Below are 534204 nucleotides of genomic sequence, written 5' to 3' on the forward strand. Positions count from 1 at the left end.
AAATTCTGGAACGCCCTCCCTCACAACACTGTGGGTGTCAAGGCTCACCTTCAAAAGGCTAATAATTGATGGGGGTGTTACAACCAGGTGAAAAGGGGTAAATTAATTCCCCTCCATTAAATTTCCTCAGCTGGTCACAACATAGGTTTATGTTTTTGTTTTGACAATGATATGCCTTTTCCAAATCAGAATGTTGTACAATGGTGCGCTGATTATGAAATGGTTCTATCCCAGGAAGAAAGATGAAGGAAAAGAAGAGTTAGAATCATTTCATAATCACATGCTCTCTACTTCCAGGCAACAAGGCACAATCTGTGAACTCAATTCCATGCAACAGTGGCAGAACAGCATCTGTGTGACCAGGTAAAACTTTGTCAGCAAAAAGATAAATGTGTCTGGTGCCAAAACACATAAACATTTAAAAAGTATTTCTATAAAAGTAACTGTGGGGGCTGGGGGGGTGAGGAGTTGGGGGGGTTGGGGGTTGTTGGCGAGTGACCGAGTTCGCAGTTCTTTGGAGTGTCATGCTGGTTAGCTCTGTTGGCAAGATGGCTAGCATGTGGCTCAGATTAACAACATCAGACAGAGTTCAATTGCTATTCCAGCTGAAGTAGACACAGAAACTGCCTCTTCATCCTGTCCAGCAGCAAGATCATGGCATCAGCCATTGTTCAGCAGCACTCAAATAATTAAGGGTGCCACCTTGAGAAGGTATCCAGTGGCCTAAGATAAATGAGAGCCAAGGCAAAATACCAAGGGTGAAATTTTCCTGTCCCGCCCGCCTTGGGAATCATAGCAGGCAGGGAGCGGACCATGCAAAGGTCCGTTCATCGCACGCGGGATTTTCCTGGCTTGGGGGCAGTTGTGGCCGGAAAATCCTGTCCCATGTGTGCCTTGAACCTAGCCACTCCACCGCACATACCAATATGTCAGCACGCTCCAATTGTGCCCCCAAGAATATAAAGCAACATTAACAAAGCTTTTCAGATTTTCTTTTGAAGTAACAGAAATACTTACTCAGTGCCACCTCTTTCTGATCTTAAGTAAGACAATCAGTAGCATTCTGTTACATCAGCTGCAATAATGACTGTAAAAAACGTTCATTTAATGTGCAGTACTTTGAGTGTTAAGTATTATTGAACATAATTTATAACAGTAACATTTTCATTTGCTATCATTGGGAAATAAATTAAAGATTGCTGTAATGCAATACCCCTCACTATTACAAACCAAAAGAGAATTACATTGTGGCAAACTTAGCCGTGGGAAATGAAGCAAGTCCTAAATAATTAATTCAAACATACAAAACTAGACAAAACATACAATAAAATACCCTTTTCATTAAAGGCACTCATATTTCAGGTTTCTTAAGAAGTTAAGAAACAACATATTCATAAAATGGTCCTGGAGATAGTTGGATAGTTTTTGATGAAAGAAGGGATCAAGAGGGAATAAGAGACAAAGGCTCATAAAAATGCAATAATGTTCAAAATCAGATGCTCATTTGGTGGGTTGCATGCGGCATGTACTTGTCGGTGGTGTCCCATCAGTAAATAATACCCACCCGCATGTTTATTATCGCGTGACAGGTAACTTTGTGGCACATGCCAATTTCACAAAATGGTCCTAATAAAACCAGCATAGAACCTAGATTTAAATATTTCAATGTTCTGGTGAGCTTCCCAATTTGGTCTTGTCTGTAGCCTGCACATCAAGGATGGAGCTTGGTTCAATGAGCTGAGTGGCACACTTTCAGTCCCAGACAGGCACCATAGTGTCATCGATCATATTTGTAATTTAGGTGCCTATTTTTCACCTGAAAAATAATGCAGACCCAATTGAATGTCTAGGCCATTAACTTCAATGAACTTACATTAAAAGAAGGAAGTGAATAATTATATAAGTAAAATGAATTTTATAAAATAGAAATATTTTGTTTAGGAAGGAGAGCACAATTGGATTATTTTATCTACCATTTCCAAACCTTATATCAATTTCTTAATATGATTCTTGAACAGCATTGTATTCCCTTTTCTAATTGGAATTCATCCAGCACTTTTAAAAATCTGTTGTAATTCTCTACTCTATCATCCTCACTGACATTCAGTCCCACAGTTATATTACCCTTCTACTAAGCAAAATGTTCAAATTTCCTACTTTCTTCTGACATCCTTAACTTTTATCTCATCTCTCCCCTGGCAGATTTGATAACTTTTGAAGAAAGAAATTTGAATTTCCAGGCCTCTGACGGAAAGAATTGTAGGATAAGCTTTCACAATTTAAAACTTTGACTGTAACAAACAAACTAATATAAATGTAGACTAAACGTAACAGGAAAATAAGACACCAAACTAAAGGAAAGATATTTCCCCATTGATAGACACAACCAAGATACTTTATGAATCATTTACACTTTATGCCACACTCCCAACAGATTTGCAGCCTTGATGATTAAGTTCCAAGCTCTTCCTGGATTTTCAGCAGGCTTCCTTTTCCCAGTTACACCACGGCAAGTCTTCCAGTGTGCTATGAAAGTCAGAACCTTCAGTCTTTTGTGTATCCATGAACTGATTCCAGCAGCATGGCTCACTCCAGTGAATCCTTTGTCCTTCAATCTCCATATATCCCACCTCTTTGAACAGACAACCAGTTCTCACCAGCTATATGCTCGTTGCCTGACACATAAAAACAGTCTTTTTGTCTTTCATAGCAGCAATTGTGTCAGTCTCCTTCTCAGTGTCTCAGTATATGTGTATGTTTCTGTAGCAAAAAAAAAGCTGCCCCCTTTTGTGTCAATGTTGTTTCAGTTGATTTTCAATAGTTTTCAGCTTTGGTCTCTTTCCCAATGACAACCAGATCACATAGGCCTGTATGATCTTACTATCATCTTATTAGGGACATTCTATTTACTTTAAATTAAAGGAAACATTTTAAAAGATAATGGTCTCATTAAGTCTCATCTTCATAACACTTTATATCTCCAACTTATTTAATCCTGTGCCTGTCAGAAGAACATTCCTGGATTCAATAATAGTGCTGTTGGGAGCAATGCATATGAAATTAATATGTGTGCTATTCAATTAGCACAATTTGCTGGATGAATATTTCAGTCAATGGGGCTCCATAACATTGTCTATATATAAAATATCTATACTTAGAATCATAAAATCATTGAATCATAAAATCATACAGTATAGAAGAAGCCATTTGGCCCTTCGAGTCTGCACCAACATGTTAGAAACACCTAAACTCCCACCTAATCCCATCTGCCAGCACTTGGCCCATAGCCCTGAATGTTATGCTGTGCCAAGAGCTCATCAAATACTTTTTAAAGGATGTGAGGCAACCTGCCTCATCCACCCTCCCAGGCAGTGCATTCCAGATTGTCACCATCCTCTGGATAAAATAGCTTTTCCTCACATCCCCTCTAAACCTCCTGCCCCTCACCATGAACCAATGTCCCTCATGACTGGCCCTTCAACTAAGGGAAACAGCTACTCCTTGTCCACTTTGTCTATGTCCCTTATAATCTTGTACACCTCGATCTTGTTGCCCCTCAGTTTTCGTTGCTCCAGTGAAAACAACCCAAGCCTATCCAACTTCTCTTCATAACTTAAATGTTCCATCCCAGGCAACATTCTGATCAATTTCCTCTGCACCCCCTCCCATGCAATCACATCCTTCCTATAATATGGCAACTAAAACTGCACACAGTACTATAGCTGTGGCTTCACCAAAATTCTATACAACTCCAATATGACTTCCCTGCTTTTGTAATCCAAGCCTCAATTGATAAAAGCAAGTGCCCCTTATGCTTCTTTCACTACCTTACTAACATGTCCTTCCGCCTTCAGAAATCCATGGACAAACACGCCAAAATTTCTTTTTCCTACAGCACGCCCTTGTGTCCTACCATTTATTGAGTACTTCCTTGTCAAATTACTCCTTCCAAAGGATATTACCTCACATTTTTCAGGATTAAAATTCATCTGTCACTTTTCTGCCCATGTGATCATTCTGTCTATATCTTCTTGCAGCCCAAGACACTCTGCCTCACTGTTAACCACTCAGCCAATCTTTGCGTAATTCTTCAAACTTACTAATCCTATCCCTCACATTGTCATCTATGTCATTTATATAAATAACGAATAATAGGGGGCCCAACACAGATCCCTGCGGTACGCTACTGCACACTGGCTTCCATACACTAAAGCAGCCTTCTGTCATCACTTCTGTCTCCTACAACTGAGCCAGTTTTGAATCCAGTTTATCAAATTACCCTGTACCTATGTGCATTTACCTTCATTACAAGTCTCCCATGTGGGACCTTGGCAAAGGCTTTGCTGGAATTCATATTAACTACATTGATTGCACCACCCTCATCGACACATCTGGTCACATCCTCCAAAAATTCGATCAAATTTGTTAGGCATGACCTCTCTCTGATGAAACTATGCTGACTATCCCTAATCAAGATGCTCTCCTTCAGAGGTCTCTCCAACAGCTTCCCTACCACTGATGTGAGACTCACTGGTCTGTAGTTCCCTTGTCCATCTCTACAACTCTTTTTAAATAGCAGAACCACATTAGCTGTTCTCCGGTTATCTAGCACTTCCCTGTGGCCAGAGAGGAATTGAAAATTTGGGTCAGAGGCCCTGCAAGCTCCTCCCCTGCCTCCCACAGCAGCTTAGGACACAATTCATCTGGACTTGGGAGATTTATCCACTTTTAAGGCTGCCAGCACCTCCAATACCTTGTCCTTCCTTATGTTAATTTTCTCAAGAGCCTCAGTCTCTCTCCCTGAATTCCATACTATCATCCAGAAGGTCAAGTTAGTAGGGTGGTGAAAAAAGCATATAGGACACTTGCTTTTATCAATTGCGGCTTGGATTACAAAAGCAGGGAAGTCATGTTGGAGTTGTATAGAACTTTGGTGAGACCACAGCGAGAGTACTGTGTGCAGTTCTGGTTGCCACATTATATGAAGGATGTGATTGCACAGGAGAGGGTGCAGGGGGTGAAGTATAATAATATTGAGCCCACAAAGTTAAATTAATTTGTAGGAGTATGTTGAAATATGGTAAAATACTCATTTTAAATTAGTTTTTACGAAACCATATTGTGGAACACCTCACTTTCAGAAGTTATAATCAAGTGAACACCATAGATATTATTTAAATTGTAATAACAAAGGGTTCAGTGACAGCACATTGAAGAGAACCTAGTTAGCATGAATAAAACTGTCCCTTTTCTATTTCCTTTAGTTCATATGAAGTGAGTCTAACCTTCAATAACAAAGTGACATTAATGCTGTTCTTCTAATGTACAAAATGTCCCAAGGCAATTCAACAGCAAGAAGAATGAAAACACCCAACCAGGAAAAAGACAAGCCTTGGTCAAAAGGCTAAGGGTAAAAAGATGGGTTTTTATAATCTCTTAAAGGAGGTGAAGCAAACATGTAAATGGCTCTTTGGAAGCAAAATCCAGAAAAAAAGCCCCAGTGCTTAGAATGGCTATTATAATGGTGAGGTTGGATTGCACAGGAATCCAGAGTCAAAGAACAAAGAGTGGAGGAAGAAAAGTAGGCTGAAGTTTGGAGTAGTGGACCAGATCCAGATCTTAGATGAGTTTATGAAGAAGGATGAAACTTTAAAATTTAATGCACTGGGGCATAGGGGTCGAATATCAAGTGGTAATGAAGAAACAGCATTTAGCATGTATCCAAACGGGAACAGTTGGCATTAAGGAGAAGTTGAAGCTAACTTGGTGTGGCTAGACGTTCACTGGCAGAGTCAGGGATAAAATACTGACTCTTTGATAGTAAGTGCTGAAATAGTCAGCATCTATGGAGAGACAAGCAGATTTAATGGATTGGATTTTGTTAGGAACTGTGGCCATTACCTACATGTAAGATAAAAAGTTTAGGCAACCCACCCATGATCCTGATGCAGCATCACAGCAACTTAATGCTGGGAGCAGCATTCATTGCTTCAAGAAGGAACTTCCACCTCTTCATTGAAGCAAGATTCTCCTTTGGGAGCTGCAGACCAATTGAATTGCCCAGACTTTTGGTTATCTGCCCTAATATCTTCTTATGTGACTCAGTGTCAAGTTTTGTTTGATAACAGTCCTGCAAACATCATTTTACTATGTTCAGATGCAATATAAATACAACTTCATTATTGTTGAAGAAAGTTTTGGCTAGAATGATACCAGGATGTCTAAAATGAAAGAAAGAGGATAAGGGGAAGAAGCAGCTGCGTTGACCTGATTCAAAGAAGAAAAACGTCCATAGGTTCCTTATGGAGCATCCTTGGAATGAGAGGTAAGGGTTGAGGCAGTAAGAGTAAGCCATTCATTGTAGATAAAAGGGACTTAGATTTGTCCTTTCCCTCCAGGGTAATTTTAATATTGTGACAAAGGAGGGTAACATCAGTTAAAGTCTAATATTGCCCCGCAGGAATTGCAGAGACTGGCAATGATTCAGATACACTTAAGTCTGTGCCTTTCTGATTTACATGAGTAAAGATGGCGGAAAGAAATGCTAAGAATAGGAGACAGTATTTTTTTGGTTGGGTAGAAGGCAAACTTATAGATTGAAAATGTCAGATGTGCCACAATGTGCAGACAACTGATGGAAAGAGATCTGAGAATATATTCATTAAAATATTCATGAGGAAGCTAGTTGGAAGGTTTATTCCAAAGAAGAAACTGAAAAGAAATAAACAGAAAATGCAAAAACAACATAAAGGAGGAGACATACCAATAAGACAATGTTAAATAATGTTCTAGAACAAGAGATTACAAGTACAGGTTCAGGGCAGTCATTTTATAACTGAAATTAGGAGGAACTATTTCTTGCAAGTGTGGTGAATTTTTGGAACTCACAACTCCATAGTGTGATGGAATTGGAATCATTACATGGTTTCAATCAGGAGATTTATATTTCTAATAAAAAGGGAGTAAAGGGGGAAAGGATATGGGGGAAAGGTGGGCAGGTGGATTTGAGACCAGGGAGAGATCAGTCATGATCTGATTGAATGATGGAGCATACTCAAAGGGCTGAATTTGCCAACTTCTGCACCTAATTCCTGTGTTCCTATGTTCCTAAACAGGGATGCTCACCAAAGGATCACAATAATGTAACATTTCCCCAAAATTGAATTCCTCGTGAAAAACAAAACACATACAAAAAATGGTAATTACTTTTTCACTTTGTTGAATATCAGTTTAATAATGAGCAATGATGACATCATTTGGGGGAGCTAAATGAGTGGACTAAACCCCACAGGGTGCCTCAGTAATCATTTCAACTGTGTCTAATAATTATCTTTCTTCACACTGTCAAACTTCGCAAATTATTTCCATGAGTTCCCTTAATAATGTCAAAGCTCATCATTTCAATGAAATATCCAACAGCAAAATATGAGAATATACAGGAAGAAAAAAAAGATGTTTACACAAGTTATTATTAATAGTTGTTTGATATTTAAATAGTTTGATAGCTTGACTATTTTTGTTAAATGATCTGAATTACTTTGGAGATTAAGGGGGACTGGAAATTCTCTTAGCTTCAAGCAGTACTTGTGTTTTAAATTTTTTGATTCTTTTAAAGCAGTCATAGGAAATTTTGATTTTACTCTGAATTTCCAAGAATTCCAGGCATGTTAGAATGTGTGAAAAGGGAACACCTACGTGATTGGTCATAAAGCACCTGTGAAAAAAAGTTATGATCAAGTCAAATAGCAAACAAGCTTCTAGAGTTACACATTTGTGAGTTACTCCAGCCACACAATGTATGTAAGAAACCAAAAAAGCCCAGGGGAGTTAGTCTAAAAATTATGGCACAGTTGTTAGCATTGCTGCTTCATGGTGCCAGGAACCCGGGTTCAATTCCAGCTTCGAGTCACTGTCTGTCCAGAGTTGGCACATTCTCCCCATGTCTGCCTGGGTTTCCTCCAGGTGCTCTGGTTTCCCCCACAGTCCAAAGATGTGTGGGTTAGGTTGATTGGCCATGCTGAATTGACCCTAGCATCAGGGGGTTTAGCAGGGTAAATACATGGGGTTATGGGAATAGGACCTGGGTGGGAGTGTGGTCGGTGCAGACTCAATGGGCCAAATGACCTCCCTCTGCATTGTAGGGATTCTTTGATTCTATGAAAATGTGCTGGTCAAAAGCTGTGGGTTATAGTAAATGACATGTGGGCCTGACATAGTGCTGTCTACTGAGCAAAAATGTGAGCCCCTAATACCCAGGAGGTGAAGCAGTCATGGGAAGACATCACACAGGAGGTCAACATAAGGTTTTGTCTAAGGAAGTTTAGAAGAAAGGTGGCAAAGTTAGAAATGAGACTGAATATGAATAAGTATATCTTGCTATAATAGAGCTGGACTATATGCTTATTATTAGCAAACTTAATTACAGGTGTCAAATGAATTTATTTGATTATTTTTGTGCACTTAACCTAAATGGATCCAAAATTTTCTGCTGAAAATACAATGTAATGCCTGCAGCAGGACAACATGGTTAATTATGCATACTGATTTATCATATGCCCTTTTCTTCTATGCTACAGATATGCCACAACCCCCAGAGCAATAAGCTGGCCCGCCTCAGCAAGATATTTCATCACAGCACTCAATATCATTACCATTTGAAGCACACATTAGCTCACAGACACACCGTTTGGGGGATTTTAATAAGCTAGAGAAATACTTGTGAACTGTTTATATATATGATAAAGGTATGAAAGGAAATGGAGCAAGAGCAGGTAAGTGGAGCTATGGTGCAGTTAAATGATGATCCAATTGAAAGGATTGAATATAAAAGTAGGGAGGTCTTGCTGCAGCTGTATAGGGCATTGGTGAGGCCGCAGCTGGAGTACTGTGTGCAGTTTTGGGCACCGCACCTGCGCAAAGATATTTTGGCCTTGGAGGGAGTGCAGAGGAGGTTTACTAGGCTGATACCAGAGTTGAGGGGGTTGAGCTATGAGGAGAGGCTGAATAAACTAGGCTTGTACTCATTAGAGTTTAGAAGAATGAGGGGAGATCTCATTGAGATGTATAAGATGATGAATGGGATGGATAGGATAGAGGTGAAGAGACTCTTCCCGCTCAAAAAAGACAGTAGGACGAGGGGGCATAGCCTCAAGATAAAGGGGGAGTGGTTTATAACAGAGTTGAGGAAGAACTTCTTCACTCAAAGGGTGGTGAATCTCTGGAATTCTCTGCCCGTTGAAGTGGTGGAGGCTGCCTCGCTAAATATTTTTAAGACGCGGGTTGATGGGTTTTTGATAAGAGAGGGGATTAAGGGTTATGGGGAGAGGGTGGGAAAGTGGAACTGAGCCACGACAGATCAGCCATGATCTTATTGAATGGCGGGGCAGGCTCGAAGGGCTAGATGGCCTACTCCTGCTCCTATTTCTTATGTTCTTATGTTCTTATGTTGAATGACCAATAGAATCTTACCATAGAATCCCTACTGTGCAGAAGGAGGCCTTTTGGCCCATTGAGTCTGCACTGACTCTGACAGATCGTCTTACCGAGACCCTACCCTCAGCACCTATCCCTGTAAACTTGATAGTTGCCATGGCTGATCAACCTAACCTACATATCTTTGGACACTAAGGGACAATTTAGCAAGGCAAATCCATCTAATTTACACATCTTTGGATTGTGGGAGGAAACCAGAGCACCCAGAGGAAACCCACACAGACAGGGCGAAGACATACATACTCCATGTAGACAGTGACCCAAGGCTGGATTCGAGCCCAGGCCCATGGTGCTGTGAGACAGCAGTGTTAACCCAACCTGCTAAATATTTCTAGATTTTTTGCTTTTATTTTACATTCCCAGTAGTTTTCTATTGTTTTAGATCAGGAATGTCCTTGTTTGTATCCTGTGCCCATGCTAAATTTCAGTGATCACAGCCAGTGCAGAGTTCCAGTGGAATACATTAGCAGTGGAAACTCCCTAAGAAATAAATTCCCTCGATTAAGACTCAGTTGGAGTCTTAATTATGGTTATGGTAGATAAATTTTACTGACCTGCGCAAGAATTCAGGTTGCCTGAATTGGAATCAACCCTGAACTCTGAAGAGGAAGACTTAAAAAAAAATGACTAGACCAACTCTCTGGTTTGGTGGCAACAAAGGAGGATAGTTGTGCGGGCAGAGAGTTCTGTGTAGTTTTTCAATAGGTGACCGTTTTCATTTCCACCAAAGAGCCATCCCAAGTGACACTGGGCTCAGCAGCCCTATTGCAGATAAGGCCACTAAACCTCACAAAGTTAAATGGAAGTTAGTATTAAAGGGTATTAGCGTTTGCCATCCTCGGATCAACATCTTCGCGGTTTCAAGACCTCATTGTTTAGATTTCTGTATAAATAATGGCATTTTAAACTAGGAACTGGTAGAATTAGATCAGAGACGGAAAGATACAAACGAGCCATCGATTTCAGATAAAATAAAAATAAACATCACTGGGAACGAGACCATTTAAGAACCAAAGACATCAGTTTGGTGCAACACTGCAAATGTGAAAACTAGTGCACATGACATTTATTTGTAGGTCTGATAATGATCCATTCATGTTAATTATCAGAGTAGTCTTTCAGGAGATGGATGAAGTCCATAGCTCTGCCAATAGCAGCTCCTTTTAATTAAAGTGACATATTCCACTGACAGACAATGAGGTAATTAAGGAGAATAAATAAACCCAGAGGTCAACAGATAAATAATTACACATGGCTGGCCAATCTAAACTTCTCACAGAGAGCGTCCTCTCCTGTCTTGTGGAAAGAAAAATATCAGCCTTGAAATCAGCTTCTTCGTGCCTCTCTATGACACCACAAGTGCTATTTTACCTACAAAATGGCATGTGTGGTATGTGTGCACTCACATCTGCTAATTATCATGCCAGATATCAGTATAGAGAGGGAATTAATACATGCACAAGAAATACCCACTGGAAGTGTGCAAAGTAACAGATCATGAGGTGTATTAGTAATGTCCCTGGACTAGCAATCCAGAGATCAAGGCTAATACCCTGGGGACATGGGTTCAAATCCAGCCATGGCCACCTGTGGAGTTTCAATTCAATTAATAAAATCACAGATTGAAAGCTAATCTCAGTAATGGTGATATTTAACATTGTCATAAAAGGCAATCTGAGTCAATAATGCTTTTTAAGGAAGGAAATCTGTTCACCTACATGTGATTCCAGAGACAGGTGGTTGATTCTTAATTGCCCTCTGAAATGACCTAGCAAGCCACTCAGTCCAAGAGAATTTAGGTTCAGGCATCAAATGCTGAGCTTTTTAGGCTGTGTAAAGAAACAAGACTATCAAATGTTTATTTTTTTAAAAAAAAATGTAATACGAATTGAATATCAGCACTGCCATTTTGGAGATCAATGGTCTGGCTCATACCCTCTATTAACCTTGCACACCCAAACATGTTTAGCAGGAGGAAAGACACCACAGTTGTACTACTTAAAGAATCATCAACTATTTCCAGATTAGTTGCTGATTGGTTTCTCTTGGCTATTGCTGTGCTTGTAAAGATGGTCTCCAGAGTTGTTTGAAGTTGCTGCAGCTACAGGGAGTGGTTTGTCTCATGCTGTAGGACTTTGTCCTGACTTAACGTACTAATTGCAAGTCACTTTCTCTTGGTGGCATCCATTCTCCTGGGATGACAGAATGATAGGGAGAATGAACGGAAGTGTCACAGAGTAGGACGAGTTGCTTGAAGGTGAAGGAGAAGGGAGGCGATGGGCTCTGGCAAGAATGTTCAGGGAGCAATTATCCTGCCTGAACCTCAACTAGGAGAAGTATGTCAAATTTCACTGCTTCATTGAAATCGGTCATATGTTGCAGCCACAAATATACCTTAAGGCAGGCCGAAGACAGCATTTCCAAATGTTGTGGAGGCAGCCGTGACCATAAACTTTAATGTGAATAGATTTTCCAGACTGTAGCAGGTGATATTTTAACATCTCCCAGGTTATCATCCACCACTGCAGAAGAGAGATGACTGAGGCTTTGTATTCCAAGGCAGCAGAATAAATTTCATTCTGTGTTACCAGATGGCGTGTGCATATGGCATTGTGAGGATTTCAGTCTTTGTCATGGAGCAGTATGTCATTGATTGCATATACTTTGTTTTGTGAGCTGCATATGTCAATTCTGAGATGTACTGCAACCCAAAGTGTTTCCATTCCCTCAACATCCAGCTTGGCACGTGACTAAATGCAATGCATCATGCATTAAAGCCAGTATATTGGCAGCAGTAATGATGCCTTCATTTTGTGGCAATCTACTGTGCCATTTACATTTGAGCCACAACAAAATAAAGGATGGCTATTGGTTAGAAAGGGCTATCTTTTGATGCACATAGGCAGCATATATATATGCTGATCCACAAAACATGACAGAGCAAACAATTGGGGTGCCTGGACAATTCTCTGGCTGCTTAGATCATTCTGGAGCAGTTATGCAGCACTCAACAGAGCATGTATCATGATTCATAGTGATCTGTTGCATGCTGCAGTTTGGCACTGCCAACAGCTAAATGGTAACCACATCAGGAGGAAGAAGAGCAGAATGAACAGAAATGGAAGAGGCAACCAACATAGGCCCTTTTGGCTGGATTTTTCCTGATTGACTCGTCCAACTGAGATACCAATGACACAAACTCAATTACCCTTTCACCAACAGTCTCACACCTTCTGTCCTTTATTGGTTGCCAAATCCTCCTCTTGTCCACAGTACTAAAATAAAAGCCACTACAAAATAAAGATTCAAACCAAATTTATAAATCACATTGTGCCAGATAGCATACAAACGTCAACTAATGCACCTTGTCTATTCCCTTACTGCCTGTCTTCAGTATGCCTTTGTCTGTCCTTGTTTCATAACCAGTACTATCCTTGTGGCCAATGGAAGGCTGTTGACTTTTAGTAGTGGTGGCTACAGATGGTGTCACAAGATGTCCTTGAGCAGCTCTAGACCTAGTTTTGGACTGTTTCAACTTGCAGGCAGCAACCTGGATTGGCTGGCTGATAGACCAGAACAAAAGCACTGGCAGAGTGGCAGTGATGGGAGGACAAGTGCTATGATTGTGAGAGAGGATAGCAGGTTCATGCTTCACAGAGCCACTGTCATGCCCCTGGGGTGGCTATTCATTAATCCTAGCCTTGTTTTGGAGAACAGATTGCTGTAGACAATTTACAAGACCCTCTGAATACTGCTGTCCACTGCTACAGTACAACAGTCTGAGCTTGTGTGGCAGCAAGCTGGCCTGGCATTACTTCAATCTAATCCTCCAGTGTAGCACTCAGTTGCTGAGTGGCATCTCCTTGTTATGCAGTGAAAGCTAAGACATTGGTCAGCTACATCATGTTTAGGTCCACAAATGAGCAAATAGGGTTGGCTACCACTTCTGCACTGTAAAAATTCTGCACGGATCTTGGGTTAAAATTGGTGCCTCACTCCTCCGTGCTCCTTGACAGTGAGGGCAGGCATTCTGGTAGTCCAGCCAGGCATCAAACATTTCATTTTGCACACCCATCAGTCTTTTTTTGTCAGTAACCCCACTGAACTCCGCACCTGGGTCCTCGACAGTAGAACTCACATGCGGCCTTAACCTCCGCCTTGCTAGTATCTATGCTGTCCCTGCCACCTCACTCCCATTTCCTACCACTTGCTGATTCTGCCTTTAAACTATCCTCAAAATTCCATGCAGAATCAGGATCTGAGCTGCTGGCTGCCAGCGTGATGGTGTTTCTTCTTTATCAGCATCTTCCTGTTGTTCCATCTCTTACTCTCCAATCACTGCCTGGCTAGGTTGTAATTCTTGGATATCTGAAAGTGAAATGCACAAGATTAGGGCTATGGTAAAAAGATGGCCAGAGTGGGTGTGGCCTAATGGCCATAGTACAAATCAAGGTTTAAACTGATAATATTTGAATCAGAAGCGATTAAGGGATGAGGGAGGTGTGCAAGGTTAGAAGGAGGATTAGATATGAGGATACCACCACCATCAATGGTTTTAGCTCCACTGCTGGCCACAGTCTCAGTCACAGTCACTTAAACATGGGCTTCCCCATCAAGGTAAAGGCATGCAGCCATGCCTGTTCTTTGCCAGGTCAATACTACTGGCACCAGATGTGCGCCACCTAGTCCTAAAAAAGAGAAAGAAGTGTCAGTGAGTGTGCTGCAATATTTTTGGGTAAACAAAGAACAAAGAAGAATACAGCACAGGAACAGGCCCTTCAGCCCTCCAAACCTGCGCCGCTCATGCACCCAACTAGACCATTGGTTTGTATCCCTCTATTACCAGTCTGTTCATGTGGCTAGCTAGATAAGTCTTAAACGATCCCAGCGTGTCCGCCTCAACCACCTTGCTTGGCAATGCACTCCAGGCCCCCACCACCCTCTGTGTAAAATACGCCCCCCTGACATCTGTGTTGAACCTTGTCCCCCTCACCTTGAACTTGTGACCCCTTGTGTTCGCCACCTCCGACCTGGGAAAAAGCTTCCCACTGTTCACCCTATCTATGCCCTTCGTAATTTTATACACCTCTATTAGGTCCCCCTCACTCTCCGTCTTTCCAGGTAGTTTGCCTGCCATGATTAAACAGCTAGCAATGTCTACCATCTATGAGATGTGAGTGTAAGGTTTGCAACAGTGCTAAGTGTGGTGAGGTGAAGTTATGACTGTCAGATATGAGTGATGATTGACAGAGATTGATGAAAGGTGGATGACAAGTGTATGGTGATTTAAGCAGTGTGTGAAACTAATGGTGTTGTTGGTGGGATACTCTATTTGATGATACATCCATTGATACCGTGTGACATCATTGCACTTCTTGTGGCATTGCATCCAGGTCCTCAGAGCTAGATTTTTCCCTCCATGATTGTCTGGATACACTGCCATCACAAAGGTTGTTTGGAGCACTTTCTGTCCTCTTGCAGATAGGTCCTATTTCCCCTCTTCCCCAGCTCCTCCACTAAGATCTGGAGTGCAATGCTGGAGGAACTTGGAGCCTGCCCTCTACTATTTGCTGCCATTTTTCTCTCTTTGCTGGATGCTCAGACATTGAGTTTATGCAAGACTGAGATTGATTGAATTTTGGGTCTCAGGAAATCAGGAGTGGGAGTTGATGGAAGAGATCAGCCATGATTTTACTGATCAGGCTCAAGGACCCTGTCGCCAAGTTGCTTATGTTTTTATTCTTATTGAAATTCAGAGCCACCATAACTTGGTTCAGCTTTGAGAAATATCTCACAGTATTGTGTTAAATATTGACTAAATATCTGAGTTGGAACTAATTAGATCTCAAGAATTTTAAATTCTGGAAAAAAATCTTTAACTGTGAAACAGTTCAGTAAACAGCCACTGATACACTGTGCAACAGTCTTTGTTTATAATCTTTCATTTTCCTACCAAACCGGTTAGACTGCACAGCTTAGAAGCAAAACGTTATTTGGGCTATAAACCATCACAAAACATTCAATCCATAAGGCTGCCTCAGTATGAAATTCTCAGATAACAATCAGAATTTATTTTTCCTTTCTTTTATTGTTTTCCGTGTAGCTGTTGGGATCATTTTCTGATATGCATTCACAAATTAAAATTCATCCAAAAGAAGACACAAGCTGCCGCATGGAGTTAGGTTATTGGGACTATAATGGAACCCTGACAGAAATATGGGCAGGAATAGAAACTAGGCAGTATACTCTCCCTACATTGTGTCCTCGTTGAGCGCTACTATGTGTGGCTCATGCTATGATATCACTATGGAACAAGACGAGGAGACAGGCCCCAAGAACTACCTGAGCTAGCTGGATATTGAAACTGCATTCTTGGCATTATTGTACAACATACTCTAGTCATCTTGCCAACTAATAGACGTCTGGCAATATGCTCGGGGCTTCAAAAGCTGAATTTATTTTCTCAGAGTTAGGAAAAGAAAAGGGGGAGGTGATGGCCTGGTGGTATTATCACTAGACTATTCATTCAAAAATTCAGCTAACATTCTGGGGACCCAGGTTCGAATCCCAGCATGGCAGATAACGGAACTTGAATTTGAATTTGGTTTTTAAACAAAAATCTGAAATTAAGAATCTACTAAAGACCATAAAACCTTTGTCGATTGTCAGAAAAACCCATCTGGTTCACTAATGTCCCTTCAGGAATGGAAATCTGCTGTCCTTACCTGCTCTGGCCAACATGTAACTCCAAAGCCACATCAATGTGGTTGACTCTCAACTGTGAACAAGGGCAATTAGGGATGGGAAATAAATGGTGGCTAGCCAGCAAAGCTATGTCCCACATGTGAATTCTTTTAAAACGCTGTATTAGTCAAATGAGAGGAGATTGAAAAGTACAAAAGTCAGCAAATTTCAGAAAAATAGAAAAATAATAGAGCAATACTAATAGGAGACTTCATTTTTTTTAAAGTTTGAACATGGGATGTTAGCATTGGTGCCATGGCAAAATTTGATGCCAATGCCTAATTGCTGTTGAGAAGGTGGTTGTGAGCGAAATCCTTGAACTGCTGCAGTACAAATGGTGTAAGTCTAACTGTGAATGGAGGGTGTTCCAGGACTTTGATTCAATGACAAAGAAGGAATGGTGACATATTTCAAAGTTGGGATGGTTTGTAACTTGGAGATGAAATTCCCACACATCTGCTGCCTTTGCTCTTATATGTGGTAGAGGTCATGAGTTTTAAGGTGCTGTCAAAGAACCTGTAGTAAGCCTGGAGGGAACCCACACAGACACGGGAAAAAGGTGCAGACTTCACACAACAGTGACCCAAGCCAGGAATCGAACCAGGCCTCTGGTGCTGTGCCACCATATTGCTGAGGGAGTTGAGAACTCCTTAGTGTGAAGTTGCAGTTTGGGCAGGTTGTGTTCTCTACTGAGAAAACTTTCTTTTCTCTCCTTAATTCCTTGGTGCCCCTTTCATACTGCTCATTCAGAGTGCAGATACTAATGGCAGGTTCTAACATGAACGTTTCTTTGCAGAGAAACTGCTTACGCACAGCATCACTGTGTATTCCACACTGTATGGTCTCACGGTGGCACAGTGGTTAACACTACTGTCTCACAGCACCAGGGCCCAGGTTCAATTCCCAGCTTGGATCACTGTCTGTGTGGAGTCTGCATGTTCCCCCCATGCCTGCATGGGTTTCATCTTGTAGACGGTACACACTGTTACCACTGTGCAGTGACGTGGAGGGAGTGAATGCTTAAAGCGGAGTACCAAAGGTGGGTTACGAAAGTGGGGTACCGAAGATGGGGTACCAATCAAACAGACTGCTTTGTATTGGTTGACATTAAGTTTCTTGAGTCTTGTTGGAGTTGCATCCAGACTAGTGGAGTGTATGCCATCACATTTCTGGTTTGTGTCCCGTAGATGGTAGGACAGGCTTTATGAAGTATGTGGGTGAGTTGCTCACTGCAGAATTCCCAGCTCCTAACCTGCATTTTGTGGCCACAATATTTATACGGCTGGTCCAATGAAGTTTCTGGTCAGTAGTAGTTGATAACGGGGACGGGGGTTCAGAAATGTTAATGCCATTGAATGTCAAGGGGAGATGGTTAGATTCTATTAACATTTCCCTCTCAGTCCTCGCACTGGTAATTTCACAGTCCTTCAATTAAATTGTTGAAAGAGGTATACAGTTGCTTGCCCTGTTCTCTCAAGTCCTGTTTCGCTTGTTGTGACATTTTATTTTGCGCTTTCAGCAACTTGCTTCACAAACAATTTTAGAATCCACATATGCAAGGGCAAGTCATGACAGGTGCCATTAGATGACAAATTATGGCCGATTATGTTCATTCAAAGGAATAAAGTGTAATTATTGACATTCCAAAGCTGAATAAATGAATACCTTCTTCCACTAATGTTAACTTGCTTCTGCCACGCTGACGGATTCATTAATTCTTCCAAGCCAGTTCCTCCACTGCCAGACAGAAACAGACAAGGAAATAAAATCAGCCTTGATTGCTTCTAACCACTTCTTTTAAAAAGGATGAACTCATGGAGAACTTCCTGTTTAAAGCCCAATTCTTATTTTCTGGATAAAAGATTCAGTCTTAAAGAGAAAAATAAGGATGTCCATCTGAAATTTTATTTACAAAGCAAATTGTGATCACTGAATTATTTTAGCTCTTTTCTATTCATTTCAATTTTCTAAAGAAATATTTTTGAAGTTTATTTATTATTGTCATAAGTAGGCTTACATTAACACTGCAATTAAGTCACTGTGAAAATCTCCTAGACATCACAATCTGGTGCCTGTTCGGGTACTACAAGGGAGAATTTAGCATGGCCAATTCACACAACCAGCACGTCTTTCGGACTGTGGGAGAAATCGATGCGCCTGGAGGGTGCACGACACAGACACAGGAAGAAGGTGCAGACTCCACACAACAGTGATCCAAGCCAGGAATCGAACCAGGCCTCTGGTGCTGTGCCACCGTGCTGCTGAGGGAGTTGAGAACTCCTTAGTGTGAAGTTGCAGTTTGGGCAGGTTGTGTTCTCTACTGAGAAAACTTTCTTTTCTCTCCTTAATTCCTTGGTGCCCCTTTCATACTGCTCATTCAGCATGCAGATACTAATGGCAGGTTCTACATGAACGTTTCATTGCAGAGAAACTGCTTGCGCACAGCATCACTGTGTATTCCACACTGTATGGTCTCACGGTGGCACAGTGGTTAACACTACTGTCTCACAGCACCAGGACCCAGGTTCAATTCCCAGCTTGGATCACTGTCTGTGTGGAGTCTGCACGTTCCCCCCGTGCCTGCATGGGTTTCCTCTGGGTGCTCCGTTTTCCCCTCACAGTCCGAAAGATGTGCTGGCTAGGTGCATTAGCCATGCTAAATTCTCCCTCAGTGTACCCAAACAGGCACTGGAGTGTGGCAACTAGGGGATTTTTACAGCAACTTCATTGCAGTGTTAATGCAAGCCTACTTGTGAGACTAATAAAAAAAAATTAACACCTACAAATTATTTGGTCAGAGAACTGAATACACATTTCTTTGCCAGAATTTTCAGCATTGAGGTGTATGATTGTACCAATTCAGTGGGTTTCTGTATTATGGTGCTGAAAATGTGTCTATTCATGATGACATTTTTTTACAGGTGGGCATATCTGTTCAAATACTTTAACAGTTCCTCAGATCCCTCTTGTTTTTGGCCCTTTGGAAGACAGAGGATTCAAATTTTTCAACTGTCTCCGGGCTTGCTAGGCTCAACAGCATGTATGCTTGTACTTTCTTTAATATATTGAAGAGACCGACATGGCATTATACATGCCATTCCTTCTCGAGCATTTTTCAGTTGTCTGCGATGTTCTCATTGATGATGAGTAGGTCAGTTTGCCAAAGTCTTTGTGCCAAGTCAGCAAGCTCCTGCCACTATGTGAAGTAGCTGGATTGTGTACGAATGAGGACAAAGGACTACAACTTAAACAGCTTACTGGAAGATCTTCAGCAGCTCTCACTACCCATGCCTATAGCCACATTAGTGAGAACTCTCTTGACATGTCACTTCCGGTGTACAGGTCATGGCAATACATAGAAGCATAAAAAAGTTACAGCACAGAGGCATGCCATTTGGTCCATCTTGTCCATGTCAGTCCAAGGACACCAGGTGGCTTTTCTAATCCCACCATCCTGCACCTGACCCATACAGCGCTGAAGGTATGGATCCAGGTATTTTTTTCAAGGAGTTGAGGGTCACATACATGAACACAGATCTTACCAACTGGGATGCTGAGCTGCAATGCCAGTTCTATAAGTGGTGGTAAGTTGAACAGCTATTTGCTGCCTCTTTAAAAGAAAAATCATTTTGCTCTGGCATAGACCAGTTTGATATCACCACCTTTTCTTTAATGGCCTGTAATAAACTGAGTTTGAGCTGTCTGAATCGAATTCCCAAGGCATACGCACGTGATAATACTTCAACTAAATTAAATACAAAGGGCACTAATTTTCTAATCTCATTCAGAAATCTATAAGTGCAAGCAATTGGAAAATAGAAAAGGCCTCATTGGTACAATCGGTTTTTTTGGAATCTATGCTGTTACAATGTCAATGTAATGTCACTGCCAAATTGCACCTTATCTGTAGAGTTTAATGCCATAACTGATTGTAAGAAAGAAAACTGTGTTGTAAGTTTCATGAACACAAACTAAGCTTGCAGGAACAAATAAATTTTCAAATGTCAGCTTGGTCCTGTGACAGCATGATTCCACGTACTGATCTATTGTTGCTACTTCTGATTCTCATTTCAATCCCCACTGGACAGAGATCCATTTATTTATTTTTGCTACAAAGGAAGTTATTCCAGGCTTTTAAAGTCCTTTTCTCATGTTGATTCATGCAGGCAAGCAGTCTCAGCTGATAGACCTGTTTTCTATTTGGCTGCCACACAGAATCACAGGATCGTTACATCACAGAGGCCATTTGGCCCTTCATGTCTGTTCTGGCTCTTCTAATGAGGAATTCGCCGAATGCCAGACCCCCAACCTTCTTCCCATAAACCTGCACGTTCTTATATATTGCAGATAATAATCCAATTCCATCTAGAATGTCTCGATTGAACCTCCCTGTACCACACTCTCTGTCACAGCATTCAAGGTCTTAACCACAACATGTGATTTTTTTGTTCCTCATAACTCCATTGCTTCTCTTGCCAATTACTTTCAACCTGTGATCTCATATTGTCTTCCACTAATTGGAACAGTTTTCCCCTATCTACTCTGTCCATACCCATCATGATTTTGAATACCTTTATCAAATCTCCTCTCAATCTTCACTTTCCAAGGAAAACAGTCCCAACTTCTCTAAGCAATCTAATAACTGAAGATCTTCACTTGTGGAAGCAGTCTTGTGCATTGTCTCTCTCCAATGGCTTCACGTCTTTCCTCAAGTGTGGAACCCAGGAAGGACACCATACTCCATGGGGAGGCACGGTGGCACAATCGTTAGCACTGCTGCCTCACATGATAATACTTCAACTAAATTGAATACACAGGGCACTAATTTTTTAATCCCATTCAGAAATCTATATGTGCAAGCAATTGGAAAATAGAAAACACTTCACTGGTACAATTGGTATTTCTTTTGAATCTGTGCTGTTACAATGTCAATGCAAGATTGGTAGATTGGGACCTGGGTTCAATTCCCAGGTTGGGGCACTGTCCATGCGAAGTCTGCATGTCTTCCCCGTGTCTGCATGGGTTTCCTTCGGGTGCTCCGATTTCCTCACACAGCCCAAAATATATGCCAGTAGGTGCATTGGCCATGCTAAATTCACCATCAGTATACTCAAACAGGCACAGGAGCATGGTGACTAGTTACTCGTGATTTTCACAGCAACTTTGTTAACACAAGCCTACTTGTGACACTAATAAATAAAGTTTAAAACTATGTACTCCAGCTAAGATGAAACAGTGTTTGCTACAGCTCAAGCACCTTGATTATTAATGAAATGTAGCATCAATATACTAACAGTAGATGATGCTATTTTCAGGTAATTCTCTCAAGTATTTAATGCTAAAGGACATGTCAGTCAAAAAGCATTTAAAAAAAATTCTCCACCCTTAAGCCCAACACACAGAGTGGACTGGGAAATCCTGAATCCATTTCCTTACTTGCTCCAAAAGCCAGTTCAAATTGAATCCAATTCATGATCCTCACAAGAAAAACATAGTTTATTTATTAGTCACAAGTGAGGCTCGCATTAACACTGCACTGAAGTTACTGTGAAATTCCCTTAGTCACCACACTTTGGCGTCTGTTTGGTTCAATGCACCTTTCAGACTGTGGGAGAAAACCGGAGTATTGGAGGAAATCCGCACAGAAATGGGAAGAACGTACAAACTCCGCACAGACAGTAACCCAAGTCAGGAATTGAACCCAGGTCCCTCATGCTGTGAGGCAGCAGTGCTAACCATTGTGCCGCCCCAAAACATGCTGAGATTCCACCGAGATTTGAACTCAGATCATTGGATTCAAAGTCCAGAGTGCTAACCAATACACCATTGGATAGTCCTAAGTAGATCCAATGTGATAAGAAAAGGCATTGCATCTTGGGCTTGATCTCCCTGTGCTCAGTGGCTTTACACACCAGTGAGCACTACATGGGGCAGATGAATACACGGCTGGAGAAATAGTGCAGGAGGAAGGGCTTCAGAATTCCTGGGGAATTGGGGCTAGTGCTGGTAGAAGTGGAACCTGCACTGGTCAAGTCCATTGTACCCTAACAGGACAGAGACTAACATGTCACAGGGAAGTTTGCTGTTGCTGTTGGGGGGAGGGTTTAAAATAGCTTGGCAAGAATATCGAGACCCAAACATAATTTCTGAAGGGAAAGAAGCAAAGCAGAAAAATATTTGTAAGAATACTGAAGAAACAAGAGCTAAAAATAAACAACAAAGAAATCATTTCGACAAAGGAATCATCCAGTGATGATTTGTATATAATGCAATGCAAGGCATCTAATGAATAAAGTAGAGCTCAGGGCACAGATAGAAATTTGATAATATGACATGGTAAATGGCTTAAAGAAAGACAGAAATTGCAGCTTAAAATTCTTGGTTACAAAGTTTTCAGACAGACTAGAAAGGGGATTAAAAGGAGGGGTGTTGCAACATTTTTTAGCGGTGAGGAGGGATGTTATGCTTGAATGACCATCAACATTTTCCATTCCTATCAATATACTGGGGGTTACCATTGACTAAAAACAAAACTGGACTAACCATATAAATACTGTGGCTATTAGGGCAGGCCAGTTGCTGAGAATTCTGCAGCGAGTAACTTACCCCCTGACTCCCTAAAATAAGTCCATCATCTGCAGGCCACAAGTCAAGATTGTAATGAAATGCTCTCCACTTGCCTGGATGAGTGCAGCTCCAACAACAATCAAGAAACTCAATATCATCCAGGATAAAGCAACTGTTTGAATGGCACCACATTCACAATGATAAATCTCACTCCCTTAACTGATGCACTGTAGCAGCGGTGTGCACCATCTTCAAGATGCATTGCAGCAACTCACCAAGACTCCCTCCACAGCAAATTCCCAACACTCTGCCACCTAGAAGGACAAGGACAACAGATACTCAGGAACACCACCGCCTGGAAGTTCCCCTCCATGCCACATAACATCCTGACTTGAAACTGTGGTGCCATTCCTTCACTGTTGCTGGATCAAAATCCTGGAACTCGCTCCCAAACAGCACTGTGAGTGTACCTACACCAGATAGAGTGCAGAAGGTCAAGAAGAGGGATCATCACCAAGTTCCCATGGACAGTTCAGGATCAGTAATGAACGCTGGCCTGGCCAGTGATGCCCACATACCATGGAATAATAAATAGTCAAACAAAATTTAGATATTCAGCATTCAGATATTTTATTGTTTCTTTCTCTGTGGTGGGTTTGGTGACTACTGAAGCTTAATACTCTTATGAAAGCTTAGGTTCCTATCCACTCACATGATTGATGTGTGTGTTTGTGTGTATATGCGTGTATTAGTGTGTGAGCAAGTGCGTGTTTGCGTCTACTTTATCAGCTTGAAATATTCTCACAAAAACATGGGAAATTAATTTGTCAATTTGTCAATGAACTCATGTAGAGAGTGAGATTTTCTGGCATCCCCCACAGTGTCTCTGGTCCCACAGCCATCAGTGGGATTTTCCCATTGAATCCATCCCAAGCTGCCAGGAAACTCGCAGCAGGGGTGTCTCATCGGCAAGACCAGAAAATCATGCCGGCGTGAATTACCAGAAGACCTTATGAGCTTAGTGCATTCCCTTTCCTCTGCATATTCCCCCACCCAGGAAAAAAGTGGGTCATACAATGGCCTTTTGAGAAGTTGTCCAATAACAAGAAGGGTTTCTTATAAAACATTTCTGGTTGCTACAATTAAAGTAGCTGTTGGGGAGAGGGTTTAAAATAGCTTAGCAGGAATATTGAGACCCGAACATAATTTCTGAAGGAAAAGAAACAAAGCCTGCTGCTCCTGCATGCTTACCTTCAGTGACTGGGGCACAAGGACATCCAGGTCCCACTACACACTTCTCTCTCCCAGTTCACAGCCACTCAGGTAGAAATCTGCCTTCTTGTTTTTGCTTCCAAACTGAATAACCTCACATGTTATTGTGGTTTTAACCCTGATCAGGCTTCAGGTGAGTAGAGGGATGCAGTGAGTGCAAGTTTAAGTCTCTGAAATAAGTTTCAATTTAAATGCAGCCAGTCTGTTTTCTGCCTGGAACAAGTGGGTGCAAAGCAGTTAGGGGAGAAGAGGGTACGAAGGAGGGTTGGATGTCCAGCTAGGATACAGAGCATTGATGTTTCCTTTGGGCACAAAGACCAAGTGCCCCTGCTCCTTCTATCAAACAAAGTAATCTTAATAATATTCTAGAGACCTGGGTTCAAATCCCATCAATGCAGAATTTAATAAAGATCTATTGCTATCATTAAGTCATTGCTGATTGTCATGAATATCCATCTGGTTTGCTAATGTCCTTTAGGAAACCTACTATCCTTAACTGGTCTGATTTACAAGAGATCTACATCTCTCTGAGAGGTGCTGTCAGATCTGGCATAGAAACAATTTATGGAATCATTCATAGAACTTGTGCAGAGTAGATTTTCCAGATAGGTCATTGTGCCTAAATACCGCTCCAAGTCTTTCTTACAATCTGTGGGTGGCATGTTCATGACTGGTTCGATTTTTCTCTGGTCCAGCTTCAGTTCTTCACTTGTTAGCACACGTCCCAAGTATTTGGTTTCATGAAGACCCACTTTGCACTTTCCCTTTTTCAACCTGAAATTCCTTTCTTTAGCTCTTGCGAGCACCTTCCTCAGCCTGTAGTCATGTTCTTCTGATGTGGCTCCCCAAACCAGCACATTGTCAAGGTATTACCCTCTAACCATTCAAACAGCTGCTTCACTGATCAGCGGAACACCTCGGGTGCTGAATTAATACTTAAAGATAAACGTAACACAAACCAGCCTCCCATCCATTGACTCTGGCTAGACTTCCCGCTGACTCGACAAAGCAGCCAGCATAATTAAGGACTCCATGCACCCTGGACATTCTCTCTTCCACCTTCTTCCTTCAGGAACCAAGAACAGCTTCTTCCCTGCTGCTGTCAGACTCTTGAATGGACTTACCTTGCATTAAGTCGATCTTTCTCTACACCCTAGCTATGACTGTAACATTACAGTTTGCACTCTCTCGTTTCCTTTGATCATTTTTGTCTGTGTAGTGCGCAAGAAACAATACTTAATACATGTGACAATACATGTATTAATACATGTGACAATAATAAAGCAAATCAAATCAAATCAAGTAAGAACCTACAGCACACATATCGTATGTTGAAGGTACAGATAAGAACCACATTCATCCAGCTTGATCTGCCGGAAGCCTAAACTCGCATCCGAGACTGAACAGTATTTATCATCAGCTAGCTTACATGTGATCTCTTCTACTGTGAATAGCTGATAATGCTTTCTTCTTTTTGCCTGGTTTAGGTCTCCTGGATCCACATAAACTCGCAAATCCCCATTTGATTTTTCCACAATTACAATTGGATTAACTCACTTTGTTGGTTCTTCAATTTTCTTTGAGAGTGGCACAGTGATTAGCACTGCTGCCTTACAACGCCAGGGAATCAAGTACAATTCTAGCCTCGGATCACTGTCTGTGTGGAGTTTGCACATTCTCCCCGTGTCTGCATGGGTTGCATCTGGGTCCTCTGGTTTCCTCCCACAGTCCAAAGATGTGCGGGTTAGGTGGATTGGTGATGATAAATTGCCCCTAAATGTCATGGGGATTAACAGGGTGAATATGTGGGGTTATGGGGATTGGGCCTGGGAGGGATTGCTGTCGGTGCAGGCTCAATGAGCCAAATGCCCTCCTTCTGCACTGTATAGTTTCTAAGAGTCTTGATGATGTGAAGCTTCTCCAGCCTGTCCAACTCTGCTTTCAGTTAGTCTCTCAGCATTACTGGTACTTTCCTGGGTGGGTGTAGTTTGGGTGTCACAGTTTCATCAATCTTGATGGTCTGTTCTTCCTTTAGTCAACCAATTCCCTTGAACACATCACAAACACAAATAGAAAACACTGGGAAAATCTCAGCAGGTCTGATAGTGTCTGTGGAGAGAGATAGAACCAGTGTTTCGAGTCAGGATGACCCATTGTCAGAGCCTTGAAGACATTGCTGTACTCACGATAGGTTTAGTGGTCACAGTCATTAATATCTTGATTAGCTTCAGATTTTCACAAGCTTTGATTTTAACAATGGGTTTTGCATCAGTTTTCACCACTAAGAATGATGTGCTTTGTCTGTATAGCATGCAAGAAACAATGATTTTCACTAGTAAGCCAATATAGAACATAGAACACTACAGCACAAACAGGCCCTACGGCCCACAAGTTGTGCCGATCATATCCATACCTACTAGGCCTATTTATAACACTCAATCCCATTAAATCCCATGTACAATTACAATCCCATGTATGTAATCATATATGTAACAATGATAAATCAAATCAAAATGGAAGTGCTTGAGATTATTATTTTGTGGTGAGCGATAGGATTATTTTATAGTGAGGATAGGACAGTGAGCGAGTCAGTGTGTCAGTTGGGTCTGGTAGGTGAGTGGATAGGTAAGATAGGGTGTAGAGAGGTCAGGGTCAGTACTGGAGTCACCCCTTGTGGTACACTAGTTTTTAATTTGTTGAAAATTTCCTGGGTAACTATTCAGTTAAGTACCATGGAACTATCCAAAGTCTCTGTCTCTAGATTCCCTGAGGGAAGCAGAGGTCCTGTCCATCTGAAGTTGGAACTACCTGGGCAATTCCCTCATTTGGATCTACACGTCAAGAATACCGCAGGGCTCCAAAACATATCTTCAATGGTCTCTGGTGATCCGGAAGATTAACCCAGTGAAAACCCAAAGACACGTGATCACATGAAACAGCCACAGGAATGATAGTGTGTTCATTGTGATCTAATTATAAACTGATAGCTGGAAGCTAGCAGCAACGTTGGATATTTTAATTTTTACAGGCATGTAAAATGAACAATTATATTGTCTTAATCTGACAGCAAGATGAAATCTATAAACATTATTCAATGCATTAACAAATGTGGAGTAACTGTGGAATATAATATTAAAATCAAAAATACTTGTCAGTAAATGGAGGAGCATGAATCAAATTGCCTTTTTTGATTGCTGAGCATACAGAGTGCTATACTAGATTAGGGTGCCTGTTATTGGATAGAGATCAATTAGTTGTAATGTTGTAAGTCGGCAAGTGACCGAAATTCAATGGACACAGCGTTCACAGTTACGCCACACCCATTGATTGCAATGCAGACAACACCCCAATTTAGTACTGCTAATTTCTAAGATTTAGTGTTCACCCAGCCATAACCACATCGCTGACTGGATAAACTCATCAACAGCGGGCTAACATTATGAGTGGTTCAAATGAGTTAAAGCAAACCTGTATTGCTTAAAGCTGGTCTGCACTTCTTAAAGCGGAGGTACTGTGAGGCTGGAGGAACTGCAGGCAAACGTTCAAGAAGTCACTATAATCTGGTAAGCACTGAATGGCACGAAACAGGAGCATAGGCTCCAAGGTTCATGGGAACTGTAGTGAACATCTTCGTAGAAGAGATGGAGAAGAAACCTCCAGCATTCAGAGGGGGTGAGAAGTCCCTGCAGACACATGCTCAGAAGGAAGTGGTTGTCAGTGCCAGGAATCAAATATTGAGGACGTGAACGCAGTGCTGCAAGAAGCTCAGTGGCCTCCCAAGAGTGGTCAAAATCAGTGAATATACAAATTTAAATGCCATAGTCTACTGACTGCAACACTAGCACCAAACACTTCACCCAGGTTTGATTGCCTTCATTCTCCTATTAACAATCTCTTTCAATCGCAACTCATACCTAATATTCATATGTTCCACCTTACTCTCACATTCAGATTTCACAGATAATCAGCAATGGCAGCGATATCACCCAAGAATTGCATGGCATTCACTGACACACTTCCCCTTTTCTTGCAGGACAAGTTGGTGCATAAACAGAGACAGCAGCTGCATACTGTAGGAGTGACAGGCATGCCTGCATATCCTAACCTCCAAGAAGCAAATATGCAGGCCATTGCTGAGAGTGTGGAGAGCTTCGAAGATGGTGGTATCCTCATACCAAACTCTCCTTCTCACAACCACTTCAACCCTCATTCCACACTCTTTCTGATTTACAAGCTTCAGATCATGTAAACATGCACCTCTTAGTTACCATCCTGGCTCCTCCACTTCCCCACGTCACATCCTTACACTTGGACCCTTCTCTTTACTGATATACAAGAAGTACAAGCTAGCCAGGCAGTGGAGGAACAGCAAAAAGCCAATGCTATGAAGACGCATTATCACTCGGCTTCACACTTGCAACCATTGTTTCAGACACCGGAATTGAGTATTATTTAGAGTATGGCCAATGCATCTAACCAGCACGCCTTTCAGATTGTGGGAGGAAACCAAAGCACCCAGAGGAAACCCACACAGACACGGGGAGCAAGGCAGTGAGTGACCCAAGCCAGGAATAGAATATGGGTCCCTGCGTGCTGTGAGGAGCAGTGCTAACCACTGTCCCACCATAACCAGGCTGAAGTTAACTGAGCTTCAGAGTTGCTTTAATTATTCTTTGCATGGTGGTTCTGAAATCAGGTAGTTTGAATAAGGGATTTTCTGAACTCAATGCAAATACCAACTCCTTTTTATTCTATAGTTTTGAGTGTTGTAATATGAAAGGTGTTGTAGGACTACCAGTATTGAACACCTAAGATCAATCTCTTCATGTGGTTCTGTATACTTTTGATCTTGGTGGTTGGTGTGTGTGTGAGGCCAGACTGCTCCACAAGTAAGCATATTCAACCAAGGGACAGATGTAGCCTCTGTAGATCAATAGGTTGCGGACAGGGAATCTGACATGCATGAGAGATCTAAGGAAGAACATCCATTAATTTATTTAAGCAAACTGTCCATGTGGCTATCCTATTTCAAGAAGGTATACTCAGGAGTTTCAAGGCTTTCGCCTCTGTCAGCATGCAATTACTTAACTTTCTGCCAAGGGGCAAGTGCTCATGTCTACCCATGCCTTTTCTCATGGTGCTATGTGAAGTTGTACTGAGCTGCATACTGCTTTCCCCACAACATTTATTGAAGTGTCAAGAGCTTCCTGAACCTCAACTGTCCTATCATCCAAGTAATTCCAGTGTCTAAGTATTTAAGAGAGCATCATTAATTAAGAGTAGGAAATCTGTTTGTATGTTAACACTTTCAGATAGACAGCCATGGTGTCTGGCATACTGGGCAGAATTTTACCAGCACATCCGCCCAAGGTTCGTACAATCCTGCCCAAGGCCAATGGAGAATGCCATTCGCCAAGCCTTGCTTGCCCCTGGATTCGGGGTGGATGTACCGGTAAAATTCTAGCTATTGAGTGCACTCATTGAAGAAGTCAGTAATCCACTGGATATGCATTTCGTGTACATGTATGCACTTTATCAACTCCTTAACCACAAGCATAGAATCCCTACAGTGCAATAAAAAGCCATTCGGCCCATCAGGTCTGCACCAACTCTCCAAAAGAGCATCCTGCTCAGGTCCTTCCCTCCGCTCCCATCCCCATAACCCTGTGCATTTACATGGCTAATCCGCCTAACCTGCACATCTTTGGACTTCAGAAGGAAACCGGAGCACGCGAAGGAAACCCACACAGACATGAGAAGAATGTGTAGACTCCACAAGGCCAGAACTAGACCCATGTCCCTGGTAGTCTGAGGCAGCAGTGCAAACCACAGTGCCACCGTGCCGCCTGTGTAATCATCAGGTGCTTTTGAAAAATCTGTCGAATGATGGTTGAGGTTGTTTGACAATTTCACAAAAGTAGTTCACAACATCAGTCAGACAATAAGTTGTAAATCTGCCAATTCAACTACCAAAATGATGGCAGGCAAGTAGGGGAAAAAGGACTTTTATGACTAATGTTCCCTCTAAGTCATACATCCAACAGGTAATGATTGGTAGAATTTCATAGCATACTGCTGCCTAACAAAATACAGATTGAATTTACTCCATTGTTAGTCCTCAGTATTTGTTTGGTTATTTTTGAATAGAAAATCTCAATATTCAATATTTGGCACTAATGTAAATTAACAAGCTCGACAATCTGGTGACTTTCATTAATTTAATCCAAAATACATCCATAAACAACGTTATTTGTTGAATACAAAATAAAATCTTCTGACCTGAGTCATTCTGGCTTGTCTGAGAATGATGTGGAGATGCTGGCGTTGGACTGGGGGAAACATAGCAAAAAGTCTTACAATGTCAGGTTAAAGTCCAATAGGTTTATTTGGTAGCAAAGACCACTAGCTTTCGGAGTTCTGATCACAAAGAAGACATATAAAGGCACACACTCAGTTTACAGAATACTGATTAGAATGCGAGGCTTTACAGCTGATCAAGTCTTAAAGGTGCAGACAACATGAGTGGAGATAGCATTAAGCATAGGATAAAGAGATGTATATTGTCTCCAGACAGGACAGTAAAGGAGATGTTGCAAGCCCAGGCAAGTCATGGGAGTTACAAATAGTGTGACATGAACCCAAGATCCCGGTTGAGGCTGTCCACATGTGTGCAGAACTTGGCTATCAGTCTCTGCTCAGTGACTCTGCGCTGTCGTGTGTTGTGAAGGCCACCTTGGAGAACGCTGACCCGAAGATCAGAAGCCGAACGCCTGTGACGGCTGAAGTGTTCCCCAACAGGAAGAGAACAGTCTTGCCTGGTGATTGTCGAGTGGTGTTCATTCACCCATTGTCGTTAGCATCTGCATGGTCTCCCCAATGTACCATGCTTCAGAACACCCTTTCCTGCAGCGTATCAGGTAGACAACGTTGGCCGAGTTGCAAGAGTATGTGCTGTGTGCCTGGTGGATGGTGTTCTCACGTGAGATGATGCCATCTGTGTTGATGATCTGGCATGTCTTGCAGAGGTTGCTGTGGCAGGGTTGTGTGGTGTCATGGTCACTGTTCTCCTGAAGGCTGGGTAGTTTGCTGCGGACAATTGTCTGTTTGAGGCTGTACGATTGTTTGAAGGCAAGAAGTGGGGGTGTGGGGATGTCCTAGGCGAGATGTTCATCTTCATCACTGACATGTTGAAGACTCCGGAGAAGATGTCTTAGCTTCCCTGCTCTGGGGAAGTACTGGACGATGAAGGGTACTCTGTCCACCGCGTCTCATGTTTGTCTTCTGAGGAGGTCGGTGTGGTTTCTCGCTGTGGTGCATCAAAACTGTTGATCAATGAGTCAAGCGCAATATTCTGTTCTTATGAAGGCATCTTTCAGCATCTGGAGGTTTCTGTTGCAATCCTCCTCATCTCTGGAATCGGTTGCATTCTTGGACACACACATCTCCATTGAGGACAGTCACCTCAGCACTTCACTGTACTGCAAGCCCACAGATAACCTCATGATGCTCCACTTCTCCAGCTTCCACCCTAAACATGTTAAAGAAGCCATCCCCTATGGACAAGCCCTCCATATACAGAGGATCTGCTCAGATAAGGAGGGTCATAACAGACACCTCCAGAAACTGAAAGACACCCTCATAAGAACAGGATATGGTGCTCAACTCATCGATTGACAGTTCCAATGCGCCACAGTGAAAAGCAGCAACGACCTCCTCAGAAGACAAACACGGGACATGATGGACAGAGTACCCTCATTGTCCATACTTCCCTGGAGCGGAGAAGCTACAACATCTTCTCCGGAGTCCTCAACATGTCATTGATGAAGACAAACATCTCGCCAAGGCCATCCACACTCCCCCTCTTCTTGTCTTCAAACAACTGCACAACCTCAGTTGTCCACAGCAAACTACCCAGCTTTCAGGAGAACAGTAACCACAGCATCACACAACCCTGCCACAGCAACCTCTGCAAGATGTGCCAGATCATCAACACAAATCCCATTATCTCACGTGAGAACACCATCCATCAGGTACACCGTACATACTCTTGCAACTCAGCCAACATTGTCTACCCGATACATTGCAGGAAAGAATGTCACGAGGCATGGTACACTGGGGAGACCATGCAGATGCTACAACAATGGATGAATGAAAACTGCTCGACAATTACCAGGCAAGATTGTTCTCTTCCTGTTGGAGAACACTTCAGCGGTCACGGGCATTCGGTCTCTGATCTTCGGGTAAGCGTTCTCCAAGGTGGCCTTTACAACACATGATAGCACAGAGTCACTGAGCAGAGACTGATAGCCAAGTTTCGCACACATGAGGATGGCCTCAACCGAGATCTTGGGTTCATGTCACACTATTTTAACCTCCATGACTTGCCTGGGCTTGCAACATCTCACTTACTGTCCTGTCTGGAAACAATATACATCTCTTTAGCCTATGCTTAATGCTATCTCCACTCAAGTTGTCTGCACCTTTAAGACTTGCTTAGCTGTAAAGCCCCGCATTCTAATCAGTATTCTGTAAACTGAGTGTGTGCCTTTATATGTCTTCTTTGTGATCAGAGCTCCCCACTCACCTGATGAAGGAGCAGAGCCCCGAAAGCTACTGGTGTTTACTACCAAATAAACCTATTGGACATTAACCTCTTATTGTCTGAGAATGAGCAGGCTATTGTTGGTGTCAGTTTGAAGGTATTGACAACCAGTCAATCTAATACAGAAGTGACAAACACTCAAGTTTAGTTTCTTCATTGGTTCAACATTATGCTCAGTGGAGCTTCCAATTCTTTTTCTATTTAATACTCAGTTCCTTCCTTACAGGAATCAGATAAAGAATCTGGTGAACTAGTTATTGCAGCAACAATAATCTCTCCCTCAATGTCGACATAATGAAGGAGATTGTCATCAACTTCAGGAAGGATAAAGGAGAACATGTCTCTCTCTACACCAATGGGGATGAAGTAGAAAGGGTTGAGAGCTTCAAGTTTTTAGGTATCCAGATCACCAACAACCTGTCTTCGTTCCCCCTCCCCCCTCATGTCTACACTATAGTTATGAAAGCCCACCAATGCCTTTACTTTCTCAGAAGACTAAGGAAATTTGGCATGTCAGCTACAGTTCTCACCAACTTTTACAGATGCACTATAGAAAGCATTATTTCTGGTTGTATAACAACTTGGTATGGCTCCTGCTCTTCTCAAGACCGCAAGAAACTACAAAACATCATGAATGTAGCCCAATCCATCATGCAAACCAGCCTCCCATCCATTTACTCTGTCCAGCTTCCCACTGCTTCGTCAAAGCAGCCAGCATAATTAAGGACCGCACGTACTCCAGGCATTCTCTCTTCCACCGCCTTCTGTCAGGAAAGAGATACAGAAGTCTGAGGTCACATACCAACTGAGTCAAGAACAGCTACTTCCCTGCTGCCATCAGACTTTTGAATGGACCTACCTCGCATTAAGTTGTTCTTTCTCTACATCCTAGCTTTAACTGTAACACTACATTCTGCATTTTCTTGTTTCCTTTTCCATGACCAGTCCGGTTTGTCTGTATAGTGCACAAGAAATAATAATTTGCACTGTTTGCCAGTACATGTGACAATAATAAATCAAATCAAATACTTAAAATTCTCCTTCATGTGTTGCAATCTCTCCCTCCATAGCTCTCATTTCTTTCTCTATATACGATGTGCTTTGTCTGTACCGTGAACAAATAACAACACTTTTCACTCTATACTAATACATGTGACAATAATAAATCAAATTAAATCAAATCAAAGCTCTGCAACCTCAACCCTGTAAAAAGTTTCACAGCATCAGGTTAAAGTCCAATACATTTATCTGGAATCACGAGCTTTTGAAGCACTGCTCCGAAAGCTTGTGATTCCAAATAAACCTGTTGGACTTTAACCTGGTGTTATGAGACTTCTTACTGCGCCCACCCCAGACCAATTCCAGCAATCTTACATCATGTCCTCCAACCCTGCAATACTTTGAAAACTCTGTATCCCTGCATCTCTGGTTTGTATGTATACTACCCTCCTTTACCCACCATTTTCAATTATGCCATATGCCATCTGGTATTCCCTCCTTATACCTTTCTCACTCTCTCTATTTCTTTAAGACACTCATTAAAACCTATCGCTTCGAGCAAGTGCTAAATCTCCCATTTTAATCAATGCTCCTTTCACTCCATTGTCATTATTTTTCCAGATTATATTCTTGCGAAGAGCCCTGGGACATTTTATTATGTTAGAAGCACAATACAAAGCAAGTTGTCCTTTGAAAGAAATCATCTTTGAATGTCATATTTGCTCGTCGGAAGCAAATAAATAGGTGATTAAGAATCTCCCCAAAAGAGTTTCTAACATGACCTTGGTAAAGAGGTCAGATGTGGCTTGTTGGATAGCTATAGGGTTATTTTGGTTTTCATTGAAGATGGATTGTCAGTAATGTAACATAATCATTGTTATCTTGAGTGCTGCTATAGAAGTGTTAAAGTGAATCATTATGTGGCTCATGAGAAATGCTGACAGCTTGTTAAATATTCTTTCAACGGCAGAGAAGTCACTTCCAACAAGCAGAAGGAAATAAAGTTAGGTTGTAAATTTCATTCAACAGCTTCCTTCGGACAGGTTTCTTCCTGGACATGGTGAGTGACAACAAAACAACTGGTGATAATCCAAATTTGCCCTAATGTCCTATTCCGAAGGGCAGTAGGAGATGGTTTTTCTATTCGTGATGGACCGAAATATGTGATTCATTCTGTCATCTTTTACATATATCTCAACAAGCTATTCCAAAAGTTCTCACCAGAGATGTCGATGTTTGGTGTTTCATGCTGAGAGCACTTTGGTAAAATATTCAGCATTTAAAAAGGGGAAAATTGATGGTAATGAAGGAGAGAAAAGTCAGCTGCAATAAATGAAAGGAGGAATGGATGATAATAATGGGGAGAAGGAATAGGGTAAAACAGGGAGTGATACCTGAGTAGAAAGAAAGGAGAAGCAGACTGCTGTGCTTTGTGTGGAGAAGGAAGGAAAGTGCTGTTGTTAATTGGCAGAGGGTGGGCTGGGACAGTTACAGCTTGACCTTGGAAGAAGGATTGAACTGATAGTAACAGCTTCGCTAGGTCGGAGAAAGTGAAGATTACCAGTTCGAATTGAGGTTGCAGGGGAGGAAGTGGCTCCGGTACGAATTGGCAGAGTTGGAGAAGAAAGAAAAAGTAAATGGTTTGTATGTGTTGTTGTACTGATATAAACACCAATCATTCATAAGGGATTATGTAAGCACATTGTGGGTTCATTCATTTAGAATAGGCACTTGAGAAAATTTATGCATTGGTAGACAGCGTGAAGACATAAGCAGCAGAGCTGCATATGTGTGCTCTACTCAAACACAAAAGTGAAGCCAAGACAGCATCATATGGCACAATTCTCTTACAGTGATATCACGCTACTATTCCTTAAAGGCCATGATGTTGAGATGCTGGCATTGGACTGGGATAAACAGAGTAAGAAGTCTCAGAACACCGGGTTAAAGTCCAACAGGATTATTTGGTAGCACAAGTGGCTAGTGGCTTGTGTTACCAAATAAACCTGCTGGACTTTAACCTGGTGCTGTGAGACTTCTTACATTTTTTAAAAACACATTTCAACATCACCCTTTCTTTTTAAAGATACTCCAAAGAAGTATAGCTATATGCAACAAATATTCATGTCTAGTTACCCATATGTAAGCGTATATAACTGATGAATCCACGAGTCTCTAAAGCATAGAGGTCATTTGATTGTACACCAAGCTCTTGTATTGATAATCTTATGTGAATGTTGCTTTAATTGCTCACAGTGAGCTGTGAGGTCACAATTTTTGAATGTTATTCCTGGTTGCTTCTAGGATCTTGCCTTGATACAATAGAAATTTACAATGCATGAAAAGCTAGAAAGGATCTGATTTGTCCTTTGCATCACCATTGTGGTTTTGTGTAAACTTCATAGGATTTTTGTTCCAAAGAAATCCTTGTCACCACGACTGCTTGCCCTGCACTTTAAGTTTTTTAAGATTTTCACAGTAACTTCATTGCAATGTTAATGTAAGCCTACTTGTGACACAAATAAAGTTAAATTTAAAACTTAAGTAACTTCATAAGACTTTGGTTCCAAACAAATTCTTGCCACCTCAGCTGGTTGCCATCTATCTCTGTGGGATTCTGGATGTAACCTTGTTGTCCCAAATCTAAGCTTGACAATTCTGTACCATATTTTTATCATACACGTTGGTCATCCTCACTTGCTATTTTAAAGTTTGCTGTCTAGTTTCTTACAGAGTAGAATGATTAACAGTTTGTTAATCATTATAACATTGATATGCACTGATCTACCAAACATAAGCTTTGCCAGTGATGGAATAATTTTACTTCAAGCTGTCACTCTCAGATGTAACAATGCAATGTGTAGATCTTGCTTGCACTGTCTACATTTGAGAATTAGAGATTTTGGTGGGTGAATCATTTATTCAGCTCGGCCATTGGAATTCATATAATGAGGAGAAGAAATAATATGAATGATAATCCACTCTTCACAAATATCCTGAAACAACTTACTGATCAATTGTGAACTATTATCTGTAATGATTTCTCTCGGCATACAAATAAACTGAAAATAGCACTTAGTTGTAACCGCAACAATTGTACCAAACGTATTGTGCAATTTTTGAATAAATAGGTAGAGTAGTCGACAATGATAATCAAGTAAGTGCTATGGACACCAAAAATATTGGATGCACTTTTAGACAATGGGTGGATAAGAACTTCATAACAGTGCTGCTTTGTGCTAATTTGACATATGTTCTTGACATGATTCTCACTTGTTGATGATGACTTCAATGTCATGGTTCATACACAACCAATAGATTGTCTAACCAATCTGTTGGTTGAGTAAGAACCATGACATTGAAGTCATCATCAATGGCCATGTGTGAGTGATGAAGTCATTGAAGAATATCAAGTCACGGAGCTTCCAGTATGTTGACCTGCCTGTCTTTAAAAATGGCACACCAGGTGATTCCTTGCTCACCTCAATGGGTCAAAATGGTCTCATGTGTTTGTAGTGTGATTCAATTCAGCACATCCATGAAATATTCTACACTACAGAAACTGTAGAAAATCGTCATCAGTTTCTGTAATGTTGAATATTTTGCTGTTTCTTTTTGTGACTGTTGGTGTTTGTGTTGTGCAAAATGCACCATATCAGTTTGGAGAACATCTTCAAGTTAGATGTCAATTGAGTCAACTTGTAGAACCAAGGATATACTTTCTGTTTTTGCTGGGTTAGGCAATCTGCTAAATGTGCCCCATGAGACCAGCAAGTTACTTGGATTGTATCTGACGTTATAGTCATAACTTTGAATCTTTATTGAGAAAATCTTGGTGATCTTGGTATTGGTGCACTGGTCAATTGTTTTGCCAAATCATCTCTAGTGACTTATGGTTGGTCTCGACGATAAATATTTTGCCAAATAGATAGACATGAAAACTCGTGATTCCAAACACCACTGCTAATGTCTCCCACTTGATGTTGGCGTAGTTGGATTGCATTATAGGCAGAGATTTTGAAGCAAATTCAATCAATTTGCCTTTTTGCCATATGATCTTGCAGTTAGTGATCCTCTTGGAAGAGGGATCACAGTATGGTTGAATTTAAAATACAGATGGAGTGTGAGGAGTTAAAATCCAATACCAGTGTCTTGTGCTTAAACAAAGGAGACTATAAAGGGATGAGGGAGGAGTTGGCTAAGGTAGACTGGGAGCAAAAACTTTATGGTGGGACAATTGAGGAACAGTGGAGGACTTTCAAAGCGATCTTTCATAGTGCTCAACAAAAGCATATGCCAGTGATAAGGAAGGCCTGTAGAAAAAGAGATAACCTGCCATGGATATCTAAGGAAATAAAAGAGGGTATCAACTTGAAAGAAAGTGCATACAAAGTGGCAAAGATTAGTAGGAACCTAGAGGATTGGGAAATCTTTAAAGGTCAGCAGAAAGCCATGAAGAAAGCTACAAAGAATGATAAGATGGATTATGAGAGTAAACTAGCTCAGAATATAAAAACAGATAGCAAAAGTTTCGACAAATATATAAAAGGAAAAAGAGTGGTGAAAGTAAACATTGGTCTTTTAGAGGATAACTGGAAATAAGAAAATGTCTGAGGCATTGAACAGGTATTTTGTGTCAGTGGAGGACACAAATAACATGCCAAAAATTGATGACAGGAAGACTATGTCAGGTGAGAACCTAGAAATTATCATTATCACGAAAGAGGTAGTATTGGGCAAGTTAATGTGGCTAAAGATAGACAAGTCTCCTGGTCCGGATGGAATGCATCCCAGGCTACTAAAAGAGATGGCGGGAGATATAGCAAATGCACAAGTGGTAATTTACCAAAATTTGCAGGACTCTGGCATGGTTTCTGCAGATTGCAAAAACAGCAAATGTGATGCCACTGTTTAAAAAAGTAGGTAGACAAAAGGCAGGTAACTATAAGCCAGTTAGCTTAACTTCTGTGGTAGGGAAAATGCTTGGATCTATCATCAAGGAAGAAATAGCGAGACATCTAGAGTTAAATTGTCCTACTGGTAAGACATAGCATGGGTTCATGCAGGGCAGATCATGTTTGACAAATTTGGTGGAATTCTTTGAGAACATTATATGTGTGGTGGGCAAAGGGGAACCTGTGGATGTAGTGTACCTGGATTTCCAGAAGGCATTTGACAAGATGCTGCACCAAAGACTGCTACATAAGATAAAAGTGCACAGTGTTACGATAATGTATTAACATGGATAGAGGATTGGTTAACTAATAGAAAACAAAGAGTGGGGGTAAATGGGTATTTTTCTGGTTGGTGATCAGTGACTAGGGGTGTGCCTCAGGGATCAGTGTTGGGACACAATTGTTTACGATTTACATTGATGATTTGGAGTTGGGGACCAAGTGTAGTGTGTCAAAATTCACAGATAACGCTAAGATGGGTGGAAGAGCAAAGTGTGCAGAGGATGCTGAAAGTCTGCAAAGGGATATAGATCGTCTAAGTGAGAAGGTAAGGGTCTGGCAGATGGAGGATAATTTTGATAAATGTGATGTCATCTGGTTTGGTAGGAATAACAGCAAAATGGACTATTATTTAAATGGTAAAAAATTGCAGCATGCTACTGGGCAGAGGAACCTAAGTGTCCTTATGCAAGGATCTCAAGGACTTGTTTGCAGATGCAGCAGGTAATTAAGAAGACAAATGGAATTTTGTCCTTCATTGCTAGAGGGATGGAGTTTAAAAACAGTGAGGTTATGTTGCAGCTGTATAAGATGCTGGTGAAGCCATACGTGAAGTATTGTGTACAGTTTTGGTCTCCTTACTTGAGAAAGGATATACTGGCACTGGAGGGGGTGCAGAGAAGATTCACTAGGTTGATTCCGGAGCTGAGAGGGTTGGCTTTTGAGGGGAGACTGAGTAGACTGGGGCTATACTCATTGGAATTCAGAAGAATGAGGGGAGATCTTGTAGAAACATATAAGATTATGAAGGGAATAGATAAGATAGAAGCAGAGATTGGCGGCTGAAACTAGAACTAGAGGGCATAGCAACAAAATAAGAGGGAGATTTAGGACTGAATTGAGGAGGAACTTCTTCACGCAAAGGGTTGTGAATCTGTGGAATTCCCTGCCCAGTGAAGCATTGAGGCTACGTCATTGAATGTTTTTAAGGCAAGGATAGATAAATTTTTGAACATTAAAAGAATTAAGGGCTATGGTGAGCGGACGGGTAAGTGGAGCTGAGACCGCAAAAAGATCAGTCAAGATCTTATTGAATGGTGGAGCAGGCTCGAGGGGCCAGATGGTCTACTCCTTCTCCTATTTCTTATCTTCTTATGCTTTTATGCATGTTGCCTGATTTTTTTGTGAAGCATCGATCTCCAAAGTAGTTGTCTCCTTAGAATCATAAAATTGCAATGCTGATATTTCTGATACCTACTGCTCCAGTGGTCATCGTACCACAAGAGAGGCATATTCTTTCTCAAGAATTCCCTTAGTGATGAAGATTTTTGAGTAAAATTGGGAATGTATAGAGACAAGAAATTAAAGAGACTTAGACAGCTTCAAAGATCATGCTTATCTTGAGACATTGGCATGGCTCTAACATTCTCTATTTTTCTTGGATTGGGAAATATGCCAGCACTGGAATAAATGGAACTGAAGAAATTGATTGCTGCATGTTGACGGCATATTTCAGTCTGTTGAACACCAATCCTTCATTACATGCCACTTGCATAAGAGGAGCAGGTTATGGCCATGTTCTTGCCCCGTTCTTCCCACAAAGGTATCAGTAATAAGGATGAATCTTGATACAGTGCATGCATTGCAGTCTATTTGGGCTTGAAAGCGATCCTGGACAACAGGTAGCCTGAAAGGAAACATTGAAAACAGTTGAAAACCTGAATAGGATACAAAATGCAGTAAGCTCTTGAGATTTCTCCACAAGACGTATTTACCAGTAATTGCTTGCAACAAAGCTTCAAGAAGAATTTTTCACCAGAAAATCTTAGGCTTAACTCTTGTTGTGCGGACATTTTGTAAAGACATAATTCGAAGCTGCATTTAAACATCATGGACCAATGCAGACACTCACTGATCTGTATTTCTTTATAACACATGATTAATTTGCACCAATTGGCATAGGCTTGCTCACTTTTAATTATAGTGGAGGCGATCTTGAGTCCACACTTGCCGTCTGTGCAAATGCCAGTGGGGGCTCAAGCTCCAGAAGTTGCAGTTCTCGCCAATGAGTTTGTAAGTTCAGATCTTCCCTGGCCCTCACTGGCTATGTCAGTCCATGTCCATAATGTGAGTGCCAGAGGACCTGGAGAGAAAATTCAACTGTGCTGCTGGCGAGCTACACATTGGTTTCCAGTCAGAAACTGACACTCCATGACAAACCTTGGGATGGTTCCACTCTGAAACATGCTGAATCTCGGGAGTTTACATTCACTGAATGTACAGGTTGCTTGTAATCCAGGTGCAAATAATTTGGCATATCATGGTCAAAATGTGCTGGAAATTACCATGATGTTTTTGTCTTCAGGAATTCTGCCTTCTCTGACATACTTGTAGAAGAATCATAGCACTTGTGAGTAACAAAACACATCCCCTGCTACTATGAATCATCAAGCCTTCATGGGTTGTAAAAAAAACAGCAGCCGAGCAGCAACAAGATAAGGCACATGTTTCTGCTATGTGCCTTATTTATGATCAAGCTATGATCAGGGAGTTTCATGATGGAGCATGTAAGACATTGTGGGGTGCTGCAAAGGCTTACAGGACAGGGGAATGTGCTGGTCAGCTGAATCATTGTGCAATGAACCCATCACATGCATTTCTTACTGCAATGAGGTGGTGGTCCTTCTGTTGCTTCCTTGCCTTTACTGTGGTCTTCCTTGTTTGATGCAGAGTTCTGCTGCTTGCTGGGTCATTTCTGACCAGATGCAGAATGAAGAATATAACTATTATTTGGAAGATTCTTTCTGGGCATATTGTAAAACACTCTGGGACCAGTTGAGCTATCGGAAACTTAATTTGAAGAAGCCAATAGCCTGCTTAGTTCTGCTTCCAATAATCCTGTTCAATTACATACATGTTGCTCAGATTAATGGATTCCAGAGGTGTTGCCAGGGGTGTTATGGGCAATGCGGGGGTCAGTTTAGCTCAGTTGTCTGGTGAGCTGTTTAGTGGTACAGATCCTCCCCTTCATATTCCCCCCTCATGAACCCCACCTTCTTCACCCCCCTTCATGCCCCAAAGATAATTGAGAATCAACAGGTGAACTGGAGGTTGGAACTTAAAACAATTACCATCATGGGGGAAACGGTGCAAGGAAAACTATTAAACCTAAAGGTTGCCAAATGCCCAGGACTAGCCAGCCTTAATCCTATTGTCTGAAAAGAAATGGTGGCACAGAGAGTAGATGCACTAGTTAAATTTTCCAAAACTCCTTAGATTTAGGAAAGATTCCAAAAATTGGAAAATAGCAAATGTAATATCTTTTTCAAGAAAGGAGAGAGACAAAAAACAAGAAGCAGTAGGCCAGTTAACCTAAAATCTGACATAAGAACGATGCTAGAATCCATCATTAAGGATATTATGGCAGGATACATGGAAAATTACAATGTGATCAGGCAGATTGCTTCCCCTGATTCATGTTCACTCATCCTGGTTAGGTGCAATCTGCAAATTCTACCAATTTCCATTGAACACAATCGCAAGCTGTTGATACAAACAAAAACTCTAGGTGTCACAGCAGTGAACTAGAATACTTCACTGCTCTGATTGTCACATGACTACATTTTAAGAATAACCTTCAAAAGGTTTCTCAAAAAATGACAAGCTAAATATTCCCACCTTAAATTCTATAATCTGGTCATAAATATGGGAAATATTCTCAAGAAATATCATTGGAAATTTCTTCTCTGTTATGATTGTGTTTTTTTGATGTTTCTGGAAAAGTCCTTACAGACTTTGATGTGATTGGCAGATTTAGCATGTATTTTCCAAGATAATTGCTATTCCAAGGACTTCTTATAACTTTTTTTCTGAATGTCAATTATTTTTTCTGTTAAATTTCTCTTATTCTATTGTGGATGAGTCTCCTATGGAAGTGAGTTCACACACAACATACACAATGCACAACACACACAACACATAACACACAGACCCACACACACACACACAAACACACAACGCACACCCACACGCGCAAACACACATGCACACACACAACATACACACACACAAAACACATACACACACACAAATACATTAACACATATGCACATACACGCAGACACACACACACACAAACACAACACACACATACAACATACGCATACACAAACACACGCATACACACATGCACATACACACAACACACGCACACATACAAACACAACACACGCACATTCACACAACATATGCGCATACACACACACACACACACACACACACACACACACACACACACACGGTGGCTCTTTCTAGTCCTTAACTACTTGTGTTATTATTCCTATGATTGGATTTCAAGCAATTGTTTTGTCCATGCTTATGTTAGTAATATTTATGCACTTAAACAATGAATTATACACTTCAGTGGTACAAATAATTCTAATTGGATCCTATTCTCCAATCCTCTGGCTCCTTTATGGTCTGTGAATCACCAGTGCCACTCGATCACTGCACTATTTTGCTCCCTGAGATGAAAACATCTGAGCTGGTGCGTGAGAGTGAAAAATGAGTGATTGTGATGCTGACAGTGTGTTTGAATGGACTGAGGAAGAAGAATATCAGCAAGAGATCTTGGCAGCAAGTTATACTTGGGCTGGAATTTAAATGTATCTGCTTCATTTCCATTGTTACCATCCTCTTTATCATCATCGTAATATGAAAGACAGAATTTGCTTTGCTGCTTAGCATCCTTATGGTTGTCTGCATTATCCTTCTTCCATTACTGTTTCAGTTGTTATGAAAGATCTGTATGAAAATGGCCAAATTAAGAGCATTAACCCCTTAGCTTTAATGGAACGAAAAAAGGGATCAGAGCTCTGAACTTTGTGGTGCAAGAGCAGGCCACCTTCACAACTCACTGGCCTGTTTTTTTAGGTCGTGAGGTGTTCCAGATTGAGGAGTCCCCCCCAGCTGGTGATCAGCATCTCTTTGGCATTGTGGGCCATTTTGTCTGTAAGTTTACAGAGTAACTCCTAGCTGAACCTAGCAGTAGAGGAGTGTGTGCCATGTGGTTTGGGAGAGTTGGAATAAAATAGTTTCAGAACTGTGCACACATGTAATATTTGTGAACATAGAGCTAGGAGCAGGAGTAGGCCATTCAAATCTGACACTCAGTAAGACAATGGCTGATGAGATTTTGACCTTAACTCCACTTTCCTGCCTGCCTCAGAGCCCTTGACTCCCTTGACAGTCAACAATCTGTCCAACTCAGCCATGAATATATTCAATGACACAGCCTCTGCTGCTTGCTGTGGAAGAGAAGTCCCTCTGAAAGAAGGAATTCCTTCTCTTTTCCGTGTTAAAACAGGAGACCCCCCTATTTTGAAACTGTGTCCCCTCATACTAGGCTCCCCCACGGGAGGAAATATGGTCTCAGCATCTACACTGTCAAGTCACCTCAGAATCTATTACACAATAAGATCATTTCTCATTTTTCTAAGTTCCAATAAATATAGGCATAACCGACTGAACCTTTTCTCATAAGCCAAAATCCTTATCCCAGGAATCAGCCTATTGAACCATCTCTGAACTGCTTCCAATGCAAGTACATCACCCTTAAATAAGGTGACCAAAACTGTACATATTTGTGGTCTCCCACCTATGCCTTGTACAGTTGTAGCAAGACTTCCCCCACTTTCATACTCCATCTCCCTTGCAATAAACATCAATATTCAATTTGACGTGCTAATTACTTGCTATGTCTATATGCTAACATGCTGTGATTCAAGGACAAGAACGCCCAGATCCCCATGTACTGCAGCATTCTGCTGTCTCGCTCCATTTAAGAATATTCTGTTTCTCTATTCTTCTTGTCAAATGGATTACCTCACATTTTCCCACAATAAAGTTAGGGTTTAACATCAGGGACTGCCCTTTTAGGACAGAGCTAAGGAGAATATTTTTTCTCTCAGGAGGTTGTGCCACTTTGGAACTCTCTGCCTCAGAAGGTGGTGGAGGTGGGATGATTACATATTTTAAGGTAGAGGTAAATAGATTCTTGTTTGGCAAGGAAATCAAAGGTTATTAATGATAGATGGTGTTGCGTGCTGTGATGTCAGCCTTTTAACTGATCACAACTTTACCCTTAAAATAACCAGACCAAGTCACAGAGTTCTCTTAAACAGCTGTTTTATTCAAGCTGTATTTGTCAGACCCTAGAAAGTGACAGGTATCAGCCTGCAACTAGCCAGACTGCAGGATTCAGAAATTCACAAGCAATTACAAATTCAATTACAAATAATGAGCATACACCAATCATGTTTTGGGAGTTACTTCTATCTACTCAGAGTTAATGATTAAGGCTACGTCATTCAGATATTAAAATCAATCACAATCACTTTACATTTGTTTAATTATAACATTGAATCAGCATGAATCCATCATTGTTTTTACAAGTCATTATGGTCCCAGCTTGTGCCTGTGTCTGTATATCACTTCTTTTTTGTTCCAAATGTCTGATTTAATGAATTTTCTCAGACTAATGGCCTTGGTGCTTATTTGTGAAGACTCTTATAAAGAAGGTTTTTTTTCATAGCACCTTATGTGACTTTTAAACTTACGTGATTATTAACCCTTTCAGATTTAACAATAGATGGTGGATGCAGGGTCGAGGGATCAAATGCCCTATTTCTGCTCCTATTCGGTATGCTTGTATGATGAGTGTCATTGTTCATTTGTTTGAAAGATGACATTCCAGCTTCGGAAATTGAATTTTGCATGTATTCTAAGTAGAAAAATTTCTGGTAAACATCTAACGCCTGGCAAACCACACCAACTTGAAATAATCCTAATTCAAAAGGTAAATTGTACTGAGTTGGTACAGTCAAAATGGTGAGAGTCATAACTCAACAAGTGGTCTTACTTAGCCAATGAACTGGAGACATGACGCCTTTAATATTCATGGCTGTGTGACACAGCAGGGAACATATGTCCTGGAAATTGGGGTATTCCCAAGAAAATGCTAACTTGATTGTTCCATGTGAAATGATTTCATGAAGATTGAGCAACTGAAACGTTTCCAGAAGCTCGTAGCTGGTGGAAGAAATCTACAGTGGTCCTCACAGAGCCTTGTAGAAAAGAATGCAATCAGCAGAATTAGCTAGACTGCATTGAGAAGGCAACCAGGAGTGAAGAATCTACAGTCAAGAGTATTACATCAGAGAGTAGCTGGAACTGAGGAGAATGGAGAACTGTGGCATATTCCTGGTAGCCCTGACACAAATAAATAGCTCTCAGATATAATAAAGCAGAAGGGAATTTTTAGGGGGATTAAGAAGTAAAACTGAGTATATAACATATCTAATTACCCACCATATTGTCATGGCAGGGCATGAACAACCAGAGAATTCCATCCAATATCTCTTTAAACATCTGCAGTGCCATCTACCATCTTCCCTCCAAACTAAAACAGAAAATGCTGGAAAATCTCAGTCAGCCTGACAGCATCTGTGGAGAGAGAATAGAGCCAATGTTTTGAGTCTGGATGATCCTTTGTTTACTTTTATCTTCCCTTTAAACTTATTTACCTGGTCCGCTTGAGCCAACCCTATCTTCATACTCACGAAATTGCCTTTCTTTTAAGTTTTAGACACTAGTTATGGACATACGTTTCTCACACTCAAACTAAACGTGAAATTCTATCATGTTATGATCACTCTCGCCCAGGGCATCTTTTTCCATGAGATCTTTAATTAATCCTGTCTGATCATACATTATCAGGTGTACAGCCTTTTCCCTGCTTGGTTCCCAAAAGTATTGCTTAAGAAACTGTCTGGAATATACTGTATGAACACATCCTCTAGGCTACCTTTGCCAACTTGATTTGTCCAATTAATGTGATGATTGAAGTCACCCATGATTATTGTAGGTGCCCCATTATTTTTTCATGTATACTCTGTTCTATTGTGTAGCTACTACTAGGGAGACTATAAACTACTGCCACTAGTGATTTCTTTCATTTGCTATTTCTTATCTCCACCCTAACTGTTTCTGCATCTGCTAGATTTCTTGCCACAAGTACTAAGCATTCTGTCACCCCTTTGTTCTACTTCATCTTTTAGTGTCTATTGGTCAGCTTCAGTGAAATTGTGGCATCTTCCTCTTTGCCTCTATCAACCTCGCTGTCTCCTTCAGCTGCCTCTGTCACCTTTTGCTCTGTAAATTATAAACAGAAAATGTTGAAGTACACAGCAGCTCTGGTTCTCCCCCTATGCTGTCAGACCTGCTGTGCACTTCCAGCAATTATTCTTCCTATTTCAGTGTTTCAGCATCCAGAATATGTCATTTTCCTATATTAAAACCGTTTGTAATGTGGTTCAAAGCAGTCATGAGACATTCAACCAAAATAGCTGTCAGTCAGCTCTTTGAGTTAACCACTGTTCCATACAGACTTGTAGCTGCTTCAGCCTGTGGTTACGATCGCCAGCCAGTGTCAGCTTTTTAAAGGCTCATTCTAATTTCCATACTCTTGTATTTTCATTTTACATGGATTTTTATACCAATTCCAATTCTGATGGATATGCAAATAATGGGACCGTGAAATTTGGGCATTAAAGCTCCCCCAGCTACCAGAAAATGCAACTTGCTTGCCATTAATGCAGAAGCTGAGCAACTTCTCACATGAAATTGCTATCCAGATCTGTTTTATTTTAACAAATGAATGACCTAGTGGCTCTTTGTTAATATGAATACAAGACGTTAATTTCACCATTTTTGTTATTTTACAAAGGACTGCAGGATCCAGTCTTCAATTTGCTTAAGTGGTGTGAATTGCTGTACTCATTTTAGGTTGTACTGAAAATGGAAGACAGTGGCATCAAAAGGACATAAAATGCAAATAGACAGGTAAAAAATAACGAACTCCTGATGATTAGATGAATTCTTTGTTCATAATATGTTCATTACTTCTTGTAAACTGAATTCTAAAAGCAATTTTTCAGCAAAAGCAGTGTTGTCACGGTGGCTGCTGTTACCATTTTTATTCGCCTTATCTCTGGAGGGCATTAATGCCTTGTTATGTAACCATCAAATTTTACAGATGCTTTAACATAAATGAAGTAATTTATTGGTCCCTGTCATAAAAGATTTACATTGTATTTATGATTCACATATTAAAGTCAGATTTATGCCCAATATGGCACTTGCGACACATTTTAAATTAACACAATATTGCACTTTGTGTAAGTAATAAGCACTGTACTTGTCTTCCCAGCAAGACGTGACACTTTGGTGACACCAAACTATAACACATACAGTTAACAACACCCTTGAGAGAAACAAGGGTACCAATGTGTCTTTCTCTTTATTGGTGAAGAATATGTAATTTTTTGTATTGCTTTGTATTTATATTGTCCTTTATATGTTAGTTCCCGTGTTGGTTGAAAAGGTATTTTAATGTTATATTTCTATGTGATGACATAATATTTAATGACAATAGATTTTTGTGATAACCAATGGCAAATCGTGTGCCTGAATGCAATCTATATTGTTGCATTGTGTACCTGTAAACAGACATTAACAAAGGTTTGTTCAACATTTTATTGTGTTGCTGGTAGACCTTTAATTTGGCAGGTGGTTAGCAGCAGGGTTACATTACGACTGATTTTGCTGCCAACAAGTAATGCCCAAGGCGCATTGTTCCTTCAAAATAAATTAAAATGAAATAATGTGCAGAGCAGAGTTATTGTCCTGTAATCGCCTGCAGATTAAGTTCCAGTAATCTTGCAGTGATTATGTCACAAATACAATTTTTCAGTGAAAGTGTCATTATACATCAATCAAATGCAATATTTTAGTCATTCTTATCGGCTGTGACACCCATTTTAAAAAAAAATTAGCAACAGCAAGTGTGATATTTATATGGTTAAAAATAATTTTTTCAAAGTATGTGTAATTCTGTACATATTAGAGACAATGATTGTGTGCACTGATTACAGTGAATTGCAATTTCATTTTGAGGGCCTTCTGACAATAAATCATTTAAGCTTCATTGTCCTGCCTAAACTGTTACCTGAATCTCTCAATGAGATTACGTCTATTTTCAATGCAAGTCTTAGAGGAGGGAAAAGTAAATGAACAGTGCAATGCTTCATAAACTGCCTTTTTTTCACTACTATAATTTTCATAAATGACCTGGATGAGGAAGTGGAGGGCTGGGGCGGTAAGTTTGCCGACGACACAAAGGTTGGTGGTGTTGCAAATAGTCTGGAGGGATGTCAGAAGTTGCAGCATGACATAGATAGGATGCAAGACTGGGCGGAGAAGTGGCAGATGGACTTCAACCCGGATAAATGTGTAGTGGTCCATTTTGGCAGGTCCAATGGGATGAAGGAGTATAATATCAAGGGTAAGACTCTTAGAAGTGTAGAGGATCAGAAGGACCTTGGGATCCGGGACCGTAGGACTCTTAAATCGGCCTCGCAGGTGGAGGATGTGGTCAAGAAGGCGTATAGTGTGCTAGGTTTCAACAATCGGGAGATAATGCTGCAGCTTTGTAAGATCCTAGTCAGACCCCACTTGGAGTACTGTGCGCGGTTCTGGTTGCCACATTACAAGAAAAATGTGGAAGCTATTGAAAGGGTGCAGAGGAGATTTACAAGGATGTTGCCTGGATTGGGTGGCATGCCTTATGAGGATAGGTTGAGGGAGCTCGGTCTTTTCTCCCTGGAGAGATGAAGGATGAGAGGTGACCTGATAGAGGTTTATAAGATCTTGAGAGGTATAGATAGGGTGGATTCTCAGAAACTATTTCCCAGGGCTGAAATGGTCGCTACGAGAGGACACAGGTTTAAGGTGCTGGGGAGTAGGTACAGAGGAGATGTCAGGGGTAAGTTTTTCACTCAGAGGGTGGTGGGTGAGTGGAATCGGCTACCTTCGGTGGTGGTGGAGGAGAACTCGTTGGGGTCTTTTAAGAGACTTCTGGATGAGTACATGGGATTTAATGGTATTGAGGGTTATAGGTAGGCCTAGTAGGTAGGGATATAATCAATGCAACTTGTGGGCTGAAGGGCCTGTTTGTGCTGTAGTTTTCTATGTTCTATGAACCTCAAAACTAGAATGCACTGATTGATTAAATTATTGTAATAGAAACACAACCAAATTGTATATTGTATAGTGTTGTCATTAATACATTTACAAGCAGCAATAAGTAGCCTGAATGTGTTTCTCTTTTGTACATTTTTTTAAAAAATGTTTAAACTCTGTCAACAACCAAAATTAGAAAAGCTGGCTTGGATGACATCCTGAGTTTAATGGTGCACAGGCGCCGACCTGGCATATTCACAGTAGAAATGACATGATCACTGAAATACCCCAGGATAATAGTTGCCTGTTACTTCAGCTCCCTTGCACTATGAAGGCCCAGTAAAGCCTGAATGTCAATTCCCTTCAAGTCATTAATATTCTCCATTTAAATGAAAGTATCTGGACAAAAAAAATCAAACAGAAAGAATATTCATTAAAATTCTGCAGGGGTTAAATTAAATCATGTAGCCATGAGGCAGTCTTATACTATACTTTCCCCTGCTGCAACTACATTCCTATTTACTTCACGTTTTGAGTGGCTTCCTGTACCGTGGCACCATGGTCAGTTCGTTTATCCACCCTGCTGCCACTGCTTCTATCCATGCAGCTTGAAAGAACCTCAAACCGATTGCACAGCTGCAAAGCCTGAGGCTCCTCCAATTCTGTTTCCTCAATCCCTTACCTGCCTCATTTGTAGTTATCCCCTCCTGTCCTTGACCACTGAGCTAAATCAGAAGATCCGATCCAATTAGTGTGATTGCACCCTGTTAGAAACTATCAAAGTCACTTTCCCTCTTCCTGATATGTCACAGTATCAGCAACTCAGCCTCGAGTTCAAAGACTCTGAGCTGAAGCTCCTCAAGACTCAGGCAGTTACTACAGACAAGTTTACCTTGGGTCACACTGATATTCAAGAGCACCCACATTCTGTAGTCACAACACACCACCTGCCTGTCATATGAATTATGTTAATCATTTTTTCTTAATTAATTTATATTTAATAAACCTACTGCTTCCAATAAACTGTACTACTAATAATAAAACTTCCTAATACTAATAAAACTTTGCAATTACTAATAAGTTACTTGAGTTTTGAAAGATAAATGAGGAACACGACCAACTAACTTACTGTTTCACTGTGATGTCACTCTTTTTAGCTTTCTCTGAATGCAGTTGGTTCACAACTGAATTGGATTGAATAACTTTTCAAGCCTTTCACTGGGCCTCCCCCATCGCTGCCTCACCCTTGTAAACAAATACATTACCTATTTTGTTTTCCTGTAACGTGGAACATTGAAGAGAGTATGTATCCTGACTGAAGAGACCCGAAAAATTGCATCATGAACATAAAGCAGGATTGATAATTTAGTCAAGACACAGCCTTGGCAGAATTAGCAATATGTGCAAAATGAATTAAACTGTGCAGGGGAACTAATCTCGAACTGTGAGAAAGATAAATTCCTTTTGTTAGAGGTAATAAAGATGTCTTTCTGTACCAGCCTGAGGATTCTTAAGAGCATGCAAACATATAAACGTATAAATTAAGAGCAGGGGTAGGCCATTTGGCCCCTCGAACCTGTCCTGCCATTCAACAAGATCGTAGCTGATCTGGTTAGGATGTCCTGCCTCCCCATGATAATCTTTCCTGCCCTTGCTTATTCAGACTCTCGGCGTGATCATACCGGGTCACCATGCAGGTTGATCGACATGGTAAGATAGGGTGAGCCACGAAAAATTGGGTTTGCACCTAGTTTCTCACAATCTTGCTGGCCCCATTTAGTTGGCAAAATCAGCCTTGTGCCCAGGAATGACATGAGGCTGATTTCAATTTTAATGACATGATTAACATGCCAGCAGTGAGCCCTGGATGTTATCATCTGGGTTCATTTACTTCAGCTCCTCACCAGTCCTCACCACCAAGAATCACAGATTGTCCCAATGAATGGGGATTAGATGCGATGCCACACTGATGGGACGGGAGGCCATAGAAGCACCCGGGTGGTTAGGCACAGGGTCGGCAGTACCCATGGGGCACCCTAGTACTGCCAGCCTGGCACCATGGCATTGCCAACCTGGCACCCTAGCACTGCCAGTCTGGCCCCCTGGCAAATCCAAGGGGCCAGGACCTGAAGGGGGCAATGTCTGAGGAGGGTGAACCTAACAGGGGTGGACACTAATGGAGGAAGGCAGGGGGAGCTCTGAGTGACAAGATTCAGATTACAGCATCTGTTTTGCACAAAGTGCCGTAAGTTCCCATTATTTATTTCACTGAAAATAACTGCAAGGAAACCTACAATTTTTTCACCCATTTGACACTTAGGGCCCTATCTTACCATTTTGATTCCATGTGCTGGGTGGACTTGAAACTAGGAGTGTTTCAGATCTGACTTTTAGGCCTGTTCTCAGGTGCCCCCGTGCACACTCTGCCTGCAAAAGTATCAGTGAGTCCAAATCATGCTGCACAAGCCTGTGGGCAGGGCTTAACACACACGAAACCCTGCAGCTCCGATTGGCACCTCCAACTGTGCCTGTGCATAAGAAAAAGATAGAGCACTGCTCCCCTGCTACATCCCTCCTCGGCCAAATAACCCCTCCCCCTGGCCCCGACAGACAATGCCCCATCCCTCACAACATTACTGACTCTCTTATGCCCCCACTCTCTGCCACCCAGACTGATCGTGGACCCCTCTCCCCTTTCCCCTCAAGTAGAGTGATCCACCTTCTCCCTTCCCCTCCACTGACCTCAGGCAGAGTGGCAGCGGACCCCTTCCCCTCTATTGATCTCAGGCAGGATGGCAGCAGGCCCCCCCTCCCCCCTCACTGATCACAGGCAGAGTGGCAGTGAGCTCTCTTTCACTCCCACTGATCTCAGGCAAGATGGCAGAGGACCTGCACTTCCCCCCATTGATCTCAGACAGAGTGGCAGTCGAACTGCCTTCCCCCTCACTGATCTCAGGCAGAGTGGCAGCAGACCTCACTTCTCCCCAAGAGAGGAAGTTTCTCCTCATCTCTGTTTTAAATGAGCAACTTCTTATTTTTAAACAGTGACCCCTAGTTCTAGATTCTCCCTTAAGAGGAAACATCTTGTCCACATCAGCTCTAACCCTAATATCAAGACTCCTCAACATCTTAAAAGTTTCAACCAAGTCACCTCTTACTTTTCTAAACTCCAGTGGATACAAGCCTAGCTTTTCTCATAAAACACTCCACTCATTCCTGGGATTATTCTAGTAAACATTCTCTAAACTGCTTCTATCATATCTACATCCTTCTTTAAATCAAGTGACCAAGGTTCTACTCAGTGGTCTCATGTCATCTCACCAATGATTTGTCTAATTTAAGCATAACCTCCCTACTTTTGCATTCAACTTCCCTTGCCATAAATAATAATGTGCCATTAGCTTTCTTATTTACTTGCTGTATCTGCATAATAGCCTTTTGCGATTTGTGTAGTAGGACACTCAGATTACCTTGAATCTCAGAGCTCTGAAATCTCTCAATCTTTCATCATTTAGATAACAAGCTTATCTTTTATTCTTCCTATCAAAATTTACCAAAGACATTTACCAAGTCTTTGCGCACTCACTTAATCTATCTATGTCCCTTTGTGTCTTCTTTATGTCCTCTTCACAACTTATTTTCCTATTTGTTTTCATGTCACAGCAAAATTAACAACCGTACCTTTGGTCCTGTTATCAATGCTTTTAATCTAAGTTGAGGACCCAGAGTTGATCCTTTGGAAAATGACTTGTTACCTCCACCATCCAGAAAAGGACCCATTTGTGCCTATTCTTTGTTTCCTGTTAGTCAATATGCTATCCATGCCAATATGTTACCCTTGACTCCATGACTCTTTATTTTCTTCAATAACCTTTGATGTGGCATCTTATGAAATGCCTTCTGGAAATCTGCACAGTACATCCACCAGTTCTCCTATATTCGCAGCGCATGTGACTCCTTTAAAGAGCTCCAATAAATTGGTTAAAAGTGATTTCCCTTCACAAATGAAGTGGCAGTCCAGCTACGACACCTCCATCCCAGCAGAGAATGGCAAGATCAAACCCTTGTTGCCATTCCCAGCCACCCAACTCCCAGGAGCCTTGCAGGACCCTTCCTCTGCAGCCTGGCAGTAACAGAGGGACAAATGGCCACTGGACCTACCACCTCAAACCTTCATGGGACCCAAGGTGCCAGACCAGTGTGTCAGTGTCAGGGAGCCTAAGTGGAAGGTCTGAGAGATAGTGGGGGCTGACTGGGGGTCTGAGTAGGGGGGACACACTTATGTTTTTGTGGGAGAGGAGTCAGTCTCTGAGTGTGGAGATCTGGCTGCCATTTAAGAATGGCATCCCGGTCTCGGAACAGTGGGGCTGGCCAGCAGGTTATCCGCTATGAATAAATTAGCATCTATCAGTTGGGAGAATCCTACCTGATAGATGCTGATAACACCATTTGGAAACCCTCCAGGTATCCCGCTGGCATGGGTAATAAGACCCAATTGCAAGAATTGCAGCAGTTGTGTGTCATTGATATTCAGATTAGAGAAAATAACCTTTAGATCAGACAGAAGGACTTAGAGAAATGTTGGGACACTTTGTTAATTCCTGTTGGCCTTTCCATCACGCTTTTTCACTTACCATGTGGACTTTGCGCTTGATGAGATCAAAGTATTAGAAACCTGAATTAAAGAAGCTTTTAGATTGTCCTTGTCAGTTATGCATTTAGTTGTTGGCAGGAGTTGATTAGTGGAACATAGAGTTCCATGGGTCGTGAAGTTGAAACGTGTGCTGGAATTGTACTGCCTCGCCTGCCTGACCCTTGTAAGATCCCACCGGAGGCCAACTGAGAATGCCATTCTGCAAGCCTTGCCCGCCCCAATTATGGGGCAAGTGTGCCATTAAAATTCCGGCCATGTTGTCCTTTGAAGACCAGAAAGGAAAATGTTCAGGTAGTAAGATGTAGAAGGGACAAGAAAGAATGATACCCATAGGAACGTGCTAACAGGTGGTACTGAGACATCTGATGTTCCAATATATTATAAACTTTCAGTCAATAACTTATACTTTTAAAGAACACAAAATGCAAAGAAAAATGGCTCCCTGGGGATCACCTGACTTCTCTTGTGGACTGAAACTTTCCCCTGCGTCAAGAGGGAACAAAAATAATTTTCCAGACTGAAGCTAACCCAATGCCTTTTCCTGAAACCAATTCAAAGGGGTAATTTCAAATGGAATGAGTCATTTATACACGAAGCATTAGTTGTTGCAAACTCTCAAGATGTGAAAAAAGGACTTTGGACTTGTCACATGATAATTCAGCCATGTTTGCTTCCTTTTTATAAATCATCTAGAAGCTGTTCTGGAGGAAATCCATGAGACAACCATCAAAACCAGCTGCATCTCGATTCAGCAGCCCATGCAATAAACAAACAACCCTTGAATGTGGGAGAAAGATTCTCCCCAACCTCTTCCAATTTAGTTTCACCTGTGAGCCAACCAGCTGGAAAGTCGACCACAAGAGGCTTTGCAATTTCTGAAAATTCTTTGCTTTACAGGACCTTCACTTCGACCAAAGCATCAACTTATCTCAGAAATTACAGGCCTGTAATAAAATAGTAGTGTTTGCTTCCCCTCACCTGTAACTACCTTTTTGTGAGTGACAGCTTGGACAAGTCGATTGAGTGGAACTTAATTTTTTTTTAAGCCTTTAGGATAAGTGCAACTGATTGTTGTTATTTTTAAATTCACAAAACACTTCCTGCTGGAATTAGTAAAATTGGGACAATCACTCTGAAGGTATGAAAGCACACACCCCTTATATACAAATCACACTGATCACTCGCAATAAGAAAATGCATAAATTCTGACTGTGACACTGATATTTCTGGAACTTCTGGCAGTTGCAGTGTACAGTCATTTTCACATTCTCACGCTATAAGTTCAAAAGCTATGCAAATAGTAAAACTGAAGACGTCTTTTCTTTTCAATAATATATTCCACGCTACAGCTCACATAGCCAATTAGTTCGGAAGCAGCTTACCATCTTGTTCCCAGGGCACTAGACGTTTTCAAAAAAAGAGAAGCTCTACCACTCTGGTATTCAATCATATTAGTGGTACAACATTTCTTCACTATTCGCTGTTTGCAGGCTTGGATCTTATCAGTGTTTTATGTTTAAATTATCTTTTTTTATTGACTTGCCAATGTTTAAAGCCACAAGCAGTTAAATTTGATAGCCGACGAAAATAGGTGCAGTATCACGATGCACAATTAACTCACACCCAGTGATTGCAATGCAGACGGCATGGCAACTATGTCAGCGCCATTAAGGAAAGAATTCCAAGCGTTTTGCTTAGAGACAATGAAGGATAGTGTGAGAACTTTGAGGTGGTGATGTGTCCATGCACCTATGGCTCTTATTTTTCTAGGTGGTAGAGGTGTTAGATTTGGAGGGTGCTAGAAGGAGCCCTGGCAAGTGGCTGCAGTGCATCTTGTAGGTGGCAAACACTGATGCCATGGTGTGCTGGTGATGGAGGAAATGAATGGTGGTGCATAGAGTGCCAATCAAGTGGCCTGTTTTTCCTGAATGAATCATTTTTCTGGTTCCTCTGGGTTGAGATAATTGCAAGTGCTCTAACCTTTAGATTTACCCATCACTGAGGATGGGGATATTTGTGGAGCCTTCTCCTCTGGTTTGTTGTTTAATTGTCCGCCAATATTCATGACTGAAAGGGCAGGACTGCAGAATTAGATTCAGGTCTATTGATTGTAGGGATTGTTTATCTCTGTCTATCGTTTGCCGATTCTATTATTTAGCATGGTTGTAATGTTGAGCTGTAGCTTCAAAGGATTGGAACTTCATTGCTATGTGTGCCTGATTCTGCTTTTGGCATGCCCTCTTGCACTTCTCACTGAATAAAGTTTGATCTCTCTGCTTGGTTGTAAAGTAGAGTGAAGGTAAAGCAGGCCATGAAGTCATAGATTGTAACAAAAACAGAGAATGTTGGAAATACACAACAGGTCAGCAGGATATGTAAAGAGAAACAGACTCAAGTCGATGATGATGACGATCAGAATGGTTAGCAAAATCTCAATCACCACTTGTCACAATACTTGCTATTGACTTTCGCAGTTAAAAGAAATAAACCATGTAGGTGATACGGTGACATGGTGGTTAGCTTTGCCTCCTCACAGCAGAGGCAACCAGGGTCCGATCCTGGCCTTAGATGATTGTCAGTGTGGAATCTACATGTTATTCCCGTGTCTGCCTATTTTCTCTCTGGATGTTCCAGTTTCCTTCCACAGTCTAAAGATGTGCAGGTTAGATACACTGGCCATGGCAAATACATGGTTTTATGGGGATAGTTCAGGGCTGGTGGTGAGTCTGGGTAAGATGCTCCTTTGGAAAGTCAGTGCAGATGTGATGAGCTAAATGGCCTCCTTTTGCACTGTAGGAATTCTGTTTCTTCAATGGTCTTCTATGGTTTTATACAATGCAGCAAGCACTTGCACACTTGATGCAGCAGCCAACAGAACTCATACAGTCACTAACTTGTAAGCACTTGATAATCTCTTTGAATGCTAAGGAGTTTCTTCCTACACATTCAGCTATACAAGGCTAAGATAGAGTATAGATTAGAAAGTTGAGCTCAAAAATGGCAAGATTGGCATCAAAACAGAGTTGTATGGTTATTGATGCATAATCTGTCAGCTCTGCATACTTTTGGTCAACAGTTATCGGACCTGTGCTAGTTCCTTTGCCAGGTTTCTGATGTGATTTACCCCACAATTACGTTTGATGGTATTTTGTTATTCGAAGGGCACTTTGGAGCATTAAAAAATATGTACAATCAACTGCAATTCTTGCGTGTGTTGAAATGATGTATCATTAAGTTGCTAATGCTGAATTAATGATACAGCTATTTCTTTTGCAAAAAAAATCTTCTAAAGGTCTGTCTTGCATATGTAATGTTCTGTTGCATTTCTTGTATATTTTATAGTACTCAAAGTGTAAAATGTAATACAAGTAAAAACAGACAGATGCAAACACCTTTTGTTCAAGAACCGTATTCATCCAAATTGTTAACTGGGCAAGAACTGGCTATTCATCCATAAGCTAACTCTACATATTGAATTATGGAACATTCCTAATATTATTCTATTATAGCCTGATTCGCATTGAATTGATATTCTAAAACAATTTATTTTGCCTGAAGGCTGACAGAAGTTTGTCATTAAATTGAAAGGCTTTGTAAGATATAAGTGTAATGCCTTCCTCCATATCACTTCACTTCACCAGTGATAGCCATCGTGAATCGTATCACCTAAATGACGTCTAATATCCCATCTCGTAATGCCATTTTCTTCAGCCGCTTGAGTAGACAACATCCAACTAAAATGGGTGATCAACCTTTAAGAAAAATCTCAGAAATTAGCAGCATTTTCTGTGGAACAAGCAATGACCCAGATATACATGAAATCATAAATGCATATTATTTTTGTACAATCCAATCACATTTCAATAATACGCCTTTATAACATACATATCATGCATTATGAACTTGCACAATAAACCTGGTCAACCATTCAAAGTACAATTTTGTGATGTTATCTTCTTTTTCATTGATGTGGATAAAGTGGAGGGTGGAGGGGGTTCATAGGGACAGAAACTGAGATGCAGTATTCTGAGCAAAAATGTATACCGTTAATGGAAATTTAGAGCTAAATAAATTCAACTAACAGATATATAGATCGAGTGGCTGTAAGTGGAAAATGATTTTGACTTTTCAATTTATATTTAACGTAGGTGAAAGACACAGTTATTGGGTAATAATGTAAGTGAAGCTGGCTGAATCTAACATCCAGGGTTTTGAATTTTCTTCTTATGTAGTCAGTTCACATCCTTCATCTTCATGCACCACAACTGATGTACAGTCTCAGTGTATCCATAGAAACAGCGAAGAGATGTCAAAGAGGTAGTAGTGCAATTACTACACCTTAGTTCTGATCTACATAATAAGTTAAAGTGGAGATCTTAAGCTGTGGCACTTATTAAAAGTTGTAGTAAATTAACTCTAATGTGTTACTGATGTGTATTCATTTGTAAAATTTCTATAAATGCAGAATTTCTGGCTATGCAGACTGTAATAAATTATCCCATGTATCTGTGCTAACAAACCCCAAAAAAGCTATCACTTATTCAATCCAAAGCTGGAATATTCCACTCACAGTTCGCCAAAGACATTGTCCAATTACAGCTTTAGATACCTTAATAAATAAAGCAATTTATTCATTAATCATTATTTTTCTCCTTTAACTTCAATCTTTAAATTATCCATTTGTGTATCTTCGTGAAGTGTTGCAACTATTTCACACACTGTTGACCCGCTCATCATCGAATCAAAATGTTTCCTAGATTAATTTCTTTTGGATACTGAACAAGAAACAATATTTGGTGAGTCAACAACTCATGACTCATCCTTTCTTCCCCATGACTTGCCCCAGACTGACAGTAAGCTGACTGCAGCATGCAGGCACTGTTGGGTCAGATGAAAAATGGATCTTCTTTTGGCTTTCATTAGCTTGTCCTTTGGCTAATGTATAATAGGCAGCAATGTCCAATGAATGCACCTAAACCACCTTCCCTTGACCTCTTTTTCAAGAACAGGGATGTTGGTTACCCAGTTAGAATGGAAAATTAATTGGATAATCCACATTTTTTCCTTGAATTGTTGAGGGGCTAATCCATGACCTTGGTGACACTGAATTACGTGAAGACCTAATTAGAACAAATAGATAATGACAATTTTAAGAATGCTTTACCCTAACAATCAATGGACGAATACTATAATTTAGGCAAGTAGAGGAACAAATTACTATTGCTGCTGTTACTTTTTTTCCACAAGATTTAGTTGGTTGCATAGCTGAGTAAAATTTTTAATATTGTACTGCATAATGCGTATTACTTTAACAGAATACCGAACAAGGAATAATAGAAGGCAAAACTAATTCCATTCACTAGAAGATTTCTGAATTAGAAATTATTCATATAGGTGATGAAGTATTGACAACGCACTATGAAATATGTTATGTTCTAGTATCACTAATGGAACATATGGTGAGGTCATTTATATTTTGAATTTTCCTCTGTTTTTGGGATGGGCCCTGCCTTGGGGAAGAGGCTAAGCTGTGGTTAAAGAACATCAAGGGACCTGATGTGCAGTGTGTAAGTTAGTCCACGTGAGGGGATTCGGGTGAGCAGTGGCAGTTGTTAGCCCAGCGCAACTTGGGAGCTGTGACATGGGATTAAGGCAATGAGCAGCCGTGGTTTTCTGCTCTGTGTAGCTGGGGAGCAGGGGCACAGGAAAAGCCATGAGCAGTGGTTGCCTGCTCCATGCGGCTGAAGAGCATTTGTTGACTTGGCTCAGCTGGGTAACCAGGACACAGGAGAAAGCCCAATAAGAGCAATTGTGGGAGGCAATCTGAGCTGGGCTCTTGTTGCCTGTCAACGCATTGCAGACAGAAGAAGAAAGAGAGCCTTCAGGCTGAGTTGGAGCTGCTGTGGAAGAGAGGTTAGCCGTTAATTCCTCAAAGGAGAGAAGCTGAAGTCCCTTGTGAGGAAGACAGAGTTTAAAGGACTTTGTAAATCAGGGTGATCAGTAAAATCTTAGTGGATTGCTGAGTAAATTCCTAAAATTAGTCTTAATTATATATGTCATTTAATGTACAATTTATAGTTTATATTCAACCACAGTTTGCCGGTTAATTCATGTTTACTTCACATTAATTCTGGATTTAGAGCATTGGATATTTAGTGTTTTCTTTTTAGACATGTAATAAAAAATCTTTTTCGTTTAAAACCATGGAATCTCGTGGCTTAATGCTCAGAAAATATCTGGGATTTCAAATTTCATCTACTTTAAACAAAGAAGTTACTGATTTATAACTAGGTCGTAACAATATATGATTGATACAGAACATTGGCTATAGTTAATGTTAAACTGATCACAAACAATGGATTTTGTTTTCACACCTGTATAATGAATTACACATACTTAAATCAATATATATGTAGAAGTTACAACAGGGGAACAGATCATTTGGCGCAACTATTGCATGTTTCTTCTCTGCCTAAAAGCAGCTATTTGGCTCATTGTCTGCCGATGCTTCATCCTGAGTGTTTTAGCGGTTTTAGCCTTTGGTGATATGTCATTGCCTTTCACTCTCGGGAACAGGGCAGGGAGGTGAATCCCGGGTCTACCTCAGCCGGAATGGAAATTCAACCAATGCTGTTAGTGCCATTCTGAATCATGTGTTCGCCATTTAGCCAGAAGAGCTATTCCACCACCTCCCCCGCTCCCATTTAAAGTGGTGCCACAGCTGACTCAGCCAGTCTGAGTTGCTGTGGCAACATGCATTTTTCCAATGCATGTTGTAATCTGGAGCTATTGATAGTAGTAGAGGTTCCGAACTTCTTTCCATCACATGGCTGATGGGGAATCTCTCCCATTCTTACTGCTAGCCTTTGACATGTTTGAGGGATTTGTCGGTCAATAGGCAAACTCTCAGGCTGCATTAGAAATACATTGTCCATGGCTGTCAAGTCTTGGGGTGGGACTAAGAAACCAGTGCATCTGGCTCAGAGGCAGGGACACTCTCCTTTGTACCATAAGAGCCCCCGTGTCAGTGCAAATAATCCTTATCACATTCTCCATGCGGGGGGGGGGGGTGGGTGCGGGGGAGGAGGAGGAGGAGGATGTGGATGGGTGGTGGGGGTTTGGAATGCCTGCAGCAGGGCTTCTTTACTCTGTCATCAGTGTGGGCAAGACGTAGCACTGTTATTCTCACAATCCACAGGAATCAAGCACGATGTGTGCATGAACTTAACAAGCTTGATGGCATAAAATGACAGGGTGGAGTCTCTGTGAGTGAGCAGAGTAATTATTTGTAACTACATACAGTAGTGATCTTTCTACACTTGTGCCTACTTTTACCCATGCCAGCTAGGTGCCTATCACTTCTTAATCTTCCTCACTCTACCACTATATCTAGGTGCTTCCCCTGGATCGCAGCTGAGGTTGAGGAGGCCTGCTGGCTTCCATGCCCTGTTGCCTGAGATGACTTTGGCGGGCAACACCTGGGGGGCCTGGACCTTGGGTGGCCTGGCCTGCTTTTGGGCAGCATGTGTATTGCATATCTTCCCTCGTTGGTGTGCAGGACTGGAGGAGTGTTGCTCTCAGGACCAGGAACTCAGATAGATCCAGTTGTCCTCCATGGAATAGAAGAGCAGCTGAAGTGAGGTCCCAAATCCCCACCATCCTCTGGCACAGACACTCATGGATTCCCATCAGCGTCTGCACATGCCGCTGAATCCCTGCACCATACAGTTCATCTGCTCAGAGGTGGACGTTACGAAGTGAACTATGGTGCAGACATCTCCTGCCACAGAGTGTAAGTCCTGCATCAAGGTCTCCAATGCAGCCTCCACCCCCATGGTGTTGGCCTCATTGCACTGGGGTGATGGTACCATCTCCTCAGACAGAAGGCAATGTGATTCCTCCAGGCAGCCTTGAAATCTGAGGAGGGGGGCTGGGGGGGGGGGGGGGGGGGGGGCGGGCGGGGAGCGGAGGATGTGGGGAAGAGATGCTGTCATTTCTTCCTCATGTCTGCAACTCCGCCTTTACAGTTCTATCAACTCTGGGACAGCCGGGCCCAGGAGCACATCATTAGCCAGGCGCCCAGCAGAGTCCAGAGCTCTGAGTGCTGGTTCTCTGGGGATATCCCTGTCTCCACGCTGTGAAAATTCAGCTGTGGGGTGCTCACCAGTGAGTGACCCACAAGCCTGTCTACTTCGTGAACCCACCGAGGTGTGAGTATCTGCGCTGGTGCTGGTGCAGGTGACATCTATGCCCTGTCCAATGGTGTGGCCCAAGAAGTCTCCCTCAGGGTTGCTCATGTCCGTTGGATGCAGGGGATGTGGTGATGGGCTGCCCTGCTTGGCTGCTTTGACTGCACAAGAAGAGAGATGGCATTAGTGCATCACGGGGGATAAATAATGAGACATTGATTACTCACTTGAGACTTATACTATATACTCAGGATCTGCTCAGATGAGGAGGATTGCAACACACACCTCCAGATGCAGAAAGCATAAGAACAGAATATAGCGCTCGACTCATCAATCGACAGTTCCGACACATCACAGCGAAAAATCACACCGGCCTCCTCAGAAGACAAACACAGGACACAGTGGACAGACTACCCTTCGTCGTCCAGTACTTCCCTGGAGCGGGGAAGTTACGACATCTTCTCCGGAGCCTTCAACTTGTCATTGATGAAGACGAACATCTTGCCAAGGCCATCCCCACACCACCACTTTTTGCCTTCAAACAACTGCACAACCTCAAACAGATCATTGTCCGCAGCAAACTACCCAGCCTTCAGGAGAACAGTGGCTACAACACCACACAACCCTGATGTGTGCAAGATGTGCCAGATCATCGACACGGATGCCATCATCTCACGTGAGAACACATCCATCAAGTACATAGTACATACACTTGCAACTTGGCGAACATTGTCTACCTGATGCGCTGCAGGAAAGGATGTCCTGAGGCATGGTACACTGGGGAGACCAGGCAGACACTACAACAATGGATGAACGAACACCACTCTACAATCACTAGGTAAGAGTGTTCTCTTCCTGTTGGGAAACACTTCAGCAGTCACGGGCATTCAGCCTCTGATCTTCAGGTAAGATCAGAGTCACTGATAGCAGAAACCGATAGCCAAGTTCTGCACAAATGAGGACGGCTTCAACTGGGATCTTGGGTTCATGTCACATTATCTGTAACCCCCACGGCTTGCCTGGCTTGCAAAATTCCACTAACTGTCCTGGCTGGAGACAATACACTTCTCTTTAACTTGTGGCTTAACCCTCTCTCCACTCACATTGTCTGTACCTTTAAGACTTGATTACCTATGAAGACTCGCACTCCAACCATTATTTTGTAAATTAAGTTTGTGTCTTTATATGCCCTGTTTGTGAACAGAACTCCCACTTACCTGATGAAGGAGCAGCACTCTGAAAACTAGTAACTTGTGTTACCAAATAAACCTGTTGGACTTCAATCTGGTGTTGTGAGACGTCTTACTGTGTTTACCTCAGTCCAACGCAGGCACGTCCACGTAATGGCCTAAAGTGTCATGGCAATGTTTACATATCGATTTTGTTTGTCCATTTGAGGATTACATGTTCTTGATCATAATTGTTGTGTACTTTAAGTAGCCAGCAGTTGTCATGATGAAATCCACCACCACTGAACAAACCATTGAGAAACTTGCTAAGATCTTCGCAGCTGGAGTGACAATGGTTCACAGCTTACTTCACAAGAATTTGAAGATAACTTCAGAGTGAGTTGTATTCAACGTATCAGAATCAGTGCCCTATCATCCATCTGATGATGGGCTAGCTGTAAGTTTTGCACAATCCTTGAAACAATCAATGATAGCATCTTGAGACCTAAAATTGTTAACTCAACATCGGCATGGTGGCATAATAGTTAGCACTGCTGCCTCACAGGTTCGATTTGTGGCTTAGGTCACTGTCTGGGTGGAATTTGCACGTTTTCCCAGGATCTGTGTGGGTTTCCTCTGGGTATTCTGGTTTTCTCCCACTGTCTGAAAGACACGCTGGTCAGCTGCATTGACCCGAAGAAGCACAGTAGTGTGGCAACTAGGGGAATTTCACAGTGACTTCGTTGCAGTGTTAATGTAAGCCTTGCTTGTAACAAATAAATAAATTTTAATTGCTTTCTGGCATCCTACAGAAATACAACACATGCAACCACAGAGAGTTCACCCACATCGTTATTCACGAAGTGGAAACTAAGAATAACATTTGATATTTTAATATCCCAAGAAACATCAGCAATAGTAGAGTGAAACCAACAGTCCCAAATTACTATGAGGCAAGTGAGCGCTAAATAATGCTTGTTCACCAATAGCTATATATAGTTATATATATATATATATACTACTAGTGAAAAGTGGGTACCTACAATTGTCTTGGCAAGAACTGGTTCCATCTTGTACATGGTTCAAACTGAGGATGAAGTGGTCTGGAGATGTCACGCTGATCAGTTGCTAGGTTCATGCAATGGGTTGTCAGAATCACCTCAAGATGAACCGCTATCTCCAACTCCTGATGTTGGGCCTGTTACTACCAACGAATCACATGAACACAAAATAGCTGATAATCCTATTATTGCTGCTAGATCTTCCACCGGTGATGAAACCGAGACCCCTCTAAGGGAAGGAATATCTACAGATGTTCCTGAGAATATGTCCAGGGTAAGACACAGCCGCATTCCTGAAAGATAAATTCAACTAGCGAGGAATCAACATCCGCCAGATTGCTTTTGCTATCATTTGTATTGCGTGGTCATGTGGCATTGCCTAATGTACACGGCATATTTATGATGCTATGTATCTTAGTAATTTGTTGTTGTGGCTTTGAAATAAAGAGGAGGGGATGTTATAAATTTGTGATAGTTAAACTTTTGTGGCATGGCCCTTTGAGGAGAACGATCACATGATCATCCCATGACATCATCAGCTCTCCAAGAGGCAGGCAGTCTAGATTCAATACAAAAACTACCTCTGCAATAAATTTGTTTTCTGAATTCTGTTTCAACCATTACGTGGTACCTCAATGTTACTTGTTATTGCAGCCCACAGCATTCATACTCACCCACCCCACACTTCCTACGATCACTGTAATCAATCCTTCTCCCCCACAACACCTAGACATTCTGTAATCAGCCTCTCTCGCCCACTAGACACTGCTATCAGCCCCTATCCACAACCAATACACATACTGTAATCAAATCCTTTCTCCCAACAAAAAAACTGTAATCAATCCCTCTCCCCCTGCCACACATATTCACTGCCCTTCCCTGCGTTCCCCTCTCCCCGCCCCCTACCCCTCCACTACCCCCCCCGCCACACACACACACACACACACACACACACACACACACACACACACACACACACACACACACACACACACACACACACACAGTACTCAACCCTTCTCCTTCCTATCACACACCACAATAATCAGCTGCTCTTCAGTACTCCCAGACACACATTTTAATCAACACCCCCTAATTCCCACACATTGTAACTTCCCCCCCAAGCCACAGTCACTATAAGCAGCCGTTCCCCACCCACCCATCCAAACAAATGCACACACACACACACACACACACACACACACACACACACACACACACACACACACACACACACACACACAATTTTACTAACAAACATGGGAAGAAAATGATCAAAAGTGTGTAAAGTGGACAAAACAAATGCTTGAACATAAAGTCATCTTCAATCAGACAAATGGAATTATAGATTTTATTTTAAATCAAAGGAACATACCAAACATACAAAGACACAATATTTTCAACAACTTGAAATTTACCACCACAGCATTTTCCTGCAATTTTTAAAAACTAAATATCTTGAAGGCAAACAGAATCAAATTACAGGAAATTCCAATTCAGAAGTTATTGCACATTTCCACAATGGATGAAAATAAATTGCAGAACTTTATATTAATAGCACACTGGAAAATGAGCATCCAAATACTTTGAACAATTTTCCATTACTGACTAATTGTGCAGTTATACAAATAGACAACTTTTTTTTGTCTTCTAACTATTTATTGATTTAGGATATTTTACAAAGAAGTCCCACTATTAAGTTCTTCCTTCCATAGAAAAATCACAGCGACAAAGAATTATAATGAGGGGTGTATGATTTTCACAGAATGCAATTTTCACTGAAGTCCCTGAAGCTCACAATATTAGGGAGACTTGATGGTTTGCACTGATGTATTTTACATAAATTCTCGGAGATTTCTGCATAAATAAATGTGGCTTCCTAACATTACAGAGCTTCAGGGATTGTGTGGAAAGAAATTAGCTCCACAAAAAATCTGCTATCCAATTTGGTAATAATTGGAATATGGCTTTGGTTTCTTTTGTTTATTTTAAATTTTGTGTGATTCATAAGTTCTAATGATACCACTAATATATTGAGGGATTTACTATTTCTAACAGAGGAACAAGCAGAATTAACATCAGCAGATAGCATCCTTCACACAGAGTACTTCAGATATATGCATGGTGATTCAGTTTCCACATATCAGCAGAATTGATAGTTCCTCCATATTGTTCCCTAGGTGATGACATTAGCTGTTTTTGTTTAAATAAAACAGAAATGACAAAAAAGTCACTTCTAATTATTTTAACAGATTGACATTTCATGTCACTTCAGATGATGTGAGACCATTTTAGACAAGCAGAATTCTTTAACATGTAGTCGAGATGGCATAACTAAGATTTACTCAAAATTTACCACGTTTTCTGTTCCAGTCACACCCCTCTAGATGTACTATCAGCAAATGGCCCACGGGCAATTCATTCTTGCATGCCAACAACCAGCCACCTGTTTCTTTACATTCATTTTGGACAGACAGAGGGTTTATTAAGTACCAAGAGCCTAGGGACTTGGACTTAGGGACAGAAATGGGCCTTTTGTCCCTTTGAGTCTGCTTTGCCATTCAATAAGATCACGGCTGATCTGATTGTGGTCTCAACTCCACTTTCCTGTCTAACCCATAACTCTCAACTCCCTTGTCTATCAAAGATCTATCTAACAAATTTATTTAACAAAAGCCTGGGCCTATGTTTCAAACTACTGACATGATTTACTGGGAGTGGGAGAGTGGTGGGTTGTCTCCCACTCCATTCTCAGTTCAAATGCTCCAAACACAATGGTCAAAAAATTCCTGTGAAGAGTCAACATAGGTTACCCATCGCTAGTTAGGCTTGTCATTTCCTATTAAATCTCCAGGGTATTTCGCACTTTATATTGCTGGAAGAGTCAGATAGAAATGGTATAACACTCTCTACAAAGCATCTGGGATCTGAACGAGAACTGCTTATCTTTGTTGATCAATGAAATTGAAGGATTGTGGAGTGAATAGTGAATTGTAAGTTAGAATTATGTTCAGCATCAGAAAAAGAAATGACAGTTACTACTAAATCCAACATGTAAATCAGGAGAAATTATTTACTGAAAGAGTGGTTAGGGAAAATGGTTGAGGCAAATAGTTTAAATGCTTTCTAAAGAAAATCAGAAAGGAACATCAGAATAAAAGGAACAGAATAGGCTCAGATGAGGTAGATTGGATAGGATTGAATAGGATGAGACTTATGTGAAGCACAAACACCAGCACAAATGCTTTGAACTAAATTATCTTTTTACTAAGAGAAGATTCATGTTTTCATGTTTTAAATTAAAATCTCCAACAACAATCGAAAGCTGGAAGTTTGAGACTTCACACTTATCATCGTTCATTTTCCATCTCTGAGCATTTGACTGCAAATAATTGAAACTTAGCACATCATTAGAACGTACTTGAAATGATATGACTTAATTATGTGTGGTGAGTTGACCTATAATTCACACTTAAATCGCTCTATGGGGAGATGGACAGCAAGATGTCATTTACACAAAGCTAACTATTGAGCGACATGATGGCACAATGCTGAGCACTGCTGCCTCATAGCACCAGCAAGCCAGGATCGATTCTGGCCTCCGGTCACTGCCTATGTGGAGGTTGCATGTTCTCCCCATGTCTGCGTGGGTTTCCTTTGGGTGCTCTGGTTTCCTCCCACTGTCCAAAGATGTGCGGGTTAGGTTGATTGGCCATTCTAAATTGACTCTAATGTCAAGGGGATTAGCAGGGTAAATCTGTGGGGTTACAGGAATAGGGCCTGTGTGGTATTGTGGTTGGTACAGACTCAATGTGCCAAATGGCCTCCTTTTCTACTGTAGGGATTCTATGAAATATCCAACAGCCACCACCCAATCTTTTCATTTTATCACACATCTGCCCTCACCTGTATTTGCTGCAGCATTTGCACTTAAATAATGGCAAGCACCATTACCATTATTTTGACATCAATTTTTGAGCCATTATAATATTCATTCATAATAGAAATTCAAACCTGGAATAAATAGTTTTGTTTTGTAAAGTAGCTACAGTACTTGCTGCTGCATTCACTGTGTGTGGGAGAAGGACATGATATATATGGCTACTGTACTCATCTAAGATAGTAAATAAAATATTCCCTCCATCACCTATCTACCTTCTCTTGCTCTTAAGTATTGAATTGCCTGCTGGCTGTATAACTGCTCTAGTTTGCATATCCCATCCACAGAAATTCATATTAAAATCTATATTAGCTTTCATCTCATGTGGTATACATCAATGGAAGTTAAGGCACATAGTAACAAAACATGAATGAGTTATCAGCTTTTGCCTACCTTTAATGTACACTGCAGGAGATGAACATTGAAAATTAAATACTACTGCAACTGAATTAATCATTAGCTTTCATCTAATGTGTACCATGTGTTAAAGTGTTAAGATTCTTTGCTTATTTATATTGTTTACGAATACATTTTCAGGTTCGGAAGATACAAAAGTAAACACTTCTATGAAAAGACTACTCCAGGTGTCACTATACACATGCCAAAGAGAAAAAGTAGTATATATAATAAGTTGAATCCAGAAAATATTTTAAGGAAAAGTATCGCATTTTACTTCTGCAAAGAAAAAACCTTCTGAGCATAAAAGTAAAGTAGTCTGGAAGAAATGGGCAATGCATGCAAAATATACAGCAGTGCTGGATGCAATTTTGAGTACATGCATAGAAAGATTGGGCACATTCAAATATTATAATATACAATGTATAAAGATTATGTTATTTGGTAGTGCTACAGAGAAATTGTTGACATCAACTTGCCAATTCTTTCACTCAGTTAATTATATTAAAAGTCCCATTATCAAATTGTCTGGGATAAATTTTCCAATATTGCAACACAAAGGTAACTCTTTAATTGGTAAGTGACATCAGTATGTTTTCTGTCTCAATTTCTAATATCTCATATACTACTTTATGACCTGGCCTAGTTCTTTTTACTAAACTCTTCTATCTTTGTTTTTCTTAAGGATATATTTCTCTTCAGAATTAAAATTTGTTTCAAAGCTCAGGTCTTTGGGTAATTGAGATAATAATAGTCAAAATTTAAAATAAACCTTTTTCTAAAAAAGTCATATTATCGAAGTAGTATGTTTGAAACATTTTCCAGTGCTAATTTGTATTATATACAGCCTTAAACATGTATTTTATATCACTTGTAAGCAGTTAGCTAATTGAATAGAACAAATTAATTATTAGAAATATGCACCATGACAGGAAATCAATAAAACAATTTTACATATTGGAGAGAATAGCAGTGCATTATTTACACATGTATAAAGTTGATCCATGCTAGAACTCAATTTAAAAGCAGAATAATATTCCATATAGAGTCTGCCATTTCTGTCAGAAACAGGTATTACATATTCATATTGTTTTTTTTCTGCTTCAGGGTACTTACCTGATTTTCTTTTACTTTGTATTCATCTGTGAAATTCAATGATTCTATTAGTGCAACTGCCAAATTTTGCCGTGACAACATACTGGAGAGAAAATCTCATTTATCCTGCAGTCATCATTTTGATGTATTAAAAAGAACTTGAAAGTAGTGAGTTGCATTTTGATTTTATTGAATAAAAAATGCCCTTATTTAGGTGCAGAGAAAATTAGTCTGTATGCAGTTTCATAAGCACTAAGCGGTGTAGACACAAATGATCATCCCCTACAGAAAGTGATGAACAGGAACTTTAGCCAGAAGATGCTGCTGAGACCAATATTCTGAAACAAGCAGAATTTCAGCATAATCTTCCACCTAAGATTCTTCAAGAATCTTGTAACTTTAATTGTTAGTCTGCAATAAAAATTCATTAACTCCATCAGAAGATTTTGTCTACACTTCCTGTTCATAGCAAAATCATTTCAATTTTTTTACAGAAATAAATAAACTTTATTGTGCATACGAGCATTAAGAGCACATATGTGATGCTAAATTTGCACAAGGTATTTGTTAGCCCACATCAGGAACAGGGTGCTAGAAACACTTTTATAAGATGCATACTGGACTTGTAGAAATTAAACGGCACAGTGGAGGTTAACTAAAATTGTACAAAAATGCAAGGATACAGTTATAAAAGAGGCTAAATGAGACTTTTTTTACTGAAACAGAAAAACGGTTAAGGGAAAACCTATTAGAGTGTTTCAATATAATGAAAAGCGTCCAGGGAGTGAATAGTAAAAGATAGCATCCAATAGTTGGTGAATTGTGACAAATTCCTGGGGTGTCACTGCATTATTTTTATCACTTAACCCATGAACGCAATTCAGCTCCATTTCACTGGGTTGGGTTTTTCATTGCACTGAGACACCTCTGTATATTTTCCAATACTGACAGTTACTGCCATATTCTAATATTTCAATGGTTCTGTAGCAGACACTTACTTTTCTAACATCCAGAGCAGACAGAACATGGTTTAATTAGTAATATATGTTTATTGGGGCTCATCCCTCCTATTAAATATCAAAGCTGGGGTTCAGCTTCATAGAGGATGACACTTAAAACTGTTTTGTTGAATATCAACGAGAGTGAGACTGTTCTTCGGCAGAAGTATGAAATGACCAATAGTGAATTGGCAACCTGCTTTACTCTGCCTTATTTTCCATTGAAGTCATTTGAAAACAGAATCAGGTGGAGCATAAAATAAACTGCTGATTCAATGTTGCTCATTTTGTGCTAAAAACCAAGACTCCCCTCACTATCTTTAAAGCGGTAAATAACTGGAAAGAAAGCTAATTCCAGGTGACCTCAACTCTAGACTAGTAAGTAACAATCTGTATATTGTGTTCCCCTATCTTGTTTAATCTCTTGAAGGATTTGAGTAATCACACGTGAACTCAGAATAAAATAAAATCCCCAAGATATTCAAACAAAATTTCAAGGCACTGGCCTACTGTAACAGTGTACATTACTCAACTCTTACTGGTCGAATTCAATTTTGTTGTGGTGACTGATTATCTCAGTCAACACAAAGCACCGCAGCAGTGAGGCAAAAAAAATGAAGCCATTCAGTGGAAGTTCTATGACAGGGTAGAGCAAACTGAAGTAAAAGAAAACCTGGTAATAAATTCAGTAGGTTGCTGGTAATAAAATCTGAACCAATGTCAAGTTCATTGCGTCCTTCAAGTCACCATTAATGATGGTGTCACCATTCATTATTTAAGCAATTATGCAGTTAAAACATCAAATATATATGTAAAGGTTGATCAGGTTTTAGCTGTGACTGTTTGATTTTCATAAATAAGTTACGATGGTGAAGATTTCTCACTAATTAAATTGTTATTCCCTCTTCAGGATTAGGTGATTGAAGTGCCACTGCTGCAATGTAAAATTTGGATTTTCTTTTTCTAAAAAAATATATTATTTTACACAACTTTTCCACCAAATTAAAACTGTGAACAAATAATGCCTTTGATAAAAATAAAATGTTATAATATATTGCAGTATTTTGCTTAAACCCACACTAAGCACACAAAATAAGTCTCCAAAATCTTTCAGTATTGAAGCTAAAAAAAGCTAATAATATGTTACAAGGTCCCAATACATACAACCCACAGTATTTCCCGGTATGCAAGAGTCAAACCAAAACTTGTTATGATTATAGATTCAATCATATGGTATACTCAAAACACATTCCACCAGGGCAAGAATATAGACTGCATAAAGCAGACTTAGTCCATTGAGTTCATTCCTTCAACTGAGAAATTGTGCAGTTTACACTGTCAAATTGTACTGTTGTCACTCTGGTTCATTCTTTCTTCAGTGGGTATTTTCAATGTTTACTTATTATAAAGAATAAAAGATATGTAGAAGAGTATTTCAATGTAGTAGCATATTTTGCCTATGATAAATTTTGTTATTTGAACCCATCACTTGTGTGGCTATCTTGTAACAAATTCTGCTACATCCATTATTTTTGTGTACATACTAATACAATACTGTTTGGCTTCACATACACGTAACATTTGGCATAGGAAGTTATATGTTACTTCCCATTTCCATTGTGTCTTTTGAAAGGTATACTATCCAGTACACCAGGTTAAATGCTCCAAATGATAATGGGAAAAGGATCCTGGCATACTGGTCTATCTTGCTTGTGCCAGTATCAGGTTGTGGTTGAGCAGATGGAGCGACGCCAGGAGGGGAACACAAAATTGGTGGCACATTGCTGTTAGCATCTGTTTCTACGTTGGCTGCTGACTCTTTCTGAGGTGCCAAGGAGTTAAATCTTTTCTTTAAGTTGGAATTGGAATCAGAATGCTACAAAATAAAAAAGAAAAATTTCTTATAGAAAATATAGTGAATTTATCATCTTTTCTGGTAGTAACTGTGGTCCGGTTTCAAGATTTGTAATATTTCCTGGAAGTGAAATTAAACATGATCAAACAACTTTAAGTCATATTACACAAATCATCTACTTACTGGATGCATTAAATAAATTTCTAAACAATTTGTAAGAGGCTCAGATGGGAATATAAAATTAATCCCACAAAGCTGGGTTAGCATAGCGTAATAGGACCAGACCACCGCGCTCATGTATTTGAAATCTGCTTGTTGCGCAGCTCAGGTGGGCTCTGAACAAAACAACATTATATGGAGTATCTAATACATTCATTCAAACCAAACTTCTTTAATTACTATGTGCCCTTAATAATACAAAATAAATGTGCTCCATTGACATCCACAAATGAAACACTACAAATCAAAGAACTATACAGCGATACACAAATGCAGAAGCAGAGGCATGCACACACGAATGACACATAAGGTGTACTGCATACACAAGGAACAAATGTGCAAAACATATATTCCTGTAATTGTTACAAGTCATCCATGAACAGCTACAAATAAACACATGCCACAGATTTTGTGGAGGCACATACAACGCATGACTTAATTGTTTCACCAGTTCCATTTAATTCGGTAAACTAAATTTAAACCTTTAGAAATGCTATTGTGATTTGTTTCATACTTCTATTCAATATGGACAAAAATGGAAATTAGTCCTATAAAATGCAATGGTCTGTAACTTCCCAGTTCTGCGGTATCATAACTAGGGGGCTCCCAGGTAAGGATTGAATGGTAATTGTCCTGAAAGCTCAAACTTCCATTAGGCGATTGCTTAATTGCCCTGCAATGGAAACCATCCAAAAGTACAATATAAATTGTAAACTTCAGATGGTTCTGATTGTCTTACCAGAATAGTTACCTAAGAAAAGTCAGAAGAAGTGAAACCACTTCTAATTCCTGGGTAACTAAGTGCTGATTCCACCTCATTCCCTTTGATGTAGCTCTGCTCGCCATCTTACGAAGGATAACTGCATAGGTGTACATTGGAAACATGCAGAATGGCACATCATGATGTCAGTCAGTATAGAATGTTGATTTAGCACCATTTTAGACCCTGCAGATTCTGATAACATCCAATCTTAAACATGCATAGCTGCTACCACCCAGCACCACACCCATCCAACACCCACACCCACAAATATTTTACATTTTTGGCTTTTTATGCTGTAAGTTCAGTGGAAGTAGAATCATTTAGAGCATATTCAGCCCATTGATTCCATGCTGGCTCTCCGTGGGACAATCCATCAGTCCCATTACCTCATTAAATCCTCATATTCCTCTGGGTTTGTTTCCTTCAAGTACTTTTCCAATATCCTCTCAAAGTCATTGTTGAATGCCTGTTTGGATTGCCTTCATAGCTATCCGTTAGTAAGCTTACTGAACACATTTCTGCATTGCTGGAAGTATTTTTTTTAAAAAAGGAAATACTTTCAACTACTGCATTCTGTGCAGCAAGAGATTATAGGCAGAATCTTCCAGTAGCAGCATGTTTGTAGACGGTGGGTCTGAAAATGAATGACATTTCTGCTTGGGGCCGCAATAGATTGCCACACAAGACCACAGATTTGCCAGCCAATTAATTATGCATGGTTGAAGGCTGCGGTGAATCACGAGATGGGAGTGGGCAGGAAGTTGGTGCCATTACCATTACCTCATAGGGTGGCAAGTCTGGGCACCATATTTAAAGGGGATCAAGACAGACATCATTCCCTGCAATCCACCAGCATCAGTTTGTCTGTCTATGTGGGTGCAAAGACTACAGCCAAACCGTTGAGAGATTCCCCCCGAATTCACGCCCAATGGATCTCCCCCCCGCAACCCCCGCTCCCCACCAAATATGTCTCAGAGGAGAAAAAGATTGGCCCAATGGTTCAGTGATGACTTGCTACAGGTTTTCCTTCAGGCCACTGGGAAAGAAAAGAGGTCTTGATTCCCAGAGATGGCAGCAGGAGGGCCTCCTTTCTGATGATGGAGGTCACAGCGTGGGTTAGTGCCACTGGGGCTCAGAACCTGGGCACAGTACCAGAAGAGAATAGACAATCTGCTACATTCCACCAGAGTGAGTGGCACAATATAGTCACTGAAAAGTAATATTCATAGGGTCTCTAAACAGTCTCAGTGTGTTAGTGCAGAGGAAGTTTCGGTTTCAGACCTTAACAACTAGAAAAATGGGTTGAAAAATGGCAAAAATAGCAAATGGAATTTAACGCAGACAAATGTGAGGTATTGCACTTTGGAAGGATAAACCAAAGTAGAATGTACAGGGTAAATGGTAAGACTCTGAAGAGTGCAGTTGAACAGAGGGATCTGGCAATACAGGTACAGAATTCTCTAAAAGTGACATCACAGGTGGGTAGGGTCATAAAGAGTGCTTTTGCTACATTGGCCTTTATAAATCGGAGTATTGAGTATAAAAGTTGGAGTGTTATGGTAAGGTTATATAAGGCGTTGGAGAGGCCGAATTTAGAGTATTGTGTACAGTTTTGGTCACCTAATTACAGGAAGGATGTAAATAAGGTAGAAAGAGTGCAGAGAAGGTCCACGAGGATGTTGCCAGGACTTGAGAAGCTGAGTTACAGAGAGAGATTGAATAGGTTAGGACTTTATACCCTGGTGCGTAGAAGAATGAGGGGAGATTTGATAGAGGTGTATAAGATCATGATGGGTATAGATAGAGTGAATGCAAGCAGGCTTTTTCCACTGAGGCTAGGGGAGAAAAAAACCAGAGGGCATGGGTTAAGGGTGAAAGGAGAAAAGTTTAAAGGGAATATTAGTCGGGGGGGGGAGCTTCTTCACGCAGAGTGTGGTGGGAGTGTGGAATGAGCTGCCGGATAAAGTGGTTAAATGCAGGGTCACTTTTAACATTTAAGAAAAACTTGGGCAGGTACATGGATGAGAGGGGTCTGGAGGGATATGGTCCAAGTGCAGGTCAATGGGACTAGGCAAAAAATGGTTTGGCACAGACAAGAAGGGCCAAAAGGCCTGTTTCTGAGCTGTAAATTTTCTATGGTTTCTATGGTAACAGATGATACATGTGGACTGAATGTGTGGGAGCCACTTCATGCTGTGAAGATTGTACCAGTTGCAGGACAGTCCAGGTGTCAAACACTTACTGGAGAGGGCTCAGAAGCTGTCATGGGCATGCATGCTCAGAAAGGAGAGATACATCCATTGGGTTAACACTCAGGGCAGAATTTTACCGGCACGTCTGCCCAAGTTTCGCATGATCGCGTTCGAGCTCAATGGAGAATGCTATTCTCCGAGACATGCCTGCCTCCAGAATCAGGGCAGGCATGTCGGTACAATTCCAGTCTCAGTGTCTGATTGTCTCCCTGCCAGAGAAAAATATTCATAATCACCAGAAATACAATCTGACTGAAGGAGTTGTTCCAGATGTAAGAATTCTCACCCCACTTGTGGAAGGGACCGTGGAACTTCTCAGGTGGAACTGAGACTGAGCATTGCATTTGCACCAAATGTCACAGCCATCGAGTAAAGATACACCCAGTCTGGTATTCACAAATGGACATATAAGTGTAAATCCTGAAGTATTGCTCAAAAACGGGCTTATGCATGACCATCAGTTAATTCTTTTCATTCTCCACTGCAGGTACTTATAGCTTGTCAAAGAACAAACAAGGAGATAGCCTTTTCCCAGTTCCAGTAACATCTCCATCTTAGAGGTTGCTTCCAAATCCTCTGGAGGATACAGTATCACAGCATCCACCTGCAGCCTCCACCAATGCAGAAACATTTACCTTGGTGGGTATTCATTCTAGAGTAGGGTCAAGTCAGCAATCTGGTGAGCACATCATTGTCTGTTTGCAGCAAATGCATTTGCTGAAGTCTCTAACTTTCGGAAGGCTGCTAGAGACCAAGCCAAAGCTGAGCCCCATGCAAATGAGGACCCTCTGGATTCAGACATAAGAGACATGATGGAGATGCAGGGACAGGAAGTGAAACGTCAGACAGAGATGCCTAAGGCAGCCCATGGACTTGAGCAAAGGCTAGAGGACTTGGTCTAAGAGCATGGTTTCATCAATGGGGAAGGTAGCAAGTGCCATGCTGGGCCTTGTCCAGCAGAGTACTTGATGGCTGCCAGAAATGAACTTGGCTCTGCGCTCCATCACTCTAGTTCAGTGCAGCAAAGATTAGACAAGATGGAAATCAGGCACTTTAATCTGTTTCTAGGCATCCCTTTTCCTCAAGGAGTCAAGGAGGTACCATTGTGCATCAATAGGGTAGATGAGTGCTTATAAAGGTACCTTGGGGCTTCATCCTGGACACTCCAAAGATGCCTGGCCTCTTCACCTTCCCTTTTCCAGTGACCACATTGCCTCCAACAAGTGAGATTGAGGAGGGTGCACTGCACATGTCAGAAGGCCCTCAGAAGGCCAGAGTCCTCTTGGACTCAGATCACTAGAGGAAGGCTGTCAGTCATCTTAGGCAATGGAGCACAGCAGTCAGCAGGCTGCCTCCACCTCAGCTAAGAATGTTGGGGTTGCACCTAAGCATAGTAAAAGAAAAGAAAAGATTAAGAAATCAGAAGACATAAAGGTGGCATAGATGTCTAATCACTTTATCTATGAAACTCACTTGTAAATATTTGTTTGGTTTCACCTTATTCTTGCGTATTGCCTTTCCATTATGCTCGTAATTGCGGCAACGGCCGCAAGCATTTAAGATCATTTCAGTTCACTCCTGATCAGTCACGGATGATGTAGGCTTAGAATGCACCATTTATCGTGCCATATCATCAGTAACGGCATCTCCAAATACTCTGACGTGCCAGATTGAAACTTGAGTATTGTTTGTAAGTTTGCAGCCTTGAAACACATCTGGCAACCCATTGGATAGTGTTCACCTGATTATCATCCCTTAGAATCTGCTGTCTGAGCCGAGGCATTGCATGGTATTGCTGCAATGGTGTCCACCTGACGGAGCTCTTTTACAAAGTATTTCCACCATTTGGAGAATATTTCAGTGAGACATGAGTGTATCCCTGCCAAATTAACACAGCATGTGGTTTATAACGTAATATGTTTATGGGATTGTTCGCTCCAAAGACTTGCAGCATTTTTCCTTCTAGGTGCCAGAGGGCACAGGAATATGTAGTGTTATACAGGTAGTGTTGTGCTCCTGCTGGGTGTTATCTGAACAGCACATTTTACACAAGTGGAATGTATTTCATATCAGATTGACTAATATGATCACATCACCAGTAGTTTCAATGTGAAAATGTGCAGTTTAATGCGGCCAATAAATTTAATGCATCCACTGGGAACTTCAGCCTCTCATCCAACAGAGAATTAGAATCCACATTGTAGTCCAGATGTGTCAGTGTCTCATTTGGCCTGGAATGTGGTGGCGATAACTTTGTCATGTGTCCGTCTGCTGCGTTGCACCATTCCCCTGGCTTCTGACATTGTATTTGCAACATCCACTGCTCTATCAGCAGCATCATCTTTCTCTTCCTCCACATCAGAGGAAACAAATGACTCCTCCATCTCCCCCTCTGCAAAATCATCCTGTGTTTGCTTAATGGAGTTGTGTAGGATGCAGTAGGCCACAATAATGCTGGTCACTCTTTCTGGTGAGTGTAGAGAAGCGGTTCGCCTGAGCGATCCAAGAAGTGGCACCTCATTTTAAGCGGGCATATTGTCTGCATTATTGTTACCTTCGTTGGGTATGGGTAGCTGTCCTCAGCGGTACTTTTCAATTTCTGCACTGGTGCCAGTCCTGCAGTTGAAGTGGAGCAAATACTTGTGGCATCTGCACATTGTTCAGTGTGTAGGCAGTGTGAGATCTCCCTGGAAAATGCACGCACGATTTGTTTTCTGTGAACGTATACCAACCTTATATTCATAGAATGAAACCACTTATTGTTAATAAATGCATCGCTCTGATCCCAGAGAGCTCTCTGCACCACATTTATGCAGTTAATTGCCTCTTCCATTTGTAAGAAAACAGTGCTCTGGTTGCCTTTCTCTCAGGGTCTGTGCCAAATTTGGCAAAAACTCATCTGAAGAGGGCATCTTTTATCTCTTGGATGCATTTGTGTGTGGCAGAGTCTTTTCCAAACATGTCCATTGGAGTCCTGGAATGAGGCACTGGCGAAATTGTTCAATGTCAGTCACTTCTAATGCTCGAGGCATAGCGTTGCCTCCCAGTTCTCATGGATGCAGGTCTTCACAGAGTAGCTAGCATACAAGTCATAACAAACCATGGCTTTGTAAGCCACGTCTGTCATTGCCTCTCAGATATCTGCGGGTAGCCTATGATGTGCCTTTCTAACAGGCTCCACTAACTTCCACCCTATCCCTGTCGCCCATTAGTTTCCCCCATGTCCCTTGACCTACCCAATATTATTATGCCTCTCCACTCTATTATCTAGAATACTCCTTTGTTGTGCTTGACCCTAGAATCATTACCCTGCACATGCCTTCTCTTCCCTCTCAGCCTACACCTGTTACTGGCCCCATGCCCTCCCTGATCCCGACTCCAGTTTTGTCCATTTCTGCACTGTACCCCCAACCACTCCCACATCACTCTAGATCTGCCACTCCACTACACCTGATTACCCACCTCTCACTGTCATTGTTCCCTTTGTACCCAATTCAACATCCAGAATCTCACTGTAGACAGCATTTTTAGAACCATCTTCCTCCCATCATTCTTACTAGAAACCCCCTCCCCCACCCATTCACAAGACACAAGGCCCTTCCGTCCTTCTCACTTTCCTGCACTCTTGCTTTCACACCCTGTCTCCCTCCCTGTCCCAAGTCCCCAGCCTCCCACCATTTGGTGGACTTCCACCTTCCTTCAGTCCTCCTCCCTGCTTCTTCAAATGCCTCCACCTGATCTCAATCATTGTGTTATTCCACAATGCTCCACGAGAGGAATAAACAGGATCTACTCACTCCAAGTGCTTGCTGCATGCCACTTGTATGCAGTCTTAAATCCAAAGACATGTATTGTTCGCTCACAGATAACTTAATTGGGAAGGGAGACTTAATTATGGCGAGATTGCCTTTTAATAAGCATGCATGACCTGCAAATGCATGCAAAAGAGCTTCAAACATCCCTGAACTTAATAGCTTGGATTCATCCAGTTTTCAGAACGAATCCAAGCTACTCTTGGCCTCCTGTTCAATTAGGTTCTTCTGCCCTCTTTGCCTTTTATTCTCAGGAATAGCCCCATGATGATATAATGGACAGTGATGTGGGTAGATAAACCATTGAGTACATAGCAGTTGCAATTCTATGCCCTGAGATGTAGACCATTCAACATTTTCTTTCTGCAGACACTATATCATTTAACCTTTCATAAATTCTTCTTCAGTTTTTTGCAGTCAGCTAAGTGAGGTAACAAATCATGGCTAGAACTTAAAAAAGGCAAACTTGCAGAAAATGCTCCTTGAACATCAATAGTAAGCCAGCTAAATTTAGGAAGTATTTGAACATACCAGAGATGAAATTCCATAGCCAGCATCATCACAAAATTGTAACAGTACAGAAGGAAGCAATTTGGCCCATTATGTCCAAACTAGCTATCCAAAGGAACAATTTATTTAGTGTGACTACCCTAATTTCTTCTTGTAGCCCTGCACATTTCTCCTTGACGGATAATAATCCAATTCCATCTTGAATGCCTTGATTGAACCTACCTATGCTATCAATCAATGCATACCAGATCCCAACCACTCACTGCGTGAAAACATTTCTCCTTGTGATTTCATTGCTTCTTTTGCTGATTAATTTAAATCTGTGCCCTTTCATTCTCAATCCTTCCACCAATGGGAACAGTTCCCCCCCGATCTGTTTATTCATTCCCCTCATGATATTGCATATTTCTATCAATTTTTCTCTCAATCTTCTCTTCCCCAAGGAAAATAGCTCCAACTTCTCCAATCTATGCACAGACTAAAGTTCCTCATTCCTGCAACCATTTTTGTGCATCTTTACTGCACACTCTCTAATGCCTTCAGGTCTTTCCTATGGTGTAAAATTCAAAACTGGATACAATACACCAGTTGAGAATGAACCAATGTTCTATACAGGTTTAGCCTAACTTCCTGGAAGGGTCATTAAAGGAGGGTGTTTCTCCTCCCCAGAAAGCATTGAATTTCCTCAAAGCAGAGTTAGACAGACTTTTGATAGACAAGGGAGTCATGGGTTATGAGGGGCACTTAGCAAAGTGGAGTTAAGACCACAACCACATTAGTGTTGTGACAATGGATCATAGATCTGAATTACGTACAGACGTATGTTTATTTTTTTTAAAAAGGACTTGCAAGCAAAAACTGTCTGAGGCTACGAAACAAGCACTTGCTGGAATTCCTTTATGGATTCGGTCCCAAGAGAGACAACAGAATGTCACACTCCTTTATTTCAGAAATAGCCACTTCAAAGGAGGAGATGCAATGCAAAAACTGAACTTTAAATGCTTCCCGAGATAATGGAGGCTATCATCTCAGTAGAACCAGTCTCCTGTAAGTTATGTTCCAGACATATTTGTGTTCTTCCCTTTCCAGAAATATACAAGGGGTAAAAATTCAATTGCAACCATGGTCTCTGTATGCTGTCTGGTGTTCTAGTTCCACTGTGCTAGTGTGTACTGTCATAGCTGAAGAACATCCAGTGGGCATCTTTGCTTGCAGCTAAAACGCCTCTCTTTTTCTCTGATTGCTGGAATAAAGTCAGCAAAGCCACAGTAAAAAAGAAGACGACAATTCCTTCCAAGTGATCTTCAAAAGCAAGAATCTCCAAAGTAACTGTTCAACTGTCGAAGTCAGCAGTATTGGAATCTCCCAACGTAATAGCCACAATATTTCACTACCACACGGAAAAGCCAAAGACTGATACCTTTATATTTTTTTAAAACATAGAAAACATTTGGCCCTTCGAGCCTGCTCCGTCTTTCATTTTGATCTGGCTGATCAATGAATTCAATATCTTGATTCCTCTTCCCCCCATATCCCTTGATTCTTTTAGCTCATGAGTTGTATCTAATTTCTTCTTAAAATCAGACAATGTTTTGCCCTCAACTACTTTCTGTGGTAATGAGTTCCACACATTCACCACCCTTTGGATGAAGAAATTTCTCCTCAGCTCAGTTATAAAAGTTTTACACCTTATCATCAAACTATGTCACCTAGTTCTGGATTACCCCACCATGGGAACATTCTTTCTGATTCTACCCTGTCTAACACTGTTAGAATTTTATAAGTTTCTATGAGATCCCCTCTCACTCTTCTAAACTCCAGTGAATATAAACTTAGTGTCTCCTCACATGACAGACCTACCATCCCAAGAAACAGCCTAGCAAACCTTCGCTGTACTCCCTCTATAGCAAGGACTATATTTTTATTTTTAACTTTTGTTTTTGGACATACTTCTCATTTCTAATCAGTATGTACATATGTTGTGTTTTATTTTTTTCTCACATGTTAGGGACTAATAAACTCACTCTTTCTTTAACTCAATGAAGCCTGCTTAAATTCACCCTTTTAAAACAAAAAATATATTTGCACTGGACAAAGGTATCCATGAGGGAAAGGATCCTTTAAAATTAACTTTGTGACAACTGAGAGGGTTGAATAAAGAAGGGGAGCCAGTTCAACCTCATCTGGGAGCAATACCATTTGAGGGTATGTCATTCAGAATTCTAACAAATTTGGGAACCTTGCTGGGGACTGATTATAACATCAGCCATGATTTTATTGAATGGTGGAGCAGGTGAGAAGGATTAAATGACCGACTCCTATTCCTGAGTCCTATGTTAACATGACTTCCTTGCTTTTATACTCTATGTCCATATTAATAAAGCCTAAGATGTCATGTACAATTAAATGTGCTATCCACCTTTCCCACCACTTTTGATGATTTATGCACACCCAGGTCCCTTTGCTCCTGCACCCACCTTTTGGATTGTAGCCCTTTATTTATATTGTCTCGCTGTATTCTTCCTATTAAATGAATCACTTCACACTTATTGGCATTAAAGTTCACCTGCCAATTCCACCGACCTCTCTGCAGAAGCACTTGTTCAGTTTAGGAGAGTGGGCAAAGAAGTGGCGGATGGGATACAATGTGGAAAAGTGTGAGGTTATGCATGTTGGAAGGAGGAATGGACGCATAGACTATTTTCTACATAGGAAAATGCTTAGGAAATCAGAAACACAAAGGGACTTGGAAGTAATTGTTCAAGATTCTCTTAAGGTTAATGTATAGGCTCAGTCGGCAGTTAGGAAGGCAAATGCAATGTTAGCATTCATGTTGAGAGGGCTAGAATACAAGAGCAGAGATGTACTTCTGAGGCTGCATAAGGTTCTGGTCAGACCCCATTTGGAGTATTGTGAGCAGTTTTGGACCCCATATCTAAGGAAGGATGTGCTGGCCATGGAAAGGTTCCAGAGAAGGTTCACAAGAATGATCCCTGGAACGAAGAACTTGTCATATGAGGAACAGTTGAGGACTCTGGGTCTGTACTTGTTGGAGTTTAGAAGGATGAGGGGGTATCTTATTGAAACTTACAGGATACTGCGAGGCCTAGATAGAGTGGAAGTGGAGAAGATGTTTCCACTAGTACGAAAAACTAGAACCAGAGGGCACAACCTCAGGCTGAAGGGATGATCCTTTGAACAGAGATGAGGAGATTTCTTCAGTCACCGAGTAGTGAATCTGTGGAACTCTTTGTTGAAAAGATGCTTGTGGGGGCCAGGTCATTGAGTGTCTTTAAGACAGAGATAGATAGGTTCTTGATTAATAAGGAGATCAGGGGTTATGGGGAAAAGGCAGGAGAATGGGGATGAGAAAAAAAAAGTCATGAATGGCAGAGCAGACTCGAAGGACCGGATGGCCTAATTTTGCTCCGATACCTTATGGTCTTATGGTATCTATGTTCTTTTGAAGCTCCACACTATCTGCTTCATATTTCACAATACTTCCAAGTTTTGTATCATCCACAAATTTTGAACCTCTACATTCTATACCAAGCTCATTAATATATATCAGGAAGAGCAAAGTTCCTGAGGAACTCTACCATAAACCTTCTGCCAGTCTGAGAAACATCCATTTATCACCACTTGCTGTTTCCTGTCACTCAGTCAATTTTGCAATCATATTGCTGCAGTCCCTTCTATTCCATGAGCTACAACCTTTTTCACAATATCTGTTGTGCAGCACTTCATCAAATGCCTTCTGGAACACCACCTCAACAGCATTATCCTCATCAGACTTTTATTTAAAACCATGAAAAAGCTCTAGCAAGTGATTTGCCCTTATCAAATCCATGCTGAGTTTCCTTAATTAGCCCACATTTGCTCAAGTAGCTGTTACATTTGTCTCAAATTATTATTTCTGTAAGTTTCAACACTGAAGTTAAACTGACTGACCTGTAGTTGCTGAGCTTATCTTTACTCCCTTTTTGAGCAAGGGTATAGCATTTGCAATTCTCCAGTCCTCTAGCTCAATCCATAAGCCTAAGGAAGACTGGAAAGTTATGGTCAGTGCCTGCACATCCTCTCCTTTCACTTCTAGACTCCCTGTCGTCATGCCTTATAAACTTTAAGTACATTTATCCAATATCCCTAAAGCTTTACAGCTTTAGTATAGCTTATCCAATACCCTGTCCTTATCAATTTAAGTGTCTGAATTACCTCCTCTTCCACCATGACTTGAGCATCTTGTTTCTTGGTAAAGACAGATGCAAAGTATTCATTTAATCGGCAGGATTTTACAGCCTCGCTCATCCTGAAACCGTAAAATCCTGCCCAAGGTCAATGGGCCTTCCCATAGTCCACACCTTGTCTGCTCTGATTCCCATGGTGGGCAGCACAGTAAGTTTCCAGCCAATATCTCAGCCATGCCATGTCCCTATATGTAAATCCCCCTTCTAGTCCCTAATCAGCCTTACTCTTTTTACTGGCCTTCTACTTTTTGTATGCCTATTAAAGATGTTTGGATTTTCTTTCTTTTCATACTATCTCTCTCTGCTTCTCTTATTTGCTTTTTCACATCCCTTGAACCTTCTATATTAAGCCTGGTTCTCAGTTGTATTGTCCTCCTGATATCTGTCATGAGTACACCTTTTGTTTCAGTATTTTAATTTCTGTTGTCATCCAGGGAGCTCTGGATTTGTTGCCCTGTGTTTCCATATCACGGGAGTTTACTCCATCTGTGTCGGAAGTATCTCTTCTCTAAAGGCAGCCCACTGTTCAGATGCTATTTGCCTGCCAACCTTTGATTCCAATTGATCTGGGCCAGATCCATTCTCACCTTATTGAAGCTGGCTTTTCTCCAGTTAGTCATTTTCATTCTGAATTGTTCATTGTCCCTTTCTATAACCAACCTAAATCTTATGATATAACAATCACAATCCTCTCAAATGTTGTCCTACTGACACCAGATCCTCTTGGCTCACCTCATTCTGAAGAACTAATTCTAACAATGCCTCTTTTCTTGTCAGACTAAAAATTTTCCCAAACACACTCTGGGAACTAATGCCCCTTTCCACCCTTTACACTATCAATACCCCAGACTATATTTAGTTAATTACAGTTTCTCTTTCTAATTACTCTATAATTCTTGAATCTCACATAATTTCCTTTCAAATTTGTACCTCTACATCTTTACTACTGGTTAGTGGTCTATGGACTACACTGAACCATGTTATTGCTTTTATGTTCCTTAGCTCTAGCCAAATATATCCTATCCTTAACCTCTCTGGGACATCTGTGTTCTCCAGCAATATAATATCATTCTTAATCAATACTGCTATCCCTCCCTCTTTCCCCCTTTCCAGCCTTTCCTGAACACCTTGCATTCAAAAATATTTAATATACAGGCCAGTGCTTCTTGCAGGCAGATCTCTGTTAAAGATACAGCATCACAGTCTGAAATTTGCACATGATCAGTAGGCCCAAAAGCAGACACAATATACGCTTATGGCCGTGATTGAATTCAGGGCTCAATTTCACATTGGCTGACCAATTAACTGGTGGCTAGCATGGAATGCAACTGAGAAAGGCTTAGCACTGCTGGGGGCACAAGGTGGGTTGGAGAGCAGGCACCAAGTGAAGCGAGGGCAGATGTTTCCTGTGAGCTCCCTAAAGGCTGACAACTGTTGTGGAGCTGCTTCAGGGAGCTGCAGTATTGTTTAAATGAATTGAGCTTAATGAAATGTTGCAATCTGCAGCTACCCTGCAAATTCAAGTACCTGACAGCAGACCTCATAGGACCTTAGCCATCAAATGCCTCCTTTTGTCTGGTCATTTTATCCCATCCTGAAATGTGTTTGTTGGGAAAATGTTAAGGGCACCTGACTGATTGGCCCATCTGCCAACCATAGAAGGGATGGGCCACATAAAATTGCCAATAATTTCCTCCTTAATGGGCTTCATTGCCTCCTTAATTGTCAGCAGGTATGCTTCAGGCTTCCATGTGCACCTACCAACTGTAATGTTGTGTGCAAGTGCCATGATATCAGGACAATTACCTGACATCTACTCATATGATTTTCCCTGATCCTGGGTCAGGCTCGATCAATGTAAAATTCTGGCCCGTATTTCCACATGACAGTCTGTGCCTGTAACTCATTAACCTTGTTTACACATTCTGTGCATTCACATATGCGTACAGTGACCCTAATTGATCACTTTCTCTCTTACTCTGAATCATCTGATGATACCACTTCATCAGATGTTTGCTTTTCTTCTTGTCCTTCACGGGGAGGTTGCATTGACTGATCAAGTAGCAGTTCTTCTGCATTAGAAGTTATAAATACACAGGTGAAGGATTGATATAAAGAAGCTGCAGAAGGGTGAAATGCAAGAGATGCATGCTCACACCATCTGCATTTGTAATTCATGTCAAATTGAGGGATATGGGTGAAGTGAGATTTCAGAAGGTGCTTAGGGATGGAACATGACATCTTCCTGGCTGGTTTCAGTAACACCACTCACAACCACAGTGACTGTCTTCCCAATATTTCAGAGCACCATTTCTGTCAAAGGGCTTAGGAGATGTTTCAGTTCTCCATTCTTTTTTTTTGTTACTTGCTACCATAATTTGTGAGAAAATAAAAGAATGTCAAGGTGTAGCAATGTGCAAGAGTGGTATCCCTGTCATAGTTGAATAGCTGCAAGTGTGTGGAACCTGAAAGATATAGATGTGAGACTTGCAGTAGTAGTACGTCTGCAAGGGAAGGATGGAGCAGATGAACGTATGGAATGGGTCCTGATTGCTGGAGGTCAGTAATTAGTGGGCGAAGGTGGTATAGAGCTTCGAATGGTGTGTGAGGTTAGTAGTGTGGAGGGTAGGGCCACTCATGTGAACTCACTGAACTGTTTCTGAAATTGCAGCCAGAACCTCGGGGCCAGGCAAATTAAATTGACCTCTGTGGCTACCTGAACCCAAGCTGTCTGCAAACTATGCCTGGAGAATGCTTTGACCCACCACTGAAATATGATGGCTTTCCTCTTTTTCACCTCTTAGGCTCCAGTGCTGCATCAGTGAAGCTGGAAGCCCTTGCTTTGGCCTGCTGCTCCATGTTCCTCTTTCTTCTTTCAAAAAATCAGATTCCAAACCTTGCTGCAGCCAGACTATACCTTCCTGGTCCTGTCCTCCAGGGCAGTAATGGCTTCCGTGGAATGTTCACATTGGTGGTTCAGTTCTGGCATTGGTCCAAGGCCCAATGACATGATCATGTGTATTTATTTCTTCCTAAAGTTTGATTGAAATGGTCTAAAGAACTGAGCTCTGAGGCCCAATTGCTGCATCTAATAGAACCTGCAAAAGGGAAAGTAAAACCCATCTGTCTGCTCCTCAACTTTACCCCTGTAATGATGCACACTCACAGGTTTCGTCAGGAACAAAAAAGGTATTGATTAACAAGGAAAAATTGTACAGGGGCCAGCAGCCCGTCTAGAGCAGCCAACTACCTGCCCCAGTCCCTACATGTATTCTACCTATCTTCCGTCTAAGGTAGGTCTCCACTCCCCAGATTGATTACCCGCTTTCAGTCCTAATTGATCCCTCACGCCATCCCAGTACCCTGCTCTTAAGAGCTCCACTCTTACAACCTCCAGGCACCCCCCACTCTGCTTATAGTAAACCACTGGATCCCTACAGGGTGATTCAGCCCATTGAGTCTGCACCCATTCTCCGAAAGAGCATTTTACCCAGACCCTCCAGAGCTCTATGGCCCAAGACACCCTTCAGTTCACCCAGCACCTACCTCTCACAACTTTACCCTCCCCGCATCTCTACTACCCTGCCACCCCACATAGTTCACCTGACCCTGTTCTTACAGATTTCCCTCTCTCCCCTGCACTCGCCCAACTCTTACAAATCCCCACTTCCCCAACCCTGCTCTGTCAGCCTTCACGCCATTGCTGCACCCTCCCTGTTGCCACATCCATTGCTCTCATTCTGTGGTCATGCCAATTTCCCAGTGTCAAAATGGGAACAAAAAGCTATGTTTCTCAACAACCATTTGCCCAGACCTGTCTTCTGAACCACTTTCTTGTTTGAATCAAACAAGAAATTTTGATTTCTTCAAAATCAAATTTTGCTTCAAGAGATATTGAAGCTTGCTTCAATAGATATTGGCTGCTTCAAGAGATATTGGCTGGATTTAAACAGTGTAATTTTGTTTTAACTTGAGCCAGCCTTGTATGGAGTTAGATCCACTGCTGAGCATGAAGCCAATCCACAGTACATTTACCAAAGTTGTAAGCTGCAATCATGGACATGAGTTATAGAACAAACTCCTACATGCTGCCGCATGGTCTTAATCAGGTGCTGGCTCACTGACCATTATGACTCCCAATGCCCACAAACTAGTCATATCAGCTTTGCTTTGAGGTCCTTTAGAATCTGATGAAATGAGTATAAAGTCAGAAAGATAATTACAGTTATCAGAAATATAAGTCGTGAATAAGGTTAAAGAGGTTGAGTTCTTTTTTGCTAAAATGGACTTCGATGTAATCTAATTTAAGGTTTTATGGATGAGAATTCCCTAAACAGTTCCAAGCAAAACCTGTGTGGATTATCCACTAGATTAAATAAGTAGATTTGGCATCAACTAGTAAAATTTAGCTTCCTAAAAATGGACCCTTGCATGTGCATTAATACATTTCTGCATTGGAGATTACTGTTTATATCAAAATAGGTCAACAAAATTGCAATTTGTCCTGGCTTGTATTTTGGCTCACGAAACTGGATCAGCCTTTGATTCTGCCTGAGGATGAACAGCCACAGATTCTTAGGTCAAGCTTAATTTTATTGAGTCTCAGAATCAAACGAAATGCCAATACTTACTTTTAGCACTGACACATCAATCATAACGACTTGAGTAACTGGAGAACAATAGCTGCCTGTAGAATTTTATTCAAACAAGGAAGTGGTTCAGAAGGCAGGACTGGGCAAATGGTTGTAAAGAAACATAAAGCACCTAATCAGAGGTTCCTGGAGAGATAACTGGAGACCAGCATAAAAGTAAGTTTTTTTTAAATATATATTTATGTGCAATGAAAACAGATCCGAAGACTGAAGGTATTACAAACAGCGAGAGTTAATCTTTGTGTGGGTCAGAAGGAGCTAGAAGACTGCCCTCATGGAAAATCTCGGTTTCTGCTGCCTCTACATTTTCTGACTCCCCAGACCCAGTCAAAAAAACCTCCCTGCCAAACACTCTAGAAATTATAAACCTTTTCGATTTAGATCTTTCAGAGAGTGTTGAAGGCTTCTGGAAGCAAAACAGAACTTTTTGAGTAGAAGAAAATAGGACCCGCTGCAACTTTCCGCCAGGTGAAAAGTTGATTGATAGCATTTTATCATGAATAGTGTGATACTGTCACTGTATTTATGCAAATGAGCAATTGCAAATTTTGGGGGCGATTCTCTCATCCCGACCCGCAACTTTTCTGGCAGGTCGCGGTGAGAGATGTGCGTCATCAGGCTTGTTTCAGGATTGGCGCATGCGCCAGGAACTCATGCACATCTCCCAGAGCCAGAGAACAGTCGGAGACCAAACCATGCTGGAAATTGATGGGAAGACAGGTAAATCATTTGAATCTTTTTAAAGTTTGTCTTAAATGTATTTTAAATGTAAATATTGGGAACTTACTGATCCCGATTGAATCTCCACCCCACCAGGAGTACTTCATTCTGGCAGAGTTTACAGTAGCTCCCTACGTTCGGGGAGCTAGCAGGAGATCCTGCCGGAATGAAGCCGGGGTGGGGGGGGGGTGTCAATCAGGGCCCCCCCCCCCAGGGGGTTGCACGGCAGGGTGGGGGGGGGGTGTGGTGCCCCCAGGTATGGGCACCTTGGCAGTGTCAGCCTGGGCCCCCTGGCACTGTCAAAGGGGTAAAATGCTCATGCCCAGGATGCACCATGGCACTGCCCAGGGGGCATTAGCAGTGCCAAGGGGCAGGGCCTATCATGGGTGGAGCCTAGAGGCAATTGGTAGGGGTAGGTGGGGCCTGCTGCCATTGTGCATGGGAATTGGTCTGGTTGGAGCGAGGTTAGCAATTGGGTGAGCTGAAGCAGGGGTGTGCAGGAAGAGGGGGGTTGTCTGCCTCCCAGAGATGGGGAGGGTCTGACCCCAGGATGGAGGGGAATCAGTGACGGGGGGTCTGCTAAAGTGAGGACGTTGGGGCAATTGCCACTGCTGGGGGAGGTGTTGACTGGACATTGGGGCGTTCCGGGTCAGGCAGATGGTCAGGGCTGGCCCGGGAATTGTTGTGGGAGCCACAATTGAGCCATGGGGGTAGTTGGAGGGACAGCACTGCGAGGGTCTCAGGCTGGCCAGCATCAAGCTGGCCAGCAAACAGGGAGTCTGACAGATCGGGATCGCTGTGCATACGTAGATTTCCAGAACTGTCAAACTCTGCTGCAAATAAGCTCCGTCCCCCTGGGTTTTTAATGAGGTTCAGGATTGTGACCTCTACAGTGCACAGAGTGGGGAGATTCAAGTGAGAAGTTGAACTGAGAAAATAGTCGTGATCCAGAACAGTCTTCCCATCAATTCAGCACTTTTGGGAGAATCACCCCCTTTATTTCAGCTGCAAAATCTCATACAAATTAACATGACAGACAAATAAATAGGTTTTGCAAGACTGGTTGGATTTACACAAGAATGGGAACAAAACAGTACTCTAGACCCTTCGGGTAATTAAATGCTTGGTAATTAAGTACGAGGTCCTTTGTAATTTGAGCAGTATACTTAAAATATTACAGTCATTGCAGAGATTCATAAAATATTCTAAAGTAACAATGTTTGGTTACTAACTCAGGAGTTAAAAAGTGATAGGTTGGTAGTTACTTCAAGTTTTATGTCAACTTCCAAAATATTTGAAATTTGATTAGTTGTTGACTGAGACTGATTGAGGATCCAACAGTGTGAGTCAGAACAACTTCACACAGCAATTCCACAGAACACTACCATGAGCAGAAGAATGACATCTGTGCATGCAACATTCAATCATTTAAGTGAGCAGGCAGCATGAAGTTTGCATGCTACCTCCACTGGAAGCAATTGGGGCAGATTAATTTTGCATCATAATCCATGCCCTGCCCATTTTCAGGTCTTAATGAAATTCACAATGAAATCAAGAATTTTTTTGGTTGCTGAAATATCAAATCAATCCCAGCAAACTCCTGGCATTTATATTATCCTTTGTCCAAACAACATTTTGATCTCTCTCATGCCAGAGTTATTTCAAAGTGTAAAATGCAGTCACTGCAGCTGTGTAATACTAAAAACAAAAGTTCTAAATCTCTATAGGTGGTGTGAAAAGCTTTATCATTGGCCAGTTTTATTTGCTTTAAATCTATTTTCATGGTGAAATGACAGCTATTAGCGCTGAAGCTGGCTAGTGATCAACATTCTGTCATTCATGAGTGATGGTCACATTGCAGAGATAATTGCCGTGATGCAACAACTATAAGTGCACAAAGAAACAATCTACAGCTGATAGCTCAGAGGTTCTATTGCAGCTATATGTGATTTGGTTTTAATTTTGTTTATGAACACAGTGGAGTAAAATTTATGCTATGACTAATTTTATATTGCACTTGAAATGATATTAAGTATAAAGTTGTATGATATAAAGATATCTTCTAGAAACAAAATCAATGACATTTTTATTATGGCGGATAAGATGAAGATTAAGTGGGCAATTTACAAATGATCTGTTATCGGGCCTTTGGCTTTTCATATCAACGGATGAGAACTCACTTACCAACACAATCTCTTCTGATTCAGGCACTCCTGTCGCTGCTGACAGTGCTGCTGTTCGTGCTGCTTTCCTTCGGGCTTTTTGAGCCTGAAGATTTGTGAAGTAGTTTACAGCTGCAAATTCGATGAGTGCAGAAAAGACAAAAGCGAAACATACAGCTATGAACCAATCCATAGCAGTAGCATACGACACTTTTGGCAGTGAGTGGCGTGCGCTGATACTTAGTGTAGTCATGGTTAAAACTGTAGTGATACCTTCAGCGATTTAAAAAGAAAAATAGTTAATTTACTTTGCATTGTTGGTATTTGACATTGATAACAAAGGAACAGATTAGACGGCCAATACTATGTTTTACTTGATTTACTTTTACAACATATGACATAGTCAGGCACTATAAGCATTATCAAGAAAGCAATGGAGGAAACTATTTCTTAATGTTCATCAAATTGCTTACTTCTAGTTGCTGATAAAAGGTCACAGATTTAGAACATTTTATCAGATTGTCAAATTATTCTCCATCTTGTGGCATGGGCCCTTGTTCACTAGAAATTAAGAGTGTGACTGTCCAGATTTAATGCATTCAGGACTGCCACTGTATTGCATAGGGGGAGTGTTAGGATACCATTCTGGACTGGTTTCAAGCCAAACTCCCAGAATTGGGCAAATTCCTTATTCGGTTGTCACCTCTTCCCACCCATTAACATTTTTAGAGTCTACAGCATCCCTAGAAAAGTTTAAAGGAGGCAAATAGTACATAGGAAGCACATATTGAATCAGGAAAAAAGGTAAAACACGTATTCTTTTAAGTTTTTTTTAAACTACACACAGTACAGTGACACAAAAATGGCAAAATCACAACATGAGGGAACAGGGCCAATGCTTCAGCTAAGTCACCACACACAAAATGATGTACAAATGAACAGTAAAAGTTTTCATACTCGCCACAGTACGGGCAGGAACAAATTCTTTGTTTATCCAGAACACAACCTGAGACAAAACTACAGTCATGATGTATGGGATGTAAGTCTGAGTGAGATAACATCCTAGTATTTTTTGTACACAAAAATAGGCTATTTATATGGAGTGTTCACCTAAAATGGATACATGGTGATGGTAAATAAACAAAGATTGTACAGTGTATAATGATTACAGTAAGAAGGTGTTGTAATTGAAGGCATACCGAATACTGTTCTAGCTGGAACAGACTCCTTATTAATCCAGAAAGATACTTGAGACAGAATTACTGTCATAATGCAAGGAATGTAAGTCTGAATCATAAAGTATCCCATCTTCCTTTTTAAGTGAAAATATACTGTCATCACTATGTATTCACCTGTTCAAAGACAAATGTGAACATTTCTGTAACATTACATTACACACTTTGTTCTTTTCATCTGGTTGACATGCTGTGAACTGAATAATGCATAAAGGATGCAGCATGAAAATATACAATACAGCATGAAAAATAGAAAATACAACAATAATTTGCAAATGGTGATGATCTAAATTACTATTACATCTTATCATTAGAGGAAAATTGCTTATAGTCTATTACATACGTACAGACTGAATTCTGTTGTTAGAATATACATATCATTAATTTAGAATCCCTACAGTGCAGGGGGCCATTTGGCCTGTTGAGTCTGCACCAAGTCTCCGTCAGAGCACCTTACCCAGACCCTATGCCCGTCCTATCTCCGTAACCCCATGTATTTACCCTGCTAATTCCCCCTAACCTACACATCCTGAGACAATAATTACCCTGCTAATCCATCTAACTTGCATATCTTTGGACTGTGGGAGGAAACTAGGGCACCTGGAGTAAACTCATGCAGGCATAGAGAGAATGTGGAAACTTCACATAGACAGTCACTCAAGGCTGGAATTGAACCTAGAATTAAAGGCTGGGATTAACCCTGGAATGATAATCACAGTGCCGCTGCCAGTGCCAGAATTTGTAGCAGTGTTTTTAGTATTACCATTAATGATAACCATCCTAGCGTGGTGGCTACCTGTACCTGTCTGTACTTGTCATACCTCTACTGAGTTGAGTTGTTGTTGTATTGAATTACATAGGTATTAAAGAAATAAAATGCATGAAATTGCAGGACATTCTTCTGGGGGAGTGTGATCAGATAGAGTTTGTGGTCCAGGTTGATGTGATTGCCTAAGTGAGAAATTGGGTGAGGTCCTGAAAGCAGATTTCAGGGAACTAAGAAGGAGATTGAAAAGCACGACATCTAAAGAAGTAAAGTGAGCAAAGAAACAGGAGAAGTGAGTGATTGAATGTGTGGCTGGAAAGCTGGTGGAGGAAGGAGGGCATCGGATTTCTGAGGCACGGTGACTGGCTCTGGGGAAGGTGGGGTTTGTATAAGCCAGGCAGCCTATGCCTGAATAGAACTGGGATGAATACCTTTGCACTGTAGACTAGATTGGCAGGGGGTGGAAACCCTGGGGAGAATTCAGAGCAGTGAACAGGAGACGGAAATTAAATGGGTGACTCTGAAAGATGTAACAAGCATAGGTTAAAATATGTACAGCACAGGAATTTAACGTTCTTTAAAGGTGCAAGGTGCACAAGAAATAGAGCCAATGAGCTAAGGACATAGATAGACACATGGCAGCAAGATATTATTGCCATAATGGATATTTGGCTTATAGAGAGGCAAACATTGCAACTCAACTTTCTTGGATGTAGGATTTTCAGGGAGAATAGATGGGGGGGATAAAAAAAAGGTGGGATGTAGCATTATTGGTTAAAGAATTAATTACAGTTGTGAGAAGAGATGATATACTAATTAAAACAAAAAATAAGGCCAAATAGATTGAACTCAGAAATGAAAAAAAGGGACAGCCACACACTGCTAGGAGTGTACTATAGACCTGAACTTGTGGAAGGGTGTTAGAAGAGCAAATATGTAGCAAATATCTGAGTGCAAAAAGCAATAGAGCAGCTAACTATCCTAATATCAATTTGATACGAATAGTGTGAAGGGGTCATAGGGCACAAAATTTTCAACTGCATTTCACAAATATTTTTAGCTAGCATGTAACAAGCCAAATGAGAGAGGGTGCAATTCTAGATTTATTCTTTGGAAATTAAGCTGGGTGGGGGTGGGGGTTGCGACGGCTGCAGCAATCTTACCAAAAAAATTCTAAGTGCCAAACGAGCATGAAATGGGAGAGGTTTTCTGGCGAGGCCACAATGAAATTTTATGGCGCTTAGTGCAAAAAAGGTGCACAATTTTGAATCCTGCAGATAGGGGGAGGATGCAGGGCCTAAGCTTACTGGAAAGCTGGCTGGTAATATCACAGAACAGAGAGATCTGTATGTCACCTCCCCTCTGGATTTCATCAGTACCTCTCCATCTCTGATTGCGGGCCCCCCGGCCAATCAGCACCCCCCCACCCCTTCTGGATATTGATCCCTCCCCATACCCAGTCCATCAACATTCCTCCCTGGCCCATCAGTCGCCATCCCAGCCAATCCCTTGTTGCAGGGTATGCAGCTTCCTCCACCCCTCTCCTTAGCCAATCCCTGAATGCAGAGGGCACGGCTCCCACTCCCACCCAGCTCACTTAGGTACTGCCCCCTTAGGCCCCTACCTCTGGCACTGACAGGCTGGTATTGCATTGTTCCCTGACCCTGACCGCCCAGGAGTTCCAGTCCTACCAGCGAGGCCACTGTGTAAGGCCCATTGATGGGGACCATACAAGGTGAGTACCTTGTCTCTATCTTCACTAAGAAGAGGATGATGCAGTCATTCTAGTTAGGGAGAAGGAGCATGAAATTTTAGATACAATAAACTTAATGAGAGAGGAAATAATGAAGAGACTGACATCCTTGAAGGTGGATAAATCATCAGGACTGGGTGGAATGTATCCCAGGCTGCTGACAGAAGTCAGGCAGTAAATGATGAATGGATCAATTCTCAATCCTCACTAGATACATGTGAGGTACCAGAGGATTGGAGGTCCGTGAATGTTGTGAATGTTGTTTTAAAAAGATTCTAGGGATAGGTTCATGATAGTCAGTCTGACTACAGTTTGGAAAAATTATTGGAATTGTTTCTGAGAGCCAGGATAAATTGTCACTGAGAAAGGCATGGATTAATCAGGAATAGTCAGCATGGCTTTGTTAAGTGAAAGTCGTACCTTACTAACAATTGAATTTTTTGAGAAACTAACAAGGAAGATTGATGGGGGATAATGTGTGGATGTTGGCTCTATGGATTTTAGTAAGGCATTTGACAAGGTCTTATCTAGCAGATTGGTCAAAAAAATAAAATCCCATGGGATCAAGGGGAAGATGAAGAATTAGATCCAAAATTGGCTCAGTGACAGGAAACAAAGGGTAATGGTCAATGGATGTTTTTGCAAATGGAAAGTGGTTTCCAGTGTTGGGATCCTTACTATTTGTTGTACATATTAATGATTTGGACTCAAATATGGGAGGCATGATTGGGAAATTTCAAGTTGATAAAAATTGGCCTTGTAGTTGACAGTGAAGGTTATAATTGTTGTCCCCAAAATTATATCAATGGCTTGGCTGAATGGCTAGCAAAGTGGCAAATAGGATTTAATTCGGAGAAGGTGAGATAATACAATTAGGGAGGGCAAACAAAGTATCAAAGAATCATAGAATCACTACAATGTAGAAAGAGCCATTCAGCCTACTGAGCCTGAAATGACAGCAATTCCACCCAGGCCCTATTTCCCACTCCCCACCAATCCTATATGCCTACATATTTACCTTGCTTATTACTAACACTAAGGGGCAATTTTGCATGGCCAATCAACCTAACTTGCACACCTTTGAAGTGTGAGAGGAAACAGGAGCACCCGAAGGAAGTCCATGAAGATATGGGGAGAACATGCAGATTCCTCACAGCCAGTGACCCAAGGCTTGAATTGAACCTGGAACCCTACTGCTCTGAGGCAGCTGTGCTAACCACTGCGCCACCGTGCAAATAAGAGAATGTTCAATAAATGGGACAATATTAAGAGGGGTAGAGGAACTGCATGTCCACAGATTCTTGAAAGTGGCAAAGGATAAGATGTTAAAGAATGCACTCGGAATGCTTCCTTTATTGGATGAGGTTTCAAATACAAAGTCAGGGATGCAAGGCTGGGATTGTCTAACATACTGGTTAGGCCACAGCTGGAATTTTATATACAGTCTGTTCACCACATTACAAGAAAGACATAATTGCTTGGGAGAGAGGAGGGTGATTTGTAAGAATGTTGCAGGGCTTGAAAATAATAGCTATGAGGAAAGATTAGGCTATGGCTGTTTTTCTTAGAAAAGAGGAGGTTGAGGGATGACCTAATTGAGATGCACAAAATTATAAGGAGCCTAGATAGAGTAAGATCCATTTCCCCTTGCTGAGAGGTCAATTACCAGGGCCCTAGATTATGGAAATCTGCTGTTTATTAAGTCTGTCAAGATATCAGTGAAACATCACTTCAAAAAATGAAATAAAATGCCACCTAAATCATACCATCTACAATATATGAATTATAATAAAGCTTTGAGTCTATCCTAAACCTGTAATGAACATTTAGATTGAGATACCACAGACAGCCGTTTCACCTTTTGTACTTTGTAAAATCAATTCAATGCTTTGTGTCACTTACCTAAGGCACATGTCTATATGCATTAAGCATAGGCAAGAGCATGTTCCAAGACAGTAACATATTAAATAATGTGAGAGAGAAGCTCAAGTAATTTATCAATTTCTTCTCCACACTAAAATCTTTTACTATCTAGAAATTATCATCTGCTTTTAGTAGCCTTCAAAATGTATGCAGATTTAATAAATCTTAAAATAATTTTAATTTAAACAAAGTAAACCACCAGTCAAGGCAAATTGTAATTATTCGTCAGCAAATAATTCCATTTTACTTCTTAAATATTTTTACTTTTGCATATTTTTACATTTACAAGTTCATACATAATGAAATTCTAAGTCAAATATAAAAGATGTGTAAAACTGTGAGAAAAAAATTAATAAACGTCTGTCATGCAAGTTGCATTCCAAACACTTTATATGCAGCAATGTGAATATTTTGGTGGGTTAAGCTTAATGGTTGTTCTCAGAATAGCTGTAAAATGGGAGCCTGTAGAATGTTAACTCAGTAACAGTGCAAGTACTGTATTCCAAACAGATGGCAGGATTCCATGATTGTATCATGCAGTTTGAGTCAGGTTGGAGAGTTGCAGGTGCCTGCCATCTGGAAGCTTACCATTCAAATCTAATTTTCATCAAATGGCAAGTACTTGTTAATATGCAGAGTTACATAGGTAGGAATGTACTGCCAGGAAATAACATTTAAAAACTGTTTGTGCTGCATGCATATAAGTTAATCTCTCAGTACATCTTGCTGTACAAACCAGTTACGCATTGTTGTGGATTAATTACAACACATTTTATAAAGTATTTCTGTTTCCAATCCTAAAATCAGGAAAAATTCAAATTCAGCTAGTCAATTCCATAAATGCATTTATTGGTCCAGGGTACAATGACCTTATGTTTCCAGCATTTTGTCTCTTCCTTCAGTTGACTGATAACTGAGAACTTTATATTAAGTAAAAATTTAAATAAAACTTGATGTATTACATTTATAAAATGATAAACAAGCAGTACTTGAATGTTAAAACATGTAACTCCAAAAATAATTTCACTTACCTGTGTTGGATTTCATAGTTTCACTGGATACTGTTTGGCCTACAAGATCATACTGAAGCAGACTTGAAGATTCATCTGGTACTTCTACTGAGTACAAAGGGCCCTTCTTCCATGTGTAAATGATTTCACTTCTTGGGTAGGCATCTGCAAATTGAATGTCATATTTCAATTGATGCTCCCACCATATGCTGTCTGTTTCTTTTTAAGTTACCCATTAAACTATTTTCACCAGCTAACAGTATCATCATACTTGTTTACATCAATAATGATTCACAGGAACAACAACAGAAAGCACACTGGAGCAATAAATATCTACAAATATTTGAACTAATTCAAGAATTGTATGCCCAGTTAACAATTCACAGAATTATTATGGTGTGGAAAAAGGCCATTTGGCCCATCATTTTAGCACCGGATCTCCAAATGAGCATCTGCTGCTTTTCCTCTGCATCCCTGCACAGTATTTTTACTCATATAATCACCTAATGCCTTGTTGAATGCCTCGAATCCACCTGCATCCACCACACTTCCTGGCAGCGCATTCCAAACCCAAACCACCTGCTGCGTGAAAAAGCTTTTTCTCACATCGCATTTGCTTCTTTTGCAAATCACTTTAAATCTTAAAGTTCCCTTCTGCGTAGCTGATGACTGGATGTCTGTGAACATTTTTGTAGACTTGATTTTTCTGAAACCCACAACTTAATTGTACTTTATTTAAAATGGACCATCTTTCAGTCTGGTGAACAGAAAGGAAATGTGGCTCTAGAACACTGAAAAATGAACTAACTGTGATTTATTTCATTAAATGTGCCAGGTAATTCATTTTAAAAATAAACCGGCTCGCTTGCCTGTTTTCTGCTTTTCTTCATTTATTGAATTTAAAATTGATGAAGAAATCTGTAGATATTTGTCTTTTTCCACAAATGTAGATTTTTTTAATTCTAGTACCCTTCAGGGCCCTAATTATTTGGCTCCATGTTGAAGCACTCATTAACATAACTTGATGCATGACATTCCTTCAAGTGCTGCTGTTATTTCAGGGATTTATCTTTTACAACAGAAACAAACTTTGCAGTGAAGATGTTGTTGGTAAATATCTTGGATTCTTCTCTATCGTCCACCTATGCCAATTCATGAACATGTTCCAAATTGCTCAGACTGGATGATTGGAATGGCTGAGGTGGATGCATTGCGCCTACAAGGGTACTTCAGCACTGATTGTCCAAACACTATCCTGAATGTTGTCATTTCAATAGCAGAGACAAGGCTAGACTAGGGAATAACTTTTTTCTGCTTCCAGTAGGGCATACCAGGATTGATTACATTTCTTAGCGAAAATGTGGACTAGTGTCAGCTTCATAGTGGGACTTACGCTAGCTTTCATGCCTTTTTATTAATCTGTTTCAAAAATATCGCCAAGGCACACTTACTCGACAATAGTGAACACAGAGTATCTCAGCTTTTGGTAAAATTATCAAAACAACATCAGATCGATTTGTAAGGGTCAACTTGACTTAGTACGCTGAGAATGGGGCAGTACAACCTTAAAATTGGAATGGTCCACTAAACACATTGCCATTCAATCTGCCCACTGCTCTTTTGCCTGGAGGTAACACTACTCCTCCCAGGTCAACGGATGCTATTTTTATTATAATTCTGACAAAAACTATAAGCTATATTAAATGCTCTGGAGCAAACATACTTTGATGACATTTTTGGAGGCAAGCTGCGTTAAAAAATGTGATCCAGGTGCACACCTAAAGCAAGTAGGAGCGTCATTACAGGACCTAAATTGAGGTCCCCAAATATTGTAATTTTGAGATACAAATATGCACATCATACGAGTGTTATAATAAGACCACTCAAGATCACTTACAAAATGGCCTCAGCAATATTTGGGGTGGGCGGGGTGTTAAATCCTTTTGGGGTCAACTAGCTACTCCTCAGTTATCAAAATTGACAGTTGCAAAAAATCTGGGTCATTTCCTGCTTGCTTGAGGCCTCCCATGGAATAACATCCCTTTCCCATCTCTGGATCTGAATGTTGGCTAGTTCTGTATGAAAGCCAGCCGACTGTCCATCCTCTTAAATTCAGTGGGATACCCGTTTGGCACCAAGCCTATTTGCTCTCCATATGTAGTTACATCAACTTTGCAATATTTTGACTAAAAAGAAAATATTTGTGATGCATTTTCCAAACTAATAGTGCCACTTAATGCATCACTAATTAAAAAGCTTTGCTTTTTCCAGAGAGATCTTTAGATAATTTACACATTGAATTGGTTACTTTTTACAATGTGTTAAGAATAAGCTCTTAAGTATCTTGCTTCTATTGTATCAAGAGTATCTGTCAGGAACTTCTTGTAATATTGATAATAATGTGCCTAAGACAATGTATGGGAATAAATTGCTTTTAAATCATGTGTTAAGTGGAGAAATTGGTAAGATCTGTCACAATAACTTTCAAATAGGATGAATGTAACTTATCCCTGAATTTCTGTAACTGTAGGTAAATTAAAACTGATTAAAATTTTTAAGGAATAACTTAGGCAAAAATTCAACATTGTTTTAATTTTGACATAAAATTGATTCAACGTTAACCAATTTAGCAGGGCAGAGGCCTGCATCCAATTTATATGTACAGTAGGGTTCCTGCTAAATTAGGCCAGGTCTTTTGTTTTAGGTGAGATAGGATGTGTAAGTCGTGACTTACAATTCAAGGTCTTAAACAACCAGACCGGGGGTCCTTAAGCGGGGTGCTCAGAAAAAGGATACAGGGCTTCCATAACTGCCCAGTTCCGTGGAGTCAAAATAAACAGGAGTGCTCCTTTTGACATTTGGGCTATTGTCTAGCTGGCCTTGCTCCCTTTCTGATCACCTGTCCCTGTCAGACTAAGCTATGGGCAATTGCGCTCGACAAAATTGGTTATGTCTGACATGTAAATTGCATCAAGGTACATGTTTGTTGCTCAAGACTCACCTTTTTGGGAAGTGTGATGTTAAAACCTATGGACAAAATCAGCACAATGTTCAAGCCTCCCTATTGTGACACAGTGCTGCTGAACACCTGTTGAATTGCGCCTAGTTTCAAAGACTAATAAATTTTGTCCCTGTTGTCTCTTAGTAAGAATGCATGCTGCATGTTTCTCTGCTGCTAATCTTCATTCAAAACCATTTTTATACTCTTTATTTTTATGAGAATTATCCATTAGAGAAAAATATTGCTTTTCATGCTACTGAAATACAAGCAGGGAGATCTATAAGTGAAACAAATTGGCTTTGAACAGAAACTGCTCTTAAATTTTTCTAAACAGTATACTTGAGTACTAAAATGCATTGACCTTTAAATTCATGGAGCTCATTTATACATGCTTACTGATATGAGTTAATATTGGCATTTTACTGAACTGTTACTGCTCTATTCATCATGTTTATCAGAATTAGAGTAGGTACAAGTATATTGAAGATGTACGAGAAAGTCATGAATTTTGGAAAATAAACTAAAAGCAACCATTACAGCTGACAATGTTATGGTTGGCTATTATGTAACATTTAGAACAAATCAGTTTATATTTCACTCTCAACATGTTGATAAATTATCTGCTTCCAAGCAAAGTCTTGAGGTTTTCACATTTTAAACTTCTGAATATATTATGTAATTTTTGAGAAGAAGGGATATTTCTTATCTTCAGAACTCGATGGAAAATTGGGCCCTTGGTTTGTATTTGCATGAGCTACCAATTACTTTAAATAACAAAAAAAAGGCAAGTACCATAAACTCCCCTTAGAGTGGAAATCTGGGAGAGCAGCATGGAAGAGAATATCAAGCTAAGTGACAACAACAGAAAGGAAAGAAGCAAGCCAAAGACAGCAAATACAATAAGAGAAATATCAAAGAGAGACATCAGTCTGATACAAAACAGCAGAAAGATTTGGAGAGAAATGGGAAATAACAAGATGTAGAAAAGAGACCAGGGAAATTCAAGAAATAGATCAGAAATGTATTGCAAGCAAAGGTAGATAGTAAGTGTGCTTTGATTTGACAGTTTGAAGGAAGAGCAGAGTAATGAAAAAGAATGGGACATCTATGAACATTTGTCCAGACTTCTGGACATCTATAACTCATTGGTAGTAAACAATGTTGAGATTTCCATAAAGGTTGCATGAAGTTCTGTAATATATACTGAGCAGTAGTTTTATTAATAAGCCATTCTTTATCCTCACACAAAAAGGAATCATGTCATTTTCCACTAAATTCAATACATATTTAGGTAAAATTCACCTGCAATATGCTGTCTCTGCTGCACAAGGATATTAAGAATACCCATCACATGGAGGGGAAAAAAACCATGGTCGAATGTATGTTGCCATTAAGTCCAGTGTAGGAAATTCCCATAATAGTCTAAGTTACATAAACTAGGAATGTCTCAAGCTTAATTCAAAGGCTTTGCTGAATTAGTTGATCTCAGCTAAAACAGCAATTTCTACATCTTAATTGACCTTAGTAGAAAAAATAATCAGTATTCTAGCTTTTGATAGTTATTCAACAACCAGTGGCTGAAAATGTGCACGTTTATACGTTTAGGGTTGGAGTTTCCTGAAATCATGTAATCAGGGCATAAAGTAAATATCCAGCGTAAAATATTGAAAGGGGACACTTGAGAAATAATTTACGTTTATGTAGTGTCCATCGTGATCTAAGGGTATCCAAATATTTCACAGTTAATGAAATACTTTCCTACATGTAGTCACTGTTGTAATAAAGGGAACACCACAGTCAATTTACAGACAGAAAGGTTCCACAAACAGCGAAAGACAAGCAACCAATTAAATTGAAATAAAAGCAAAATACTGTAGATGCTGGAAGTTTGAAATAAAACAGGAAGTGCTGGAAATACTCTGCAGTCATGTATGACTCCCCTTCAGAACTGTTAAACACAGCTAGTGATACTAGTTGAAAAATAAATGTTGATCAGAATTCAACCACTTTTCTGTGAAAAGGATCCCATGGCACTATCCCAGTTACCTCAGAGAGGAGATGAAACATCAGTTTAGCATCTGATTTGAAAGGTGCACTTCTGACAATGCACACAAACAACCATTCTATGCAACAGTCATACAGTATTGAAGTGGTGGCTTAGATCATGTAAGCAAATCTCAATAGTAGTGCTTGAAACAACAACCTTCTGAGTTGAGAGAGCTACCACTGAGCCACGGCTGACACCTGACACCAAGTCCATTATGTATGTAATTAAGCTGTGTCTAAATGCCCTTGTTCTTTTACATTCAATGATTTATGCAACAGAATACATCTTGTCTTATAATGACTCCACCCTGAATTCCAAGATCGTGACACACAAATTTCCTGCTGGTTATGCTGGTTAGAAACAGGTGTAAAAATATGCTCAGTACTGTAGGAGCAATAATCCTATTATTTGGATAGCTTATTGTGATTATTTTGAGACCTTCATTGTGTTTGCTGATTCTGTGAATGAATTTTTATGGCACAGCATAGCTTACATTAGAAATGGAAAGACTTCCATAATTGCTTATTCTTAGACATACTGGCCCATATCCTCCAGGTTCCCCATCCTTGCATTTGAAGGGTACCCAATGGCGCTCTGGGGCATCTCTCCAGGAAGTTCCCAAGGAAAGGTTTATCTGGCAATTGCCCAGATATGTTAACTTCCTCTGCACAATTGCATTGAACTGGAAACTATCCGACAGAAACGGTAGAAATCATTAACTTCAGATGGTTCTGCCAGTTTCACCCTGACAGCTACTCTGAAAGAGTTAGAAGGTAAAGGAACACTTCTACCTCCATAGTAACTATCTACACCCCCAAACTTAGCTTTGCACCGGACACTCTTAACACAAGTACATGACCCTCCAGGGGACCCACCACACCAGCTGCCCCCCTGGCAGATGGAATACAATGTTGGCAAGTGTGAGGTTATCCACTTTGGCAGGAATAATGGTAGGAAGGACTACTACTTACAGGGCGAAAAGCTGCAGCATGCTACGGTGCAGAGGGACCTGGGGGTCCTTGTGCATGAGTCGCAAAAACCCAGCCTACAGGTGCAGCAGGTGGTCAGGAAGGCAAATGGGATGCTGGCCTTCATAGCAAGGGGGATTGAATATAAAAGTAGGGAGGTCTTGCTGCAACTGTACAGGGCACTGGTGAGGCCGCAGCTGGAGTACAGTTTTGGTTGCCGCACCTGCGCAAGGATATTTTGGCCTTGGAGGGAGTGCAGTGGAGGTTCACTAGGCTGATACCGGAGTTGAGGGGGTTGAGCTATGAGGAGAGGCTGAATGGACTGGGCTTGTACTCGTTGGAGTTTAGAAGGATGAGGGGAGGTCTCATTGAGACATATAAGATGATGAAAGGGATGGATAGGGTAGAGGTGGAGAGGTTCTTCCCACTCAGAAAGGACAGCAGGACTAGAGGGCACAGCCTCAAGATAAGTGGGGGGCAGTTTAGAACAGAGTTGAGGAGGAACTTCTTCACTCAAAGGGTGGTGAACCTCTGGAATTCTCTGCCTGTTGAAGTGGTGGAGGCTACCTTGCTAAATATATTTAAGACGCGGATAGATAGGTTTTTGGTAGGCAAGGGGATTAAGGGTTATGGGGAGAAAGCGGGAAAGTGGAACTGAGCCACTTCAGATCAGCCATGATCTTGTTGAATGGCAGGGCAGGCTCGAAGGGCTAGATGGCCTACTCCTGCTCCTATTTCTTATGTTCTTATGTTCAACCCCCAGACTAAACCACTTCTGGTCACCTCCCCTCCCTCCCAAGCGCCCAACCCCACTCTGGGATGACCCTTTCCCGATCTCTGATCCAGAACACCAGTTCCCCTTTCCGTATGATACACACTACCATCTCTGATCTGGGACAACGACCCCCCTCCCTACACACACCTCCCCCCACCCATCCCCCAGTGAAGCACTTACAATTGAAACTTAACTGTCCTCTTGTCTCTTCAACCATACCCTGTACGGAAGTACTGCCCATAAAAGTGGGTCTGACTGACCTCGGCTTTCCAGTTACTCTGCACTGATGCTGCCAGTGGCGTACTGCACTGCGCCTATCTCACCCAGCCTGAGTGAGAAAAGGTGGGCGAAACAGGAGCTATGAAATGCAAGCGTGGTAATCTAACAGAGATTGCCAATCTATGGAAGTTATGGGCCACTGTGCCCTAAATAATATTTACAATGACTGAAATTTCTAACTTCAGATTTAAAGAAGGAATATATGCTGTGTTTATGAAAGAAGATTTGTTAAGTTAGTCTATATTTATTATTAAACTAACATGACTAAAAGGGGTGGTGCAGTGGGTAATGTCCCAACCTCTGAGCCAGAAGCTCTGGGTTTGAGTCCCACTCCAAGGAAAGTGATGGCCAAGGAAAGTGTATTTAAAACAGGTTGAATATCAGCCTGCAAAGTCCTCCCAACATGTCAATGGCAAGCAATAAGATTCCTGGCCAGCCATGCTGGAGTTATGCCCCTCAAGCTAAAAGCCCCTTGCAATAAGCTAGCAACCTGTTCAAGGTAAAATCTTGTGATGGAAACAGTTGAAAGTCTGCCTTGTGCACCACTAGGTGTAGGAAGAGAACAACAAGCGATAAAGTTTAACAGTTTTGAAAAGCAATCATACATGATTCAAAAGGTTAACCCAGTTTCTCTTTACACAGATGTTGCCAGGCCTGCAGAGTATTTCCAACACATTGTTTTTATTTCATATTTCCAGCATCTGCAGTATTTTATTTTTATTTCAGTTTAATTTGTCATTTGTCTTTTGCTGTTTGTGGGAACTTTCTGTTATGTGAGTTTCTTTGGCAGTTATTGTTTACACTGATTTCTGTTCATTTATGATCATATTTACATTCTGGTCTATGTTAATCTATTTGACAGGAAACTTTAGTCAAAATAGACATCAGCAAAATGGGTGCATGAATGGGCCTACTTTTGATCGTAGCTTCCCAATTACATTTCAAAGAAAATTCCAACTCCTTGGTAATCAGAACTGACATTCACTATCAATACCAACATAAAATGAAAGACGATGTGAGCAAGGTACAGCAGTGTAACAGAATCTATAGAACTGTACCACAGCCATGGGTTATAGACTGTTGAAGAAAAGGGAGAGAATTTTACAAACACACATTGAAAGGTCAATGGGGACAAAATTAGTCTTGTGCAGTAGCATAAAATGGCAATAAGAAGTCATATCCGATTTCATTCTCTATCCAATTTTCTTTTACATGAATGAAAAAACAAAGCAAGCAGGATGCAAAACAGGTTGCCAATGTAAGATCACCCATTTTGCAATATTATCCAGATCTAATTCATCCCCAACATGTGAGTATTATTCCTTTTTATACCTGAAATTTAGATTGAAAATATCAATTCAAGTTGCAGCCACATTGTCATAGAGTCAGAGTTTTACAGCATAAAGAGAGACCCTTTGGCCCATTGTGTCCATGCCAGCTGTCAAACACCTTTCTATTCTGATTGCATTTTATAGCACTTGGTCTGTAACCCTGTATACTGTGGCATTTCAAGTGCTCATCTAAATGCTTCTTAAATGTTGCGAGGGCTCCTACTTCTGCTACCCTTTCAGGCAGTGAGTTCCCATCATCCTCTGGGTGAAAAAGTGTTTGCACAAATCCGTTCTAAATCTCTTCCCTCTTGCCTTAGATCTATGTCTCCTGGTTTTTGACTTCTCTACTAAGGGAAAAGGTTTCTCCCTATCTAGCCCATCTATTCCTTCATAATGCTGTACACCTCTATCTATGTTCCTCTAATCTGTGTGTTACAGCGGAATAAGAAATCCCACAACACCAAGTTGAAGTCCAACCAGTTTATTTGACAGTAAAATATCTACTATCAAATTATAGTAAAATATTTACTATCAAATAAACTGGTTGGACTTTAACTTCGTGTTGTGAGACTTCTTATTGTGTTTACCCCAGTCTAACGATGGCATCTCCACATCATGTTACAACAGGGTCAAAGGTGTATTTATTCTTCAGCCGCTAATCTGTTTCCAACCAGATGAAACTGTGTTTGCATCTCCTGTCTCTTGTCTAGCTGAAGTGGTGCAATTTAGTCCAGAAGACGGCTGTGGGTAATTGAATACAATTGTGGGCAGAATTATCCCTTAGAAATTAGGAAGGAGCAAAACCCTAATCTCCAAACATTTAAATTGAAGTTAGGTGTAAAATGCCAAAGGAATACTATTAACAATTTATTAAACAAGCTGTCACTATATTCAACTTGGAGCCAAACCAAAGGAGTCTGAGATTATCTCCTCCGGGGAGTTCTACTCTATTTCACTTAAGAGTCAGGTCTGGCCTTGACTCTAGATTTATGCTGGTACGTTTCCGTTTCTATGAATTGCTTCGCAGACTTTATAGCATAAATGCACCCTTAGACCAGTGGCTCTAAAACTGGAGTCCATAGAATCCTGGGCACCCTTGGTGATTTTCCAGGAGTGCACAAAATAATGTGAAACTGCTTTGAACAAGACTATACAAATGAGTGGCAGCCAGGGTTGTGCTCTGCTCCTACCAAGCTCCTCCTCTCTCTATGCTGCGGTCTTAGCATGACCCAATTATTTCTGCATTCACCTAATGCCCTTCTTGCTCTGTTCTCCACATGCATCTGCTCTCCCTGCACTCTCCTCATACTTTCTCCATGCTTTGCTCTCCCCAAATCTTTGTTTTCTCCGCGTTCTGCTTCATGTGCTTCTGCTCTGTCCATGGTCCTGCCAAGGATAGACAGACTGTGCAATGAAAAGGGGGCACACTCATCTCATTGATTACCTGTAAGTAAATATTTATTTTCTGAAAAAGATTTATTAAAATACCCTTTACTTAGAATATATTCATATTATGAGTATTACATAACATAATCTAGATAATAGGGGAGGGTCAGTGATCACTAATTTGAAAAGAGATAATTCAGTCACTGCCCTAGGTAACATAAGATACATGGAGGAAAATAGATTACATAAAAATGCTTCAATATAAAATAATTAATGGTGAATTTAAGGACATAATGCAATTGTATGAGACATAGTTAATCTTTATGTTCTGCTGGAACTTCATTCTTATAGTTAAGATTATAAGAAGGCCCATTGCGTAGAATAATATACTTAGTGCATGGTATATGTCATTGCCAATTATTTATTAGACCATTACAGATATATGAAAGGAAAAAACTTACATTTATAATATATTTCATGACCTAAGTGCTTTATAGCTAATTATGTACTTCTACAAAGTGCTGTCATTACTGTAATGCAGGAAAGTGGCAGCCAATTTACTCACAGCAAACTCACATAAACAGTAATGTGATAATGACTAGGTAGTTTGTTTTAAGAATAGATATTGGCCCAGATAACAGGGATAATATCCCTGCTCTACTTTAAACAGTGCTAAAAACTATTTTATACCCCTTTGAGAGAACGGAGAGGGCCTACTTAACAAGCAATGCTGTACTGGAGTGTCAGCCAAGATTTGTACTCAAGTGTCTGAAGTGGAATTTGAACTCACAACCTTCAAGCTTTACACTATGTATTGTAAACTGATTTAAACTATAACAGCATAAATCATAGAATCAGAAATAGGCTACTTAGCTCATGGAATCTGCTCTGCTATTCAATGAGATCATGACTGATCTGATACGATAATCCTCAACTCCACTTTCCTGCCTTATCCCCATAACCTGTGATTCCCCTACTTATTAAAAATCTGTCTATCTCTGCTTTGAACATACTTAACGATACAGCCTCCACAACCCTCCACTGTAAAGAATTCCACAGATTCACTACCCTCAGAAGAAATTCCTCCTTATCTCTGCCTTACTCTGAGATTATGTCCTCTGGTCCTAGACTCTCCTCGAAGGACAGGCATCCACTCAGCATCTACCCTGTCATGTTGCCTGAGAATTCTATATGTTTCAATAAGATCACCTCTCATTCATCTAAATTCCAATTGATACATGCCCAATCTTCTCAACTTCTCCAAAATCCCTCCATACCTGGGATCAATCTAGTGAGCCTTCTCTAGACTGCCTGATTATCGTGAATTTGCAGCGAGTATTATGCAAGTGGCCTTTTGCTCTTCTGAAACGAAAGCTGCAATTTGTCTTGTAATATTTCAGAACATTAGCCCTGTAAATTCGTCTGGCCCTCCAATCAACCTAATATGTTAATAGTTTTTTTAGTTTTGATTAAGAAATACCCAACACACATTGAATGCTGAAACTTACAGCTGCCAAACTTCAAGGGACACGCATGCCCATCCATTGGGAAGTTTACTAGTCTCATAGGACACGCAGCATTTATTGTGAGCCTGGAATTGGAGGAGAAAAATATATGTTACAGGTTCAATATTATTACGTAGCCATCAAATAGAATGTAGTGTTTCGCCAACGATTATGCCTGACCTCATGGTGTAAAGTATAGTGCCATTTTGCATGATCCTGAAAAGTTTGTTGGGAGTCGTCATGTTGTGAGCGATGGACATTTTTCCATTTCTGAAAAAAGTGTCTGGAGTCCAAATTTTGCTGACCATTAAATTATTCAGTCTAAGGATTTCAATAGGCCCATCAAATTTCAGCCTCTTGTCAATCCAAGTTTGACGGAAAAAGACATCCATCGTATATTCCTGTAAAAGTATAAGATCACTTTAAAATGTTACACTGCAATACTAAGAAATGGTCACTGACCACTGATCCAGGACCATTAATATTCTGCCAGGTACAGGGCGGCAAGAGCTCAATGGATTTACTCAGTGTCAATAAATACCCCTACTGTAAAAAATCAAACTGACTTTCAGGTGATTTGACATACTTAGAGATTTGCTTGGCCTGCTTAAAAAGACAAATGTTTCTTTCTCCAAGAGATTGTGGGAATGTGGAGCATTGACTATTGCCAAAAATGAAATGATCACCGAGACCATTGGCGACAGGAGGTGTCAAACAGATTAAGGCAAATAATCTTCTTTAATGACATTTTGCCCAGATGCCAAAATAATAAAACCAGGCGGTAAAATTGGAAGTTAATGTTGATGGCCAAGTCTAGCAGTACGTTTATTAAAAAAAGGTTAATAGCATTAGTCAATCTTTTAATTATCAGTATCATACCATTTCGACGTCAGACACAGGACCGAAACTTGTCACATATATGTCAGTTTTCACTTCAGTGACAGGACCTAGAGAAAAACCAAATCAGGTTTTTAAAAAAATCACCTTGGTTTCGCTTTTCTGAGTGCACGTTACCTTCACGTGTCACATGTGAAGGACATAGAATGCAATTTAGAATAAAACTCGAAGTTTGAGCGGCAATGGAAGGGCGGCATTGAGTTACACCATCATCGCGGTCTCTGCGAAAGTGTTACTATGGACCCATCTGCAGCAGAGTGTAAATATTTACGATTTGTTCAGACTTGAAATCGTAGCCATCAAGAAGTGTGCCATGTAAGGGTTGAATATGGGTCTGAATCTGTTACAAGCTGAAGGGAGTGTGTGAAAAGAAAACAAAACACGATAGCTTGCCTCCAAACCCGGGTCGGAGCCTGTTGTCATATCCATCGAGGAGTCTATCGAGAATACGTGTGATGTTTTCCGAATGGACTCTTACTTCATTGTCTTGATTGGAAGAGCTATTTCTGAGTGTCTCCCCAATACTGCAAATGCAAATTAACATTGGAGGTCAAGGGCACCTTTGGTAATCAAAGAAGAAAGTGCCTGCCTTTGTTATTTTGGGGGGATTTGGCTATCAACCTATTTAAGCACAGCATTTAAAAAAAACGACATCGTATTAAAATGCGTGGGCAGAACATAAAAAGGATTCAACTAAGTAGAAATGTAAATAAGATAGACTCACCACCACAGTGCTGTGTAACAGACAAAAATCAGTAAACCCACGCGGCTGGTAGGCATTGCAAGCACAGATCTCATGTCAGCAGTAACCATTTGCATGTCCCATATTGTAAGCCTCCTCACTTTTGCCGTCATTGTGCCATTTCACGGGGAATAAAAGCAACGATAAAGGAACACTTTAGTACCTCAGTGCTGAGCCCTCTGCGCTCGGAGGAGGCAATTTCCACTCTCCTTTTATTTCTCTGCTGCTGTCGAGGCTCAACTGAGTGGCTCAGTTTAAAACTAAAGAGTTTAACAGCCGGTCCGGGATGGCGAACATTGACAATAATCGAATACGGCATCATGGGAGATTAAAAGCAAGAAATCCACTGATACTTTTGGCAGGAATTAGCGAGGAGCCGTCAGGGATCCTGGCAGAGGCAATGGACACCCAGACGCGCGGGAGATTAGATTGCAAATTACGACATCTCTTCTGATGCTATATTTATTTTAAATATCCAGCAAATAGCTCAATGTCCTCCTCCTAATTTATCCGTGTTTCTTTTTACATTGCCAGTCTTCGCGAATCCATCCGAGACTATCACAGGGTTTCTCTCTGTCTCTATTCTCCCCCACTACCCTCCTCCCCTCTTCACACACACACACACACACGCACATTTGCGATGGTTTGAGGGATTTAAGTGGTAGACTTTAGCTCTTTATCAGATATAATCTAGATAATCAGAATTGGTGGTGGTGGCAGGGGGTGGGGGGGCGGGGAGGGTACGGTGTGGGAGTGGGGGTTGCAGGAACGATTCTGTTCGCTGCTACATGGCTCAATCCTCGCGTTAATCAGTTATCCCCCCACCATCACCACCAACCCAACCCCCCAGCTCCCTATGTCAAACCTGTTGGTGAGCAGCTAAAACGTTGTCGGCGTTTAACTTCCTGATTTAACTCTTAAGCAGCTATTGTTTTTAAATCAATGAACGTGCTATCAAAAAAAAAACATTTTCTATGATCCATAGGTGAACCCATTTAACAGTCCCGGTTGCTATAATAGGTTACTAACCAACCTGATTAGGGTGGAGAAGAAGCAACATCACACGCTGCTTGGATAGAACGGACTGTTTCTGTGCTGTAAATTCGAGAGAATTCTGTAAATCTTCGTTTAATGCAATGTCTGACTTGGGAATATTTCGTGTTTGAATAAAATATAAACAAACTGTAAAATCTGAATTAATACATATAATTTTGTAACTATAGTGATGTATTTCACGGTTAGCTTTGGAAATTCAAGTTCGCAAATTTATAGGGACAATTTTCAGGGAAGTGACATAGGACATGTTCATCTTCATCTCCCTGACCCCAACACCACCACACATAGTCTACCCTTACATGTTAGGCTAAAGTAACACTTATGGGTCACTCAACCAAATCTGTTTCCACAGCTGTGTAGTTCGCTGGTGTTAGCTGAGCCAATACCAGATCAATTTACAATAAAGCTCCTGACGTTATATACACACTTGGCATGCTTCCCCAAGTCCCACATGCATTCATACACACTGAATATTGGAGAGAATAATGGAGTCTGGGAGAAGAAAAATACTTCCTTTTGGAAGGGAGGCAACCTTCTTAATTCACGGAACGTCCATGTTTGTAGACTAACGTAAAATGATAGATATCCTATCGCTGTAACCTTGCAAAGCAGGACAGCGAACAACCAATGTATTCTGCTTTGGTCTCACGTGATGACATTCAGCGTTGAACTCATGGTTGCTATAGTTTTTTCGTCGAAGCAATGGGAACGAGTAGACGTTTTTTGTCTTTATACATGTGTATAGTTATATCTCAGATCCTTCTACCTATAAATCAAAAGCCAATGATTTTATAATGCCAACTTTCACACTGATCTAAGTCATGGCTTTAACCATAATCTACCAGAATGACATTCTAGTTACATAATGATATATAATAATGTTTCTCCTTGCATAGTTCGCTCATGCTACTTGTCGATGCCATTAAACCAGTAACAATGCAATGCAAGGGAAGCGCGCTTTGAATCGATAGGGCTAGAAGTTGTGCGCTGGAAATAATTAACATTTAATTTCCATTCCGTCCGTCAAGAATTCCTGCACAACAGTTAGGCTGGGACAAAGAAGCAATGCCATTCAGAATTACCGCCGTCTTTGGAAGCTATTATTCCACGAGAAAACCGGGTAAAATGTTTTCAGTGTTTGTGTTGACTGTTACAATGTTTGGAAGAAATAAAAACACGGAGTAGGGTTACAACACAAATCCTGTGTGGCGCTTTGCCTGGAATTGCGTGTACATCGCATCTCGCTGAGGAAAAGCTCGGACAGCGAATTGCGCCAATAATTTGTTACACTTCAAAGAATAATATTCCCATTAGTAAACGCGGGGGGGGGGGGGGGTTGCATGTAATTTATAATTACCTCGTCTATTAAACGGCAAAGCCTCATGCAATAGGTAACGTGTCATACGAAAATATGTTGACAATGGTCCACTTGCTAAAGTGGACAATGGCCAACATTGCAAGTGGACCACTGCCAACATATTTTCTTCTTTTAGGTACTTTAAAACTCGTTCCTCTCTCTGCACCTGCTGCCGAACCTGATGAATATTTTCTAACATTGTCCGTCTTCTTTCAGAATTCCGGCATCCACGATATTGTGTTGTATGTTACAAAGACTTTGGTGTGAACCTTGCCATTGGGTTAACTGAGGTAGAATCACCGACATTGGGACCGAGGATGACTAGCCGCCGCTCAGGTTGGATGCGGTTCTGACATGGCTGATAAGTAAAATGCGTGAACAACAGAATCAGAATCACGGAATTGTTAGGGCGCAGAAGGCGACTATTTGGCCCATCGGGTCTGCGCTAGCTCTCCAAAGGAACATTATAGCTCAGCGTCATTCCCATGTCTTTTCAGCACCCCTACATATTGTTTTTATTCAAGTAGTCATCTAATAGCCTCTTGAATGCCTCAAATGAATCTGTCTCCACCAGGCAATGCATTTCAGATGTGAACCATTTTTGCGTCTTTTTCCTCTCACATCACATCATGTCTACTGTAACTCTCACCAGTTTTTTACAGATGCACCATAGAAAGCATTCTTTCCTGTTGTATCACAGCTTGTATGGCTCCTGCTCTATCCAAGACCACAAGAAACTACAAAGGGTCTTGTACCCAGTCGGTCATTCAAACTAGCCTCCCTCCATTGACACTGTCTACACTTCGCACTGCCCCGAAAAAACAGCCAACATAATCAAGGACCTCGTGCACCCTGGACATACATCCTTTCCCCTTCTTCCATCAGGAAAAAGGTACAAAGTCTGAGGATATGTGCTAATTGACTCAAGAACAGCTTATCCTCTGCTGCCATCAGACTTTTGAATGGACCTACCTCACATTAAGTTGATCTTTCACTACACCCTAGCTATGGCAGTAGCACTACATTGTGCACCTCTCCTTTCCTTCTCTGTGAACAGTATGCTTTGCCTGTACAGAGAGCAAGAAGCAATACTTTTCACTGTATATCAATACATGTGACAATAATAAACCAAATCAAAGTTGCTACTTTTGCAAATCACCTTAAATCTGTGCCATCTCATTCTTGATCCTTTCTTGAGGTGCGACAGTTTGTCCTTATTTAATCGGTCCAGCCCCTTCATGATTTTGACCACCTTGACTAAATTTTCTCAGCCTTCATCTCTCCAAGGAGAACAATCTCAAATTCTCCAATCTAGCCTCATAACTGAGGTTTTTAATCCTTGAATCCATTCCTGTAAACCTCTTCTTGCACTTTGTCCAATAAGTTCATATCCTTCCTATAGTGCGACACCCAGAACTATACACAATGCTCAAGCTAATGTCTAACCAGAGTCTTGTATAAGTTCAGCATAACCTCCTTGCTCTTGTACTATGCCCCTATTAATAAAATCCAGAATACTATGTACTGTAACTGCTCTCTCCACATGTGGGTCAGGTAATCTTGAGGAGTTGGTTAGAAAGATTATACAATCCCACTGACACCTTGTCTTTACCTCTGAGCATTCCCAGTGAAGTCTCTTGGTGTATTTAGTGCCTTCCCCAGTGAGCCTTCTATATTTGGTCAATCACAAGCCAGGGATTTCTGTGAGTCAGTGGGAATGTTTGACCTTTTCTTGGGTGCTTTGAGATCGTCCCCAAAGAGTTTCTGCTTTTCTCCTGAGGGTCTGCTGCTGTGACTGAGTTCTGAGTAGAGAAGCTGCTTTATGAGTCAGAAGCAAGGATATAAAACTAAATGCCCCACCCAGAAAGCTGTTTTTGAGTGAATTGTGCTAGTATTCAGAGCAAGTTGGATTGGACGAGGATGCTGTTTGTTCAGCCACTTTTCTTGTTGCTGGATTTGAAAGATTTTGTGAAGGCACCACTAGTGGTGCTTCTGCTGTGCTTTCATGTGTCTGTTTTAGGATATGCAAGTCTCTAAAGTACATAGGAACTCTGAGATCACTGCTGCCTGACAAGCAGTGTCCTTAGTCTTGGGTTTGAGACCCTAGGCCACAAAGCCACAAATACTTGTCTTATACTGAGCTGGCACATTGGAGGCAATGATGAATTTTGTCATCAGAACTTCTGAAGATCTTGACTTGAAATGACAACTTTTTCTCTCCCCACAGATGCTGTCTGACCTGGTGAGTATTTCTGGCATTTCCTGATTTTATTTTAGCTTCCCAGCATTCACAGTGTTTTCTTTTTGTGGTAGGAGTTTGGAACTCTCTTCCAAAAACACCAGTTGGTGCGATTTCAGTTGTTAATTTTAAATCTGGCTTTATTAACCAAAGGTATCAAGGAATTCCAGGTGAAAGCAGATACTTAATGTTAGTTTGCAGATCTGCCATGATCTCATTGAATGGCAGAACAGACTCTGGAGGGGCTATACAGTGAACCTGTTATTCAATGTGTCCTTGTACTTTAAGCCTTTGAAACTCAGAATCATTTTGGTTACTTTACATTGTACCATCTTAAAAGCCAAGCACTTTCCATAGGTCTAGTGTCCAAATGACATCTGACCAATCCTTATCATAGAATAGAATCATGGAATCTCTACATGCAGAAAGAGGCCATTCAGCCCATCAAGTCTGCACTGACTCTCTGAAAGAGCATCTTACCCAGGCCCTCACCTCTACCCTCCGTAACTCCAAACATTTGCCATGGCTAAATCCAACTAACTTATACACCTTTGGATACTAAGGAGGCATTTAGCTTGGCCAATCCACCTAACCTGCACATCTTTGGACTGCGGGAAGAAACTGGGGCACCCGGAGGAAACCTACACAGACATGGGGAGAACATACAAACTTCACATACAGTCACTCAAGACTCGAGTTGAACCTGGGTCCTTGGTGCTGTAAGGCAGCAGTTCTAGCCTCTTGCCATCCCAGGGTTGCAGAACTGTAGTATCACTTCTTTACTTCTGTATTTTTTTCTTTATTATTTTATAAGATGTGAGTGTCACTGGAAAGGACAGAATTTATTGTCCATCCTGTATTTCCCATTTTAGAGGGCAGTAAGAATCAACCTCTCTAGATCTGAAGTCACACGTAGGCCAGACCGTTGACATTCCATTATCCTTTTACTTTTTTTTGTATGTTTGCATTAGCTTTTATTGGTCTTTACAGATGCATAACAAACTTTATTGGACCTAGTCTCTCATTAGAGAAAAATGTTACAATTTGTCTTTCTCAGATCCAAGTAAGTTTATTTATTAGTCACAAGTAGGCTTACATTAACACTGCAGTAAAGTTATTGTGAAAATCCCCTCTTGCCGTACTTCAGCGCCTGTTCGGGAACACTGTGAGAGAAGTTTGCATGGCCAGTGGACCTAACCAGCATGTCTTGCGGACTATGGGAGGAAATTGGAGCTCCTGGAGGAAACCCATGCAGGCACAGGGAGAACGAGGAGGCTTCGCACAAACAGTGATCCAAGCTGGGAATTGAACCTGGGTCTCTGGCTCTGTGAGGCAGCAGTGCTAACCTCTGTGCCACCATGCCACCCCCAATAGAGGATGACCTCACATTTTCTGGCATTGACTGAACCTGTTGTAGTTTTGCTCACTCTTTGTGGTGGTATGAGGGCATGGTGGTTAGCACTGCTGACTCGCAGCAATAGGGACATGGGTTCGATTCCTGGTTTGGGTCACTATCTGTGTGGACTTTGCATGTTCTCATGAGTCTGTGTGGATTTCCTCAAGGTTCTCCAGTTTCCTCCCACAGGCTGAAAGACATGCTGGTTAGGTGCATTGACCCGAACAGACGTCAGTGTGGCGACTAGGAGAATTTCACTGTAACTTCATTGCGCTGTTAATGTCAGCCTTACTTGTAATAAATAACTAAATATATGTTTTTGTAACTTTGTATTTACATCTACACAAATAATTCTGTCTCTCAACAGTGTGATCTGCAAACTGGGATACAACTCTATTCTAGTCATTGATACATACAAAGAAAATCTGAGGGCCCAGAACAATTTCAGATGGAATGCCAGTTATTATATCCTCTCAATCAGAGAACATTCCCTTTATCCTTGTTTTCTGTTTGCTTTCTCCAATTATCAAAACACGTATTTTCTTGCACTTCAATTTTTGCTAATAATCTGTTGTACGTTGACACGGGCACATCCCATGGCATTTTGTAATAATCTTGAATGGATGTTGTATAATTTTGCGAAAGTTCTTAGCATATTTTTGCATGTGGTAATCAAATAAATTGACAATAAAGTTGAGTTAATTATGTCATTTCAGCCTTTACAATTTAAATACTGGATATTAGGAAATATGCTGGTAATTTATCATCTGTGCTTAAAATCGTCTGTAAATGCACCCATTTCTTAGATTACAAGCTGTTTACAATTCACAAACCCTGCTTGTCTGCAACTGAGATGTGAGAATTATGCAATGCTTGGTTAATCTGTTCATCAATGATCCATCTTGTGCATGATCTTATTAATCCAGTGTTTTCCTGAAAAAACAAACTGACCTTCTGAAGAAGAGTGCGAGAACCAATACACTATATATAACAAAATCTGGTCTACTTTCGAGTAATGAGGAGTTTTAAAGTATGAATCATTGAAAATGGTAACATTTGCTACCCATTTGCACAGAAAAGAAAAAAATGGTCAGGCTGGGTCCTGAAACATGTAGTGACACATTGAATGGTCATGAATTTTTGAGGTTGTATGCCATTCATTGGTGAATATATCCAGGTGGGACAATTATTGGTTCTTCAACATCTTTAGCCAAGTTCCCCCTTCCTGACCCAATATAAATTGCTAGGTATTTAACTTTCTACTACTGGAGTTTTCTTCGCTGCGCTGGTTTGCTGTAGACTAAATGATAGAGATTGATTGCCACGATTAGCCAACAAGTCGTTATATATGGCTACCAGGAAGATAGGAGGCAAACTAAATGCACCATTTTTCTTCTACTCTGGCAATTATTTGACTCAAATGTTAAGCAGTTAGGACTTTAGCACAAAACTTGCGCTAATAATTGTGAAATATTTTGTAACCATGGTGCCGAACACTGCAAAATGCTATGGTTCAGCTTACATAACAAGTTGTGGGATTTGGATGAGGAGAGCTCGCCTTAGAAAACACAAAATAACTGGTATGAATTTTTAAAAAAAATCCCTATTCGATTCCTCGAACACCTCTTGAATAAATTCAGAATCAGCCACAACCACCTGTTGACGAAAGCAGGCGCAATATTGCAAAAACTGCCGTAAGAACTGTTCAATTTGTGGCATCCTCATTTTGCTCATCAAGTGCACCTTGTAATTTTTTTTACAGACCTCAAGGGTTACAAATTTTGCTTGGATGGGGGCAGCTCGAAGTTTTCCCACTTTCAAAGTTACATCAAGGCACTGCATTCCCTGAATCCAGTTCCTCCAAAAAGGCAATCGTCATCGAAGACTGGAATTTGTTCCAAATTCAAAAAAAAACTTCAATCGGGCTTCAGATCCTTGTGGATAATTTTCAATTCATCGCTCCCAGCTCATAACGCAAAACACCACGCACATACACAAAACGAAACGTTTTGCTCCCGAGTGAAGAAAACGTACTGTACTTGGGCGGGAAAGAGGGGGTCATTGCAAATCTTTTGGGTGAAGTGTTAAAAGACGCCTCATATATAGTGGCATCCCTGTGAAAATCTCCACGCACGTGCATGGTGCATTTTCTTTCAAAAAAAAGATGCTGCATTTCGCCGTGAAATTGTGCCTATGATGACAGCCAGTGCAGAGGGCAGCTTTCATGTGAAGCCAGTGCGTGCCCCTGCAACTCGGCTCCATGCCCCTTCTCCCGGTGAGGGAGACAGAGTGAGTGAGTGAGTGAGAGCTGAGGAAATCCCCCCCCCCCCCTTCCCGCCTCAAGCCCGCTCCCCACGTGACCCGGCGTCCGTTAAGAGTTTGAAAAAAAGCCATTGGGCTCGAGCTTGCATGCAGGGTCCACGCGCTCGATGCGGTCTAACGGTTCAGTCCCGCGTGCAGGAGGCAACCCATTCACAGCCTCAAGCCGACACACACACACACACACACACACAATCACAGTAACACAACCACCTCAGCTCGGTGTCCTTTTCCCACATGCAAATTATAATAAAAAATAAATGTTTATTTTTAAAATAACCCCCACCCCTCCCAACCCTATCCGAAAGGGAGAGGCGATGAACGTGTCCCTGCGTGGTCACGAATATTAATGTACCAGGCGGAAGCTGGCAGGCTCCCATCTCAGTGGGGCTATTTCCCCCCCCCCCCTTCCTTATTTTTACAAAGAAGGCCGTGCGTGCGTTTATTGACTGCACATCTCTGAGAATTAACCTTTCTTTTTGGTTTGTATATCTTGTGTCACCCCCCCCCCAACCCCCCCGTCCTTCCCCCTTTCTGTGGGAATGACGACTCGGCTGAGAGAGGAGGATAGCGATTGCTAAAACGAGAAGCACCATGCGCCAAGATTTTTGGAAGAGGCGAGCGCACGGTCGTCCTTCCTCCCCGGCATTTTCGGATGCTTTAGCGGTCAGCATTTAAAAAAAAAGAGGGAAGAAGAAGAAACAAAATTACAGAGAGAGAGAGAGAGGAGAGAAAACAGACGGTTGCTTCGAAAGAACAGCCACAGACATCTTGTTTCCCCCCCCCCCGCTTCCTCCCTTTTCCAGCCCGTACCTCATCCCTTTCCCCTCCACCGTCACCCTCCCCCTTTTACCCCAGCCCTGCATCTATTATATATATATTTATATCATTTTTTTTTGCAAAGTGAAGCTGCTTCCTCTGCCTTTTGATGTTGTGAGTGAAGAGTGTGCGCAGGCGCCCCCCACCTTGGAATTACTGCACTGGTCAGAATAAGTTGGATCCTGTGTGTGTGTCTCTCTCTCTCTCTCTCTCTGTGTGTGTGTGTGTGTGTGTGTGTCTCTCTCCCTCTTCTGCTGCCTTGGCTTGGGGGAGGGAAAATAAAAACACACACACCCCGCAATCATCTCGAAAACTTAGGGATGCTGAGAGTTCGGAAAAGGGGCTACTTTAGGGCTTTCTCGTTCCCCTTGCTAGTGGCGATGGTCTGTGCACAAAGGTAAGCCATAGCGCCGGGCAGCTGGAGGTGTCTTTCTCTTTCTCTCTGCACTTCTTCACATTTTTTTTCAAATGCCACATTTACCTTTAGAGAAACAACATTCTCAACTCTTCTCTTTTTCCTCCCTTCTCTCTCTCTCCCTCTCTAGTGTCAATGACCCCAGTAATATGTCATTGGTGAAGGAGACCGTTGACAGACTGCTGAAGGGCTATGACATCCGTCTGAGGCCAGATTTTGGAGGTAATTTGATTTAAATGTTAACGTGATTTCCCCCCCCCCCCCTTTATTCATTGCCTTGTTTCTCCTCTTCTCGGCCACTGTGTGTGTGTGTGTGTGTGTGTGTGTGTGACGGCTCTGTCAATGATTTAAAAGTTAAAATCATCTCAAGTTGACTGAATTCCATCCACACTTTCGCCAGTATCATCTTTAATGGGTCTTTTTGGTTGTTGTTGTTGTGGTGGTGTTTTGTGTGTGTGTGTGTGTGTGTGTTTGTTTTTGATGCCAGTTTCATAAGTTGTGCTCTTAAGTTGTTCCAGCCCCGTGCCGGTATTTTATTTTTTTGTTTTAAAAAAAAGGGGCTCCAAAATAATTTGTTTAACAGGCGAACGGACGGTCCTGCCACACATTCCACCCCAAAGCACATTCAGCTAATTATTTTAGTGTTAATATAGATGGAATGAAACGTGCTAACCAGCAGCATTTTCATTTAACTGTCTCTTCTGTGGTTACCTAATTATTTTCCCCTCTCTCGAAAAAAAATATCGGCACAGTAAATTAGGACATCAGATGCCGGTCACATAGTATACAGTAAATGTTTGCATGGAAAAGGGTTGTTGGTGGGTTTTGTCATATGTGTTGCAATAAATATGATTTTTAAGCTCCCTGAAATGAGAGGGAAGGGGGCATGTTAACTACTTATCCTGTTATAAAACGATCTTGGTCTCTGCTAAGCTACATCAAAGAGTTAAATTTAAGAGATCACATTGCGGGCGATCTTGTTTGTCTGCAGGTGACCCTGTGCGTGTTGGCATGAACATAGACATTGCCAGTATAGACATGGTTTCTGAAGTCAATATGGTGAGTACACCCGTGTCCTCCAGCAAAACTATCTCCACGGTGCCTCTGATTTGCGGAAATAGTGTGATAAGTTTGCACTCAGTAAGTGATGGTTTTCGGTAGCCCCTACACCGAAAGCCTGCGTGTGCACACATTCATTGACATCGAACTCATTTCCTTCGCACCGCCTGCATTGGATCGGAATATTTGCCGCGTAAGTTTGGCGAGTGATGTGAATTTTATGAGCAAAACACACGAAGCCTTAGTCAGTTTGTGGTTTTGGCTGAGGGGGGGGGGGGGGGATGCTGTGATATTGGAATGCCTGTGCACTAGACATTGGTTTGAAGAGCTGAGCAGAGAGGAATTGTAAGCAACCTTTAGTCAAGGTAGTGTACTGGAGGGAGTTTGTTACTTCGTGCAATAGCGTCCCCTGCTGATTTTTACACTTAGCACAATGAATCTAGCCTCCAATTTACACTCGAGCTGCTGCTTGAAGACTATTGAAATCCAGCATTTGATCTGGCTTAGACGTCTTTATCCAAAGGGATAAATAAACACACATACACATGTGTGTGTTGAACTTGCCTGTTTCTCTTTGCTGAGGGGTGGAGTTAATATTATCGTTTGACAGGGCCACGCGTCCGTGCTTTTCAAGCTTTTCAATTTTAATTCCGATGCACATTGGATATATCGGCCTTTACTGGAGTGCATGAGAAAGGAGGTTGTCATTCCAACTCATTTAAAATGCACAACACCCAGCGCTTGCAAACTTGCTATTCGACAGAGGAGTTCCCCCACACTCACCGCTACCTCAAGGTCACCAGATGTTGTAGATGAAACTCGGGTAGCTACGCGTGTTATCTCGCATGAACTACTGGTACTGATGCTTCTGTGTGTCAGATCTACCAATCACGCCCCGATTGTGTCAGTTCTGTCATAGATACTCTCGGTATCTTTTATCATTTTAGATTTACAGCAGATCAAGGAATCTGATAGAAAGTAAAATAAAAGTAACCGAACTGGATATAATGGAAGTCGGGTATTTTCTGAATCGGTTTGAAATCTTTTACTGTGCGAACGCGGTGGCAGAATTTTGTTGCATACCATTTATAATAAATCATGACCTACCTTATACCAAACTCCATTTTTAACTGTGGCCAGGACAAGGATTCCAATACTGTTTAGACATAATTTAAAATGTAGTAACAATAAATAACAGCTAAGTAAAGATTGTGCCCAACACTTTTAATATAACATATTGTTGTCTCTTTAGGAAAACATAATTTCTGAAGTTTTATAGGGCAGTTATATAGGCCACATTATAATGACCTCTGGCACTGCCATCTAGTGTTACAATATCATCAGGTATTCCACGAAGGTTAGTAGCAGCTGTTGAAAATCAGGGCAGTCAACAGGAAGAATAATTAAGCTAGCAGTTTGTTTTTTGCAGATTTACTTATTAAATAGGTTGCAATATTGTCCATTTTTCAGTAAGCATTAAGTAAGCCTTAAGTAAGTTGGTTACAAATGAAAAAGCGATCACTGTTGGATGCAACTACCATTACACCTCTTCATTCTATTATTCAAAACTGGTTTTTAGTTTGTTTTCTAATGTTTTCTCCCTAGCCAATTAAACTAACATGTAATACTTGATTAGGTAGAATTTGATTAATTTTTTTCATGCAGTCTTTGTTATCCAATGTAGAATCACTGAGCAATACATTTTTCAAAAAGTTAACAGATGCTGCTGGTGGGCTGTCTGATTTGTAACACATTGTGAATGCAAAATTGTGAACCCATATAACATCTTGTGCATCTCAACTGTTATCTTAATGCTGAAGTTTTGCTTCAGACTATGCAGAGTTTTTTAAAAAATGGCTGTTCTTGTAGCCAGGCAGAACATACAAGTGGGTTTCTTGTGATTTATAACAAATTATGAAACTGGCAATTTGGGTAACAACTTGTTTACATATCAGGAACCCCTAAGGTGGAATTTATATAAAACAGTTTGCTTCTTTAAAAATGGAAAAGTTTGGTTTATTGACCAAGTAGATCAAAAACGTAAGTACTGATTATGTTGCTAATTGGAAACATGCTTTCTTCGAGCATTTGCTGAGAGAAAAAATATCAACTTTGTTTAGTAAACATATATGTAAACTCGCTCATTTCCAGCATTTACTATGAGAGAAAATATCCATTTGTTTAGTAAACAGGTGTGCAAATTTACTCCCAAGCCTCACTTAAAAATATTAACTGATATTGATTAAAAAGGGAGAAAAAAAGACAGCTTCTAAGTGCCTGAAGGGTGTATCAAACACTTGTACATACTTGTTGCTGAGATACTTTGCCTTAGTTGGTTTTGGCAAGTTTGTAATTGAATAGTCACACTTCTTGAATCACCATTGGATCATAATTCTGATACTGTCATATTCTTCCTATAATTATGCTTTATTATGAAGTGGAACTTATTTAATAATTTGTGCTTGCATATATGATTGAAATTATGGAAGTAATAGTTGGTCACCTCAAGTTACCACCAGCTAACATGTTTTCTAAATTGTTTTCTTTGTTGGCCAGTATTTATCATATTATTCCTAGAGTATTCAGACAACTTTATTTTTCTTTTTGGATCAGAATATATTACAACATTTCAGTTCTGACCTTAAGTTTATTTCACCATCATCTTCATGTTATTTTACATCCAGAGTACATCAATCTTCTGCATGACACAGTAAAGACAGATCTAGATTCTTGACCGCTGGAAATTTGTTTAACTTTCAAATGTATTTATTTTGACTGGTGAGACAGCATATTTCTCAGTAAATAAGAATATTTCCCCTTCATTTTTTAATGCATTGCACAGTTTATTTCCATGCTTGTTGCGTGAGATTAAAAGTAAATTATAGGTTGCCAAAACATGAATACATTGAAATTGTATAAGTAAATATTTTGATAAGCCAGAAAGAAAAATCTGCAATGCTGAAAATCTGATGCACAACCAAAAATTCCGGAAATAAGCAACAAGGTGGTGAAGGCATTCCAAATCAATAGCCCAATTTTGACTGACAGCAAATGAACAACCCATCTTTATGCCATGCAACATTTCTTTTAAAATAAAATCAAGTGGACTGTATTCACTAATTCACTACTGTCCATTTTGCACTACAGGCAAGTTAAATTTCTTTCCTCCCTTTTTCAAAAGCAAACAAAAATTATGTACCTGTATTTGGAATGTTTTGAGATGGCAATGGACTTATATTTCTGTTTTATATCAGATATGTTTCAGAATATGTATTTCATGATTGCAGATCTTTGTACCAATTTTCCGAGCATTTAAAATATTGCTGAGGCATTAAATTAAAGTATAATGCAATGGTGGATATAACATAGAGCATACTGTTGGTGACATTAGTAGAAAAATTCTTAATGTACTGAGTTCTCTTGTCTTTTAATGCAAGTGTTAATTCATGCCCATTAAAATATTGGGCACAGAAATGTCACAGTGGTGCAGTGTGTTTGTCAACTAATATCAGCAATGGTAATTTTGACTTTTATACTTAGTTGAAAATGAATATTACAGCTTGATTGAAAAGTTCAGATAATTTCAACTGCAGTTGTGAAGCTTGTTGTTAGTTCAATGCGTCATTTGAATCCAAACAAAGCTTAGTCTTCTACGTTTTCATTGTTTTTGTTTTAATAAATAAATCAAAAATTGCATTAAAGACTGAGGGAAGTTATGATATTGTTATCACAGAGTAAATTTATTTAATGACCCATAAAAGTGACTTGATTATTGGGGTTTAAGAGCTTTGACTACATTACAGATAAGTTTATATCCCCTGAGGAAAGGCTGGTAATAATATCACTCATTACTGATCAGTGTCACCATTCTGAATTAAGCACCTGCTGTAATGTTACAGACTGAGTTGTAGGAATCTTTAAAATGTAACTAAATGTCTTGATTTATACAATTTTTTTTCAGGACTGTTCTAGAATGAGGGACCGTTGATCTGTGACAAGAATGTCATCAATAGATTTTAGTCATGTCACAAGTTTAGCAGTAATGTGCTTTGAATTTTTTAAAACAATAAGTGAGTTTAATATTTTCAATTGTTAAATTCTGCTGAAGCAATTCTTCTGTGGAATGTTTTTGGTGTGCTGACACTATCATATGACTCAAATTGTCATACTGATAAGATTTGAGCTGTGTACTGTACTAAAGTATCAGAAACCTGGAACTGTATACTCTGGTGCAGTTTTTTTAAATTTATCCAATTCAATCAAATCAAGTCCAATTCAGAGTTGCAACATGTGGGACATTCCTGATCCAAACTGACAAGACATGGCTTGATCTACATGGTCCAAGCTGGTTGGAGTAAGCATTGCACCTCCCCCAAGGCTTGATCTCATTTGCATCTTAGCCAAAAGGCCGAGATGCCTCTTTTAAAAATTGCTTCATAAGAACATAAGAACATAAGAACATAAGAAATAGGAGCAGGAGTAGGCCATCTAGCCCTTCGAGCCTGCCCCGCCATTCAATAAGATCATGGCTGATCTGTTGTGGCTCAGTTCCACTTTCCCGCCCTCTCCCCATAACCCTTAATCCCCTCTCTTATCAAGAACCCATCAACCCGCTTCTTAAAAATATTTAGCGAGGCAGCCTCCACCACTTCAACGGGCAGAGAATTCCAGAGATTCAAAATGTAACCTAATGATTTCAACCAAGTATAGCATGTTAATACTACACTTGATCTTAGCCAAAAGGCTAATTCTTGGGAGTACTATTTTTAGAATAATGTGAGGTGTGCACTTTATAAATTTCATTAGTTGTTGATTTTATCCTCTGGATTTAAATGCAGTGCAAATGGAGATCTTGATCTTCTGTGTAAACAGAATGACATGTAGAGGCATTCTTGTAGGAAGGAATTGTATTGCATTGTGAGTTGAAAGGTTTTGTAGGACCATAGAAACTTAATGTGGAATCATACAGTGCAAAAGAAGGCCATTTGGCCCATCATGCCTGCACTGACCACAATCCCATCTAGGCCCTACCCCTATGTATTTACCTTAGCTAGTCCCCTCAACACTAAGGATCAATTTAGCATAGCCAATCCACCTAACCAGCACATCTTGGGACTGTGGGAGAAAACTGGAGCATCCAGAGCAAATCCACGCAGACATGGGGAGAATGTGCAAACTTCACAAAGACAGTGACTCAAGCCAGGAATTGAACCTGGGCCTCTGGTGCTATGAGGCAGCAGTGCTAACCACTGTGCTACCATGCTGCCCAGGTAGGGAAGACGGCCATTTAGCTATTGTGTCTATGCCAGCCATAAAAGAGCAATACAGTCTTATCCCATTTTTGAGCCCTTGGTCCATAGCCTTGTAGGACACAATACTTCATGTACATAACAAAATAATTTTTAAATGTTTTCCTGCCTCTACCACTCTTTCATGCAGTGAGTTCCAGATCTTGAGCACCTATGTAAAACAAAAAGTTCCCAATTGTCCTCGACTTCTGCCATAAATATTTTAAATCTGCCCTGGCCATTGACTTCTACTGAGAGAAATAAAATGGGTAGGATGGTCCTCCCTTGAATCTTATAATTTTGTATGGTTCAATTAATTCTTCCCTCAGTCTCCTCTGTTGCAGAGAAAAAACCCTAGCAAAAAAAGTCCAATCTAGGCAACATCCATATAAATACACTCTGAGACCTCTCTAGTGCGATCACATCCTTCCTGTAATATGGGGACTAGAGCTGTGCTCTGTACTGTAGCTTTGGCTTAACTAGTGTTTTGTATGTTTCCTGCATGACACCTCCCCCCCCCGCCCCCTCACACACTACCCCCGGCCAATGTCTCAGCTAATAATGGAAACTATGCCATTTGTCTTCTTTTACTGACCATACCCATTTTGCCACGTTTGGATCTGTAAACATTTACTCCAAGGTTACTGTATGTAAATCAGTATCCAGTTATTTATTTTGTGTTCCTTTGCCTTATTTGCTCTTTCCCAATATTATTAATTCTCAGTTTTCTGGCTTGAGTGCCATTTGCCACTTTTCTACCCATCTTAGCATTTCATTGATACCCTCCTTCAGTGTAAATCTTTCTTTGTGATGATCAACTACATTATCAATATTTTGTAACATCTGCATTCATTTCAATTATGCCCGGTCCAATTTAAATCTAAATTGTGCAGATGTACAAAAAAACCAAGCGACCTAATACTGAGCCTGTGGAACCCCATTGAAAATAGCTGTCAGTCACAAATGTCCATCAATTAGTACCCCTTGTTTCTTGCCACAGGTAATTTTGAATCCAACTTGCCATTTTCCCTTGGATTGCATCTGCTTTTATCATGTGGAAGCTTGTCAGAACTGTTGCCAAAACCCATGTAGACTGTATGAAACATGCAGTCTACATGTATTTCCTCTAAGATTTCAATCAAGTTAGTCAGACATGAACTTCCCTTACCAAATCCGTGCTGACTGTCCTTGATTAGTTTATGCCTTTCTTAATAGTAATTGATACCATCAGTGAGACTTTTCCTCTTATTCTCCAGACACAGAGGTTGACTGCTCCGTTATTACTTGGTCTGCCCTTTCCTCTGTTTCTGTACAATGTTAACTCTACATATCCTTCATTGCTTTGGCACCACGTCTGTAGCCAAAGTAGATTAAGGAATGATCATCAGAGCCTCTGCTATTTCCCCTCTTGATTCTCTTGAGCAGGAGTCATTCAGTCCATTGGTCATAAGTGGCTTCCCCCTCATTTTGAAATTGTGTCCCCTGGTTCTGCACTCCCCACCTAGGGGAAAAATCTTGCCTGCATTTAGCCTGTATTTCATTTTCAGTATGTTCTAGGTTTCAATGAGATTGTCTCTCATTCTTTGAAACTCTAGAGAATACAAGTCCTGTTTCCCCAATTTCTCTTCAAGACAGTCCCACCATCCTAGGAACAAGTTTGGAGACCTTCATTGCACTCTCTCTATGGCAACCTATCCTTCCTAAGGCAAGGGAACAAAACTCTGCACAGTATTTCAGATACAGTCTAACCAAGGTTCTATACAATTGAAGCGAGACTTCACTACTCCTGTACTCCTCTTGTGATAAAGGCCAATTGACAATTAGCCTTCTTAATTGCCTGCTGCACTTTCATGTTAGTCTTCATAAGGACATCTGGATCTTTTAGCACATCTACACTTTCTAATCTGTCACTATTTAAGAAATACTCTGCACATCTGTTCCTCCCACCAAAGTAGAGGAACAGATGCTAAAGATAACCTCACATTTTTCCACATTATATTCCATCTACCATGTTCTTGACCATTTGCCAAGTTTGTCCAAATTTGCCTGAAGCCAGTTTGCATCTTCGTAAAATTTCATAGAATAAAATCCCTACAGTGCAGAACAAGGCCATTTGGCCCATTGAGCTTGCACCAACAACAATCTCTCCCAAGTCCTATCCCTATAAGCCCATGTATTTACCCTGCTAGTCCCCCTGACATTCAGGGGCAATTTAGCATGGCCAGTCAACATGACCTGCACATTTTGGACTATGGGAGGAAACTGGGGCACCCGGAAGAAACCCACACAGGCATAGGGAGAATGTGCAAACTCCACCCAGGCAGTGATCTGAGGCTAGAATTGAACCCAGGTCTCTGGCGCTGTGAGGCAGCGGTGCTAACCATTATGCCACAACAGTCATTCCCATTTTGCTTTGTCATTGGCAAACTTGGAAATATTAGTTTTTGTTTTCACATCCAGACCATTGTTATATAGTGAACAGCTGGGGCCTGAGTACCGATCCCTGTGGTACTCCACTTGCCACAGCCTGCCAATGCATGAATGACCAATTTATTTCTATGCTCTGTTTACCTACTTGTAAGGTTTAAACCCTTTAATATCTCCTCTTGCGCTGTTTATCCCATCCAACATTGCGTACCCTTCCCTTTAATTACAATGTTCGTATCATCTCTCCATGTTGTGAAAAGAAAATTATTTATTAAAAATCATACCCATGTGCTTTTTCATTGATTTTTATCCCAGTTAATATTTGAAATTAGTTGAAATTTCGTTTGCATTATTGCCCTATTAGTTTGCACCTCTCAGAACATTTCTATTCATCTCAGACTATTTGGAGATCAATTTCACACATGTGTGACTGCGCCTTTAGTTTTCTCCAACCAAGCCATATGTTTTTTAAAGTTTATTTATTAGTGTCAGGTAGACTTACGTTAACACTACAACGAAGTAACTGTAAAAATCCCTTTGACACCACACGCTGGCATGTGTTTGGGCACACTGAAGGAGAATTTACCATGATTAATGCACCTAATCAGCACATCTTTTGGACTGTAGGAAGAAACCGGAGCACCCAGAGGAAACCCATGCAGATACTGGAAGAACATGCAGACTCCGCTCAAACAGTGACCCAGCTGCGTCCCTGGCGCTGCGAGGCAGCAGTGCTAACCACTGTGCCGCCACTATGTGTTAAACTGAGATCCTCTTGGCTGATCATTTTACTCACTGATTTAATTGTCTCTTTAACCAATATTGCTCGTCGCCTTCCTTGTTTTTATCTATTGTTTTTTCCAAAAATCCTGTAACCAGGAATGATAAACGTCCATTCCTGCCCCTTTTAAGCCTTGTTTCAGTAATGGCTGTGCTTCTACAGGCCTACTCTGCCTTCAGTTCATCTGTATTATTTATTGGACTCTTTACATTAAAGCATACACTGTTAGCACTACAAAACTCCTTGCCGTATACTTTTCTAATCTTTGTTTTGTCTGACTATCATACTTATTAATTTTCTATTTTTCATTTGCAGCTTTGCACCTTTCCCTTTTGAATCTACTCTTAGTTTTGTATTCCCTTGTCAAGCTACTTTAAATTCTCCCCAACAGCATTAACAAATCTCCCCACATCAATATTCTTCTCAGCCCTGTTAAGGTGCAGATTATCCACTTGTATAGGTTTCACCTTCCCCAGAGCTGATCCCCATGTCCCAGAATCTAAAAATACAAAGGGAGAGCTGGCAAAGTTCGATAGGATGAGTAAACTAAAAGGTATGATGATAAAATGAAAAACATTCCTCTTCAGCAAAAATTTATTTCATTAAAAAACAAAAACACATCTACAAAGGTCCACTCTGACTGACTAGGAAAATTGAAGATAGTTTTAGAACAAAAGAAGAGACTTGTAATGTAGCAAAGAGTGACAGTAAGACTGGAAGTGCTATAGAAACCACCATAGAAAGGGCCAACAAAAAGATGATATAGAAAAATAGATTGAGATAAACTAACTAACAATAGAAAAATAAAACAGATTTCAAGAGGTTTTTCAAGGAGGAATTAAGTAAAGTAAACATTGGTCAGTTGGAGGCAGAAATGGAGGGAATTATGGGACTTTGAGCAAATATTTTTGTCTTTCAGAATCGAAGCTACAAATTACATGTGGATATAGAGAGCAACTAAGGGGCTAATAAGAGTGAGGAACCTCAGGTAATTAATATCAACAGAGAAAAGTATTGGGTAAACCTAATGACTAAAAACTAACAACTCCATGAGACCTGTGGCCTACGTCTTAGAGATCTGAAGGAGATAGCTGCAGAGATAATGGATGTGTTGATTATGATTTTTTTTTAAATTTCCTAGGTTCTAGAATGAATCTACAGACTACAGGTTAGCAAATTTAACACTACTATTAAAGAAAGGAGGGAGAGAGAAAATAATGAACTACGGCCCAGTCAGCCTAACATCAGTTGTTGGGAAAATGTTGGAATCTATTATTCATGAAGTCCTCACAACACATCTGGAAAAACATAGTATGATTAGAACAAGTCAACATGGTTTTACTAAAAGGAAATGCTATTTGAAAATTTATTATCTGTTTGATGATGTTACTAGTAGGATAGATGAAGGAAAACAGATAGATGCAGTATACTTCAATTTCCAGAATAACATAGAAGGTTAATACACAAGATAAGGACTGATGGAATTAGGGGAAATATACAGGCATGGATAGACTGGTTAATGGACAGGAAGTAAAGATAGTGATACATGGGACATTTTCATATTGGGCTGTGACGAGTGGAATGCTGCAAGGATTGATGCTGGGACCTCTTACTTATATTCTATATTAACGACTTGGGTGAAAAGACTGGGAAATATATATTCAAATTTGCTGACAAATGGAAGCTGTGTGGAAGGCACAGAGGTTGTCAAGAAATCTATACAGGCTAAGTGAGTGGCCAATAGGTAGCAGATGGAATATTTTGTGGGAAATGTGATGTTATTTACTTTGGTCGTTGGAACAGAAAATCAGAATATATTTACTTATAAACTTGTAAATGTTGATATTCAGCAGGATTTGGGCATATATGTGCCAGGAACACAAAGTTAGCATGCGGGTACAGCAAGCAGTAAGGAAGACATGAAGGATGGTGGCCCTTATTGTAGGAGTATGTAGTGCATGAATATAAAGCCCTGCTACATTTGTACACAACTTTGGTGAGACCATACCTGGAGTATTCTGCATAGTTTTGATTCCCTACCTAAGGAAGATATACTTGTCTTGGAGGTGTTGCAGTGATGTTTCGCTAGGTAGTTTCTTGAAATAAGCAGATTTTCATGTGATGAGAGGCTGAGTAAATTGGTCCTATACCCGAACTTCAGAACGATGAGGGAAAATGATCTAATTGGAGTTTACAGAATTCTGAAAGGCTTTGAACACAGCAGGTTGTTTCCTGTGGCTGTGAAATCTAGAATGGGGAGAGGTCGAGTGCACACAATCTCAGGATAACGTAGGATTGAGAAGAAACTTCTCAAAGGATTATGAAATCTTTGGAATCATCTGCCACTAAGGATTGCAATTGCTCTTTTGTTAAATATATTTAAGTTGAGATACTAGTTTTTATGGTCTGTTGGAGAATTGAGGGACACATGGAACAGCAGGAAAGTAGAATAGAGGTAAAAGATCAGCTTTATTGTATTGAATGCCGGAGCAGGCTTTGGGGGGATTGGGGGGTCTGGATTTTGTTTACCCATGTTTTGGTTTCTTATGTCATTGTTTTTGCATTCTCCTGCATCATCTCTCCAGCCACACATTCATCAGTACTGTCCTCTTATTTCTGTAACTACAAGCATGTGGTAATGGGAATGGTTCAGAGGTTAACACTGTGCCTTTGATGTCCTTAATTTGTTTACTAACTCCTTAAAACATGCACCTCATTCTTCTTTCTATATGTGGATCATGACCACTGGCTGTTCATTCATCCCCTTTCAGAATGTTCTACAGATGCTCAGTGACATCCTTAACAGCAGCAGCAGGGTGTCAACATACCATTTTGAAATCACACTGTCATGATTGCTCCTGTCTGATCCCATTACGATTGAATTCCCTGTTAGTATTGTTTTTCTGAACTTTGACCTTTTCCAACTGCTCCTGTACAGCTGAGCTACCCTGATGTCATTGGTTTAGCTTTGGCTGTACTTTCCAGAGGAACCATTGCCCTCCTCAGTATTCAAAACTGAATAGAGCAAGATGACCTGGGGGACTACTTGTGATGATACTGTGCCTTTAAGAAATATAGTTTTATTATGTTTCATGCAGGCGATATGTTTGAAAGTCAGTTCTATTTTGTATGGTGCTGATTGGTCTGGGCAGCTCAAATGCTAAGAAAGCGGGATAATGACTAAATTTAGTGAATGGTGTGTTTGCCTAAACAAAAGGTTTTTTTTGTTTACTTATGTTTCCCTTGGGGTTTCAGAGCAGGGTTTTGATTACGTTTATTGACAAGAGACAGAGCAATATGCTGATGAGTGGAGCTAAACTTGCAGTAAAAATTGTTTTAGTTATATTTTTTAAAATACAGACCAATTGCAGACTGGAGCTGATTAAAAGGAGTGATCCCCCTCTCATCTCTCCAGAGGTGTTCCAAAAGCTCTAGGACTGTTGTACTCAAGAACAAGCATGTAAGCCTGTGATTTTTGTTAACAGGGATGACACAGTAGTTAGCATTGCTGCCTCACAGTGTCAGGGACACGGGTTCGATTCCTGTTTGGGTCACTGTCTGTGTGGAGTTTGTACATTCTGCTGTATCTGTGTGGGTTTCCTCCGGGTGCCCCAGTTTCCTCCCACAGTCCAAAGATGTTCAGGTTAGGTGGATTGGCCATGCTAAATTTTGCCTTTGTGTCTGGGGGACTAGCTAGAGTAATTGCATGGTGTTATAGGAATGGGGTTTGTGTGAGCTTGTGGTTGGTGCAGACTCGATGGCCTGAATGGCCTCCTTCTGCACAGTAGGATTTTATGATTTGGTCTATAAGATGAATATTGTTTGGATTGGAACTAATAGAGTTAGGTTTTCCTTGTTAAGTGTTGTTCAAATGTTAAACAGATTCATTTGTTATAGTTGAACTATATTGTAATATAAAGTGTATTTTGGTGAAAACTCCCTGGTGTATCAATCACACCTGGAATGAAACATCTTATCCTCATGTTAGTGCTAAAAAAGCAGATTTTTGGGCTCTAGTCTAACGTCATAATATACCTTGGGGTTTCCGATCTCGTACATTAATATACTGTACTTTCTGCTTGATCCTCTTTGTCTGTCTGATGATCCCCATTTCCTGTCTGCCTATCCACTCTGAAGCTATGAGGTGACAACCTCCTGAAATATAGATCCATGTAACTGATAGTCTTCCAGATTCATTGCAGTGATGTCAGCAACTGCTCTAATCCTGAAACCAGGAGCACAAACTCCTTCAGTTGGCAATACTTCCTGCACATGCCATTGTCCAAGACATGAGAAGTGTCCTGAATTCCCCATCTGGCACAGGATGTGAATTTAACAGGGTTGAGGTGATCTGCCATAACTTCTATTTATTGTTGTTTACTAACAACCTAAGAGCAATAAAATTAAGGCTTTTTTCCTGATCAAACATCTGTCAGCTCCTTCCCTCTTTTACCTTCTTCCTTGATGCTCACGCTCCTTTACTGCTTGGCCTATATTTATTTGTAGATTCCTTTTAGCTTTAAGGTGCATGGTTTATATAGCTATCCCTGAGACAGAAACATTAACAACTGTGTGATGATACCGTGCCTTTAAAAAATGTACTATGCCATCTTTCTTGTGAAAGAAATATTTAAAATTCAACTCTGGTTTATGGCGCTGATCTGTCTACTAGGCAGCCCACATGCTGAGAGTGCAGAAGCATAATTGATCTTAGATATTGTAGTGTTTGTTTTAATCTGAGCTGATGCAGTTTTGCTTCTTTTTTTGGGTTGTCCCCTGGGGTTTCTGAGTAGAGTTTAATTTGGTTGATTGATAAGATGCAGAGTGATGTGACTGGGTGGAGCTAAGCTTACAGAGACAAACAGGCAGTTTCTGCTTGAATCTGCAAGGAGCAGGAGCTCTTTTTTTCTTCCCCCTTTCATTCTGGCAATTGCTGTTTGGGATTTGTTAGAAAATATGTATCTTTCTCCAGAAGTGTTAAAAGACTCTAGGACTGCCAACACCTACTAGCATGTATGCCTGGGTGTTTTTGCTAACTATGTGTTTTGAAGAGGAGTTTGAGTCTGAGGAAGATTGCTTAAATTGCAACTAATAAAGAAAGGCTAGTAGCTAAGATTAGTATCTTGCCATGTTTAAGTAGTTCAATTGGTAAAAGTTATGCTAACTTTTTGTTATAATTAACTGTATTGCAAATAAAGTTTGTTTTAATAAAAACTTCCTAATGGATCAATGGAATCACACCTGGTGTGAAACACTTTATCCTCACATTAATGCCAAAATCAAAACTAGTTGGGACCTAGACTAACTTCACAGTATACCTTGGAGTTGCGATCAGGTCCCTAACAAAATTGGGGACTCTTGTGGGATTAAAAACGATAATTCTTTGATTTGCTTAGGTTTACTGAATTCAAAATCAGTGAGTGTTGAGTACCATTGTTTCTTTTCAGGTGGTTTTTCAATGGCTAAATATTTCCTGGGTGTGGAAGGAGTCACTTGGGATGGTTTACCAAAAGTGATTAAAGCAAAGCTTTTTGGAATTAGCAAACAAGCTGCAGTTGATGTTACTTGAAGGGATGAGGACGGAAGAGAATTTCCATGATAGCTTAGCATTTAAAATTGCCAGAAACACAGTTTATCTTGGAATTGTCCAGAATTCAATAACAAATGAAACAATTTGAACATGAAAAAGAAATGAGACAACTTGAATTAGAATTTGAAGTAAAAAAAGAGAGGGAGTGGTAAAAGAAGTGGGAGGCAACAAAGAGCAAAAGAATTGAAACTGTTTGAATTACAATTAAAATATAAAAAAGAACAATGAGAGTTTGAATTGCAAAATAAAGGGAAAAAGAGAGAATTGTAATTTCAGGAACTGGAAAGACTTGAGTGCAAATGTGTAAAACTGCAAAAATAGCATCAAAAAGGGTAGATGATTTTGCATTGGTTCATGCATGAATCAAGGTTTGGTGATAGACAGTGGGGAAGAAAAATCCTCAGGTGGGAAAGGCAAAAGAAACCTTGTTGGAGATTGTAAAGATAGCTTACTTCAGGTTTAAAAGAAAATATGTGAGGGTGGAAGAGAAATAAAAAGCCTCATATGTTTTCATTGTAATGAAGTTGGATACACAAAGTCACAGTATTAAGAAAAGCATTAGGAAGACAGACGTGGTAAAACAGGATAAGCCAGTGGGATTGCTTGAAATGGTAAATTAAGCCAGAGTTGAAGCTAAAGAGGTGCAAAATAATGTACAGCCTGGTCAGGGATTGGCTAATAAGTGAGTGTCAGATCTCTTTAAAGAATTTACTTGTGTGGGTAAGGTTTGCTTGTGTACCAGGAGGAGTAGATAAAGAAGTTAAGATTTTAAGCAGTATGGGATCGAGTCAACTAGGAGATATGTAATTTAGAAGGAATATTTCCAGAAAAGGTGGAAATATGTGAAATTAATGGTGAAAAGATTAGTGTTACGTTAGGTAAAGTTGGAGATTCTGGTGAAAGTTGTAAGGTGATGGTAGGAGTTACAGAAGAATTATCTTTCTCAGGGATATGGTTTATCCTAGGTAACGATTGTTATTCCGCTACTGGCCTCATAGTTTAATGTTACAAACAAAAGGACAGAAGTCGACTCAGATTCACTTAAACACACTTATGTTTATTTAATATATTAGGTACCAAACTCAAACTTACAATCGTTATATCACTTAAACTCTTTTCATAGAACAAACTCTTCATCGAATATTAACCTTTTAACTAAACATTAACTCTAATTCTTTAACTGAAAATAGATTCTATCCGGTGTAAAATGAAGTGGTCAGGTCCATTCCCAATGTAGATTCCATCTTTGTGGTCCTTATAAGAACATAAGAAATAGGAGCAGGATTAGGCCATCTAGCTCTTTGAGCCTGCCCTGCCATTCGACAAGATCATGGCTGATCTAAAGTGGATCAGTTCCATTTTCCCGCTTTCTCCCCATAACCCTTAATTCCCTTGTCTATCAGAAACATTATCTACCCGTGACTTAAATTTATTCAGCGAGGTAGCTTCCACCACTTCAATGGGCAGAGAATTCCAGAGACTCACCACCCTTTGAGTGAAGAAGTTCCTTCTCTACTCCGATCTAAACTGGCCACCCATTATTTTGAGGCTGTGCCCTCTAGTTCTGCTATCCTTTCTAAGTGGGAAGAATCTCTCTACCTCTACCCTATCTATCCCCTTCATTATCTTATATGTCTCTATAAGATCTCCCCTCAGCCTTCTAAACTCCAACGAGTACAGACCCAGTCTATTCAATCTCTCCTCATAGGCTAACCCCTTCATCTCCGGTATCAGCCTAGTGACCCTTCTCTGCACTCCTTCCAAGGCCAATATATCCTTTTGCAAATGCGGCGACCAAAACTGCACACAGTACTCCAGTTGCGGCCTTACCAGTACCCTGTACAGTTGCAGCAAGACCTTCTTGCTTTTATATTCTATCCCCCTCGCTATAAAGGCCAACGTTCCACTCACCTTCTTGATCACCTGCTGCACCTGCAGACTGGGTTTTTGCGATTCGTGCACAAGGACCCCCAAGTCTCTCTGCACCGTAGTATGCTGCAGCTTTTTGATCTTTAAATAATAATCCCTCCTACTATTATTTCTACCAAAGTGGATAACCTCACATTTACTAACATTATACTCCATCTGCCAGGTCCTTGCCCACTCACTCAGCTTATCTAGATCTCTGCTGCAGACTTTCCACGCCTTCCACGCAATTTGCTTTTCCACTCATCTTCGTGTCATCAGCAAATTTTGTTACCCTACACTCAGCACCCTCCTCCAGATCATCTATGTAAATGGTAAACAGTTGAGGCCCCAGCACCGATACCTGTGGTGTGCCACTCGTCACCAACTGCCAACCAGAATAGCATCCATTGATTCCAACTCTCTGCTTCCTATTAGACAGCCAATCCTCTGCCCACGCTAACACCTGACCCCCAACTCCGTGCACCCTAACCTTTTGCAGCAACCTTTTGTGAGGCACCTTATCAAATGCCTTCTGGAAGTCTAAAAACACCACATCCACCGGTTCCCCTCTGTCTACTGCACTAGTCACATCCTCATAGAAATCCGATAAATTTGTTAAACATGACTTCTCCTTCACGAATCCATGCTGTGTCTGCTTGATCAAACTGTTCTTTTCTAGGTGTCTGGCTATTTCTTCTTTGATGATGGATTCTAGCATTTTTCCAACTATGGACGTTAAACTAACTGCCTATAATTCCCTGCCTTTTGTCTGCTACCTTTTTTAAACAACGGCATAACATTAGCCATTTTCCAATCTTCCGGCACTTCCCCAGAGTCTGGCGAATTTTGACAAATAATTACTAAGGCATCCGCTATCACCTCAGCCATTTCTTTCAGAACCCTGGGATGCATTCCATCCGGTCCCGGAGACTTTACTTTCAGTCCCATTAGTCTATCAAGCACCATTTCTCTAGTGACAGCAATCGCGTTATGGACCTCACCTCCTACCATCCTTCCATCTTTAATATTCGGCAAGCTATTTGTGTCCACCTCCGCGAAGACCGCCACAAAAAACTCATTTAAAGCCTCAGTCATTTCCTTGTCACCCACTGCTAAGTCCCCCCTCTCGTCCTCCAAGGGTCCAACATTCACTCCAGCCAATCTCCTCTTCTTTATATATTTGTAAAAACTTTTACTATCATTTTTTATATTTAGAACTAGTTTAGCTTCATACTCTACCTTTCCTTTCTTTATCACTTTCTTAATGATTCTTTGTTGTTTTTTAAATCTTTCCCAATCTTCTGATTGCCCACTATTTTTAGCCGCTCTGAACGCATCAGCTTTTAATTTAATACTCTCCTTTATTTCCTTTGATAACCACGGCTGGTTATCTCTTCTCCTACAGTCCTTCTTTACCATCGGAATATATTTCTGCTGAGTGCTGAAAAAGATCTCCTTAAAAATCCTCCGCTGTTCCTCAGCCGTCTTACCAACCAATCTGCGCCTCCAATCTACATTCGCCAATTCCGCCCTCATCTTATCATACTCCCCTCTGTTCAAACAGAAACACAAGTTCGGGACCCTACTTTCTCATCCTCCATCTGCATCAGTCCTTATCTGAAAAATATTCCCTCAGGGCACTCTTGTGATCTGAATTATCACTGAAGACAAAGAGTTGAAACACATGCCTTTATTCAGAATCTTCCAAAAGTTCTCTGGCATTCAGTCAGCGGTGTAAGCAGAAACCAATCACATTGTCCAATCAGTAAATGGAGTTACTTGTAAACAACTCCACAACACTCATCCAAGACTGCTGGTAGGACACAGCTCCAACCTATATCGGTGCTGCAAAGGCTAACTCAATTTCCCATATTTGGTCATCACAGTGTCAAGTCACAGCTTGCAGACACTTTGTAGCTTGCACCTGTGTTTAACTAAAATTCAAGCATGCTTAACTCTTAGTCACAATTGCTCTTTAAAGCCAAATGCTGGGATTCTCCTGGCCTGCTGTGCTGCTTGAGCAGCAGGAGACTCCCAAATGCATTTTTTGGTACCGTAATCAGCTCCGTGCTGATTTCCATATGATTAGGGGCCTGAGACGGTATTATCCGGGCCCACTAGCATTCTCATTGCCCCCCCCACCACCCTGCACATGTGGCTCACAACTTCTCCCCACTAATGGGGAACAGGCATCCTCGTTCTGCTGGCCTCCCCAAAAGTCTGAGGAAAGGATGTTGCCCCTTGGGCAGTGCCAAACTGACAACAGTGGCACTGCCCATCAGGGCTGGCCGTGGGGCTGGAGGGGTAAGAGACTGGGGATGGCCTGGGGAGTGGGGGGACTGTGGAGGGGGTCTTGTAGGCCAGTGGTTTGTGGTGGGGGGGTGTTCAGGAAGGTCAGCAATTGGGAGCCAGGCAATTGGGGAGGAGGGGTGGGCAGTGTGCATATGCTTTTAGAATGTAACATGTAAAAACATTGTATTTGTTGTAATGTGACCAATGGTAACAAGCTATAAGGGTCAGCTGATCCAGTAAACCAGGAAACCAATGACAGAATGATGTGGTGATTAGCTGACCAGCTTAAATAAGAACTTGTTGGGAAGTGTTGTGTTTTTCTTGAAATGACCCAGGGTGAGGCCTCAGTCTTGGAGCAATGAGATTTCTTTATTAAACCTTTTCTTTGATTTAAAACTTGGAGTAGGTTTTGTTATATTTTCACTGTGTACATTTGAAGAGTTCTTTCTGGATGAACATGTGCCAATCTCCACACTAACAAGATAAAGAGGTTGAAGTTCAGTTATTAGAAACCATTTTTGGTCAGATGTTTGAGGAAGAACAGGCGGAGGATGAAGTAGATATCTTTAGTTTGGGAAAGTTGGCAGAATTACAACAGAAAGATGTACAGATAAAGCAGTTATATCAGAAAGCATCAGAAAAAGAGTCTTGATATATAAATGATGTCTTAATGCGAAAGTAGAAACCATTACATATTCAGGCAGATGCAAAATGGATAGAAATTGATCAAGTTGTATTACTAGTAGGTTATAGAAAGGAGTTGTTGTGGGTAGCACATGAGGTACCAGAATGAGGTCATTTACTCAAGCAAAAATACAAAAACATTTTTATTGGCATGTACTGCATAAAGATGTAGTTGAATTTTGCCGTACATGTCCCTGGAGGGAGTGCAGAGGAGGTTTACTAGGCTGATACCGGAGTTGAGGGCGTTGAGCTATGAGGAGAGGCTGAATAAACTAGGCTTGTACTCGCTAGAGTTTAGAAGAATGAGGGGAGATCTCATTGAGACGTATAAGATGATGAATGGGATGGATAGGATAGAGGTGGAGAGACTCTTCCCGCTCAAAAAAGACAGTAGGACTAGGGGGCACAGCCTCAAGATAAAGGGGAGGCGGTTTAGAACGGAGTTGAGGAGGAACTTCTTCACTCAAAGGGTGGTGAATCTCTGGAATTCTCTGCCCGTTGAAGTGGTGGAGGCTGCCTCGCTAAATATTTTTAAGAAGCGGGTTGATGGGTTTTTGATAAGAGAGGGGATTAAGGGTTATGGGGAGAGGGTGGGAAAGTGGAACTGAGCCACAACAGATCAGCCATGATCTTATTGAATGGCGGGGCAGGCTCGAAGGGCAAGATGGCCGACTCCTGCTCCTATTTCTTATGTTCTTATGAGACTTCAAGAGTTAATAAAACTAGCACATTGATATCCATTCTTGCATTTGAATAACCTTTTATGAGGTCCTAATTGATTGTATAGGACCCCTCCCTAAAATGAAAAGCGGGAATTGGTATTTATTAACCATAATGGATGTGGCTACAGATTTCTGGAGGCAATTCCATTATGTAATATTACAACTAAAAAGGTTGCAGAGGAATTACTTAATTTTCTTATCAGATACAGACTACCTGCAGAAATATGACCAAGGATAAAATTTTATGTCAAAATTATTCAGGGAAGCTATGGATAGCTTGGGAATTAAATAATTTAAGTCAACTGCATACCATCCAGAGTTGCAGGAAGCATTAGAATGGTAACATCATGCCTTAAAGATCATGCTGAGGGCCTATCGTCAGAATTATCCAGAGGGTTGGGATAATGGAATTCCATTTGTACTTATTGTAATCAGGGATTCACCTAATGAATCAACTAAATTCAGCTCATTATAATTAATTTTGGTCATGAGGCAAGAGGCCCACTTAAATTGATCAAAGAGAAAGTTGGCGTTCTGAGACAACATTTTGGACTATGTGTTACATTTTAGGGAAAGATTAACTAGGGCTGGTCAGTTGGCTAGACAGTATTTAAAAGTGGTACAGCGCATAATAAAACAGATAAGAGAGCAAAAATTCGTAGTTTTGTTCGTGGGGATAAAGTGTGAAAGTTGTTGCCAGTGGTAGATCAACCTTTAAATGTTTAGTGGGCCACATCAAATTGAAAGAAAATTGAGTGAGGTGAATTAGTTGATAAGAATGCCAGATAGATGGAAAACTCAAGAGTGTGTTATGTTAATATGCTCAAACCGTGTTTTGATAGCGAAGGAAAGCAGAAGAAACAATTCAGAGTGAAGAAACAAATTCAGATGATTCTGAATTTGACATTCCATGGATAATGAGAAAGTAATCATAAATTGAGATAAATTATTGAGTTACCTTCCAGAGGACTATCAAAAGGACCTGAATGTGTTACAATCACATGGAGATACATGTGAGATTAAACTGAAAAACACAGAAGTAATTGTGCCTGATGTAGGTGCAGAAAATACTGTTCCAACTGCGCAATATCCATATAGACTTAATCCACTCACATTGGCACAGGTTCTGAAGGAGAAGCTAACATTTGCTCGGTCTGAGATACAGCAAGTAAAAGTCTCGATCAAACACTTCAGAGAGCTGTGGATAGTGACAATTTCAGGTAATGATGACATGAATAGAGTGCAATGTAAAACTGGTGAAGGCAGAAAAGGAGAACTTGATACTGGACAACGATGTGAGTAAGGAAGGTGAGCAGGTGTGGAGATGACAGTTGCAAGAAAAGTTGACTAATTTGGAGCTCTTTCCTGAGTTGTTGAAATCACCTGAGCATAGACTGCAGGATTGTCAACAACAGTTCACCATCTATGAGAAGAAAATTGTCGATCAATCAGCAATCAAACGTGATCTGAAGATGGAGATTGAGAAACAGAAGTATTATACTACTGCAGACAAAAAAAAATGATGGTGGGAAGTGAGACTGTGTGATGAAACTGTAGCATCATTTAAAATGAACTGCTGGGACAATGAATCTATACAGCTGATAAAAGCATGGGTACCCAGCAAAAACCATATCCTCCAATCCTGCCTAGCTCTCTGAAGATATTACCAGAACTAATTTTCAACCCTGACAACAAAATTGAGCTTGAACTTGGAATTAAGTAAAACAGGATTGAAAACAGACTTTGAAAAGAAAGAAAAGATGGCTAAACAACAGTGACATGTCAAAAAAAGAAGAGAGAGTGGGATTGTCAATGCTTTATCACAACTTTGAAAAAAGAAAAAATGGTCAGTGGTGGAACAAAAAAGACCGAACTGAATTACACTATTGTTATACTTGCTTCAATTTAATAAAATGTGCATGTTTATATAGTGCATTATAGAGTACTAATAGTGTGAAATTGGAAACTTTGAAAATGAAGCCATCTTTTTATAATGATGCTTCATTTTTTTAATGGGAGAGGTGTGACAATATTGTGCCTTTGAGAAACGTAGTTTTTATGTTTCTTGTGAAAGATATGTTTAAGATTCAACGCTGGTTTACAGTGTCGATCTGTCTACTAGGCAGCCCACATGCTGAGAGTACAGAAGCATTGTTGATCCTAAATATTAGATGTTTATTTTAATCTGAGCAGATGCAGTTTTGTTTAAATCTGAGTTGAACCAGTTTTGTTTACTTTTTTGGGAGTGTCCCTTGGGGTTTCAGAGCAGGGTTTAATTAGGCGCATTGATAAGAGGCCGAGTCATGTGAATGGGCAGAGCTAAGCTTGTAGAGGCTGTTTCTCCATGGATTTGCAAAAAGCGGGAGCTCTTTTCTCTCTCCCTCTGGAGATTGCAGTTTGGGACCTGCTAGAAAATAGTTATCTCTCCAGAAGTGTTAAAAGACTCTAGCACTGCTAACATTTACCAGCACTTAAGCCTGTGTTTTTGCTAACGATTTTGAAGAGGAGTGTGAGTCTGAGGAATGCTGCTTAAATTGCAAGTATGAGAGAAAAGTTGGCAGTTAAAAATTGTACCTTGTCATGTTTAAGTATTCAATTGGTAAAAGTTACACAAATTATTTTTGTGATAGTTAAGCTGTATTGTTAAATAAACTTTGTTTTAATAAAAGCTTCCTGGTGGGTCAATAGTATCACCCTGGAATGAAAGACCTTGGGGACAATCTTACCATTGCACCCTGCCGGCTGATGGGTGGGATGAGTCAGTAAGATCACAAGAGAGCTGAGAAATAAGGTTTGTGCCCGATTTTTCTCCTCTCACGATCTTACTGGCACCAGATATCTAACACCCAAAATGGGTGTGAATCTGAATGTGTTATTTAAGTTTATTTTAATCTTCATTTACATAGAATTAGCAAGCCTGGGACAGAATTGTCTGGGCTCTCTTGCCTGCATGGCCTTGCCAGAGAAGGCTCTCTCTGGCGAGGATCACATATGGTCCTCCATCAATGGCGACCAGTCGTGATGGTATCGCCCTAAAACTGCAGATCATTGAGGCTCCCTTGGGAGGGTAGGGACCAGGGAAGGTGCCTTTGGGCAGTGCCAGCTGGGCACCCAAGTACCTTGGCCTTGCGCATTGGACACCACGCAGTGTCAAGAGGGCAAAGTTAGAGGGGGTGGGGCTTACTGAGGAGCAGGGCCAGACCAGGGACGGGCCATTAGATGTGTGCTCTGCACAACAATGGAAGGGGGGGAGGGGAAGACCGCTGCTGCTCTTCAACAGCAATCGGTGGGGTGAGCGGGGTGTTGTGATGATTCTGCATTTGGTGGGGGGAATGGGGGTGCTGTTTTGTTTACTTTTTACCCCTACCTACATCCAATACCTTCCATCCTCCTTTAACAGTTTCTGCTTTCTAACCCCGACCAGATTAAGTCTTTGAAAGTGAAGACTGGAATTCCTCATGAGAAAGACAGAGGAATTTTCCCATCCTATCTGTCATGGGAATCATGGTGGACAGTATACAGACGATGCAAAGGTCTAATGACCACTGGAGGGATTTTCTGGTATTGGGGCAAGCGCAACTGGAAAATCCTGCCCAGAGTTTCAGTGAGATTGGTTGACTCCCAACACCCACCCCGACAACAATAATGCTGAAAAATTCATGGATTCTGTCTTGGTTGCATTTGCCATTTATTGTGCTGAGCGGTGCTTTCAACCACTTTTAATTCACACATACTTCCCATTAACCCTGAATGTTAGGTAGATTTTGTAACTGGTTTATCCTTTTGATCTTGTATAATGAAGTTGAGTTTTGTTTGTTCAAAATCCATGGAATAGTTTGGCTTTATTCACAGAGCAAGTGTTTTGCATCTCAAACTTTATCTACTTTAAATAGTATGTTATTTGTTCATAACTGGTTATTATGACAACTTGGTGATCTGGCTAAGGATCACCTCAAGCTTAACTACAAACTTTTATCTGGGCTTCCTGTTGCATCATTGCCTGTGGAGTATATAGCCTAAATAGTACAATTTTTACTTTGGAATTTTAATTTATTTGGTAAAATAATAGTTAATAACATTAACACTTTTTAAATCCTAATTGTGTCCAGTTCTGATTCTTAGTTTTACTGTACCCCTCTTTCCTCTGCTTCTCATGCTTTTTATAATCCTCATATTCCTAAAATACCATGTTGTTGGCGCGGTGCGGGCTTGTTGGGCCGAAGGGCCTGTTTCCCGTGCTGTGTTGTTCTTTGTTTATTTTTGTTCAATTATTTTTCTCCACTGCCATTGAATGTGACCTCTTAACTACCAAAATCAGAGATGGATTGAGGAAATACAATTGGGATAGCATCTCCCTCATTAAATCATGGTTCATAAAGCTATCTCTTACAACACAGAAAGTTTAAAAGTTACTGATGCACATTAGAGTGGGAAACTTGGAAGTACTATTGAATGTGAACTCAGACTGCTCAATTTCTTATTTCCCATTCCAACATCAGAACTGACCAGAACTTTCAGGCAAGAAAAGTTAAATAAAAGAAGACTAAAATTATGATTAAAAACAAAATAAATCTACAGTTCCTACAGGGCACTGCAGGGAAAATTGAACTACACAGGAAGATATGTTATATTGTAGTTGCTTCATATTATATTCATTTGCAGCTGAATATTACTAGATAATGATTTGAAAATTAATTTTAGCAGCAATGTTCCAAGAAATCTTTTTCTGCACTCTTATCCATACGTGTTCTGGACAAGAATAAGGTTTTGTGAAGCTAAAACAATGGATCAATTCAAATGTTGTGTTTGGTGAGTTATTTATATGCTGCAAAACGAATTCAATTGCACTTTAAGCATATGGTTCAAATCCCACCCAAGCAGTTAGAAAACTTAAATTCAATTAATTAAATCAATCTGGAATAATAAGCTGATATCAGAATTGACTTTCATGACACCAGTGAAACCAATGGGTTTGTATGAAAATCCAGTCATATCCTGCAAGGAAAAAAACTTACCATCCTTACCCAATCTGGATTCGATTTGACTCCAGACCCAGAACCATGTGATTGACTCTCAACTGCCTCTGGAACTGCTGAGTAAGCTGCTTGTTTGCATCAACTTGTTGCAGAAAAAAAATAAGAAGGATGGATCACTGACTGTAACTGACTGTAAAAATTTTTATTGCTATGTAAAGAGAAAAAGGCTGACAAAAAGGAATGTAGGCCCCTTACAGTCAGAAACAGGAGAATTCATAATGGGGAATAAAGAAATGGCTGAGGAATTAAATTCGTACCTTGCTTGAGTCTTCACAAAGAAAGACATGAATAATGTGCCCGAAGTGCTGAGAGATAAATGTTTTAGCGAGGAGCTGAAGGAAATCAGCATTAGTAGAAAAATGGTTTTGGGGAAATTGGTGGGATTGAAGGTGGATAAATATCCAGCTCCTGATAATCTTCATCCCAGAGTACTTAAGGAAATGGCCCTGGAAATAGTTGATCCATTAGTGTTTTTTTTCTAAAATTCTTTGGACTCTGGAGTAGTTCCGACAGATTGGAGGGTAGCTAATGTAAGCCCACTATTCAAAAAGGAGGGTTCAGAAAAAACGGAATTATAGACCAGTGAGCCTAACATCGGTACTGGGGATGTTCCTAGAGTCTATTATCAAAGGTTTCATAACTCGGCATTTGGAAGGCATTGGTCTAATCAGACAAATTCAGCATGGATTTACAAAAGAGAAATCATGTTCGACGAATCTACTGGAATTTTTTGATGATATAATTAGTAGAGTTGACCAAGGAGAACCAGTGGATGTGGTTTATTTAAACTTTCAGAAGGCTTTTGTCAATGCCTCACATAACAGATTACTTTGTAAAGTTAAAGCACATGGGATTGCAGGTAATGTTTTGAGATGGATAGAACGCTGGTTAGCAAATAGGGAACAAAGAATTGACATAAACGGGTCTTTTTCTGATTGGCAATCAGTGACTAATGGAGTTCCGCAGTGATCTATGCTAGGACCCCAACTGTTCACACTATATGTGATTTGGAAGAGGGGACTGAATGTAATATTTCCAAATTTGCAGATGATACAAAGTTGGATGGGAGAATGAGCTGTGAGGAGGATGCAGAAATGCTTCAGAGTGATTTGGACAGGCTGAGTGTGTGGGCATCTGCATGGCAGATGTAGTATCATATGGATAAATGTGAAGTTATCTACTTTGGTAGCAATAGTAGGAAGACAGCTTATTACTTGAATGGATGTAAATTGGGAGAGCAGGATACTCAACGAGAAGTTGACATCCTCGTGCATCAGTTGCTGAAAGTAAGTGTGCAGGTACAGCAGGCAGTAAAGGAGGCAAATAGTATGTTGGCTTTCTTAGCGAGAGGATTTGAGTTTCGGGATAGGGATGTTTTGTTGCAATTGTATGAGGCATTGGTGAGGCCACACCTGGAGTACTGTGTGCAGTTTTGGTATCCTTATCTGAGGAAGGATGTGCTTGCTAGAGAGGAAGAACTGCAAAGGTTTACCAGGCTGATCCCTGGGATGGCAGATCTGCCATATGAGGAGAGACTAAGTCAGCTGGGGTTATGTTCACTGGAGTTTAGAAGAGTGAGAGATGATCTCATAGAAACTTACAAAATTCTAGCAGGGTTAGACAGGGTGGATTCAGAAAGAATGTCTGCTGTAGTAGGGGAGTCCAGAACTAGGAGGTCATAGTTTGAGGATAAGGGATAAACCTTTTAGAACTGAGGTGAGAAGAAATTTCTTCAGCCAGAGGGTGGTGAATGTGTAGAATTCACTAGCACTGAATGTAATTAAGGACAAAATGTTGTTTGATTACAAGAAGAAATTCTTGGGGCTAAAGGGTTCAAGGAATATGGGTGGAAGGATTGGGGGGGTGGGGGTTAGGATATTGAATTCGAAGATCAGCATGATTAAGATGAATGGTGGAGTAGGCACAAAGGGCCAAATAGCCTACTTCTACTTCCAGTTTCTATGAAAGAGCTTGTTGATTACTATCTTCTTCCCCCTCCCCCCCAACAACTGAAGTAAATGTACTTAGTACTGAGGGCTTGTGCTTCAGAGGTAGCCACGCCACTCGCCGAGTTGTTCCAATACATCGACAAAACTGGCAACTACCTGTCAATATGGGAAAGTGCCCAGGTATGTCCTATCCACAGAAAATGGGAAAAATCTAATTCAACCAACTATCACCACATCAGTGTCCTTTTGATCATCAATAAAGTGATGGGAGGTGTTGTTGACAGCTCTTTCACAGCAGTTAACTGCTCACTGTTAAATTTGAGCTCCTCCGGGGTCACTTGGTTCCTGACCTTATTACAGCTTTGGTCCAAACTTGGACTAAAGAGCTGAACTTGAGATAAGGTGAGAATCAAATGCTGCTTTGATGTCAAAGGCGTGCACTGAGTGTGGCAGAAAGGAGCCCTGGCAAAATTGAATGGAATCAGGTGATGATTGGTGAATCAGGCTGGAATCATACCGAGCACAAAGGAAGTAGTTGTAATTGTTGAAGATCAATCATCTCAGCCCCAGTACAGTGCTGCAGGAATTCCTCAGGGTAGTGTCCAAGGCTCAAATGATTTCAGTTGCTTCATCAATGATCTTCCTTCCATCATAAGATCAGAAATAGGGATGTTCACTGATGATGATCAGCATAATCTGCGACAACTCAGATATTGAAGCAGTTCTTGCCCATATGCAATGACACAGAGACAACATTCAGGCTTGGGCTGGTAAGTGACAAGTAACATTTGCAGCACAGAAGTTCCAGGCAATGATCATCTCCAAGATGAGACCATCTGATCATGTCCCCATGACATTCAATTGCATTATCGTTGCTAAATCCCTCAATTCCACACCTGGGTAGGGGTTGATTACAATTGGCAGAAACGGAACTGAAGCAGCCATATAAATACTATGGCTACAAGAGCAGGTCAGAGCTGGGAATCCTGAAGCAAGTAATTTGAGCACCTTACAAACCTATGGCTTCTACAATCCTAGCAGAATGAGGCAGCAGAAGGCATAGGAACCCACCACCTGCAAGCCACTCACTATCTTGACTTGGAAATACATTGAAGTTCCTTTATGTCACTAAATCGAAACTCTGGAGCTCCCTAACAGCACTGAGGTAGTACCCACATCCAGTGGACTGCAGTGGTTCAACAATGTGGCTGATTGTCAAGTTATTGAGCAATTAGGGATGGGCAACAAATAATTGCCTTGCCCAATGATGTCCACATCCCATGAAAGAATAAAAAAACCCATGTTGAACCCCATTTGGAAAAAGCATTGAGGATATCAAGGCTCTCAATGTACTCTGGGTAGGGGGCTTCATTGCCCATCGCAAGGTGTAACTCAATAGAACCACAATAAGCTGGCTGATTCCTGAAGTAATCCAGACTGGGCCTGTAGCTGGTTCTCTCTCAACTTGCTACAGGCCCAATCTAGCAATTATAACTGCTCGTGCAGTGGGGTGAGAGAGAACAAACACAATGAAAATCAGCTTAGAATCAAAGAACATTTACGGTACAGAAAAGGACCACATGACTTATCGTGTTTGCATTGCCAAAAAAGTAGCTACTTTGTCAAATCCCAAATTTATTCCCAAGGTTGTTCGAGTGGAGCAAAGCAGAGAGGGAGCAATTTGTGTCAGGAGTGCTGAGGGTAACAGATTGATTTTTTTCCTCTACCTTACTTTTTATTGGAGTTTTTATTCAGTTAAATCAGTAAACTGGAAGCAGGCCACGGGGTGGCCTGGGAAGGTTTTCTTTTAATTTAGAAGTTACTTACCTGGGAGGATCGACCTCATTGTTCGACTGGAGCAAAGCAGAGAGGGAGCGATTCGTGTCAGGAGTGCTGAGGGTAAGAGATTGATTTCTTTTTTCTACCTTACTTTTTATCGAAGGTTTTTTATTCAGTAAGCTGGAAGTAGGCTGTGGGGTGGCCTGGGAAGGTTATAGCACAATAAATTTGAACAGGGAGGATTCTCGCGACACTACATGTGTAGAGTCTCCCACTCTCCCCCCTCCTCTAACCTAAAAAAGGACTTGGGTGAGAGCAGATAAATAAAAAACGTAGGAGCAAGGGAGGCAGCAAGTGGAACGCGAGACTGTGCAGGCGCCTGACATCAGCCAGTAGCGTGTGGAAGGTTTATAAAGCAGGCCGCTCTATCCAGCGGGCAGCAGAGTGAGAGGGAGCAGAGTGGGACAGCTTTGGCTCAAACAGGCTTTGGCGTGAACAGGCAGAGGCAAGGGTAGGTTACGGTAAGTTTTTTGTTTCTTCAGAATAGAAAGAATGACAGGCAGGATGTTGGAATGCTCCTCTTGCAGGATGTGGGAAGTCAGGGAGACCTCCGGTTTCCCTGATGACACCTGCAGGAGGTGCATCCAGCTGCAGCTCCTAACAAACTGCATTTGGGAACTGACAAGGAGCTGGATGACCTCCGGATCATTTGGGAGAATGAGAAGTTTATAGATAGTAGCTTCAGGGAGGTAGTTACGCTAAAGGCACAGAGCACAGGTAATTGGGTTACAGTCAGGCAAGGGAAGGGGAAAGAGCCGGCAGAGTAGTGTTCCCCTGTGGCCATTCCCCTCCACAACATGTATACTGATTTGTATACTGTTGTGGAGGATGCCTTACCTGGGACAAGCTGCAGCAGCCGGATCTCTGGCACTGAGTCTGGTTCTGCAGCACAGAAAGGAGGGGGGAAGAAGAGGAGAACGGTAGTGATAGGGAACTCCGTAGTCAGAGGTACAGACAGGAGGTTCTGTGGTTGTGACAGAGACTCTTGGATGGTTTGTTGCCTCCCGGGTGCCAGGGTCAGGGATGTCTCTGATCGTGTGCACAGCATTCTGAAGTGGGAGGGTGATCAGCCAAATGTCATGGTACACATCGGTACCAATGACGTAGGAAGAAAGAGTAAGAAGGTCCTGAAGAGTGAGTATAGAGAGCTTGGTAGGAAGTTAAAAAGCAGGACCCCGAGGGTAGTAATCTCAGGATTGCTACCTGTGCCAAGTGCCAGTGTGGGTAAGAGTAGGATGCTGAGGTGCATGAACATGTGGCTGGGAAACTGGTGTAGGGGGCAGGGTTTCAAATTTCTAGATTATTGGGACCTCTTCTGGTGCAGATGGGACCTATGCAAGAGAGACGGGTTACACCTGAACTACAAGGGGACCAATATACTTGCAGGGAGATTTGCTAGTGTCATTGGGGAGGGTTTAAACCAGAGTGCCAGAGCAGATAGTAGAGCGGGGGGGTGTAAGTAAATGATGTTGATTGTTCATGCAAAATCACAAATAGAAGGGTATGTGTGTGGTGGTAATAATCTTCTGAGGTGTGTCTATTTCAATGCCAGGAGTATTGTGGGAAGGCAGATGAGTTGAGGGCGTGGATTGACACGTGGAATTATGACATTATAGCCATTAGTGAAACTGGGCTACAGGAGGGGCAGGACTGGCAGCTCAATGTTCCAGGGTTCTAATGTTTCAGATGTGATAGAGGCAGAGGGATGAAGGGTGGGGGTGGGGGGGGAAGTGGGCGGTAGGATGGCATGACATTGCTAGTCAGGAAAATGTTGCAGCAGTGCTCAGGCAGGACAGATTAGAGGGCTTGTCTACTGAGGCTATATGGGTGGAGCTGAGAAACAGGAAAGGTATGACCACATTAATGGGGTTGTATTATAGACCACTGAATAGTAGTGAGAATTGGAGGAGCAAATCTGCAGAGAGATAGCAGACAACTGCCAGAAACATAAAGTTGTGATAGTAGGGGATTTTAGTTTTCCACGTATAGATTGGGACTCCCATACTATTAAAGGTCTAGGCAGGTTGGAGTTTGTAAAATGTGTTCAGGAAAATTTTCTAAATCAATAGATAGAGGTACCAACTCGAGAGGATACAATATTAGATCTCCTGTTAAGAAATGAATTAGGGCAAGTGACACAAGTATATGTAGGAGAACACTTTGGTTCCAGTGATCATAATGCCATTAGTTTCAACTTGATCATGGATAAAGATTGATCTGGTCCTTGCGGTTGAGATTCTAAACTGGAAAAAGGCCAAATTTGAAGAAATGAGAAAGGATCTAAAAAGCGTGGATTGGGACAGGCTGTTCTCTAGCAACTCTGATAAAGAAGAAGAGAGAGATGTATGACATGTATAGGCAACAGGGAACAAATAAGATGCTTGAGAAGTACAAAAAGTGCAAGAAACTACTTAAGTAAATCTGGAGGGCTAAAAAAAGACATGAGGTTGCTTTGGCAGTCAAGGTGAAGGATAATTCTAAGATCTTCTACAGGTATGTTAAGAGCAAAAGGATAGTAAGGGATAAAATTGGCCCTCTTGAAGATCAGAGTGGTCGGCTTTGTATCGAATCAAAAGAAACAGATATTAAATTGCATCCGTATTTACTAAGGAAACTGACATGGAGTCGAGGGAAATAAAGCAAACAAGTAGGGAGGTCATGGAACCTATACGGATTAAAGGGGAGGAGGTGCTTCCTGTCTTGAGGCAAATCAGAGTAGAAAAATCCCCAGGAGGGACAGGGTATTCCCTCGGACCTAAAAGAAGACTAGTGTTGAAATTGCAGGGGCCCTGGCAGATATATTTAAAATGTTGGTATCCACGGGTGAGATGCCGGATGATTGGAAGAGAGCTCATGTTGTTCCATTGTTTAAAAAAGACTCTGGGAAATTTGACGTGAAACTTACTGGCCTATAAGGTAAATTATTGGAAAGAGTACTCAGAGATAGGATCTACAAATACTTGGATGGACAGGAACTTATTAGGGAGAGTCAACATGGCGTTGTGCGTGGTGGGTCATGTTTAACCAATCTATTAGAGTTTTTCGAGGAGGTTACCAGGAAAGTGGATGAAGGGAAGGCAGTGGATGTTGTCTACATGGACTTCAGTAAGGCCTTTGACAAGGTCCCGCATGGGAGGTTAGTTAGGAAGGTTCAGTCGCTAGGTATACATGGAGAGGTAGTAAATTGGATTAGACATTGGCTCAATGGAAGAACTGATGTGGAGATGCTGGCGCTGGACTGGGATAAACACAGTAAGAAGTCTCACAACACCAGGTTAAAGTCCAACCAGTTTATTTGATAGTAAACCCATAAGCCAGAGAGTGGTAGTGGAGGATTGCTTCTTTGAGTGGTGGCCTGTGAACAATGCTGGGTCCATTGTTGTTTGTCATCTATAGCAATGATCTGGATGATAATCTGGTAAATTGGATCAACAAATTTGCTGATGATACAAAGATTGGAGGTGTAGTGGACAGTGAGGAAGGTTTTCAAAGCTTGCAGAGGGGCTTGGACCAGCTAGAAAAATGGGCTGAAAAATGGCAGATAGAATTTAATGCAGACATGTGAGATATTGCACTTTGGAAGGACAAACCAAGGTAGAACATACAAGGTAAATGGTAGGACACTGAAGAGTGTAGTAGAACAGAGGGAACTGGGTATACAGATACATAATTCCCTAAAAGTGGCGTCACAGGTAGATCGGATCGTAAAGAGTGCTTTTGGAACATTGGCCTCTATAAATCAAAGTATTGAGTATAAGAGTTGGAATGTTATGGTGAGGTTATCTAAGACATTGGTGAGGCTGAATTTAGAGTATTGTGTGCAGATTTGGGTCACCTAATTACAAGAAGAATATTAATAAGTTTGAAAGGGTGCAGAGAAGGTTTGCAAAGATGTTGTTGGGACTTGAGAAACTGAGTTACAGAGAAAGGTTAAATAGGTTAGGACTTTATTCCCTGGAGCATAGAAGAATAAGGGGAGATTTGATAGAGGTGTGTAAAATTATGATGGGTATAGATTGAATGAATGCAAGCAAGCTTTTTTCACTGAGGCTAGAGGAGAAAAAAACTAGAGGACATGCATTAAGGGTGAAGGGGTAAAAGTTTAATGGGAATATGGGGGGGGGGTTCTTCACACAGAGAGTGGTGGGAGGGTTCTTCGCACAGAGAGTGGTGGGAGTGTGGAATGAGCTGCCAGATGAAGTGGTAAATATGGGCTCACTTTTAACATTTAAGAAAAACTTGGACAAGTACATGGATGAGAGGGGTATGGAGGGATATGGTCCAGGTGCAAGTCAGTGGGACTGGGCCGAAAAATGGTTCGGCAAGCCAAGAAGGGCCAAAAGGCCTGTTTCTGTGCTGTAATGTTCTATGGTTCTATTTCAGCATTTGGTTCATAGCCCTGGAGGTTATGGCACTTCAGGTGCATATTCAAATACATTGAGTTAAGGTTTTCTGCCTCTACTATCCTTTCAGGCATTGTGTTCCAGCGCCCAACAACTCTCTGGTTGCAGTGCCTCCGGAATCTGAATCTCTCCAGCCTATACTAGCTTTCTCACTATGTCCTAACCTCATCGACTCTAACCTCCTATTTCTCTGTTCAGTTTACATCGCTCCATAAAATCTGCCTTCAGGATCTCATCCCTCTTTCTACCTATTTTGTTGGTAGCAGTGTGAACCATGATCTGTGTCTGTTCAATTTTCCCGCTAAGAATGTACTTCTGTTGCTCTGTGTTTATAGTTTATTTATTAGTGTCATAAGTAGGCTTACATTAACACTGCAATGAAGTTACTGTGAAAATCCCCTTGTCGCCACACTCTGGTTTGGGTACACTGAGAGAGAATTTAGCATGGCTGATGCACCTTACAAGTACGTCTTTCGGACTGTGGAAGGAAACCCATGCAGACACAGGGAGAATATAGAAGCTCCATACAGACAGTGACCCAAGCTGGGAATTGAACCTCCTGGTGCTGTGAGGCAGCAGTGCTGACCACTGCGCCACCAGCTTGCCCTTATACTTGATAGCCTTGACCTTAGCACCATGGAAGCAAAGCATCATCCTAATCATGTGTACAGCTGTAGAAAAGCTAATCTGTTCTCCTTCAAATCCCCGAACACTATTCCTCTTCCTCTCCTTTTCCTTTCCCTTCATGCAGTGAGCTCTGAACATGGCTCTTGCTGCATGCTCTCTGAGGAATGACTAGTTACCAAAAATAGAAAACTTGTTCTTGTGTGATATAGACTCAGACTACTTACCTGGTCCTCCTCGACTTTCTATTGGTTATCCATTCCCTCATTACTCCATGATCCCAACCTGTGGCGTGGCCACCTCTCTAAGTATGCTATCCATGTATTCTTTGGTGTTGCGGGTGTGCCACAGTAACTTCAGCCATTGCTTGAGCTCTGAAACTTGGAACTCCAGTTTCTGCAGCTGCAGACACTTCCTGCACATGTGCTCATTTAGGCCATGGCTGCCTACATGCAACAGGATCGGCATTCTGTGCGGATAAGCTGTCCTACCGTATTTTAACATTACTTTTGAATAATATACTAATAGCAGGGAGACTAGGAAGTAAAGTAGACTCACTCATCAATCAGCTCCTTCTCCTATGCCTACATGTTAATTACTTAAGGGTTATCTAAAGCTTTTGAATTTTTCTATAATCCAGGCATTTACATAATTATTATAGAATCATTGAATCCCTGCAGTGCAGAAGGAGGCCATTTGGCCCATTGAGTCTGCACTGACCACAGTCTTACCCAGGCCCTATTCCCATAACCCCACATAGTTCCCTGCTAATCCCCTGACATTAGGGCCTATTTAGCATGGCCAAACAACCTAGCCCACTCATCTTTGGATTGTGGGAGAAAACCAGAGCACCCAGAGGAAACCCTGCTGTTTGTCATTTTTATAAATGACATAGATGAGGGTGCAGAAGGATGGGTTAGTAAATTTGCGGATGACACTAAAGTCAGAGGAGTTGGAGACAGTGAGGATGGATGTTCCAGTTTGCAGAGGGACATTAGATAAGCTGCAGAGCTGGGCTGAGAGGTGGCAAATGGAGTTTAATGCGGAAAAGTGTGAGGTGATTCACTTTGGAAAGAGTAACAGGATTACAGAATATAGGGCTAATGGAAGGACTCTTGGTAGTGTCGACGAGCAGAGAGATCTCGGTGTACGTGTGCATAGATCCCTGAAAGTTGGTACCCAAGTTGATAAGGTTGTTAAGAAGGCGTACAGTGTGTTAGCTTTTATTGGTAGAGGGATTGAATTTCGGAGCCGTGAGATCATGTTGCATCTGTACAAAACTCTGGTGCAGCTGCACTTGAAGTATTGCATACAGTTCTGGTCGCCGCATTATAAGAAAGATGTGGAAGCATTGGAAAGGGTGCAGAGGAGATTTACCAGGATGTTGCCTGGTATGCTGGGAAGGTCTTATGAGGAAAGGCTGAGGGACTTGAGGTTGTTTTCGTTGGAGAGAAGAAGGTTAAGAGGTGACCTAATTGAGGCATACAAGATGATCAGAGGATTAGATAGGGTGGACAGTGAGAGCCTTTTTCCTCGGATGGTGTTGGCTAACACAAGGGTACATAGCTTTAAATTGAGGGGTGATAATTAAAGGACAGATGTCAGAGGTAGATTCTTTACTCAGAGGGTAGTAAGGGCATGGTATGCCTTGCCTGCGGCAATTGTGGATTCTCCAACTTTAAGGGCGTTCAAATGGTCATTGGATAGGCATATGGATAACATTGGATTAGTTTAGGTTAGAGGGTCATTAGATTAGTTCCACTGATCGGCGCAACATCGAGGGCCAAAGGGCCTGTACTGCACTGTAATGTTCTATGTTCTCTGAAACCCACTGCAGAGAATGTGCAGATTCTACACAGATAATGACCCGAGGATGGAATTGAACCCGGGTCCCTGGTGCTGTGAGGCAGCAGTGCGAACCACCGTGCTGCCCTTACCTCAATTAATCTTTATTAATAAGCCCTGCTACTGCCAATAAGCTTTACCATTGCTACTTGAAAATCTTTACAATTACAAATAAATTGTACCGGTTTTTGAAACATAATTGAGCGAAATACTCACCAACCAATCACTTTCCGATATTCCTGTGATATCGCACATGATTTTCTCCAAATCTGATTGGTTCACAGCTTTCCTGTGTCTCTGGCTGTGTCCAAGTTTCACTGCTTCACATTCTTTTAACTCTTCAACTCTGCTCTGAGTCTTGCTCCTTTACATGTTCTTTTTAACTCTCTGGTTCCACTCTCCTTAACCTGGTCTTCTTTACTTTGCCTGTTGCAGATGCCTCTATCCATGATGCTTTTGGTACAAGTGACCACCATGTGTTGCAGTCAGATCATCTGCCTGTAGAGCTTTTCGTGAGATGGATATTTAACTTGTATCAAGCAATATGGGATCTCAACACTGTACCTTCACAAAATGGGCTTTAAAGAGTCACATGATTTATTTTGTGGTTTCTATATAGATAAACATGTCTGAAAATATTTCTGGGAAGTTACTTAAAATGTATATGGACCCCTCCCCACAGGTGACTATCCCATGCCATTTCAGTGGAAGAGATTTAACCTGACAGTTGCTACCAGACTGGCGGGCTCCATGAAGATGGAGTTTCAGTTAAATACATTTTAGGAAGATAACCATAGCTAGAACTAGAATGTTGTTGGGATATCATTTATTGTGTTTTAATTCCACCTGCCGTTCATCTATTGTGTGAGTGATTGAATACATCAGTATGTTGTCACATGACTAAAACTTGCTTGAGATCACTAAATCATATCGATCCACAAAGATAATCCAGTAAGTTAGTCTGGGATACAAAGACTAGAGGGAAACCATCTAGTTGCCTTGCCTAGCCTAACAAAACGGAGGACCTTGCTTCAAAAATTACTCTTTGTGTTTATTCATTTTACCTGCAATATTATATTTCTTCACTACAGAGATTCAAACACAATTTCACCTGAAAAGCCAGAAATGTCTAACCTTTGTTTTCAATGAACTGAGAGAATCCTTTAGGCCTGCAATGTTTTAATCAGCAACTTGAGGACTGTGTATATTTGAAAAAAAGTGACCTGCTTTCCCCTTATTTTACCCTTCAAATAATCTAAGTGCATGTTGCATCTTTAGAAATCATCTTGTGTATATGCATAAGTGAGAAATGGGTGTTTGTGCATTAATTTTTCGGTTGTTGAGAAATATTTATTCTTTCTTTTAACTTAATTTACAAGAAAGCCTATTTTGTTTCTGTTTTTTAACGTCATAGGACTCAATATTAAAGTAGTCTTCAAAAATGCATCTTATTGCAGTAAACAATAGATGAGCAAAGAGGATAGTTATCTCCCCGTGCATAACACATGTGGAGGCAAAGTTCACTTATCATTTGGGGATGTTCTCCATCGAATGGTGCTATCATTATGCTAAACAGGATTGAATCAGAATAGAATCAGCAGCGTAAAAATGAGTATTCATTAGGTGCATCAGCAGGAACATCACAGTGTGTAAACTCGTATTTTGGCATATCCCTCCTTCTGCCCTTACCATCAAGCCTTTTTCAATGCGGACTGTATGAGGATGAGAAGTGCTTATCAGAAGTATACTTAACTTACCTAAAAATGAGATACCAACCTGTTGAAGCTACAGGCCTGTATGCTATCAATCCAAGCAGCATGCTAGGAACAGAGCTAAGCAGCAGACTTTTAATCCATTATTACTGATACTTTGTCTTGTTTAAGTCTGAAATAGAGATAATTAAGTTGTGAGGAAAAACAAAATAATTGTTGTCTGTAGATTTAATTAAAGGTCTACCCTGAGAATATTATACTTTATTGTATGGTGCGGAGGGACATGTTTTTGAACTCTTGCTCAGAATTGAGATTTGTCATGCAGGAAGGAGAATTTTTCAGCCCTTTATGCATGCAGTGGTCTTTGTCAAATATTTCATTGTTGAGTGGGAGTTGTGCAGAAGGAGTGCCAGAATCATAGAATCCCTACAGTGCAGAAGAAGGCCATTTAGCCCATTGAGTCTGAACTAACTCTCTAACAGAATATCTTACCCAGGCTCCATCCCTGTAACCCCACATATTTACCCCCCTAATTCCCTTAACCTACACATCTTTAATTTTTCTTGGGAGAATCCTGGCCTACATGTTTCAGTAGGAACATCTATGATATGTTTTTAACATTGGTATCTTTGTAAAATATCTATATAGCCACTCTTGTGGTCAGTTCCATAATTATGGTGCAAAATGTTATTTTCCCTCCTTGCTCAAGTTCTACACATCAGTACCTTTTATCTGGTGAATATGACTGATACTTTTGAAAGAGCTATATCACATGATATATGACAAGAAAAACTAAATGCTCAACAGTTGGGAAAATAGGAAAATTTCCCATCTGCTTTTTGGGTGTACTTACCTGAATGAATTTCTGCCAAGCTGAGCAATAAATGATACATGTGATATATAGCTCTTTCAAAAGGAACAAAATATCCTTGAAGGTATATACTATACAGTATAAGTGCTGCTGACGTAATACTGTGCAACTGCTCTACTCCAGCAGAGCTTAAAGTGGGCAACCTGAGCAAACCAGATCTTCATGATAGCCAATAGGAGCACCGTTGTATCCAGATGTTACCAAGAGTTACATATACGAGGGCTTCATTTCCCTGTTCCTCTCCCAGTTCTGGTCAATTTTGTATTCACCCAGTGTCATTTTCTGACAGTTCTATCATTGATATGTTTCATATTTTGTTTTTGCTAAGAATTGCATGTTGAAATTGTAGGTTGTGTCTAAAACAAAATTGTGATGTTCTGGCATCACCCTACACCTATTCTACCCTGCGTGTCTACGAATAGAACCCCTGACTTAGCCAGATTCAGGGGAGAATAGTGTCAATTTGGCTAAGTCAGGGGTTCTATTCGTAGACACGCAGGGTAGAATAGGTGTAGGGTGATGCGGCGGCGCGGGCTTGTTGGGCCGAAGGGCCTGTTTCCCGTGCTGGGTTGTTCTTTGTTCTTTGTTCTTTGTTTAAGATGGACATTTAATGACTATCTCTGATTTCCCTTGAGTCATAGAGGTTTTCAGCGTGGAAACAGGCCTTTTGGCCCAACTTGTCCATGATGTCCATTTTTTAAAAACTCCTAAACTAATCCCAATTGCCCGTATTTGGCCCATATCCCTCTATACCTATCGTACCCAAATGCTTTTTATAAGACAAAATTGTACCCGCCTCTACTACTACCTCTGGCAGCTTGTTTCAGACACTCACCACACTCTGGATGAAAAATTGCCCCTCTGAACATTTTTATATTTCTCCCCTCTCACCTTAAACCTATGCCCTCGAGTTTTAGACTCCCCTACCTTTGGGAAAAGATCCCTTGAGCTAATGGTGTAATTTTTTTGAACCCCTGGAGTCCACATGGTGAAAGTACTCCCACAATACTGTTAGGGAAAGAGTTCCAGGTAGGAGAGTCTAAAACTACAGGGCAAAGGTGAGAGGAGAGAGAGATACAAAAATGTACAGAGGAGAGTCTAAAACTACAGGACATAGGTGAGATGAGAGAGAGAGATACAAAAATGTACAGAGAAGCAATTTTTTCATACAGAGGATGGTGGGTGTCTGGAACAAGTTGCCAGAGGTAGTTGTAGAGGTGGGTACAATTTTGTGTTTTAAAAAGCATTTAGATAGTTACATGGGTAAGATGGGTGTAGAGGGATATGGGCCAAATGCGGGCAATTGGGACTATCTTAGGGGTTTAAGAAAAAGGGTGGCATGGACAAGTTCGGCTGAAGGGCCTGTTTCTATGCTGTAAACCTGTAAACCTCTATGACTCTACTGTAGTATTCTAATCACAATGGCCGGAGAACCAAACTGCTTTTCATCACACATTGCATGCAGTGTGGCACTGCATCAGTATGGAATCCCAATTCAAGCGTTATTCAATTTGGGTCAGTATTACTCTTATTAATTCGGTTGATAGTCATTCAATTATTGCACATAAAGGAGGATCAATTCTTCAACTTTAATGAAAAGTACACAGCTTCCAGAGATAATGCACTGTATTATTACTAACAAATTTATGAGTGCGTTCATATTAAATTCTTCAAACTACATTCTTAACAAAAGCTTGATCCTGTATAAGCAAAATAACTCTTTTTCTCCATCATCTAGGGATATAAGGGCAACAGCTGCATGGGAATCCCGTCACTTTCAAATTCTTCAAGTCACACACCATCCTGACTTGATATATATCACCATCTCTTCGTTGCTGTTTGGTCAAAATCCTGTTGCAATCTGAGATAACCTTCACCGTCCACTATGCCATTAATCTTGGTATCATCTGCAAATTTACTAACCATGGCTTCTAAATTCTCATCCAGATCATTAATATAAATGATAAATAACAGTGGACCCAGCACCGATCCCTGAGGCACACAGCTGGTCACAGGTCTCCAGTTTGAAAAACAACCCTCTAACCACCTTCTATCTTCTGTTATCAAGCCAATTTTGTATCCATTTAGATACCCCACTCTGGATCCCGTGAGATTTAACCTTATGCATCAACCTACCATGCGGTTCCTTGTCAAAGGCCTTGCTAAAGTCCATGTAGACAACATCAACTGCACTGCCCTCATCTACCTTCTTGGGTTACCCCCTCAAAAAATTCAACCAAATTTGTGAGACATGATTTTCCACTCACAAAATTATGCTGACTGTCCCTAATCAGTCCTTGCATCTCTAACCGCCTGTAGATCCTGTCTCTCAACATACCTTCCAACAATTTACCCACCGCGGATATGAGGCTCACCTGCCTGTAGTTCCCAGGCTTTTCCCTGCAACCCTTTTTAAACATAAAAACATAAAAACATAAGAAATAGGAGCAGGAGTAGGCCTTCGAGCCTGTCCCGCCATTCAATAAGATCATGGCTGATCTGAAGTGGATCAGTTCCACTTTCCTGCTCTCTCCCCATAACCCTTAATTCCCTTGTCTATCAAAAACTATCTACCCGTGACTTAAATATATTTAGCGAGGAAGCCTCCATCACTTCAATGGGCAGAGAATTCCAGAGACTCACCACCCTTTGAGTGAAGAAGTTCCTCCTCAACTCCGATCTAAACTGGCCCCCCCGCCCCCCCTTATCCTGAGGCTGTGCCCTCTAGTCCTACTATACTTTCTAAGCGGGAAGAATCTCTCTACCTCTACCCTATCCATCCCCTTCATTATCTTATACGTCTCTATAAGATCCCCCCTCATCCTTCTAAACTCCAGCGAGTACAGACCCAGTCTATTTAGTCTCTCTTCATAGTCCAACCCCCTCATCTCTGGTATCAGCCTAGTGAACCTCCTCTGCACTCCCTCCAAGGCCAATATATCCTTCCTCAAGTGCAGTGACCAAAACTGCACACAGTACTCCAGCTGTGGCCTCACCAGTACCTTGTACAGTTGCAGCAAGACCTCCCTGCTTTTATATTCTATCCCCCTCGCTTAAAAGGCCAACATTCCATTCGCCTTCTTGATCACCTGCTACACCTGCAGACTGGGTTTTTGCGACTCGTGCACAAGGACCCCCAGGTCCCTCTGCACCGTAGCATGCTGCAGCTTTTTGCCTTTTAAATAATAATCCCTTCTACTCTTATTTCTGCCAAAGTGGATAACCTCACACTTGCCAACATTATACTCCATCTGCCAGGTCCTCGCCCACTCGCTCAGCCTATCCAGATCCCTCTGCAGACTTTCCACACCCTCCATGCAATTTGCTTTTCCACTCATCTTCGTGTCATCAGCAAATTTCGTCACCCTAAACTCAGCCCCCTCCTCCAGATCGTCGATATAAATGGTAAATAGCTGTGGCCCCAGCACCGATCCCTGCGGCACTCCACTAGTCACCCACCGCCAATCAGAATAGCGCCCATTGATACCAACTCTCTGCTTCCTATTAGACAGCCAATCCTCTATTCACGCTAACACCTTACCCCGAACTCCGTGCACCTTAACCTTCTGTAGCAACTTTTTATGAGGCACCTTATCAAACGCCTTTTTGAAATCTAAAAACACCACATCCACTGGTTCCCCTCTGTCTACCGCCTAAACTGTTTACTGTCTAAACAAAGGCACAACGTTTGTCACCTTCCAATCTTCAGGTACCTCACCTGTGATGACGGATGACTCAAATATCTCTGCTAGGGAACCTGCAGTTTCCTCCCTAGCCCCCCACAATGTCCTGGGATATACTTAATCAGATCCCAGGGAATACAAAAAATGGTACTGCAGTCATCTTCTTAAGTGTAATAGGTTGCACTCGTTTTTCCAGCATAATTCACTTGAAATAAACCAAAACCATAAAGGGGATGGAGTGAAAATTGAGTTTCTAAGAACATTTATCATGATTTTTAAGAAAACATTGTATTGGTTCCTTTTTCTCGCACTATTCAAAGTTTGAAAGTGGGTCCGGGTCAGTTTAGGCACACTCCCCGTGGACGCGGCGGGCCAGCTGGATGTCTTTGGGCATCATGGTAACTCACTTGGTGTGAATGGCGCACAGGTCGGTGTCCTCAAAGAGCCCCACCAGGTAAGCCTCGCTGGCCTCCTGCTGGGCCGTGACAGCCGAGCTCTGGAAGCACAGATCGCTCTTGAAATCTTGAACGATCTCCCGCACAAGGCGCTGAAGGGCAGCTTGCGGATCAGCAGTTTGGTGGATTTCTGGTAGTGGCGTATCTCCCGCAGAGCCACAGTGCCGGGCCGGTAGGGGTGACGCTTCTTCACTCCTGGCTGGAGTGCTCTTGCGGGCAGCTTTGGTAGCCAGCTGCTTACGGGGAGCTTTCTCGCCGGTTGACTTGCGCGTTGTCTGTTTGGTTCTGGCCATCTCTTCAAATGCAGCAAAACATTGTATTGGAAACCAGTTCACCTATAAAACTGGTTACCTCATATGCAAATTATTAAACATGATTGGTTCCCAACAATTGCCTCCATTTGCAGCACATTAGAAGACTCGAAAATTAAACCTTTGTTTTAGGTTCATTGGTCTATTTGACTACTTGGAGGAGTTCTTGCATGTTTAAGAAAAACAATCAAATTTACTAATAAATTGACGAGTGTACATAAAATTGTGTAGCATACGAGTGTAATATCCTTTGCAGTATGTTCCTTTGTGTATTTAAAAATATCCTGCTGCAGTTTTATTTATACCATTGCTAATGGGATAATCATGAAAAATTAGCATTTTTCACAAGTAATTAATTTGCTCGAACTGACTAATGTACACCAATGAAATGACCAAATGATTATAGTTTTTTAAAAATCATTTTCGGTGATCTAAAATGAAGTTACTCACTGATGTTCGACAAGACACTCTTATTAAAAATGTTTTTGATACCAACCCATTTTCTTCAGCACTAATAAACCAGGGCAACACTTAAATACATTAGTGAATGTCTTTTAATGCCAGGGAAAGAATATATAAACATGCCAACATTATGAATTAGGAACTCATGCCTGCTGCACTGTTTAATAAGATCATGATTAATCTGATTGTTGCCTCAACTTCACTTCCCTTACTACTCTCTATACTCTTTGACTCCCTTGTAAATCAAGAAACTATCTAACTCAACAAGAGTTCCATGGACTCGGGACCCTCACGAGGTGCATGTGAAACACCACATCACCTCAAAGGAGCATTTGGACTCTGGGATGGTGAGCAGGGAGGAGGTAATGGGACAGGTGTTGCACCATCTATGATTGGGTAGGGAAGTACCATGGGCAGGGGGTGAGGTGTTGCCTGTGATGGAGGAGTGTAGCAGAGTTTCCCAGAGGGAATGGTTGCTATGGAATGCTGATGTGGATATGCCGGCGTTGGACTGGGGTAAACACAGTAAAAAGTCTGACAACACCAGGTTTTAGTCCAACCGATTTATTTGATAGCAAACTCACAAGCTTTCGGGTTAGTCCCTTCGTCAGGTGAATGGAGAGTTCTCGCCTCAGACAGAGCATATAAAGCACAGACAGTTTAGAGATGTACAGTTTAGAGATTACTGCTATGGAATGCTGTCAGGGGGAGTGAGGGGAAGATGTGTTCAGTCGTGGCATCATGCTGGAGTTGTTGGAAATAGCGGACCTTTGGATGTGAAGGCTGGTAGGGTGAAAATTGAGGACCGGGGGACCCTATATTAGTTCTGGGAGGGAGGGGAGGGGACGAAAGCACTGGCCTGGGGGTTTGTCTGGACATGGTTGAGAGCCCTGTCAACCACAGTGCGTGGAAAAACTCGAGGTTACAGGATGTGGGGTGTGAAGAACTGTAGTCAAGTAGTTGTGGGAGTCAGCAGTCTTGTAATGGAGACTGGTGGGTAGTATATGACTGGAAATGGAGACAGGGAGGTTAAGGAGGGGAAGAGATCGACCACGTGAAGGTGACAGAAGGATGGAAATTGGAATTGAAATTTTCCAGGTCCAAATGAGACCATAATGTGGCACTGAAATAGTCATCAATGTGCCGATGAAGGAATTGTGGGAGAGGGCTGGAGTAGGACTGGAACAGGGAATGCTCCACATACCCCATAAAGAGACAGGCATAACTGGGCCTCATGTGGATACCCGTAGCCGCACCTTTTACTTGGAGGAGTGAGATGAATTAAAGCAGAAATTGTGGAGTGAGGAAACAAGTTCAGCCAGATGGAGGAGTATGGGGCTAGTTAGTGGATGTTGGCTCTATTCTCTCGCTTCAGATGCTGTCAGACCTGCTGTGATTTTCCAGCATTTTCTGTTTTTGTTTCAGATTGCAACATCTGCAGTATTTTGCTTTTATCTTAAATATATGTCCCGGTCACCAAAGGGGAAAATGTTCTTCCTGTCTACTCTGTCCATGACCTTCATAATTTTATACATCTCAATCACATCTTCCTTCAGTCTCCTCTGCTCCAAGGAAAACAATCCCAATCTGTTGATCAGCAGAGTACAGGTAATCACAGGTGTCCTAGCTTTCCTCTTTAATCTTAGTGCAGTTGGGATGGCAATGAGGACAGTGACATGCTCCTCCTGCAGTATGTGGGAGCTCAGGAAGAATTCCATTGTTACTGATGCCTACATCTGTGGGAAGTGCACTTGGCTGCAGCTCCTGGGAGACCAAGTTAGGAAGCTGGAGCTGGATGCACTCAGAATCATTCGGGATGCTGAGCGCTTTACAGATGAGAGTTTTACTGAGGTGGTCTCACCTAAGATACAGGCAGAGAGTAGCTGGGTGACCACCGGAAAGGCAAAGGGAGCAGGCAGACTGTGCAGGAGTCCCCTACGGCCATACTTGTTTACGAGGGGCAAGATTGTTGCATACTGTTGAGGGGGAGTGGGGCGGGCGGAGGGGGATGACCATTTAGGTGAAAGCAGCAGTAGCCGGATCTGTGGCACTACGACTGACTCTGGGACACAGCGTGAAAGTGTAAAGCTAAACAAGACTGTAGTGATAGGAGACTCAGTAGTTAGAGGAGCAGACAGGAGAATCTGTGGCCGCAAACAGGAGTTTAGGATGGTGTGTTTCTTCCCAGGTGCCAGGATCAAGCATATCTTGGAGCAGCTATGGAACATTCTCAAAGAGGAGAGTGAGCAGCCAGGAGTCGTTATGCACTTTGGCACAAATGGTGTAAATAGAAATAACGATGATGTCCTGATTATAGAGAGAGCTAGGAAAAAGACTAAGAAGCAGACTTTGAGGGTGGTAATCCCTGGATTACTTCCAGTGCCACATGTTAGTGAGGGTAAGAACAGGAGAATATGGCAGATTGGTGCGGGCTAAAGAATTGGTGCAGGGGACAAGGATTCAGATTCTTAGATCATTGGGATCTTCTCTGGGGCAGGGCTGACCTGTTTAAGAGGGATGGGTTCCATCTGAACTGGAGTGGGGCCGATATCCTGGGAGGTGGATTTCCTTGCCAGTGCTACAAAGGAGGATTTAAACTAGATTGGCAGGGGGTGGGGGTGCGGATCCTCAGCAACAGGGAAGCAAATGAGGGGCTGAAAAGAGATGCAGTACTCTGCAACACAAGCTGAATAGAAATGATAGGGGGGAGCACATCAGGGAGCGAGGAAAACCTGGATTAAATTGCATCTATTTCATAGCAAGAGGGCTGACAGGTATGGCTCATGAACTCAGGGCATGGATATGTACATGGGACTGAGATTTATAGCCATATAGGTGGAGGAAAGAAATGAGGGGGAATTGCATTTTTGATTAAAGGGAGCATCACAACAGTAGTCAGGGATAAAATAGCTGAGGGATCATCCAGTGAGGCTTTGTGGGTGGAATTTGGTCACAATGACCATAGTTTTATTAATTTTAAAATAGTTATGCAAAGGGATAGAACTGGTTCACAGGTGCAAATTTTAAACTGGGGCAAGGTGAATTTTGATGAATTTAGACAGGAACTTCCTAGGGTTGATTGGAGTAGCTTGTTTAAAGACAAAGGGATCTCTGCAAGTGGGAGGCCTTTAAAAGAGAAATAGCTAGAGTTCAGGGTCAATAAGTTCCTGTTAGGGTGAGAGCAAGGCTGGCAGGAGGAGGGAACCCTGGATGACAAAACATTTTGAGGTTTTGGCCAAGAAGAAGAAGGAGGCACAGCTCAGGTGCAGGCAGCTGGAATCAAGGGATTGCATGGAGGTATACAAGGAATACAGGAATATACTCAATGTAGTCTACTCAATGTAGTCTCCTCCACACTAGGGAGGTCAAGTGCAGACAGGTTAACCACTTTATGGAGAACTTCTGTTCAATCCACAAGCATGACCCAGAGCTTCCTGTCACTTACCATTTTAATTTTCCATTTTGCTCCCACTCTGACCTAAGTATTCCAGTGAAATTCAAGTCAAGTTCAAGGAATAGCACTTCATCCTTCTACTCATTATGATATAGTTTTCTAGAATAAACAGTGAGTTCAACAATTTTAGATCATGGTCTCTGCTTCAATCTTGTTCCATATGCCTTTATTGCTGGGTTACACTTATATCACTTTTTTTTCCATTCACACTACATCTATTGCTTTCTGTATAGCTATTAATGCATTTTGTTTCCTTACCGAACACTTGCACCATAAAATCTTTTATCATTTACCTCAGTGCTCCACCATATCACAGACATTCCCTTTTGTTCTCCCTGCCCCTACCCTAGCCCTTCCCACTGACTCAAAACATATTACACCTTTAATTTTCTTCAGTTCTGATTAAAGTTCATCTTGACCTGCAAGATTAACTCTTTTTTGTTTCTTAGCTGAGCTGGTGTTGTAGCTGAAATGAAGGTCAGGTAAAAGCAGAGGATTCTCAGTATGTTGGGAGACTGAAGGGTATTAACAGGGTGGATGTGGAGGGGATGTTTCCTTTTAATGGTGAATATAGAGCTAGGGGTCAATTTTTAAAAATAAAGAGTTGCTTATTTAAAATGAGGAGAATGTTTTTCTCTGAGTTGTGAGTCTCTAGAACTTTCTTCCACAAAGAGCAGTGGAAACAGAGTCCTTGACTATTTTTAAAGCACAGCTTGATAGATTCTTGATGAGCAAAGGGTTAGCAGCTGGTTCAGTAGCTTTTGAGATGGAATCTTCTGTTGTGTTTATAATCTGAACAGCTTCTGTTTTAACATTTGAAAGTAGTACAAATAGTGTGATGTATACAAATCCAAAAATCTTTTGCAAATAAATTGGTGGGTTAGGCTGATACACATCCTGTGTTTTGGCTTTCACACTTTAAGTTTTGAGATGAAGGATTATCGTAATACAAAAGTTTATATTCCTCTAACACCCATTGAGTTTCAACATCTCTATTGTCTAGGATGGGGCAGGAAGTCATGTTGCCAACTGATTAAATGTATTACTGGAGATTTAATCACATGACTTACCCTACTCTCTTGTCATTAGTTGGCTAACAAATCCATCCTTGTGCTGCACTGCATTCCAACGCCAATTGGAAAGCAAGAAAGCTCATTACCCAATTGGATGATGCTTAACTGGCAGCCACACAGCCTTTCGTTTCTCCATTTTCATTATTTCTATGTCTGGTAAAGAGAAATGTTGAAAAATGACAAAAACAATAATTTTTAATGTTTTGATTATTTTTCTCCAGTGTTGCAGACAGCACTGTCTGGGGATTGATCTTGAATTTCTAGAGACTTCAAGCCAATTCTGGGACTTTGGCAATCCTAGCAGAAAGACGATTCAGCTGGTATCAATTATGACTGGGATGGAAGTAGAGGCGGCACGGTGACACAGTGGTTAACATTGCTACCACACAGTGCCAATGACCCGGTTCAATTCCAGCCTCGGGTTACTGTATGGAGTTTGCACTTTCCCTCCGTGTCTGCGTGAGTTTCCTCCAGGTGCTCCAATTTCGTCCCACATTGCAAAGATGTGCGGATTAGGTTGATTGGCAATGCTAAATTGACCCTAGTGCCAGGGGGATTAGCAGGATAAATGTGTGGGTTGCAGGAGTAGGGCCAGGGTGGGATTGTGGTGGGTGCAGGCTCAATGGGCCGAATGGCTTCCTTCTGCACTGTAGGGATTCTATGGTTCTATGATGCTACAGTCCAGGTGTTATCTAGCTCCATGACGCCACAGGTTGTACCATTCGTTTAACAGTTTGATTTACTCCCAAAATTGCGAATTACCTTCACTACTGGTCCCCAGAATAAAAGAGACTTCAATCAGACTTTTTTCAATAAATTCAAAATGACTGATTTATTACAAAGCAAACCTTTTTAACAAGTTGCAAGATCTGGTTAACACATTATTGTATTACTTGGCTATTAATTTAAACACCCTCCAAGCAATCCAGTTTAATGAGACAAACAAGAACAGGGGCTGACTCTTTAATTCATTCAACAATTGCCTTTATTTAACATTTTGGGTCCAATTTGATACTAAGTGCTGAATCTGGCGCAATTCAGATCCAACTTGGAAAACTGCTCTCAGGTGCCCCCATATGCACTCAGCTTGAAAAAAAATTGTGAATCATAGAACCCAACAGTGCAGAAAGAGGCCCTTTGGCCTATCGAGTCTGCACTGACCACAATCCCACCCAGGCCCTACCCCCATATCCCTACATATTTTACCCGCTAATCCCTCTAACCTAAGCATCTCAGGACACGAAGGGGCAATTTTAGCATGGCCAATCAACCTAACCCGCACATCTTTGGACTGTGGGAGGGAACCGGAGCACCCGGAGGAAACCCACGCAGACACGAGGAGAATGCGCAAACTCCACGCAGATAGACACCCGAGCCAGGAATTGAACTCAGGTCTGTGGAGCTGTGAAGCAGCAGCGCTAACCACTGTGCTACCGTGCTGCCGAACCCCCGAATCTGAATCACGCTGTGGGCAGGGCTTATCGCACCCAAAATGCTGCAGTTCCGATCGGAGCTATGAACTGCACATGTGCAGTGAGAAAAAGAATCTGACAAATGCACCCCTGTCACATCGCTCCTGGGCTGCTTTATTTGCTTTTTGCGGCCTGGGAGCGATGGCTTCCACAGACATCACCCCATCCCCAAAATATAACTGTCCCCTTTATCCTCCCAACTACCCAGACCGATCGCGATCCTCTGCTGCCCCCCGCACCCCCCCCATCGATCGCCCGCGGAGTGGCAGTGGTCCCCTCTGCCCCCGCCCCCACCCCCTTCCCCCCACCATCCCAACCAGAGATCCATCTGTCCTCCCTCCCCACCCCCCAACCAGAGAATGATCAGGCCTCCCTCCCCCCCCACCAGAAAACCATCTGACCTCCTTCACCCCTCCCCTCCAGTGAGCAATCGAACACCCCCAACAGAGAATGATCGACACCTCCCCCCTAGAACCAGGGAATGATTGCCCCCCGCCCCCCTCCAAGCCCTCTATAACCAGAGATACATCTGACCCACCTCCATCCCCCCTCATGATACGAGAGAATGATTGGGCCTCCCTCTGCCCTCCCATCCACCAGAGAATGAGCTGGCCCCCCTCCCTCCTTTCCCCCCAACCACTGATCTGAGTTGGAGAGCCATTGGAAGCTCAGAACTTCCCTCTTCAGAAGTTGGAGTGCCCAAAACTGATCTTTGCCCAGCATGTCTGTTTCACACTGAACCAGGATGGGTGAATACGATGGTAAAGGGGGAAATGCTGGTAAAATTAGGCGGGTAGCCTATTAATTCAATTTAAATGCATGTAAATACATTTAAATCACTGTTGCACCCGTTTCGGGCGCGTTTCAGATCATGGCCATTTTCGGGCCTTGGTAAAGAGGGCATCTGCGCAGATCGCGCTAATCACTTCACCCCTAACTACCAAGTTTGCGTGATGCAATGGTAAAATTGGGCCCTTTTGGTACTAACTTAACAGTTGCAACACTTACTCTTTTACTGAACTCACTGAACATTAACTTTAATTATTTAACTGAAAATAGGCACTAGTAGGTTTAAGAAAAAAACGTGACCAAGAATATCCCTGATGTAGAATCTATTTTTGTAGTCTTTGAAGAATTTCTTCAGGGCATGCTTCTTACAATGGTGAATCTCTATTGAGTTATCACCAGAAACAAAGGACTGCACATGTCTTTTATCTATAAATTATATCACATGTGCAAGAAGATTCTCTGTTATTCAGCCAATTGTGTAACTGGAAACTGATCACTCAGCTCAAACAGCCAATGAAATTACTTGTAATTGATGCCTTTGTGCTTCGTTCAAATGGAATCTCTCTCACATAAAGGCAATAAAATTTGATACCATTGTGTCTAGTTCCATTTGGTCAACACAGGAAGCTTCACAGTTCCCTGGCCCGATCCTGACTTTGAGTAATTTTCCGATCTGCACTTGGTTTTAACTATAAGTTGACCAAAAATCCCAGCATGCTTAATTCTCAGCCAGATTAGCCATTTTAAAGCCAATATTGTCACTATCGTTGTTAAAATCATTGTTGTAGTCGTCCTTTCTCCGTCTACAATTGTAATCTGGAAGTATAGCTATCTATTTGTTCTTACCTTCCCTGTGCATGCATGCACACGCATGCACGCACACGCACGCACATGCACACACACGCACACACACACACAGACACACACACGGTCTCTGCAGAGATGGGTGGTTAGAAAAAGTCTTTATAAGAAGTGGATAAAGTTTCCATGCTGTTGATCTGGAGCTCCATTGTGTGAAGGCAGGCCACTGATCCCAGCAGATGTCTGGAGGTTCTTGCCAGTGAAGCTTTAGCATGGCGGAATATATGAAGCTGGATCAGCATGAGTGTGTGGGCTGGAGGGGAACTTGGCAGGTGGTGGTGTTCCCATGCAATGATTGTCATTGTCCTAGCTGGTAGAGTTGGAGTGCACCTTGTAGATGGTACATGCTGCTGCCGTAGTGCATCCCTGGCAAAAGGAACAAATGTTTAAGATGGCAGATGGGGTTCCAATCAAGCGGGCTCCTTTGTTTTGGGTGATGGGCTTCACTGTTGTTGGAGCTGCACTCATCCAGACAATTGGAGAGTATTCCATCACACTCCTGACATGTACCTTGTAGGTGGTTGATAAACTTCAGGGAGTTGGGATTAATTTTGAAATTGCTTTTGTGTTGCATTGTTTTATTTAACAACAAGGAAATATGGGTTTATAACATGTAGTTATGTTAGTTCATTCTAACATTAAATGAAATAATATAAAATTTAAATTGTTTCCCTGGTGTGAAGGAGGTAGTGGGAGCTCAAAAATTATACAGCTGTTTTTACTGCTCTGTTCCTGCTCTGCCCTGTGTTTACCTGATTCAGGTGGAAATCTCGTTCAAGATTCTTGTCAAGGTCTAATCTCTCATAGAATCCCAATGACACATTTATGACACATTCAGATACCAGTGACAGAGCACTGTGCTGTATGTGCTTTGCCACACGGTAGAACAAAGGACAAAAAAAATTATAGCACAGGATCAGGCCCTTCAGCCCTCCAAGCCTGCACCGACCATGCTGCCCGACTGAACTAAAACCCCTACCCTCCCAGGGACCATGTCCCCCTATTCCGATCCTATTCATATATTTGTCCAGGCACCGCTTAAACCTCACTATTGTATCTGCTTCCAAAACTTCCCTGCCAGTGAGTTCCAGGCACTCACCATCCTCTGTGTAAAAAAAACTTGTCTCATACATCTCCTTTAAACCTTGCGCCTCACACCTTAAATCTATGCCCCCTACTAATTGACTGTTCCATCCTGGGAAAAAGCTTCTGACTATCCACTCTGTCCATGCTCCTCATAATCTTGTCGACTTCTATCAGGTCGCCCCTCAACCTTCATCATTCCAATGAGAACAAACCAAGTTTCTCCAACCTCTCCTCATAGCTAATGCCCTCCATACCAGGCAACATCTTGATAAATCTTTTCTGCACCCTCTCCAAAGTCTCCACATCCTTCTGTTGGTGTAGCAACCAGAATTGAACACTATTTCCAAATGCGACAGTGGACACTAAATGGCCAAACCAGCAATTCTGAATTGGATAACTATGGACCAATCAGAGAAAAGTAGTTTTATTTTCTTTTTATAAACAGAAAGATTTGTGTGTCTCCAAGGAGGGTGAAATGCGTCTCCCTGGCCCAGAAAAATCTTCAGGTTTACTGTCGACATCATGCATGCTATTCTCACCCCACTCCCAGGAGAAGAAGTTCTAGCTTGGCTCAGCAATGGAACCACTGGAATAATTGTTCCTCTCTCTTCAGCTGATAAGTTATCTTTGACTCCCAAATGGTGTTTGCAAGTCATTTGGTTAGGAAATCTGGCAACTTGGGCTGGGGATGCAAGTACTGCTCCTGCCATCCACTCAAAATCCACCTATAGTTAGAAATGACCCAATATATCTGGACCTGCTCCTGCCAACCACTCGAAATCTACCTATGGTTAGAAATGACCCAATATATCTGGATCTTGACCCTTTGTTTTCCTCCCACCTTAATTACATTGAGAGTATACCAGAAGGGCTATGGATTTCAGGTCCCATTTGTTCCTTATTCTGTCTTTGTAAATGTTTTTCTTTTGTTTCTGTTGACCTTCTTTCTCTCTGCTCCTGCTGCTTCTATAATTACTCCAAAGATTTTAACTGATTGGGTTTGCAATCTGAAACTGCTGTGATCACTTCGCTATTGTTAAGCAAGGAATAGCTATTCTTAATCAGAATAAAAGTTATAGGAGAAGAGACTAAGTCAGAAATTATGAAGAAACCAAAGTTGGCTTTGGAGAAGGAGTGGCGTATTCAAGCTTTGCACGTGAGACATAATCTTCATGTCAAATCTTAGATTGTTCCAGCTGAGATGGGGCTGGCATTGGAATACTGGAACATGGATAGATATCTTGCCATGTTGGTAAGGATGTTGTCAATGTGATCATTTTGTTATGGGAGGTTACTTTTGATGGACTGGACAGTGGGATGAGTTGAGTACACTTGCTCCCAATACCGACAGTGGTCACTGCTCCCAATGGTGATACTGATATTGTAGCTCAAGGTAGGAAATGCACCAATTTAGTGACTCCAGTGGAGCCAAGAACTCCAGTGACTGGATTCCTGTTGTCAATTAGGAACTTAACTCTATCAGAACTTCTGGAGGTCAGGTTGGTGTGGGTGCAATTAGACTTTGCTGTGGATGATGGGCACCCACATTAAATTTAATCTTTTGTTTATCTTATTTTAAGGTTGGATTAAAAAAAGAGTAAACTTGGATTTCCTGATTTCTCTCTTCACTCTACTCCAACAACCTCTCTGCTCTTCAAGAGATCCACTTGATTCCAGCTGCCTATGCATGTCACACGCCTCCTTTTTTTGACCAAGGCTTCAATATCCTGAGTCATCCAGGGTCCCCTACTTCTACTAGCCTTGAAGGTGTTACATATTTTCCAAGCACCCATCATGAATCCAAATCATTGCGTTGGGGCTTGTGCATTGGGGGCTTGCTGAGGGAGGACTTAGCTTTTTTGAATGTGGAACGTCAGTCCCATCTTCTCATATGCCTCAATAAATACATTTGAGGATTCTCTGGAGACCCTTTTCTGCCATAGGACTTAGCGTATCATCATCAATGACTGACATTGGGATGGTTGTAGTTTTTGATATAGCCATCTAGGATAAAATAGCTTACTGTCCATTTGATAAATAAGCTTCAGTCCAGAAGAGATCTTTTCTATTGTCAAGTGGAGCATGGCAATAAGGAAGATCAAAAATGAATTGAGGCAACGACACAACCTTGCTTTGTTCCTGTCTCTGTGCCTCCCTCTTACCTTCTATATATTGAAAGAAAACCTCTTCCTATCTTCTTTTGTATTACTAACTAGCTTACACTCATATTTCATCTTCTCATATTTCATAAATTTCATTTCCCTCTGGGGTAAGGACTTTCCTGTTGGAGACAAATCTGAAATAAATTAATCATGAGTGTGTGGTGAAATGGATTTATTTGTGCCAAAAGAAGTGTCTTAATGATAAGTAATAATATTCAAATATGTGAACATGAGACTTCAAAGTGAATAACTATTCTACCTACCTAGTGCTGCCCTTCACCTGTGCAACCTTAGTGCCGCTACAACTTCTTAACTTTACGTGGCCTATCGCTGTGTCTCGGTGTCTCTTGGGATGGACATCAAAGGTGGACGTGGCCAGCTGCCTTCTGTGCCTCATGGCCTGTGATGTGCATGGCGATCGGGGTGACCTGTCAATGGCAGCAGCAAGTACCCTCTGAAACTGGGCCACGTTCTGTAGCCCCTCTGCTGTGACCCTCTGTGAGTGGGCCACGTTCTCAAGGGCTGCTTCCATAGCCCACTGTGTCTCCTGCAAGCTCTTGAGCCTCTCAGCCATGGGTCGCAGAATCTCAAAAAGCCTGTTGAGGCCCTCAGCTATGACCCTCTGGAACTCGGCCATGGCCCTTTGGGAGTTGGCCATGGCCTGCTGTGACTCGTCTATTGCTTGGTGAGGATTCCCTGCCCCAGCTCTCCACCACGGACAATACCCTTGCAGTGTTGGCTTGGGAACCACAGAAGACAGGCAATAGCTAGTCAACATGAAAACTTTGGGACTCCTCCTAACAGCCTCGCAGTCGGTCCAATGTGGCTGTCAGCCCCTCCTGCATTCTCTGGCTCTGTTGCTGCATGTCCAGCAGTTGAGAGAGAAGTGATTGCAGAGGTGCAGCATGTAGCCTGGGGCCAGATGAGTGACCTATGCCTCGTCACTAACTTCACCCACTGATGTGAGTGTCTCTGGGATAGTGTGAGGTGGAAGCTGATGCCAAACTGGTGCCGCCCTCAGAGGTCCCTTCATCTGCTTCCTCCGAGGAGTCTGCAAACTTGCTGATCAACCTCCTACATTCATATCTATATCATTTATATAAACCACAAACAGCAAAGGCCCCAACACTGATTCTTGTGGTACGCAATTGGACACAGGACTTTCAGTCAGAAAAATACCATTTGACCAGCACCCTCTTCTTCCTGCTACTCAGCCAATTCTGGATCCAATTTGCCAAATTTCCTTCAATCCATGAGCCCTTACAAAGAAGAACAAAGAAAATTTCAGCACATGAGCAAGCCCTTCAGCTCTCCAGGCCTGCACCGACCATTTTGCCTGACTGAACTAAAACCACCTACCCCTCTGGGGACCATATCCTTCTATTCTCATCCTATTCAAGACATCCTTTAAAAGTCACTATTGTGTCCGCTTCCACTACCTCCCTCGGCAATGAGTTCCAGACACTACTCTCTGTGTAAAAAGCCTGCCTTATATATCTCCTTTAAACCTTGCCCCTCACATGTTAAACCTGTGCCCCTAGTAACTGACTCTTCCACCCTGGGAAAAAGCTTCTGACTATCCACCCTGTCCATGCCTATCGTAATCTTGTAGACTTCTATCAGGTCGCCCCTCAACCTCCATTTTTCCAGTGAGAACAAACCAAGTTTCTCCAGCCTCTCCTTATGGCTAATGCCTTCCATACTAGGCATCCTGGTAAATCTTTTCTGTACCCTCTCCAAAGCCTCCCCATCCTTCTGGTAGTGTGGCGACCAGAATCAAACACTATATTCCAAATGCGGCCTAACTAAGGTTCTATAAAGCTGCAACATGACTTGCCAATTTTTAAACTCTATGCCCCGGCCGATGAAGACAAGCATGCCATAAGCCTTCTTGACTACCTTTTCCACCTGCAATACCACTTTCAGTAAACTGTGTATCTGTGCACCCAGATCTCTTTGCCTATCAATACTCTTAAGGGTTCTGCCATTTACAGTATATTTCCTACCTGTATTAGACCTTCCAAAATGCATTACCTCGCATTTGTCCGGATTAAGTTCCATCTGTCATCTCTCCACTCAAGTCTCCAAATGATCTTTATCTTGCTGTATCCTCTGATGGTCCTCATCGCTATCCGCAAATCCACCAACTTTTGTGTTGTTCACAAACTTACTGGTCAAACCAGTTACATTTTCCTCCAAATCATTTATATATACACACAGCAAAGGTCCCAGTCCTGATCCCTGAGGAACATCACTTGTCACAGCTCTCCATCCAGAAATGCACCCTTCCACTGCTACCCTCTGTCTCTTTGATCGAGCCAGTTTAGTATCCACCTTGCCAGCTCACCTCTGATCCCATGCGACTTCACCTTCTGCACCAACCTGCCATGAGGGACCTTGTCAAAGGCCTTACTGAAGTCCATTTGGACAATATCCACGGCCCTACCCTCATCAATTACCTTCGCTGTCAGTCTCCCATGTGGGGTCTTATCAAAAGTCTTACTGAAGTCCAAGTCAACTACGTCAAATGCATTACTCTCATATACACACCTGGTCACCCACTTGAAAAATTCAATCATATTGGTGAAACATGACCCACCTTTAACAAGACCGTGCTGACTCTTTTTGTTTAAGCCATGCCTCTCCAAACGCAGACTCATTTGATATCTCAGAATTGCTTCCAATAGGTTGCCCATCACTGAGGTTAGATGCACTGCCCTGTAGTTTCTTGGTTTATCCTTTTCAGACTTTGAATAATGATATCACATTGGCTGTCCTCGAGTCCTTTAACACCTCTCCTGTGGTCAGAGCAGAATTGTGGGCGGCACGATGGCATGGTGGTTAACACTGCTGCCTCACAGTGCCAAGGACCTCGGCTTGGATCACCATCTGTGTAGAATTTGCGCATTCTCCCCATATGGGCTTCCTCCGGGTGCTCCAGTTTCCTCCCACAGTTCAAAGATGTGCAGGTTAGGTGGATTAGCCATGCTAAATTACCATTATCTACAGGAGTCATACCATCAGATTTCTCATGGCTTCTTCTGTCCCCACTGGAGAAGAATGCCCATAACCATCAGGAGAGAGTGAAAACAAGGATGGTGAACCTGTACTCTCTGCATTTCATTTTTGAATGTCCTTTACTGCTCTGCTGTACATTTTCCCACAAGAAACATGCCCAGTCTACTTTAGCCAGATCCTGCCTTCTTTTAAGAAAATATACCTCCGCCCCCATTCAAAATCATTTTTTGTAGACCACCTTTTTCCTTTTCCATAACAGTCTATGCAATTCTAGATTGTATATTGTCCTCTTCTATCGTCATCCTAAATTTTACGACACAATGATCACTGTCACCTAAATGCCCCCGCACTGATGCTTCATCCATTTGTTCACTTCATTTCCAAGAACAAATCTAACAGTCATCCTTTCTTATTGGTCTGGACACATACTACTGTAGAAAATTTTCATGAATACAATCTAGGAAAGTTTGTCCCTCTCTGCTCTCTATACTACTATTATCCCTACCTACATTTCAAGTAATTAAAGTCCCACATTATAACTACTCTATAATGTTTGCATCTCTGTTGCATTTGGAAAATCCAGTTCAGTTTCTGATGTTGACAATGGGAGATTCAGCAGTGGTAATACCATTGATTATCAAGGTTCATGGTGTGGCACAAATGTTCATTGCCTCTTGCCGGCCCAGGCCCGGGTAATGTCCAGGTCTTGCTGCATTCAGACATGGACTGCTTCAGTTTCTGAATAGTTGCAAATGGTGCTGAACATTATAGTCAACATCCCCACTTCTGACCTTACATTGGAAGGAAGATCATTGATGAAGCAACTGAATGAAGATGGATAAGCCTGGGACACTAGCCTGAGGACTCCTGCAATGACGCCCTGGAACGGAGATGTTTGACCTTCAGCAACTACAATCGTCTTCCTTTGTGCTAGATATGACTCCAACTAGCAGAGAGTTTTATCCCGATTCCCATTTACTAGGGCTCCTTGATGTACTGTTGGTGTGCCTACACCTCAGGGACTGCAGCTGTTCAAAAGGCAGTGCACCACTACCTTCTGAAGGACAACTTGGACTGGGCAATAAATGCTGGCCTAGCCTGTGACTTCCACATCCTGTAAAATAATTTTAAAAATATATATACTTGATACAATACTCTATCTTATACCTTGGTTACGGGACATACATGGAGATGGTGATGGTGGTATCTGGGACATTATCTGTAAGGTACATTTTCATGAATATGATTATATCATTGCTGTCTGTGGGACAGCTCTTTCAATCTCAACAAGCATCCAGATGTTATTAAGATGAACTTTGCAGGGTTGACAGGGCTGAGTTTTCCATTGTCAATTCCAGTTCACAAGTCACTGTCGGGTGGTTTGTGCAATCTCATTAGTTATAAACTTAACAATGGTTTAATATAACTGAATGGCTTGCTAGGATATTTAAAAGCCAACCACATTGCTACGTATCCAGAATTATATGTAGGCCAGACCAGGTAGATTTCCTTTCCTAAAGGACATTAGCAAATCATATGGTTGTTTGTGACAATGGACTATGGTTTCATAATCATCATTACACTTTTAATTTCAGATTTTTATTCTCTAAATTCAAATTCCATCTCTGCCATGGTCGAATACAGATTCCCAGAGAATTACTTGAGGTCTTTGGATGAAGAGTCCAGTGACAATACCACTGCACTACTGCCTCCTCACCACCTGTTCAAACAATAGACTACCTTTCAGATGAGATGAGCAAAAGATGTTTGTTTCAATTTTGAAGCAATGTACATGTCAAAGAATGTAAGGGATTAAGTGTAGGTATTTTTCAAGTATCCAAACCTGAGTTATTTTAAATCAGCTAGAGCTAGTTAAGTAGTGAAAATGACAGCACAGCTAACAGGAAATTTTGTAACATTTTTACTGCATTATGTTCCTCTACTATAGGAAAAGCCCGTAATGCATGCAAATAAATACACAATACTGATCAACACAATGGTCAGTTTACCGTTAAGGTAAACTCTTTACACTTACCATTCGGAATGTTCCATATTCTTCAGCAGGCTTTCCATTTTCTTTACAAACTGTCAGACCTGCTGTGCTTTTAACGAGCTTCCAAAACGCTGCACCACAAAGGCAAAAGTGGTGTGGAAGGGAAATAAGATTTCTATCTCCCATTTGTTTAAGAAAGGAAGGAGGCAGCAGACAGGACATTGACAAGATTTTAGAGTCTATTATTAAAGATGATTTCGCAGAGTACTTGGAAGTGCATGATAAAGTAGGACTGAGTCAGCACGGCTTTGTCAAGGGGAGGTTATGTCTGACAAATCTGCTAGAGTTCTTTGAGGAGGTAGCAAGGAAGTTAGATAAAAGAGAACCAGTGGATGTGATTTATTTAGATGTCCAGAAGGCCTTAGACAAGGTGCTGCATAGGAGATTGTTAAATAAGTTACGTGCCCATGGTGTTAAGGGTAAGATCCTGGCATGGATGGATAGAGGATTGACAGACTGGCAGAAGGCAGAGAGTGGGCATGAATGGGTATTTTTCAGGATGGCAGCTGATGACTAGTGATGTGCCTCAGGGGTCAGTGCTGGGACAGCAACTTTTCACAATATACATTAATGATTTGGAGGAGGGAACTGAAAGCGCTATTACTAAGTTTGCAGATGATACAAAGATATGTAGAGGGACAGGTAATACTGAGGAAGCAGGGAGGCTGCAGAAGGACTTTGACAGGTTAGGAGAGTGGGCAAAGAAGTGGCAGATGGGATACAATATGGAAAAGTATGAGGTTATGCACTTTGGAAGGAGGAATGGAGGCATAGACTATTTTCTAAATGGGAAAATGCTTAGGAAATCAGAAACACAAAGATACTTGGGAGTCATTATTCAAGATTCTCTTAAGGTTAACGTGCAGGCTCAGTTGGCAGTTATGAAGGCATTCATGTAGAATACAAGAGTGGAGATGCACTTTTGAGGCTGTATAAGGTTCTGGTTAGACCCCATTTGGAGTATTGTGAGCAGTTTTGGGCCCCACATCTTAGGAAGGATATGCTGGCCTTGGAAAGGGTCCAGAGGAGGTTCACAAGAATGATCCCCGGAATGAAGAGCTTGGCTTATGAGGGACGGTTGAGGACTCTGGGTCTGTACTCATTGGAGTTTAGAAGGATGAGGGGCAATCTCATTGAAACTTACAGAATACTGTGAGGCCTGGATAGAGTGAACGTGGAGAAAATGTTTCCACTAGTAGGAAAAACTAGAACCAGAGGGCACAACCTCAGGCCAAAGGGATGATCCTTTAGAATAGAAATGAGGAGAAATTTCTTCAACCAGAGAGTAGTGAATCCGTGGAATTCTTTGCCGCAGAAGACTATGGAGGCCAAGTCATTGAGTGTCTTTAAGACAGCAATAGATATGTTCTTGATGGGGATGGAACCAATGTGTGGCAACATAGGCTCCTTGTGGCCAAACCATGCGCTGCTCAGGGCCTCCCTCGCTGCCCTCGCATGCCTGACCCTTCCTGCCACCAGCCCTCCAATGCTTGGGTGATGTTACTGTTTGTTGTCATTCTCCTCCTCTTCTTCCTCCTGCTGTGCCAGGTTCTGTAGGGCACAACACATCACCACAATGTGTGACGATATCAGGGGGCCAGATTGGAGGGCCCTCTAGAGTGGTCCACGTACCTGAAACACATTTTGAGGATTCTTATGCACCACTATATTGAGTCTCTGTCTCAATCTCAGGCCTCCGCACAGGCATCATCAGTGAAGTTGAAGTGGGTACCTCATGTCCCCCACAAGCCATCCCTGTACCCTGGGCTCCTCCTCAAAGATCCCCAAGATATCCAAGCTCCTCAAGGTGAAGCTGTCTTGCACGTTTCCGGGGTGTCTGGCGCAGGCATGCATAATGTTGAGCTAATGGTCACACACCAACTGCACATTTATGGAAGCCATTTCTACTCACAAATCTTGCTGGATTCTTAACGGGGGCTGTGAGGGTGGCATGGATGCTGTCTAGCTCCCTGTACATTTGGCATCCCGCGATGGCTGCAAATCCTGCAGCCTGGGCTTGCTGTGGGCCTGGTCCAGGTCACATTTAATATACTGGCCAGCCTGGGCATACAGGGCATCTGTGACCCCCCACATACATTTGCGGATAGATACTTGTGAGATACCACAAAGGTCTCCCCAACAGTCTGCAAGAACCCTGTGCTGTCAGTTTCACAGGCACCAGAGTGGGTCGCCCCACGTGCCCCGAGGTGCCAGGTCCTGCAACGAATGGCACAGGTGTTGTACTGTCTCCTTTCGGAGCCGGAGCCTTCGGCAGCATGCAATGTCTGACAGATGCTCGCAGGACACCTGCGTGCAGAACTGCCGGGGTCTCTGTAGGGTTCCACAGTAGGACGCCACTGTTTAAAAAAGGAGATAGACAAAAGGCAGGCCGGTTAGCTTAACTTCTGTAGTCGGGAAAATTCTTGAATCTATCATCAAGGAAGAAATAGCGAGACATCTGGATATAAATTATCCCATTGCTAAGAAGCAACATGGGTTCATAATTGGCAGGTCATGTTTGACTAATTTGGTGGGATTCTTTGAGAACATTATATGTACAATGGACAGTGCAGGGGAACCTGTATACGTGGTGTACCTGAATTTCCAGAAGGCATTTGACAAGGTACCACACCAAAGACTGCTACATAAGATAAAGGTGCACAGTGTTATGGTAATGAATTAGCATGGATAGAGGATGGGTTAACTAACAGAAAGCAAAGAGTGGGGTACGTGGGTATTTTTCTGGTTGGTGATCAGTGATCGTGGTGTGCCTCAGGGATCAGTGTTGGGACCACAATTGTTTACGATTTACATAAATGATTTGGAGTTGGGGACCAAGTGTAGTGTGTCAAAATTCGCAGATGACACTAAGATGGATGGAAGAGCAAAGTGTGCAGAGGATGCTAAAAGTCTGCAAAGGGATGTAGATAATCTAAGTGAGTAGGCGAGGGTCTGGCAGAGGGAGTATAATAAGAACATAAGAAATAGGAGCAGGAGTAGGCCATCTAGCCCTTCGAGCCTGCCCCGCCATTCAATAAGATCATGGCTGATCTGAAAGTGGTTCAGTTCCACTTACCCACCTGCTCCCCATAACCCTTAATTCCCTTATCAGTCAGAAATCTATCTACCTGTGATTTAAACATATTCAATGAGGTAGCTTCAATGGGCAGAGAATTCCAGAGATTCACTACCCTCTGAGAGAAGAAGTTCCTCCTTAACTCTGTTCTAAACTGATCCCCCCCCTCTCCTGTTTATTTTGAGGCTGTGTCCTCTAGTTCTTGTTTCCTTTCTAAGTGGAAAGAATCTCTCTGCCTCTACCCTATCTAGCCCCTTCATTACCTTATATGTCTCTATAAGATCTCCCCTCAGTCTTCTAAACTCCAACGAGTACAGGCCCAATCTACTCAATCTCTCCTCATAAGCTAACCCCCTCATCTCCGGTATCAACCTGGTGAACCTTCTCTGCACTCCCTCCAAGGCCAATATATCCTTTCGCAAATAAGGGGACCAAAATTGCACACAGTACTCCAGCTGCAGCCTCACCAGTATCTTGTACAATTAGAGCAAGACCTCTCTGCTTTTATATTCCATCCCCCTCGCAATAAAGGCCAACATTCCATTTGCCTTCTTGATCACCTGCTGTACCTACAGACTGAATTTTTGCGATTCACGCACAAGAAACCCCAGATCCCTCTGCACAGTAGCATGTTGTAATTTTTCACTGTTTAAATAATAGTCCATTTTACTATTATTCCTTCCAAAGTGGATAACCTCACAGTTGCCAACGTTATACTCCATCTGCCAGATCCTTGCCCACTCACTCAGTCTATCCAAATCTCTCTGCAGACTTTCCGCATTCTCCACGTAATTCGCTTTCCCACTCATCTTCGTGTCATCAGCAAACTTTGTTACCCTACACTCGGTTCCCTCCTCCAGATCGTCCATATATCTGGTAAACAGTTGAGGCCCCAGCACCGATCCCTATGGTATGCCACTAGTCACCAACTGCCAACCAGAAAAGCACCCATTTATTCCAACTCTCTACTTCCTGTTAGATAACCAATCCTCAATCCACGCTAACACTTTACCTCCAACTCCGTGTACCTTAATCTTCTGCAGCAACCTTTTGTGAGGCATCTTATCGAACGCCTTCTGGAAATCTAAAAACACCACATCTACCGGTACCCCTCTGTCAACCGCACTCGTTACATCTTCATAAAAATCCAGTAAATTCATCAAACATGACTTTCCCTTCATGAATCAATGCTACGTCTGCTTGATTGAACCATCCTTTTCCAGGTGTCCTGCTATTTCTTCTTTAATGATGGATTCCAGCATTTTCCCAACTACCGACGTTAAGCTAACCGGCCTGTAGTTACCTGACTTTTGTCTACTTCCTTTTTTAAACAGCGGCGTAACAGTAGCTGTTTTCCAATCAGCCGGCACTCCCCAGAGTCCAGCGAATTTTGATAAATTACGACTAACGCATCTGTTATTACATCTGCCATTTCTTTCAGTACCCTGGGATGCATTCCATGCGGGCCTGGGGACTTGTCTACCTTTAGTCCCATTAGTTTACCAAGCACCTCCTCTTTAGTAATAGTAATCGTTTTAAGGACCTCACCCCCTACGGTCCCATGACCGTCAATGTTCGGTAAGCTATTTGTATCCTTTACCGTGAAAACCGACACAAAAAACTTGTTTAAGGCCTCAGCCATTTCCTCGTTTCCCATTATTAAATCCCCCTTCTCGTCTTTTAAGAGTCCAACATTTACTTTAGCCACTCTTTTCCTTTTTATATATTTGTAAAAACTTTTACTATCAGTTTTTATATTTTGTTTCATAATCTATCTTTCCTTTCTTTACCACTTTCTCAGTCGTTCTTTGTTGTTTTTTAAAGCTTTCCCAATCTTCTAATTCCCCACCAGTTTTGGCCACTCTGTCCGCATCAGTTTTTAATTTAATACTCCTTTATTTCCTTCGTTATCCACGGCTGGTTATCCCTTTGCTTACATTCATTCTTTATCACCAGAATATATTTTTGCTGAGTACTGAGAAAAATCTTCTTAAAAATCCTCCACTGTTCCTCAGTTGTCCTGCCAACTAGTCTGCGCTCCAGTCCACATTAGCCAATTCTGCCGTCATCTTATCGTACCCCCCTCTGTTCAAGCAGAGGACACTGCTTTGGGACCCTACTTTCTCACCCTCCATCTGTATTAGAAATTCAACCATATTGTGATCACTCATCCCAAAGAGGATCCCTCACAAAAAGATCTTTAATTCTACCTGCCTTATTACACAGGACCAGATCCAAGATAACTCACTCCCTCTTAGGCTCTGTAACATACTGTTCGAGGAAATATCCTGACAGCAGTCTAAGAAGTCTTCCTCAAGTACACTGCATCTGACTTCAGTCAACCAATCAATATGCAGGTTAAAATCCCCCAAGATTATTGTCGTTCCCTTTTTGCACGCATCCATTATTTGCTTATTTATAGCCCGCCCCACTTCAAAGTTATTATTTGGGGGCCTATAAACCATGCCCACTAGTGACTTTCTCCCCTTACTATTCCTTATCTCCACCCACAACGATTCCACATTTTGCTCCATAGAGCCTATACCCTCTCTCACTACCGTCCTGATGTTATTTTTTTATTAACGGAGCTACCCCTCCTTTCTCTTCCTGTCTATCCTTCCTAAATGTCTGACCTGGATGTCCTTCTGCAGGGATCTCAAGGAGTTTGTTTTCAGGTGCAACAGGTAATTAAGAAGGCAAATGAAATTTTGTCCTTCATTGCTAGAGGGATGGAGTTTAAAAACAGCAAGATTATGTTGCAGCTGTATAAGGTGCTGGTGAGGCCACACCTGGAGTACTGTGTACAGTTTTGGTCTCCTTACTTGAGAAAGGATATACTGGCACTGGAGGGGGTGCAGAGGAGATTCACTAGGTTGATTCTGGAGTTGAGAGGGTTGGCTTCTGAGGAGAGACTGAGTAGACTGGGGCTATGCTTATTGGAATTCAGAAGAATGAGGGGAGCTCTTATAGAAACATATAAGATTATGTAGGGAATAGATAAGATATAAGCAGGGAAGTTGTTTCCACTGGCGTGTGAAACTAGAATTAAGGGGTATAGCCTCAAAATAAGGGGAAGAAGATTTAGGACTGAGTTGAGGAGGAACTTCTTCACACAAAGGATTGTGAATCTGTGGAATTCCCTGCTCAGTGAAGCAGTTGAGGCTACCTCATTAAATGTTTTTAAGGCAAGGATAGATAAATTTTTGAACCGTAAAGGAATTAAAGGTTATGGTGAGTGGGCGAGCAAGTGGAGCTGAGTCCACAAAAAGATCAACCGTGAATGGCGAAGCAGGCTCGAGGAGCCAGATGGCCTGCTCCTGTTCCTAGTTCTTATTTTCTTATGTAAGACCTGTGCCCCCTCGGCTTGCAGTTCATCCGCCGACACCTCCTCCTAAGCTCGATCTTGTCAATCTGGATGGGGGGGTTGTTGGGAATTGGGAGAAGGGGAGAGACAGATGGACAAGTTTAAGAATGCTGCTCACTGCCCAGCCCAGCAACACACAACACCCCACAGCCCCCCAAAAACATAGACTCCCCACCCACCCCCTGTAGCCCCCAAAAACACACCCTGTTCGTAACCCCTCCACAGGTTCCAGAATTGTAATACAGCCCTTCCCCCCACTCACAGGCAGAGACCAAGAACCTGTGCAATAGTGGTCACAGGCAATGCTGCTTTAAAAGCCCTGAAACTGAATCACCATCAGTTTTCACAGTTAGCCGCAAACCTCCACCTGCAACAGTGCTTCCAGCTGTGTGCAGTAGGACAATGAATGATTCTTATGATCCGAGGTCAGCATTTCAACCCGAGATTGGATCCCATAAGCAACAAGTGCCCCCCCATCCCACTCACACACTTGCAGTTTACCCTGACCCGACAAAACATGGCCACCACAAAATAGCCCCCTCTGAGCAGCATGGAGGTTTTGAATGCTGAGAATTATCTCTTCGCTCGCTCACACTCAGGCAGCTCCAGAGGTATTTTCTAGTCCCATCCAGTTTTGTGAGCGAGGTGGTAAAGGCAGGCGAGCTGAGGTGATTGGGCATGAAGGTCTGTTAATGACATTATAGTGAATACACGTAAATTGACGTCTGGCCTGGTTTTGGCAGGCTCCCGGTGGTGCCCATTTTCTTCCCATGGTGAAGTGGAAACCAACTTTAAATCGGGCGCCATTCCCGCTAGACACTTCACGTCCAATTTTACGACATTTTGATGCCCGCTTTGTAAAATTTTTCCCATGGACTTCGTTTAGAACCCTACCTATGTCTTCTGGCTCCATACACAAATTTCCAGTGCGTTGTTTAATGGGCCCCACTCTTTCCCTAGTTATTGTTTTTCCCTTAATATGTTTGTAAAACAACTTAGGATTTTCCTTTATTTTACCTGCCAGTATCCTTTCATGTCCCCTTTTTGCTTTTCTAATTTCCTTTTTAAATTCCTTCTTTCACATTCTATTGTCCTCTAGGGCTTCTGCTGTTTTGAGCCCATAACATCTGCCATAACCCTCCCTCTTTTACTTTATCCAATGCTGTATATCCCTTGATACCTAAAATGAAGTCCAGGACTGCCATCTCTCTTGTACATATTGGCTTAAAAAGTTCTCCTGAACGCATTTTAATAATTCTGTTCCCTCTAAACCTTCACACTATGATGACTCCAGTTAATGTTGGGGAAGTTTAAGTCCCCCACTATCATTATCCTATTACTTTTACACTTTTGAGAAATGTGCCTACATGTCTGCTCTTCTATTTCTCTCTGATTCTTAGGGCAAGGCTGACAGAAGTTGGGAACACTGGATGACTTGGGATATTGAGGCCCTGGTCAAGAAAAAGAAAGAGGCACATGATGTGCATAGGCAGCTGGGATCAACTGAGTCTCTTGAAGAGCATAAGGAATGTAGGAGGGCAAAAAGGGGACACAAAATTGTTTTGGCAGATAAGGCAAAGGAGAATCCAAAGTGCTACAAATAAATAAAGGGCAAAAGAGTAACAAGGGAGAGAGTAGGGCCTCTTAAGGTTCAACAAGGTAATCTATGTGCAGATCCACAAGAGATGGATGAGATTCTAAATTAATATTTCTCATCAGTATTTACTGTTGAGAAAATCGTGGATGTTATAAAACTTGGGGATTAAATATTGATCTTCTGAGGAGTGTACATATTACAGAGAAGGAGGTGCTGGAAGTCTTAAAGTGCATCAAGGTAGACAAATCTGCAGGACCTGATGAAGTATATCCCAGGATGTTGTGGGAGGCTAGGGAGGAAATTGCGGGACCCCTAGCCGAGATATTTGAATCATCGATAGTCATGGGTGAGGTGCCTGAAGATTGGAGAGTGGCAAATGTTGTGCCTTTGTTTAAAAAGGGCTGCAGGGAAAAGCCTGGGAACTACAGGCCAGTGAGCCTCACATCTGTTGTGGATAAATTGTGGGAAGGTATTTTGAGAGACAGGATCTACAGTCATTTAGATATGCAAGGACTAATTAGGGATAGTCAGTAGGCTTTGTGAGTGGAAAATCATGTCAAAAATTGATTAATTAATTAAATTGATTATGAAAATCATTTGTTTGAGTTTTTTGAAGGGCTAACTAAGAAGGTAGATGAGGGCAGTGCAGTTGATTTTGTCTACATGGACTTTAGCAAGGCCTTTGACAAGTTACGGCATGATAGGTTGTTGCATAAAGTTAAATCTCACGGGATCCAGGGTGAGGTATCTAAATGGATACAAATTTGGCTTCTTGACAGAAGTCAGAGAGTGGTTGTAGAGAGTTGTTTTCAAACTGGAGGCTTATGACCAGCGGTGTACCTCTGGGATCAGTACTGGGCCCACTGTTATTTGTCATTTATATTAATGATTTGGATAAGAATATAGGGAGCATGGTTAATAATTTTGCAGATGACACCAAGATTGGTGGCATGGTGGACAGTGAGGAAGGTTATCTCCAATTGCAACGGGATGTTGATCAGTTGGGCCAGTGGGCTGATGAATGGCAGATGCAGTTTAAATGAGATAAATGCGAGGTAATGCATTTTGCAAGATTGAACCAGGACATTGGGGAGAGTTACAGAACAGAGATTGAGGGGTACATGGTTCATAGCTCCTTGAAAGTGGAGTCACAGATGGACAGAGTGGTGAAGAAGGCATTCAGCGTGCTTAGTTTCATCGGTCAGAACATTAAATACAGGAGTTGGGACATCTTGTTGAAGTTGTACAAGACATTGGTAAGGCCGCACTTGGAAAACTGTGTGCAATTCTGGTCACCCTATTATAGGAATGATGTTATTAAAGTAGAAAGGGTGCAGAAAAGATTCACTAGGATGTTACCAGGACTTGATGGGTTGATTTATAATGAGAGGCTGAATAGACTGGGATTCTTTTCTCTGGAGTGTAGGAGGCTGAGGGGTGACCTTATGGAAGTCTATAAGATAACGAGGGGCATAGACAAGGTAGATAGTCAATATCCTTTCCCAAAGGTAGAGAAGTCTAAAACTAGAGGCCATAAGTTTAAAGTGAGAGGGGAGAGATATAAAAGTGTCCAGAGGGGCAACTTTTTCACACAGAGGTTAGTGAGTGTCTGGAACAAGCTGCCAGAGGTGGTAGCAGTGGCGGGTACAATTTTATCTTTTAAAAATCATTTAGATAGTTACATGGATACGATGTGTATAGAGGGATATGGGCCAAATGTGGGCAAGTGGGATTAGCTTTGGGATTTAAAAAAAAAGGGCGACATGGACAAGTTGGGCCGAAGAAACTGTTTCCATGCTGTAAAGCTCTATGATTCTATGATTGTTAGGGGGCCGATAGAAAACCTCCAATAATTTGATTGCACCTCTTTGGTTTTTATGTTCTACCCGTATGAATTTATTTGAAAATCTTTATAAGTTGTTCTCCCTCTTTGTTGGTGTAATCGCTAATCAGAATTGCAACACCCTTCTCTCTTTTACCTCCCTACCTGTCTTGTCTGAAGATCCTATATTCTGGAATATTGACCTGCCAATCTTGACCCTCCTTCAGCCATGTCTCAGTGACAGCAATGGCGTCATATGCCCTCCATGTTTTAATTTGTGCTCTCAACTCATCTGCCTTCTCCATCACATTTCTTTCATTCAAAGAATTACCATTCAATCTTGCCAAAATCTCTTGTGTCTTAACTAACCTTTAAATTACATGTTCTACATTTCCCTTGCTGAACCTTCTTTCATGATCCCACCCCCCTCGCTAAATTAATTTAAACCCTTCACAAAAGCTCTAGCAAACCACTATGGCACTGGTTACCTGTTTGGGCATTCCAACAAGGAGCAGCATGCACAAGAAGCATAGATTAGAAAATTGACTTCTGATCTAAGTCAAGAACTGGATGTAAATGAGACACTTCAGATCAAAGATTTTTTGACGACTGCTCAAAGTGAACTCAAGGAGTAACTGATTATTAAACAAGTCCTATGTCTGTTTAGTAGACTGAATACAAAACAACCACAGCAAAATGACTTAAAATTGAAAATAATTTTTGTAATGAAAATAAAACATGAAAATAAAACGCAACTATTCAGCTATGGATCCAAGGAATTGTAAGAGCTAGAGTCATGTGTCAATTAGACTTGGTAAGGATAGCAAGTTTTCTTCCCCAACCACTAATGACTGAACAATCTGACAGCTTTTTTGTTAATGAAATTGAATTGCAATGGTGGGATTTAAACTCCTATTCATTGGATTTTTAGTCTAACAATATAATCACTAAAATATTGTACCATCATGCAGATTAATTGGGTATCGTAGCACCAAAATATCATTTTTAATATTGATTAATTAATTATTGAATGAGATTTTAGTCTTATCTGTCAGTTTGTGTTTCTATAATTATATGCAGCAACCATTTCCTGCATGGAGTATTTTGCTTAAAAAGGGACATTCTGAAGCTCTGACATGTCTCTTTTTTCATCAATACTCAAGTTCTATACTACCAAATGACCACATGGTGTATTCCTAGTTCTTGTGCTTTTTAGCTCCAGTCACTGTCAAAGCTTTATTTATATGCCAAATGAGAATCTTATCTGTTTAACTAATAATTATATATATTTTATATATACGTTTACAGCATATTTGAAGTTCACATATTGAAAGTTTTTGTTTTCAATTATTTTGAATTTTCAAAAACACTTCAATGTTGCTGAATTTTTCAATTAGTTAACTAACATTTGTAAAGTAATGCACTCCGAAATGGCTGTTTTTTTGTGTGAAGGATTTTTTCATCCCAGAGCTTCCAACATAGGCAACAAAAGAAATGTTGGAGAAATAGCAAGTTTATCTTGTCTGTTTGCATTTGTTTACGTGTGGTTAGTGTGTGTATTCATGATATGGGAGAAGAGTGCACTGCTTGTGTTGCTACAAATCCAGGGACATTTCATTTAGAAAATAATTGGATTTCTTCCTTGCATGTCATTCAACAACACAGACCTGCATAAAAATGACAAGATTATTTTTACTTCAGTTCCCCTTGTGGAGAATTTAGAATCAGATCAGATATTTGGGAGGCACGATAGCACTGTGGTTGGCACTGCTACCTTACAGCGCCAGGGATCAGGGTTGAAATCTGGCCTTGGTAGTTGTCTGTGTGGAGTTTGCACATTCTCCTCACGTCTTTGTGGGTTTCCTCTGGGTGCTCTGGTTTCCTTCACAGTTGAAAGATGTGCAGGTTAGGTTAATTGGCTATGATAAATTGCCCATTAGTGTCAGGGGGATTAGCAGGGAAAATATGTGGGGTTACAGGGATAGGACCTTGGTGAGATTATTGTCAGTGTAGGCCTAATGGGCCGAAACATTTTAATGTTAAAGTTTATTTATTTGTGTCAGATAGGCTGACATTAACACTAATGGAGCTATTGTGAAAATCCGCCATGTTTTTGTGATTCTATAACTTTTAATGTGTACATTTGTCTTTAGACTGTATTTTCATATCCTATGAAAGCTTGCAGTGAAATGTGGATTATGAGTTGTACATAGGTAGTACTAACTGTGGTCTCCTAATTCACATCTCTGAAAATGTGTTCCCTACTTGATGCCAAGATAAAGAGCACCATACTGCAGGGGGAAAGGGAGTGAACCAAAAGTTGTGGTAGAAGTTGGTACCAACAGCACAGTGGTAGCAGGTATTGAGGTCCTACAATCAGGCTTAGAGGAGCTGGAGCTGAAGTTAAAAAGTAAGATCTGGAAGATGTTATGACCGGGATTGGAGGAGTGCACCTTTTTATCTAGCCTTAGCAGTATCATGGTTGTAACATTAATTTAAAAGTTCAGTTTGCTCACCAAAATGGCCATCTCTATCTGTACACATAATAAAAATGACTTTAACTAGGTTCCTTTCAATAAACTCAGAACAATTATCTATTACAAAACAAAACTTATTTTTAGTAAATTGCAAGAATTGGTTAGTACACCATTGTACTCTGGAAGTATAACAATCTATCCCATTTTAAAAATTTTTCCAGCATAGAGGCACACTCAAATAAAAGATAGACATATAGAGATGGGCTTTAGAGGATAGACATTGTGAAATAAAGGATAAAGTTTGCAGGGCTTTTACACTGTCAGTCTGGAGTTCCCTCATGTGAGTTGCCAATGGTTCTGGTGGATGCCTAGAAGTTCTCACCAATGAGACTTCAGTGTAGAGGAGAATATAAAGCTGGATCAATTCCTCTTGTCTCAGCTTTGCAAGTCTAGATGCAGAGAAGTTACACCCAGATGGAGATTCTCTGACAGCAGGTTGAAGAACCACACAGACAAGGCAGAGAGGGAGAAAGTGTGGTAAGATAGGCTTCCTTTCTCAGTTTATTCCAAGACTGACTTCAAAATTTTAAGCTTGGCTCTGATTTCCAGTAAATCACTAGCCTTTGCATTTCAGTTTTTTCCCATGAATTAAAATGATTGCAGTTCAAAGCAAGCAAATAAACAGATTTTCATCAAGTACCATGCAGAGGTCAGATTATTTCTTAGAAGTCAAGTTTGTCCCCAATCCAAGGTGAATTTATGACCTTTGAAAAACAAATCCAGATCAGCATCAAGTGTCCAGATCATGCAGTGCTCTTCTATATTAAAAAACACAATATTGCTTTGAAAGATATTATTTTCCCAACAAAGATAATCTCCGAATGAACACCTGTTAGGGCGGCATGGTGGCACAATGGTTAGCACTGCTGCCTCACAGCACCAGAGATCCAGCTTCAATTTCTGGCTCGGGTCACTGTCTCTGTGGAGTTTGCACATTCTCACCATGTCTGCGTGGGTGCTTCAGTTTCCTCCCACAGTCCAAAGATGTACAAATTAGATGAATTGGCCATGTTGAATTCTCCCTCAGTGTACCCAAACAGGCGCTGGATTGTGGTGAATAGGGGATTTTCATAGTAACTTCATTGCAGTATGGATGTAAGCCTCCTTGTGACAAATAAATATATAAACTTTCACTGTGTCTTATGCCAGCGAAGGTAGAAATAGGAAGACGGGAAGGATAAATGTGTAGTTTAATACATTGTGCAAGAGAGAGGACTTCAAATTCTTGGGGTATTGGAATCATTTCTGGGAGAGATTACACCTCAATGGGACTGGGACCAGGGCTTCAGGGGCAGGTTCATCACTGGTTGGGAGGTTTAGGTTTTAAATTAAATTGGAAAGAGCATGGGCATGAGTACATAGAAGTGCAAAAGAGGAATAGAGCGACTAAAGCACTAAAGTTGTGGATAATGCTACAAAAGGAAGTAATACTATATTAGATAGAAGGACTATGAAAAATTAAAAGACTGGTTTAGAATGCAAGTATGTAATCAAACCATGTGAGAATATGGAATACATGGCAGTAAAGGACAAATGGCTTAAAAATGGTGAGGACTATGTTCTTAGTAGTCAAGGAAACACGTATTCAGAAAATATAGGAAAAAAAGAAAAGAGGTGGTGTGAAGCATTGATTAGGAAGACACTAGTGAAATTATTGTATTAAGTTTACTGGAAAAGGAAAATGTTGAAGAGTCAAAGTCATAGAGGTTTACAGCACTATGAGGAAAATCCTCCCATAGTACAAAGATGTGCAGGTTAGATTGATTGGCCATGATAAAGTGTTATAGGGATTAGCAGGGTAAATATATGGGGCTATGGGGATAGGGCCTTGGTGGGATTATTGTCGGTGCAGATTTGATGGGCCAAACGGCCTCTTTCTGCACTGTAGATTCTATGATTTTATGAAAAGGCAGGCACTGGTGTTGTGGTTCAGGTCAGAAACTCCAAAGTGTTGTATGGAGCCCACTTGGATCATAAGTTCTGCATCTTAAATTTGTTAGGATAAGCACGATATGTTTCATTTCAGGTATGATTCAAATAACCCAATAGGGAATAACAAAGTTTAAGAATATAGTTAATGTGTATGGAAAGAAAATTAGCAATAACTTTTATCAATTACAAAGAAAAACAAAACATAATATATAACCCTTAACAAATATGTCTAAGGTTTTCAAATCAAACCAATCCCATCAACAAGCCCTTCACACAGGTTTAATACAGCCTAGGCTAATGTTCACGTGAGATTTTAATTGAGCCCTTTGGATGAATTCTGCAGTTCTCTTGAAAGACTCAGAACAGTTTGAAGTCCGAGCAGCTTCCCAGAACCCCAGGTAGACTCTAAGCAACCATCAACAGCAGATTCTCCCTTTCAGAAAGAGGCTTTCAGATAACCAGTGGAATTTTCAAATAAAACAGGGAGAGGGAAGCACTTCTTTTTAGCTTGCTGTCCCTTCTAAAAACTCAAACTTGCAGCTCTGAACTGAAAATGAAGGAGTTCCTGTCATCTGACCTGCCAACCAGTTTTTCTCCAAATAATACAGATCCATAAAATATCGCATTGTAAAAATAAACAAACCTCCGTTTAAACAGCTTAAGGAGCAATAAAATGACATCTGGTAGTCAGCTCGGCAATGAGAAATGGTGAAGCTGTGAGAGCTCCAGAGATTTTAAAAAAATCCTTTCCTAAAGGTACACTAAAGTCACACTGGGTGTATTGCACTTGCAGAGGATCAGCACAGACACAATTGGCTGAATGGCCTTCTGTGCTGTTACCATCCTGATTATATGTTTCCATCATGTTGGAAAGGGATGAGGCAAGGTCAGAATTGATTTGATTAGAGTTGAAAAGCCAAAATAGTATAATAACACCATCAGGCATGTCCTATAGGCCTGCAGAAGTAACCGTCACAATCCTCTAATCCTCCTTAAAAACAGGGGTGGTGTCATGGAACAGGAGAATTACAAATGTTACATGCTTATTTTGAAAAGGGTTCAAGGATAAGTACAGCAATTGTCAGCCAGTCAGTTTAACCTTGTAGATGGGAAAGCTTTTAGAAACAATAATCCAAGACAAAATTAATAGTCACTTGTACACGTGTGAATTAATAAACGAAAGCCAGTATAAATTGACGATAGAGAGGATGGGGTAATACGGTTGATGTGGTTTACATTAACTTCAAAAGGCATTTGTTAAAACGTACATTAATAGGCTTGTCAGCAAAGTTAAAACCCATAGAATTAAAGGGACAGTGGCAGCATGGATATGTAGCAGGTTGACTGATAGAAACAGAATAATGGTGAATGGTGTTTTTTATTGGGTTGTGAAAGATGTAGTGTGGGATTCTCCCCAAAAAGTTCTAAGCGTTGAATTTGCGTAAAATCTGAAGTAAATCCCAATTTTTTTTCAGCAGGATTTTCTAAATAAATCTCCCACACTCTGTGCATCACAGAGAGCTCAAGCATGAATCATGCTGTAAAGCTGAGGTGAAGTCTATTCCCGCTGGAGAGGCCAGCAGCAGAGCGCTGATTGGGCCACTGTGCATGTGCTGATCTGTCAGCACCGAAATTGGCACATGCGCAGTAGCTTCGCACTGCCGGCCTCCTGATCACTGGCCAGCCCAATCACTGGCCAGCACATCAACCCTGCAACGCTGACCTTCCGACCCCTTCCCCTGATTGCAGGTCTTGACACCCCCCCTCCTCCAATCCCCCTACATTGCTGTTGTCCCTCTGCCTGTGATCCCAAATGCAAAGTGGCAGACAGACCCCCTCACCCCCACCGATTGTCCCCAGGGGCCACCACCCGCTGCCCCCACCAGCACTGCCTGATGCTCAGTGGGCAGTATCAAGGTGACCCCTAGACATTGCCACTTGGCCCTTTGGGAAGTACCAGAGCACCAGGTTGGTACTGCTAACCTGGCAATGCCTTGGGGGCACCCCCTTACCCCTGACCTCTTGGGAAGTTTCCATGGACCCCCCTTCACTCCAGCGGAGTTGGGCCGTCAGCTCCCCACTAATGGGGAGCAGTTGTAAACCCTGCAAGAGTGAAACACTCCTGGCAAGTGGGGAGACATTTGTGGGCCCAGAGACTGCTAATGGGATGCAAATCCCCACTTAAATAATTTATTTAGCTCCGCTTCCATTTCTGGCACAGAGTTAACGATGCCAGAAATCTGGTGGCTAGAGCTGCATGGAGGCTGTACCACCCAGTGGCAAGCCCGCTACCAGTCTCCGTTGATGTCTCCTGCCCCGCTACGCAGGCTGGGAGAATCGTCCCTGTGTAGTGTGGCTTCCCAGGAATTGGTGTTTGGACCAGTGCTTTTCTTGATATATATCAATAACTTAGAGAAAGTGTACAGGGCTCAATTTCAAAATTTATGGATGACCTAAAACTTGGAAGTTTTGTGAACTGTGAGGAGGATAGTGCTAAATTTCAACAGGATATAGGCAGACCAGTGGAATGGGTGGACACCTGGCAGGTAAAGTTTAATGCAGCGAAGAGTGAAATAATTAATATTATTAGAAGGAATGAGGAATATAAAATAAAAAATGAAATATACAATTCTAAAGAGGATGCAGTATCCTGCAGAGATATGTGCGCAAATCAATAAAGGTGACAGGACAGTTTGAAAAGGGGTGAATAAAGCATTTGGAATTCTGTGCTTTATCAATAAGGGCATGGAGTACAAAGGCATGGATGTTATGATTAAATCAGTGATTCAGCCTTAACTGGAATATTGCATCCAAGTCTGGGCATCAGACTTTACAAGGAATTAAAAAGACATTAAAAAGGGTGCAGAAAAGATTTGTGAGTGGTTCCAGGGATGAGGAACTTCAATCAAGTGGATTGGAGAAGCTTTTTGTTTTTGTCTCAAACTTTTGCAAGTTTATTTACAAAAATCCTGAAAAAATTTGGATCAGTCTATTTGTATTTACCATATGCCCATCACATACTGGGCATCAAAATAGGAAGTCGAGCACATTAGATGAGTGATTGCTGTTGTAACTGAAGGAAAGAACACTCGTTCATTTAGTGCTAATCATGACCTTGGATGTCGAAAACATTTGACAATAAATAGTTACTACTGTAATGTAGATAGCTAATTTACATACAAGCAAGATCCCCCTCAGTGATATGAATTACACTTTGGTTCTGGTGATAGTTGGTAATGGTTGCAAGGGAATAAACATTGATCATGACGCCTCTTGCTGTTCTTCATACAGTACCAATAGCCTCTTTTAGATTCATGTGAGATAACTGACAGAGCTTGCATTTAACATCGCAACAGGAAGGTGTGCCACAGTGATTAGCACTGCTGTTTCGTAGTGCCAGGTTCATGTCCTGTGTGGAGTTTGTACATTCTCCCCACGTCTGTGTGGGTTTCCTCCGGATGCTTCAGTTTTTCCCTATAGTGCAAAGATGTGCTGGGTAGGTGAATTGGCCATGGTAAATGCATGGGGTTGGGGGTGGACATAGGTAAGGTGCTCTTTTGGAGAGTCAGTGCAGATTCAAAGGGCCAAACCTCCTCCTGCACAGTAGGGATTCTATGATTAAATGAAAAAGTGCACCTCCAGTAAAGTAGCATTCACGCAGAAGCATGCAACTACCAGCTTAGATTGTGGATTCATGTTTCTGAAGCGAGCTTGAGTCCAGAACATTCGCATTCAGACGTGAAAGTGGCAGCACTGAACTAAACATAAGAATATAAGAACATAAGAAATAGGAGCAGGAGTAGGCCATCTGGCCTTCGAGCCTGCCCCGCCATTCAATAAGATCATGGCTGATCTGTCGTGGCTCAGTTCCACATTCCCGCCCTCTCCCCATAACCCTTAATCCCCTCTCTTATCAAAAACCATCACTATTGGCACACATAACTGGCAATCATTTTTTAAACAGTGCTTTGGGAACTTTTGAATCTACTTGAAACAGACTGGATCTTACTTATTTAAATGATGGCACTTCTAGCAATCTAATTCCTCAGTCCAAATTATGGCCTGGAATTTTTTGCTTGACCTTCTGTAGAGGATCTGCAGTGGGTGAAGATAAAAAATGTTTTAAGCTTGTGCTCTACAGCATTCCTATTTAGCTATTCCTCTTCTCTCATCTGATTTTCTGTCCTAAACAGCAATAACCCATTAATGTATTTTCATGGTTATATTGTAACAAATTAGGGAAGTATATTCTGAGGTATTTCTTGTGATTTCACCTTCATAATGCTTAATGAAAGGAGTCGTAAACATTGAAGATTATAATCGTGTTGGATAATGCTGGTCATCCAGTGAGTGAGCAATTGTCCTTACTGATAGTTTTGCAATCCATTTGCCTAACATACCGAATCTATGAGCGGGATTTTTCCACCCTAGCATAGCTGATGGGAAATATGAGCAAAAGGCTAATATTTTGAGTTGTGCCCGATTTCTCTTGTCTCCTGATATTACTGACCTGTCACAGTAACGTCATTGCAGTGTTAATGTAAGTCTACTTGTGACTGATAGATAAACTTTATGCATTGTTAGGATCATAGAATCTTAGTGCAGAAGGAGGCCATTTGGCCCATTGAGTCTGCACCAAACATAACCCATGCATTTTTACATCAGCTCGTCTCCCTGACACTAAGGGGTAATTTAGCATGGTCAATCCACTTAACCAGCACATCTTTGGAATGTGGAAGGAAACCGGAGGAAACCCATGCAGACACGGGGGAAATGTACAAACTCCACACCAACAGTGACCCAAGCCAGAAGCGAACCCGGGTCCCAGGAGCTGTGAGGTAGCAGTGCTAACCACTGTGCCACCATGCCACCCAGTTCTGTGCCGCTGTGTTTTGCCAGTGTAATCAGCATCATGCCCAGGAAGGACATGAGGCTGATTTATTTATGCATCAGTTAATTTTAATATTATTATTGAGTCCAGGCTCACTTAACTTTCTGACCTCATTTGTCCTCCTGGCCAGGATCATGCATTGTCCCTGTTGGACCACACCGGTGGGACTGGAGGCCATTTTAGCAACCCGGGTGGTTGGGTGCAGTGGTGGACATTACTGCTTGGGCAGTGCCTACCTGGAATTCTCCACCAGGTACTCTGGCACTGTCTGTTGGGCACCCTGGCACTGCCTGATAGGTACCCTGGCACTGCCTGGTGGGCACCCTGGTGGGCACCTGGTACTGCCCACCAGGCATTGAAAAGTGCAAGGGGGTGGGCCAAATGGAGGTGGTGTTCTAAGGGGACAGGACCAGTTGGGCGTAGATGGGGGGATAGATTAATAGAAGGGGAAGGAAGTGGGGATCTCTGCAGGGGACTGGTTGGTGGGGCTGATGATTGGGGGGATCTGGTGATTGGAGGTTGGACTGATGTTCGAGAAAGGTGTGGTGATCTTGGGTTGGACATAAGAACATAAGAAATAGGAGCAGGAGTAGGCCATCTAGCCCTTTGAGCCTGCCTCGCCATTCAATAAGATCATGGCTGATCTGTCGTGGCACAGTTCCACCTTCCCGCCCTCTCCCCATAACCCTTAATCCCCTTGCCTATCAAAAACCTATCAACTCGCGTCTTAAATATATTTAGCAAGGCAGCCTCCACCACTTTAGCGGGCAGAGAATTCCAGAGATTCACCACCCTTTGAGTGAAGAAGTTCCTCCTCAACTCTGTTCTAAACCGCTCCCCCTTTATCTTGAGGCTGTGCCCTCTAGTCCAACTGTCCTTTCTGAGCGGGAAGAGCCTCTCCACCTCTATCCTATCCATCCCATTCATCATCTTATATGTCTCAATGAGATCCCCCCTCATTCTTCTAAACTCTAACGAGTACAAGCCTAGTTTATTCAGCCTTTCCTCATAGTTCAACCCCCTCAACTCCGGTATCAGCCTAGTAAACCTCCTCTGCACTCCCTCCAAGGCCAAAATATCCTTGCGTAAGTGCGGCGACCAAAACTGCACACAGTACTCCAGCTGCGGCCTCACCAGTACCCTGTACAGTTGCAGCAAGACCTCCCTACTTTTATATTCAATCCCCCTCGCTATGAAGGCCAGCATCCCATTTGCCTCCCTGACCACCTGCTGCACCTGAAGGTTGGGTTTTTGCGACTCATGCACAAGGACCCCGAGGTCCCTCTGCACCGTTGCACACTGCAGTTTTTCGCCATGTAAGTAATAGTCCTTCCTACCATTATTCCTACCAAAGTGGACAACTTCACACTTGCCAACATTAAATTCCATTTGCCAGTTCCTGGCCCATTCGCCCAGCCTATCTAGATCCTTCTGCAGACTTCCCACACCCTCTGCACAATTTGCCGTTCCACCAATCTTGGTGTCATCAGCAAATTTCGACACCATACACTCGGTCCCCTCCTCCAGATCATCTATATAAATGGTAAATAGCTGAGGCCCCAGCACCGACCCCTGGGGCACTCCACTAGTCACCAACCGCCAATCCGAATAGCACCCATTGACCCCCACTCTCTGCCTCCTATTTGACAGCCAATCCCCTATCCATGCTAACACCCTACCCCCAACTCCATGCCCCCGACCTTCTGTAATAACCTTTTGTGCGGCACCTTATCAGACACCTTCTGAAAATCAAGAAACACCACATCCACCGGCTCTCCTCTATCCACCGCCCTAGACACATCCTCATAGAACTCCAATAAATTCGTCAGACACGACTTCCCCTTAACGAAACCGTGCTGTGTCTGCTCTGTCAAACAATTCTCCTCAAGATGCCTCGCTATTTTCTCCTTGATCACGGATTCTAACATTTTACCTACAACAGACGTTAAACTAACCAGCCTCTAATTCCCTGCCTTTTGCCTGCCACCCTTCTTAAACAGTGGCGTAACATTAGCCGTTTTCCAATCTTCCAGCACTTCCCCGGAATCCAGCAATGTTTGGAAAATAATCATCAAGGCATCCACTATCACCTCCGCCATTTCTTTCAGAACCCTTGGATGCATTCCATCCGGTCCTGGGGAGTTGTCCACAATCAGTCCCTCCAGTCTTTCGAGCACTGCCTCTCTAGTAAAATAATGTCATTCAGGCCCTCCACTCCTACCATCTTTCCATCGCTAACACCCGGCAAATTATTCACGTCCTCCTCCGTGAAGACCGAGTGAACTGAGTAGGATGAGTAGGATGTGGCGATTGGGGTTTGGGGCCAGCAATTGGTGGAGGGTGGGGGGGTGCGGGGAGGTGGAGAACGGATGGCGAGCAGGGTTTGGGATTGGCGATTGAGGAGAGGGTATTGGCAGTGTCAGTGGGGGGGAGGGGAGTTTGTACACAGTATCGTACACAGTACATTTATGCACAGTATACTGGGAGATCAGGGTGCGAGCAAAATAGTACCCGCTCGCTGTCTACAGCCAGCTATGAATAGTCTCCGCCTACTTCCCCTCCTGGCATGAAACTGATTACCATCAGTTCTGGATTGTATGGAGTGTTGTAAAGCAGGAAACTCAGCTCTCTGGAAAAATGGGTGAGAAGACCTGCTTTCTCACCCATTCGACACTTAGAATTTGACACTAAGAAAATTCTGCCCAACGAATGTAACTAACTTGATAACTTATAATAAACACAGAAAACGCTGGAAAAATTCAGCAGGTCTGACTGCATCTGTGGAGAAGGAAACAGAGTTAATATTTAGAGTCCCAGTATGACTCTTCTTCAAAACTCTAGAAGAAGAATTGTGTTGGAATTGAAATGTTAACTATATTTCTGTCTCTACAGGTACTGCCAAACTGCCAAGATTTTTCAGCACGTTCTGTTTTTATTTCAGATCTCCAGCATCCTTGCTTTTATTAATTTGTCACCATAATGTTTGGAATTTCTGTTTTCTGTCAGAGCCTGTGCAGTCATTTGACCATATTCAGTGATATCTTGGCTGAAAAATGACCTAATTCAATATACCAGTAGAGCTGACCAAGGTGAACCAGTGGAAGTTGTTTCTTTGGATTTTCAGGCTTTTGACAAGGGCCCACATAACAGTAAAGTTAAAGCGCATGGGATTGCAAATAATATCTTGAGATAGATAGAAAGCTGGTTAGCAGATAGGAAGCAAAGAGTTGGCATAAACGGGTCTTTTTCTGATTGGCAGGCAGTGACTAGTGGGTTACTGTAGGGATCTGTGCTAGAACCCTGAATGTTCACATTCTATGTTAATGATTTGGAAGAAGGAATTAAATGTGTTATCTCCAAATTTGCAGACGATACAAAGTTGGGTTGGGAGGGTGAGCTGTGAGGAGAATGCAGAGATGCTTCAGCATGATTTGGACAAGAAGAGTATGTGGGCATATGCATAGCAACTACAATATAATGTGGATAAATGTGAGGTTATCGACTTTGGTAGCAATAATAGGAAGACAGAGTATTACTGGAATGTGTGAATTGAGAGATGTGGATACTCAGCGAGACCTTGGTGTCTTTGTGCATCAGTTGCTGGAAGTAAGTGCGCAGGTACAACAGGCATTAAACAAGGCAAGTGATATGTTGGCCTTCATAGTGAGAGGATTTGAGCATCAGAAGGAATGTTTTACTGCAATTTACTGCGTTGGTGAGGCCATGCCTTGTGTATTGTGTGCAGTTCTGGTGTTCTTATCTGAAGGAGGGTGCCTTGCTACAAAGGGAGTACAGTGAAGGTTTGTTTCCCAGGGAAGGCTTATTCCTGGGAAGACAGGTCTGTCATATGAGTCAGTTAGGATTACATTCATTGGAGTTTAAAAGAGAGAGAGGGGATCTCATAGAAACTTTAAAAAATTCTAACAGGGTTTGACAGGGTAGATTCAGAAAGAATGTTCCCAATGGTGAGAGAGCCCAGAACTAGGGTTCATAGTTTGAGGATAAGTGGTAAACATTTTAGAACTGAAACAAAAGCAGAAAATGCTGAAAAATTTCAGTAGGTCTGACAGCATCTGTGGGAAGAGAATAGAGCCAATGTTTTGAGTCTAGATGACACCCTTGAAACGTTTATTTAAAGTTCATTTATTAGTGTCACAATTCCTATGGCGAACAAAAATATATTCATCTCAGAAATAAAATTGATAATTACCGATTTCAGAATAGAGTTTCATATTTCTGCTGCCCTTTGTGTGTATAAGATTTCTCTGATTTCACTCCTGAAATGTACCATATTTGTGTTAGGGGCAGTGCCAAGGGTGCGGAGCCAGAGTGGGGGCTGAACCAGAGTGGAGTGGAATCGTGAGGGGTGTGGGGAGGTGGAGAACAATGACAGAGGTTTGCAGGGATGCTGTGGGGGCAATCAACGAGGGGGGAGGGGGCAGTCGGCCATAAGGGAGGGAGGAAGAGAACTCTGCGGGACGTGAGTGGGTGCTGGTGATGTCTGTAAGGTGGGGTTGGGGGGGAGGGGGGAAAGCATTGGATGGCGATGTCTGTGGGGTGGGAGCCCCAGTGTCTGTGTGGGGGAGCGGGTGGCAGGAGAACTCCCAGTACACTGAGAATTCAGGCACCTGCGCAGTGATGCACTTAGCACTCAGCAGCTAGCTTCACAGTCAAGCTGAGGCTTTGCACCCCTCCCCACTGTCGAGAATCACGTTTTTTGCACTAAATGCCATAGGTTTATATTGTCAAACCTGCCTAAAAATGTGTCTGAAACTCTCCTGATTTCTCCCTTGTTCGGCACTTAGATTTTTTTTCGTAAAATTACTTCCAATGCTTTCTTATTTTAGATTCCCCAGTCAATCGAAAGTTTCTCTGTATCTACCCTATTATCTTGAAAACATTTATCAGATCAACCTTTAGCCTTCTAAACTCAAGGGAATGTGATACTACTTTGCAAAGCTATTCCTCATTATTTAACCCTTGGGGGAGGCGGGGGGGCGGCGATTCACCTGGCCCACTGCATTGCTAAAGCAGAGACCATTTCGCCATTTTTCTGCTGGGCACCATGGCCTTGGTGAGTCTCCAGCCGCCTGATTTCTAGTGCCATCAGCTCCGCACCAGAAACTACCGTGGAGCTGTATTAATTATTCAAATTAGAATTTACATTTCATTAGCGGGCCCAGGACTGAAATCTCTGGACCCGCTAGAGTTTTCCGCCCACCCCACCAGGAATGTTTCTCTGCAGCAGGGTTTACAATAGCTCCGCATTTGTGGGGAGTTGGCAGCCCGATCCTGTTGGAGTGAAGGGGGGCCATGGATGCCCCAGGAGGTCATGGGCAAAGGGGGTAGTGTCCCCTAAGCATTGCCAGCTTGACAATGTCAGCCTGACCTCCAGTACTGCCCAAGGGGCAAAGTGGCAATGCCCAGCGGGGCATCTTGGCACTGCCCATTGGACATCAGGCAGAGTTAAGGGGTGTGGCTAGAGCAGGGGTGGGGGGCCCTGCTGCCACTCTGCACTCAGTGGTGACAGAAGAAGGGAAGCCAGCAATCGGTGCTGAGGTTGGAGGGGGTGGGGCGGGGTGGGGGGGGGAGCAGTGGGAGGGGGGAGGGCGGTCAGGATTGCTGGTGGAAAGGGCTTGCTCAGACACGTCCGGGGGGCCAGCGATCGGGGCATGGGGGAGGTTGGAAGGCCAGCGATGCAGGATTGCCAAGCTGGCCAGCAATTGGGAGGCCGGCAGTGCGGGGCTACTGTGAATGTGCCAATCTTGGTGCTGATAGATCAGCACATATGCAGTGGCCTGCTCAGCACTATGCAGCTGGCCTCGCTTATGAGAATAAGCCCTGCCCACAGATTTTTTTCACGAGTTTCCTGCTCGTGTATTTTGAAAGTTCCGCTGAGAAAACCAACAGGATTTACTCCCATCAGCATGCGAATTTAACATTTTTTTTGGGAGAATCCCACCCTTGGAGTTTTATTCTGTACTTATCCAGCATATCCACCATTTTCTTAGTTTCATTAGCCATATTCCTGTTATTGGTTTACAGTGGTCCACATTATTCCTGGCCATACACTTTTAATTAATATACTTGGAAAAAACCTTTTGATTTACCTTTCTGTCGTGACATGACATGATATGTTGTGACATGACATGACATGTTGTGACATTTCAGCTTATCCCAATCTATAACAAAGTTAAAAATCCCTCATTAATACCTGTATGAAGTCGACTACTTCATAGCTGCTACCATGGGGCTTATACTCAACTCCCAATATAATGTTCAACTCTTTTTCTATTTCTTAATTCTACCCATGAAGTCTATGTTGCCTGATTGTCTCTTGTTAGATTGCCTTTTATCATTGAATAGGTTTCAAATTGATTACTAAGACTGCGCATCTGCCTTTACCACTTTCTCTGTTTTTTCATAGACCTTATAACTTCACATGTTAAGTTTTCGCTTCTGACAACCTTGAAGCCATGCCTCAGTAATGACTATCATAATGTATCTTCCAAGTTGAGTTCCTGCCTGCAATTAATTCAATTTATTCTTTATGTTTAACATAAAGTATGACAAAAGTATAAAGAGGCACGCACCTTAACCTGTCCTTCTACTCTTAATATTTTGTTCAGACATTTTTTTTATTTCTCTCTACTAGTTTAATTATTTTATACCTTCCAGATTTCCTTTTACTTGTGCCTGAAGCATAGTTGCTGATTGTTATTCTACTTGCTTTTCCTTTCATTTGTTTCCAAGATATTATTTAGTTATATACTACCTTTTCCACGTCCCATCTTCCCAATCCTCCATTTAGTTGTTTAAACTTCTTGTGTCCACCCCATTTATCCTTTATACTTGAATCCTAGCCCCAGCTAGTTTAGGAGATGCACATTCTGATAGAACCTCTTTTTCCCACATCGCTCCTTCAAGCAGTATTCACTTCATTAATCTGCTTATTTCTCATCGATTTTCATATGGCTCAGTTATTCATCTCAAAGAAACAACCCTTGAGGTTCTATACTTTAGCTCTGTGTTCCTGTTGTGATGTTCAAAGAGTGATTGATCTGTGTTTGATTATGCTAGTTGGTTCTCTGATCTATGGGAAGTATACTGATTGTTTAAGTCTGGTGTGGAGCTAAAGAGCTCAGACAATTGAGAAGATTCCAAAAAGGACCTGTGCTCTGAGTTGCAATCATGTGTGTGGAAAATCCTGTAAGTTTAGAGATGTTTTAAAGTATTGTCAATAAACCTATTGTCAATTTGGGTCTAGTGTCCTCTGCGTTTCTCTGAGATAAATCAGACATATAAGATAGACAGTAAACCAGCGAATACGTAACAAACTTTGGCAAAGAGGATGGTTGAACAAAGTTTATTTTTAACTGGTCCAGAACCTGAATTGACAGGTGATCCTCCCATGTCATGGGAGTGATGGACTTCGGGGTTTAAAACTTACTTGTTCACTACACTGATGGACAGTCTGGATGTGTCGTGAGACTTCTTACAGTCTGGATGTAGCAGAGATCCATTATGAAACTATAGTCGAGTAGCTCATAGAAAGTCTATCCGTTTGTAAGTCCTCTCAAAACATACTTCAGACCAAAGGAAAGTGTGATGATCAAACAATATACATTCCTTCAAAGGTGCCATGGAAATGGTGAGCTCATTAAACAATATGTGGCATTGGTTTCTACATATGAATTTGGTGCACTAATCAATTAACTTGCGTGACCAATTAATTGTAAAGATTTCACTTACATGAATTAGGGAATATCGCTTCATGGAGAGTGATTTGATTTGATTTATTATTGTCACATGTATTAACATACAGTGAAAAGTATTGTTTCTTACGCACTATACAGAAAAAGCATACCATTCATAGAGAAAGAAATGAGAGAGTGCAGAATGTAGTGTTACAGTCATAGCTAGGGTGTAGAGAAAGCTCAACTTAATGCAAGGTAAGTCCATTCAAAAGTCTGACAGCAGCTGGGAAGAAGCTGTTCTTGAGTTGATTGAAACGTGAGCTCAGACTTTTGTATCTTTTTCCTGACGGGAGAAAGTGTAAGAGAGAATGTCCTGGGTGCGTGGGGTCCTTAATTATGTGGCTGCTTTGCTGAAGCAGTGGGAAGTGTAGACAGAGTCAATGGATAGGAGACTGTTTGTGTGATGGATTGGGCTTTTGCAGTCATGGGCAGCACAGGAGCCATATCAAGTTGGTGTACAACAAGAAAGAATGCTTTCTATGGTGCATCTGTAAAAGTTGGTGAGAGTCGTAGCTGACATGCCAAATTTCCTTCTGAGTTCCAGTCTTCTGAGAAAGTAGAGGCATTGGTGGGCTTTCTTAACTATAGTGTCAGCATGGAGAGACCAGGACCGGTTGTTGGTGATCTGGATACCTAAAAATTTGAAGCTCTCAACCTTTTCTACTTCATCCCCATTGATGCAGACAGGGACATGTTTTCCTTTACGCTTTCTGTAGTAGATGACAATCTCCTTCATTTTGTCAACATTGAGGAAGAAATTATTGTTGCTGCATCAATTCACCTGTCTCTCTGTCTCATTCCTGTACTCTGTCTCATCATTGTTTGAGATCTGAACTACTACCGTAGTGTCATTAGCAAACTTGAAAATCGAATTGGAGGGGAATGATTAACGTGGAAAATGCCACAACATTGTCAACCTAAATCAAAGATACCATGTTAGCTGTGAAGACGTTACACGATGATACATTTTTAGACTCAGAGTCAGAGATAGAGCTTGCTCAAATGCAAGGATTATGGACAAGGAGACCTCACCAATATCCTCAACACATACCCAGTCATAGAGTCATAGAGGTTTACAGCATGGAAACAGGCCCTTCAGCCCAACTTGTCCATGCCACCCTTTTTTATGGTCAGATAACTTCAAACCAGTGCCTAAATTGTGGAAGTACAGAATGTGTTGCAATGCCATGCCCAGCTTGAGGGGAAAAGTACAACTTGTACTTTAAGGAGAACCATTTTACAAAGGTGTTTAACTCATCCAAGAGGGAGACTTCATCAGTTTGATAAGTGGAAGAGTCTCATCTTGAGAGTGAGGTATGTCTTTTATATACCATCACAAAAGGTAATGCACAATGTCACTTTAAGGAGTGTCCAGTTTAGATCACAGGCACCTCAGTGTCACTTCTTGCTGATGTTGGTGCAAAAGTATCTCTTGTGTCAAACTCTACCTTTGGTGCGATTTGGCTTGAATTGATAATGCATTTAGCTTTAATTCTTCATCAGATTTGTGTGTAAGGTTTTCGATTACCTTGTCCTTTTCTATATTTTAAATTCTTTTGGTGAAATTTGTTTTATTTTTCTTTGCTGTATCCAAGTTGTTCTTAGAAACATTATTCTCTGCAGAAGTTGATTCCTTCCAGCAAGCCCCAGCTGTGTGCCCAAATTTGCCATAATTTTTGCATTGGCTAATCTTGCTCCAGCACTCAGCCTGTGAATGGCCCTTTTTTGCACAGCAATGACGAGTGTGTTGCTGGATAGACTTCCTCTAGTTATGCATATGTCATGGATTCTCTTGCACACTTGTCGCTGAGAACTGTCTTTTGCAGCAAGCTCCATTGAAATGGCTATCTCCAAGGCTGTTTTAAATCTTATATTCTGTTCTGTTATAATCTTTTCCATATAGCTTCATTTCGGATAGTATCATCCAAAAAGTCACCAAATTCACAGTGCTCTGTGGGGTGCTTAAGGGTCGTAACAAACTTTGCGATGTTTTCTCCATCTAACTGATTCCTTTTATGAAAACCAAATATTGCCCTATGTTCAATTGTCTTGGGATATAATAATCTTCTAAAATTTTGGTTAGTTATTGATGAGTTTTACTACCAGGTTTCTTGGGTTAAAATAAGCTCCTTAGTAGATTAAAAGTTTTACTACCAATAGTGCTTAGGAAGCCAGAGAATGCAATATCCTTGGGTATTTTATTGGCTTGGGTGTAATAATAATTTCTATATAAATCTCCCTATTCTCAAATTCTTTCTCAAATGGCCCAATGTTGCCAAAATTTCCAGCCATTTTTCATTAACACTGTAAATTGTGCAACTGCACATTTTGATGGAGACTGGTCTCGGTTCTATGGCAATGTGAACCAACTGTAGCAGCTATTTTTCTCTAAAGACTTGCTGCAGTATGAAAATCTTTTCTCTCCTGTGCCTATTCTAATTGTACGTGTGGCGAGTTCTGCAGCCTGAATTCCTTGGAGTGCCAGTTTAATTAGCTAGGGATTTTCTTTTCTACTGAAAACATCACTGGTCCAATGTCAGGTGCCATTGTTTAACCTGCCATTGACTTTGTCCGATGTCGGGTCTTCTTGTTGTCTTTCGTAGGTAAGTGCTACTTCAATTTTTCTCATCTCTTTTAGTTGAAAAGTTAAAATCCGCTCTTTGTCACCAGTTTTCTTTTGATCCTGTTATATTTGTGGCACTTGTTGCAGGATAAAGGAATAGAAAGTAACAGCAAATGGTTTTGGGATTTAACAACAGAACAGATTTATTAGGTAGCTGTTCACTCCAAATTGGCTGGATCTAGACTGAATGAAGTCTTCAAAGTAACCGATGACATCACAGACTGACCAGTTTCCAAGCTTATATATCAGAAGGGAAACATTTGAACAATCCATTTACACTCCTACTTTGCACATACTGATCTAGTCCACACACTCTGACCAGAAAAACACTAGTCAAACACATGATGGGTTCTAACTTTTGGATGCCATTGACCATTCTTAAGCAGTCACTGCCAGAGTAATGTTAGGGTGAAAACAGATGAAATTTCAAAGAGACAAGGTAAAGTAAAAGCATACATTGACAAAAGAACAGATGCAAAGGCACTACAATTTTAGGTTAGAAATTGAACTTGAACCAAATCATGGCCATAAATATGCATTATTGAAATCAGGTCCAAAGCAGATCAAATAGCTATTCAGTACCAATGCTTATCTGTCGGATGACAATGCAAAGTGGAATGCAAGATTCTTGGTAGTGAGCAGACAAGATAGTTCAAGGATAGTGATTGAGGATACCCACCCTTTTCCTATGAGCGATGTTGATGTGATTGCTTAAGTTTGTTGGTGGAGCTAGAGAGCTCGGAAAACTGGAAAGATTCTAGCAAGGACCTGGGTCTTGAACTTTAACCATGTGTGTTGAAAATCCTGTAAGTCCTGAAATACAGAAGTCATGTGAAGTTTTGAGATGTTTTCAAGTATTTCAATAATAGTTGTAGATCTGGAACTAGCATCCTCTCTGCATTGCTCTGAGATAAGTCAGATATAGAAAACTAGTGAATACTGATCCAAGCTGATCTTTTGCCTACACTGTCAAGTGTTATTGGTCCCAGCATGGGAAAACATGACTAATCCTAGTCATGACTTCCCTCCCTTTCCAATGTCCTTTTAGGCCAGTTTGAAATGTACCTCATCCTGCAACATTGATTATCAATTCTGTTTATAAAATCTGCCCCTTAATTATTGAATACCCTACCATTCTTACATTTACTACATTACATAATACTTTCCCCTCCACTTCCTCCTCCTCTGATTTCTACCTCTCTCCATTCCCTCACCCCCGCAAACTTTGGAAGACTTTTTGCTCCAGGTGCCATGGACCACATTCTGGCTATTTTTCTGATAGTCTTCAACTTTATCCTGTTAGGCGGCAAATAAGTTGTACCTGTTGAATAGGATCAATTTCTGCATGTTCTTGTTTGCTGTTTCATCTGGGTTCCATTTAGACTGCACTATGGGTCACACTGAACCTGTTCTGAATCTGCATCTCTGCATCAGGTGTAATTGTTATTCATATACTCCTGCACCCTTTGTGTCAAAGTATCTCAAATTTCTTTCCGCATCAATGACTCTGAACTGGAAAGATTAGAGATGGAGACATTGACTGCAGATATGTTCAGTTGGGACAGTCTCACTGTCCACAAACTCCCACATACTGCAAACCAGATGCATAACCTTCTCTGCTATATCTTTCCCCAATTAAATATGTTATTTATGTCTACTATTTTGTTTGCAAGTTTTCTTTCTCTATACTAACTCTCATTAACACCTAAACCGTTATTAAACCTCTTGTGCAAGGCTACACAAATTGCTAAGCATCAGAATTTACAATCTCTGACTTGATCTTGTAGTCACTGTGTTTATCTAGCTGTCCCAGTTTAGTTTCTGGTCAGTGATAACCCCCAGATGTTTATAGTGGGAGATTTTGTGACGATGATGCCATTGAAGGTCAATGGGAGATGGTTAGATTCTCTCTTTGTGGAGATGGTGATTACCTGGCTCTTGTGTGGTGCGAATGTTAATTTGCACTTATCAGCTCAAGCCTGAATGTTGCTGATTGTAGACACAGAATACTTAAGTGTCTGAGGAGTTGCAAATGGTGCTGATCACTAAACATCCCCACTTATGACCTGATTATAGTGGGAAAATAATTGATGAAGCAGCTGAAAATGGTTGGACCTAGAATGTTATCTTGAGGATCTCCTGTAGTGATGTCCAGGACTGTGGTGATTGACCCCCAACAACCACAACAGTCTTTCTTTGTACTACGTCGTGTTACAGTTGAGTTGTGGAGTTGTTTGTTTTCCTTCTGAGCTGTTAAAAATGGAGAATTGCTGAGCTAACACTGATTCAACCAATTACCTGATGCTGTACAACATTTTCAAAGTAACAATGGCCACAACCGCAAGAGTTTGATCTAGCTAACTCTAAACATAAGTACTTTTGCAAGTCGTAATCTCGCATTATGGGTGCTAATGGCCAAAGCAGTCCTAACCCAATGGTTTTGACAAAGACAGCAGCACTTAGTTAACCCAGCATCAGTGTCAAACCAACAACCACAGGACTAGAAATAGATGAGACTCCGAAATAGATAAGGTTCCTCCTAAGGCCTGCTCCTGACACTAGCCCCTGGCACAGATTGGCTCTGCTATGTTGGTGATACCAACAAAGGGACAAAATCTGGTGGGGGCGGGGTGTGGTGTTTACATTTAGTTTTATTAAACTTCATTGAAATCAGGTTCATGCCATGTTGCAGGCAAGCAGCGGTGAAAATCTGTGATCATAATCTCGTCGCTGAGATTCGCAATTTTTGGGTTTTGGTGGATCTTGAGCCCCTGCCGGCGATCCTGCAGATGGAAAGTGCAGACTCAAGATCCTGCTCACAGTATCCAGTGTTAGATGTGATTCTGCAATAGATAATATGTACTAAATAATCCTCAGTAAACTAAGAATTACCCTGACAACCAATTGAAGATTGCCAGGTGGGCTTGCAGTGCTGAAATCCAATTTTAGGTATTTTTCACGCAGTGCACAATCTAATCCGTACTTGATGTTTTGATTTATGCTTTTTCTCTTTTATAATCAAAAAATGTCAATGTGTAACTGGTTCGATTAATAGATTTTGAATTCATCATAGAACCCTACAGTGCAGAAAGAGGCCCTTCAGCCCATCAAGTCTTCACCAAACACAATCCCATCCAGGCCCTACCCCCATATCATACCCACTAATCCCTCTAACCTAAACATCCCTGAACACTAAGGGGCAATTTCTTAGTGTGGCCAATCAACCTAACCCGCACATCTTTGGACTGTGGGAGGAAACTGGAGCACCTGGAGGAAACCCACACAGAAACGAGGAGAATGTGCAAACTCCACACAGACAGTGACCCGAGCTGGGAATTGAACCCAGGACCCTGGAGCTGTGAAGCAGCAGTGCTAACCACTGTGCTACCTGTGTAATTGAAGAATTGAACTGTGTAATTGAAGAATTGAATTCTTCAATTACGTTTGTAAAATGTCATACCAGCACTTGTTACTGATTGGTAGACTAAGTGAAAGGCAACCATTCAAAAAAAACTTAGTATTTTCAGAAAAATGTGTTGCTTACTATTTGTTCCTGTTCTGGTTATGTTAAAAGAAAAAATAAGTGTGTTCACTTAATTGGCTGAGGTCCTGTATACCATTGCACTGGTATGACTTCTTGATTTACCAAAGTAGCAAAACTTAAGGTTTCTGATTCCAGACAAGAGGATCTTTAAGGAACTAACAGAGGGAATTGTTGAAGTCCTGGCATGAATTTTTCAGAAATCATTAGAGAGACAGCAATGAAAGGACTTGATATACTTGGAAATTGGAAGACAAGTGACAGATTAAATTCAATGTAAAGTGATTAACATGAGGACAGAAAATCTAGGAAGAGACTATTACATAAATTAAAAGAAATGATGTGTATGAAAAATGAAAATGATCTGAGGGTCCTAATAGTTTCAATGTATTGTCAACCATCTGCTTGGTGGCAGCAAATTAAGGAAATCAGATGTTAGAATATGATATGCTGTAAATATTGAACTGATACAGTGAGGTAATCTGGCACATTTTAACTCCATGGTGCCACCAGAGAATACTGCATTGTTAAGACCCAGGTCAGAAACTCCAAGGTGTATTGTGAAGTTAGCCTACATTTTGCATTCGCTTTTGGCATTGGTGAGCATATGGTGTTTTACTTCAGGTATGATTCAACTGACCCACTAGGAAGCTTTTATCAAACAATTTTTTTTGTTTAATAACTCAGTTAAAACATAACGAAAAGAATTAGTAAAAGGAGGCACTTTTATTTCAGTTTTTCCTCTAAGTACACAGCCGCTGTGGAGTGGCTGAATTTCTGTATTCTATCAGCGCAGTTACTAATTGTCTAAGCCTGTACATGACATATAGTTTACTCTATGCCATCCTCAAAAAGAGTTATTTTATAAAACTGTCATTCTATTAAACTATACCACACAGTTTAATCAATTGCATTTATTTCCATTTTCCCCAAAACTGATTTTTTTTTCTCAAAATGGTAAAAAACAATAGAAATTTCAAGACTCCGTGTAACTTATGATCAATTTATTTAATTTAACAGGAGTATAATCATAATTTTGAATCTGATTGGATGAGATAAGCAACAGATGACAACCAATTCACTACAATAGCAAAATTTTGTATTCTGCCGAGTTGCAGTTGATACTATACGTTTTAATTTTCGAGCAAATGATAAAAGACCAGCAGTGGTTACAGATCATGTGACACTTGAAGAGAAAGTGCCTTCTTAATCAAAAGCCTTGCATTCATCAGCAAAGGCAAGCAAAACTGACGAGGATTACTGAACTTTTTTGAAAAAGATGATTTTCTTTGCATTCACTTTGATGTTTTATATAAGATTTCATAGTATGAGCTCAAATACAAGTTTGTATGCTCAATCTTGCAGAGATACAACCATTGTACTTTATCAATGTCCAATGATTCCACTGTTTTATTAACTATAGTGAGATATTATTACAAAATGACATATACAGACAAAGCAACACCTCATCACGAAGTTTCCCATATTGAAGACTGAGTTTCTCTGTTCCTTACAATATCAATGTGAACTTTTAGCCTATGTCCATGTGTGATCATTTAATATTTTTCATATTTGCCACATTTCAGTACTTTCTGCATCATTCATATCTGTTAATCCATTGAAATAGGATTGATTTTGAAAATTATCAATCCTTCACTCAGTTTCTCAGTTTTATAAAGCTTACAGTGATAAGTGTCTTATTTCCTCATTGTTTTATGTTTTAAAAAGTTTTTTCTTCCTAGGTATGGATAAGTGCACTACTAACCCTGTCTTAAATTGTACTGGAAGGAGTCCACAATGATTACTTTGCAAACCAGCTCTGTCTTTCTGCTCAGATAGTTTCCTGCCCTAAAACACATCTGGTGGCAGCTGCATTATTTCTCCTCCAGTGGCTTTAAAGTTGCTAATTGAAATGGAATTGACTGCAGATATCAATTCATTTGCTTTGAAGTATGTGTTCACATCACAGACATAGGAACAAGAGTAGTCTGTTCACTTCTCAAGCTTGTTCTGTCAAGATCAATGCTGATCTGTATCCAAACTCCATCCATCTGCCTTGATTCCATCTCCCTTAATATACATGGCTGGTATCAAGCTATTTAACCTATTAATTGAGTTTTTTTTTTCTGTGAGAGAGAGCTCCATATACCTATCACTGCATGAAGAAATGTTGCCTAATTTCTTCCTTGAATGGCCTGGCTCTGATCTTAAGATTATGTTCTCCTATCCTAGATTCCCCCACCAACAGGAGACTTCTTATCTAGGGTACAGTCTTAACCTCAAAAAAATCACCTCTTAAAATTCTACATTACACAGAATACAAAGCTAATTTATGTAATCATTATAAGCTCACACTTGAAGCCTTGACAATGTGAATCTACACTGCACTCTTTCAAAGATCAATATTCTTTCTAAGGTGAGGTGCCTAAATCTGTTCACAGTATGCCACATGTCATCTATGTGGGTATGCCGGCGTTGGACTGGCGTAAACACAGTAAAAAGTCTGACAAAACCTGGTGTTGTCAGACTTTTAACATGTCATCTAACCAGGGCTTTATGTTGCTCAATAAAATCTTCCTCCCCCCTATAGAATCCCCACAGTGCAGGAGGAGGCCATTTGGCTTTTTGAGTCTGCACTGACAACAATCCCACCCAGGCCCTATGATTTATCCTGCAAATCTCCCAAGGACAACTGAGCATGGCGATCAACCTAACCCACAACCTACAGGGTGAGAAAGACAGAAAAAACAAGTGAAACAAAGACCTTTACCTCCACTTCACTGAACTCCCCACTTAGCAGAATAATAGGCTTGCACTCTAATCACAGAGTCATTGAATCACACAGTACTGAAGATGCCTTTTAGCCCATTGAGCCTGCATCGCCATGTGAGAAACATCTGACCTACGTACCTAATCGCATTTACCAGCATTTGGCCCAAAACCTTGAATCTTATGATGTGCCAAGTGTTCATCCTTTTCAAAGGATGTGAGGCAACCCACTTCCACCACTCCCCCAGACAGCGCATTCCAGACTGCTATGACCTTCTGGGTAATTTCCTCACATCCCCTCCTAAACCTCCTGCTGTGCATCTTGAATCTGTACTCATTGGAGTTTAGAAGGATGAGGGGGGATCTTATAGAGATGTATAAGATAATGAAAGGGATGGATAGGGTAGAGGTAGAGAGATTCTTCCTGCTCAGAAAGGACAGCAGGACTAGAGGGCACAGCCTCAAGATAAGGGGGGATGCAGTTTAGAACAGAATTGAGGAGAAACTTCTTCACTCAAAGGGTGGTGAATTTCTGGAATTCTCTGCCCGTTGAAGTGGTGGAGGCTACCTCGCTAAATATATTTAAGACACGGGTAGATAGGTTTTTGACAGACAAGGGAATTAAGGGTTATGGGGAGAGTGCGGGAAAGTGGAACTGAGCCACTTCGGTTCAGCCATGATCTTATTGAATGGCGGGGCAGGCTCGAAGGGCTAGATGGCCTACTCCTGCTCCTATTTTTTATGTTCTTATGTTCTTGAACTTGTGTCCCCTCATGACTGACCCTTTAACTAAGGGGAACAGCTGCTCCCTATCCACTCTATCCATGCCCCTTATAACCTTCTATACTTTGATCAGGTTGCCCCTCAGTCTTCTCTGCTCCAACAAAAACAACCCAAGCGTACCCAACTTCACTTCATAACTTAAATGTCCCATCCCAGGCAATATCCCAGTGAATCTTTCCTGCATCCCATTCAGTACAATCACATCCTTCCTTTAATGTGGCGACCAGAACTGCACACAGTATTCCAGCTGTGGCCTTGATAAATTCTAGTGTTCCATATGCCTTTTTCATCACCCCACTAACATGCCCTTTGCCTTCAGAAATCAATGGACAAACACACCAAGATCCCTTTGTTGCCCAGAATTTCCCAGCTTCATGCTGTTAATTGAATACTTCCTTGTCAAATTCCTCCTTCCAAAATGTATGACCTCACACTTTTTAGGGTTAAATTCCATTTGCCACATCTGCCCATTTGACTACCCCATCTTATCTTCCTGTAGCCGTATACATTCAACCTCACTGTTAACCACCAGGTCATGGGTATTCTGCAAACTTACTAATCCTAACCTCCACAGAGTTGTCCATGTCATTTACATAAATGACGAAAAATAGGAACACAGCACAGATCCCTGTGGTGCACCACTAGACACTAGCTGAGAGTCACTGCAGCAGCCCTCTGTCATCACACTCTGTCTCCTACAACTAAAGGTAAAGTTGCCAAGTCCCAAATGACCATAGGCTGCTCTTCTCTTTGAGGGAGAGAGCTGACTGGTGGTGATTTAATCTGAGGATCACCACACCTCAGCCAAAGGAAAAGATTGAGAAGGCAGGCCTTCATGAATAACCTCAGCCGCTATGAGAATTTAGGAATTGAATGTGCGCTGTTGGCATTGCTCTACAGCATGAACCAGTTGTTCAGCCAACTGAGCTAAACCAACCTACAATTCAGCCAATTTTGAATCCACCTTATCAAATTAGAATGTATCACATGTGCACTTGCCTTCTTTATAAGTCTCCCATGTGGGATCTTGTCAATGGCTTTGCTGAAATGCATAGAGGGTGTACATCTCCCAAAAAAATTCTAAGTGTTGAATTTGTGTGAAAACTGATAATTCATGATGGTTTTTTCCAGTGGGAGTTCAAACAAGAATCTTCCACCCACTCTGCATTGCAGAGGCCATTGGCGTGAATATCATTAATTTGAGGAGGTGGAGCCTATTCCCACTGGAAAGGCTGAAATCAGCATGCTGAGCAGTCTATTGTGCATGTGCCAAACTATCAGTGCCAAGATTAGCGCATGCGCAGTAGCCCCATACTGACAGCCTCACCGATTGCTAGCCAGCTTTATTACTGGCCAGCTCTGTGGCCCTCACAACTCCAGCTGTTTCCCCCCCCCCACACTTAATTTTTTGGCACAGTGGGATGGGAGAATCGTAGAATCATAGAATCCTACAGTGCTGAAGGAGGCCATTTAACCCATCATGTCTGCACCAACCACAATTCTTCCCAGGCCCTTTCCCCATAACCCCATGCATTTACCTAGCTAGTCCTGCTGACACTAAGGGGCAATTTAGCATGGCCAATCCACCTAACCTGCACACCTTTTGTACTGTGGGAGGAAACCAGAGCACCTGGAGGAAACCTACACAAATACGGGGAGAATGTGCAAATTCCACACAGACAGTGACCCAAGCCAGGAATCGAACCCAGGTCCCTGGCACTGTGAGGCAGCAGTGCTAACCATAGTGTTAATTGCATTCATAGACTAAATCAATTGCACAACTCTCATCTACACTTCTATCACCTCCTGAAAAAGGTTCAGTCAAATTTGTTAGGCATGATCTCCCTCTGACAAAGCCATGCTGACTATCCATGATCAACCCTTGCATCTCCAAGTGGTGACAGGTTCTATTCTTCAGAATTTTCTCCACTAATTTTCCTAGCAGAGTGAGATTAACTGGTCTGTGGTTCCTGGCTTATCTCTATAACCCTTCTTAAATAATGGAGCCAAATTAGTTGTTCTCCAGCCCTCTGGCATCTTGATGGCCAGAGACGAATTAAAAATTTGGGTCAGAACCCCTGTGATTTCCATCCTTGCCTCCCACAGCGATCTGGGACACAATTCAGACCTGGAGATTCATCCACTTTTTTAAAGCCTGTCAACACTTTCAATGCCTTGTCACTCCTGATGTCAGTTTGTTCAAAAACCTCTCAGTCTCTCACCCTAAGTTTCATAGCTTCATCCTCATTCTCTTGGGTGAAGACGAATGTGAAGCATTTGTTCAACATTCTACAGATGTCCTCTGGCACCATCCATAGATAGCCATCTTGGGCACAATGCGTTCTACTATTTCCCTGGTTGTCCTCTTCCCATTGATACACTTATAGAATATCTTGGGATTTTTCCCTACTTCTGCCAGCCAGAGCTTTCTTATATCCCTTCTTTGCTCTCCTAATTGCTTCCTTAAGTTCCACTCTGCCCTTTTTGTACTCCACTAATATTTCCACTGATTTGCTTCCCTTGTACCTGCCTAAAGCTTCTAATTTCCTTCTCATTTATCCTGAACATCTCTGTTCTTTGTCATCCATGATTCTTTGGGCTTATTACTCTTTCCTATCACCCTGGAGAGAAGATGTTGGATCTGTACTCTCCCTTTCCTCTTTGAATTCCTCCCCCCACTACTGTTCTGTAGATTTCCCCACAAGTAGTTGTTCCCAGTTTAACTTGGCCAGATCCTGCTTTTTTTTTTAAATCCGTTCTTCCCCAAACAGATACTGTTTTTTTGCAACTTATCTATTTTTTTACACAATAAGCTTAAATTTAACCACGTTTTAGCTGCTATCACTAGTTTAAAGTTTATTTATTAATGTCTCAAGTAACGTTAGCACTGCAAGGAAAATCCCCTAGTCGCCACATTCCGGTGCTTATTTGGGTATACTGAGGGAGATTTTTTTTAGCATGACCTAACCAGCACATCTTTTGGACTGTGGGAGGAAACCGAGGCATCCAGAGGAAACTCATGCAGACATGGGGAGAATGTGCAGACTCCACACAGACAGTGATCTAAGCTGGGAATCGAACCAGGGTCCCTGGTACTGTGAGGCAGCAGTGCTAATCACTGTGTCATCCCACTAAAATGTTCCCCCACCACCACCACAACTACGTTTCTGGCTTCATTCCCCAAAATTAGGTCCAGCTCTGTGCCGCCCCTTGCTGGATCCTGTGTATATTGATCTAAAAAGTTCTCCCGTACACATTTCAAGAAATCCACTCCATTCAACTCCTTAACGCTATGTCAGATTAGTTATAGTAAATATGTGGGGTTACGGGGAGAGGGTGGAGAGAAGGACCTGGGCAGCATGTTCTTTTAGAGAGTTGGTGCAGACTTGATGGGTCAATGGCCTCTTTCTGCACTGTAGAGTTCTATCCCAATTAATGTTGGGAAAGTTAAAATCTTCCAATGTAATTACCCTATTACTATTGTTTTTACACATCTCCACGAATGGTGCACACATTTGCTCCTCAATTTTATGCTAACTATCTGGGAGGTCTATAATAAACACTTAGCAATATGTTTGCCCTTTTTTTATTCCTAAGCTCTACCCACAAAGCTTTATTCAATCCTCCCTCCAAGATATTATCTCTCCTTATTGCAGTAACTGATGCCTTAACTGATACTGCAATGCCTCCTCTTCTTTTGTCCCCTTCCCTGAAGATTCCATATCCCAGAATGTTGAGCTGCCAATCCTGCCCCTCCTTTAAACACATTTGGGAGTAGGGAGGTCTTGCTGCAGCTGTATAGGGCATTGGTGAGGCCGCAACTGGAATACTGTGTGCATTTTTGGGCGCCGCACCTGCGCAAAGATATTTTGGCCTTGGAGGGAGTGCAGAGGAGGTTTACTAGGCTGATACTGGAGTTGAGGGGGTTGAGCTATGAGGAGAGGCTGAATAAACTGGGCTTGTACTCATTAGAGTTTAGAAGAATGAGGGGAGATCTCATTGAGACGTATAAGATGATGAATGGGATGGATAGGATAGAGGTGGAAAGACTCTTCCCGCTCAAAAAAGACAGTAGGACTAGGGGGCACAGCCTCAAGATAAAAGGGGGGTGGTTTAGAACGGAGTTGAGGAGGAACTTCTTCACTCAAAGGGTGGTGAATCTCTGGAATTCTCTGCCCGTTGAAGTGGTGGAGGCTGCCTCGCTAAATATTTTTAAGACGCGGGTTGATGGGTTTTTGATAGGAGAGGGGATTAAGGGTTATGGGGAGAGGGCGGGAAAGTGGAACTGAGCCACGACAGATCAGCCATGATCTTATTGAATGGCGGGGCAGGCTCGAAGGGCTAGATGGCCTACTCCTGCTCCTATTTCTTATGTTCTTATGTTCTTATTTTTGTGATGGCTATTATACCACAATTCTACATGTTAACCTCGCCCTTAACGCATCCGTTTTACTTCTAATACTCCTAGCTTTAAACTGGAGTCATCCCTTGATGCACTCTGGTTGTTGAGCTCAAAATACTAGATACTGAAGTGCTTACCCAAGCTGGCATGCCAAGCATCCACACCAAATTGACAATTCTGCAGCCTGAGTTGGGCTGGTCATAAAGCCAAAATCCTGATATATGCTCCCCAAATCTTATATGGAGAGCTTGAGTGTGGGGTGTGCTCTCATCACAGTCCAAGCAGTGTAAGAACACACTTAAGAGTTTTGATTTCGACTTTGAGCCCTGGGAGAAATTCACCCAGGATCCATACATCTGGTTCAACCAAATAAAAACTGGTGCAGCATTCTTTTCTAGGTAGTGGACATCAGAGGCAGAGTAAAAATGCAAGGCAAAGAAATCTCAAGCCAGAAACCAATCCAAAATGCATTCACCTGTGGTACCCTGTCCTAATTGCAGCAGAACTTTCCATGTACAGATTAACATTAGAAGTCATCTCTGTATCCACTGGTATCCTATTTAACACCTGAGATGATGAACATGGTCTTCTTCACCTCAAAGGACAAACATAAAAATGATGATGGGAAGAAGGAGCCTAATGTGACTTTGCATATGTTCACCTATTTTCCAGAGATGCTTGCAATGGACTCACATGCATGATTTAGCTAACCTGAGTGTGAACTCATATGGGACACCAACATATACTGCTGATGCAAAACATTTCTCCACTCTATAATCCTTCTATTCATTGATATCCATTCTGACCTAGTCGTACAATTTTCCTCAAGGCTGATGGCTGATTGATAGACAGGAGAAAACGATTGAGATGCCTGGACAGTGGAGATCTGAACTGAAGTTTATGGTTCATAAGCATTGACAATATGACATACTGTAAATGACCAGTTTAAATCCCTTGTGAAATGATGGCTGGAATTTTCCTGGCCCACTGCCATGGGAATTAGAGCTGGTGAGGGGTGCAGAACGGGAAGGTCCGTTAACCTCAGATGGCATTTAATAGTTTCAGTATAAATGTGGTCATAAAATCCCACCTGACATCTTTCTTTTTAATTTCCTATTGCTTCCATGTGATGCTACTGCTGTGACTTTAGAGCTTGAGGCAGGCTCCTCATTTCTCTGCTCTGACAGTTGATATGGTCACGATGGACATCCTCTGGATTTTGTGGCCTAAAAGGGCCTGCATGGGGACAGACATTTTTTGGGATGTGACACGGCATATGGGACTCTGAGGGTGTGTGGGGTGCAAGATGGGGAGGAATTGGAGTGTCTTGAACTTCCTCTTGTGGCCCACTCTTGTTTTTCTACTAACTAAATGCTGGAGAGCACCTTGTTGCACTTCTGTGAAGTGCTGAATATTCCACGGTGAGGTTTTCCTCATCTTATTTAAACTGACAGACTGATTTACAGGTCATTGGTTAAGGCCAGCAATAACTTGGTTGCCTACTACACCTGATGCTTCATTATGATGACTATTCTTTCCATGAAGGCAGACATCAGTGCAAAGCCCTGAGACATCATGGCACTCACACTGGAGACAGAGTCTCCAATATATTTCCAGCTGTGCTTAGTGCCTTTTGAAGTACCGATGGAATTTTATAAAGTTCTTTCATGGAAAGTGGGCATCTTTGATTAGGTCAGCATTTCTTGACCATTCAGGCAATTTAGGACTGAGTGGAGGGAAGATTTCTTCATTCAAAGGGTGGTGAATGTTTAGAATTTTCTACCCCAGAAGACTGTGGAGACTCAGTCATAGAGTATAGTCAAAACAAAGATTAATAGATTCCTAAATATTGAAGATATCAAGGGAAATGGGGATAATTTCAGAATGTGACATTAAGGTGGATGATCAGCTAAGACCAGTACATTCTCCAAGGCAACACCTCTATCAATCAGAGTCCACTTACTAACCAATGAGCACTCTCTCTTCTCATGAAGTATAAATTCTTACGTTTGGTATCCTTGCAAATTGTCCTGATGAGTGCAAGATCTGTTTTGGTAACAGATCTTTTTTTCAGCAATATTCAAGCTTTGTACCGCCAAATGATTTTGTTTTTGTACTTTGATTTCTGCTCAAGGTTATGACTGCTCTATATTTTCAAATAGTGACTATTCAGTTCCATGTTAATCAAATGTTAACGCTGAGAATGCCATGGGAGAGTGGTGCTGTTATCTTTACTGTTATCCTGACCATTACAGGAAGAAGGTGAAGGCCTGAGGAATAAAAGATCCTAGCTTTCCGATAAAATGAAGTACAGTAGCTTTGGTAATCCCAGAGGATTTTTTTGAGGTCAGGATCAGCAACAATTTTTTTTTAATTTCAACCAACAGTATGGTTCTGCCTTGGGTAATTAAGCCTGGCTCATGGAAAAATATTACAATTATTTATTATATGAATGATGTCATTTTAAAATATTGTATAATAAATAATGCTCATTTTTTGGTGTTATTCAGTTTGGGAATTGATCTTTGCCTTGGATATCAATCAGAAAGGAAACAAATGAGCTATTATCCATAATTCTAACCAGCTGCACTGTGGCACAGCTGTTCGTTGACATCAGTCAGGCAAATGTCCTGTCTCTCCCAGACACACATCTCAAGGGTATAGTGCTGGGTTCAAATCAACTTTTTCTTGGGGTTAAGAAGTATAATAACTTAAAATAATCCAAATGATCTGAAAGGTCAGCATCTTGTCTTGCATCTCAATTGAAAACAAGTTGACATTAATAGAGTGAATTCACTTTTAAAAAAATACAAGCGTAATGTGAACAAAGTCACACATCACAGTCTCATAGTCTGATAAAAGACACAATTACTGGAATAGTAACATACCATACATGAACACCTTCTCATGCTTTGCTATATAACCATATATTTGCTTTTGAGATGAATTACATGATAATTAACTGAGCTTATTCAAAAACGAAGAGACTAAACGATTTTTGTTCTGTTTTTGTTACTGTGGCTTACATTGTTACTTTTATCTATTCTCCATAACCATTGTTTTTATGTTTTCTGCAATTTTGTTAACTATCAGTTTGCCAATTTCAAGTTATATTGTAAAGTTCACATTTGTACTGGTACTACAAACCTCTGCATATATTTTTGTGTATATTCAGATAGTTCAATCTTATTATTTGCCCTCTTTTTCCAATTTTCAGTTGTAGCTTTAGTGGTTAGCTTAAATATCTTTGTGCATAATGAACATTTTATATACACATGATTACAGATTTGACAAGATTCAATGAAAACAGAATTATAGGTCGAGCTATGTAATGCTTTCATTGTCACAGATATGGTGCTCAGGAATTTTGGGAAATGTTGTTGCTGTGGGTCATGGATGGCCTTTTGGTGACTCAACTGTCTTCCCCTACCATTTGTTAATCTTGAAGGGGAATGAGGCAGGACCTAGGGCAACTTGCCCACCTCGCCTCAATTTGAGGCCCTAATTAGACACTTAAGGACCACTTCCCCGCCAGCCTCAATTTTGAGTCTGGGAGAAATATAGGGGTGGGGGATGCCTGATAGGTCACCTTGCTTGGGTTTCCAGTGAGTAGTTGGACACTGACCTCAAGAGCTCCCTATCCACGTTAAATGTTCTCTCTCCCCAAGTGCTCCCTCCTCCTGGTCTTTCCATCAAGATCCCCATCCATTGGACCTCTTTTCCGTTCCTCTTCATGAAACTTAACCCTGCCCCCACACATTTTCCTGATCCTGAGTTCCAGGACTTTAAATCCAAGGACTTTAAATCTCTGAATGGGATTCAGTCCAAGAGAGAGGCAGAAATCATATCTCCAGCCAATTAATGCTCCTTGGAATGTTAAATGCCTGTGGAGTTGTTGTGATCAGCAGGGATGTGTGATGTGGCAACTCTTCAGGTGGTGGATATGGAAATCCTGGCATCCATTAGATCTTGCCCTTAAGATTCTAATGAGGTTTGAGTGAGTAAATATTGAGAAGATGTTTACCTTTGTGTGGGAACCTCAAACTAGAAGGCACAGTTTCAAAATAATAGTTATCTGAATTAAGATGAAGATGAGGAAGAATTTCTTTATTCAGTGTGTCTTTAATCTTTGGAATTAACAACCCAATGAGTAATGAAGGACAGAATAATAATCAATGCTACGTTAGACAGACTTTTAATCTACAAAAGAAATGAGAGTTGGGGGATAGTAAATTGGAGTTAAGGCCACAATCAGAGCAGCCATAATCTTAATGAATGGTGAAGCATGCTCAGGATGGGGGGGTGGGGAGGGTTGGCAAACAGACTATTTCTGTCATTTCTTATGTTCTTAACTAAATGAAAAAAATGGGCACAAGGTGGAGCTACACAATTGTGATGTCTCAGACTTGTATAATCCAGAATGGATTCTGTATTACTTAAGTTTATGGTATTTCAAATAACTCCTCAGAGGCCAGTGTCCCTTGACTGGACTCCCTCTATTTACAAACTCAATTCCACTCCCAGGAGTGCTTTGGGTACAAAGTCAGAATTCAGAGTACCTGGACCTGACACTCCCATATTTATATACAGGTGAGGCTCCCTGATTGGGCCATCAATTATGGCCTCAATCAGGGAGCTCAAACTCTAAGAAACCAACCTCACAGATCTTGTTGAAGTCATTGCAATATTACTATGAGGTTAGGTTCACTTTACATATGGTTAGCTTTCATAACAGTTTTTTGACAACAATTAAAGCTAGCAGATGTTGGACTAGTGTTTGCAATAAGGAACAGCCAAAAGTGTGATGACCCACACATAAGATTTTACTTCTGTAATTTGCTTTTAGGTTTGAGGTAGTGGAAGTCATTAGATTCTGAGCCCCTTTCACCATAGAAATTTTCATTCATGTGGCAAGCACATATCTCAGCTAAGCAGAGGTCTAGAAAACGTGGTACAGAGTTTGGATCAGGGTTGGTGGCCTACCTGGTGCCTCCACTATTGCTTGTAACATCATGGTGGGTCTGAAGCAGGCAGAACGCTGAGTGAGCAGGCCAACTATGTTAAGATTTGCAAACCTGCTTTCTTCCCTGCGGGTGGCCCATAAATTTCAACCCTTTATCTTTTCTAAATTCATTATCAAATGCTGAACCAGGGTTTTGAGAGCATAGACTAGGCTGGGAAAAAGCCCTGCTTTTGTCACTAGGCATCACAGCTCCCAAATATTATAATTCAGAATTCAGTAGGAATCTTATGCAATGCCAGTTCTTACTTGAACAACTTATTCCATTTCTTTCCTTGTTATTTAGCTTCTTCATTAAGCATGAACGCAATTTTTGTCTCGTTATCAGCTACTAGGCTTCAAATTTTAATTGGACAGTAGTGCATAGATTGCAGAGCTGCAGCGTAAACAGAATTATGGAGCAAGAATATTTCTCAACTACAAATTAATACACTTTAGTGCTTAGTGTGTTACAAAAATTAAACAGTTGGACATTTGAAATGTTTTAGTTACTATAATCCTGAATTGAATCAATTGACAAGGTTTGGTAATACGCAATATTATGTAAATGTTATGTCTGCTCTGTTTTTTAACACATTTACTACTTCTGTATTAACCGCAATGTAAAATTGGGCAAGATATGTCCCCAGAACATAATTTGAATGCAGTGCATTTTTAAACTTTAAAACATTCAATACTAAAAGGATTAAAAAAAACACTAGGAAACAATATTTATCAGTAGTTTATAATAAAGATATGGCTAATGTCCAATTTATTTGATACAAGCTTTTCAAGTCATTTGCTAGTGATGTGGGACCACAATAAAAAGTTGCAGAAAGTGTAAGCTTGGCTCAGTTGACAACATGCTTAATTCTGTATCTTTAATATTTTATTTTGAGCAGCATACCAGAAAGCTACAGTGAATACAAAGCCTTGTGATAGGTATGATAGGATTCCTTCTCGTGGCTCACTGTGTCTGCATATGTATGGGCACAAAAGTGATATCACTTTACGTCCTATTGTATCTGTGAATTGGCCACATGCTTCGGTGAGTTGGGCAAACAGTTCTGAGCAAGTTTACACATATACACTGAAGCATTCCTTCCCATTGTGATGGCTTTACAGGGCTTGCACATCAATAGCAATGACATAACTATGCACCTGTTTTGATATTACAAACCTAGTCACCATAGACCCATTCACCACATCACTAGCATTGCGATCTAGATCCACTGACATTGTCTAAATCTGTAATCATTGACTTATGAACTCAGCAACTTGTGCAGCTTAGCACAATTTTAACAACATCATGTATACCCAAATAGATGTTGTTACCATGAGATCCCTTCTTGGTCTAGCTCTCATAAGCATCTTTGTTGGAAAAGCATCTTCAATGGAATGACATCTTACCTGTCACCCTTTGCATAATCCTGATAACTAGATAATACATTTGCTAAATTTTAATTTCTCCATACCCATTGATCCATTTAGCTGCAAGAGCCACGTTCAGCTCCCTCTTGAACATGACTAATGCACTGGCTCTAACAGCTTTCTGTAGTCGTGAATTCCTCAGGTTCACAACTCTGAGTAAAGACTTTCTTCCTCATCTCTGTCCTTATTGGCTTACTCCTTATTCTTAGACTGTGACCCCTAATTCTGCACTTCTCCAATATTGGGAACATTCTTCCCACATCGAGCCTGTCCAGACCCATCAGGATTTTATATGTTTCCATGAGACCGCTACTCATTCATCTAAATTCCAGTGATGCAAGTCCAGTCGATTCAGTCTTTATTCTTGTGTCAGTCCTGCCATTCCAGAATCAGTCTGGTGAACATTCACTGATCTGCCTCAATAGCAATGATGTCCTTCCTCAGACTAGGAGACCAAAGCTGCACATAATACTCAAGATGCTGGTCTCACCACGACCCTGTATAACTTCAGCAAGATACCCCTACTCCTAAACTCAAATCCTCTTGCTATGATGGCCAGCAATGACATTAATTTCCCCCAGCACCTGCTGCACCTGCATGCCAAATTTCAGCGACTGTTCCACCGTGACACCCAGGTCATGTTGCACTTACCCTTTTCCTAAACTGCCACCATTCAGATAATAATCTCCCTTCCTGTTTTTGCCACCAAAGTGGATAACCTCACATTTATGCACGTTATATTGCATTTGCCAAGTATTTGCTCACTCAGTCAGCTTATCCAAGCCTGCAGTCTCTTAGCACCCTCCTCACAGTGCACACTGCCACCCAGCTTAGTGTCGTCTGCAAATTTGGAAATATTGCATTCAATTCCTTTGTCCAAATCATTAATGTACATCATGAACAGCTGGGATCCCAGCACTGAACCCTACGGTACCCCACTAGTCACTGCCTACTACTCTGGAAAGGACCTGTTTATTCCCTGCTTCCTGTCTGTCAACGAATTCTCTATATTATCCCCAATACAATGAGCTTTAATTTTGCTCACTAAGGAGCAAATAGAATTAGTGTAGCATTTTTTAGCCTGACATTGATAGTGGGGAAAACGCAGGAGTCAATTATTAAGGATGTAATCATTGTGAACATTTGGAAAGCAGTGACAAGATTGGTCCAGATCAGCAAGTAGATTGATTATATTCAAAAGCTTTCAACTTGCAATGATCCTTGCAATTTTATAAAACCTGTACTGCTGCTGGAATTGTCTGACGTTGCCCAGGGCTGGGATTATCCGGTAAATGGAGATTTGGCTGAATGGCATATTCTCTGTTCTGGCTGGCAGTGGGACATGCAAAAGTTGAAAGCTTTTGAATATAATTAATCTGCGTTGCTCCTTCTGTTTCTTTATTGAGTAAATTACTTGCTATTATGTGCCATCGATTTGTATTTGTGTGCATCATAATAACCACCTTATTTTATTGCTAGTTTTTTTGTTAAAGCTGCTGAAGTTATTTTCTCATTGTTGAAAGAAATAAGGCACTTGTAGGAATTTACTCCTGATGAAATTATTAATTGAATCCCCAGGTGGCATTGAGTTAACTTCTGCATCTATTCCAGTGGATCGGCTACTTAATTTGCAATACTGGTGAACAAGTCATGGGATGCTAGCTGTCAGCCAAGGCTCGGCTCTGCTCACTGATGTGCTTCTTCATAGTAATATGAGATGGCTGCATGAAAGAAAAATGAGCTGTCACATGCTCCAAGCTAAGGTTCTATGTTGTAACTGATTCCCAAGAACTTTGCAAAGTTACATTTCCCTTCTATCACTGTGCTGAAATATCTTTGTCAGCTGTGGTTTTTGATTAAAGGTTCAAAAAAAGTAAAATAAACTCAACATGTCAGCTGGATCTCATTAAAATTTAGCAGTTAGATGCTGATGAAGTCATGAGGAATAAGGAAATTTATAATTTACTAGACATAATGAATAATGAAAAAGAAATCTACACTTTTGTAATATTTACAGGTGCTTGAAAGATTTTGTTTCTGTATAAACATTAGGTTGCATCATTGCGATATTCACTATTCTAAGATATTGTTAGTACAAAAAATATCTGCAAATTCCAAGGAAACAATGGAACAGGATAGAATTTAAAAACAAAACAGGTTTGATATTTAAATATTTTTAATTTTATGATAAATTTCAATCAGGTGAAAAATGATAGCAGTGGGCAATGAACACCCTTCTACTATAATCACCCAAGCTCTGAATTTCCAATTGGCTCCATTCCTGATTGAGTGCACATGATGATATTGACCCAACCATAATTTTCTGGATCAGCATTTTGTGCATTGAGGGCATTGAAAATACTTCTGATTCGGAGCTCGCCCATCGGGGTAGAAAATAACATATTGCTGTGTTACTTAAAAGGGCTTCATTAGCGTCATGCAATATTACAATCAATTTTACATCAGAAAATGTTTGTCAGGTAAATATAAGGCAGAGAGATCTAAGCTTCTTAGACGTAGCTGTGGTTATACTGCTGGAGGAAGTCAAACCTGACTACCAAATTTCCTACATTTCAACGGTGACTGCATTTCTTAGGTATTTCATTGACTGTAAAGCACTGTGGGAGATCATGAGGCTGTGAAAGGCATTAGATAAATTCAAGACTTTATTGTGAGAGGTATTGGGAAATCCTGAAGGTGTGTAAGACACTATACAAATATCTTTCTTAATTCATTCATTCTGTTTAAAGGAACAGCTTAGAAGTATTCACTCTAGGAATTATAGGCTGAGCCAAAGGGAATGCAAACCATAAGTCAGCAAGAGCTGTTGGTGATGCAAGAAGAGAAAAATACTGAGTGCTGGAGTGTTTGGAATACCACCTATGATGAGCTCGGGGATCTAAGTTTCGTGGTTTCTGATTTAAAATCATGTTGCTTTCAGAGCAAGCCACGGGAATAAATAGAAATGGGGTAGTAATGATATGGGAAAGTATAGGTCAGTTTAGCTCAGTTGGCTGGATAGCTGGTTAGTGATGCAGAGTAACACCAGCAACATAGATCCAATTCCTGTACTAGCTGAGGTTATTCATGAAGGTCTGCTTTCTCAACTTTGCCCCTCACCTGAAGTGTGGTCGTCCTCAGGTTAAATCACCACCAGTCAGTTCTCCCCCTCAAGACTGTACCTTTGTGTCTTTTCTGCCACCAGGGCTGTGAGCCAAGACTGAGAGTCCAGAATTCTGTGATGCCTGCCTGGTGCCAGAGTTCGAGACATCTGCTCAGGGCTGAAGAGGAGTTTGCACTGCAAGAGGGGGGATCCAATTTTCATGATATATTTGGATGTCAATAATATACATAAGACTAGGAAAGAGGTTCTGCTTAGGAATTCTGAGCAGCTTAGAGATAAATCAAAAAGCAGAATAACGTAAACAATAATATTAGGATTCTACCTGAGCCACAAGCAAATTAGCATTGGGTAAATGCATGTCTCAAAGAAGGGTGTGGGAGAAATGGAAGAATCACGGTGCACCGGGTCATGTAGCATTGGGAAAGTCCCCACCTGAACCATGATAGATCCGGTGTTCTAGCGAGTCATGCAACTTGGGTGTTAGAAAGGCCTTTAAACTAAATAGTGAGGGTGAAGGATCCTGTAAAATGGAGAAAGCAAAATGATAACCAAAGCATGGCAGGAAGGGCAGAGCATATAAACTTAGAAGCGTATCAACAGATAAGGCCAGAGTTTTCTCAAAGTGAAAAGACAAATTAAAGGCTCTGTGTCTGGATGCTCACAGTATTCTCGACAAAATTGATTAATTGAGTGTATAAATAAAAATAAATATGTATGATTTGATGGCCATTTCAGAGACATAGTTGAAGGCTACAAAGGCTGGGATCTAAATATTCAAAGGTATTTGACATTTGGGAAGATCAAGAATCCAAGAAATATGGTGGGGTAGCTATGTAACTCGAGATGACCTTGGTTTAGCAGATCAAGATGTAGAGTCAGCTTGGGAAGAAATAAGAAATAGGAAGTGTTAAGTTACTTGTGGGAATAGTTTATTAACCCTCTAATAGTAGCTGCACTAAAGAATAAGAAACAGTAGGGGTGCGGAAGAAAGATGTTGCAATACTCATGGGTAATTTTAATCTCAAAACGATTTGGACAAATCAGATTGTCAAAAGCATACTAGATGCTTACCATTTATTAGGAATACATTTTTAGCTGTGTGTTTTAATACTAGCCAGGGAGCAAGCTATTTTAGACTTGGCAATGTTCAGTCAGACAAGATTAATTAATGGCCATGCGGTGAAGGAGCCTCTAGGCAAGAGTAATCATAACATTATTGAATTTCACATGCTGTTTGATAGTGATAACTGTATGAGGACAGAGTTGACTAAAATGAAGTGGAAAAATAGGTTAAAAGGTGAATCAGTAGAGAAACAGTAGCAAACATTTAAGGTGGTATGAGATATTTCATAACTTTCAACAAAGATGTATTCTACAGAAAAGGAAATACTAAAGGAGAAAGATGCACTGTCCGTGGCTGACTATGGAAGTTATGGATTCTATCAAATTGAAAGAAAAGAAGTGTACCATATTACAAAGAGTAATTGCAGCTGAGAAGATTGGACAGATTTTAGAAACCAGCAAAAAATGCTGAAAAAAATAAGAAGGGAGCAACTGGAGTATAAGAGAAAGATGGTTAAAAATATAAAACCTGATAGTAAGAGTTTCTAACTAAAGTAAGTATTGATCCCTTAGAGGGTGAGACTAGAGAATTAGTAATGGGGAAACAAGGAAATGGCAGAAGTGTTGAAAAGATTTTGTCTGTCTTCATTGTAGAAAACACAAAAAAAATCCAAAGAATATTTGAAAATCAAATGGTAAAATGGAGGGAAGAATTTAAAGCCAACCACAGTCACCAAGGAAAAAGTACTGAGAGAACTACGGGTTGACAAGCCCCATGGACATGATTGCTTTCATCCTAGAATTTTAAAAGAAATGGTTGCAGGGAAAGAAGTGCATTGATTGTGTTCTTTCAGAATTCCCTAGATTCTTGCAAGTTCCTAACCAATGCTGACATAGCATCCCTGTTCAAGCAAGAGTAGAGACACAAAATCCTAGGCCAGTTAGCCTAAAGATAGTAGTGGAGAAAATGCTAGAATCCATTATTAACAAGGAAGTAGGTATTATGGATCTGCCAGTAAGAAAAGGAACAAGAATTTTAACAAGGAAAGGTAGGATATGATCTGCCCAGCAACAGGTAAAAACCTGCCTAGAGACTGCAGTGGCCAGCGTTCAAAGGGGATTATGAATGTTAACAACTGATAAAATTCTGATCCTTGGTGAAATTACTACTGGACCAGATGGTCCCAGAATGGAATCTTGCTCAAATGACTGTAACTTCTACTTTTTTTTTAGAAATTGTGGATGAACAGAATCACAGGGCTGCCAGTTAGCTTATAGTAACAGAATAACATTTATTAACCATAAAATAATTGACTACAATAAAATACTCCTTTACATCCAATTATCTTCACAGATCTGCACAGATTTAAGGATAACACAGGTTACAAAATATATTGTGTGCTATAATAATCTCAGTAAGTACTACTGTGTCCAACTACCAAGTCCAACTGTGATCAGACACATCTCACTCTGAAATGATGTGGCAGATGCTACTCAATTGAACTTCTGTGGATTTCTCCCCAGATCCTCCCAAATGATTATCACACAAATTTTTCCAAACTTTCTCAAGACTCGCCTTTGTATCTTCTTCTAAACAAAGCTTTCAGCTGATTTCAGCAAGCATCCACTTCCAGGATATTCAGCTCCTTTTAGTATTCTTTTACTTTGAATTATTGTGGGCAGAAGTTTCTGGCCACATTCGCCCCAAAATGGAAAATCCCACTCGTGGTCAACAAGACCTTTACATGGTCTGCCACTCGCCTGTTATGATTCCCATGGCAGGCAGAATGGTAAAATTTGCCACCATGTGCTTTTAAGCTGTGACATGGTCTCTCAAGTCCTCAGCTGTGCCGATGGAATACTACTGCCTGACATTTTGCATAAACATGCTTTTTGTTCTTTATATTAATCATTATCTCTTCATCATCCAGGGAGGACTTGATCTATTTCCCCTACTTTCTCCTTCATGAGAATAGCACATTTAATGTGCCTGACTATCACTTATTTGAGGGCAACACACTGTTCAGTTATCATTTTGCCTGATGGCCCTCAATTTCAATTTTTCTGTCCCAGATCCATTCTTACCCCTTTGAAATTGCCCCAGTTAATTATCCCTGTTCTACATTGTCCCTTGTCCTTTTTCAGAGCCTACCTAAATCTTATGATACAATGATCAGCATCCCCTAAATGCTCTCCTACTTGATCCACTTGGCCTTAATAATTGTTATAATCCAGGTCAGAAACTCCAAAGTATTTTATGAAGTCAGCCAAGACTCAATTGAATTGACTCTTGTCAGCCAAGAACAAGTTTTGTACTTTGAATTTGGCTAGCGTAAGCATGAGATGTTTCACTTCAGGTACGATTCAAATGACCCACTAGGGAGCTTTTATCAAACAAAATTTATTTAATAATACAGTTAACACACAGAAAATGAGCAATAACTTCTACCGATTACAAACAAGAAAAATACAACCATGATATTGTATAAACCTTAACAATTAAATTGACTATTCCAATACGACAAACCTCCTTATAAGCATACACCTGCCCCAGATTTAGCACAGAAAAATAAGAATGCTCACGTGGTTTTGCAGATTAGTAATACCCACTGTGAATTTATCCTTTGGATAGAATTAAAACTCTGACTTCCCAGTCTTGTAAATTCCAACAGACCTCAAGGTAGAGAAAAAGTCACTGTTGGCCTCGAGCTTTTAGCCAGCAAACCACTGCAAGAGAAAGAGGCAATCCTTGCTTCTAGTTTAACAAACTACCAACAGCAGAATTTTCACTGCAGGAAGGCAAGAAGTCCTGCTTCCAGCTAGCCGGCAGAATTTATAATATGAAGGAAGGAGGCACTGAAATAATGCCTTTCATTCTGGATCCCACACAGCGTCTAAGTAAAACTGAAATTGAATCCTTGGATCTTTCTGTGAAGGGACCACCTGACTTTGATTAGTCAATCAATCTTCCCACAACACTTCAAAAGATCATAAACTCCCAGAAAGTACATTGGGCCCAGAGTAAAAATAAACAAAACCCCATTTAAACCATTTAAGCAGCAATAAATATCTAATCAGACAGCTTGGTACCAATTATAAAAACAAAAGACTTGCTTACAAACTGCAGAGAATATGATTTAAAAAAAATGTTTCTTAAAGTCTCAGTATCGTCACGTAATTCCCAAGAACCAAGTCTAGCACAAGAACATAAGACATAGAAGCAGGACTATCCACCAGGCCCTTCAGGCCTCCCTCACTAAATACGACCATCGTTGATCTACGCTAGCCTCAACTCCCTTTCTGTGACATTTCCCCATAGCCCACTATTCCTCGGTCTATTAAGTATTTATCCACCTCTATTTTGGATACTTCTGATGATTCACCACCCTTTGAAGCAGAAAATTCCAAAGATTCACCACCCTCTGCAAGAAAAAAAATCCATGCATCTCAGTTTTAAATGACTATCCCTTTATCTTGTAGCTATGCCCCGCTGTCTGATACCCTGCACCAGTGAAAATATCTCACCATCTATTCATTCAAGCCCCCTCAAGATCTTATGTTTGGATAAGGTCACCCTTCACTCTTCTAGAGTCCAAAGAATACAGACTCAGACTATTTAGTTGTTCTTTGTAAGACAGCCCTCTCATCCCAAGAATTAGCTTGGTGAATCTCCTTTGCACTGTCCCCAATGTTATTATATCCTTTTCAGGTAAGGGGGCCAAAACTGTATGCATTATTACAGGTGAGACCTCACCAACAACCTGTACAATTGCAACATAACCTCCTTATTTTTAAATTTCAATCCCTTTGCAATAAAGGCTGAAATGCCTTTTGCTTTCACTACTTGTTAGGCCTACTTATAGCTTTTTGTGATTCTGGTACACTTAATTTCTTCTGTAGTTCACTCACCTGCAGTCTCTCTTCATTTAGATAATCTTTTGATTCCTCCTACTGAAGTGCATGAGCTCACACTTCCCCACTTAATCTCAATTTGCCAGATTTTCACCCAGTCACTTAATCTACCTATTTCCCATTGCAGATTCACAATAACCTCATCACAACATGCCCTGCTATCTATCTTTGTATCATTGGCAAATTTAGAAACCTTACATTCTGTTCCTTCCTCCAGGTCAGTAATGTAAGTCGGGAACAACTGTGGGCCAAGAACTGATCCCTGTCGTATTCCATTCTGAAAAGGACCCATTTATTCCAATTTTTTGTTTTCTACATGACAGTCAGTTTTCAATCCATGCTAACACACTTCTTCCAATTCCATGGACCTTAACTTTATGTGTCAGCAACTTATGGGGCACTTTGTCCAATGCCTTTTGGAATTCTAAATACACCACATCTACAGGTTCCCCTCCACCTACTCTCCCTGTTACATCCGCAAATAATTTGAGAAAATTTGTTAAACAAGGTTTACCTTTCATAAAACCATGTTGACTAGGTTTGATTATATTCCTAAATGATTAGATATTTCTTCTTTAATTATTGACTCCACCGTCTTGCCAATAGTAGATATTACAATAACTGACCTTTTGTCCCCCTTCTTTTGCCTTTCTTCCTTTTGGAACAGTGAGTTAGATCGGCTGTTTTCCAATCTTCTGGTACCATCCCAGAATTTAGCAATTTACAAAAAATTTCAACCAATGGGTCCACTATCTCTGCAGCCACTTCCATTAAAATCCTAGCATGCGGTTCATCGGGTCCTGGCAACTTGTCCACTTGCCCCTTGAGTTTCTTTAATATTCTATCCCTTGTGATTGGTTTTTATAAGTTGTACCATGTTATTTGAAATCAGTCCATCTGAAATTTCAGGATAGTTCCAATGTCTTCCACGGTGAACACTGATGCAAAAAAATTATTTAGCATACCCAGCTTGATTTAGTAGATGTTCCACATTTATCTTAGCCGCCTGCCCCCTATTTATATATCCGTAGAAACTCTTACTGTTTGTTTTTCTGCTGCATGCAAATTTTCTCTCAGAAATTTATTTTCTCTCTCATGAACTTTTTAGTGTTTTGCTACTAGATCCTAAAAACTTCCCAGTCCTCCGCTTTGTATATTCTGCATTTTAATTTAACATTATCCTTGACCTCCTTCGTTAACCATGGATTTTGCCTCTTTCTCGTGAAATCTCTCTTTTTGGTTGAAATAAACTCCTGCTGAGCATTTTGGACCAACTGTTTGAATATCTGCCACTGCTCGTCTCATGACCTGTACTCACTTCATCTTAGGTAGCTCTGCCTTCATACTGTTATGATTGCCCTTATTTAAGTTGAAGACACTGGTTATATACCTAAGTCGTTCACCCTCAAATTGTATCTGCAATTCAATCATGTTGTGATCACTACTCTCTGGGGATCCCCCTGGAGACCACAAGATTTCTTATGAATCCTTTTTCATTACCCGAAACCAAATCTAAAATAGTCTATTCTTGGATAGGTTTCCCAATGTACTGCTCTAAAAAGCAATCCCTGATGCACTCCACAAATTCTTCTACTCTACCCTTGCCAATTTGGTTTGTTCAATCAACATGCAAATTAAAACCTCCCGTGATAATTGCAGTTTCCTTCAAACATACCCCTGATATTTTCCTATTTTCTCTGACTTATTGAGAAATCACATTTTGGGGATCTGTAGACTACTCCCATCCTTGTCTTCCTTCCCCTGCTCTTCATGATTTCAACCCAAACCAATTTTACATCACTATCCACTGCCTTTATATCATGACTGCACTGCTCTGATTAATAACACTACCCAACCTACTTTCCCCTTTGGCCTGTTGTTTTGGAACATTATATACCATGGAACATTGAGCACCAAGTCTAGGTCACTCTGCAACCATGTTTCTGTAATAGCTTATACATCAAACTCATGTTGCAATCTGTACCATCAACTCATCTACCTTGTTGCAAATACTTTATGCATTCCAATAAAAAACATTTAGCTTTGATTTTTTACAGTTGTTTACAACCCTGGATTTGCTGTGTCACATTTTTTTATTTATGTTTCCTGTCCCGGCCTGTCACACTCTGGCAGTTAAGTTCCTGTAATGACTTCAATTAGGCCATTGAGGTTGGCTTATTAGAGCATGAACTCTCTGATTAAGGATCCAATTGAGGGGCCAATCAGGGAGTCTTTGCCTGTACTTAACCAGGAGTGTCAGTTACTCTGATGCTGCTGGAGGCTAACTGCAAGCACTCTGTATACTGCTGTTAGAGTTTGTAAATAAACAAATTTTGGTGAAGGGAGTTCCCCTCCTTTCTTGTTGGCCTGGAAACATACTACCATAGAAAATTTTGCTGAACGTGCTCAGGGAACTCTCTATCCTTTTCATTAGTGCTATCCCAGTCACCTATATAAACATAATTAAAATTCCTCAATTATAACTATTCTGCAATTTTTACATCTCCCCTTTATATTGTTCCCAGTAGTTGTTGGCCTATTGAGCAATATAATTGCATCTTTTTTTTGTTCCTTAGCTCAAACTAAAACTCAAGTTGATAGACTTTGTCTTTAACCCCTCTGGGACATCAACTCTTTCCAACACTGCAATGTCCTCCTTAATCATTAACACCATTCTTCCCCCTTTCTTCCCTTTCCCCTCTTCCTGCACACCTTGTATCCAGGAGTATTTAATAGGCAGTACTGCTCATCTTTGAGCCAGCTCTCTATTACAGCCACGTTATATTTCCACCTGACAGTCTATACCTGAAACTTGTTAATCTTATTTACCACGCTTCATGCATTCCCATACCCCGTTTAGAATTTGTTACTTTCTCCCTTATTTTGAACCCACCAAATAACTTAATCAAAACTTTTGATCAGCCTCGAAACTGCTATGTCCAGCACTCATCAGTACAAACTGTACACATGTCTGGTTATATTTGCAAGGGTTTGGCTTCCAATGTGGAATCCAAAAGAAGTAACTCCGTAGGAGTCCCTGCAGAGACCTGCAAAGAAAATAGGTGCAGAAGACAGTCCCTTTTTTATGGCATTAGTTGCTATATGTTATATTTAAATGTCCGGTTTGAATGTTAGTGAATGGATGACGAAGTGGTGCAGAGGATAGGTAGATAAATGGTTGGGAGGATAAGGTGGGATTGATGGGGTGGATAGTCAGATTGTCAGGGCTTAGTCAGTGGATAGTCAGGTTCAGGATTGGGTGGAGGGGGATAGTTGGGGGTCATGAGGTCGGGTCCCATGAATGACTAGTTTGGAGGTGGGGGAGCATAGAGTGGTGTAATTGGGCATAAAATCATAGAATCTATGGCATGGAGACATGCCCTTTGGCCCAAACTGGTACATGCTGACCAAAATGCCCATCTAAGCCTGCATCGGCCCATATCCCTCTAAATTCTGGGGGTTGGTCAGGGGATAATTCCATCTGGTAGGGTATGTGGGGAGTAGCTGGGTTTGGTCTGTAGGGGTGTGGATAGCCTTGTGGTTGGGAGTGCAGTTGGGAGGGGTAAGGCATCCCCTTTGATTAAGGAGCTAATTTTTTTAGTTACTCAGATATTAGACTAGGTTTTAGTCTGTCTACTGTTTCCTGGTTAACTATTCAGGTAAGTCTCCAGCGTACTCCAAGTTTCTGATTCTCTTGGAGCATTCCAAGCTCTGCTCAACTGGATTTAGATCCTGGGCCTTGGGGTATTCCACAAGGAAGGTAATTAATTCTGGAGCAATGTGTGAAATGTGATGGAAGTCTTTTCAACTACATTGTGCATACTTGGAGAGAGACTAAAATTTCATAGATGAATGCCATGATGTCTATATCCATGGAAAGAGTCACTTGCATGGAGTGTTCCACATCCTTTTGTGAGGAGTTTTGATTGCAGTCCCTGTTTTCACTACTTGTGCTCTGAAACTTGTGATGTGTGAGACAGCAAATGAAAAATTCAGCTTCAAGTATCGGCAGTCCCGTTGAACTGATGGATAGCCTGCGTGATTAGTGAGGATGAGAATTCAGTGAAGAAATGATTTTAATTCTACAGTTTTGGTCAGATTCTGCCTATGTTAAGTTATGGCATTGCAATGAAAATTTTGGCTGGGATCCTCCCAAAAAATTCCAAGTTCTCAATGTGCGAGAAAGCGAAAGTAACAGGTTGGTTGTTATGGGGGACTTGCGAAAGTAACAGGGTAGTTGTTATGGGGGACTTTAACTTTACAAATATTGACTGGAAAAGCAATAGTTTGAGTACATTAGAGGGGTCAGTTTTTGTCCAATGTGTGCAGGAAGGTTTCCTGACACAGTATGTAGATAGGCCAACAAGAGGCGAGGCCACATTGGATTTGGTGCTGGGTAATGAACCAGACCAGGTGTTAGACTTGGAGGTAGGTGAGCACTTTGGTGTTAGTGACCACAATTTGGTTACGTTTACCTTAGTGATGGAAAGGGATAGGTATATACCGAAGGGCAGAAGTTATAGCTGGGGGAAAGGAAATTATGAGGCGATTAGGCGAGATTTAGGATACATAGGTTAGAGAAGGAAATTGTAGGGGATGGGAACAATTGAAATATGGAGCTTGTTCAAGGAGCAGCAACTGCAAGTCCTTGATAAATATGTACCTGTCAGGCAGGGAGGAAGTGGTCGAGCAGGGGAACCGTGGTTTACTAAGGAAGTTGAATCTCTTGTGATGAGGAAGAAGGAGACTTATGTAAAGTTGAGACGTGAAGGCTCAGTTAGGGCACTGGAGAGTCACAAGTTAGCCAGGAAGGAACTAAAGAGAGTTGAGAAGAGCCAGAAGAGGACATGAGAAGACTTTGGCAGGTAGGATCAAGGAGAACCCTAAAGCTTTTTATAGGTATGTCAGGAATAAAAGAATGATTCGGGCAAGATTAGGGCCAGCCAGGGACAGTTGTGGGAAGTGTTGTGTGGAGCCTGAAGAGATAGGAAAGGCACTAAATGAATATTTTTCGTCAGTATTCACGCAGGTAAAAGTCAATGTAGTCGAGGAGAATACTGAGGTACAGGCTTTTAGACTAGACAGGATTGAGGTACATAAGGAGGAGGTGTTAGCAATTCTTGAAAGTATGAAAATAGATAAGTCCCCTGGGCCAGATGGGATTTATCCTGAGATTCTCTGGGAGGCTAGGGAGGAGATTGCAGAGCCTTTGGCTGCAGGTATAGTGCCGGAAGACTGGAGGATAGCAAATGTTGAATCCTTGTTCAAGAAGGGGAGAAGAGACCATCCTGGAAATTACAAACCAGTGAGCCTTACTTCTGTTATGATCAAAGTTTTGGAAAGGATTATAAGAGATAGGATTTATAATCATCTAGAGACAAATAATTTGATTCGGGATAGTCAACACGGTTTTGTGAAGGGTAGGTCGTGCCTCACAAACCTTATTGAGTTCTTTGAGAAGGTGACCAAAGAGGCGGATAAGGGTAACGCAGTTGATGTGGTGTATATGGATTTTAGCAAAGCGTTTGATAAGGTTCCCCATGGTAAGCTACTGCAGAAAATATGGATGCATGGGATTGATGGTGATTTAGCAGTTTGGATCAGGAATTGGATAGCTGATAGAAGACAGAGGGTGGTGGTTGATGGGAAACATTCAATCTGGAGTTCAGTTACTAGTGGTGTACTGCAGGGATCTGGTTTGGGACCACTGCTGTTTGTCATTTTTATAAGTGACCTAGGTGAGGGTGTAGAAGGGTGGGTTAGTGAATTTGTGGATGACACTAAAGTCGGAGGAGTTATAGGCAGTGTGGATGGATGTTACAGTTTGCGGAGAGACATAGATAAGCTGCAGAGCTGGGCTGAGAGGTGGCAAATGGAGTTTAATGCGGAAAAGTGTGAGGTGATTCACTTTGGAAGGAGTAACAGGATTATAGAGTATTGGGCTAACGGAAAGACTCCTTGTAGTGTGGATGAACAGAGAGATTTCAGTGTACATGTGCATAGATCCCTGAAAGTTGGCACTCAGGTTAATAAGGTTGTTAAGAAGGCGTACGGTGTGTTAGCTTTTATTGGTAGAGGGATTGAGTTTCAGACCCATGAGATCATGTTGCAGCTGTACAAAACTCTGGTGCGGCCGCACTTGGAGTATTGCGTACAGTTCTGGTCGCTGCATTATAAGAAAGATGTGGAAGCATTGGAAAGGGTGCAGAGGAGATTTATCAGGACGTTGCCTGGTATGGTGGGAAGGTCTTATGAGGAAAGACTGAGGTACTTAAGGTTGTTTTCGTTGGAGAGAAGAAGGTTAAGAGGTGACTTAATTGAGGCATACAAGATGATCAGAGGATTAGATAGGGTGGACAGTGAGAGCCTTTTTCCTCAGATGGTGATGGCTAACATGAGGGACATAGCTTTAAATTGAGAGGTGATAAATATAGGACGAATGTCAGAGGTAGGTTCTTAACTCAGAGGGTAGTAAGGGCATAGAATGCCTTGCCTGCAGCAGGAGTAGATTCGCCAACTTTAAGGGCATTCAAATGGTCATTGGATAGGCATATGGATAACATTGGAATAGTTTAGCTTAGAGGGTCATTAGATCAGTTCCACTGGTCGGCACAACATCGAGGGCCGAAGGGCCTGTACTGGGCTGTAATGTTCTATGTTCTATGTTCTAAAATAAGAATAAATCCCGCCAATTTTTTAACGTACTTACCAAAGCGATTGTCTCACACTTTGTGCATCACAGATTGCCCTAGAGTGATTCTTCTGAAAAGTAGGGGGCGGGGCCTATTTCCACCCGAGAGGTTGTCAGTATAGCACTAAGTGGGACACTGTCCATGTGCCAGTCCGTCAATGCGGAGATCGGCGCATGCACAGTGGCCTTGCCTTTGCCGGCCTCCTCATTGCTGCCCAGCCCGATCATTGACCAGCTCTGCAAACCCTCATCGCTGGCCTTGTGACACCAACCCCCTCACCCACCCCCTGCTTGCTGGCTTCCCAGGCCAGCCTCTATGCCTGACATCCATCCCCTCCCAACCCTTACCCCCACCTTCTGACCAGCCAGCCACGATCTCTCTGAACACCCCCCCTTACTCATGCACCCCTGACAGTTCTGATGTCCCCCACACCCCTTGGCAGTGTCAGTTTATCCCTTTGGAGTAGTGTAGTCCCTTATCTCTGAACTCCCAGGGGGAAGGGGTGGCCTCAATGGCCTCTGTTCCCTCCATCGAAGTTGGATGTCCGTACCCCGTGAGTGGGGAGCTGTCATAAACACCGCCAGACGGAGCCACTTCTGGTTGGGGGAGGAGATCCTAGCGGGCCTGGAAAATTCCATCCTGGGCCCACTAATCATATTGAAATTCAGATTTCAATTTGCTAATCAGCTCACGCTGATTTCCGGCACGGAGTTGATAACAAAAAATCTTAGTTTGGGAGATGCGCAGATGCATTGACATCCAGCGGGAATCCTGCGAAGTGGCTGCTTCTGATGTCTCTCGGCCCACTATGCTATTCGAGCAGTGCAGCAGGCTGGGAAAATTACCCCCTATGTTTTTGTCTTGGACAGTGCTATTCAGCAGATACATCACAAGGCTTATATAATTATATTAAGAGGATGTGTTGCAAAAAGTTTAGATTCTATTTCTGGGATTTTGAAGGTTAAAGAATAATCTAAATGACATTTTTAAAATATAAAGGAATACAAAAATTAGGTGCAGATGAACTATTTCCTCTAGTAACAGAATACAAAATTATAAAATTGGAACAATATCATTTCAGAATGTATTCAAAAAGCGTCTTTCTACACAACATAGTGGAAATCTGAAACTCACTTCCCTAAAAGGCTAAGGATGTTGGGCCAATTAAAATGGTCAAAACTGAGATCAATATATTTCCTTTATGTAAGGATAGAACCATGGTTAGCATTGCTGCCTCATAATGCCAGGGATCCAGGTTCAATTCTGGCCTTGGGTGACAGTCTGTGTGGAGTTTTCATGTTCTCCCCATGTTTGTGTGTGTTTCCTCCCACAGTCCAAACATTTGCAGGTTAGATGGATTGGCCATGTTAAATTGTGCTTTAGTGTCCAAAGATGAATAAGTTAGGTGGATTAGCTGTGGTAAATGCATGGGGTTATAGGGATAAGGTGGAGGGAGGACCTGGGTGGAGTGCTCTTTTGGAAAGTCAGTCTAGAATCAATGGGCGGGATGGCCTCCTTCTGCACTGTTTGGGATTCTGTGGATATCCAAGAAAAGTCAAACAAAAGGAGATAAATTGAGTTGTGGTACTCTAAATTGAATGGCAGAACAGATTGGAATGGCTGAGTTTGCCTATCCATAGCAAAGTCAGACGTATTACTCACAGAGACATGTCTGTTTATTTGCATCCTCAAGACATTTTGATTGGTTTTGTTTCAAAACTATTGTTGTTCTATAATTAAAATTTGGCAAACAATCAACTCAAATCAACAATTCACATGCATGAAATTATCAGTTCATCCTGTTTCCACCTCTCTGTCATATATGTTCAGATGATGTAGCATTCCATATGAACATTTCTGATGCGCCTTCCCTTTTCCTCAACTGAGAATTTGCATCCACTGTGGCTGACAGAGTCCTCCACAATGTCTGATCTATTTCACACATCTCTGTTCTCAACCCTTCCCCTCCCTCCAAGAACTTTTGGGATCTTCACAATGCACCCCTCAGGCCCCTGTATTCAATGGACCCTCCACTATTACTGCTCTCTCCAGTGTGAGGCCACCACCAAGCACATCTTCCATGTTCTCCTCATTCAGCATTCATTAATATAAAATGTTTTAACAACAAAATCAAGACTCTTCACAGGAGTGCAAAAAAGCAATATTTAACAATGAACTCACCACATAAGATATTTTAAGGCAGTTGGTAAGCAACTTGAAAGAAATTAAGGTGCATCTTAAAGGAACCAAGGGAGACAGAAGAGTTCAGAGAGGAAATTCCAGAGCTTCAGACAGCTGAAGGCACAATCACCATTGGTAAACAATTAAATTTGGGGATCTCAAAAGGGCAGAATTAGATGAGTCCGATTTCTTGGATGGTTGTAGGGCTGAAGGACATTAACAAGGATAGGGAGATACCAGGCCATGAAGTGATTGCAAATTCAGGTGAGAATTTTAAAATGTTAATGTTGCTTCAGAGGATGCATTTACCACAGCTAATCCACGTAACTTTTTCATCAGCGAACACAGGAATGACAGGTGAACATGACTTGCTGCAAGTTAAAACATAGGTAGCAGAAGTCCTCAAATTTGTGGAAAGTAGAATGCTGATGGCCAGCCAGTAAGCAGTGCATTGAAATAGGCAAGTCTACAGGTAACAAAGACATGAGATGAACTGATGAAGGAGAATGGTGAAAATGGCAGTCTTCGTAATGGTGCAGAATGTGGTCAGAAGCTCTCCTTGAGCTCAAATAGTATCGAGGTTGCAATCAGTCAGCCTTGGACAGTTGCCAAGGGGACAGATTAACTCAGTTGCTAGGAAGTGGAATTTAGAGTAGCGATTGAAGATAATGGCTTCTGGTTTCCCATGATTTAATTGTAGGAAATTAATCCTGTACTGGATGTTGGATAAGCAAACTGATAATTTAGCAAAAATAGAGAAGCCAAGAGATGTGGTGATGAGATTATGATCCTGTTAGGGAATGGTAGCAGAATTGGGGACCATTGGGATTTCATATCTACAGGCTAAAGTGCACAGGGAAATTAGCTAAGGTTAAAGCTAACAAAATTTCACAATAAACTCCTATTGTATTTATTGACAACTGTTAACGCTGAAGCAAATTGTCCAAAGCACTGTGGCATATTATGGATGATCCCTATAGCAGTAAACAACTTTAAGATTGGTATGTTTGAAATGAAAATTCTTGGGGGAAGCAAGAAGGAAACTTGAGTGCCTAATATATGCAGCTACAAACCATACTGTTAAGTTAATGGTGCTTGTTTTGTTTAATTCATATATAAGAACATAAGAACATAAGAAATAGGAGCAGGAGTAGGCCATCTAGCCCTTCGAGCCTGCCCCGCCATTCAATAAGATCATGGCTGATCTGTTGTGGCTCAGTTCCACTTTCCCGCCCTCTCCCCATAACCCTTAATCCCCTCTCTTATCAAGAGCCCATCAACCCGCTTCTTAAAAATATTTAGCGAGGCAGCCTCCACCACTTCAACGGGCAGAGAATTCCAGAGATTCACCACCCTTTGAGTGAAGAAGTTCCTCCTCAACTCCGTTCTAAACCGCCTCCCCTTTATCTTGAGGCTGTGCCCCCTAGTCCTACTGTCTTTTTTGAGCGGGAAGAGTCTCTCCACCTCTATCCTATCCATCCCATTCATCATCTTATACGTCTCAATGAGATCTCCCCTCATTCTTCTAAACTCTAACGAGTACAAGCCTAGTTTATTCAGCCTCTCCTCATAGCTCAATCCCCTCAACTCCGGTATCAGCCTAGTAAACCTCCTCTGCACTCCCTCCAGGGCCAAAATATCCTTGCGCAGGTACGGCGCCCAAAACTGCACACAGTACTCCAGCTGCGGCCTCACCAATGCCCTATACAGCTGCAGCAAGACCTCCCTACTTTTATATTCAATCCCCCTCGCTATGAAGGCCAGCATCCCATTCGCCTTCCTGACCACCTGCTGCACCTGCAAGCTGGGTTTTTGCGACTCATGCACAAGGACCCCGAGGTCCCTCTGCACCGTCGCCTGCTGCAGTTTTTCGCCACGTAAGTAATAGTCCTTCCTACCATTCTTCCTACCAAAGTGGACCACCTCACACTTGCCAACATTAAATTCCATTTGCCATTTCCTGGCCCATTCGCCCAGCCTATCTAGATCCTTCTGCAGACTCTCCACACCCTCCGCACAATTTGCCTTTCCCCCAATCTTGGTGTCATCAGCAAATTTCGACACCCTGCACTCGGTTCCCTCCTCCAGATCATCTATATAAATGGTAAATAGCTGAGGCCCCAGCACCGACCCCTGGGGCACCCCACTAGTCACCAACCGCCAATCCGAATAGCACCCATTGACCCCCACTCTCTGCCTCCTATTTGACAACCAATCCTCTATCCACGCTAACACCCTACCCCCAACTCCATGACCTTCTGCAATAACCTCTTGTAAAAGTTTGTGTTTTGCTTAAAACAAATGAAATACTGTGACAAAGTTCATTTGGTTAAACAAGGTAGTTGAATTTTTCTTCAAAATATAGTGTTGGGTTTCATTGGTATAAATGTAAAACTGATGCTGTGAGTTCAGATGATATCCCTGAGGGATGTCTCCCAGAAAATCAAATGACAGAACCTTGGGGAACTACCAAAGTTAATGATAACCAAAGTGTGGCAGGAAGGGACAGACTGTACAATCACAAAGTGTACCAGCAAATAAGGTCAGAATAGGGAAAATTGTAAAAATATGGAATTAAAGGCTCCTTATCTGAATGCATGCAACATTCATAATGAGATGGAAGAATTGATAGCACAAATAGAAATAAATGAGTATGATATGATGGCCCTTACAGAAATTTAGATGCAAAGTGACCATGACAGAATATTTGAATATTGAAGGATATTTGACTTTTCTTAAAGACAGGAAACAAGAAAAAGTGGGGTAGCTTTTAAGATACTCATTAAAACTAACTTTTTGACTAAGCTTTTTACATAAGAACATAAGAAATAGGAGCAGGAGTAGGCCATCTAGCCCTTCGAGCCTGCCCCGCCATTCAATAAGATCATGGCTGATCTGTCGTGGCTCAGTTCCACATTCCTGCCCTCTCCCCATAACCCTTAATCCCCTCTCTTATCAAAAACCCATCAACCCGCGTCTTAAAAATATTTAGCGAGGTAGCCTCCACCACTTCAACGGGCAGAGAATTCCAGAGATTCACCACCCTTTGAGTGAAGAAGTTCTTCCTCAACTCCGTTCTAAACCGCCCCCCCTTTATCTTGAGGCTGTGCCCCCTAGTCCTACTGTCCTTTCTGAGCGGGAAGAGTCTCTCCACCTCTATCCTATCCATCCCATTCATCATCTTATATGTCTCAATGAGATCTCCCCTCATTCTTCTAAACTCTAACGAGTACAAGCCTAGTTTATTCAGCCTCTCCTCATAGCTCAACCCCCTCAACTCCGGCATCAGCCTAGTAAACCTCCTCTGCACTCCCTCCAAGGCCAAAATATCCTTGTGTAAGTACGGCAACCAAAACTGCACACAGTACTCCAGTTGCAGCCTCACCAATGCCCTATATAGCTGCAGCAAGACCTCCCTACTTTTATATTCAATCCCCCTCGCTATGAAGGCCAGCATCCCATTAGCCTTCCTGACCGCCTGCTGCACCTGCAAGCTGGGTTTTTGCGACTCATGCACAAGGACCCCGAGGTCCCTCTGCACCGTCGCCTGCTGCAGTTTTTCGCCAAGTAAGTAATAGTCCTTCCTACCATTATTCCTACCAAAGTGGACCACCTCGCACTTGCCAACATTAAATTCCATTTGCCAGTTCCTGGCCCATTCGCCCAGCCTATCTAGATCCTTCTGCAGACTCTCCACACCCTCCGCGCAATTTGCCGTTCCACCAATCTTGGTGTCATCAGCAAATTTCGACACCATACACTCGGTTCCCTCCTCCAGATCATCTATATAAATGGTAAATAGCTGAGGCCCCAGCACCGACCCCTGGGGCACTCCACTAGTCACCAACCGTCAATCCGAATAGCACCCATTGACCCCCACTCTCTGCCTCCTATTTGACAACCAGTCCTCTATCCACGCTAACACCTTACCCCCAACTCCATGTCCCCTAACCTTCTGCAATAACCTCTTGTGAGGTACCTTGTCAAACGCCTTCTGAAAATCAAGAAAGACCACATCCACCGGCTCTCCTCTATCCACCGCCCTAGACACATCCTCATAGAACTCCAGTAAATTTGTCAGACATGACTTCCCCTTAACGAATCCGTGCTGCGTCTGCTCTATCAAGCAATTCCCCTCAAGATGCCTCGCTATTTCCTCCTTGATGACGGATTCTAATACTTTACCTACAACAGACGTTAAACTAACCGGCCTATAATTCCCTGCCTTTTGCCTGGCACCCTACTTAAACAACGGCGTAACATTAGCCGCTTTCCAATCTTCCGGCACTTCCCCGGAATCCAGCGACGTCTGGAAAATAAACACCAAGGCATCCACTATCACCTCCGCCATTTCTTTCAGAACCCTCAGCTGCATTCCATCCGGTCCTGGGGACTTGTCCACAATCAGCCCCCTCCAGTCTGTCGAGCACCGCCTCTCTAGTAACTATAATGTCATTGAGACCCTCCAGTCCTACCACCTTTCCATCTCTAACACCCGGCAAATTATTCACTTCCTCCTCCGTGAAGACCGAAACAAAAAAGTTATTCAAGACCTCAGCCATTTCCCCATCCCCTACCACTAAGTCCCCCATCTCATCCTCTAAGGGTCCAATGTTCACCCTAGCCAGCCTCTTCCTTTTTATATATTTATAAAAACTCTTGCTATTTATAAAAACTCTTGCTATTTTTACTAGCTGTCCTTATGCCATTTGGTGTTGCATTTTGTGAAGTCCTTTGTATGTTGTTAGAGTAGAGAAAGTAGAAATTGAAATTTAATAGACTGCCAGGAAAAAGGTGCTTTAATATTTCTTGATTTTATAATATCACTGTCATAATTTATATACTGGAAAACAAGCTTGTGTTGGTATTGACTGGTTTAAAGGGATTAGAGACAGAAAACCAACAAATGACTAACATCAAATAGAAAGGTGTAAAGGCAAGAAATTTAGTATGTTGATGAATTGAGAATGCCAGGATAACTTACAAATTAATTTATAAAAGACAAAGAAAAAGATGGTTTGAATAAAAGCAAAATACTGCGGATGCTGGAATTGAAACAAAAACAGAAAATGCTGGAAAATCTCAACAGTTCTGATAGCATCTGTGGGGAGAGAGAACAGAGCCAATGATTCGAGTCAGGATGACCTTTTGCCAGAGCTCTGATGGAGAGTCAGTGCAGACTCGATGGGTCAAATTGCCTCCTTCTACACTGTAGGGATTCTATTGTATAAAAAATCTTCATAAAGAATTCCAGGGACATGATTTTAACTTGTGACATGGCTTGAAGTCATAGAATCATTTATGACACAACAGTATGCCATTTGGCCCATCAAGTCTATGCCGGCTCACCACAGAGTAATCCAGTTAATTCCAATCCCCTCAACCCCCATTGCTCTACATCCAAGTGCCCATCCAATTTCCTTGTGAAATCACTGATTGCTTCTGCTTCCATCATCATCATTTGCTGCATAAAAAAACCCATCTCATTCCCTATGCACATCTTGCCCAAAAACTCAAAAGATTGTATCCCCGAATCCCTTATGTTTTGATTTGTCTACATGATCCAAATCTGTCATAATCTTGTACACTTCTAATAAATCGCCCCTCAACTTCCTTTTCTCCAAGGAAAACAACTTCACTTTTTCCAACTTTATAAGGATTTGCCCATTATCGTTGAAAATATGATTTTTCAACTTTTAACTGACTGGCAGTTTTGCATTTTGAATTGAGGTAGAGCAAGGCGGAGGTGCGAACCAAACAAATCATTCCCAGGGGAGTGTGAAGAGAGGGCTATTTTCTATTGTCTTAGAGATTTCCTATAATGAAAACCTCAACAGTTTAAGGACGAGACATTAAAAATGCATTGCGCCGGATGTTGAAACAATAAGCAGAACTTTCTACTCAAATGACTAAGTGCAGTGATGGGTAGGAAATACAGCACAACTATCAGAGCTGGTGGAGTGGGTCGTTGCATCAGATTATCCACTCATCAGCTCATTGTATATGCAAAATGAGTAACTTGTCATATCTCGGGGCAGGATGGGATTCGTTCACCCTGCCATTACTTCATTGGGTCAAAGTTCTGCGTACTATGCTTAAAGAGTACCGTCACACGCATTCACTTTATGCAATGCAGAACAATGCAGAGTGATAGCTCCCTGAAGAGACAAACGCTCAGCACTGCACTTTAGAAACAATATGCTTGGAGAGATTGCCCCAGGCAGTCAAGGACTAGCAGGGGCCCTCTAGCACCGTGATGGGAGCCGGAGGTCCACCAACCTCGTTGCAGAGGCTTGATAGGGAGCCATTGATGATTTACGTGCCTGTGAAACTCAGAAAAGAATCTCTCTCTAGAGATGAAAAAGGTTGAACGATTTTGTTTGCTCTGCCTGGATAAGTCAAATTTCCCCTCACCCTCCACTCATACTCATAAGGCCACCAGGCATTTGCAGGTTCATAATCCACAGGGATCTCACACATACTAGCACAAAGAACATCATCACTGATTCTATCACACACACTAATATTTTCATCTCTTGTGACGTATTGTAGAAGTCATGGCTTCAGCCCTTATATAGGCCCACTCAGTGCACGCAGGAATGCTTGTCATCTGCTTTTCATCCATCCTGTTCACTGTCTATCCATCTGCCTTTACACAGGGCAAGATTGCCGACAACAAGATGGAGAGATCCTAGACAGAAGTGGACAATTGAGTCACTCATACCCTTATAGGAACAGGCAGCAGGGCTGGCTGGCAAGGACATGAGCAAAAGAGCGATCAATGTTTCCTAACAAGCCAGTGAGCACCGCCGAGACCGAATGCAATTCAATATAGGTGGCTCGCCAGCTACTCACTCATCATCTCTTCTCTCTGTTGCAGCCACCAGCAAGAAAAGGCAGAGGCAAAGTCAAACAGCACTTCAGCCGAGGATCTTGAGGAAGCATCCAAAGAAGACCCCTCACTTTGTTCACCTGCACCCTCCATCCACACAGAGACACACACTCGAGGGTGACTTAGTTCTAGAGCAGGCTTGGGGGTCATCATCTAGTGAGCACAACACAAAAACAGTTCTGCAACAGGTCAAGGTCACCAACACTCAAAAGGACTTCTAAAGGCCAGGGTCCCACAGAGCCCGAGTCCGATGACAAGCCTCTGACATTGGCCTCTCAGAGTGATATTTGAACTCTAAAGATTGGCAAAGGTACAGCAGGTAAGTTTGTCAGAGGTCATCACCATTTTAGAACAGAGGATGGAGGAGCCCATTCACATTTTCTCTGATGTTGTGGCATCAACATGCCCATGCATCGAGGTTACTATTAGAAAGTTGATGACAACCATGGAGACCCTGGGCCAGCAGTTTTGTTGGATATGTGCTCGGACCTGCACACCATTGCACTAGTCATCATGGCTATGTGAAAGGGGGATACAGCACCTCAATCTCTCACCAAGAGACCCTTTTCAAGGAATCAGAGAGGGTCCTTCAGACATCTGTAGGGAGGAGGAGCATTAGCTAGACATCCCAGAACAATCCACATTGGACTCCAAGTCTGACCAGCTGCTCCAAATTCTATTTGTCTGTGACCCCAACAATTCTAGTTGCACAGGTTGAGGAGGATGCACCTACCCTCACATAAGGAAATCCAAGCCGGTCGGGACCTCCCAGGCCTCAGGGCTACCGGGGAAGCCTGCCACAAAGTCATCTCGAACAACAAGACATAGCAGTCAACAGGCTGCCTCTGTTTCTGCTGTGGATGTTGAGATATAGAATAGGATAAGGAAACTTAAGAAATACTGAGAGTTCAATGAATATATTTTACATGTCTGTAAATATATTTTGTTTATTTGAAAGTCTCGCCAAATGAATGACTCTTCTATTTGATGCAATGCCCTGAGGTCATTCGAGTGTCACTTATTTCCTCTTGTGTCCCTCAGCTCAATGGTATTTCCTCCACTTTTAGTTTAGTAAGTCTCCTTAATGTCCACAGAAGTAACATGAAAATCCAGTTGCAGTATCAACATGTGGTTGGACAATTCATATTAATGGCTAAATATTGTCCCTACAATAGTTCCCCCTCTACACCAGTGTGATGCAGAGCTATAGACCTAGCTAGCACTTGATGACTCTGATAAAATATCTGCATGATGGCTACAACTATGAAATGTTACAGCTGTGTGCCCAGCTTCATGATGCCAGCCTATTACATGTGAGGATGCTGGTTTGCACCTAAAGGTCTTGCTCACATAGCTTGAAAAAATCCTTGTGCTCACTCTCAGTAAGAGGGCAATCAACATGATTACCTGATAGTGACAGGGCCATCAGCAAGAGTGCATCTTCTGCCCTGGAAGCCTCGGCCAAAACCGGTATTCGAGGTCACCATCACAGATGTCAGATCAGCCTCCTTGAAAATCAACCCACAGAAAGCAACTGGTCCAGATGGGAAACCCAGAAGAGCATTCAGGTTTTCCATGGACCAGCTGGCAGACATCTTTAACATCTCCCTACACTGATCTGAGGTCCCTACATGCTTCAAGAAGACAACCGTCATTCTTGCACCAAAGAAAGGCCATGCAGCATGTCTTAATGACTGTCAGCCAGTGGCTCTGAAATTCATCATTGTGAGGTGCTTTGAAATGTTAGTCATGGCAACGATTAATTGCGGCCCACCAGATTACTTGGATCCACTATGATTCACATATCACCACAACAGATCCACAGCAGACACCGTCTCCCTGGCTGTACACTCAACCCTGGAACACCTGGATAATAAAGACACTTACGTAAGACGCCTATTTATTGACAACAGCTCAGCCTTCAATACTATTATTTCTCCAAAATTCATCTCCAAACTCTGTGGCCTAGAGCTCGGTTCCTCCCTCTGCAAATGGATCCTAGATTTCCTATCCACAGACTGCAATCAGTAGGGATAGGCAACAACACCTCCTCCACGATTATCCTCAACACAGATGCACTCTGTTCTTAACCCCTTATTGTGTTTCTTATACAACTATGACCCTGTGACCAAATACCCCTCCAACTCAATTTTCAAGTTTGCTGATGACACCACTGTTGGATCTCAAAAATGATAAAACAGAGAAAATGATAGAGAATCTGTTGAACTGATGCAATGACAATAATTTCTCCCTCAATGTCAGTAAAATGAAGGAGATAGTCATCAATTTCAGAAAGAGTAGTGGAGAACATGCGCCTGTCTGCATTAATGGGAATGAAGTGGAAATGGTAGAAAGCTTCAAGTTTCTAGGTGTTCAGACCACCAACAATCTGTCTTGGTCCCACCACGCTGATGCTATAATTAAGAAAACTCACCAATGCTTTTACTTTCTCAGGAAGTTAAGGAAATTCAGCATGTCCATTACTACTCTAACCAATTTTTACAGATGCACCATAGAAAGCATTCATTCTCTCTGGATGTATCACAGCTTGATATAGCTCCTCTTCTGACCAAGCCCGTAAGAAACCACAAAGGGTTGTGAATGTAATCCAGTCCATTATGCACACCAGCCTCCCACCCATTCACTCTACCTTGGAAAAGCAGCCAGCATAATGAAAGATCCCATGTATCCTGGGCATAATCGCTTCCCATCGGGAAATAAATACAAAAGTCGGAGGTCATATACCAACTAACTCAAGAACAGCTTCTTCCCTGTTGCTAACAGACTTTTGAATGGACTTACCTTATATTAATTTGGTCTTTCTCTACATTCTAACTATGACTAACACTACACTCTGCACCCTCTCCTTTCCTTCTCCCCTATGTACTCAATGAATGGTATGCTTTGTCGTGAGTGCGCAAGAAACAACATTTTTCACTGTATACCAATACATGTGACAATAATAATCGAAACATTGTCTTAGGTTTCATCATATTTATCTTAATCTGCTAGAATGAAAAATTGGAGGCCTTTCATGGGATGAGGTCAAAGCTCCAGTACACCTGACGTGTGCTGTTTATCATCAACAAAATTACTGACTGATGCTTAAAGACAGTGTCAAGATTGACAGGGCCACCTCACAAGCTCCAGATAAAGACTGGGTCATTAATGCTTATCAATGATCAGACAAAGGTGACAGATCACAGCATCCTAAAAACACAATTTTATGCTGGGGACTCAGCCTGAGAATGAGGCCAGAACACTCTTTGTGCATGAGAGGTAACCTTTGAAGAAATGTTGTAGTCTGGATTTAAATCAGTCCTGCAGTCAAAGGAGAGCAAGTGATTGTTGGCTGTCCTCCTTGATGCACCTTGCAATGCTCCAGGCATACTTCCATGAGTACACTGATGTTTGCAGTGCTGCTCCTGTCTCTTGAAAGTTGCCATTGGCATTAAAATGCTGGTGAAATGATTGTAAGGGCATCACCATGTTTACTCGCCAATGAATGCTGGTGAAGCTTTTATTCCAGGTGCATTTGCTTTTTTTATAAGTCTCCCATGTCGGACCTTGTCATACATGGGAGGCTTATAAAGAACGCAAATGCACTTGGGATCTTTCACATGTGGGATCTTGTGAAAGGCTTTGCTGAAATCCATATAAACTACATCAACTGATTTTATACAGCTGGTCACCTCAAAAAAATTCAGTCAAATTTGTTAGGCATGGTCTCCCACTGACAAAACCATGCTGATTATCTTTGATCAAACCATGCCTCTCCACGTGGAGATAGATTTTCTCCTTTAGAATTTTCTCCAATGGTTTTCCTATCACTGATTAAAGACTCACTGATCTGTAGTTCCCTACTTTATCTTTACAACCCTTCACAAATAGCGAAAGCACATTAGCTGTTCTCCAGCCCTCTGGCACCTCTTCCATGGCCAGAGAGGAATTAAACATTTGGGTCAGCGTGTCTGCGATCTCCTCCCTTCCCTGGGACACAATTCATCTAGACCTGAAGATTTGTCCTCTTTTAAGCCTGCCAACACCTCCCATACCTTGTCATTCCTGATGCCAATTTGCTTGTGAATATGCCAGCGTTGGACTGGGGTAAACACAGTAAAAAGTCTGACAACACCAGGTTTAAGTCCAACCAATTTATTTGATAGTAAACTCACAAGCTTTCGGGGTTTGTCCCTTCGTCAGGTGAATGGAGAGTTCTGGCCTCAGACAGAGCATATAAAGCACAGACAGTTTACACATTACTGATTAGAATGCAAATCTTTACACCTAACCTGCTGTTCAAGTCCTAAAGTGGCCGACAATGTGAGTGGAAGGAGCACTGATCACAGGTTAAAGAGATGTGTATTGTCTCCAGACAGTACAGTGAGTGAGGTTTTGCAAACCCAGGCAAGTCACGGGGGTTACAGATAGTGCGACATGGATCTTGGGTTCATGTCGCACTATCTGTAACCCCCGTAACTTGCCTGGGTTTGCAAAACCTCACTTACTGTACTGTCTGGAGACAATGCACATCTCTTTAACCTGTGATCAGTGCTCCTTCCACTCACATTGTCGGCCACTTTAGGACTTGAACAGCAGGTTAGGTGTAAAGATTTGCATTCTAATCAGTAATGTGTAAACTGTCTGTGCTTTATATGCTCTGTCTGAGGCCAGAACTCTCCATTCACCTGACGAAGGGACAAACCCCGAAAGCTTGTGAGTTTACTATCAAATAAATTGGTTGGACTTAAACCTGGTGTTGTCAGACTTTTTACTGTGTCAAATTGCTTAACAGCCTTGCAGTCTCTCTCGCTGAGTTCCATACCTTCATCCTCATTCTCTTGGGTGAAGACTGTTGTGAAGTATTCGTTCAACATTTGATGTGCGCTGCACCCACAGCTTGCCCCCTTGTTCCTAATGCAAAATTCGGTGAATGTAACTAAAACCCCTGTTGTGACCAACCAGTCACCCCCTTCTTATCTGGTTGTAACTGTAATGACTCAGGAAGTCTCACTGGAAAGGAACATTATTCATTACCAGGTGCAAAGTAAAACCACTAGTTTGGTATACATACATTTGTCCCTGCCTGGGGACTGTTCAGCAGGCTTAGTCCTAAGCCTGCCTTATAAAAGGCTCATGCAATGAGTTGCAGCTAGGCAGACCAGTGCCTGTTATCAGTGGAACTCATACTCAGTGAGTACTGCAGGGAGATCAATCAGTAATTTCTCTACGGACCTCATTGAGGTTATCACAGTCCAAGGACTCCCCCTTGCTCCCATGATGACGGGGCCTTCTCCATCGCTTTGCCCATGGCCCTATCTCCATCAGTTGTAGGATCTGGTTGGCAGCACGTAAAGAATAGGTGAACACCTCTTCCGTGAGGAGTGTTGAAGAGACACCTCAAAGGGTTCATCCTCGGTGATGACTTCTGACTGGGTGTCCATTGTCTCTGTCTGCATGTCCGAGCCAGAATCTTCATTGTCCAGATGACTGGCTGTTGAGTTTTTAAGAGGGCAGAGTTTCCCATGCATAGGTGGCTGGGAAGGACACCAATGTTGGCAGTTCGGTAGAAACAGTTGCCTCTGCAGGGGGTTTGCTGTGATGGAGGTAATCGACATGTTCCTTTAAGGCCTCCTCCTTGGTTTTTAACCTTATAAGACACTGGTCCTGTTTTCTTGAGAATAACTCCCAGAATCCACAGGTAGCCTTTGCTAAAGTTCCTTATGTGGATTATATATCCTGGTTTGAAGTCTCCATTATGTCCCTGAACATCATGATCCCTCTTCTGAATTTCTTGTTTTAACTTGATGTTGCCAGCCAAATTTGGGAAAGCCAGGCTAAACCTCGGCCGAATTTAATTAAAAGTCTAATAATGACCATGAAACTATTTTGGCTGTCGTAAAAACCCATCTGGTTCATTAATGTTCTTTAGGGGAAGGAAATTTGTCATCCTTACCTGGCCTGACCTATATGTGACTCCAGATCCACAGCAATGTGGTTATCTCTTAAATGCTCTTAGATAGGCAAAGATAGGCAATAAATGCTAGCCCAGCAGAGACACCCACATTCCATGAATGAATAAAAAATATTCCATATGCTTTGCTCACAATAGATCCTGCTGCCTTCAAATATCAATGCACTCAAGTCCCCTCTGTTTCTGCACACCGTTTAGAATTCTTCCCGTCCCTTCTTCCAAAATGCTTTACCTAACATTTCTCAACTGTATTCCATCTGCTATTCTTCTAGTCTTTCTATGTCATTGTACAAGTGATCCATATCATCCTGCCAGTCCTCCAAGATCGGTATAATCGGGAAATGTTTTAAATCCTACTCTGTAACATCCAGGTCATTTATTTGTAACAAAAAGCTGTGTTCCTAGCACTGACCCTTGAGGAACACCACTGCCTACCATCTCCTTCAGTCTGAAAAGTATTTGCAATATACACACTGGAATACTTCACTTTTTGCCCTGACACTAAGCCCTGCTACAGCATTGCAGCTCTGAACAAACTAAATGCCAACTTTTTTTTGTGCAGCACCACCGGTTTACTGCTGCCTGGAAAATCTGGGCCATTCTCCATTTATAGCTCAGTGTCAGATTTTGCTTTATAATGTTCCTGTAAAGCACCTTGGTTTTGTTATGTTAAAGGCATTTTATAAATACAAGTTGTTCTAGTTAAATGGGACAACAATTTTCATAGTGATTTCTTCACGCTGCCTCCTAAGTAAATGTCTGAAGGATTTCATGCCCTTGGTGAAAAGTGGTATCTTCTCTCCAGTGCCTATTCTAAGGCCTCTAATGCTTGGGCCACACTCGTGCTCTTCTTCAAACATATCTCTGAAGTCGGAATGTACTCCTTCTGTAGGAGGTTCAGGCTGCATTAAAGCAGCTTTCTGAAACCTAGGTATTTTCTCATTCCTGATAGGTGGGCAACCAGGGACTAGCTTGATTGTACTCGCTGCACACACCATAATACACAAAAATCACTGTAATTAGCATGCAGTGCAGGTCGCACGTGCAGCCTGCATTATACAACTGGGACTGGTAGTGCATGCCCCATGTACCAGTCACTGGGTGTGATTGGAGTTCTAGGTATTATTTTTGTCAGAATGTTTCAACTGTAGGTTTGTGTAAATTGAATGTATGTTTTGATGCTGTTTAATTTCTACCTATTGACACTGAGAATAGAGGATTGAAGGGTTCGGAATGATTAGGAGAAGGTTTTGACATGTACCCTATCGCACTTCAATTTGCTGACAACTGCTTACTCATCATGAAATCTGAATTGTATTAAGCCAGTACAGGCTGTATCTGTGATGCCTTTACAGTATCATAGAATCTTATAATGATACAGTAGAGAAGAGGCCCTTTGGCTCATCAGGTCTGCACGACATGCAAGGAACACCTGAACACCTACCTCATCCCACCAACCAACACTTGGCCCATAGCCTTGAATGTTAAGACGTGCCACTGCTCATCCAGATATTTCTAAAAGGATGTGAGGCAACCTGCCTCCACCACTCACCCATTCAACACATTCCATTTTTGGGGGGGGAAATCGCCCCCTACATTTTCAGCAGGCCTCAATCCAACCTCTTTTTTAGAATGCTGTCGATGTTCTACTGATCTAACTTCCTCCCATTTTCCTTGACTTACAGTTTGCATTTTTTGGTAAGGGTAAAACATATGGATGATTATACCACTAACTAATATAATGTTTTTGGTGTTTAGACGAACAAGACCTTGGTCTTAAGTAGCAGCTTTGCCTTATTTTCATTAAGTCGACCTAAAAAATGAGATTAATCTTAATGTTTGCAAACTTCTTTTGTATTTTGTTTTTTTTTTATTGATTTTGCAGCATTTTTGTGAGCTTTTGATTTCTAATATTTTATGGATTCTAGTTTAGAACCAAAATACAGTGGTGTGGAGGCTTGGAGAGCAGATTTGATGGGGGAATCATCCTGGGGACACACTGGCAGCCACTTCATGTAACATATGTGCATATCCTGGAAGAATGTTGGTCAGCTGCAAATGGTGCAAAGTGCAGAGAAAGCAAGAAAGAAGAAACTAACTTGGAGATAAAGAATTGAACCATTCCAGTAGGATAATGGGTTGATTTTTCATAAATTTAAACAGATACTTAAATCATCATGATTGCCTCACCTTAGAAATATTGTATTATTAAATGAGCCCATTTGTATTCCTTTCTTTTCATCTTTGAGAGTTCTCAACATCGCCTCTATGAAAATGTAATCATTCTTCTACTTGAAGAAATCTCGCATCAATTTTGATGTGCAGTAATTTCCAGCTAAAGAGTGCTATGATGAAGCTACTATGTATTAAAACTATGGGCAGTTTTATTATCAGTGTTGTCAACCATCTTCAACTTCTTAGCTTTCTCATGTTGTCCACAATAAAAGAAAGAAAATCTCTTGTAAATCAAGAGAGAAAGAATTACAGAAAAGAAAGACAGAGAGAAGATTTAAGAGAGAGGGACAAGGAAAATGACCTACAAATTGCATTGCGGCAACTCAACGTGGCTCCGAGACACCACCTTCAAAACCTACGACTGCTACCAACTAGAAGGACAAGGGCAGCAGCTGCATAGAAACAGCACCACCTGGAAATTCCCCTCCAAGCCACGCACCTTCTTGATTTGGGAACATTTCACCATTCCTTCACTGTCGCTGGGTCAAAATCTTGAAACCTCCCTTCCTAATAGCACTTTGGATGCACCTTCACCATATGGACTGCAGCAGTTCAAGAAGGCAGCTCACCACCACCTTCTCCAGGGCAATTAGGAATAGGCAATAAATGTTGGATGGGACAGTGATGCCCACATCCCATGAATACATTTTTAAAAATTTGGTTGTCCCTTCAGCCTATGTAACAGATGCAGTTATTTGTTCTTAACATGTTTTTTGGCATGAGTAAGCCCTTCAGGTCCATGGGTCTCAATTGAAAATCTCTTAGGATTTGTTATCAGCTCTGATTGTTAGAAAACATTTTGTGCTAAAAATTCTTAGAGTGACATGAAGAACTGTGAATGCTGAGTACTTATTTTCCCATTTAGTGTAGCACGATGGCACAGTGGGTAGCACTGCTGCCTCACAGTGCTAGGGACCCAGGTTTGATTCTGGCCTTGGGTGACTGTCTGTGTAGAGTATGCACACTTTCCCTGTGTCTCCATGGGTTTCTTCCAGGTGCTCTTGTTTCCTCACCAGTGATACTCAACTGTGTGCTGCGAGAAGCGTGCAAGTGTGCCATTGCCACTGGCACTGCTGCGCACATACCCTAACATCGAGCCGCCCAAGAAGTTCCATCCATCGCTTCAGGCTCCCTTCAACCAGGGACGCAGTCATGCTGGTTACTTCTTCCCATTCAGGGAGACATCACAGAAACTGGCTGCTGTTTAAAAACAACTGAAATATTGTTTTCATAAATTAGCTTGAATTTACTACTTTTCAAATGTTGTAGACAGACGCATTGCCTCTCTCCCTCTCTCTCAATGTCTCTCGATGAGTGGCATTCACTTTGTGAGGAGTCTTTGAGTGAAAGAGGAGATCATGTTGGGAAGGGAATCTGCTGATGGCTGAGCCAGTTTCTCTAGCTCAGAGGAATGTCCACGTCTGGATTTCGTCTGAGAGCTGGCCAGTCTGAGGCCACCCCTCCAGCTAACAGTAACGCTTTGTAATCTAAATACTGAATGGGCAAGCGGTCTGGTGCCCGAGGACTTTGCAAGTTGCGCCCAGCCCAGCCAGCAGGGAACAGCCGACCTAGATCAGCCTGAGATAGGTAGAGATGATAATGCCATTGCCTTCCAGTTCAGTTGCACCTCTAATTTCTTTTTAAATCAATTTTAATCTCTAAATTGTTGCTTCCTCCCCTTTTTTTCCTGTCAGTCAGGTACTGTGCTTCCCCCTGCCCCCGGTACTCCCCACCCCTTTCCCGCATGCCCCCCCATAGTCACTGCAATTTTTTAAAAAATGAGTTCATTCAAGTCAATCATCATTGACAGTATTTCTCCTGTGGCCTTGCCTCTACAATTTTTTTTTAAATTATAGTGTCAGAGTATTTTGTAAAAGGGGTATTGGAAAGAAAATGTGCAGTTGTTTTGTTTAGGTGCCAGGGCTAATGGATTGACAGCTTGTACCTTGTGAGAGGTTACAAGCAGTGGTTAAGCGAGCCTAGGAAGATGGACTTGTCATTGACGGAAATCTCAGGCTTCTGTTTTGACATTTTTCACTTATCTTGAAATGGAAACTGTGCACACACGTGCTCATCCTGCCTCCTGCAAGGAGCTCTCTTTCTAGCTCCAACAGCAGATCAGCTTGCCCTGCCTGCTCAGAAAGTTGAAGTCTCTCTGATCTAACCCCACACCCCTCCCCAATCTGGCTGCATCCTAAGGCATCTGCTCTGCTTTGTTGCTATTGGAAACTCTTCCACATTCATCCGTTTCCTCCCCATATTAAACATCTGGTTAGCTGGACATTTTTGTTCTCACACCATTGTCAGAGATCGATAGTAAATGTAAGTAAATGTGATGTTTATCATTCAGCTGAAAAAAAAGTGGGTGTGCTGTGGTATTGTTTGTCTCATTGAAGTATCACTGAAAAGGTCAGGAACCACTGCCTTTAGCCATCTTTCCTAAGCTTCTCAGTACTCCAGGTGTGGTTGAATCAGAGCTGTTTATAACTGACACCTTCTAACGTCTTGTATTTTAGCTCTAAAGACCAGCATTCCTTTTGTCTTTTTGATTATTTTCTGTCCTTCCTCATGACATTTTAATGACCTCTGCATCTGTACTCTCAAAAGTCTTTTTGGACTTCCACTGTTACTAACTTTTCACCATTGAAAAAATGCCTTACTCTATACATGTTGTGGGACCAAAGTGGATGACCTCACATTTCCCTACATTAAAATATATATGGAATTTAACACAAGAGTGAGATGATGCATTTTAATAGCAGTTTTTAAAGTATGAAGGGCTGGGGGTGGGTGGGTGGGTGGTGGCGGTGGTGGTTGGGTGGTGGGGGGGGTGCATGAGGGAGGTGGTTTGAATACATCTTTGAAGGTGGAAGGCCTATTGAGAGTAGTTAATATAGCGCATGGAAGCTAAGTAGTGGTATTGAATACAAACATAGAAACACATAAAAGAGGCAGTGGCAGCATGAATTGGCGAAGTGACAAGAAACAAAAAGTCGTTGTGAATGGTGTTTTTAGACTGATATGCAGTCGGGTGGCCCAGAAGCCTGTGTGAAGATGACAGTTTTGTTTTAATCTATGTTAATGACCTAGACTTTGTGAACAGATCTCAATTTGAAAATTTGCAGATGACAAGTACTTGGAAGTAATACAAACAGCAAGGGGGACAGTGAATGGACTTCAAGAGGACATAGACTGGTGGAGGGGGTAGCAGGTGAAAGTTAATGTGGAGGAGGGTGAAGTATTTATAGGAAAAATGAAAACAAGTACGTGAAATAAAGAAAGGATGTGCATAACTTGGGAGTATATGTGTACAAATCATTGAAAGTGGCAGGACTTGTTGAGAGAGCAGTTAATAAGGCAATGGGATCCTGGGCTTAAAATACTGACAGTACGAAAGCAAGGAGGTTATGATGAATATTTATAAAACACTGGTTCTTCCTCAACAAGAATATTGTGACCAATTCTGAGCACCACACTTGAAGGATGTGAAGGCATTGGAGAGGGTGCAGAAAAGATTTACAAGACAGGTTCCAGGGTTAAGAGACTTCAATTACATGAATAGATTGGAGAAGCAGGGACCGTAACCCTTTGTGAACAGACATTTCAGATGAGATTTGATACAGGTTTTCATAATTATGGGATGTCTGGACTGAACTGTCAGAAACTTTTCTTCTTGGAGGAAGGATCGAGAACCCATTTAAGATGAATGGAAAAAGTATTAAAAGTGGTGATGAGGTGGCATTTTTCATTCAGCAAGTGGTTAGAATCTGAAATACATATGTGGGGGTCTGCGGAAGGCTTTCAAAATGAAATTGGATAATTATCTAAATAGAAAAAGAGTTAAGACTTGGGTAAAAGGGGGAATGGGACTAACTGAGTCAGTGGACAGCTGATTCAGACACGGTAAGCTGATTGGCTTCCTTTTGTACTGAAGTCATTCTATGTTTCCATGAATACTAAAATTAGTTACTGCAACAACTGATGCTTTCAGAGGACAGGGTGGGAAATTGGAGTTGAGGTTGAAGAACAGCTATTGCTTTATTAAATGGCAGACAACTTAATGGACTGTATTGCATACTAGTTCTCCTATTCCTTACATTTTTGTGTTCTAGCATTGTTGTTTGGCCAGTTCATTTGGGTATCCTTTGGAAATGGCATCTAGTTATCCAAATATCAGAAATGGTATGCAAGACAGCAACATGTAATAATTACAATTCTGCCAGCTGCCATGGTGGGATTCAAACCGTGTTGCAAAGCATTAGACCGGATCTCCGGAGTATTAGTCCAGTGACATTACCACAATGTCGCCGTCTTCCCCCTATTGAATAGAATCAAGCACAAATGCTTATTTTATGTACAAGTCCACCCTTTAATGATGAAGAATTATTCTTACATGTTTTGAATGTAAAATGGAAAACTAACTGCTGATACTACTTTTATCATGTAACATTGAATATTTTTGCAATGTTTATATTTTAGTCAGAAACATTTAGTGGTATTTTAACATTTGTAGATCACATTGATACTACTTGATGTTTTAAAAAAATAGATGTTGGCATCCTTGGTACTTTTAATTCAAACATAATTTCCTATATTTTACTTTTTCAGGATTACACTTTGACGATGTACTTTCAACAGGCTTGGCGGGACAAACGACTAAGCTATTCAGAAATACCTTTGAATCTCACATTGGATAACAGAGTGGCTGACCAGCTTTGGGTTCCTGACACATATTTTCTTAATGATAAAAAGTCTTTTGTGCATGGAGTCACTGTAAAGAATCGAATGATACGTTTGCACCCAGATGGTACAGTTTTATATGGTCTCAGGTTAGTACCAGTTTTCCGTTTTATAAAGCAAAGTAGCATTAAAGTCTAATTTGATTTTTCAAATCTTGTTGTGTAGACCTGAATGGTCTTCTGCATATATGCCTGACATCTGTAAACATAAAACTTTCATAGCTTATAACAAAAACTACAGTGAGGAACTGAACTTTATCCCAATTAGCAGTTAATGAATGAAACCTACATTATCTATACTCAAGTTGGAATTCATTTCTGCATTCCAACATCTGCTAAGTCTTCAGAAGTGAAGGAATTATTTGAAACTATTTTTGAACTTTACACTGCCTAATATTTTTCATGGAGTTCTTTGTAAAATAACATCAATGTATCCAAGTAATTTCTAGCTCTGATAACCTCAAATTCCAAGTGGATGTTTTGTTCCAGAAAAATAATGTTTCATCCAGGAACCTGAGGCCAGAATTCACATACTAATGTGATATAATTTTTTAAGACTTTTTTATGGGGTGTAGGCTTTGGCTAACATTTGCTCCCCATCTGAATTGCCCGAGATAAGGTGGAGGTGAGCCATTGTCTTGAACCGCTGCAGTTTATCTGGTGCAGGTACTCTGTTAGTGCTGTTAGAAAGGGAGGTTTGATCCGATTGGCAGCAAAGGAACGGCAGTATATTCCAAGTCAGAATAGTGTGTGACTTGGAGGTGGACTTGCAAGTGTTAGTGTTCACAAGTTTGCTCCCATGTCCTTCTAGGTGATAAAGGTCATGGATTTGAAAGGTGCGTTGAAGGAGGCTTAGTGAATTGTTGAGCATTTTGTATTTGACACACACTGCTGCCACAGTGCACCACTATTGGAGGGAGTGAATGTTTAAGGTGATGTAAGATGCACTGATCAAGCAGATTGCTTTGTTCTGGATGGTGTATAGTTTCTTCAGTGTTGTTAGAGCTACAATCACTGAGGAAAACGGAGAATATTCCATCACACTCCTGCCTTGTGCTTTGCAAATGGTGGACAGACTTTGGGGAGACAGATGAGTTACTCAGCACAGGATTCCCAGTCTCTGACTTGCTCTTTTAGCTGCTGTATTGGCTTGTCCAGTTCAATTTCTGGCCAATGGTTGGGGAGGTGGTGAGATTCTCACTTGTGGGAGATGGGCATTGCTTGGCACTTGTGTGGTCATAAAAGTTGAAACAGGAGTAGGCTATTTGGTCCATCAAGCTTGTTCCTGAGATCATAGCCAATTTGATTGTGCCCTTCACTTTACTTCCCTGTCTGCCATCATAACCATTGCTGCCTTTTAGATCTAATAGCTGTCTAAATCAGCCTTAAATATATTCAATGACCCAGACCTTGCAGCTTCCTCATGGAGATGAATTTTAAAAAATGTCAGAATTGACATTTACATATACCTTTCTTGCTTTTTTAAAGCAATATGGATTAAGACCCTAGAAACAGTCTGAGTGTGGTCTGTTTGAACTCAGCACTGAGTTTAAATGGTCCTACTGAGTTCCCCTTTTCCTTACCAACAAAAAGTGGATCTGAGGGGCATTACTTCAGCATCTGGGTCCTGTCTGCAATTCCTCAAAAACCTAGCTGACAGTTTTAAAGAGCTCTAATAAGTCATCCCTAACTGTTTTTCTTTGAGAAAAGATCCAGTATATCAACCCTTTCCTGATATATATACCCGTGCATTTCTGGTATTAATCTTTTACATCTTTCTGTGCCCACTCCAGTGCCTCTATATCCTTTTTATAATATGATAACCAAAACTGCATAAGGATGGTTGAAGCATAATTTGATACAAGCTTAGCATAACTTCCCTCTTTCAATTCCAGCATTTTCAAAATAAAGCCTAATGCTTGATTTGCAAGTATTTGTACTTCAACATCCATTTCCACTGCCCCATCTAGACTTGTACCTTCCTAGTAATAAGTGACTTCCTTATTCTTCCTATCAAAATGCATTGCCTCACATTTATCTGTGGTAAACTTAATTTGCCAATTGTTTGACAATTCTAAAATTTATTAAAGTCATCCTGTAATTTTTTGCAGTTCTCCTCAGTATTTATACCCAATTTGGTACCATGTACAAATTTAAAGATTGTGTTAATTGATTCCAAAGTCCAAATCGTTAATGTAAATTGTGAATAACAGTGGAACACCACTTCCCATGTTCCACCACTTGGAATAACACTACTTTACTCCTACCCTCTGCTTTCTATATTGAAACCAAGGAGCAATTAGTCCTGCCATTTGTCCCCTAACTCCACATTAACTTATTCATTAGGCTTTTAGGAGGCATCTTATCAAAGGCCTTTTAAAAATCCAGATAAATGACATCGACTTCATTCACATTGTCTTCTCTTTCTGTTACTTCTCAAATAAGATTGGTCGAGCAAGGACTTACCTATTGAAATGCATTCTTATTATTTGTTACATTTCACACTTATAGATACTTTCCTTTAGTGAGGATTCCCATATTTTTCTTAACACTGATGTTAAGGTGACTGCTCTATAATTTTCTGGGATTGATTGACCCCCCTTCGTAATTTTTAATTAGCTATCCACCAATCCTTTGGCACTGCACCTTTTTCTAAAAAAATTATCAATTTTAAGTCGTAATGCTTTTGCTGTTTCTTTCCTAAATTCTTTAAAAATACCCAGATGCATCCAGAGCAGGAGCTTTAACCCCTTTGAAAAGTACAGACTATATTCAACTAGCCCACTCTTGCAAAACCAAAACAAAACATCTATTGTTAGAAACGATTCTGTGATTGGATAACACTTGCTGAACAGTCCTGAGTGTGTTCATAGATATAGCAATAACTAATTTAAGACAATCAGCCTCCTAACCAATGGTTTACTTACATTTACCAGGAGTAACTTACATTCATAAGCAGGAACCGTTCTCTGCAAACAGAAGAAATATGTTCAAGCCTTGTGTCATTTTTGAATTGCCCCAGAGACTGGAGAGCCTATAGTTCCATTGCTTTTTCCATGGAAAACCTTGGTCAGAGTTGATTTGCCAACGAATCAGCACCCTCTTCTCATGTAGATTCATTTGAAATGAGCATTCTTGCATTTGTCCTGATCAATGCAAGCCAAAAAACCTCAACAGTATGTCTCTCTTTTTGGCAAAGCTCTTTGAATTTGTTTAGTTTATTCAATATATTTTTTATTTTAAATTTATCCCATCATCCAGTGTCAACCTGTTCTATCTCCCTGGTAAATACGAAAGCTGAGTAATTATTGAATTTTCTACTGCCTCTCTAATATATCCTGTAGTATTATCTTGTGTATCCTAATCGCCCTATTCACATCAGAACCTTCCTTTTTTTAATAATATGCTTGTAAAATACTTTACAATTGTCTTTTATGTTCCTGGTTAATTTCATTTCTTAGTTCCTCTTTACTTTCCTAATTGTTTTTTATGATTTCTCCCCTAATTGCTTCATGTTCTTTCTTTTCCTGCACTGCTCTGCTGTCTATATAGTGAATGAAATAACTCCCATTAGGCTGATGGTCACCAAATCCAGATTTCTTTACAAGTGTTAGTAATGCTCAGGCAGGTACTTCACAGTAGAGAATAAACTCTGAATCCCGATAACCCCAAAACTTAACTTATATACCTCTACAGGACTCCGAAATTGGACAGCTATATCTGCCTCAATCAGAGAGCTCATATTCTAATTGGTCTACCTTGTGGACCTCTTTAAAGTCACTACACCTAACATATGCATCTTTCCGAATTGTCACTTATTCCCATTGTTTTTATTTATCCACACAGTCTCACCAATGCTTTGTTTGTTCTTTTGTTTTAGCGGGATATATTTTCCTTGACCATTGAATACCAATTTAAATGTTTTCCATTTAGTTCTACATTGTTTTCTTGAATTCATTTTATGGGCCAGCATTTATTGTCCTCCCTAGTTGCCTTTCACAAGGTAGCGGTGAGCTACCTGAAATGTAAGTATATCCACAATGATATTCGGAAGACAATTCTAGGATTTTGGCCAGCGACATGGAAGGAAGGGCGATATAATTCCAAGTCAGGATGGTGAGTGATTTGGCGGGGAACTCCCAGGTGTTCCCAGGTATCTGCTGTTCTTGTCCTTTTAGATGGCAATAGTCATGGGTTTGGAAAGTGCTGTCTAAGGAATTTTGGTGAGCTCCTGCAGTGCATTTTGTAAATCGTACGCACCACTGCCACTGTTTGTTGGTGGTGGAGGAAGTGAATCTTTGTGAACAGGGTAGCAATTAAGCAAGCTGCTTTGTCCTGGATGGTGTTGGGCTTCTTTCATGTCATTGGAGCTGCAGTCATCCAGTCAAGTATAAAGTATTCCATCACATTCCTGACTTGTGTCTTGTAGATGGTGGGCAGGCTTTGGGAGTTAGATGGTAAGTTACTTACTGCAGGATTCCTAACCTTTGATCTGCTCTGGTATTTACATGGCTAATCCAGTTTAGTTTCTGGTCATTGGTACCCCTCAGAGTGTTGACTGTGGAGGATTCAGTAATGGTAATGCTATTGAATGTCAAGGGGCGATGATTTAGATCCTCTCTTGTCATTGTCTGGCACTTGTGTGGCACAAATGTTAGTCGCCAGTTGTCAGCTCAAATCTGGATATAGTACTGGTGTTGCTGCATTTGTACATGAACTGCTCCAGAATGTGAGGAATTGCAAATGGTATTGAGCATTGTTCAGTCACCTGTGAACATCCCCTACTTCTGCCCTTATGATGGAAGGAAGGTCATTGATGAAGCAACTGAAGGTTGTTGGGACTAGAACATTACCCTGTGGAACTCATGCAGTAATGTCCTGGAGCTGAGATAATTGACATGCAACCACCACAACTATCTTCCTTTGTGCAAGGTAATATTCCAGCCAGCAGAGTTTTTTCCCCTGATTCCCAATGACTTGCTAGGACTCCTTTAGGCCATACTCAGCCAAATGCTGCTTTGATATCAAAGACAGTCACTATCACCTCACCTCTGGCATTCAGCCCATTTGTCCATGGCTGCAATGAGGCCAGGAGCCGAGTAACCCTGGTGAAGCCCAAACGGAGCATCCATGAGTAGGGTATTGCTGAGTAAGTGCCACTTGAAATCACTGTTGATGACCTCTTCCATCATTTTACTGATCATCTACAGGAGACTAATGGACTGGTAATTGCCTAGTTTGAATTTGTCCTGTTTCTTGTGTACAGCACATACCTGGGCAAATTTCCAAATTGCTGGGTGGATGCTAGTGTTGCGACAGCTTGGCTAGGAGCGTGGCAAATTTTGGAGCACAAGTCTTTTGCCAGAATATTGTCAGGGCCTTTGCTTTTTGAATTGGCTGAACACTGACATCTGCGATGATGGGGACCTCCGGAGGAGCCTGAGATCGATCATCCACTTGACACTTCAGCTAAAAGCTATTATGAATGCTTTAGCCTTGTGTTTTGCACTGATGTGCTGGGCTCCTTCGTCACTGAGGGTGGAATATTTGTGGAGACTCCGAATCCAACGCGTTGTTTAATTGTCTACCACCATTCATGGCTGGATGTGGCAGGACTCTAGAGCTTAGATCTAATCCACTGGTTGTGGAATTGCTTCACTTCCTCTACTACTTGCTGCTTAAGCTGTTTGGCATGCAAGTGGTCCTGTGTTGTAGCTTCACCAGATTGACACATCAGTTCTAGGTATGCTTGTTGCTCCTGTCATGCCCTCCTACATTCTTCATTGAACCACGGTTGATCTCCTGACTCGATGGCAATGGTAGACTGGGGGATGGATATGCTGGGCCTTGGAGGTTGCAGACTGTAGTTGAATGCAATTCTACTATTGATGGTGGCCTACAGCACTTCATGGATGCCCAGCCTGGAGTTGCTAGATCTGTTCGAAGTCTATCCAATTTAGCATGGTGGTAGAGCCATAAAACAGGATGTAGGATATCCTCAATATGAATATGGCATTCAGTGATGGGATATGAATTCCTCTCCACACAGACAATGCAGCTGTCACTCCTAATGATACTGTCATGGACATATGCACCTGCACCATTCAGTTTGGTGAGGATGTTGTCAAGTTCCCTCTTGTTAGTTCCCTCACTGCCTGTCATAGTCCCAGTCTAGTAGCTATATCCATTAGAACCCAGCCAGCTCGGTCTGTGGTGGTACTACCAAGGCACACTTGGCAATGGACATAGAGGCCCCTCACCCAGATTACATCATGCGTTTTGGCCATTATTGGACTGAACTTTCATTTATAAGTTTTGATAATTAAATTCCAGTTCATTTTAATTTGCAGTAATACTTGAAATGTTCAGTGAAAAATTTAAATTGGCAACACTCCACAAGAAGTCAGAGTCAATGGTTGGGACTTTCCCCCATTGCACTGTGTGGGAGTGGACATGAGAAACGGCCTTTTGCCTGTTGGCTGTAACGGTGGGTTTTCATACCAGTTTGTCAGCTTCCCAACTCATTAAGTATGCATGCACGTGAAACATGCAGTCACTAGCAGGTGGCCTCAGATTACCCTGCCTGCCTCACCATCGGTTCACTGCTTCCTCTCTCTGGGTGCCATACTTAAATAGAACCCGCAGGGGTGGAATGCCTGACATCAAGGTCCTTATAAAGTTAAAGAAATGTGCCAAAAAGCTGATGGAGAGGATGTCAACCTTGCCTGCACTGAGGGTGAGGTGGGTAGTGCATACCTAAGTGAGGATCCTGCACGAGCTCAGCCATCAGAAAACCATACTGTGAATATTTTGTCCTTTTTCGGCTATCTGTCATGCAAGAATGGTCTCTCCTTTCATAGGCACCTTTGGAAGTTTACCAAGGGCATCCACAAGCCAGGCCCTTAGCTGACAACACCTTGGATGAGGAACGAGAGGACACCACAGCAGATGACTCCTCAAAGTGCTCACCCACTACCCTCTATCAGCACAGAGACATATACCTCGATGGGACCTAGTTCTAGGTCTTGGCATCACAATCTGGTGAACACAATCTGGTGCACAGCAGTGGAGATAGGGACATCTGAGGTCACCAGCACTTGGAAGATCTTCTGGAGGTAGTGATTCTGCTGAATCCAATGACAAACATCAGGACTCTGACCTAATTCAGTTGACGAAGCTGGAGGGCAATCCCGAGGAAACATCTGGAAGGGTTGTCAGCTGCATTCCTTAGATTGAATGGATGATGGAGGAGCCTATCCACTTTCAGTTTGAGTTGATAGGGCTGACATTCTAAGGCACTGAAGTCAACACTGACAGGTTTGCAGTTGCTGTGGAGACATTGGTCCAGAACATCATTCCTGCACTTCAACAGAAGCAGCACTCCATCACAGTGGCACTTGGTGGCATCCATCAGTGGCCATATGAGAGTGAGACTGGGCATCTAGATGTCACTGCAGCTGCCCCTTCTTCTCAGTCAGGGGCTATTGGGACCCATAAGGAGGAGGACCAGCAGCTAAATACCCCAGGACTATCGAACCAGACAACTCCGGCACTTTGGCCAATCCAAATCACATCTTCCTGTGAGTTCGTCGCCTCCAGCTGTATGGAGCGAGGAGAATGCACCTGCCTGCCAGTAGGAAACTCAAGCAGGCTGGGACCTTCCAAGTTTTGGCCCTTCAGAAGACGCCCACCAAGATCATCATAGGCTATAGGGTATAGAAATCTGCAGACTGCCTCCACCTCCACTATGGATGTCGAGGAAGCATCAGGACATAGTGGTAGTGTTACCAAAGAGATTTTGGAGCACTACAGTGGCATGAATATTCAAAAAATATATATAATGTATGCAAATGTAATTGGGATCACATTCATTTCACATCTCTTGTATATACCTCATCCTTATGTTGAGCTATGTTGCTGTCAATCACCTGTGCCCAATTATTGCAGATGGTGCTATCATAGCCTCTCACCTGTATACTGTGCTTCCGTATCAGCACAGTGTGTGATCCTTTGCCAAATCGTTCTCCATACCACTGACATCTCCACTTTAACATTAAGTGTACGAGTGTACTTAAGTGTATTTGAAAAGGTGCAGAGGAGATTTACAAGGATGTTGCCTGGATTGGGTGACATGCCTTATGAGGATAGGTTGAGGGAGCTCGGTCTTTTCTCCCTGGAGAGACGAAGGATGAGAGGTGACCTGATAGAGGTTTATAAGATGTTGAGAGGTATAGATCAAATGCATTCGCAGAGGCTATTTCCCAGGGCTGAAATGGTCACTATGAGAGGACACAGGTTTAAGGTGCTGGGGAGTAGGTACAGAGGAGATGTCAGGGGTTAAGTTTTTCACTCAGAGGGCGGTGGATGAGTGGAAGCGGCTGCCGTCGGTGGCGGTGGAGGCGAATTCATTGGGGTCTTTTAAGAGACTTCTGGATGAGTACATGGGATTTAGTGGGATTGAGGGTTATATGTAGGCCTAGTAAGTAGGGATATGATCAGTGCAACTTGTGGGTCGAAGGGCCTGTTTGTGCTGTAGTTTTTCTATGTTCTATGTTCTAAACCTCATTCACATGCTTGGCAGGATTATGCCATGTTTATTCTTGGCTGTGTAAGTTTGAGGCAGAGGTTTTCTCCTATCTTGTCTGCATTCTTGAAAGAAGAAATGTGGCACAGTGGTTAGCATTGGTGCCTCACAGCACCAGGTACCTTGGGTCAATTCCAGTTTCGGATGACTGTGTGGGGTTTGCAAGTCCACCCCATGTCTGTGTGGATTTCTTCTGGGTGCTCCGGTTTCCCCTGACAGTCCAAAGGTGTGCAGGTTAGGTTGATTGACTATGATAAGTTGCCCCTTAATATCAGGGGGCACCCTGACATTTAACGGTCAGGGCACTGGCATCTTGAGGGGAATTGCTTGATAGAGCAGACGCAGCACCGTTTCGTTAAGGGGAAGTCGTGTCTGACGAATTTATTGGAGTTCTATGAGGATGTGTCAAGGGCGGTGGATGGAGGAGAGCCAGTGGGTGTGGTCTTTCTTGATTTTCAGAAGGTGTTTGACAAGGTACCTTACAAGAGGTTATTGCAGAAGGTAAGGGGACATGGAGTTGGGGGTAGGGTGTTAGCGTGGATAGAGGATTGGCTGTCTAATAGGAGGCAGAGAGTGGGGGTCAATGTGCTATTCAGATTGGCGGTTGGTGACTAGTGGAGTGCCCCAGGGGTCGGTGCTGGGGCCTCAGCTATTTACCATTTATATAGATGATCTGGAGGAGGGAACCGAGTGTATGGTGTCGAAATTTGCTGATGACACCAAGATTGGTGGAACGGCAAATTGCGCGGAGGGTGTGGAGAGTCTGCAGAAGGATCTAGATAGGCTGGGCGAATGGGCCAGGAACTGGCAAATGGAATTTAATGTTGGCAAGTGCGAGGTGGTCCACTTTGGTAGGAATAATGGTAGGAAGAACTATTACTTACGTGGCGAAAAACTGCAGCAGGCGACAGTGCAGAGGGACCTCGGGGTCCTTGTGCATGAGTCGCAAAAACCCAGCCTGCAGGTGCAGCAGGTGGTCAGGAAGGCTCATGGGCTGCTGGCCTTCATAGCGAGGGGGATTGAATATAAAAGTAGGGAGGTCTTGCTGCAGCTGTATAGGGCACTGGTGAGGCCGCAGCTGGAGTACTGTGTGCAGTTTTGGTCGCCGCACTTACGCAAGGATATTTTGGCCTTGGAGGGAGTGCAGAGGAGGTTTACTAGGCTGATGCCAGAGTTGAGGGGGTTGAGGTATGAGGAGAGGCTGAATAAACTAGGCTTGTACTCGTTAGAGTTTAGAGGAATGAGGGGAGATCTCATTAAGACATATAAGATGATGAATGGGATGGATAGGATAGAGGTGGAGAGACTCTTCCTGCTCAGAAAGGACAGTAGGACTAGGGGGCATAGCCTCAAGATAAAGGGGGGGGGCGGTTTAGAACAGAGTTGAGAAGGAACTTCTTCACTCAAAGGGTGGTGAATCTCTGGAATTCTCTGCCCGTTGGAGTGGTGGAGGCTGCCTCGCTAAATATTTTTAAGATGCGGGTTGATGGGTTTTTGATAAGCGAGGGGATTAAGGGTTATGGGGAGAGGGCGGGAATGTGGAACTGAGCCATGACAGATCAGCCATGATCTTATTGAATGGTGGGGCAGGCTCGAAGGGCTAGATGGCCTACTCCTGCTCCTATTTCTTATGTTCTTATGTTCTTATGTTAACAGGGTAAAAATGTGGGGTTATGGGAATAGGGCCAGGGTGGGATTGTTGTTGGTGCTGGCTCAATAGGCTGAATGGCCTTTTTCTGTACAGTAAGGATTCTATGATTCTGTGGTTTGCACATAGTGAAATCTGAGATAATGTGCTATTCCATGTGTTCTCTTTTTCTGGGCAGGGCTTTCATTCTATAACCCTATACTCAGATTTTGTGTGTGCTGTTGTCAGCCAGTCATTTCCACTTCAGAATGTACATCACTAAGCTCACCAGTAAGTGGGTCACCATGCCACCTTAAGGTGATGAAGCACAGCCCCTCCCGATCATATTATTAGCAGTCTAATGTTCAACCTTCAGTGTCTCTCACCCTGCAGTTGTGTGTCTTGCAGGGACGAAGCTCACACCACAAACTGGATATGCAGCGCTGTGCATCTGTCCACCTGAGCACTTGCTGACGATGCATGCTAATTCTAGATGTTGATTTCTGGCAGCCAGTAGAGGCTTTGAGCGTGTTTTGGAAGCATACATGGTTGTTTTAGACAATCTGGGGGTGGTTGGGAGTAGTGGGGGATGGGGGGGGATGATTGGGAGTGTGGGTTGTGGAGGAAACTTATCTCTGAATGGATTTGCAGCAGTGGGATGGTATCAGATGCTTTGTCCCAACTGTGACTTATCTGATTCACCATCAGTGTTACACAGACCGCGCAGTTCTCTTCTTTGAGATAGATCTCATTGATGATGAATCTCTCCTTTATCACAAAGAAGGCATACAGTGACAAGAGCATTGTCCTGGCTCTTGCAGGATGCCATTGTGACTGGTATGCTGTAGGGACACCTTCTGACATCTGATGCTAGGACTCCATCCTTCAGTTTGTGCCTCCTCTTAGAAAGGACACATGCTGGCAAGGGTTCATCATCCTTTAACAATCAGGACAATGCGAGCCTGATGTGTAACTATTCACTCTCATTGAAATGCAAGGGCGAAATGAGAGGGATAGCATTGCTGGTGCTCATGCATGCTATGGCCTTTTTCCCTGCAGCCTCGGCTTCCTCAGACTCATTACCCTCGTCTCCATCGAGATCTTCATCGTTGGAGGAGATATGCCACACCTCCATTTCACCAAATGGCAAGTCCTCGCCCTTTTGTAGCACCAGAATGTGCAGCACACAGCAAGCCACAATGATCCATGGGACCCTTTGGGGACTGTATGGAGTGCTCAGCCAGATATATTGTTCCCTTGAAAATACCTGGGATCTGCAATCTACCGAAGATGTATGAATCATGGGTGCTTCCTGGGTATCTAGTGCAAACCTGAATGATCAGCCAAGCATTGAAAGGTCATCTTTCCAGTTTATGTGTTGGAATGCCTGTTGCCTAGGAGCTTATACGAGTGTAGTTAATTGCACTCTACACTTGTGGGAATCTGGCTAACTCAGCAAAGCCCAGTGCTCTGGCGTCCTGGCTTACTTGATCTCTGTTGAAGTTGTGAGCCTTGGTAAAAAAAAAGTGTCTGTAACCTCATGGTTGAGAGATCACACAGTTGCCTCCAATGGAGCCCTTAAAGAAGCCACTGGTGTAGATGTTCAGAGTGGCTGATACACTGGCAATGTAAACTCTGTAAAAAGTCTGACAACACCAGGTTTAAGTCCAACCTGGTGTTGTCAGACTTTTTACTGTGTTTACCCCAGTCCAACGCCAGCATATCCACATCAATGTAAACCCTCCCAGATTGAGTGGTGCCAATTCCAAAGATGTGGCAAACATGAGTTACCAGCTCCTTGGCTGTGTGGAACCGTCAGTGACACCAGTTCTTGCTCATCTGAAGATAATGCAATGCAATTTCTGGGTCTTGCAAGCCATCTATGCATAATGTTTCTGTGAGTCTCATCCTCTACATCCGGAAGAGGCCCTGCTGGCCCATGGTCTTGAGAGTATTTCTCCTCCCTTTTGCGATCCTGGTACCTCTGTTGCAGTCTTCTTTTCGCCTGCCTATCAGCGATAATGCAGGCAATGATAAATCTTCCTGATTGCCTCTACCGTATCACTGAGAAATATAAAGTGTCAACATTAATCTCTAAAGATCTTTCTTTCAATGACATGTCAATGAATGTGGGTTTAAGCACCTGCCTCTGAAAGGATGATGTAGAGATGCCGGCATTGAACCTGGGTAAACACAGTAAGAAGCCTCACAACACCAGGTTAAAGTCCAACAAGTTTATTTGATAGTAAACCCACAAGCTTTCAGGGTTTGCCCCTTCGTCAGGTGAGTGGAGAGTTCTGGTCTCAAACAGAGCATACGAAGGCACACACAGTTTACAGAATACTGATTAGAATGTGAGTCTTTACAGCTAATCAATTCTTAAACGTGCATTTAATGTGAGTGGCGATAGCATTAAGTATAGGTTAAAGAGATGTCTCCAGACTGGACAGTAAGTGAGATGTTGCAAGCCCAGGCAAGTCATGGGGATTACAGATAATGTGACATGACCCCATGATCCCAGTTGAGGCCATCCTCATGTGTGCAGAACTTGGCTGTCAGCTCCTGCTCAGCGACTCTGCGCTGTCATATGTCATGAAGGCCGCCTTGGAGAACGTTTACCCAAAGATCAGAGGCCGAATGCAAATAAATCTGAATAAACCTGTTGGACTTTAACCTGGTGTTGTGAGACTTCTTACTCTGAAATGATGGCCAGTGCAGAGTGAGTATTAAGACCCCACTCGCAACATGACTGATTGCTATGAGAATGCTTTGGCAAGACACTTGGATGTGCTGCTTTCAGCTCAAGCACTGGAAACCTCTTTTACTGCACTCTAATACTACACTTTGGGAATAAACATGGAGGTAAATGTTTATTCAGGTAAAGAGATTATCTGAAGAGGGAGTGGGGTGGGTGCTGCTGAGGCTTCTCTTCAATGAACCATCCAGTACCAACTTTCTTTCAGGTTTCTGGATCTTGTCCATTCACCCAGTTGCTCTGGAGTTCATTATGACTCATGGAAACAGGGAGTTAAAATAAGGAAATTGATTCATGCCATTCTGAAGGATTAGTTTTGAGTGAATGGACATCATTGCTTCATTTTCCTGATTCCCTGCCCTGCAATTGAAAAGTTCCTAACATATCTCAGCTCTGCCTCTCTCCCCATTTGGGAACTCACCGTTGTGTTTAACCAGACCCCACCTTACCCAAGTGCATGCAGCTAATCTCCAGTCCACCAACAAAGCCATCAGAAGTCGAGTTTCTCCTCATTTTAAATTTTTATAGTACTATCTGCAGTTGGAAAACAGTGATGCAGAACTCTCACTGCAAGACCAGCTTGCACCCTCCTTGTGAGTATGGAAACCCACTTTGTCCTAGAGGAGCTTAATGTTCTGGCTTTGTTCCCTCATAGACCTCTCCATCTACCTTCTGTACCTCTTGAACCCATTGTGCCTCTGGTGCACATCCTTTTGTTAAACTCTGAACATTTTGAAGTGGATATGCCTGTAATCCAGATGGACCTCACCCTTCCTTATATTGAAGCTTCTCAGCCAAAAATCAATATGATTGTATGAAATAGACTGAAAGGAAAAGGAGGTGGTGTAGCTTTGCTAGTGAAGGAAGAGATCAATGCTGTAATGAGAAATGACATAAGAACAGGATATCAAGATGTGGAATCAGTCTGGGTAGAAATACGAAATAACAAAGGAAAGAAGTATTTGGTAGGAGTAATCTATAGGTCCCCAAGCAGTAGAAATCATAGAATCATAGAAACTCTAGTAGTTCCACAGTGAGACACAGTATAAACCACAAATACTGGGGGCTTGCAAGAAAGGTATGGCAATAATCATGGGTGATATTAGTATGCACATAGATTGGAAGAAGAAAACTGGCAAGGGTAGCCTGGAGACAGAGTTCATTGAATGTATTAGAGATTGTTTCTTGGAACAGTATGTTGTGGAACCAACCAGGGAGCAGGCTACTCTGGGTTTGATATTTTGTAATGAGGGATTAATTGATGACCTCATCGTTAAGGATCCTCTTGGGAGTAGTGACCATAGTATGATAGAATTCAAAATTCAGTCTGGGGGTGAGAAAGTGGAGTCCCATACTAGTGTTCTAGAATTAAACAAAGGAAATTACATAGACATGAGGACTGATTTGGTCTGAGTAGAGTGGGCAGGAAGGCTGAAAGAAAGGACAGCAAATGAGCAGTGGCCATTCTTTAAGGAGGTACTCATGTACTCACAACTAAACTGTATCCCAGTGAGCAATAAAGATGATAAGGTGGGTATAAAACATCCATGGCTAAACAAGGAGGTCAAGGGCAATATAAAGACAAAAACTAAGGTATACCAGATTGCAAAGGCTAGTGGCAGGCTGGAAGATTGGGAAACTTTCAAACATAAATGAAGGGATACTAAAAAGTAATAAAAAGAGCTAAGGTAAATTACGAAAGAAAACTAACGCAGAATATTAAGAAGGATAGCAAAAGCTTCTATACATATATAAAAACAAAGAGAGTCACTAGGGTGACTGTTAGTCCATTGGAAGATGAAAACAGAAAGTTAATAGTGGGGACCACTTAAATGGCAGAGATGCTAAATCAATATTTTGTCTCAGTTTTCACGGTGAAGGACACTAGCACCATTCCTACAGGAACAGGCAAGACAGAGGTAATAGAAATGGTTGAACTTAGAACAATCAACATCAATAGGGAAAAGCTTCTCCAACGCCCCACCACAGCCCAATCGCGGTCCCCACGATCATTTTCGGGCCAGGCCTGACCTCCCTCCAGACCCGGAGTGCACCGATCTCCAGCCCCCCTTCTCCCCAGCAATGATGATACCCCCCCACCCCCCAGCAGATTTCCACCCACCACCACCACACCACCTTCTCCCCCACCCTCCACCCAACTGGAGGCAGATCCTCCTCTCCGCGCAGACATCCCCACTCCCCTAACAGACCCTCCCCCCAACCCCATCCCACCCTCCACGGGAGGCAGCCCCCCAGCAGACCACCTGCCTTCCAGCCCTCCCCGATTAATGGCATGACGCTGCCAGGGTGCCCCTGCCCAGGAGCCACCACCTTCCCACCATCTGACCCTCTGGGGTGCCTCCCCCCCTTCACTCCAGCGGCGTCTCCCACTAGTTCCCCAAAAGTGGAGAGCTAATCTGAACCCTGCTGGAGTGAAATTGCACTGATGCGGTGGAACATGCTTGCAGGCCTGGAGACTCAGCACCTAGCCCACTAATAACATTAAAATAAGATTAAAAATAGATTAAAATCACTTACCTGCTGTTCCCGCCAGTTTCCAGCGTGTCCCTGACCCCACCGGATATCTGGCGCTTGGAGATGCGTGCTTATCGGGAACCCCATGAATTGGCGCACACGCGATTCTCTCAGCCCACGACACTAATAAATTACTGCGTTGGGATGGGAGAATTGCCCCCTAATGATTCCAAAGTTTCACTCCATGCCATTCCATGATGTTTTTCTGCAAGCAAGGTGATATTGTGGCCAAGTGCCTTTCCAAGTGCATTTTGGGTAGATCCACAATCATTTTTTTTTGAAAAGGTGACCAAAGAGGTGGATAAGGGTAAGGCAGTTGATATAGTGTATATGGATTTTAGCAAAGCATTTGATAAGGTTCCCCATGGTAGGCTATTGCAGAAAATGCAGATGCATGAGATTGAGGGTGATTTAGCAGTTTGGATCAGGAATTGGCTAACTGATAGAAGACAGAAGGTGGTGGTTGGTGGGAAATATTCAACCTGGAGTTCAGTTACAAGTGGTGTACCTCAAGGATCTGTTTTGGGGCCACTGTTGCTTGTCATTTTTATAAATGACCTAGATGAGGGTGTAGAAGGATGGATTAGTAAATTTGCTGACGACACCAAAGTTGGAGGAGTTGTAGACAGTGAGGATGGATATTACAGTTTGCAGAGGGACATAGATAAGCTGCAGAGCTGGGACGAGAGGTGGCAGATGGAGTTTAATACGGAACAGTGTGAGGTGATTCACTTTGGTAAGAGTAACAGGAGTACAGAATATAGGGCTAATGGAAGGACTCTTAGTAGTGTTGATGAGCAGAGAGATCTCGGGGTACATGTGCATAGCTCCCTGAAAGTTGGCACCCAGGTTGATAAGGTTATTAAGAAGGCGTATGGTGTGTTAGCTTTTATTGGTAGAGGGATTGAATTTCGGAGCCGTGAGGTCATGTTACAACTGTACAAAACTCTGGTGTGGCCGCAATATAAGGAAGATGTGGAGGCATTGGAAAGAGTGCAGAGGAGATTTACCAGGATGTTGCCTGGTATGGTGGGAAGGTCTTACGAGGAAAGGCTGAGGGACTTGAGGTTATTTTCATTAGAGAGAAGAAGGTTATGAGGTGACCTAATTGAGGCATACAAGATGATCAAAGGATTGGATAGGGTGACCAGTGAGAGCCTTTTACCTCGGATGGTGATGGCTAACACAAGGGGACATAGCTTTAAATTAAGGGGTGGTAATTATAGGACGGATGTCAGAGGTAGGTTCTTTACTCAGAGGGTAGTAAGGTCATGAATGCCCTGCCTGCAGCAGTTGTGGACTCTCCAACTTTAAGGGCGTTCAGATGGTCAGTGGATAGGCATATGGATAACATTGGAATAGTTTAGGTTAGAGGGTCATTAGATTGGTTCCACTGGTCGGCACAGCATCGAGGGCCAAAGGGCCTGTACTGCGCTGTAATGTTCTATGTTCTGTGTTCTATTTCCAACGTTTCGCTCCATGCCAATCATGACTCCCTGAATAGACCAATAACATTTACAAAAATTCCAATTAATTGCTAAAAAGGATGACATGACAAAATTTTACATTTTAAGATTTTTGCTGAAATGCCAGTAACTAAATTTTTGAAGACAACCCTTGAAATTTTTCAGTGCTGTGGTAGTCTTGACATGCACCTAAAGATGCTCCAATCTAAATTGCATCTTTTGATGTTAATTATTGTAATCCTATCTATTCATTCTTTCCCTGTCAATAAAACTTGCTCTAAGCAGGTGGAGACTACTGTTCCTTAAACTACATTTATCAACTTAAGCCAAAGGCCTTACAATGGTTAAATTAGTGTCCAATGATGCAAGTAACTTAAAGTGACAGTCTTAGACACCTTTGTGTACTGTAAGTTGATTATATATCCTTAAAAGTACACACTTCAGCACTGATTTAATTATCCTGTAAACCAGCAAGGTAATTCTCACAGATGACACTCGTACAACTTTTGTGAAACAAAAGCAAAAATAAAATCTACAAAAACAAAATGCAGAAAATTAGAAATATGTAGAAGATTCTTGACAATGTCCAGTTATTGGGTGGCATTTAAATGGGTAGTTGCAGTCATGATTGGTATGTCATGTGCTGGCAAAATCAAGGAAATGGAAGTCAGGCCAGCGATCCAACATCTCCCCATCTCCCTCTGGTTTTCCCAAAATGGGTTGACAATGTGGTGCCAAATGTCATGGGTACAAGTACAATGTATTAAAGCAATCAAAACACCAGTAAGGAGCCAATTTATGGGTGCAGTTGCTTTTCCAACATGTCATGATCCCTGAATAGACCAATTCAACAAAAATCTAAAAAAAAACTTGTCATGTCATCCTTTTTCGTAAATAATTGGAATTTTTGTAAATGTTATTGGTTTATTCAGGGATCATAACATGTTGGAAACAAGGAATATGGAGGGGAAGGGGGGGATAATGACATTGGATTTGATGATCTTTTGGGGGGCTGCCCCTTCTAGTTTGTCCCTAAGTTAATTTGAGTTTGTTTACTTGTTGGGTATACAAAAGAGATGCCCCTTATCCTCAAACTGTGACCCCAGGTTCTGGACTCCCCCACCATTGGGAACATGGGGGGTGGGGGCAGAGTAGCAATCCTCCCAAAAGTGCTGAATTGGTGGGAAAACTGTTCTAAATCCCAACTGTTTTGTCAGTTCAGTTTCTCACCCAAGTCTCCGCACTCTGTGCACTGCAGAGGTCTCAGCTGTGAATATCATTAAAAACCCAAAGGAGGTGGGGCCTATGTGCACTGGAGTTTGACAGTTCTGGAACTCTTCGCGTGTGCAGTGGTCTCGATCTGTCAGAGTCCCCATTTGCTGTCCAGCCCGATCACTGGCCAGCCTGGGACCCCCATAGAGGTGTCCCTCCAACAGCTCCCACGGCCCAATCGTGGCTCCCGCTGCAAATCCTGGATCCAGCCCTGACCCCCAGTCCCAGAGCACACCGATGCACAGCCCACCTCCCCCTAACAGTGGCGATCCCCTCTACCTCCACCATTCTGGCAGACCCCCCCTCGCTGACCCCCCCCCCCCCCACCCGCCCCCCCAAGCAGACCACCACCCACTCCCCACCAGCCCACCCCAAATGCTGCCCTCCCTCCATCCCAGACCAATCACCATGCAGTGGCAGTGGGACCCCCACCGAACGCCCCTAAGCCTTGCCCACAGTAGGCCCATCCGCTTGGCACTGCCCGATGCCTGATGGGCAGTGCCAAGGTGGGCTCTGGACATGGGCACTTTGCCTTGGATAGTGGCGGGGACACAAGCTGGCACTGCCAGGTACCTTTGCCCAGGGAGCACCACCACCACCACCCGCCCCCCCCCCCCCCCCCCCCCCCATTCCAGCATGGTCTCCAGAAGTACTCCTGGTGGGGTGGGAGATTCAATCAGGACCTGAACGTTCTCGATAATGAGCTGCTAAGCATATTTTTAAAAGATTTAAATTACTTACATGCCTTCCCACCAGTTTCCAGCGTGGTCTGACTAACAACTGTTCACCGACTCTGGGAGATGCGCCTGTGTTCCCGGTGCATGTGCATGTGCAAATCCCAGTTCAAGGCCAGTGACATGCATCTCCTGTCACGACCCGACAGAAAAGTTGTGGGTCGCGGTGGGAGAATCGCAGTCATAATTTCTGAATCTATCCTGTCTAAAACACTGTTAGAATTTTATAAATATTCACTCTTCTAACCCCAGTGAATATAATACTAACCAATTTAATCTCTCCTCATATGACAGACCTGCTATCCCAGGAATCAGCCTAGTTAACCTTCGTTGTACTCTCTCTATAACAAAGGCATCCTTCCTCAGATAAGGACACCAAAACTGCGCACAATGCTCAAGGTGTGGCCTCACCAATGTGCTATACAATTGCAGCAAAACATCCCTACCCCTATCTCAAATCCTCTAGCTATGAAGGCCAGCGTATTTGCCTTCTTTAATGCTTGCTTTACCTGCTTGCTTACTTGTAGCGACTGATGCATGAGGACACCAAGGTCTCTTTGAGGATCCGCGTCTCTTAATTTACACTCATATCCCTTGATCTCCTCGACTCAGTTCTAAAAGATTTTCCCCTTATCCTCAAACTATGACCTTAGTTCTAGACTTTCCCACCATTGGGAACATGCTTTCTGAATCTACCCTATCTAATCCTGTTAGAATTTTATAAGTTTCTATGAGATCCCTTCTCATTCTTCTAAACTCCAACTTATATATTCCTAACCGGCTTAGTCTCTCCTCATATGACAGACCTGTCATTCCAGGACTCTGACTGGTAAGCCTTCATTGTACTCCCTCTATGACAACAATATCCTTCTTCAGATGAGGATACCAGAATTGCACAAAATACTCCAGATGTGGCTCACCAATGACCTATACAATTGCAGCAAAACATCCCTTTCCCTATACTCAAATCCTCTCGCTATGAAGGCCAACATAACATTTGCCTTCTTTACTGCTTACTGTACCTGCACGCTTACTTTCAGTGACTGCTGCAAGAGGACGCCAAGGTCTCGCTGACTATCTACCTTTTCCAATTTACATACACCCATTCAAGTAATAATCTGTCTTCTGATTTTTGCAATCAAAGTGGATAGCCTCACATTTATTCACATTACACTGCATCTGCCATGCATATGCCCACACACTCAGCCTATCCAAATAATTATCTCTGCATCCTTTTCACAGTTACCCTCCCAATCAGCTTTGTATCATCGGCAAATTTGAGGATAATACGTTCAGTCCCCTCTTACAAATCATTAATATATAGTGAAAATAGTTGAGGTCCGAGTACAGATCCCTGCAGGACCCCACTAGCCATTGACAGTCAATCAGAAAAAGACCCATTTACACCAACTTTTTACTTCCTATTTGCTAACCAGCTTTCTATCAATCTCAAAACATTACCCGCAATCCCACATGCTTTAACTTCACACAGTAGTCTGTTATGTGAAATTTCGCCGAAAGTCTTCCATTAGTCTAAATAAACCACATCCATTGCTTCTCCTCAGACAACGCTACAAGTTATATCCTCAAAGAATTCCAATAGTTTCATCAAGTATGATTTCCCTTTTGTAAATCCACGCTGACTTTGTCTGATTATACCACTGCCTTCCAAATGCTGAGTTATGAAATCCTTGGTAATGGACTCTAGCAACTTCCCCATTACCGACATAGGCTCACTGGTCTATAGTTCCTTGTGTTATCTCTACCTCCCTTATTAAACAATAGGCTTACATTAGCTACCCTCCAATCTGTAGGAACCAGTCCAGAGTCCACCATCTACAGAAATAGGGCAAACAGGTAGGGAGGTCATGGAACCTTTACAGATTAAAGGGGAGGAGGTGCTGGCTGTGTTGAGGCAAATAAAAGTGGATAAGTCCCCAGGACTGGACAGGGTATTCCCACGGACCTTGAGGGAGGCTAATGTTGAACTTACAGGGGCCCTGGCAGACATATTTAAAATGTCAGTACGCACAGGAGAGGTGCCGGATAATTGGGGGGGGTGGCTCATGTTGTTCCGTTGTTTAAAAAAGTTCCAAAAGAAATCCGGGAAATTATAGGCCAGTAAGTTTGACATCGGTGGTGGACAAGTTATTGGAAGGTGTGATAAGAGAAAAGATCTACAGATATTTGGATAGACAGGGCCTTATTAGGGTGAGTCAAAACAGTTTTGTGTATGGTAGGTCATGTTTGACCAATCTATTAGAGTTTTTCGAGGAGGTTACCAGGAAAGTGGATGAAAGGAAGGTGGTGGATGTTGTCTACCTGGATTTCAGCAAGGCCTTTGACAAGGTCCCTCATGGGAGGTTAGTTAGGAAAGTTCAGTCGCTGGGTATAGATGGGGAGATAGTAAATTGGATTTGACACTGGCTCAATGGACGAAGCCAGAGAGTGGTTGTGGAGGATTGCTTCTCTGAGTGGAGGCCTGTGACGAGTGGTGTGCCGCAGGGATCAGTGTTGGGTACATTGTTGTTTGTCATCTGTATCAATGATCTGGATGATAATGTGATAAATTGGATCAGCAAATTTGCTGATGATATAAAGATTGGAGGTGTAGTGGACAGTGAGGAAGGTTTTCAAAGCTTGCAGAGGGATTTGGACCAACTAGAAAAATGGGTTGAAAAATGGCAAATGGAATTTAACGCAGACAAGTGTGAGTTATTGCACTTTGGAAGGACAAATCAAAGTAGAATGTACAGGGTAAATGGTAGGACTCTGAAGGGTGCAATTGAACAGAGGGATCTGGGAATACAGGTACAGAATTCCCTAAAAGTGACATCACAGGTGGATAGGGTCGTAAAGCGTGCTTTTGGTACGTTGGCCTTTATAAATCAGAGTATCGAGTATTATGGTAAGGTTGTATAAGGCATTGGTGAGGCTGAATTTAGAGTATTGTGTACAGTTTTGGTCACCTGCTTACAGGAAGGATGTAAATAAGGTTGAAAGAGTGCAGAGAAGGTTCACGAGGATGTTGCCAGGACTTGAGAAGCTGAGTTACAGAGAGAGATTAAATAGGTTAAGACTTTATTCCCTGGAGCGTAGGAGAATGAGGGGAGATTTGATAGAGGTGTATAAGATTTTGATGGGTATAGATAGAGTGAATGCAAGCAGGCTTTTTTCACTGAGGCTAGAGGGTAAAAAAAGTCAGAGGGCATGGGTTAAGGGTGAAAGGAGAAAAGTTTAAAGGGAATATTGGGGGTGGGGGGGCTTCTTCACACAGAGTGGTGGGAGTGTGGAATGAGCTGCCGGATAAAGTGGTAAATGCGGGGTCACTTTTAACATTTAAGAAAAACTTGGATGGGTTCATGGATGAGAGGGGCATGGAGGGATATGGTCCAAGTGCAGGTCAGTGGGGCTAGGCAAAAAATGGTTTCGGCACAGACAAGAAGGGTCAAAAGGCCTGTTTCTGAGCTGTAATTTTCTATGGTTCTATCTGAAAAATCCTGCTGTAGGTGTGAGAACTTCATAACTTGCCAATCAGGTCATTTAACTTAGCTATGCTTGTTGTCAGGCAGGATTCTGAATAGTCACATGGCCCTCTTCATTTTAATATAAACTTAAAGACTCAGTCCAAAACATAAACTGAAAAACTTCATAATTGTAACCAGCAATGAATGCATTGGTTGCCTGTTATTTCTGCAACTAGCAAGTTAAGGAAGGGATCTGTACAAGAGATGAATTATCAAGCCACAATACCTGCAGTGCTATAAAGAAGGAAAGTAGTTGCAAATAGGTTAATGATAGTGCAAGGAAAGCACTTATGGGAGCATCTCCTTTTAGCATCCATTCAGAAGATTTTTTTACTGGAAGGTCTTAGCTTCATTGTGTTGAGACTATTTGAAGAGAACCGACAGCATTGCCCTTAACAGCTGCGTTCCATGTATTTTGAGTTGGGTTGGCCGTTGAGAAGGAAATGCAGGGTGCTACAGCCCAACATCCGCAGCTGCAGGGGCAGCAACGTCTGCAATAATGATATCCAGAAGCAGAAGGGAATGGCCAAACGACTGCACCCAGAAAAAAACACTACCCTTTGTACAGAATCTATAGCCTAGGGTCATCTTGCTCAACATGTCAGAGCTGCAGTATTTACAAAAGTAGCACATCAAGTGGTCATTGACCAGTGGGTTCTGATAGAGGACAACCTAACGCCTTTGGAATTGGGTCCACCCAGTGCCATTGATGGTGATGGTGACCGTCTATGTTTATGGCTTCTTTCAGAACTCAACTGCAATTTCACAATTAAAAGCCCACAGATGCATTAGCCTGGCCATGGATGCCTTTTTACGAAAAGCACCCCAGTATCAGTTTTGAACTGGATGGAGCCAGTCAATCCCAGAAGGCTATTGGCTTCATCTTGAAGGCCAGATTTCTTCAGGCCCCGCATGTCAGCAATTTGATTTGATTTATTATTGTCACATGTATTGGTATACGGTGAAAAGTATTGTTTCTTGCGCGCTATACAAATAAAGCATACCGTTCATGGAGGATGTAGGGGAGAAGGAAAGGAGATGGTGCAAAATGTAGTGTTGCAGTCATAGCTAGGATGTAGAGAAAGATCAACTTATAATAAGGTAGGTCCATTCAAAAGCCTGATGGCAGCAGGGAAGAAGCTGTTATTGAGTTGGTTGGTAAGTGATCTCAGACTTTTGTATCTATTTCCCATTGGAAGAAGGCTGAAGAGAATATGTCCAGGTGCGTGGGATCCTTGATTATGCTGACAGCTTTTCTGAGGCAGCACTAAGTGTCGATGGAGTCAGTGGATGGGAGGCTGATTTGCGTAATGGACTGAGCGATGTTCACAACTCTTCGTAATTTCTTGCAGTCTTGGTCAGAGCAGGCCATACCAAGCTCTGATACATCCGGAAAGGATGCTTTCTGTGATGAATCTGTAAAAATTGGTGATAGTTGTAGTGGACATGCCAAATTTCCTTAGATTCCTGAGAAAATAGAGGTGTTGGTGGACTTTCTTAATTATAGTGCCAGGGTGGAAGGACTACGACAAGTTGGATCTGGATACCTAGAAACTGCACCACGACTGCATCCATGTGGCGATCAAGTCACCTAAGGACTAACCACCCTCTGTATTTGTTAATTGTAAAGGCTTCCACTCATTCAGCATGTATGCAATAAGTGCTTCTATCTATCAGTGCAACCATAGAGCAAACCAATTGCTGCTCTATGTGCTGTGCTGTGCTCAGCCTGGTTCCTCCAAGAGGATGACAGATGGCACCAGAAGATATTTAGAATAGGATTTCTCACAGGAGGAGACTGACAAGGAGGATGTGCCAGAGGAGCATGGGCATTCAGAAATATGTGCCATGCATCTTTACGTAGTCTTGTACACCTGAGAAATTTGTGATACCCTCATTCATTTGAACTTCTACTCAGAGCATATGCTTATCATTGTCCTTCTGTCAACTCTCACAGCATCCTCATATACCACTACCTTCCTGTGTTAACAGTAATCCCCAGAATGTTGATGGAGGGGAATTCAGCTGTGGCAATGGCATTGTATGTACAGGGGAGATTTCCTCTTAGTGGAGATGTTCATTGCCTGGTTCTTCAGTGATGTGAATGTTACTTGTCATTTATCAACCTATTCCTGAATGTTTACCAGGTCTTGTTCCATATCGACATAGACTGCTTCAGTATCTGAGGACAGGCAAATGGTGCTGAACAATATGCAATCATCAGTGAACGTCTTCACTTCTGTCCTTATGAACATTATCAATGAAGCAGCTGAATATGTTTCAGCTTAGGACACTGCCCTGAGGAAGTCCTGCAATGATGTCTTGAGACTGAGATGATTGATCGTCAACAATCACAACCATCTTCCTTTGCACTACGCATGATTCCAATCAGAGGAAAGTTTTCCCTCAGTTCCCATTTACTCCAGTTTGCCAGGGATCCCTGATGACACACACAATCAAATGTTGCCTGCATCTATTCTTTGATCTTTATATTTGGACCTTCATGACATTGGCCACTCTTTAAATGGAGGTCATTATGCATTCATTTGCTGAAGACAAAACTGCCAAATTGATTCACTCCACATGATATCAAAAATGGCAAAAGGCACTGGATACTCCATAACTAGCTGTGCGCTGAGCTAAGCTGTTCTAGCCACTGTTTCTATCTGTGATGTTGGACCTATTGTAAAAAGTGTCTTTATGTTAGTTGAGAGTGATGGTGCATCTTCAGGATTGATGCATTCCTCAGCCACCACCATCAAAAATAGATTTGTTTCTTGCTACTTGTGGCACCTGACAGTGTGTATATTGCATGCCAAATTTACCCACAAACTACAGTGCCTGTCTATCCTTTGAAAGTAATCCATTCACTGTAAAAAAATTTTAGGAAACTTTGAAATGAAAATTATTTCTGTCTTTCTTTCTCTCAGTCAAGTGTGAGCCTGTATCTGTTAGAGTTTAGAAAAGGAGAGGAAATCTTATAAGATCCTCAAGGAACAGGGTGGATGCTGAAATGATGTTTCCCCTTGTAGTGTGATGTTACTGTGCCTGTAAGGAATCTATTTTAATCCTGTCTCTGAGCATTTTTTTTTGTGTGTCATTGCTGTGATATTGGCTGAAGGCAGAAATTAGGCCTTTTTGTTTAATTCTAATTTGGACCCAATGCAGTCTCCTAGAGTTTGAGTTTTATGGCCCTACATTGTAAGGGGAATACCAATTAACAGGTCATGGTCAAGTGAGCAGTGGAATCCAAGGATTCATTTTCAGTTTGACCAGTTAGAAACTGTTAGACTCCAGACTGCAAACAGTGTGTTTCTGGGTATCTCACTGGTATTGGAAATTTAGCTCTTGGTGGCTGACTAGCTAGTAACTAGAGGCAAGGGATGGTTCTGTCTCTTGAAGTTGGCTAAAAGCTAGAGACTAGCAGTGGCTCTATCACTACCTGAGGTGTGCTGGGAGTGCCAGGACAGGGAAGTCACAGTTTTAACTCTCTGTCCAAAGGACTAAGTCATAGCAGGTGTTACAAAGCTGCAGGATCCAGCGTCACATAAGCATACTTAGTTTCTGTGTTAAACCTGTAACGGGAATTATGTTTGTGGGGGGCACCTTGTTTTGGAACAATATTCATAGCTGTTAAAGTTTATACAATGTCATTTTTTTTCTTGTTTGTAATTGGTAAAAGTTATTCCTAATTGTTTTATTACATGTTAACTGTATTCTTAATTAAACGTTGATAAAAGCACCCTGGTGGGTCATTTGAATCATACCTGGAGTGAAACATCTTTTGCTTATCTGTGCCAAACTTCAAAGTGCAAGACTTATAATCTAGGCTAATTCCGTAAAACATCTTGGAATTTCTGACCTGGATTATAACAGCAGAAAAGGATTGTATACGGTACCCGGTTTAAAAATAAAGGGTTTCACATTTAACATATAGATAAGGAGAAATAGTCTTGTAGAGTCATGAGAGAGCAGTGAAGACAGTGCCATTGAATGTTTTAAGGCAAAGGTGGATAGATCCTTGACTAACAAGGGATTCAAAGGTTATCAGGGGTAGGCAGAATGTGGAGTTGAGGCTACAATTAGATCAGCTGTGAACTTATTAAATGGTAGAGCAGGTTCAAGTGGCGGAACATTTACTCTTAACACTCTGCATTGAGGTCAATTCCAGTGCTGGCCAATTGTGAGCCATCCTTTCTGTGCAAGCTCGGGGCTTATAACCGAAGGACAATTTTAATGAAATATGTTTTAAAAACTATCACTTTTAAGCTATCAGGGTATCTTCAAAAACATTTTTGTTTGGATCTAGAATTTACTTTGCTGTGATTTTAAATACAAGATTAAATGTTGATGCAGTACTCAGGCAGAAGAAAATTATTTACATACAGGTGAGAGGCTGTAGAATCCAATTCAAAAATTGTTGATTGAAGTGAAATTTACATTAACATTCAAGATTAGATTATTTAAGTGAATAAAAGGAAAGGGGTAGAAATAGTAGTAGGTAAATAATTGTAGGTAAATATGATTACAACTGTGTTCAAATGAAAGGTACTTCCTGCGGTCATAAGGAAGTAATTTACAAATTAATGATAGAATCCCTACAGTGCAGAAGGAGGCCATTCAGCCCATCAAGTCTGCACCAACCACAGTCCCACCCAGGCCCTATTCCTGTAACCCCAGGTGTTTACCCTGCTATTCCCCTGACACTAAAGGTCAATTTAGCATGGCCAATCAACCTAACCCACACATCTTTGGACTGTTGGAGGAAACTGGAGTACCCAAAGAAAACCCTCGCAGGCACAGGAGAATGTGCAAACTCCACACAGACAGTGACCCAAGGCTGGAATTGAAGCTGTGATCCTTGCACTACGAGGCAGCAGTGCTAACCACTGTGCCATCATGCTACCATGCCACCCTATTTAATAAGTGGCCTCATTGGACATAGGTTAAAGTAAAGTTAGAAACTGATATAAATTGTTTTACTGATGAATAATTTGGGGTAAAATTACAATTTAATTATTGCATGACATTTGATACTTGGCACATTACTAATATCTCAATTTGGGCCTCTTTTTGGTTAACTTTTGTATTTTGTGTGTATCTTTAGTTTTTTTCTGCTATTTATGAATGTGCCTTACTGTTGCTCAAACATATTTAAGCACACTACATCTATGAAGTGAAACTTTGGCATAAATATTAGGAGACAACTTGACCTTCCAGTGAGCAGATGGTTTGACCTACTGAAAATTCCAGCAGTGTTGCAACATGCCAATTTCCACATTAAAAGCACTGTGTCACCAGTAAACCTCATAGCTCACCAGTAGCTTAATTATAAACAGCAGCACTGGACAGCACAGCAGTGTCCTGGCATCATATTTTTGGCAGATTTTCTTGAAGGTACATTTGTGGAGGCAGAGATAGTTCTACATCCATGCACACTGTACTACCTGACACAGTAGGACCATATGGGCTAGTTGTCACCAGCGGATGCAGAGCCAGGTTTTAATGTGATCTCTATTTCCAATTGTTCTTGTACATTATTAAAAACTTTATTTATTTTATCTATACAAGAAATATTTCAACCAAAACTAAAAAAAACTTATTAATAGCTTGATCTGTAATGATATTCATGAGGATACTTCTGTGTATTTTTCCTTTAACCCAGAAAAGTGAAACGAACTAAGCACTTTCAGATTACTCTCATGTTCCTTGATACTTGCCCTTTGAAAGTATTAATTTTGCAATCTGGATAATTTTATGCAAATAAAATTCTCAATACTCACATTGGTCTAAAAATAGCCATAGAATTGTAATTATGTTCTACAATAGTATAATGTACATTGGCCTCAGTTCTTGTGTAATTGATTTAGTAATATTTTCCTTAAAATAAATGTTGCCTGAAATCTTAATTGTTAATTCTCACCTATAATGGTGCCTACCTGTCCTTGTAGTTTTGGGCAAGCACTGCAGTGAAAGTTCAAAGGGGAAGCTTTGATGTCTTCTAAAAATAAAAAATTTTAAGAAGTGGCAGCACAGTGGCACAGTTGTTAGCATTGCTGCCTCACTGCAGAACACAAATCCAACAATTTGCAACTTGCAGGCAAGGCAGTAGCAAATGCACCTCAACATAGAAAAATGTGAGGTGATGGACATTGGCAAGAAAAATAGAAAGATCAATCCCTCCGTAGAAAATAAGAGGCTGAATGGGTTGAAGAGCAAAGAGCTAAGGATACAAGTGAACAATGAGAAGTCAACAATTAAAATTGGGGGACAAATCCAGTGGGATTTATTTCTAGGTATTTGGATTCAAAAAAACTTATATAGAACTTGGTGAGGCTGCAACTGCGACACCGCAACCGCCCCCCCCGCCCCCCCCCACCACCACCACCACTGCCACCCGCCCTGCTTTACCCAAGGATGGTATCCGAACTGACAGAATACCATTATTGAGAAAGATTGAATAGATTAGGGCTTTGTTTTGAAACCATAAGACATAGCAGTAACCTGATGGAGGCCTTGAAAACTTGTTGATTGAGGTAAATTTGGAAAGAATGTTTCCGCTTGTGGAAGGACCCAACACTATGGGCAATATGTATACAAAATAGTTACTATTTAAACCTATAGGAAATAAGGAGAAAAGTCTTTACTCAGAATGATTAGAATGTGATCTCGCTACCACAGGAAATGGTTGAGACAAAGATATGCAAAAGGATCAGCTGAGATGAAGTAAATGGAATGGATGGATTCTCCAGTTGAATATAAAGAACAACAGCAACGTTGGGACTTGTGGTTGGGTGGGATTTTTCAGTCCCACCAGCAGTGGGCATCTTGGTGGGCAGAAGTGGAAAATTCTGAACATAGCCAAAAGTTGTTTCCCACCAGCGTAAAATTGGATTGTGATTTTTCTGCACTGGCTTTCATGGCATCGTTGCTCATTGTGCCATGTCAGGAACCATATTTGCTTGCCTTTGCAACTTGTGAATGCTCATTAAAAAGTAGCTCACCGGAATCGTGCTCTCATTCCAAATCAAATTTGCTGGTAATATATTAGACCAACATGATTCAAGATTAAATATAACTGATGTATGCTTGCTGAATTGCGCTTCATTTGTGACTTTAGGATTTGTGTGCCCAGCACTTGCTTACCCTTCACTGTGCTATGCTCGCAGACACTCTGACCCTATTTTACCATTTTGATTCTAAGTGCTGGGCGGATTTGAAACTGGGAACGTTTCATCTGACTGTTAGACCCGTTCTGAGGTGCCCCCATACATCGCTGCAGAAGCCTGTGGTGGGATTTAAAGTGCCCGACACCCTGCAGCTCCAATCGGCACCTCCAACTGAACATGTGCGGAAAAAAATGAACGCTGCTCCTCCGCCACATCTCTCCCAGGCCAGATAATGCCTCCCACTGGCTCCCTCAGACATTGCCCCATCCCCACAACATTACTGACCCCCTTGTCCCCCCACCCCCTACCAACCAAATCAATCATGGGCCTCTTTCCCCCCACCGATCTCAGGCAGAGTGGCAGTGGACACCTTTTCCCCTCCATTGGTCTTAGGCAGAGTGGAGCAGATCACCCTTCCTCCCCTACTGGTCTCAAGCAGAGTGGCAGCGGATCTACCTTCTCCCTGCCACCAGTCTCAAGCAGAGAGCCGTCAGATGCTAGGCACCTATCTCCTCACTAACTAGAGCGCCTGAATTGGACTTCTATGGAGTATGTTTGTTTTGCGCTGATTCTGGACAGACAAATGTGGTGGTAAAGGGGGGAGTGCCCAGAAGGTTGGGCATGCATGCAAATACATTTAAATGACCATTGCGCCCGTTTCAGGCATGGTCCCGCTCGCTGCCATTTTTGGGACTTAGTAAAAGGGGAACCGATGCGGAGGCAGGCACGGATCGCACTACTTACCTCACACCTGACTTTACCAAGTTTTCACGTCCAAAAACAGGTGCAACACAATGGTAAAATTGGGCCCTCTGATTCCATTCTGGGGCACTCAGGGAAGACCAGCGGGAAGAAAGGGTACACACTTGACAGAAGACTATTGTGGTGAGACAACACAGAGGCAAAGAAAGGGACTGGAAGGCAGAGGCTTGATTGGTGGGGAAGAGTTGCAATGGGTCTAAGAGGCAGTGGGTAGCCTGAAACACATGGCTATAGAGGGTGTCTGGCTAAAGCATGGGAAATAAGGGATGGAATGGGACATATGACTGGGGATGGTGCCTGACTGCAAGACAGGAGGGAAGGAGTGGACAGAGACATATGGCTGGGGGCAGGGAGGGTAAACAGAATTTGGGGCAAATGTCTGAAGCAGTACTACGGTTTTGCACACCATACTACAAGACTGGGACTAGGACACATGTCTTTGTCCCAGTCTAGGGAGAGGGAGGGCCTGTCTGTGCTGGGCCAGAGGTAGCACAGTCACAGTCAGGAGATGCATCTGCAACCTGTAATTGGGGAGTTGGTAACGAAGATGGGAGCACTGATGGTTTCATAGTAGGGGGTATTGATTGGTCACTGTACATAGGGTGTCAAGATGGGGAGGGGTGAAATCAAAATGGGGCATCAGGACATCCACAGAAAACAGTTTGGAGGCAAAGCAGCAATAGCTACAATAATTACAATGGGGTCCAGGATCAGACTGGGAGGCAGAGAGTGATCAGAGGGAGCAAATTTTGCACATGATGCTCTTCCAGGACAATAGGAGGGATTTGGACATGATGTGGAGGTGGTTTTGGAAGCTAGTCTCAAAAGTAGAAATGGAGCAGCACCACATCAAAAGTCGAATAGAATGACGCAGTTGAAAAATGACCTTGGAACAAAATCGTCTTGGGAAGGGTCTGCGACCTGTGGGAGAAGTCCACGCATTTTGTCCAGTTGAAGGGCTAACCTAATAACTTACACTTTAGGACATTGAGAGAGCAATGTTCCACTGAGACTTGTGATGAAGATTTAAATGCCAATTGAAGGATTTGCACATGTTCGGGTTTGGTGCAAAACACTGATTAGTTATGAATAATGTAGTGCTGAGCCCAAAATAAAATTGGACATTTGAAATTAAAGAATTGGACACTCTAAATTAAACTACGATCAGTTTGAGCAAAAATCGGACTTGGCCAAAGTTCAAATATACAGAACTCAAACAGGCTGTTTGGGCATGTCTGGATCAGCCCCTGATAACCCATCAAGTGATGATCGTTCCTACTTAATATGCACCAGCTTATTGTCTGCAACCCCTGATAACTCATCAAATGACCATCACTCCTATTTCATATGCATGGTCGCATTATCTGCAGCTTAGATGGGGCCAGACTCCAAGGCGCCCGGGGCGGGCTCAGGTTTCCTGTCAACAGGTCATCAACTAGACCATTAGTCACTGAGATCTCACCTTCTGTGACCCCATTGGCAGAAGGTCAAGGGCAGGTGGAACAAGGAAGTGTGTGGCCAAAGGAGGATAAAAATGGCATTCCAGACATCTTGAGAGCAATGACCCAAGATGGAAGACGACCGAGACCAGATCAGACCAGAGATGGAAGGAAGGAAGCAAGCAAGGAAGAAATAGCTAGCAAGAATCACCTTTGCAAAGAGGAACCAGAGGGACTCACAGACTGGATCTACAGCCTACCAGGCCATCTTTATGCGTAGTATAGCTGAATTCTGGATGTTTTTTTGTCTACATAGTGAGTAATTTATGGGTTAACTATATTTAACAAAATTTGTTGCACTATCTCTGTACCTGTCTTTTGTTCTTCTCATAAGTAAAAAACACTTTGTTAAAACTTTGATTAAGAAGCTGGTTGCAATATCTGAATTGGACAGATACAACAATAACCATTTGTCCCCTCGTTATTTAAAAGTCAGAAGGATCCAACTGTAACGGGCAAACTGGTGTTATGTAATGAGGCAGGTAGAATTAGGGACCTTGCGGTGAAGGATCCTCTTGGGGAGAGCGATCATTGTATGGTGGAGTTTCTGGTGCAGATGGAGGAGGAGAAAGTGGGTTCCCGGACACGCGTCCTTTGTTTGAACAGAGGGGAGTACGGTAGGATGAGAGAAGAATTGGTGAATGTGGACTGAGGGAGCGCGTTGGAAGGTAGGTCTGCTGAGGAGCAGTGGAGGATCTTTAAGGAGATCTTTCTCGGTGCTCAGCAGAAATTTATTCCGATGGTCAAAAAGGACAGTAGGAGGAGAGGTAATAAGCCGTGGATAACGAAGGAGGTGAAGGAAAGTGTTAAATTAAAAGCGGAGGCGTTTAGAGTAGCTAAGAGTAGTGGGCGAGAAGAGGATTGGGAGAGGTTTAAATGTCAACAAAGATTGACAAAGAAGTTGATAAAGAAGGGTAGGAGAAACTATGAAGCTGGGCTAGCGCTTAATATAAAAAAGGATAGCAAGAGTCTTTATAAATATATAAAAAGGAAGAGGCTGGCTAGGGTGAACGTTGGACCCTTAGAGGATGAGAAGGGGGACTTAGTGCTAGGGGATGGGGATATGGCTGAGGTCTTAAATAACTTTCTTGTTTCTGTCTTCACGGAGGAGGACGTGAATAATTTGCCAGGTGTTAGAGATGGAAAGGTGGTAGGACTGGAGGGTCTTAATGACATTACTGTTACTAGAGAGGCGGTGCTCAACAGACTAGAGGGGCTGATTGGGGAGAAGTCGCCAGGACCGGATGGAATGCATCCGAGGGTTCTGAAAGAAATGGCGGAGATGATAGTGGATGCCTTGGTGGTTATTTTCCAGATGTCGCTGGATTCCGGGGAAGTGCTGGAAGATTGGAAAACGGCTAATATTACGCCGTTGTTTAAGAAGGGTGCCAGACAAAAGGCAGGGAATTATAGGCCGGTTAGTTTAACGCGGTTGTAGGTAAAATGTTAGAATCTGTCATCAAGGAGGAAATAGCGAGGCATCTTGAGAGAAAGTGCTTGCTAGAGCAGACGCAGCACGGTTTCATTAAAGGGAAGTCGTGTCTGACAAATTTACTGGAGTTCTATGAGGATGTGTCTAGGGCGGTGGGTAGAGGAGAGCCGGTGGATGTGGTCTTTCTTGATTTTCAGAAGGCGTTTGACGAGGTACCTCACAAGAGGTTATTGCAGAAGGTCAGGGGACATGGAGTTGGGGGTAGGGTGTTCGCGTGGATAGAGGATTGGTTGTCAAATAGGAGGCAGAGAGTGGGGGTCAACGGGTGCTATTCGGATTGGCGGATGGTGACTAGTGGAGTGCCCCAGGGGTCGGTGCTGGGGCCTCAGCTATTTACCATTTATATAGATGATCTGGAGGAGGGAACCGAGTGTAGGGTGTCAAAATTTGCTGATGACACCAAGATTGGTGGAACGGCAAATTGTGCAAAGGGTGTGGAGAGTCTGCAGAAGGATCTAGATAGGCTGGGCGCATGGGCCAGGAAATGGCAAATGGAATTTAATGTTGGCAAGTGTGAGGTGGTCCACTTTGGTAGGAATAATGGTAGGAAGGACTATTACTTAAGTGGCGAAAAACTGCAGCAGGCGACAGTGCAGAGGGAGCTCGGGGTCCTTGTGCATGAGTCGCAAAAACCCAGCTTGCAGGCGCAGCAGGTGGTCAGGAAGGCGAATGGGATGCTGGCCTTCATAGCGAGGGGGATTGAATATAAAAGTAGGGAGGTCTTGCTGCAGCTGTATAGGGCATTGGTGAGGCCGCAGCTGGAGTACTGTGTGCAGTTTTGGGCGCTGTACTTACGCAAGGATATTTTGGCCTTGGAGGGAGTGCAGAGGAGGTTTACTAGGCTGATGCCAGAGTTGAGGGGGTTGAGCTATGAGGAGAGGCTGAATAAATTAGGCTTGTACTCGTTAGAGTTTAGAAGAATGAGGGGAGACCTCATTGAGACGTATAAGATGATGAATGGGATGGATAGGATAGAGGTGGAGAGACTCTTCCCGCTCAGAAAGGACAGTAGACTAGGGGGCACAGCCTCAAGATAAGGGGGGGGTGGTTTAGAACGGAGTTGAGGAGGAACTTCTTCACTCAAAGGGTGGTGAATCTCTGGAATTCTCTGCCCGTTGAAGTGGTGGAGGCTGCCTCGCTAAATATTTTTAAGACGCGGGTTGATGGGTTTCTGATAAGAGAGGGGATTAAGGGCTATGGGGAGAGGGCGGGAATGTGGAACTGAGCCACGACAGATCAGCCATGATCTTATTGAATGGCGGGGCAGGCTCGAAGGGCTAGATGGCCTACTCCTGCTCCTATTTCTTATGTTCTTATGTAAATGAATAAAGTACATTGGCAAAACTCTCTAAAGACCTCTACACATCACAGCTGAGAGATTTAGGTTTTACAGGCTTCACCAATTACAGCTGTTAAATTAATGTAAAGTTGGGCTATAGTCCAAAGAGGGTAGCCTGACAGTACCCTGATTAAGACTCATATCACCTAGTTGTACTCATCCAGCCCAATATGCTTTGTGGAGCACTGTCATGCCTGTAGAATTGTTGGGTGGGGAAGACAAGGGAGTCAGCTTCCATTGATCCTTAAGGCTGTGCTAAGCTGCAAGCAAGGATTTGTGGAAGAAAAGTCTTGAAGGAGGTCAGCCTAAAGGCTTCAATAAGATTCCCTAGCTTGGCAATGGAGGGTGATCATTACAGAGTTAAATTCAATCATGTCCCTGTTCAATTTTTCCACAGAGACAAGGATGAGTGCAGAATGGAGGCAGCAGACAATGCTGCTTTTTTTTAATGGATCTCATGCAACTGAGGAGGAGAAGAAGGGCCCATTGCTGTCTGGCAGGGCAAAGGGAAGAGCCTTATCCTGAGGAACACAGCTCAGTAGGGCTCCATGAAGGTGTTGAAGCTGAGGCAGAGAAACCAATTTCACGGAGGCAGTTGGTATGACCCAGGTGTACTTCCAGATGAAAGAGAGACAGTGCTATAGACACATTTGCTTGTCAAAGGATGTGGTGTCTCACATCAGCCAAATCCTTTGAAAGGATCTGATACTGCATGGTCTGGGAGGTCATCCATTGTCAATGGCTCTAAAGATGACCACCATATCCATGTGTTTGTGTGTAGCTCATTCCAGGGTTGCATTGTGGACCTCTACAGAATATCTCATTTCTCTGCTCGCAAATGCATTCAAGAGGTCACCAATGCTCTATTCAGTAAGACACACAATTACATCCAGCTCTCCCTGGATGAAGCCAGGCTAGGCTGCTAGAACAGTAGGCCTTGCAGTGATCTCTGACTTCCCACAAATGCAGAACACTGTCGACTGTACATGTTGCAGTAGCCACAGTGATTCATCAATAAAAAAGCTTTCACTTTCTCAGCATACAGCTGATCTGTGACCACCAAAAGTAGACTGTGCAGGTACGTACTAGATATCCTGGGAGCCCATACAACTCTTGCATCTTGAGTCAGCCGGTGCTGCAGATCTTTGAGGACCTTTGGTGCATTCAGGATTGGCTTACTTGTGACAAAGATTACCTGCTTAAGCCATTGCAAAGGACACCCAATTGGTGGCCACAAAGTGGTTCAGGTGAAAGGTACAATGCAACTCGTTCGTGACATGCTTCTTGATTGGCATGCTGAGGATGTGTTTCCAGTGCCTGGACCAGCTAGGCTGCACTCTCCAGTACTCTCTCCAGAAGGCTGGTCACATCATTGTGACTTGCTGCACCTGGTGCTCCAAAGGGAGTTGCCACATAGAGGGATTGAGAAGTTGCAGGTCTTCTCTGTTGAAGAGATTATTGAGAAGGGATTAACTCAATGAGAGTGAGGATAGTGAAGCCCCAGAAGAAGAAGCCATAGCATAAGCAGACATGTCCATGAGACCTTTATGGCCACAAGGTTCCAGGATGATGAGGATAACTAACTTACACGAGCCTATTTCACCAATGTCCTCTATGCATCTTGGACATCGACACCTCAGCATGTGCACAAAACCATAAAGTGCAGAATGAAGCCATTTGGCCCATCAAGTCTGCACCAACTCTCCAAAAGAGCAACTTATCCTGGGCCATCTCACCGGCTTATCCCTGTAACCTCATACTTTTACCATAATTAATCCACCTAATTTACATATCTTTGGACACTGAGTGGCAATTTCGCATGGCTAATCCACCTAACTTGCACACCTTTAGACTGTGGGAAGAAACCAGAGCACCTGGAGGAAACCCACACAGCCATGGGGAGAATATGCAAACTGCGCACAGTCACTCAAGGCTGGAATCAAACCCAGGTCCATGGCACTGTGGGGCAGTAGTGCTACTCATTGTTCCAGCATCCTGCATTTAATGTCAATTAAGGATGTTTTCTCAGAATGAGTAGTAACAACCTTGAGTGATGATGATCTCATCCTTGGAAAGCTAGGAATATGGCTGTTCTTTTATGACATCTCCACCAGCATGCACTGTGAAGAAATACAATTTACAATCTTTTCAAGCATTGTGCCAAAATTTTAAGCCTGTGACAGCCTTCAAAACATGGGAGCAGCACTAAAAGCCTCGGTACATTCATGGCAGTATGCCTCAAGCGTTGCAAGGTGCTTCAAAGAGGACAAGCATTAATCAGTGTTATTTACAGAATGTCTGAGGAGTGATCTGTTCACCAGCTAGCTCTGTCACCTGCTGTTCAAAGGGTGTTCAAAGGCATCCCCTTTCCTGTCTGGGATCTCTCTCTCTTATTGTGGGACATTGTGTCCTGCACAAAGACAGATGGACAGACTGTGAGCAGGCTGGATGCCAAAGCAGATGATAAGCATGCTTGATGCTGTGTGCTGAGTGGACTTATGTAAGGGCTGAAGGTTGGACTTGTGCAGGATGTGACACGAGATGAAGATGTGAAAGTGTGTGTGTGTGAGACATTTAGTGATGATGTCCCTTGTACTGGTAATTTGTGTGATCCCTGTGAATGCCTTGTGAGAGTGTGAGCTGAGAATCAGGAGAAAGTTAACTTAGCATGGCAGAGTGTATGAGTTTATTCATCCTTTTTTGGCACTTGATAGCAGTCCTCTCTGAGGACTACAGGTGCTGAGTGTCCTGAATTCTCCTCCCAAACCATGGTGGTAATGTTGATGACATCTGGTATCCATCACAGATGTAAAGGAACTCCCAATGGTCCTCGGCTGCCTGGAGGAGTGCTGCCAGACCTTTGTTGTTGAACTTAGGTGCAAATGGTTTGTCTCTTCTGTGGGCCATTCTGGTACTTGCAACAACAAGTCCATGGCTGCAGAGAGTAAATGTGTGTGCAGGTGCCATTTAAAGCCAGACCATCCCAACATGAGATACAACATGCTGCTCATTACTTCATAAATGATGGGATGAAAAGCGATTTAATGTGAGAACCTACCGCACTGATCGACAGCTTCTGCGACATCACACTTTGGAAAGCAAAAAATTCCACCCATTGTTTCCATGCTGTATATTATGAATCATGTATTACAACCATTTCAATATTCTATTAAGAATAATTCACCTAAATTGGTGACATTGAGAATGAAATGTGAAAACAAACAGAAAGAAGCATTTGTGCTTCACTGGGTACATTCCAGGAACAAGGTTAGAATGGTCTTGTGCTTTGTTGTTTGGTTTTAGACAACAGAGTAGATTATTGGAAATGAATTGTCACAAAGACTTTCATTAGGGCTGTTTCATGGAAAAAATGATTCAGACAAGACTGAGATCCTGCAATAGTACATCACTGGTATTCAGCAGGAAAGCACAATGTGTACTTTTGTCTGTAATTGAAAAGAAAATGTACATTGTCTTTATTTTTACTGCAACAGCTGATGGCTTTCTTTTAAACAGAGATTTCATATTTGATGTATTTACAAGCTTAGGTACAGAAAGATGACACCTTGTCACTTTAGCATTTCTTCTTAAACATGTTTTGTTGCCTTTGGCAAAGTTAATTTGTTAGGTCTTCAATTTAATATTCTTGAGCTTCAACTTATTTAACAAATTGGAGCATTTGAGGATATTAGTACTACTTTTGATCTTTAATAAATTGTGTCACTTACCTTGCAGTTTAAAGTTAGTTAAATAACATTAGCATTCAAACCACTAAAGCTATTTTGATTCTAACTCTCTTACCAACAATTGGAAGATTCTTTGTTGTAATATATCTTAACTACAATAACGAGTTAATACAGTGTCTTTTAAACTGACAGACATGGCATTAAAATATATATAGATCACTGGAGAGCTTATGTAATCACTTTAATTGTGAACAGGCTCTTAAAAACCCTCATGAGAGTGTGAAATAATTTAGTAATAGCGTACATTAGGTGACCTTATGCACCATGGGTGATTTATGGTGACAGGTAATTTTATTGCCTGGCTAAAGCATTGTTAACTTTTGTCCATTTGTTATCAATTTTCCAATGCTTGATCATTTTTTTTTGATCTCGAAGCAATTCAGTTGGTTCCACATGATGCTTTTTTACCAGCACAGAACTGAACAAATATCTAGTGCACAACTGTATATGCAGACAAAAATAAATTGAGATCCTTTCAAACAAAAATTAGCATCAACTAAAAGTAGCATTTTTATTCTTTTTCAATCCAAGCAGAAGATTTAATTCTGGCATACTATCACTTTTGAAATAACCATGTCAGTTCACTTATACAATAAGTTAATGGGATAATGCTTGTGTTAAACTGCATTTCTTCTCAGATTTTTGCTCTTTCTAATGGGCAGATTATCTTAACTGAGATCCTTTTGTGCTTTCTCTTCCAATACAGGCAAAAGAAATGAATATTTTATGACAGCATTTTTTTTTGCATAACGGGTAGCTCAATTCAAATTGTGGTAAAATCTAGGTAGATTTGTAGGAGTTGAACTTCTGTAATTCAGTGGAAGAAACCCTAAAAAATTACAAAAGTGTTTCCAAATTGCAATGAAGCTGCTATATTCCACTGGCACCAAAGTGAAGAAAACAGAATAGATTAGCAAAAGGTAGAAATTGGTGTCCCACATGAATAATGTTGGGACCATTGCTGTTCACTGTTTATATAAACAATTTGGACCCAAGAATTGAAAGTACAGTTTTAACATTTGAACTTTGGTGAGGACATGTTTAGTAGAAGATGACTGCAGAATGGGCATTGAATTACCAAATGAGCATTAATTTTGTTAAGTGTGGTTGTACATTTGGAAGCAAGATTACGTTAATTATCTGTGAAGTAGATATCTAAATAGGTTAGAGAAAGATAGGAACCTGAGGAAATTTTACTATACAAGAGCCAAACAAGGAAACACTAAATTCTATTGTTATAAATTACATGTTAAATAGCACAACACAACTAAGATTGATCTTACAAATTGTCTCAGCAGTCCACTCAGCATGTGCCATTAATCTCATTAATAATGCCCCATTAATAATGGGGCAGCACAGTGGCAGAATGGTTTGCATTGCTGCCTAACAGTGCCAGGTAGCCAGGCTCAATTCCTGGCTTGGGTCACTGTCTGTGTGGACTCTGCACATTCTCCCTGTGTCTGCGTAGGTTTCCCCCGGGTGCTCCCCTTTCCTCCCATAGTCTGAAAGACATGCTGGTTAAGTACATTGGCCTAAAGTCTCCTTCAGTGCATCCGAACAGTGCCGGAGTGTGGCAACAAAGGGATTTTCATAGTAACTTCATTGCAGTGTTAATATAAGCATAATTGTGATGAATAAATAACCTTTAAACTTTAACTTTTTAACCTCAGGCACAAAGCCCATCAAAACTCCTTCCTGAAAAATAATTACACCTCCTCTTCTAGGAATTAACCCGATCTCCAGCCAACAGCAGCCCACAACCAATTTGAGCTCCACAGACATGATGTTCACCAAAAATGGCTCATGTCTGCAGAACCACCTCTGCTTATGGTGGCCTAGATGGTATAGATCCACTAATGTTGTCTCAAAGTAACAGAAGCATTGGCAACAGCTGTATATTTGCCTATGCTCAGTTTCTGGATCTAGCCTCTTCAGCCTATGTGTACTGCACCACTAGAGTCATCATCTGAACTCTTATGGCTCTATGTCCTGTTGTATGGCTTCAATCAATTTCAGCCTCCTTCGCGATTGTCGTTTCCAAAATCAGTTCCATTCTTAGTTTCCTTAAAAACTGGAAGGATCCGTTTCCCCTTTCAGTTTCCCTTTTTAAGTAGGGCCCATCTCAAAAAAATACAAGCTTAGAAGTCATAGTTTCCATCACATGTGCAGGTACACAAATCACAAAACAGCAGTGCAGGTTAATAAGGTTATAAAAAAGTTAACAACACGCTTTGGTTGATTTCTAGAGAGAGAATTGAAAAGTATGTTAAACAATAAAAGTTTGTTTAGATAATATTTGGAGTATAGGGAATAGTTCTGAATCTCTATTATAAAATGTAGGTTGAGAAACTGGGAAAAAAATTCCCAGAGTGATCTCAAAACTAAATAGTTATATCTTCAAGAAAGATTGAATTGGCTCTGGCTCTTCTCTCCCAAAAATCGGCTGAGGGGTGACCCAATTATGAAATGGCTTGATTGGGTTGACGTATAGAAGTCGTTTCAACTTGCAGTGGTGGCCAGAAGTCAGAGTGATAAATATAGTTACAAATAAAACCAGGGGAAACTTTTTGCCTACTGAATGTTTAAGGAATTCTCATTGAAGTAATTATCATGGATGTATTTAAGAGGAAGCTACTTAAACAGATGAGTGAGGAAAGATTAGAAGGATTTTAATAGATAAGATGAAGACGACAGGGAGAAGGTTGAAATGAACATAAGCACCACATGGATCTGTTGGTCTAGGAAAATCCAGAAGTACTGAGAAAGCACAATGGTGGCACAGGTGTTCACTCGTTGTATGTACTTTGCACCTTTCCCTCTATCCCTAAATGTCTCATGTACTGCATGGCTTTTCCATGTAATGCAATATTTCACGGTCATCAAGGGTAACAGATGCCCCACTCCCCCATCATCAAGTATCTCCATTGTGTTCCACAGGCCTATATTTTCTCACTTAGACATTCACCTTAATGTCCACAGAAGTTAGATGAACAAAGTCAGTTCCTATGTGAACATGGTGGTTGGACAATGCTTATGTAAGCCTTGCATCAGGGGATCATATAATGCAGTCTCATGACCATACTTCTTGAAAATGTATTTATAATCCTGATGCAGCTGAACTGAAGTCTTTCTCTGTGTACGTTATGGGTATTTATGCCTTGGAATCATTCCAACCAAGAGCACTTGTCAGTGGCCTTTATGTAATGACTGTCAGGTAGGGTTACAATTTAATTAATCATGGACGTTCTTAGCCTTTCTTGGCTGCCTGATGCATTAACTCGTTACCGTATTTACAGTTGAACCTGCTTTATAAGTTCCTAATCTCCATGATGAAGAGCAATGGAAGTAGTTACCAATTTATAGAATTCCTATGCTAGCTCTTATAAGGCTAATTGATAAAGATCTCTGAATGCGGCAGTAGCATCAGTGTTTAAGGCTTCCTTATACTCATTGCAATCTGGTAGCTTGAAATGTGGAGTTTAGGTGGTTGGGGGAAAGGTCGGGCAGTGCCCCTCGGGCAGTGCCGGCCTGGAACCAGGCATTGTCAGCCTAGCATCCTGGCACTGCCCATCAGGTACATTGCCAAGGGATATGGCCTAAGCAAAAGGTGTGGGCCCTGAAGGTGGGGGGCGCTATGATGGGGAGATGGAGAATGTACTCAGCATGGAGGATCGGCCAGCGCAGCAATCAGGGCCAGATCAGCAGGGGAGTGGGAGATTGGGTCTAGTGATGGGCCAGCGATCCGGAGGACATGGTGGTGGTGGGGGTGGGGAAGGGTAGTTGGGGGGTGCTGGCAATCGGGGCTGGTGATTAGAGGAGAGAGTGATGTACAATGTGGTGGGGGAGGGGGGGTGTGATGTTCGGGAGGCTGGCGGCAGTGCTAGATCCCCCAATGCACTGGGAGATTGGATTGCATGCACAATAGTGCCCTACAACTCAGCAGCAGGCTACCCAGCATGAATTGCATCTGCTCATATCCCTCACTGGTGAAAATCACATTTTGCCTTATGTTTTTCTCTACAATTGCGCCTGGGAGCTCACCCAAAAAATTGGTGTGATTCTTTCCTGTTTTCATGCTCATTCGGCACTTAGAATTTTTTTGATAAGTTTGCTCCCTCTTTTTCAAACTTTGGGCAAACTCATAAATGAGGGAATTACAAATATTACTCCATGAAATTTCTCTGCTAAATTGTTTCTATTCAAATAATCATCTAATGCCTTCCTGAATGACTGGGGATTGAACCTGCCTCCACCATACTTCCAGCAGCACCAAAAGTGCAATCAAACTGGTTAAATGCAATTTGCCTTTAACAGATTTGTTCTGGCTTTACCTAATTAATGCACAAGTTACTGTTAACTTTGTCCTGGATAATCAATTCTAACACCAAGGTGAAACTGACAGACCAGTAGTTGCCAGGTTTATCCTTACTCCCTTTTTTAAACAAGAATGTACCAGTTGCAATTCTTGAGTTCTCCGATAAAACCCAAATAAAATTAAACTGCTATGATAGGATTAAAAAAGAATGAAAGATTATGGCCAGTATCTCTGAAGTTTTCACCCTTGCTTCCCTCAGCATCCTTGAATGCATCCCAACTAGTCCTGGTCACATAAGGATGCGTGGATGGCGAAAGAACAGTGACAGCAATAATTTAACAACAATAATGATGATTGTGACTTTAATATGGCTATTCTGGCTGAGAGCTGAGGATGTTGGAAATTTTGGTCAATTTATGGATTAAAACCAGATGCAGATCGTAAAGAGGTTCTGGTCTGGGAGCTGTGATCCAAAGCTTCTCAGATAAAGGAGGTTATTTACATTAACCAAGACACTGTAGCTCTGATTTTTATGGCTACTGTGTAAGGGACATGTCAAATGAGTTAAGTGCAATAACGTCACTCAAAAGTAATTTCACTGAATGTTCAAGTCATGTGATCATTTCTGGTTACACAGTTGGCTGGATGACACAGAATCTTCCAGAAGCAAGTGGAGAATTGTGGCTAAAAAGACATGTGTGTCCTTTGTTTGGCACCAATAACTTGAAGAGATCAACCATTGCAACAAGACCTTGCACCTGAAGGATACTTCAGAGAGGATAAGATAGATTCTACATTGAGGATATTTCTTGGCCAAGGTTTTCCTAACTCAGTAGTATCTATTTTCAGTTAAATAGTTATAGTTGATGTTTAGTTAAAGTGAATATGTAGTGTGAGAGTTAAAGTTCAGTTGAAAGATGATGTTCAGTTAGAGTTAAAGTTCAGTAAAGAATGAGTTGCAATTATTTATGTTTGAGTTGGTACTAGAAGTGTTAAATAAAGAAATAAATGAATTACTGTCCTTATTTGTCTCACTAAACTGAAATGTTTGGAAGGTGTTTGAATTAAAGTTGTACAACAGATGCGCATTGGAGAGTTTGCAGAAATGGTTTACAAGAGTAGCTCCAGGGATGAGAAACTAGTGATGAAGATAGATTGGAGAAGTTGCAAGTCTTCTCCTTGGAGAGGAGAAGGCTAAAAGGAAATTTGATAGAGGTGTTCAAAATAATGAGGAGGCTTGTCAGAGTACATAGGGAAAAACTGTTTCTGCTTATAAAACGATTGAGAAAAAGAGGGCAAAGATTTAAAGTGATTTGCAAATGAAGCAAATGTGATGTGAGAAAATACTTTTTCACATAGTGACTGGTTCGGGTCTGGAGTGCCCTACCTGGAAATATGGTGGAGGCAGGTTCAATTCAGGGATTCAGGGGGTCATTAGATAATTATTTGAATAGAAACAAAGTGCAAGGTTATGTGAGACAGGCAGGAGAATGGCATTAAGTCAGATTGTTCGTTATGGTGAGAGCTGGTGCAAACATGATGGGCCATATGGCTGCCTTCTGTTTGGTAACAATTCTGTGATTTTTGTGGTAACTTAGCAACTTTAACTACAGCCTCCCTATCTTGTTCCTCTTTTCTTTCAAGTCTTAATCCAATGGTATCTCAGTTACAACAAGGCAAAATACAGTGGTGCTAGAATTTTGAAATAAAACAAAAAGCTGAAAATATTTAACAGGCCAGGTAGCATCTGTGGAGTGTGAAATTGTTCATTGAACTGAAATTAAGATGAACTCTCCACAAATGTTGCCTGGCCTGCTGAGTATTTCTAGAATTTTCGGTTTTTATTTCTGTATCACAACTATCTCCTTTTTCACACTGACTTTGGTAGCACTCCTTCCTCAATAAAGACAGATACAAAATTTTAATTTAGTACCTTAACAACGCTCTTTGCCCCTTGTATAGGTCTTGTCTTTGGTCCCTAATCAACACAGTTTTTTTATTAATTGCTTATTGAAGACTTTGGATTCCCTTTTATGTTTGCTGCCAGTCTCTTCTCATACTTTTTGTCAATTTCCCTCTTCACTTCTCCTCAGAGCTTTCTATATTCAGTCTGATTCTCACTTGTAATATCAACCTTGCATCTGACATATGTTTCTTTTTAATGTACCCAGTTTATGTTTCATCATAGGAACTCTGGCTTTGATTGCCCAACTGTTTCCGCTTAGTTATACCCGAACCGTCTTCTCTTTAAAAGCAGCTTATTGTTCAAAGACAATATTGCATGCCAATTTTTGTTTCCAGCTTATTTTGACCAGACCTGTTCTCAACCCATAGAAATTGGCCCTCTTTCAATTAAATATTTTCACTTTACAAATTACTCCTCCATTTCCAAGCTAATCTAAATATTATGATACTGTGATCAGTGTTCCCTCAATGTTTCTCTACTGACATTTGCTTTCCCAGAACCAGATACAGCCATTCCTCCTTTGTTGGATCGGAAATACACTGATCAAGAAAATTCTCTGAACAGAAATTCTTCCCTCTTTCTGCCCTTTTCACTATTACTATCTCAGTCCATAGTCTCTTCCTGCCCTTTGTGAAGGTTGTTTCTCCATTCCAATGCTACATCCCACCAAATTAATTTAAATCCTCTTCAACAGCATGAAAAAAACACGTCACAAAGTCACTTGTCCCAGTTCTGTTCAAGTGCAACATGTAGGTTGCATCTGCTGCAGAATTGATCACAATATCTCAGGAAACAAAGCTCTCCCTCCTTACTATCATCTCTCCAAGCACACATTTACCTTCTCTATCCTATTTCTATGCTCACCAGTGCATGGCACCACAGCCATTCCAGAGATTACTACATATGAAGTCCTACATATTAATCACTTTCCTAGTTATCTAAAATATGCCTGCAGAACCTCATTCATTCTTCTACCTATGTTGTAGGTACCGATATGGACCGCAGCGTCTGACCGTTCATCCATCCCCTCACTGCCCCCCCATCCCAGAAATTTCTGCAGCTGCTCAATGACATTCTGGTGCCAGGTAGGCAACATATCCTGAAATCATGGTGGCTTCAGAAACACCTGTGTTCTTCCCTCTTCCTTCACTACAGAACCTCATACCACTATTGTTTTCTCAATTTTGCTCCTCTCCTCCATCCCTTTGAGCGGAACTACCCTTGACCCTGTGAACTTGACTCGAGCTGCACTCCCAAGAGGGATCATCACTCCATGAGTATTCAGAACTGAATACCAGTTAGGGAGACAGATGCATTCAGGGGACTCTTGTACTCTCTGTCTGATTCTTCTCAACATTCTCGCAGTCATCCCTTCCCTTTTTCCCTGCACAGTCTTAAGTTGTAGGTTGACCACCTCCAGGAACATGCACATAGCACTCATGATCACGAATGCACCGCTGTGATTCCAGCTGCTGCTCAAGTCCCCAAAGCCAAAAGCTGAAAGCATGGCCACGACTAGTGGAGCAATTAAAATCAGTGACGCTCAAAACGCAGAATTAGAGGAGCACAGAACTTTAGGGCCGGAAAAGATTACTGAGCTAAGGATAGGTGAAGCCTTGGAGGGGGGATTTGAAAACAAAGATGAGCATTTTTAAATTGAATGTTACCTAACGAGAACTGATGTAGGTCAGCAAGGACTTGGGTAATGGGTGAACAGAAGCTGGTTTGATCTAGGATGGAGGCAGCAAAGTTTTGAATAACATCAGGTTTATGGAGGGTGGAATGTAGGAGACCAAGCAAAAGTGCATTGAAATATTCAAGTTTAGAGGTAACAAAGGCATTGGTGAGGTTTACAGCGCAGTAAGAAGTCTGACAACACCAGGTTAAAGTCCAACAGATTTATTTAGCAGCACAAGCTTTCAGAGCACTGCCCCTTCATCAGGTGAGTCACATATTTCCGTTGTGACAAGTGCCATTTTGGTACCAAAATAGTGTATGTGTCAGCTGGAAGACTTCTGATCCAAGCTGTGTCCGATGCCTTTCTGAGTAGGCTTTTAGCGAAGGTTCAGGAGAACACCAGAAGTATGCAGAATGGTGTCATGGTGACAGTCAGCATATAATGTTGATTTGACACCTGTTATGCCATTTTTTACCTGAACGGTCTAATGCTCTCTCCTAATCCTGCACAACTGAACATGTGTTCATCAGCAGGGAGGCAGCCCTGCCTTTGCCATTCAAAGGATCTATCAACTACTTTTGGGTTAGTTGCTGATTGATTTATTCTGATTAGTTCATGTTTTGTGATTAGTATTGTACTGCTACTTGAAGTTGTTGAGAGCTGCAGTGAGTGTTGTGATACAGGTGAAGGCCTTGTGAAGGCCTTGTGATACAGGTGAAGGTATGACTTCGAGGATTCTGCCTTGCCTTGTGTGCAGTAACTTCTGCTTCCAAAGCTAAAGGAGCTTTTCATTAGCTCTCAGTTTACCATCTAGTGTTGCATGAGGAAGGTCTCTGAGACTTTGCATGCTGAACAAGGGTAATTACATTGAGTATGCAGCTTCACAAACGTTGCAGGCTTCTCCATGGGGCACTGTGCACATTACATCACTTTGTTGGCACAGAATGTAAATTCAGAGATGTGCCAAAACTAGAAAGGCTTGTAGTCCCTCAATGTGCAATCATACTCAGTGCATCAAGCAGGTAAATGTATGGTATGTTGATAGCAGTCAAAGTTTTGCTGCACCTTCACCATGAGAAACTGCAGATTTTAAATTCCTGAAACGTCTGGTCAAAATAGATAACGAAAATCTATTCCTACTGGCAGCAGAATTGAGAACAAGAAGTCACGAATACATGGTGAATGGCAAAAGAACCAAAGACGATATGTGGAAAAGCTTTCTTTCACAGTGAATGGTTATGATCGGGGATGCATATAATGAAACTTTGGTGGCACATTCAATTGTGGCTTTCAAAACAGTATTGGATAACTATTTGAAGATAAGTAAAACACAGGGTGAATGGGAAAAAGCAAGGAAATGGGAGTAACTGAGTTGCTCTGAGAGCTGGCATGGTTTCAACATTCTGAATGGTTCTTCCTGTGCTGCAATCATTCTATGATTCTGTCTCCGCTGCTTCTCTCCATGTGCAGCAAAGAGAATTTTGATGCTGCTGCCTTCCCTGCTGTGCCACAATTCACTCTACCACAGAACGTTCCAGCATCTGCTGCAGTCAGAATAAAGTTCTTGGAGAAACGTAGCTTGTTCTCACTAGAACAATGGAGGCTAAGGGGCGACCTAATAGAAGTCTACAAGATTATGAGGGGCATGGACAGAGTAGATAGTCAGAAGCTTTTTCCCTGTGTGGAAGAGTCAGTTACTAGGGGGCATTGGTTCAAAGGAAATGTACGAGGCAAGTTTTTTACACAGAGGGTGGTGGGTGCCTGGAACTCGCTACCTGGGGAGGTAGTGGAAGCAGATATATTTGTGAGTTTTAAGGGGCATCTGGACAAATGCATGAATAGAATGGGAATAGGGGGATATGGTCCCCGAAAAGTAGAGTGTTTTAGTTCAGTTGGGCAGCATGGTCTGTGCAGGCTTGGAGGACTGAAGGGCTTGTTCCTGAGCTGTAATTTTCTTTATTTAGAGGCGGTGAATGTCTTTAAGCAGTGCAGGCTAGATTTAAGCAGTTCTCCTCTTGTACATTTTTGTAGCTCCTGCTTTGATGTGCAGTTACTCAGCTGTGCACATAGCCGTGGCTACATACAGAAATCATTTTAATGTACAGGCAGTGTGAAGCCTACATTCTGCCTACATTGGAAACAATAGTCATGGGTTAATCACACATGGTGAATCCTGCACCCTATTATAATTCAGGTCAGAAACTTCGAAGTGTTTTTCCACCTAGATCATAGGTTTTGCACTTTGAATTTGGCTAGGATGACCATGTGATGCTTCCCTTCAGGTATGATTCAACTGACCCACGAAGAAGTTGTTATCAAACAAAGTTTATTTAAGAATACAGTTAACATGTACAGAAAGAAAATTAGCCATAACTTTTACCAATTACAAACAAAAAAAATGATATTGTGTAACCCTTAACAAGTATACAAAATGTTCCAATCAAACAAACTTCCCTATACAAAACCCTTGCCACAGGTTTAGCACAGAAAATACAATGCTTACATGATGATGGATCTTAATCCTTTGCTTGATTAATTGAAACCCCAACTTTGCATCCTTGTGACTTCAATCAACCCTCTTGATACACACACGCCAGCTTGAAGTCAGACCAGCTTCCCGAAACACCAGGGAGAGATACTCTAGGCAAGCCAACCATCAGCAGCCGTTTTCCAATCCAGGAAGGCAAGGAACCTTGCTTCTAGCTAACAGCAGAATTTCCAAAACCAGGGAAAGAGAAACACTTTTCAGTCTGATGTCCATCCCCTTCTAAACTAGAACTGAAAGTAAGTCCTTGAATTCTTCTGGGGAGGAACAACCTGACTTTGACTTGTCAATCAATCTTCCCCTTCACAATGCAGGGTCATAAAAGAAAGTATCTGAAGCCTGGAGTAAAAATAAATAAAATTTAATTTAAACCATTGAAGTAGTAATAAAAGAACTTTTAGCTGACAGCCTGACAATAATGGAAACAAACCAAAGCTGCTTATAGCTGCAGAGAACATGATTTTTAAAAAATTCTTCAAGACACACAAGGGTCACAACCCAGTTTTAGGCCATTTTGCAGCCCATATCTCATACATTTTGCAAACTACTTATAGGTATGATTTAATTCTCTTTGACCTCATGTGTACCTTGTATAAATTTGGCTACCTAGTTTGGAAAGTAGAATGCTCAAAAGTTTCATTAACTTCAGCAGAACTATCGGATTCAACTGTTTTTAAATGATATTATTAATGCAATAATGTTCCCTTAATTACTTAAAAAATGAATTTCTATTAAATGACTAGATATGCCAGTTGGTCTTGTGTTACCAATTCAAATTTGAACAGTCACAGTTTCCCTAAACCATTGTGTGATTAACCAACTTTAAATCAAATTGCATGCAGCTATAATCTCATGGGAAATAACATCCAGAAGATTATAAACATAAACAAGCTTATTTAATAGTGAGCATGAAGTTCATCCTATTGTGAAGCATGAAAATGTATCTACTTGGGAATTATTAATACTTTTATTAGTTGTGAGTCTGGGAATAAAAATTGAGCTGACTATAACATTTCATGACTGACCTGTCTCTGGAGTAATCATCAATGGCATCCTACAATTATACTTATTATAATTTCATCAAGCTTCCTTGAAGTACAACTGTGCAAATTACCATGCCATTTAACATTGTACTTTTGTTAACACACAAGCCTAGTAATAGGTTGATGCCATTACTGTTTTGCAAGTGTAAAACAAATGTCAAAGCATTTCATATTACTGGTGTCATGCATACACAAATCCTGTACTGGGAATGTGTTGTTTGCCATGTTGGGAAAGACAGGCAAAGATGCATCCGGGTCCTGTGCCTGAAACAGATGAATGGCGGCAGCTAAGTGCAGGAGGATAGAAAATGTTATGGGAACCAGGGAGTGGTAACAGGCAGCGGTCTGTGTGATTTACATGTGGGAACATGGAGGAGCACTTTTGCCTTCACATCCAGGTAAAGTATATTTTGAATACCTAGCTTGTTAGCTGTGGCCTATTTAGGGATCATGTTAGGATATATGTGGTCCATGATTTTCCTCAGTGCAGCTGGAAGCACAATATTACAGAGAGAATGTCAAGCAGGTCTTAAGCTCCTGATTTGAATAGGCAAACTTCCTAATGCTGTTTTGGGCATTGGCCCTGGATACCAATTTCTTGGACGTACAGTGGACAGTTCATAGTGAGCTTATGCTCTCTGATTAACGTATTGGAAGCTCAGCCGATTATTGAACCCCCAAAAAGGGGCATGATGCCATCCAATCTTTAAATCCACAAGTTAAACTTAACAAACATCATCATTCTTAGAGTGAATTTATGGAATAAAGTCTCACCCCATGTAGTAAAAATTAATTCACTTGAACTATTTGTAATGAAGTTAAAGCAATGCCTAATTCAGGAAACAGTGGAAAGATATCAAAGATTTAAGTTACGAAACTAATGAAAAATGGTCAGATTGGGTTAATAAAATCAGTTGGTTCTCTTACCACTCAGTGATTTCCCTTGTAATCAGTTTTGAATGCTGTGCCCTTTTGGTAAAAGACAAATCATTTTCTAATCAATTATTTATAACTTAATTTAATTTAATTATTGGGACAAAAAATTAGCAGAATAACCTATCTGGCTCAACCTTGCTGCCTGAGCCAATTTTACCTTGGGACCAGATTTGAACTTTGAGCTGTGGCCCACAAAAATAAAAACCCAAAATTTTGGCTGTTTCTTGAGCAGCTTTCTGTGCTTCCTTTAAGGACTACTAATTAGACCACTCAATGCCTAATACAACTCAATGTATTTACACCTCACCCTAGACTGAGCATTAGATCCCAAAGTGCATTTGTGAGAACCTTTATTCCTTTTTAAGAGTAGACTGCTCTTCAATTGATAGGCTGTCTAAAAATTACATCAGATAGGCCTTGAGTGTCAAAGAGACAGCCAAGGTGCCTCCAAGCTATCCTATCCCTAACCTTCAACTATTCAAGTTCTCTCTTTGATAATCCTTCTATGAATTGAAAATGACGACATCTAATTTGCTGGTATCTCTAGTTGTTTTCAATATTCCATATTGCGTAATTTTCCAGCAAATAAGTCTGGAGCACAAGATGAAATCTTTTTTCCCATTCACAATAGAAACACACAATACTTTTGAACATTCAGTGCTAATGTTCAGATGTGTTTGCTAGGCTGCCCATTTTTGCTGTTGGTGCGAACATGAATGCTGCATGCAAAATCACTTTTCCTTCCAGCCACGTTGATTCTGAAATTCTCTTCTGTTTTCAAATTACCCCATGTCTCACCATATCTTTTGCAGCCTTCTGCCTCCTTCATCTGGTGGCTATTTATCGATTTTAATTTGTGTCCTTTATTAAGAAATGCATCGAGTCTATGAAAGGATTATAAAGTCCCGCCTGAGAGGTTGCCGGTGGGGGCTCAAGATTTGGAAGTCACAGTTGCCCTCATTGGTGAGAATGCGCCTTGTCGGTGATGTCATCAGGTTCATGTCCATAATGGGCATGAACCTATTTTGCACGCATTTCAATATCCTTAAACAACCCCTGCCCAAAAAAACTATAATCTTCACTCTTAATCATATCTTCAAACTATGCCAATGTAACGCAGACATAAACCTGTCACAGGGGTCTCCCTGGGAGCATAAAAGTAAGTATGCCTTACCTTTATCTTCTTCTGCCTCCTAATTTTTCCCCTCACACTGGCTGTATTCTAGCTTTGATAACTGCTTGTTCAACCAAAACGTTTTTACCCTCAAGTATTGTCTACTCAGTTGGCTTGCCACCTCTTTCAGAAACTTTGAGATCCTCTTTTATGAATATATCTTGAGTTCACCATCTAAGCTTACCCATTTTTAGTCTTGTTGTTCACTTGGTGTTTTTATCGTACGACATTCAAAGCATCTTTAATATAAGAGGAATAGTAAATAAGTGACAGTTGTTGAAGTGCAGTAGTTTTTCAATATAAAAATAACAACAAATAAAAGCGGGAGTAAATGGTGTTGAGAAGCAGAAGTCAACAGTTTTGTCTTTCAGTTGCAAAATGCAATATGCTTATAAACCAAATACGAAATGGTGAAAGCTTCTTGTTTCATTATTAAAATACTATAAAACTAATACTGCTGGCAACTACAGAAGAGAAAATGTTAAATGGTATGGCTACTGTGAGTCAAGGATGTTAGTACTTAAGTCTCAGTTGTGGGACTTGAACCTATGACTTTCTGGCACAAAGATGGGATTGCTACCACTAAGTTAAGGCTGACACCTTATGCTACAGTTCAGGATTAATAAAATTTGGTTTGTTGTGCTTTGCCAATACTGTAGCAGTGATCCTCAGACCACATGGCTTTCTTGTCCGAGGTTTTGGTGAATCTCGGAGAACATGTGACTTTGTGCCCAATAGAATGGGAACATGCGTTCAAAGCAGAGTGCGGACTTTAATTCCTCAGTTGCTGCCTGGTCCAGCAGATTGTAGGAGTAATGGATTACTGTTGCTGCATCTTGTAAATAGTTGCCAGTAAATAGATTTTATGCCTGTAAATAAATAGTCATTGCCTTCCTCCACTGGTGATTGTCCAGAGTTCCTACATTGGCAACAATGAGAAAAAAATTGTGCTCTATTGCAGAGGCCATAAGAGGAAGCCCTTTCCATTCTGATTCAAAGCAGTTTAATAAGCGACAAGAGAAATACCGTCATTCTATTTTTTTAATAAGCTCAAACCATTTGATGCAAACAAAGATAGTTGGGTACAATACATGGAAGATATGCGTTATTTTTTAGAGCAAACAATACAGAGATGGAAGAGCAGCAAGGGATTATTTTGCTCACACTTTGAGGCATCCAGACATACAGTGTAATAAGAAATTTGCCTTATCCAGAGGCTCCTAATTCAAAATCATTTATCAAGCTATGGATTTGGTCAGGAAGCATTATCATCCAAAACACTGTTATCATTCTTCAAGAGGTACAAATTTAATTCAATGGGGACCACCCCGGGAGAATCTATTGTAGGTTTTGTGGCCAGAGTAAGGAAGCTGGCAGAATATTGTGAGTTTGGAACATCCCTGAATGATACTTATCTTTATGCTCCTAGGGAGACCCCTGTGACAGGTTTATGCCTGCGTCACGTTGGCATGGTTTGAAGATATGGTTAAGAGTCAAGATACGGTTGGGGGTTGGGGGGTGTGGTTGGGGACACGGAGGGGATGTTTTAGGGTATTGAAATGCATGCAAAGTAGGTTCATGCACATTATGGACATGAACCTGATAACATCACCGGCAAGGTGCAGGGAAAATCTGAAGTCGCGTTCACACCAATGAGAGCAACTGTGACTTCCAAATCTTGAGCTCCTACTGCAACCTCTCAGGCAGGGCATTATAGGTCCTTTCATGGGCTCAATGTATTTTTTAATAGTGGACAAGCACTTAAACTCAATAAATGGCCACCAGATGAAGTCCACGACTCTTTTGCAATGGATAGAAAATTGCATCAATGTTTTTGCATTCGTGAAGTACCACAAGTCCTGGTTTCAGATATCAGTACTGCTTTTACCAGCATTGAGTTTCAGAAATTCACGACCTTCAATGGCATTAAGCACCAAAACAACTCCATGCCACCTGTAGATCATGACGGAACAGGCCGTACAAACTTCCAAATCTGCCAACATCCATAGATACCAAGATCACACAATTTTTATTAGCATATAGAACCATCCCACACTCAACAACAGATATATCACCAGTAGAATTCTGATGTGGCATCCGTTGTGTACCAGAGTTAGCTTCCTCTTCCTAAATTTGGCAGGAAGGATGGAGTCTAGGCAAGATACTCAAAAAGAAATCATGACTCATCAAAAGTGGAGAGAGCATTTGAGGTGAATGACCCAGTTTTCATCAGGAACTTTGGAAGTGGCCCAAGCTGGGTCTCAGGAATCCTTATAGCAAAGACTGGGCCAGTATCATACAAGATAAAATCCTGAGAAAAGACTTAGACCATTTGATAAAAAAGCCTTCAGAGAAACAGGTAGAGTCACCAATCCTAAACATGCCTGCTGTTAGCACTGCTCTGTTGAGAGGACCGAACAGGCCATTGTAAAGCCTGTGTGCCTGCTGCTGCAGGGGCTGGGGAAGAAGCAGCTGAGGATGTACTTGTACCAGGAGAAATGGAAAGGCTGGCCCGAGCAAGACAACCCTGAGGAGAAACGCCAACTATCGTGATACTTTGTCGCTCTCAACGTAAACAGAAGTGTCCCGATAATCTGGGATATTGGTGTCAATATTTTTAGGTGTTAAGGGACCTGAAGGGGGAAAGATGGCGCAGTGAACTTTGGAGGGCGCAGTGAACTTTGGAGACCACATGACTTTGTCATCTGAGGTTTTGATGAATCTCGGAGACCACGTGACTTCCCGTCCAATAGAATGGATGCGTGCACAGTTCAAATCAGACTTTGGGCTTTAAACCCACAGTTATTGCCTGGACTAGGAGTTTGTAGGAGTAATGGATTGTTGTTGCTGTATCTTGTAAATGTTGCCTGTAAGTAGTTTTTCTATCCAAAAGTAAATAGATATTCCCTTTAGTGATTGGTGGTCTTCCAGAGTTTTCATTACTACGGATACAAAAAATGCAAATCTGTTACATCCCTACAATTGATATCTCTCAACTATTTTGAGAATATCAAAGCTTATGTTCAGAAAGGTGAGGAACCTTTAAGGATTTTCAAATGCAGCTTCCTCCCAAAAAACTTGAAATAATTCCATTTTTAAGAATGTCCAATTAAACATTGTACTACAGCTGCCTATTGAATCATCATTTTCTTTGCAGAATTACCACAACAGCTGCTTGCATGATGGATCTACGAAGATATCCACTTGATCAGCAAAACTGCACACTTGAAATCGAGAGCTGTAAGTATTCTACTGATTCACATCATTCTTCTTAGCCTCAGCCTGACAGCACAACTTTAATAGCAAGTCAAATAAGCATTAGCATGAACTATTAATTATGTGTTTTAAAAGTAATGTTTGGCAACTCAGTAACTTTGTTAAATGAATAGACCAAAGGGGGAAAAAACTCATTCACAAGCAAAGATGTTTACTTGTTTCAATGGGGTTTATCTTTTTGTGTATAATAATGTCCAGAATGTAAATCTTATGAGGAATAAATACAATGGCAAAAGCGCAAACTCCTCAAGATAACAATGGAAATTATTTATTTTATTAATGTGGAAACCAAAGCATGACATTTGGAGTGTGTGGTAGCAGGGAGTGAGTTACGGAGTTGGAGGTACAGTAGGAGGTGATGCACAGCCAAATATAAGAGAAAACCCAAGCCAGTCTGAAAGGTAGAGCAAAGTTAGACATGTTGTAAGGAAATAAGGCATGGCTGGATGGCATTTATTTTAATGCAAAGAGCTTTACGGATAAGGCAGGTGAACTGGAGGACTTGATTAACACATGGAAGCATTATATTATTATTTCTATCACAGACATTGTTGAGGAAGGGGCAGGACTGGCAGCGCTATATTCTGGAGTATAAAACTTTCAGGCAAGAGGGGTGGGGAATAGCAATATTGATCAAGGAGTCAATTACTGCAGTGAGGAGGGATGATATCTTAGCAGGCTTCTCATTTGAGGCCATAGGGGTGGAATTTTAAAATAAAAGTTGGAGTCAGATGTACTATAGGTCAGGGAGAAACAAAAGAACAAATGTTTAGGCAATTCTCAAAAGTGTAAAAACACAGGGTAATAGTAATGGGGGTTTTAACTTCCCCAATATTAATTGGAATAGGCAAAGTGTGAAAGCTTAGGGTGGGGTGGAATTCTTAAAGTGCAAGCAGGAGAGCTTTTTGAGCCAGCTCATGGAAAATCCTACTAGAGAGGCTTCTAGAAAATTTTAGGAAATTATGCCAGGCAGAAGATAGAAGTTCAGTGGGGGACCATTGCGGTGATAATGATCATAACTTGGTAAGATTTAAGATAAATATAGAAAAGTACAAAGATGGACCAGAAATAATGGTTCTGAATTGGGGGATTTTAATGGGATAAGGTAGGATCTAGCCAAAGTGCACTGGAAGCAGCTACTTATAGGAAATCCCAAATCAGAATAGTGGGAGTCATTCGAAAAGAAAATAGAGAAAGTACAAAGCCAATGTGTTCCCACAAAGGTAAAGGGTGGGACCAAAATATCCAGAGAAGCATGAATGTCAAAGGATATACAGGATTGGATAAAGGAAAAAAAGAGAGGCTTACGGCAGATACATAGGGCTAAAAACACTGAACGCCCTAGAGGAATATAGAAAGTGCAGGAGGACTTAAAAAGGAAATTAGGAGAGCGAAGAGGTGCATGAAACAAGACTGGCCATCAAAGAAAGGAAAATCCTTTGTGTTTTATAAGTATGTTAAGGACAACAGAGTAACCAGGTAAACAGTGGGACCCATAATGGACCAAAGTGGCAACCTGTGTGGAGCCAAGAAAACATAGGTGAACTATTAAATGAGTATTTTACTCTGAAGGGTCATCTAGACTCAAAACGTTAGCTCTATTCTCTCCCCATTAATGCTGTTAGACCTGCTGAGATTTTCCAGATTTTCTGTTTTTGTTCCAAATTCCAGCATCCACAGTATTTTGCTTTTATTTTGCATCTGTGCTTTAGTGGGCTCAAAAGTGTATAACTCACTTAGCCAAGATGAGATATATCCTAGGCTGCTGCGTGAGGCAAGGGAGGAGATTGCAGGGCCCTGACACTAATTTTCAAATCCTGTCACGCCACAGGTGAGGTGTTAGATGACTGGAGGTCAGCTAATGTGGTATCATTTTTCAAGAAGAGAAGTAGGGAAATCTAGGCAATTACAGGCCAGTGAGTATAACATCAATATTAGGGAAATTGTTGGAAAAAAACCCTGAGGGACAGAGTAATCGCCACTTGAAGAGGCAAGGATTAATCAAGGATAGTCAGCATGGCTTCATTAGGAGGAGATTCTGTCTAAAATAATTAGCCTGTTATTCCCGAAATCCAACTCATCCTCCATGGATGCTCCATAGTCTTAAAAAAATGACAACCAGAGAAGGTATAAAATTGGCAATGGTTATAACATTAATCTTTTTTGCTCAGAGCTAATGCACCTTAACTCAAAATTCAGAGGATTTACTCCCACAGCACTAATGTGACAGTTTCATTTCTCATATGAATGATAGTTTTAGTCTTTCTATTTAGTACAAAATTGGAAGGGGTTTGGTATTATGATTTTTGGCCAACCAGCAGTTAAATTACACTGCCCCAATTATTTTATGTAGAACTATTGCAATCATGAGAGATGAGAGGCTCGGACCATTAGGCTGAATGAGATTTAAATCCTGCCCACAGTAGAATGAATGTAATAGCTTGTCTCTCTGATGGCCCTAGAGTTTCTCTTTATAAATTATATGCTTCAAAAAAATCTTGATCTATTTCAATTTAAAACAGCTTTGAAAAAAACATTTATTTCAATCAGTGGAATTGCAAAGCACGACACTTGGAAAGAAAAACATGCAACTTGTGACAATTGGTCACTCCCAGCCTTAAGTTTTCTGAAAAATAATCAGTTGTTACATCAAGAAAGGTGCTTACCTAAACCAATTTATTGTCACAGTTTTCTATCAATAGTTCAATTGTTTTCTCTCAAGAAGGTGAAGTAATTTTGCAATGAAAGTAAAGAAGTGAAACCTGAGACAAAATTAAATTTAAAATGGAATTCTGAAACACATTACTTTGGAACAGAACCAGCCCAATCTCGACTTCTTCCCAACTAAGTAACAATGTTCAAGACAAACATGCCCAGGGACCATATGGTAGCAAATAAATGTTATCAAAAAATGCAGCTTTGCGATGTTCAAACTAATAATGATTTGTTTGACCTCTTGAGGGCTAAATGAAAATGTTTGTTCAAGGATAAGCTGTTTCCATACTTTAGTGGTTTGCTACAGTAATGTTTTTCATCTGTGTAGAAAACTAAATGATTGCCAACTTATTATGTTTTATAGAAGATGGCTAAATTGTTTTAAATGGATGTTTTTAGATTCATGAACTTGATATGTTTTCACGAGTTAATCTTGGGATTTCATCTGCTATCAAGAGGAGTGGTGGTATAATCCAATTTAAATCTATTTGTACACCAAATAAATACACACAAACACTAACAAGAAAATAACATTAAACTTAAAATTAAGGGTCCTATGTATGCGTTGAATGATTGCGCACCTAAAATATGATTATTGTAAATGAATGAAACCTGAACATACCTGCAACAATTTCTGAATTCAGATGTGGTGTGTGATCAAACTGGTTGCAGATTATTGCTGGGATAAACATATTGTGTTTCTATTATAACAAAATGGAATTAATTTTTCTTAAGACATTCTAGAAATGTAATTTATTTTGTGATATATTTTAACAGATGATTTCAACCACAATTCATTTGAGTATTTTTTTGGGATTTATCATTGCCATCAAACACTAAACCAAAATAAAAATCAGAGAATAAAATCATAGACAACAAAACTTTGGGGATTTATGTTTGCTAAATTAATTACAAGTACATCAAACTGCAATTTTCTTCGAATGAGTCATTCAGTCTAATCACATTCCTCTACTTTTTCCTCATATCCTTTAATATTCCTCCTTTTCAAAATCTGTGTGACTCCTTATAAACATTTATGAAGAGTACATTTTACTGTACTCTATTTTACAGGAACAGTGGGAAAACAACATTATTTTGATAATTGGATAATTTATGCAACTGATATATTAATTCAAAAATCTTACTGAAATAAATGATATTAATTGGCACAGAAAGTGATGTACAGAATGAAGACATAATTGTACACACAACAGAAGTTGGGTGATCTAACCAATTCAGATAACTAGTCAGTTTGGGTGTGAATAAATACATGTCTCTGAAAAACATAAATTCTTACACTATATAAACACTGGTAAGTTTAATATTAAATTTCCCTGAAATTTGAATCCATGACAACCACTTGATTGCAGCTAAGGCAACAATGTATCATGTAATTTGTATTGCAATGAAGAAATAACATCTATAGCTATTCCCAGAATGGAGGCCAATTATATTTTGGATTTTAAGCCCTTTTTCTAATCAGTTTGTACGCCTCCACATTACAGACTGTAAAATTGGTTGGCAAGTAATACACTGAAAGCTTTAAACAGTTCAACTACTGAAGACGATTTTTACTATTTAACTTGATATACTATAAAGTCCATTCCAGCTTTTTATATTTTGGATTGTGCCATGTCTATCCCTAATAACCCATCTTCTTTTCACTTAATCTTTTCCATAATTTTGCCATGTGACTTTGATTTATTATTGCCACGTATTAGTAAACAGTAAAAAGCATTATTTCTTGCATGCTATACAAACAAAGCATACCTTTCATAGAGAGAAAAAGAGAGATGCAGAATGTAGTGTTACAGTCATAGCTAGGGTGTATAGAAAGATCAACTTGATATAAGATAATCCATTCAAAAGTCTGATGGCAGCCTTCATAGAGAGGGGGATTGAATATAAAAGTAGGGAGGTCTTGCTGCAGCTGTATAGGGCATTGGTGAGGCCGCAGCTGGAGTACTGTGTGCAGTTTTGGGCGCCGCACCTGCGCAAGGATATTTTGGCCCTGGAGGGAGTGCAGAGGAGGTTTACTAGGCTGATACCAGAGTTAAGGGGATTGAGCAATGAGGAGAGGCTGAATAAACTAGGTTTGTACTCGTTAGAGTTTAGAAGAATGAGGGGAGATCTCATTGAGACGTATAAGATGATGAATGGGATGGATAAGATAGAGGTGGAGAGACTCTTCCCGCTCAAAAAAGACAGTAGGACTAGGGGGCACAGCCTCAAGATAAAGGGGAGGCGGTTTAGAACAGAGTTGAGGAGGAACTTCTTCACTCAAAGGGTGGTGAATCTCTGGAATTCTCTGCCCGTTGAAGTGGTGGAGGCTGCCTCGCTAAATATTTTTAAGAAGCGGGTTGATGGGTTCTTGATAAGAGAGGGGATTAAGGGTTATGGGGAGAGGGCGGGAAAGTGGAACTGAGCCACAACAGATCAGCCATGATCTTATTGAATGGCGGGGCAGGCTCGAAGGGCTAGATGGCCTACTCCTGCTCCTATTTCTTATGTTCTTATGTTCTTAAGCTGTTCTTCGGTCTGGTTGGTACGTGACTTTTGTATCTTTTTCCTGACGGAAGAATGTGGAAAAGAGTATGTCCAGGGTGCATCGGATCCTTGGTTATGCTGGCTGCTTTTCCAAGGCAGCGGGAAGTATAGACAGAATCAATGGATGGGAGGCTGGTTTGCCTGATGGACTGGGCTTCATTCATGACCCCATCTGATAGCTTTGTGACTCAATAGAACCTTTCTGAAAGGAACGTAGCATCAGTGAGTTGTGGGGGAAGTCACAGGTTGGGAGTTGAGGTGAAGGAGTGAGGATCGGCAGCGAGGACAGAAGCAATTCCAACAGGGGTTTTGCTTCTTGACCATTTTGCATGGCAAGTCTCCAACCTGTTGCTGGGTGAATTCCTGCATTATTCCTCATTGAATCAATCGCCACTTCCAAATACAAAGATCTCCAACCTGTTTTTGTATCTGATAGCTAAACTTTATTCAAAGTAAAATATAAGGAAGTACATTTATTACAGTAAATAATTTTGTTTGATCTTCAGTTGATTAAACTCTTTCTTCACATATACTATTGTTTATTTGGCAATCAGGTTGTTAATATATCTTCTGGCTCCAGTCAGTGAAAAAGTGAGCAACATTTAATGTAGTGACAGGATCTGGCCCACTGGCTGGAGAGCTGGCAATAGTCCCGTGTTGCTCCTTTTCAGGAAGGCCCACTGCATTAAGTGCCAATCAGGCACTCATACTGCAGTCGTAAGATTTCCCTGGGACCAAAAACCACAGGGGGCTGCGGGGTGGGGGGTAGAAGCCTCACCCACCAATCAGAAGCTGGTAGCACTTCATTGCTTGGTAGTGCCACCAGAAAACTGGTGGCTGCTGCTGATACAACACCCACCCAATTGGATTGCCATGGACCCAGACACAAGTTAGTGATGTTGGGAGTGGGTCATTGCCTGGGAGGGATGGGGATAGGGGACCAGCAGCGAGAAGGAACTCCAGCAGGGTTTGCTTCATGGACTTCCTGCATAGTGAGTCTCCTGCCTGCTGCTGGGTGAATACCAGCAGCAGGATGAGGATTGAAATGGACATTCCATGAGTCTTACCAAAACAGACTTAATTGGAGTAGTGTCAGAAAAGTGGCATGGTGCCCACCTGTTATTCTCCCGCCTAATTAAACGCCCCCTTCTTCCAAACTTATCGTGGGAGAAGTCATTTATTTACCTGGTATATTAGCTCTGAACCAGTGTTATTTTTACTCAACTTTTCATACTGGCAGTCAAGAAATGAAGAAATCATTAACAGCTCTTCCATAGCATGCTGATAACAGCACTTAATATTTGGACTTTTTTAAAATTTAACAAGAAAGAATTATGTGCACATCAAGATAAGAATGATAATTCTTCATTGTGGAGCATTTTTTCTATTTTCATCACCTCCAAAAACTTTCAGGTCAGTAATGGTGCATGCCAGATGAAGAATACAGTCCTCTTTCTTTGTCCTAAAGAGAAACTCAAATAAGCAACCTCCTTTGCATTAATGTTAATATTTTTTGTTTTCCACAGCAGTTGATTCTGTGAATCATCTGAATGAAACAGACAATCTAGTGCACAGGTTGAAGTTTGATATGTGTCCATGACTACTGAGACATGATGGAGATTCCCACTTTCAGATTTATTTCGCACAAGATCCTTACAGTTGCCTAGAGGTTTTTATTTCATCACTTTCTCTAGATTCTAATCTGTCAGGGAAATGAAAAATTGCTAACTTTCTGCTCCATTTAGACCATATCCTAGGTTATTTACTATATATTATCTAATGCATGGTGATGAGAGTGTGATGGGAAAACACCTTTAATGAAGTTGCCTCAGAACAGTAATGTTGCTGGTTGATGGTTATTTGATAACTATTAATTTTACCCACATTGTACCAATTATACAATGATGGTAATGTGAATCTGTATCTGTGTTTCTGTGAACTTGAATGTCTTCCAAGTATTTATCCCATCTGCCATCTTTAAAAACATGGTCATTCTGGTGCAACATCAGACCATCTGGTAGTTTCCAGATTGTCATGTGGATTCATCTATGCTGGAAAGAGACATTCCAACTGCCGGGTTGTTAGACATAGTGAACTCAGTAGCCTTTCTTACTGCCAATACAATGTGGTGCCATCACACATTATGTGATACACATGGTGTTAAACACAAACTGTTTACTTATAGCCTTATTTGAACTATAAAACAGATTATTTATAATAAAAATATACTAATATTGATTGTATAAGTGTTAAAGTTACCATTGACATGAGAAAATATTGAATGATTTAAACTATCTAAATAGTATAAGGCGTGTTTGCCGTATTATTTTCTACATGTTATTTTTTGCATATAACTGTTACTCTGTCGAACTGTATTAAATGTCTAAATGTCCTTAAACATTATTGAACACAATTTTCATGAATTATATTTTAATATAATTCAGAAAAACAAAATCTATTAATCTGTTGTAAAGCTGTTTCTTTGCACTTAAGAGTCTTACTGGAGGATGCCGAGAAGAGAAATTTCTTTTTTTATTATTAAATTGGATTTAGTAAACAATTAAGAACTATGAACAAGTTAGAATGGATCAAAGCCTGTTATCTGTAGGTTTCATTGCATACAAATTACATGAACTATTACTGTCTCAATCCAAGATTATGACAGCATTGTGAGTTTAAAAGGAACTGGAGCTGAAATAACACTTTAATTCTGTGACTCAGTATTGCAACCTGCTCTGTCTTATGAAGAGGCACCATGAGTTTAATCCCTTAACCACACTGGGGAGATTTGCAAGATGGTGCCAGGTAATGGTGAGGCATTGAAGGGATTTTTCCCCTATAATTAGGAGAGTCTTTTATTGTTTAATGATATAATTGAGCTAATGCATGGGTACATTGTTTGAATGTTTTTTTTCTGTTAACTCAAATAAATCATAACCAACAAGTAAATTCAATTGAGTAATGTTGTGTCAGGAAACTAAAAATTATGTTTCTGTACCCAGTTCTCAATATCGTACAAGTGTATTATTGTTGTTCTGTCATAGTTTCAGCAGGCCAAACAAGTTTTCCTGATTTGTTAATAATTGTTTTTAAAGAATCACTATCTGACTCAAACCAGTACACAATTATTCTACCTTTAAGTGTAAGAACAATTCACAGCATTCCCAGAAATTCTCAATTGATTCTGAATGTTCAGTGTTTGAATGGTCAGAGTACATCACTTTCAAATACATGGGCCTGGAATTTTAAACCGGAGGCAGATGTGCAAAAACTGGCAATTGCCCTGCTCATCACATCTGCCTCGGGAAAAAGTGCCGCTAGTGGCAGGATCTTTGTTCCTGGCGAGGGGCAGGCGGGGGATGGAATCAGGCTTTCTAGCCTGGGTGCAGACCAGAGCAGCCACAATGGGTGCCAATACAGGCTGATTAAAATGCCTGTCTTGGTTCTCTGGGACATTGTCCCATTTGTTTTCTTAAACATTCCGACCTCTAGCCTTTTCCTCTCACTCTCCCATCCGCTCCCCATGTCTGTACATATGTCAGCCCTTGCCCCCCATCAACCCCATTGTCTTTCTTTGCCCCTTACTAACATCGTGTCAACTCATTCCCCCAGTTATCTCTGTACTCTTACATACCAATGTAGGCCCCCATTTAACCCACGCCCCCTTATAGCCCATATATCAACTTAGTGCCAACTTATGCCAACTAATGTCATACACCCACACCAATGGGCCCCTTTGGCTCAGATATCAACGTAGTGACAACTCATGACCCACCCAACACCCACCCGCATATCCCCTTCTGCTTCCCACCTACCACTTTTTCCCCTTACACCCTCCATGCAAACTCATCCAGCATCCAACATGGACAGATCTTAGGAGCCATGCTGAGATTAGGTTGAATAAAATTTAAAATACCTATTATAGACTTCACCACATAAAAACACACTCTCATTCATGAAAGCACATTCCATACATTTAAATCTCCAAAAGTACTCATTCTCCTATAAAGCTAATATTTGTATTCATAACCATATCAAGACCATTCAATCCTTTCATGAGCTGTCAATCAAACTGTGAACTTACAACAGCTCCCTCCCCTCTCCCAGTGGATTATGACAGGTTGTGAAAAATAGTCATGCATTAATAAGGGAAGGTGGTGGCGTAACGGTAATGTCACTGAACTAGTCATTCAAAGGCCCAGGTTAACGATCTGAGGATGTAAGTTCAAATTCCATCATGGAAGGTGAATGAATTTAGATTCAGTTAGCAAGCGTGGAATTAAAAACAGCTATTATCAATTGTTGTAACAACCCATCTGGTTCACTAATTTTCTTTAGAGAAGGAAATCTGCTGTCTTTGCATGGTCTGGCCTACATGTGATTCCAGCCCTTCTGCAATGCCTATCAAATCACTCAGTTCAAGGGCAATTAGGGATGGGCAACAAATGGTAGCCTTGGGAGCAGCACCAGAAAGAATAAAGAAAAAACAGTTATAATGAAAGCATTTCTGGAAATGCCAACAGCAATTGAAACTGCTGTAATAGTTTGAGTTTCCCACAGGTGGGAGCAATGTCACGACCCTCACCTCTCCAACACCCCTCCCCCGCCCTCCCTCTGCCTTTCCCTCATATAATAGTTTGGACATGGAGATGAGGCTTCTAGATCTGGAATATGTCCACTGCAGAGACTATAAGAAGAGACACGTGAGGCAAAGTATATGCTTGCATCTGTTTCCATAGCTAGCCACCCCCACCTCCCCCTCCCCAACCCCATTCTAACTGTAGACCTATTGGAAGGATTTATAAGTTGATAATCAACCTATCTGGCTATGTTATGAATGCCTCCTTCATGGCCATCAAGTCCTCGAATGGGACTTGTACCAGGAGCTTCTGGTTGGCAGCAGAGGTTGGGACTTTACCCACTATGCCACAAGATGTGCCTTAATGATAGAATACTACATTCTTATTTTTATCGGATCCTTTCACAACAAGTGATGTACACTTTAAGATCTATGAATTTCAGCTTCAGTCAACAAATTCCAAACTTAGGGCTACATAATAAACAAAATGTTTTTTTGTGATTGCATTCCCTTATCCAATGAAATAACAATTCAAATGAAACTAGTTTTTAGAGACAAAAAACTAGAGCACAACAGGCCCTTCGGCCCACAAGTTGCACCAAATATATCTCTACCTACTAGGCTTACCTATAACCCTCTATCTTCCTAAGTCCCATGATCATTTTGTATCATTACAATTTCATGTTTGTTCAAAGTAATATAAAACATCAAAAGCTAGTCATAGTATCTTCATAAATGACCAAGGCATCATAATGAAGACCCTAATGAGACTTTTTCCTAAAAAGAATCACATTAACTTGTCCTACTTTTTCCTTTATTATTTCACTGTGCAGCCAATAATGATAGAAATGCTCCATAAGTGAGGAGCATCGGTTAGCTATGAAGAAGCAAAAAGGAGGACTAGATTTTGTCTATTCCCACTTTGCAAATAATCAAGTTTAATGGTGTGAGGAACATCCAACACTATAGTTGAGAAATTGGCTTATCAGCCGATGATGGCACAAAATCAGTGCCACTTAAGTGTGCACACTGTGACCTCAACAAGAGCTGTTAACTGTCTTGGCTATTTTGATTGACATCTTGCTGATTGGATAGGTGGAAAAGGGAAGATGTGGGCTGCTGTGCGCTGATTTTCCATTAAAAAAGTGAAAAGAACCAATAAAAATGTTGTGGGGCCCTCAGATGTTATGACGGTTTGCTGGTGATATGCAGATATCACCAGAAGGAACGAGCTGCTACTTCCTTCTGATGGTAAGTGGTATGGCGCAGTGGTGAGAGATTTTCAAACAAGTAAATGTCAGGAGCATTGCACTCAGGACCTGGCACCAGTGGGACTGTTGAACTCATTAGAGCTGCTAAGATAAGACTCTACTCACATAGAACATAGAACACTACAGCACAAACAGGCCCTTCGGCCCACAAGTTGCACCGATCACATCTTCTTTCTTATTAACTCCTTAACTCCACACCATTTGTGACCCCATAGTAACAAATCTTCTGATAACTCTCCTCCAATCACAACAGGATGCTTAACCAAACCTATTTTTTGTTGCTATTGGCACACCTTGCACCTGATACTATCCTCAGAATCATTCCACTCACGTCTCACTTCCACAGATTTATTCCATCTTTCATATACCAATAGATTTACTTCGTTCTGACAATCACTTTACACAGCTTTTCACCCACCCACACACATTTCCTTTCTTCTTGCAGAACAAGCTGGAACACAATAACAAAGATTTACTAGATATGAAGAAGGAGATCATTCATCAGATCCTATACTCGTTGGCAGAGGCCTCTGAGGATATTGTGGGCAGGGGGCAAGTCAGAACTTTTGCAACTGGTAAGGGTGAAAGGCCCAGAACCACAAAACATTTGGCCTCCTTACACTTTTTTTTCTCTTCTCACTGATAGCTTTCTGCATGAGATAATCTGCTTGAAAAAGTTAACCAGCCTTGACCTTACTCAACGTTCTTCTTCTTACCCTTGATACTGACTGCCATGTCAATAAAACTTGAAAGAGATCATAAACTTTTGAAATCAAACCTTACTTTCTGCTTATTTAAAAATGGACTTTGTTGGACCAAGAACATGGCTGCTACATGTCACATGATTTACAAGTTGGCTACAGTTCTGGAAACTTCCAACAGCAAATACAGACAAAACTCAACCCTCATCCTGTGGAATCTCACAGCTACCATTGTGTGGAGCCATTATAATCAATGAAACAAGGGGAAGTAGCAGGTGGTCTGTCTCAACAGCCTGGATTTATAACAAAGAGAGAGCCATCAAAATTCATTATACCCAAGGAACCACTAATAGTCAGCCTCTATCTCAAGGTGAACAATGGATTTTTACCAGATACATAGAAACTGATCATTAACCTGAAACTGACTCATCCATGGGCAACCCCTTTGGAATGTTTTAATGTTTTATTTCTGAACTGCCAGGGCTGTCTACTGTTAACATTCAGCCTGTCAACTCCAAACCAGCACTCCAGGCTGGCCACAAATCTTGCCTCCAAGTCTAAACCTCTTCAAAACATGGTTCTCAATAAGATTCCTACTGTTGAGAAAATAAATCTCTGTATATCAACCTCATTGCTGTGAAATCACCAACTTTGAAGAAATTCAGCAACTGCTGAACCTTAACTCATGTGAAGAAACCCTCATTAGACTCTGACATTCTGGACTCTTAACATTCACATGAATTATTATCCATGTCTTTGGGTTTCTTTTTTTTTAAGTTATTCCTAATTGTAAAACTTATTTCTTTCCTATCTCCTTCATGTGCACTTGTGTGTATAGTTGGTTGTGATGACCTTCCCTGGATAGAATAAACAAAACTTCTGATTTCATGCTTAAGAGAGCTTTAGCAGTGAGTCACTTTAAAATTGACTTCATAACCAGAGGGTTGAGGGAAATATGCCACACCTCAACTTACAGACAATAAGAAAAATAAAGAAGTTTCAGTTTGCCACTCTCACCTGTATGTAACTGAACTGTTTTGAATATGCTTCATTACTCACCTTTATTCTTGCTTACACCATCTCAGAAACTGGTACCCCGTATTGTATGGGGGGTATGTATTGGATGGGGACAGCCCATGAATCGGCACACTGGAGGGCAAGCTTGCATCCTAAGCTTCCTGAAAAGGATGCAAATGATTTTCAGGGTCAAAATCTACAAAAGAAAATAGCTTTACAACAAACTACTAGAGTCTTCTGCTGACTGCCAAAGAACCTGTCTACTACATCAGGGAGTATGGATAAATGCAGCTTCAATTTGTATGGACTCTTCCAAAGAAACATCGTGAATCAAAGAGTGTGTGATCAGCTTTATCGGCAGTGCAATAGGGACCATGAGGTTGAAGCCTTTGATAATCAGTCTGACAGTAATTCCAGCTGGCCCCATCTTTGCTCTAGGCATCTTCATCTCCTCTGGTTTTCAACACATGAAATATACCATGGAAAAGGAGTCCCAAAGTGTCGCCCCACAGATGCTGTTTTGTCATGATAGCAACACTCCTCCTCCCTTGCTGTCAGGTACAAAAGGAGTGCCTGTGTTGAGGTCACTCATCCAACTTGGCCAGTCTGTCTGCCAGCACCAAATTCCATTTGCCAATGTTCCTCAATTTACTCATCATACTCATCTCAGTTACTCTTAGTGAAAGTTCAGCAGTCTTCCATCTCACATACTGTTATAAGTGGTGGAGCTTTTCATATGAGCACCTACTAGACAATTGAGCTAAGACAGGCCACTAAAGAGTTTACATAACTTTGATTTTTAGTTCTCAAGCATCACTGCACACAAACATTGTGATCAACCAGTTTGTTGCTTTGAATTATTTTCTTTACATTAAACATTTTGGTCAATTAAGCAGCTGGGTATAAGAATTTGTCAAGTAAGCATGAGGGATTGTTGAGTCTATTGTGGAAGGAAAGGATGATTCAACAGAATCTTTCATTAATTAATTGCTGATGCAGAGATAAGCCAGCCAGCAGAAGAACTGTCCCTTGCTCTTACTCTTCATCCTCAGTTGCCAAACAAGCAAATGAGTCTCCTGTACTAGGCTTTCCTATATCAAGTTGAGAAGTAATGTGGCTTTACCAGGAAGGCTGTATCACCTGTTGCAGCAACAACCCTGTCTCAGAAGCATTGGATGGATAGCATTGTCTATGGTTATTAATGTAACTAATCCTCAATTTCTATGCCCATTTACAACAGGTAACTTCAGCAAATTCATCTGGTTTGCAATCCAAATGCCAATCAAGCAGTTGAAAGACACCCTCTTAACAAAGAGAGAGCTTAGAAGTTGCTGCTGAAAAGGATTGAGCTCAGTGGAACTGCTAGTTGCAAGATCACCATGACTGCCCAAATGTTGCCCTGCATTCTTCTTGAAATACATCAGTTATGTTATATTACAAGAAGGAGTTGCAGTTCCTGAATTTTCAACTGGATTGTGACCAAAGGCAGCATATAACTCAAGTCTGCAGTAGTCATGAGGTCTTCATATGGAGGCTGTCCGTATCTGAGGCAGATCAATGGATGTCAGGCTAAGTCCTTAGGGACAGTGGGTATCCTCTATAAAATGGCCTCATGACTCCTGGAAGGAACCCAGACACACACAAGAGCACTAATACAATGAAAGCCACACAGATTGAAAACTTCATTTGGCAAACCATAGCTACAGGTGCCCTCAGACAAAGGTTCTTGTGCCACAACTGATACAGTGCAATCCTGCAAAATAGCTCTGAATAAGTCCCAGGTTTGTAATGGTTTGCTGCATACTACATAATTATGCTACTCATGGGACCAACCCTTAGAGCTGCCACAGGAGGAAGAATTGCAGGAGCACGATAAAGACGGGATGACAAGGAGATAATGAAGAAAGCTAAGATCAAGTAATGCTTCCAGTTGTAAGGCAAAAAACTATTGAGAAGTTATCCTAAGCAAACCTTTCCACCCAATACATCAGCAGTCCCAGCAAATAAAGGCAGAAAATACGTGGGGACACCAACACGCAAATTCCCTTCCAAGCCATATGCCATTCTGATTTGGAACTATGGGCAAGATTTTACAGCCTTGCTTGTTCCAAAACCATAAAATCCCATCTGAGGTCAACGGATCTTTCCATGGTCCACCTTTCACCCACTCTGATTCCCGTGGTGAATGGGGCAGTAGAATTCCAGCCTCTGTCACCATTCCTTCACTATTGCAGGGTCATAATCCTGTAGCTCCCTTCCTAACAGTACCGTGGATGTATTTATACTACATGGATTGCAAGGGTTCGAGACAGTGGCTAATTACCAACTTCTCAAGAGCAGTTAGGCATGAGCAATGAATGCTCATCAGGCCAGTGATGCCCATATCTTGTGAAAGAATAAAGAAAAACAGCCTACTTCTTTCTCCTACCTTCTACGTGCCCTATTAGCTCATTATTCCCTTAACAATGAATATGAAGGCCAACATGAAAGCAAACCAAATAAAACTGTTCAGATCACATGCAAATTGCGCATTTTAGAGCTTAATTAAATTATCCTAATGCAATCCCTTTGAGTGGGTCTCTGTACTTGTTGTCTTACTCCAATATTCCTGTGAAGTGTTTTTCTAGTCATAAGAGCTTGCTGTAAGGGAGCTGACAGGCCTGTAATCCTCCATGGAGTAGATAATTGCGGTATGAAACTTTGAGCAGTGTTTATCCTTCTGCATTGTCCCTGAAATCTTCAAACTATGATCCTTACACTTCCATCTGTGCTCTTCATGTATTGAACAACTGAGGAGATAGGAAACTCCAGAGCCATGATGCTAGCAGTCTGATCTTCCAGCAGAGCAATCATGAAAGTCTCCATGATTGTGCACTTCACTACAGTGTTCACAGAAATAATACTTTACACTGTAATTGACTGCATAGTCCAAAAGTCTTGCTGGATGATTCCTGCGACACACCACTATTCACTGCATGCCAATTTGAAAAAGCCACATTTATGTCAACTCTCTGCTTTCTACCTGTTAACCAATCCTCTATCCATACTAAAATATTACTCTCAACTCTATGAGCCCTTATCTTCCTATTAACCATTTGCGTGGCAGCTTTTGGAAATTCAGGTATACAATAGTGACTGGTTCGTCTTTATCTATCCCTCCAGTTACAGCCTCAAAAACTCTAATAAATTTGTCAAACAGGATTTCCTGTCAGTAAAACCATGACTTGTTTTAATCATATTATGCTTTTTTAAATGCATTGTTAAGAATTAATTGACTTCAACTTCAATAACATAAATTTTTCACCAACTGATATTCAGCCAACTGGTTCCTTTAATACAGAAATTAGGGGAATTTTTTTTGTCAGAGCTCATGAGCATCTGAAAAGCAATGGAAGCAGAGTCTTTGAATATTTTCAAGGCTGAGCTACATAGATTCTTGATTAACAAGGGAGTGAAAAGTTATCAGGGGTAAGCTGAAATGTGGGGTTGAAGTGAAAATGAGATCAGCCTTGATCTTACTGAATTATGGAGCAAGTTTGAAGGCTGAGTGGCCTACACCTCCTAATTTGTATGTTTGTATGTAGTTCATTATTTTTATCTCCCTCCATTCTGGAGAACTGATGCAACATTTACCAACTTCCAATGTATTGGAACCATTCCCAAATCTAAGAAATTTTGGAAAATCATAGCCAACACACTCACTATTTCTGCAGCTATCTTTTACACTAATGTGCAAGCCATCGAGTCCTGGAGATGTGTCAGATTTGAGTTCCTTAAACTTCTCCAATACTTTCTCTCTGCTAATAATTTCTGTAATTTCCTCACTCTTTTTAGGTCCCGGGATACTGTTTATTTCTGATATGGAACTAGTGCCTTTGACTGTGAAGGGAGTCAAAAAATATTTGTTCAATGCCTGTGCTATTTTCTCATTCCCTGTGATAGTTTCCCCTGTTTCTGAGGGACCAATGTTACCTTAGCTACTCTTTTTATATGCTTATAAATATATATAACCTGTGTTTATAGTTTTAGTTAGTTAATACTTATTCTATTTTACCCCTTTTGTCAACTTCTTGGACAAACTTCCCTGGTTTCTAAACCACTCCCAATCCTCAGTCTTGTTATTTATTTTTTGCAACAGTTTAAACTTCTCTTAGTCTAATGCTATCTTTTACTTCTTGAATGAGTCAAGAATGGATGTGTCTTGCGGAATGTATTTTTGTTGAACATGTTTTATTGTTTCTTTAAATGTTTCCCAATGTTCATTTGTCTCCATATCTTTTAGACTGTTTACCCAATTAACCTTAGCCAGTTCTCCACTCATACCTGTGTAATTGGCTTTGTTAAAGTTTAAGATTCTTGTTTGCATTTGAAGCTTGTAACTTTCAAAGTTAACACGGAATTCAGTGATATTATATTCCCTATTACCCAGTAGATCTTTTACTATGACATCACTAAATAACCTGCTTCAATACACAATACAAGATAGATTTATCTCCAGTTGCAACCTATTGCTCCAAGAATCTGTGACTAAAATATTCTACACATTTATCTTCGAGACCACTCTTGCCAATGTGATTGTTCTTGTCTGTATGAAGATTAGAGTCCCCCACAATTATTACATTTCCTTTGTTATAAGTTCCAATAATTTCTTGTTTCATACTCTGCCCAACAATATAGCTATTGTTCCAGCAGTTTTTTCTGACTTTTGCTAACAAAATGTGGCGATTCCAGTGTTGGACTGGAGCAGGCACAATAAGAAGTCTTACAACACCCAGGTTTAAGTCTAACAGGTTTATTTGGAATCATGAGCTTTCGGAGCGCTGATCCTTCATCACCAGAGCAGCACCCTGAAAGCTCATGATTCCAAATAAACGTTAGATTTTAACCTAGTGTTGTGAGACTTCTTGCCTTGCTAATATAGTCACCTGTCCAACTCCCGCCTGCACATCTTGGGTGAGGGGATGGGCAGTTAAAATTTCCCGCAAAATGTTTGTCCAGTAGTACCACAGCCAGTAATTGCCAATTGTAATGTTACACGTTATAGAGTCTTCATGCATGAGTGGGATATAAAAAGGAGTGGTGGTGGCACGAATGGTTAAAGAATCAATTCCAATTGTGAGAAGGGATGATGTACTAAACAGGTCAACAAACTTTTGTGAGGTTTTATGAGTTGAGGTTAGAACTAAAAAAGGGGCAATCACACTACTGGGAGTATACTACAGACCCTCAAATAGTGAAAAGGAGAGAGAAGAATAAATATGTTGGCAAATTTCTGCCTGTAGGAACGAGAGGGCAATAATAGTAGGAGACTTAGCTGAGGGGACTGGACAGCACTCCTAGAGGATCAATCAGTAGAAAAGTAGTGGGAAGGAGTGAAAAGTGGTATCCTAAACATATAAAGTAGACATGTCCCCTCCAAAAATAATAATAGTACTGCCATATCTAGAGCTCCCTGGTTTTCTAGAGGAATACATGGGAAGGCCAAACAATAAAAGTGTACAATAGACACAAAGAACTAAGCACTGCAGAGAGCCTAGATGAATATAAGAAATGTAGGGATGAAGTAAAAAAGTAAATAAGGAAATCAAAGCGAGGACAGGAAGAAAGATTTGCAAGTAAACAAAACCCAAATGGTATATTAGTGGTAAAAGGTTAGTTAAGGAAAAATTAGGACCTATCAGAGATAAAGAAGTGAACTTGTGTGTAGATGCAGAAGCTGTGGGAAGGGTTTTAAAAGAATGTTTTCTCTCCATGTTGACAAAGAAAAGGAATGATGCAGATATAGCAGTCCAGGAGGAACACTGAGATATTGGACAGGATAATCACAAAGAGAGAGGAAGTATTCAAAGGGTTGGGATTCTTGGAAGTTGATAAGTCATCAGGGCCAGGTGGATTGTTTCCAGCCCTCGTTAGATGCGGGAGAGTTTCTGGAAGACTAGAGAAATGCAAACATAGTTCAATTATTTAAAAAAGGATGGAAGGAAATGCCAAACAATCATAGGCCAGCTAGTCTTAAATTGGTGGTGGGCTAATTAGTAGAATCGATCCTGAGAGTTAGGATTAAATATTGAATAGAAAGGCCTGACTAGTAAGGGATAGTCAGCATGGATTTATTAAAGGAAAGGTTTGGCTAATAAAGTGACAAGAATGGTTGATGAGGGTAGTGCAGTGGATGTTGTGTACATAGATTTTAACAAGGTGTTTAAAAAGGTCCCACATATCAAATTTATCATAAAAGTAAAAGCCCATGAAATACAGGGTGATATGGCAAACTGGATTAAAAAGTTTACTAAATAGCAGAAAACAAAGAGTAGTGGTCGATGGATGCCCTTGTGAATGGAAGGTTGTTCCAAGTGGTATTCCACAGGGCTTGCCGTTGGGACCCTTACCATTTGTGTTATATATCAACGATTTGGACATGAATGTGGGGGGCATGATTGGGAAATTTGCAGATGACACAAAGATTGGTCAAATAGTGGATAGTGTAAAGGATAGCTATAATTTGCATAATGATATAGATGAGTTGGTGTAGTGAATGGTAAAGTGGCAGATGGAATTTACCACAGGGAAGTGTGAGGTTGTGCATTTATGGAAGTCAAACAGTTTTAGAGAGTACACAATAAATGAGAATATACAAACATGGATAGGTGAGTGCGACATCTTAGCATACAAATACACAAGTCCCTAAAGGCAGAGTTCAAGTAGATGAGGTTGTAAAGAAGTCTTATACATATGGGAAGTGTTATACATATAAAAGTAGGGATATAATGTTGGAATTGTATAAAACACTGGTGAGGCTGCAACTGGAGTATTGTATGCTGTTCTGGTCACCACATTACAGGAAAAACGTAATTGCTCTGGAGAGAGTACAGAGGAGATTTGCAAGAATGTTGCCAGGGCTAGAAAAGTGTAGTAATGAGGAGAGATTGGATAAGTTGGGTTATTTTTCTTGGAACAAAGAAGGCTGAGAGGTGATGTGATTAAGGTATGCCAACGTTTGTGGGGAAAAGATAAAGTGGACAGGATAAAATTGTTTCCTTTGGCAGAAAGTTCAAGAACGAGGGGACATAGATAAGTGGCAAAAGATGAAGAGGAAACATAAGGAAGAATGTTTTTATGCAGAGATAATGGGTGCCTAGAATTTGCTGCCTCTGTTGGTGGTGGAGCAGAGACCCTAAATTATTTTACAAAGTACCTGAATCTGCACCTTATGTTCTGTAAGCTATAGCGCAATAGGCCAGGTGCAGGAAAGTGGAATTAGAAATGGTACCTAGGTGCCTCCTTTTATGCTGTAACTTCTGTGGTTCTTCATTTCTTAAAATATGTCATGTTCCTTCATAATTGACCTTAAATAGCAAGTAGTATAGTTAATACCATCAGTAAGTGTTTGAATCTTGATTATTGCTGAAAAAGTCAAATGTCAAACATGATAGATGGCATCTATTCCCCAACAATTCAGTTTCCCATTTTTCTTCCAGATGGATACACTACAGATGACATTGAGTTCTACTGGCGTGGTGGGACTCGAGCAGTGACTGGAGTGGAGAAGATTGAGTTACCACAGTTTTCTATTGTCGATTATCACCTAATTTCCAAGAATGTTGTTTTCTCTACAGGTACCTAACAATGTGTATACTCTGTATGTGTGAACAAAAGATTCCAAGGCTACACGCATTGTCACAGCCCACAAAGGTTTTCCCAACCTGCCATTATTGAGTATATCTTCCAGGTCTTCCACTCAAGGCTGTCAGAGAATTGCATAGCACAGCATCTCCCGTCTAATTTAGTTATTCCTATCTGGATAGGGAGCAGTCAGGTGATCAGAGGGGTAGTCAGAACTGATGAGAGAGGAATCAGGTCAGAGGGTAATGGGCCTCACAATCCTACCTAGTCAAATGTTTCCCCACCTCAGAAATGCAGGGAGGTGACTAAAGTTAAGGAACTCAAGTTTACTTTAGCTACTTTCTTTGGTTTGTGTAATGTTACAATTTCAATTGCTGTTATCATTGCAAAGGTAAGATCCCAGAATGAAACCTGGCTTCACTGTGCCAGGGTTCAGGGTTCAATTCCAGCATTGAGAGACTGTCCGTGTGGAGTTTGCACATTCTCCCCATGCCTGCATGGGTTTCCTCTGGGTGCTCCGATTTACTCCCACAATCCAAAAATGTGCAGGTCAGGTTGTTTGGCCATGCTAAATTGCCCCTTAGTGGCCCAAGGTGTGTAGGGTTAGGGGGATTAGCAGGGTAAATACATATGCTTACAGGGATAGGGCCTGCGTGAGATAAAAACAAGGTGTGTCTGTGCAGATTCGATGGGCCAAATGGCCTCCTTGTGCACTGTAGAGATTCTATGATTGACCCTAACTTTTTTTTTAGAAACTGTGGAGGAAAGTTACTGAATGAGTTCACAGTTACTGAAATTTTAATACAAATAATAAAATATTTATTCAAGCAAGAAAAGTGAACTATATTACTCCAGACAAAAAAGTTGATAAGATATATACCCAAACAAACAAGTGAAGAGTCACCGTTAGCTTGATTCCTGAACATTCACTTGATGCTTCTTGTCTTACTCTGTCGGTCCCAGAGACAACCAAAAACTGCACTCTAAATTCACTGTTTCTTCAACTGTAAAGCAAACAGATCAGTTCCTTAAATTCGGTCTTCCTCTGCTAAACTGATCATTAGGTTGAGTCCTATTGCTGATTACTCAGTTAATTACTATCTCACTAACCTTGCAGTTTATCTTAGAGTGATTAATCCACCTCCCCTCAACTTCTCTCTCTGACACACTGAATTTAGCTTCTCTCAACTCCTGTCTTTTCTGCCTTTGAGTCACTGGATTCCTGTTGTGAGGACCATAAGACGTAGGAGCAGAATTAGGCCATTCGGCCCTCAAGTCTGCTTCGCCATTCAGTCATGACTGATATTTTTCTCATCCTCATTCTCCTGCCTTTTTCGCATAACCCCTGCTCCCCTTATCAATCAAGAATCTATCTATCACTGTCTTTAAAGACACTCGACCTGGCTTCCAAAACCTTCTGTGGCAAAGACTTCCACAGATTCACCACTCTGGCTGAAGAAATTCCTCCTCATCTCTGTTTTAAATGATTGTCCCTTTAGCTTGATGTTGTGCTGTCTGCTTTTAGTTTTTCCTACTTGTGGAAACATCCTTTCCACGCCCACTCTATCCAGGCCTTGCAACAATGAGTACAGACCCAGAGTCCTCAACTGTTCCTCATACGACAAGCTCTTCATTCCAAGGATCACTCTTGTGAATCTCCTCTGGACCCGTTCCAAGGCCAGCACATTCTTCCCTAGATATGGGAACCAATTGGGTCTAACCGGAGCTCTTTACTGCCTCAGAAGTACATCCCTGCTCTTCTATTCTAAGGAGATAGGAATAGGGATTGTATGTGAAGATGGTGGGCTTGGTGGTAGTGTGACTGGATTAGTAATGTAGAGGCCCATGCAACTGCTCTAGGGACATATAAAACCCATCTGATTCACTAATGTCAATAAGGGAAGGAAACCTGCCATCTTTACCCACTCTGGCCTGCATGTGGCTCCAGACCTGCAGCAGTTTGATTGAATCTTAACTGCCCTCTAAAATGGTCCAGCAAGCTATTCAGTTCAAAGGCAATGAGAGATGGTCAACAAATGCTGGCCTCACCAACAATGCTCTCATTCCATGAAAGAATAAAGAGAAAAAAAAACAAACTACCAAACATCAACTGAACAGCCCTCCTCAGTACAAACATATTCTTTATCTCTACAAACAGCTTATATTTTTATACTGAAGAACTGGCCTGGAACTTTAGCTTCCAAGGTCTGATCTCGAGGAAAGAAAGATATTAAATACACAAAATTATGTTCTGGTAATACTATATTACTCCAGGCAAAAATGTTGGTAAGATATATACCCAATCTTAAAATATCTAAGATCAGAGCATTTCTCATGAATTTGATGGTGCAGTCTTGTTTCATACTGGCTGTTACATATGTATATAAATGTTATCTGCTCTTTCAGGCATGGAAACTAGTTTTATGTCTTCTCCTGTTTATCGTTGTCTCAATATTGTAAAATAATTTGAAGCAATATCCAGTCATTTTATCTCCAAAACTTTTCTGTCCAAATTAATCTTGCATGAATCACCTTGGAACACATGAAGCACTTTGGAACATTCCACTTCATTGAAAACACTATGTAAATATAACTTGTTGTTCCTTAATCCTCTTCCTTCAGGTACCATGCCCTAAGAGGGCATTGGCAACTATGGACTTCCACTGGATTGGTGCATGATTATACTTGACAAAGTATTGTAGTGGTTTGTCATTGACTTCTGCAGTATGGCTGGCCAGGAAACTCTCTTGCTCTTACTGCCCGTCACTGGGCATATTGGAAGGATTTACAATCAACTTCCTGGGTCACATTATGAATGCATGTTCCATGGCCATCAAGTCCTGAAGTGGGACTTGAACCCAGAGTGATGCTGTTGCAGCACTAAATTCTAGTCTCAGATGTTGCTGTAAAATGTTGGAGCTTCCGTCTTGAGGTTTATCACCTTACCCATTAAGAATGTTAACTTTTGGATTGTTGTTCAGGCAATATTTCTGCTAAAAAAAATTAAACATACCACCATGTGCAACAATCAAATTTTATTGGGAACCATGCACTCTGATATTCACCATTTGTCGAAATACTTGATGAATAATGTGGTTTACAATTTGTAAAGCTATAAGAGCATCAAAGAGATAGAAATGTGTGTTATGTTTTGCACATCAGCAATGCATTTATACATCAGACTTAATATTCAATTCACTGCCAGAACTTAAACTATTTGTATAATGTTGCTTTCCAGGTTCTTACCCCAGGCTTTCCCTCAGTTTCAAGCTTAAAAGAAATATTGGTTACTTCATTCTGCAAACATACATGCCCTCCATCTTGATCACCATCCTCTCATGGGTCTCCTTCTGGATCAATTATGATGCATCTGCTGCACGAGTTGCTTTAGGTATGTCTTTTTAAGTATCTGCAAGCTACCATACTTACTGTTATAACCTACAATTTCTTTTGTTCCTCTGTGCGATATATTTCACTTGGAGAATAATTTTGAAAATAAATAATTAAGATCTCTAAATATGCAAACCGCAATCTGGAAACATGGATAATTTACCACTGGTTGAACCTAAAGACCATTTATTTCTGTAGGATCACTATTACCAACACAGATCTTAAAATGCTTTCGAATTAACTCTTGTATTGACAACTTGTCGTGAAGTATATCTATTTTGCATCCTAAAACTGAAATGGAATGTTTAAATATTTTAATTACCTCACAAGAATTTTTCACAGATGCAAGGTTGTTATTTTAGAGTATCTTTTCAATTAGGGATCTCTGCCAAGTAGTTTCTTGATTGAGGAACAGATTTTCTGGGATCCCTATGGCAGGTTTTCAAGCAGTGGAGGTGGCCGCCATTAAACAGCAGTAGGATCTTCCAGTCCCACCAGAGTCAGTGGCCATTTGCGGTGCTTGCTAGCCACTACGCTGGGGAACTTGCTACGAGGGTCACCTTTAGTGGGACTAAAAAAATCCCACTGGTGGGAAAGGCTGGAAAATCCCACTCTCAGCCACTTGTGTTATTTGTGATCATTACATGTTATTCAAGAACATGGTCAGAAAATATAAGATTTTTACTGCCTAAATGCTATTCAGTACTTTCATACTTTATAGTCAGGTTTCCGGATACTCTGACAGCTTAATTTTTTCAACATATCAGTGGCTCTGTGTGTCTTGTACTACTTAAGGTGGACAAGAAAAATAATTGTTTGCCCAGGACTTAATCCAGTTTTCTGATGCAAATCAGGAACTTCCCAAGGCAGAAGAAAAACTTTAAAAAATGTTACAGTTCCCAATTAGAATCACTCCAATTAGAGAAGGTAATCAGTTGTCTCAAAGGCCAATTGACATATTCAAGTTTGACCTCTCTATAAGGGTCTCAACTGACATGAATTCCCACAATGACAACTTTGGGTGTAACCTATTCAGTGCAAGAATTAGAAGATCATGCAGCGCTTTTCATTCTCGTAAATTGTTATTGATGCTGCCTGATCTTGAGGGTGATGGCTGTGAGGAGAGGTTGAATAAACTACGATTGTTTTCATTGGAAAGGTGGAGGCTGAGGGGAGACCTGATAAAGATCTACAAAATTATGAGAGGCATAGACAGGGTGGATAGTCAAAAGCTTTTTCCAAGGGTGGAAGTGTCAATTACAAGGGGGCACAGCTTCAAGGTGAGAGGAGGAAAATTTAAGGCAGATATGCAGGGGAAGTTTTTCATTCAGAATGTGGTGGGTGCCTGGAATGTGCTGCCAGAGGAGATGGTGGAAGCAGGCATATTAGCAACATTTAAGAGGCATCTGGATGGGTACATGAATAGGAAGGGAGTAGAGGGATACAGACCGAGTAAGGGCAGAAAGATTTTTTAGTTTAGTTAGGGCATCATGATCAGCACAGTCTTGGAGGGCCAAAGGGCTTGTACCTTTCTTTGTTCCTTGTTCTTTATTCATTTTGATTTAGGCACAAAAAACATCGGGTAGGAGTTTCCATCCCACTCTCTTTGCAATGACAGAGGCATCCTGCCATTGGAGATCTTTGTCACTGCTGTCAACAGGGTTTCCCATTGTTCGTGTCCACTTGTGCCGTAGCGAGGAATTGTCATCAGTGTTACCAGAAGATCCTGCAGAATGGCCAAAAAATCCCACCCATAATCAATCACAAAGTTGTTACAACACAGAAGGATGCCATTCAGCCCATCATGATAGACTACTGATTAATTTTTAATGGAAGTATTGAAAAAGTTGGAATGCAGTGTAAGCTATTTTAATATAGTCGTTGAAAACATGTTGTTTTTGGTTTAATTTTCTAGCATTATAAATGATAATATCTAATATGAAATGCTAACAAATAAATATTGGTGACCATAATTACATAATCCTTTACAGGTATTACTACGGTACTTACAATGACCACAATCAACACCCATCTGCGAGAGACCCTTCCAAAGATCCCCTATGTTAAAGCTATTGATATGTACTTGATGTGTTGCTTTGTGTTTGTATTCTTGGCCCTACTGGAGTATGCCCTGGTTAACTACATATTTTTTGGAAGAGGGCCACAGCGTCAAAAGAAGATTGCAGAGAAAGCAGCAAAAGCCAACAACGAGAAGATAAGAGCAGAAGCCAAGGTAGTTTTTTCAAAAGAGCATTTCAGAGGGCTTTTGATTCATGCATTGGCTGGGATACTTAGGTGATTCATCAATATTTTCATGGCTGTTACAAAGGGAGGAATGAGGAAAATTATGTAATAGTGTTAGTTCTGTTCTACCTTCTTGCAGTCATTCTCGATTGAACATTTGCTGAAGAGTAAATAAAATAATTCCATGGCTAAGCATTCCTTTGTCATCTATTGATTGAAAATATAATCCTTACATGTCAAACCATCTTAATAGTGTGTGGTAATACCAGTGAATTTTAAGGAGAAATGGTTAGGTTCTGTCTTGTTGGGTAATGTCATTGCCCAGCACCTGTGTAGCACAATATTATCTGCTGCTTATTAGCCCAAACCTGAGTATTATCCAGGTCTTATTGAATACGAGCATGGACTGCTTTAGTATCTGAGAAGCTGCCAGTCATACTGAACACCAAAATCTTCAGCAAGCATCTCCATCTCTGACCTATGTTACAGGAAAAGATTGTCCTCCTTTGTGTCATTAGGACATACATGGGCAATTCTCCACTTTGTCAGGTAGTTGCCAATGTTGTAGTTCGATTGGAATAGCTTGGTTACGAACACAGTTAGTTCTGGAGTACAGTTCTTTGGTGCTACAGTTGACATGTGGAGGTGATAGTGGATGCCTTGGTGTTTATTTTCCAGATGTCGCTGGATTCCGGGGAAGTGCCGGAATATTGGAAAACGGCTAATGTTACGCTGTTGTTTAAGAAGGGTGCCAGGCAAAAGGCGGGGAATTATAGGCCAGTTAGTTTAACATCTGTTGTAGGTAAAATGTTAGAATTCGTCATCAAGGAGGAAATAGCGAGGCATCTTGAGAGGAATTGCTTGACAGAGCGGACGCAGCACGGTTTCATTAAAGGGAAGTCGTGTCTGACAAATTTACTGGAGTTCTATGAGGATGTGTCCAGGGCGGTGGATAGAGGAGAGCCGGTGGATGTGGTCTTTCTTGATTTTCGGAAGGCGTTTGACAAGGTACCTCACAAGAGGTTATTACAGAAGGTCAGGGGACATGGAGTTGGGGGTAGGGTGTTAGCGTGGATAGAGGATTGGTTGTCAAATAGGAAGCAGAGAGTGGGGGTCAATGGGTGCTATTCGGATTGGCGGTTGGTGACTAGTGGAGTGCCCCAGGGGTCGGTGCTGGGGCCTCAGCTATTTACCATTTATACAGATGATCTGGAGGAAGGAACCGAGTGTAGGGTGTCGAAATTTGCTGATGACACCAAGATTGGTGGAACGGCAAATTGTGCGGAGGGTGTGGAGAGTCTACAGAAGGATCTAGATAGGCTGGGCGAATGGGCCAGGAAATGGCAAATGGAATTTAATGTTGGCAAGTGCGAGGTGGTCCACTTTGGTAGGAATAATGGTAGGAAGGATTATTACTTACGTGGAGAAAAACTGCAGGCGACGGTGCAGAGGGACCTCGGGGTCCTTGTGCAGGTGCAGCAGGTGGTCAGGAAGGCGAATGGGATGCTGGCCTTCATAGCGAGGGGGATTGAATATAAAAGTAGGGAGGTCTTGCTGCAGCTGTATAGGGCATTGGTGAGGCCGCAGCTGGAGTACTGTGTGCAGTTTTACACAAGGATATTTTGGCCTTGGAGGGAGTGCAGAGGAGATTTATTAGGCTGATACCGGAGTTGAGGGGGTTGAGCTATGAGGAGAGGCTGAATAAACTAGGCTTGTACTTGTTAGAGTTTAGAAGAATGAGGGGAGATCTCATTGAGACGTATAAGATGATGAATGGGAGGGATAGGATAGAGGTGGAGAGACTCTTCCCGCTCAGAAAGGACAGTAGGACTAGGGGGCACAGCCTCAAGATAAAGGGGGGGCGGTTTAGAACAGAGTTGAGGAGGAACTTCTTCACTCAAAGGGTGGTGAATCTCTAGAATTCTCTGCCTGTTGAAGTGGTGGAGGCTACCTCGCTAAATATTTTTAAGACGTGGGTTGATGGGTTTTTGATAAGAGAGGGGATTAAGGGTTATGGGGAGAGGGCGGGAATGTGGAACTGAGCCACGACAGATCAGCCATGATCTTATTGAATGGCGGGGCAGGCTCGAAGGGCTAGATGGCCTACTCCTGCTCCTATTTCTTATGTTCTTATGTTCTTATGTTGTGTGAGGTTGCCTTTGCCCTGGTCAGTGTCTTCAGCCTTAAAAATGCGGAATGAATCAAATTGATTGAAGATTGGCTGGCTGATCCTGGGAACCCCATAAGGAGGCCAAAATGTATCATTCGCTCGACACTTCTAATTGTAGATGGTTGCAAATGCTTCAGCCTTGTTTGATAAGCTGGGCTCCCTCTTCATTAAGGATATGAGTGTTTGTGGAGCCACTTGCTCCATTTAATTGTTTAGCTGCCAACCACTATTCATAACTGAACCTGGCAGGTATGCGGAACTTTGATTTGATCTGCTTTGTTCTGCCTCTTGCATGCTGCTTCTGCTATTTAAATTGGAGTTGACCCATTGGGTTGATAATAGTAAAGTGTGGGATTTGCTAGACCGTTATGAGCAAGTTTTAGCAACATTTACTGCAGCTACTGATGGCCCCCAGCTAAATAAACACAAAGAAAACACTAATTGGCCTGACTAAAATTTGCCAATCTCTGCTAATGTCTCCTTTTCTCTCTTTTGTTCTTTTCCTTCTCTATCTGCTTTTCTGTTTAAGTTTGTCTGTCTTCTCACTTTCTGTCTCATGTGGAGTGCACCTTGTTAACCTTGTTGCATGACAAGTAGAAAGATTAGTTGGGGGAGTTTTAACGGACGACAGGAGGTGGGTTTTATTTAAATTCCCTAATGCCATTGGATCATGATTCTGAAATCATGTCTTCCACATCCTCATTTTCCTAGGCAGGTTTGCAGGCAAGCAAGGAACTCCCTTGGAAATGTCGGATATGTAATTGGCGTATGCAAATAGATCACTAACTGCTGGTTTAACCAACCATTCAAACTTTAACAGTCAGTGCAACTGCTTCCTAAGCTGTCAACAACTCTCAGAATCAACTGAATGAGTGTACAGCTGGGAATCCTTCTACGGTGAAATTCACAGGCTGCAAAAGCTTTGAACACTGAAATTGAAGAGCTTCAGCCATGCCACCGTGAGAGGCTGGTGCTTTCACCACCCCTTCTGAGAGTGTGCTTTCCCTACTTAACAGGTGGATTTCCAACTTCTTGGCAGTCAGTTCAGCTGTCTGGTAGGACATCAGTAATATGATAAAACTGGTTCCTATCCAAGATTACCGTTAAGTCACATCATATGAGATTGCTTGAAATATCATGTGAGATTCCATAAAATATTAAGTTTGGAGTGTAAATTCACCCAATTCAAAAATTTTGTGCAATTTCAGGTAAGTTTTTTGTTTTGAAAAATGTTTAAAATTCTGTTTCCTTGTCTCATAGAGTTATTCTTTTTTATTTTTAGATGGATCCACATGAAAATATTCTGTTGAGCACACTTGAAATTAAGAATGAAATGAGTGCTGCTGAGATCACAATGGGTATCACTGATCCCAGAAGCACCATGATGCCATACGACAGCTCTGGCATTCAGTACAGAAAGGCAGGATTGTCCAGGCACAACTTTGGAAGGAGCGCCTTGGAAAGGCATGTGGCCCAAAAGAAGAGTAGGCTACGGAGGCGTGCTTCCCAGCTGAAAATTAACATCCCTGATTTGACTGATGTGAATGCCATTGATAAATGGTCACGGATGATATTTCCACTTGTTTTTGGATTCTTCAATGTGATCTACTGGCTGTATTATGTGAATTAAGCTGAAGAATGTGCACAGACAGTGTCTTTCCACACATTATTTGTTTTGCAACAAGGTGGAACCATCGTTTTGAAACTGAGATTGTTCAGGACAAATTTTGCATGCACTTTAACTCCTTAATGGCTGGCTCTATTTGTACTCTTCATTGTATAATTTATGTTAATTGAAACTCTTTTTCCTGTGTTTGTAGTTCCATCTCTCACACTTAATTCCGATGTCACTTTTTATCTTGCTTTAAATTTATGCAGCGAACCAGTCTACACTTCAAAACCTATATTAGTTTAAAAGATTTGAAATAGAATGGATCACTTGATGACATCATTTAGTTGTAAAGTTTAATTTAAGAACAAAAGTCCCTTCTCTGGGTTTTCAGTAAATGATTACGTAGGAACTTTAATAATGTTTTATAATCATGTTAAGCATCTTCAAGACACAGTTCTAGATTGTCAAAACAGCCTTCATTCTAAAGGCTGAGAAGCAACGAGGCATGCAGATGATTAGGAGCTGTTATTAACATAAACAAAATAATATAACCATTCCAACTGAAGTCACCATGATTCAAAGTTTAAGACCTGCAAAATAATTTTAGAACTAAAATTGCAGTACCATGTTTGCTTCCTATAGATCTTGTAAAATTACATCAAATCCAAACCCCATGGCTTTTTGGTATTTGCATATACATTACAGTGTTTCAAATGACTGTATCAATCATGCTAAAGATCATGCACCTTGAATTTGTGGAAATTATGTCATTAACATATTTATAAAACGTGGAATTATTTTTCTTCATTGACTGTGAATAGGGATAACAGCTGATCCCACTCATCCATCATGTGCACTAAAGAACTAACAGTAAATTTCAAAGCTACAAAAGTTATGTCTGATTGATAAATTTTAAATGTTGCAATCTTTTTGGAGCTGATTGATTATTTGCTAGATCTTAACATAGGTATCCTCATTGTGATAACCTATAGCTGTCCCAGTCTTTGTCCAATATAAAAACAAGTGCCCTTCATAAACAGAAGCCAAGAAAAAGAGGAATGCACTGTTTCATGCATTTCCTCATGCAACTTGGTTCAAAATTTAGCTGTGTAGGTGTCCACTCTGATGATCAAAGAAGGAAACATTGAGGCATCTTAGTGGCCTGGAGATATTCCCTATTCCTGCCAGAAACACTTAGTAGGATTTTCCTGTCCTAAGGTAGTGACCGGGGGTGGGGGGGGCCAGAGAGATAGAGGAGAGCTGCACTTGGACGGCTCTGCAATGTATAGTTCCGCCATTGGGGAGGTTACCTGTGGTGGGACTAGATGTGGATCAACTGCTTGGCAAATAGAGGTAGCCAGCCAATTTTAATAATTAAAGTTCCTATTATGGGCACTTTTCCCAAGCCTCATCCCATAGGGAAACTGCCAGCTTCATGGACATAACCTCCCTTGTGCTATCGAGGAGACCATTGGAGCTGGAGACATGACCCAAAAAGGGGACCATAGGCCGGGAAGCCTGTACCAATGGGCCATCCAGGAGGAACCTGCCTGCTTGGCCCACTGATCTTAAATTTTTTACTTACCTCTTCAAGGGAGTCTTGAACTTGAAATGGTCTGTCGATCCCCAACCTGTGTAGTAATGTTCACCTCTTCCAATGGAGCTGCTGAAGATTCAGAGCTACCAGTCCTTTGATTGGGCCAGTAGCATCTACATCCTTAATTCAACAGTGACACCAGAGGTGACTAATTAGTAGGCCTCTTCCAGTGATGAGCTGGTCCCACTGCTGGCAGTGTGGACTGAGAATTCCATTTGGCCCCAAAGTCAGGGTCCCAAGCCAGTAGTAAAATCCAGTCCAATGCCTCATCAGAATATTTTGGATAAATGGGTACCAATAGTGTTGGATTTCCAAAAGGCATTTGATAAGGTACCATATCACAAGTTACTACACAAGTTAAGAGAACATGATATAGATTGTAATATATTAGCATGGATAAAGGATTGGATGGCTAACAGGAAGCAGAGATTAAAGATAAGTGGGTATTCTCCAGATTGGTAAGCTGTAACTAGTGGAGTGCCACAAGGGTTGGTGCTGAGTCCTCAACTATTTACAATCTATAGGAATTATTGGATGAAGGGTATCTAAATGTGCCTGTAACACCAAGATAAATAGGAAAGTAAATTGTCGAGGAGATAGGGAGTGTGTAAAAGGAAATTGACGGGTTAAGTGAGTGGGCAAAAATTTGGCAGATAAAGTATAAAGTGAGTAAATGTGAACTTTTTCACTTTGGCAGGAAAAATATAAAAATGTTACGCTAAAAGGAGAATTTCTACAGAACTCAGTGGTAAAAGGGATCTAGGTGTCCTGGTACATGAATCACATACAGTTAGTATATAGGTGCAGCAAGTGATTAGGATGGCAAAATAAATGTTGGTGTTTATTGCAAGAAAAGTTGCAATATAAAAGTAGGGAAGCTTTACTGCAGCTATACACAGGAAAGCACTGTTCCACACATTTTTTTTCATGCAACTTAGTGGAAACATTTTCATCTGTAGGTATCAACCCTGATGATCAATGGTTCAACATCTGCAGTAATGTATGCGATTTTGGTCTCCCTTATTTCTTTATATGCATTTCGGAGGAATTTCACTGGGTTGAAGGGGCTATCTTATGAGGTAAGGTTGAATAGGTTAGGTCAATACCTAATGAAGTTTTTTTTGTTTACTTTATTCCAATCCAATCAAGTCAAATTAAAGCCAATTCAGAGTCCCAACAAGTTGGGACATTCCCGATCCAAGCTGACAAGACAGGGCTCTCACCTCCTGTCTTGGGTTTGATCTACATGATCCAAGCTGATTGGAGTAGGTGTAACTCCTCCTCCAAGGCTTGATCTTATTTGCATCTTAGCCAAAAGGCCGAGATGCCACTTTAAAAAATTGCTTCAAAAGAAGCTGAAATGTAACCTAATGACTTCAACCAAGTGCAGCATGTCGATGCTACACCTGATCTTAGCCAAAAGGCCGAGAAGCAATGAAGTTTAGAAGAGTGAAAGGTAATCTTATTGAATCTTATGAGATTCTGAGAGGACTTGATAGAGTAGATACCCAGAGAGCGTTTCCTTTTGTGGGAGAGACTAAAACTAGACAACAAAGTTGAAAAACATGTAAGTCTCCCTTTTAAGGCAGTGATGATGAGAACCTTTTTTTCCAAAGCATAATTGATGAGTGGAATTCTCTTCCCCAGAAAGTAATGGAGGCTGGGACTTCAAATTTATTTAAGACAGAGTTAGACAGATTTTTGTTCAGCGAGGGAGTTAAGGGGTATGGGAGGCAGACAGGAATGTGGGGCTGAAACCACAACAAGATCAGACATGATCTTATTGAATGGTGGAGCAGGCTTAAAGGGCCAAATGGCCTAACCCTGCTCACATCAACCTTGTAATTAAGTGATTAGTAATGGACCAAAGCATCAATTCTTTTCATTGTGTTATGAACACACCTTTTGTATGTTTTCCTAAGTGACATGGGATGTCTCTAATTCATCTATGATCACCATTTCCCTTTCCTCCTAAATAGATCTACGGAACCTGGTAAGCATAATTGCAAAATAAATTATGACAAAGGGAAAATATCTTTAGGGCAAAGATGAACATTAAATACTTTAAATTGTTTACAGTTAATACATCCTTCAATGTAATATTCCTATTATGGAACAAATGTAAAGAGGACAGTTTCAGTTCAGTTTCATGCATTTTTATAAATTTTGGGTATGTCTTCAATGTAGATTAAAAAAAGGAATGTGTTAATTTTTGATTTTGTGTTGGAAAGTTTGAGTTATAAATGGTAAATATATTAAGTCCTATGTGGGCACTGTTGGTGTATGAGAGCAGTAACAAAAATTTAAATAGTAAGATAAATGGTGCTGAAGAGTATGTTACCCAGTAAACTTACAGTTTTTAATAGTTAAAAATATTTTGTCCTGTCAGAAGGATTCATCCCATGCTAGTAATCCAGGGTTTAGATCTAATCTAAATAAATAGAATGAAGATATCTCAGATACTGAGAATGAAAATTTGTTTTGCAGGACGAAATGGTGTACAATGCACCTATCTTTTCTCCCCCGTGACTAAATTTGGAATCCAGCGAGACAGATGATAACGGTAACCATTTCTGTATAATGACATAGAATAGTGCAGGTAGCTTGACTTTCAATCACCTGTTGGAATGAGGTCAGGATTGGGCACATGTTGAAAGTAATGTTCCGAAGGACGTGTCAATATCCCTATGACTGCAGAAAACGCTGGGCAGTGAATGGGAAGTGAACCGACAACTTGCTTGCTCCAACTAACTGCTCATTAAGCTCCTTTAGGATCTTATTAACAGACTGAGGAGGGCCAAAAGGCAATTTCAAAGCATAGATTGGGAAAATGAAACAGTTCAGTTCATGTTAGTGCACTGCTGCCGGAAGCAAAACTGGGAACCATTGAGTCATGTTTCAGCAAAACATATGGATTATGTTCACAAAGTGGGTCTAGTACCTTTTCACTGGCCCTCTTATTTCCTGCCACCTCCATTCTGCAGGATTGCGCCAAGCCTAGTTATGGCTGCCATCTGCCTTTGAGAATTGAATGTCTTTCATTTGCTGATATCATAGATTGGTTACTGTGCAGAAGGAGAACATTTACAGATCTTGTGCCTATGCCAACTCTGTAAGAGTAACTCAGTCCCCATTCCCTTGGTCTTTCCCTCAGAGGTTTTAATAATCTTCCAGTAAAATAAGTCTAGTATATGTCTACAGAACAGACAGATTAAAAAGAATGCACTATATAAATATGAGCCTTGGCCACATTAAGTTTTAGAAATAAGTTGGGGAAGTGTAAGTTAGTTCCTAACTAATACACATTGATAAAAAGACAAAGTAAAAAAAAGTATAAATAACAATGAACGTTGGCCACATTAAGTTTTCATTCTTATCAGTGTTTCTTGTTTCTGCATGGAGCCAGCTATTCAGGTGTTATGTGTCTTGATGAAGCTTCTGAACACATTAATGCAATTTCTCTGATTGTAATGTGTTTCACAACAGTCTGTAAATATATATAGTTGTGCAGGTAGTAGTATGCATTTTTAGTTATAGTGCAGATTCATGCAATATTTTGATTTGGTTTCAATACTTTATAAATGTTTACATAAGGAATGCTTTGTTTGTACTTTTCTTAGGAATTATCAGGATTAATAATGAATTGGGTATAGGTAACTACTAACAGATCTTCAAGTGTACAAGGAGAGCCATAAACAGATATAAGATGAAACATTTTGGTACTTTTGAGACAGCCATGGACTTGAAGTATATGGCAGTATTTTTCTTGAATTTAGGAGGTGTGCACACAACATAATTCTGAATTTTGCACTCAGTAAACTCAGTATACTTCGAACAAAAATAAAGTAAACCCAGCAGCTAAAATTGCACGTTAAATAAACATTGATGAGGCAAAAATGTGTACTATGCTAGTACCAGTATGAAAACTACATTACGTGCTAATACGTTGCATATATTTTGAATGCAACACAAATTGTAGTCATTGCAAATGTTAGTTTATTAAAAAATATGAAAGCACACTCTCCATTTAAAGTGGAATACTTCATAATCTAATTAATTAAGTTCAAATTCATAATAAATACCAAGATGTTCCATTTTTATGAGTTATTTTGTTAAATAAAGCTAAAAGAATTTACTACTGAAATATGGCTTGAGAATTTAAAATTGGTATTTGATAGTCCTACCTGATTCACATTTCTGGAGTGTCACTCTGAATGCAGTTAAACTTCTTTCAACTGTGACATTTACCTCCTATATTATTCACAATTTAACGGATAGATTTGTTCGTGTCAGAGCTGCCTAACTCAGACATGTCTCCAGTTTGTACATAGCTACTTTGCCATACTGTTAGATGGGTCAAGTGTACTAAATAACTGACTAAGGCGATGATATCATGTGACAAATCTACTGCAATCATAATGGTTTAATTATTTTTAAAAGAAAAGTTCCTTTATACTTTATATATTATTTTGAAAGGGGATGTGATTTTTTTTTCAAAGTATGTGATAAGAAAAGTAATAAATGAGGTATTCAGCTTTCTATCTAGCAGGCAGTACAGTTAGAATTAGGCATCATAAATATTAGAAAAAATAATTAGTTTGACAATACTTCATCAGCGCCAAAACATAATAATAACGTGCACTAATACAGGTGTCAACATTTTGACTGGTCACTAAACTAATCCCTGACCAATTATGGAACATTTTTATAGAGATTACTATATTGGGTAGTCATCGAGAAGGAAGGGAGATATGTGTGTTTTAGACCTGGGTCTTAGTTAAGGTAGTTGGAATCTGTATGAAGAATGGAACTGATAAGTTTACTTCACTTGCATCATTTTATACGGATCTAGTACAATAAATCCATTCCATTCTTACCCTTAAATAAGCCAATGGTTTTGATGATTCTAGGTATGATTTTGTATTAAGATGGCAACAACAATTTGCTTTTATTTGTACCCTTAACATAATAAAGTATCTAAGATGCATTTTCAAGCAAAAGTGTGACACCAAACCACATAGCTTTAGCTAGAGATGTTAGGCTAGGTAACCAAAAGATTGGTCAAAGAATATATTTTAAGGAGCATCATTAAATGAGAGAGATGTGATAGAAAAGCGGAGAGAATTAGGGATTTCAGAGTTTGGGGCCTTGACAACTAAAGACATGGCCGTCAATAGTGAAGCAACTAAAATCAGAGATGCTCAAGATACCTGAACTGGAAATATTTGTAGGTGTAAGACTAGTGTGATAGAGACAGGAATGAGGAAAGGTCATGGAGGTGTTTGAAAACTAGGATGAGAATTTTTACATTGAGATATTGCTTAAGCAGGAGCAAATGTTGGTCAACGGGCACAGAAAAATAGGTGAACTTGGCGAAAGTTGAGTTTTGCATGACCTCAAGTTTGCAGAAGATAGAATTACTTAAGCCATCTAGGAGTTCATTAGAATTGTCAAGTCTAGAGGTAACAAAGGCATGGATGAGGGTTTTAGCAGCAGATGAGCTGAAGAAGGGGCAAGTGAGGTGATGTTAGTCTTAATGATGGTGTGAATAAGTGGTTCATGTCATGAGAAAACATGACACCAAGGTTGCAAATAGGTTCAGCCTCAGGCAAGCTGGTGGTAAGGTTGAAAATTGCTCTGATCACTTTGTGTAATAACATATTGATCTGCAAAGGAATGTATATATCTTTTTGAATGCATCTGTAATGTGGCTAAGCAGTGTGATCATGGCAGTTCTCATACCCCATTTTGTTTCCATATCTATGAATAAAATAAAAACTAATTCTCGGGCTATTTTTACCTTCACCATCTGGGTGATAATCTGATGGAGGGGATCATCCCTGCTGTTGCCTCCATTGTAGAACCTGCTTGATTTCTATCTCATGGGTTCTACAATTGGCAGCGAGATTAACACCAGATCATGAAAGTTAAAATGATCTTATAAAATCTCTACACAGCCAAAGAGGCCATTTGGCCCATCGCGTCTGCACGTACTTTCTGATCCAGACCCGCACCCAAACCTATTCCTGTAACCCCACACATTTATCGTGGCAAATTTTGTTAACTTACACATCTTGAGACACTAAGGGGCAATTTGGCATGGCCAATCCACCTAACCTGCACATCTTTCAATAAACTGAGTTTTCCAGGAATTAAAAATTCATTTCTATATATTTGAAAATTTCTGCAGGGATCAAAATGATTTAATATTCTTTTCATATGTTCCCAGAGGAAGCTATTTCTCCTGCTATCTCCCCCCAGCCCTATCCCACTCCCAATTTTCCTTCCTATTCGTATTTTGAGATGTCTAAGCACATTTCTTTCTTTTCATTCCTGCTCTAATAGTATGAAAACACATTGTTAATTGTGTTTTTCTTAACACAGCAGCTTCAACATGTCACATCTTAGGGCCATTCACATACAGTCAGTCAAGATCGCCTGATGTCTAATGTGACTTGGCCAATTTTGCCTACTTGTGCTAATGAGACACCTCAGGCTAGTTATTCACCAATATTAAAAAGCAATGATGAATTGACATCACATTCTATTGAAGTATTTAATCCAAAAACAGAGCAGTTTTCATTTCGCAATATACAGTTAAATCTGTTGCCAGGATCAAAAATAGAATTAAATTCTTATCCTGTCCTGTACCAGCATTGAAAAGCCAAATTAGGTACCAAAACCTTACGTTCTGGTGTCAAAATAGTTCAAATTATCATTAATTTAACTATTTGAGAAAAATAACAAAGTCAAGATGATAAAAAAGCAACATATCTAAACATGTTAATTTAACATGAATTTAGGCATCAAAGCAACTATTGGCAAAACCATCTATGCATAAATAGCTACAAGATCATGTATGATCATCTTCCCCAATCTCAGTGGTTTGCCATTTTCATTATAAAGTGGAATTTTTCTATCTGTTTTACAAGTTGGTTACTTGCTTTTAGCTTAAGTAATAAAGGATTGAAGATATTCCTTTCTGCAGTAAATATAATTTGCATTAAATCTGATTTTGAATTTATATCATGTCCTGCAATGCCAGGAAACAGATATATAATAAATATGGTCAGATTAATTACAATTTTAAAAAGTGAGTACATAAATAATTAAATTATTTGAATATATTCAGATCTTAGTGGACAGAACTTTTAACATATTACTTTATTTGAAAGTATAACAAATCTAAAATCTTATGTTCTAGCAGCTATATTATATATCTCTTAGGTTAAAAATTCTCAATTTTTTTTTAGATGTGTATCTTTTGGATCAGATACAACAAATCTATAAAACAATGCAAACATATTTCAAAGCTGACCAAACTGTAAAAATTGAAAATTAGAGGTCAGGAATGAATTTGAAGAGGAATGTTAATATAACATGAAGTCCTTTAACTGTAAAGTTATTTTCGTCCACCAAGTGTTTAATGGCGTTGTTTGTGAACAGCCTTTCTCTGCTGGAGAATAATCAACAGTTGAAGAACTGCTTTGAAGAGCATTGCATGTTGGATTGCATTGCAAAATATGAATTCTGCCACCAGCAGTTAATGACCATCCTTAAAAGTCACATTGTGTAGATGGCATCAAGTCTCACTAAACTAACTGGAAAGTCTTATCATGTTCTCTGCTGGAAGCAAAATTTGGCAAGGAGCTGCTTAAGATGGCTTCTGACCAGTTTGCAAAAGAGACCAACAATAAATTATGTAATAACATTTCTCTGGACTAATATTTAACATTCACAGCTTTTTAAATAAATAGTCAAACTGCAAATCTCTACAGAAGAGACTTCAACTCATGGCAGTACTTTAGAGCAAAACGTTATTCACAAATGATATTCTTGAACACTTGAGGAAAAAAGATAAGGATTCTACATTTGTAGGACTTTTGGACTTCATAAACATTCCCCTTTAATACAGCCTTCATGTGTAGAAACATCCTTCATCATATTTCAAGTCATGTTACCAACTGTATATAATATTCATCTTGTTGGTGCCCATCACCTGGGATGAACTCTTGTAAATATAAACAGATTTCTTAAAGACATTTTTAACTTCTAATTTGTATTTTAATGTAATGCGAATGCTCAAGCAGCTTCATGGTTCAAGCTAAGGCGTTTAAACAATAATGTAAATATTAATGGAAAAATCCAATGCACACTTGATAGAGAAACTGTTTTGTGTTTTGCTTTATTCAGTTATAAAAACAAGTAGGATAGCTATTATTAAGCTTTTTTTCAGGGGGGGAGAGATTTACTTTATTTCTTGTAGTAGTTTTCATTAGCCTTATAAGTTGAAAAAGTAGCCTTTTTTCTGTCATCACAATATGCACATTTTCCAACCGCTGAAAAATGCAAAAGATGAGTGGACACCATCCCATCAATGTTTCATGTCCGCTATTTTGAAGATTGTTAATGTTGAAATAAGAAAAACTAATAGGGAGATATTAATATATTAATTATAAATGAGTTGGGCCATAAGGAATATTTTCTTGACTAAAATTTTCTGCAGCAAATTTCTGCATGTAAATATAAATTACTGTTGGCTAGTGTGTAATTCTTGAAATCAGAATTAATGCAGTATAAATAAAGAACATTTTAAAAGTACAAAATATGCATTCTATACTTCTTTCACTACAAGAATTCTTTATTCAGTTACATAGTTAGGGTTTATCCTCGAAGGATAACTCTAGGCCTTAACACAGTGATGAAAAGAATATTACAGTTGATCATGTTTACTTTGGAGAAAAAGTGAATGAACAGGGACATCATCCAGTATTTTTAAATACTGTAATCCATTAATTATGGATCTATACTTATAGTTTACTTGTACAAGAATCTTAGAACAAGAAGATACAATGAATTATCATGTAAGAACAGAAAATACCAATATATGAACTCTGAAAAGGAATCTTATAGAGATTTGTGAAAAAAATAGCAAACAAGAAAGAAAAGATTAGCACAATTCTATTTCATGTTTAAGCGTGACAATTGGACAATAGTTGAAACTATTGAAAGATAAATTTAAAACTTGTTCGGAACTTTTTATTCATGCAAAGAATGGGCACGCAGAATGGACTTCTGGGTAGGGTAACGGAAGCAAAAACTTGTATTTCATGTAGGATACATTTTGATGCTAAGATGAAATGTTTTTGAATGAATGCACCAAATATTTGTACCTATCTTTGTGATTTAGTTTATGCCAGAAGTAACAGGTGAAGTAAGATTCCTGTCAGAAACTGTGCCTGATATGACAATTAACTCTTTTTATTAAGTACTGAATGAATAAAGACAGGATAAAATATTGTAAGAATAAAAATAATGATTAAACTATGAAAACTTCTGGATATTTCCCTCTTTCTTATTTTAACAAGGCAATTTTTTTTTAAGAAAAATAGACCTTGCATTTGTATATGGCCAATCTGGTGCTAATGGAGTTCCATAACATTTCATCTCCAGAATTAGTGGTTGAGACAAAAACATTACGTGGGAAATTCTGCAGATTTGCTTCTATTCTGTTGGCATTACTTTGTTAGAAACATGATGGACACTCTGCTTATACATGAACAGTGTGTAAATATGCTGTTGAAGCAGGAACAGCTCTGTAGAATTTCTCCACCTCTGTCAACATTTGGAATTAGATTGTGTAAAGAATCAGGGGATATGGGAACATGTGGTAATTGTGATTAGTACTATTTGCTTCTGTGGAGGATAAAAGTCATTGCACTGAATAAGCAGAGATTTCCTCCAAGTAAATTTTGGGAAGAATAAAACCATTAGGTGGAAGTTTCCTCCCTCTCTCCAAATTTGTTTCACAGCAGCAGAAGGCAGCTCGTTGACGGTGGGATCTGTTTGTGCCACCCGCCAGCCATAATGTTTAGCAATATTTTGGCAATTGTCTTCGATCCTTACCCCAAACTCTATTTCCTACCCATCAATCCCATCTTTCTCTCTGTTAACAGTCTGAGGCAGAACCAGACCATTCACGACCTTGGTTGTCATAATTTAATTCTGAGATGAGCTTCGAAGCACATTTCCACTTCATCACCAAGACTTAATTTAAACCTCAATAACATCACTAATCCTAACCCATCTGTTGTTGAAATCATCATCCCTGCCTTTGTTATCCCAGGATTTGATTATTCCAATGCTCTGTTGGCTAATCTTGCATTTTCCACCTACATTAACTTCAGCTTATCCAGAACTCCACTGCTCCTATCCTAACTTGTAGCAGGTGTCATTTGCCCATGATTTCCATTGACCTATATTGACTTTTGGGTCTGGCAATGCTTCGGTTTTAAAATACTCCATCTTTCGTCTTCATATGGTTTTCTTCCATCCTATTGCCATGACATCTCCGGCCCTGCATTATTTATGATCTCTTTACTCCTCCAATCCCAACTCTGTATCCAATCTCAATTTTAAATGCCCCACAAATGACATCTGTGCATTTCAGTTTCATTGGTCCTTAACTGGAGTGGAAATTCCTCTGTAACTATCTACCTCTCATCCTTCAAGGCACACATTGAATCTTGCCTCCTTACTCAACTATCCAAACCTCAAATGCCTAAAGGGGGAACACTGCAGGGAGCAATTAAAATGCAGAACACTGGCAAATCTGGCAGCACCAGATTTCGTCCCACCAATGACAATTGGGACGGAGAGTTTGGCTGGGAACTGGGGGCTGATGTAGGTGTGGATTCAAATCCTGACTACATGCAGGGACACAGTAAGAAGTCTCACAACACCAGATTAAAGTCCAACAGGTTTATTTGGTTGTAAACACCACTAGCTTTCGGGGTTTGCCCCTTCATCAGGTGGGTCAACCTGATAAAGGGGCAAACCCTGAAAGCTAGTGGTGTTTACTACCAAATAAACCTGTTGGACTTTAATCTGGTGTTGTGAGACTTCTTAGTGTGTTTATCCCAGTCCAACGCTGGCATCTCCACATCGTGACATTTAGGGACATCAGAGGAGAATAAAACCTGAATATGGTTAGAGACTGATGCTTTCAGAGAGGATTCAAATCCTTGCTCATTACCAGCAGGCTCGAGGGAGCATTTAAACATGGATTACTCTCAAAGAGACACATTGCAAGGTGGATTCCAACTTTGAATATCAGTAGGATTAGAGCCTGCAAGGTGCATTTAAGCACCTGAATATCAGCAGGTGCACCAGTTACAGGGAGAATTCAAACCAATGATACTAGCCAGCAGCAGGGACATAGGCTAGACAGTGCATTCAAAGCACAGATATTAGTCAGCAGCGTGGCAGGCTAGAGGGACGACCGAAACCTTTGGTGCTAGTGGTGACACAAAAACAGAAATCTAGCCAGATGAATCAGTCCTACAGAGACCAAGGAATTATCTGGACAACACATGCTGAATAGTTTGGATTATAAAGTTGCATTAGTAACCTGGGACGTCATTATATTATCACAGAGAGTCAAAGCAAAATTACAAGACTGTCTCTAAAATATTGGTAATAATCAACTTCTTCAGTAGATTGAATAACTGAAAAACCATAACAATTCTTAATATACATCTGTTGGTGAGAGTGAGATTAGTAGTGTCAAAGAGCTATCCTCTTTTAACACTTTTAATGATGTGGAAGTAAATGAGCTTTTTGAGTTAAAATCTTGCTCACGTTATCTTCTTAAGCCATAATTCTGAAAAATCAAAATAATATAATTTATGCAAATCATAATGCAAAACTATAGACACTCAGTGCATTGGCAAGGAGTAATATAATAAGATTTCTATTCCTTGAATGAACTGACGGTTTGGTTCATGTCACAGAGAGAATATAAATCATATCTCAGTTCTTTCTTACAAATTTTTTCAAACCACGCTTTAGTCAAGTGATTACATTTACAAAAGGTCATGTAAATTGAATTTAAAAGGTGAAGAAAATTGATGCGGTGCTTCCAGGGATTTCACTGATTTTTTTTTAATTGTGCAATCTATTATTAGTGTGATATCTTTCCTTTGAAATGCAAATAATAGGGAAAATTTAATGTGGTCACCGGCAGCAGGCTGTAAGGCGAGGTGAGGTCAGAGAATCGGGAGCGGTCACTTGAGTGGAACACCAATGAGCGACATCAGTTCTGCATCCTACCAGTGGAAAGACATCTTTAACATGGTGCTTCCTACACAGAACAATGGTAACATAGTTGTGCTCATTGGTAAGTTAATATACTCTGTTTTACTGATTGCTGATCGCAGTTTACTGCAGGGTTTGGAATGAAATGAGCAGCACACAAGAACCAACTGGAGGAGACTCCAAGCGCCTCGTCCCTCTCTCACCTTGCCACTGCAGTGTTGAGCTCATGGCCAAGGTGATGGCATGCAGGTTTTTGTGTATCAGAGGTATCCTGTGTCTACTCTGCGGGATCTGGATTTTTATGATAAGTCAACCACTTGATGGAAGAAGCCCAAGCACAAATACCTGATTCGTTGCAGCACTTATCATCTGGAAGGACTCCTCCGTCATCAATGCATGGCTGCACATATCCTCTAATAGCTGTGCCCAATGTTTCTAACCTCTCACCATAACTCCAGCAGATTCTATGTTGCCAACACCTGAAGTCCATCATCAGCTTGGGGCTAACCATGAACCTGGCCTCTCATCATCCTCTGACTGTCAGTGATCTAAGCTACCACAGCTTCCATCAACTGTTTGGGTGCATCTTTCATGTGTTCACCAGGTTGTGACCCCAAACATAATCGTGAGCCCAACAATGTGGGAGTATCTACAATGGTGGAGGAATGATATGACATTGTATCCTCTGAGGAACCTTTCTCCTCAGATGTACAGTGCAGGCCCCTGTATCATAGAATCATAGAATCCTGACAATACAACAGGCAGACATTTGGCCCATCAACTCTCCAACTGAACTTCTTACTTAGGCTCACCCTATGCCCCATCCCCGTAACCCCACACATTTATCCCGCTAATCCCCCAAACTCACACATCTTGGGACACTAAGGGCCAATTCAGTATGGCCATTTCTGTAACCTGTACATGCATGTGGGACAAAACAGTAGCACCCAGAGGAATTCCTCATAGACACAAGGAGAATGTGTAAACTCCACACAGTCACCGAAGGCTGAAATCGAACCTGGGCCCCTGGCGATATGAAGTAACAATGCTAACCTCAGCCTGCCATCCTTCATTAGTCTTGACCTTTTCTTTATTGTTGTGGGCCTATTTCTGCCACAAACAGAAGAGAAACATTGAGTTTCAATACTTACGCTAGTGGCACCCGTTTGGTATAATGGGGGTGGTGGCTGGCGGATAGGAAGTAGACAATTCGCCCGCTAGATTTAAAAAATACCCTTCACCTTCAAACTTCTCATTATAGGATTATAAAAATTCATGTGAGAATGTCACCTTAGGAAATTGTGATATAAATATGATCCTTTCCTTTTTGCTCTTGCATGATATCTTTCTTTTTGTGTATTTTTGATTTGCTTTGTCCTTTTCTCCTTATTTTGTTTCAGTTCAAAGATTTCTCACAGAGGATATCCATATTTGAACCCCATATTCCTTTAATACATGCTGGAGATATATTTATGTCATTTGCCAATTGAACTTTTTGAGGAAAAACTGAAAATAATACAAAAGCAAAAGTTTTTAAGTAGTGTGAATGATCCAGGGTAGGAAGGAGAGTCTAAAGTTAGTGGTATGAATTCTAGTTGAGGAACACTGGAATGATGGTTCATTTCAATTGATAATATTTCTATAAATTATATATTAAGACTAGTTCTTGGATTTTCTCTTTGAATTAGAGATGCTGCCAGATTCTTCTGAAAGGCCCAAGTCAAGAAATCTCAGAAGAAGGACATGTCATCAAAAGTGAGTCTCGTACCCTAATGATGTAGTTGTCCTCACCTTTGGGACCGATGTGATTTGAATGACTGGCTTAGTTTATTGAGGTAGTCTATCAATATTAGTCCCATTCTCTGGGGCTGAGGCATAAGGGCCAAAGTGAACTCTTTGACTGAACTAAATTCATGAAGCATTTTGCGATCACTAGCCAGATCAGTGGAAAATGAAAGAAGAGATGTTCCTTGGCATGTTAGACCAAGTCATGTATAATGCATGTCTAGCGAATGCTCGACTGTATGGTATCTTTGAACAAGCCTGAGGTTTTAACTTATTTTGAAGTAATTGATCTATGTATAGATGTGAACTCAATATTTCAGCATCTGAAGAGATTAGTTAGACTCTTCTCACAGATCCTTCTCCTTTGAAGATGTGTACTATTGAATTTTCAGACTATCAAAAGCACAGAATTGGTAAAGTAAGTTTTTTTTCACTTTAACTATTTAAACACATGTACTGATTGTACCTTGTCCCATTCTGTCATTCGGTGGATTCTAATCTGCCTCTGTTTCTTTCAAGACTGTAACCTCGCCACCACATTTAGCGAACAAGGGATAAGATGAGAAAAATAAAAAGGGAATGTGTTCAAAAGAAAAAAGAACCTGCAACTGTTTTCCTCGATTTTCAATTGAAAAGAATATCCACCTGAACTGAACTAGATTTGCTAGCCCTAGTGACATACATAACCAGCTGGTACCACATTTTATGGAAACACTTTATTTTCTTCACCGTGAGATACAGCCAATTAAAACTTGACCGGTATAAATTGTACTGCATCTCATGAGGCCTGTCCTCTTTAAAATATCAAAAGATGTGGCCAAACATAGCTATGAATAAAGCAGCTAAATATATAATGACTATAAATGTATTTCACCTCAGTTAAGATTGACCCAGCTTCTTGCTGTAGTAATTCCCAAAATGTTCCCAATTACTTTCATTCTGTAAATGCATATACTGATGAGCATGTGTCTGCATTTTTTGATTGTCGCTGTTTTATTTGCATCACATTTGTCTTTTTAGTAATCAATATTAGCATAATTTGTAAGAGTTCCTTGGGTATAAACATAAAAAATATCCTTTAATTTATGGATAGTTTAGTACTGTTCCATTACTTTCAGTATTATTTCATTTAAAAAATCAAACATTTATTGTTGAGTCATATTAAAGAATTGTTTTATGAGCCGCTTTTTGGAAATACATTGCTTACCCAATTTTCTTTCCTCCTCTCCTGGAGGCACTCATTAAATCTGGGACATGTTTCCACAGATGCCAACAGGGCTTTAGTGGCTCACCAGATTGTGTCAGCAACCCACTGCTAACCCGATTTTGTCCTGATTTGATATTTCAGCAGAGGTCACTGAACAGATATCAAAAGCAAACTTTCCCATAAGTCATTAGTCTTTTATTAAAACAAAATAACAAAACCTAAGCTGGTATTTGATAAGCATAGTCCAGGATTCAAAAACAAAGACTCCAGTCTCAATTATTGTTTTGGGGGGAGGGAGGGAAGAGGGGTTGCGGGGGAGCTGGCAGGAGGGGTTTGAAGTGTTAAGAAAGGGATCAAACGGCATGGGAGCAAAGTTGTTCCAGTAAAATTAATTCTTCAGATGAAAAGTTAACCCTTTTTACTTTCTCCACAAGACCTGCTGAATGTTTTCAGCACTTTCTGCCTTTATATCTTGAAGATAGCAAGTCAGCCCTTTATGAGACTCTTACGATAGAGGTACAGAGAGGTTGAAGGCATGTGCCACGTTCAATCCATGGTCTGAACTGAATTAAACCATTTGACAGTATGAGGTGTCATAATGGTTAGCACAACTGTCTCACAGCGCCAGGGATGTATGATCGACTTCTGACTCGGGTGACTGTGTGGAGTTTGCACGTCCTCCTCGTGTTTGTGTGGTTTTTCCCTGGGGGAGGGGTGGGGGGGTCACAGGGATAGGGACTTGGTCGGATGCTTTGTTGGCTAGTTGGTGCAAACCCAGTGGGCCTCCTGCATTGTAGGGATTCTATGACAGTGCCTATGGTAATTGTTCTCAGCGCCCTGAGGGGAAAGGTTTATGGAGCTTTTCTGCCATTTGTACTGTATTAGAGTTGATTTGGAAGTCGGTGATGACATGGGCTTCGATTTCCTGGCTGCATTATGCCCGGTACAGATCTTGTTGATGTGGCGTGGGGTCAGAGAATTGCAGATGAGGGGTCTGGTGTGTTCAGTGCTGGCACAAATCCTCGTTGTGATCCTCCAAGCATCGTGCACAGACGTAACGCAGTGAATGTGATAATCAGATTAGCACATATAATCAAGTATTTAAATATGCTGAGTCTGTTCGAGACTGGATTCTGTTTGCCCCTGAATTCTCCAACCTTTGAGCACAGCGAGAACTTGACGAGAATTACTGCTGATCTTTACCAATGGGGACCAGGCATGATGACCATGCCGAGGGAACCAGAGGCTGGTGAAGCCATAGAGTGGTTGGGGACATGATTGAACAGTACCCACCTGGAAGTGCCAACCTAGCAGTGCCAACTGGCACGCTAACAGTACCAGGTGGACACTGTCAGATGGGCACTGCCAGGATGCCGGTTTGGCACTGCTAGATGGACGTTGCTAGAGTGCTAAAGGCAGTGCCAATGAGGTGGGCTTTGAACAGGAGTGGGGCTTGAAGGCATGAGGCCTGAAGGGAGGAGGGCATAAGATGGGTGGGGCATGAAAGGGATCATGAAGGAGTCAAGAAAGGGGACCCATTGGGAGGCCCCCAATGCCAGTGGGTGAGATGCTTTTTTTGGAAAGTCGATGCTGACTTGATGGGCTAAATGGCCTCTTTTTGCCCTGTAGCAGGTACAAGCTAAGACACATACCTGGAGTCCAGACAATGGTGAGCACGGACATGAAACAGCAACCAGCAACGACTCAGTAGAAGCTTGGAATCTACACTATCACTCCATTTTGGAGTGCTGAAAGCTAGAACTGGGAAAACTGAAGAGAGAGGTTCATGAGATATAGAATTGATAATGATTTACTCAAAAAAGATCAAGATCAAGAAAACCAGATTGGTACATTATGCAGTTGGATCTGTTCCTTCCTACATGGCAGCAATGCAGGGAGCTGATGAGACTTCAGTATCTCACGAAAATGTTCTCCAAACATTTGATTCACATTTCATTGTTCACAGAAATTTAATTATAGAAAGGACAACATTTAACAAGAGAAAGCAAAGACCAGCCCAAAGCATGAATCTGTTCATTAACCTTCTATACAGGCTGGTAGGGAGCAGTGATTATGGAATCTTAAATGAGGAATTGATTTCTGATCAGACAATATTTGGGCACCCAGACAAAACATTATTAGATCTCCTACAGACAAGAGAGGATTTAACATTAACAAAAGCTTTAGCATTTAACATTATAAATCATGAGCTTAGAAAACAAAAATTGGGCATTTGTTTGTGGAGAAAGCAAAGTCATATGGAGAAGATCAGGTGAGACCATTCTTATGTAGGCAGGAGAAAGAAAATGTGCCAAAGGCGGATACTGCCAAAATGGGGCAAGGCATGCCAAACACCATCCTGAAATGTCATCCAAGTAGCAGGAACAAGCTACACAAGTGAGAACAATGTCAAACAGGGGAGCAGCTTGCCCTAACTGGAAAAATAGTGCAGTTTAAAACGTTCTGTCGTTCAAAACTGCTGACAACTTGTAAGAGGGGGTGGTTCATTTACCTTGGTTAAGCAAAGATCATTCATCTTCTTCCAACACTGCTGCACTATCCTCTTCTGGCGTGCATTGCACTGACCAGGGCTGCCACTGCATCTCAGGTAACCCTGCTGGAAGGCCATCTCCTGGAGTGGGGATAGTGCGTATTCCCCCTCTGCTCCACTCCATCCAGCAACCTTGTGAGGGACGCCTCCGAAATGCAAGGCATTGCCTACGTGTCTGCCATCTCCTGGAATCATTGTGGAACAAGGGCTGGGGAGCCGTTTATAAGGATCTCCCCAGTACTTGCAGCAGCTAAGTCATTGAGGGATAGGCAAATCAGAGGGAACATGCTACTGGAGCAGCATGAAACTTGTGGACATAAAATTAATCACTAATGAGGCATAAGATTCGGCCCGAAAACACGCAGGTGTGTTGGTAGGAAACACGGTTTTTCATGCCAAAACTAACTTTCTGCTGTTTTTTGGTAAGATTTTACCCTGAGGATCAAATTTCGAGGCCTCGTAGAGGGCGGGATTTTCCACGCAATCTGCCATGTGTTTCATGATGGCAGAGATGAGCTTCCACTGGTTGACAGAGTGATCTTCCAGTCCCACATTTGTCATAAGAAGTCTATCAACACCAGGTTAAAGTCCAACAGGTTTATTTGGTAGCAAAAGCCACTAGCTTTCGGAGCGCTGCCCCTTCGTCAGGTAAGTAGGAGTTCTGTTCACAAACAGGGCATATAAAGACACAAACTCAATTTACAAAACAATGGTTGGAATGTGAGTCTTTACAGGTAATCAAGTCTTAAAGGTACCATAAAGACTCACGTTCCAACCATTATTTTGTAAATTGAGTTTGTGTCTTTATATGCCCTGTTTGTGAACAGAACTCTCACTTACCTGATGAAGGGGTAGCGCTCCGAAAGCTAGTGTCTTTTGCTACCAAATAAACCTGTTGGACTTTAGCCTGGTGTTTAGAGACTTCTTACTGTGTTTACCTAGTCCAATGCCAGCATCTCCACATCATGACCCACATTTATCAACAGGGTTTCCTGTTGAGTCTATACTCACCACCGAGAAACTCACAGAAGGAATATACCATGGGCGGGATTGGAAGATCCCACTGGCGTGAAGGGCTGGAAGGTTCTGGCTGGAAGTAATTGGAAAATTCCTACAAGTCGGGAATATTGCTGAGCTTTTCAAAGATTCCTTGCAATGGTCAACAAATTGGGCAAGTTCCTATCAAATGAGTCTCTGAAACAGCTGTACTGGGTCAACAGTGGTACTGGGATGTGGACCTCATCTGAAATGTTGGCAACAACCCAGAGTTAGCAACCATGGTAACAACTATTGCACCTCATAAACAAGTCTGAGGGCAGTATTATTTCAAGTATAGGGAGACAGCAAGCCGAGTCCAGTCTACCATTCCACAGGTTCATTTTCAGAAACAGAACTGAAAAAGAAGCTTTGGCAGCAACCTAGGTGTACAAAAAAGTCTCATATGAAGTGACGGGATTGCGGTTCCAAATTGGAATTAGTAAGCCACCAGCCACTCTTCTGAACATGGACAAAGTTGCCAAGATGCCATCCAGAATCAACAGAGAAGGATCACAGGAAGTATCAAATGACAGCTGACACATTGGCGCGAATACCATCAGAAGAATCCAGTAAAAGGATTCATACTTCATCAAGGAGTATGTAAATATGACAGGGATAAAGACCTGGAGGGAGATTTAGAGCAAAGGGTTAACATCAATGACACATGATGCTGATGCAATGATAATGTAACTTCACATGATGAAGTAACAGTGATCTGGAGGGAGCAGATGCTCCAACCTCATGCCGAGATCCTAATAGGCGCTGCAGATGGAGACTAACAATTTACAGTCTCGGGCAGCTTACTTTGAGAGAATAGATAAACCCCAAAGAACCCTGGCTAGACCCTGAACACAATAAATCAGCAGTCAGCGCTAAATATTCTGTTGAGTAGTTGTACTGAGCAGGAGCATAAAATAATGAAAGGCTAGCACAAGTTAAAGCTAGCATGCATACTTAAAAACAATCTGTATTTCGTAGATTGCATGTTGGCGGTTACATTTTGAGATGGGAAAGGAGCTTCTGAAATTTTCAGAGGAGGCCTTGCTGCAGGATGTGAGAGATGTTATCTGTCCAGTCAGACCAGAAGACTCTCCAGATAAACTTTGCAAATGGGACCAGAGGGTTATGGTGGTGAACAGTAGTGGGCTAGCCCCAAAGGCCTGGATGCGATGCCACAAAAACTTTATTGACCTCACATAAACGGTCAGTCAAGGAATGTATTTTCAAAAGCCACAGCCCTCCAACTGTACACTAACCTTACAGATAATGTCATCATACTCATCACTCATCTCCCAACAATTTATATCAGAACTCATACCTCATACTCACAACTTGCCCCCCCCCCCATGGCCTAATCAGACAACTAATCACACTCATCCATTCCCTTAGTTCGCGACTTTTATGTGCCTTTTCTTGTTTCACAGCTTCTAGTTTATAAAATCTAAAAGGGAATTGAAAATGTACTTGATGGGGAAGAACTAATAAGGTTTTGTAAAAAGAAGAAAAGTTTGACTAAGCACAACCTTTCTTTCAAAGTTTCAGGATGCTCATTATTGGCTGAATGGTCTCCTCTTGTGCCGGATGCCCTACAATTCTATGATTCTATTCTCCTCCTATGTGTAGATATAAACACGGTTTTAACACATCCACTAAGTTGACATTTCAACATGGTACTGAGGGAAGTCTGATCATCATTGAATGGGACAATGACTCACTGAAGGTAAATTACCTGTTTCTAATCAAAGAATAGTGGGAAATTTTCAGGTCACTTTATCAAAGTGTTTCCCTCAATTAGTTCCAGAAAAAATTAGAAGACTGATCATTTATCTTCTTGTTAATGATATTCTGTTGCATGCTAAATGATTCTTGCATCTATCTACATGCTCCTCATTTCAGAGTAGTCCATTATTCGCAAAGCGCTCTGTAACGTCATAGAGATGCAATAATGCCACATCAGAGCACATTGCTTCTCTTTTATTCTTTCAGGACTCTGGTTATGTGTGCTTCTCATCTGCAAAGGGACTTGTAAATCACATGACAACATGTACCACTTCTTTCATGACAAATTTGCATCTAAGATTGCCGAACATCAAAGTGCAGTAACAGGCTGGAAAGTACAGTACCAGAGGGCATGCTAGTTAGAAAATGGTTAAACTGTCATTAGCACTGGAATATAAAACATTGCCCTTTGCTATATGAGTTGGGTGTCTTTCATGCTTTAGTGAAACTGACACGTAACAGATTTTACCTGTCGCAATGAGTGTACAGGATATTTTACAACGTTAGAACAGTAACCAGTAAAACTTTCATGGCTAGGAATTCTTTAGCTGTTGTGACTTTTTGCGCAGCCTGTGCTTAATTCTCTTGATGCAGGCAGCATGCAAGCTTGCTGCTTCCTCATTTCCATGGTTGTAGCATTCAGCCAAGCGTGACCAGCTTGCATTTCTTAAAGGCAAACTGCTTCTTTTGATAAATAACTGCCCTCATTATAACGAAGCTGCTGTTGATTGTTTGTAGTGCAAGTGGCTTCAAGTCGAAGCTAAACAGCCTGGGAGCACCGTGCAAGAAAAAGTGCTCCCAGGCTAAAAGACCTGGCATGAGAGACCTTAATCATGGAATTCAACAGAGGGAGAGAATTTGTGTTTCTGCAGGGTGTCTGGTGGCTCTTAAAGAATACTCTCAAAAGGGAAACAGCTGAACAGGGAACGCTTGGAGTTTGTTTCTGAATACTGTCAGCTAGAAGTTGAGTCCTCTTAGGGTAGTGAAGATCAGTAAATTAATCTATAAAGACATCTCAGACTTGCTATATCACCAACCTTGTACATTACTCAGTAAATCACACCTCCATCATTCACTCATCCACAGTACCTCGCACTCAGGCCTCAGGCCAAGCATTCACATACTCCACCTCACTGTCATACATCATCCAATAATTGCAGTCTCACACCTGTTGTGTGTGCCTGCATGACATTGTAATATAAAGACCCTCAGGGCAAGGGTTAACATGGGACTGGAGAATTGCCATGGTATGATGTATGGAGTCACATGGTAATAGACTCAGGAGTCTGCATGGTGAAAGCAGCACCATGCATGCCAGTAACTGAGATCTGCACATAGTTAAATATTAACAATGAATGGTTAATGTTTCAACATATAAATCTAAGATCTCATCATTGAGGCACCAAACAAACCCATAAGCCACTTCCTGCAGCCTCCACTTATGTCCAGTGTTAATTCTATATCTATTCTGCCTAAGTGTATGCAGGTGCAGGGCATTAATTAGGTTTCACTTGAACACATATAAAAAGACACGTAATAAAACAGTGATGTTGTTGAGTAATGAGGTGAATGTTTGTGATGTTTCACTCTGTAAATGAATGTAAGACTGAGGGGGCAAACTTACCTTCTCGCCTTGCCAGCCAATAGGCAGGCTGAGCCGGTAAGATTGCGACAGAGCTGAGAAATTGCACCCCATTTTTTGCCTCTCACAATCTTACCAGCACCTTATATGCAGTGTGATCATTCGAGAAGGTTGCAAGGCTGATTGTAATATTTAAATGCTATGGTGGGGCCAGACTGAGACAGGCCATTAGGGGAAGGAACTGCTGTGCACTCGGCAATAGCAATCAATTGGCCGGGTGATAGAATTGCTGACACGTGTAATAGTGGTTGATTGGAGGCGGCGTGTGTGCTGCCTTTCTACAACAGTGATCGAGTGGGTGGACTGCAGTTCACTCTTCAACTGGTGATTGGCCAGACCCAGCATGGGAGTAGAGAGGTTTTTGAGTGGTCCAGGAGGGTGGGGGGGATGTGTCAGGGCAGGAGGGAGCTCAGCCTGTGGAACTCTGTGGTAGCGGGGGGGGTGTAGAGACAGTGGCAGATCTCTGTGCTCTGTGAGCACAGAGATCTGCACATGCGCCTTGGTACCATCTCCTGCTATCAGCTGGCTTTTGACCGAGCTGGGCCCTAACAACTTCCCTCTGCTGGCCAGAAACAAATTTGGCTTCATTTGTAGCTTCGCTGGCCTACCCAATGTCTGAGATTTACAGTGGGAACTCAGACAGAATTCATGAGGTCCTTAGATTTAAAAAAAAATCTTTCATGGGATGTGGGTATCGCTGGCTAGGCCAGCAATTATTGCCCATGTCTAATTGTCCTTGAAAAAGTGCCAGTGAGCTGCCTTCTTAAACCACTGCAGACCGTGGTATGGGTACACCCACAGTGCTGATGGGGAGGGAATTTCAGATTTTGAAACAGTGATAGTGAAGGAATGGCAATATAGTTTAAAGTCAGATACTGTGTGACTTAGAGGGGAATTTACAAGCGTTTGAGTTCCCAAGCATCCGTTGCCTTTGTCTTTCTTGGTGGTAGAGGTCATGGTTTGGAAGCTGCTATTAAAGGGGCCTTGGTAAGTTACTGCAGTGCATCTTGTAGTTGGTATACATGGCTGTCACTGTTCATTGGTGGTGGAGGGAATGAATGTTGAATGTTGTGGATGGGTTGCTATTGAAGCAGACTTCTTTGTCCTGGATGGTGTCAAGCTTCTTGTTGTTGGAGCTGCACTCATCTGGGCAAATGGGGAGTATTCCATTCCATGACTTGTTAAAAACCAAAAGAGAAAATGCTGGAAAATCTCAGCAGGTCTGGCAGCATCTGTAAGGAAAGAAAAGAGCTGCGTTTTGAGTCCGGATGACCCTTTGTCAATCCTGACTTGTGCCTTGTAGATGGTAGATAGGCTCTGGGGACTCAAGAGGTAGAGTTACTCACCGCAGGACTCCAAGTCTCCACCCTGCTGTTGTGGACACAGTATTTATATGGGTGGTTCAATTCAGTTTCTGGTTAATGATAACCCTCAGGATATTGATAGTGGGGGATTCTGGAGTGCTAATGCCATTGAATGTCACGGGGGATGTTTGCTTTCTTTTTTTTTGGAGATGGTCACTGTCTGGCTATTTGCCACTTAACAGCTCAATCCTCACAGTTGTCCAGGTCATCCTGTATATGGACAAAGACTGTATGCAATCATTAGCAAATATCCCCAATTCTGAAATTATGATGGCAGGAAGGTCATTGATGAAACAGCTGAAGATGGTAAGGCTCAGATTGCTGCTATCGTGACTCCAAATCTCAGTGTTGAAAGAATCAAGGAGGCTCAGAAAGAAACACAGCAATCTGTCATCCAACAAATTGTTAGAATTGTTGAGGTGTCACCCTTCATGTGTGTCACTGGCTCAGCAGGGATCAAACCTGCTTTCTTCCTTTAGGATAACAGCATTTGCATGATGGTTTGTGTATTGTTACATTCCAACTGCCTGGTAATGGAGTAGAACCATTATGGTTCTTGTCTCACTTCCTGTTGACATGTGGAGCCCGCAGAACAAAATGCATGCAGTTGCTGACTCCCTACAACATTGGCAATCCCATTACCCTCACGAAGCCCAGCCCATCTTCTTTATCTCTGCTTAGGGAGAAAATGATTGACTTGCCTCTCCTCACGTACAGGACCTGTACCACCTCCCTGATGTGGTGATGGGTGGTGTACTACACTATGTTTGCAATGTCACCTGCTCCTGCCTTGACTGATCTGTTTGCTTAGAAGATTACAGAGACAGAGATCTTGACACCCAGTGGCAGCACCATCGTCTCTCTGGTGTGACACCCACCATGGATCTTGTTGAAGAAGGTGGCAGAGTTCTTTGCTGAGCACATCTTTGCTGAATTTCAGATCCTTCAGTCATTGTCACTAGCTGAGGTGTACATAAGAGGAGTGTTTTCTTAAATCCATGGTAGGCAGGGCTTTCTGGGAAGAACTCTCCTCCTTCTCCTCCTCTCTCTAAGCAGTGTCTATATCGATGAAGCAATAACCCTTGCCAAATCCAGCAATTTACTCCAACATCTTCAAATAATTTCCACAGTACTTCCACAAACACTGCTACAACAAAAGTGTAGTTTCTCAGGAGGAGAATAATTTCCCAAATACTTTGTGGAACTGTTGCTGAAGCCGTTGGCTGTTTTTGAATTAATCCCCTCTGTATCATACATCTTCTGCAACAGTTTTAAGTTTGCTCTAGTTTTCCCCCTTATTTCTTGGCTCAGTAACACATTCTTGTGCATTATTAGTGGAACATTTGTTAGCAGCTCAAAGATATTCTATGACTGACAGACATAAATACCTACTTAAGTTTGAAATGGCTATTGCTGAATAAACAATTTTGAATGCAGTTCATGTAAGCCTACCAGCACAAATAATTATCATTCCAATAGAATAAGCTATTGCTTAGTAGGATGGCAGATTGTTTGAAGTACATTTTCATAAAAAGATTGTATATTAAGGTCTTCTCATTTTTATTTATTATAATATTACAAAGGATTCATCCTGGTGATGCTGAACATTATTTTTGTTTTGCTAACTGTCAGAACAATTGAAATTATTTTTTGATGTTTCCAGTTTATTGAATTGCCAACTCCAAGGACCTCTCTGGCTTGCTTGTAACGATGGAAACAAGCTATTAAAATGTTCATTTGTCTGAAGTGGAAAGTAAGTTTAGTTAAAGTGAATTAATTCCGTTCACACCTTATGATATAGCAGTAATATCTAGTGGACGCCTAATGAGTAGAAGTGTATGACTAAGATTAATAATGATGCATGGATGTCAGGTTTTACTCTTTCCACTGCTGAAGGCTTGGATTTCATACCAATTACTCAAATAACATTGATTTCCCAGCTGAACCATTCTACAGCTGAGTTGCGAGTCAGATTATGAGTTCATTTCTTTTCCTCCTATGTGTTCATTGCCTTGAAAGGAACAACAGAAAATGAAAGATCTTAAAATGACAAAAGATGAAGTTTTAGAATCACAAAGAAGGAACAGTGGCACAACAGAAAGCGCATAATAGTGATTGACACATCAATCCAATTTTGAGGAAGTGTTACATTGTTGGAGGTGCTGTTGTTTGGTTAAGATGATGCCTGGTTAATAAGAACATAAGAAGATAATAAATAGGAGTCATTCAGCCCTCTCATGGTTATTCCACCATTTAATAAGATCACTTTTCACTTAGCCATGCCTTCCCATTCTATCCCCATAACTCCTGATATTCTAGCATAGAAAATTCCAAAGATTCATAACTCTGAATGAAAATAATTTCTCCTTGTCTCTGAAATTCCCAAATTCTGACACTATTACCTCCTAGTTTCTAGATTTCCCAGCTCGGGAAGCATCATCCCAGAATCTACCCTATCAAACCCCTTAAGAATTTTATAAGTTTCAATAAGGTCAGCTCTCATTTTTCTAACTTCTATGGAATATAGATCTATTCTACTCAATTTCTTGCCAGGATTCACTCCTTGAATCAGTCTGATGAAAATTAATTGAACTCTCTCTGTTGCAAAGGCGCATTTAGTGATTCACTGAGAGCTCTGGAGGTTTGCATGGTTAAACGTAAAGCATTTATTGTTAACCCAGAAATATGTACATATTCAAGGCACTGGCATGGAGGAGTGCAGTTTCTATGCAGGCAATATGTACAATCTACTATTATGTGACTTTTCATGTAATAGTGTGAGTGGTACTGTTCTCCAGTCGTTTATTGGCTCTTGTTCCGTCAAGTATCCTTCTCCTGCAATGGCATGTTATTAACCATTAAAGGCATTTTTAAAATTCATTTATGGGATGTGGGTATTGCTGGCTGGGCAGCATTTATTGCCCATCCCTGCCCATAACTGCCCCCCATTTCAGAGGGCATTTGAGAGTCAACCATACAGTTTGTGAATCTGGGGTCACATGTATGCCAGACCAGATAAGGACCGCAGATTTCCTTCCCTAACGGACATTGGTAAACCAGATGAATCTTTACAACAATTGACAACGGTTTCATTGTCATCATTAGCCTTTTAATTCCAGATTTTTATTGAATTCAAATTTCACCACCTGCCATGGTGTGATTTGAACCAGCGTCCTCAGATCTTGCCTGAGGTTTCTGGATTACTAGCCCAGTAACAATACCACAAACCACTGCCTCCCTCCGTAAAGGCATACCACAACATCTTATGAAGCAATAATATTTTGCTTTAGATAGGACCAAAACTGTACAAAGTTTTGGTGTAGTTTCCAGGTGTAGTTTCACCAAAGTCCAGTACATTTGCAAGTAAGCGCTCTTTATTTTATACCCATACCCTTTTCTAATAAAGACCAGCATACCATTTACCTGCCCACTTCCTACTTGTTAACTTTCTGTGAATTGTATACAAAGATTTGTTACACAAAGATCCTTCTGAATACCAAATTTTCCCAGTCTCTCATTATTTAAAAATTGCTCAGTTTTCTATTTTCCTACCAAACCCTTACATCTTGTCCATAGGAACAGAGAAAATAGAAGCAGGAGTAGGCCATTTAGCCTTTTGGGCCTGCTCTACTCATTTTGATCATGGCTGATCATCAAAGTCAATATCCTGATCCCACTTCCCCCTCCCATATCCCTTGATCCGTTTACCCCAAGACCTATATCTAATTTCTTCTTGAAGTGACACAATGTTTTGGCTCAACCACTTTCTGTGGTAGTGAATTCCACAGATTCAGTACTCTCTGGGTGAAGAAATTTGCACTTATTTAACCTGTCTTCTGAATATTGTAATAATTATCTCTGTAATCTTTGCTGTGTCACATGGTAAGCCCAACATACAATATTGGATGAACAAGAACTTCTTTCAACTAAATAATGGAAAGTCCAAAATTATTCTCTTCAAAGTCATAAATGACAACCTTTGTAACTGTGACAAAGATAAACCATTACCCCCTCATCCTTCTCGGCCTTTTATAACCTTTGACAGTTGATTTCACCATCCTTCTCGAATTCCTGGTGTGGCACGGTAGCACATGGTTAGCACTGCTGCTTCACAGTGCCAGGGACCTGGGTTCAACCCCTGGCTTGCGTCACTGTCTGTGTGGAGTGGGCACATTCTCCCAGTGCTCCGGATTCCTCCCACCTTCTGAAAGACATGATGGTTTGGTGCATTGACCTCAACAGGTGCCAGACTGTGGTGATAAGGGGAATTTCGCAGTAACTTCATGCAGTGTAATGTAAGCCTTATTTGTGACTAATAAATTAACTTTAACTTTTAACCTCTTCACTGTCGTCTAGCTGGGTGGGTCTGCTCTCACCTGCCTTCATTCTTATCTTTTGAATCATAGCCAGGGAATCAATGGCTTCTCTTCTTGTTCTGCACAGCTATCTCTGCTGTGCTTTGGGATCTATCCACTCCCACCTCCCCCCCACCCCCACCCCCCACCCACTTTCTATTTTTTATCTCTGTGGATCTACTTAGCAACATCATCCCAAAACACAATGTGTGTTTTGACGTGTGCACTGGCAATATCCAATTTTACCCAAGAATAAGTATTTTTATATTATCGCAGAGCTCTGAGATGCAGAGGAAGCTGGGTGCCCTAGTGCCTGAATTGCAAAAGATCAGCATGCAGGTACAGCAAATAATTAAGAAGGCTAATAGAACGTTATCATTTATTGTGAGGGGAACTGAATACAAAAGATAGAGAGGTTATGCTTCAGTTATAAAGAGCATTGATGAACCCACATCTAGAGTACCTTGTATTGGTGTCCTTATTTAAGGAAAAATGTAAATGTCTTTGAAGCAGTTCAAAGAATGTTTTGATATCTAGTACCTGATATGGGTGGGTGTCTTATAAAGAAAGATTGAACAAGCTAAGCTTGTATCCATTGGAGATTAGAAGACTAAGAGGTGACTTGATTGTAACATCTCCGATCTTGAGTGGTCTTAATAGGATGTGAAGATGTTGTTTCTTCTTGGCGAATTTAGATCCAGGGGTCACTGTTTAAAAATAAGGGGTCACCCATTTAAGACAGAAATGAGGAGTATTTTTTCTCTCAGAGGGTCATGAGTCTTTGAAATTCTCTTCCTTAAAAGTTGGTGGAAGCAGAATCTTTGAATATTGTTAGAGATGGATAGATTCTTTATTAGTAAACCGATGAAAGATTAAAGGGGATAGGCAGGAATGTGGAGAAGTCAGAGTGGCCATGATTGTATGGGATAGCAGAGCAGCTCAAGGGACCGAGTGGTCACACCTCCACCGAATCTGTATATTGATATGATTTTATATTTGTTGCTCAAAATTCTGCACTTGGCTCTAACACTCATTTATCAACTAGGAATGAAACTATAGAACATGAAACAAGAGACCTCAGATGGGATTTTACAGCCTCACTTGAATGAGACTGGAAAATCCTGCCCAAGGTTAACAGACGTTTCCATTGTCTGCACCTTGTCTGCTCTGAGTCCATGGCAGGCATGGCAGTAGAATTCTGGTGATCATCACGGAAATCAATGGTCATTATCTGGGAAGCAGCCACTGTGCCTTTATTATGAAGTGGTCCATAAGTTCCACAACTTTGGAAGAGAAAACTGGAAAATGGAACTTAGGAGAATTGTGATTGCTGATTTTTTTTCAGTCATTCATGGGACATAGGCATTGCTGGCTAGCCAGCGTTTATTCCCCATCCCTAGTTGCCAGAGGACCATTGAGGATTAATCAAATTGCTGTGGCTCTGGAGTCACGTGCAGACCAGACCAGGTAAGAATGGCAGATTTCCTTCCCTAACGGACATTAGATGGGGTTTCCGACAATCAACAAAGGTCATCAGCAGATGTTTAATTCTAGAATAATTTCCATTGAAGACCTCCCGAACAACCAAGGAGTGTATTGTAACATTCAATAAGGTTTACCTTCTGAGCTGTCTGTGTCTATGCTTTCTAACTGCTCCATTCAATTTTTGCCAGCCCTATGAAAATGGATAATATTGGTTTGTGATAAACGTTTACACTTAGCCTGACTTATTGGTATTTAGTTTTCTTCAAGATGGGAACCATCTATTTTGCCTTTTTAGTATTCATTTCCACAGCTGGGGAAAGCAGTGCCAAGTATAGAGCAGTGAAACAAGTGTGTGATGTGTTAATTATAGGAAAGCTGTGAGCCATTATTGATAACACAGGGTCAATGCTGTAAATGGGAAATGGCGATATTATATATTGCAAACTTATATTTATTTATTGATTTTTCCCAATGATGTTTCCTGTCAATTACGACACAAAATTTATGCTATATCAACTGTGTTTGCTAATATTCCCAACAGTTCTGTAAAATTGCTCTCATCTTGGAGCAATTAGCAATATTAAATACTGCCACTGACCTGACGTCTCATAGCAAACAGGACAGCTTTACTGTTCAAAGAGTAACATTCTTGTATCTTGTATTCTTCATCTGTCAAATCTTCAGTGAAATACCATCATCGCTGGCATAGCACCCCCCCCATTTTGTACCCCCCCCACCCCCCGATCATCCCCACTTTGCTCTCCTCCTTTACCTCCTCCCCCAATCATTCCCAGCATCCCTACTGCTCTCTGTGTCTGCTTCACTCTATTTATTGATAAGATGAGTAGCACACTGTAGGGTGGTGGGTAGTTGGTTTTGTATAGAGGTGGTTGATGTGGCCTTTTAAGTCGTTATTGCGGACAACTTTAAATCAGCGCTAGAACTATCGGTGCCATGTTTTTCTTTTGTACTTTTGTTATTTTGGCAGTCAGGAATTCTCACTTGCCTCCTATAAAGGTACAGACAGATCATGTATCCTGGAAAAGACTGGGGGGACGGTTGGTATGACGTGCTGGAAAGATCGCAAGAGAGGTGGTTTCTTGCTTCTTGCGATCTAACCAGCCCCGATCTGCCAGTGTAATTAGCCTGTCACCTGGGAAGGGGCTGAGGATGATCTAAATATTGAAGACCTAATTTAGTTGCTATTATTGAGCCTGGGACACAATCGTCCAGGTTCATTCACCTTAACAGTCTGGCCAGTGGAGGTCCTCGCCAACGAGGTCCACATATGCTCCCCAGCAACAACATCTAGGATGATGGCCATAGCCTGAAGGGGAGGCAGTGCTTGGGGACTATACACTCTGCATCGGGGATTGCCGGGGCAACAATCAACAACAAAGTTTTAAAGTTTGTCTATTCGTGTCACAAATAGGCTTACATTAATACAACAATGAGGTTACTGTGAAAATCCCCTAGTTGCCACACTCCAGCGCCTGTTCAGGTATACTGAGGGAGAATTTAGCATGGCCAATGCAGCTAACCAGCACATCTTTCAGACTATGGGAGGAAACTGGAGCACCCGGGGAAACCCATGTAGCCATGGAGAGAGCGTGCAGACTCCGCACAGACAGAGATACATAGGAATCAAATTTAGGTCCCTGGCACTGTGGGGCAGCAGTGCTAATCACTGTGCCACCATGCCATCATACTGTGCCAATGTACTGCCCTACTATGGCACCATGCCAGAGATGGGTGAACAGGGGAGATGTTTGACTGGAGAGAGGGGGAGGTTAATGGGACAGCGATTAGCCAGAGGGGGTGAATGGATGCAATAATGGGCTAGGGGACATGAATGGGGGAGGTGATCTGGAGAGGGATGGCTGTGATCGGGGGCCAGAATCAAGGAGTGTGTGCAGCAATAGGTGAATGGGGGCTGCGATCAGGAAGGCAATTGGCAGGGATAATCAGAGGGGGCGCGATCAGGTGATTGGTGACTGTGAAGTCTGGGGAGTAGAGGGGTCGACAATCTCCCAGTGCACTGTGTACTCCTGACACACTTCACTGGAAAATCAGGGTGCATGCACAATAGCACGTTTTAGCAGTCAGCAGCCGGTTTTCTGGCATTATTAGACTCCATCTACTCCCCCTACATTTTTCTTTTTAAGTGGCATAAAATTTGATTTTTTTCCTCTCACCAAAAAACAAGTCTGAATTTCTCCCATTTTCATATTTATTCAGTACTTAGAATTCTTTTGGTAAGACTACCCCCTGGGTTTTCTTCTATCATAGGCACCTCTAGTGTTATTGGGGTTGAGGGAAATATGTACTGGTATACACCTGCGCATGGGCGGTTAGTCCTTGGATATCTAGCTTTTTTTGGATTGGCCTTCTCTATTTATTTGGCAGCGTGGATTGTGACAGTGGCTACTTGACTATTTGGCTCATGGAATGTACAGTGGTCATATTGTAGTGTTGTTAGGGTTTCTTTGATAAGGGAAATTGGGTGGAATTTTTTTGATGACGGGGCCTAAGTGGTACCTCTCAGGTGCCTAGAGATAGGGGAAGTTTGCATTGTTCAATATATAAGAGTGATGTGAGTATCCTGCCCTAACAGTCCTTATTTTATTGTGTTGTTGATCCTAGTTTAGCTCGATTGAACAAGTTAGGGCAGTTGTAACTGTGTTTATCCAGCTCAGTTGGAGGGTATGTTGGGTGGGGTGTAGATCCCCCTCCCCTGAGATGTCTCCTTTTGGAGGCTTCTGGGTTACTCTTCTTTTTGAGACTTGGGCTCCCCTAAGTGGGGTAGTATCCTGTTTCTTATTATGCTCTGTTCCTAGTATCCTTTTTGTGAACGTGTACACTGCTAGACCACACCTGGCACATAGTGGCTAATCCTGGTGTTCCTCTCTCACTCTGGGGTTTCCTTTCTTACTCTGGGTAGTTGAAGTGCTGATACAGATTTGTTACATTCAATTCTACAGCATTTCCCTTATCCTATCGGGAGGAGGAGAATTGTAGCTGTCCCCGAGATATCCTGTTAAAAGGTGTCTTGACCATTCTTCTTCTCCTTGTCTGTAAGGGTATCTTGGTGGAAAATGGCTTAAGTTTTTCAGTGATGGTGCGACTGAACGATGCCTCTGAAACAGCTGGAAAGGAGTGAGGTCTGTTGTGTTGCAAGTCTTGCCATGCTGTAAAAATCTTTGGCTTTTTGGCTCCTTTGTACAAGAGTATATAATGCAATTCATGTCTTGTACTATTGCTGGTTTCCTGATGTTCCCCTTTTACTGTGGTATCCTCTCCTTGCTTGGAAGTCCTGGAATGCTGAGTGGGTCCCTGTGGTTGTATTTTACCCCATAAGTCTGTGCACCATGATATCACGCGCTCATGGCTTTATCTTGTTATTCCTGTTGTCCTGATATCCCCCACTCTTTCCAGCATCCTAACATTATCCATATGAAAGGAGATGCTGAGTGGAATTCTCTAGCTGCGCTGGTCTAAAAGCTGAAAATTCATACATGTCCTTCAGTGGAATTTCATATTCTCCGCAACCTACCCACTCAAATTCCAGTGGCAGGCAGGATGGGAGAATTCCATCCACTGATTACAATGGTATAATCTGAACGTTGCTGATCTTTTCTGTATGTATATGAGGAATAATGATCACTGTACTGGATTTTGGGGATTTGTTGCATCTGCCATGTAAAATGGAAAACTCTCAATAAAAACCTTTATTCATAAAAAAGAAAATTTGTTGTTGTAGCCTTTGCCACCTTTTCTGCATTCTTCTAATGATCCAGAGTGCAGACCACTCAGCAACAGTGACTTCATATAGATTTCAGTTTTACTTATTTTTTTCAGAGCCAATTTCTTTTCCTGCTATAAATCAAAACACTCAACATATAGATTGCTTCAAATATGTAATAGAAGTGAATGCTAACCACAGTGATTAGCATTGCTGCCCCACAGCACCAGGGATCCAGATTCGATTCCCAGCTTGTGTCACTGTCTGTGCAGAGTCTGCATGTTCTCTCCATTGTCTTTGTGTGTTTCCTCTGTGTGCTCTGGTTTCCTCCCACAACCCAAAAGATGTGCTAGTTAGGTGCATAGGCCATGCTAAATTCTCCCTCAGTGTACTCAGACAGGCACCAGAGTGTGGCAACCATGGGATTTTTACAGTAACTTCATTGCAGTATTAATATAAGCCTATTTATGACTCTAATGAATAAATAATAAAGTTTCAAATAATTTTGAAACTTTACTTACTATATGTTTATTGGTGTATTATTTGGGAACTATTCTTGAACATATTCTTGTTTGTTACTTATAGATCACTTTGAGGTTGCATTTTTGTAGAAGAACATGGACAGACAATATAAACTAACTGGGTACAATTTTGAGTAGGGTTCATGATTAAAAACCTTTGATATAAATCTTTGATGACATCAGAACAAACTGGTACAACTATTACAACAAATGTGCAGGGTCTATGGCACTGAGTACAAAGTCATGATGTGGAGATGCCAGCATTGGACTGGGGTAAACACAGTAAGAAGTCTGACAACACCACGTTTAAGTCCAACCAATTTATTTGATAGTAAACTCACAAGCTTTCGAGGTTTGCCTGTTCGTCAGGTTGAACTTAAACCTGGTGTTGTCAGACTTCTTACGGAGTACAAAAGCAAGTGAGTTCTGTTAAGTATTTATAAACCACTCATTTGACCACAGCTGGATATTATGTTCAATTCTAGGCAGCAAATTTTAGAAAAGGGATCAAGGCGTTGGAGAGGATGCAGCAGTATTATATCAGAAAGATGTCAGGCATGAGGAAGTTTAATTATGTGGAGAGACTTGGGAAGCTGAGATTGAGCTCCTCAGAACAGAGTAGGTTAAGGGAGGAGTTAATAGAGGTGTTCAAAATTAAGATGAATTTTGATAGAGTAGGTAAGGAGAAACTGTTTCCAACGGCAGCAAGGTCTATAACCAATGGCCATAGGTTAAAGATAATTGACAAAAGAGACAAAGGAAAGATAAGATCATTTCTTTTATTGAAACAAATTGTTATGATCTGAAATCCATTGCCTGAAAAGATGGTGCAGACAGATTCACTAGCAGCAATCAAAATGAAGTGGATAGATTCATTGAAAATAAACATTTTCAGGGCTATGTGGAAACAGCAGGAGAGTGAGATGAATTGGAAAGAGCTAGACCAGTCCAATGGGATGAATGGTCTCCTTTTGTGTTCCATGATTCTATCAGTTCAGGTTATTGAATTTTCTTTTGTATGATTAAACACACAGTCAGCATAGGAATGTTCAATCAAAATAATACTGTTTCATGAGTCATCTAATAAAATTATTTGGCTGCTTGGATTCCTTTGTGAATAACTTTTGTTTTGGATTTGATCTGACCTTAAAATTGTCCATTTTTTTTCACAGTGTAAGTCAGTACATCAGTACAAGAGCAATTTTCAACAAATAACCATGTAGATGTTCCCCACAATAACCATTAGACCATTACTTATAACACATAATTTATGTATATTCCCAAAAATTATGCAGCACATTTGCCCTCAATTAAATCCATTTGTTCTGTAAGAAACCAAATGCTGGAGCTCTAATAGCACGTTGATGAAAAGAAAATTCTAAAACATTAAAAAATGAATGCATTTCAATGTGTTTCTGCCTAAATTTCACAATTATTACTTGATTTATTAATTCACTATTTTCTGCTTTCCTCAAATAACGCAATGACATCTTGCTTTAGTTCTTGACCTCATTCATTTTTATGCATGTGGTCAGGTACTCAGAACAGATAAGAGTACCAAATGTGCCCCTCCCTAGTCTTCTTGGCTCAACTATTCATTTGCAAGAAGGAGTTTCCCTTCTTTTTATGTAATGGAATAGACATCACTGGCTGACCAGCATTTATTGCCCAAAGGCAGTTGAGAGTCAATCACGTTGCTGCTGTTCTGGAGTTACATGTAGGCCAGATCAGATAAAGATGGCAGATTTCCTTCCCTGAAGGACATTAGTGAACTAGTTGAGCTTTTTCTAACAATCGACAGTGATTTCATGATCATCATTAGGTTCTTCATTCCAGACTTTTTTCCCACATATTCATGCATAACCATCGATTTTAAAAGTAATATGACAAAGGAAAAACTTGTATTTATGTGGTACCTTTACCATAATAAAATGTCCCAAAGTGTTTCACAGGAGCACCGAGCCAATGGACTTGAAAGAGCAAAGATGGGGGGCATACTAGGACGAGTGAGCAGGATGGGGAAAGTAATGGTTTTACTGGGGCAAGGGAAAAAATGTGGAGAATGAATGAGCAGATCAGCAGCTAGAGAAATGTCACAGCAAATTAATTGTGAAGGACCAGGCCTTTGGCTGCATGAAAATGCAACTGTAAGTGTCCTGAGAGAGTTTTCTTTTCAGGAACAGGAGGAAGTGGGTTGAAAAGAGTTAGTGAATGTGGATGTTGAGTATTGCAGAGAAGAGCTAGAGCTGATAGTAGAAAGGCTAGGAGAGATGTCATGGTTGGAAGAATGGTTGTGAGTTTGGGTAGCACAACGTATGAAGAAGAGGTTTAAGGAGAACACTCACGAGTGAAATCCCCTGGACAATTGAGCACACTCTCCATGAACATCCCCATCTGCAACAATGAAAGAGCCCAGTGTGTGGGTGCAAGTAGGAGGCAGAGAGTGGGGGTCAAATAGGAGGCAGAGGGTGGGGGTCAATGGGTGCTATTTGGATTGGAAGTTGGTGACTAGTGGAGTGCCCCAGGGGTCGGTGCTGGGGCCTTAGCTATTCACCATTTATATAGATGATCTGGAGGAGGGGACCGAGTGTATGGTGTCGAAATTTGCTGATGACACCAAGATTGGTGGAACGGCAAATTGTGCGGAGGGTGTGGAGAGACTGCAGAAGGATCTAGATAGGCTGGGCGAATGGGCCAGGAACTGGCAAATGGAATTTAATGTTGGCAAATGTGAGGTTGTCCACTTTGGTAGGAATAATGGTAGGAAGGACTATTACTTACGTGGCGAAAAACTGCAGCATGTGACGGTGCAGAGGGACCTCGGGGTCCTTGTGCATGAGTCGCAAAAACCCAGCCTGCAGGTGCAGCAGGTGGTCAGGAAGGCTAATGGGATGCTGGCCTTCATAGCGAGGGGGATTGAATATAAAAGTAGGGAGGTCTTGCTGCAGCTGTATAGGGCACTGGTGAGGCCGCAGCTGGAGTACTGTGTGCAGTTTTGGTCGCTGCACTTATGCAAGGATATTTTGGCCGTGGAGGGAGTGCAGAGGAGGTTTACTAGGCTGATTCCGGAGTTGAGGGGGTTGAGCTATGAGGAGAGGCTGAATAAACTAGGCTTGTACTCGTTAGAGTTTAGAAGAATGAGGGGAGATCTCATTGAGATGTATAAGTTGTTGAATGGGATGGATAGGATAGAGGTGGAGAGGCTCTTCCTGCTCAGAAAGGACAGTAGGACTAGGGGGCACAGCCTCAGGATAAAGGGGGGGCGGTTTAGAACGGAGCTGAGGAGGAACTTTTTCACTCAAAGGGTGGTGAATCTCTGGAATTCTCTGCCCGTTGAAGTGGTGAAGGCTGCCTCGCTAAATATTTTTAAGATGCGGGTTGATAGGTTTTTGATAGGCAAGGGGATTAAGGGTTATGGGGAGAGGGCGGGAATGTGGAACTGAGCCACGACAGATCAGCCATGATCTTATTGAATGGCGGGGCAGGCTCAAGGGGCTACATGGCCTACTCCTGCTCCTATTTCTTATGTTCTTATGTTCAAGCACCAAGGTTGAAGCCTTCACCACAACCTTCAGCCAGAAGTTCTGAAAGAGTTGGGTGGGATTTTCCCTTCCTGTTAGTGACAGCCATAATGGTGATGGAAATTATGCCTGGGACTGAATGAAGTTGTCAGTTCTTGGAGGCAGCATCTCCTCACAAGGCGGGGTAATTGTTCCATCCTCAGCCACTTAATACTCCTCCAAGTGCTAAATGGCTGTGGGGGCAGCTTGCTGGGCTGGGGGCAGTTTTCATGGCAACCTATTCAGTGGTGGGCATAATATCCTGCCCATTGTGTTCTGATATCCCATTGCTCCATTCTCACATGGTGTTAGACTGACCAGATATTCCAAACTGTTTATGAATCAAATATGCAGATTGCTTTTAAATGCTGCAGGCTTTCATTATCCTCAGAAAAGAAGGAGGAAGAAAAGCTGTCCTATTGTGCACTATTATTTAGTATCCTGAAACCATTTTATGTAAATGAAAAAGCTATTTGAATTTCTTATTGCTGGCCCAAGTCATATCTTATTGCCTGCTTCTAGTAATCCCGAAAATCTAACCAAGGTTTCAGAAAGTGTTGGTGATTACAGAATACAAATACTAACAAGTCTTGACATTCACAGGTATACAGTGAGGCAACAAACTTTATTTATACCCAGCCAAATTTTAAAAAATTAAGAGAAACACAGAGACAGTTACAATCAAAAGTTGATTAATTTATGCCAGAAGCACTAATCAGACACTCAAAATGAACAAGCAGATGGCAGAATAAACATTTGAAGATGGCCAGGTTTGCAAATTAGTAGACGAGACTAAGGTCCTACGGCACAGCCTCAGAATCAAGGGTTGACCCTTTAGAACTGATATGAGGAGGAATTTCTTCAGCCAGAGGGTGGCAAATCCATTGCCACGGAAGGCAATGGAGGCCAGGTCATTGAGTGTATTTAAAACAGAGATAGATAGATTATTGACTAAGAACATAAGAAATAGGAGCAGGAGTAGGCCATCTAGCCCCTCGAGCCTGCCCCGCCATTCAATAAGATCATGGCTGATGTCGTGGCTCAGTTCCACATTCCCGCCCTCTCCCCATAACCCTTAATCCCCTCGCTTATCAAAAACCCATCAACCCGCGTCTTAAAAATATTTAGCGAGGCAGCCTCCACCACTTCAACGGGCAGAGAATTCCAGAGATTCACCACCCTTTGAGTGAAGAAGTTCCTCCTCAACTCCGTTCTAAACCGCCCCCCCTTTATCTTGAGGCTGTGCCCTCTAGTCCTACTGTCCTTTCTGAGCGGGAAGAGCCTCTCCACCTCTATCCTATCCATCCCATTCAACATCTTATACGTCTCAATGAGATCTCCCCTCATTCTTCTAAACTCTAACGAGTACAAGCCTAGTTTATTCAGCCTCTCCTCATACCTCAACCCCCTCAACTCCGGAATCAGCCTAGTAAACCTCCTCTGCACTCCCTCCAAGGCCAAAATATCCTTGCATAAGTGTGACGACCAAAACTGCACACAGTACTCCAGCTGCGGCCTCACCAGTGCCCTATACAGCTGCAGCAAGACCTCCCTACTTTTATATTCAATCCCCCTCGCTATGAAGGCCAGCATCCCATTAGCCTTCCTGACCACCTGCTGCACCTGCAGGCTGAGTTTTTGCGACTCATGCACAAGGACCCCCAGGTCCCTTTGCACCGTCGCATGCTGCAGTAAGGGGATTGAAGGTTATGGGGAAAAGGCAGGAGAATGGAGTTTAGAAACTTATTAGCCATGATTGAATGGCAGAGCAGATTTGATGGGCTGAACAGCCTCATTCTGCTCCTATCTCTGATTGTCTTATGGTCTTAAGCATGGAGTACATTGCAGGTCCTGCTACTGGGCCCAAATGCCCTGCCGTTGCCAAAGCTCCAGGCCAGGGGCACAAATATATAAACACCTCAAACAGTATTCTGGTTTTAAAGAGCAAAACTCATGATCAGGAACTCAGATTTGTACAAATGAAAGTGGTAAATGTCGCATTTTTTCACACTTCAAAACTCCTTGCTTGGGGAAAGCAAAGTGGCACAGTGGTTAGCACTGCTGCCTCTCAGTTCCAGGGGCCCAGATTCAGTTCCAGCCTTGGATCACTGTCTGTGTGGAGTTTGCACATTTTCCTTGTGTCTGAGTGGGTTTCCTTTGGGTGCTCCAGTTTCCTCCAACAGTCCAAAGACATGCAGATTAGATTGATTGGCCATGCTAAGTTGCTCCTTAGTGTCGGGGGGATTAACCAGCTAAATACATGGGGTTACGGGAATAGGACCTGGGAGGGATTGTTGTCAGTGCAGGCTCAGTGGGCTGAATGGCCTCCTTCTGCACTGTAGGAATTCTATAAAAATGCAAAACATGCAAATTGCATGTCATACGTGCACCATCTCACAATGACAAATAGAAACAAATCATTGATGAATATTGGTTCCCTTCTTAACCCAGCTGAGCCTAATTCTACAATGATGTCACTGGCAACCACTGCCAAGTCAATTTTTATAACCAATAAGATGGATTGAAGAAGATGTTAGGGGCGATTCTTCCATCCTGCTGTGCTGCTTTTATAGCACAGTGGGCCAGGAGACTCAAGCAGAGGCCATTTCACAGCCTGCCCATTGGGCGCTATGGCCTCTGCATGTCCCCGACATGCCAGATTTCCAGCGCCATCTGCTCCGTGCTGGAAATCGGCATGGTTGTACAGCCCATTTCCACCCCAATTCCCCCACTCCACCCACTGATTACACAAACAATATCTACCCAAAATACTTACCTTGCACAGGATACTATTTCTCTTACCATTGCCCAATTTTACTGGCTGGGCAGCCACTTCTGATTGATACAACTGGAAAAAATGCCTTCTATTGTGCACCTGTAAAAGTTGGTGAGAGTTGTAGCAGACATGCCAAATTTCCTTAGTCTCCTGAGAAAGTAGGGGGTTTGAGTTTAAGAGCTGTGGGGATATGCTGCAACTATACTGGACCTTGGTGAGACCACATTTGGAATATTGTGTTTAGTTCTGGTCACCTCATTATAAGAAGAATGTGAAAACATTGGAGAGAGTGCAGAGGAGATTTACCAGGATGCTGCCTGCTTTGGAGGGCAGGTCTTATGAGGAATGGTTGAGGGAGCTGGGGCTTTTCACTCTAGAGCAGAGGAGGATGAGAGGCGACTTAATAGAGGTTTATAAGATGATGAGGGGCATAAGTAGAGTGGATGTGCAGAGATTATTTCCTCGGGTGGATGTAGCTGTTACCAGGAGGCATAACTATAAGGTTCACGGTGGGAGATATAGGAGGGGTGTCTGAGGTAGGTTCTTCACTCGGAGAGTGGTTGGGGTGTGGAATACACTGCCTGCTGTGATAGTGGAGTCGGACACTTTAGGAACTTTCAAGTGGTTATTGGATAGGCACATGGAGCGCACCAGAATGACAGGGAGTGGGATAGCTTGATCTTGGGTTTGGACATAGCTCAGCACAACATTAAGGGCTGAAGGGCCTGTACTGTGCTGTACTGTTCTATGTTTTATATGATGGGCTTTCTTAAATGAGGTGTCTCCTATTGTTCACATGCAGGAACCAGGACAGGCTGTTGGTGATCTGCACACCTAAAAACTTGAAGCTCTGAACCATTTCTACTTCGTCCCCATGGATGTGGACAGAGTCACGCCCTCCACTTTGCTTCCTACTAGGTATAACTCCTGCTCTATACAAGACCATAAGAAACTACAGAGTCGTGAATGAAGCCCAGTCCATCACTCAAACCCACTTTCCATTCATTGACACTGTCTACACTTCCCATTGCCTTGGAAAAGCAACCAGCATAATCATGGACCCCACACACCCCAGACATACTCTCTTCCACCTTCTTCTGTTGAGAAAAAGACACAAAAGTCTAACGTCACATACCAATCGATTCAAAAACAGCTTCTTCTCTGCTGCCATCAGACTTTTGAATAGATCTACTTCGCATTAAGTTGATCTTTCCTGACACCTTAGCTATTACCGCAACACCTACATTTTGCACTCTCTCCTTTCCTTCTCTATGTGCAGTATTTTTTGTCTGTATAGTGAGCAGGTTACAATATTTTTCACTATAAACTCATGCGTGTGACAATAATAAATTAAATCAAATCATTGATCTCCTGGCCTTTTGGTTGGAAAGTTGACAAGCAGCATGAGACCAACAGCTGCCACTCCCAGATGGGCATGCTGCTTGCTTTGCTACCCAGGGGATAAAATTAGCTCCATTATCTCAGCCACAATATTATATGGAGGCTCAGAGTAGACACTGGAGATACATCAAGGGAGGAAGAAATAATTGTTTTGAATCTCAAAGCAAGGTATGCAATAAAAAATATATTAAGAATGGGGAAAATGAGAAATTGCTTAATGGAAACATGCGCACAAGAATAAACAGCCACAGAAGTGCATACATGCAGTAAATTTGACAGTAGCAAGTTGCAATCATATTTCATTCTTAATGTGAAAAACCATCCTCAAGATTGCAGAGGGGTTGAGGTAAGCTGGAGAGAAGGTGAATTAGGATTTAACCTGAGTAATGATATTTATCCACTTTTAAAAAGTCACGTTTAATCAATTTTGGATCTTATTTACTATTTGGAATTTTGGTGCGATATCGCTTTCTGTTGTTAAGGCTATCGTTTCAAACTCAGAACGATGATTAAAATTAACCGGGACGATTTTCCCAAAATAATTCTAAATGTTGAATTTGCATGAAAACTGCAGTAAATCCCGTTGATTTTCTCAGCGGGAGTTTCAAATGAATTTCCCAGTGTAAATCTCGTTGAAAATCAGAGGGCATGGGAGGCCGGCAGCTTTGTGCTGAGCCAGCCGCTGTGCAAGTGCCGATCTGTCATAGCGGCGATTGACACATGCAGCAGCTCTGCATTGCTGGTCTCCCAATAGCTGGCCAGCTCAATTGTTGGCCAGCCCTGCAATCCCCACCCACCCCCCCGACCCCCCAGCCGCCCCAACCCAACCGGCAATCTGACCAACACTCCCCCCACACCTCCTCCCCAACCCCAATCACTGGCCTCCTTCCCTCTCTCACTCAGCCCAAGTGCAGAGTGGGCAGAGGGAACTCCCCAACCTCACAGATTGCCCCCCCGCCAGAAGCTCCTCTCCCATCAGGCCCCCATCAGTTACATTGATACATTACACAAGTGGGACTAACTGTGACAGATGGAATTCAATGTGAAGTTCAAGGTCATCCTTCAGACCAAAGAAATCATTGATATAGGATTTTCTAATGGCAAGAAATGAAAAACTATAAAGGAGCAGAGAAATTGAAAGATTCATGTATATAAATCATAAAACAAAACTAGTGAACCAGCAGAAAAATAATTGAAATGACTAATGGAATATTGGGCTTTCTTTCAAAGGGCTAGAATATGAAGGGGCAGGAGTCATGTAAGATTTACAAAGCTGATTAGGCCCTATTTAGCGTACTGTGCTCAGTTCTAGACACCATGACCGTGATTCTTCCAAAAGTGCTGAATTGGCGGGAAAACTGTTCTAAATCCCGACTGTTTTGTCAGCTCAGCTTCTCATCTGAATCTCCATACTCTTCATTGCAGAGGACCCAGTCCTGGATATCATTAAAAACCCGGGGGGGGCGTGGCCTATTCCCACTGGAATCTGACAGTTCTGGAACTCTGCGTGTGTGCAGTGGCCCCAATCTGTCAATCTCTCCATTTGCTGGCCAGTTCAATTGCTGGCCAGCCCGGGACCACCGCAGCGCTGCTCCTCTAGCCCCTCCCACAAGGTCTGATCTCAGCACCCACAACAATTCCCAGGCCAACTCTGACCCTGCCCATCCCCATGCTGGAGCGCCCCAATGCCCAGGCCCCACCCCTCAGCAGTGGTGATCCCCCCTCACCTTGGCAGGCCCCCCCCACCCCCACTGACCCCTCCCTGGGGTTAAAACCCCACCGCCAAGGACTTAGGCCCCCCCACAGCAGACCACACTCCCCCCAGCCTGCCCCAATCGCTGTCCTCCCTCCATCTCAGACCGATCCTGTCTGCAAAGTGGCATCAGGACCCACCCATCCCCACCCATTGGCCCTAAGCCCTGCCCACTATAAGCCCCAACCCCCTTGGCACTGCCTGATGCACAATGGGCAATGCCAAGGTGTCCCCTGGACATGGGCACTTTGGCCTTTGGGAAATGCCAAGGGGCACAGGCTGGCACTGCCAATATGTCCATATCCAAGGGGCACCATTCCATGTCTGACCTCCTGGCGGGGCCCTGATTGCCCCCCCCCCCCTTTATTCCAGCGGGGTCTCCCGCAAATTCCCTGAACGTTGGAAGATTGTCTGAACCCCAACAGAATCAAGTACCCCTGGTGGGGTGGGAGATTTGATCAGAAGCAGAAAGTTCCCGATAATGAACTGGTGAACATATTTAAAATACATTTAAAACAGATTCAAATGGTTTCCAGTCTGATCTGACTGGCAACTGGTCACTGGGTCTGGGCGCATGTCCAGCATTCCCAGCAACATGCGTAAATCCTGATATAAGGCCAGCAATGCGCATCTCCCACCGCAACCTGCCAGAAAAGTTGTGGGTTGCAATGGGAGAATCGCGGCCCACATGTCAGCAAAAATATCTTGGTCTCAGAGCTGGTGTCAAAAGGAAATCCAATAGTAAATTTCAAAAGAAAATTGGATAAATATGTGACAGAAAAGTTACTACGAGACTGTCAAAAAATGCTCTTTTAAAGACCTGGGCCGGAATTTTTTCGCCCCACTCACCTCAGGAATTGTAGCAGGCGAGGGGCAGGCAACAGAAAGGCCTGTTGACCTCAGGCGGGATTTTATGGTTTTGGGATGAGCAAGGCCGTAAAATCCTGCCCATAGTGTGGGGAAATTGTGCGGAACAGCCTGCTTCTGCGCTGTCTTGCCCTATAATTCTATCATTTTTGATTTAAAGAAAACGTGAATGTCAAGATTTGGTTTACTATTTTAAAATGATGCGAGTACTGATCAATGAGTCCTGCACAAAAAATGAAAATGTAACAATTAGGCTTTTACACTTTGACCTTTCAGAAAGTTCAGATTATTTTTATTTATTCATTCGTGGGACATGGATGTCGCTACTCATCCCTCGTTGCCCTTGAGCTGAGTGGCTGGCTCAGCCATTTCAGAGGGCAATGGAGAGCCAACCAGATTGCTGTGGCTCTGGAGTCACACATAGGCCAGACTGGGTAAGGACGGCAGATTTCCTTCCCGAAAGGACATTGGTAAACCAGATGGGGTTTTCCTGACAATTGACAATGGTTTCATTAGATTCTTAATTCCAGATTTTTTTTATTGAATGCAAATTCCACCATCTGTCGTGACAAGATTCAAACCCAAGTCCTCAAAACATTAGCTGAGTTTCTGGGTTAATAGTCTAGAGACAATACCACCAAACCACTGCCCCCCCTCAATTCTTGTGTGTAAATCCACGATCAATTGGAAAGTATTTGTTATGAAGCACCATGTTCCCACAAGAGTTAGATAGGAAATTCTAGGATCTTGACCTAGCGATAATAAAGAAACATAGATACGTATCCAAATCAGATTGGTATCTGCTTGATGGAGGATGTTATTAAGCACCTAATGCCCTTGTCCTCTGTGTGGTAGAGATTGTGGGTTTTGGGAGGTGCTATCAATGAAGCTTTGATGGCAGTGTATTCTGCGGCTAAGATGTGCTATGAAATGGTTCATCGATGGTGGAGGGGGGCAGATATTTAGGCTTATGGGGAAGATTGGTCCCAATTGGATTCCTGGAAAGGTCATGGCCAGAAGAGGCCTAGTGTCATATGTAATTCTTGTTCAGGGAAAAAGGGTAAAGAAACAACTGGACCATTTGAGAAGGAGAGAATCGCACAAAGAACCAGTGGGGCAGTCTGCCATGGTGTGCCTGTCAATGATATTGCTCCAGATGAAAGTAAAGCAACAGCAAGCTACCCCGAGGAAAAGACAAGTGATATTCCAGTGGAACTGGACAAATTATTTGCATCGTTGCACTTTCCGAGATCAAAAGTCAACCCATTAAAGTTCACACCAAATTTACATCTACTGCCAGTGCATCTTCTAATAAATTATGATGTTCCCAAAGGATCAGGAAGTCCCTGAACTGGCTTACCTTATAAAGCACTATGTTTAAGATCCATTTGTTGTATAATATTGAAAATAGTTTAATCATTTTTGAAATGTGTTAATTGGGAACTTAAAAGGGGAGAGATGTTGTAGCATGCCTCTTTATATGACAAGCTCTTGAAGGATCATGTGGCCCAATTTTTCAATCGGGACAGAGAGCACCAATCCTGGGGTTTCTCCGGGAAATTAGGAGTCTGGGGTCGTGGAGAACAGTAGCCTTTATATCACTTTCTATACATTGTTACTGACCTTAAAAAACCATTCATTTGTTAATCTACTTGGTGGCTGCCCATTTTTAGAAAGTACTACACACAGCCTGTAATCTGCCTTAGTAGCCACAGCATTTATGCAGCCGTTCAGTTCAATGGTATCTCTCAAGATGGAGATGGTGGGAGATTTAGTGATGGTAATGTCGTTGAATGGCAAGGCAAGGTGGTTAGTTTCACTCTTGTTAGCGTTGGCATTGCTTGTCATTTGTGTGACACAAATCCAGAATCTTTTCCGAATTTGTCTTCCTTTTCTGAATGTCAAACTAAGTTAACATTGACTTAAGCTGCTGGCAATTCTATCTCATTAGTTAACAACTCTACAAAAGAAGTAATTATTCTTTAAATCATGTTGAGCACCGAACAGAAAGCCTGACAATTATGCTTTAACATCAATAAACATAATTAAATTTCAGTCTGAGTAAGACCTGGGAGTTTGATTACCACAGTTTCTGTTTGCTTCTCTTATCACCACCTCCTGACATTTAATGACTTTACCTTTGTTCAAGGAGAAACATAGATGTGCAAGACTTGTGCTGATCTGTACAGCTGTACATGTTAATGCCCTATGTTACTTAGTGCAGCCATCAGCTGCAAGAAAAATGATAAGTACACTAAACATAGCTTGTGTTGAAGCACTTCAGATGCCAAAGCTGTTAAAACTTCAATGACTAAAGATATTGGACCTAAATTTACTTGCTTCTTTTGATGAATTTTGGACTTAAAGCAGCATCCCAACAATATGGTGGGTGAACAGCCTTATGTTAGGCTTCCAGCCTATATTGTCTGCATTACCATTTGCCATCTGACCTGCTGGGCCCTTTCATTTGTGCAATCACCAGTGCTCTTGTATAATAAGGCAGCACAGTGGCACAGTGGTTAGCACTGCTGCCTCTCAGTGCCAGGGACCCAAGTTGGATTCTTGGCTTGGGTCAATGTATGTGTAGAGTCTACATGTTCTCACTGTGTGTGGGTTTCTTCAGGGTGCTCCAGTTTCTTCCCACAGTCCAAAAGATGTGCTGGCTAGGTGCATTGGTCATGCTGAATTCTCCCTCAGTGTACCTGAACAGGTGCCAGAGTGTGGCAACTAGGGGATTTTCACAGTAACACAGTAAAAATAAAAATTGCAGTGTATAATCAGGAGGAACAATCTGAGAGACCCCAGATTTGTGACTGGTGTTGTATATTTGTTGTGACTGGCTAAGTGGTCATTACAGAGACATAGATACGCCTGAACAAAAATTAGCTCATTTGGGTGAACATAAATCTATATAGATATACTGCTGCATTCTGCCTAAGCCATTTGTTGACTCTTAGCCATATGTCTCTAACAATGTAAGTGAGACTTGCACCACCATATGGGTGATCGTGTTCCACACATAAACCCATTCAACCTTGAACAACTTAATACTACAATTCGCATTTCTTGTCACCAATTGCTGTGATGGATTGGCAGTAAAGAAGTAAGTACAGAAAAACAAGCTTTCACTACCTCAGGATTTCAGCAGCTAAGAAGGATATAGACATTGCTAGCTGTGTGCTGCTTCAAAGGTATGGCAAGCCTTCTGCCTTGGCATGTATTGACCCATCATGTTTTGCAGGACTGAAGCAGAGTGCCATGCTAACAATGTCTCAGTCTGATCCTGACAGATGAAGAGCTCTTCAATGCTTGCATTAACCCCTTTTGTGCTTTGCCTTTCATGAGCACTATATACAAGTTTCTCCTGCAATGAGGGAACAAGATGAGAATGAACATTTAAGGAACACTTTCCAGCTCATATTAGGTGTACAATGCAATAGAATATCATAGTATCACTTCATCAGTATAGATGTAGAGGAAAGATTTTAAGGTTTTGTATCTTACTAGGTGAAAGGCCACGCTTGGAATACTGTCTGCAATTCTGGTCACCCTATTATAGAAGGGATATTATTAAGCTAGAAAGAGTGCAGGAAAGATTTACAAGGATGCAACAGGGATTTGATTGATTGCGTTATAAGGAGAGGCTGAATAGACTGGGACTTTTCTCTCTGGAGCGTAGAAGGCTGAGGGGTGACTTTATAGAGATCTATAAAATAATGATGGGCTTAGACAAGGTAGATAGTCAATATCTTTTCCCAAAGGTAGGGGAGTCTAAAACTAGAGGGCATAGGTTTAAGGTGAGAGAGGGGAGGTACAAGCATTTAGATAGTTACATGGATATGATGAGTGTAGAGGAATATGGGCCAAATGCAGGCAATTGGGATTAGCTTAGGAGTGTTAAAAAAAAGGGCGGCATGGACAAATTGGACCGAAGGGCCTGTTTCCATGCTGTAAATCTCTATGATTCTATGACTCGAAATGGCAACAAATGCATTTTCAGATCCAGAATTAAGGAAGGCTTTAACTACAATATAGTATGAAGGATGATTTTTATTTCTTAAACAGTGGACATGATATTCATGTCCTTCGCACTCAAGTAATGTTGTGCATGCCCTTGGCAGCTTAGTGAGTGTTCCCCAACTGGACTGCAGTTGTCTTGGCTGCACCATCTGTGTCCACTAACGTTCACCTTTAAAGGTGAGAGAGGTTTTTTGTGAACTTCTCCCTCGGCAACCTGCAATTCTTGTGTCCTTTGACATATTATATCCAGGAATGTTTGGGATCTTCTTTGTCACCTCACTCCAGTTGCCACATTTTCTTTTCAGGTCATTCCCCATCCTGCACTCAACTGTATGTTTGAGCAATAACCTGAAAACTCCCATGTGTCATCTACTATGCGCAGCTGGGAATACTCCTGATTGAGGATGATGTTCACCATTAGCCTTCTGTCCCCTCCAACTGTTGCTGTAATTTTTAGCTACTTTAGAATTTTAAGTAGCTGTACCCATCATTTCCGATCCCCCAGCACAGAACTCACATGTTCAAAGGAATTTGCACACAGTAGGACATGTTCAAATAACCTGAGCAGATAAATTTGGTAGGTTCTGCTCGAGAGAATTATCGGTTGGACATTCGCCGTCCAGGGGGGGACACCAGTTTCCATGTCTTTTTCAGGTTATGATCTGCTGCCTTGAAAATACGATGCTCTGTAATTTTTTTTTTCAATCTAGTAATTGTTTTCAAGATGGGTAATATCTAGCAACAAATGCTTTCAACCCTCTTCACTCAAGAACTGTCTCATCGCTTTCCAAATCTCCATTAAAAGGAATAATTGTTCATGGGGAGCCTGAAGCAGGATAATAAAAGTCGGCAGGGAACTAAAGGTTGGCAAGTAGTACAGTAGGAATTCTAAAGCAGATATTAGTGGAATATCCTTTGTAGTTAGGTTGGTACCGAGGGTTTTTTCTTTAATGACCAATAAAAAAAATCACAATTAATGATCAGGACATAAAAGTAGCTTTGATTGTGACATTGAAAATGATTTGTTTTGCCTGAAAAGTTTAGCTTCCAGAATAACATATTTCGATGTGATTGAGAAATGCTGTGCCATCTTGTTCTATGATTATTTGTTAATATCCTTTTAAAGATAATTAATTATTTCAAAAGAAAAATCTTAAATGACATGATCAGGAAAGTAGGATTATGTTATTTGATTTATATGAAGAACAATTCTTGATCAGCTGAATGGTTTATTTTTATGCTCGAATATTCCGTAATTCTAATATAGCAAATGATATTTGGGAATTTGCCATTCCCGTCCATAATGATCAATGCCAAAGTGATTGGGGGCATGAGACAGCAGTACAACTTGAGCTTTTTGTTTTCTTCCCTGTGAGAAATCATGTAGGAAATTGCTACTGGGCATTTCTTCATTGGCCTGACAAAGCTTTCAAATTCCCTGCCTATAAACTGTACATAATTCATGATGCTGGAAACAACTCTCGTTGGGAATCATTTTGACTTGAAGCAATGTTGTAAAATGGAGGAAATCGGATCAGTTGCCTGATATTGGCCATTTTATGCTGTGGCTCAAAGTCAAAATTATCTCTGTTATGCATTATACATTATTCCCCAATGTTTAATTAATATGCTACAATGGCCCAGATTCCTTCAAGTCATATGCTGGAAGATGCCATGGTTCATTCACTCTTCAGTTGCCCAGTGTATTTGTATTCTTTGAGACTGAAGAAGTAGGCGACAGCTATTCAGGATAATCAACACTACTGAGGATGGCAGACTTGAGAAGATCATAGAAAGCTCCTGGGACAGAGCCTAAAGGCAAAGTTGTCAATGAAACTTCCAGTAATGTGTGATCTCATTGGAATTATACAACTGTTGCATATGATTTGCGTGGCCAATGCTTCAAAACTCTCTCATGGTTCTGTGGGAGATAAGAAAGGGCTCCTGAAGCTTTCACTCACTTTAGGCTGATCTGCATTATTGAGAAGCTCTCACTGATGCTCCAGAGTGGAGCACACTGAACTAGTTATGCTGCCAGCGCTGCCATCTGTTGCATATTTTCAAAGAATATAAGCACATAGGAAACAGGAACAGAAGTAGGATAGTCAGCCCCTTGAGCCTGTTCCAACATTCAACTAGATCATGACTAATCTTCTCCCTCAACACTACTTTCCTGCACTATCCCCACATACCTTTAAGCCTTTATGGCTGAATTCTATCGCCCCGCCTGCCACAGAATCAGAGCGGGCGAGGGACAGATAAGGGAAATGTCCTTTATGGCGAGGCTGTAAAATCCCACCCCTAATTTCTAGAAGTCTATTGATCTCTGTTTTGAACATACTCCATAACTAATCCTCCACGTCCCTCTTAGATAGAGAATTCCAAACATTTGCTTTCTAAGGGAAGAAATTCCTTATCATCTCAGTGCTATATAGTCTAATCCCTCATTCTGAGACTGTGCCCCAAGTCCGAGAACAAGCCCCCCCACCTCGTCCTCCCAACCTCCCCCTACCCAACCAACCTGGGGAAATATCAGTCCTGCATCTATCCTTCAAGAATGCTTTTTAACTGAGGAGAAAATGAGCCCAGTTTCCTCAATCTCTCCTCATAGCCAATTCTTTCGTTCCAGGGATCTGTCTAACTTTGCAGTGAGTAATATGAGTTTGATGCTCTGCTCACATCCTTTTTCCCTGGCAGGATCACTGAGATCATTGTCTAAAATAAACTCACACATCTTCAATGTGCACTCAGGAAAATCGTCATCCACATCTAGTATCTCCTCTTCTTGGTTCCTTGAATATTGTGCAGCACCAACGCTCATTTCCCATCTGAGCTCGCTATCTCCTTAACTATGGGTGAAAGTGAATATTACTGTGGACAAATGTACGCTTTCAAAGGTCCCTATCATTGGATAACTTTCACTCTTCTTCCCCAATTCCAGCAGCTATGTAAGGGAAAAAAAAGTGCAATTAGATTTCTGAGCCACCAATTTCTTAACATTCCACTCATATAATGTCTGCTCAGAATGTTTGAATATCCTTGAATCATTCTGCACCCACATCCTCTTCCCACTCCCTATCATGCTTCCTTCTCCATCTGCTACTGCAAAAATACTCACTCACAAATAACATACAGCTGTGCTTTCAAATTCCCATTTGTTTCAGCTTTAAACCCCCACCCAGAATGAGTTCCCGTTGCTGATGATCTGCTTAATAATACTTACACTTCCATCTTTGATGTCCCGGTCTCTAATAAAGCCATGATTCTCTGTCATCGCTTGGTACACCCTTCTTCTTCACTCCCTTAATTCTAAGGGATTTGAAGAGATATTGTGGACAATTGGTTAATCCGTTCACTACCAGACCTGTGGGACCACACTAGATGCTGCTGAGCCCTTCTCTTGTCTGATAAACGATTCACTACTCCAGGATCATCCTGGAATGTGAGGAAAACCCTTGGCTTCTTTTCACTACTCCAAACCAGCTTCTTAAAATCCTTTCCCTTGTCCCCATCACTCTCACTGCCAGCAACAATTGTGAGAAGCTTTTGGACTTCTGTTACAAAGTCCGAGGGCATCCAACCAGTTACCACTGCTACTCCCCTTCTTTCTCCTAACCTGGTGGGGCATGCTCTAGCCTGAACTCACATATTTATTTATTTCATGTCCATTTCCTCTCATGTCCTTTTCCAACTCACCTATTCATTACTCACCTGTGCCCTTAACCCTGTCACCATAAGACCGTAAGACACAGGAGCAGAATTAGGCCACTGGGTCCATTGAGTCTGCTCTGCCATTCAATCAAGGCTGATATCTTTCTCATTACTATTTTCCTGTCTTTTCTCGATAACCACTGGTCCCCTTATTAATCAAGAATCTATCAATCTCTGTCTTTAAGACATTCAATGACCTGGCCTCCACAGCCTTTGGTGGCAAAGAGTTCCACAGATTCACTACTCTCTGGCTGAAGAAATTCCTCCTCATCTCTGTTTTAAAGGATCGTCCCTTTAGCCTGAGGTTGTGCCTTCTGGTTCTAATTTTTCCTACTACTAGAAACATCCTCTCCACACCCATTCTATCTAGGCCTTGCAGTATCCTGTAATTTTCAGTAAGATTGCTCCCTTATCCTTTTGAAGTCCAATGAGTACAAACCCAGGGTCGTCAACTGTTACTCATACAACAAGCTCTTCATTCCAGGGATCAGTCTTGTGAACCTGCTCCGGACCCTTTCCAAGGCCAGTACATCCTTCCTTAGATATGGGGCCCAAAACCACTCACAATACTCCAAGAGCCTTATACAGCCTCAGAGGTATATCCCTGCTCTTGTATTCTAACCCCTCTCAACGTGAATGTTAATATTGCATGTGTCTTCCTAACTGAACCTGCACGTTAACCTTAAGAGAATCTTGAACAAGGACTCCCAAGTGCCTTTGTGTTTATGATTTCCTGAGCATTTTCCCGTTTAGAAAATAGTCTATTCCCCCCTTCTTCCCTCCAAAGTGCATAATCTCACACTTTTCTACATTGTATTCCATCTGCCACTTCTTTGCCCAGAATTCAATAAACTGCTGACCACCCAACCTCTCTTCCTGAACTGGGATTGTTATTGTTTCTTTCTCTTCAGGTGGTATCTCCCTCTCTCTCTCTCTCTTACTCTCTTTGACAGTAACACACCTCACTTCAATAAAACTAACTCTTAACCTCCTAGTTCTTGCAAAGCCCTTCACCATCTCTAGCCTCCAAATCCCTTGATATTGTTGTTATCTCCCAAATCTATGTAAACCTGGGTGTCATATTTGATGACAAAATGTTCCAACCACACATTTGCACCAAGATTAAGATAATCTCTGCTAACATCATCTATGTCTTTGTTACCGCGAGACTTTTGACTGTTCCACTGCATTCCTGGACAACCTCCTATGTTGTACCCATTGCAATCTGTGGTCATCCAAATCTTTGCTGCCCATATCCTAACTCACATCTCATTCCCTTCACCCATTACCCGTGTGGTCCACTGACCTGTGCTGGCTCCCAGTTAAGTGATGCTATGACTTTAAAATTCTCACTCTTGTTTTCAAATCTCTCGGTGGACCCAGCTTTGACAAAGGGTCATCTGGACTTGAAATGTCAGCTCTTTTCTCTCCTTACAGATGCTGCCAGACCTACTGAGATATTCCAGCATTTTCTCTTTTGCCCTCCATGGACTTGCTCTCCTACTTCTGCGATCTTCCAGCCTGCAACCCTCCAAAATATCTGTACTCTTTCCATCCCTGAGCACCTCTCTCTCAGCATTTATGGGCATTCCTTCAGCAGAAAAACCCTAAGATCTGGAATTTTGGATCTTTGACACAACTTTGGGTCACCTGCCCGAATACCTGCTTAAGTGGCTCAGTGTCAAACTCTGCTTGCTAATGCTCCTGTCAGGGGGCCTCAAGATTTTTTGCAAGGTGACGGTGCTACAGAAATGCAAGTTGCTGTTTTTGTTGTTGGCAATGACTCAATATCAGAGGTTTTTCCTCCCCTGTAGTTCCTCATTCCTGTGAATTATCAGAGCAATGTTTTTCAAGTATAAGAATAGGATGGTTATTGCTTTCAAGACACAACTACTGAATCTATGTCTTAAATGGATTTCCCACAGAGAAAAATGATTCTTCAAAGGATATACATGCATCTCAGGATTCTCCAGTGATACACAGTCAAGCCCACTTAAATGAATAACTGATGAAAGAATAAAATGTCAAAGCACAAATTCATTTTCAATGTTTTCCCTTGATAGTTATTCTTGGCAAATGAATAGCTGTTAAATGGATAAAATATTTAAATGAATTACAAAAGTCTAGATTTATTAATTTAAGTGTTTTACGATTGAAGTGATATGTGAATATTCTTTTCATTAATCAGCAAAATGTTTTTGTTTAGATGTGAAAATCAGTGATCAGCTCAATAATGTTTCCAGCCTTTCTCACCATAACAAGAGATAAGGTTTAAGCAATTACCTGCAATTGCTTAAACTTGGTGCTCTGTGTTTTAAAGGGACAGTGCGCAGGAATTTACGGCCTTGCTTGGCCTGAAACCATAAAATTCTGCCTGAGATCAATGGACCTCCCCAATGTCTGTCCCTTGCCTGCTCTGATTTCTGTGATGGGCGGGATGCAAAGTTCCAGCGAATCTCTTCGGTGACAATCGTTGTCGAAAATCCATCCCTTATAAAGAGTAAAACACCACATCTGAAGATTGTTTCTCTTCTATTTTTGTGCCCATAAGATAAAAGAGATTGCAATACCACATTGGCCAAATGTTTCCAGGGTCAGATCATTAAAGTTTAGCCCCTGTGCTCATCAATTGAAATTGGTAGTGTGAATTTAAAATTCTGATCTCTGTTTTTAAATCCCATTATGGCCTCTTTCATCTCTATTTCTCTCTCTTTCTGGACTCTCCTCAAGCTCCACAACCCTGCAGTAACACAGCTCTTCTTGTAATGACTTCAATCAGGCCATTGATGTTGCCCTATTGGAGTATGAATTCCCTGATTAAGGATCCAATTAATGGGCCAATCAGGGAGTCTTTGCCTTGTACTTGACCAGGAGTGTCAGTTTCTCTGACACCTCCAGAGATAGACTGCTAGTTTTAGCAGAGTTAGACTGCTGTCTGATAGCATTCTGTACTGTTAGTTTTAGCAGAGTTAGACTGCTGACTGATGGCACACTGTACTGTTAGTTTTAGCAGAGTTAGACTGCTGACTGATGGCACACTGTACTGTTAGTTTTAGCAGAGTTAGACTGCTGTCTGATAGCATTCTGTACTGTTAGTTTTAGCAGAGTTAGACTGCTGACTGATGGCACACTGTACTGTTAGTTTTAGCAGAGTTAGACTGCTGACTGATGGCACACTGTACTGTTAGTTTTAGCAGAGTTAGACTGCTGACTGATGGCACACTGTACTGTTAGTTTTAGCTGAGTTAGACTTTGTAAAAATGGGGATTTTGGTGCAGAGACCTCTGCCTCTGAAGACTTATTACAATTCTCAAATTCTGGCCTTACATACATTCCTGATTTTCTTTGTCCCATCATTGGTGGCTGTGCCTTGAGCTGTTTAGGCCTGATGATTTGGGCCTGAATCAGGTGCTCGGCAGGCCTGGATGCAAATGCAATATGAACTTCTGGACCCCATTGAACCCAACTGCTATTTTACGTTGGCTGGCCAATGAACTGGCAACCAGTGTGCAACATGCGCTGAGAAAGGCTCAGTGCTGCTGGGAGTTGATGGGGGAGGTGGCAGCGGATGCAAAGGTGAGAGAGTGGGCCTTGAGTGAAGTGAGGGCGAGGGTAGATATTTCCAGCGAACTTCCTAAAGGTGGACAAGCTGCTGTGGAACTGCCTCAGGGAGCTGCAGTATGGGATAAATGAAACAAGCTCGAAGAGATGTTGCATACTGTATCCACACTGCAAATTCAAGCACCTGACAGCAGGTCTCACAGGGCCTTAGGCTGCAAACATCTTCTTTTGTTTTACATTGCCCTGGATGTTTTTACCCCACCCTGGAATGTGTTTGTTGCAGAAACATGAAGGCTACTAACCGACTGGTCAGTCCACCAATCGTCCATGTGGATGGGCCATGTAAAATCAACACCAGTTCCTTCTTAATGGACCCAATTGCACACTTAATTGACAGCAGGCACACTTCAGACACTTGTGCCTGCCTGCTGACGATAATGTCGCGCATGGGTAACACATGGGGCGCATGTGTGATTTCCTATGTTTCCGGGTTGGGTGCAAGACTGCTCAATCAACATATGAAATGAAGTTTATTTATTAGTCACAAGTAAGGCTTACATTAACACTGCAATGAAGTTACTGTGAAATTCCCCCAGTTGCCACAGTCCGGCGTCTGTTTGGTTCAATGCACTAACCAGCACGTCTTTCAGAATGTGGGAGGAAACTGGAGCACCCGGAGGAAATCCACGCATATACCCAGAGCACGTGCAAACTCCACAAGAGAGTGACCCAAACCGGGAATTGAACTCGGGTCCCTGGCATTGTAAAGCTGTACTGCTAATCACTGTGCGACCGTGCCACCCACATAGTTCTGGCCCTTGAATTGCCTCTCTGCCTTTCCACTTCCCTCTTGCTCTTTAAAATGCTCCTTAAAACCTACTTCAATACCTTTTTACATGGCTCAATGTCCAATAGAATCTGATAAGTTCCCAAAAACGAAGCTGAAGACAAAGCAAGTTGTAGTTGTTTGGTGTATGACAGCCTTTTGTTGAAAGAATTGTTTGCACTATACATCTTGTGATGAAAAAAATGATGTTGATGTATTTTCAATGATATCTTACAATTTTTACAGTACTGTTATTGCAATCAAATTTGTATTCCTTTGTTAGCTCCTTGAGTTACTTGGTACAATGCTTCAAACTGAGAAAAGAACAGGATGTTTAAATGGACAATCATTATTCATTTAACAGTTTTCCTTTGAAATACAATGGCCCATGGCAAAAGAATCTGTATTGTTCATTAAATTCACATGATTAAAGCCTTGAGTTTGTTGTTACTTGGGCAGCATGGTGGCACAGTGGTTTGCACTGCTGCTTCACGGCACCAGGGAACTGGGTTCAATTCCCCGTGGAGTTTGCACATTCTCCCCTTGTCGGTGCAGATCCCCTCCAGGTGACCTGGTTCCCTCCTACAGTCTGAAAGTCATGAAAGTTCTGCGCATTGGCCATGCTAAATTCTTCCTCAGTGTTCCTGAACAGGCGCCAGAGTGTGGCGACTAGGGGATTTCCACAGTAACTTCATTGCAGTGTTAATGTAAGCCTACATTGTGACACCTTCAAAAATAAACTTTAAACAAGGTGAGGCTAAATGTTGGTCTGCAGTATGGAAAGTGTAAAATATGGATGCTGACATCCCATCTGCCTTTGCCGACCGTGTCAGGTCATTCTTCTACCAGAGGGAGTCATGGGGAGAAGATGATACCACTCACTACCTGGGATCCACTGATTGTGGTTGCTGTGTCGGCTGGTCATCTGCATTTCAACCCCTTTATCCTATTCGTACTGTTTTTTAGTTTCAGGTTGAAAATATGAACATCACTGCCAGAAAAATCTTCTTGAATTGACTTGGAGCTCTCAGTCTTTGCTTTACTGCCAGTTGGTTCTACTTTCAGTTTGGTCTGGCTTCAAGTGTTGCAAGATCCAACTTTCCAATATTTCTTCCACCTCCACTCTCACATATTCTCTGGTTTTCCTGACATATTCGTGTTATATTTGTCTGTTTATAAAATTGCGGGAAGGACTTCCAACTTTCTTGCACCTGCAGAGTGGCATAGCGGTAAGCACTGCTGCCTCACTGTGCCAGGGACCCGGGCTCAATTCTGGCCTCGGGTGACTGTATGGAATTTGCACATTCTCCCCCATTTACATGGGTTTCCTTTGGGTGCTCCGGTTTCCTCCCACAGTCTGAAAGACATGAGGGTTAAGTTAATTGGCTGTGCTAAATTACACCTTAGTAACAGGGGGATTAGCAGGGTAAATACTTGTGGTTATGGGGATAGGGCCTAGATGGGACTGTTGTTAGTGCAGGATTGATGGGCCCAATGTCTCTTTCTGTACTGTAGGGATTCTATGATAATTTTGAATGTGGCCATTGATTAAGCCCACGTCCCATGATAACATGTCGAAGTCTGTCGATTGTTGGCCTCAGAAACTCAGGTCAGTAAATTCTGTATATTAGTGATTTTCATCATTGTCATTCTCTGATATCTTCTTTTTGAATTAGAAAACAATTGTTAGTGACAGCGAAGAAGCTGGCACATCACAGCTTGAGCACAAGGATGTGTATCTAATCTGTGGATTTAGCAAGTCAGGTTTTTATTAGAAATTATATTCGTACACTCTTAGCAATTAAAAGTTGTAATTAGATCTGTGTTAACAGGTTGGTATATGAGAAATCAATCAAGAAGATAAATGAGTACTAACTTCATTAGCTTCAGTAGAAGGAGAATAATCAACATCTGTCCTTGTTTCAAATAAATATTCATAGGAGTGTATCATAGCAGAAACTACTGCCCTGATTTTAACTGCAAGCAGGAATTGGGTAGCTGAAGGGTTTGCAAGCAGAATACCATCATAACAATACCTGCTCTAGATTAATGATTTTAACTCTGGAATTTTGTCCTGATACAACTAACAGCTTGCCAACTGATTGCACCAGGAAATGGGCAGCCCATCCACTTTGGCCAGGCACTTAATGGGCAAATCCGAAAGTGAAATGGGTCTTTTGAAGTGAATTCCCATTCTCTGCTTTGATCTCACATTGCAAAAGAACTGGACAAAACGCTGGTATAAAAGGTCAGGGCAAGGCGCCAGAGACTCTTTCTTTACATCTGAAGGAAAGGCTGGCTATCTAGCAGGGCCTGGACAGGTATTTCTGCAAGGGTCGGGAGCAACAGTGTTATTCTCAGAATCTGAAGATGATCAATGACTTCACAAAAGTATAAAGTGTGAGTAAGTTGCTTCACTCTCATTTCTCTCAATGATGTTGGCAGATGGCATTTGTTACAGAATGTCTTTGTAAGTCTTCGTAATTTTCTGTATGTTAACAGCAAATCTTTATTTACTATTTATAACTATATACGTATGAGCAGTAAAGGGTACAGTCAAGGAGCTATCATGTCTAGGTCTTAACACATCTCTGCCAAACACCACACTGAGCCATATATTGGTGGTAGTACACTCAGTCCCACATTAACCCTGTATGTGCCAAACTCTTATACGATAAACAACACCTGCTGAATCTTCTTTAACCACTTTGACCCCTACTACTCTCAACAAATGCATTCCTTCCATCACACTTGCAGCATACAAGCCCACTGCGACACCTTTTATTTATCATTCCAAACAACAATAGCTGTTCCTGTTCCACATTGCATGCTAACATCACATTGAGCATTTACCCAAGCAAAAACTCATTTCAGGACTCCTTCCTCACTTTACATTCTGTGCTCTTGACATTCAGCTCCGAACAATTTACGTTCCCTCTAGCTACTTTGCCAACTCTTGGCACTAAATGCACAATCATTACACACCTCGGGGGTGATTCTCCCAAAAAAATTGTGTGTGTGGAATTTGCATGCAAATTGGAGTAATTCATGCTGTTTTTTCAGTGGGAGTTCTAAAATGAATCTTGCACACTCTGTGCACTGCAGAGTGTGCTAGTGTGAATTATGTAAATAACAAATTGGCGGGGCCTATTCCCACCCAGAAAGCCAGCAGCTTAGTGCTGAGTGGACCACAGCGTATGCGCCAATCTGTCAGCATCAAGATCGGCGCATGCGCGGTAACCCCGCACTGCCAGCCTCCAGATTGCAGGTCAGCTCAATTGCTGGCTAGACCTGCACCCTTGCAATGCCACCTCCCCCCCACCCACCACCCCCCCCAACCTCCACCACCCCCACTACCTCCACTACCACCACCATGGCTCGATCACTGCCCCGTCGAGCATGCCTGGGCCCAACCCCGAACCTCCCCATCGCCAGCCTACAGATATCACTGCTGCCAGCCCCCAGCAGCCTAATCTCCCATTCAACATCCCCGAGCCCCTACTCTCTGCCCCAGGCAGGCCAAACCCCAACCCCGATGGCCAGTCCAGATCACTGGCCTCCCTCTCTCTGCTTACGATCTGTGTTCAGGACCTCCCATTGATCGCCCCAGAGACCCACCCCTATTAGACCCCGCTCCATCCAGACCCACCCCTTGGCACTGCCCTATGCCTGATGGGCTGTGCCAAGGTGCCCCTGGGCATTGGCACTTTACCCCTTGGGCAGTGCAGGGGGCCTAGGCTCGCACTGCCAGGGTGCCATTGCCCCCTGAAGGTGGCAGGCCCCCGCAGTGTCGACCCAATGGGAGTCCCTAATTCGCAACCCCCCCCCCATTCACTCCAGTTGGATGAGGTCGGGATGCTAGCTCCCCAAAAGTGGGGAGCTGCTGTAAACTCCTGGCTAGGGCAGGGAGGCAGGGGGGGTGCTGCGAAACTAGTGGGCCTGGAGATTTCAGTTTGCTAATTATATCTAAATTAGATTTGCATGCCCCTTTGCATGCCTAATGCAGCTCTGTGCCTTTATCCTGCGTGGAGCTAACAGCATCAGAAATCCGGTGATGTGCTCGGGGCCAGACGTCCAGTGCAAATCCTGCAGATCGGGCCCCGCTGAAATCTCCCAGCCCACTGTGCTAAAAAATTAGTGCAGTGGGATGAGAGAACCACCCATTTTATCTTGTTCAACAGCTGCTCAATAACTCTTGCTCATTTTCTTTGACAGAACAAGAAAGCATATAATGCCAGCAAAGGAGAAAGGAGCCGGAGATGAGGACCAGGCAACATTTCCTTCACCCACACAGAACAAGAGAACCAGTGGCCTGAGTCAAACCATGAACAAAGGGGAAACTGAGATGGTGGCTTATCCGAGCAGCGTGTCTGCATATTACTTGTCAATCTTCATTCACGTCAGTCAAATATACAGCAAGCTTCACTATTTTAAGCTGTATTCTTAAATACTATCAACTGACATTATTCCACCTCACCCATCACCCCCCCCCCCCCCTCCACCACCACCACCTCAGTGTTCTACTAACTCTTCTCCTTCTCCTCTTTACAACTCTCACATGAGATTCATGAAGTGCATCCCAGGGCATTGTGGGAGGCTAGGGAGGAAATTGTGGGTCCCCAAGCAGAAATATTTGAATCGTCGATGGTCACAGGTGAGGTGCTTGAAGATTGGAGGGTGGCAAATGTTGTGCCTTTATTTAAGAAGGGCTGTAGGGAAAAGCCTGGGAACTACAGGATGGTGAGCCTCACATCTATAGTGGGTAAGTTGTTAGAAGGTATTCTGAGAGACAGGATCTCCAGGCATTTAGAATTGCAAGGACTGATTAGGGACAGTCAGCATGGCTTTGTGAGTGGAAAATCATGTCTCACAAATTTGGTTAAGTTTTTTGAAGGGGTAACCAAGAAGGTAGATGAGGGCAGTGCAGTCGATGTCTACATAGACTTTAGCAAGGCCTTTGACAAGGTACTGCATAGTAGATTGTTGCATAACATTAAATCTCACAGGTTCCAGGTTGGGGTAGCCAAATGGATATAAAATTGGCTTGGTGACAGAAGATAGAGGGTGGTTGTAGAGAGTTATTTTTCAAACTGTGCCTGTGACCAGCTGTGTGCCTCAGGGATCAGTGCTGGGCCCACTGTTATTTGTCATTTATATTAATGATTTGGATGAGAATTTAGTAGGCATTGTTAGTAAATTTGAGATGACACCAAGATTGGTGGCATAGTGGACAGTGAAGAAGGTTATCTAGGATTGCAATGGGATCTTGATCAATTGGGCCAGTAGGCTGACGAATGGCAGATGGAGTTTAATTTAGATAAATGAGAGATGAATCATTTTGGTCGATGGAACCAGGGTGGGACTTATTCAGTTAATGGTAGAGCACAGGGGAGAATTACAGAACAAAGTGATCTAGGGATGCAGGTTCATAGCTCCTTGAAAATGGAATCACAAGCGGACAGAGTGGTGAAGAAGGCATTCGGCATGCTTGGTTTCATTGATCAGAACACTGAATACAGGAGTTGGGACATCTTGTTGAAGTTGTACAAGACATTGGTAAGACTACACTTGGAATACTGTGTACAGTTCTGGTCATCCTTTCATTGAAAGGATATTATTAAACTAGAGCGAGTGCAGAAAAGGTTTACTAGGATGCTACCGGGATGTGATGGTTGGAGAGTTATAAGGAGAGGCTGGATAGATTGGGACTTTTTTCTCTGGAGTGTATGAGGCTTAGGGGTGATCTTATAGAGGCCTGTAAAATGATGAGTGGCATAGATAGTCAATATATTTTCCAAAAGGTATGGGAGTCTAAAACTAGAGGGCATAGGTTTAAGGTAAAAGGGGAGAAATACAAAAGGGTTCAGAGGGGCAATTTTTTCACACAGAGGGTGGTGAGTGTCTGGAACAAGTTGCCAGAGGTAGTAATAGAGGCAGGTACAATTTTGTCTTTTAAAACACATTTAGACAGTTACATGGGTAAGACGGTATAGAGGGATATGGGCCAGACGCGGGGCAACTGGGACTAGCTTAGGAGTTAAAAAAGGGGCAGCATTGACAAGTTGGGCTGAAGGGCCTGTTTCCATGCTATAAATGCTGTGAAGAAGATACTTTGGACGTGACGCAGCTTTTGCAGTTGCAATGTCTTGCATTCCAGCGTTTCCAAGACCCAGTCAGATGTCAGGATTCCTGTGTGTTAAGCAGTGAGCAAGAGGGCTCTGCACATGCAGAAATACCATGCATATAAATAGGTAGCAACAGCTACTAATTCGAGGGATAGTTCAGGAGCAGGTGAGACCTCCTATTGCTGCTGAGGAAGCAAGAATTGAGGAGTTCAGAGGCTTAGCAATGGAAAGACAACCTCACAAATAGTTGTGTGAGGTGTTTGGGAGGCTTGTCAGTGAGTTTCACTACTATAACTCAAAGTGTGGAGGATTCTGTTACAAGCCAGGCAGGAAGGAAATCTGCCGTCCTTACCTGGTCTGGCCTACATGTGACTCCAGAGCCACAGCAAAGTGGTTGACTCTCAGCTGCCCTCTGAAATGGCCTAGGCAAGGGCAACTAGAAATGGACAATAAATGTTGGCCAGTCAGCAATGCCCATGTCCCACGAATGAGGAAAACAAAAGGTGGCATAGCCTATGTTGGAGAGTGTTGACATCTCTAAGGATTCTGGAGCTTGGCTGAAGGTTAAGCAGTTGCCCTAGGTTCTTGCTACAGGTAGTAGCGAGAATTCTACCTTGGAGAGATTAGCCAATTATGTGGGTGGGAACTTTCAAGATCACTTTCTGTGGTTTGCTCTTCCATAAATGCACTAAAATGGTGAGGAGTACGCCCATCAAAATGACAATGGCACTATGTGAGCAGTGTATGTTGTCACCTTTCTAAATATAGCAAACCTCCTTCAATGTCACATCTTCAACCAGTATCCACCATGTTGTCAGGATCCCAGCTTGACTGGATTGCTCTAGTATCAGCTGCTATGCAGGAGTCTCAGCTCAGATCTCACAGGCCTGAGAACCAGATGTGATGCTGACCATATCATAGATAGGATGCAAGACTGGGTGGAGAAGTGGCAGATGGACTTCAACGCGGATAAATGTGTAGTGGTCCATTTTGGCAGGACCAACGGGATGCAGGAGTACAATATCAAGGGTAGGAGTCTTAGCTGGGTTGAAGAGCAGAAGGACCTTGGGGTCTGGGTCCATAGGACTCTTAAATTGTCCTCACAGGTGGAGGATGTGGTCAAGAAGGGGTATGGTGTACTGGCCTTCATTAATCGAGGGATTGAGTTTAGGAGTCGGGAGGTAATGCTGCAACTTTATAGGACCCTTGTCAGACCCCACTTGGAGTACTGTGCGCAGTTCTGGTCGCCTCACTACAGGAAGGATGAGGAAGCTATAGAGAGGGTGCAGAGGAGATGTACAAGGATGTTCCCTGGATTGGGAGGCATGCCTTATGAAGATAGGTTGAGGGAGCTAGGTCTCTTCTCCCTGGAGAGACGAAGGTTGAGAGGCGACCTGATAGAGGTTTATAAAATGTTGAGAGGAATAGATAGGGTGGATTCTCGGAGGCTATTTCCCAGGGCTGAAATGGTTGCTACGAGAGGACACAGGTATAAGGTGCTGGGAAGCAAGTACAGAGGAGATGTTAGGGGTAAGTTTTTCACTCAGAGGGTGGTGAGTGGAATCGGCTGCCGTCAGTGGCGGTAGAGGCGAACTCACTGGGGTCTTTTAAAAGACTTCTGGATGAGTATATGGGATCTAATGGCATTGAAAGTTACAGATAGTTCTATGGCTTGGTAGGTATAGATGTGATCGGCGCAACTTGTGGGCCGAAGGGCCTGTTTGTGCTGTAGTGTTCTTTGTTCTATGTTCATATCCATTTTGAGGAGCAACAATAAGTTATTGCTGAAGCCACTGGGGAACATCTCAATGCGGCTGTGAAGTTAGGAAACATTAATTTAGAGACACTTGGGTAAGAAATGAATTGAAGGTAATTATTTTAATCGGAATTAATCACTTTCATCAAATTTGACACTGTGACCTGCAATGGATCTCACATTGATGCCATTTACAACAGGCTCACATAAGCAAGAACCTGGTGCCTTCACCTCCAAGAGAGAGCTTCAGAGATGAATGCTCAGACAGCCAGCAGTCTCCACAGTGCGCATTGCTCAGGGGGCACTGGAAAGGACTCTAGGGACAGGGATAACTTCAAGTAGAGGCAAGAATCCCAAAGTTGCCATTTTGGGGAGAGGGCTCATGAAATGTCAGTTGCAGACCTTATCCACCCTTCATGTCAGGACACCCCTTGATTTAAAGGGGTTCTGAAGGCTGGTTTGCAGGCAATGCTTCCCATGTCCTCCTCTCTGGGTCCTTCTTCCTATCACAGCAGAGGGAGTGTCCTTCCATAGTGGGAGCTGGCAAGTGTGTAGGAGTGTCATAGCACTGCCATTCTCACACTCCACAAGAATAAGGTGCTGGCTGAGCACGGTGGTTCCCCCAAATTTGGTGGCATGAACAGACAGTGGGGAGATTCTATGGGTGAACAAAATGAACAAACTCTCGGGCAAAACAGTGACCTTACTATAACAGAGCCTATATTCACCCATCCCCACGAACTGCCAACAGTTTTTTAATCTTCTTGACATTCCCACTATATCAAGGTATCTCTTCAGGACACAACCACAGCTGAGGTTGAGTAGTCTGCTGATTCCACTCTCTTTGGCCTGAAATGCCTTTGGCATGCATTCCCTGGGGGACCTGAACTTTGAGGGTCTGCTTTTGGACAGCGCAGATGTTGGATTGCTGCTCTCCTCGGTGTCAGGGACTGGAGATGTGTCGCTCACAGTGAGAGGGGTGACAGATGGGCTAGAGGCACCTGGATCCCTGGCTGGAGGGCCTTGGGTTGTACAAATACCCTTTCTCAAGTCGCTTGGATCTTGAGTCCTTTTGTTACATACCTCAAATGTTACATATGAGTGAGATATGAATAATCTCACAAAGTAAAAAAAAACTGATGATAATAGAAAAGAAAAAAACAAATTAAGGCACCAATAATTCCAGAATTAGTTTTAGGAGAAAAATCCCAGAAAATCAACAAAAATAACCATCACAAGGTTAAAATATTTCCAAGAAAAACCAAAATCAAATTGATTTGATATATTCCTTTGACGTATTTACTTCCCTCTGTGTACTACTGGTTCATGTGTTTGCATTAAGTACCTGCCTACATTATTTAATATTGTCATTAACCAGCTTAACACGTACACATTAAGCAAGGCACTAAAAATAACTGTTGCAGGGAATTAAACTCCCATGTCACTTAATAAGCATCGCTAAAAACATGATGAAAATTCTTTGTGCCTTGAAAACATTTTGCAAAATTGTCAGGAACACTTTAAAAAAGCAAGCCTGAAAAACCACAGTTGCAGGGACATGCATTCCCACATCTCATACAATTCCCTACACAAAACAAACTTAATTCAAGTTAGTGAGGGGGAAGGTGGTGGCGCAATTGTATTGTCGCTTGACAATTTATTCAGTGACCCAGGGTAATATTCTGGGGACCCAGGTTTGAATCCAACCATAGTAGAATTTAAAAGTTCCAACATATATCTGGAATGAAAAGTTTAATGATGACCACAAAACCATCGTCAATTGTAGTAAAAGCCCATCTGGTTCACCTGTGTCCTTTAGGGGAGGAAATCTGCCCCGTTTTTACTCCTGACCCACAACAATGTTGTTAGCTTTGCAATGGCTGAGCAAACCACTCAGAATGAAACTGGATCGACAACCTGGCATTGACCTTTTTTTATTAATTCATGGGACATGTGCATCGCCGGCTGGTCAGCATTTATTGCCCATCCCTAGCTGTCAAGAGCAGTTCAGAGTCAACCAGATTGTTGTGGCTCAACAGTCACATGTAAATCAGACAAGGTCAGGATGACAGATTTCCTTCCCTAAAGGATATCAATGAACCATGTGTGTTATTTCTGACAATCAGCAATGGGTTTGTTGGTCAGCAATTGATTCTTAATTCATAGAAATCCCTACAGTGCAGAAGGAGGCCATTCAGCCCATCGAGTCTGCACCTACCACAAACCTACCCAGGCCCTATTCCTGTAACCCCACATAATTACTCTGCTAATCCCCTGACAGTAGGGTTAATTTAGCATGGTCAATCAGCCCAACCTGCACCTCTTTGGACTGTGGGAAGACCCAAAGAAAACCCACGCAGACACGCGGAGAATGTGCACACTCCACATGGACAGTGACCCGAGGCCGGAATTGAACCTGGGTCTCTGGTGCTCTGTGAGGCAGCAGTGCTAACCGTTGTGTCATCGTGCCACCCTAGATTCCAGATTCCTTTTATTGAATTCAAATTCTACTATCTGCCGTGAGGGGATTCGAACCTGGGTCCCCAGAAAATTAGTTGAGTTTTTGAATGAATAATCCAGCGATAATACCACTGGGTCATTGCTTTCCGTTTTTTCACCTGAAATGTCAATGGCCTGTTGAGCCTGCAAAGTCTTCCTTACGATGCAACACAGTGGAGATATCTTCAATGTGAAGACAGGACTTCATTGCCACAAGTACTGTGTGGTGGTCAGTCCTACTGATACTGTCATGGGTAGATTCATCTGCAACAGGCAGTTTGATGAGGGTGAGGTTAAGTATGTTTTTCCCTCTTGTTGGTTCCTTCACCACCTGCCGCAGTCCCAGTCTAGCAGTTATGTCCTTTCTAATCCAGCCAGCTCAGTCTGTGGTGGTGCTACCGAGCCGATTCAATTCAATTCAGTTCACTCCACATGACATCAAGAAACAGCTGAAGGTATTGGATGCTGCAAAGACAATGGGCACTAACAATATTCCCACAATAGTACTGAAAACACGTGCTCCGGAACTTGCAGCAACCCTAGCCAAGCTGTTCCAGTACAACTATAACATTGGCACCTACCCAGCCATGTTGAAAATTGTCCAGGTATGTCCTGTACACGCAAAACAGGACAAATCCAAACTGGCCAATTTCGACTTCATGTATCTATGCTCAATCATCAGTAAAGTGATGGAAGTGGTCATTAACAATGCTGTCAAGTGGCACTTGCTCAGCAATAAAGATGATCACTGATGCTCAGTTTGGATTCCGCCAGGGTCACTCGATTCGTGGCTTCACTGCAGTCTTGGTTCAAACATGGACAAAAGAGCTCAATTCCAGAGATGAGGTGAGAGTGACGACTAGTGACATCAAGGCAGTATTTGACCGAGTATGACATCAAGAAACTTCAGCAAAACTGCAGTCAATGGAAATCAGGAGTTGTGTGGTTGGAGGTCATTAATCTCAGCTCCGTGATATCACTGCAGGGATTCCTCAGGTAGTGTCCTAAGCCCAACCATGTTAAGCTGCTTCATCAATGTCCTTCCCTTTCACCATAAGGTCAGAGGTGGGGATTTTCACTGATGACTGCACAATGTTCAGTGTCATTTGCGAGTCCTCAGATACTGAAGCACTCCATGTCCAAGTGCAACAAAACCTGGTCTGACAAGTGGCAAGTAACATTCATGCCACACAAGTGCCAGATAATGACCATCTCCAACAAGAGAGGATCTTACCATCACCCCCTTGACATTCAATCACATTACCATCACAGAATTCTCCAGTATCAAGATCCTGGAGGTTACCATTGACCAGAAACTGAACTGCACAAGCCATATAAATGCTATGGCTACCAGCGCAGGTCAAAGGCTAGGAATCCTGCAGTGAGTAAATCACTTCCTGACTCCCCAGAACCTATCTACCATCTACATAAGAACATAAGAACATAAGAAATAGGAGCAGGAGTAGGCCATCTAGCCCTTCGAGCCTGCCCCGCCATTCAATAAGATCATGGCTGATCTGTTGTGGCTCAGTTCCACTTTCCCGCTCTCTCCCCATAACCCTTAATCCCCTCTCTTATCAAGAACCCATCAACCCGCTTCTTAAAAATATTTAGCGAGGCAGCCTCCACCACTTCAACGGGCAGAGAATTCCAGAGATTCACCACCCTTTGAGTGAAGAAGTTCCTCCTCAACTCCGTTCTAAACCGCCTCCCCTTTATCTTGAGGCTGTGCCCCCTAGTCCTACTGTCTTTTTTGAGCGGGAAGAGTCTCTCCACCTCTATCCTATCCATCCCATTCATCATCTTATACGTCTCAATGAGATCTCCCCTCATTCTTCTAAACTCTAACGAGTACAAGCCTAGTTTATTCAGCCTCTCCTCATAGCTCAATCCCCTCAACTCCGGTATCAGCCTAGTAAACCTCCTCTGCACTCCCTCCAGGGCCAAAATATCCTTGCGCAGGTGCGGCGCCCAAAACTGCACACAGTACTCCAGCTGCGGCCTCACCAATGCCCTATACAGCTGCAGCAAGACCTCCCTACTTTTATATTCAATCCCCCTCGCTATGAAGGCCAGCATCCCATTCGCCTTCCTGACCACCTGCTGCACCTGCAAGCTGGGTTTTTGCGACTCATGCAGAAGGACCCCGAGGTCCCTCTGCACCGTCGCCTGCTGCAGTTTTTCGCCACGTAAGTAATAGTCCTTCCTACCATTCTTCCTACCAAAGTGGACCACCTCACACTTGCCAACATTAAATTCCATTTGCCATTTCCTGGCCCATTCGCCCAGCCTATCTAGATCCTTCTGCAGACTCTCCACACCCTCCTCACAATTTGCCTTTCCCCCAATCTTGGTGTCATCAGCAAATTTCGACACCCTGCACTCGGTTCCCTCCTCTAGATCATCTATATAAATGGTAAATAGCTGAGGCCCCAGCACCGACCCCTGGGGCACCCCACTAGTCACCAACCGCCAATCCGAATAGCACCCATTGACCCCCACTCTCTGCCTCCTATTTGACAACCAATCCTCTATCCACGCTAACACCCTACCCCCAACTCCATGTCCCCTGACCTTCTGCAATAACCTCTTGTGAGGTACCTTGTCAAACGCCTTCTGAAAATCCAGAAAGACCACATCCACCGGCTCTCCTCTATCCACTGCCCTAGACACATCCTCATAGAACTCCAGTAAATTTGTCAGACACGACTTCCCTTTAATGAAACCGTGTTGCGTCCGCCCTATCAAGCAATTCCCTTCAAGATGCCTCGCAATTTCCTCCTTAATGACGGATTCTAACATTTTACCTACCACAGACGTTAAATTAACCGGCCTATATAATGGAATATTCTCCAGTGCATCTTCAACAATATTCAAGAAGCTTGGCACCATCCAGGACAAAGTAGCTCGCCTGATTGCTACCCCTTTCACAAACATTCACTCCCTCCACCACTGATGAAAAGTGACAGCTGTGTGTATCATCTACAAGCATCAATGCAGGAACTCACCAAAGTTTCTCTGGCAGCATCTTCCAAACCTACATTCACTACTATCTAGAAGGACAAGAGGAGCAGATATCTAGAAACACCACCACCTGGAAATTTCCCTCCAAGTCACTCACCATCCTGACTTGGAAATATAGCGTTGTTCCTTCACGGTCACTGAGTGACAATACTGGAACTCCCTTCCTAACATCTCTTCCACCTCCAGGACTGCAACAGTTCACGAAGGCAGGTCACCACTACCTTCTGACAACAAGGGATGGACAATAAATGCTGGCCTTGCCAGCGAAGCCCACATCCAATAAATGAACATTAAAAAAAAGTTAAAATGAGGTTCGAACAAACCGTTTCCTTGATTCCTTCAGAAAAGGTAGCTGAGTAATCATTGTAAGGTTCTCTGATTTGAAGGGCTGATAGCATTGATGGGGTGGGAGGTTAATGACAATGAACCTGTTCATCTTCTGGTTCTCCATAAAACACATTCTTCTTTCTCTACGGGTTTTAACTTGTAACTGGACATATTATGAGTGATTCCTTCCTCGACTAACAGTGTTCATTGCTTCTTCCTGCAGGAGCAAATGTTGTCCTACTGCAGAAAACCTATCTGACAATAAATCATTATTAAGATTTGTATGTTAACTGACAACCGACAACCCTAAAAATGCAATGCAATGAAGAGGCATGTCATGTAGGGCATTGTTCCACAAAGGACCTGATAGCAATATCCTCCCTTCTGAAGAAAGATTACTTTTCATTTTGATATATATGTCTGTTATTTATGTGTGTGGAAATGAAAAGCAAATGACCAGTAATAGACAATAGGGTTTCCACTCTGTTACGGTGGTATAGTCGGGGAGAAACGACTTGTGGTGAGGAGATTGCGATTTGCGATTATTTCAGGTTGGTTGCATTGATGTGGGAAGCAAACATTATGCTGCCTGCTCATTTCAATGATTTTAGCATGCAGACCAGCATGAAGTGCACTGCTGTCTCGTTAGATGTGATGTAGAAATGCCGGCGTTAGACTGGGGTAAACACAGTAAGAAGTCTCACAACACCAGGCTTAACCTTCCACACACCTGACGAAGGAACACCGTTTCTGAAAGCTTGTGGGATTACTATCAAATAAACTGGTTGGACTTAAACCTGGTGTTGTGAGACTTCTTACTGTGGTTAGATGTGTGACAGAGAACCCAGCAGCATGCATGGCAAGAAGGATGTGCAGAAACCTGGACCTCCTGAAGAGGGAGCAGTGTTTACGCAACAGGCACTGTTGAAACAGTTTCAGGAAAGTATGGCTGGAATGTAAAGAACAACAAATGGTGGCACGGTAGCACAACGGTTAGCACTGCTGCTTCACAGCTCTAGGGACCTGGGTTCGATTCCTGGCTTGGGTCACTGTCTGTGTGGAGTTTGCACATTGACCTTGTGTCTGTGTGGGTTTCCTCTGGGTGCTCCAGTTTCCTCCCACAGTCCAAAGATGTGCAGGTTAGGTTGATTGGCTATGCTAAAATTGCCCCTTGAATCCTGAGATGCGTAGGTTAGCGGGATTAGTGGGTAAATATATGGGGGTGGGGCCTGGGTGAGATTGTGGTCAGTGCAGACTCGATGGGCTGAATGGCCTCTTTCTGTGCTGTTGTGTTTCTATGATTCTATGAAATGGCACCTCAGACCAGAGAGAGAGAGGGGTTTTTGGATGTGTTGCTGGATGCCTTAATGATGGAGGTGGAGATGAGAAGAATCACCATATTTCCATGGAGGGAGAGGGGGCAAAAGGCTCTCAAGCACATCCTAGGAAGGGAATGGGAGCAGTTGGCCATGGAAGCTGGTTTCGAGTCTTTGTTCCTAACGACCTGGCTACAGATCAGCAAATCCCACCTCACTCTCACAGATCAAAGACAGCTCAGCAGGCGTCTATTTACATTGGCTGAAGAGGAGTGTTGGCTTTGATTGATTGACATCTTGGTGAGGTGACAATAAGTTATTCTTTCTTTGACCTGGCTTTTTTCTAGCCTTTTAATATCTGCAGTAAGAAGTCTCACAACACCAAATTAAAGTCCAATAGGTTTATTTGGTAGCACCATATTTGGTAGTTCTACCAAATAAACCTGTTGAACTTTAACCTGGTGTTGTGAGATTTACTACTGTGCCTATCCCTGTCCAACCCAGGCATCTCCGCACCATTTTTAATATCTGTATGCATGCTTGGATAATATTAAGAGGTGTGAAGGGGATAAACGATCTGTTATTGAAACTATGAATGGTAGTGTCTGACACTTCTGTAAGGTTGCATTTTCAAAACGTGTTTCAGAATGGATTTTTTTTTTTTGCATGAGCCCTTCAAAACTTGCCATTGTTATTACATTGTTTGCTGGAGCAGACGAGTGAAGGAGCAGAGAGAGAGCTAAGATTTTACCTGTTAAAAACCAGTTTAAAATAAGTTTAAAGCACTTTGTTCTTTGTAGAACTGTTTAAAGCATTTATTTATTGTATTTACTGCTTTAAGAATTCTGAGGGAGTGGTTAGCAGGCAGTTGTGGGACATCAGCTTTAAATCAGCGCCAGGTTTAAAAGGAGGCCTGGTGTAGGCAGCGGGCAGCGTCTGAGTGGGAAGCAGAGTGAGTGGGAAGCAGAGTGAGCTACTAGGGCTTAATATCAAAAAGGGCTGGAAGGAAAAAAGGCCAGGTGAGTTTGTTTGAAAAACAAAAAAAAAAAAAAATTTTTTCAAAACTACTACAGTGAATAATGGAGGGGCATGTGATGTGTGGTTTCTATATGATGTGGGAACTGGTGGACCCTAGGGTTCATCCCAGTGACCATGTCTGCAGTAAGTGCAGGTTGCTAGAGGAGCTCCAGCTCAGGGTAAATGAGCTGGCCTCTGAGCTACAGACACTGAGGCTCATCAAGGGGAGAGAGGGTGCCATTGTCAATGGGGTGCAAGTGACATCCACCCCCGCTAGACTGGCTAACTCTAAGGGTCAGGGACAAGAGGGGGCTGCTGGGAGGAGGAAGGGGGGTGAGGAGTGGAGGCCTCAGCCTCTTAATCTGCATAACAGGTTTGAGGTTCTTGCTTCCAGGCTGGACGAGAACGAGGCAGGTGAGGTTGGTGAGCAAACTGCACACGGTACAGTGCTGCAGCAGGACATAGGCAAAGAGAAAGGGAAAAGGAACGTAGTAGTGATTGGGGATAGTGGGGTGAAGGGTATTGACACTGTCCTTTGTCACAATGACAAAGTGCACAGAAGGGTGTGTTGTCTGCCTGGTGCTCGGGTCAGGGATGTCGCATCTGGGCTGCAGAGGAACCTGGAGTGGGAGGGTGAGAATCCGGTCGTTGTGGTTCATGTGGGTGCCAACGACGTAGGCAAAATGCGAACTGAGGATCTGGGGAGGGAGTATGAAAAGCTGGGAATGGAATTAAAAAGTAGAACCGACAAGGTGGTCATCTCTGGGCTACTGCCTGAACCGTGTGCAGATGGGCGTAGGGTTGACAGGATTAAGGAAGTGAATGGGTGGCTCAGGGATTGGTGTGGGAGGAATGGGTTTGAATTTATGGGGCATTGGCACCAGTATTGGGGTAGGTGGGACCTGTTCGGGCGGGATGGGGTTGGTCTGAACCGTGCTGGGACCAGAGTGCTGGCGAATTGAGTAAAGAGGACTGTAGACAGGGCTTTAAACTAATTGGGGGGGGGAGGGTGCGAGGGTAGGTGACCTTACGAGGTCTAAAGTTAAGGAGAGTGTACATGTAAGGGAAGAGGCCGAGGATGTCCCAATAATAGAGGGAGTAGGGGGCGTGAGTATAGTTGGTGGCGTTGCGGCAAATAGGATCCAGGTGAAGGCTGGGATGAAAGCACTTTATCTGAATGCACGAAGCATTCGGAATAAAGTGGATGAGCTGATGGCGCAGATCGACACAAATGGATACGATCTGGTGGCCATTACAGAGACGTGGCTGCAGGGTGACAGGGACTGGGAACTGAATGTACAGGGCTATCAAGTGTTTAGGAAGGATAGGCAGGAGGGAAAAGGGGGGCGCGTAGCTCTGCTGATTAAGGAAAGCATCACGGTGGTAACAAGGGATGATATTGGAGCCAAGGAGCAGAGGGTGGAATCGTTGGGCCGAAGGGCCTGTTTCCCGTGCTGTGTTGTTCTTTGTTCTTTGTTCTTTGAGATTAGGAACAGCAAAGGGAGGAAGACGCTGGTGGGTGTCGTCTATAGGCCCCCGAATAATGATCTGGAGATGGGGCGGGCTGTTAACACGCAAATAAGTGCGGCGTGCAGGAATGGGACGGCCGTAGTTATGGGGGATTTCAATCTGCACATTGATTGGTCGACCCATGTTGGACGTGGGGGGCTCGAGGAAGAGTTCTTGGAATGCTGCCGGGATAGTTTCCTCGAACAGTGTGTGTTGGAGCCGACGAGGGAGCGAGCTATCTTGGATCTGGTGCTATGTAATGAAGCGGGTAGAATTAGGGACCTTGTGGTGAAGGATCCTCTTGGGGAGAGTGATCATTGTATGGTGGAGTTTCTGGTGCAGATGGAGGAGGAGAAAGTGGGTTCCCGGACACGCGTCCTTTGTTTGAATAGAGGGGAATACGGTAGGATGAGAGAAGAATTGGCGAATGTGGACTGGGAGAGCGCGTTGGAGGGAGGGTCTGTTGAGGAGCAGTGGAGGATCTTTAAGGAGATCTTTCTTGGTGCTCAACGGAAATTTATTCCAATGGTCAAAAAGGATAGTAGGAGGAGAGGTAATAAGCCGTGGATAACGAAGGAGGTGAAGGAAAGTGTTAAACTAAAAGCGGAGGAATTTAGAGTAGCTAAGAGTAGTGGGCGAGAAGAGGATTGGGAGAGGTTTAAATGTCAACAAAGATTGACAAAGAAGTTGATAAGGAAGGGTAGGAGAAACTATGAAGCTGGGCTAGCGCTTAATATAAAAAAGGATAGCAAGAGTTTTTATAAATATATAAAAAGGAAGAGGCTGGCTAGGGCGAATGTTGGTCCTTTAGAGGATGAGAAAGGGGACCTAGTGGTAGGGGATGGGGATATGGCTAAGGTATTGAATAACTTTTTTGTTTCTGTCTTCACGGAGGAGGACGTGAATAATTTGCCGGGTGTTAGCGATGGAAAGGTGGTAGGACTGGAGGGTCTTAATGACATTACTGTTACTAGAAAGGCGGTGCTCGACAGACTGGAGGGGCTGATTGTGGACAAGTCCCCAGGACCGGATGGAATGCATCCGAGGGTTCTGAAAGAAATGGCGGAGGTGATAGTGGATGCCTTGGTGGTTATTTTCCAAACGTCACTGGATTCCGGGGAAGTGCCGGATGATTGGAAAACGGCTAATGTTACGCCGTTGTTTAAGAAGGGTGCCAGGCAAAAGGCGGGGAATTATAGGCCGGTTAGTTTAACGTCTGTGGTAGGTAAAATGTTAGAATCTGTCATTAAGGAGGAAATTGCGAGGCATCTTGAAGGGAATTGCTTGATAGAGCAGACGCAGCACGGTTTCATTAAAGGGAAGTCGTGTCTGACAAATTTACTGGAGTTCTATGAGGATGTGTCTCGGGCGGTGGATAGAGGAGAGCTGGTGGATGTGGTCTTTCTAGATTTTCAGAAGGCGTTTGACAAAGTGCCTCACAAGAGGTTATTGCAGAAGGTCGAGGGACATGGAGTTGGGGGTAGGGTGTTAGCGTGGATAGAGGATTGGTTGTCAAATAGGAGGCAGAGAGTGGGGGTCAACGGGTGCTATTCGGATTGGCGGATGGTGACTAGTGGAGTGTCCCAGGGGTCGGTGCTGGGGCCTCAGCTTTTTACCATTTATATAGATGATCTGGAGGAGGGAACCGAGTGTAGAGTGTCGAAATTTGCTGATGACACCAAGATTGGGGGAACGGCAAATTGTGCGGAGGGTGTGGAGAGTCTGCAGAAGGATCTAGATAGGCTGGGCGAATGGGCCAGGAAATGGCAAATGGAATTTAATGTTGGCAAGTGTGAGGTGGTCCACTTTGGTAGGAAGAATGGTAGGAAGGACTATTACTTACGGGGCGAAAAACTGCAGCAGGCGACGGTGCAGAGGGACCTCGGGGTCCTTGTGCATGAGTCGCAAAAACCCAGCTTGCAGGTGCAGCAGGTGGTCAGGAAGGCGAATGGAATGCTGGCCTTCATAGCGAAGGGGATTGAATATAAAAGTAGGGAGGTCTTGCTGCAGCTGTATTGGGCATTGGTGAGGCCGCAACTGGAGTACTGTGTGCATTTTTGGGCGCTGCACCTGCGCAAAGATATTTTGGCCTTGGAGGGAGTGCAGAGGAGGTTTACTAGGCTGATACCGGAGTTGAGGGGGTTGAGCTATGAGGAGAGGCTGAATAAACTGGGCTTGTACTCGTTAGAGTTTAGAAGAATGAGAGGAGATCTCATTGAGACGTATAAGATGATGAATGGGATGGATAGGATAGAGGTGGAAAGACTCTTCCCGCTCAAAAAAGACAATAGGACTAGGGGGCACAGCCTCAAGATAAAAGGGGGGCGGTTTAGAACGGAGTTGAGGAGGAACTTCTTCACTCAAAGGGTGGTGAATCTCTGGAATTCTCTGCCCGTTGAAGTGGTGGAGGCTGCCTCGCTAAATATTTTTAAGACGCGGGTTGATGGGTTTTTGATAGGAGAGGGGATTAAGGGTTATGGGGAGAGGGCGGGAAAGTGGAACTGAGCAGCGACAGATCAGCCATGATCTTATTGAATGGCGGGGCAGGCTCGAAGGGCTGGATGGCCTACTCCTGCTCCTATTTCTTATGTTCTTACATGGCTCATTGGTTCTATAGTGTAAACTGATTGAGTGGACAGGAAGGATGTTGGCAGGGCCGGTGCCGGGGGGGGGCGGTGCGCCATGGTAAGGGAAAGCGAGGGCATGAACGTTGTGTGAAGACATTTTGGTGACATGGGGAAGCATGAAGTGCATATAAATGCGATCGTTTAAACATACCTTTCAAAACATTTCCAAGTTTAGACCATGATTCACAACTCCTCTGACAGATTAAGAAAAATGACTCCTTGAGAAGGTGACTGGACTCAATGAAAATTGCTGAGGAGGGGTGGGGTGCTTATCCCTGCAGGTCAGGGGTGCAGGATATGGGCATGCTGCCCATACACTTAGCCATGCTGTTGAAATTGCTGATGCTGGTATTAGGGATTAGATCAAAAACTCCAAGGAATATTATGAATTTAGATTAGACCCCAACTATTTATCTATTTGACATTAGTGTGAGAATAAGGTGTTTCACACCTGATGTGATTCTATTGACACACTTTTAACGAAACAAACTTTATTTTAACAATGCAGTTTAAATATAAGAAATGAGTTAGTTTAACTTAAACATGACAAGATACAATCCTTAACTGCTATTATACCACTATTAATTATAAATCAATCACTATTCCTCTTATAGGCTTAAACACTTCTACAAAAACAGTTAGCAAACAAAACAGTCTTATGTGTTTTTACTTGTTAATAGCTCTAGAGCCTTTAAACATCTCTGGAAAGACAGACAGACACTTCTCTTCTAACACTCAAACAGCAGCCTCCAGAGGAAGAGAGACAGAGATATGTCTTGCTTTTTTCAGGACCATGGAGAAACTTTTTGCTTTTCCCTGTAGGCTTAATTTCTTCCATCTGCCTTTTGTCAATCAACCTAATCAAAACCCCACTCTGAAACCCCAGGGGAAAAATCAACAATAAGCAGAAATGCATTAACTCAGATTAAAATAAACACTCCATTAGCTAAGATCAATTATTGGCCTGTATTCTCAGCATGTGAGCTGCCTGGTGCAGATAAATCAGCACTGTGTAACAGAGTTGAATTCTAAACACATCTTTTACAAGAAACATCAAAACATAAATTTCTTAAAGGCACAGTACTATAACACCGGGAGTGACAGCAGAAATCCTGCAATTGGGACCTGCCTGCCATTTTAAAGATCTCCAGAGTCAGTCTGGTTCTGTGAAAATCCAATCTGATATCTGCCTTTATGAAACATGTTTTCTATAAAAGGCTAACTAATTCCTTTGATCTCCTGTTCAAGGTCAAGTGTCAGTTGTTTCAAAAAAGCTCCAATAACACTGACAGCACGAACCCTGCACCAGCAAAAGAAAGTCAAAAAGCACCTTACCCAGCTTGTTAGTTAGTTAGTTAGCTTTTTTTTCCAGACGTCGCTGGATTCCGGAGAAGTGCCGGAAGATTGGAAAACGGCTAATGTTACGCCGTTGTTTAAGAAGGGTGCCAGGCAAAAGGCGGGGAATTATAGGCCGGTTAGTTTAACGTCTGTGGTAGGTAAAATGTTAGAATCTGTCATTAAGGAGGAAATTGCGAGGCATCTTGAAGGGAATTGCTTGATAGAGCAGACGCAGCACGGTTTCATTAAAGGGAAGTCGTGTCTGACAAATTTACTGGAGTTCTATGAGGATGTGTCTAGGGCACTGGATAGAGGAGAGCCGGTGGATGTGGTCTTTCTAGATTTTCAGAAGGCGTTTGACAAAGTACCTCACAAGAGGTTATTGCAGAAGGTCGAGGGACATGGAGTTGGGGGTAGGGTGTTAGCGTGGATAAAGGATTGGTTGTCAAATAGGAGGCAGAGAGTGGGGGTCAACGGGTGCTATTCGGATTGGCGGATGGTGACTAGTGGAGTGTCCCAGGGGTCGGTGCTGGGGCCTCAGCTTTTTACCATTTATATAGATGATCTGGAGGAGGGAACCGAGTGTAGGGTGTCGAAATTTGCTGATGACACCAAGATTGGGGGAACGGCAAATTATGCGGAGGGTGTGGAGAGTCTGCAGAAGGATCTAGATAGGCTGGGCGAATGGGCCAGGAAATGGCAAATGGAATTTAATGTTGGCAAGTGTGAGGTGGTCCACTTTGGTAGGAAGAATGGTAGGAAGGACTATTACTTACGGGGCGAAAAACTGCAGCAGGCGACGGTGCAGAGGGACCTCGGGGTCCTTGTGCATGAGTCGCAAAAACCCAGCTTGCAGGTGCAGCAGGTGGTCAGGAAGGCAAATGGGATGCTGGCCTTCATAGCGAAGGGGATTGAATATAAAAGTAGGGAGGTCTTGCTGCAGCTGTATAGGGCATTGGTGAGGCCGCAGCTGGAGTACTGTGTGCAGTTTTGGGCGCCGCACCTGCGCAAAGATATTTTGGCCTTGGAGGGAGTGCAGAGGAGGTTTACTAGGCTGATACCGGAGTTGAGGGGGTTGAGCTATGAGGAAAGGCTGAATAAACTGGGCTTGTACTCGTTAGAGTTTAGAAGAATGAGGGGAGATCTCATTGAGACGTATAAGATGATGAATGGGATGGATAAGATAGAGGTGGAGAGACTCTTCCCGCTCAAAAAAGACAGTAGGACTAGGGGGCACAGCCTCAAGATAAAAGGGGGGCGGTTTAGAACGGAGTTGAGAAGGAACTTCTTCACTCAAAGTGTGGTGAATCTCTGGAATTCTCTGCCCGTTGAAGTGGTGGAGGCTGCCTCGCTAAATATTTTTAAGACGGGGTTGATGGGTTTTTGATAAGAGAGGGGATTAAGGGTTATGGGGAGAAAGCGGGAAAGTGGAACTGAGCAGCGACAGATCAGCCATGATCTTATTGAATGGCGGGGCAGGCTCGAAGGGCTAGATGGCCTACTCCTGCTCCTATTTCTTATGTTCTTATGTTCTTAACAAACGCCATTGACTTTTGCAGCTGCATGCATGCTCAATTGGGACTAATTAGGAGTTGGCGTTAGCTGGACTTCCAGGGTCCAAAATGCAGATTGTACAGAGATCAGTGCTGGAGGCTGTTTCATGTCACAATCCACCCAGTCACTAGTGCTGATATAGAACACCTATTACTAGAGGTTGGCAGCCAGGGAGGTGTTGAATTGACCGTTTCAGAAGCATCCAGTATATGGTGGCACAGTGGTTAACACTGTTGCTTCACAGTGCCAGGGACCTGGGTTTGATTCCTGGCTTGGGTCATTGTCTGTGTGGAGTTTGCACTCTCCCCGTGTCTGCATGGGTTTCCTTCAGGTGCTCTGGTTTCCTCCCACATTCTGAAAGACGTGCTGGTTAGGTGCATTGCCCTGAACAGGCACTGGACTGTGGTGACTAGGGGAACTTCACAGTAACTTCATTGCAGTGTTAACGTGAGCCTAACTTGTGACTAATAAATAAACTTATGATTTACATTATACTTCAAGCAACATCTTTGCAGTTTTGGGCTACTGTAGAAGTGGCAGTAGAAATGGTGTTCAATTTTTTTAGCCAAACAGTCTTATCAAGCCACATATGCAAAAGCATTGGAGGCTTTTCTGCTCAATCCACACATTTGATTTAATTTACAAAGAAATGACAATTCCTGGCTGTTACCTTCTCAGATCTCAATTCAAAATAATGAAGGTTCATAGAGCTGTCATGGAGTTAAACACGAGATGATTCTTGATAGAATATTTGATTTTCGAGATAGCCACTTCAATGGAAAATCCATTAAAATAAATATTTAAGTGCAAACTCTTACCATAAATCATGATAAACCCTTCAAGCTTTCTTAGATAATTGTTAGCATTTTGATAAATAGCTCCACTGAATTTGAATTCTTGGACGATTCCTATTTTCAAGGCACATCACCACCAGTGTTTATTATTTAAAACTACATTTCTCAATTCTACTTGAATCTCACTTTATATTCATAAATACAGATTCATTGAATACTCCTGCTTGCTACCACAATGTCTGCTTACAGTCTAAGATTATGGAATTACTTGAAAGATATTCATTTCTAAGCTGTGATTCTGCAGATTTGAAGTAACCTGTAATGATAACTAAGCATATTTCAGTGCATGTAATGCATGGTCTGATCTTAGGAGTTCTCAGTGACATGAAGGTTACGTTTTGAGCCTGAGATTCCCCCAAGATTACAGAAGGATTAAATATCTGGAAAGGCCTTTGCCTTTGCCAGAGGGGCATACCCTCTGATCTGAAAAATAATTAGTGAGGAGAAGAAGATTTTCTGAAGATCTGATAGTTGAGGCTCCAACTTCCTTTCCATCACATAGCTGACCAGGAATCTCTCCTGTTCTTACCACCTGCTATTGGCTTGTGTTGGAATGATTTCCAGGTTGATACTCACCCCGTTTGGTTCTGTAGTTGTGGTAACTTGGAAGAAACTTTTTATATAAGTAAATAATGAAGTTTAACAACAACAATAACTCAGCAGAACATTAAAAAACAGTGATAATTATGAAAACAGGAGCACTAGTAAAATGGTCCTCGACTACAGGTCACCCTCTCAAACACTGAAAAGCCCCTCCAAGTCTGCACATGCCCAGAACTCTAAGCAGAGGCCAGTAAAACATTCAAATCGGAAAAAGGCTTATAAGAACACTTTGTAACAGTATTGAACACGCCTGTGTTGGCCATCAAGTTCTGGGATAGGATTTGAACCCAGAATATTTGGCTTAAAGGTAACAGCTCTACCCATTGTGCTACAAGACTACCGGTGATGTAGGGTGCAGATATTGAATCCACCTGTAATGAAGCCAATTAAATGAACACCTCTTTCCTAGAGTGGTGTTAAACACTACATCCCGCTAAATGATGAGATTTTTGCAACACTCCTGGCTTGAATCATGTAGATGATGAAACGAGCCTGAGTGGTTGGAATATGAACCACTTGTTGCAGAGTACCCATAGTCCGCCCTGATCTTGTAGCCATGTTGTTGAATAGCTGGCCCAATTCAGCTTCAGATCAGGACATGATGTTGGTCTCGCTGAAAGTCAAGGTCTGCTTTCTCTTTTTCAAGATGATCATTCGCTGCCAGCTCTGTGGTGGAGAATTTTACCTGCCTCTTACTATCCCAGTCGTGAATGTCATCCAGACCCACTTGTAGACTTGCAGGGGTTGTTTTATTATTGGGGGACTTGGACACTGTGGAGTAGTCAGTGAGCAGAACCATTCCTAATTATGGGGAGGTCAATGATGAAGGAACTGAAAATGATGAGACCAAGTCACTTCCCTGAGAAACTACTGCATTTATATCCAACTGTTGTGAAACTTGCCACCAATTAGGCTAGGGTCACAATCTTGGAATGTCCATGAATTTTTATCTGAAACGTCAGCTATATCTGAAGCAATTAAAAAATTGTTTTGAATCTGTACTACCAGGTAAGTATGAGGACCACATGAATATTCAAAATTCAGAGTCCAAGGCAGTCTCCGAAATACCTGATGTGAATTTAATTCTGGGTCATACAGGTCTTACACAAACATATAACTATGCTGATTAAAGCAGCTGTCAAATGAATTCAGGGCCAGAAGTGGGCCAGCCAGATAGAATTTTTTAAACTTCTAATGGTTTGCTTACAGGAAGGAGGAGCTGGAGTGGTCCTCAGAGCCCCTCAAGGACAACTTGAGCCTCCCTTGCTGTGTGTGCATTCTGCCACCTGTCCACATTCACTCACAATGTGCCCCAGTTGATTTGATTTGATTTACTTTTGTCACATGTATTGCATTGTTTCTTGCATGCTATACAGACAAAGCATATCATTCATAGAGAAGGAAATTAGAGAGTGCAGAATGTACTTGAATTGACTTCCTGATTGCCAGAAATGGTTCCTTTGGACCCCTGGTGACAGCTTCCTTCCACCTAAGATTGCTGTCCTTCTTGCTGATTATGTAATAATTCCAGGGGGGTGGGCTGGGATTTGTTTGGAACACTCTACTCCAGGATGTAGGTATGGCCTAGGGGTAGAAATGGTCCAGTCCTCTGTCAGCTTGACTCATGTAACCGTGTTGCCTGCCCCTTGCCTTCCATGGACTTTTCAGGCTTGGTAAAACTGAGGTATCTGAGTTAAAAATTCCATTATTCACACCCTTCTGACCCATGCCTGCTAATAAAGACACAATTTTCACCAAAATAACACATCAGCAGAAGCTGCTTAACTCAGTTTGGATGGCATTGATCCACCAAAGTTACAAGAACAATGACAGCAAATTATTTTCAGCTTCTGGATCTAGCCTCTATCTTCTTCTACAGCTTGTTGGCATGACTGGGCTTATCAACTGTTACTGCTCAGCTTGAACTGATCTATGTCTTTTTATATCTTTCAACAAGAGCTGAAAGGTGGCCCAGGTGTGTATCACTGTGTATGTGGAACTCACTTGTAAATATATGTTTGATTTCACTTTATTTGTGTGTGTTGCGTTTTCATTCTGCTCCTACTTGCAGCAATGGCCACACGCATTTAAGGGCATTGCAGTTCCTGGTCAGTCTGGGATGATGTAGGCTTTTGCATGCACCATTTATAGTGCCACATCATCAGTATTGGCACCTCCAAGTACCCTGACGTGTTGGATTGAAACTTGACCTTGGAACATTTTTCAGGACGGCACGGTGGCACAGTGGTTGGTTAGCACTGCTACCTCACAGTGCCAGGGACCCAGGTACGAATCCGGCCCTTGGGTGTCTGTTTGTGTGGAGTTTGCACATTCTTCCCATCTGTGTGGGTTTCCTCTGGGTGCTTCTATTTCATCCCACAGTCTAAAGACGTGCATGTTAGGTGGATTGGCCATGCCAGATGCATGAGATTGTGGGGATACTGTCGGGTTGGGGGGGAACATTGGGCCTGGGTAAGACAGTCTGTCAGAAAATCAATGCAGACTCAATGGATCTAATGACCTCTTCTGCACTGGAGGGATTCTATGATATCTGTCAACCCATTGGGTAATGTTCACCTGACTTTCATACCTTAGAAGCTACTGGCAGGTCATTGCATGATATTGCTGCAATGCTGTTCACTTAACAGAACTCTTTGCAAAGCATTTCTGTTAGTTGCAGAATATTTCAGTGTGACATGAGTGTATCTGTGGTGTTTGTCCCATAACTAATGCATAGAATCATAGAATTTCTACAGTGCAGAAAGAGGCCATTTGGCCCATCGAGCCTGGAAAGACTCTCTGAAAGAGCAGCTTAACCAGGCCCACACTCTGCCCTATTCCCACGATCCCATGAAATTTATGATACCTCATCTGCCTAACCTACACATGTTTGGACACGTAGGGGCTATTTAGCATGGCCAACTGCTCACCTCTGGAGCGTGGGAGGAAACTGGAACATCCAAAGGAAACCCACAGAGATGGGGAGAATGTGCAAACTCCACAGGCAGTGACCAAAGGCCAGAATTGAACCCGGGTCCCTGGCATTTTGAGGCAGCAGTGCTAACCACTGTGCCACCCTGCTGCTCTGAAGTCTGTGAAAGTGCATCTTTATAGTCCCCTGCCAAATTAACATTGCATGTGGTTTACAATGTTTATGGAATTGTTTGTTCCAAAGACTTGCAGCATTTTTTCTTCCAGGTGCCAGAGGGCACAGGAATGTGGAGTACACAGGGAGTGTTGTACTCTTGCCGCCATGGTTTCTGAACAGCACATCTTACACAAATAGAATGTATTTCATATCAGATTGACCAATAAAATCACATTACCAGTAGTTTTAATGCGAAAATGCGTGTTTTGATGCAGCCATTCAATTTAACTACATCCACGAGGGAACTTCCGTCTCCCAGCCAACAGAGGATTAGAATCCACAGCGTAGTCCAGATGTGTCAGTGTCTCATTTGGCCTGGAATGTGGTGGCGATAAGTTTGTCATAAGTCTGCCTGCTGCATTGCACCGTTCCTCTGGTTCCTGACACTGTATTTGCAACACCCACTGCCGTATCAGCCACCAAGGCATTCACGATCCTAACTGGGAAATATATCGCCGTTTGTTCACTGTCGCTGATCAATCTCCTGGTACTCTTTCCCTGACAGCACTGTGGATGTAACTACAAAACAGGGACTGCAGCAATTAGGAAGACAGCTCAGTACCACTCTCTCAAGGGCAATTAAGGATGGGCAATAACGCTGAACTAGTTAGCAACGCACATACCTGTGAAAGATTTTTTTAAAACATAACCTTCCAGTCTGGAATACGTTAATAGCAAGTCTTCATTAACAACTTATTGCTAAATACATATTTACAATAGAAGGCACAGGTATGGAGCTGGCCCCATTCTAAATCTTAACTCAAATTTGTCTCTCCCCAGGTTTATTTTGGCTCTGGGTCATGTGTCTTACATAATTGTGTGAGTGGCACTATATTCAGCCTCACATTAACCCATCATATACCATAAGACCATAAGACATAGAAACAAAATTAGGCCACTCAGCCCATCGAGTCTGCTGTGCCATTCGATCATGGCTGATACCAGATAACTATACTATACATATGGGTGGTATTTGCCCTCTGCGCTTGCCCCAAAATCAAAAAATCCCACCCAAGGTCAACGGACCTTTGCATGGTCCGTCCCCCTCTGCTCACTCTGATTCCCATGACAGGCAAGAGAGGAAAACTCCCCCCACATCAATATGCAAACCCAGTGCAGAGGGGGACAAGAGAGAGGAGGGCCTCCTTCTCTCAACCACCTTCCTGTTCATGCCCAATGAACTACTGCTCCTCAATCATTGCATCGATCCCCCAAAAAGGGAAAAAAAAACATTGCACACTCACTCTAATGCCTGCAAGCTGCCAAAATTTCTTGTGGTGTGTCACTTAAATGAAGTCATAAATCTGACGGTATGCATTGCTCTCTCGCCAATAACTTAATTGGGAAGAGGAACTTAATTCTGATGAAATGACTTTTGAATGAGCAGGAATGTCATCCAGGTCCATGAGAAACGGTTTCCTGATGCTTTGTCATTGAGAAGCTCAACAACCTTCAAATTTCCCTGAACTTAATAGCTTACCCTGAAGGAAAAAACATGAAAAACTGGGACATTAGATTACTGGTCTGAACTGGTCCTGAATACCTTTCAAAGGGACACCAGTAAAAACTCAGAAATACTGGTCTAAATGTTTTTTCCTTCTGGATAGTTTCATCCTGCTGTCAGGTTGTTGGTTTTTAGCCTCTTGTTCAATTAAATTGCCCCACCCCCTTTGCTTCTCAATCCCTTGGTCAGATGAGATTTACTGTTATTTTGCACATTTAACAAAGTCATTATTTATTGTTACATCAGTGGTAATGGTTTAAAACATTACAGGCATTTCAGGAGATTATGATCTTGTTCGGAAGATGCTATTATTGGGTTATACAGCTTGACAGACAATCCATTGGGTGGAAGTGGATGACAAGGTGGCACAGTGTTTAGCACTGCTGGTTAGCAGCAATAGGGTCCCAGGTTTGATTCTTTGCTTGGGTCACTCTGTGTGGAGTCTGCACATTCTTCCCGTGTCTGCGTGGATTTTCTCTGGTTTCCTCCCACAGTCTGAAAGATGTGCTGGTTAGGTGCATTGGCCACACTAAATTCTCCTTCAGTGTACCCACACAGGTGCTAAAGTGTGGCGACTTGGGGGTTTTCACAGTAACTTCATTGCAGTGTTAATGTAAGCCTACTTGTGACACTAATAAATAAACTTTGTTAATGGATACCTGGGCATAATGAAGCATGAGTTCTAATATAATTGAGGGATACTAATGAGGTCTTAATGGTGACATAACTCAAATAACTTAGAAATGACACTGAGACTTTGAGATGAGATTGACACTTTCAAACACGTAAAGCCTCATGACTCATTGGTAGATTTTAAAATGTTATATACTTGTTAACTTGGTACACCTGGGATGCACTGTGCGTATTTAAGCAAGAAACATAAGAACAAGCAAGAAAGGTTCAATGCTCTAAAAATTAATATCCTGGTTTCCTTATATGTTGCCTTGTCTATTGCAAAGCTTTACTGGCACCTTTTTGAGAGTCACTCACTCGAAAAGCTGGTTTTGTAAGTGTGGCATCTCCAGAATACAGCAGTGTTGAAACACTAGCCTCATCTGTAGACAGCCTACATCTTCCTTGACACTGGACAACAATAACATGAACCTATGCAACACCTACACATAGTAAAACATCCCAAGGCAGTTCATAGGAACAATATCAAACAACACTTGACACCAAAAGACAAGAAGATGTCAAAACAGGTCATCAGATGTTTGGTTAATGAAGAAGACTTTAAGCAGTATCCTAAGGGAGGAACCAGAATCATCCAGTTTTGGTGATGGTGGGGGAGTAGGGGCGTTATGGCAGGATATCAGAGCTTAGGGTTTTAGGCAGCTGGAGGCACAACTACCAGTAGTGGGGCACAAGAGGCCAGAATTGTGCAGAAATCTTGGTGGATTGTAGGGCTGGAGGAAGTTACAGAGAAAGGAGGAATGACACTATGAGAGGGAATTGAAAACAAGAACTAGGATTTTAATATTGACCCAATCCTGGTTTGGAAGTTAAGAATAGGTCAGAGCAAATTAGGACTTTAATGTCAGCGAGGGCACCCTTAAAATCTATCTAAAGCATACGGGTCAATTGCTAGGGTTAAAAATGGATGTTTTTTAACTGTGTGGATTGCAAAAGAAAAAAAAATCAATAACTTAGCACTAAAAAACATAAATGTTCGTTTGATACAGCATGTTTATCCTTAAGGCCACTGGCTGAAAGAAAAAGAACAAGACTATGCTATTTTAGAAATCTTGAGTATCCTGGGAATTGGCACAAGTACTTGTTCATGTGTTTGCTTCCTTCACACTACTGCCATCCAGGGACTGAGCTGCTATTCGTTCACTGATTCTTGTCACAGACAAAGCAAAGAAGATTTTAACCTAAAAATGAATCTCGCAACAAGGTTGACTACAGTACTGCAAGGTCAGATTTTATTTATTGACTATATTATTCTTAATTTTAATTAAAACTGGTCAATTTCCTGTGATGTTGGCATTCAGGACCGAGTGCATTATTCAGGTCAAGTGGCATGGTGGGGGCTGGAACTAACTGGGATAGGAGCTGAAAAGAGGAATGAACTGAGGGAGAGAGGAAGGAAGAGGAGGGAAGAGAAGGGAAGAGGCAGAATGGAAGAGTAAATGGAGAGATGGCAGTGGGAAAGAAAGGAAATAGCATGGGGAGGGGAGATAATAGTTAAGAACCGAGAAAAGGAGTGGGGAGGGAGAAGGAGAGGAAAGGAGAAAGGGAGAAGGAGGAGGACAGGAAGATGCAGGGGAGATGTAAAATTAAGGGGGAGGGGATAGGGAGGAGAAAAGGAGAAGGAGATGTTAGGAAAGGCTGGAGGAGGGGTAAGAAGCGTTTGAGGAGGAGCAGAGAAGTAAGGAGGGAAGGAGGAAAGAAGAGGGTGGGGATGGGCAGCGGATAGAAGGGAAGAAATAGAATTTACCAAGGAGGAAAGGACAAGGAAAACAGGAGAAAGGATTGAGGGATGAGAAGGAAAAGCAAGAGAAAAAGGGAGGAGAAAACTGAGAAGAGAAATGAGGGGATAATGGAAAAACAAGGAAAAAAGAGTGATAAGGAATGAGGGAGGCAGAAATGAGAAAGGAAGAAGAGAAGAATAGGAGACTGAGGTGGTGGTGTGGGGATGGCTGCAGGGAAGACAGAATAAAAATCAGTCCTAAACTGTAGCAGAATTGTGCCGATTTGTGGCAATTTTCCCTTTAAGGGCAACGCAGCTGAAGAGGATCACTTGGCTTGTGGAACAATTGTGGTGAGAGTGGGTAATCACTCCAGGAGCTGCCTCTCTTCGGCAGAAGACATAAAACTGATTACATCAGCCATGTGGGCTGCTCTACTGTATTTCTCATTAATAAATATCTTCTGTGTTTCTAATGAAGTCTGTGGAAGTGCATCATTACATCAGGAGATGAGGATAAAATGAGTTTTGAAACTGAGGATAGAGGGATCAGAGTACACCAAGTGACGCTTGAAAACATGCCTGGTCTGAGGTGAAGAAGGACTCACAGGCTATTCTGGGAAACAATTTAAAAGTTGTTCACTTCAACATTTTTAAAATCAAGGTTTATTGAAATGATTGCTACCATAAGTACTTAGTGTCGCAATTATAAACATTCACTGTCCCAGTTCTTATTTAAGACAATCTATTTGTGTATAGGTTTTAACAAAGAGTAAAGAACAATGCAGCACAGGATCAAGCCCTTCAACCCACCAAGCCTGCACCAATTTCTAATCCTTATTTAGAACCACTACTTATTGCCCATGTGTGGTTTTTATTCCCCTGTTCGCCTCCTGTTCATGCATCTATCAAGATATCCTAATGCTATCTGTATACAGACTCTTCTGTATCCTAAACAGTTTTTGCTTTTTCACCAACTCTGATGATAAGGAAGGAAGGAGGGGGGTGTATCCTCTTAGACGGGGAATGCTTTATGCACATTGCGGACACCCCCAAAGATGATAGCCTCTTTCATGCTTCTCTCCCAGCCTTCAAAACTGACCCTTCCTTCACAATTCCTCCTTTGGGTGTCCAATCCCTTCCGCCCAAAAATCCCAGACTTAACCAAGTCAGGAAACTACGTTGGCTCCTCCATGGGACCACTTGCAACTCTCAAGGGCAGCCAGGACTTCCTTCCACTGATGACTTAAGTCCCAATCTGCAGCATAATATCACTATCACAATTGGGTGGTCATTTTGCAACCAACCTTTTTAACAGGGGAGGAGCCGGGGGTCGGGGGGGGGGAGGTTGGGGGGGGGGGGGGTGGGGCGGTGTGGCAAGATAAAACATTTCCCTCCCCCACCAACCCTCATAAGATTCATCTTTTGTTTTCTGGGTTATATACAAACCAATATATCACAATATATGTTAGAGAAGTGCGAGGCAAATCTTTTACACAGAGGGTGGTGAATGTCTGGAACGTGAAGGTGGTGGGAGTAGGTACGATAGAGACATTGAAGGGGCACATGAATAGGATGGGAATGGAAGGATATGGACTCTGTAAGAGCAGATCGTTTTAATTTAGGCAGACATCATGATCGCGCAGGCTTGGAGGGCTGAAGCACCTGTCTCTATGCTGTACTGTTCTTCGTTCAATGTTGCAAAGACGATACAGTGAGACCAACATTGCCCATTTTTGAAGTATATTGTCTCATGCTCCCATGCGTCACATAACGTCCAAGGTTTGCAGGAAATGATTGAGTGACTTTTAGATTGTTGCGATTGCTGCAGTGAAATATGCTGTTAGCACCAAGGAAGATCCCTGGGAATACAATCTCTGGTTTTCTCTTTTGATAGAAACATGCTTGGCTTCTTCATGTCTTTGCATCTTGCTTTAAGAACCTTAAGAATGTGGCAGCTTTGACTGAGAAATTGCCCTTCCCCCTGGTGAATTTTAATTGAATTTAAGATAGTATTGTGCGGTTTTTGTTTTGTTCTGATGAGACTGCAAGGACGCCTGAATAAAAGACACTTTGGGATTTTCCACTTCAGTGATCCTGGCATATTAATGGTTAGGAAAATCACTGGCTAAGGGGACTGTAATTTCCTGATGTGTGCTGCCAATGTGTGACTGAAGAACTGAAGCAGAAAATCCTGACCAGCTATGACTAAAAAGATCATTTAATGTCAACCCTGAGGTTTACTCTGAACTCAAAGCTGCCCTTCTTAAAGTACCGGATCTGTCATGTTGCAACCTTCCATGGAGGGGGCAAAGTGGAGTAGCTTCTGTTAGTGCTTCAGTTAAATAAACATTCAAAGTACCATAGTCATATTATTCACATTCTGTGATATTCTCCTACTGAGCGACTATCACACAGGCACTGACTTAAGTAACATCACAGATATAATTGTGCATTGAAAGTCTTCAATTCAGGCACCACTTAATTTCTTCTATGTATTTCTTCAAAAGGAAAACAGACCCAGATGAGCAGACAGCTCACAGTACCCTCCATCATTCACAGTGTTGATTCTAGCACTAGATGGCTCAAAATACTTTGGGATTGTGTAGTGAGGCTGAGGAAGCAGCTCAAGATGAGTAACAGTGGACACAGAGGAGGAGGAAATTGGAGACTGAATCTCCACCACCTTTCGGCCAAAGGGTTACACACTGAGATAAACACTAACTGCTGCTGGAGGACCATCGACACAGTGAAAGGGTGATCTGCCGCAAATTGCTGGTCTTGAATTACAAAGAGTTGCTGTGACAGAGTCTCGTAGACTGGCACGTTTCAAGGTCGTGGACTGTGGCCAGAATTTTCCAGCCGTTCACACAGATGGGATCATCCAGTCCCGCTGATGGCGCACTCCCGCCGTGGGTTTCATGGCGGCAAAGCTTGCATTAAATGGGAAGCCCCGTTGAAAGAGGCAGCGACAGAACATCCCACTGCCAGCAAATGGTGAGAGCACATTCCCTACCATGAAACACATGGCAGGCTGTGTGGTAAATCCCACTCTATGTGCTGAGGGCTGACAGAAGTGAGTGAAGTTGCTTCATCAGATTCCCAGGGAAGACTGTTCCAATTAAGTTGGGGGTGGGACTGCTGCCACCTGGTGATAGGATCCCAATTCAACTCATTAATGACGCGATTATCCCTGAACACAACAGGATTTAGTGTGGCTTAGTGATTAATTCACATGTCCTCTCAAAGGCCATCCAGAAAATCTTGTAGTATTTGCCTGCAGCCTTGTATGGAGGCTGGGGGGCGGAGCTCATTTTTAGGCACTCACTGATAATCAAGGGACCCAGCTTCAGGTCATTCATGGGGTATGGCCTTTGCTGACTTGGCCAGCTTTATTGGCCATCCCTTAATTGATAAAATCATAAAGTCCCTACAGTGTAGAAGGAGGCCATTCGGCACATCGACTGTGCACTGACTCTCTAACAGAGAATGTGACCCAAGTCCCCTCCCTGACCCTATCCAAGTAACCTTGCGCATTTACCATGGCTAATTCCCTTAACCCATACACCCTGGCACATTAAGGGGAAGTTTAACATGGTCAATCTACATTACCAGCATGCCTTTGGACTGTGGGAGGAAACTGGAGCACCCAGAAGAAACCCATGCAGGCACAGGGAGAATCTGGATACTCCACACAGACGGTGACCCAAAGCCAGAATTGACCTCATGTTCCTGGTGCTCTGAGGCTGCAGTGCTAACCAATGTGCCACCATGATGCCACTGAACCCATGGCAAGATCTTGCGCACATGGAATCTATAAAGATGGGAACGTTGTTGGACTACAGTTACCACACGATTCCAATGAACCATGAAAATCTACCATTCTCTACCACCAGCCATAGGCATGTTGGAAGGATATACAGGTTGACAATCAACCTGCTTGGCTATGCCATCCTCACACCTTCCATGGGCATCAAGACCTGGGATACATTCTTAATCTTTCTGTCTTCCACTCGATCAGAAATCTTTCATTTTGGACTATCCTCCCCCCATCCCCAATTTTCCTGCCTCTCTACTTGCTTTAACCTGTTAAATCTTCAGCTTTTACCTGTTCTGGTGAAAGGTTACTAGTCTGAAATGTTCCCCTGAATTCTACCATCCCACCTGCCATGGGAATCAGAGTGGGCGAGGGGTGGACAACAGGAAGGTTCCTTGACCTGAATGGGATTCTCCAGTCTCGGGCCAAGCAAGCCTTTAAAATCCCACCTGTTAACTCTATTTCACTGTCAACTGATGCTGCCATTCCTGCTGATTATTTCCAACATTTTCCAATTATATTTGATGCATCGGTGTTTGACCTCTTGGGTTGCAGACTTCCTGCTTTTCAGGTAACTAGTCCATCAGCATAGAAATGATTGCTATAGAAGCTGGTTGTAAGGATATCTGGATTTCCACTGGCTGTAATTTCCCCTTGAAATTTTTTGATTTCTTGTATTGTTTGGTCAATCTGAAAATTCCCCAACTATTTTTTAAAATTAATTCTTGGGATGTCCTTGAGAAGGTGATGGTGAGCTGCCTTCTTGAACCATCGCAGTCCATGTAGTATAGTTACACCTACAGTAATGTTAGGGAGGGAATTTCAGGAGTTCGACCGAGTGAAGGAACGGTGATATTGTACAAAGTCAGGATGGTGAGTGACTTGGAGAGGAACTTGCAAGTGGTGGTGTTCCCAGGTTCCCAGAGCATTTGTAATCCTCGCCAGCATGACGTTTTATTGACTGGGGGGGGAAGCAGCCAAGAGGGTGGAAGCAACTGTACTGAAACAGGGAAGTGCTTTTAAATTTGTGTTAATGGATTTTGTGCTCTTTCTGGGCATGAAGTCGTTCTCGCTGATACAATCGGGGCAGGAAGATGGTGCTTTTGCCCTCCCATGCCATCTTCCCAGCTCGCCTTGCTGAATGACTGGCATGGTGAGCCAGTAAGGTCACGCCCAATATCTGGAATACTGTGTGAAGTTTCGGCCACCACATTTAAGAAAGGACATACTAGCTTCGGAGACAGTACAGCGAGTGTTCACAAAATTGATTTTTGCAAGAGGAAGCCGTCCTGTTTACGAGAAGCACATTTGATTAAAACTCTCTGGAATTTAGAAGGATGAGAAGTGATCTCAGTGAAAGGTGTAAAATTCTGAAGGGACTTGATAGGGGTGCATGCTGAGAGATTGTTTCTGCTGGTTGGATCATCTAAAACGTGAGGGCAGAATCTCAGAGTAAGGGGCCGATTATTCAGAATTGAGATGAAGAGAAAATACTCCACTCAAAGAGTAGTAAAATTTAGAATTCTCTATCCCGGAGTTATGGATGCTCCATTGTTAAATAAATTTCAGTCTGGTCAGATTTTCGATCCCTCAGGAATTTAAAGGACATGGGGAGTGGGCAGTAAAATAGAGTTAAAGTCCATGGTTAGCCTGCATTAGATAAAGGCGCACAGCTTAAAGGGTAATGTATTAGCATGGATAGAGGATTGGTTAACTAATAGAAAGCAATGAATGGGGATAAATGAGTGTTTTTCTGGTTGGCGATCAAATGGCCTACTCCTGCTTCTCATTCTTATATTCTTATGATGGTAACGAATGGTGGAGCAGGCTCGATGGGCCAAATGGCATACCCCTGCTTCCATTTCTTGTGTTCTTCAAAGAGGTGGAGGACTGGGGCCAGTGGGGAGGGTTAAAAGGAGAATATGAGTTTGGCGATTGTCTCCAATGAGTACAGGGGATATTCCTAAAGGAGGATCCCTCTATTCTTACCCAATACCAGCCCACCCTTCAAAAGGATGCTGGGTTAATGGCTCGGTCTGGGCCTCACCCTGCTTCAAGTAAATTAATGGCTGATTGAGGTACATAGGTGGCCATTAATTTACAACTTAAGGGCCTCAATAGGGCATGCAGACTGCCGAGCACCTCCAGCACCTCAGAGGTGGGTGGGAAGGTGGACAAGTCACATACTGCATTTTAGGGGCACTGCCACCTTCAAACACAAATCCAGTCCAAATGACCTTTGTCAAAACTGGAAAGTTGACTCTATTTCTTTCCCACCTATGTTGCCTGATCTACTGAGCATTTGAACATTCCCCGGTCTCAATTCTGCTGTCCAACATCTGCAGTAGTTGACATTTTTAACAATCATTCTCCGCCAGAGAGGGATTTTTCTCAATTGAGAGTGCAACCTTTTGAGGGTTGTCAGCTGTGAAGGGTTTTGCAGTTGTTTAAGTAGCTGTCACTTTGCACTTACTTTATCAGTCAGGAAACAGCAGTACAGTGGAACTGGACTGAAATCAAAAGTGGAGCCTATGCACTTCATTGAGTTTGACTGAGTGCGCATTGAGTGGCAGTGATCACCCCAGGGTAAGAACCTTAAAGGCCCCATTACAAATTGCTCTGTTTAGCTGATTATTGTCAGTGGGTACCTGAGGCACTGAACTACCCTTATTACTAATCCTGACCTCAAAGCCTGTGTGGCTGCCTCTGAGAAACTGTTAAATCTCAATGAAGAAATTCATTCATCATCATTTTACAGGGCCATAAACATGTCGGGAGACAAAATCACATATGGCTAGCTGAATATTCTAATGAACCGCAGGACAAAATGCGAGCACTTCATTTTTATGTGAATTTATTTTTGCCTGCTTGTGGGCATGTCCAATTACCATGGTGAGAATAAGGTCAGCTGACCTGCTCCTAGACAGCTGCCAGTTTTGTTAATGTTGCCAGCTGTTCGTTGGGCAGTACAATGAAGCGATGGGTTACTTGCCATTAGATTTTTTTCCTCTCTATTGGAAAGCAATTTGATTTTCCTTCCAAAGTTCTGAAATTCATACACTGCTTTATGCACTTGTGTGATAAGCAGAATGTCTTTTGTCTTGACTGCAGCATTGTGTCCGTGGCAAGTGCCACTCATGTGGCAACTGCAGAGTAGCAACCTGAAACAGCTGGCTTTTATGTACTGGAATACATATATTAATGCACAAGGCCCTGTTCTTTGCAGACAGGAAGAACATGGACACACTTGGCACTTGTTTCAGTTAAACAAAATAAGTGACAGCTATGCCTTGACCAATCAGAGTCAAGCTGGCTGATTTAAATTTCAAACAATGCTTGGCAGTTAACTAGGCTCTGACGAAGGGTCATCCTGACTTGAAATGCTGGCTCTGATCTCTCCCCACAGATGCTGTCACATCTGCTGAGATTTTCCAGCCTTTTTCTGTTTTTGTTTAGATTCCAGCATTTGCAGTATTTTGCCCTTGGGAGATAACTATCAGGTACATCAACTGGTGCACTCTCCATGGCAACATCTCTACCAATCGCAATCCACAGGCCAACCAATCAGCACCCTCTTCTCATAAAGTTACTGTTTTCCCTGGCATTCTTGTAATTGTCCTGAAAATGATTTAACAAAGTGTCCTTTTTCAGCAATATCCAAATACTGTTCTGCCAAAAGTGTAGGTAATATTCAAGGAGTCTCTTAAAGCAGTAAGATAGAAAAGCAAACAGTTTTAAGGGGAGAACTCCAGAGCTTAGGGCCTTGGCTGCTGAAGTCGCTGATTAAAATTAGGGTTGCGCAAGAAGCTTGATTTAGATGAACGCAGGTAGGTTTGCGGAACTGGATGAGATGGCAGAGGCAGTGAGGGACAAGACCATGGAAGAGGTTGTAAACAAGAATAGCAATTTTAAAATTGAGGTGTTGCTGGACCAGGAGCCAGGGAAGATGAATTTGCACAGGGGTGATGGTGAATGGAACTTCGTTTGGATGCGAGCAGCAGAAATTTATATGTGTTTGAATTGATGCAAGGAGAAAGGTGGGGGCCAAAGGGGAGTGTGTTGCAATAATCAAATCCTGAGGTAACATGGATTAAGGTTTCAGCACAGTTGAGCTGAGGCAGAGTGGGTATACCAAATGGAGAGATGCCAAGCTTTTATCGAGGCTTCTTAGAAGATGCAAGTTGCTATTAGCACCTGGTCGACAAATAATGTGCACATTTTGGGATGCTGCTTCATTTTTAAGGGGCGAATGTTGTTCCAATGATGTAGCTCCAATGATGTGGCTCTATTGCCCCACCGCCCACATGCGCATCCTCTCTCCCTTGTGCAAACCTCAGAGGAAGGCCTGATGCAACTGAGGACCCCAGAGGACAGAAATGACACTGTCTCCACACCGCCCCCATCTTCCCCACACCCCCACCACCAGCAGCCTCTGCCCCGAGAGGATGACAGTGCTACACTGTTGGCAATGCCACTGGGAGATGAGACAGCTGTTGATACTGCATTGAGACACAACTCTATGATCAACGCTGGATCCAAGGGCAGAAGTGAGTGAGGATGAGATAGGGATTGCTGGTGAGGTTGAGAATGGAGGGGCCAGGAGTAAAAGCTTTCAGCATCTATCCACTGCCCAGTGCTGGCTCTCTCAAATGGGCACAAAGTGTCTGTGAGCCTTCTCACGCCATGAAACTGCAGGCCGACACAACACGATTTGTTAGATGGCAGTTGAGCATGGGTGGGAATTTTTGGTATTGGGGTGAGCGAGGCCGAAAAATCTCATCCCTACTGTCTGTAAGACTCCAGTCTCCATGCTTCAGAGACTCAGAGCTGCATGTTCATTCTACAACTCAAAAAAAGCAACTGAGCTTGATTTCTCTGTGTAAGCCTAGCTCCACCTAGTCGTATGACTTTACTAGTCAATCAGCCTAATCAAGTCCCACTCTGCACAACCTCAGGGGGAAATACTTAGAACAACAGAACAGTATTGTTCCAGATTAAAACAAATTTCCTAGCAATTAGAAGCAATTATGCTACTGTTGTAACAATACAGGGCTATTGAATACAGACCCAGCAACACCAGTAATAAAACAAAACTACTAAAACAGGTCCTGCACAAGAAACAAAACAAATACATTTCAAAAAGGCAGAGTATCATCACAATATACATTCCAGGTAAACCAACAGGCACACAGTGGTCAGACACCACACACTCTGAAGCCAAGTGACAGTTACCATCACAAAACAACTTCTACAGATTTCTTATCAAATTCCTCCCAGACGCTTATCACACTGTGAGCCAACTGATCTCAATTGAACTCTGCTTGAGGTTTTCCAGTCTCCACTCTCATTGAATGCACCTTAGAATCTTCTCCCAAACAGCGCTTTCTCTCACATGTCATTACTAAGGGTCCACCTATGGGGTTTGAACTTCTTCCTCCGGCATTCCTCTCTCCTGGGTCATCAGATGCATTCAAGCTTCACCTTCCACATAAAGTCTCAATACCCAGCCATGCCAACAGAACACCACTGCTTCACAGGGCTGTAAGACTCACCAACCTTCAGGTCACCTTGGATTTCTGGCTTCTTGCAAACCCAGTCTGCTTTCTGTAAGCTTTCTGCAGCTTTACCTTTTCGAATGTGGAGCCCCTCTCTTAACTTCATTGAGCAGGACCTATTTTCGATCCCTGTCCTTGTTCCTTGACTTCGCTATCTTCCTGGAACTTTCTTCTGTCCCATTCCCTGGATCTTGGGACTTTTTTGTTCCTTAGTTTGGGGTCTGCTCTCCTCAGCCTCTCTTCATGTCCCTTTTCCAGCAATTTCCTTGCTCCTGGGTTAACTTGTCCCAAATGAAATGGCTCTTGTTTTTCAGGGGGAGGGGCCTGGTTGCTAGGCAACAGCCCAGTTTCTTTTACCTTGTGTTTGCTTTAGGAATTTTAAACCTCATTACAATGCAGACTTTTTAAAGAGAAACTAAGTGAAGTTCTTAGCCCTTTCTAAACATCCAAATACAGGAACATAATCGAAGCGTAAAATTAAAGCTGTAGGCAGGATTTTCTACGCCCCTGCAGCATGTTTTGTGGTGGCAGCGGCAGCTCACTGCTGTACGACACTGAGATCCTCTGTCCCTGCTGTTGACAACGGGGTTTCCCATTGCTCATGTCCTCCACCAATGGGGAACCTGTGGGGGCGCATCATTGATGGGACTGGACGACCCTGCTGTTAGGAACGGCCCAAAAATCCTGCCTATCATCTTTTCCTAATGCCCACAAAATAAGTATAAATTACTTAAAACCATGGCCCGAATTCTCTGGCCATCCACGCCCCACTACCGCTCCAATGAGGACGGAAAATTTTATGCTCAAACAAATCTCCATTCAGTGCAGCAGGACCAGAGAATCCCACTAGCATGAACAGCTGGAGAATTTCAGGCTATATCTATTTCCTGATGTAGGATACAAATTGTGCCGTGGATAACCTGACTTGAATACTGAATCAAGTATAGATAATTTTCCAATAAACTTGAAGTAATAAAGGTGCAGTTGTCATTGTGTCAGAATAAATGTCACTAAACATTAAATCACCAGATATGCTGCACATGCATCCACACTAGTGCAAAGAAATGGTCCAGCAGTAAAGCTGTTCAATGAAATCAACAATATAGATTAACAATAAAACAAATGCTCGAATGAAGTCAGGACAGTAATTCAATCAAAGATTAAACAATTACAAAATGCCAACAATGTGGCTGATCGTGATATCCAAACCCTCAATTAGATCTTTTCTGTCCAATTTTCACTTAGTGCCTCACTGAAACCGCAGTGAAAAATTGTGATTCAAAATACAATCAGCGACAACATGAAATCACTGTTGCCAATGTGCCATTTTGCATACAGATTTTTGATGTGTTTTGTATTTCCCTAGACAGTGCTGACAGTCAATGTTGTATTTGTGTCCGCATCATAGTCATGATGGCAGCATAGTACAGATCAAAATTAGGATAGAGAGTAACATAAGTGCGACAGGGTCTAAGTGAAAGTCTGGAAGAGTGCACATTACAAGGGAAGAAGACTGAAAGATAAACTGGGAGAAAATCATGAAAAAAAACAACGACCTAGATTCTAGCCTGAAGTTTTGATTGCTGAGTTCTAAACTAATTCTGAGTTTTGGTTGCTGGATAGGGGGAGGAAGTTGGGGGGGGGGTGGGGCGTGGATGGTGGTTAGGGATGAGAAGGTGGTTTGGTGAATGATGGGGGGAGGGGGAAGGTAGGGGGAGAGGGATGAGAGCGTGTTTTGCTGCCACTGTTATAAGACTAGGAACCTAGAAGAATGAATTAATTACAAGGCTCCTTTCAGCTCTGTTCTTCCATGTTCTCAATCACAGCTAGATCAGTAGATCAGTTGATAAACTGGAGGCTGCTCAGGCAGGAAACTTGCTTTGCATGGCTGGAGCTAATAAGGGCGGATCAGGGAGATAGAGTATATTGAGAGATAGAGAGAAGTCATGCGGTGGCGAAGGGATGTAGGTCCTAATTGCATATAGAATTCTTGATTCTGGAGGAATGGTCCCAAATGTTTGGGGGAAGGAGGGAGTCGAATGATCATGGAGGCCCAGTAATAGCCATTTTGGAGCAGGCATCAGTGCTGGGCGGGTGGGGCGGTGGGAGGTGGGGGGGGTTGGTTGGTAGGGGTAGTTTGCTGGTGGCGGTTATCTGGTGTGGTTTGCTGACTGGGTTTTTAGACGTACTTCTCCTGATTGACAATCAGTGCTGTAATTGCACATACAAATTTCTCAGTGTCCAGACCATCAGGTCACTAACAACCTGTCCTGGTCCCTCCACGTCGATGCAATAGTTAAGAAAGCCTATTGACACCTCTACTTTCTCTTGAAGCTAAGAAAATTTGGCATGTCCCCTATGATTCTCACCAACTTTTACAGATGCACCGTAGAAAGCATTCTTTCTGGTTGTATCACAGCTTGGTATGGCTTCTGCCCTGTCCAACATGGCAAAAGCCTTCAAAGGGTAGTGAAAGTAGCCTAATCAATCATGCAAACCAGCCTCCCATGTATTGACTTTGTCTACACTTGCTGCTGCCTCAGAAAAGCATCCAGCATAATCAAGTGTTCCGTACACCCCAGACACACTTTCTTCCACTTGCTTCCATCGGGAGAAAGATACAAAAGTCTGAGGTCATGTCCCAAAAGACTCAAGAACAGCTTCTTCCCAATTACCAGCAGAATTTTGATTATATTAAGTTAATCTTTTTCGACACCCTACCTATGACTGTAACACTACATTCTACACTGCCTCCTTTCTTTCTTTATGAATGGTATGCTTGTATAGTGTGCAAGAAGCAATACTTTTCACTGTATACTAATACATGTAACAATAATAAATCAAATCAAATCATACCTTATAAATTCAGTCTCTCTCATCAGCATGCAATTATTGGATATCCTGGCATCTGGGAAATAAGTTTAGAAAACAAAAGCTTCCTTAAAATAAAGTCAGAGCGTTTAATGCCAGTGATGGGAAAGATTTTATTCATTAGTCACAAGTAGGCTTACATTAACACTGCAATGAAGTTACTGTGAAAATCCCCTAGTCGCCACACTCTGGCATCTATTCAGATACATTGAGGGAGAATTTAGCATGGCCAACACACCTAACCACTGCGTCTTTCGGACTGTGGGAGGAAACTGGGGTATCCAGAGGAAACCGACGCAGATACGGGGAGAACGTGCAGACTCCACACAGTGACCCACGCCCAGAATTGAGTCCTGGCGCTGTGTGGCAGCAGTGCTATCCGCTGGGCCAGCCTGCCACTGTGGTACTGTAATGATACCAGAAGAAATAATAGAAGAGCACTTAGGAAATGAAAAGCAACGCAGACTTTTCAGCATTTATTCTGAAAGTCTAAAGTCACATTTAGCTAACTCATTGGAATTCTTTGAAAAGGGAAAGAGGCTACTAGGATGATGCAGTAAATGTCATGCACTTAAATTTTCAAAGGCCTTTGATATGATACCAAACGATAGGTCTGTGACGAAAGTCAGGGCATGTGGAGTCAAGGAGACAAATAGATGAATGGAGAGCAAAAATAGAAAGCAGAGATTAGGGCTAGTTTGGAGCAAGGTGAAAAGCAGAGCTTTGCAAGGATTATGCTAGTCAATTTAAATGAAGGATTAAGAATGTGGAACAAATTACTCAATATCAGCATTTTCAGAAAATCTATAAACTGGGCCATGATAATAACTAATAGTGTGGATAATAACTAATAATGGGCCAGGATGCAACACAATATAAGAAAAGATTAGAAATTTTACAGACTAGATAGTTAAATGTCAAAGGAAATTTATTGTAGATAATTATAAGATGATGGGCTTCAACTCCACCTTTGGAAATAAGAAACTGAATGAGGCCAGGGGACAAAGAGATCCGGGGTTAAAGATAAATTCATCACTAAAAGCAACATTTCAGGTTAACAAAACAGCTACAAATGCAAACAACATACTGGGATTCATTGCTGGGGTGGGGGGTATAGAGAGGTATAGAATTCAAAACAGTAACGCTACAATAGACATACACAAGACCTTTTTTTCTTTAAATGATATAGAATCCTACATTGCCAAATTTAGAAGAAAAAAATGATTCACCAAATAACTATCACCTCTTACCTTCCGCTGTGCTCCCTTTGATAGCTGAACATGCCAATTCTGGAAAAGCAAAATCTTCCACAAAAGCCACTCATGAAAGTATCCCTTGTCACTGTTGTGGGATGCCTTGTTTGCAAAGCTAGTATCTGCTCTGGAACTTCTGAAACTACATGTTGTAATGGTGCCCATGGCTGGCGATGCCATTTCCACTTGTCATCAACAAGATGACAACTTGGCATGACAGCTGTTGAGGGCTTTTATGTCTCTTTTGACAACACTCTTGAATTTGAGATTCTTCAGTGTTCCATGTCCACTTTGCACAGAACACTAAGAGATCAGCTCACAAGCAATGGCACCCTCGAGTTTGATTAGCCGCCTTTCTAGCAAAAATAGATTCTGCCCACTTCCCCTTATTGGCATGAATCACACTTGGCCTCTTTTCTTGCATTAAGTGACATAAGATTGTATCTGAAAACTTGCCAAAAAAAGGCTCAATTCTAACCTGTTTTCACGCTCATTTGGCACTTAGAATTGTTTTGGTAAGATTGCCCCCAAGGGCTCCCAGCTGGTCTTTTGAAACAATTTATCTCCCCAAATAGCGTATCCTTTGGCACATGTCATCCTCAATTCTGCATCATGCCCAAACCAGAGGAGCCTATGTTGCTTGATCAGAGCTGGCATATTTACCCGAGAAAGGACTTCTTCATTGGTGACTTTGTCTTTCTACATGCTGGCAAGGATATGTCCTAGACACCAGAGATAGAAGTTGTTAAGCCCTTCATTCTTGGTGGTTATAGATTATCCAGGCATCACTGCCATTTTGCAATGTGCTGATGATACAGGCCTTATGGATAGGCTTCTTGGTCCTGCAGGGAAGTTTGTTGTTTTTCCACATCCATTATGATTGGCAGTCAAAGTTGCCTTTCCGATGCATGTGTTCAGCTTTTTGCCAAGAAGCAGATAGTCTGTCACTGTAGACCTAAGTTGCCAAAACTGACTGACTGCTTCCAATTGAGGCTGTTCAGAGGCAGTGACGCTGTCCCATAACTGTTCAGTTCAATTTCAGTTTATAGTCAATAGGGAAATTCATCCCAGATACATTGCTCATTCATTACATAGAAAACATATAAATGAAAATTACCCTGCCACAGAGCTCTAAGTTTAATTAAAATATGCATTCAAACCTATTCCAATTCATCAAAATAATCAGTCAGTGGGTCCCACCATGAGTGCATATCCTCATCCATACATCAAACATCTGTTAAAAGCTCCTATACAGAAGGACACAAACAAGTTCAGACACTGACCTCTCCTGCACTTGAGGGATAGTAGCTTTGTCCCTGAATGCAACCAGCAGAAATACTGAGGCCAGGGGTGATTTTCATTGTTCACAACACTCTTAACTGTTATCATAATTCTTCAAGAACAGATTTCTCTGAGAAATGTGCTCTTCAAGTATCCTTCCTGCCAGGTTCTTGTTCTTGACACCAGTTTTCTTGATGCTTATGTTGAGGAAAAATATGGTACAGGCATGACACGTATGGTCCATGAGTCTTTGGAGCTTATCTTCTGCCTGAATAATTACAGAGACATCCTCAGCGTACAGACACTGTCTGATCTGTACATACTACATTTTTGTCTTCGTTTTCTTGACAGGCTGTCGTATTTCTCATCTGATCATGTGTGGAATTATACTCGTTCTGTGTCAGCAGGGAAAGGATAGGTCAGGAAGACAGAGAAAAAGATGCTAAATAGAGTAGGGGCTAAGACACCATCCTGTTTCACCCCAATGTTGATCTTAAACATGTCAGAGGTGGAGCCGTTGAACTGAATAATGCAGGCATGTTAACATGGAAGGACAGACTGTGGATTTGGGAAGATAGTTAATTTTCTCTAATATCTAATAGAGGCCCATCCTGTTCATTGCATCAAATACTTTGGCAAGATCTACAAAAGCAAGGCAGAGTGGTGTTTGATACAACATATTTTTATTAATTTGTTACCCATGGCTGGTAAAGCAAATTCTTTATGAATGAAAAAAGCTGGCATAACTAAATACAAATGTTTGTTTCAGTCAAATGGTATGTCTTTTCAATTTTACATCCTAAATAAATCCAGAAAAATGTTCAAACTATGGTCCATGCATCATACATACATGGATGGAAAGCTGTAACACAGGCCTCAGAGGCAAGCTAACTCAATTTATATGCTTTTATATTTCTTATTAATAGATTTGTTCAATTTGAAGTTTATTTCTTTTATTCTTTCATAGGATATGAGTGGTGCTGGCTGGATCAGCATTTAATACCCACCCCTGCTTGCCTTTGAGGGGGTATTTAAGACTCAATCATATTGCTGTGGCTCTGGAGTCACCACAACAGCTCAGTGACTATCACTGCTAGCTGTGCAGATACATGGATTTGGGCCAGTGTCTGTGGGAGTTTGCGCATTCTCCCTATGGTTGCGTGGGTTTCCTCCAGGTGCTCCGGTTTCCTCCCACACCCCAAAGATGTGCTCTTAGGCTGATTGGTGTAACAAATTGTCCCTAAATTATTCTCCCCTTAATCTGGTTTCCAATGGGGGTACCATAAGCATAGACATGGGTCAAGGGTGGAGGAGGAAAAACACATTGTTAAGATGGCGGCACGGGCTCGTTGGGCCGAAGGGCCTGTTTCCCGTGCTGTGTTGTTCTTTGTTCTTTGAGTCACAATTGGGTGGCTCAATAACATGAGCAGCATGGTGGCACAGTGGTTAGCACTGCTGCCTCACAGCGCCAGGGACCTGGGTTTGATTCCCAATTTGGGCGACTGTCTGTGTGGAGTTTGCACGTTCTAACTGTGTCTTGTGTGGGTTTCCTGTGGGTGCTCTGGTATCCTCCCACATTCTGAAAGATGTGCAGGCTCAGTGGATTGACCTGAACAGGCACTGGACTGTGGCGACTAAGGGAATTTCAGAGTAGTTTCATTGCATTGTTAATGTAAGCCTTAAGCCTTACTTGTGACTAATAAATAAACTTTTTTAAAAAACTTTTTTTTTGGCCAGACAAGGTAAAGAAGGCAGATTTCCTTTGCTAAACGACAGTGGTGAACCAGATTGGCTTTTAGAAAAAACAACAATGGTTTCATGGTCATCATTAGACTTTTAATTCCAGATTGAACCTCAGAACAACTTATACCCTGATGGACCAGGTGGAGCCTTGCTGAATGATTTGCAGCCAGCTCCTCTCTCCTGGTGTTAGTGCCTCCATGCTTGAAGGTGCTTTGAGGTTATCCTCACACCTTTTCCTTTGGCTACCTGAAGAACATTTGCCAATGGAGAGCTGGCAGAAGAGAACCTGCTGAGGGAGGTAGTTTCTGGGCATCTGGATACAATAGCCCATCCATTTGAATTGGCTTTGCAGAAGCAGGACTTCAATGCTGGTAGACACAGCTTCATGGAGGGTACTCGCATCGGTCCAGTGATCCTCCATTTGATCCCCAAGAATAAAACCAGGTGCCACTGAAGGAAGCTCTCCAGGGTCTTAACATGATGTTGATAAACAGTCCAGGTTTTGCTATAGTGGAGGAGGGTGGTCAATCCTTCAGTTGCCCTGCAGGAACAGGTCATTAGTGAACCAGATGGGTTTTTACAAAAATACTACAATTGTTTCATGGTCATCTTTGGACTTTTAATTCCAGACTGAACCTCGAAGCAGCTTGTACCCTGGTGAACCAGGTGGAGCCATGCTGAGCGGTCTGCAGCCAGCTCCTCCCTCAGTGGTGGAAATGCCTCCATGCTTGAGGGTGCCATGAGCATACTTGGACAGGAATTTACTGACTGTTGCACTTATCTGCAAACATACTGTCAATGTATATTGCAGTTGGATTTCTACTTTAACAATGGTAGGTATTGTTAACCTCACATTGTTTCTAAAGTATAATCCAGCTAGAGGAGCTACAATCATTGTCATTTGTGACAATGGCCCATACGGTCTCAGCACTCTTGATGAGGCTGAAGCCAAGTTGCAGAGACACAAGAGTGGAAAGCACAGAGTTAACCTGAATTTCAGAAGATTGTTACATCAGAATAAGATTTCAGTTTCAAGTGCCAGCCACCCTTGTGCTCTTTCCAAGTAAGATTGCCAATTTAATGCCAATTAGAACGACTCTCTGGGCAGTTTGATGGTGATAAACTGCAGTAACTGGGACCGGCTTGTAACTGCCCCAAACTCATTTTAATTAGACCATTTACAGACAGAACAGAGCTCCACCTTTTCAGAATAGGCTAGGTTTAAGGTCAGGCCCTGAACTGAAAGGACAGCATTTGAGCTTACTGCTGTATTTCAGTTTCCTTACACCATACTAATTTGTAATTCATTCATGTAACTACTTAATGACAACCAGACAGGTTGAGAGATGAGGAGGAATTCTCCCGATATCATTCTTACCAAGAGGGAATTCTTCCAGCTGTTGCATGATCCTCTCCACAATCATTGTATCTGTCCCTCAGGTTTATGTACTGTTAACATGTTCAGTAATTAAAACAGACAAATGTGCTGTGTTAAAAGATCTCTAAAATTGCAGATAACTTAAGACATGTTATGAAGTTAATTGATGCTTCATTTTATGCCACTTCTGTTTGCTAATATTCACTTTCTATTTTCAGAGGACATTTAGTAACGCTAAATTCATTGTTTAGGGTGAAAGTGCCAATCTTCATTGCTGTCTGGCATCACAATGATAACCCTCAGCTATTGAGCAATTGGAGATTGATTATTCTATTAATTATTCTAGTATGTACTTTCACTTATCAATAAAATAAAAATATATTTACAATGTCAGTACTTTCACATGCTGTTTGTCCACAGCAGGAAATGCTCATTCATTGTGATTTTCATGGGGTCACACCCTTCATTGTCCTGGAGAAAGCTTTGCCACCTAATTAAGGACAGTTGGAAGGTCCTTGAAACTGGAGGACCAATATACGCCCATGCACCTTGAAAGAGGCTACGACCAGCAATGGAAGGTAAGGAAGACAGAGGGAGCTTCGAGAGAGATGCCTACGTTCCAACATTCTTAAATCTGAATTTAGAAATGGCCAGGTGGTAGGCAACCAGGCCGCAGAGTGGCTTGTGGTTGCTTCAGCAACCCGGCAGTTAGGGACAGGCCTCCAGCCCAGCTCAGAGTGTCACCTCTTGGCCTGTTGCTGGGATGTGTCTCCAGGTACCTGCACCTCCCCCCACCACCTGCAGGAACTTGGATGCTGGCTGGAAAATCTCGATTGGCTTCTGTTAATAGGCCTTAATTGGCAGTAGTCAGCATAGTCGGATCTCCGCTGTTTGAGAGCAGATAGCACTTCTTCCTCCCCCTGATCCTGCCACCACACAGATAGCCTGGAAGTGGGGTCTAGCTGGGGAACTAGCATGCCTGTCAGCAGGGCTATTTTTAGCTTTCACCCCTTACCAATCCTGGCCCAAGTGGCAAAAGAAATCTAATCCACAGGGATCAAATCAAGGAAACATGAAGAAGGACATATAAATTCAATTTAAAATTTGTGCAAAAGGCAAAATAATATTTGGAAAATACAGATATGGCTAAAGGAGAGGCATAAATGAGACAGAAAGCTCTCTTGTAATTTTATCAATTACAATCAATTTTAATTTTGAAGTTAGTTTATTTTAACATCCATTCCAATTTAGTTTAATTTTTTCAATTTTTAGATAATTCACAAAATTAATTTTCTTCCATTGGAATGAAATTCCATGAGCTGGATTTCCCTGACCACCTCCCTTCCCCTGGAGTGCGTTGTCAGTTGAGTGGGACATGAAATTGGGTGCTACAGTCCCAGGGCACTATGCTTGCTGCCTACCTACCTCTGCTGCTTTTTACCATTGGTGGGGAATGCCTCAGGTGGCTTGCCTGCCCTTTGGTCAGTTGAGACCAGCAAGCGGTATTTTACCCTGGCAGGTGATGATATATTGTTGTTGTCACTGGTTAGTAATCCAGAGAGCCAGGGTAATGCTCCTGGGGGGTTTGAATCCCACCACAGCAGATGGTAAAAGCCCTTTAAAACGGCCTAGGAAACAACTCAGCTCCAGGGTACTGAGGGATGGGCAATGAGTGCTGGTCCAGCTTGTGATGACCACATGCCATGAATTAACTCAAAATAAATTACCAGCAGAGGGTGGGGCCATGCCACTTGGTACTGGTGTAGGCTAACAGGAATGAGTCCTTCCTGTTCTGGCTTCCTGTGCCCAGCTGGGGCTTCCTCCAAGATAGAACCCAACCTCACTTTCCACTCTCTCAGCCTGCCAAACTCAGACCATCACCCCTTCACTGGGGTCCAGCAAAACCCTTGACCCACTTACATGTACATAGCAGTATGGCTCCTTCTCATTGAGGACTGCCTGTAGTTGCAGCAATGGCCACCACTCTCAGGGTGCCACTTGGCCTAGGGAACTATCAAACATATAATTGGCCAACAGTTCTCAGACTTGCTTCCAGGTGGGGGCAGATGGCTTTTCCTGAAACAATTAATGGCACAATGGCCATTACATTGGTGTGAAGAAATCCAGCCAAGCTGAGGAGTGCTTGTCCCTTACTTTTTATCTGGAAAGCACAATGGGAGGTGGTGAGGCCATAGCCCCTGAATAAAATTCCCGACTGTTCTTAGAAAATGTATATTTTTCAGGGCTAGAGAGGGCGTCTAAGAGTTGCCATCACTTAATATGCTGATGAAATCTCACTTGCTCCTGAATGTAACAGCCCAAACTATTGTATCCATCTTTAGAGCAAACCAATTGGCAATTTTCCTAAGTTCACACCATTGCTGTCATTTCAACATCAAGGACTGCAACATTGCATCCTATGGAGGAGCAGGGTGTATCTCCACCAATTTATAGATTCTTGCATTAAACTGCAGCAGTTGTTGTCAGGTTAACTCTACAATACCAGTCAGCATTGATACTCTCAGTTAATTTTGCAGCAAAATGTGGCTGATGTGATTCCAACATTGTATTCTAAAATCATAGAATCCATAAAATCACTGTAGTGCAGAAGGAGGCCATTTGGCCCATCGTGTCTGCACTGACCACAATCACAGCCTGCCACTATCCATGATATCCAAAATACGGCATGAATTTAACAATTAAAGTAAAATGAGTTCAGGTCAGTTTCATACCACATATATTTAAGTGGGCAAGATAAAAAGGCCTAAACATTGGCATTGAAATAGGAATCTAAGAAAAGCCACAAGAATGGTGAATTTAGATAATGGAATTATCATGTTTATGCAATAAAACTTGAGATTGAATTGTTTTTCATGCATAAAATGTTTGAATACCAATTTCATAAATATTTTAACAGCTTCCTTAATGCTACCACTGAAAAATAGCAGTGGTTAAACCATTGCTAGTTTCTACAGGTAGGAAACACTGTCACCTACTAATAGGGGCAACATATCGGATTTTAGTAGCTGATAGTTGTCTCTAATGGCTTCATCAGGAATCTAGGTTTGGTATTTAACTGAGCCTATATTATGAAAGGGTATGAACATACAGAGGCCAAAAGCTTAACAGGAGAGTACCATTATGGGCCATCATAAAATCACAGAATCCCTACTGTGCAGAAGGATGCCATTCAGCCCATCGAACCTGCAGTGACCACAATCCCACACAGCCCCTATCCCCATAACTCTATCTATTTACCCTGCTAACCCCCCTGACATTAAGGAGCAATTTAGCATGGCTAATCAACTTAACCCACAAATAATTGGGCTGTGGGAGGAAACCAGAGCTCACGGAGGAAATCCACACAGACATGAGAAATCGTGCAAACTCCGTACAGTCACTAGAGGCTGGAGTTGAACCCAGGTCCTGGAGAGACAGCAGTGCTACCCACTGTGCCACTGTGCCACCCTGCAGGTTGTTATGACGGGGTGGGGACAGGGCAGGCATTCCCCCATTTTTCCCATTCCTCAGTTGATTGTAGCAGAAGGTTTTGAAATCTATAAGGATGAATTTGTCAATGACCAAAAGAGAAAGCACTGGAAAATCTCAGCAAGTCTGGCAGCACATGTAAGGAAAGAAAAGATCTGATGTTTTGAGTCCAGATGACCCTTTGCCAAAGCCGTGCCACCCTTCAGGTTGACAAAGGGTCATCTGGACTTGAAACATCAGCTCTTTTTTCTCCTTACAGATGCTGCCAGAGTTCCTGAGATTTTTCCAGCATTTTGTCTTTTGGTTTCAGGTTCCAGCATCTGCAGTAATTTCTTTTAATGAATTTGTCAATGTTTTGTTTGCACAAACAAGTTGATTGCAAAAAAATCAGTCCAACAGACATACTTAGAGTCATAGAGTCATAAAGGTTTACATGGAAACAGGCCCTTCAGCTCAACTTGTCCATGCCGGCCTTTTTTTAAACCCCTAAGTTAGACCCAATTGCACGCATTTGGCCCATATCCCTCTACATCCATCTTACCCATGTAACTATCTAAACACTTTTTAAAAGACAAAATTGTACCCACCTCTATTACTACTTCTGGCAGCTTTTTCTAAACACTCACTACCTCCTGTGTGAAAGAAATTGCCCCTCTGTACACTTTTGTATCTCTCCCCTTAAACCTCTGCCCTCTCATTTTAGACTCCCCTATATTTGGGAAAATATATTGACTATCTAGCTGATCTATGTTCCTCATTATTTTATAGGCCTCTATAAGATCACCCCTCAGCCTCCTACGCTCCAGAGAAAGAAGTCCCAGTCTATCCAACCTCTCCTTATAACTCAAACCATCAAGTCCCTCTGGATCCTGGAAAACTTCTTCTGCACTCTTTTAGTTTAATTATATCCTTCCTATAATAGGGTGACCAGAACTGTACACAGTATTCCAAGTGTGACCTTATCAATGTCTTGTACAACTCCAACAAGATATTCCAACTCCTGTATTCAATGTTCTGACCAATGAAACCAAGCATACAAAATGCTTTCTTCAGTATTCTGTCCACCTATGACTCTGCTTTCAAGGAGATATGAACCTGTACCCCTAGATCTCTTTGTTCTGTGACTCTCCCCAATGCCCTTCCATTAACTGAGTAAATCCTGCCCTGGTTCAATCTACCAAAATACATCACCTCGCATTTATTAAAATTAAACTTCTTGAAGTTAAAAACAAAAACAATGATCTTTTGTAATGTATATAAAAGCCCGTAATGTATATAAAAGCCCAAATAGGGAAATTAAAAATATTTTAAAAGATAGAGCTATGTCCTGACTGACACACATGCGCGCGCACATACACACATACACACACACACGTGCACATACACACAGAACGCATACGCACACACACACACACACACACAGACACAGAACACACACGTGCACACACACACATACACACAAACACAGAACACACACGCGCGCACACACACGTGCGCGCGCTCACACACACACACACACGTAATGGCATTGTGGCACAGTGGTTAGCACTGCTGCCTCACAACGCCAGGGACATGGGTTTGCTTCCTGGTTTGGGTCACTGTCTGTGTGGAGTCTGCATATTCTCCCCGTGTCTGTGTGGGATTCGGAAAGACATACTTATTAGGTGCATTGGCCATGCTAAATTCTTTGTCAGTGTACCAAAACAGGTGCCAGAGTGTGGCGACTATGGGATTTTCACAGTAACTCCATTGCAGTGTTAACATAAGCGTACTTGTGTCACAAATAAATAAACAAAACATACATGTACAAAATTACAAGTTGTACAATAGATGTTGCTAACTTTGGCCAAATTAAGATTCAACAGAAAAAAGACAAAGAAATAGAGGGCTAACTTATTATGGGTTTTTGCTCTTGTTGGTGACTGAGGTAGTTCTTTAAACTGTAGCCCTTGATCTTTTTTTTCCCTTTAAAATGCTGTTTAGGAATTTGAAGGTTTCTTTAGAATTTCTCTGTCCACACTATGTTGCGAGCAGGCAGATACCACATCAGCTGAATGAGAAAGAGAGGCACAAAGCTTTGTTACTGCCTTCTGAAATTAGTTTCCAATCGTAAATGGAGTGTTGTAATAAAGACATATCAAATGGTGATCTCAATTACACGCTCTCTCTCTCCATATTGATTTGAGTATTCCGCAGAAGGTAATGAATTAGCTTATGTCTATACAAAGCTTGGCTGTTATGTTAAAGGCAAAAACACTGTGTATGTAGGGATCTAAAACACAAATAGAAAATGCCGGAAAATCCCAGCAGGTCCGACAGCATCTGTGGAGAGAGAATCTTTCAAGTCAGGATGACCCTTCATCAGAGCAGCTATTATGTTATGGCCTTGGTAATTAATTTTTCAATGTCTAAGTTATCACTTCTGAATGGATCGCTCTTCCATGTAATGAGCTGGGAAGAACATAGCAACACCTCCAACACAACCATCGCCTTTGTAGACTCTCCATCTCCAGTTTGATGAAATGGAATGTAGCTGTTATAGAGATGTAAACAGTGGGACAGTCATTTTATTCAGTCCATCTTTGAAATTATCCTTGAAATCAGCTGGTGTGAGATTCCATATGAGGTTTGCTTGGGGCATGTCCTAATTGTAATCCACAAAGGAAACTTTCTGAAATATGACCAAACTACAATTGCAAGCATGTCAAATGACAAGGGCAGCATGGTGGCCCTTAGCAGTGCTGCCTCACAGCACCAAGGACCCGGGTTCGATTCCCGGCTTGGGTCACTATCTGTGTGGAGTTTGCACGTTCTCCCCGTGTCTGTGTGGGTTTCCTCCGGGTGCTCCGGTTTCCTCCCACCGTCTGAAAGATGTGCTGGTTAGTGCATTGGCCACGTTAAATTCTCCCTCAGTGTACCCGAACAGGTGCCAGAGTGTGGCAACTAGGGGGTTTTCACATTAACTTCATTGCAGTGTTAATGTAATGTAGACCTTCTTGTGACAATAATAAATAAACTTAAGTTTAATTTACCTGGCAGCCATCTTACTTCCTTGCTTTAACAGTTGAAACTGCTTTTCAAACTAGTTCCATGTGTGAGTTCAATGGATGAAATTAACATTTAATATTTGACATTAACACACCTCAATAACAAAGTTACAGAAGCAATGGATACCAATCTGCCTCTTTGTCCAACACTTCAGAATTTATCATTTTGAAATAGCCTATTTCTAATCATCTCAAATTGTACTTTTTTCTGAGCCATTGAATGTACGTCATATAATGCCCCTTGTCCCAATGTCATTCTAAGTTACTTCCATAAGCTTATAATTCTGATTTTTTTTTGATATTGTAGTATTTACAAAACCTGTAACCAAAGGTCAACCAACAAAAACTTACATGTTGCATTCATGGATATTTGATTTTTTTTAACGCAAGATAGGGAAGGGCACAATACACCTATGAACAAACTTGAATCATCCCTGTTGATTCAACTCCCTTGTACTTGACCCAATGATGTAGTCACTTTAAATTTAATCTTCAAGGACTCTATATTCACCCATCAATGTTTAAAACCTTCTTATATTGGGTGTTGCTTGAAGTATTATTTGTTTACTTGCAGCAGGAAAGAAATGAAGGTATTTGCGGCAGTGTATAAGTTTTGTAAATCAGACACATCTATTTTTATTATGCACGAGATTACAATTCCTGTCTGTCTATCTCCAATCGCCTTTTTCCTTGATTCGTATTGTTGTGGGTTTCAGTGACAATTTTTCCAAGTTGCAGTGTAGCCCCACATGGATTTAACCATGGATCAAGATCTGACTGTCATGGCCACCTGCAGAACAGACTTCAAAAGCAAGCAAGGTTTCTTTGCCTAACCCCACTGCCCTTTTTACTGTGAATGTTAAGTAGCAAAGCCGAGAATTTTAAGTGTGAAAAGACACCCACTGAGCTGAGTAGTTTTCATTAGAGATAACATGGCACTTGAAAGCTGTTTCTAAGACCCAGCACTGCTAAGGAGGAACACCGTCTGCAGTGATTATGCTTATGAAGCAGGTAAAACAAAATTGCTTTTCCATTCTCCTTACCTCTTAGTGCAGTTGTGGGGAATTGCTGCCTAGTTTATTCCCTCTTCACATACTGAAAGTAGCAGATTGACCAAAAGCACAGCGAGAAATACAGTACATACTTCCATATTCAGGTTCAGGGCCATGATAATAAGATGTGTAACTTTGGTTAATGCATAGCAAATGGTCAGTTGAGGTTTTTTTTGTGTATTTCCTCTAATCTCTTTGAAAAGATTAAAGGAAATTTAGTAGTATTCATGAACTCAAATCGCAGAAGTTCTGAGTATCAACAACAGCAAAACCAACCAGATTCTCAAATGACTGAGTGAACTTTTGCGCCTCTTGAACCTTGCTGTTGGTTATAAAAGTTTTCTGCTTTAACATTGATAGGACTGTTGAATGAGCCATCCAAATCCATTTCACAATCTGCTCAAGAAAACCATTAGTCCTCATCTCCTAGGGGTGAAATTTGAACATTGTGGAATTTACCATTCTGAATTATTCCATTTCATATAATCTTGAAATGTACTTTTCCTCAGCCTTTGAATGTACATTATGTAATGGTCCCTGTCCAAATGTCATTCTAAGTTTTTGTTTCTTTTCCAGACATTTAATTTTGTACAATTTTTCACCATTTTAATTTTGTTCACTGAACCATCACAGGATCCATGACCAAAGATCAAACAACACAAAATTATAGGTTACATTCATGGATAATTTGATTGCTTTCTCATGAAAACACATTCGAGAATCTATATATTTTATGTCTTCTGCTTTTAAAAAAAAACAAAGTGTGTTTAATAGATTTTCCTGTCCCTAATCCTCCTGACTCAGAACAGTCCTCACATCATTTGAGAAGAGCAGATCATAGAATCTTAGGTTAGATTGGTTTGTTTAAAAGCTGCAATGAGAAGAAGGAAAAAGCTTCATGGACATGCCGACTGATCACAAAAGGATAAAGCCATTAATAAGTGCATAATAGATTTTTTTGGGTATTATTAAATGGAGAAATTGAGTGCAAGTATGAGGAAATGATTAATGTATTTATAAAACATAGGATACTGTGTGCTGATTTTATTACCTCTCCATTCTCCAATAGAAAAAGGACATTAAAACCACAGTCAGCATTCAGCATTGATTGACCATGATGAAAACAGTGATTGAAACCTATTGCCACGAAGAGATTTGAGGTATGACGACAATGTCTGCTGACCTGGAGAAAGTGAAGAGGAAATATAATGGAGGTTTTTTAAAGATTATGAAGAAAGAACAGGCACTTTTTTCCCCTGGATATATGACAAGGATTTATCAATTTTAAATTAAATTTAATAAAATGTAAAGGGAGGTGAGAAGAAAGTTCCTTACATAGGTGGTTCCCAGGGCATGGATTGCTTTGTTACAATAATGGGGGGTAGTGCAGTAGCACAGTGGTTAGCATTGTTGCCTCACAGCGCCAGGTACCTGGATTTGATTCCAGCCTTGGGTGACTGTCTGTGTGGAGTTTGCACTTTCTCCCCGTGTTTGCGTGGGTTTCCTCAGGGTGCTTCGGTTTCCTCCACAGCCCAAAGATGTTTAGGTTAGGTGGATTGGCCATGCTAAATTGCCCCTCAGTGTCCCAAGGTATGTAGGTTAAAGGGATTAGAAGGGTAAATATGTGGGGTTACGGGAATAGGATTTGGGTGGGATGCTCTGTCAGAGAGTCGGGTAGACTTGGTGGGACGACTGGCCTCGTTCTGCACTGTAGGGATTCTAAGAACAATTAGCAGAATCAAAGTCAAATTCATCCTTTAAGAGAAATTTAGGTAAATATTTTAGAACGATTTGTGGCTCTGGTTGAAAATAGAGATTTTGGGATTTAATTTGGTTTGCAAAAAGCAGATATGATGGACCTCTTGTAAACCTCTATGGCTACACTTCCACTCTAACACAGAGACAAAAAAAAGGAAACTTAATTAGTTAGTTGACAAAGCCTGGAGAGAAAGTGTACCCCTAGTAAGGAGAATTTCACTCATCTCAAATCAGGGCAGATCAGAAACAGAAATCTGAACATGAAACATGAAAGAAACCTATTTAAATGAACCAACCATATGAATACTGTGTGTATAAGAGCAGAGGCTTTGAATTCTGCAGCAAGTAGCTTACTTCCTGACTCCACAGAACCTGGTCATCATCTACAAGGCATGAGAAAACCCAAAAAAAATCCAATAAGAGGATCCGAAAAATTCAAAGGGATCTGATCACACCTGCAACTTCTGACGGGGAGAAAGAAAAGCATCTACTGCAAAATGGAGTGCTGCAATGATTTAAAATCTGGACAGATGACTGGGGGGCATAGAGGTGAAAGTGACCTGGCCACTTCAGAGTTTTTATCGCTGATAGGCAGGAGTGCAGAAATTGATCACAGGGCTGCCTGAAATCACCATGCCAGGGATGATCTTCTGGTCTGCCAGGGCTCGAAGCAGCAGTCCAGCCATGACACCCAGAGCAGAGTGGCAAGGTCAATACATTGCCCCAAGCCTGAGCCTGCACAGCCCCCAAAACCCTTGGGAGACCCTTCCTCTGCAGCCTGGCAGCAGCAGGCGAGAGGGGTGTGAGGGAGGACTCTCGATCTAAAGTTGTCTATATTTGGGGCTAAGCTTACAATCTACTTCACTGACCCTGTCCCTGCCCCCGAATGCTCCTGTTATCTGCTTCAGTGTCCTCACCCTCTGCCTTCCTATGTTATTCCTGAGACCCAACGTTGAAGTCATCCTCACTGGCCTGTGCTCCCCTCTATTATTGACTTACTGACTACTTGTCCTAAATCCAACTTTCAGCCCTCTAGCCTCCACACATTGGAATTATGTTTCTAAGTCGCTCCATCTTCCTCTCTTCCACTAAGAACCTCTAGAACACCAGTCCCTTTAGCCGATGCTTCCCTCATTGTCTTGGCGTCAATTTTTGTCTGATTATGCCCCTTTAAAACACATTGGCGTGTTCTTCTACATTAAATGCACACTATAAGTAATAGTTGCAGTTGTTGGATTGCTACAAATTCTTATGCACTCTATTTGACGCATATCATTAGCTGATGATCAATGATAAAAGCATGGCAGTAATGCAGTTACTGCAGTGAGATTAACACTGAGTGTGCACTATCTCCTCTGGGGATCCAGGATGGTATTGTGCTGTGCTGTGAATGTTGTGTGCACATAAATCATTGTGAATTACTAATATGTTGCTAAGGGAACCAGGTATACATTACTTCCCATGTTAAATCGACTGCAAATTTGCTACGATCAAAGACCGATGTCATGCCTAAAATGTCAAAAGTAATAAGGAACAGAAATATATGGAGGAACTTGTGACTCGGGCTAATAGAATATTTGATAATAAAGTAATGTCAAAATATTTCATTTATTCAGATAAAGTACAGTATTTATCAGTTTATCTCTGATGGGTACTGATGTATTCTCTTCCCACAATCAAATTGAAACGATCATAGATTACAATCAACATTGAGTTCAACAACTTTAGACTGTGACTGTTCTCCTTCAACTTTACTCTTTTTTATATCCCAAATATTTTGGTTCCAGTACAAAAACCCTCTCTCCTCCTCCTCCACTGGGCCATCTGTCACTTGTTCCTTTACTACGTCTTTGTTGCAATTGCTCCCAGCTCCCACTAATCACTGATCCAGTTGTTCCACCCCCTCTGATACATAGATTTTTCCCTCCCTTCAGTCCTGAAAAAGGGCCATGTGGACTCAAAATGTAAACTCTGTTTTGTCTCCCTGTGGATGCTGTCAGACCTGATGGGTTTTTCACATTTTTAGTTTTGGATTCCAGCATCTGCAGTATTTTACTATTTAGAAATGATTTTGATTTGATTTGATTTATTATGTCACATGTATTAACATACAGGGAAAAGAATTGTTTCTCGCGGGCTATATAAACAAAACATACGGTTCATAGAGAGTGCAGAATGTAGTGTTCATTGTTAGGGAGTTTAAAAAAGTTAGAAGAAGTTTTGGAAGCATATAACGAGAGTAAAAGATAGAATTTGAAGGTATGCTGGGCACAGCTTGCAAGAAGTCACCTCACTCCGGCGCCATCTTGGATTCATGTTTATGTTATTTTTGGGACTTCCTTGTATGTGCTGGCACAGAATTTCACAAACCTCTGCTTTCTGGTCCCCTTGGCTTTTCAGCAGTCTGGCAGCGATACCATGCTGATGGAATGGCAAAATTTGAGGAAATTCTGGGCCACATGGTTTAATTTTCATAAAATCTATAATGATGTTATTATTTGACTCATTTAGTTCATGCTTCAATGGAAAACTAGAATCACGCTATTAGAGTAACCAACTTAAATGATTTCAGAGTTGTTGCTTCCATTACATTATCCAGAAAATAAGTCACTCTTCTCACATGAAAAGAAAGTTTTTCCTGACAATGTTACTTTAAAATTGGCTAATTACAGAGAATTGCTTAAACTATGCAAGACAGAAAGAGGTCATTCAGCCCATGACAGTGTTTCTGCTCCACTCAAGCTTCCATAGAACCATAGAATCCCTACAGTGCATAAGGAGGCCATTTGGCCCATCAAGTCTGTATCAACTTTCCAAAAGAGCATCTTATCCAGGCACATCCCATCCCTGTGACACTCACCATGACTAATCCACCTAACCTATACATCTTCGAACACTAACAGGCAATTTAGCATGGCCAATCCACCGAAAACTGCACATATTTGAACTGTGGGAGGTAACTGAAGCATCTAGAAGAAACCCATGCAAATGCGTGGAGAACATGCAAACTACACACAGACATTCATCCAAGGCCAGATATGAACCTCGGTCCCTAGCAGTGCCACTGCCCCTCCCATACTTCCTTATCTATTTGTATTAGCACAATCCTTTATTCCTTTCTTTTTTATATGCTTATCATTGTTTCTTGTAAATAAAGAACAAAGAACAATACGGCAGAGGAACAGGCCCTTCAGCCCACCAAGCCTGCGCTGACACAAGACATCTTTTTAAACTAAAGACCTTTTGTGTCTATGCAGTCATATCCCTCTGTTTCCTTCCCACTCATGTACCTATCAAGAGACCTCTTAAACATTGCTGTTGTATTCACTTCTACCATCTCCTCTGGCAGTGCATTCCAGACACTTATCACCCTCTGGTAAAAAAATGCGCTACTCAAATCTCCTTTAAATTTTTCCCCTTTTACCTTAAATTTATGTCCCCTAGTAATTGACATTTCTACACCGTGAAAAAGACTTCAACTATCCATTCTATCCATCTCATCTATAATTTTGTAAACTTCTAACTATGTATCTGCATTAATGTATCTACATAATTTGCCTTAACTATTTCCTGTGGCAGCAGGTTCCATTCTCACCACTTTCTAGAAAAATTACTTTTGGCATTTGAACACTGGTGGCAAAGGCACCATTTGTTGCACATCCCTAATTGTTTTTTGAGAAGGTGGCGGCAACCCACTATTTTGAACCACTGCAGATGTTTAGTGTGGATACACCCACAAGGCTATAAGGTAAGGTGTTCCAGGATTTTGACCTAGCGATGACGAAAATCAATGATATTGTTCCAAATCAGAATGGCGTGTGACTTGGAGGGAAATTGCAGGTGGTGATGGTTCCATTCATTTGCAGCCCTTGTTCTCCTAGGTAATAGCAATTGAGGCTTTGGAAGGTATTAATGAAGCAGCATTGGTGAGATACTGCCATGCATATTGTAGATGGAGCACATAGTAGCCATGGTGCACTGATGGAGAAAGTAGATGACACTTTGCAACAACCAGAAACATTGACACAAATTGTCTCTTCTGACCTGCTGATAGACTTGCAGCATTTTCTGGTTTTATCTTATTTTTTAAGATGGAGCTAGATTGATTTGTATTAATCAGCAAGACGAAAGATTATAACTTCATTCATATCATTGTTTGATTCATTTTGCAAGCATGTGAGGAAGAGGAACTTAAGAACTAAAATTCCATTGACAGCACAATTAACATTCCAGCACTGCTTTGCCAGAGTGAAGCTTGTCTGAGGAACAATATGCTTACTATCCTGGAATTTTCGGTTCAGTTTATTTGGTGAATTGTGCAACTTTGCCCTTGTGCAGTGAGTGAACACAATTAGCTCATTTTGTGTTTCATTGGCTCTTAGAAGTTTCACAAGTCTGACTTTTGTTGTGGCTTCCTTGGATTTGTAACTGAACTTAGAGCTAAGACCATATCATACTTAACACACATGTCAGATCCCACATGTGAAGACTGTTAATTAAAGCACCATCTTCCTACACGATTTTGCTTTCTCATCATCAATGCTTACCTTCTTAAGAATTGTTCATAATATTTCAATGTAATTCTTTGGTACCCTGGAGCATCATGAGGACATGATAAGGTGCTATGCAAGAATGCAAGTTTTTTTTAACAGTGATTTACAGCATCGGTGAATGAGATGATGGGCAGCTATGCAAGGATTGATATTGGGATAACTCTCCCTCCCTGTGTGGAAGTGTTTGCCGTCCAATTGTGGATGGAGAAAGAATGGCTACAACAATGATTTAATAACAATTGTGGCTTTAAATAGCTATTCTGGCTGAGAATGAAGCATGTTGGGATTTTTGGTCAATTTATGGATTAAAACCAGATTCAGGTGGTAAAGAGACTCTGGTTTGGGAGCTGTGATTTGAAGCTTCTCAGATAAGGGAAGTTGTTTACAATAATCGAGACACTGCATCCTTGATTTTTATGGATGCTATATATGGGGCATGTCAATGAACTAAATGTAATGGCGTCATTCAAAAGTATTTTCATTGGATGTTTGAGCCATGTTTCTGGTTACACGGTTGGCTGAATAACAGAAGATCTTCTGGAAGCAAGTGAAGAATTTTGGATAAAGAGACATGCAGTCCTTTGACAGCAATAACTCAAAGAGACTAGCCACCACAAGAAGGCTTGTACCCTGAGGATGTTTCAGAGAATAAGAAGATAGATTCTACATCAAGGATATTTCTTGGCCATGGTTTTCCTAAACTCAATAGTATCTATTTTCAGTTAAATAGTTGAAGTTGATGCTCAATCCAAGTTAAAGTTCAGTAAAGAGTTAATGAGTTGCAGCTGTTTATGTTTGAGTTAGTACTAGAAGTACTAAATAAACAAATAATTGAATTACTGTCCTTGTTTGTCTCATTAAACTGGAATGCTTGGTAGATGTTTAAATTAAAGCTTTATAACATAATGATTGGATGAAATTGCAAACTCATGAGGATTTATATGTACTAATCTATATTTCTCTGCTTTATGGTGTACAAGCTCAAAACGCTAGTTCAGTGGTTCACAACTTTTACAAGTCTATATTGTAAAAAATATTTGAGGCGAACTTCCTCATTTCTCTTCCTTCCCTTACTTTTTAACGTCTCCCTGTCTCTCTCACTTCTCCCAGGGTTTTTCTTCTCTTTTTACTTTTTGTGCAAGGTCATGGAGCCGTTGTCTGCAACTCCAAGTCCCGTTGGTCATAAGAACATAAAACATAAGAAATAGGAGCAGGAGTAGGCCAGTTAGCCCCTCAAGGCTGCCCCACCATTCAATAAGATCATGGCTGATCTGAAAGTGGTTCAGTTCCACTTACCCGCCTGCTCCCATAACCCTTAATTCCCTTATTGATCAGAAGTCTATCGACCTGTGACTTAAACATATTCAACGAGGTAGCCTCCACTGCTTCAATGGGTAGAGAATTCCAGAGATTCACTACCCTCTGAGAGAAGAAGATCCTCCTCAACTCTGTTCTGAACTGACTCCTCCTTATTTTGAGGCTGTGCCCTCTAGTCCTTGTTTCCTTTCTAAGTGGAAAGAATGTCTCTGTCTCTACCCTATCTAGCCCCTTCATTATTTTATATGTCTCTATAAGATCTCCCCTCAGCCTTCTAAACTCCAACAAATACAGGCCCAATCTATTCAATCTCTCCTCATAGGCTAACTCCCTCATCTCCGGTATCAACCTGGTGATCCTTCTCTGCACTCCCTCTAAGGCCAATATATCCTTTCGCAAATAAGGGGACCAAAATTGCACACAGTACTCTAGTTGCAGCCTCACCAGTACCTTGTACAATTAGAGCAAGACCTCTCTGCTTTTATATTCCATCCCCCTCGCGATAAAGGCCAACATTCCATTTGCCTTCTTGATCACCTGCTGCACCTGTAGACTGAATTTTTGCGATTCATGTACAGGAAACCCCAGATCCCTCTGCACAGTAGCATGTTGTAATTTTTCACCATTTAAATAATAGTCCATTTTACTATTATTCCTTCCAAAGTGGATAACCTCACACATGCCAACGTTATACTCCATCTGTCAGATCCTCGCCCACTCACGCAGCCTATCCAAATCTCTGTGCAGACTTTCCGAGTTCTCCACTCAATTTGCTTTCCCACTCATCTTCGTGTCATCAGCAAACTTTGTTAGCCCACACTCGGTCCCCTCCTCCAGATCATCTATGCATATGGTAAACAGTTGAGGCCCCAGCACCGATCCCTGCCACATGCCACTAGTCACCAACTGCCAACCAGAAAAGCACCCATTTATTCCAACTCTCTGCTTCCTGTTAGATAACCAATCCTCAATCCACGCTAACACTTTACCCCCAACTCCATGTACCTTAATCTTCTGCAGCAACCTTTTGTGAGACACCTTATCGAACGCCTTCTGGAAATCTAAAAACATCACATCCACTGGTTCCCCTCGTCAACCGCACTCGTTACATCTTCATAAAAATCCAGTAAATTCATCAAACACGACTTCCCCTTCATGAATCAATGCTGTGTCTGCTTGATCGAACCATTCTTTTCCAGGTGTCCTGCTATTTCTTCTTTAATGATGGATTACAGCATTTTCTCAACTACAGACGTTAAGCTAACCGGCCTGTAGTTACCCACCTTTTGTCTACTTCCTTTTTTAAACAGCAGCGTAACATTAGCTGTTTTCCAATCAGCTGGCACTTCCTCAGAGCCCAGCGAATTTTGATAAATTACTACTAACGCACCTGCTACTACTTCTGCCATTTCTTTCAGTACCCTGGGGTGCATTCCATTCGGGCCTGGGGACTTGTCTACCTTTAGTCCCATTAGTTTACCAAGCACTACCTCTTTAGTAATAGTAACCGTTTTAAGGACTTCACCCCCTACAGTCCCACAAGCGTTAATGTTCGGTAAGCTATTTGTGTCCTCTACCGTGAAGACCAACACAAAAAACTTGTTTAAGGCCATTTTCTCGTTTCCCATTATTAAATCCCCCTTCTCATCTTCTAACGGTCCAACATTTACTTCAGTCACTCTTTTCCTTTTTATATATTTGTAAAAACTTTTACTATCAGTTTTTATATTTTGCACTAGTTTAGTTTCATAATCTATCTTTCCTTTCTTTATCACTTTCTTAGTCGTTCTTTGTTGGTTTTTAAAGCTTTCCCAATCTTCTAATTCCCCATTAGTTTTGGTCACTCTGTACTCATTGGTTTTTAATTTAATACTCCTTTATTTCCTTCGTTATCCACGGCTGGTTATCCCTTTTCTTACATTCCTTCTTTATCACCAGAATATATTTTTGCTGAGTACTGAGAAAAATCTCCTTAAAAACCCTCCACTGTTCCCCTGTTGTCCTACCAACTAGCCTGCACTCCCAGTCTACATTAACCAATTCCGCCCTCATCTTATTGTACTCCCCTCTGTTCAAGCAGAGGACACTGGTTTGGGACCCTACTTTCTCCATCTGCATTAGAAATTCAACCATATTGTGATCACTCATCCCAAGAGGATCCCTCACAAGAAGATCTTTAATTCTACCTGCCTCATTACACAGGACCAGATCCAAGATAACTCTCTGCCTCGTAGATTCTGTAACATACTGTTCGAGGAAACTATCCCAACAGCATTTTAAGAACTCTTCCACAAGTCCATCGCATTCAATTGAGTCAGCCAATCAACATGCAGGTTAAAATCCCCCATGATTATTGCCGTTCCATTTTCGCATGCATCCACTATTTGCTTGTTTATAGCCTGCCCCACCTCAAAGTTATTATTTGGGGGCCTATAGACCATGCCCACCAGTGACTTTCTCCCCATACTATTCCTCATCTCTATCCACAATGGTTCCACATTTTGCTCCTTAGAGCCTACATCGTCTCTCACTACCGCCCTGTGTATAGACTCGACAAACATAAACAGTCTAAACCACATATGTGTGGCTCTTTCTCAGCTGGGAGACCCAAGATTTGTGGATCTTGGAGATGTCAACCACAGACCTTAAGATGAAGGTTAGTTTTACTTTAATTGCATGAAGTTTGAATCATTTTTAATCTTTTCACAGGGCACATTTTGGGGGACATTCACAGCACACTGGCTGGGAACCACTGCGCCACCTTGATACTTCTGTACTAGGGGCAATTTCAGAACTACGCCTCATTCTATTATCATGAGTATGAGTGAAAGATAGAAGCATTGAGATGCAGTTGTCACAGGCAGAACTACAGGTTTGACTCGGTTATATCACAAATTTTAATGGAGATTGCATGGAGCATCTAATTAGTCTTGTGAAGAACTAAATTATTGGGGAGTAGTGTAGTTACAGGCTTCAGTGATTGATTCTGGATTCGTGCTGCTGAGACTGTCAGAGGTAAATCCACAGTTATAACTCAAAAGGATTGGTCTCATAAAAGATTGAACGTGACATGCTTCTTGCATTAATTGAGACTGGGTTATTCTTCCTTCAGTTATTCTGAGAGAAGCAGAAAGTGTTCTTGAATGTCAGCTGAATGGCCAATCACCGATGTGGGAGCCTCACTCGCCTGGCACATTTGGTCTGATGTGATTCATCTGGTGGCATTTGTTTGAATTCTAAAACCTTTGAATCCCACCTTCAGCAGCTGGAAGCATTGATTTTCCCGCTGGCGGCAGCACTTACATTTCATTCGGGGGAATCGTGACCCTCGTCAAAAGGAACAAAGTGGGAAATATTTTGTCATGCGAAGGTAGCGAAAATTTTAAACTCTCTCCCCCAAAAAGGCAATGCAGAAAACAATAGAAATTTTCAATAATGAAACAGCTCTACAAAATTATGAGAGGCATAGACTGGGTGGATAGTCAGATGCTTTTTCCTTGGGTGGAGGTGTTACTTACAAGGGGGCACAGGTTCATGGTGTGAGGGAGAAAGTTTAAGGGAGATGTGCGGGGGAAGTTTTTCACACAGAGAGTGGTGGGTGCCTGGAACGCGCTGCCAGAGGAGGTGGTAGAAGCAGGCACATTAGCAACACTTAAGAGGCATCTGGATGGGTCCATGAATAGGGAGGGAGTAGAGGGATATGGACCGAGTAAGGGCAGAAGGTTTTTTTTTAGTTTAGTTAGGGCATGCTGATCAGCTCTGACTTGGATGGCCAAAGGGCCTGTTCATGTGCTGTAATTTTCTTTGCTCTTTGATAGATCTTTGAAGGCAAGGGAATAAAGGGCCATGGAACAAAAACAAGTTAAAGTATGTACAGATCTGACACAATGTATTAGAATGGTGAAATAAATTCAAGGGGTTGAATGGCCCAGTCCTATTTTTGTGTTTCCAATATAATTCTTTAATGGACACTTTTAGATCTGTGTTTTTTTCTCTATTTTCCATTCTGCTGTTGCACTAAAGAAAACTTTGCTTACACTTCAAGCAACTAATTGCGGCCTAATGGTTGCCAAAGTGCATTTAGGGGAGGAGGTGGCACAGGGGAGGCATTGGCATAGTGGTATTGTCACTGGAACAGTAATCCAGAGACCTGGGGTAATGCTCTGGGGGCCTGGGTTCAAATCCCACCATAGCAGGTGGTGAAACTTGAATTCATTAAAAATCTGGTGTCAATGATGACTATGAAATCATTACTAGTTCACTGATGCCCCCTCAGAAAGGAAATTGGCTATCCTTACTTGGACTGGCCTACATGTGACTCCAGACCCACAGCAATGTGCTTAACTCTGAGATGGCCTAGCAAGCCAATCAGTTCAAGGGCAATTAGGGATGGGCAATAAATGCAGGCCCAGTCGGGATGTCCACATTCCTGAATGAATAGAAAAACAAAACTTCATTTATGGAGTATAAAAATGGCTATATGAAACGATTCCCATACGGAGCACACCTTAAATCCAAGACATGTCTTTTCTGTCCTTACCCTCCTACAGCTATACTAACACTTCCGTAAAAAGAAATTAAAGCAACCAACATACATAAAAACATGAGGTAGTTGCCAATATGAATATTAATGATATTCTTTTTAATGTTAAAACCATCTGTCAACCTGAACGAGATGAAGCACCAATTACTGATGACTGTGTGCAGGCTATCTACAATTAATGTTCTATAACACTGATTAATAATTGAGAAAAGGAGACTTTTTTTTATCTCAAATATCTCCTGGTGCACGATCTTCATCACCCATCAATGACAATAGCAGGTTCAGCACCAGTGGCTCAGCTCCCCTGTTGACTGTGACATTTGGCACCTCATTTGAGGCTCTATAGTCAGTGGGAATGAATCTGGAAGCAAGATCATCTTCCTGAGATCCACATAGGGCCATTAAACATCATAATCAGTCTATCAACGTTTTTAGTTTGTGAAAGCCTGAAGCTTTTATGTTGTAAAGTGGCGACGCGAGAGAGTAAACCTAAGCATGAAATCATTTATCCCTGAAACTATTGTTCCCATCAGTTCCATTGAATAAACATTTGACCCATTTCTGTTGTGTTGACAGCAGATTACCAATCAGTTTAGAATACAAAGTGCCTTACATTATTTCTGTTGAAAGCTAAAAGAAAATAGAAACCACCAAGCAATCCCAACAGAATATTAATGTTCCATGGGGAATGTTTTCTCAGGGAAACTTTTTACATTATTATGCAAATACCCCACAATGACTCTGGCGAACAATCCTGATCTTATTAATTTCATAAATCAGCATTAATTAAACATTTTAAATTAGCAGTGCTTGGAACGACAAAGGTGAAAATTCTGCTAAAACAACTAAGAGGCTAAAGGCTATTAACATTTCACTAAAACATTTCATTATAATAGCAAGTGCAATATTTATGATGTGATGATAATCATGGGTCTCTCCACTGTATCAGTTCATTAATATCCTTGACATACCCTCAGCTTCACATGATTATTACCATTTGTTTTCCTGATGACTGAGCATACATTTCTGGCAAATTGTAAATCCATTGATTCACCACCACACATTATTCACTTGCATCTTACTGATTCTTCCTTTGGAGATTAATTTGTGATTAATCATCAAAGTAATCAAGTGAGGCTTTGAAATTATTACTTTCTAAATAGCGACCTGGGTGCTCATATTTGAGGAATTTGGTTCACTGACACATTGGTGTACATGTACTGCATTGATCCCCTACTTCTCTGGAACCTAATGGGTAAAGCTGTTCTTTCTGTCAGGTGTACGGGAAAGACAATTTTGAATCAGAATCAATTGCTGCCAGATATATTTGATTTTATTGAAAGAAAGAAATGTATTAAATATTTCCAATTTTGGCAAATATCTCCAGAATAAAGGAAATTCTTGCAAAGAAGGCTTTCCAATTCATTATTAGATGACATTAAGTAACAAGCAAGATCCTTTTAATTCTTCTTAATATTCATAACAAAAGTTGTGCAAAATATTCAGGTTGTTAACAAGTATTGTGCCTTATTGTGCCAATAAATCATATTGGATTGGAAGAGAAATAAGTGGCTATATGACCTTACTGTTTGAAACTGCCTAAGTAAATAAACAAGGGAACCATCTAAATTGTGAGCTTGTCTCCTGGTTTCCCAAGGGCCCATCTTTAGATTGAGTAAGGAATATGTCTACTGGTGTCAGCAAAATAAAACTAGCGATTTGATTTATTATTGTCACATGTATTGAGATACATTGAAAAGTATTGTTTCTTGTGTGCTATACAATCAAAACATGCTATTCGTAGAGTAAATTGGGGGAAGGAAAGGATAAGATGCAGAATATAGTGTTGCAGTTACAGGTAGGTAAAGAGAAAGATCAGCTTAACATATGATAGACCCATTCAAAAGTCTGATGACAACAGAAAAGAAACTGTTCAAAAGTCTGTTGGTACTTGTTTTCAGACTCATACCTTTTTCCCAATAGAAGAAGGTGGAAGGGAGTTTGGCCAGGATACATGGGGTCATGATAGAAGCAGAGAAGTTGTTTTCACTGGCGGGTGAAACTAAAACTAGGGGGCATAACCTCAAAATAAGGGGAAGCAGATTTAGGACTGAGTTGAGGAGGAACGTCACACAAAGCGTTGTGAATCTGTGGAATTACCTGCCCAGTGAAACATTTCAGGCCAACTCATTGAATGCTTTTAAGGCAAGGATAGATAAATTTTTGAACAGTAAAAGAATTAAGGGTTATGGTGAGTGGGTGGGTAAGTGGAGCTGAGTCTACAAAAGGATCAGCCATGATCATATTGAATGGCAGAGCAAGCTTGAGGGGCCAGCTGACCTACTCCTGCTCCTAGTTCTTATATTCTTGTGTCTTTGTTTATGCTGGCTGCTTTTCTGAGGCAGTGGGAGGTGTGGATGATAACAGAGTGGAAAGTTAGCACTTTGTGCATAGACAGTATGTGGAGAGAATAGTTAGGGTGGGGTAGGGTGTAGAGATTGCGGCATTTGTTTGTGACCCTTCATGAGTCTGAAGATATTTTGAGAAGCAGGGTTCATTTCTATCTTATGAAAATGAGCCAGCACTCGCAGGCATATGAACATAAGAAATAGGATCAGGAGTGGGCTATATGGCGGCATGAGCCTGTTTCACCATTCAGTAAGACCATGGCCAATCTTCTATGTCAACTCTATTTTCCCATTCTATCTCCAAAGCAAGCTTGTTAATTGAATGTGTCAAACATTCATTGCTTACACCACTGAGTGCCATCAAAGGTCTGGCGTAAACATGATGGACCAAATGATCTATCTATATGCTATATAATTCTATCTTTCTCTCCCTATCTTAAACATCCCCCCCCCCTGCCCCCCCCCACCCCCTGCCGCCATATAGGGACACCCCACTTCTCTGACACCACTCTTGACAAAATCTTTCATGGGATCCACCCCCACCCATCTCCCATCGCTCCCTACACCTTACCAAGGAACTACATCCTGACAGGAACTCCCCAATCTATTGGATTGCTCCCCCACCAGTTCCCGTTCTCTCATCCATAACCCTTCTTCCTCTCTTCTTCCGCCAGGCCCAATTCTCATCATAAGAACATAAGAAATAGGAGCAACAGTAGGCCGTGTGGTCTCTCAAGCTTGTTTCACCATTCAGTAAGATCATGGCCGACCTTCTATGTCAACTCTACCTCTAAGGCCCAATTTGATCCAACCCCCCCATCCAAGGCCCAACCTGAACCTGACCAAGTCGTGACCCAAAACTAAACAAACAAAATAGGCCATTGCTTGTTTCTCCTCCTTCAGTGTTTTTCTACATTTCCTGCCCCATGTTCCTTCTTCCTTTTCATGCGAACCATTAGTCGGTGGTCAACTTTTTATATCAAAATTTCATAGGCGTTATTGTCTTTTGGGTTTAGATGGTGTTTCATTGACTAATTGGGTCAACTGATGGGCCAGACTGAAACCAGAACAATCTTACTTTATTTCTTCCAACGCAAGGGTACACTTATTACTGATAGCTAGTTGCATTTTGAAATTCCTGGGTACACATTTTGAACCTCTTCAGTCTTTGTGGTAATGGGACTCCGACATTGGTGTAAAGGATGAGTTTTGTAGCAATAATGAAGTAACGATGGTCTACATCTGTGTAAGTTTAGTGTGCGATCCAGAGGAGATCTTTCTGCTGGGCTTTCCAAGACATTGTTGCTCTTGATATTTAAATAGGTAGACAATGCAAAGGAGGAATGCACTGTTCATTTAATCTGGCCAGTTTCTGCGATGCAGCTATGGACACAGGAAGTTAGGAATTAGGAACAGAAGTAGGCAATTCAACCCTTTGACCCTGCTCCGTCATTCAATCAGATCATGGCTAATCTCTCCCTGGTCTCATGTTGTAGCTACTTTGCTCCAGTGGTGGATATTGAGCCTATTGGAAGTGCATGCTAAAGTTTTAAGTTTATTAGTGTCACAAGTAGGCTTACAGTAACACTGCAATGAATTTACTGTGAAAATCCCCTCGTCACCACACTCCGGCACCCGTTTGGGTACACTGCCGAGAATTTAGCACTGTCAATGCACCTAATTAGCACATCTTTTAGATTGTGGGAGAAAACCGGAGCACCCAAAGGAAACTCACACAGACATGGGGACAACATGCAAACTCCACACAGACAGTGACCCAAGCTGGGATTCGATCCTGCGTCCCTGGTGCTGTAAAGCAGCAGTGCTAACCATTATGTCACTGTGCTGCCCTGATCACAAAATTGCTCTCTTTCCCTGCTGGTGTTGATCTTTCTCAGTGTTTTTGTGCCTGGTCCTTTCTAGGTGAGTACTGGGTATTCCATCCTACTCCATAGCTGAGCCTTGTAAATAGCACTTGAGCTTTGAAGGATCATGTAGTCACCCAGAACTTTCTGCTCCTGTCCCGCTCTTGTAATTGTAATGTTGGCGTGGATGGTCCCTTTATCCTAATATATCACAATGTCTGTATTCAGCAAATTTTTAGAGCTTTCAGCCTTTTTTGAGGAGACAGCGGCTGGGTTTTCTGACCTTTCCCATCGGCAGGATCTTCCAGTGTTGCTGAAGGTGATCCCCTCGCGGTGGGATAGGCGAGCCACCCAAAACACCGCAGATATTGATGGGACCAGAAGAACCTGCGACAGATCAATGGTGAGCCGCTTCTGCCATCAAAAACACAGCGCGGGAAGGGAAGTAAAGGGAGGGAGGGTAAATCCCTCTGGTTTTCTACATTGATATGAAAACTCTCTAATCATGTCTGCCTTGTCAGTCAAGAAAGTGCAGGTATTTGTGTAGTTGTCATCATTTGTCATTCAGTTATCAGATGCAAGAGACCTACCTTCCCTTGACAACACCCAGGAACAGATGGGTGCTAAAATCTGTCAGTACTGAGATTCAAAAATTAAGTAGCTGTAACGATGTAGTGCCACAATCATCTTTCTCGTGACTTAAATCATAACTTGTGAAAAAGAATGCCAAGTTAGTGTGTTGCTCAAAGATTATTGTCAATGATTCTACCATGATCTTGTGTTTTTTTTAATTTCATTTATGGGACATGGGCATCGCTGGCTGGCCAACATTTATTGCCCATCCCTAGTGGCCCTTGGAGGGCAGTTGAGAGTCAACTCCATGCTATGGCTCTGGAATCGCATGTAGGCCAGACCAGGTAAGGACAGCAGATTTCCTTCCCTAAAGGACATTAGTGAGTCAGGTTTTTCTGACAATTGATATGGTTTCATGGTCATCAGTAGATTCTTAATTCCAGATTTTTTAAATTGAATTCAAATTCCATCATCTGCTGTGGCAGGATTCGGATCCGGGTCCCCAGAACATTACCTAAGTTTCTGAATTAATAGTCTAGCAATGATGCCACTAGGCTGTTGCCTCCTCTTGCTATCACTCAAACATATGATCTGGATTGTTAAATTGGAGTTAATAAACAGCAGTAGAAATGACCTTCCACAAGAAGAACTTTGTTCAAAGTTTTCTTTCCTCACTTAGTATTCTGCTAAGTAAACTGAACACTGGAATCACTTGCATTATTCAAATGAAGCCTGCTGTCATCAGTATTGTCCCCATTCTTATTTGGAAGTGTCACTTTTATTTTATTAGCATGAATTGACCTTCAGTTCTTCAATGAATACTTTTCATTTTCTTAATCTCATCCAGAGCTGATAACTAGTACCAACCAATTTAAAAAATGCGAGGCATTGTGATGAGGTTTTAGTTCCTTTGTGTATCAAGAACAAAAGGAAAGCTTAAAATGATAAGGCTCTTCATTTTGAAAAAAACTTACATTTATCAGTAGCTCTGCTTTTAAATATTAGCTATACTTAACAGCCAATTATAGATCTTGTCTCCAGACATGGATCAATTTGTTAGATATTTTCTAAAATCATAACCTGGACAGTTAATGTAAATTTCTGAAAATGACTTCTGTAAGATACTATATTTATCCCACTTTTCAATTACAAAATTTGCCATGATTAATTAGTCTTTACACAGTGCTGCCTTTGCCATGAAAAAGAAATCTTAATATTCAAGGATGCTGCCTAAAAACTGGATTTTAATCAGGCATTTGATTTTAATCAATTTTTTATCAGTTAATTTTCCCCGTCTCATGAAAAATTGAACAGAAATCCTTGAGAAAGCGTTCATATTGGAGGAGAAAACTAAAAAAAAGCCATTTTATTGTTTGAAGTCTAATCAAAATATTACATGTCCGAATTATTTGATTGTTTCAATTTTAGATCTGTACTGTAAGATCGCAGGGACCTGGGTTCGATTCCCATCTGTGTGGAGTCTGCATGTCCTCCCTGTGTCTGCGTGAGTTTCCTCCGGGTGCTCTGGTTTCCTCCCACAGCCTGAAAGACGTGCTGGTTAGGTGCATTGGCCATGCTAAATTCTCCCTCTCGGTATCTGAGCAGGCTCTGGAGTCTGTTGATTAGGGGATTTTCATTGAAACATAGAACAGTACAGCACAGTACAGGCCCTTCAGCCCTCAATGTTGTGCTGAGTTATGTCCAAACCCAAGATCAAGCTATCCCACTAATTAACTACATTGCAGTGCATTAATGTAAGCTGACTTGTGACAATAAAAAAAACTTATCTTTGTCGCATTATTGACCTAAGAAAAATCATTGATGGACATTGTGAGAATGCAATGCTTCCACCCAGAAAAGAAGGGGGTCTTAATTAGATATTTGTATCGGGGTCTCTCAGACATTGGAGGACATAACGTGATTTTCCTGAACAAATGGGTAAAATGTTCAGCCCACTGGCCACATGGTAATGTTTCAAATGCTGAGCATTTTAAATGAGCATTCGTTCCAACCACCACGAGTTGTGAAGTTAGCAAATTGAAGAAACCAGCATGGCTGGAGTTCCCTGGCCGTTCACATCTGTGGGACTTTTCGGTACCACTGGCAGCGCACCCCAGCCCATGGGTTTCACTGCGGCATGAGGTGACATCAATAAGAAATCCCACTGACAGCAGAGGGACCAGAGAATCCCGGCGCTAGCAAAGAACATGCCGCCTTCCACTGCTGGGAAACACATAACTGAGAGGCTAGAGAATCGTGCCCCATGTCATTCAAAGTGCTGGAAATCATCAGCAGGTCTGGCAGCATCTGTGAAGACAGAAAGAGAGTTTATGTTTTGAGTCAAAGATGACTCTTCTCCAGAACTCTTTCGGGTTTTGTTTTAATTTCATGGATCATTTTTACTTTCTAGATTTATTATTTGGGATTTGAAGGAAAGTGTTCCTGACTGATGGAATGATTACTTCAAAGTTGCAAATTTCTGTCCTGCAGAAAAATGTTCAGACTTTCCAGAACTCTCATTTTTTGCTGATTTTAGATACTAAAATAAGTAGATCACTTGTGACACTGTTCAGTAATGTGCTAAGTTCCAAGACAGCAGAGCGTGAGATTCCAAACCAACTAATAAAAATATGTTCACCTAAATGTTCAGCTTGGGCAGGCTGTAGAGCTGGTAGGGGATTGGATTGGATACCTCAAATCCATAGAAGGAAGCCATTTGGCCCAATTAGCCTGCACCGACCACAATCCCACCCAGGCCCTATTCCCGTAATACCACATATTTACCCTGCTAATGTCCTGACACTAAGGGTCAAATTAGGATGGCCAATCAACCTAACCTGCACATCTTTGGACTGTGGGAGGAAACCGGAGGAAACACATGCAGACACGGGGAGGACATGCAAGCTCCACATAGACAATCACCCAATGCTGGAATTGAACCTGTTGTATGCTCTCCCAACGTTACTTGCTTTCACCAATACTGTACAATCCAATTGCAAATCACCTATTCATGAGAATGAGAAAAAAATGACTGGTGCTGATACTACCTCAGCAATGATATTCTTTCACTTAAATTTGAAGTTGCTGACTTATGAAAAGCAGTATTTATGTTTGTCATTCATGAATGTTATAATCAGCAGTCCAACAACTAGTGTTCTTTTGAATTTTCCACTTTAATGTTAGGCATTAATGTGCTTATTTTACAGCTGATTCATCACTGAGACTGGATCAATTTTAACCTCATCCACTTGCAGTAAAACTGACAGTGTAGGGTGCAACATGGTCTTTATGTTTGGCTTGACTTCCATGTATCACTGAAGGCAATAGTGGAAAGGTGAATATTTTGAGTTCTGATGTGAAGTCATTGACCTGAAGCATCGGGCTGGGATTTTACAGTGGGAGGTTAGAAAGTGGAGGGGAGGTGAGTTTAAGTTTATTTATCAGTATCACAATTAGACTTATATGATCACTGCATTGATGTTACTGTGAAAATCCCCTAGTTGCCACACTCCTGCGCCTGTTCGGGTACACTGAGGGAGAATTCAGCATAACCAATGTACCTAAGCAGCATGTATTTTGGACTGTGGGATGAAACCAGAGCACCCGAAGGAAACCAATGCAGACACGAGGAGAAGGTACAGATTCTGCACAGGCAGTAACCCAAGCTGGGAATCAAACCTGCGTCCCTGGCACTGTGAGGCAGCAGTGCTAACCACTGTGCCACCGTACCGGCCCAAGGGGTCGAGCCATTATTAGGCAGATCTTCTAGAAAAGGGGAAAAAAACCAGTACAACTTAGGAAGGAAGGCTACCAGCAAATCTTGCCTCAATTTCTCTTGCATACCTTAAAATGGAACTCCAGTAGCATCGGTGTTGTTGATTTTTATTGGGATTTAAGAATGGTGAACTACTAGAAGTATAAGAGAATCATGAAAATGAAAGAACTAAAAGATATTAATATTATTAAAAGAGATAGTATTCATAAAATTAATTGGATTAAAGATTGATATATCCCCTGGATGTGATGATCTACATTCCAGAGTGTTGAAGGAAGTGACTATAGAGATAATGGATGCATTGACGCTTAGCTTTCAAAAGTTGAGAGATTCTGAAAAAGTCACCTGCAAACAGAAAATAGCGATGGTAATCCCAATGCTTAAGAAGGGGAGAGGGAGAAAATGGAGAGTTACAATCAATAACAGGAAAATATTAGAATCTATTATAAAGGTTGTGATAACTAGACACATGGAAAATAATATATGATTGAGCAGAGTCAATATGTATTTATGAAAGGGAAATCATACTTGAGAAACCTGTTGGCGTTTTTTGAGGATGTTACTTGTGCATAAATAAAGGTGAAGCAATGGATGTGTACTATTTTGATTTCCAGAAGGCTTTTGTTAAGTTCTTATACGAGAGGTTAGTAAAAAATAAACTACATTGGATTAGGGGTAACATGCTGGTATGGATTGAGAATTGGTTAACAGGCAGAAAACAGTGAGTAGGAATAAACAGGTCATTCTCAGGATGGTTGGCTGCTTACTAGCGGGGTATTACAAGGATCATGCTGTAGCCACAGCTGTTCACAATCTACGGCTAGAATTTTCTCGCCATTCTCACCGGCAGGTTCTTCCAGTTCCACTCAGAGTGAACTCCAGCCACGGATATTCTGATGGTGGAAGTTGTATTGAATGGGAAGCCTCATTGACAGCAGCAGGATAGGCATTATGTTCATTTTTCACTAGACTCTTCCATCCTTGATACAAAGACAAACACCAACCATTGTCAGAATCAAAAATCTTTATTTGTCCTACATATGTAGGCTGGCTAACCTTTGCTACTTAACCTCCACTCAGTGTTGGCAGTCAGTTGCAAAAAGTGCCCGGAGTAACAGTTTTCCTATTGCATCAGGTAGATGTGATTTCAAACAAGACTTCAGTACACATCACCCGATTCAATCAAAAACATCTAGACTTAAACACACATCACCCGATTTGATCGAAAACGATTAGTTACAGGAATTGCTACATAAGAAAGAACATTCTATTCAAATATGCATTTACTCGTAACAACTACCACTCATCAGAACATAAGCATAATGTCTTTAAGATACGCTATCTGTTAGTGCAAAAGGGAACATTGTTACGTTCTTAGCTAAACTTGCATCCCAGCCGTGCTCAGCAAGCCTGTGGTTAACCTGTTTTGTCAGTTCGCTCCCATGAGCTGTTTCTCTGCCGCTCTTGCAAGCCCAGTAGTTCACCTTGCCCACTGCAGTGGATATCAACTCTTTAATGTCTCAAAGAAAGGTCCCACCGTAGGTCAATGGGCGGGCTGCCTGTGTCGCAGTGAAACTGATATATAACTGATTTGGATGTGGGGATCAGGTATAATGGCCACGATTCTTCTATCCTGCTGCACTAATTTTTAGCACCCAATTGCCCCAAGAAGTTTTAGTGGCAACAGCCTTGTCCAAAAACCAGTCTGAGCTTTGGGTTAATGATCCGAGATTGTGAGTTTAAATTCAACCATGGCGTTTATAGTCAGTTAAATAATTCTGGAATAAAAGGTTAGTGTCAGTAATGACAATCACTAAACCACTGGATTGTCAGAGAAACCCATCTGTCTCACGTAATGTCCTTTATAGGGAAGGACCAGGCTGGTCTTTATGTGAGACATGATCTATGCGAGTCGTAACGTGACCCCAGATCCACAGCCCTTCAAAGAATGGCCATGAAAGTCACTCAGATGTTTCAAGGTGCTACAGAAGAATTGTACCAGAGGGACTGCACGGTTCAAAATGGCAGCTCACTTTCTCAAGGATAATTAAAGTAAAGGTAAAATTTATTTATTAGTCACATGTAAGGCTTACATTAACACTGCAATGAAGTTACTGTGAAATTCCCCTAGTTGCCACATTCTGATGCTTGTTTGGGTCTACGTATCTAACCAACACATCTTTCAGACTGTGGAAGGAAACCAGACCACCCAGAGGGGTCCCACACAGACACAGGGAGAATATACAAACTCTGCACAGACAGTGACTTAGGCTGGGAATCGAACCCAGGTCTCTGACACTGTGACGCAGCAGTCCTAACCACTGTGCCACTGTGTCGCCCATTAGGACAGATAATTAATGTTGGCCTTTCAACAATGTTCATATTCCACAAATGAATAAAAATGAGCATTGTCTCTGGTTTCTTAAACATTTCTTTCCAAATGCATCACTGACTTCCATCCCTTCTCTACTCCCACGCTCCAAGCTTCTTTCTCTCAACGATACCTTAAAGTGTTATTTGGGATGAAGCAAAACAAGGTGATTTTATTCAGTTTGAGCTGAAATTGTTCACTTGTGATATCGCATAGTAGGGCCCAAGTGAACTTCATATTTTGATATATGATCACATGAAACTTGGTACGAGATGTCTGCCATTTCAAATTGTTCTCATGGTTCAAGACAGAATTTTCAGTATTGTCAAAGTAAAAATTAAGATTTTGCCAGATCAAAAGTTGGCTTTTCTCATCTTTGACACACGGATTTCAAGCCTTTTGTTTCTTTCTGCAGCTACAGTCTTCCATAAGCACTTTCATAACCTATAGATATGAAGCAAAGGATGTGTTAGTTAAGATCCTTGGTATCCCCATGCTTTGTATTAGCATTCGAAGGCTGTTAAGCTAGCCCAGGAAGTAATTTCGTTGTATAGAATTTGGAGACAAAGGTGAAATATTTTTAGCAACAAAATCTAGTGTACCTTAAAACAAATCTTCTGAAAGACTGTTTACCTGCTATCTAATTTGGACACAAACCTTAAAGGAAAACTGCTCCAGTTTCTGAGTTCTGCAGTAATATTTCATACCATGATAATTATGGGGAAACCGTCAAAGTATATAAATTTCAGATTATATTTTTAAGATGGTAAATTTATTGCGTAGCTCAGACCATTATACGCCATCACTTCATTCTATCGATTAGCTTGGAGATATTTTAATACCCCATCAGGAATAAAACTGTAAGAGGTGATAACCCACAGGTCAAATTAATTCGAGATTTTCCTTCCTTCATTCTAGCAAAAAGCGGTGTTAGATACAACAAAATATAATCAAATTCCAAACATGGCCTTGATATCTAGTCTCAAGAGAAAAGGTTGTAGAGCAGAATCATTGAGGATTAATAACACAGTAGGAAGCTATTTGGCCCATCATTCAATACCAACTCCCACACAGCAATATTGGCTGGAATTTTCTGGCCGTTCATGCTAGTAGGATTTTCCGCTGCAGTGAACAGAGATTTGGCTGAGCGCCAAATTTTTTGCCTTTGCTTGTGATGGCAACAGAATGTGAATGGCTGGAAAATTCCAGCCCTAATTTGTCAGGTTTCCCACAAGACCACTTTAAGCATGTTATTCCCTAATGTCCTGGCAACATCTGGTTTTGTCATGCAACAAAGAAAGGTACTTTCAATCAGGAACCGCATCTCTTCCCCCTGCCTTCCTGTGCTTAACCCACTGCAAGTTCTCAGGCTTACCTGCCTCTGTTGGATCTGGCACTTAGTCTGATGGAACTGCTTGTACTTGTTGTGTTACGGGCCTGCTTGCCATTGTCTTGAAAAGGTACTCGGAATGGCAAGATGAGTCTGGAGGGCAGCATCACCCATGGCATGAAGTATAGACTCACAAAGAACACTCCAGAAGCAGCCTATGTGGAGCTGCGCCATACATGGTAAATATCTAGGATTTATAAATGGTTGAAGATTAACAATAAACAGTTCATGTTTAAACATCCAAATCTTAAAATCTCATCATTGAGACACCACAATGAACACGTAACACAACATGATGCTCAGCAGCGATACCATAACACAACGGGAGTTCTCACAGTGGCCACCACTCCTTGTGACACGACTGGGATTACAAAACTGTTGGCCGAGTGAGGCATAGATGTCTCCCCAGTTACATAGGAACATAAGAAACTTGAAGCAGGAGTTGGCCATTTGGTCCTTCAAGCCTGTTCCATCCATTCATTTTGATCATGGCTGATCATTAAATTCAATATCCTGATTTCCCCTTCCCCCCATTCCCTTAATCCCTTTAGTCCCAAAAGATTTATATTTAATTTCTTCTTGAAACCACACAATATTTTGGCCTCAACTACTCTATGTGGAGTGAATTCCACACATTCACCGCTCTCCTCAACTCAGTTCTAAAAGGTTTACCCGTCATTCTCAAACTACGACCCTGAGTTCCCACCACAGGGAATATCAATGTGTTATCAGGCTGAATAACTAACCGACTGAGACCTTGAACAATTATTATCTGTCTGCCTCCAAGGTAGAAGATGCAAAAAAAATCACAGAAATGATAGGGGAGAATGGGAAATCATTATTACTTAGAGAAAGAGTACAAAGAAAACTAATGGAACTAAAAACGAAAAAGTCTCCTGGAGCTGCATCCTGGGGTCTTAAAAGAAATGGCTACAGATATAGTAGATGCATTGGTGGTAATCTTCTAAATTTCCCTGGACTGTTGGAAAAATCTCAGCAGATCGTAGAAATGTAAATGTAATGCCCATAATCAAAAAAGGAGGGAGGAAACAGGGAACTATAGGCCATTTCTAGCCTAACATTTGTCATTGGGAAAATGCTGGAGTCCATTCTTAAGGAAGCAGTAGCTGGAAATTTATAAAATTGGAATACAATTAAACAGATTCATCATGGTTTTACGAAATTGTGTTGGACAGATTTATTTTTGAGTTTTTTGAGCAAGGTGGATAAAGGAGAACCAGTAGATGTAGTGCATTATGATTTCCAAAAGCCTACTACCTAAGATAAAAGTCCACGGTATTGGTGGCAATATATGAGCAAGGATGGAGGTAAAGGCAGAGATCAGAAGTAAGATGATGTGAGGGGTTCAGAGGCTGTGGGGATGGATGGTAGTGGGGTTTGGTGTTGGAGGGTCAGAACTGGGCGGTCAGCGGTTGGGTCTGTGAGTCAGGAGGAATTGGGTTGAGTTCGCAGATTGTTGGGGGCGCTAAGTTCATGGTTTGGGGTGCTTGGGTGTGTGAGGTTGGATTGGATCCACAAGTTAGGGGTTGGGATATAGAGTGTCGACTCAAGGAGGGTGGAATCTTGGGGTAGGAGTTTGTCTGGGGCTACTGGATGATGTGGATGTGGAAGTTAAATGGGGTGTTGGGAGCATGTGGGAGTCCCATGGAGGAGCTTACCTTGGTCCTTACAATAATTACCCAACAGTTAACAGAAGATTTAGTTCTTCTAACTTTTCCAGAGTAACTATGAGTGAGGATTGCAGCAACTGCAATAGCAGTACACATCTCCAAACGCGTCTACTAACTCTGCAAAAGCCAATAGAGGTCAATAAACAACAAATTTGAAAGTAATTGCGGATCCCTTTAAATAGATTTGGCTGGGGTGTCCTTGCTGCTTCTGGACACATTTTGAACTATGCTAGGTTAAAAGGGGATGTTCACTGGAGAATTCAGAACAAAGTCTTCTTAAAGAGACATGTTCTGTAGCCATAACCTTTCTTATTGATACACCCTCCACTTGTCCACTGTTCACTGGTCTCATTTAAATTAAACCCAAAGGTTTACCCCTTCAGGCACGAGATTGTGACCTGCATCCAATCTATGCTGGTAGGCTGCTACCAGAATCTTCTTGGTTGATGTGTTCATCAGAGTAACTTTCTCATAATTGAACTTTTTTGCACAGGCACTGAAAACTTTAGCATCAAATGCTACCAACATCAGTTTAAACAAGTTATATCAACCTTAAAATAACATGGACAGGGAAAGATGATTTATCATATAATTTCCCCTTGTGTGCCAGTAGACTTATATTTAGAGCTCTTTTTGAGCTGTTAGCTTCCTTGCTGGATTTCTTTTGCTACCTTTCTAGAGTGACATATGTAGGACAGTGTCAACTTCAGTAATGAAACATTCTATTTCTCACTTTTGATTGGACCGTCAGGGTGTGATTGCAGAGGGCTTTAAGTTACTGTTTGTCTGATTGGCTATTCATGGAATTGTGAATCTGGACCAATCCTTCTAATTCCCCAAAGCAATACATTTTCTTTGAGTTTCTCTACAAACAATGCAACATACTGAAATAACTCTTCTTCCTCCTTTATACACAGAGGGCTCAATTATAGTACAGTCATATAAATTGTCACCTGTTAAGTGAAATGGAGCTAATGTGTGATACTAATGCTTTAGAAGCAAAAGGGCAAATTTAATCTCATGCAGCTTGCTTCTAACAGAAGTTTATTTATTAGTGTCACAAGTGGGCTTACATTAACACAGCGGTGAAGTTACTGTGAAGATCCACTAGTTATAGGATTGTTCTAACTGGTTGTTGAACATTTTCATAGAATTGTAAAATCTCTGCAGGGCAGAAAGAGGCCATTTGGCCCATCAAATTTGCATCACATTCTGAAAGAGTATCCCACCCAGGCCCTCCTCTCCACCCTATCGCCATAACCCCATGTATTTACTATAGCTAATCCAACTAACCTACACATTTTCAGGCATGAAGCAATTTAGCACAGCCAATCCACCTAACTTGCGTACCTTTGGACTGTGAGGGAGCAACTGGAGCCCCCAGAGGAAACGCATGCAGACATGTGGAGAACATGCAAACTCCATACAGACTGTTACCCAAAGCCGGAATTGAACCCAGGTCCCTGGTGCTGTGAGACAGCAATGCTAACCACTGCGCCATCTGCTAATAACTAGCAACTTGGGTCCACCAAAATTTTCATTAGAAGTTTCAGTTCTATCTGTCTATTGTTTCTCCCTAAGTGCAGTTGTGGTTTGTAATTTTGTAGTTACTATTTACTTAACTGCAGCCATTGTAAAAGACAATGTTATGTAAAGCTGAGCACCTTTAACTGTAGCGTTTATCGAGTGCCCATGAGTGACAGTCTGAAGGTATCGTAGTCCATTCTTAGTTGACAATATCTTGCTTGCATTGTCGACTATGACTTAGGCTGTCAAAGCCAAAAGTGCGTGCATACTTCTATATTTCAGTCAAGTGCTTGATTAATTGGTTTTAAATATAGTTGGCTTTTCAGGATTGAAGATATTCGCTCCCTTGAGAAATCGCAGCTCAGTCTTCAGGTGACAATCTTTCTGTAGTACAACTAAATTAAATAATTAACACAAATTATTAGCAAGTTAAGAAGCTTTCCAGGAACTTCTCATCATTTCATTTCAATCTGGTACTAATTATGCTGCGGTAAATACTATAATTACTATAAAAATAGCAGAAAGGTTGTAGCTTTGTAAATATCTTGATTTCCTCTAACTACATGGAAGTGATTTCTGCAGTAATATTATATTTTAGCCATTAATCTAGAATTATGGTATATGCAATATATTTATTAGTTTGCTCCTTCACTTTCCATTGATGTAGTTCCCACAGTACAGCATTAACTATGCTTCATTGACTGAAAGCGTTTTGGGACATTTCAAGGTCATAAAAGGCATGATGTAAATGTATGTTCATTCTTTCTTAATTGAAGAAAGATTCTTGAGGTGTGGTCAAGAAGGTAGGTTTCATTACTATGGTAACCTCTTTAAAAGTCACAGATGCCCAATATTTTTAAGATTTGAAAAGCTTCTGCTATGATCAAGTGAGGAGAAGGTGAATGGCTCCCTACTTTTCCCCGCTTGGCTGGGATAGATTTATGTTAAAACTGATATACCAGCGAATTCTGTGAGTTTACCTGTTCTTGTGCTTGACCATAAAGGACATGGTTAGATAGGTTTCCATAAACTTTTGGGAAAAAAAGGATAGTTTTTATTCTGAAGTTATTAGTATGTGTTAACATTGACCAGGAACTGAACTTGATTAGCCATAATTAAGGTTCAGGTTGTGAATAACCTATCTCCTCGATTTGCTCGACTACTCACAAGGCACAAATCACGGAATGCTCTTTACTTGCTTGAATAATTGCAACTCCAATAGGACTCTATACACCGTACATTGCAAAACTTCCTGTTCTATTGGCATCCCACCCCTTAAAAACTCACTCACTTCACCACCCACACATGCTGACTCAGAGTGTATATCCCACCTAGAAGTTGCATTGCAACAACTCACCAAGTCTTTTTCAACAGCGCCTTCCAATCCTGCAACCTCTGCTATCTAGATGGACAAGGGCAGCAGATGCATGGGAACACCACCAACAGAAAAATCCCCTCCAAGCCACATATCATAGAAAACTTGAACTACATTGCTTTTCCTTCTTTGTCATTGGGTCAAAATTCTGAAACTTGCTTTCTTGCTTACTGTGGATGTATCTAGACTACATTGCTTGCAGTTGTTCAAGAACCTTAAAAATAAGGGCAGGAGGAGACGATATGGCCTATTGTTGTATGATCTACTCTGGCCTATGGCCTATTTTAAATATGATCGTGGCTGATCCTTGGCATAAACTCCATTTTGCCACCCACATCCCCATATTCCTTGATTCCATGGTTTGTCTTGCAACACAAAGTTCTGGATTGATTGGCTTCTTCTCACAATCTTGTAGAATGAGGTTAGTGTTAACAGTAACACACTTTTCAGTGCTGAAGCAAAGATTTTGTAGACCTTCCTTCCTTTTAGTTTTTACACACATATATCTTTATAAAAGACCACACAAATAATAATTCAGTATTTTAACCTTCAAATTCCAGTCAAGTGATTCTCATTTTCACAATACATGAGCAAATATTAGACAAGCTGAAGTTGTTCCATCTTTTGGAATGAAGCATGGAATAATGTTACTGTGGCATCAGGAAGACACTGGAAAGGATGGGGTTCTTATTATGAGGCATCAATAGATCAAACAAGGACAAATGCAACAATTTCTCATGTTAAATGCAAACGTATTTATTTACTCTGGCAACTTGCATCAGTATTAGCTGCTTGGTTGGCTCACTAAACTTTGCATCAATCGGTCTTGATAAAAGCTCTGTGTTCATTAACCCAAAGCAATGACGTAATGTGCTTTTTTTTACTCTTTTGCAGAATTTATAAATTCCATCCTATACTCTTTATTGACATATGTGGTACTTAATATTAAAAATGAGATCATGTCGCATTTGTAAATGATTGCTTCAGAATGGCTGCTGGCATCTTAATTAATGTTAATTATTAATAATAAATAGCATATAATGTCATTATTTGTTGACATATGTATGTGTGTGGGTGTTTTACATGGAGCAAGATAGCACATTAGAAAGTTAAAAGGCTAGAGTATATGGGGAAATCTGGACTTATTCATCTGAAACGAAATGCCTTTCAACTATGAAGCCTATTAAAATCAAGACAAAATACATCACAACGGTGGCATGAGAAAAATAAACAAAAAGATATACAGTAAGTTGTTATGATTTGTTGTGCTGGAAATAAATTGAGTAATAACTTTCAAAGAGAAAATAGGAGATATGCTCGAAGAGAACAGATTTTCATTGTTCTGGGGAAAGAACCAAGAACATGGGACAACATCATTGGGTTTTTTTTATAAGAGCTGGCATAAGTACAATGGAGCAAATAATTAGATAATTCAAAGAGCTGGAGGAGTAATAATATAAAGAGTAGGAAGAGCAGAAGAGGCAGCATAAAACCTGTGTCCTTAGCTGAGATCACAGATAGCTTTTACAATACTAAAACAGCTGCTCCTCAGTGGAAATATTACTTGGTTGACAACTCAGGCTCTCTGATCACTATGATCAATTTCACAATGTTTGTTTACATGCATTAAGTGATTTCAAGGGTTTTGGGGACTTCAAAGGATCTGGATGAATGCCTTTTATTAGTTTGTACTTCAGACAATTTTTCAGTGGGAGAAACTTCTCAATGAATTACTTTTTTCATGGTTTTGTGGCACATGCCATTTTACACTATGGAATTTACTGGTTTAAGAAAGTGTACAGTGGATCTAGGTGGCTGGAAGTGGCACAGCATGATATAATGGCACAAGTAGTCATAAGGGTTAAGTGCAAGGGCAGAGTTGATACAGGAGTATGCAGGGTCACTGGAGGTGGGCAGAAGTACAGTTGTAGGATGTCATTGTCTGAGTTGAGTTTGCACATTCTCTGTGCATGGGTTTCCTCCAGGTACTCCAATTTCCCCCCACAGTCCAAAGATGTGCAAGTTAGGTGAATTGGTCATGCTAAATTCTCCCTCAGTGTATCTGAACAAAACTGTACTTCTATTGTGGGCAGAAGGGCAGAGCTGAGCATAGTAGGTCATTGGGGGTTTATAAGGGTGTAACTTGCTTAGAGTGGTTAAAGGAGCATTGGGTTATGAGGGGCCATAGATGTGAGTGGAAAGGCAGCGCTTGGCACACAAGGCTTGAGGGGCCATCAAGCATAGATGGAGATCATTATATGGCATAGAGAGGACGAGGGGGACTTTTTGAACTTACATTCCAAAAGGTTCTCTCACACACTTTAGGGTCTGTGTCTCCTCTAAGGGGCTATGGACTCTGACACTTCAAAAATTTGGCTTGACTCCATAAAAACTGGGGAGGAGTATTAGGCAGCATGGTGGCACCGTGGTTAGCACTGCTGCCTCACACCACCAGGGACCAGTGTTCGATTCCTGGCTTAGGCCACTGTTTGTGTGGACTTTGCACATTCTCCCTATGTCTGCGTGGGGTTCCTCCTACAGTTCAAAGATGTGTGGGTTAGATGGATTGGCCATGCTATATTGCCTCTTAGTTTCAGGAGGACTAGTCGGCTAAATATGTTATGGGGGTAGGTCCTGAGTGGGATTGTGCTCTGTGCAGACTCGATGGGCCAAATGACTTTATTCTGCACTGTAGTGATTTTATGACTAGGACATGCCTATTTCTGCAATGGAGCTGACCAGGTTGGAAGTGCTGAGTGCAAGCTTTTGACATGAAAAAACCCAAATCCTTTAAAGGCAATCCCAAAAATGAGACAGTCTGGGAATGGGATCGGGAATCCCAAAATCAGGACCAGCCCACCATTTTCAAAGGTTCCCAAGTCAACCCAACTCAATGAAAATCCAGGCCATTTAGCTTGAGGAATTAAGCTGCCATTGAATTATTTTGTGCGCTGACAAAGGATCTGCAACTTCATTCAACACTGAATTTAGTGCTTTATAAAATTCCAGGTAACCCTCAATTTGCCCAGATTCCTAATCGTGATCCTGCTGCACACTTTCAGTGGAGTAAGAATATTTTGGAACGGGCGTACTTTCTAAATACTAGGCTGTATCACAGAAAGTTTCTGGTGCATATTTTACCAGGAAACAACTGAAAGGTCATTGCTATGCAGCAGTGAATCTGCAAGCAGCAAATAGCTTGTTAAAACAGAGTTCAATGGAATTGCCAATATCTATTAAGAGGCCTTTCCATGGTAACATAATTAACATAGAAAAAGTATGACAATGTTCAGAGTAATAACACCAGTACACTATCTTTTTTGTGCTGACAACAGTTGACCTATTATTCTTTTACAAAAACTGCAGCCCAGTTTTATCTTCAACAGCAGTATTTCATTCAGTGGAAAATATGCCTCAAAACACCCCCAGAACAATGGTAAAACTGACAGAATGATGTTCAAACTATCATTAAGGAGAACAATCAGTAATATTACAGAGAACAAATCATGTTTCTTTAAATGGTGGACTTTAATGTTGATATGTGAGTTACTGGAATCACTTCATTTTATGTGCCAGACATAAACTGCTTCTCCTTTTTATCAAAGCTGGGATAGCTGAGGTGTAAAACCTAACCTTGAATTACAGAGCTAACAAATCACAGATATAGTTTCAACAAAAATATATGTACAATTTGAACATGTAAGAGATGTGGCATGGTGGCACAACAGCTAGCACTGCTGCCTTCACAGCGCCAGGGATCCAGGTTCAATTCCCAGCTTGAGTCATTTCCTGTGTAGAGTTTGCACATTCTCTCTGCGTGGGTTTCCTCCAGTTTCCTCCCACAGTCCAAAGATGTACAGGCTAGGTAAATTGGTCACGCTAAATTCTCCCTCCGTGTACCTGAAAAAGCGCTGGAGTGTGGCAACTAGGGAATTTTCACAGTAACTTCATTGCAGTGTGACTATAAGCCAAGTTGTGACGAATAAATAACTTTACTTTTAGATGGTGGTATTATGGCTGAAAAGTTCAGCTCTACAACAGAGGAAACTGGACTTTCTCAGTGCGTCGAGCTAGCACCTCTTCCTTTTGTTATTCATTCATGGGAATTGAATGTCGCTGGCTGGCCAGCATTTATTGACCATCCTGAGTTACCCTTATTCAGAGGGCAGTTGAGATTCAACCATATCGCTAGAGCTCTGGAGTCACATGTAGGCCAGACCAGGCGAGGATGGCAGATTTCCTTCCCTAAAGGACATCAGTGAACCAGAAAGATTTTACCGACAATCAACGATGGTTTCATGGTCATCAGTAGGTTCTTAATTCCAGATATTTTTTATTGAATTCAGATCCACCATCTGCTGTGGTGGGATCCAAACCTAGGTCCCCAGAACATGAGCTGAGTTTCTGGATTAGTAGTCTAGCAATTATATCACTTGGTCATTGTCTCCCCTAAGATGCTTGCATTTGATGAGAGCTGGGCGGTTGTTAAGGGTGAAGTGAGGGGAATGGGGTGAGAGGGATGGGAGAGGTTTGGAGTGGGAGGATGGGGATGGGGAAATTATGATTTCCATTTTAATTTCTGGTACTTAGGTCAAAGCGGGTGGTCTGTTCAGTTTCATATATAGGCCAGGTCAGGTAAGGGTGGCAGAACTCCTTCCCCAAATTTCAACAAATGAGCTTTTATGACAATCAACAATGGTTTCATGGACATCATTAGACTTTTACCTCAAGATTTTTTTAACTGAATTCAAATTCCACCAATTCAGGTCCCCACAAGAGCATTACTGTGTCTCTCTTGATTACCAGTCAATATTTACAATACCAACAATACCATTACGCCACTGCCTCCCCTTATTTGAATTGGGAAAATGTTTATAGTGAGATTCTGCATAGATAGGTGCTCGAAGCACAGGCGCGATTCTCCCAGCCCGCTGCACTGCCCCGCCAGTCTCTGGCTGCCGGATTTCCGGTGTCATCAGCTCCGTGCTGGAAATCAGCACGGAACTGATATCCATATTAAAATCATAGTTTAAATCTCAATAGTGGGCCTGGGGCTGAAGTCCCTGGATCCACTAGCCTCTTCTCCGCCTCCTCTTTCTCCCATCGGGAGTGTTTCACTCCAGTGTGGTTTACAACAGCTCCCCACTAAGGGTGAACAGGCTGCCACTCTGCACTTGGAATCTGTGACAGAGGGAGGGTGATCGGGGCTGGCCATCGAGGTGGGGGGTGGAGGGGGGGGGGTCAGCCTTCTGCAGGGGGTCAGCGCTCTCGGGGGGGGGGGGTGGTGGGGTTGGAGTTGCAGCAGGCGGGGTCGGGGCTGCCAGTGATGGGGATCGGGAGAGCTGCTGGGTGGGGAAGGGGGAGCAACGGGGGGGGTGGGGTGGGGAGTGGCCAGAGCTGGCTGGAGAGGCCTGGGAGACCAGCGATCAGGAGGTGGGGGTGGGGGGGGAGCGGGCAGAATCAGAGGGGCAGTGTTGTGCCATCACGGGCTGGCCAGCTCAATCACTGGGCAGAATCGGGGGGCTGGTAGTGCGGGGCTACTGCACACGTGCCGATCTCTGCTGTGATAGATCAGCGCGGTGACCTGCTCGGTGTAATGCTGCTGGCTTCTCCAACAAGAATAGACTGTCTGCTCTCAGATTTTTATTGTAAATCCTGCTGGAGCACTCTGTGATTTACCAAGTGTGGGAGCTTCATTTTGAAAGTTGTGCCCAAAAAAAAACCAACGGGATTTATTACGTGAATTCGGCACTTCAAATTTTTTTTGGGGGAGGATCCCGGCCAAGGAGTTTGCTGATAGATATAGATAGGTTAAGAGAGTGGGCAAAAATATGGCAGATGGATATAGGGATGAGCTTTACCATTCTGCCTCCACAGAATCTGACTGGATGAGGGGTGAGCTTGGAAAGGTCCGTTGACTCGGGCAGGATTTTATGATTTCGGATTGAGTACAGCCGTAAAATCCCACCCGTAATGTGGGAAAATGTGAAATTGTTTACTTTGACAGGAAGAATAAGAAACAAAGTATTAATTAAATGTAGAATAACGACAGAGTTCAAGGGTGCAGAGAGAGATCTAAATGTTCTTGTGTATGAGAAACAAAATGTTAGTACGCAGGTACAGCACGTAATCATGAAGACTAACGGAATGCTATCCTTTATTGTCAGAGGAATTGAACATAAAAGTAAGAGTTTTAAGCCTCAATTATGATGTGGAGTTGCCGGCATTGGACTGGGGTGAGCGCAGTAAGAAGTCTCACCACGTCAGGTTAAAGTCCGACAGGTTCATTTGGCAGCACAAGCTTTTGGAGTCTCGCTCCTTCTTCAGGTTCCTTCTTCTCTCACCTGAAGAAGGAGCGAGAGTCTGAAAGCTAGTGCTGCCAAATAAATCTGTTGGACTTTAACCTGGTGTTGTGAGACTCCTTATCAAGCCTCAGATATACAGGGCATTGATGAAATACCGGCTCGAACACAGTGTTATTTATTTACTGTCTTATTTAAGAAAGGATGTAAATGCATTGAAGATAGTTCAGAGGAGTTTACTGGATTGATACCTGGAATGAGATCGGTTGGACAGGCTGGACTTGTTTCCATTGGAGTTTAGATGAGTGAGGGGTAACTTGGTTAAAGTTATATAAGATCCTGAATGGATCTTATGGAAAAGGTGTCTCCTCTTGTGGGTGAGTCCAAAACTTAAGGGGCCACTGTCTTAAAATTAGCAGACACTCTTGTAGAACAGAGGTGAGAAGAAATGTCTTCTCTCAGCTGGTTTTGCAGGTCCTGAACTCACTGTCTCAGAAGACAATGGAAGCAGGGTCATTGAATATTTGTAAGGCAGAGGTCAGGCAAGGGAATCAAAGGTTGTCAAGGGTAGATGGGAATGTAGAACTTGAAACGCGAACAGATCTTGTTGAATGGTGGTGCAAGCTCAAGGAGCCGAATGGCCAACATCTGCTCTGTTTTCATATGTTCATATGTACTTCAGCTACTGAGATATGTTTTAGAATCTGGGACCATGCTCCATGGAGAAAGGAAGGTTTTATAGAGATGTTCAAAATCATTAGGGGTCAGGATGGGTCAGACCGAGAGAACATGTTCCCATTGTGGCAGCGCAGACATTACTTTGCACTCAAAATGGCGCCTTGACATCAAAAAACAGGTGATATGGAGCCAAAACCTGCAGCCATAGTATCACACAATGCCACTCATAATAGCTATTATTTTTCCGAGGATGAATATCATCCTTTGATTATACAAATTAATTTAATCTGCCTTCATTTTGTCCTCAGTAAGATGAATTTAAAGTACCTACAGTAAAGATTTAAATAAAATGTTAAATACATAACTTGATGAAAGTTATCCATTAAACTACATTTCATGTCTTTTACATTAATTTTTATTTTAAGGTCTGAGGCTTCCCACAAGTTTCGTCTTGATGAACATTTTTGCCCAGAGCTGTCACTGGGAGCTGAATTTAGATTGTGTAATGAAGGGAAAAGCAGAGTGCCTAATTTCCCAGAATGAATCAGTGTCATCTGAGTGTTTTTTTTAAGAATGAGTCATCCTCTCCATTTTCTCCAGCTGAACCCCTTGATTAATTTAATTCTCTTGCTCACTTCCTTCTTGGAATGACATTGTTTGGCTTATTTTATGCCCTCATTCACATAAATCACACAATCAGTTAAAAGATCAGCTCATTGAATTTAATCCGGACAGAGATTCTTCCGAGAGTTCTACCAGCCTTCTGGAATATGGCAAAGACTAATCGTGTCAGCTTGTCTTCTGAAGACTAGGATCAGAACATAAGAACTCAGAGCAGGGGTAGGCAACTCAGCTGCTCGAGCCTGCTCCACTATTCAATACGATCGTGGCTGATCTGACCTTGGCTTCATCTTCACCATCCTGCCAGTTCCCCATAGGCACACATGTGGCACACATATAATCACTGTATCCAGTACATATCACGAGGGATCTTAATGTAAACCCCACCAATCAGTTACACTTTTCCATAGGGAATGTAAAGAAAAGATAGAGGCTGTGATTTTCCGGCTGCGCTCGCCCCTAGATTGGTCAATGGACCTTTGCATGGTCTGCTCCCCGCCCGCTACAATTCCCATGGCGGGCGGGGTGGGAAAATCCTGGCCAGTATTTACGGAGGAACATTAAAACAGGAAAAGGCCATTAGCCCCTCAATGTTGTTCCACTATTGAGATTGTGGCTAATCTGCAATGTAATTTCGTACATCTACCTTTGCTCCACATATTTTGTTAACAGAAATTTAATAAACTCTTATATATAATGAAGAAATGATCCAGCATCAGCTATCATTTGCAGAAGGCAGTTCCAAACTTCTACCACCCGTTGCGTGTTGAAATCTTTCCTCACTTCACTCCTGGGAGATTTGGTTTGAATATTTTGGCAATGGTCCCTATTCCTAGATTTCCCCGGCCAATGGAAATAGTTTCTCTCTGCCTGCACAATCCTGAAAACTATGTTTCACGATCTGTCAGCACCTGTTCTCATTGAGCGGGGGGTGAGCCGGCTCCACACTGCTGGCTTGCTGAGTGCCCGGCAGAGGAGCGAGCAGCATGCGCTCAGAGCACATGGTACATCCAGCCTGCTTCCTGCCTGAACTCAGTGGGACCGGACTGCTGTTGGCTGCCTGTACTGAAAACCCACTGTGAGTCGGATCTACTCAAGTGCAGCACCAAGGAATAGAAAGAACTCCGAAGTTCAGTTGCAGGAAGGCGATGGCCTAGTAGTATTATCGCTAGCCTATTAATCCAGAAACTCAGGTAATGATCTGGGAACCTGGGTTATCAGGACATTACCTGTATTTTTGGATTAATAGACCAGCAGATGGTGGAATTTGATTTCAATAAAAAAAGTCTGGAATTAAGAATTTATTGATGACCGTGAAATCATTGTTGATTGCTGGAAAAGCTAACAAGAAAGTAACAAAGTATTATAGACTCTTGAACAAATTTCTTTTGTTTGTACAGAATGGTTCCCTGCATACGTATGTAATTTTGGGTAAGCATAAATGAATCACATTACAAGCTCAATCAATTGTATTAAATTGGTTGTTGACATAGATATTAGTTCACTGAAGTGTGTTTAGTAAGTGCTGCCCAATCTCAAAATCAGATTGACCATAATCATTTTGTTTTAGGTTCAGCAGGTGCCATGTGGTTAACTATGGCCTGCACTCTGCCTTTATGACAATCAAAGGAACTTATTGTTTGATTTGATCAGCTAATTACTGATACATACAGCCTATGTTCTTGGCATTGTACCAGCACTGAAGTTCATACTTGGCATTGCTCAGTTGTGAATCCCCCAGCTAAGAATGTCTTTTGGGCTAATGGCACCATTCTGTTAGTGGAAATATCAGTTTTGTGGCCATTGCATAGTTGTGGGGATTGGGAGATCGGGATTGCTGGGTGGGGACGGGGAGTGGTGGGGAGGTGGGAAGTGGCCAGAGCTGGCTGGAGAGGCCCGGGAGACCAGCGATCAGGAGGTGGGAGTGAGGGGCAGGCAGAATCAGAGGGGCAGTGTTGTGCCATCGTGGACTGGCCAGCTCAATCACTAGGCAGAATTGGGAGGCTGGTAGTGCGGGGCTACTGCACATGTGCCGATCTCTGCTGTGATAGATCAGCGCGGTGACCCGCTCAGTGCAATGCTACTGGCTTCTCTAACAAGAATAGACTATCTGCTCTCAGATTTATATTGTAAATCCTGCTGGGGCACTCTGTAATTTACCACGTGTGGGAGCTTCATCTTGAAAGTCGTGCCAAAAAAGACAACGGGATTTATTCCAGCTTTAATGTGAATTCGGCACTTCAAATTTTTTTTGGGAGGATCTTGGCCAAGTGAAATGGTTGCTTAATCTGTTCTCAAATTTTCAAGATATTTTACCTTCCCAGGTTAATTTTGAGGCACTTTTCAGGTCCAAAGGTGGAAGCCTTCGATGCATAGCAATCAGTAATCTGATCTGATCAGGTTAGTTAGTGTCTTGCAGGATAGCTTAGATGTATTCTATTTCTGTGTCAAACTTACAAGGTGGACAAATGACCCAGACTCATTCCACATATTAAATCTAATATACAATTGAGACGCATACATTGTATTGAACTATCAGTGTTACATCCTGTAGATTCTGACCTGAATCTTTCAAGTCAGTGATGCTGTTTGCACAAATGGGCCAGAATTTTACTGGCCCACCCACCACAGGAATTGGAGTGAGCGCAGGGCAGAGCATGGGAAATTCTATTGACCTCAGATGGGATTTTATGTTTTTGGGACGAGCGGGCCATAAATTCTCGCCCATGGAGTCCCATGCTCATAACCACCTTCACAAATTTATCTATGGAAAAATTAATGTTGGAATTGTATAGAACTTTGTAGGAGCTGTGTACAGTTCTGGTCACCACATTGTTGGAAGGATGTGAGTGCAACGGAAAGGATGCTGAGGAGTTTCATCAGGATGTTGCCTAGGATGGAAATTTAAGTTATGAAGAAGGGCTGGATAGGCTTGGGTTGTTTTCTCTGGAGTACAGAAGACTGAGGGGGTGGGGGGGGGGGGGGGGTGACCTGATCGAGGTGTTCAAGATTATGAAGGGCATTGACAGGGTGGATAGGGAACAGCTCTTCCCCTTAGTTGAAGAGTCAGTCACAAAAGGACATAGGTTCAAGGTGAGGGGCAGGAGGTTTAGGAGGGATTTGAGGAAAATCCTTCTTATACAGAGGGTAGTGATGGTTAGGAATGCATAGCCTGGGAGGGTGGTAGAGGTGGGTTGCCTCACATCTTTTGAAAAGTACCTGGATGAGTGCTTGGCAAGTCATAATACTTGGGTGGCACGGTGGCACAGTGGGTAGCATTGCTGCCTCTCAATGCCAGGGACCTGGGTTCAATTCAGGCTTGGGTCACTGTCTGTGAGGAGTTTGCACATTCTCCCCGTATCTGCATGGGTTTCCTTCGGGTGCTCCGGTTCCCTCCCACAGTCCAAAGATGTGCAGGTTAGGTTGGTTGGCTACGCTAAATTGACACTAGTGTTAGGGGGATTAGAAGAGTAAGTCTGTAGGGTTACATGGATAGGGCTTGGATAGGATTCTGGTCAGTGAAGACTCAAGGGGCCAAATGGCCTCTTTCTGCATTGTAGGGATTCTATGATAACATTCAAGGCTATGGGCCAAGTGCTGGTAAATGGGATTAAGTGGGTGTTCAAGTGTTTCTTGTGTGTTGGTGCAGACTTGAAGGTCTGAGGAGTCTCTTCTGCACAGTATGATTCTATGAAATTAAATGTTCTTGGATTTAATGCATTTGGTTCTAGGTAACAAACCACTTTCATCTTGACATTATGATTTACAGACATCACCAGAACCCAGAGTTTGTTATGGCTTTGTTCAGCACACCCAGGTACCTGTTATTCTCTCATACATAATCGAAGTACTGTGGATGCTGGGAATCTGAAATAAAAACAGAAAATGTTCGAAATACTCATCTGGTCAGGTAGCATCTGTGATGAGAGAAACAGAGAAACAGGCTTTTAAGGCTTTGAAACAAGCTTTTCAGGCTTCTAATCTTTTATCATGACCTTTCATTGGGGGGAATGATGGCACAGCGGTTAGCATTGGTGCCTCACAGCACCAGGGACCCAGGTTTGTTTCCAGTCTTGGGTGACTGTGCGGAGTTTGTACATTCTCACCATGCCTGTGTGGATTTTCTCCAGGTGTTCTGGTTTCCTCCCATAGTTCAAAACCCACCAATGCCTCTACTTCTCAGAAGATGAAGGAAATTTGGCATGTCAGCCACAACTCTCATCAACTTTTACAGATGCACCATAAAAAACATTTTTTCTGGTTGTATCATAGTTTGGTATGGCTCCTGCCCTGCCCAAGACTGTAAGAAACTACAAAAGATCATGAATGTAGCCCAACCCATCACGTAAACCAACCTCCCATCCATTGACTCTGTCTACACTTCCTGCTACCTTGGAAAAGCAGCCAGCATAATTAAGGACCCCATGCACCCCAGAAATTCTGTCTTCCACATTCTTCCGTCGGGAAAAAGGTACAACTGACTCAGGAACAGCTTCTTCCCTGCTGTCATCAGACTTTTAAGTGGACCTACCTCACATTAAGTCTACCTCTATGAGTAGAGCTACGATGGAAATACTACTCTCTGCACTCTCTTGTTTCCTTCTCTATGAACGGGTGCTTTGTATAACGCGCAAGAAACAATGCTTTTCAGTGTACACTAATGCATGTGACACTAATCAATCAAATCAAACCAAATCAAATCAAATTAAATGTGCAGGTTAGATGGATTGGCCATGCTAAATTGCCCCTGAACCCTCCAAGATGTGAAGGTTAGGGAGATTAATTGGATAAATACTTAGGGTTACAAGGATAGGGTGGGTGTGAGCCTTGGTAAGATGCTCTGTTGAAGCGTTGATGCAGACTTAATGGACCAAATGGCCTCCTTTTGCATGATAGGGATTCTATGATGTGTTAAATTGTGGGGCTTTTAAATTGTTTCATGCAACATGAATCTGCTATTATCCGGTTAAATCCCAATGACAAGTGGAAAAGCATGCAATGAACAGAGGTGGATACAGGTAATTGAAGAAACATGTTACCACTATAAGAAGCTTCTGAAATAATTACAAATATATGTCTTTAATTCTTTTCCATATTTGTAAGCTTTTTAAACTGCACCATAATCCTTTTTGAGCCGTGCCTGCCAAAAACGATTTCCATGCTAAAACATCAAGCATCTTTTGGCATTTCAGTCTGAAATCCCATGGCTTTGAAACAGCAGCTGTTCACTCAAATTGGTACTTTTTCAGTCTTTTCTGGCAGATTGACACTGCTACCTCTTTCAACCCCTCCACCCTCTCTTCAAATCGTCAGAATGTTTGTCTGATGGCCAATCCTGGATGAGTGGAAATTTCCTCAACCAAGTGTTGAGAAGGCTATTTAATTTCTCGCTTTGACACTATTTATTTCTGAAAACATCTTTTATTATTTTATTATTAGGCAGAGGAGGTGTCAGGGGTAAGTTTTTCACTCAGAGGGTGGTGAGTGAGTGGAATTGGCTACCGTTGGTGGTGGTGGAGGCGAACTCGTTGGGGTCTTTTAAGAGACTTCTGGATGAGTACATGGGGTTTAATGGGATTGAGGGTTATAGATAGGCCTGGTAGGTAGGGATATGATCGGCGCAACCTGTGGGCCGAAGGGCTTGTTTATGCTGTAGTGTTCTATGTTCTACGTTCTATGATTTCTAACTGTGCGTGCTGATTTCCTGCAAATTGTCCTCTAGCTTCAAGAACAGCCCAACTGGCTATTGACGCTTCTTGTCTCCTATTCACTCTGACCCAAAAACTTGCACGGTTCGCAATCCTTGCATTTAAATTCCTTAGTAGTCTCCAGCATCAACCTCACTGCAGTAAGTGGCATCAGGGAGGGAACCCCTCAGTTGTATGAGTAGGCCACGTGGTTCCTCATGGCAGATAGTTACTTTATAACCAGTGCACCTTAATTTGGTAGCCAACATTCAGTTGTAAACTCCTACATCTTCAGCCATCCCTGGACACAGTGCTAGATCTGTCCAGCACCCGCCCTGGACAATATTTGTTTTGTATTCCCTTTGTAAGGATGTGGGTATTAATAAGAACAAAAAACGTTGTGAAAATGTTTTCTCGGCCTTCGAGAGTCCTGCCTACCACCCTGACCTGGACCCCCACCCCACAACACCTCAGAGTGCGTCCTTTTAAGAATCACTTGTCTCATCTAACTGCACATATTGGCTGGCCTTCATCTTTTCACAAGACCTTGAACAGAATGGAATTGAAAAAAACCTTGGTCTCTGATTCCCACTGTTGGCTCCACACCATTTTTTAAATATAACTAGGCGTTTAAGAGTTTGTTAACTTCTTGCCTCTCGCAAGACATCACATTTTAAAAGCTTACAATAAATTGGTCACCTGAGCAGTGGCACTTTCTGTGTATTGCAATATGGCTCTGTGAGAAACTGAAGCCTTGAGTTCCCCACATCCACTGATCCCATTTCACTCTGCGGTGATTGGGGAGGGGCAGGGGAGCTGGTGAAAGGATGTCAGGGGTAACCAGGAATGGAGGTTACAATCAGATCAGCCATGATCTTATAGATGGCGAAGCAGGCTTAAGGAACCGAATGTCCTATTCCTGCATTAACCTTGGCACAATAGGTGAACAATCTTTTGCTATCGATCATTTAACATATTCTCCACCTTGTATGTACAGGTGCGCGTCAGAAAGAATAATCCACACAATTGAATCTCTTCACCTAATATAGAAATAATGCAGAACTTGCAAATTAGGGGAGCAGGAGTAAGCTTCCTGCTTCCCAAATGGCCTACACCTGCTCTGCTATTTTGCAAGTTCTGCAGTATTTGTATGTTAGTTGAATAGATTCAATTGTGTGGATTATAGTTCCCTGCGTGCACCTGTATGTACAATATGGAGAAAATGTTAAATGATTGATAGCAAATGATTGTTCACATATTGTGCCAAGGTTAATGTTTGCAAACTCCAATCCGTCCAGTGAAAAACAAAGGTGAGCAAAATCCCATTTTATTACAAACTGGAATTGTTCGCGCACACTATGAAAATTCGACTGTTTGGTTTATCTGCAGTAGCTTTAAAACAAGTATGTGCATTGCGCACTAATCAATATCTTGCACTCGGAAATACAATAAGAGAGAAAATATTGACACAACTGAGGAGAAAACCGGAATTGTGCTCATAAAACGGTTTTAAATTTTTAATTCCATGGAATAATGTAGCAGGGAAGGAGGTCGCTTGGCACACTGTGACTCCATCAGCTCTTTGAAAGAACTATCCAATTAGTCTGACCTCCTGCTCTCTCCCCATAACACTGCAAATCTCTCTTTATCGAATATATACGCCACTTAGTTTTGAATGTTATTACTGAATCTATTCCCACCATCTTTTAGGCAGTGGGATTCCAAATCATTATAACGATGTGTGGAAAGTATATTCTCATTACCTCCATTTTGATTATTTTGCCAAATGACTTAGACCTGTATCCTCAGGCTACTGATCCACCTTCCAGTAGATTTTTGATTTGATTTGATATATTATTGTCACATGTATTAACATACAGTGAAAAGTATTGTTTCTTGCTTGCTGTACAGACAAAACATACCATCCATAGAGAAGAAAACGAGAGAATACAGAATGTAGTGTTACAGTCATAGCTAGGGTGTAGAGAAAGATCAATTTAATGCAAGATAAGTCCATTCAAAAATCTGACAGCAGCAGGGAAGAAGCTGTTCTTGAGTCGGTTGGTATGTGACCTCAGACTTTTGTATCTTTTTTCTGATGGGAAAATGTGAAAGAGAGAATGTCCGGGGTGCATGGGGTTCTTAATTATGCTGGCTGCTTTGCCGGGGCAGCAGGAAGTGCAGGCAGAATCAATGGATGGGGTGACATGGTATCAAGTATTGCTGTGTCACGGCACCAGGGACCTGGGTTCGATTCCTGGCTTGGGTTACTCTCAGTGTGGAGTTTGCACGTTCTCCTCATAGAATCACAGAATCACTACAGTGCAGAAGGAAGCCATTCAGCCCATCGAGTCTGCACCTACTGCAACCCAACCCAGGCCCTATTCCTGTAACTCCACATATTTACCCTGCTAATCCCCCCTGACACTAGGGTCAATTTAGCATGGGCAGTCAACCTAACCTGCACATCTCTAGACTGTGAGAGGAAACCAGAGCACCTGGAAGAAATCCGAGCAGACATGGGAGAGAATGTGCAAACGCCACACAGAGAGTGACCCCAGGCCGGATTGAACCCAAGTCCCATGCGCTGTGAGGCAGCAGTGCTAACAACTGTGCCACTGTGCTGCCCCTTGTCTGCATGGGTTTCCTCTTGGTAATCCGATTTCCTCCCAGAGCCAGAAAGATGTGTTGGTTAGGTGCATTGGCCATGCTAAATTCTCCCTCAGTTTACCCGAACAGGTGCTGGAGAGTGGCAATGAGTGGATCTTCACAGTAACATCATTGCTGTGTTAAGGTAAGCCTACTTGTGACACTAATAAATAAACTTTAAACTTTAATAGTTTCTTCTTCAGATGGATTTAGAGCATTCAGGCATCCAATATCCTGTCTTCTTTGGTAATAAGACTGGTCATATGGTAGACTTGCTGGAGGGAGATGGCTACTTTAATTGAATTCCTTCTGGTAATTGGAAAGTTGGAGAAGGGTTGGGAACAGGAAAATCTGCCCTTCAAAACTTAAACATTGTACCATGATCATGAGGTTTTGTCTATACATGCCCCATTAATGAGATTTATCTCCGGAATTTGAAAAACGCTTCCTTCTCGACAAATATGGCACTTTCATGTCCTATACTCTCCAAATCAGCTTGTTCCCTTAATTAGTGTGGCATGTGATTGTTTTGAACTGACAATTGAGAACTGGGTTGAGACTGGCCAAGATTATTTCACTTGGATCTCTTCGTATCCATCAGAGACTGAATGTTTTCCTCTGATTAGTCTGGGATTGTTTCCAATCTAAGCCTCAGAATCACAGATACGGTGTTGTGATGCAGTGTAACATACAGTTCCTTCTGCCACTTCAAATGTTTTTTTATTTCCTTTTTGTATAGTACATCATGATAATACAGCTGGAATGCTGTTTTTGCTATGGCAAAATTAATTATAAAAAAAAATGACACAGGTCACACCAGGTGGCATGGTGGCGCGGTGGTTAGCACTGCTGCCTCACAGCATCAGGGACCCAGGTTCGATTCTGGCCTCGGGTCACTACCTGTGTGGAATTCGCACTTTCTCCCTGTGTCTGCCTGGGTTTCCTCCAGATGCTTTGGTTTCCTCCCACAGTCCAAAGAAGTTCAGGTTAGATTGATTGGCTATGCTAAATTGACCCCAGTGTCAGGGGATTTGCAGAGTAAATGTGTGGGGTTATGAGAATAGGGTCTGGGTGGGATTGTGGTAGAAGCAGACTCAATTAAAATTTATAGGCCTCCTCCTATACAGCAGGGAATCTGTGACTCTATTCAATGATAATTCTATCATATTTAGCAGCTTTCCAGGGTTACTATTTTATTTTACCTCATAACATCGATACAGTGCCATATTTGTCTTGTCAATAGGTATTAGCTGCTTTTCTCACTTATTATTTTAAAAATCTTTACTAATGCATTCTAAGTGGTCCCTTTAATTATTTGGTTAAATATATTATAGTACAAAGTAAGTAACTTTAAAAGACTGCCTGAATTATCTTAAAGTTACTATTTTAATGAACACACAGAGCCAAATATTCACACAAGGCACCCAAGGATCAACATGTATTTCCAGTTTCATTCATTCAGGTTTAATATTAAGGCAGACAGCTTTCCAGTCCCAACATCGAATTCAACAACTTCAGCTGATTAGTTCTACCCCACCTCAAGCCCTTTGTTTTCATTTTGTTTAATTTTTAACTGTTCTCTACCTTTTATTTCTTTATTTTTCTTCCCTCCAACTATTCCCCCAATTTCATCAGCCCTTTCCTTATATTTCCTCCCCCTTTGCTTCCCTTTCCCCCCCTTTTTCAATTTTACCTCTCTCCCACCCATCTCCTCCCTCCCCGCACATTTTCATCTGTCACAGTTTACCCTCCGATTTCAGCTTATCTGCTGTTGGGCCATTCACACCTTTATTCTCTCTGTGGACTGCCACTAGCAGCATTTCCCCTTGTTTCTGAGGCTGTGACTCATCTTTCGTTCTTTCACCCTGCAGAGTCATAGTCATAGAGTCAGAGACTTACAGCATGAAAACAGGCCCTTCAGCCCAACTTGTCCATTCTGCCCTTTTTTTAACCCCAAAGCTAGTCCCAGTTGCCCACATTTGGTCCATATCTCTCTTTACCCATCTTAACCCATGTAACTGTCTAAATGCTTTTTAAAAGACAAAATTGTACCTGCCTCTACTACTATCTTTGGTACCTTGTTCTAGACACTCACCACTCTCTGAGTGAAAATATTGCCCCTCCTGTGGACGTTTCTGTATCTATCCCAACTCACCTTAAATCTATGCCCTCTAGTTTTAGACTCCCCTACTTTTGGGAAAAGATATTGACTATCTAGCTGATCTGAGTCCCTCATTATTTTATAGACCTCTGTAAGATCACCCTTCAGCCTTCTACGCTCCAGAGAAAAATGTCCCAGCCTTTTAGCTTTGACAAAGGGTCATCTGGACTCAAAATGTCAGCCCTTTTATCTCTTTACAGATGCTGCCAGACCTGCTGAGATTTCCTAGCACTTTCTCTTTTGGCTTCAGATTCTAGCATCTGCAGTAATTTGCTTTAATTTGATATTAAGGCTGTTATGAGCACAGCCAGGTTTCATATCATGTTTTATAGTTGCATTGTTTGTGTTGTTATTGCCAAGTACTATCAATATATTAATTACAACATATTGCAATGTTAACAAACGAATCAACTATCAATACCCTCATCAATTTCAATTAAAATCTATAGTTGCAAAGCAGGCTACAGTAGATGAGGAATTGTCAAATTGAATTTTACAGATTCAAATGTAAGTCTGAAGGTTACTCTTTGTGAGGTCTGTATTGAGTTATAAACCATTATTTTGGTGTAGATGTTTCATTATTCCTTTTCCATTGGCTAGCACCTCTGTTAGTGTAATGGATTTGATTTATTATTGTCACATGTATTAATGTACAGTGAAATGCATTGTTTCTTGCGCGCTATTCAGACAAAGCATACTGTTCATAGAGAAACAGAGGAGAGAGTGCAGAATGTAGTGTTATAGTCATGGCTAGGGTGTAGAAAACGATCATGCCAAATCTGTAAGAGATTGAATTAGAGCATTGTTAGAGGCTTTGCAAGAGTTAGAATAGAGCTTTAGAAGCATAGAACAAGAGTACAACATAGAATTGGAGGGTATACTGGGCACAGCTTACAAGAAGTCATTATGCTCCCATGCCATCTTGGAACAGCAATCTCAGTATTCACCCACTCCTCTCACCAGCATAACTTCAAGGAGTCATAGGGTCAAATGGCTGGATAAAATGCTGAGGGTGGACTCTGCACCCCAACATAAATGTCATGGTTGAGTCTACCTCCGCTTGGCTATCTTGTCCCGCTTTAATTTTTGGCTGATGGAGCTTTAATTGTATGAATCAAGACTTCTGACCCTTCTTTAGGAGGAAGCTCTCAAAGGCAACTAGGGATGGGGCAATAAATGCTGGCCAGCTAGCGACGCCCATATTTCACGGATGAATAGATTTAAAAAGTGCCACCTTGAAGTTTTGCTGACAACTCAGAAGTTAGCAATTCTGTAGTACTGACAGTGTCACAGGAAACAGTGGCCATTGCTGGTACTGTAGCGAAGCCAAGGAGGAGGGACTCAGTGATGAACCCTGACCCACAGGTAAGTCTGGGATCTTGCTGGTGCTGGGCTGGCATGCATTGGTAGGGTTGAGGGTTGGGAGCATGTTGGACAGGCATGTAGGGTAGTGTGGATGAAAAGAGGGAAAATTATGGGGGAGGCCTCTGATTGGCACCAGGGACCTGGATAAGAGGCACCTCCCTTTCACTGGCAGGCAGCCTGCAAGGACTAATCTGCCAGGCTGAATGTTGGGCACAGTCCTCTCCAGTAAATCTGAGTGTTGAGTATTAATTGCTCACTTAAGGGTCTCAATTGAACCACAGGCAGGAAGCCCAACTGATCCCTTACGCCACAGCTTGTAAAATCAGAGAGGGGGCAGGTGGGCTGTTGGAGGTCGCATTGTCAAAGGCATGGTGCCCTATTTTAGGTGTTGACCTTCTTGCTTTCCCATCCATGGGTAGCCCATAAAATCCAACCATTATAGAACAGAAGGAGGCCACTTAGTCCATTAAGTCCATACTGGATCTCTGCAGAACAATCCACTCAGTTCTGATCCTCCATTGTATCCATGTAATCCTTCAAGTGCCCTTCCAATTTCTTTTAAAAATCATGGATTGTGTTCATTTCCATCACCCTCGCAGACAGCACATTTCAATTCACTACCACTCACTACATAAAAATGTTCTTCCTCACATCCTCCCCACAGCTGTTGCCCAGAACCTTAGATCTGTGTCCCCTAGCCCTACCACCATCAGGTAATGGGAATAGCTTTCCTATTTGCACCTTGTCTAAGCCTGTCAAAATCATGCATACCTCCAAGGAAATTTTTATTATTCATTCATGTAGCTGGCTGGCCAGCATTTATTGCCCATCCCTAGTTGCCTGAGTTCAATTGAGAGTCAGCCACATTGCTGTGGCTCTGGAGTCACATGCAGGCCAGACCAGGTAGGGATGGCAGATTTCCTTCCTTAAAGGGTATTAGTGAACTAGATGGGTTTTTCCGACAATCAACAATGGTTTCACGGTCATCAGTAGATTCTTAATTCCAGATTTTTTTGATATTGAATTCAAATTCCACCGTCTGTCGTGGTGGAATTTGAGCCAGGTCCCCAAAACATTAGCTGAGTTTTTGGGTTAATAGTGCAGCGATATAACCACTAGGCCATCGCCTCCCCATCAAACAGCCCCAGCTTCTCGTACCTAAGCTTGTAGGCTAAATTCCCTCATTCTTAGAACTATCCCAGTGTGCCACCTCTGCACCCTCTCAAGGATCTTCACATCTTTCCAAAAGATAATATTAAAAAAAAGTTGTTGCCAACTCATCTTGCTCTACGTTGTGCATCTAACAGATGGGAAGTCATACAAGCACCTTTTTCTTTTAACAAGGGAAATATGCACACCAGGTTGTGTGAGAAAAGATAATCCTGGCGGCAATATCTATTATTGATATCCTGCAGCATTGTAGTCAGCATTATCAAGCCAAAGTTAAAGACAGTATTCACCTTAACACAACCCGGTTCACTGTTTCGCTGGAAGCATCAAAAGATTCCAGCAGTAATGTTCTACTATATTAGAAATTCCCATGGCACTTCCCTACACTGTTTTTCCAGTAAAATCCTATCTTCCTGTCACAGTATTTTTAGGTGTACTTTTATCATAACCACTGTAAAATCTGCCTTTCTGTCATATTATGCCAATACAGTAACACTGACTTCAAACAAACAATGACAGCTGCAGGATACAAGACTGACAGCCAGAAGTCTCATAAGTAATTTAGCATCAGAGCTCTTATTAAGGCAAGCATATCACAAGCATATCTGATAATCTTACCGGGCAAATCGAGCTTCAATACAGCCAGGTAAAACATATTTACATTCTTAATTTCCACTAATTTCCTACATAGTTTATTGGAAAAATCAGTGCAGGTAAAGTTGCATCATCTGATGGTAACAGCTGATTCTTTACTAATTATCCAGCTTTTGTGTTGACAGGTCAGTGAAATGAAGATGTTGCTTCAAATCTGTTAATCAGGACAATGGAAAGTAGCTTGGGCCACTTTGGCCTGTCTATAAGAGGGAAACTGTGCAGGAGTCCACAACCAATTTGTGCAGTGTTATGTGACTACCTAACCATGCTGCAGGGAACAATGGGAAGCATTGCCTTTGGTAGGAGCACTTCCTCTTAGTTGAGATTCTAGGCTCATGCACATGTTTGGACAGAGGTTCAATCTCCAGAGGTCCTCCTCTTTTGATTCTGAAAGATCGGGAAATCAGATTGTGATAACCAAAAACACAATAATTCCATTATTCAGGTGTTCCAGATGGAATTATGGAAACATTTTCTAATGCACACAAAACCTACTCACAGAATGAACCTGAGTAGATAGTGTGGGACCAATATTCATGGAGCTACATAAGGAGGAACATGGCAGTGCAGGGAAAACCTGCCAAGGCCAAGGACGCAGAGATCCTGATTAATCTAATGAAAGGACCTCATTGTAGTCTTTGTTGCCTGTTTTCTCCTAGCAGCAGTCAAACTGAATGACTGGAGAAAGCAGACAGGCAGAGGACAGTCCCCAGCAATTGAGAGGGATGGAGTGACAGATTGGGGTGAGCATTAGAGAGGTTGTCACTTGTGCTGAAGGGAGAAGAGGTCTGCAAAACCTCAGCAGAAAGAAGAGTGGTGTGGTGGCACAGTGATTACTACTGATGAGAGGGGGGACTTAGTGGTAGGGGATGGGGAAATAGCTGAGGTCTTGAATAACTTTTTTGTTTCGGTCTTCACGGAGGAGAACGTGAATAATTTGCCGGCTGTTAGCGATGGAAAGGTGGTAGGACTGGAGGGTCTCAATGACATTATTGTTACTACAGAGGCGGTGTTCGACAGACTGGAGGGAACTGATTGTGGACAAGTCCCCAGGACCGGATGGAATGCATCCAAGGGTTCTGAAAGCAATGGCGGAGGTGATAATGGATGCCTTGGTGGTTATTTTCCAAACGTCGCTGGATTCCGTGGAAGTGCCGGAAGATTGGAAAATGGCTAATGTTGTTTAGGAAGGGTGGCAGGCAAAAGGCAGGGAATTATCGGCCAGTTAGTTTAATGTCTGTTGTAGGTAAAATGTTAAAATCCGTCATCAAGGAGGAAATAGCGAGGCATCTTGAGGGGAATTGCTTGATAGAGCAGACGCAGCACGGTTTCGTTAAGGAGAAGTCGTGTCTGACAAATTTATTGGAGTTCTATGAGGATGTGTCTAGGGCGGTGGATAGAGGAGAGCTGGTGGATGTGGTCTTTCTTGATTTTCAGAAGGCGTTTGACAAGGCACCTCACAAGAGGTTATTGCAGAAGGTAAGGGAGCATGGAGTTGGGGATAGGGTGTTAGCGTGGATAGAGGATTGGTTGTCAAATAGGAGGCAGAGAGTGGGGGTCAATGGGTGCTATTCGGATTGGCGGTTGGTGACTAGTGGAGTGCCCCAGGGGTCGGTGCTGGGGCCTCAGCTATTTACCATTTATATAGATGATCTGGAGGAGGGAACCGAATGTATGGTGTTGAAATTTGCTAATGACACCAAGATTGGTGGAACGGCAAATTGTGCGGAGGGTGTGGAGAGTCTGCAGAAGGATCTAGATAGGCTGGGCGAATGGGCCAGGAACTGGCAGATGGAATTTAATGTTGGCAAGTGCGAGGAGGTCCACTTTGGTAGGAATAATGGTAGGAAGGATTATTACGTGGTGAAAAACTGCAGCAAGTGACGGTGCAGAGGGACCTCGGGGTCCTTGTGCATGAGTCGCAAAAACCCAGCTTGCAGATGCAGCAGGTGGTCAGGAAGGCGAATGGGATGCTGGCCTTCATAGCGAGGGGGATTGAATATAAAAGTAGGGAGGTCTTGCTGCAGCTGTATAGGGCATTGGTGAGGCCGCAGCTGGAGTACTGTGTGCAGTTTTGGTCGCCGCACTTACGCAAGGATATTTTGGCCTTGGAAGGAGTGCAGAGGAGGTTTACTAGGCTGATACCGGAGTTGAGGGGGTTGAGCTATGAGGAGAGGCTGAATAAACTAGGCTTGTACTCATCAGAGTTTAGAAGAATGAGGGGAGATCTCATTGAGACATATCAGATGATGAATGGGATGGATAGGATAGAGGTGGAGAGACTCTTCCCACTCAGAAAGGACAGTAGGGCTATGGGGCACAGCCTCAAGATAAAGGGGGCGCGGTTTAGAATGGAGTTGAGGAGGAACTTCTTCACTCAAAGGGTGGTGAATCTCTGGAATTCTCTGCCCGTTGAAGTGGTGGAGGCTACCTCGCTAAATATTTTTAAGACGCGGGTTGATGGGTTTTTGATAAGCGAGGGGATTAAGGGTTATTGGGAGAGGGTGGGAATGTGGAACTGAGCCACGACAGATCAGCCATGATCTTATTGAATGGTGGGGCAGGCTCGAACGGCTAGATGGCCTACTCCTGCTCCTATTTCTTATGTTCTTATGTTCTCACCGCGCCACGGACTTGGATTCAATTCCAGCTTTGGCTGACTGTCTGTGTGGAGTTTGTACGTTCTCCCTTTGTCTGAGTGGTTTTGGGCATTCTGGTTTCCTCCCACAGTCACAAAGATGTGCAGGCTAGGTGGATTGGCCATGGTAAATGTCAGAGGTCATGATGTGGAGATGCCGGCGTTGGACTGGGGTGAACACAGTAAGAAGCCTGACAACACCAGGTTTAAGTCCAACTGATTTATTTGATAGTAAACTCACCACTAAATTGATAGTTTACTATCAAATCAATCGGTTGGACTTAAACCTGGTGTTGTCAAATGTCAGAGGTTACAAGGATAGGGAGGGAAGAAGGCAGATTGATGGACTGAAGGCTTCCTTGGGGCATCATGGGGAATACTCTCATTTCCTCCTGTTCCACAAGGAGTGCTGTAACAAGTTCCCACCTTCATTTCATTTGTGCCTTTTCTGAACCTTAGGAAACCTAGCCAACCACTATTAACTTTGAATCAGGCTCCTCATTGCACTGTCAGAGATTGATTTAACTATGTTAATAAAATTTACTGCCTCTCAAGTTTGGAACACCCACACAGCATTAGCAACACCAACATAAAAATGCAAACAATGTACTACAGCAAGTTGGAACTGCTGAGTAGCGTAGTGGTTAGCACTGCTGCCTCACAGCACCATGGACCCAGGTTCGATTCCTGACTTGGGTTATTGTCTTCGTGGCTTTCCTCTGGGTGCTCCAGTTTCATCCTACAGTCCAGGTTAGGTGAATTGGCCATGCTAAATTCTCCCTCAGTGTACCTGAACAGGTGCTGGAGTGTGGCAACTTGGGGATTTTCACAGTAACTTAATTGCAGTGTTAATGTTCGACTACTTGTGACTAAGAAATAAACTTTACTCACTTCCTCTTTTTTAATAGCACCCTCATCAAACCTCTATACTTACCATGGATGTGGGGGTACACTTACCATGGATGTGGTGGGGGACTGGGGGGAGAATATCAAGGCATGTCTATCATGTGCCTAGATGACTTCAATGCTCCATGTTGCAGGCAAGCAATACTCGACGTGCAGTAGAACTTTGAAATCAAGAACTGTTTGCATTGGCCTCACCTAGTTAAATATAGGACTTTATTCAGCAGCAATTGCATTCCTTAATAAAGATGTGATGTACAGGAATAATTCTAATCACATAATTGTGGTTAATGCAATCATATACGGTACTCTCTGCACAATCAAGTGAGCATTTACTGTGACTTTTCAAATCTCTTAGCATTTTCCTCTTCATTATTGTAACGACACTCATTACAAGGACAGGAAAATGTCCTTGTTAAGGAGAAGCACTTAAGTACATCAAACAAAGTGAAGGGAAGACTTTGAGATTAATCACATTCTTGCTAGATTATAATTAATAATGAACAGTAACCTAGATGGGATTAATCAACGTGCATACACAGAGGAGTCCGTAAACTTTGCAGGCAGGAAGTTTAAATTATATTAATGATATTTTATATTATCAACAATAAGTTGTAGAACAATAATGGAGTAGTAAACCACTGGACTTTCTTTAAATTCAAATGTGATGTTCAGAGTCTACCAAAGATATTCACACTGGAATAGCAGGGGTCATGCTGCCGTGAACTCACTTAAAAGAGTGTGAGGTGACCGCATCATCCCAATTACAACAAAAAATCATCTGCTGAAAGCCCTTGTGTGGCTAGTGACAAAGTAAGGCTGTGAAAGTTGGGCCATCAACAAGAATGTCATGTTACGAATAGGAGCATCTGAATTTTTTTTTATTCATTCATGGGACATGGGTGTCACTAGCTGGCCAGCATTTATTGCCCATCCTTAGTTGCCCTTGAGAAGTTGGTGGTGACTTGCCTTCTTGAACTCTGAGTTGGCCCACAATGCCAATGAAATGAAAGGACTCAGGCAGATATTACTCATGTTATTGGCAGCCAAGCGATAAACTGTGTGGGCTGCTGAGGAAGCTGGTGTTAACAAGGAAGCTGACATATTTTTGGCATGTGATGTGAACAGTAGGGGGTGTTTAGAAAAAGTGGTAATGCAAGGCAAAACACCTGTATAACATGTGCAAGGAAGGCCCAAGACCCAAGATGGCATGGAATGATCATGTCAGAGTGTGGACTAGCTTCTATATGGGACAGGCAGTGAAGACAGTGGAGAATAGAAACCCAAAAGACGTACTAGTTAAGTGCTTTGGCTATGCTAAATTCTCCCTGTGTGTACCCGAATAGGTGCCGGAATGTGGTATTTAGGGAATTTTCACAGTAACTTTTTTGCAGTGTTAATATAAGTCTACTTGTGACAACTAATAAATAAATTTAAACTTAAATGTAAATGAGAGGAGGATATCCACATAGTGCATAATTACCAGTTTGCACCAGTTAGGTCAGCTGGCCTAGTTTTTGTGTTGTACATTCACTGTGAATTGTTTTAACTATAAATAATTTTGTCATTCTGTTGTACTTCCTCCCAACAAGTTTAACGTTTCCTCAAATAAATGCAATACTGTTTGGAAATAACTACAGAAAGAAGACATCATGATTCATTTAACTTTCTCTAAAGATGAAAGACCTTTTCTCTAGCTTTTGTTAACCTTTTCCAGCTCTGTTCTTCAGCTAGACTAGGAAATGAGCATCACTGACCTAGATTGATGCACACTTTGATTTTCTTGTCATCCCAATGGGAAAGCACTGGCCCGTAGACACGTTCCTGTCATCCCATGAAGGGAATTAATGCACTAAACTGCACTTGAATACTCTGCAAGAAGGCAGTGTGTCATTGCAACAGCAAGTTGTGAATGTAAAATCCAACAGCTGTTTCCCAGCACTATGTTTGCAGAAATATTGCTTTCGGCACTTTGTAAATGTCACTCTTTCTCTCTCTCTTTGCTTTTCTTATGCAGATTGTCTGAATCCATTGCAGTGCATTTAGCAAGAGTTAATTATATTTTGAACAGAGCAGTAAATCATGATAGGGAGGAGGGGACGCACTTTCAATTAAATGTGCTGCTTCCTTTACATTTATTACTGTTTTGCAAATTCCTTTGCCTTAATGTTTTGCAGGTACTAAATGACTGTTCCATAATCTAACACACAATTCATTATCCCAAAGCAGCCAGATCCTGCCTCATTGCAGCCAAGGACATCCCTTGCAATTTCTGCGACCTGCCATAACTTTGAGGATCTGTTTGCCCATCTTGAGACCAGCTGTAATAAAGTGAGAAAATGTTGGAATTACTCAGCAGACCCTTGGGCCTGGATGCCATATTCCAGGAGAACAACCACATTCCAAAGATATCCTCTCAGGTCTTTTCAAGCAACTAAATTAGTGCAGTGTTTATTTGGGAGTTAATGTTTGCTTCACAAAGTGGCAATCATGGACAGGTCCTAACACAAACCATGACTGCCATACAGTGGCTGCAATTGAGAACTGGTATGAAGTCTAGGTGAGCCATTTGATTTGTAAACAACTCTTTTGCTGATGCAACCATAGAACCATAAAATCCCTACAGTGAAGAAAGAAGCCATTCAGCCCATTAAGTCTACATCTACATTCCAAAAAAGCATCCCACCCAGGTCCTCCTCTCTGCCCTATCCCTGTACCCGTATACATTTACCAAGGCTAATCCCAAACTACACATCTTTGGAGACTAAGGGACGATTTAGGAGAATCCACCTAACCTGCACATCCTTCGATTGTGGGATGAAACCAGAGCATCCAGAGGAAACCCACACAGACATGGGGAGAACGCGCAAACTTCACACAAGTGGTTTTGAATGAGGACTAGCTTCACTGGATGACTGTCTGTTTTCTCTGATTGTAAGAATCTTACTTGACATGAGTTTGGATCGTTTTAATTCGGTTCCTAATCAGAGAAATTGTTGGGGGGATTTCAATCCATTCTCTCACAGGCAAAAGAGATGGGAAAGGGTTGGGTGAGCATTAAGTGGGCAAGTAAGCACCAACTTCTGCTTCACGAGCGGATGGTTAGAGGATCCAAACAAACAACTCTGGAGAGGCAAGTTAATGATTATAATTTATTAATTAAGCTCCATATGTTCCTTAGATTGTGGCAACAATTTCAATTTATCACTATCCAGCTAGGATTCTCAGGGTAACTAAAGGGAGATAGGAGCATCTGATTAACAATAGGTAAATGCTTATTAGAGCACTGCTTGTGGACAAGGAGTGAAGGAGTCCTTCCACTGTCCCTTGAGGCAGATCGTCTATCTTGATTGACTGATCTCCAAAGCTGGTCTCTTCCAGTCCCCCTCCCTCCCAATTCCTGGTCCAAATATCCCTCCACTTTTGCCACCAAACCAGGATCTCTTCCTGTTCTCCCCTCTCACCCCACCCACCCCCACTTCCTCCTGATTGCCACTCTAGCTTCCTCCTCCCTCTTCAAATATCAATCCACAATGTCTCCCAGTTTCCAGGGATTGTAATCCTGCTGCAAACCTCTGCCGCTGGACTTCACACTCAGCCTCATAATTTGGCTAGCTACTGAACTGGAAGCAAGTAAAAAATCATCATGAGGTTCTGTGGTTGAAATGCTTCCAGCATTTTCAGATTTCTCCAGCATCAAACTCCCACTGAGTATAGAGGGATAGAGGGGGTTGGTTAGATCAGTTGGCTGGATGGCTGGCTCATGATACAAATCAACAGCAAATGTTCAATTCCTGCAATGGTTGAGGTTATTCACTAAGGCCCTCCCTCTGAACCTTGCTTCTTGCCCTAAGGTGTGGTGATCCTCAGGTTGAATCATCGCCTGTAGCTTCCCACCTATAATCATCTTAGGGGCTATGGTGACTTTACCTTCATAAAACTGCCTGTAATTTAGCATTAATTGCCACTATGATTGCATGCTTTACTCAGAAATTCCTCATAAATAACTGATATCCCTAAAAATAAATGATATATAAAATGAAAATGAAAACTGGGGCAGTCCTGGGGCTGGAGTTTAAATATCTAAGGTGCGGCATGATGGCACAGTGGTTAGCACTGCTGCCTCACAGCACCAGAGATCAAGGTTCAATTCTGGCCTTGGGTGACTATCTGTGTGGAGCTTGCACGTTCTCCCTGTGTCTGTGTGGGTTTCCTCCGGGTGCTCAGGTTTCCTCCCACAGTCCAAAGATGTGCAGTTTAGGTGGATTGGCAGTGCTGAATTGTCCCTTAGTGTCCAAAGATGTATAGAGGGATTAGCATGGTAAATATGTGGGGTTACAGGGATAGGGCCCAGGTAAGATGCTCTGTCGGAGAGTTGGTGCAGACTCAATGGGCTGAATGGCCTCTTTCTGCACTGTAGGGATTCTATGATTCTATGTTGTTGGCCAAGAATTAAAAGACCTTCCACTCTGTGTCTAATGTGTAATTGTTGCTAGTATTGGATGAAAAATGTTGAAAAAAGCTTGACAAGTGCAGAAAGAAAATGTTGCATTTTTAAAAATAATCCTAAATTTCACATGGATGCAGTCCCTGATGTATCAGTGCATCGCTGTTCACAAAAAAGAGCAATTTTCTGTCAATTGAAGAGATACATGTTAGCATAAAATCGTAACTTAACATCAGAGAGAATAGGGGTCATGCCACATTCAAGGGCATTTTAGTTGCTTCACCTCAGTGAAATATAATAATTGAATATTATTTGATTGGTTGTAAAATGCATCAAGGCATCCCGAGGTCCTGAAAGACACTCCATAAATGCAAGTGTTTTCTTTTGAATGCATCCAACCTAATTTGTTTTTTTTTGCCTTTTCGCAAGGAATAAGTGAAGCCAGGCAAAATCACTGAAACTGACATTCAAACCTGAATGGTACAAAAGTACAAAGTGACTTACAGGACAAAGCTGCAGGGCTTCTACTTTAAGGTCAACAGTGATGATTTGTGCAGCATTTCTCAGCTCTTCAGTTTGGTTGAAAAATCTTGTATAACTGAGAGTCACAGACGGGAAATACATTCTTTTGAAATTGTAATTAACAAAGCTTATCAGTTGTTACATAGTAAATTTTAACAAACCTACAATGTTTTGCTTCTCTTAAAGCTCTGATTTAATCATGAGTAATAATGAGGTAGAGAAAAATTAATGCATGGTTCATCATACATATGCAGTGTTTGTATTAAATGTATTATTATTCTCTCGGTATGCTCATATGTACATAAAGTCCAGTTTTTTTTTGGAAAGTAGACATATATAGAGAAAGGAAGGAAACTGAAATATACTTGATCTTAAGAGAGAGAATGAGATAAAGAGAATTGGCATACATTGGTATTGCAGCTTAATACTGAGGCATTACAAGGCACATGCTAATGTGCAGATAGAGGGAGTGATATTATGCAAGCTGTTACTAAATTTAAGTTTATTTACTGGTGTCAAAAGTAGGCTTACATTAACACTGCAATTAAGTCACTGTGAAAATCCCCTGGTCACCATACTCAGATACACTGAGGGAGAATTTGCTATGGCCAATGCACTTAACCAGCACATTTTTCAGACTGTGGGAGGAAACCAGAACACTGGGAGGAAACCCATGCAGACATGGGGAGAATGTGCAAACTCCGCACAGGCAACGACCCAAGCTGAGAATCGAACCCGGGTCCCTAGCGCTATGGGGCAGCAGTGCTAACCACTGTGCCAGAAAAAGAAGTTCTGAAATAAATATACATATGTAGACAGCCTTATTGTGCCTACCAATGAATTTCTCATACTCTCCACTTGGACTTTGGATCGACCTCCATGTGTGTCTTAAAAATGCACCTGATTTTGATGGGTGTCTCATCCACTGTTTAACTCTGCTGATTAACATCTCAAATAGTGGACGTGGGCAGAATCTGTTCATTTAAAACTTTACCACTTGTCTAGTTTCTGCTGAGTGGATATGGTGCAAATTGACCCCATAATGCATGCACGTTCTTGGAGATTACATTGACATGTCTCACCAAACAAGCCGTGATGATGGATGGAAACCGAGTGACAATGTGACAGTTGTGGGTTCACGATCTGCGTAAATGAACTGGGTGGCATGGTAGCACAGTGGTTAGCACTGCTGCTTTACAGCTCCAGGGACCTGGGTTTGATTCCCAGCTTGGGTCACTGTCTGTGCGGAGTTTGCACATTTTCCTCGTGTCTGCGTGGGTTTCCTCCCGGTGTTCTGGTTTTCTCCCACAATCCAAAGATGTGCGGGTTAGATTGATTGGCCATGCCTAAAAAAAAAATTGCCCTTAGTGTCCTGACATGTGCAGGTTAGAGGGATTAGTGGGTAAATATGTAGGGATATGGGGGTAGGGCCTGGGTGGGATTGTGGTCAGTGCAGACTTGATGGGCCGAATGGCCTCTTTCTGTACTGTAGGGTTTCTATGAAATCTAAATGAGGTGGAACAAGACCACCAATGGTCAAATCATCTAACTGGATGAAAGTTTGACTTTATTTTGTTGGCAGTCTAATACTTTAAATTTTATTTGAATCCTAGGTCATAATTCATGAAGCTATGGGCAAACGATCAATAATTGAAATGTTAGGTAAATATTCGCCTTCAAAAATGGTCTACACTACAAAGAGACTAGGAAGGTATTTTCCGCTACACATAAGATGGTCCACTCCAGCACTGAGTCAGGATTTATTGTCTCGTTCGGATTGGCCTTAACTATGATAGCTACATGCTACAAAACGCTGAAGTACAATTGAAAACACTGCTGATCTGATTGTCCATGTGGACAGACGTAATTATCCTAGCATAGTGGCACAGAAAAGCAGTTAGCGGAACACATCAAACTCAGGAGATCACCATACTACTGAATAAATACAAAAGTGAGGTTGAGAGCTGGCCTGAGGCTTTTTCTTTGTGTTTTATTGTCAGAAACTTCCTGTTGCATAAAGTTTTAATGCATCTTCAGACTAGAATTCCCTCTCAATTCAACCCGAAGTAGAAATGTTGTTTTATTAAAGATTGGAGGGGGGGGGTGGGGGGAGGTTGGTGGTGGTGGTGGTGGTGGTGGGTGGGGTGCGGGCAAGGATGGTGTGGACAGGGCCCGGGGAGGTAAAACAGCAAGGCTGTTGTTTCTATCAGTGGTTCAATCTTGTTGTCCTTGTGTATATATGCTCTCTGCAGTTTTGCGGAGAAGATAATGTTATGATTTTGGTGTACAAAGTTTCTATGATGAACAATGACTTACATTTATAATGCATTTAATACAGTACAGTACATTAATACAGTACAGGTGTTTATTATAAGGAGGGATGTCAATGAAAACTTTTTTGACATTTTGCTCACACTGAACCTTAAAAAGAGAAAGATGACAAAAAAAATCTTGATCAAGGGAGATGGATATTTTGGACCATCTTATAAGGGACAAGTGGGGCACAAAGGTTTAGTGAGGCAATTCCAGAGCTTAGGGACAAGGCAGCTGAAAGCATGATCTCCCAATGTGGGACAATTGAAATCAAGGATGCACACTAGGAGAAAATTGGAAGACCCAGGGTGTTGTTTTTCTGAATTGAAATCTGAATTGGATAAGTTTTGTTACGAACAAATAATCCTGACCTGATTAGAAACTTCCTGCTGTAGAACAATGATACATATGGATAGTATGCCTGTTGTTTCACCCTCTGCATAAACGTACATATTAGCAATGCTGCTCAGTATTGTGAGATAAGGAACATATAAATCAATTTATTTTTTCCATCAATATTGTGCTCACCAGGGCGAGAGGGTAAGAAGAAAACATATTTACATATTTCCTGGTTCAGAGTCAGCAAAAAAGCACCTGCAGGTCAGTTAGAGTGCTGTGAAGATCTCTGGAGACCACAAGGATAATGTTTCTTAACACAAGCTCAAAGGAGGGCAGCCACTGCTGTGAGCGCTCCATTTTCCCAGGTCAGCTGTTCTCTGTATTTACGAATAGGAGAGACAATTAACTGTTAAAGTTTATTGCTATTTCTAATGGGTTAAATGGGGTGATATCTCATTATCAAGGTCACTTCTGAAAAATCAATCAGTATAAAATAATTACAACAAACTTGGTTTCATAGACATTATTGAACAAGCCTTTTGTAAATGTAACGCTTGATTTGCAATAAGTTCTGATCAGAACTGTTATAATTGTGCCTGTCAGATTCATTTCTTGGCTAAACATGACATCTCTGTTTCATAATCTTCATTGATAGGTTACTCAAAATGCAAGTGATTCATTGCTCAGGATGGTATTAGTGAAGCAATGCATTGGGACACTTGGCCATGAAAATTTGAATTATTTCAATTAAGGGACCAGCAATATTAGTCAAGGTTAAAAATCATTAATAAGGGTGCTAATTAAGGTTGGTAAAATGTTACATAAAACTGGATATATTATCAGCAACGCAATTTATTACGCTGGATCTTTAACTACTAGCAGTTCATTGCTTTCCACCTTCTCAAGGGCAATTAGGGATGGGCAATAAATGTTGGCCCAGCCAGCATTGCCCACGTCTCGTGAAAGAATAAAAAAAGTTGTTTGGTAACACAGAGTTTGAGTGCTGCTGAGAGAAGACACATGCCATTGAAACTTTTTGTCTTACACTCATCAGGACAGATACACAAGGTAAACTGCCAGGAAAGGGAACAACAAATAACGCTGCATGAGATGAGAGTATTGATTAGTGGACTCTGTTTCTCAGAGGTGTTGCCATGGAGAACTCTAGCTGCCATGCTTCTGTTGGAAATTCAAACCAGACAGGTTGACTCTGATTGTTCAAAGCATCGCCATGGGGAATGAACCAGAGAAAACCCTTGAAAAAATAGAGATCTACTTATATCCGTGCTGTTTAGAAGCGCAATGTCAGCATCAACATTGATGGAACTACAATAAAATATTTTCCAGTTTTTTTTGCTTCTTAGACTGGGATCAGGTGGCTTCTTGACATCATCAGTTTGCAGGTTTTTCTGGCTGAAAAACTAACCTTAACAGGATGATCAGAGATGGTTATTGTTTCCCTCCTTCCCGTGCACCTAAAACAAAACATGCACTCATCTGAAATCCTGAAGTCCACACTGGAAGACACCCCATTCCCTGCAAACTGACAACAGCCCCATCCCTCAATGGTGCACCTCCTTGTTGATTGCAAACATTCCTGACAACACCATGGTGACTGATCCAAGTGGTGATGTCCCAGGTTTCAAGCTTCAATGGAAAACCTGGAAAATCCTTAGCTGCTTGAGGTTGAGCCAGGGAAGATGTGGTCACTTGGTCCACAAGTGGGACATCAGGCAGGGCTCAGTTTGTGACTGTGGTCATCCAAGTTGGACCATTGCCCACATACTGACCTTCTGTCCTCAGAGAACATTCCCGGTGTCACCGCCAACCATTTACACTGTATCAGCTGAAGTAATTGAGTGGATTCTTAATCTTGACATCAAACAATATCTGATTCCCAGACGTACAAATTAGAAAACATAATACTGCCATCCATTTTTTTTGTTGCATGAAATTGATTGAGAGCAGCTAATTTCTATTACAATAAATGGAAATAAAAATCAGACTCTTCCTGTAACAGGTGGACAATCTACAGTGACAATTTTATGCCTACGTTACAAACTGGCAATCTATTCCTGACTGGGATTGACTTTCCTCAGCAATTGGATGAGGGTCTAAATGTGTGTAGGAGTTAAACCTGTGAAAGTGACTTCGGATTTAACTCCCAACATCACCCCACCCACTTCTGCCCCCCGCCCCCACCCCCCCAGGGCGGGTTTGGAGGCAAGCATGAGAACGTCCTTGAAGCTGTCAGGTAAGTACATAAATGATCAAATAGGCCATTAACTGCTGGTTTAACCAGCAATTCTGACTTTAACAGCCAACACCATCCAATTTCTGAGCTAACAACAACTTGCCAACACCAAGCAGGCAACAGCATAGTGGGCTGAGCTTCTTCAGTGAGGCTGACAGATGAGATGTTAAACCGAGACTGTATCTACCCTCTAGGATGGAGATAAAATATCCAATAACACTGGAGGGATGTAGGGGGTGGGGTTGGAAGTAGTTTGTCCTCAGTGTGTGGCCAATATTTACTCCTCAAAAACAAATGATCACTTTACTGTTGTAGAACCTTGTCCAAATCCCTCAGGGTAGTCTCCTAACTATCCTCAACCCAGCTATCCTCAACTATTTTAATCAACTTCCTTCTTCATAAGATCAGAAGCAGGGATGTGTGCTCATGACCGCACAATGTTCAGCATCTTTAGAAGCTCCTGAGATACTGAAGCAGTCATGTCCAAATGCAACATGACATGGATAATATTCAGGCTTGGGCTGATAAATGCAGATAACTTTTGTGCACACAAGTGCCAGGCAATGACTATCTCCAACAAGAGGAATCTAACCATCTCCCCTTGATATTCAATGGCATTACCATCACTGAATCCCCCACTATCGACATCCTAGGGGGTTACCATTGACCAGAAAGTGAACTGGACTCGACATAAAAATACTGTGGCTACAAGAGCAGGTCAGAAACCTGGAATTTTGAGGCAAAATGTCACCTTCTCACTCCATCCCCAAAATCTGCCCAGCAGCTACAAGGCTCATGTCAGTTTGTGATGTAATTCTCTTCACTTGCTCGGGTGAGTGCAGCTCCAACAACCCTCAAGGAGCTGGACACTATTCAGGATAAAGCAGCCTGCTTTCTCAGTACCCCTTCTGCCAACTCAAACATTCACTCCCTCCACCACTGCTGCAAAGTGGCAGTAGTATGCATCGTGTAAATGCTGCACTGCAGCCATTCACCAAGGCTTCTTCGACATCACCTTCCAAACCTGTTATCTCAACCACCAGAAGGACTGGGCCATCAGACAAATTAGGACAAGTTCCCCTTCAAGCCACACACCACCCTGACCTGGAACTATATCATTACTCCTTCACTGTGGTGGGATCAAAATCCTGGAACTCCCTTCCAAGCAGCGCCATGGGAGTATGTGCACAGATGCCAGCTCACCAGCACCTTCTCAAGAGCAATTCAAGATGTACAACAAAAGAGTATGTTTAAAAATGGTTGTTGCGCTTCCTACATTACAACAATGACACTGCTTCAAAAATACTTCAATGGACAAAGTGCTTTGGGTCACCCTGGGTTTGTAGAAGGCACAAGATAATGATGAGAAGGGGGACTTAGTGGTAGGGGATGGGGAAATGGCTGAGGTCTTGAATAACTTTTTTGTTTCGGTCTTCACGGAGGAGGACGTGAACAATTTGCCAGGTGTTAGAGATGGAAAGGTGGTAGGACTGGAGGGTCCCAATGACATTTTTGTTACTAGAGAGGCGGTGCTCGACAGACTGGAGGGGCTGATTGTGGACAAGTCCCCAGGACCGGATGGAATGCATCCGAGGGTTCTGAAAGAAATGGCGGAGGTGATAGTGGATGCCTTGGTGGTTATTTTCCAGACGTCGCTGGATTCCGGGGAAGTGCTGGAAGATTGGAAAGCGGCTAATGTTATGCCGTTGTTTAAGAAGAGTGCCAGGCAAAAGGCAGGGAATTATAGGCCGGTTAGTTTAACGTCTGTTGTAGGTAAAATGTTAGAATCCGTCATCAAGGAGGAAATAACGATGCATCATGAGGGGAATTGCTTGATAGAGCAGATGCAGCACGGTTTCGTTAAGGGGAAGTCGTGTCTGACAAATTTATTGGAGTTCTATGAGGATGTGTCTAGGGTGGTGGATAGAGGAGAGCCAGTGGATGTGGTCTTTCTAGATTTTCAGAAGGTGTTTGACAACGTACCTCACAAGAGGTTATTGCAGAAGGTCAGGGGACATGGAGTTGGGGGTAGGGTGTTAGCGTGGATAGAGGACTGGTTGTCAAATAGGAGGCAGAGAGTGGGGGTCAATGGGTGCTATTCGGATTGGCGGTTGGTGACTAGTGGAGTGCCCCAGGGGTCGGTGCTGGGGCCTCAGCTATTTACCATTTATATAGATGATCTGGAGGAGGGAACCGAGTGTATGGTGTTGAAATTTGCTGATGACACCAAGATTGGTGGAACTGCAAATTGTGCGGAGGGTGTGGAGAGTCTATAGAAGGATCTAGATAGGCTGGGCGAATGGGCCAGGAACTGGCAAATGGAATTTAATGTTGGCAAGTGCGAGGTGGTCCACTTTGGTAGGAATAATGGTAGGAAGGATTATTACTTACGTGGAGAAAAACTGCAGCAGGCGACGGTGCAGAGGGACCTCGGGGTCCTTGTGCATGAGTCACAAAAACCCAGCTTGCAGATGCAGCGGGTGGTCAGGAAGGCGATTGGGATGCTGGCCTTCATAGCGAGGGGGATTGAATATAAAAGTAGGGAGGTCTTGCTGCAGCTGTATAGGGCATTGGTGAGGCCGCAGCTGGAGTACTGTGTGCAGTTTTGGGCGCCGTACTTACGCAAGGATAGTTTGGCCTTGGAGGGAGTGCAGAGGAGGTTTACTAGGCTGATGCCGGAGTTGAGGGGGTTGAGCTATGAGGAGAGGCTGAATAAACTAGGCTTGTACTCGTTAGAGTTTAGAAGAATGAGGGGAGATCTCATTGAGACGTATAAGATGATGAATGGGATGGATAGGATAGAGGTGGAGAGACTCTTCCCGCTCAGAAAGGACAGTAGGACTAGGGGGCACAGCCTCAAGATAAAGGGGGGGCGGTTTAGAACGGAGTTGAGGAAGAATTTCTTCACTCAAAGGGTGGTGAATCTCTGGAATTCTCTGCCCGTTGAAGTGGTGGAGGCTACCTCGCTAAATATTTTTAAGACGCGGGTTGATGGGTTTTTGATAAGCGAGGGGATTAAGGGTCATGGGGAGAGGGCCGGAAAGTGGAACTGAGCCACGACAGATCAGCCATGATCTTATTGAATGGTGGGGCAGGCTCGAAGGGCCAGATGGCCTACTCCTGCTCCTATTTCTTATGTTCTTATGTTCTTATAAATGGCTTTTTTCTGGTCATCACTTCATAGCAATGCAAAACGCCAGTAACATTATTTATGAACATTCAGCATTGTTGGGGCTGGTGAAAATTTGTCTATCCAACTGGGTATAATAAATTGTGGGGTATTCCCTATGCACTTTGTCTCATTCACTTTGTCTCCAGTTTCTGCACAGTCCCCCTCTTTTTTCTGTTCAGATAGCTGATTAAATTGTTGTAGCCATGTGATTTTCCTGACCACATCCCCCCTACCTGTCTCTCCGCACTCCTCTCCCACCATCATAACAACCTCTGAATGGCAGGTTCTCCAAGTCTGAGCACAGTTTGGAACCCAATGAAACATTCCCATTTTGTTGACACCAGAAACTTATTTACATTGAGCAGAAATCTCTCCGATTTTATTGCCCATTCCAAATTGCTCTAAGAAGATTCAGGTTGACCTTCTCCTTGAACCTTATCAATCTGATGATGATGGCAATAATTCTCCGGCTGTTCATGCCAATGGGATTTTCCAGTCCTGCTGCAGAGATTTGGCTGAGCGCTAAATTCTCCATACTTGCTTGCAGCAATGGCGAAGCGTGAAGAGCTGGAGAATTCCAGCCGATGCTTCTATAGTAAAGTGGGATATTCTCTGATTTTGATTCATTGGCAATGGTCGTTGTTGTCACCGGATTTGGAGGATCCCGTGAAGGTGCTGCTGTTGGTACTTCTCTAGAGCTTCCAGTTGCCTGTTGTAGGTCGTCCAGGTCTCTGAAGCATACAGGAGCATGGAGATCACTGCTGTCAGGTAAATTATAACCTTAGTCATGGGGTGAGACCCTAATTTTTGAAATACTCTTTTCCTCTGTCGATCAAAAGCTAAGGGGACACACTGGAAGTGATGATGAATTCCGTAGTTTCGTTGAGAGGAGGGTCCCAATATATGGAAAATGGTTCACATGGACCGGGAACTCATAGTTGATCTTAATCTCCGTGAGTTTCAAATTGCTTACAGGCTGGGACAAAATTTACAAAACAGATGGAAACTATTCAACTATCACTTTCTTCAATCCAAAACCAAAATCACACTAACT

At 41.8% G+C, this 534204-nt stretch overlaps 2 protein-coding genes and 1 non-coding gene across 5 annotated transcripts; 1 reads left to right on the forward strand and 2 right to left on the reverse strand.

The window, feature by feature from the left end:
* Positions 1-46278: 46278 nt before the first annotated feature.
* Positions 46279-112415, reverse strand: LOC145351769 (gamma-aminobutyric acid receptor subunit alpha-6-like). 2 transcript variants are annotated; one of them, XM_080201393.1, is made up of 9 exons: positions 112224-112415; positions 111893-112023; positions 111482-111549; positions 110783-111003; positions 110606-110688; positions 99332-99475; positions 93823-93975; positions 92646-92896; positions 46279-46353 (listed from the first exon to the last, which is right to left on the reverse strand). In XM_080201393.1, the coding sequence occupies exons 1-9, from the start codon at positions 112352-112354 to the stop codon at positions 46339-46341; spliced, it is 1197 nt and encodes a 398-aa protein (XP_080057519.1). In that variant the 5' UTR covers positions 112355-112415; the 3' UTR covers positions 46279-46338. The 2 variants fall into 2 exon arrangements, with proteins under 2 accessions (XP_080057519.1, XP_080057518.1); XM_080201392.1 differs by lacking the exon at positions 46279-46353 and adding an exon at positions 70519-73307.
* Positions 112416-116810: 4395 nt separating this feature from the next.
* On the forward strand, positions 116811-361557 carry LOC145351770 (gamma-aminobutyric acid receptor subunit beta-2). 2 transcript variants are annotated; one of them, XM_080201394.1, is made up of 9 exons: positions 116811-116896; positions 121973-122064; positions 122834-122901; positions 265956-266176; positions 321408-321490; positions 341835-341972; positions 345218-345370; positions 347361-347602; positions 351066-361557. In XM_080201394.1, the coding sequence occupies exons 2-9, from the start codon at positions 121992-121994 to the stop codon at positions 351411-351413; spliced, it is 1326 nt and encodes a 441-aa protein (XP_080057520.1). In that variant the 5' UTR covers positions 116811-116896; positions 121973-121991; the 3' UTR covers positions 351414-361557. The 2 variants fall into 2 exon arrangements, with proteins under 2 accessions (XP_080057520.1, XP_080057521.1); XM_080201395.1 differs by lacking the exon at positions 116811-116896 and adding an exon at positions 121610-121824.
* On the reverse strand, positions 354230-354428 carry LOC145352040 (U2 spliceosomal RNA). Its single transcript, XR_013888498.1, has one exon. It is a non-coding gene; the product is annotated as a U2 spliceosomal RNA (small nuclear RNA).
* Positions 361558-534204: the final 172647 nt, after the last annotated feature.

The sequence above is a fragment of the Carcharhinus amblyrhynchos genome, chromosome 13 (assembly GCF_965287045.1).
Source record: "Carcharhinus amblyrhynchos chromosome 13, sCarAmb.v2.hapA, whole genome shotgun sequence".
NCBI lineage: Eukaryota > Metazoa > Chordata > Chondrichthyes > Carcharhiniformes > Carcharhinidae > Carcharhinus > Carcharhinus amblyrhynchos.

Bases quoted from the DNA above. Each gene is read 5' to 3' on its own strand.
- LOC145351769 (XM_080201392.1), bottom strand. From the start codon at position 112,354: ATGACGGCAAAAGTGAGGAGGCTTACAATATGGGACATGCAAATGGTT. The intron at 110,689-110,782 runs GTCAGGCATAAT...CTCCAATTCCAG, and splicing joins ACTATACTTTACACCATGAG to GCTCACAATAAATGCTGCGT. The intron at 92,897-93,822 runs GTATGCCTTCAA...AAATCGCTGAAG, and splicing joins TCCAGCTAGAACAGTATTCG to GTATCACTACAGTTTTAACC.
- LOC145351770 (XM_080201395.1), top strand. From the start codon at position 121,748: ATGCTGAGAGTTCGGAAAAGGGGCTACTTTAGGGCTTTCTCGTTCCCC. The intron at 321,491-341,834 runs GTAAGTATTCTA...TTTTTCTTCCAG, and splicing joins CACACTTGAAATCGAGAGCT to ATGGATACACTACAGATGAC. The intron at 345,371-347,360 runs GTATGTCTTTTT...AATCCTTTACAG, and splicing joins TGCTGCACGAGTTGCTTTAG to GTATTACTACGGTACTTACA.